This window comes from Pleurodeles waltl, chromosome 7, assembly GCF_031143425.1.
Source record: "Pleurodeles waltl isolate 20211129_DDA chromosome 7, aPleWal1.hap1.20221129, whole genome shotgun sequence".
Lineage (NCBI taxonomy): Eukaryota > Metazoa > Chordata > Amphibia > Caudata > Salamandridae > Pleurodeles > Pleurodeles waltl.
The window spans coordinates 1,465,893,844-1,466,425,690 of record NC_090446.1 but is presented as its reverse complement, the minus strand read 5'-3'; the positions used below and the strand labels follow the sequence as shown (position 1 = coordinate 1,466,425,690).

General features: G+C 45.7%; 2 protein-coding genes and 2 long non-coding RNA genes across 5 annotated transcripts; 1 reads left to right on the top strand and 3 right to left on the bottom strand.

Moving 5' to 3' along the window:
* Positions 1-47,531: 47,531 nt before the first annotated feature.
* Positions 47,532-58,950, bottom strand: LOC138246508 (uncharacterized). Its single transcript, XR_011194302.1, has 2 exons — positions 58,853-58,950; positions 47,532-47,805 (listed from the first exon to the last, which is right to left on the bottom strand). It is a non-coding gene; the product is annotated as an uncharacterized lncRNA (long non-coding RNA).
* Positions 58,951-79,350: 20,400 nt separating this feature from the next.
* Positions 79,351-80,319, bottom strand: LOC138247436 (uncharacterized). Its single transcript, XR_011194505.1, has 3 exons — positions 80,232-80,319; positions 80,074-80,126; positions 79,351-79,567 (listed from the first exon to the last, which is right to left on the bottom strand). It is a non-coding gene; the product is annotated as an uncharacterized lncRNA (long non-coding RNA).
* A 97,783-nt stretch (positions 80,320-178,102) lies between these two features.
* HAUS5 (HAUS augmin like complex subunit 5) lies at positions 178,103-424,854 on the top strand. 2 transcript variants are annotated; one of them, XM_069201157.1, is made up of 20 exons: positions 178,103-178,235; positions 210,259-210,353; positions 212,375-212,437; positions 240,574-240,606; positions 260,799-260,814; positions 275,019-275,139; positions 275,275-275,434; positions 286,836-286,926; positions 309,299-309,378; positions 309,467-309,527; positions 313,603-313,730; positions 313,867-313,945; positions 314,430-314,584; positions 319,227-319,389; positions 334,964-335,044; positions 335,553-335,698; positions 344,557-344,671; positions 355,808-355,943; positions 387,927-388,059; positions 423,370-424,854. In XM_069201157.1, exons 2-20 carry the CDS (start codon positions 210,262-210,264, stop codon positions 423,476-423,478), a joined length of 1,962 nt encoding a protein of 653 aa, XP_069057258.1. In that variant the 5' UTR covers positions 178,103-178,235; positions 210,259-210,261; the 3' UTR covers positions 423,479-424,854. The 2 variants fall into 2 exon arrangements, with proteins under 2 accessions (XP_069057258.1, XP_069057257.1); XM_069201156.1 differs by lacking the exon at positions 178,103-178,235 and adding an exon at positions 178,402-178,529.
* An 89,181-nt stretch (positions 424,855-514,035) lies between these two features.
* On the bottom strand, positions 514,036-531,515 carry ETV2 (ETS variant transcription factor 2). Its single transcript, XM_069201155.1, has 8 exons — positions 530,908-531,515; positions 528,984-529,056; positions 523,460-523,567; positions 521,100-521,180; positions 520,745-520,930; positions 517,888-518,106; positions 516,878-516,996; positions 514,036-515,691 (listed from the first exon to the last, which is right to left on the bottom strand). Exons 2-8 carry the CDS (start codon positions 529,054-529,056, stop codon positions 515,413-515,415), a joined length of 1,065 nt encoding a protein of 354 aa, XP_069057256.1. The 5' UTR covers positions 530,908-531,515; the 3' UTR covers positions 514,036-515,412.
* Between the last annotated feature and the right edge of the window lie 332 nt (positions 531,516-531,847).

Here is a 531,847-nt window from a genome sequence, read left to right as displayed (position 1 = left end):
CTAATGAGATCTCACGTAATGTAGACATTTCTCCCAATTGAACCAGTCATTGTCGCAAAGTGTAATTTGTTTTCTCAGTGAACTTAAATAATTATATCAAATCTTAAAAGATGGTAGTAGTGATATTGCAATCATACCACCTATCCCATAGGCATGAATAGTAGCGGGGAAGTTAAAATTCAGCAAGAGGAAAACTGTAAACAAGGTGCCTATCCGTATTGGAGCCTTACTACTAAAGGCATAACAGCCAGTGGTGCTGGTTGGATCCACTGAACTTGTACAAACACAAACGATCGCAAATGCACTCTGAACAACCAGTCTAAATATTTATTTTTGTCAAACATATTCTACTAATTCAATTTGACGTGATAAAAAATCATATAAAATGTACCAATGGAAGAAATACTAAAAACAAACTCCTATTCAGCTTGTAAAATTGTACATATCCAACAAGTATGTCACTGTGCAATCATGAATTGATTAATCATGTATAATTGTTCAGTGCTAATGGATTATGTCACTGTTTTATTCGTCAACACATTGGTGGCCAGAGTTATATTTCTTGAAGACCACCTTCTTCAGGACATACAAATTTTATATTCTTCTCAGACAGCTATTATTGAAACCATTTATCATGATCGTGGTAATGAGATCTCACGTAATGTAGAAATTTGAAGGAGGAGTAAAAATGATATCATTCTCCCAATTGAACTAGTCATTGTGGCAACCTGTAATTTCTTTTCCTAATGAACTTAAATAATTATAGGCTGGATATGCTGCAATAATCATGAAGCCATCCTTGCACCGATTTTGTGGACTGGGTGCTGATTTTATCATTGATGAAGTGCTTTATTTAGTTGCCTTACACCATAGATTTGCCAGACGATGTATATAGAGGAACTAACAATTTAACCTTCTTGTGTTGTCCTGTTTGGTTTTCCCACAGGTTGTTGACTGCCCAGGTAGCGTGTTCAGCATTAATAGCCTTTCCTTCTTTGTTTCAGTTAGTGCTATTTAGATAAAAAAAGAGTTTTCATGCTCTATGACAGGTTTGGTCTCTATATGGGGCCACTTAAGGAAAACTCGGAGTTGCGGGCCCTCAACTAAGTAGGTCAGAGGGAGCTCAGCAGACACCCTACCGTACCCTGCTCCTGAGGTTCCACACCTACTTGCTTGAGGACCCGCATCTCCAAGTTTTCCCTAACAAGCTCCAAATACAGACCAAAGTTGTCATGGGACATAAATAAAGTTGTCTTATTCTTTATTTTATCATCACGCAGTCAGATAAAAATAGAACACATTTGTTGACTATCGTTTGCATTATCTTTTGTCTAAAGACCCAGTTTATAGGTTAGGGTTGATTCTGGTCCTGAAGAAATGCCTATGACCATCCAGGTTGACTAGGGTATGAAACATGTTGACCTCACTGTGAAACGAGGGCTCATTACTATGCCTGGTTGTTTTACTTTTGTTTTTAATCTTGGCAAGGACAATCGCCAGGAATAAGACAGTGTCAAGGGATGGCTCATGGACAACTTTAACTTCACCATTAATCTACCTTCCTTTCTAAACCCACTCTAAAGGGGCAGTGATCTGAGCTTTGACAAATACCAGGCCAGTGGGAGAAAAAAAATCTCTATTTGAGAGTCCCACTCTTGGGAGCACACTGGGCATTGCAGTGCCCATCCAGTGAGGAGCTAGCCCAATGATGAAGCATGCCACCAATGTGGGTGCGGGCTATTGCATCCTATATAGTGGACACTCCATGATGAGAGTGACACTGATTTCACCAGCTGATTATCATTTTGGTGGTTAAGCGGAACAGCACGCAAGAACTACTTACAGATTGTTTATTGGGGAGGATGTGTGGTGTACTGGAATAAAGAGTCCCTCTCCAGCCCCTCGTTTGTTATATGAGTATCCTTCTTTATTAACAGACATAACAATAATCTTGATAAAAACGCTGTCCATGATTTAGATTTGAATGTTCCTTGGTGCAGTATCCACATGACCTGCTCCATATTTTATCATTCTGGCACACTTGGTATGTGGTCTGGTGCAAGAGACCTATGGCACAAATCTCTTGATCTGTGGTGTGTTGGTCACAAGCAGGGCGCTAGGTTCTGTTGAAATGATGGGAAGCACCCAAAGTGGTATTATTTGGGTGAATACTGTCCCCATGATCTGTCCGTCACATTACTAGCATTTCATGACAACTGATTCTAGTAGTTAGGTAAAATGCCTTTTCATCTGAACCACAGTAGGGAACCGGCCTACTGGCTCTAACTGATAAACGATTGAAGTATGTTATGGAAGGGGGTCCTGTAATACCTCTTGAGCATGCTTGGGTGGTGTTCGAATTTGCTTTAGAATGCCGGGTATATACATAGTGGTGTGCCTGTGTGCATATACCCGTATATGTAGCCTCTTAAGTTGTAGGGTACTAAATTAGGTTAGTGGTAGCCAAAGATAGCTGTCTTCTCTTTCCCTGCGGGTCCTCTATTACTGTTTTTCAGACCCCCTACCTCATCTGGAATCCTTTGTCAAGCCAAGTGCAGTGTCTGACTGAACCTTCATCCAGAGGAACATCTCCTGTGCTATAATCCACAAAGAGAAGACTGCATTGCTACTTCGAATTCATGCTGTGGAGCTGAGGCCAACACAAAGGCAAATGTGTAAAGGAAGTTGAGAGCCAGAGACAGAATCCGTGGCTGTTTCCATTTTAGTTGTAAGGACCATATCCTGGTGACTGAGGCGACTGAGAGGATAGACTGCAACTGATATAGATGGAACCTGAAACTAGTCTGACATGGAACTTACTTGGAGTGAACATATTTTAAAACAAGCTGCAAATTACCTTATTTGACCCTATTAAGTCTGAAACATAGTTCAGCATGAGTACCTACCAGGATGAGATTGGGGAAGCCAAACCAGGACAGGGAAGAGTGAATCTCTGCTCATAAGACTTACGTGGTCACTTGTATGCAGCAAATAAACTGGCGTACTTCATCCTGCTTCTGCCCCTGAAGCCAAAGAGAAGCCCATGTGCCCGAGTCAAGCATCACTTTATTTTTCACCTGTTCCTGACTTCTGTGAAAGGCCTGTGTGTCTGAACCATACATCGAGGTGTTACATTATTCAAGCACCTGATTGACAGTGCACAACCTGTGCCCCCCACATTTGTGCAACGCACACCATTCTTCACCACCAGATAAGTGTGTATGTGTTTGGATTTCCATACCCCTTGTGTAGACACTGTTCACCCTGCATCAACAGACACCTGCTGTACAGGCACTACCCAGTAATGCTGTGCCAGTGTGCAATCTCAGCAGTGGCATAACACAAAATGTGCCCCCGTCCGCATAATGTGATGTTGGTCCTTGATTCTCCCATATTTCAAAGAAATTAATTGACCTTGGGCTGAATGTGGCCCCCTTGAAATATTGGGGGCCCTAGAGAGTTGGGGGTCCCACCACCCGTCATGAGATGCAGGGACTTACTTTATGCCCCTGAGTTTCGGCCACCCTCTGCTACAAAGGACAAACACTATTAAACTGAATTATGAGCATCGTAAGCACTTGAAGGCTTACTCTGTGCTCGCCTAGCCAATGGGTATTAGCCTGCTGTATGTAAACCGTGCTTTGTGTCTAAGCTGAAGGACTCAGTTCCAGTACAGAGTTAACAGGATACACAGTCAAATGTAATTATTAATGCCCCAAAATATCAGTTACTAGACACATTCGCTTTATCATTCTTAAAAGCCATCTATTTTTCCTTTTTTTTTCAACAGTCCACTTATTGTACTTAACACATGGGCTGCATGAACAAGACCGTACCACACACAGTCCTCTTCGAATAAACTTTGACTGATCACCCGTGCTATTCTGAAATACAAAGGCTTCTAAGCACTGGCAAAGCCAACAGGTCCAGTCTTTTTGACCTGTTGACTTCACCAATGCTTTTTGCAGATGCTGTAAATCAAAAGGCCAGCATGAGTGAAAGAATGGAGGAGATGTAGGTGTGGTAGTAAGCAACATGGAGCTCATGAGAGGGATGGGAGTGGGAATTTGAGGGTGTGAGGAGAGCAGTCGTGGAATGCCAAAAAATGGTAAAATAATTTCCCTGATAATGAACCCTGTAAGATACATATCAATTAATCAAAATGATGATAAAAAAAGCTATTCTCAAGGGGACTGATAAACTCAACAAGAGGAGTGAAGCCATCGAATAAGAAGCAAGCAAATGAGTATGCTAAGATAGCCAACCACTGATAAGCAACGGGCTTGTTCTAAGCACACTGAAAGTTGTTGATATGGTCCACAAGAGGTCTTTGTAGGTGAGACCCAGAAAGGAGTCCCTTGGCATTTCATTGAGTAGTTCTGCAGTAGCAATCCTTTTCACAAACGATTACATATGTGCTCTTACACTATATTCACTTAAAGTACATTTTAAGCTTAATAATCCCTATAAGTGTGAAAGATATATGTGATTTGCAGCGGGTGTAGCTGATATCTAAATGTGTGTTAAGTATTTAAGTGTGTGATACTATTTGTGATAGTGAACTGCACATCAGGCCTCATCAACAGCTGAGCTTCATTATCTACCAAGTCATCACGACTGGCACCCCTGCTTACCTGGCTTGCAAGCTCACCACCTCTAGTTGGCCTCAGCACACCCTGAGCTGGGACACCATCACACTAGAATGAAAATGTAAAAAAACAAAGATAAAATAATAAGAAAATAGACCCCAGTTATGCATCCAGGATCTGCAATGACATCCTTAAATTCGTCAGAACCACCCTTACCCTGCTCAAATTTAGTAACAAGAAAAAGACATGTATGTGTAAAGAACACTACATGACAATGCAGTAACCGACCTTCTCCAGTCTGAAATTGCAGTTTTCCCTCCAATGACCTATTGACAGTATCTTTTCCTTTGAACCTGCAGAGGTTTTTGCTGCCTTTTAGCTAAATATGCACTGTACAAATACCACGCATATGTATATCATAGTTGATACACAGAACTCAAGCAGCCAGGAGGCTGTTTCAGAATGCTAATACAAATATAAAATGATCTTACATTTCTCATGTACAGCGTAGGTGTTTTTTATGCATCTCTAGCATCACATTAAGGTCGCTTATAAATGAGCAAGTATTAACTGTGACAGTAGTTAAATTATCTTTTCATATATTGCAAGGAAAGTTTGGTGGCCCTGCCAGAGAAGCCATGTGATTGGACCAATTCCACTGCAACTTGGCCCCAAATGCTGTATTTCCTAGTGCTGAGTGTAGGATGTGTGTAACATATGAGTGGGGTGTTTTGGAGTGGTGCCTGAATGCATGTATGTGGTGTATGGGCTTGTGGTGTGTTTGTGTAGTGTGCATCCTGCTGCAAAATGTTTGTAGGAGATCTGTTGGTTCTCCCGTGCGCACCTAGAATGTTTGCCTATTTATATCTCCTTTTGGGCACCAGCTGAGGGTCGGAACCATGGGTTGGAGGCTATGTACCTTTGGCCATCCCTCGTTTACTTCAATTGACATGACAGCCATAAAAGGCGTTTTTGGCTTTCGACCTGGACAGTTTTCTTAAGACAGATCCAAAGTACTTTATCTGGTTGGTTCCTTAACTACTACAACTATAGCTTGACAACCCCCCTTAGCCATCATTGAAGACTTTTGTTAGAACAAGTATGACAATTTCTTGACAAACTTCAAGAAGATGTTTGACAGGCTGCCCAAAAAGGTTTTGCAGGGACACCATATATGGGATATCGCAGTGAAATTCTGATGTACTTCCTCTTGTACACCATTTCCTAAGCTTGTTGCTGAAACCACATGAGTGGAATGCACTTAGATTACCATTGGAAAAACTGAAAAAACAAAGTTTCACTTTTACTCCTCTTCACTGAGTTTTTAGGCAAACTGAAACAACTACAGAACCTACCAATCCTTTGCCTGATTAACTAATATAGCTTTGGTCTGCTAGAGGCCCTTTGGTCAACATCAAAATGGATCAAAGACGTAAGGAAAGCGCATGCCTTTATTGTGCAAGCACAAATGACCTGCTGTAAGTCTGTACTGTTCTACTCTCCCTAAAGTTTTCATCTCGTCCAATGGGTCAGGTTTGCACTTGTTCATATTGGATTTAATTCTTCAATTACATCTTGGTCAGTCCATCTCTCTTCCAGCCTTTCAGTGCAACTGTTGGAATGTATGTGGACTTGAGTTGTGCCGAGAGACTCCAAATACCAGCCAGGAAAAAGTAACCTCCGGATCATGTACAAACTATTGACGGATCGCCAGTGACTTAGGGTTCACTGACCTCCATCAGGGTTCCTCTTTTAGTGTCTTTAGGCAATCAGAAAGAGATGGTTGCCTTTGCGCTAATCATGTCTCCAAGCTATGCAGTTGTGCATGGAATACATTGGCTAAAACAACTGAATCCGTACATAAATAGACCAGGGGCGTATCACTTTCCTCCCAGTTTTTCAGAGACAAAGTTATACAGATTGGAGCTGTGGGCTCCAGTGGTTAATTACCTTTCTGAAGAGCAGTCTCATTCTACTTGTCCATTCCCATGGCTTATCAAGTGTTTCTTGATGTCTTTCAGAAGTGTACCTTTTGTGCCACTCCCTCTACACATGGTTTTGGATTGTGCCATCCAGACAGCACCCGGAGCCATAATTCCCTGTGTCAGAACGTATTCTTTTTTCCCGGCACAAGAAGCAGGTTCTTAGGGAACATTTGAATGAAAACCTGAGGAAAGACCTGATTATCAGGTCAACATTACCTGCTGCAGCTTCTTTGTTCTTTGTCCCAAAGAAGATTATCGAGATTGAAAAGGGTCACCATTAAGGACCGGTTCCTGCTTCTGCTCATCAAGGACATCCTTGAGTCCTTTCAAGTTGCTAAATATTTCACAAAGTTTGAACTCTGAGGAGCTTACTATGTGCTCCTGATAAAGAATGGTGATGTGTGTAAGTAAGCTTTTCGGATGCTCTTTAGGCACTATGAATATCTTGTTATGCCCTCTGGCGTTATCATTGCTGCAGGAGTTTTTCAAAGATTTCTCAATAGCAAATTCTCCTGTGTCCTAAACGAGATTCTTGTGATGTACCTGGAGGGATCCTGATCTTCTCTGCTTCCCTTCCTGAACATTGAGTGCATGTTCATTCCTTCCTTCTACATCTAAAGGAGAACCATCTATCCTGTAAAACGCAGAAGTATAAGTTTGAAAAAACAGAAGTGGAGTATTTGGGACATTGCCTCTCTGAGATTGGATTATTTATAGATCCCCATCAAGGAGATTGTTTTAGGACTGGTTAACAGTTCATAAAGAACTTTGCCAACATTAATGGCCACTCTACTACTTTGAAAAAGGAGAATTCTACTAAAGGTTTTTCTTGGACCTCTGAAGCCAAGAAGGCCGTTGTCAATCTCAAAAAGGCTTTCACCTAAGCTCCTATTCTCAGCCACCCAGATCCAACCAAGCAGTTTATAGTGGTTACTGATGCTTCAAACGTTGCTGTTGGAGCAGTGCTGCTCTAGGAGGAGGACATCCTACAGCATCCAATTTTTTGTTATCTCTGCCATTGACTTCAGGTGAGCAATGATATTTTAGTTCTGGAATGCAAGCTCTTGGCCCTCCAGCATGCTTGTATGGAGTGGTGACGTCTTTTATGGGAGAAGTGAAATCTTTCGAGGTTTGGATATAAGAATTTTTATAGTGCAAACTAGCTGCTCCAATTGGAGCGTCCCAGCGCTAGTTGCAGGCTCAAAAGCAGACGACTATCCATTCCTTTCTAACAAAAGAGAGGAGGAGAAAGGTTCATATTTCAATTAAAAGATTCGTTTTTAAAAGGGCTTTGAAAAAAGCCTCCAAAGAAATATGCCTCAAATGGTAAGGATGAGAGTTCCACAATTTAGGAGCCAGAGAGTAGAAGGCCCTACCTCCAGCTCTAGCTTTATATATTCTTGGGATACACTGAAGATTTTGGTGGGTACACTGCTAATTTCTGTAGGGTTGGTTCCATTTAATCTTGTTTTGAATATAGATCTGGCTTGTCACTTGCAATGCCTTAAAAGTGCTTAGAATGTTTTTTTTTGGGCTAATGGAAATGTTTTCACCCCTTTTCAGATTGAGTTAGGTTGGGGAATATTCAGCACGAGGCAAGCAGCAGCATTCTCAACCCACTGTCGTCTGCTTACAAGCATGTGGAAGGCCTCAAGTAGCATAGTCTAACCTAGATGTAATTAAGGCTTGAGTGATGCATTTTTGTGTATTATCTTTTAGAAATTGTAAATTCTTTTTAAGTGATTTCAGTAGACAAACAAATTCCGGCAATGGCCTTGACTTGTGGTTTGAAGGAGAGTGAGGTGTCAATTTTAACAACCAGATTTTTAGCCACATTAATAGGGGCTGTGGGTATTCTCAACTCTGATGGCCAGATTTCTGTTGTATCCAGCCAGAAGGATGTATCAAGATCTCGGATTAGTCTGCGTTCAGGCAGAGGTAGCTCTCATGCATCCATTCTACCAATGCCAAGAGACATCCCTGAAAGTTGGCTGTAACAGAGTTGTCCAAATTATCAAAGGCAAACATCATTTGGTTGTCATCCGTATATGACATGACATTAAAACCCCAGGCTTGTGCAACAGTTGCGATGGAGGCCATCTAGATGTTAAATAGAGTAGGGCTGAGGGCCAAGCCCTGCAGTACTCCACATATAACCTCCTTAAATTCTGAGATGTAGGGGAATATATGGACTGCCTGCAGTCTGCCAGAAAGGAAGGATCTTATCTCCAGAAAGGAAGGATTTTATCTCCAGACGGTTGACAATTAACCCAATATTCTAACATCTTCCCCATGGCAGGGATTTGGGGGATGGGTCTATACTTACTCATATGTAATGGGTCCAAATTTGTTTTTTTCAACCAAAAAGGCCCATTGCCTTTGGAAAGATTAAACAGAGCGTTAATCTGTGGATTAAAAGAGTTACTTACACGTTTGATTATATGCAGAGGACAGACATCTAATGGGAAGCCATCAGCGAGATTCTGTGAAAAGTGGTTAGCTATGACAGGATGCCCAGGGGTTTCGCTAGGGCCCTGGAAGAAAATGTCACTTAATCTGGAGCAAATCTTTAAAATGTTGTCATATTTATTTATTTGTTCCAAAATGGCCTACTTGTTGTTTTTTGGAAACGTAAAATAATAGGAAAAATACATCTAAGGATACAGGCATTCGCAAAGCTAGTAGCTCTGCAGCCTAGGCAAGACCAGGTGGCTTTGTTAGTGTTTAAAAGGTCTGGCTTAACAATTTAAGATGTTTCCCAAGCGCTCTTAATAAAAACATAATTATTATTTGTCATTTTTAGTGTCATTCACATTTTGCTTCTGCTCACGGGACAACATACAGCATGGGTCAATGAGTTAGCACATTTGAGCCATTGGCTGTCTTGCTCAGCTGTAACAGAAAAGTGGCAGTCATAGTTTGTTTGAGTCTGGGGTCAAGTGCATCCACATAAAAATGTTCCTTGGCTTCGCTAGACTATTCCTTTAGTTTGCACTTCGCTCACCAGCTTCTCTGCCCAGCAACACAAACATAATTAGTGTGCATACTTTTAAGTAACACAAACTTTATTCTTTCCGTCTAAGCTTTCAATCGAGATTGTGAGCTAGAGTTGTTTTGGACTTCATTTGAAGAGGAATTGTGCTTGTTTATCATTTCTGACCTGAGTAATGCCTGTCCTGCATACCTTCAGTTGATGGGCTCTAGTTAATAAGCTCTGATGATGCAGCAGGTCTAAATATGATTTTCTGACCCCATTGGTGATAAAAATGTATACCCTTTCACAGCGGCGGCCGACATAAATTAAAAGTAGGGGGTGGGGGGTGCGTGGGGAGTGCAGGGGGGAGCTCATGCAGAGGTGGAGTTCATAATAAAAAAAAACACTTACCTGGTGCTGCCGGTGGCCTCACGCTCCTCTGCTTCCTGGTCCCAGCAGTCCCCCGGACAGCATGAAAGACTCCCTGAACAATCTCCGCACTGCTTTCATGCTATTAGCAAGCATGAGAGCAGTGCGGGAATTGGCCTGAGCGGGCTGGCTTGCCTCTCGCTCAGGCACAGGGAGTCTGTGCTGTTTCTCCAACCCAGCTATCAAATACAGCCGGATTGGCGAAACCTGACAGCGCATGTCTGTTTGGCCAACCTAGAACGTCCGGCCAAACAGACATGCACAGTTAAGTGCACAGCCCCACCACTCCCTGCGCAGGCTGGCTCCTCCAGCATCTGAAAAATAAAACAATAGTAAAATATTGTTTTATTTTTCAGCTGCTGGATCTGAGCTAGCGGGGCGATGCTCCTCCGTCATTGCGGAGGGGCCGATGCTGCCCTTTCAATAGAGATACAGCTTTGCAAATCATTTCTCCCACCTATGAAGTACACATGCTTTCCTATTTGACAAGCACACACCCATAACATTCACACCACAAACCAGTACTGACACAATTATTTCCACCGCCAAAATATTTACCACTCCCAAGACCACCATGACCAAGACTATCACCACCACTTCTGCGACCATTAGTATCACACCACCACAAGAACCACTACTACCACACATACCACCATCATCACCACTATTACCACCAGCAATTCCACTGCTACCATCATCACCATTACTACCACCGCCATTACCATCATAACTACTACTGCTACCATCATCACCACTACCATCATAACAACTACTGCTACCACTGCTAACAGCATCACAGAATTGTAGTGTATTTTTGTGTATATTGTGCAACTGAAACTATTGTGTGCTTGGAAGAGAAAGTGGGATGTAGGCAATGTGTGTGTGTGCTATCATTAACAAGTATTGTGAAAGCCAATAGGTCTGGCATTAGCTACCAGCACTTTGGCTCTGCTGATGCTTGCTTTGCAATGGCCTTTCTAAACCTTTATTGTTGGATGTAGGGTCCTCACAAAACAAAAAATGCTTATGCTCTCAAAAATCACACATTGCCATAGTAGCCTCTGGCAGGAACTAGATTGTGGATGTGTTCATTGTGAATTAGTGGAATGCTGTCACATAAGTGAATGGGCGAAGTGGCTGACTAAGTGCCCAGGCTGTATGCTGTACTGCGTGGAAGAAAAAGATGACTAGCACAAGAGACCAGGATGAAGAGGGCTGGCTAAAAGGCCATATTTAAAGGTAATTGTAGTAAACTCAAAAGTGCTTGGCAAATGCCGGACCTAATACTAAGGGCTAGATCTATTGACTTTGACAAAGTTTCTTATTCCTGCATCTCCCCATGTCTCTGGCGGAATCAAGCTTTGTGTTTGATTTATCTTAACCAAACGGTGACCTCGGGATGGCTGGAGGAACCTTACTCTCAGATCGTGTGTCTGTGAATGTGTAGGGCGCTGTGATGGCTCACACACACTGCACTAATCGTCGTGTTTCTCTTCTACATGCTCTGCCAGTGACAACCCCAGAAGAGAGAGTGTGTGTTTGTTTGTTTTCACGACAAGTCGCTCTTGCACCTACTGAGGTGATGTCTCTCCTCGCTCCCCCGGGATTGCCCTCTCCCATCCATGCATTGTGCAGAGCAGAGACGTGAAGGAAATGGCTGCAGAAGCCGCTCTTCATAGCTGGGCCTTTCCGGAGCACTTTGTTCCAACACTTCGCCTTTGTTTGGTGCTGGAAAATCAATCAGTCTTATTCGTGCACCCATTGACAAGAAGAACAAAGAAGATGAACCATGCCTTGCTGCATGGGAACTATCGAGGTGTGTGCCTTTCCCCTGGGAGGTCAGAGCCTGCGTAAACACTTGTCAAGAACCACTACCTCCCAAGGGAGAATGCACAATGCTGCTTTACAAAAAACTGTACGGAGTGATTAAAGGCGGACCTGTATGTTTGTTCAGAGAGGTCTAAGTGGGCGGGATCTTCTGGGATCAACATTTCTATACAGGTTTCATTAATACATCCCTGTCGATATACAATGTGAGAAAGACGAAACCTGTGCTAAGCTCGAAAAGGGGGTACAGTCATGTAAGATCCTGGCTTTCCAGGCACACCCTTCTTCTGCACCCTTAGGGGGGGCTGAGGCTACAGGGGATTCTTATCTTAGGACTCGTTCCCTGGGGGTTCTCATTGCAACAGGCTCCTTGTTCCAGTTGGGTATACATGTTTGACCGTCAGTATTTTGATGCACACTTTTGTGCTTTGTGCTTGAAAGGCCATCTCTTTCATCTCCCCCACTACTGTGAATTCTTTTTTTTAAACTGTAACTACTTGTTTCACAAGCAAAATCAGAGTAAACTCCCAGAAGCTCCCATATCGTATGTGACACCTTTGTCCATGTCTTGAATTTTTGCTAACAGAAGACACTGTGGAACCTGTAGTTTTAGTATTTTCTTATAGCTAACAGTTGGTAAATTCTTGAGCTCATGGCTCTTTTTAAGTCACGCGCATATGCTGACCACGCCCCCTCGTTTTCATCACTGTCTCCGCCTCATGTCTTTGCGTCATTCATCATAGTTCCCATAACCTTTCCTGCACTCAGGCCGCCGCCTCCATTGAAACACTTGTTTTAGTTGCATGAGGTGCGGACGCGCTTTCGTCATGTCATGACACACAGCTGTTGTCCATGCCATGTTTAGTAGACATATGTGAGAGGAGATATATATTGCGCTTAATGTAGCATTCATGTTACATACCTGATCACAGCATTGCTAGTGTGCTGTCCATTATGGTTAGGGGATGGTGCATTCCTAAGGTAGAGAAGTAACATAGCAGTACTTGTGTCCTTGGTGGACATCCGGAAGTGCAGAATATGAAACCAAGGAGGTCCCCAAACGCCTCAGTGAAGGGTCTGTCGGGTCCACCCAGAAGGACCTACACGAGCAGCGCAGGAACTACAGACACCTCACAGTGAAAGGGCAATGCCAGAGTCACCGAAAGGAGCAGATGAAGAAGGCTCACAGATACCTCAGTAAAGGGTCTATAAGGAGCAGCTATCGGTGTGGTTGAAACTAGGAGTTAAAGGCATCAAACTGTCAGCTGTGGAAGGAAGGAGGTTATATCGTAGAGAAAGGAGAAAGTAGGAGTGGTTTCCAGTAGTGATAGGAGGTTAGAGAGGGACAGGAGTGCTGGCCACTGACACTTCCTAGGACTAACAGGCACCAGAATGGGTGTGGACATTCCAACTTCCTCCTAACTTCTTAGTCTTTTGCACGAGGAAGAGAGGCTTCGAAACCCAGTAAAGGATGAGAAGGGGTCTATACTCTCAAAGATGGTGCGTTGCAGAGCCAGGTTTTACTCGTAGGTGGAGAAGAGGGGCAGCACTGCCCCTAGTCAATACGGGACTCACAGACTAACTGGAATAGACTACAGGGCTCTCAAGCCCAGGAAGAAACAAAACTGTGCCTACACACTCCCGGAAGGAAAAACACTGCAAATGCACTGGTCGTCACTGAAAACAGCCTATTTAAAAGAGGTATGCTTTTATCTTGCACAAATTCAACTGAGAGGAATACAGATTTCTAAAAATGGTAGCCTGGGACCTCTGGCACCTGAGCGTAAAGAGATGATCTATGAGTTCTATGAAGAACCTGTTTCATCTGTCAGGAAAGAGAATTGCAAAGCACTTTTTAGACCTGTCAGCCTTGGGTGGTCTTGCCCCATACTTTTTGCTTACACCCTTCCTTTTTTGCTGAACTTAATTGTTTAAGCTTCAGTACTGTGTGCACCTTACCACTTCTGACCAGTGCTAAAGTGCTTGCTAAATGTGACCTACATCTGAGTGGCACATTTAATTGACTTATATGTCCCTAATAAAGTGGTACATCATTTTCCCAGGGCCTACATGCTACTAGTGGGCTTGCAGCACTGATTGTGCCTCCCACTTAAGTAGCCTTTTAAAACACGTCCTAGGCCCGACATTGCAGCCTGTTTCCAGTTTTAAACTGCCTATTTCACCCCCCCAAAATAAACCTCTTGCCAAGCCTAAACCCCTCTTTACAACACATATGATTCACACCTAAGGTATGCTCTACACAGCCCAAATGGCAGGGTGTATTGTATTTTAAAAGTTGGACATATACTTTTAAGTTTTACATGTCTAAGTAAAAAACTCCTAAATTCTTTTTTCACTTCTGTGAGACCTACCTCTCCCATAGGATAAATTGGGTTACTTTATTACATTTAATACGTGATAGCTGTTGTTTCGAAACAAGTAGAAATGTCATGTTTGGTATCCAAAAAATTGTAATGTAAAATCTTCTTTAAGAATTCAACACTAGCCTTTTGTGCAGGGACCTTGGCACTGTCCTCTCTGTGTTTGGGCGAGGCCTTGCTGGGTGGGTGGTGTGACTTTCCCCTGCTGGAAGCCGGCCCTTTCTGACCTTTGCAGGTGGCGTAATAGGGTGGTCCTTCATATCTGTCGGTGGCACACTGGCAGCTCTGATAGGTGCCCCCTTTGATCATACTGGACTAGCAGGACCACAGCGGATGCAGATTTGGTGGCTGAGGTGCTGGACTGGGATCTAGACATCCTGGCCTTAGGGGAAGGATGGTGGAGGGGGAGGTGTAGGGAAGAGGTTAATGTTAGCTAGGAAAAGTTTTTTAGACACACTGGGACGGGAAGATGGAGGGGGTGTGGGAGTGGAGGAAGAGGTAGTGGTTGTAGGAGGTGTACGTCTGCTGAGTTTGGGTGAAGGTGCATGGGCTGGAGACTGTTGTGAGGTGGATAGCTGTTGAGTGGGTGTGTGCGCCTGCGTTTGTGTACGTTGGGAGTAGGGCTCACAGACACACTGGGAGAGGACACAGGGGACGTGTGAATGGTGGTGGGGGTGGTGATTGCACTTGAGCAGTGTGTTGTGATGGGCGTGCTGGTGATGGAGGCAGCGGCTGATGATGTAGTACATGCAGGTGTGAGTGGAGACGAGACAGGGAGGGAGGTGGAGGATGTGGAGGAGGGGGACACAGTGGAGGAAGTGGATGTTGGTATGTGTGCATGGGTATGGTGCTTGTGTGAGTTCCTGTGGGATGTGTGATGCTTATGTTTTCCTGAGCCACTTTTGTGTGTTGATGTGTGTGCATGCTGGCCTGATGGTGTGCTTGGGATAGGGTGAGGTAGAGGGGATTGAGTCTGGGTAGTGGAAGTTGGAGGGGGGAGGCTGGACACAGGGACAATGGCTGCCATCAGTGCTGAGGCCAGAGCCTGAAAGCTCTCTGTTGGGCCGCCACGCCAGAATGAATGCCCTCCAGGTACGCATTTGTTTGTTGCAAATGCCTCTCGACACCCTGGATGGCATTCAGAATGGTTGACTGCCCAACAGTGAGGGATCTCAGGAGGTCAATAGCCTCCTCACTTAGGGCAGCAGGGCCAGAGGCGCCTGGGGCAAAGGAGATGCCCACCCTCCTGGGTGAGCGGGCACGGGAAACTCGCTGAGGGGCTACTGGGAGGGCGGTGCTGGTAGGGGTGGTGGCAGCTGTACCTGTTGTTGGGATGGGCACAAAGGTGTCCGCCACTGCCAGGGAGCTTCCATCAGAGGAGGAGTCGCTGTCGCTTGTATCCTCTCCTGTCCCCGTCGTGGAGCTCCCCTCGCCCTCCGTCCCACTGGTGCCTTCACCCTCCGTGTATTCATCCTCCTGGGCCATGTGGGATGCAGCTCCCTCCGTCACCGGTGCCTCTGCTCCTCGGCCAGATGATGTTAATGCACACAAGGACAGGGTGACAAAACAATAAGGGGGGGAAAGACAGAGAACACACATGATCAGTGCCAGCAACACCGCTACAGTTGGCGGACACAACACACAGGGAGCAGCCCTATGCACTAGGCCATCCACTACCAGTTAGTAGGAAAGTCACCAGCCCATGGGGTACAATGCCTAATGTCATTAGCTGCACACCTGAAACCCAAAGGAGCCTGCCCAGTAGTAGATGCCCACTAACACTATTGGGGTTGGAGTACCTCAAAGCCTGCCCAACAAGGGACCTACACTGCTATGTTCGCCCTGGCTTAGGGGCACCCACAGCCCACATCCCCCACCCAGATACTTCCTGAACCACGCAAAGTCAGCTTTATGACACTGTACTCACCCCCTTGTGGCTGCTGTGATGCCCTCAAGCGCCCATCCAACTCCGGATAGGCCACGGCAGAGGATGCGGAACATCAGGGGGGTCATGGTGCGACGGGCACCCCTTCCACACTGGAAGGCCAGCCCCAGCTGGGCGTCCGCCGTCTTCCTGCTCCAGCGGCGCAGGTCCTCCCATCTCTTGCGGCAGTGGGTGCTCTGTCTATCATAGACCCCCAGGGTCTGCACTTCCTTGGCGATGGCACGCCAAATACCCTTCTTCTGGTGGGCGCTGACCAAGAGGAAAGGTACAGGAGGAAAGGACATTACTCACCCGTCCGGACCGTCAGACTCATTGCCCACCAGTTCTTAGCCATGCCCTGACGCACATACACTGACCATCCTCACATGCAGCCCTCAGCCCCCCCACATGTATCTTCCATCCACACCACTCCAAACAGGCACTGCACACGCATCATGCTCACAGTGAACTCACCTGTTTGTCTGGAGGACCGTAAAGTAGCGTGCACTGGGGGAGGACCCCATCCACCAGTTTGTCCAACTCCTCCGCGGAGTTAGCAGGGGCCCTTTCCCCAGACACTCGAGCCATTGGTGCTTCCAGACACAGGTCACAGCAGCACTTGCAGTGTAGGTCCTCTCCTGTTGAAGGTCAGGTATCGAGTGAAGAGATAGAAAATGGCGGTCACGTCTGCGGCGGTGCGTACCGTCACCGCACATCGCCATTGGCTCCTGGAACCCATAGGGCCCAATAAAAACCAATGCTGAATTACGCGGCGGTCTTCGACCGCATACCGCGACGGAGCACAACCCCAGCGCAGTTACCTCATTTCCCCTTGCCCCTCCTCACAAGTCAGGCAGCCGCCATTTCAGGGGTGCACATGGCATGGCACCTAACTGCGTCAGAGCACATTTTAGCACATATACGGACTAACTACGTCACACACAGATTTACTAACATTACTGCAGACACACTTGTGCAACCTATGTGGTACATGACCCTCTGCTCACCGTTCTCCTCCATAGGCCACAACCGCTGGGGCAGATAATGAGATGGTGGCATCCTCCGGTATACAGACCCCTGGTGGACTGTCGACAATGGAAGACAGACACATCATAATCACCTACAGACTTGATAGTGCCACAATCCACAACCTGTGTGCCCAATTGGAGCCAGACCTGATCTCATCTATCCACAGGAATCCCCCCTCTAGTGCAGGTCCTGTCAGTGCTCCATTTCCTGGCAAATGGCACCTTTTAAACAACAGTGGCCATGTCATCAGGGATGTTTCAGCCAATGTTTTCTAACGTGTTGACCAGAGTGTTGTCTGCCCTGCTGAAACACATGCGCAGCTACATCGTGTTTCCCCAGGTGGAGGATTTGCCCACAGTGAAGGCTGACTTTTATGCCCTGGGACATATCCCCAACATTATTGGTGCCATTGATGGTACACATGTGGCATTTGTCGTCACCCCCGCAGAAATGAATAAGTGTACAGAAATAGAAAAAGCTACCATTCGATAAATGTGCAAATTGTGGATTTGGCGGACCAGTACATCTCTTATGTGAATGCCAAGTATCCTAACTCTGTGCATGACCCCTACATTTTGAGGAATAGCAGTATCCCTTATGTCAGTGGTTCCCAAACATTTTCGACCCACGGCTCCCTTGATCTATTGGCCACTGGCTGCGGCTCCCCATTATGTTACTTTTTGTTGGCGGGTGGGGGATGTAAGCCTGGCCTAGGGAGTACATCCATTTTTCTCCCTGAAAAGAATTGGGATGACGCCAATGAAGGCATTGTAATTCTATATATAACTGTAAAAAATAAAAATGTAACAGTTGTTTAATTACAGCATGCATAGGGTTTTTTAGTAAGGGGAAAATATTGGTTGACGGTAACCCTAGTAAAATGGGCAGGTCTCATTTTTATGTAGTTATAACATAACTGTTTAAATATTGTGAAATGTAGAATCCCTTTAGTTGTGTTTAACCACCAGAGGGCGCTCAAGGACAAAATTAAAAAAGAGCTGCTACACCTGAGTAGTTTTATTTTGTACGAACTGGCCCAAGGGCTATAAATAGCTCAGTGGTTCCCAAACTGTGTGCGGCGCCCCTGGCTAGTTTTGATGGCGCACCAGCGAGCCGCGGCGCACAGATTGGGAACCACTGCCTTATGTGATGGGCCAACTCCAGAAGCACCAGGTGTGGCTAATAGGTGAGGCCAAGGTCCCCACACAGTATGACTAGGTGTTTGGGTATGGGGTTGTCCCTAAGGGTTAGTGTGTGTCTAACAGGTATTCCTCGACATTTGCAGGTGACTCTGGTTATCCCAACCTCTCGTGGCTACTGATCCCAGTGAGGAATGCCAGGACGAGGGCAGAGGACCGCTACAATGAGGTACATAGGCGAACTAGGCGTATTATTGAGAGTACGTTCGGCCTCCTGAAGCCCAGATTCCGGTGCCTCCATCTAACAGGTGGCTCCCTATACTACTCACTGAAGAAGGTGTGCCAGATAATCGTGGCATGCTGCATGTTGCACAACCTGGCATTGCGACTCCAGGTGCCTTTTCTGCAGGAGGATGAGCCTAGTGATGGTCTTGTGGCAGCGGTGGAGCCTGTGGACAGTGAAGAATAGGAGGCAGAGGAAGAAGATATTGACAACCGAACCAACATCATCATGCAGTACTTCCAGTGACACACAGGTAAGAGACTGTAAATCCTCCCCCATTTCAGAATACTGTAGGACATTGTATAAGTCAGCCTCTTGACCTCTGTCTATGGACACTGACTGTTCCCTTTGGATTTCCTTTTTGCAGATCTGTGTAACCCATTCTGCCTTCTGCTGTCTGTACTGCTGCCCAACAACTGTCATACATTGGTATGAGTGAATGAACATTTACATTGCTATTTGTTACTAATGTTGTCATTATACATTTGTGAAAGATCAGACTGACTCCAGATTGGTTTGTGCTTAAAGGGTGTTTATTTAGGGGCTAATGAGTATTGGGGTATGTGCAAGGGGCTGGGGTGATGGTGGCGAAATGTCCAGGACAGAGTCCAGTCTCTTGGAGTCACAGGTGCATTGTCCAATGGGGCATAGGAAGGGGAGTAATGGCAGTTCAGTTTGGACAGGATGACATAGTGGGACAGAAGGGTGACAATCAGGAGAGTCTTATTTCCTGGGGGGGGGAGGGTGTTGGCAATGTTCTCTGTCTTCTGCCGGGATCGCAGGGACCGTTTGTGGGGTGGTTCTCCTTCTGCAGGGGGTGGGGTGCTGGTGGCCTGTTGGTCCTGTGGCGGGGCCTCCTGTCCACTAGCGCTGGCGGAGGTGGAGGGCTGTTCCTCGATTTGCACTCCCCAGGACCAGGCAGTGGGCAAAGCACCCACTTGAGAGACTTGAGAGACTGTGGCTTTGCACTCCCCAGGACCAGGCAGTGGGCAAAGCACCCACTTGAGAGACTTGAGAGACTGTGGCTTTGCACTCCCCAGGACCAAGCAGTGGGCATGGAGCCCCCTTGAGGAGCAGTGGCGTCGTGCCATCATCCGGCTGAGGTGCACCCCCTCCCCTTTCCCCTGAGGTGCCTGTTTTTTTTCCGACCTGATGCCCCTGCAGTGTTCGCTCCGTTTTGAGGCAGGTGTCATGTGTGGGCTTTGCCCATGCTTTTTGGGACCACTGGTCCACGGACATTTACATGGGACAGTGTACGGACTTGTGTACTTGATGTAAATATTTGTGTATACTGATTATTTGCTTTTCTCTTGATCTATCTGATTGTTCCAATATAACACTAGTTAAATCATTTTGTTTGGTCCTTGCATACTTCCAGGGGGTGACGGGGTGTTTCTGTGATGTTGTTGGATATGTGTGTGTTTGTGTATGTTGTTGTGGGTGGGGGTGTTGCGTGCCGCGTGTGTGTCACTCTCTTTTCCCTCCTCCCCTCCCCTGTGTGCTAGGTGCAGTACTCACCGCCGTCGCCGCCGCCTTCTTTCTACTTCGTGGTGTATTAGTAGATACACCAACATGGGTAGGATCTGCAATTCGGGCTCCATGGCGTCCTGGTTCTTCGTGGAATGTTGAGAGGTGAGTGGTTCCCCTTTGTTGTTCAGTTTCCACTGTGCTTTTGATGGCATTGGTACCATCCGGGAAAAGCTGGCGGATTGGTGCCTTGTAATAGTGTGGGCGGTACATTGTCTTCCGCCTGTCTGTTGACGGTTACTGCCGCAGTGTTTGTTGCTACCGCCGTGGCGGTCGGATTGTTAAAGTGGCTGTCTGTGTTGGCGGTTTTCCGCCATGTTCTTGATCCCATTTTTTTAACTGCCGGCCTGTTGGCGGTATTACCGCCACTTTAACACCGACCGCCAGGGTTGTAATGAGGGCCTATATGTCCTTGTTGTGAAGTGAAGGAAAAAAGAAATAGGTCAATCTTTTTCTTTTCTTTTCTTAAAGAGGGATGGCGAAGCTGGGGTTATGCTCAGGTATTCGGGCAGTCAACGCATCGGGAGGAAGGGGCAGGGATCATTCAAGCGATGGACGGGGATTTGACTGAGGTGAACAGGAAGGGTTTGGGGGGGATAGTTAGGGGTAAAGGACAGAGGGGGGTACTAAATACCAGATGAAGTTGCAATCTGGGGTAGCACTAGCAAAGACAGTTTCTGGAAAGCCAGATTAATTCTACATATGTGAGGCTTATGTGTAGAAGAGAAGAGACCGTTATTATACAGGTAAGTTATAGGGATTGTGCAGAAATGTCCTTATAAATTGTTTTCCATGCCTTCGTCTAAATTGTCGACAGACGTCAATGGCTTCAACAGCTCGAGGAAGCAAAAAGCAATTTTGGGTTGGCTGGAAGAGCACAAACCATCTAGAGTGTTTCTTCTTCTTCAGGGAACCCATATAAGGAAATCTCTTTTAAGTGGGCTCCTTTGCAATTGTTGCTTTTCTCTTCTACCTCGGCGGCCCTTGGAGGGGGCTGCAATCCTAGCTAGTGAAAGGTTTGCTGAAAGTATAGTTGGAGCACTGACAGATATGGTGGGTAGATGGCCATTGTGGACATTTTAATAGATGTACTGATTACGCACTGTATGGGTCAATTCTAGATGACACACATCCTGTATATGAACTGTCTCTCCAGTTAGCCTGATTCTTAAAATGTATCATATTTGGGGATAATTTCAATTTCGCTCGGTCCTTGAAGCTGGGCTGTAGTCAGCCAAGAGGCATCCAGAGAAAACCAAAAGTGGAAAAGGCCAATAACAGATTAAAGAACAGGTTAGGTTTATATGATCCCGGCGAGCGCTAAACACCTGTCAAAAACAGTATACTTGTTTAGTTTTTCTGCTCATTTTCAGGCCGCCTCAAGGACTGTCACTTAATAATTTTCAGATCGGTCATTATCGGAGGAAATGAGGAACAGAACTCAAGATATATTTCGAGAAAATAAAGACTTCTCTTCACTGGAAAATGTTGGGGGACGGGGTGTGCTATAAAACGACAATGAAGGGTGAGGTTATATCTTTTCAAATCATCCTCAAAAAGATCGAAACTATTAAAGTCTATATTTTCATGAAAACCTTACAATTGACGGAGACTAAATTAATTCAGTTGAATGACATCTATTTAGATAGAGAGAGTGAAGAAGTAACTCCAGAATCTTTTGTTTGAAAAGGAGGGTATTAGCGTGCAGAGTTATGGTCAACAGCTTTATGAGAAGGAAGAGTTTAGTAGCAAGTTATTAACTTAACACACTTCCAGATATAGGGCCTCATTACGACCCTGGAGGTTCACTCACCATCAGGGTCGCGGTGGCGCGGTAGCATCGCAGTCGGACCGCCAGCACCTCTACTTTTCATCTACACGACAGTGTGGCGGTGCTGACGGTCCTGATCCGCCAGGGAAGCACTGCAAGCAACGCCGCACTGGGGATTATGATCCCTTTCTCCGCCAGCGGTTTCATGGCGGTAACACCATGAAAAGGCTGGTGGAGACGGGTGCAGGGTGCCCTGGGGGGGCCTGCACTGCCCATAAACTTGGCATGGGCAGTGCAGGGGCCCCCCTGGCCAGCCCGGTCGCAATGTTCACTGTCTGCTTTGCAGATAGTGAACATTGTGACAGGTGCTGCTGCACCCTACACACTACAGCATTGCCACTGGCTCTATTATGAGCCAGAGTCAATGCTGTAGGCCGTATCCCGCTGGGTCCCGCTAACCCAGAGGGAAAGCCATAATGGGCCTGGCGGGGGAGGCTGCCGCACTGGCTGTAACCTACCCGTCGAAACTTCGGCAGATGGGCTTTTCCATCTGTCGAAGTCACAATAAGCCCCATAATGCTCTTAAAATCAAAGATCCCAAAAAGAATCGTGGAGGCAGACACTCAGGTAACTGAGTCAATTTTCGCCGATCACTTCTGTAACATCTATGAGTATAATCTTGAATCAGTGCTTAATTTGTAAATAACCACATACCGGTGCCCATTGCTCTTCTCTGAAACATGCGGCTGCTGCAATTAAATGTGGGAGTACAGAATACAATAATATAGCGTAAACCTTGAAGCCATCTCCGGCCTCTTTAATCCATTTACAGCCATTCCCTGTCCCTTCAGCTCACTCTTGCAGCTCTCTGCTTTCTCCCTTTGTGAACCTGTTTCGTTTTTCTCTTCCTCCATCTTTCCCATATGTGTTTTGTGCTCTCAGTAAATGCTCAAGGCAGAAAAATAAGGGCTGGCCCTCAATAATAAGTGCCGGTGCCCAGCACTGGAAACTACCGGCTTAAATTAAGCACTGATCTGAATCCCTCAGAAAAGGATAGTCTAAGCTTTTTAGCACGGGCCGAAATGCCGACATTTTACATCAGCTGTAGCTGGCAAACCTATTTGTCCAATAGAATCTGAGGAGGTTGCAAATGTAGTGAAAATGCGTCCCAAATGTAAGAAAATGTTTTTTCGGGGGATAGGATTGTTTCAAGCTCAAAAACCTGAAAGATCCTTTCACTGAAATTTTCAATTCAATCCTCAGTGGAGGGGATGCTCTGCCTTCCTTTAAGGAAGGGATATTACTATGCTTTCTGAAGAAAGATACAAATCTAGAGGATATACATTCTTAGCGCCCTATTACATTGTTACATGCATTTTCATGAAAATTATAGCCTCAAGAATAGTGGTGTAATTGCAAATTTAATAGAAGCAGGGTAGGATAGGTTGATACCAGCTCATCAGTTATACTCAATCATGCACTTTTTGACTGAAGCTATCGTCTATTTTACTGTAAATAAGATGCACAAATTTGTGCTCCTTGCAGTTGTTGAAAATGCGTCTGACTTGGTGAGTTGCAATATTTTGTTTAATATTTTTGGAAGAGTTAAAGGAAAGAAACCATTGATGAATTTTCCAATTAATACAGCAGCCAGGGGGAAAACGTGCTACCTTGCACTAAGGCCCATGACACACTGCCAACACCTCTGATGACAAGGGCGAAGACAAGTAGGCCCAAGAGCAACAAGGGGGCTCTGACCTATGTGGGCTCAGCAACATGTCTGGATTACCACAAGGGAACCATATTGTGCACGTCTCCCTCCCTTGCCTCCGGTATGTTTTGACATGTTTGAAATGGGGGCACAACCAGGGGCGGCTTTTCCGCTAAGGCGGAAGAGAGTCGCCCCACTCATTTTTCCAAACAGGACAAATAAAATGATAATAATGTACATTACATTATTATAATTTTATTTTTCCTTATAGGGCAGGGCTGGAGTAGGCTGGAGGTAGGGGGCCCGATAAGGGCTATATGCACACAAAGTGCACATGTCTTTTTGGCTGTCCGTGTTCGGCCGGCCAAAAAGACATGCGCACTTTGCATGTACTCTACCCATCACTATAACACAACCGGGTAGAGAACATGTGCAGGCTCCCATTCGCAGTCTGAGCTGCGAAGCAGGCCACTCAGACCAATCAAGACACTGCTGTCAGCAGCATTGTGATTGGCTGGGAGCCTGTGCAGCCGGGTAGAGGAAGAGGACGCAGGGGAGACAAAAGCGTCTCCCCTCGAAGGTAAGTGATTTTTTTTTTTTATGTATTTATTTTTTTCAAACCCCTCCTCTGCCCCTTTGCAACCTGTCTGGCCTGCCACCTCTGTTCAGTGGCAGCCGCCACTGGGTCTGAAATGGGGGGCCCTAAGGGATACAATGTATGTGATAAATAAGGACTTTTTGCAAGGTCGAAGAGCTATTTAGAAGACATAAGTGAATCTTTTTCCTCTTTTTCTTTCTCTTTTCTTTTTCTTTACTTGAAGGGGGTGGTGAAGTTGGTGTTATGCTCAGGCATTAGGCACAGTCAGTGCACCAGGAGGAAGGGGGCATCCAAGTGTTGGGCTGAGATTGACTGGGGGATTGGGAAGGGTTGCAGGGTTGGTTAGGTTAGATTTAAATTTGTTGACCGACTCATCAAGTCAGTTGCTCAGATATATCGGGGGTTCTACTTTTTATTTGGGTTAGGGTAGGATGCCTGTCTAACACAGGTTGGGCCAGTCATCAATGGAGCACTTGTGATGGGCAGGCCATAATACTAATCTCAAACAAAACCACCAGGGTTAACACTTACCCTTCCTATTGTGTCACTATTTCTCCATTTGAACCAGTTTTTCTGGTTCTGGTCTAGGGACATTGCCTTTCGGTAAGTTAAGTAGTGTTGTAAATCTGTTATTGATAGCCACTACTCCCTTTTAAGTGTTGAGTGATGCCAAGGTACATTATAGACTGGGGTGGCTTCTGATAATAGCTGTTCAGCTGTAGTGGCAAGTGGGGTATATGGTTTACACATCAAATTAGGTACTTGGGGATTAGAGTTATAGGGAATCTCGAGAATTTATCCAAGCTTAATTACCTCCCTCTTATGAATAACATTGAATCCATGTTGGACAGATGTAACCGGTTACCGATCTCACTCCTAGGCAGGGTCGACACATCTTGTCCTAATAAAGAGTTTCGCTAGGGGTGTGCAAAATTCACATAATATCTTTTTGCATAATAGTGTCAAACGTCCAAAAAACTGAATTGATTTGAAATGCAAACCTCCCTGTTGCGCTATTGTTTCAGTGCAATATGCATTCTCATGTCCAAAACTGACACCAGGATGCACATCACACATAAAAAAGAACACAAAAAACATAATTGCTGCAAACAAGAGCCACTCACGTCCTGCCTGTTGCTATTGTTCTAGTGCTCTAGCAGTAAGAGTTTTACACAAGGGACAACAATAACTCCATGTGGCATAAAGGCATATATTCAACCTGTCAACCGTAGGGTGGTCTTCCCCCAAACATTTTTGCTTACTCCTCCAAATTTTCTGATTTCATTTTTGTTGGCCTTATGACTCTGTGCACTTTACCACTACTAACCAGTGCTAACTAAAGTGCATATGCTCACTCCTTAAAACATGGTAACATTGGCTTATCTGCCGAATCAGCATATTTAATTTACCTGTAAGACCCTAGTAGCATGGTAGTACATGTACCAGAGCCTATAAATTAAATGCTACTAATGGTCCTTCAGCACTTATTGTGCCACCCACTTGAGTGTCCTTGCAAATCTGTCTCAGGACTGCCATCACAGCCTGTGTTTGCAGTTTTAAACTGCCATTTGCACTTGGCAAAATAAATCTTTTGCCAGGTCCAAAACTTTCTTTTTACTACACATACGTCACCCCAGGGTAGGCCCCAAACAACCCCCAGAGCAGGGTACAATGTATTTAAAACATAGGACATAGACATTTAAGTTTTACATGTACTGATAGTGAAAAAGTCCTAAATTCACATTTCACTATTTCAAGGCCTACCTCTCCATCAGGATAACATTGGAGTTACCTTATGTCCTTGGATATCTTCCAAATGAGATCAGGTAAACAATTCATGTTTGGTATCTGTTGAATTGTAATAAAAAATTCTCTTTTATGGTAAAGTTGGATATTGAATTACAATATTGAAAATGTCACTGTTAGAAAGTTTACATTTTCCTACGTTAACCATTTAGTGCCCGCAGCCTGTCTCTGGGTTACATGATTGGATGTAGCTGGCAGTTGATCTTTGTGCATTCCTGGTAGACACACAAGAGAGAGTTTAGGTAATGCCCGGATGGGTCATCACTGGCAGGATGGGAGGCCGGAGATGGTCACAGCCCTACTTAACATGAACAAGCTGTGTTCTGCCTTCACACAAAGGATTGTATACCACCTGTAGTTTGTCTAGAGCCAGGGCAAGGGAAGCAGGGAATCCTGTTGAAGGTTCTCCCATTTCACAGAAAGCACCAAGTATAAATATTGGACAACAGACTTCAACTCTTCAGTGCACTTCTGGACCTATGGAAGACTCTGTCAGGAAGAAGGACTGCTGTTCTGCTGAAAGGACTGCCACTCTGGTGGACTTCTGCCATGAAGGACTGCTGCCTGCTGTGCTGACCTGCTGCCTACTGCCTTTTGCTTGGGTGAGAAGGACTGGGCCTGCAACCTGTACACAGGATCAGCAGAGTGATTCCAAGGGCTAGTCTCTTGTAACTAGCACCTGGACTCAGCAACCATGAGCTTTGCCTTGCCAAGTAGAGCCAGCCCATCTGTGGATAGATCAGAACCAACACATCTCCTCTGCTGTGCAGCACAACTCCTAGCAGACGATGCATCAACTCTGCTTCAGGGACTTCACATCGACTTCACATCCCGTAGCCCTGATACAGGGCCTCGCACTGCAAGACGCTCTTTGGTGGCAGCCTCGATGATTCCGCAGAACTTTGCATAGTAATAACAACAGTTTCTTTGGAGCCAGTAGCTGCGCAACTCATCCTTGATGCAGGACTTCGCAACGCAGCCTCCCCTCATCGACAGCCTTCTTGACAATGACGCAGGACCTCGCGTCGCACCCTCCTCGGAACCAATACTACATGACTCATCTCTGACCCAGATCTCGTATTGCCTTGGCTGCACAATGCACACTCGATTTGTGACATCGAACCTCACCATCACGGTCGACCTGAACTTGTGACTTTGTCCTGGTTTGATCCAACTAGATGACCACAGTTAGAGCTTTGTGATTTTTACTAGCTATTTTCACTGAAACTTTAAAATTGCATCTCTCTGGATCTACTGATGGGATTTTTCTATCTTTGGTCTTGTTTTATTTGTTAAATTTTACACTATTTGTTGATCTGGTGTGGGATTTTTCTTGTGTTGTGTTTTCATTTTACTATTGTTTGAAGTGTTGCACAAATACTTTACACATTACCTATAAGTTAAGCATGATTACTCTGATCAAGCTAGCAGAGGGTTGAGCACAGGTTAATTTCGGTTTTGCTTCTGGCTTCACCCTTTGCTTCTTTAGAAGGGTTTCACCCCCCTCACCAGTAACCCTATTTCTTAAAGTATTATTTAGCAGGATTCCGCGTAAAAATGTAAAGTGCTGGAAGTTATGTGAAATACTCCAACGTATTATCAATCTTTAAACAGCAAGGTCAGGAAATGGCACAGACTGAAGGTAGCAGAATGGGTTAACATACTAATAAGAAGTAAAAAAGATTTTATGAGGGACCCTCAGATGGACCCCACCCTTTTTAACGATTGGATTTTTGATAGTCTTGACATGGTGCTGCCCTACAAATCCTCCTCTGGGCAAAAGAATGGAGGCAAGACCCATGGTTCTCCCCTCATCTAATGACATTAAAAAGAAATTGCAGGAGGATCGAAAGAAAATGGAGGAAATCATTAAAACAGGTAGAGAGAGAAGAATATAGATGTTCAATCAGGATGTATCAGAAGGAGATTAGATTAGCTCAAGCTACCTATTATGGAGATAAAATAGAAAGGGCTGCAGGATCTCCAAAAGAAATTTTTGATGTGCTGAAAGAATTGCTGTATATTTCTATCTGCCCGGAAGCAACGGAAGATTCAGTAGAGCATAGTAATAATTTTGCCTCCTTCTTCTTACAGAAGATCAAGGATATTTACAAAAACTTCCCAGTGGAGGAAGGGGTAGGCTCTGGGCTGCCCATTGAGAAGAAGGAGGGTGATAGTGTGCTACAGAGCTTTCTCCCCATTTCAGAGGAAGGTGTCTCTGGGCTTCTCAGTAAATTAAAGTCAGGTTTCCCACTAGATCCTGCACCTCCTCATATAGTTATGCAGGGAAGAGTAGCCTTAATTCCGGCGATAACGGAGCTACTAAATAGCTCATTACAAGGCGGTAGGGTACCGGAAGCCTGGAAGCATGCAGTGGTAAAGCCCCTGCTAAAGAAACCTAATCTAAACGGAGCCGATTTAAAAAACTATAGGCCAATTTTGCTTCTTCCGTTTATGGCAAAACTGATTGACAAACACGTAAACATTCAACTATCTGTTTTTTTTTAAGAACATAAGATTTTGCATACAACACAAATGGGCTTTAGACCGGGCCACAGTACGGAATCAGCTATGATTGCGGTCACGGAAGAAGCTAGAAAAAGGATGGATCTAGGACAGGTGACAGCAATAATAATGCTAGATTTAAGCGCTGCATTCGATACAGTTAATCATGGACTACTCATTCAAAGAATTTAAAAAAGCGGGATCAAAGGCTTGGCACTCAAATGGTTGAGTTCTTTTCTGCAAAATAGATCCTTTCAAGTCTTGGATCGCTCTTTCTTCTCGGATCAATTCAGATTTCAATGTGGAGTTCCACAGGGCTCATCTCTGAGTCCCACTCTTTTTAACCCCCCTGGCAGAGGTCGTAGAACCTTTCGGAGTATCTTTGGTATCATATGCGGATGATACGCAGCTAGTGGTCTCCTTTACCTCCAACAAGGTTGTTGACAACTCAGTTTTGCCTGCCTGTCTACAAGCTGTAGCTTCCTGGATGACAGATAGCAGGCTTCAACTCAATGAAGAAAAGACGGAAATAATGTTTTTGGGAAAATTTACCAACCCGGCTAAGAGCATTTTGCCAGCAATACATTTGGACTATCTACCCCCACCGAAAGACCAGATTGGATACCAAACTTACCCATGACTATTAGGCCAGGAGAATTTCAGCCACTTGTTTTGGAATACTGAAGTTACTCCGTAAGGTCATTGGCTTGCTTCCGCCCTTGGCCAAAAGACTTGCAGTACAAGCCCTGATTCTATCCAGGTTAGATTACGGAAATAGTCTTTTCCTGGGATCCCCAGGTTATGTGGTGAATAAATTACAGGTGGTTCAAAATGCGGCATCCCGACTGTTGTTTAATTTGCCTAGGTCCACATCGGCTAAGAAAGCTTTGACGGAATTACATTGGCTCCCAGTAGTGAAAAGGATCAAATTTAAGGCGCTGTGTATTTTTCACAGATCTCTATATAAAGGGGCTCCTCACCACTTAAAATCATTAGTTTCATTCTACACACCTACGAGGGTCTTGAGATCGTCTTCCAAAGCCCTGGTAGGGATCCCTAAAGTAAAGAGAATATCTTGGGGAGGAAGATCCTTGAAGTACCAGGGAGCCAAACTCTGGAACACTCTGCCAGTTAATATTCGTATGATGAGCCAGGAGATAGAATTTAGGAAGGCCATTAAAACTTGGCTATTCTAACATCAAGGCAGTACTATTCTCTCTTCAGAGGCGGTAAGATTCCTCCAGTATGTCATATCTTCTAGTCTGATCAGCGCTACAAGGCCTCCGGGTAGATTGCGCTATATAAGAGCTAGTAACATAACATAACATTTGAAATTTCTCCTAGGCATAGTCTGGACCCACATGGACAGTACTAAGAATCATCCAATGAAATCCAAAAAAATGCTAATTAGGCAATCTGTACTTTGGGGCTCCACAGGTGGAACTTTGCCTGTAGTCATTACCAGGCTCTTCTACTTTCAACTTCTATTCTTATTTTTGTTTTCTGATCTACTTAAACCTAATGTCATATTACTAATGTCATCTAAAGTTTTTCGTATTCTGGTCATACGTCACTTTCAAACAAAAGTTTAGACTATATGGGCGAAAATGGACTTTGTGTGCGACCTGTCACCTCGCTTGGTTGGAGAATGTTTGTCAGTATTTGTGATTCTTGCTTTGCTATCAGGAATTGCTTTTCCTTTAATGCAGCAGAGCAGAATGCCAAGTGGGTGCATTTCTTGGCCGTGCTTAGCATTCTTTTTTGTTTTCTTAAACAGATTCGCAAAGCTCAAGCTTGTTTCAGAAAAACATAAACATCAAGCCTGTTATTGCATTGCCTAAAAATACTTCAGATCACAACACTGCTAAAAAAAGAAGAGTGTCTGGATCTGAAAGATTTGAACTCATCTCTAACTGAACTTACCATTTCTAGTTAAAGCTTTGAAAAGCTGTGTTGACAACTAACTTGAACAATCCATCACAGGACAAGACCTTATCAATGATTTCCAATCAGGCTTTAGATCTGGTAGCAGCATAGAGACCACGGTCCTTTAAGTAATAGAAGATGCTCTGTCCACCCTCTATAAATGTGACTCCCCCTTTCTAATTCTGTTAGCTAATCTTGACACTGCTATACGTCTTTCCTCTTACAAAAATGTCAAACTCACTGTCCCAGGAAGGAGTGCCACAAGCTTCTATATTATCTACTACTTTATTCAACCCCTATATAGAGCGACTAGGCACACTCTTGAGACAATCCAACATCTCGTACGATGTGTACTTTGATGACACACACAGATATACAAGAAAGTTTCTTCTCATAAGGACATCATCTCCCAGGTCCAGATAATGACTAGTGTCCAGTCTTTCATGTCTATCCAGCATCTAAAATTGAGCTTCACTAAAACAGAATTCCTATTAATATCTTCATCTCACTTGCCAATTTCTGCCAATGATTAATTTGTAGTACAATCCCTACAGTAGCTAGGGTAGATTACGGAAACTAACTATTGGATATTGTCTCTAAACTTCTCCCAACCCCCCTCAAGGCGGCCCTTCTTGCAGTGGAAAGACTAGTTTCAGGAACCACATCAGTCCATGTGTCACCAGTCCCGTTGACATTAAATGGCTTCCCATTGAAGGCAAGAGCTTGTTCAAACTGGCCTGCATTGCCTATGAAGATCTACATTCCGAAGGCATGCACTATCTGGACCCCAAACTCATCATTGTGGGTGGGTTCCACTCCCTGTGGAGTCTGAAAACCTCCTTCATGAAACCCATGCTTAACATTCAACACTCCAGCAGGCCTTTTCAGGGAGTGCACCCTAGAAAAAGAAGTCTCTTTTGCTATTAGACCCTACATTTATGCAGCATTCAAAAAGAGCAAACGATCCTTCCATTTGATCCATATCTTCCCTACAAGTCTGTTGCAAGTATTTCTGATGATCCCCACTCTACACCTAATCCAGGAACAATTTCCTTTTGAGAGTGCATACAATGTATATATGCATCGCAGCCTATTGCATTTATTGCGTTATGATTTATGTGCCTTGTGCTGTTTTACACAGTTTTTCTAATGTTGCAGCCATTCACATATGATGCTCCATAAATCTCACTGCAGCTCACCTCTTGTCCATAAATACACAAATACATAAAAAATAAGTGAACATGTTAAAAGGAGTTCTATTTTAGGTGTACTCCAGAATCTAGTAGAGTCTACACCACTGTAGAGCAACAATAGTATTGTGTAGCAGAGCACCTGCCAGGGGTGTTACTAAAAAGGGCATCTGAGCTTGGAAACATACCAGGTCTAACATACAAATTAAATGAGGAGCAGGGTTCATACTGTTAAACCTATCCTTGACTTACGAATGTAGGACTGTGGGATCGAGAGCTGCTTATGGTGTGACATTCATGGATGAAAATTCATGTGAGCTGTATATGTACAGGCCATATAGAAGTAAGATGACCTTTTAAGGGAATCACAGCACAGAACATAAGTTAAATAGCTTAAAGAACAGTAAGCCATGTAGGGAAAGCTGAATAATCAGGGGACCACAGCTAAACTGCCCCCAGGGCTCCAGAACATACAGGCATCAGCAAGAGGGAATAAGGGGAGTTTGGTGGTGGTAGAGAAGAGCAGATGCACCCCGCCCCTTCCCCTTTAGCAAGTAGCCCTACCTAGATGCGGGAAAAACTGTGCTCAGGATTGGCTCAGAATCCTTTTAAAAGAACCAATACTGGGAGGAGGGTGTGCCCCCACAGAACCCTAAAAGACTGAGAGCCTCATTATGAGTTTGGCAGTCCATTGCAAGACTGCCAAAATGGCAGGGAGGATGCCACCTCCATGGCGGTGACATCCCACCTGAGCATGTAGTATGTGGTCCACGCCGATCTACCCGGCGAGAACAGTGTTAGGCTGTTGGTCTTGGCTCTCTTAAGGGCGCAGAGGCCAATATTTTAGTACTCCAGCACCTTCGGAATGTGCACTGTCTGCAAAGCAGACAGTGAGCATTCAGATGTTGCTGGGCTGGGGGGCCCCTGGCACTGCCTTTCTGCCAGCCTTTTCATGGTGGGGTCTCCGCCATGGAAAGGCTGGCGGAAAGCTAAATTGTAATCAGCCAGGTGGCGCTGAGTTCAGTACTGCCCTCCTAAGTACAACTCAGTCCACCGTCACCACATCTGGAACCATGTTTCTGGCGGGGACTGTGATCTTTAGGCAGGTCCACCCACCAGGGTTATAATGTGGCAGTCAGACTGCCTGGAGTGTGGCGATCTGACCATTACACTCTTAATGAGGGCCTGAAATTCATCAGTTGCTGACTGCAAAGGTTGTCCAAACCACCCACACCTACCAGTACGGCGGGCATCACAGCTGCTGCTTGCAACTATATGCCAGGGATGTACTACACCTAGCATGAAGAAACCGTGCAAACACCTTATAAGGGCATCAAAAGGTAAGAGTTGCTATAATAGGGGTCCTTGGAGGGCAACGGAGAGAGCCAGAAGAGATAGTTGGAAACAAGAGATGGCACAGTGTAGACTGCAGTTAAACTTCTTCAATAAAAATAAGGGAGGCCATTAAGCCGTCGATCAGAAAAGAGTTACCATAGCAGTGGTCTTTGGGATGCCTTACGGCTGTGAAACTGGGGGGGGTGGCGGCAACAGAGGGGAGTGTCGCAAAGCCGACATGGCACTTGCAGCCCAGGCACAGCCGCAAATGGTCTCCGATGTCACACATCAATAGCAAGGGAAGCCTAGAAGCTACTGCGCAAACGCAAGGGGTCTTCACGTCCAGCGCATGGACAGGATCCTGTGACAGATGGTGCTGTCAAACATGATTTACAGTGTTGCCAAACTGACTCAAGACTGTGGATCACTGATTTATGACTCTACCATGGATTTATGCTGACGTTCTTGCTTGATTTATGGTGTATATCCATGACCGATTACTGTCATGATTTATGACAGTCTCTTGATTTATTATTTAGCGTTAATAAACTGCGACCTTTTACCTCCACTCAGGGTCTCTGACTCTTATTGAAAGAAGGGCGGGTGGAGGGGTGGGACGGTCAAAGGCCCAGTAGGACCGGGTAGCCTGTATGGAGCATGTTTAAATTACTGTTTTTTAAAGATGCAGTATCAAATTTGTCAGGAACATAAACACCCTTTCAAAATAGAACATATAATGAAAATGTTATGTCAGAATAATCAAGTTCAAAATGAACTCCGGTACCAAATCTAAATTAAACATTATAAAGTTTGAGTCCAGATTTCATATGAGTCACTTGTCCAAAAACATGATTGCCTGGTTCACAGTGCGAACACTGTAGGCATTAAATATTGATTTAAATATAGATTTGGAAGGCTTACATGGCCAAACAAATTGAAATAATGGGCTCTGTTGACTACGGGATTCTTGCCAAAAATTCCTCAGTGTACGCCTGCCAGGAATTCACTAATGGAGTTCCTTCTTGCTAGTACTGTCCCCTCTTCCTTCTCATGACAGTGCTGTCCTGTCTCCCTTTTCCTGTCAGAGCACTGTGTTGTGCCCAGCAGTATCTCCCCCTCTATTGCCTCTGTTAATGCGTAAAACCTTTCTATTCCCTCTCCACACAGCACTGTAATCTTTTAAACTAGTTCTATACCTCATGCCACATTTTTTCTCCCTTACCAAACTTCCCCACATCACTGTCTCCTGTTCCTCCCTCACTGCAGTAATACTTGTTAGTCCTCTGTCTTTACTCTCCTCAACACAGTACTGAGCCCTCCCCCTTCTGCCTGCCACAGTAATGACTATCCCTTGCCACCTCACACCTGCACTTTTCATTCTCCCTTGTCATCTACAGTACTGCCCCCTCCTTTTCTCCCCCAACAGCAGGGCCTCCTCATCTTTGTCCCTCACAGTGCTGTTTGTTCCCCATTTCTCCTGCCCCAGTAATACCTGCTACTTCTGCTGCCCCTCCTCCTCTTCACAGTACTGTGCCTTCTCCTGTACTGGGGGCTCCCTTGGTTATGAATGTCCATGGTCCTCCCTGTCCTCCCATCTTACTTTCAGTATGGTCTTTCCCTTCTCTTCCAGCTGTCAATCAACCTACCTCCAAGACCCCTCTCCCCTCCCCCATGTTTAGGACTCAGGATCCCTTTTCTCCAGCCCACCCCCCCAGCCCTCAGAAGGGCACCCCTTCCCAGCCAGCTCAAACACGTGCGTTGGCTGTGCTGAAGACTCCTTTGCAGTTTGGCCGCACAGGATGTTTCTGTCTCTAAACAAAAGGCCTTTTCCCATTAGAGCTTTATTTATCTCCTGGGCGGCCGTCCGATGCTCCCTGTTTATTGTTTGTCTCTACGCCATTGTTCCTTGAACTTTGCAGAAAAAATAATGTATTTTCAAACTGACAGCATGAGCTCATGGGGAGGGGTTTAGGGAGAAGGACTCTGCCTGACAAGTGATTGTCCCCAGCCCCTCTCTACCTGCCATGCAGAGGCACCGGCAGGTCTGGCTGGAAGTCTCTAACAGGCCTGCTCCCTTCCCCACCTGTCTTTTAAGACATGGATTCTAATAAAAACGTCCATTACCTCCTCATCTCAACTCATCATCCTATTCCTTAGTCGGGGGCTCCACATCAGGTATCCGACACTCATTAACTACGGTTTTTCTTCCCTTTACACTAACAGAAAGAGACCCTCGTCCTCTCAGTAAGGAAGAAAACCTCCAATGTTTCTCATTTTGAGCCACTGGAACAGGTGTAAGAGAAGTACCTATTTTATTAAGTATCTATTACAACAAATAGAGTTTAGGAGAGCTGAGGACTTTAGTGCATGCATGTTCTCCAACATTTTAAGATAAATTTGTCCTTCTGTCAGGCCCGGGCTTACTTCAAAAGGTAAAATCTTCTTAAGTGGCTGTTCTCCTTAGCTTGTCTCCCGATCCAATCAGTCAGTCAATCAGTCAGTGTCTCCCATTCCACTGTCAGCTCAGGATACACAGTACAATTTAGTGGGTGTCGTTAAAGTGAGCAAGCGCATTCCTCACAGATCAGCTGAGCTTTGCATTGTTAATTACATTTGGACCATTAAACGAGGATACAACCATCTATGGCAACATTGGGTCGCTAGATTAGGAAAGTGATTTGTCTAATTCCCAGGCAGGTTTGCAGGTTCAAGTCAAGCCTGCCACTTGAGGATTGGCAGCTTTTGGGCTGAGTGGGATGAGGTGTCATTGGGATATCTGTAAAGCTGCCAGCTAAGTTACCGCTTTGACTCCATTGAGTTCAATTATGTTTTGGCACTAAAGTTACGTTAAGTAAGAATGTGTTTTAAAACTTTTGGGTAGTTTTGGGTCAAGGAGTCTTTATAACCAGAATGAAGATGGTTGTGTGGTTAATGACTCCTTGCTCTATGTTTGACTTTTTGGAGTGTGGCAGCGAAGAAGGCATTCTGCTTGGGTATACTCTAGATTAGTAAGAAATGTTTTGAGGAACTGAGATGAAGAAGTAAAGTCTGGGTTATATACCAGGACTCTTCATTACTTTGATTCTTTATACTTACCCCAGTACTTCTATCCCTTATTCCCTCATTTAGATTTTTCTTGCTTCTTCCCACTTTCACTACTCTGTGCACAACTGCCCAATGACATGAGGAGCAGATAGAAAGCAGTATAAGGGAGGATCAGTTCTAACAAACACCTGAATGAGAAAATGTAAAAGACCCTGGAGTAGTTACATAGCATATCTGGCATGGGCCTTACTAAAACCAAGGGAAATACCCTCTCCTTCTGCCCCCTTTTTGTGATTATGAAAAGATACCCGTAATTTGACTGTAGTGGACCCCTCAGACTTCTGATCCCTGGCACCACTGCACTTGCTCCACTAATGATTACACCTCTTCCTCATATGACATTAGGTGCTGTAGGATCCCCAGTGACATCAGATGCCATGATCTCATAAAACCTATGAACCAGGATGGCAGACAATTGAATGACATGTATGGACAAATAAAAATGGTGGAGAGCTAGAAGTGACTCGCAACAATACCCCATCCACTTCCTTCATTAGAGACTTCACAATCTTGGAATGTGAATCATACTTATTTGATAGAGACTCCTAGTTGCAGATTCCTTACTTTAGAATTTCCCACAAGCGTCAGACTGGATCTGGAGATTGAACAGTACCCTTGCACGCTGTTAGGTGCCATCGGTCTACTCCGTGTCCGTCATTGGCATCGTGGTTGCAGTGAAGATGTTGCGGTCATACTTAGGTGCCCCCAGGCGCACTGACGTCAGTTTCTTTTCACGACTTTCCACACCAGTAGTGCAGAGCCATGAAGAACACTGGAATTGGTGTGCCAGAGCTGAGGGCCTAAAATGGGAATCCCTGTCCCTAGAAATCAGTTTGCAAGCGGAGAGTATGGGTGGGTTGGTAAGGAATCTGCAACTAGAATATGTCTCTACCAGATAAATCGCTAACGAAGGTAAGTAACTTGTTCATCTGATAGAGACTTCTAGTTGCAGATTCTTTACCTAATAATAGATACACAAGCAATACCATCCTCCGAAGTGGGCTGCGAACCAAGATCATACTAAAAAGTCCTGCAGGACCGAACAACCAAAGTAGCCATCTCTGTGGACCTGACTGTCCAGGCATAATGTTTTGTGAACGTGTGCAGGGGGCTGTCAGATGTCCAGGACAGGAACTCCGTGTGCTATTGCTGTGGTAGCAGCAGTTGCAATGGTAGACTGAGCGCACAAGCCCTCAGGGTGTTCCTTTTTAGCCAACTCATAGCACATTTTGATGCAGAGCAATACCCATCAAGAAATGGCACGCTTATGCACCACTTTCCCTTTCTTCGAACCCACATATCCAACAAAGAGTTAATCGTCCACCCGATAATCTTAAGTACAGTTGAGGTAGAACGCCAACTCTCTTTTTGGATCCAGACTGTGGAGTTTCTCCTCTTCATGAGAGGGATTTGGGGTGTGTGTATAAAGTAGGCAAAGTGATGGATTGGCCTACGTGAAAAGGCGTAACAACCTTAGGAAGGAAGGAGGACCTTGTACAAAGCACCACTTTTGTCAGGGTGGACAGACAAAAATGGTGGCTTGGAAGAAAGAGCCTGAAGCTCTCTCTGTGAGCAGAGGTGATGGCAATTAGAAAAGCAGTCTTGATTGTTAGGAGCCGCAAGGGTTAATTGTGCAGCTCCTCTGGGAAATTCTAAGGTAAGGAATCTGCAAATAGAATATGTCTCTACCAGATAAATCGACACCAAGGTAAGTAACTTGTTTCATTCTCATTATATGCAAAGTACTCTATCTCCTTTTTTCTGATCCAGTGAACTGCCCGTCACAACCCAGCTTTTGCGCATGGTGTTATGGACTCACTATTGGACAGTACAGGGAACTACCTGGATTTCTGTATTCTAGGAGATCTCAATACCTGGTTTGGCAATCTAGTACTATGCCAAACCTCATTGAATGAATGAATGCTATTTGTATATTGTAACACTCACAAAAGGGAGAGGGGAGTCTGATCAAGACAATCAACTGCACTGTCATACTACTCCTCTTTAAGTCTGTAAGAAGAAAGAAAAATAAACAAAATCTGTTTCAAGGAAGAAAAACCCTCACCCACCATAGAGCGGTATGCTTTAGCATAGTGTTCCTCCTCACAACACTAACAAGTGGGTTAGTGGTGTGTGCTACAAATCTCACAAGGCTGGAAGGATCACTGACATAATATCAATGAATACAATATCACAACTATCGGAAAATAAATATTGTTAACAAAAATACCACCTTCCTATATTTAACTAACAAATCCACAAATATTGGGAACACATATCATTGTTTAAAAAACAATTTTTACTTCTATTGAAAACACAAATATTGTAAACAAAAATATTGTCACCTTTACTTAAGCATATGTTATCTCAAAAATATTGCCTCACAGAATATTGGCTACAATAACATCGCCTATATCATTACATTATCATTAATAAACAGAGAAAAAAGACTTTATACATTAACTAAATCATTACAATGTACATTAAATGTATACACATATTTGAAATAAATATTACATCACCAACATAAATATAATTCACCCCATTAAATATATAACTAAATACATAATGATATAGGCAAAAATAATTATTTACATAAACTACATATGTTTATACAGCACTCTAAATATTTATATAAAAATAATATTCAAAATTGTCAAACTACATATTAAGCATTATAAATAAAACCTATATTAGCATAGAAGGACATAACTGATGAAAAAATTCAAACTAAAACTAAACTAATCAATAAAATGAAACTATAAATAAACAATAAAATCACACAAAACAATTAAATCAGCAATATGAAAGTCACATAAATTCCATCAGCTGAATACTTCCACAACGACAAAAAGTACAAGTCAAGAAAACTCTGCTGTATTCTCTGACCAGACCCATAAAAAGGAAATAAATACATATCGAAAACTACCTTGGAAAGTAACTAAAACTTACTTGTAATTAAAATTATAAATGGAAAATTGTACATAATAAACAAAGCACTCTCCAACTTCTATCTCTGTATGTGTACTGAGTAAAAGAAAACACTACAAATTTGAAAACTGTTAACCTGCCAAAAAACACCAATCACAAACTAGAAAAAAGACATGAAAAAGTAAGTATATCTAAATTATTATAAAATAGAAACTTGCTACAAAAGAGATTAAAAAGAAAAAACCTAATTACGTCAACCTCTACAAACTGCCAACAAATAAACATTTAAAATGAAACTGAAGCACTTTTTTTCCAACAGAAAAGAAAGCATCTGCTCCACATTGCAACGCCCTCAACGGAAAAGCTGCAAACATGTGAAACCTTTAAGAAGAACATACATGTAAGCATAAATTATAAAAGTAGTTGCATAATTGTATATGGAAATAAAAATCTCAAACATTTTGAAATTAAAATTATTTATACTATGACATACATTCAGACACAATGACGGAAAGAAAGGAAAGCAATTACATTTTCATATGGGCCACACCTACAACTAAGAAAGTACATTGATGGAAAATGTTAATTGTAAATGTACCACTTATTATTATAATGCATGTTATGGGAAGGCCACTAGAATAGATCATGCTGCAATTAATGTAAGAGAACACAGCCACCCCCAAAATGTGACAGAAATAGAAGTTAGGGAAGTACTACAATCTATAAGAGAGACAAGCACTAGCTCCAGAAGTCCACAACAAAAATCTTTAACTATATACTCCCTAAAGTCCCTGAACACATCACAGGCCAACTACTATCTGTAGCCTCTTTAAAACATTGAATTCCATCAACTAAAAAGAGACTAGTTGTACTCCTCCTGCCCCTAGAAGATACAAGGATATAGACATACCTGAACACTTAAAAATTACACATAATGAGAAACCCTTCCTGTTATATGACAACATTAACAACGATAGACAAGTACTCATATTTTCTACAGCAGATGACTAACTAAAACTAAGTCAAACCTGAATTATGTTCCAAACTATTCACTCAGACACCATACATGGTGAATATGAAAACACTTTTATAAATGCTCTACTACCAAATAAACAAGGAGCACTTACAACAAACTCTTAAACCACGGTAAACATAAAACAAATAACTAGTACCCACAAAAAATAATCATAGACCTTAAACAAGCCATGATTTAAACTATTTTTAAAACTTTAATAGCACACAGCCATACAAGGCTGTTACTACCATTTCAATCAAAGCATATGGAGACACCGCCGACAATCTGCAGTAAGTGTAGAATATGATACAAACAGTCAATTTGCCTTTAGAATAAAAAACAATAGCAGTAGCTTAAGTCCCCGTCACAGAGGTAGCTAACCACTACAATTAACTAACAGAATGCCTTATTTAGCAATAAAATGACACAAACTATTCCCCCTAATGGATTATTTCGAAGATATGTGGGTTGGCAGACTGCATCACTCTATACACAGACATCAACCCATATTCCAAATAGTGTGGCAGAATATCTATGATAGCACCTTGGCACCGGAAGCAAAAACAAACAACGCAGTGGAACAATGGCATAATGCTTTCAAATTCACACTAGGCAGAACCCAGCCTACACTCTGTAAATTTAAAGAAACATTACAAAAAGAGCAAAGCTACTACTAATTATCAAGCACTAAGAATGGAGCAATCTGTAGCCCACATTGCACCTAACCTTAGCAAACAAATCAAAAGAATGCTACAATCTAAAGTCAAACTCTTCATAAATAACAAAGGACTAGATTACTTAGCAGTAACAGCCAAACGCATGTGATAAAATAAATACTAACTTACAAATTTCTCAAAAAACTATAACATAATCTTAACTAACATGACAAATCATTTTTATATAAATAATAAATATATTTTATTACATAAGTCAACACAATAAATAAAATTCCAATCTTAAATAAGACATATAATAAAATAATATATGCATTAGTGATATAAAAAAATCAAAGCCTCACTAACCAAAAAGCTAAAATAACTAACTCAATCCATTACGTGAAATAATTAAAACACATAAAATACAAATATTCAAATAATAATCACATAATAATTAGACAAATAATAAAATATAACATTTTCCACCCAAAACAAATTAAAGTAATAAAACTTAGTATTCTGTAGATGCAGATCATCCTCTGTATTCACATAGTAAAAAAGTATGATCCACCAAAAACAGGAAAATATTATCCACCAAGTGCCAAAAAAGTGCAAAAATAAAACTAAATCCAATAGTGATCTCTCAAAGCAATCCAATGTATTTAGGAGCCATAAAACATGAAAAAGAGTTTAAAAAAGAATCACTCCTGGAACCCTCCCTCCCCCCAAAAAAGGAAATCAAAGTTATAAATGTCTGTTTATTGTAAACCAAAAGTGATTTCCTTAAAGAAATGGTAAATCCCAATGGCTAAAGGACATATTCATAGACATAGACCCAGCAAAGTAAAACAGAAAACCTACCAGCAAAAAACATTACATTCCCAAAAGTACATATGCCTTATACTCAGGGCCTCATGATGAGTGTGGCGGTTGGACCACCATAGTGGCGGCTGCCAAAAGATTGCCATGTTGGCAGTCATACAGACCGCCGTATTACGAGTCACACAGGCACAACTGCCAAAAGTCAGCCAAAAACGCTAGACCGCCAGTCCCGTTGAGGAAATAGGCGGCCCGACAGCCATTGGCCAACCACAGGCAAGTCAAAAGTTGCAGTGCAGTTCAGTCATGGAGGTCAGCCACGGCGGTTCCTGGTCACCACAGTAATACAGAACACCACATTGGATGGATTTGAAAACAACACAGCTGACACACATTGCCACACCAGACACACATGCAAATCACACTATAAAATACACCCCTTCACACACCACAATCCTTTGCATCTACAACGCCAAAGCCAGAGGGAACAATACAAAAGACAAAAAGGATTAGAATAAGCACCCTTGTAATTTTTATCACATCACATACCAAACCCTTCACACTTCATTTCTAGGCACATCCATTTGCACTTCCCAACTTCACAAACTCGCTGTCAGCTGTTAATTTCAATCCTTTCCCTTAGTACCACCATGTCGCCCCAGAAAAATCCCTGTTTCACTGTGATGAGTTAAGAGTCATTTTGGATGAAATCCTAAGAGTAGAGCCACTTTTATTTGGGCCAATACTGCAGCACATTACTTTCGCCAGAAAAATGAAATTGTGGCAGAGGATAGGTGACAAAGTGAAATCTTTAGGCCCCACGCACAAGGGACGACATCAGGAAGAGGTGGAACGACCTCAGGCATTGAGGCACCAGCTGCATGTTCAGAAGACTGGCGGTGGTCCCCCACCTCCTCCCTTAAAAGTTACTTCATGGGAGGAGAAGGTCTTGGCCATCCTGCATCCTGACGGCTTGACAGAAATACCTGGGAGAGTGGAGTCGGGTAAGTCACAACACTAAAATATCTCACAAAAATGTATTGTCATGCATGCTCAATGATCACCTTTGGCTACCTTCACTGTCACCCCACTCACCAGCCCAGTGTCCACGTGTCCATAGACCCCGGTCTGGTATCCCACATGTGAACTAGGCTCACTTGGGAGAGCAATATCTGTGTACACAGTGTATAGTACAGGGATTGACAGCACTGCAATTCCCAGGAGGCACTGTTATACCATTACAGAAACAAGCATTTGCAATGACAACGGGACTCACGTTTGCTCGAGTTAGAGCCATTAGAGTTGTAAATTCCTAACTGGGCTATTCTTGCCACATGAATTGAAAATTAAAAGCAAAACAGTTGGCATAAGCGAGCTGATTCAAAGTGCCATGGCTGCTATGAGCATGAGCGCAAAGGAGACACACAAAAGGAAAAAGAAGGTCACTCGCAGTCAAACGTATCAGCAAATGTGCAATTATCCATGTAACAGGGTCCGTGTCCAAGGCAGTAACAAAACTGCCCCAAAGAGGGACAAACGTAAAGCATTTACCAATGAAAAAAATGATTTTTGAAAGGCAGTCCCATGAACGAATGATAGTGATGGGCGTACGGTGGGCGTGGTTAAAAGCCAACAAATAGATTACAACAGGTCAAACCGCTTGCACGCTCGACATAACCAGAACAGTGTATCATACTCAAAATTACCTTGTTTGGCAACTCCCTAGTGAATTGTACCCACCTGAGATGATGACATTAGTACAGTGTGTGTGTATAATACAATTGATACCATGTGTACCTGTCACATAAGGAAAACCTGCAAATCTAATGTGTACACAGCTTTTGCTAAATGTCACTGTAAACTATTAGAGCTAGATGTCACAATAAAACCTGCAACATTGTATCTCTCACATCAACAGGTCGCACTGCCACTGGGAACCCCGAGCCCACTGAAGAGGCTGCCTCTACGCCCATCAGGGAAAACTTGTCAGACAACACCAGTGAGTGTCCCCGTTACCACATTGAGTCATCCCAGCCCGGTTGCATCAACATCGCAGGCAGCCATTTGCCCCCCTACCTGTGTCCCAAGGACAGTGACTACCATCTCCTGCCCCCCAATCCAGGATCCTGAGTCATAGCAACACACCACCGACAATGATGGTCCTGGAACCAGTGGCAGGGGGCAAGCTGTTGCAAGGGCACATGGGGTTATGGTGTGTGGGAGAGATGTTGTGGGTCAGCAACATGAGACCACTGGGGAGGGTACTGACCAGGACACTATCAGCCAAGTCTTGGGAGCCTATCAACAGTCCCAAGGTGTGATGGGCCAGGTGCTTACCGAACTCAGGGAAATGAAGCAGCTGCAGAGGGACTTCCATTGTGAGTTATTGGAAAAGCAGGAGCCACCAACACCCTCCTGGCCTTCCTATCAAGGGTGTTCAGGGAGATAAGCATTACCCCGAACAGGGACAGTGAGCAACACCACACCCCTTCCTTTGGCCAAGCAACACCAGTCCCTTCAACACCTGTGGCAGCCACTGGAAGGGAGGTCCTGTCAGGGGAAGGACCCACCTCAGACACCCCTGTCTCTGTAGCAGCAGAACCCCGCAAACTGGGACATCCATCCAAGACTCCAGGTGGTGCAGATGGCAAGGCACCAGCCACTGCCAGCAAGTGACCTCTTCCTGGTTTCACTACTTTGTGTGCCAATTATTTACTCTGCTATTGACTGTTCTCCAACCACGTTCCATCTTCCATGGTAGTAGGACACTGAACTTTGGACTCCAAAATGTTGTGGCATCTACTAATATGATTTCATCCACCATAACTGATCCCCTCGCTTTCATTTTCTGTAGCATCATTTTTTTATTTCCTGCTCCTATGTAAATAAACTCACCAATCAGAAAAACATTGCCTGCTTGCTTCCGTTCCACGTGTTGAAATGTTGAGATGTAAGCCCTTGTGATGCACATGAGAAAGACACAAGATGGTAATAGAAGGAGGGCTATGTCACAGGTAGTGTCATGCTGAAGATTAATAGCAACACACTGATACAAGTGTCTGGTCACACCAAATATTTTATTGCACTGTACAGCACATAGGCTGTCAAAATGTCTGGGCCGTCATAGTCAAGAATGTCTGAACAATATTGAATCAGGCTTGATATGCCAAGGTATCATCCCCCAGACCACAGAAGAAAGGGGTTTGTCAGACCTTGTTCCATAGAGTAGGCTAACAGATTAGTGGATGTTGGTACCAGCTTGAGCCTCATCACATACCAAAACATGATCTTTCAACACAAGATAAGCCATGGCACAGACAGAGGGTAGTAAAACAGTCCCTGATCATGGGTGCATCCTATAACAATGACCATGCATCTGGTGGTATTACGCAAACCTATGATAGTGTTGTGGCACAGGCCCCGTGGCCTGGAATGAGAAAACACATCTAAAGCTACTAACAAGTCATACAGGATCACTGTCAACACAATGTGAAGGGAGAATGCTGGATTGAACTTCATTAGAACATGTCTCAAGGCCATATGATCACACACATGCATGTGACAACAGAACCAACACACCACATCAAACCAGTGTATCCTGCACTTCAGATTTCCATTTACACACTGTCCAAGCTGCTTCTGCAGAGGACTCATACACCCCAAATCTTTCACCAACATTACCTGGATCAATCCATGTCCACTTCCTATGTCAGAACAGCAGCAGATACTAGCCAATGTCACAACTCTGAAATGCCCACATGAGGATGGCCTGGTGAAGGTAGCTGGATAATAAACAAAACAAGGAGTTTAGGTTGGGAATTTATACCTATGACCATAAGCTCATATCAGACATCAGTGAGTACACATACATTGCAATGAGACTGACAAAAACCCTGCAGATAATCAAGGTAGTAAAATGTTCAAGTCTGACTTAGCAAGCAAAGTTTGGATGTATACTGCAAAGCATAACATCCACAATCTGTAGGAAAAACACCATACTTCACACATCCTGACAATTACAGTTCCTCATACAGCATTACAACACCTACTTACACTCAGGTAAAGTAGTGACTGATGAGATCTGCCTGCAAGTCTTCACCTTCCTCCTCATCACTGTTGTCTTCACTTGGTATTTCAGGATTCTCACCCAGTGGCACTGCTGGCTCCTCCTCATCTGGGATGTATGGGATATTCCTCCGCAGGGCAATGTTGTGTAGCATGCAGCAGGCCACAATGATCTTACACACTTTTTTGGGTGAGTAGAGAAGGGCTCCACCTGTCTTGTCCAGACACCTAAATGTGGCCTTCAGGAGCCCAAAAGCCTGCTTCATGACACAATGTATTCTTCCATGTGCATCGCTGAAGCGGACTTCCCCTGGCGTATTTGGGTTCCTCACCAGCGTCAGCAACCACGGAAGGTTTGGGTATGCAGAGTCCACTGTTATGGAATGGAACATATGTGCAACTATGAGTCCCTCTCATCGGAACTGTTTCAGCAGACATGGCCCACACACAAACAGGACATATGTAACTTACCAACCAGCCAGGCCCTCTCTGGGTACAGTTGTGACATCAGTTGTGGGATTGAGTTGTTCGACATAATGAAGGCATCATGGACTGAACCCGGAAAATGGGCACAGACTTGGGAAATGTAGAGACCCATTTCAGACTGATACGATATACAGAAGTTGTTTTTTATACTGATTTCATAAAGACTATGGGCCAGATGTATCAAGCGATTTTGCATTCGCAAACTGTGCGAATCGCAAAATTCGGCCGTTTGCGAATGCAAAAATGCCTTTCAGAATGTATGAAAGGCATTCGCAGTGCAATTTTAAGGAATCGCTAAAATAGCGATTCCTTAAAATTGCGACCCCATTTAGAGAAATGCAAATTGCGATTCTCTAAATAGGAAATCGCAAATAAGGAATCCTTATTTGCGATTTCTTAAGCACATGTATCAAGCATTTCCTAAATGCGAATTCGGCATTTAGGAAATGCAATTACCACCAACAAAAGTTTGGTGGTAACCATGTGCAAATTTTAAAAATGCATTTTAAATGCATTTTTAAAATTGACATGTAGCGCACACATGCCCCTAAGGCATGTGTGTGCTTCACATGTCCGTAAAAATATTTTTGGGGTGCAGCAGAGGGGGCCTTAGGCCCACAACACCCTGGGATTTGCATTTCCTAAATTGCGAATTCCTAACTGGAATTCGCAATTTAGGAAATGCAAAAACATTTGCAACAGGCCCATAGGTGCAAATGGGGTCAGATTCTCTATTTGCAATTCGGTAATAGCAATCGCTATTACCGAATAGCAAAATTCATACATACCATTTTGCATTTCTTAAATAGCTATTTCTTAAAATTCGCTATTTAAGAAATGCAATTTCGTTTTTTGATACATCTGGCCCTATATGCCTTGAAGAAGTCCTAAGGTGAGGGTGAAACACGTGTCGGCTGAATCCTTCATGTGACCAAGATCATCAATGTGCTCAAATTCTTGATGGTATTTTATGAGGAATTACATATTGCTGTGTTTCTTTGTATATTGTATGTTGTAGTAAAAAAATCAAGTCCATCTGTCATAATTGTTTGAATCTTTCTTGGTATCTTGTGCAGTAACTACTGTTTACACTATTGTGTGTGTTATTACAATCTGTACTGGAAGTGCTATTTATTGATTACTTATTACAATTGTTAGGAGTTATTCGCTACCTTTTTTTTTCTATTTGTTTTTGGTAGGGATTTCCCTGCTCAAAACATTGACATCCTGGTAACGGATGTTTGGTAGTGTGCTGAGCACCATTGTGATAGTAGCAGGTAGATAAATAGAGATGTGCAACCAACATATCACTGTTGCCGCTTTTTAAGTTTAATGAATATCCATTTTCTTCTAGATTGGCCAGTAGAATAATGAATTAAAATTCCTGTACACTGAAATCACTCATTTTATGTAGAACTGATGTTGGTGGCCTACATATTTCCTTCCCTGCAAAGAAGGTGAATTTAAGAAGTTCAATCTTGGTTTGCACTATGTCCAAACTGGCTGTCGGACAAAAAGACAGACCTTTATTCAGTATGTGGATGTGATTAGTATTTAAACTCTTGGATGACAAATTTACAGCTAATTGGTTGTCCGTAGTTTGTTCTTGGTTTGTTCTTTGCTCCTATCCATTGTCTGCACTCCTGTTATATTTGTACAGTTGTCTTATTTATTGCACAGGCGATGTCGAAGTACCTCCTCGGAAACATTTACCACAGGGTGTGTAGTATTCCTGGAACCCACTTCTCCCACATACTCTACATCTGAGGAAGGGATGGCCTCGAATGAACTGGCTTGACCTGTGGGAGCAATGGTTGTCTAATTAAATAACATAAAATACTCCTGCTACATAGTAATACCATTTAAAAGTATTTCAAACTAAAATGATTATATTAAATAATAACACTCCAATGTAAACCATTTTAAAGAAACTGTTGGACATTAAAGGGAAGATATTTACTATTCCCACTTCAATCTAAACCAATTTGGGGAAAGTGCTGAACACTAAAGGGGTGTCATTTACTATTCCTACTCCAATTTATATCAAGTTGGGGAAGTCGTTGGTCACTAAAGGGATGACATTTACTTATTCTCACTCCAGCACAAACCATTTTGAAGAATGCGATGGACTATTACTATTCCCACTCCTGTTTATACCAATTTGGGGAAGGTGTTGGACACTAAAGGGGTGACAATTACTGCTCCTATGACAATCTAAACCAATTTGGGAAAGATATTGGGCACTAAAGGAGCGAAATTTACTATTCCCACTCCAATCTAAATCAATTTGGAGAATGTTAGAAATGGGGTCTCTGGTTGGCAGTCAGTTTGCACTCTGTCCAAGCAGGGACCCTCACTCTAGTCAGGGCAATGGAGATACACACTTAGATAACCCCTGCTTACCCCCTTGGTAGCTTGGCACAAGTAGTCAGGCTTATCTCAAAGGCAATGTGTAAAGTATTTGTACCAGCACACACAGTAATACAGTGAAAACAATCAAAAATGGACACCACACCAGTTTAGAAAAACTAGTAATATTTATCTAAATCAAACAAGATCAAAATGACAAACATCCAACATACACAAGTCAAGAGATGAATTTTCAAAGTAAAAAGAATCTTACTCCATAGAAAACAATGAAAACGTTGATTTTACACAAAGTACCTGGTTTGCGTCAAAAATAAAGCCACACAGGCGAGTGTGCGTCGGAAAAGTCAGTGATTCGTTGATTCCTTACTCGCAAGTCAGGCTGTGCGTTGTTTCTTCTCCGGTCGGGTAGGCGATCTATCGTTTTTCTCCCTCACAAGAGAGCCATGCGTCGATTTTCGGCTCCGTGCAGATTCACAATGACTTTGACACCCAGTGACGCTGCGTGAGAAATCCGGTCGCATGGTGCTGGAAAACCACGCTAAGTGGGATTTGCGTAATTTTCAGCAGCCGCAAGCAGGTGTTGAGTTGTTCTCCAGCCACAATGCATCGATCTCCCAGCCGCGATGCAGGTGGGGCGTCGATTTCAGCTGTAGAGCGGGTGGCGTGTCGTTTTTCAGCCGCGTTGCATGTGATGCGTCTAAATTTTCCCCTCACAGTTTCCTGTGCGTGGATTTCCGTCCTTTTTCTACCAGCTTAACCTTTCAAGGTCCCAGGGACTGGATAGGGCACCACTTGGCAGGAGTTTCAGCAGAGAGTTCAAGTGCTGGCAGAGGACGTCTTTGATTGCCCAAAGACTTCAAAACAGGAGGCAAGCTCAATCCAAGCCCTTGGAGATTCTTCTCAAGCAGGAACATACCGCAAAGTCCAGTCTTTGTCCCCTTTCACAGGCAGAAGCAGCAGCTGCAGGATAGCCCAACAAAGCACAGTCACAGGCACGGGCAGCACTTCTCTTCAGCTCTTCTCCTAGGCAGAGGTTCCTCTTGGTTCCAGAAATTATCTGAAAATCTGGGGTTTTGGGTCCACTACTTATACCCCTTTCTGCCTTTGAAGTAGGCAAACTTCAAAGGAAAGTCTCTGTTGTTCACAAGATCCTTCCGTGCCCAGGCCTGGCCCCAGACACACACCAGGGGGTTGGAGACTGCATTATGTGAGGGCAGGCACAGCCCATTCAGGTGTAAGTGACCACTCCTCCCTCCACTCTAGCTCAGAAGGCTCATCAGGATATACAGGCTACACCCCAGCTCCTTTTGTGTCACTATCTAGAGGTGATTCACAAGGAGCTCAACTGTCAGTCTGACCCAGACAGGGAATACACAAGCATGCAGAGTCACAGAATGGTTTATGCAAGAAAATGCCAACCTTCACTAAAATATGTATTTTTAAATTGTGAGTTGAGAGACCCCAAACTCCATATCTCTATCTGCTCTCAAAGGGAAACTGCACTTTAAGGATATTTAAAGACAGCCCCCATGTTAACCTATGAGAGAGATAGGCCTTGCAACAGTGAAAACCACATTTGGCAGTATTTTAGTGTTAGGACATGTAAAACACATCAGTACATGTCCCACCTTTAGCATACTCTGCACCCTGTACATGGGGCTACCTAGGGCATACCTTAGGGGTGCCTTACATGTATAAAAAGCGAAGGTTTGGGCCTGGCAAGTGGGTACACTTGCCAAGTCAAATTGGCAGTTGAAAACTGCACACACTGACACTGGAGTGGCATGTCTGTGCCATGTTTACAGGGCTACTCATTTGGGTGGCACAACCAGTGCTGCAGGCCCACTAGTAGCATTGGATTTAAAGGCCCTGGGCACCTCTAGTGCACTTTACTAGGGACTTACTAGTAAAACAAATATGCCAATTATAGAAAAACCTATTACACATACAATTTCACCTAGGGAGCACTTGCACTTTAGCACTCGTCAGCAGTGGTAAAGTGCCCAGAGTAACAAAAACAGCAAAAACAGAGTCCAGCACATAGCAACAACCTGGGAAGAAGAGGGAAAAAGTTAGGGGAGACCACGCCAAGGATGCCAGGTCTAAAAGAGAAGATGTTGGCCACAAAAAGAGTAACATTTATGTTTTCCACTACAATCTAAAACATTTTATGCAAGGCGCTCCACACTAAAACTGTTATGTACACAATCAATATTCCATACTCACACAAGATTTTTGATCCATAACACAAAATACAAATTACTTAAAAAACACAATAACCCAAACTAAAAACCTATATCTGCCATTCCTACTGACACTAGCTCCTCTCTCCCGACAGACTGGTTTAATGGCGAGTTGAGGCTGACATAATTGAATGATGCAGATGTTGGCAACATTGGTCAAGCTACATTCATTGTGGACCAGCGGTTGTACCCTTGTTTATATTTGTTTATATCACTTTACCTGCAGAGTGATAAGGCTAATAATATAGGTCCCTCAAAATGCCATACACTTCTTTGTAGGGTCAGTAGGAGTGAAGGAAACATGTTGACCCCATTATCACATACAGGGTAAAGTCAAATCCCTGTTTTTCTTCTGTTTTAGTGTGCACCTCTGACACTCATTAAAGCTCGGATACTGTCTACCGAGAAGCATTTCTAAATCACCTTCTCACTGTCTTTCATTACATGCTGCTCACCCTCATCTACATCAAACAGTTCACAGAGAGATATCCCCATAGGTTTCATCCAAGAGCTCCTTTCCAGCCTTGTGAGAGTCATAGCCCACAACCATAACGCACTTGTTAGTAGTGTGAGGAGGATCCCAATGATGAAGCATATCACTCTATGGTGGGTGAGAGTTTTTTGTCCTTAAAGCAGAGTTTTTCCGTTTTTCCTTCTTCTTAGAGACTTACAGAAAGTAACATGATGCTGCAGTTGATTGTACTGATAAGACCGCATGCGTTGTTTTCATGTTTGGGTTATTTTTGGGAGTGATGCAAGCTGGGTCTCAAAATGCTCCCGTTTGGTGCTAGTTGTGTTGGCTGTTCTCAGAGTTCCCTAAACAGATGTGTTTTCAATGCAGACTTAAAAGTCTTCTCAGTCTGTAGGTCTCTCAAACCTTTTGGCAGAGAGTTCCATCTGTTGGCTGCCAGGCCAGGGTTGTGCTCCTAGTCTTTCCTTGTATATCTTCAGGATGCAGATGAGACCCTGATTGGAGGAATGAAGTGCCCTGTTAGAGGCATATTTCTTGAATCGTCTCTGTAGGTAGAGAGAGCGAGTTTGATGCAGTGCTCTAAAGGTAATTTATAGAACCTTGTAAATAATCATTCCCACTGACTAATCCCAAAAGTATTTGAGTTCCATCAACAGGTCATCAGCCCAACCACAAAACAGGGCACACCCTCAATGCTACGGTTTCCAATAAAAAGGACTAATCACTGGAATAGATCTAGTACATGAAGTGACCACCAGGTCATTAATTTTAATCAATCTGCCAATGGTAACCAGGCCAGCAACAGGCCCTATCACAAACATATCTATTTGACCCAGAAAACTGTAATCTTAAATTCTTTTCAAGCTAAATTCAGTGCGTCCCTCCTCTTGAAAATGTCAGTCTCCATAATGCAATTCCACCAGCAGTTAAAAGGGTCTGTAGACACGGTAGTCTCATACAAAACAACAAAGCTTAAGAGTTTTAGATGCACAGAGGGAAGTCTGGTGATTAGCTCAGAGTAGAGTAAGAACTATAAAAAACGTGCCTCAGAAAACAGTCGAAGAATGTTCAACCTCAATGATAAAAAGTGACGTCAAGGGCAATACAAAATATCTTATGCTATATAACCAATTAAGAGATCTTCATAATAGTCACTGGATGTTGTAGCCCTGCCCTTACTTCAACAAGTATACAACACAGTTAGGAATGAACCTCTATGATTCCATAGCAACACATTTATTCAAAAAGCCTTTCATCCTAGTTATTAAATGTTGGAAGTGGCCTTTCTGCAGGGTCATCCCCAGACTTTTTGCCTTCCTCCTTCTCTTTTTCTGACCTCTTTTTTGCTGGCTTTAGGACTCTGAACACTTTACCACTGTTAACCAGTGCTGAAGTGCATATGCTCTCTCCTTAAAACATGGTGACATTGGCTCATACCCAATTGGCTTATTTAATTTACTTGTAAGTCCCTACTCAAGTGCACTACATGTGCCCAGGGCCTGTAAATTAAAAGCTATGAGTGAGCTGCAGCACTGGTTGTGCCACCAACATAAGTAGCCTCCTAACAGTGTCTCAGGCCTGCCTCTGCGTTGGCATTTAAAAGTACTTGCCAAACCTTAAACTCCCCTTTTTCTACATATGTCACCCCTAACGTAAGCCCTAGGTAGCCCATAGGGCAGGGTGCTATGTAGATAAAAGGCAGGACATGAACATGTGTGTTCTGTATGTCCTAGTAGTGGAAAACTCCTAAATTCGTTTTTACACTACTGTGAGGCCTGCTCCTTGCATAGGATAGCATTGGGGCTACCCTCATATACTGTTTGAGTGGTAGATCCTGATTTGAAAAGAGTAGCCAGGTCATATTTAGTATGGCCAGAATGGTGATACAAAATCCTGCTTAATGGTGAAGTTGGATTTTATATTACTATTTTAGAAATGCTACTTCTAGAAAGTGAGCATTTCTCTGCACTTAAATCTTTCTGTGCCATACAATCCACGTCTGGCTGGGTTTAGTTGACAGCTCCTTGTGCATTCACTCAGACACACCCCAAACACAGGATACACACAAAGGACTGCCACACCCCCTACTGGGACCCTGGCAAACAGGATTGAACTGAAAAGGGGACCTGGTGCACTTCTAAGCCACTCTTTGAAGTCTCCCCCACTTCAAAGGCACATTTGGGTATAAAAACAGGGCCTCTTCCCCTACCAACTCAGACACCTCTTGGGGTAGACACTCTACCTCACAGACACTTCCTGGAGAAGAAACCTGAACCAGAACCTGCATCCTGCCAAGAAGAACTGCCTGGCTGCCGAAAGGACTCACCTGACTGCTTTCTGAGAAAGACTGGTGCCTTGCTGTTGCCCTGCTGTCTTTCTGCTCTCTTGCTGTGCTGCAGAAGCGCTCTCCAAGGGCTTGGATAGAGCTTGCCTCCTGTTCCCTGAAGTCTCAGGACCAAAAAGACTTCTCTCCTGCAGCTGAAATCCCCGTGCAGCGAAAATTCTACGCACCGCCTGCCAAAAACGACGCACAGCCTGCTCGCGGTGAACAATTCACTGCACGCGAGACTGGAATGACGCAGCACGACTTCGCGACAGAAGATTGACGCAGCGACGTAACCGGAACTTTGACGCACGGCCCTACTGGATCGACTCAAGCAGACTCAGAACGACGCAGACCGACTTCCTGAGAGTAATCGACGCAGCGCCTGTCGTGTGGGAGAAATTTCTACTCATTGCCCACCGGAATCGACGCAGTACCTGTGACCTCGCTCTACAAGCCCAGGAATCCACGCATCGTCCCGGGGCATCCGAAAACCCCGCAACCCGAAGAAGATCCAAGTCCGCGTGCCGGAAATCGACGCATGGAAAATAATGACGCAAGTCCTTGTGCGAAGGGGCGAAACCGACGCACACCTACCGTTTTCCACGCAGCTCCTCCTCTGCGGTCCCTTGTGAGGATTGTTCAATGCAAACCAGGTACTTTGCCCTGCAAGAGACACTTGTTGTTTCTAGGAGAACTTAAGACACTTTTTATTGATTTTACAGTAATATTTCAATTCTAAGACACTTTATATTACTTTTACAGTAATATTTCAATGTATACTTATTGCATTTTAATCGTTTTGACCTACATCTTATCAGATAAATATTATCTATTTTTCTAAACACTGTGTGGTGTATTTTTGTGGTGCTATATTGTGTTGTTGTATGATTTATTGCACAAATACTTTACACATTGCCTTCTAAGTTAAGCCTGACTGATCAGTGCCAAGCTACCAGAGGGTGGGCACAGGATAATTTGGACTGTGTGTGACTTACCCTGACTAGAGTTAGGGTCCTTTCTTGGACAGGGGGTAACCTGACTGCCAACCAAAGGCCCCATTTCTAACATTAAAAAACAAGCAAAAACAGCCTCCTATTGCCAACCTCGCCAAAGGAGATTGCATCCACAACTAAATCTCTCCATTTACGCTTTATGCGCATTAAACCTACTAATGGACACAAAGTCATTGATCTAATCAAAGGTAAAAGCTTGCCAGGCTGTTCATCGCCCTCTAGAATCTCTTGTTGCTTCACTATTTGTCAAAATAGTAAAGGTAAATTATTGTGTTACAAAAGTGCCATGGCCTTAAATATTTACATTAAACATACTGGGAAGCTAAATATATATATATATAGATATAGATATACTACAAAGAGAATTTGGAGGGAGGAGGTGCGACCTCCTCCAGCTGGATGACTACCGAGCTGTGGCCACAGAAGGCCCAGCTTCAAAGAGTCTACCACAACAATGAAGCAAATGACAATCACATTTTCATCTGCCAGCTCCTTTGTGTAATGATAAAGGAAAGAATGGTCCCTGAAGGGGGAAGTGTAAACCTCAGCTTCCAAAGAACGTCAGTGAATAACCATCTGGGGAGTGTTTTTTTACTAGAATACATAAAATTTTATTCAAATACAAATTATTTATAATCATAGAAAGACCAACTCATCTATTTCTAACATCATGTTCAATTGAATCAGTGTTTCCCAAATGACGCAACGGAGCAGTGAGTGTGAGATAAGTGAGTGAAAAGCGGACGAGTGCTATACAATATCTACATTAATAGTGACTGTGGAGGATGCACAGTTGTTCAATCGAGACTCTGATATAGGGTTTCAGCCCCCTAAATTACATACACACAGTATATTATTATAGTGTCAATGTTTCGATGCTCTAGTGTTTTTTGTACACACTCATCATCAGGATAGAAGAAGGAAAACACCCATTATATAATGCTCATGCAAATAATGCCCAACGGAGAGCTGGAATGAATCCACAAATCATAGGTCACAACACCTAAGAAGAGATAAAAGTCTCCTATAGGTATTTAGTAAGAGAACCATCCGTTAGTGGCCCAAAGACTGTGGAAAAAACACCAGGAGTGTAGTTTGACTTCTTATAGGTATGCATAGTGAACAAATATCCAATGGTTGGTATACTTGCAACATTCGATATATGGTCTCGGAGAAGGTGCCCTATTCTTGTTATTCATAAATGCTTCCCATTCGTCAATGCAATAGTTAAACACAGAGCACCAACAAAACCATCCAGTCCACTGGGCATCCGTATCTGAGGTTAAAGTCGACTCTGGTCCCCCAAAGAAAAGGATTTACTTACCTGCAAGGAACTGATGAGACTGCTGTAACTGGGAGACCAGTTGGACAGTAATGACTGGGCCTGTGCTGGACTACCCTGCAATCCAGGAACTCCAGTCCTGGGGCTGGAGATGACCCCTGACACTTGTGGATACCTTTTGCTTACCTGGGTGACCTCAGGAACAATCACTGCATCTCTTCAGCATCATCAGCATCCTGCATCCCCAGCATCAGGAACACTTCTTTGCTGGACTGCGGTAAAGGAGAATAATGCACTGAGGACTCTAAGACTACTGGACCTGATAGATGACTGTCTCTCTGGACCTGAGTGGTCTCTGTGACTGAACCTCGACCTATTGAAGCCCATCTAAGTAAGGAGAAGTAGCCATACTACCCAGTTGGCAACTAACTGCTAAACTGCTTATAACAATTTGAAAAATACAGTGATTTTGAAATTCATATCTCCCGTTTCCCTCAATAGAGTTTTATAGCCTTGGGATGAGAGGAGATGGGTGAAGGAGAAGTTCACCAGGATAAAGGTGGCCAGAGCTCTCCCTGGTGGCCAAACTGCAACCTGTCTCAGTCTCACACCACTTGACAAGGAGGGCCTTTCCAGTATGTACCCCCACCTGCTGCATGGGCTGCCTGTGACTGCTGACCTTATTGTAGTGTCAGGTAAGATGTGGTGGTTAAACAATGAGCCCAATTCACAAAGAGCCTCCACAGTCGTGGCAGAAGCTCCACACTCATGGCAGAATCTCCACAATGAGAAACTGCAGTGCAGAGATTACACCACAACTGCAAAGTCTCTTTGTAAATTGAGACAAATAACTTTACTATAAAAAATGTTTTCTATGAAGTGCAATTGTGACTATGGCGGTCATTATATGTTTATGGTGAATTCTTCTCTTGTGTGTATCCTCTGGTCTATCACAATACAAGAATCCTAAATACTGCAAATTTTAACTCTCAATTTCTTCTTCAGAAAAAGTTGACCATCTATGCTGGTGACTTCAATGAAGTTTTGTAACTGGCACATGAAACTATGCATCGATTTGTAAACATCAGAGTTGCATTGTAAATGTAATTAAGTAACTATGTTAAAAGTTGTACACAATCATCATTTGTTGTATTGCTCTGTCAGCATCTGCATTTAATTTCGACATACAGCCAGTGTAAATCCACCCACTGGAGCAGTTTCCTGCACTTGCAAGAAGCCAACATCATGGGGCAGATCAACCACTAGCAACTGCACAGACTGGTACGTAACTATGCCCAGAAGTGGGTTCCATGTACTACGTTATTATCAGACAACCTATAGATATTTTTTTTTATTAAACTCTATTATTTGTTTCACACATGTAATCTTAAGTAGTATATGTTGGTTTTTGCATGTTTCAACTAGAATGATAATGAAATTATACTTATTGCCTTTTAGGTCCTGTGATGTAGGAGAGGACAACACATAGTACAGTAACCTCTGCTCCATGTACAGGTGTGACCAATGGCCAGGCAGCACACACTGGGCAGATGGTGGACCCCAGGTAAGGTCACTTACATATAACTTTATATAACACTCATAGTGTAATTTATTGGATGACATGTTAGAAGTAGATGGTGTGTGTCAAATATCCCTCTTGTCGTCCATTTCCATATGCTCACATATGGTTGATAAGAGTATACTACTTCATAACATGTTGGCTAATGAAAGTATGACTCAACATTAAATTATGTGTCTAATTGCTTATATGGTCTCATCTAAAGAGGAGTAGCACTGTGTTGAAAGTCTATATTATTATGACACATACATATAAAATAATACACATCATCCTTTGTATTGTAATACGGATATGTTTGTCAGGAGTACCTCAGTCATCCACAATACCTCATCCAGGGATTAGGGAGACCTTCTCATGCAGCAGTCAGACACACTACCATCACCATGTCAAATAAGAGTGCCATATAGTGCTGTAAGCTATTATTTGCCAAGGTGTTCACAATTATTGATTCATTCTGGAAGTAATTAAGCAGATAAAGCCACTTTTTCTAAGCATCTAATGTTTGTGTGTGATATGTACCCAACATAATCAGTAATATCTATGTTTATTTTACATGTTCACTTATTATGCATTCTGAACAATAATTAAGATGTCTCTTCCTTTTGAAGCTGCTGGATCAAGGATCATGTCTTCCGCCATAAAATCAAGGAGCTACATTGAGCAGCTGACATCTCGGGGCATATCAATACCACACAGATGTATGGCTGGAGTTGGTGAGTGTGATTTTGCATTTCACATCTTAATTGAACACCTCAATGCTACAGTCTGAGCTGTCACATGTAGGTTTATACAAACCAGATCAAATGTGGAACTTGAGACAGATGCAAAGAAGAATAGTTCAATCTGTTGTGTTGTAGCACATGATAATACTATGGCAAATACTTAATACGTCGCAACCTCTATCTTACAGGTGCTGGGGACAGTAAGTTGTTTGATGAAACTGAACCGCCCACTATTGGAGAGTGGCAGGCAATCCAAAGAGATAAACTGATCCTCCTCCAAGCAGCAATATCAGTGACCAACACTTCTCAACAAGACGAGAATGAGGAGGAAGAGGATGAGCAGGTCTTGGAGGAGGACATGGATGGGGGGGCATTGTTGGGCCACTGGTCAAAATACTGAAGACTAAATCAGGTCCAGCCACCACTGTACCTCCTACTTCCCTTCTGAGGATTGCTTATTTCCAGCAGGCAGCCAACAAGCCACATAGTGCACCTCCCCCAACACAACCACCACCTCCTCACAGCCGTCATATCTGAGGTTGATGTGCTGAATCTCCTACACACTCCTCACATGACAGTGCATCCTAGGCAGACTCTCAGACATCTGGAGCTGTGGATAACCCGGTTTTGGAGTCCCCAGCCATCGCTGTGACTCAGAATGCGGGGGCTGAGGGCGATCTTGAGGGTGTCAGGAACCAGACTGCATGAGCAAGCATTCAAATCCCAAATGTAACAAGGGGCCTGAAAATTGCAAGAACCCGAAAGTAACCACACTGAAAGTAGCCTCTCAGGCCATCCAGAAAACAACTATTGAGAGCGTTCATCCGTTCGTTACCTACTTTCACCGATGCGAGTTTCCAAGATGGCGATTACAAAAAGAAAGGTTAGCGGTCTAGCTCTGAGCGCGACCAGCATGCAGAGTCTTCTTTGCGTGCGCTCAGAGGGAAGGAAGCTGCACTTCAACTGAAATTTTCAAGACGTCGAATAGTGTCTCTCCTCAGCGCTTCGTTCTTTTGGGTTTTTTCCAGTCAGGAAGCCCCAGGAATCAGCGTCTCGACTAGACTTGTGAACAGTACAGAGAGAGTAGTGTCTCTGTCTCACTCGTGTGTATATATATATATATATATATATATATATATATATATATATATATATATGTGTGTGTTATTGCTAAACTAGGAGAATATTTAACCAACAACGTAGAAAATAATTTTTTCTACAACTACAGGAACATTTGAATGGCAAAGACTATTTCCTAATTCAATCAGAGGTCTCAATATTTAATTCTCTATCAACCCAGTACACTTACTGTTCTAAAGAGAGTAGCTAGAATGTGTATATAATTTTGAAGTTTAGAAGCAATAAATGCATATTGTTATATTTTTACCCTACAGGTAACTGACACCAATACATACGGAAAGAAAAGATGAATTGGGTGTAAGTGCAGAGGTGAAGCGATCCCAACAAGGCAGTCTCTCTTTTTCTCTATCCACTTCCTCTTTACCCCTCATTGTTATTTCATACCAGCAAAGGTTATTACTGTTGGTGTGGATATTGGTGAAGAGGCATTGGGTCAGCTTCTGCTCCAGAGGAACTTAACTGATAAGTGCATAATGTTTTGACAGAGGGTGGGGCCCAAAGCCTGCAGGGGGATGGACTTCCTTATGCAATGGCACCTGCATTATCCCCCACCCAGCATGCTGTGAGTTCTGATCTTCCTGTGCATACTTAGGTTGCCCCGGCTCCCTCTCCTACCCCTATAGCTGGCAGCCCTGCTACCAGCTGAAATATAGCTGACGAGGGCCTACTGGGTCTAAACTGTGGTGCCCCCCAACCAAGGAGTGACAAACAGCCCCCTCAGAGTAATTGGGGCATCAGCAAGAAGCATAAAGATGCAAACCTGCTTGGTAAATCTGCAACTCCACACCACAAGCAAAAGGTGGCAAGCAGTGAAGTTAAAAATGGTGCTAAAGGGAGTCCACTCCATGACTGGGTTATTTCAAAGAGAGATGTCAAGTCTTTAAACTCTCGGCTATCCGCTGTCTGCTCTGCAGGTCAACCAGTGACAAGGGCCGACCGCGCCAGAGTGAACCCGGCGCTGACATTTCTCCCAATCATCAAATCACTTTGATACTAGAAAGTAGTTTTGACTCCTTTGGTAGTGTTCCCTTGGTCTGTTCTTCCCTAGTTGTAAACCCAGATAATTTGAAGACTCCCAATACAAGTAGAGAACATCAGCCCTCTATGTTAGTGATACTCAAACTGGTGCATGCTCAGAGAGCTGAGGCACAGCACCACTTTTCTCAAGTTTGTGCAGACATGGTTTTAATTCAACAATCTCTAGCAGCGATAACAGCAAGCAAGGTAACTGCCCTCACTATGAACGTGGCCGAGCTCCAGCAGCGGATGGCCAATGCAGAAGAGGGAAGAATGGGCACCGTAAAACCTATTGGGAATCATGATCTGTAGCTGGTGGTAGTCCAGGTGAAAATCGAGGATTTGGAGACTCGCCAAAGGATAAATAACCTCTGTGTATTTGGAATTCCGGAAGGAAAAGAGGGTTATGATCCCTGGCTGTTTACAGTGTATTTATTCAGGAAGGCATTCCCTGATCATGGTGAATGGGATATGGATTCACAAATCCAGCATACACTTCATCTTCCAATACTTTAGAGCAACAATGCTGCTGCTGGTAGTACTAAATCTCCGCATCCACATCTGCTTCCAATCTACATTGGTAATTTTTTGCTGAGACAGGCAATTTCATTGAAGGCCCACCCTACTACACCTGTTGCTGTTGACTCAATGTTGATCTCAGTCCCCTATGATCTGTGCAAGACTACTATGGACAGACATTGGAAGCTCCATCAACTAATTGATCCCCTTAGGTCTGTCAGGGCACAAGTATTCTTACAGGAACCTGCCAAGTAAAAAATGATCAAAGATGGTCTCACACAGATATGCTACATAGAGCAAGATGCTGTGTCTGCACTTCACAAATTTAAAGGAGCTGTATTGTAAAATTAATTTGTTGCTTCGTATTCCTTTGTTTAGCCTCTTTTCTAGCTGTTCTGGTGTGTTGTTCTCCTTTTTATTTCTCCCTCTTCTTTCTTTTCCTTTATTCTTTTCTCTTATCAGCCAGTAGCAGTGTTGGGGCTGGCGGGGAAAGGGGAGTAATAAGGGGGAGCCTCTCAGGGCCGTCACGGTCATCTGCACCTAAGGGGGTTGGGGGGGTGATTCTTTTCGTCCAATGCAAGGTGGGGTTCTGGAGGGTGAATTTTTTCATAGCTCTGTAATGTCAATTTTTGTCACAGTTGGCGTTGTTATGGTGAGGGGGAAAAGGAGTCAGAGTGATCAACGGTTATTTTATGATTTGATGTTTGTTATTTTGAAAAGTCAGATTTTGAGTTTTGGATGGTGAACCTGATGCTGATGGAACAGGTTTTCCAAATGGGTAGGTTTAAATGTATATGCTGGAATGTTTCTGGCCTTAATTTGTCTAGCAAAAGTCAATTAGCCTGGGAAGAGATTAAAATGTATAAGCCACATTTATTATCCCTGAGACTCTCCTTGCCTATAAGGACTGATGATTGTTAAAGCATCTTGGTTATAACACAATTTCATGTACATCCCAATATGTTTCCATTTGTGGGGTAGCCATTTTGGTTGATAAGAACCTAGAACATAAGATTTTAAAAACTGCTGTGGATCCCAGGCACAGTTGGGTGATTGCCCAGTTGATACTACATGGCAAGAGGCATGTGCTATGTTCAGTTATGGACCAAATGCTGATGAGCCAGGGGTTCTTGACTTCCTCTGTCTTGAACTACTTGACTGGTCCGAGGAGCTGCTGGTAATGGATGGGTGATGTTAACTGTGTCATTGACTACAGTATTGATTCCACCAATCATCATGCTTCTCCTCGTATGGTGAAAACAACGTCTTCTATTCTTGAATTAATCCTTCTGCATGGGCTGGGTGATGTATGGAGGGTATTATATACAACTAAGCCAGGTTATATTTTTTTATTTTTTACTCATCACCACACAAACACTATTCTAAGATTGACATAGGTTTTGCCAGCGGCAGTCTGATACAGGAGGCGAAAACGGATGTCTGCCCTAAGATTACTTCAGATCATAACCTCATATTGGTATATCTTAACTTATATATGACTAGGGATGAGCGACATCAGTTCTCTTTTCCCCACCACTTATACCGTAAATTTATGATAAGCTCATTGTCAGAGTTAAAGCAATTCAATGAAGGTACAGCACCTCCCTCACCAGTATATGATGAGATGAAGGCTTTTATAAGGGGTACCATGCTACAGTTTGTTCTTAGTGCTAGGTTGCTTCGGCAGCCCGTTGTGCTGCTTGAGACTATCCATGCTCATGAGATAGCAAGTGGGGGTCTCAACCAAAAGACCATATACAGGGAGTGCAGAATTATTAGGCATATGAGTATTTTGACCACATCATCCTCTTTATGCATGTTGTCTTACTCCAAGCTGTATAGGCTGGAAAGCCTACTACCAATTAAGCATATTAGGTGATGTGCATCTCTGTAATGAGAAGGGGTGTGGTCTAATGACATCAACACCCTATATCAGGTGTGCATAATTATTAGGCAACTTCCTTTCCTTTGGCAAAATGGGTCAAAAGAAGGACTTGACAGGCTCAGAAAAGTAAAAATAGTGAGATATCTTGCAGAGGGATGCAGCACTCTTAAAATTGCAAAGCTTCTGAAGCGTGATCATCGAACAATCAAGCGTTTCATTCAAAATAGTCAACAGGGTCGCAAGAAGCGTGTGGAAAAACCAAGGCGCAAAATAACTGCCCATGAACTGAGAAAAGTCAAGCGTGCAGCTGCCACGATGCCACTTGCCACCAGTTTGGCCATATTTCAGAGCTGCAACATCACTGGAGTGCCCAAAAGCACAAGGTGTGCAATACTCAGAGACATGGCCAAGGTAAGAAAGGCTGAAAGACGACCACCACTGAACAAGACACACAAGCTGAAACGTCAAGACTGGGCCAAGAAATATCTCAAGACTGATGTTTCTAAGGTTTTATGGACTGATGAAATGAGAGTGAGTCTTGATGGGCCAGATGGATGGGCCCGTGGCTGGATTGGTAAAGGGCAGAGAGCTCCAGTCCGACTCAGACGCCAGCAAGGTGGAGGTGGAGTACTGGTTTGGGCTGGTATCATCAAAGATGAGCTTGTGGGGCCTTTTCGGGTTGAGGATGGAGTCAAGCTCAACTCCCAGTCCTACTGCCAGTTCCTGGAAGACACCTTCTTCAAGCAGTGGTACAGGAAGAAGTCTGCATCCTTCAAGAAAAACATGATTTTCATGCAGGACAATGCTCCATCACACGCGTCCAAGTACTCCACAGCGTGGCTGGCAAGAAAGGGTATAAAAGAAGGAAATCTAATGACATGGCCTCCTTGTTCACCTGATCTGAACACCATTGAGAACCTGTGGTCCATCATCAAATGTGAGATTTACAAGGAGGGAAAACAGTACACCTCTCTGAACAGTGTCTGGGAGGGTGTGGTTGCTGCTGCACGCAATGTTGATGGTGAACAGATCAAAACACTGACAGAATCCATGGATGGCAGGCTTTTGAGTGTCCTTGCAAAGAAAGGTGGCTATATTGGTCACTGATTTGTTTTTGTTTTGTTTTTGAATGTCAGAAATGTATATTTGTGAATGTTGAGATGTTATATTGGTTTCACTGGTAATAATAAATAATTGGAATGGGTATATATTTGTTTTTTGTTAAGTTGCCTAATAATTATGCACAGTAATAGTCACCTGCACACACAGATATCCCCCTAACATAGCTAAAACTAAAAACAAACTAAAAACTACTTCCAAAAATATTCAACTTTGATATTAATGAGTTTTTTGGGTTCATTGAGAACATGGTTGTTGTTCAATAATAAAATTAATCCTCAAAAATACAACTTGCCTAATAATTCTGCACTCCCTGTATTTCCACCTAATTGAAAAGCGGTCACTTTTGGGGTGAGCTGTGAAAGAGAAGGTTGCGGCTAGCTTTTCTAAGAATCAGGCTCTCCTATATGAGTATGGAGGGCTGGTGGGGCGTGTACTGGAGCATCAAATTTTGGACAGGAAGTCTAGGGGTGTTATTTAGTCGATTTAAAGTAGCAATGGTTCTGTATATATCCATCCCCAAACTATAGTGGAACAACTCTCATCTTTTTATCAGGAACTCTATAATCAGGCCAAAAATGTTAATGCGTTGGGGTTTATGCAATATCTCTCTGGTCATAGACTGCCCGTTTTGGCAGAATCTCAGGCTTCTACCCTTCAGAGAGATATCACTGTAAGTGAAATCGAGGCAGACTTCTTGCTCAAACTTTTAGCAAAGCAGCTGGAGAAGATAACATCCCGCTAGAATTCTCTAAATTATTTATGGATATTATTGTCCCTCCTTCTTTTTAGTGTTATTCAACATATTGATGCTGGTGAAGAAGTGCCCACTCTTGGAATATAACTAATATCATAGTTTATTTAAAGAAAAGTAAGCCATCAGAGGAACGAGGCTCATATCACCCAATATATCTTATCAAGGCTGATGCAAAGGTATTTGCAAAGATCCTGGCAGTTCGACTTGCTCCGCTCCTGTCTGACCTTGTTTTGCAACAACAGCACATTTTCATATCTGGCTAGGATACTACCTGTCATGTCAATACTGCGGTTACTGCATTTCGTATAACAGAAAAGTCTGGCTTAAGGATGGTGTCGGAGGGACGGGCAGAAATATGGATTAGGAGGCTTAATTGATTGGTGAAATTTAGTGTTTATTGAGGGTATGCAATGATTACAGAACAAAATCAAAACAGTACTTTAGAAGTGTCACTCTGATCCTTTGAGGCTGTTTCTCTATTCTTGCGCTGTTTTCTGGTGCTGTAGCTGCACGTGGGATGGTATTCATCTTTCTTCTTTTTCTTTCACCCAGTGACCCGGGGTGCCCACCACTAGTGTCCTCAAAAGAGGGAGACACAACGCGGTATCCTTAGTCCACCGTCAAAACCACCACTGTATCACCCAGGACAGTGGGTAGTGGGGGAGGGATAAAATAGTACAGTCGGTGTCTCAAATCACAAAAAAAGTTGCAAAAAAGGGGAGGGCGAATGTTTGGTTATTGGTAAATTGGAGGTGAAAAGGAGGGGAGAAAGAAAAAAAATAATACAGCAACCTAAAGCAAAAAAAGGAAAAAGACCCCTGAAGCAGGGGTTTAGTCTCCTGGGGTGACCTTGTTACTCCAATTCCCCCGTTCCAACTCTCCGGATAATTTGCATGCAGCTGGCTCTCTTCACACTCACTGCATCTGTCACAACTCTCCTGAGTTGTGGCAGGTACTGGCACGTTGACTGGCGTCGGCGTCCACCACTCTTCGGTCTACTCCTCCTTTTCTTCTTCCTCTTCCTCTTCTCCTTTGTCTGCATCTTCTCCTGTCTCCTGGTCCGGTCGCTGCACGCTGAAGAACTACTGCCGTCTGCGTCAGCTTTAAAGGATAGCGCTTCTCCATTCGGGCTGCTCGCGTTGTGACCTTCCGAAGGTGTCCTTCCTGAATCCTTCCTGAATCTTGCTGCCCCTCCTTCTGGTGACCTCCTGTATATTCCATTCTCAGACTATGGGAGTCCTCTTCTGGCCATTCTGTTCCAGGTCGCCCCTCCTGAAAATTGAAGCCATTTCTTAGGGGGTCATTACGATGCCGCCCGCCAAGATCTGACCGCCGTGCGGCCGCACCCCCACCACGGCCATCAGGTTTCCGCCCGCCGGCCCAGCGGGGATCACGGCTGCAACATAGGAGCCGGCTCCAAATGGAGGCGGCGGTGTTGCGGCCGTGCGACAAGTGCAGTTGCACCCGTCGCGCTTTTCACTGTCTGAGACAGTGAAAAGCTGCATGGGGCCCTGTCAGGGGGCCCCTGCACTGCCCATGCCAGTGGCATGGGCAGTGCAGGGGCCCCCAGGGCCCCCACGACTCCCCGTTCCGCCAGCCTTTTCCTGGCGGTGCAAACCGCCAGAAAAAGGCTGGCGGTCGGGGACTCGTAATCCCCTGGGCAGCGCTGCAAGCAGCGCTGCCCTGGCGGATTATCACCGCCGGGCAAAAGTGGCTGAATCCGCTTGGAAGCACAGCCAGCCTGTTGGCGGTGCTTCTGTCATTTTAGCCCTGGCGGTCTCAGACCGCCAGGGTCAAAATGACCCCCTTAATGTTGTTTCTGTGATGCAAGTCTCCTCCCTGATATCACGTTGATTGATGTTGCTTATCTCTAGGTGGGGGACTGGCGGAGAGCGACCAGAGACGATTGCTGGGGATATCTCAGGTAAGGAGGGGATCAGGGAGGGTTTTTTTTCACACACCTCCACCCCTATTTTCTTCCTTGGAAGAAATGAATTGACTGGGTATCAGGATAGGAAATTAGCATTTCCTTGGTCTTTTTCCTTCTGATGTAGAGTGGTAAATCTAAAAGGCTGTAACGCTAGAAACCATCGCAGGATGCGAGTTTTGATACATCTATTGCAGGACATCCATTCTAAAGGTACAGTATATAAGGTGAATTCCCGGCCCGCCAGATAATACCTTAGGGCTTCTATGGCCCACTTGATGACCATGGCTTCTTTTTCTGTTGTGGCATACTTTTGTTCTTGTGTGAATAATTTTCGGTGTACAAACAGGATAGGTCTCTCAACCTCTTCATCGTCTTTTTGGGAGAGAACTGCACCCAGACCCACCCCAGAAGCAACTGCTTGTAGGATAAATTGTATCTTGTAATCAGGACAACGAAGGACAGGCTTGACCGTGACCGTATGTTTCAACCTCCGAAAGGCCTCTTAGGTGGTACGAGAGGGATTTCTTAACTCCATCACGGTTATTCTACCCTTTTCTAACAAGCCTGTTAGGGGTGTCACGATCTGGGAAAAATTAGGAATGAATCGTATATAGTATCTGACCAGTCCGAGAAAGACTCTGTGGTCCCTTTTTGTTTTGGGAAATGAGAGTTGTCGATGATCCTTTCTCTGCTTGGGCCCGTATCAATCCCTTGCCCAGGAGATACTCATAATAATTTACACTAGTAGTGGCTATGTGACATTTCTTTGGATTGACCTTCTACCCAACTTACCCCAGCATTTGGATTGCCTTTCTTAGCTGCTGCAGATGATCTCCTCAAGTGGGGCTAATAATAATTATATTGTCAATATAGGCAGCTGCATACTCTTGGTGAGGTGTCAATATGGTATTCATCATTCGCTGAACGGTGGCGGGTGCCCCGTGGAGTCCAAAAGGGAGGACAGTAAATTTGTATAGGCCCTCTGGGGCAGAAATTGTGCTTTTTTTCTTTGTAAGCCAGATTAAGTATGACCTGCCAATACCCTTCAGAGAGATCTAGGGTACTTATGTATTGGATATTGCCTAACTTCTCAATCATTTCATTTACTCGAGGCAACGGACAGGAGTCAAACTTGGAGATCTTATTCACCTCTCTGAAGTCAATACAGAAGTGTATGGAACCATCTTTTTTGGGCACCAACACAATGGGAGAGTTCCATTCACTCATGGATGGCTCGATAATCTCCATTTCCCCATTTCCAGCACTGATTGTACTTCTTTTTTGTGGCCTGCCTTCTAGCCTCTGGTATCCGATAAGGTTCAAGCAGACGTTTTCTCCAGGAGGAGTATGAATAGAGTGGGTTATGATGTTAGTCCTCCCCGGGGAGGTGGAAAGCACAGAGCGATATGGGTACAGGTGAGTAAGGAGTTCTCTGTTTTGGTTCCTTTTTAAGTTAGACGCAATACAGTTGGCTAGCAGCTCATTTTCCTCTTTGGGAGAAGTATAAATGACAGGGGGTGGTCCTTCCCATTCTTTTAACAAATTGACATGATAAATTTGGGTTTCTTTCCTTTCTTTGTTTATTTCTAGTTTATATGTTGCTATGGTCACTCTCTCTAATACCTTATAAGGTCCCTGCTACTGGCATAGCATTTTGTTAGAGGAGGAGGATAACATTAATAAAACCAGATCTCCTCTGTCAAACTGTCGCACAACCGTTTGCTTGTCATACTGGGCCTTTTGTGACTACTGGCCATTTTTTAGATTTTGCCTAGCTATTTCTCGTATCTGGCTTAAGCGGGTCGTAAGCCCTATGACATATTCTAAAAATGGCTTTGAGCCATCCATTTCCTGATCCCAGGATTCTCTTTCCATGTCTAGTAAAGTACTGGGCCTGTGCCCAAAGACTAATTCAAAAGGAGAATAGCCAGTACTGCTTTATTCTTTGCACCTGGCAGCAAAAGGGGTCAGGGGTAACCTCTGGTTCATTTTCGGGCCTCCAAGTCCAACAGTTTTTTCAGGGTAGATTTAATAGTGGCATTGTCATCGGCCGGCAGAGGCTGGGCTGGGCCTGCCCTCTTTCAGCCATCTGGCTGTGAGGAGGTCAGAAGGTCGAAAGGACGTTCAGTAAGTGAGTAAATAGTGTAACAGGATAGTCACAGGATTGTGGGGTGATAAGCATGGGCAAGTGCAAAACAGGGGACACAGAGCCATCAGTAAGCAGTGCCAAGGAACCAAAAAAGCCAATGCGACTTACAACCTGGGGGCCATCCTCGAGTACTGATCTAGGCACGCTCTCTGATATTGACAACCTTATTGGGAGGTGGAATCGCTGTTGAATGGTAAATCGACCAAAAGGACTAGGAATGGAGCACGAAGTAAGGCCCCTGACATTTTTCTTAAATCAAGGAACCCTGCAAGGGTTGCTCAAGCTGGTGCTGAAGTCCTGTCATTGCCTAGTGTCAATAACCCTTGTGATCTGATTGAAGTAGCTGAGGCTCCTAATGCCGACAAGGCCCCACCAAGCATTCCCCTCTCTCCAACAGTAACAATTAACAAGATCATACATTGCTCAAATAGGTTTTCCCCCTTGGCTATAACTGGCAGTATTGCTATGTTCACTAGGACCAGGGACAAACCTCACAAAAAGCTCAATGATGGAGCAACAGTAAAGGAGCACACCACTGATTGCGAACCCCCTACACCATAAATTAAACAAACTCAAAACATTGGTTGTTGCCTTAGCTAGCAGGATGGATAACCTGGCAACAAAGCTGGAAGTGTGTATATGTCCATGCCGGGCGGCTGCAATGATCCCAAAAGCGAGGTGTCAGCCCGAGGAGAAGCCAGGAGGCTCCTCGCCTAGGTATCAGCCATGTTTCTGGGATTGTTTCTGTGGCGATAAACAAGCCACTTGACCACTTGAACTAAAGTCAAACTTGCATCCCATAGGGAGGGCCAGAGTTTGCACTAGATCTAGTGGCAACTCAGGCACCAATGGTTAACCGGTGAAATTGAATCCTTTAAACTGCTCAAGTGCAAAACAAAATTTAGACCTGGGGAATCGCTATCCAGAAGAACATCATGATCCAGTCGGAAGACATCATCAAAGGCTAATGAATGAACGTGCGGACCGCAGGGACTTGATTTGCTTAACCCAGGTGCCCGAACTAAAAGAGGACTCTTATGAGAACACTGAATCCTTGATCAATAAAGTCATATTTTGGCTTAGGAATCAACACAGCAGCTTGTCTGTAATAAGATCTCACATCATCTATGCGAAAAGATCCTCATCTAAACTGGCAACAAATGATTACATCACAGTGCAGATGAGATCTAATGCCCTAGTTGACAATCTTATAAGCTTTAAGTTACCTACCTGCCATCTCTGGAAGAGCAAATCATCAGCAACTGGCTTGAAACTACTCCATCCGGAGAGTGGGCCAAGGGAAAAACGTGAAGGGGGTGTTTTAGTGTGCACAATGGGAATTGCTCAATTACGAACCAAGCGCTTCTTCCCTTGAGCCTTCTTCCCTTGATAAAGTGGATTGACTGTCTACAGGAGTTGACACAGAGGTCAACTCACGCTTGCTTAGCCCAAAGCAGATATGGACTAACATTGAAGGCTTGCCTGAGGAGGGATTCGATTCCGATGTATACCCCATTGACTGCTCTTATACTATCAATGATGAGTTAACAGTTGCCCAGCGGGGATCACGGGCGCAACATAGGAGCCGGCTCCAAATGGAGCCGGCGGTGTTGCGGCCGTGCGACAGGTGCAGTTGCACCCGTCGCGCTTTTCACTGTCTGCAGAGCAGACAGTGAAAAGCTGCATGGGGCCCTGTCAGGGGGCCCCTGCACTGCCCATGCCAGTGGCATGGGCAGTGCAGGGGCCCCCAGGGCCCCCACGACTCCCCGTTCCGCCAGCCTTTTCCTGGCGGTGCAAACTGCCAGAAAAAGGCTGGCGGTCGGGGACTCGTAATCCCCTGGGCAGCGCTGCAAGCAGCGCTGCCCTGGCGGATTATCACCGCCGGGGCAAAAGTGGCGGAATACCGCCGGCCCCGGCGGTGCGACCGCGGAGCTTCCGCCGCGGTCGTAATCCGCTTGGAAGCACAGCCAGCCTGTTGGCGGTGCTTCTGTCATTTTAGCCCTGGCGGTCTCAGACCGCCAGGGTCAAAATGACCCCCTTAATGTTGTTTCTTTGATGCGAGTCTCCTCCCTGATATCACGTTGATTGATGTTGCTTATCTCTAGGTGGGGGACTGGCGGAGAGCGACCAGAGACGATTGCTGGGGATATCTCAGGTAAGGAGGGGATCAGGGAGGGTTTTTTTTCACACACCTCCACCCCTATTTTCTTCCTTGGAAGAAATGAATTGACTGGGTATCAGGATAGGAAATTAGCATTTCCTTGGTCTTTTTCCTTCTGATGTAGAGTGGTAAATCTAAAAGGCTGTAACACTAGAAACCATCGCAGGATGCGAGTTTTGCTACATCTATTGCAGGACATCCATTCTAAAGGTATATAAGGTGAATTCCCGGCCCGCCAGATAATACCTTAGGGCTTCTATGGCCCACTTGATGACCAGGGCTTCTTTTTCTGTTGTGGCATACTTTTGTTCTTGTGTGAATAATTTTCGGTGTACAAACAGGATAGGTCTCTCAACCTCTTCATCGTCTTTTTGGGAGAGAACTACACCCAGACCCACCCTAGAAGCAACTGCTTGTAGGATAAATGGTATCTTGTAATCAGGACAACGAAGGACAGGCTTGACCGTGACCGTATGTTTCAACCTCCGAAAGGCCTCTTAGGTGGTACGAGAGGGATTTCTTAACTCCATCGCGGTTATTCTACCCTTTTTTAACAAGCCTGTTAGGGGTGTCACGATCTGGGAAAAATTAGGAATGAATCGTATATAGTATCTGACCAGTCCGAGAAGGACTCTGTGGTCCCTTTTTGTTTTGGGAAATGAGAGTTGTCGCTGATACTTTCTCTGCTTGGGCCCGTATCAATCCCTTGCCCAGGAGATACCCATAATAATTTACACTAGTAGTGGCTATGTGACATTTCTTTGGATTGACCTTCTACCCAACTGACCCCAGCATTTGGATTGCCTTTCTTAGCTGCTGCAGATGATCTCCTCAAGTGGGGCTAATAATAATGATATTGTCAATATAGGCAGCTGCATACTCTTGGTGAGGTGTCAATATGGTATTCATCATTCGCTGAACGGTGGCGGGTGCCCCGTGGAGTCCAAAAGGGAGGACAGTAAATTTGTATAGGCCCTCTGGGGCAGAAATGGTGCTTTTTTTCTTTGTAAGCCAGATTAAGTATGACCTGCCAATACCCTTCAGAGAGATCTAGGGTACTTATGTATTGGATATTGCCTAACTTCTCAATCATTTCATTTACTCTAGGCAACGGACAGGAGTCAAATTTGGAGATCTTATTCACCTCTCTGAAGTCAATACAGAAGTGTATGGAACCATCTTTTTTGGGAACCAACACAATGGGAGAGTTCTATTCACTCATGGATGGCTCGATAATCCCCATTTCCCCATTTCCAGCACTGATTGTACTTCTTTTTTGTGGCCTGCCTTCTAGCCTCTGGTATCCGATAAGGTTCAAGCAGACGTTTTCTCCAGGAGGAGTATGAATAGAGTGGGTTATGATGTTAGTCCTCCCCGGGGAGGTGGAAAGCACAGAGCGATATGGGTACAGGTGAGTAAGGAGTTCTCTGTTTTGGTTCCTTTTTAAGTTAGACGCAATACAGTTGGCTAGCAGCTCATTTTCCTCTTTGGGAGAAGTATAAATGACAGGGGGTGGTCCTTCCCATTCTTTTAACAAATTGACATGATAAATTTGGGTTTCTTTCCTTTCTTTGTTTATTTCTAGTTTATATGTTGCTATGGTCACTCTCTCTAATACCTTATAAGGTCCCTGCTACTGGCATAGCATTTTGTTAGAGGAGGAGGATAACATTAATAAAACCAGATCTCCTCTGTCAAACTGTCGCACAACCGTTTGCTTGTCATACTGGGCCTTTTGTGACTACTGGCCATTTTTTAGATTTTGCCTAGCTATTTCTCGTATCTGGCTTAAGCGGGTCGTAAGCCCTATGACATATTCTAAAAATGGCTTTGAGCCATCCATTTCCTGATCCCAGGATTCTCTTTCCATGTCTAGTAAAGTACTGGGCCTGTGCCCAAAGACTAATTCAAAAGGAGAATAGCCAGTACTGCTTTATTCTTTGCACCTGGCAGCAAAAGGGGTCAGGGGTAACCTCTGGTTCATTTTCGGGCCTCCAAGTCCAACAGTTTTTTCAGGGTAGATTTAATAGTGGCATTGTCATCGGCCGGCAGAGGCTGGGCTGGGCCTGCCCTCTTTCAGCCATCTGGCTGTGAGGAGGTCAGAAGGTCGAAAGGACGTTCAGTAAGTGAGTAAATAGTGTAACAGGATAGTCACAGGATTGTGGGGTGATAAGCATGGGCAAGTGCAAAACAGGGGACACAGAGCCATCAGTAAGCAGTGCCAAGGAACCAAAAAAGCCAATGCGACTTACAACCTGGGGGCCATCCTCGAGTACTGATCTAGGCACGCTCTCTGATATTGACAACCTTATTGGGAGGTGGAATCGCTGTTGAATGGTAAATCGACCAAAAGGACTAGGAATGGAGCACGAAGTAAGGCCCCTGACATTTTTCTTAAATCAAGGAACCCTGCAAGGGTTGCTCAAGCTGGTGCTGAAGTCCTGTCATTGCCTAGTGTCAATAACCCTTGTGATCTGATTGAAGTAGCTGAGGCTCCTAATGCCGACAAGGCCCCACCAAGCATTCCCCTCTCTCCAACAGTAACAATTAACAAGATCATACATTGCTCAAATAGGTTTTCCCCCTTGGCTATAACTGGCAGTATTGCTATGTTCACTAGGACCAGGGACAAACCTCACAAAAAGCTCAATGACGGAGCAACAGTAAAGGAGCACACCACTGATTGCGAACCCCCTACATCATAAATTAAACAAACTCAAAACATTGGTTGTTGCCTTAGCTAGCAGGATGGATAACCTGGCAGCAAAGCTGGAAGAGTGTATATGTCCATGCCGGGCGGCTGCAATGATCCCAAAAGCGAGGTGTCAGCCCGAGGAGAAGCCAGGAGGCTCCTCGCCTAGGTATCAGCCATGTTTCTGGGATTGTTTCTGTGGCGATAAACAAGCCACTTGACCACTTGAACTAAAGTCAAACTTGCATCCCATAGGGAGGGCCAGAGTTTGCACTAAATCTAGTGGCAACTCAGGCACCAATGGTTAACCGGTGAAATTGAATCCTTTAAACTGCTCAAGTGCAAAACAAAATTTAGACCTGGGGAATCGCTATCCAGAAGAACATCATGATCCAGTCGGAAGACATCATCAAAGGCTAATGAATGAACGTGCGGACCGCAGGGACTTGATTTGCTTAACCCAGGTGCCCGAACTAAAAGAGGACTCTTATGAGAACACTGAATCCTTGATCAATAAAGTCATATTTTGGCTTAGGAATCAACACAGCAGCTTGTCTGTAATAAGATCTCACATCATCTATGCGAAAAGATCCTCATCTAAACTGGCAACAAATGATTACATCACAGTGCAGATGAGATCTAATGCCCTAGTTGACAATCTTATAAGCTTTAAGTTACCTACCTGCCATCTCTGGAAGAGCAAATCATCAGCAACTGGCTTGAAACTACTCCATCTGGAGAGTGGGCCAAGGGAAAAACGTGAAGGGGGTGTTTTAGTGTGCACAATGGGAATTGCTCAATTACGAACCAAGCGCTTCTTCCCTTGAGCCTTCTTCCCTTGATAAAGTGGATTGACTGTCTACAGGAGTTGACACAGAGGTCAACTCACGCTTGCTTAGCCCAAAGCAGATATGGACTAACATTGAAGGCTTGCCTGAGGAGGGATTCGATTCCGATGTATACCCCATTGACTGCTCTTATACTATCAATGATGAGTTAACAGTTGTCAAAGGAGTCTTAGTACCTCCTGAAGATTATATGGGGGGGTTTATTACAAGCTATCAATTTGCATCACAAGATGTCTCCTTACAAATTGCCTCTGACAGCCCCCTCCCCCGTTTTGGAGACTCAACAAAGCCACTACCATAGCAGCCTGTCCCCAACCTGGGAAATAAACTGAGTGAGGGAGAAAAGGTCACCCCTAGCAGCCATCTTACATTGATGTCAATGGAGTTTAGCTGTAATTAGACATAAATGAATTGATGCTGAATGGCTATCTTACATAGAGAAATGTGATATATGTATGTTCCAAGAGACTTGGGCTACAGAGAAAATACTCATCAATGGCTTCACCTCCTATAGCATAGAGACGAAACCACCACAGACGTTTGGGAGGGCTAGTGGAAGTATGTTGATTCTGTTGAAGAGTGATTTACCTAGCCTCCGTAGGATCGTGCAGACAGACTCTCCTGACATTTTGAGTGTTATTATAACTTTTCCCTCTGGTGCACGAATCGCTTCTTATTAATATCTATGTACAACAGGTAATAGGGAGCAAAGAGGCCCTAACCCTATCTTTACTAGAAGAGACATTAAAAAATATTAATACTGACGTAAAGATTATATTGGCAGGTGGTTTTAACAGCACATTTGAGCCTTTCCCACTTTTGAAGGAGGTTACTGATTTAGAGGATGAACTGCGAAATATTCCTTCCATAGCTGGAAACTTTTGCAGCAGTCATTCAGCCACAGCCCTTAAGATAGTGTCCCTGATGGTTAGTAGGGGATTAAGAGCTTGTAATGGCTGCACAACATCTGATCCTGGTATGGCCAAAACTTTTAAGAGGGGTAACCACTCTAGTATTATTGATTATACTTTACTAGATGTGAGATTGTGGGGTCTCCTAGGAGATATGAAAGTGGCAAATCGCTTGGATAGCAACCATAACTCTTTGCTTTCATTGCTTTCAGGGGATTTAGCGAGGAAGGCAAACAGCACCTATGAGATGACAACTCCCGAGCCCATTGTGGCCAGTAATGGCCTCTATCTCTCCTGGCCTGCTGCAATGTCCAATCAGAACATGTATTCAAAGATCTACAATCTTTTTGTATTCCTTCTCTCCGGATATGATGGATATCAACTCTCAGACATCCCAATCCTAAATGTGCATAACCAGTTATTCATAAAATTGAAGGAACTGTTCTATAGAGACAATCACGGGAAGGATGGAAGGGGCAATACAACTAGAAGGTTCAAAGCAGACTGTAAAGCCGCAAAAGCCCATCTGAGAAAGGCCATAAAGGAGGGTGATAGAGAGGGAATAATTTAAGCCAGGCAAGATATGGCAGAGTTCTCCACACTGTAAAAAAAGGAGAGGGATGATTTTATCCAGTGTGATATGTTAAGCGCAGTGAAAAAGAAAGATACACTGACTTTCTGGAAGCTGGCAGCCACAGCAGGGTCGGATGATATGAATCCTCTTCACTATCATATAAACCTTGATAGTTGGGTCTCCCATTTTACTACTCTTTATGCCCCTGAGAGCTCTTCTGAGTACGAACGCAACAAGGACAAGGTACTCACTGGGGAGTTTGTCTCAGAGTAGGAAGGAAGGGGAGAGACTGGCCAGTAGTGTTTAACCTAGCTGATACAGTCAGAGCAATTAATGCCCTGAAATGTGCCAAAGCACCTGGCCCAGATAAAATTCCATGTGACCTTTATAAATCTGAGACACCAGTCTAGAGCAGCTACATAAACTTACTATCTAACGCTATCTCTAGGGGAGGTGATGTGCCTGAGACATGGAGGGGTGCTGAGATTATTCTGATCTACAAATAAGGTATGCCAGTCGCCCCTCAAACTATAGACCAATAAGCCTGATCTACAACCTCCAGACACTTTTTGCCAGACAAATCCTAGATAAATTGCTACTGTGGGTTAAAGTTGAGAAAATTCTGACCCCTTTAGTGGCAGGTTTCCATCCCAAGACCAACACCTCGGATCAGGTTTTCAGGCTGGTGGGCCTGTATTGGAAATACGTGCTACTAGCAAAACGAAGGCTGTACGTAGCCTATGTAGATCTCAAGGCCGCTTTTGATTCTATCGCACGCAACATGTTGTAGCAAGTACTGTCGAATACGGGGGTGCCCCTAAATCTGCTTGTATTGATCATTAGTCTGTACTCCAAGAATTATGCTCAGGTGCGATGGGGCAACGGGGGAGAATTGACTGTTAAGTTCGCCATCAGACGTGGCGTACATCAAGGGTGTGTACTTGCTCCCACATAATTCACACTCTACATGAACAATGTGGTGAAGGAACTCCTTGACTGTGAGAATGACTTCCCTACAGTGAATAATGTAAACATTCCTATTTTACTCTTCGCCAAGGACTCCCTACTAATTTCAAAAACACCAATGGGGCTCCAGGTCCTCATCGATAAATTTGAGAATTTTGTAACTCTAGAGGCCTAGATCTGAATGTAGGGAAGACAAAGTAAGTAATTTTTGGACATAGGGGAACAAGGATAAGGCCAATCAGAGTGGGTAGTGAAATACTGGAGAGGATTAAATCCTTTGACTATTTAGGGGTCAAATTAACCAGCGATCTAAAATGGCAGCCCCAATTAGCAAAGTCTTCCCTAACAATCAAGCATAGTTCCAATGCTATTATAAGTCTCCATAAGATCACCATAAGTCTCCATAACATCACCAGCTCTCTATCTGTTTCTCCAGCCCTAGCCATCTATCAAGCTAAGGCACACAAAGCTGCTCTATTTGGTTAAGAATTGTGGGGACATAGAAATATGGACTGTTTAACTACTGCTGAAAATAAATTTCTACGGAAACTCCTATAGTTACCTGCAAGCACTCCATTGACCCCTCTTTTTTTGGATCTTCACCTACGCAGAATATCGAATTTGGCGGCTCTAAAGCCCCTGTCCTACTGGGTTCACTTGTGGTCTACCAATGAACTGAGCCATTATAGGGGCTCCCTAAGGGATTTGAGTATTTCAGGTAACACCAACTGCATTCCCTGGATGAAGTCCGTGCGTGACTGGTTTAATAGACTGAACCTGGATAGATTTTGGGATGAGCCAGATTTGTTTACACAAAGCTGATATTCATGTACTTAAAAACTCTTACTGGGAGTACATAAATGAGCAACGAGTTTTGATAGATGCCCATGGAGCTCTGACGAACAGGTTCTTGGAGATAAAGTTTTTCCCATGTTCTGAACCATTTTTCGATAAGATTACTCCTGCTCTTGCCAAAAGTTTGTATATTCCATTTAGGATCGGCACACTCCCTCTACGTTCCCTAATCAGCAGGGAGCATAGGGGCACTAGCTTGAGTTTGTGCCCCGCATGTGGTTTAATAAACGAAACAGAAGCCCATGTCCTATTCACTTGCTTAGAGTACAGTGACCTCAGTGCTTAGTTTGTAAATAAAAAGGTGCTGGTGCCCAAAGCCCTCCTCTTAAACACCCGGCTGCTGCAATTAAATGTGTGAACACGGAATATTGAGGCGGCATAATCCTGAAGCCATTTCGGGCCCCTTCAATCCATTTAAAGCCACTCCCTGCCCCTTCAGCTCACTCTTGCAGCTTTCTGATTTCTCCCTTTGTGACGCTTTTTCGTTTTCTCTTCCTCCTTCTTTCCCATATGTGTCTTTTGCTTGCAGTAAATGCTTGAGGCAGAAGAATAAGCCCTGGCCCTCAAAAATAAGTGCTGGAAACAACAAGCACAAATTAAGCACTGAGTGAGTTGCATAGGAGATGGATTCCTACAACCTGCTTGCACCTTGGGATAACACATCACCTGCAAGCCTTAAGAATTTAAAAATATGATATAAAAGAAGCAATTGTATTTTCAGTCAGCAGATTTTTGCTGACATTTTGGCATAGGCGCCAACTAGTTTAACATAAACTGATTATTATTAACTAGAAAATCTTACTGTATTTATCTTGACTCCAGACGATTTTGTTGCACAACTTAATGCACTTTCAAACGGGTTCTTGGTAACCAGAATAAATGAGCTCTGCTGAGGGTAAGGTGGTTTGGGATATTTTAAGGTTCAAAAGAATTAAGAGAGTGTACCAGAGAAATTCCTCGTCTTTTAAGAGACATTGACTTTTTAAACATGGTTTTTAAGTTCATACTGTATAGTTGAAACTTGTTTTAAATGTAATGTATGTTATTTGCACTTTAATGGCAATCGACGACCGAATAAAGTATTTATTCTACTACTACCACTAGTGGCATTGTAGTGCTCTATTAGGCCATCTGTTTGGGGGTGGTATGCAGCAGTATGGATTTATTTGATCCCTAATTGTAGATATATCTCATAGAATTGGAAGTAAAGGGGGTGCCCTGGTCAGTAAAAATTTCCCGGGGAAAACCAACCCTACAAAAGATTTCTATCATAGCTTTTGCTATGAGAGTATTGGTGGGTTGACGCAAGGGTATGGCCTCTGGATACCTGGTGGCGTAATCAACAACCACCAATACATAACAATACCCATTTATGGAAGGGAGTAGAAGTCCTATAATATCCATACCTACTCTGGAAAAAAGCTTCTCTATAATGGGCAAGGGTCTCAGGGGTGCTTTCTTTGGGGTTCTCAGACTGTTTTTCTGACGAATAGGACATTCCTTACAGTATATCTTTACTTGGCTATAGATGCCAAAAGAAGAGGTCTAAGATTGTTTTTTCTAAAAAAATTCTGGACCAAAATGACCATCTAGGAGAAGACTGTGTGCTAAATAGAGAACCTACTCCCTAAAAGGGGTAAAAACTAATAACTGTTTAGGAATCCACAATACGTAATTGCACACGTGTACAAATTATAGTACAGTACATGAACACCAACAGTAAATTCAACAAATTATTATAATCATATCCGGAATAGTATCCTTTCTTAAATTCAAAAATCTCAATTTATTCCAAATAAAGTATAACAGTCCAAAAAGTCAAACTTATGTCCTCATAAAGGTAAAGTTCCAAGTTACACAGTCTCTAATCCAAAACTTTCATGTCAGATTCAAGTTCCACTTGATGATCTGAACTTATTCCATAGATCCAGAATTAATCCATTCAGAATTAATCCATCCAAAAGTGTATACTTGCTTGTCCGTCAACACGTGTTTCATCCGGGGAGTGCCTGTGGATTTCCTCAGGACCTCCTAAAACAATATTTCCATTAATGGTACATCAGTATATGGCTAATTAATTACATTCCCAATCTCATTATCAATTATATATATGCATCCCACTAACAAACAATGGGAACCGTACCAAACATTTTCTCATGATATTCAGTGATATTGTGATCTGTGAGATACACTTTATTAGTGATCGAGAGAAAAAAGAGAAAAATATTTTTTCATTTCTATTGTGTAATTCTTGTGCTGTGTATCAAGCATGCACATCCGAAAGCATATCACCACAACCGTGATGTATTCCCTAACACCCATAGACATACTTAATTATAAACCTAAACGTGTGGTTAAAAAAAATAAAGTATACCTTCCAAATAAGCTTAAGTTGTCTATCCAATTATTCTACCAACCTGATATTCCAAAACCTTTCAATATATTCAGCTGAAATACAGATAAATAATCAATAGTATTATATGTCCCTGATGACCTTCATTAAGGTATTGTGCTGATGTATCTTCCAAACTACTCACCAATTGTCAGTAATCTTTTGCTTGTATTGAGTAAATACCAGTAGCCGCGTCACCTATAGTAAATATCCAAAGGTATCACAATAAACGCTCTTTATCTATTAAAAAAGCTTCAAACCGAACCGTAATACTGAAAATATAGCATCAAAATTGTAACTTACCAACTGTTACGGGTCGCGTAGACTAAGCCAGTACGCCCTCGACTATCGAAGCCAAGGCTGTATAGCTGCACCCTATTTAAGCGCCCCCATTCCTAACAAAACAAAGAACGGACTAAACTTACTTGCGTCCGTATTGTAGAACTCCTGAAACTGAAAACGGACTATGTTTGTATCTCTCTATATACGCCGAGGCTCTACGGTTGCATCTTAACCGAGAGCCCCGGTCACGATTGAAGCTGAGAGAGGAATAAACATACTCACATCCATATTCAACGAATTAAAAGCATAGAAGAGCCTATCATCTATGCTCATTGCGTGTCACTATCTACTATTAAACTTATATTTTATTATTTTATTATTATTATTTTATTTTTTGGACTGTTATACTTTATTTGGAATAAATTGTGATTTTTGAATTTAAGAAAGGATACTATTCCGGATATGATTATAATAATTTGTTGAATTTACTGTTGGTGTTCATGTACTGTACTATAATTTGTACACGTGTGCAATTACGTATTGTGGATTCTTGGATAACGTTTGTTATCGTGTGGGGGATTTGGAGGGTGAAACCCTAGTGTTTTGCACCGTGCATTGTATCACAATATGGGTTATTTGGTATGAGGGCAGGAGCGCTTATGACTCTATATTCACCCCCTTATTAGGTAATAACTGTTTAGGGTGATTACTATCCCCTTTTCTTTACAACAGCCATTGGGGGCCTACCGCCTGAGGGTCTTCCTCTTCCGTAGCCCCCCTCCAGGCCTCTTGAAATTGGAGTTCTTCCCTCTATCCTGCCCTGAAATTTCTACCTGATTCCCAGACATACTCTACTCTGTTGATAGGTAGAACCTTTGACATAGCGTGTTCGTCTTTTCTTTGTTGGCTTTTGCTATTGTGTGGTTTCGGTGTGGGCCACTCCTCTTACCCTGTCTGGGCATAAGGGGCTGTCTCCCAACTAGACTTGCTGTCTTTTCATGATTCTTGGACCAGGTTCTCTAACTCTGGATGGTCAGTCCCCACAATTAGGGACTCTGGGAGTCAGGGAATCACCCCCACTTGAAGGGGAACAACGGGACCGACTCCTTGTTGTAGGGTAACCTCGGCCAGGGGGTATGTCTTCCTATTCCCAGGAACACACTGTATGGTCACTTGCTCCATAGTTGGGGAGACCCCCCGGGGATGTCCTGGTGTCTTAGGACACTCTGGTGGAATCTGGTGTCCAAAAGAGTGGGGACAGGGTTTCCATTGACCTTCAGGACACAGCGATAGGTTGGTTTGTTCTCAGTAGCAGAATAGTATGAAGGCTTAACAACCCCTATTTCCATCAGTTCTTCCTTCTAGGGACACAATCGCGCAATATGACACTTATCCCCACAATGGAAGCATTGTGGACCTGACTGGGCTTTTGGGACTGGGGCCTGGAGGCATAGGCACGGCTTCTGTTTTCTAAGGGTGAGTCTTGCGCCGCTAGTGCTTTTCCCTTTCCATCCCGCATCGTCTTTCCCTTTATAGGATTTCTGGGACCCACTATATGCACTTGCTATCTCCACAGCGGATTCTAAGGTCAGTTGGCTATGATGTCTAACCCATCTTTAAATGGGTGAATGTAGGGAATTAAGGTATTGTTCTAAATAGATTTTACCCATAATTTCTTCCTTGGAGGCAGAATCAGGGTTAAGCCATCGGTCTGCCATAGCCCGGACTCTATAGTAGAGGTACCTAGGTGTTTCTTGTGGTCCCTCTTTAATCTGTTGAAACCTAACCCATTGGGTCTCGCTGTCCAAGATGCTTTTCTTGATGTCTGCATATGGAGTGGTTCCTTGTGAATTGGAGGCTTGATAAGCCGTCTGTAGTTTCCCGGTGAGTACGGGTCCTAAGTACTATCCCCACAGGTAAGCAGGCCAGGTGATTACCTGGGCCAGGTGCTCAAAATTATTTTAAAAAGTAGTCTGGGTCTTCTCCTTCCATGTACCTCTGTAGGATAAAGGAAGGCAAAGCAGTATGTCCACGCTGCTGACCGAGAATGTCTGCCTATTTCCCTATGGCTGTTTCCTGAGACTGAGTTACTTTATCCAGCTTTTTGGCTTGTCCCGTTATGGCTTTTTGCATGGTCTCCCTTTCTTCAGCTGGCGCAGTTAGGAACCTCCCCATGATCTTTTCTAACTTGTGGTGTCCTTCTGCCATTTTGGTCACCATGGCCTCCATTTCCTCTGATGCCACTTCTGACACCACTTGTCACAGGGATGGACGGAAATACAGTGTAGGAGGCTTAATTGGTTGGTGAATTTTGGCATTTATTGAGGGTATGCAATGATTACAGTACAAAATCAAACAGTACTGTAGAAATGTCATTCCGCTCCTTTCAGGCTGTGTCTCTATTTTTGCACTGTTTTCTGGTGGTGTATCTGCACATAGGATGCTAATCGTTTTTCTCCTTCTTCTTTCACCGAGGGACCCACGGATAAGATGCAGCGAAGACCGGCAGCGTCCCACTTGCGGGCTGTGGTCAGGTCGGAGGTCCACGTCTCGGCTGGCTGTTTCTGCTGCGGGCTGCTTTTTGGGTCACAACCTGTTTTTTGGGCCGCAGCGCGACCTGAAACTTTCCCTTTGGGCTCTGTTTCACGATGCACCCACCTTTTACCCCTGTGGTTTTTCTTACATGTTTTTTACTGTCTATCTTCTTTTTTCTCTCTTTCTTTTTTGTTTCTTCTTGGTCATATTTTCTCTTTCCCAGGAGTCTGTGTTTCCTTCCCTGCATGCCTTGCTCCCTACTTTTTATATTACGGCTATTTTTCCATTTACTTTAATGTGGCTTTTCCCAATCCAAGATGGTGTCTTCATTACTTCCTGCATGTCACTTCCTGTTTGTCAGTATATAAGCACAGTTGGTCATCTGTTCCATTGCAAACACTTCCGTTCCATTTGCGTTCCTCGCTCCTGTATCCTGTGATTTTGGACTTCACCTGCTTTTCCCTGTCTGCAGTTTTTGCTCCAGACTTTTTGTGCCTTACTTTTTCTTTTCTTTTTATCTTTTTCAGGAGTTCCTTCGATCTGAGGTTTTTCTCAAGTTTGGGTTTTTTCCTCTGGGAATCCTTTTGGAGGTTACGGCCGGCTTGGTGTTCCATTATCAGTCAGCAGCACCGTGGCTGCTGGAAAGGGTCGCCCCTACCTTGGTCAATCGAGAGCAAGCAAGAAGCCTGGTGGTGCCCAGAGACTGGCAGATTACAGCGGTAAGAAGTGTTCAGGTCGTGACAGATTGTAACGCCAAACACTTCTGCGTTGCTTTGGAACCATGGAAGGACCACCTGAAGATGTTGTGGAAACTGCACAGTCTATGCTCCATATCGTACAGCAACAGGCACAAGAATTACAACAACTGCGTGCCGAAAATACTGCTCTGAGACAACCTCTGGTGTCTTGATCCTTTGATGTACCTACCATCTCCGCCTCAACACCACGTTGTTCTGGAGATCCTAACAAGTTAAACGAATTTCTGGACTCTTTAACGGTGTATTTTACATTTCAACCCTCTCAGTTTACCCAGGATAAGACCAAGGTTGGTTATTTGATAAGTTCCCTGTCTGGCCCAGCCTTAGCCTGCGCAACCCCCTTGGTAGCTACCAATGACTCTTTATCATCCAACTATTTCGATTTTCTTCAAGCCTTTAAACAGATGTTCGAACGACCTGTACTGGAAGCCGCTGCGAAAGAGGCATTATGTGAGATACAACAAGGGAATCAGGATGTCCTGACCTACATACCCCGTTTCAAACAACTAGGGGCTGAAACCACATGGGTTGAACACACTTTTGTGACACTCTTCCGTTGAGGGTTACGAGACAAAATAAAGGATGAACTAGTGCATTCCACCCAGGTAGAATCATTTAAGGAATTGATGGACTGGGCACTTAATATTGAGTATTGTTTACGAGAACGTAGATTGGAGAAACAAAGGTCCAGGTTTGAGTCCTAATCTCTAGCAATGCGCTCTTCTGCATGCCGCCCTGAAGAAAACCAACCCGAGAAACCAGTCTCCACAGAAAAATAACCCATGCAAATTGATGTTGCTTGTGGACCATTATCTGAAGCAGAACGAGAAAACAGACGACGCAAAGGCTTGTGTCTTTATTGTGGCAGTGCGGGTTATCTAATTTGAATGTGTCCAATCCGTCCCATCAGACTGTCGGGAAACGCCATCTCCCTTCCCCTGTGAGAAGGAAGGGGACAGGAGGCATTGAGATACCTTCTATCTGCTCCTTCAGAGAAGATACCACAGCTCTTTTTGTATTTTCTGTAATTCTACAGTGCCCTAACCAGGAAGAACAAGTATTTGTGTTATTGGATTGTGGAGCCAGTGGGATGTTCCTAGATGAGAAATTGGCTAAGGAAAAAGGAATACCTCACGTTCCTAAAGAGATCCCCGAACATGTTCAAACAGTAGATGGCTCTCCTTTACCTTCCGGACCAGTGGTGGATACTACTCCTACCCTTTGCTTGCAATTTGGAAGACATAAGGAATACGTTGCCTTTGACTTGACATCTTCTCCTAACCATACTATGATTCTGGGTATTCCTTGGCTAACACAACATAATCAATATATAAATTGGGAAACACAGACTATATCACTCTGACCCCACTTTCGTCAATTACATTGCTATTCGACAGATTACTATTGGTCTCCGAAAGGGTCAATTTTCTCTTCCAATGAAGCAAGCAGTACGATTAATTTCGTACCCAAGGAATACCCAGATGTTATCAACGATACTCCGACGTGTTCCAGAAACCTCAAAAAAACATTTTGTCTCCTCATCGGTATTATGACTGAGCTATTCCTTTGATACCTGGGGAAGTAGTTCCATTCGGAAGAATGTATTCCTTATCAGAGCAGGAAAGAAAAGTACTTAAGGAATACATAGATTAAAACATGAAAAGCGGATTGATTGTTCCCTCAGCATCACCTGCCAGGGCTCCTCTTTTCTTTGTACCAAAGAAGACTATAGATCTCCGCCCCTGTATTGACTTTCGAGAGTTGAATAAAATTACCATCAAGGATAGGTATCCCCTACCTCTTATTAAGGATCTTTTGAAAGCAGTCTAAGGAGCCAAGATATTCACCAAGTTAGATCTGCGGGGTGCTTATCATCTTTTACGGATTAAGGGAGGTGATGAATGGAAGACCGCTTTCCGTACTCCATTAGGCCATTTTGAATACCGTGTCATGCCTTTTGGTCTGACTAATGCACCTTCCATATTTCAAAGATTTATGGATTCTGTTTTCTCTGATCTTTTGAACCAAAGTATTGTCATCTATCTAGATGACATTCCGGTATTTTCTTGTTGTCCTGAACACCATACTAAGCATGTTCTTCATGTACTGGAAAGACTCTAACAAAAAAAATCTGTACTGTAAGCCTGAAAAGTGTGAGTTCAACAAGACCAAGGTTCAATATCTTTTTTTCCGTATCAACCAAGTTGGCATCGCCATGGACCCAGAAAAGGTACTAGCTATATTAGATTGGCCTTTACCTGCTTCGGTTAAGAAGACACAGTGCCTTCTAGGGTTATCCAATTTCTACAGACAATTTATAAATGACTTTGCCCAGCAACAAGGTCAGATAACCCAGACCATCAAAAAGGAAAGTCTAAAGAAGGGTTTCATTTGGACAGAAAAAGCAGAGAGAGCTTTTCATAGTCTAAAACGTGCCTTTACACAAGCTCCGATATTACATCATCCTGATAGATAACGGCCTCGAACATCCTGTCTTTTACCTATCCCATGTGTTGTCAGATGCAGAACGAAACTATTCCGTGTTGAAGAGGGAATTACTAGCATTAAAAGCTGCCTCCAAGGAATGTAGACATTTTCTAATGGGTTTACAGGAAACGTTTGAAGTTAGAATAGATCATTGCAATCTACCATGCCTCCGCAGTTTTCAATGCCGTAATAGTCGGCAAGCCAGATGGGCTTTCTTTTTTAGCCAATACAATTTTGTAGTAACATACATACCTGGATCCCAAAATGTTGTGGCAGGTGCTTTATCCCGCCAATATCCTGAGAGCACAAATACTACTTATCCACACATCAAGTAGCCATGTCAAATAGTGGGAGTTGTTCAATCCTTTCTCAACCGTGTGAAAGCAGAGTATCAAAATTTACCCACGGAAGAATGGAACGCTTTAAGTTCCCACTTACAGAAGCATCAGGAGTATTACTATCATAAAAAACACCTTCTTTTTGCCTACTAAGAAGGTGCAAACTGAAGCCATGCAAATGTGTCACGACTCCCCTATTGCTGGACATTGTGGAATTAGGAACACACAGGAACTGCTCTTTCGCTCCTTTTGGTGGCCCACGTTGAAATCTGATGCTGAAACATATGTCAAACCAAGACACCTCGGACTAAGTCAGCAGGTTATTTGATGCCCTTGCCTGTGCAATCCGTTCCATGGCATACGATAACCACAGATTTTATATGTTCATTGCCATCCTCTGCGGGTTATCAGGTCATAATGGAAACGGTTGACTCTTTTACTAAGATGGCTCATTTTTCTACCCTAAAGAAATTACCCACTGCTAAGGAAATGAGTCAAGTCTTTCTACAAGATATATTTTTATTGCATGATTTGCCTCACTCAAGTAATCATTTCCGATCGAGGACCTCAATATGTGTCCCGTTTTTGGAGAACATTTTGAACGTTTTTACATATTGAGGTGGCTCTATCGTCCGGGTTCCATCTTCAGACCAATGGTCAAACAGAACGCCTAAGTCAAGGATTACAACAATATCTACGCTGCTTTTGTAATGCAACTCAAAGTAATTGGCCTTCATATCTACCATTGGTTGAATTTTCCTATAATAACACAGTCCATAGAGCAACAAAGTCCACACCTGTTTTTTTGTACTTATGGTTTCCAGCCTACTGCTTTTCCTACTGCCACTAATCAGGATACCTCTGTTCCCGCAGTTACTTCAGTTTTTCAAAATCTCCGTCAGGTTCAGGATCTGCTACGTACCAATCTCTTAGCTACAAAATGTTATATGAAAAAGGTAGCTGATACTCGGCGTAGTCCTGCACCATCTTACCAGCCTGGGAACAAGATCTGGCTTTCTTCTAAGTTTTTGCCTTTTCACCTGTCCCAGAATAAGTTCAAACCCCGTTACTCTGACTCTTTTAGAATCCTGCAGGTATTAAACCCAGTCTCAGTTCGACTTCGTCTACCATTGTCTTGGAAGGTTCATTCTGTTTTTCATGTATCTCAACTCAAACCTTTTGTTCCTGATCCCTACTAGAAAAATGCCAATTGTCTTCCACCTCTTTTGGTTGATGGCCATCCTGAGTATGAAGTACAAGAGAAATGTAATTCTTGCATTTTTCTGAATCGTCTCCAATTCATGATTTGCTGGAAAGGATACCCCATTAGTGATTGTTCGTGGGAGGATGCTTCCGTAGTCCATGCTCCTTGCTTGGTCCGCACATTTTTTCAGCATTTTCCGGACAAGCATGGGGCTTCGGAGAGCGGACCTACTGTGACACTGCAAAGACTGGCGGCTTCCCACTTGCAGGCCACGGTCAGATCGGCGGTCCGTGTCTTGGACAGGCGTTTCTGCTGTGGGCCGCTTTTCGGGTCGCAGCCTGAAACTTTCCTTTTGAGCTCTGTTTTACGCTGCGCCCACCTTTTACCCCCCTAGTTTTTCTTACCTGTTTTTTACTGGTTTTCTTTCTTTTCTTCTTTTTTCTCTTTTTCTCTTTAGTTTCTTCTTGGCCATATTTTCTCTTTCCCAGGAGTCTGTGTTTCCTTCCCTGCATGCCTTGCTCCCTACTTGTTATACTATGGCTAATTTTCCATTTACTTTAATGTGACTTTTCCCAATCCAAGATGGTGTCTTCATTACTTCCTGCATGTCACTTCCTGTTTGTCAGTATATAAGCACAGTTGGTCTTCTGTTCCTTGCATTGCAAAAACTTCCATTCAGGTTGGGTTCCTCACTCCTTTATCCTGTGATTTTGGACTTCACCGGCTTTTCCCTGTCTGCAGTTTTTGTTCCAAACTTTTTGTGCCTTACTTTTTCTTTTCTTTTTATCTTTTTCAGGAGTTCCTTGATCTGACGTTTTTCCCAAGTTTGGGTTTTTTCCTCTGGGACTCCTTTTGGAGATTACGGCCTGCTTGGTGTTCTATTATCAGCAGCACCGTGGCTACTGGAAAGGGTCGCCCGTACCTTGGTCAATCCACAACAAGCAAGAACCATGATGGTGCCCAGAGACTGGCAGATTGCAGCAGTAGGAAGCGTTCAGGTTGTGACAACGGATGGCCACCACCAGTTTCCCCAAAAGATGGAGATACAATGAGGTACGTATGGATCCTTAGTCAACCATCAAAATCAAGACAGTATCACCTGGGACAGTGGGTAGTGGGGGTGGGATAAAATTGTACAGACAGTGTCTCAAACCACAAAATCGTTGCAAAAAAGGGGAGGGGGAAGGTTTGGTTATTGGTGAATCAAATCAGAGGGGAAAAGGGAACGGAGGGAAAAAAAGGAGCTGTCCCACTTCTCCTCGCGCACTGGGCCAGCAGAGAATAGTGAGGTGTTCCCCCTGCCCGGGTGGCACAATAGTAAAAATGAAGCGCTAACCAGGAACTATCCTCCCCCCCCTAAAGTATAAAGTGGAAGCGCTCACCAGACACTCTGGGTAAAAAGGCCAAGGAGTGGGGAGACAATGCTTTCTCTGCGCTGGGCTCTTTGGGAGGCACAAAAAGGGACAGGTAGGCCAGCACAACAGGACAACAATGGCAGTTCCTCCTGGCAGTCTCACAGTAGTGTCCAACTAGTCCAGAATCATTGAGCAGGCTGGAAGCAGGGTCACAAACAGAAAAGCCCTCCTGTGAGTCCTTTAGGCCTCCCTGTACTTCAGGCAGCAGGGCAACAACATAAGAGCAGTCCAGATGAGTCCTTCAGTGCATTCCAGCAGTCTTTCTGGCAGAGTTCTGGTTCCCCAAAAGTGCTCTCCCCATCATGGGCCAAGAGCCCCTCATACTCCAGGTGTCCAGCTTCAAGAAGGTGGGAGGCAGTTCCAGACAGATCTGACCAGTTCCAAGAATTTCCCTTCTCCCTTACTCTGGCTCCAGACATCAGGAGGGGGGTAAACAAGCCCTTTGTGTGAGAACAGAACACATACTATACAAGTGTGCCCCGCCTCACTCTCTCCCAGCCCAGAAAGACCTTCAGTATGCAGATGTAACCCTGTCACACCTAACCCTTCTTGATGGATGGCTGCCTGGAGAGTATGCACGAGGTGGAGCTGTCACTCTGCCCCAGACGTGGATTGGAGTCTGGCTGCAAAGCTTCGGAGTTATGAGCACAGAGAAATGTCAGCTTTCTAAAGATGGCATTTCTAAGAAAGCAATGTAAAATCCACCTACACCAGTAAGCAGGATTTCTCACTACCAATCCAAACATGCCCACGCTACTCATCACAGATCAGAAATTACTTACTACTTAGACATACACAAGGGAGTTCACAACGCAAACCTATGAGAGGAGCAGCACTTACAGCGGTGAAAAACAAAATAGACTGTTAGTCACAACTAAGACATGTAACACAAAAATATATGTCCTACCTTTTACATACACAGCACCCTACCCATAAGGCTATCTAAGGTCTACCTTAGGGTGACTTAAATGTGGTAAAAATGGAGTTTAGGCCTCGGCAAGAAGTTTGGCATGCCATGTCAGTGTGTCAGTAAACTGCACATGCAGACCCTCCAGTGGCAGACCTGAGACAGGCTTGAAAGGCTACTTCTGTGGGTGGCACAATCAGTGCTTTAGGCCCACTAGTAGCATCTCATTTACAGGCCCTAGGTATATGATACCACTTTCCAAGGGACTTAAGGGTAATATAAATATGCCAAAGAGGTGCAAACCAATTATACCAGGTTTTAGGGGAGAGAGCACATGCACTTTAGCACAGATTAGCAGTGGTAAAGTGCAGAGAGTCCTAAAGCCAACAAAAGGAGGGTCAGAAAAATAGGAGGAGAAAGGCAAAAAGTTTGGAGAAAACCCTGCGGAAAGGGCCATTTCCAACATGCATTCTATGAATTCAGTTGCCCTCAGATGTTCATAACAGGCTACAATTGAGTGCTCTGGAGTTGAGGGTGAAGGCAGCACAAGTTTCTCACAGTAGGTCAAAAAGGTGTTCGAAATCAGTTGTCATCCAAACCATGACCTCTCTACAGAGCAATGATCATGTGTTCCAGTGGCAATTGTGATTTTGTGCAAATATGTGTGAAGGAGGCACACAGCTGTCAAAATATTGACAGGGCGAAAGGAAAAGAAAATGTAGTCCTTGGGCGGGTGCATTATGAGTTTGGGAGGTGATGAAGTGAAGGCGATGCCAGGAAGTGCATTCAGAAAACAATGAAAAGAGGGTGCTGAAGAGAAAAGATGAGGTGTGTGGCATACATGTCTAACAGAGTGAATATAATAGGAGTGATAGAGACACTCTGTAAACCACTACCTCTTCCACAGGCCTCAGTAATATTTTTTTCACAGTCTTCCAATTTTAGAATTGAAACATTTTCAATAAAAATTATTTAAAACAAGATCATTGTTGTTACTCATTTATCTTAAACAGCTAACAAACATTGGCAAATCCAGTAGTCCTGACAGGTTTTAGGTGTATGTTGCTCCGTTATATATCTGGATGCAGTAACATGAAGCACAGCGAAGAACTAAAATACTGGTTGGGTGGCACACTATGGTAATCAATCTAGTTTAGATATTTAAGCCACATCCTTAATTACATAGTGTTAGACCTGACAGCCTTAGGGTAGTCACCCCTAACTTTTTGCCTACCTCCCTCCGCTTTTTGGACACTGTTTTTGCTGGTTTATAGACTCTGCGCACTTTACCTCTGCTAACCAGGGCTAAAGTGCATATGCTCTCTCCCCTAAAACATGGTAACCTGGAATCATACCTGATTGGACTATTAGTTTACCTATAAGTCCCTAGTAAGGTGCACTCTATGTGCATAGGGCTGGTAAATTAAATGCTACTAGTGGGCCAGCAGCACTGGTTGTGCCACCCACTTAAGTAGCCCCTTCTCCTTGTCTCAGGCTTGCCATTGCAAGGCCTGCGTGTGCAGTCTCACTGCCACATCGACTTGGCATTTAAAAGTTCTTGCCAAACCTAGAACTCCCCTTTTTCTACATATAGGACACCCTTAATGTGTGCCCTAGGTAACCCCTAGGGCAGGGTGCTGTGTAGGTAAAAGGCAGGAAATGTACCTGTGTAGTTATATGTCCTGGTAGTGTAAAACTCCTAAATTCATTTTTACACTACTGTGAGGCCTGCTCCCTTCATAGGCTAACATTGGGGCTGCCCTCATACACTGTTGAAGTGGCAGCTGCTGATCTGAAAGGAGCAGGAAGGTCATATTTAGTATGGCCAGAATGGTAATACAAAGTCCTACTGACTGGTGAAGTCGGATTTAATATTACTATTCTAGAAATGGCACTTTTAGAAAGTGAGCATTTCTTTGCACTTAAATCCTTCTGTGCCTTACAATCCACGTCTGGCTGGGCTTGGTTGACAGCTCCTTGTGCATTCACTCAGACACACCCCAAACACAGGGTACTCAGCCTCACTTGCATACATCTGCATTTTGAATGGGTCTTCCTGGGCTGGGAGGGTGGAGGGCCTGCTCTCACACAAAGGACTGCCACACCCCCTACTGGGACCCTGGCAGACAGGATTGAACTGAAAGGGGACCTGGTGCACTTCTTAGCCACCCTTTGAAATCTCCTCCACTTCAAAGGCACATTTGGGTATAAAACAGGGCCTCTGCCCTACCTCATCAGACACTTGCTGGAGAAGAAACCTGAACCAGAACCTACATCCTGCCAAGAAGAACTGCCTGGCTGCTCAAAGGACTCACCTGCCTGCTTTCTACAAAGGACTGCTGCCTTGCTGTTGCCCTGCTGCCTTGCTGAACTCTTGTCTGGCTGTGAAAGTGCTCTCCAAGGGCTTGGATAGAGCTTGCCTCCTGTTCCTTGAAGTCTCAGGACCAAAAAGACTTCCCTCTTTCACTTGGACGCTCCGTGCGCCGAAAATTTCGACGCACAGCTTGTTTCGTGGCGAGAAAAACGCCGCACTCCGACGCTGATCGACGCGACGCTCTTGGGACGATCGAAGATCCGACGCACGGCCTCGCAAGGACAACGCCGCCCGACTTCTAGAGGAGAAATCGACGCGACGCCTGCCGTGAGATCGTAATTTCAACGCGCAGCCCCGCAGATCGAAGTCTAGAGGAGAAATCGACGCGACGCCTGCCGTGAGATCGTAATTTCGATGCGCAGCCCCGCAGACCGACGCGCAGCCGGAGAACAAGCAGGAAAATCCACGCACAGACCCGGGACATCTGGTAATCCCCGCGATCCACAGAAAGAGACTGTCCGCGCGCCGGAAAACGACGCCGACTTCCCCGCGTGGAAAATAACGACGCAAGTCCGTGTGTGCTGGGGAGAAATCGACGCACACACACCTTTTTCCACGCACCTCTTCGCTTGTGGCCCTCTGAGGAGATTTTTCCACTCCCAACCAGGTACTTGAGCTTGAAAGAGACTTTGTTTATATTCTAAAGACTTAAGACACTTTATATCACCTCCCTGTGATATTTCTACAATTTTCCATTGCAACTTTATTTCTTTTAGACCTACAATTATCCTGATAAATATTATATATTTTTCTAAACCCTGTGTGGTGTATTTTTGTGGTGTTATATGGTGGTATTGTATGATTTATTGCACAAATACTTTACACATTGCCTTCTGAGTTAAGCCTGACTGCTCGTGCCAAGCTACCAGAGGGTGGGCACAGGATAATCTTGGATAGTGTGTGACTTACCCTGACTAGAGTGAGGGCTTTTGCTTGGACAGAGGGTAACCTGACTGCCAACCAAAAACCCCATTTCTAACATTGGTGATCAGCGGTGAGGATAGGACTTGTATTTGTGCAGTGACATACAGTAGCTAAGTATTTCACTACCTACCCACAGTTGAAGGTCAACTTGGTTTTTATCTTTTTTTGAAAACCTGATTTTTTTCCTGACAATTTTCAAAAACTAAATCCTCACTCAACATGTCTCTGACTGGGTCTCAGACAGGAGACTTTGACCTAGTCCAGTTGGATGCATATACAGTCAAACAACTAAGAGGATTCTGCAGGGCATTGAGGGTACCCACCCAAGGGGCCTCCAGAAAGGAGGACTTTCAAGTGGCGCTGAGGGCCTGGGCAGAAGCCCATTTAGAGGATGATGAGGAAGAGGAGCCAGAACATGGCCCCTCAGAGGAATTTTCACTATCTATGGATGGTGTTACCACTGCAATTGTGCCCCCTTCCAGACCAGGGAGCAGTGTCTCTATGCAAAGCCTGACCGCAGAGGAAAGGAGAGAGGAAAGGGAGTTCCAATTGCAAATGGCAAAACTGAAAATTGAGGCTCAACAGGAGGAGAAGAGGGCAGAGAGAGAAGCCAAACAAGCTGAGGCTGAAAGAGCAGCCAAACAGATTGAAGCTGAAAGGGCAGCCAAACAAGCGGAAGCTGAAAGAGCAGCCAAACAAGTGGAAGCTGAAAGAGCTTTGGCTGAAAAGAAACTATTGTTGGCTCATGAACTGAGTCTCAAGGAGCTGGAGATCAAGGCGAGACAGTCTGAATCCAGCAATAATGGTGGCAGCATACAGACAGGACCTGCTGGAGAAAAGAAGGTTTGTATACCCAAAAATGTGGTGCCCAGTTTTGTGGTGGGAGATGACATAGATAAATGGTTAGCTGCTTATGAAGTTGCACTAAGGGCTCATGAGGTTCCTGAAGGGCAATGGGGGGTAGCTATGTGGGGTTATGTGCCGCCATTGGGGAGGGACACACTTCTCACATTGGATCAACCTGATCAAAACACATACCCACTTCAGAAAGCCATTTTACTTGCCAAGTTTGGGCTGACCCCTGAGGGATACCGTCAGAGGTTCAGGGACAGCACCAAACAAACCACACAAACATGGGTAGATTTCTTTGATTTCTCCAGTAAGGCACTGAATGGATGGGTGCGGGGCAACAAAGTAGCAGATTATAAAGGTTTATATGACTTGATTCTGAGAGAGCATATACTTAATGTTACTTATACAGATTTGCGCCAGCACCTAGTGGATAGTAAGCTGACTGATCCCAGGAAGCTTGCTGAGGAGGCGGACCTCTGGGTTAGCACCAGAGTGTCCAAGAAGGTACCTGGGGGGGACTCCCACAAAGGTGGTCAGGGTTCCCAACAGAAGAAAGAGGGGGGAGATAAACTTGCAGATAAGGAACTCTCTAAAGGCCCCCAAAAGAATTCCCAGGGAGGGGGTGGCAACCCTTCCTTTTCCAAATTTGGGAAAAAGCCAGGGACATATGACAAGTCAGGGAAATCTAGCCCCAAATGCCTGGAGTGTTACCAGTATGGTCACTACAAAGGCGATCCACAGTGCCCCAAGAGGGCACCGTCCACTACCGGACAGGCACCTGAGTTGACTAGTGTAGCGCTCGGGGGGGAGATGGACCCAACTAGCTTTGGGGAGCAGGTAGAGATTTCCCTAGTGTCCCTGGGAGAAGGAGAAATGGTGCCCAAGGCCCACATGCCCAGAAACACTTCCAAGTACCGGCAGTGGGTCACCATTGATGGGCAATAGGTGGAGGTTCTGCGTGACACAGGAGCCAGTATGACTACTATCAAGAGTCAGCTGGTGTCAACAGAGCAGATAGTACCTAATACATTCCACCAGGTCAGAGTCGCTGACAATCGCGAGAGTCACCTACCGGTGGCTCTGGTTCCCTTTGAGTGGGGGGGGGTCTCTGGTGCTCTGAGAGTAGCTGTGAGTCCTGCCATGCCTGTAGATTGTCTGTTAGGCAATGATCTTGAGCACACTGCTTGGAAAGAAGTGGAGCTCAGGTCTCACCTGGAGATGTTAGGGTTACCTGAGTGGGTCTGCATGACCACACGGTCCATGGCTGACCGAGAGGGAAGTCAAGGGCATCTGGAGCCTGGAACGATGGCCCAGAGAGCTGCCAGGAGGAGGGACCAGGGGTGCGGGAAACCGGCCCCAGAAGTTCCCACAGTGGCTGACGGGGCTCCTGAGGAGGAGGCTCCCGAGCCAACTGGGGAAGACATTGCTGCCCTAGGTGACTTACCAGAGCTTGCTGGCTGGCAAGTTGAGGGTGGACCCACCAGGGAGGAATTCTGCAAGGCGCAGAAAGAGTGTCCCACTCTGGAAGGTTTGAGGAAGCAAGCCTCAAACCAGGCAGCAGGTGACGCCTCTGGCAATCACCACCTATATTGGGAGAATGATCTCCTCTACAGTGAGCCTAAGGTTCCGGCCTTTGGGGCAGCACGTACGCTGGTGGTCCCCCAATGTTACCGAACCTTCCTACTGGGTCTGGCTCACGACATTCCCCTGGCAGGACATTTGGGGCAGGGCAAGACCTTTAACAGGCTTGTCACCCACTTTTATTGGCCCAAAATGAGGACACACTCAGATAAGTTCTGCAGATCTTGTCCTACCTGCCAGGCCAGTGGTAAAGCAGGGACAAGGGTTAAAACCCCTCTGATTCCCCTTCCTGTCGTTGGCACCCCCTTTGAAAGGGTGGGCATCGACATTGTTGGTCCCTTGGACCCCAAAACTGCCTTAGGCAACAGGTTCATCCTGGTTTTGGTGGACCATGCCACCCGTTACCCAGAGGCAATCCCTCTGAGGACCGTAACTGCACAGGTGGTGGCCAGAACCCTGATGGGGATATTTACCCGTGTGGGATTCCCCAAGGAAATAGTGTCTGACAGAGGCACTAACTTCATGTCTGCATACATGAAGTATCTGTGGGATGCGTGTGGTGTAACTTACAAGTTCACCACACCCTATCACCCCCAGTCTAATGGGCTTGTGGAGAGATTCAACAAGACCCTGAAAGGCATGATTGGTGGCCTCCCTGAGGCCATGAGGCGTAAGTGGGACGTCCTCTTACCATGCCTTCTCTTTGCTTACAGAGAGGTCCCCCAGAGGGGGGTAGGGTTCAGTCCCTTTGAGCTTCTCTATGGGTACCCTGTCAGGGGACCCTTAAGCATTGTCCAGGAGGGATTGGAGAAAGCTCCAAGGACACGCCCTCAGGATGTGGTCAGCTATATGTTGGCCCTCCGCAACCAGATGACCCGCTTCTGGAAAGAGGCCCAAAGTAACCTTGAGGCCAGTCAAGAGGTGATGAAACAATGGTATGACCAGAAGGCCACCCTGGTAGAGTTTCAACCTGGAGACAATGTGTGGGTAATGGAGCCAGTAGAGCCCAGAGCTCTCCAGGACCGCTGGTCTGGCCCATTTGAAATAAAGGAGCGGAAAGGGGAGGCCACTTACCTAGTGGACCTCCAAACCCCTAGGAATCCCCTAAGGGTGCTCCATGTGAACCGACTAAAAGCTAATTTTGAGAGGTTGGAGATCAACATGCTTCTGGTCACAGATGAAGGAACGGAAGAGGAGAGTGAGCCTCTCCCCGACCTCCTCTCTGCCCAAGAAGGTGATGGGTCAGTAAGCGGGGTCATTCTGTCTGACTCCCTGACTCTAAACCAGAAAGGAGACTGCTATGAGCTGTTGGAGCAGTTCTCCCCCCTGTTCTCCCTTACTCCTGGACTGACCCACCTCTGTGTTCATGATATTGACACTGGTGACAGTCTCCCTGTGAAGAACAAAATTTACAGGTTGTCGGATAAGGTGAAGGCCAGCATCAAGGAGGAGGTCTCCAAGATGTTGACTCTAGGGGTTATCGAGAAATCCAGTAGTCCCTGGGCCAGCCCAGTGGTGTTGGTCCCTAAGGCTACTGCCCCAGGTGCGAAGCCAGAACTCCGGTTCTGTGTGGACTACCGGGGTCTCAACTCAGTCACACGGACTGATGCTAACCCCATCCCCCGAGCTGATGAGCTCGTGGACAGGCTAGGCGCTGCCAAGTTCCTGAGTACGTTTGATCTTACTTCAGGGTACTGGCAGATCGCCCTGACTGAGGGGGCCAAGGAAAGATCCGCCTTCTCAACCCCTGATGGCCATTACCAGTTCCGGGTTATGCCATTTGGGTTGAAAAATGCCCCCGCTACCTTCCAACGGTTGGTTAACGGGGTCCTAGCTGGCAAGGATGCCTTCTGTGCAGCCTACCTGGATGACATAGCTGTCTACAGTTCCAGCTGGGTGGAACACCTGCTTCACTTCAAGGAGGTGCTTCAGGCCCTGCAACAGGCAGGCCTGACCATCAAGGCCAGTAAGTGCCAGATTGGGCAGGGTTCCGTGGTGTACTTGGGACACCTAGTGGGTGGTGGCAAGGTACAGCCACTCCAGGCCAAGATTGAAACTATCAAGGCCTGGCAACCACCGCGAACGCAGACTGAGGTGAGAGCCTTTCTAGGCCTCACAGGATACTACCGCAGATTTGTCAAGGGCTATGGTACCATTGTAACACCCTTGACAGAACTCACTTCCAAGAAACAACCTAGGTTGGTGAATTGGACAGAGGCTTGTCAGAAAGCCTTTGACGCCCTGAAGGAAGCCATGTGCGCACGGCCCCCGTACTCATGGCCCCTGACTACTCCCAGGAATTTATGGTGCAGACAGACACTTCAGAGCATGGCATAGGGGCAGTCCTAGCACAGCTGAATGAGGAGGGCAGAGATCAACCGGTAGTCTTTATTAGCAGAAGGCTATTACCACGGGAACAGAGGTGGAGTGCTATTGAGAGAGAAGCTTTTGCTGTGGTCTGGGCACTAAAGAAGCTAAGACCCTACCTGTTTGGGACTCACTTCCGGGTTCAGACAGACCACAGGCCCCTCAGATGGCTCATGCAGATGAGGGGTGAGAATCCAAAACTCTTGAGGTGGTCCATTTCCCTACAGGGGATGGACTTTACGGTGGAACATCGCCCAGGGGTTGACCACGCCAATGCTGATGGTCTCTCCAGGTACTTCCGCCTTAGCGATGAGAGCTCCCAGGAGGTCGGGTAGCTCTCCCCACTTTCAGCTGGGGGGGACACATGTTAGACCTGACAACCTTAGGGTAGTCACCCCTAACTTTTTGCCTACCTCCCTCCGCTTTTTGGACACTGTTTTTGCTGGTTTATAGACTCTGCGCACTTTACTTCTGCTAACCAGGGCTAAAGTGCATATGCTCTCTCCCCTAAAACATGGTAACCTGGAATCATACCTGATTGGACTATTAGTTTACCTATAAGTCCCTAGTAAGGTGCACTCTATGTGCATAGGGCTGGTAAATTAAATGCTACTAGTGGGCCAGCAGCACTGGTTGTGCCACCCACTTAAGTAGCCCCTTCTCCTTGTCTCAGGCTTGCCATTGCAAGGCCTGCGTGTGCAGTCTCACTGCCACATCGACTTGGCATTTAAAAGTTCTTGCCAAGCCTAGAACTCCCCTTTTTCTACATATAGGACACCCTTAATGTGTGCCCTAGGTAACCCCTAGGGCAGGGTGCTGTGTAGGTAAAAGGCAGGACATGTACCTGTGTAGTTATATGTCCTGGTAGTGTAAAACTCCTAAATTCATTTTCACACTACTGTGAGGCCTGCTCCCTTCATAGGCTAACATTGGGGCTGCCCTCATACACTGTTGAAGTGGCAGCTGCTGATCTGAAAGGAGCAGGAAGGTCATATTTAGTATGGCCAGAATGGTAATACAAAGTCCTACTGACTGGTGAAGTCGGATTTAATATTACTATTCTAGAAATGCCACTTTTAGAAAGTGAGCATTTCTTTGCACTTAAATCCTTCTGTGCCTTACAATCCACGTCTGGCTGGGCTTGGTTGACAGCTCCTTGTGCATTCACTCAGACACACCCCAAACACAGGGTACTCAGCCTCACTTGCATACATCTGCATTTTGAATGGGTCTTCCTGGGCTGGGAGGGTGGAGGGCCTGCTCTCACACAAAGGACTGCCACACCCCCTACTGGGACCCTGGCAGACAGGATTGAACTGAAAGGGGACCTGGTGCACTTCTTAGCCACCCTTTGAAATCTCCCCCACTTCAAAGGCACATTTGGGTATAAAACAGGGCCTCTGCCCTACCTCATCAGACACTTGCTGGAGAAGAAACCTGAACCAGAACCTACATCCTGCCAAGAAGAACTGCCTGGCTGCTCAAAGGACTCACCTGCCTGCTTTCTACAAAGGACTGCTGCCTTGCTGTTGCCCTGCTGCCTTGCTGAACTCTTGTCTGGCTGTGAAAGTGCTCTCCAAGGGCTTGGATAGAGCTTGCTTCCTGTTCCTTGAAGTCTCAGGACCAAAAAGACTTCCCTCTTTTACTTGGACGCTCCGTGCGCCGAACATTTAGACGCACAGCTTGTTTCGCGGCGAGAAAAAACGCCGCACTCCGACGCTGATCGACGCGACGCTCTTGGGACGATCGAAGATCCGACGCACGGCCTCGCAAGGACAACGCCGCCCGACTTCTAGAGGAGAAATCGACGCGACGCCTGCCGTGAGATCGTAATTTCAACGCGCAGCCCCGCAGATCGAAGTCTAGAGGAGAAATCGACGCGACGCCTGCCGTGAGATCGTAATTTCGACGCGCAGCCCCGCAGACCGACGCGCAGCCGGAGAACAAGCAGGAAAATCCACGCACAGACCCGGGACATCTGGTAATCCCCGCGATCCACAGAAAGAGACTGTCCGCGCGCCGGAAAACGACGCCGACTTCCCCGCGTGGAAAATAACGACGCAAGTCCGTGTGTGCTGGGGAGAAATCGACGCACACACACCTTTTTCCACGCACCTCTTCGCTTGTGGCCCTCTGAGGAGATTTTTCCACTCCCAACCAGGTACTTGTGCTTGAAAGAGACTTTGTTTATATTCTAAAGACTAAAGACACTTTATATCACCTCCCTGTGATATTTCTACAATTTTCCATTGCAACTTTATTTCTTTTTGACCTACAATTATCCTGATAAATATTATATATTTTTCTAAACCCTGTGTGGTGTATTTTTGTGGTGTTATATGGTGGTATTGTATGATTAATTGCACAAATACTTTACACATTGCCTTCTGAGTTAAGCCTGACTGCTCGTGCCAAGCTACCAGAGGGTGGGCACAGGATAATCTTGGATAGTGTGTGACTTACCCTGACTAGAGTGAGGGCTTTTGCTTGGACAGAGGGTAACCTGACTGCCAACCAAAAACCCCATTTCTAACACATAGGCCACGCCCCTTTTAGAGGCACCCAACCCCCACACTTTTTTTCATTCCACTTAAAGCCCTGCTAATAATGAGTCAGTTGGGGTCTCCTTGGGAGTACCCGGATTCCAATAATTAAATCCGGGTTCCTGGATTCCAATAATGATTCAGTGGGGATCTATAGAAGTCGCAATATAAGAATCGTTGGAACAGAAATCCTATTTCTGGAATGTGGACAAACAAAAGAAGTGTTTGCACACAGGCTTTCTAAAAAAGGCTGCAGCAATATTGAAGCTTTGTCACAAGTATGTACTATATTTGTTTTGTATACCTTTTAAGTTTACCATTTACCTCAGAAATGTCATCCTCTGTCTCCTTTTCAGAACACTCTTTGATGGTACAGGTTACCTCTGCTAATGCATTCTGTTCAGCAAAGGGACCTTCTTCCTGCAGACAGCTGGGGGGTAATCCATACAAAGCTGCCCAACTATGTCTGTTTTTTCCCCTAACAGAAATCAAAACATATTGCCTTTGCCAGTGCTTGTTTGGAGAACTGATGACATGAGATCTTCTCCAACACCTAACGCTGCCTATAGTCAGGCCTAGATAGTCAGACCTAAAAACTATATTGTTCATAAGTTGGAGAATAAAACATCCTAGTGCTAAAGGAAAAGGTAGAATCCTTCCACTAGATCAGCCAATTTGGCCCCGAACCATTTTACAACTACTCAAGACATAAGACCAACAGGCCATCAGGTCCAGAGAGATCCACTCCCTGATTTGGCCCCTAAGTTCTGTCTTGGCCCTGCTTCAAGGGCCCAACTAACCCATGATCCTGGGGCTACCTCGGATATTGACTGACTATGTTTCACCAACCTTTGCACAGCCACAGCAGCCATGAACTTTCCATCTAATTCACCTTGCCCAGCCTCTCTTCTTTTATCGGACTCACAACCTGGAACTATTAATAATACCACAAGTTTATTTAAGGCGAACCCCGTTGCCAGTTACGTCCAAGTTGACACTACCACGAACTCAAACATTCCTTGTGTCCAGCACACAGCAAAACTTTTATCCTGGAATGTGGCTGGCATTAACAGCAAACTTATTGACACTGAGTGGGGGGCACTCGTTGGAAATTTTAACGTCTGCATGTTCCAGGAAACATGGGCAACGCATTGTACATACAAACAAGGGTATAGTTCCTTTTTCAAGCCTGCTAAGCCATCTTTAGCTGGCAGGGCGGCAGGGGGTTTAATCACATGGGTAAAATCTATAGAGGGGAGTGGTACAAAGGAGATATATGTGGATTCCCATGATATTTTGGCCGTTGCTATCTACCCAGCCTCAGGCACTCCTGTCCTTTGTCTAAATATTTATAGCAGACCGGGACCCTCAAATCACCGATCTCCCATTGTCGAGCTACTGAATATCTTAATCTCAGACCTTCGCCTCAAATATCATATCATAATAGCTGGTGACTTTAACGTTCTACTTGAACTTAATGCAGATCACATAGAGGTCATGCAGTCTGAAGATAGTGTATGGAATATCCCTCCTCCTGTGACTTTTCATTCTACCCAGCAAAATTCACATAAACCAAGCGTTAGGGCCTCACAGATAGTGGACCTCATGATATCCCATGGCCTTCGTTTGGGTAATGGCCGCTTTCCAGCGGACATTCCGGCCAGACCAACCTTCTTCAGGGGCTCATATAGTAACAAATTGGATTATATCCTCTTTGACTTAAGACTATGGCACCATATTCTAGACTTAGAGGTGGGTCTTCCCCATACTAGTGATCATGCTCCCCTCCAGATCACATACAAGAGTTCTCTCCTAGTAGGGGTCGCACTTCCCCCTGTCTCCTCTACTGCTATGGAGCTGTCCAGTAATAGGCGTACAGTCAGGTGGGACTCCTTTGTGCAATCAAACAAGCTTCAAGGAAAATTGCGTGCCCTAACCTCTTCTCACCAGTTATTTGATACCAACCTTATTCTGGCTCCATTAGAAATATTGCCTCTTCATTTGGACCTTTTTTCTACTTTGAAAGAGCTGTTTACTAAACGTCCAAGGCCACTGACTATTTCCTGTATTCGACCACATACTAAATGGTTCAACAAGAGGTGTAGGGAGGCCAAAAATACTTTGGCCATCGCGCTAAAGACCAAGGACAGATCAGGCATCATCATTGCTAGACGTCATTATGCTTCTACTTGCAACAAAAGTAAATTCGAGTACGAAGAGGGGCTATGGAGCAATTTACTTGAGGCAGCTACCGTCCATGATTCAAAACGGTTCTGGCTCCTAGTTTCCTGTGGTGATCAGAACCGCGCATCTCACCTGGAGTCTTATATCTCTCCTGACATCTGGCTCTCCTACTTTAAGGAATTGTATGGACCATTGTTGGCAAGTCATATTTCTGACATAATTTCGGAGGAGCCAACAACTTTTGACGAGTCTATGTCTTTCTTGCCCCCTTTTACACTGAACGAAACTGTGACGGCCATTGCAGCTCAGAAAGCAGCAAAAGCCCCTGGGATGGACGGGATCCCCTCTGATATGTTTAAAGTGGACCAGAACACCTGGGGCCCATATATTAACAGACTTTCTAATGCCATCTTGACTAGCAGAATTTATCCTGACTCATGGAAAGAGGCGATTATAGTGCCCATCCATAAGAAAGGAGAGAGGAACAACCCGGGTAATTATAGACCCATCAGCCTCCTCGACAACCTTCAAAAAAAATTCTGTTATCAGTTGTTGAGCAGGCTGAACAAGTGGCTAGTTGAAAATCAAATCTTAAATCATCTACAAGCGGGCTTCAGAGAAAAAATTAGCACATTAGATCAGATATTTCGTTTTACTTCTATTAAATGGAAAGTTGTCGATGTTGACTTAGGCCACCTATATGTAGCATTTGTAGATCTAAAATCGGCCTTTGATCTAGTACCCCGCCACAAACTGTGGGAAGTTCTGTCTAAAATAGGAGTCCCGTGCTCTATTTTAAATATTATCAGGGATCTTTACACTGGCAACTATGGTAGAATTAGATGGGGCCCACAAGGTGAATTAACAGAAAAATTCCTTACTGCCCGAGGTGTAAGACAAGGTTGTGTTCTTGCCCCTACCTTATTCCTTCTCTTCATAAACGCATGCATCCCTTATCTTATGGAGTGCTCTAACGACTCGCCTAAAATAGGAGGGCAGAAGATCCCCTGCCTTCTTTTTGCCGATGACACCCTGCTGGTTTCTCAAACAGCCACAGGCCTTTCAACCCTGCTTTCAAGATTCATTGACTATTGCAATGATTATGGGCTCGAAATCAACCGATTAAAAACCAAGTGCATGGTGTTTGGCGATAGGAAAGGCAGAATGAGACGACCTATCTATTTAGAGGGTGCCGCGCTGGAAAGAGTCAGCGATTTTGATTATTTAGGCCTGAAACTAGAAGACTCGCACAAGTGGCAGCGCCACATCCAGAAGGCAACTTTACGATTGCAACAGCGAGCGAGTGGCATTGCAAGATTTGCAGCTAGATCTCCTAGCTTTGCCATGACGCCCGCAGTAGAAATTTATAAATTACAAGCAAGAGGGGGAGCAATCTATGGAGCTGAACTGTGGGGCCACTGTTGCCTGGATGATTTGATAAAAGTGGAGAACTCTTTCTTAAGGTCACTGCTAAGAGTTCCTTCCAGTACCCCACTGCTCCCAATACGCATGGACCTAAATCTCCCTTCTATCAGCCAGATCGTTGCACTCAAGCCCCTGTTGTACTGGATTCGCTTATGGTCATCAGATTCTCTTGTCCATTATAGATGTGCGCTAGCTAACTTGATGGCCAACAACACTAGCTCCAAAATCAAGTGGTGTGCATATGTAGAAAGGACCCTCTCGCTTCTTGGTTTGGGGTCCTATTGGAAGGAACCATTATCTATCCCTAAGAACGCAACCCAGTCACTAAAGGATGCTTTCTGGCTCCACGTTCAACTTTCCCAATTGTCCGCTGTCTCGTCATCATCCATGACGGGAAACTTTTTATATTTTAAATGCCATTATGAATTTGCACAATATATGGATATAGTATCTTCTCCGTTTGCTCGTTCATTATACATTAGATTCAGGGTGGGCTCTCTTCCTTTGCGTTCCCTCACTTATAAATGGTCTAATTCTAGTTGTTCTTCTAAGATGTGTCCGATGGGCTGTGCCAGAGAAGAATCAGTAACTCATATTCTCTTCCAATGCCCCGCATACTCCAAACAAAGAGCCCGTTGGATTATTCCTCTGTGCAGAAGTAAGGGTTTTAAAAACTGCTTGCTAGCTTTGAGAATTTTTAAATCTGATTCATCGGTTTTAGTGGTTTGTTGTTTGTCAAAATATTTAGATTCAATCTGGCGTATCAGACTGAACACGCTTAAAAAAGCAGAGGGAAATTTAACAATGAATGTGGTAAACAACAATTGATGGATTTATCATTGTATGCACATATCACTTTTATTGGTTCAGACGCATTCCCTACCTGCTGTTTTTATTTTGTTTTGTTCTTAGATATTTTTTAAATAGAAATGTCCTTTTTATCTGATATGGTTTGCCAGGCTTGTATTTTATTCTTTTACCTATAATGTGTTTTTACATAACTATAAGGTGCGATTTTCCATGAGGGAACTGCTTATGTGTAAATATTTCTCCTTTCTTTTTTCTCTCCTTTTCAATCTTTTATGACTTAAATTGTTTATCATGTAGTTTGCTGTTCCTTTTTTGTGTGATGTGCTTTTATGGTATTTATATTTACCGAAATAAAGCTAAATGAATGAATGAAAAGGTAGGCAGATTTGAGTGAGTTACTATTTACAGCCTTAGGTCGGTTGCTTTCTCCATTTTGCCTTGTAGTGCACCTCACTTTCTGTCACTTTTTTCAGGCAGCTGCTTGAGCTGCTATGGTCCAAAAGTCAATGATAAATGGGGAAAGATGACTTCACTTAGGGGCACAAAAACCAGGGAACCCATAGGGCAGTATGGCAGGGACTATAGTGCAGCCTGGCAGGGCCCGAAGGGCTGGTCTGAGAGGTCTCGGATTGGACCTGATTGTTGGCTGGTCGTGCGCTTGTTTTATGATCTGGTGGGCCGGATTTGACTGTTGATTTTCCAGATGTTACCACAAACGTTTACTGCAATAAGCACAATCGCAAGCCCTATCTCTTAAATGGCGTGTTTTTAGAGGTGCACAACTGCCCGATTTGGAAATGTGGGCCGCCTTTTTTGCTCCCTGAATCCCTTACAGGGGCCACTTTTATTTTGGCGATCGGGTCTATTATCTCTTCGACCCAGACAAAACCCTTGCACTGGGCCAGTTTTAGGGTCTGAGGTGCGGCTTATGCTCCTGTGGTTTCAGGCCTCCCTTTCTTCTTAAAAGTTACTGATGAGAAGTTGTCCCGAGACTGAGTGTTAGGCCAGACCAGACGGGCACTCGTCTTCCCGTCTTTACGGCACCTGTTTGTGAACAACAGACCTAATTCTCCCAAATTAGCACTGCATTGAAATATGACTTCACAACCCACATCCGCTTTCCTAATATTAGTCCAGCTGTGATCAGAAAGCGCCTGCCGGACCCTGCCTGTCTGCGGAGCGCTGGTCTGGGAGGGCTCAAGGAAGGGGTCGCTCATCCTTGGCCTTATTTTGGTAACAGAGATTTTGCCATTATACGGGCCAGAAAGCTAATTAACTGATCAAAAACACTAAAACATTCACGCCGCCCCCACACCGGCGGAAGAGAGGCCTTACAAATGCAGAGGAGGGCGGGGGTGCCAGGCTGTGCCACTACCAAAAGGGTCAGAGGGCAAGTGACTTCCCGGAAGAGCACAGCGTCTTCATTTGATCAAATGGAGTGGGGCCGGAAGGGGAGGCCAAGGCCGAGTCTGCCAGGGTCAGGGTTGAACCGGCGGGCACCACCAAGGCGACGTGCCCGGCTCCATGAGGCCCAGGGCCCCAAGTGAATGACGATAAGAGGGCATTCAGTAGTAACACGAGGGACATTAGAAGGCTGGTTAATGATAGGAAACCATTCTGACGAGCTAACAAAAGATTAAAGGGATTTGAAAGCAGTGGTTAATCTGGAAATAAAAACGTGCCGGTGCCTAAAGCCTATGCGAGCACAGAATACCGAGACAGCGTAATACTGAAGCCATCTCGGGCATGTCCACTCCATTTACAGCCACTCCCTGCCCCTTCAGCTCACTCTTGCAGCTTGCAGCTTTCTGCTTTCTCGCTTTGTGTCGTTTTCTGTCTTTCTTTCCTCCTTCTTTCCCATTTTTGTCTTTTGCTCGCAGTAGTTGCCTGATGCAGAATAATAAGTACCCTCAAAAATAAGTGCAGGTGCCCCCCCCAACCACTGGCTCAAATTAAGCACTGCTTCTAAGGTAATTCTTCAACAGCCCAAGTAAACCCTCAAACAATCTCCTACAACAAATCTATTAAGGTGCCCAGGGGGGTGACAACGGGTTCAAAGACACTTATGCATGCAGGCAGGAAAATGGACCTTCTTGCCCTGGTCTGGCTATAATCCGGGAGCAGTGAGTCCCTCAGCCCCTGCACGCCAGTGCCACTGCACCTGCTGCATTATTGATAGCTGCACCCCAAGAGCCTCTCCTGAAGTCACACTCCTCAACACTTACAACCATCTAAGGCGTGTTCTGTAGTCAACCTCAGGGAAGGTGCTCTGCCATAACACTCTATGAAAGGGTCCCTCTCCTGCAGTCACTCTAACAGAGAGCATCCTGCACTGAATCCAAGAAACAGTCTTATGCAGACATGCTCTGTTAGGACTCCTACAGTCACACTCCTCCTGGGTCTCTCTAGAGTCACTCTAAGAGAGGGTACTCTGAGCTCACTCTCAAAGAGAGATTCTCCTGTAGTCACACTCTACGACAGATCTCCAAGAGAGATTCCTCCTGTGGCTTCAAAAGAGGTGTTAAGAATATGATTTTCACTTCAAAGTTTCTTCATAAACCCTTATTAGTTTCGTAGCATCGTTATCCAACCTCCTCAGGCAGCAAACTGATCGTAACTGACCACATTCAAATCTCCCCCAGAAGCTTGACACTGCCTGGAATGCTGTGACCTCAAAGTGATTGTCACCACATTCCACCCAAGTGATCTAGTGCAATCCACAACACCCTCCCCCCTTTTAATATCATATCAGAATACAACAGTTAAAAATCAATATTAAATAATAAGCCTCTAATGAAACAAATTACATCAAGGAAATCATATGTGTGCAAAAAGAAAATGAAACATATTATGTACAGTACATTCACTTTAGGTATAACAGTAGAAGGTTCCCTTATTTAATACAATTCTTCCATTTCATAACTTTATTAGGTCTATAGTTTGTTACGTTTCCCATTACGTAGTTCTTGTGCCAAGTAGGTTTATATCTCTCTTTTCTTAACAAAAACTCTTCACCATCATTCAAATCCTAAACCCCATGGCTCTCTTTTAGCATAGTTTCTGAACTAACCTTGTAGGAAGTTGGCTCTGTATGCACTATTTCAAAGTAAGGAATAGTATGCACAGAGTCCAAGGGTTCCCCTTAGAGGTAAGATAGTGGCAAAAAGAGATAATACTAATGCTCTATTTTGTGGTAGTGTGGTCGAGCAGTAGGCTTATCAAAGGAGTAGTGTTAAGCATTTGTTGTACACACACAGGCAATAAATGAGGAACACACACTCAGAGACAATTCCAGGCCAATAGGTTTTTGTATAGAAAAATATCTTTTCTTAGTTTATTTTAAGAACCGCAGCTTCAAATTTTACATGTAATACTTCAAATGAAAGGTATTGCAGGTAGGTACTTTAGGAACTTTGAATAATCAAAATAGCATACACAGTTTTCATATAAATCACATATAGCTATTTTAAAACTAGACACAGTGCAATTTTCACAGTTCCTAGGGGGAGTAAGAGTTTGTTAGTTTTTGCAGGTAAGTAAACCACCTACGGGGTTCAAGTTTGGGTCCAAGGTAGCCCACCGTTGGGGGTTCAGAGCAACCCCAAAGTTACCACACCAGCAGCTCAGGGCCGGTCAGGTGCAGAGGTCAAAGTGGTGCCCAAAACACATAGGCTTCAATGGAGAAGGGGGTGCCCTGGTTCCAGTCTGCCAGCAGGTAAGTACCCGCGTCTTCGGAGGGTACACCAGGGGGGTTTTGTAGGGCACCGGGGGGGACACAAGTTAGCACAGGAAGTACACCCTCAGCAGCACGGGGGAGGCCGGGTGCAGTGTGCAAACACACGTCGGGTTTCCAATGTAAATCAATGGGAGACCAAGGGGTCTTTTCAGCGATGCAGGCAGGCAAGGGGGGGCTCCTCGGGGTAGCCACCACCTGGGCAAAGGAGAGGGCCTCCTGGGGGTCACTCCTGCACTGGAGTTCCGATCCTTCAGGTCCTGGGGGCTGCGGGTGCAGAGTCTTTACCATGCGTCAGGATCTGGGAAGCAGGCAGTCGTGGTCAGGGGGAGCCTCAGGATTCCCTCTGCAGGCGTCGCTGTGGGGGTTCAGGGGGGGCAACTCTGGCTACTCACAGTCTCGTAGTCGCCGGGGAGTCCTCCCTGAAGTGTTGTTTCTCCACAAGTCGAGCCGGGGGCGTCGGGTGCAGAGTAGCAAGTCTCACGCTTCTGGCGGGAAACGCAGTCGTTTTAAAGTTGCTCCTTTGGAAACAAAGTTGCAGTCTTGAGTGAACAGGGCCGCTGTTCTCGGGAGTTTCTTGGTCCTTCTAGAGCAGGGCAGTCCTCTGAGGATTCAGAGGTCGCTGGTCCCTGGGGAGAGCGTCGCTGGAGCAGTTTCTTCAGAAGGGGGGAGACAGGCTGGTAGAGCTGGGGCCAAAGCAGTTGGTGTCACCGTCTTCTCTGCAGGGTTTTTCAGCTTAGCAGTCCTCTTCTTCTTAGGTTGCAGGAATCTAGTTTCCTAGGTTCTGGGGAGCCCCTAAATACTGAATTTAGGGGTGTGTTTAGGTCTGGGAGGGCAGTAGCCAATGGCTACTGTCCTTGAGGGTGGCTACACCCTCTTTGTGCCTCCTCCCTGAGGGGAGGGGGGCACATCCCTATTCCTATTGGGGGAATCCTCCATCTGCAAGATGGAGGATTTCTAAAAGTCAGAGTCACTTCAGCTCAGGGCACCTTAGGGGCTGTCCTGACTGGCCAGTGACTCCCCCTTGTTTTTCTCATTATCTCTCCTGGACTTGCCGCCAAAAGTGGGGGCTGTGTCCAGGGGGTGGGCATCTCCACTAGCTGGAGTGCCCTGGGGCATTGTAACACAAAGCCTGAGCCTTTGAGGCTCACTGCTAGGTGTTACAGTTCCTGCAGGGGGGAGGTGTGAAGCACCTCCACCCAGAGCAGGCTTTTGTTTCTGTCCTCAGAGAGCACAAAGGCCCTCACCACATCGGGTCAGAAACTCGTCTCTAAGCAGCAGGCTGGCACAGACCAGTCAGTCCTGCACTGAACAATTGAGTAAAATACAGGGGGCATCTTTAAGATGCCCTCTGTGTGCATTTTTTAATAAATCCAACACTGGCATCAGTGTGGGTTTATTATTCTGAGAAGTTTGATACTAAACTTCCCAGTATTCAGTGTAGCCATTATGGAGCTGTGGAGTTCGTTTTTGACAGACTCCCAGACCATATACTCTTATGGCTACCCTGCACTTACAATGTCTAAGGTTTTGCTTAGACACTGTAGGGGCATAATGCTCATGCACCTATGCCCTCACCTGTGGTATAGTGCACCCTGCCTTAGGGCTGTAGGGCCTGCTAGAGGGGTGACTTACCTATGCCACAGGCAGTGTGAGGTTGGCATGGCACCCTGAGGGGAGTGCCATGTCGACTTAGTCATTTTCTCCCCACCAGCACACACAAGCTGGCAAGCAGTGTGTCTGTGCTGAGTGAAGGGCCCCTAGGGTGGCATAAGACATGCTGCAGCCCTTAGAGACCTTCCCTGGCATCAGGGCCCTTGGTACCAGGGGTACCAGTTACAAGGGACTTACCTGGGTGCCAGGGTTGTGCCAATTGTGGAGACAATGGTACATTTTAGGTGAAAGAACACTTGTGCTGGGGCCTGGTTAGCAGGGTCCCAGCACACTTCTCAGTCAAGTCAGCATCAGTATCAGGCAAAAAGTGGGGGGTAACTGCAACAGGGAGCCATTTCTTTACACAAGCCCCCCCCAGCCCACAGGCTAGGAGACTCAGCCAAAGCTGGGAGAGTCTTCCTAGTCTGTCAGGCGAGGAAGAGTAGAGGAAATAGGCTGGTTTGTTGCAGGGCCTACTCTGCCTTACATCCTCCTGTTCAGGTCATTCCCTCTGGGGAACTGACCCACTTCCACAGTGATAGGACCTAGTCTGAATTGCCTCTTGTCTGTGTCTTTAATCTCTCCACCCGTTCTCTCTATTTTGGGGTTAGAGGTATCCACCTCTGCTAATCTTATCTTAGCAAGGGTCACCCCTAGCTTACCCAAAGAGGTTACCCAGAGCTGGAGTAACCCCACCATGACCAACAGGGTCAGGGGGCCTAACGTGCTATTTGGCATGGGGTCAGACCACCATGCAAAGGATAGTGCAGCCATAAAGGCTAACACCCAGCAGAGGCCACTGACAGCTGTCAGTGCCCAGAACCACACCTTTAGCTCTTCGCCTGCAAGGGAAGGAGCTAAGTTACAGGCTTCTTTGGGTTCAGGGTGCCTGTCTGCTGTGTAAGAGTGGGGGGTCACTACATCTTGTAGTAAACACCCTTCTTCCACTCTTTCTTCTGTTAACTGAGGAGCCACCCACTCAGGTTTAACAGTTGCCTGACTAGCCAGGACTTCTTGTGGGTCAGGTTGGACTTTACCAGTGCCATTTTTGGAGTTCTCCCCTACTGGAGCAGAATCTCCTTGGATTGCTGGAACCTTGGCTAAAGGTTGTCCACCCTTCCTACTCTGTTTTCTTTTCTTTTTCTTCTGGGGCATACTTGCATTTACTGCAGGGGTAGCACCTCCAGAATCCTTGGGAGAGGACTGGCACTGGACCAGTTCCTCTCTTGGGCCCTGACTAACCTCTGGGTAGTCATTTCCAAGGAGACAATCAAGGGGGAGGTCTGTACTGACTACCACCCTTCTCCAGCTAAAAGACCCACCCACTTCTATGGGCACAAAAGCCACAGGCCTATCAGTGACCCTGTCTGGGCTAACTCTTACTCTGGCAGTCTCACCTGGGATGTACTGGTTTGAGAACACCAGCCTGTCATGCACAATAGTGTGACTGGCACAAGTGTCTCTCAGGGCAGTGTCTGGGATTCCATTCACCAGTAGGTGGTGGAAGTGTCTACTTCCCTCTGGAATCTCCAACAACTCACCTGTTGGGCCCTTTTTCCAGTTGAAGGCTATGAAGACCTCCTCATCTGAGGAGTCATCCCCAATGGCTACACAGGTTACCCCTGGGATTTTGCTAGGGGGTTTGTTTTTGGGACAAGAAGTGTCCTTGGTGTGGTGCCCTGTCTGTCTACAGTTGTGGCACCATGCCTTAGTGGCATCCCAGTTTTTACCCTGGTACCCACCTTTGTTTTGGGTTGTGTCTTGGGGCCCACCCACCTGGTCTGGTTTTTGGGGGCCTACAGAGGACTCTTTTTCTTTGTTTCTAGTGTCACCCACTTTCTCCTGGGGAGGCTTTGTAACCCCTTTCTTTTGGTCACCCCCAGTGGAAGTTTTGGTTACCCTAGTCTTGACCCAGTGGTCTGCCTTCTTTCCTAATTCTTGGGGAGAAATTGGACCTAGGTCTACCAGATACTGATGCAACTTTTCATTGAAGCAGTTACTTAAAATGTGTTCTTTCATTAACAAATTATAAAGCCCAACATAGTCATGCACTTCATTTCCAGTTACCCAACCATCCAGTGTTTTCACTGAGTAGTCTACAAAATCAACCCAGGTCTGGCTCGAGGATTTTTGAGCCCCCCTGAACCTAATTCTATACTCCTCAGTGGAGAATCCAAAGCCCTCAATCAGGGTAGCCTTCATGCGGTCATAGGATTCTGCATCTTTTCCAGAGAGTGTGAGGAGTCTATCCCTACACTTTCCAGTGAACATTTCCCAAAGGAGAGCACCCCAGTGAGATCTGTTTACTTTTCTGGTTGCACAAGCCCTCTAAAAAGCTGTGAACCATTTGGTGATGTCATCACCATCTTCATATTTAGTTACAATCCCTTTTGGGATTTTCAACATGTCATGAGAATCTCTGACCCTATTTATGTTGCTGCCACCATTGATGGGACCTAGGCCCATCTCTTGTCTTTCCCTTTCTATGGCTAGGATCTGTCTTTCCAAAGCCAATCTTTTGGCCATCCTGGCTAACAGGAGGTCCTCTTCACTGAGGCTATCCTCAGTGATTTCAGAGTTGCTGGCCCCTCCTGTGAGTGAAGCAGCATCTCTGACTATCACAGTTGGAATCAGGGACTGAGGGTCCCTGGGTTCCCTAGTTAGGACTGGAAGGGGGTGATTCTCCTCCATGTCACTAACATCATCCTCTGGGTTGTCATCCTTAGAGGGGTTGGCTTTTTCAAACTCTGCCAAAAGCTCATGGAGCTGTTGTTTGGAGGGTCTGGAGCCAATTGTGATTTTCTTTATTTTGCAGAGTGACCTTAGCTTCGTCATCTTAAGATGGAGGTAAGGTGTGAGGTCGAGTTCCTCCACATTCACTTCTGCACCAGGCATTATGTTTCTAAAAGTTGGAATACTTTTTAAGAATCTAAAGCTAGTTCTAGAATCGAATTCAAACATTCACAAAACTTTAAAACTCTAAAAGAAATGCTAACAGGGACTAACACAAGGCCCTAGCAGGACTTTAAAAAAATTAGAAAAATAGCTCAAATTGCAAAAATCAATTTCTAATGACAATTTTTGGAATTTGTCGTGTGATCAGGTATTGGCTGAGTAGTCCAGCAAATGCAAAGTCTTGTACCCCACCGCTGATCCACCAATGTAGGAAGTTGGCTCTGTATGCACTATTTCAAAGTAAGGAATAGTATGCACAGAGTCCAAGGGTTCCCCTTAGAGGTAAGATAGTGGCAAAAAGAGATAATACTAATGCTCTATTTTGTGGTAGTGTGGTCGAGCAGTAGGCTTATCAAAGGAGTAGTGTTAAGCATTTGTTGTACACACACAGGCAATAAATGAGGAACACACACTCAGAGACAATTCCAGGCGAATAGGTTTTTGTATAGAAAAATATCTTTTCTTAGTTTATTTTAAGAACCAGAGGTTCAAATTTTACATGTAATACTTCAAATGAAAGGTATTGCAGGTAGGTACTTTAGGAACTTTGAATAATCAAAATAGCATACACAGTTTTCATATAAATCACATATAGCTATTCTAAAACTAGACACAGTGCAATTTTCACAGTTCCTAGGGGGAGTAAGAGTTTGTTAGTTTTTGCAGGTAAGTAAACCACCTACGGGGTTCAAGTTTGGGTCCAAGGTAGCCCACCATTGGGGGTTCAGAGCAACCCCAAAGTTACCACCCCAGCAGCAGCTCAGGGCCGGTCAGGTGCAGAGGTCAAAGTGGTGCCAAAAACGCATAGGCTTCAATGGAGAAGGGGTGCCCTGGTTCCAGTCTGCCAGCAGGTAAGTACCCGCGTCTTCGGAGGGTAGACCAGGGGGGTTTTGTAGTGCACCGGGGGACACACAAGTTAGCACAGGAAGTACACCCTCAGCAGCACGGGGGCGGCCGGGTGCAGTGTGCAAACACACGTCGGGTTTCCAATGTAAATCAATGGGAGACCAAGGGGTCTCTTCAGCGATGCAGGCAGGCAAGGTGGGGGGCTCCTCGGGGTAGCCACCACCTGGGCAAGGGAGAGGGCCTCCTGGGGGTCACTCCTGCACTGGAGTTCCGATCCTTCAGGTCCTGGGGGCTGCGGGTGCAGAGTCTTTACCAGGCGTCGGGATCTGGGAAGCAGGCAGTCGCGGTCAGGGGGAGCCTCAGGATTCCCTCTGCAGGCGTCACTGTGGGGGTTCAGGGGGGGCAACCCTGGCTACTCACAGTCTCGTAGTCGCCGGGGAGTCCTCCCTGAAGTGTTGTTTCTCCACAAGTCGAGCCGGGGGCGTCGGGTGCAGAGTAGCAAGTCTCACGCTTCTGGCGGGAAACGCAGTCGTTTTAAAGTTGCTCCTTTGGAAACAAAGTTGCAGTCTTGAGTGAACAGGGCCGCTGTTCTCTGGAGTTTCTTGGTCCTTCTAGAGGAGGGCAGTCCTCTGAGGATTCAGAGGTCGCTGGTCCCTGGGGAGAGCGTCGCTGGAGCAGTTTCTTCAGAAGGGGGGAGACAGGCCGGTAGAGCTGGGGCCAAAGCAGTTGGTGTCTCCGTCTTCTCTGCAGGGTTTTTCAGCTTAGCAGTCCTCTTCTTCTTAGGCTGCAGGAATCTAGTTTCATAGGTTCTGGGGAGCCCCTAAATACTGAATTTAGGGGTGTGTTTAGGTCTGGGAGGGCAGTAGCCAATGGCTACTGTCCTTGAGGGTGGCTACACCCTCTTTGTGCCTCCTCCCTGAGGGGAGGGGGGCACATCCCTATTCCTATTGGGGGAATCCTCCATCTGCAAGATGGAGGATTTCTAAAAGTCAGAGTCACTTCAGCTCAGGGCACCTTAGGGGCTGTCCTGACTGGCCAGTGACTCCTCCTTGTTTTTCTCATTATCTCTCCTTGACTTGCCGCCAAAAGTGGGGGCTGTGTCCAGGGGGCGGACATCTCCACTAGCTGGAGTGCCCTGGGGCATTGTAACACGAAGCCTGAGCCTTTGAGGCTCACTGCTAGGTGTTACAGTTCCTGCAGGGGGAGATGTGAAGCACCTCCACCCAGAGCAGGCTTTTGTTTCTGTCCTCAGAGAGCACAAAGGCCCTCACCACATGGGGTCAGAAACTCGTCTCTAAGCAGCAGGCTGGCACAGACCAGTCAGTCCTGCACTGAACAATTGGGTAAAATACAGGGGGCATCTCTAAGATGCCCTCTGTGTGCATTTCTTAATAAATCCAACACTGGCATCAGTGTGGGTTTATTATTCTGAGAAGTTTGATACTAAACTTCCCAGTATTCAGTGTAGCCATTATGGAGCTGTGGAGTTCGTTTTTGACAGACTCCCAGACCATATACTCTTATGGCTACCCTGCACTTACAATGTCTAAGGTTTTGCTTAGACACTGTAGGGGCATAGTGCTCATGCACCTATGCCCTCACCTGTGGTATAGTGCACCCTGCCTTAGGGCTGTAAGGCCTGCTAGAGGGGTGACTTACCTATGCCACAGGCAGTGTGAGGTTGGCATGGCACCCTGAGGGAAGTGCCATGTCGACTTAGTCATTTTCTCCCCACCAGCACACACAAGCTGGCAAGCAGTGTGTCTGTGCTGAGTGAAGGGCCCCTAGAGTGGCATAAGACATGCTGCAGCCCTTAGAGACCTTCCCTGGCATCAGGGCCCTTGGTACCAGGGGTACCAGTTACAAGGGACTTACCTGGGTGCCAGGGTTGTGCCAATTGTGGAGACAATGGTACATTTTAGGTGAAAGAACACTGGTGCTGGGGCCTGGTTAGCAGGGTCCCAGCACACTTCTCAGTCACGTCAGCATCAGTATCAGGCAAAAAGTGGGGGGTAACTGCAACAGGGAGCCATTTCTTTACAAACCTCATTTAGTTTTGTTAATCTAGATATATTCCAGACATCCCCTGAGTCTAAAATTGCAACATTCCTTTTCAGAGAAGTTATCACAAAAGGTCCCATGAATTTTGAACGCCCCTTTCTTATTATATTCAGGCCCTCATTACACGTTTGGTGGTCTTTGGGCAAGACCACCATGCAAAATCCTGCCACCATCCCACCAGTGTTGGTGGTACAGTGTCCGCCATATTACGAGTCACAAACACCAAGCGAACAAAACACAACCAGAAATCCAACACCGCCAGTGCCACTGACGGCCAAAGAGTGACTGCCCGCCTGCCAGGCCCGCCACACCGACACCATACCGGCCACCATAATATGAGTCAGATTACAGCACAGCGGAACATGCACTGCAGGAAAACATTGGCGGCGGGCTAGAAAATCACCGCCAATAGAAGGCAACACCAGATTGGACAGGTCGAATACCCCACACCTGAAACACATACACACACCTGTTCACTGCACCATAAAACACCCCCCTCTCACCCCATCAAGCCCTTGTGAATACTACCAAGACCCAGAGATACACGACCCACGAACCACTGCACATTGACCAATGAATACACACAGTGAATGCACCCCCACAACATGTCACGCCACAAGCACCCACGCTTCACCGACAATGAGTTGCGGTCATGGTGGACGAGATCGCCAGAGTAGAGCCACAACTGATGGGAGCACAAGTCCAGCAAACATCAATGGCCAGGAAAACCGAGCTATGGCAGAGAATCGTCGATAGGTTGAACGCAGTCGGCAGCTACCCACGCACAAGGGAGGACATCAGAAAGAGGTGGAACAACCTCATGGGGAAGGTCCATTCCATGGCACCCAGGCACGACATCGCCCTCAACTACACTGGTGGTGGAACCCCACCTCCTTCCCTTGACCTGACAACCTGGAAGGATAAGGTCTTGGACATCATGCATCCTGAGGGCCTGACAGGAATCATTGGAAGGATTGATACTGGTAAGGAACCTACACCCCCCTGAGCACTAACCACTCCAGTCCTGCATGCCTCCCAAGCACCTACCACTCCTCATCATATCATATCACAAACCACAAGAATGCACCCCCCACTATCACCCCACCTTCCTACTCTGTATGCCACACCACCCCTTTCCCACCATCCACACACCCACCCTGCACAATGCATGCTATACCTTCACTATCTCCTCAACTACCACTTCCACAATCCATCACTAGGCTTGCCAGATCCGAGTCACACTCACACCTCACAATGGTGCACCTGCATGGACATTCATCCCAGAGCCCACCCAGACTGCTAGCCAACACTACCTCACTACCTATGCCAATTACAGCAAAGTCAAAAAGCAAACCTACAACTACAGTTGATATGACAAGCATGGCCCAAAGGCCATTCACCATGCACCACGTTCTAACTCTCACCCTTTCCATCCACAGCTAACCCTGCTACTGCCATCCAGCAGAGGATGCAGGGTCAGACAGCCCTCTCCATGATGAAGGCCCCAGTGGATATCTGGATGAGGACGAATTGCCTGGGCCATCTGGGTCGACTGGCCAGTCCACCTCCAGCAGCCCCAACCTAGACACCCCGGACTCACCCTCCCGTGTGGCTACAACACCACAGCTAGCCCATCATCCCCAAACCTGTGCCTCAGGGACCACTCAATTAAAGGTGTGCCCCACAGTACAGGGGCCTGAGTCAAGGGCACCTGCCCCAGACAATGAAGGCCTTGGTGCTACTGGGCTTGGGCACACTGTGCCAGAGTCACAAGCACAGGGGGCCAGGGCTAGTGGGCGGGGATCTGTGGTCCAAGGGAGGGGGCAACAACAACATCAGACTGGCCAGTAGGCCCTCATCCAAGTCCTGGGTGCATACCACCATACCACCAAACCGAGGATACCATGGCCCAGATCCTCACAACTCTGCAGGAGACCCAGAGGCTATAGAGGGAGAACCATCAGGAGGCCATGAAGCAGTGGCAGACCCACAATGTCACCATGGCCTCCATTGCAGGGGTGCAGACAGAACTTACCTCCATCCTGCGTCAGTCCACCTTCCACCAGCAGGCCCCTACCATTAGCCAGATCACATCTGAGCCCTCCATATCAGTCTCAACCAGTGGAATGGAGGCCCTGCCACCAGCACCCCTTCCCCTGCAGCTGAGGAGCCCCCACGCAAGCGAGGATGTCCAACCAGACATCCAGCCTCCACTGATGCCAAGACCAAGACCACCGCCAGGAAGTGAGCCACTTCAGAACATACCCCTTTGTGTGTCACAGCGACAGCCTGTTCACTTTCATAACACCTTTTTCACATGGCCATCATACTGGACAATGACTCCCCACAGGTTGGCTAAGTACTTTGATGATCCCACTCACCATGACCCCACTCATCAGCTCTTGCACTTGTATAATAAAAATAAACACCTTTGAGCAATCAATCAATCAATCAATCAGTGAATTTATAAAGCGCGCTATGTACCCGACAGGGTTTCGAGGCGCTGGGGTTGGGGGGGGGTGGGTGCTGCTAGCGTTCGAAGAGCCATGTCTTGAGGAGTCTCCTGAAGGTGAGGAGGTCCTGGGTCTGGCGTAGTGAGGTGGGGAGAGAGTTCCAGGTCTTGGCGGCGAGGAAGGAGAAGGATCTGCCGCCAGAGGTCTTGCGCTGGATTCGGGGGACGATGGCGAGGGCGAGGTTGGCGGAGCGGAGTTGACGTGTGGGGACGTAGAAGTTGAGTCTGGTGTTTAGGTAGGTGGGTCCGGTGTTGTGTAGTGCCTTGTGTGCGTGGGTGAGGAGTTTGAAGGTGATCCTTTTATCCACAGGGAGCCAGTGGAGGTCCTTCAGGTGTGGGGAGATGTGACATCGGCGGGGTATGTCGAGGATCAGGCGGGCGGATGCGTTCTGTATGCGTTGGAGTCGTTTGATGTCTTTCGTTGGGATGCCTGTGTAGAGTGCGTTGCCGTAGTCAAGTCTGCTACTGACGAGGGCTTGAGTTACCGTCTTCCTGGTTCCTGTTGGAATCCACTAGAAGATCCTGCGGAGCATGCGGAGGGTGTTGAAACAAGAAGAGGAGATGGCGTTGATCTGTTTGGACATGGTGAGGGCAGAGTCGAGGACGAAGCCGAGGTTTTGTGCGTGGCTGGCTGGGGTGGGTGGGGGTCCGAGGGCGGTGGGCCACCAGGAGTCGTTCCAGGCCGAGGGGGTGCGTCCGAGGATGAGGACTTCCGTTTTGTCGGAGTTGAGCTTCAGGCGGCTGTTGTTCATCCACTCGGCGATGGATTTTAGTCCCTCGTGGAGGTTGGTTTTGGCGGTGAGCGGATCTTTGGTCAGGGAGAGGACGAGCTGGGTGTCGTCGGCGTAGGAGATGATGCTGAGGTTGTGATGACGGGCCAGTTGTGCGAGGGGGGCCATGTAGACGTTGAACAACGTTGGGCTAAGAGAGGAGCCTTGGGGGACGCCGCAGATGAGGTTGGTGGCTTTGGAGCGGAAGGGTGAGAGTCGGACTCTCTGGGTTCTGTCGGAGAGGAAGGATGAGATCCAGTTGAGGGCTTTGTCTTGGATGCCGGCTTCGTGGAGACGGGTTAGCAGGGTGCGGTGGCAGACTGTGTCGAAAGCGGCTGATAGGTCGAGGAGGATGAGGGCTGAGGTTCCGCCGTTGTCCATTTGTTGTCTGATGTCATCTGTGGCGGCGAGGAGTGCGGTCTCAGTGCTGTGGTTTCGTCTGAATCCAGATTGTGAGGGGTCTAGGATGGAGTTGTCTTCTAGGAAGTGGGCGAGCTGCGCGTTGACGATCTTCTCGATGACCTTCGCTGGAAAAGGGAGGAGAGAGATCGGTCAGAAGTTTTTGAGATCGTTGGGGTCAGCCTTGGGTTTCTTGAGGAGGGGTTGGATTTCTGCGTGCTTCCAGCTGTCCGGGAAGGTGGCGGTGTTGAAGAAGAGGTTGATGATCTTGCGGAGTTTGGGGGCGATGGTGGCGTCGGCTTTGTTGAAGACGTGATGTGGGCACGGGTCTGTGGGAGATCCTGAGTGGATGGAATTCATGGTTGTTAGGGTTTCGGCGTCGTCTACTTGGGTCCAGGTGGTGAGGCGGCAGGCGTGGGAGGAGTCGTCGGGGGTGGGGTCTGGCAAAGGTGCGGTGTTGAAGCTGTCGTGGATGGCTGCGATTTTCTGGTGGAAGAAGGTGGAGAGATCGTCGCAGAGTTTCTGGGAGGGAGGGACGTCGTTGACGTTGGCGTTAGGGTTGGAGAGTTCCTTCACGATGCAGAAGAGTTCTTTGCAGTCGTGGGCGTTGTTGTTGAGGCGTTCTGTGAAGTGGGCGCGCTTGGCGAGTCGGATCCGTTGGTGGTGTTCACGGTTGGCGTCCTTGAGGGTGGCAAGCTTGTCGGGTGTGCGCTCGAGGATCCATTTCTTCTTGAGTTTCTGGCAGGTGCGTTTGGAGGTGGTTAGTTCGTCTGTGAACCAGGCTGGTTTTTTCTTTTCTTGGCTGGCGGTGGGTTTCTTGAGTGGGGCTAAGGTGTTGGCGCAGTTGAGGATCCATTGATGGAGGTTGATGGCGGTGGTGCTCGGGTCGGTGGGTTCGGGTGGTGGGTATTTGGCGAGTGTGCTGGTCAGTTGGTCATCGGTGACTTTTCCCCAGCGGCGGTGAGGCGGTAGAGGGATGCAGTGGTGTTCGGTGTTTTTCTTGAAGGTGAAGTGGACGCAGTGATGGTCGGTCCAGTGGAGTTCGGAGGCGTGGCTGAAGGAGATGTGTTTGCTTGAGGTGAAGAGTGGATCAAGCGTGTGTCCGGTGATGTGGGTGGGGGTGTTGACCAGTTGACGGAGTCCGAGGTTGAGGAGGTTGGTGGTCAGTGATGCGGTGTTGGCGTTGTTGTTGTTTTCCAGGTGGAAGTTAAGATCTCCCACGAGGATGTAGTCTGGAGAGGCGAGGGCGTGGGTGCTTGCGAGGTCGGAGACGGTGTCGCTGAAGGGGGCTCTTGGTCCTGGAGGGCGGTGTATGAGGGTTCCTCTGAGGGTAGTGTTGGGGTCCGTGTGAATCTGGAAGTGGAGGTGTTCGGCTGTCTTGAGGGTGTCGTCCGTGTGGGTGTGGATCTTGAGGGTAGATTTGTGGGCGATGGCTATCCCTCCGCTTATTCCGTTGGTGCGATCACTTCTGGTGATCTTGTATCCGTCAGGTATGGCGATGGCGATGTCAGGGGCCGAAGAGTCGTTCCACCAGGTTTCGGTCAGGAAGGCCACGTCTGTGGCGGTGGTGTCGAGCAAGTCCCAGAGCTCGATGGCGTGTTTTCATGCGGAGCGTGTGTTGAGGAGGATGCAGTGCAGGTGGTTTGTGTTGGTTGTTGCTGGCTTTGTTGTTCTGTTGCAGGAGAAGTTGCAGGAGCGGCAGGAAAAAGGTCCTTTGGTGTGCTTCGGGGTGGCCAGGAAGCACTCTGTGGAGGGGCCAGGGGCGTGAGGACCAGGGGGGGTGGTGCTGGGCGCGGTCCAGGCGCGGACGGGCGCAGACGGGCTTGCCTCTGGCGCGCCTCTGGCGCGCCAGCGGCGCAGACGCGCAGCACCAGCCATTAAGAAGGGAGGGGGGAGCAGCTGGGAGGCAGGAGGGAGCGGCGAATGGGGGCGCGAGGGGGGCGGGGCCGCAGGGAGGCAGCGGCAGGGAGCGGAGAGCAAGGGGGAGCGCACAAGGGGCGAAAACACGAAAAACAAGGCAAAAAAGTCGGGCACAATTTTAACAAACAGTCGCAATTTGAAAACAATCGGAGAAATACACTAATGGCACAGTCTAACAATCGGGGAGACAGTAATCAGAGGGGCACAACGGGGGCAGAAGCGCACGAGGCGAGGCGCTTGAAAAAACAGTAAAACGCACTACAGGGCGCCGAAAAGTGGCACAATCAGAAGGGGCACGGCGGGGGCAGAAGCGCAAGAGGCAAGGCGCTGAAAATGGAAAAACACTTACAGGACGGCGGAAAAAACGGCACACGGGTCAAGTGAAGCCTCGAGCACGCTAGCAGCAGCGTGGGCGGGGGTCAGAGGCAGGAGACAGCAGGTTGGTGCTGCGGACGTGGGGGGCGAGCTCAGGACCCAAAACAGGTCAGAGGTCGCTCACTCGCGACGCGCAGCGCCAGCCATTAAAAAGGGAGGGGGGAGGGAGGAGCAGCTGGGAGGCGGGAGGCGGGAGGGAGCGGCGAATGGGGGCGCATGGGGGGCGGGCCGCAGGGAGGCAGCGGCAGGGAGCGGAGAGCAAGGGGGAGCGCACAAGGGGCGAAAACACAAAAAACAAGGCAAAAAAGTCGGGCACAATTTTAACAAACAGTCACAATTTGAAAACAATCGGAGAAATACACTAATGGCACAGTCTAACAATCGGGGAGACAGCAATCAGAGGGGCACAACGGGGGCAGAAGCGCAGGAGGCGAGGCGCTTGAAAAAACAGTAAAACGCACTACAGGGCGGCGAAAAGTGGCACAATCAGAAGGGGCACGGCGGGGGCAGAAGCGCAAGAGGCAAGGCGCTGAAAATGGAAAAACACTTACAGGACGGCGGAAAAAACGGCACACGGGTCAAGTGAAGCCTCGAACACGCTAGCAGCAGCGTGGGCGGGGGTCAGAGGCACGAGACAGCAGGTTGGTGCTGCGGACGTGGGGGGCGAGCTCAGGACCTAAAACAGGTCAGAGGTCACTCACTCGCGACGCGCAGCGCCAGCCATTAAAAAGGGAGGGGGGAGGGAGGAGCAGCTGGGAGGCGGGAGGCGGGAGGGAGCGGCGAATGGGGGCGCGAGGGGGGCGGGGCCGCAGGGAGGCAGCGGCAGGGAGCGGAGAGCAAGGGGGAGCGCACAAGGGGCGAAAACACGAAAAACAAGGCAAAAAAGTCGGGCACAATTTTAACAAACAGTCACAATTTGAAAACAATCGGAGAAATACACTAATGGCACAGTCTAACAATCGGGGAGACAGCAATCAGAGGGGCACAACGGGGGCAGAAGCGCAGAAGGCGAGGTGCTTGAAAAAACAGTAAAACGCACTACAGGGCGGCGAAAAGTGGCACAATCAGAAGGGGCACGGCGGGGGCAGAAGCGCAAGAGGCAAGGCGCTGAAAATGGAAAAACTCTTACAGGACGGCGGAAAAAAACGGCACACGGGTCAAGTGAAGCCTCGAACACGCTAGCAGCAGCGTGGGCGGGGGTCAGAGGCAGGAGACAGCAGGTTGGTGCTGCGGACGTGGGGGGCGAGCTCAGGACCTAAAACAGGTCAGAGGTCGCTCACTCGCGACGCGCAGCGCCAGCCATTAAGAAGGGAGGGGGGAGGGAGGAGCAGCTGGGAGGCGGGAGGGAGCGGCGAATGGGGGCACGAGGGGGGCGGGGCCGCAGGGAGGCAGCGGCAGGGAGCGGAGAACAAGGGGGAGCGCACAAGGGGCGAAAACACGAAAAACAAGGCAAAAAAGTCGGGCACAATTTTAACAAACAGTCACAATTTGAAAACAATCGGAGAAATACACTAATGGCACAGTCTAACAATCGGGGAGACAGCAATCAGAGGGGCACAACGGGGGCAGAAGCGCAGGAGGCGAGGCGCTTGAAAAAACAGTAAAACGCACTACAGGGCGGCGAAAAGTGGCACAATCAGAAGGGGCACGGCGGGGGCAGAAGCGCAAGAGGCAAGGCGCTGAAAATGGAAAAACACTTACAGGACGGCGGAAAAAACGGCACACGGGTCAAGTGAAGCCTCGAGCACGCTAGCAGCAGCGTGGGCGGGGGTCAGAGGCAGGAGACAGCAGGTTGGTGCTGCGGACGTGGGGGGCGAGCTCAGGACCTAAAACAGGTCAGAGGTCGCTCACTCGCGACGCGCAGCGCCAGCCATTAAGAAGGGAGGGGGGAGGGAGGAGCAGCTGGGAGGCAGGAGGCGGGAGGGAGCGGCGAATGGGGGCGCAAGGGGGGCGGGGCCGCAGGGAGGCAGCGGCAGGGAGCGGAGAGCAAGGGGGAGCGCACAAGGGGCGAAAACACGAAAAACAAGGCAAAAAAGTCAGGCACAATTTTAACAAACAGTCACAATTTGAAAACAATCGGAGAAATACACTAATGGCACAGTCTAAAAAACGGGGAGACAGCAATCAGAGGGGCACAACGGGGGCAGAAGCGCAGGCGGCGAGGCGCTTGAAAAAACAGTAAAACGCACTACAGGGCGGCGAAAAGTGGCACAATCAGAAGGGGCACGGCGGGGGCAGAAGCGCAAGAGGCAAGGCGCTGAAAATGGAAAAACACTTACAGGACGGCGGAAAAAACGGCACACAGGTCAAGTGAAGCCTTGAACACGCTAGCAGCAGCGTGGGCGGGGGTCAGAGGCACGAGACAGCAGGTTGGTGCTGCGGACGTGGGGGGCGAGCTCAGGACCTAAAACAGGTCAGAGGTCGCTCACTCGCGACACGCAGCGCCAGCCATTAAGAAGGGAGGGGGGAGGGAGGAGCAGCTGGGAGGAGGGAGGCGGGAGGGAGCGGCGAATGGGGGCGCGAGGGGGGCGGGGCCGCAGGGAGGCAGCGGCAGGGAGCGGAGAGCAAGGGGGAGCGCACAAGGGGCGAAAACACGAAAAACAAGGCAAAAAAGTCGGGCACAATTTTAACAAACAGTCACAATTTGAAAACAATCGGAGAAATACACTAATGGCACAGTCTAACAATCGGGGAGACAGCAATCAGAGGGGCACAACGGGGGCAGAAGGCGAGGTGCTTGAAAAAACAGTAAAACGCACTACAGGGCGGCGAAAAGTGGCACAATCAGAAGGGGCACGGCGGGGGCAGAAGCGCAAGAGGCAAGGCGGTGAAAATGGAAAAACACTTACAGGACGGCGGAAAAAAGGGCACACGGGTCAAGTGAAGCCTCGAACACGCTAGCAGCAGCGTGGGCGGGGGTCAGAGGCAGGAGACAGCAGGTTGGTGCTGCGGACGTGGGGGGCGAGCTCAGGACCTAAAACAGGTCAGAGGTCGCTCACTCGCGACGCGCAGCGCCAGCCATTAAGAAGGGAGGGGGGAGGGAGGAGCAGCTGGGAGGCGGGAGGGAGCGGCGAATGGGGGCACGAGGGGGGCGGGGCCGCAGGGAGGCAGCGGCAGGGAGCGGAGAGCAAGGGGGAGCGCACAAGGGGCGAAAACACGAAAAACAAGGCAAAAAAGTCGGGCACAATTTTAACAAACAGTCACAATTTGAAAACAATCGGAGAAATACACTAATGGCACAGTCTAACAATCGGGGAGACAGCAATCAGAGGGGCACAACGGGGGCAGAAGCGCAGGAGGCGAGGCGCTTGAAAAAACAGTAAAACGCACTACAGGGCGGCGAAAAGTGGCACAATCAGAAGGGGCACGGCGGGGGCAGAAGCGCAAGAGGCAAGGCGCTGAAAATGGAAAAACACTTACAGGACGGCGGAAAAAACGGCACACGGGTCAAGTGAAGCCTCGAGCACGCTAGCAGCAGCGTGGGCGGGGGTCAGAGGCAGGAGACAGCAGGTTGGTGCTGCGGACGTGGGGGGCGAGCTCAGGACCTAAAACAGGTCAGAGGTCGCTCACTCGCGACGCGCAGCGCCAGCCATTAAGAAGGGAGGGGGGAGGGAGGAGCAGCTGGGAGGCAGGAGGCGGGAGGGAGCGGCGAATGGGGGTGCAAGGGGGCGGGGCCGCAGGGAGGCAGCGGCAGGGAGCGGAGAGCAAGGGGGAGCGCACAAGGGGCGAAAACACAAAAAACAAGGCAAAAAAGTCGGGCACAATTTTAACAAACAGTCACAATTTGAAAACAATCGGAGAAATACACTAATGGCACAGTCTAACAAACGGGGAGACAGCAATCAGAGGGGCACAACGGGGGCAGAAGCGCAGGAGGCGAGGCGCTTGAAAAAACAGTAAAACGCACTACAGGGCGGCGAAAAGTGGCACAATCAGAAGGGGCACGGCGGGGGCAGAAGCGCAAGAGGCAAGGCGCTGAAAATGGAAAAACACTTACAGGACGGCGGAAAAAACGGCACACGGGTCAAGTGAAGCCTCGAACATGCTAGCAGCAGCGTGGGCGGGGGTCAGAGGCAGGAGACAGCAGGTTGGTGCTGCGGACGTGGGGGGCGAGCTCAGGACCTAAAACAGGTCAGAGGTCGCTCACTCGCGACGCGCAGCGCCAGCCATTAAGAAGGGAGGGGGGAGGGAGGAGCAGCTGGGAGGCGGGAGGTGGTAGGGAGCGGCGAACGGGGGCGCGAGGGGGGCGGGGCCGCAGGGAGGCAGCGGGAGGGAGCGGAGAGCAAGGGGGAGCGCACAAGGGGCGAAAACACGAAAAACAAGGCAAAAAAGTCAGGCACAATTTTAACAAACAGTCACAATTTGAAAACAATCGGAGAAATACACTAATGGCACAGTCTAACAATCGGGGAGACAGCAATCAGAGGGGCACAACGGGGGCAGAAGCACAGGAGGCGAGGCGCTTGAAAAAACAGTAAAACGTACTACAGGGCGGCAAAAAGTGGCACAATCAGAAGGGGCACGGCGGGGGCAGAAGCGCAAGAGGCAAGGCGCTGAAAATGGAAAAACACTTACAGGACGGCGGAAAAAATGGCACACGGGTCAAGTGAAGCCTCGAGCACGCTAGCAGCAGCGTGGGCTGGGGTCAGAGGCAGGAGACAGCAGGTTGGTGCTGCGGACGTGGGGGGCGAGCTCAGGACTTAAAACAGGTCAGAGGTCGCTCACTCGCGACGCGCAGCGCCAGCCATTAAGAAGGGAAGGGGGAGGGAGGAGCAGCTGGGAGGCGGGAGGCGGGAGGGAGCGGCGAATGGGGGCGCAAGGGGGGCGGGGCCACAGGGAGGCAGCGGCAGGGAGCGGAGAGCAAGGGGGAGCGCACAAGGGGCGAAAACACGAAAAACAAGGCAAAAAAGTCGGGCACAATTTTAACAAACAGTCACAATTTGAAAACAATCGGAGAAATACACTAATGGCACAGTTTAACAATCGGGGAGACAGCAATCAGAGGGGCACAAAGGAGGAGAAGCGCAGGAGGCGAGGCACTTGAAAAAACAGTAAAACGCACTACAGGGCGGCGAAAAGTGGCACAATCAGAAGGGGCACGGCGGGGGCAGAAGCGCAAGAGGCAAGGCGCTGAAAATGGAAAAACACTTACAGGACGGCGGAAAAAACGGCACACGGGTCAAGTGAAGCCTCGAACACGCTAGCAGCAGCGTGGGTGGGGGTCAGAGGCACGAGACAGCAGGTTGGTGCTGCGGACGTGGGGAGCGAGCTCAGGACCTAAAACAGGTCAGAGGTCGCTCACTCGCGACGCGCAGCGCCAGCCATTAAGAAGGGAGGGGGGAGGGAGGAGCAGCTGGGAGGCGGGAGGCGGGAGGGAGCAGCGAATGGGGGCGCGAGGGGGGCGGGGCCGCAGGGAGGCAGCGGCAGGGAGCGGAGAGCAAGGGGGAGCGCACAAGGGGCGAAAACACGAAAAACAAGGCAAAAAAGTCGGGCACAATTTTAACAAACAGTCACAATTTGAAAACAATCGGAGAAATACACTAATGGCACAGTCTAACAATCGGGGAGACAGCAATCAGAGGGGCACAACGGGGGCAGAAGCGCAGGAGGCGAGGCGCTTGAAAAAACAGTAAAACGCACTACAGGGCGGCGAAAAGTGGCACAATCAGAAGGGGCACGGCGGGGGCAGAAGCGCAAGAGGCAAGGCGCTGAAAATGGAAAAACACTTACAGGACGGCGGAAAAAACGGCACACGGGTCAAGTGAAGCCTCGAACACGCTAGCAGCAGCGTGGGCGGGGGTCAGAGGCAGGAGACAGCAGGTTGGTGCTGCGGACGTGGGGGGCGAGCTCAGGACCTAAAACAGGTCAGAGGTCGCTCACTCGCGACGCGCAGCGCCAGCCATTAAGAAGGGAGGGGGGAGGGAGGAGCAGCTGGGAGGCGGGAGGGAGCGGCGAATGGGGGTTCGAGGGGGGCGGGGCCGCAGGGAGGCAGCGGCAGGGAGCGGAGAGCAAGGGGGAGCGCACAAGGGGCGAAAACACGAAAAACAAGGCAAAAAAGTCAGGCACAATTTTAACAAACAGTCACAATTTGAAAACAATCGGAGAAATACACTAATGGCACAGTCTAACAATCGGGGAGACAGCAATCAGAGGGGCACAACGGGGGGAGAAGTGCAGGAGGCGAGGCGCTTGAAAAAACAGTAAAACGCACTACAGGGCGGCGAAAAGTGGCACAATCAGAAGGGGCACGGCGGGGGTAGAAGCGCAAGAGGCAAGGCGCTGAAAATGGAAAAACACTTACAGGACGGCGGAAAAAACGGCACACGGGTCAAGTGAAGCCTCGAGCACGCTAGCAGCAGCGTGGGCGAGGGTCAGAGGCAGGAGACAGCAGGTTGGTGCTGCAGACTTGGGGGGCGAGCTCAGGACCTAAAACAGGTCAGAGGTCGCTCACTCGCGACGCGCAGCGCCAGCCATTAAGAAGGGAGGGGGGAGGGAGGAGCAGCTGGGAGGCGGGAGGGAGCGGCGAATGGGGGCGCGAGGGGGGCGGCCCTCGCGGGGCCGCAGGGAGGCAGCGGCAGGGAGCGGAGAGCAAGGGGGAGCGCACAAGGGGCGAAAACACGAAAAACAAGGCAAAAAAGTCGGGCACAATTTTAACAAACAGTCACAATTTGAAAACAATCGGAGAAATACACTAATGGCACAGTCTAACAATCGGGGAGACAGCAATCAGAGGGGCACAACGGGGGCAGAAGCGCAGGAGGCGAGGCGCTTGAAAAAACAGTAAAACGCACTACAGGGCGGCGAAAAGTGGCACAATCAGAAGGGGCACAGCGGGGGCAGAAGCGCAAGAGGCAAGGCGCTGAAAATGGAAAAACACTTACAGGACGGTGGAAAAAACGGCATACGGGTCAAGTGAAGCCTCGAACACGCTAGCAGCAGCGTGGGCGGGGGTCAGAGGCAGGAGACAGCAGGTTGGTGCTGCGGACGTGGGGGGCAAGTTCAGGACCTAAAACAGGTCAGAGGTCGCTCGCTCGCGACGCGCAGCGCCAGCCATTAAGAAGGGAGGGGGGAGGGAGGAGCAGCTGGGAGGCGGGAGGTGGGAGGGAGCGGCGAATGGGGGCGTGAGGGGGGCGGGGCCGCAGGGAGGCAGCGGCAGGGAGCAGAGAGCAAGGGGGAGCGCACAAGGGGCGAAAACACGAAAAACAAGGCAAAAAAGTCGGGCACAATTTTAACAAACAGTCACAATTTGAAAACAATCAGAGAAATACACTAATGGCACAGTCTAACAATCGGGGAGATAGCAATCAGAGGGGCACAACGGGGGCAGAAGCGCAGGAGGCGAGGCACTTGAAAAAACAGTAAAACGCACTACAGGGCGGCGAAAAGTGGCACAATCAGAAGGGGCACGGCGGGGGCAAAAGCGCAAGAGGCAAGGCGCTGAAAATGGAAAAACACTTACAGGACGGCGGAAAAAACGGCACACGGGTCAAGTGAAGCCTCGAACACGCTAGCAGCAGCGTGGGCGGGGGTCAGAGGCAGGAGACAGCAGGTTAGTGCTGCGGATGTGGGGGGCGAGCTCAGGACCTAAAACAGGTCAGAGGTCGCTCACTCGCGGCGCGCAGCGCCAGCCATTAAGAAGGGAGGGGGGAGGGAGGAGCAGCTGGGAGGCGGGAGGTGGGAGGGAGCGGCGAATGGGGGCGCGAGGGGGGCGGGGCCGCAGGGAGGCAGCGGCAGGGAGCGGAGAGCAAGGGGGAGCGCACAAGGGGCGAAAACACAAAAAACAAGGCAAAAAAGTCGGGCACAATTTTAACAAACAGTCACAATTTGAAAACAATCGGAGAAATACACTAATGGCACAGTCTAACAAACGGGGAGACAGCAATCAGAGGGGCATAACGGGGGCAGAAGCGCAGGAGGCGAGGCGCTTGAAAAAACAGTAAAACGCACTACAGGGCGGCGAAAAGTGGCACAATCAGAAGGGGCACGGCGGGGGCAGAAGCGCAAGAGGCAAGGCGCTGAAAATGGAAAAACACTTACAGGACGGCGGAAAAAACGGCACACGGGTCAAGTGAAGCCTCGAACACGCTAGCAGCAGCGTGGGCGGGGGTCAGAGGCAGGAGACAGCAGGTTGGTGCTGCGGACGTGGGGGGCGAGCTCAGGACCTAAAACAGGTCAGAGGTCGCACAGTTTCTGTCTACATCTTTATCTACCATGAGTACAAAATATACAGCCATCACATATGTAACAGGAAGACCATTGACCTACCAATGTATGTGACAATGCCAGAAGGGGGAGCAATCATTTACAAGTTCTGTAATACAGTTAACAGCACCACATCTAAAGTAATGGGTTCACTCTATACCCACATTGAACATACAACCCTGGTAGCAGCCCTGCACACGGCAGACATTGCTACTGATTACATAGCATGGCTTTGACACATACCTGTATCTCAGTGGAAGTATTCTTGTATCAGCTCTGCTCTGGAATCAGCTGCGTCCTCGTCATTCTCCTCCTCATCACTCCCCAGGTCCCCTTCATCAGCCACTGGCACAGCTGCACACTCCTCAGCATCCAGTAATGGGATGTGACGTCTGCGAGCCAAATTGTGTAACATGCAGCACGCTACAATGATCTGGCACACTTTTGCTGGTCCGTACAGTAGGGCCCCTCCAGTAAGGTGCAGACACCTGAATCTGGCTTTCAGCAATCCAAAGGTGCGTTCGATTACCCGTCGGGTCCTACCATGGGCCTCATTGAAACGGTTTTCTGCTGCTGTAGTCGGATGCTTGAGAGTTGTCAGTAGCCATGGCAGATTGGGATAACCAGAGCCACCTGTGTGCACAGAGGTAATAGGCATATTGAAAACCGTAGGTAAATCTGGAAGGTGATGTAGAGTGTGCAGAATACAGAGGCACACATATGACGCAATACATACCAATAAGCCAGGCACGATCCCTTTGCAGTGGTGCCATCAGGTGTGGGAGGCTGCTGTTCTGCAGTATGTGGGCATCATGCACTGACCCTGGGAACCGGGAATCACTTGAGTGATGTAGAGGTCTGTGAGACATACCACCTGAACATTGGTTGAGTAGAAGTTTTTATGGTTCCTAAACACCGGTTCACTCCTCCTGGTGGCACCAGAGCAATGTGGGTCCCTTGAATAGCCCCAACCACATGTGGCACATGTGCTACAGTGTAGAAGGCTGCTTTCACAGTGGCCATATCGTCACGTTGGGGGAACCGATATAGCTGCCAATATGTTTCAGTAGGGCACATAGGACGTTCTTCAAGACGCTGCTGAGCATGGGCTGGGACGTTCCAGCAGCCCAGCCCACTGTTATTTGGAATGCCACTGAGGCAAGTAAGTGGAGGACTGCCAACACCTGTACTGTGGGTGTGAATGCATTAGAATGACGAATACCAGGTCGCAGATCCGGCTCCAACAGCCTCACAAGCTCCATGATGGTCTGATGGTTGAGCCGATAGCACTGGATGACGTGCCTCTCTTCAAGGGTGTATGTTTGTACTAATGTCCTTCCCTCTAGTGTGTTCTAGGATGGGGTACTTACAACTGGTGTCTATGTCGGTGTCGCTGGTCCTGGATGTCAATGGCCAGCAGGAGCATTGGAAAGACTTGCAATTAGCGTGCCATGGCACCTACGGATGTGCCTGTGTTCCAGAAGGTGGGTGCTTCCTTTTATGTTGTTTGTTTCCTCCATGGTTTTTCGCGAAGGTTAGACTGCCCGGTAACTCCTGGCGGTGTGCAACCTCGTAAGACAGTGAGTGGAAACTGTCTGACCGGCGGCCTGAAGAGGCCTTCCACCAGCAACAGCGGTCTGTCCACAATGGCGGTCCGGACGTTAACTTGACTGTGTTCTGCAGGTGCCTTCCCAGTACTCGTAATATGGCGGTCTATACCGCCAGTCCTGCGGCAGTTCGGCCATTTCCACCGTGGCGGTCCACTGACCACAAAACTCGTAATGAGGGCCTAAGTCTTTTCACTAAAACTCTGTTACTGACCTGAAACTTTGATTCATGTGCACAATTCCTAGGATCATAGTGAGTCATATATTTATTTTGATGTTCCCTCCTACGCAGAACAAGCTCATCATTTGGAAAGTCCACATTTTGTTCCCCACTTATTTTTAGCCACACAGGATTGAGTTTACAATGTGGTTTCATGCCTTTAAGTGAAACAAATGGAGATATAGATGTTACACTATTAGGAGTGAGCCGATGTGCTCACCAGGTTTCTCTCAACATTTAGGGATGTCTTATTCAAGAGCACACGCTGTGCATAACTTTTTAATATCTTATTCATACTCTCTGCTAAACCATTGGCATGAGGTGAATACAGGATGTTCTTGAAACTAGTTATTGACAATTCTTTAAGAAAAGTTTGCATTTCCTGGGATACAAACTGTAACCCATTATCATTTATAAGAGTTTTCGGAACACCCTCCTTAGAAAATTCTTCTTTTAAAAATGTGATTACTAGTTTAGTGTTTACTGTAGCCACACACTTCGTGACCACACACTTGGACGTATAGTCTACCAGCAGCAAAACATATCGTTCATCATTTGCTAGAAGATCAAATGGCCCTCCTATATCTACACCTAGCTTAGTCCAAGGCTCCACTAGAACCACAACAGGTGACAGAGGAACTGTGTGAGTTTTCTTTGTCTTGTCATTATTCGCACAATGCGAACAATCCTTTACCACCACTTCAAACTCTTGATCCATTCTTGGCCACTAGTACCATTCACCCAAACGGGTCTTGGTCAAATTTCTCTCTTAATGTCCTTCATGAGCCAAGTTAATTAACTTCTGTCTCAAAACATCAGGAGGTACCACCCTTTCCCCCCCTTAAAAGTTTCCCATCACTAATGCTAAGTTCGTCTTTTACACAAAGAAATCCTTCCACATTAGTTGGTACATATTTCTTGTTTGACCAACCATTTACAAGTTAATTTACATAATTCTAAGTCATTTGAAATAGCATTATCCCACTCACTTTCCTCCAGGGCTGATTCACATACCTTATCTACAGCTCCTTCTTCACACACAACTACACTCTGGTTGATTGGCAGTCTAGACAGATAATCTGCCTGCTCCAGGTATATGTTCAACTGTAAAATTATAACTGGTCAATCCACCTGACCACCTCCTGATCCTAGGGGATACATTCTCTATCTCCTTACATAAGAACATACAAGTCAGTGGTCGATGATCCTATCTGACCACAAATGGTATTCCCCATTAAGAAAACTTAAAGTGGATAATTACCCAATATACAGCTACGGCCTCTTGGTCAATAACTGAATAATGCTCTTCAGCACCTTTTAACGAGCGAGAAGCAAAATATATCACCTTCATTTCACCATTCAACGTTTGGGCTAAAACTGCACCCAAACCATTTAGACTGTCATTGGTCAATAAAATTGTTTTCCTGTGAACATCAAAATGTCCCAAAGTTGGTAATTTTCCAATGCTGCATTTAATATTGTCGAAAGATGGATCACATTCCTCAGTCCAGTTCAACAGGGCACCCTTCTTTAGCAGCAGTCTCAATGGTTGAGAAACACTACCAACATTTTGGGTACATTTTGAACGAAATTCTGCCAAACCAAGAAATGATCGTACTTGGTCTTTGTTATCTGGTTTTGGAGCCAAATCAATTTTGGGCTTATATCTTCACCTGAGATAGTGTGCTCTAGATAGGCTACAGTGGATTCTCTGAACTTACACCTTTCCTTCTTTATCACCAAGCCTGCATTCCGTAAGCGCTCCAACACCTTCCACAATATTTCATCATGTTCACATTGGTTTCGTCCATAGACCAAAATATCATCCTGGAAAAACAAAACATTGTCCATCCCTTTTAACACTTTCTTCATGACCCTCTGAAACCATGCTGCTGCAGAAGCCAGTCCAAAAGGCATCCGGATTAATCTAAATGCTCCCATAGGGGTTACAAATTATGTAAATGGCTTAGAATCAGGATGGAGCATGACCTGGTGGTAAGCAGAGGACAAATCCATCAACTTAGCATCTTTGATTAAAGCCAGAGTTGCGGAAATATTCGGTAATGGTTGACAATCAACCCAGATGTGCTTATTTAATCCTCTCAAGTCAACACACATATGAATCTCTTTACCCCCATCCTTTGGTGCTAGAACTATGGAGGCCAACCACTCTGAACACTCAATTTCTTCAATTACTCCTCTTTCTTTTAATTTTTTTAATTCTTGTTTGAGTGGTGCTAACATCATATGAGGAACTTTCTTTACTTTAGACACAAATGGTATTGCACCATGCTTGAGAACAATGCTATGTTCAAAATTCTTTAGTAACCCTAAATCATCTCCAAATACTTTAGGAAACCTAGAAACTATCTCATCTGAGAATCCATAATTCGCCATTATTAATACTTTCTGTTTGGAATTTGGATTTAATATTATCCCCATGTCCCTATGATGGCTCCAACCTAAAAGGTTATCACCCCTTTTCACTACATACACTTTCCCAGTTGTTTCATGCTCATCAAATTGAATTCTCATCACCGAATAACCCAAAACATCTATTTACTTGCCTCCGTACTCAACAGGATTTATATCTGGTGGTAGTAATTACATTTCTCCATTTTCAAATATTGAGTTCCAATTCTTGTCATCAATCAATGTGTATGATGATCGCGAATCAGCAAGTACAACAACCTTTTTTCCTCCCACCACAATTTTGCATTCCGGCATTTCTAATGGATCTACGTCCACACATTCATCATCCTTTATACTGAAAATACATTTTTCTTCAAATTTATCTTCTTCAATACAAATCACCACCTGTTGTTGATTCCATCTACACACCCTGGCATTGTGTCTTTTCTTACCACATCTCTTGCAGACTGCTAACCTTGCGAAACATCCAGGACTATTGGAAAGATGTCCTTCACTCCCACATCAAAAACATCTCACACCTCCACTTTTTATTGATATTAGAGTATCATTTTGAAAAAAAATTATCCTCAAACTTTATAATTTCCTCCTTGCCCTTCATTCTCTCATGTTTGCCTACTTCCTTCTCTGCATTTCCACCAACTCCGCTTACTTTATTCGCCGACTCATCCACAAGCATGTTGCCTTTTTCTTTTTTCATCAGATATTTCACGCACCAACATACTAGTATTCTCCATACCTTCAACTATAGCTATCGTCTCTTTCAAAGTGGGATTTTTTGCTAATACTTTTTCTTGTACTTTTACATTGTTTGTGCTCCTGACAATCTGGTCTCAGACAAGAGACTCAATCAATTGTTCAAATTCACATGTATGAGCTAACGTTTTCAAGACTGCAACATACATGCCAATTTTCTCCTGTTTCCCCTGCACTCTCGTGAAAAATGTGTGCCTTTGTAGTAACACATTAATCTGTGCACCAATATGGGTCTCCAACATCATTACAGACATGTCAAAAACATTGTTTGGTTCACCCTCCCCACGACCAATGATGATTTCCTCCAAACTCTCATACACATTTCTCCCTTCTATTCCTATATTATGTAATAATACAGCTTATTTGCGAACTGCCAAAAATGTTTGTCCCCCAGTCGCAAGTAAGTATGCCTTTAATATCTACTTCCATCTTTTCCATGGCAAAATAGGATCGCCCTTGTGTGAAAGGAAATGAGGAGGTTCAGACATATTAGTGCCTGCCATAATGTCTGAATATTTGAATTGTTAGTAACACTGGAAGTACTTTGGGCTAACAACCTACGTCTCAGTTGTTCAAAAGGACTACAGCGTGCTGATCACTGAAACGAAGACCAGCATTTCTTGTCAGCAAATAATTAATATCAACAGTGTGCAGATCATTGTTTGTTGCTGAGTGATCCACATGTCAATAAATAAATATTAATGGTGTGCGGATCACTGCTTGTTGCCGAGTGACCCGTGTGAGAAGGATTCATCAAAAATGGGCATAGGCATTTATGCTCAAGTTTTCCCTTGTACATAAGAAGAAATGTTGTTGCAACAGAACTGCTTGTTCTCCAGTACTCACATTCCTCAGCTTTATCCAATTATGCTGAACAGAACGGCACGTGCTCACAAAGTCAATCACGCTGGATGGAACGTCACATGCTCATGACGTCATCATTTTGCTCGCAGACAGCAACGGGAGCACACCTTTATCCCGACTCAGTGGCTTCAACCAGTTGCACACGCGCCAAGGTTCCGCTCACACCTCAGCACGGTTCACTGGCTTCAGCCGGTTACAAAACGCACCAAAGTTCCACCCACACCACGGGTCAACAAAAACATACACAGTGGTCCCCTCTCTCTTTGCGGCTCCCCTCTCATATCACTTCAAAAGATGCTTAAAATCGGTCGTGTGAGTTCCGATTCATCTAAGAGGTTGACAACAGTTTCTTCGTCATCGCCAGTGTTATGAATACGCTTTTCACTCCAATGGTTCTTCATAAACCTTTATTAGGTTCATAGCATCTTTGTCCAACCTCCTCAGGCAGCGAACCGATTGTAACTGACCACATTCAAATCTCCCCCAGAAGCTTGACACTGCCTGGAATGCTGTGACCACATTCTAGCCAAGTGATCTAGTGAAAACCACAACAAGAGGGTTTCCTCTAGTCATATGTTGTGAGAGGATCTTGTGCAGTCACACTCTGGGACAGACCTCTGTGGTGGCACTCTAAAAGAGAGATCGCTGCTGTCATTCCAAGAGAGGGCTTCCTCTAGTCATATTCTATGAGAGGATTTCCTGCAGCCACACTCTATGGGTCATTCTCCTGCAGTCACATTCTCTGGGTCGGTCTCCTGCAGTTACACTCTCTGAAGCAAACTCCTGCAGCCCGTGCGAAGCTGCCATCCTTGACCAACACTCTACAAAACATTCTGTAGTTCCAATCTTTGAGGGCTGTTCTTAAGTCTCCGTCTCAGAGGCGTACTCTGCAGTCACTCTGAGACTGGGTCTCCTTCAGTTCATCTTATTGACTGCTGCAGACTGGGCCCAGCAGTCACACTCTCTTAGTTAAGTCACTGAAGTCAAACCCTCTGAGTCCTGCAGTTACTAGAAGATTGGCTCCCTTGCAGTCCCACAGTGTCTCTAAGAGAGGGTATGCTGCAATTGCAGTCACACTCTGCAGCTGTCCCTACATGTCACTCTCTGGGGGGCTCCACTACACTCACTGAGATGTCTGCTGAAGCCCCTACATTTGGGAGGGTCTCCCGCAGTCACACTCTCGCACAGACCTCCTGTGCTAACACTCGAAAAGAGAGACCCTATGTTTGGGAGTGTCTCTTGCAGTGACACTCTCAGAGGGGTTTGTACAGTCACACGCTAAAGAGGGTCTGGTGAAGTCTATTTCCCTGAGGGGGTATCCTTTAGTCACTGCAATGGTCTCCTGCAGTCACACTCTTTTTGGGAATTTATTGCAGTCTTGACAGACAGTACCTCTAAGAAATGATCTCATGTGTTCACACTCCTAAGGGAACCACTGCAGTCAATTCCAGAGTTGGACTCCTGTGCGGTCACATGGCTCTCCTGCTGTCAGTCTCATCTGCAGCCTTCTTTATGGGAAGCACTCCTGCAGCGACACTATTGGAGAACCCCGGCACTCACTCAGAGAGGTCTCCTGCAGTCACACTTTCTGGAGGGCCTTGACCCAGTCACTCAAAGAGAGATTGGCCACTGGGATGGCCTTGTGAACTCACATTTTATGACAGGGTCTCGTACAATGATACTCTCAGAGGGGGTCTCCTGTAATTATGGGCTCCAAAAAAGGACCTCTTGCAATTACATCCTGTGAGAGCATCTCCTTGATGCACACTCTGTAAAACGGTCTCCTCCAGTCACACTCAGTGAAAAGAACCCCTGCAGGGATTCGCCACATGTGGATCTCCCTGCTGTCCCACTCAGTGAAAAGCACTCCTGCAGTCACTATCCACTTGTGGCTCTCTCTCAAACACACTCTACGAGAGGGTATTGTGTATTCACACTCTACAAGATGGTCTCATGTAGTCACACTCTAAGGGAGGATCTCCTGCAATGACAGAGTGGGTCTCCTGTAACTATGGGCTTCAAAAAGGGTCTCTTGCAGTTACATCCTGTAAGAGGGTCTCCTGGAGGACCACTCTGTAAAAGGGTCTCCTCCGGTCACGCTCAGAGAATGGGTTGCCTACAGTAACACTCATTGAAAAGGACTCCTGTAGTCACATTTCACGTATCGATCCAGGTCTACAAAAGGGTGTCCTGTATTCACACTCTGAGAAGTTATTCTGTATTCACTCAGAGAAGTTATCCTGCATTCCAAATCTACGAGAGTGTCTCCTACAGTCGAATTCTCTTAGGGGGTCTCCTAAAGTCACTAATAGCTACTTATTGTGCAAAGTCTGTGGGGTGGGGGGGCTCCTGCAGTCACTGCCTGAGTATGCTTAAGGCACTCGTTTAACCTAACTTAAAAATAACAAACTGCAGTAGATGGGAATAGGTTTACAATAAAGGTGTGGTATCAGTAGATGGTGACATAAAGGGAGAGGTCTGATTGCTGGACCATCACTTTGGGATAAGGTGTTATTTGAAAATAAAGGATTTTACCTTCTCTCAGAGGTGGAGAAGAGAAATAGCCTGCTGGATCCTGGCTGGGATGGAATTCTAGGCTGCACTTTAAAGCCCAAAGCCTGGTGATTTTGATGATGATGCTACTGCAAGAATTAAGTTAGTCATCACTCACCAGAGATCACAAGCCTGGTCGTCAGGTACAGTGGTGGACTAGACCTTAATACCTTGTTTACCTAGTAAGTCTTGAAATAGATGTGGATGGGCAGAGGGAGTACACAGAGTTCTTTGAGTGAAGGAATCTATTGTATTTTCTAAAACCTTAGATCCGTCAGGCTATGGTTTGAAGGAGACTACGCGGCAATGGGTGCCCTGAACAGTAGGTTTCTAATTAGTTTTTGGTAGAAAGGCGTTCACTTTGTCTAGGAGAAATAGTTGGTGCCATGCGATATTTGTTTTGTTTGAGATGCAAATCTTGACAGTATGACAGGTTTGGAGACAGATATAGCATGACTGCCTTCACCCATATATATTAACTGTTCCCTGAAGTCAACAGAAAAGTTCTTCTCTCTTCTAGAGTGAGTGATGCCACAGAATAGACTCTTACAAGACACCTCAAAAATGAAGATCCAAGTGCAAAACTTATATTGGTTGATTATTCTAAATGATGACAGTGGTTATATTATTAACTAAAAACACAAAAGGGAATTTTTAAGGGAAAAGAGCGCTCACTATATAATCACAAATTATCCTGTGGACGGTGCTACCCAAGGTTGTTCCCCTAAACACCCTTCAATGGGATAAACAAACAAAATCCCTTTGTATTATGCAACAACAGGAGCACTCTAGTCCAAAATGAAGTATTGGTAGATGCCAAAATTAAAGTCCAAAGTTCCACTCCATGTGTTTATATTCTTCTTTATTGTTTCTTTCACTAGATACAGCCAAGCCAACACGTGTTTCGTCTGGGTTCACATCTACCCACAGACTTCATCAGGGCTTCTCATAACTGTTAATAATATATGGTATATGAATTAGTCCAAAATTATATTGAGTTTTCACATAAGTATTTTGTCATGCTAATCCACATGCCACTATTCATAAATGCTTATATGTTATTTTAGGTGGAAATCACCCCGTGTTTTAATAGATAAAGTCATTACATCACCTATTAACGTATTGTTTTACCCGTGTAGTGTGACAAAACACATGCACACATGAGTGAGATTCCAAATACCAGGAACACCAAAGTGTGCTCTCTTTTCATACTTAACACTAGTTATGAAGTGCTTAGCATTATTTTACCTGTTGCTTTCAAACTTCCTTCCTGGTCTCAGCTCCTAATCAATATTCCGTATATCTAAAAATATAAATCCTGTTAAACCTTCCACCTAGTGTTTAAAAGAACTCCGTTCTTTCAAATTATATCCCATTTCATGCTATTACACTTAACCAACTGTATGTGTGTTGGTCAAAAGTATTATCTCCTATCTCTCGTTCGTGTTTCTAAAAACAAGAAGATACTCCCATTGAGGATTTATAGTGTAAAACTATCTCGTAACACACTAACACGTCGTTATAGTGTCGGAGTTACCTCAGATATCCGAGTTCTGTCTTGTCTTCCAGTCTTAACGCGAGTACGCGAAAAGAATACATGCGTCCTAAAGCGTATGTTTATACTTCTGGATAATAAACAATAATAACAGACTATACATCTGTTTCTGTCGTATACAAGGCAATAGAAAGAGGACTGGTGTTAGTCCTAGGGTTCACCATTCATGTCAATAACGCGTCGTACTTCTTATTTGGGTAACCATAAAGAGTAAATCTAGAAGATATTCCCTTGTTTGCATCTAAACTCGTCTAGAGGTAATTAAATTTCAAGCAAATATAACTTCTAGCGAACGTGTATTTGCTCTCTTTAACCCGTAAACATGCATGACGGACTCCTCGACCCATGCGGTTAGTATATATGAACAAAGATAAGAGGTGGAGGTGTACTCGTTGCCGGTATTGCATTTGAGCACATAGTAAAATATCCCATAAATCTAGAGTAGTAACTCTACATCTAGAAATTCAATACTTTTATTGCTATACTTATACGTAAATCTCATATTTACTGAGTTGCTATTCAGATAGTCGCAAAAAGATTGTAAATCTGCTAAGGTTCTCGTCCAAAGTAGAAGACAATCGTCGATATATCTTCCCCAGTGCAGGATATGTGTGTGCCAGTCTGCCGCTCCATGCCCCCACAGCCAAATCTCCTCAAACCAACTCATGAATAAATTAGCATATGAAGGGGAAAATTTTGACCCCATAGCAACACCTTGCTTTTGCAGGAACCATTCTTCTTTGAATAAAAAAAAAGTTATTGTTCAAGATTAATTCCATCATCTCTATTAACATTTCTGTATGACTTGAAAGACTAGCTGATCTTCTGCCTAATACATGTTTTATAGCTTTTATTCCTACATCATGTCTTATACTAGTATACAAAGCTTCCACATCCAGGGTCACCATGTACACATTGGGTTCCCAAGTTATATGCATTAGCATTCCTAATAAATGTTTTGTATCTCTTATGAAAAATGGCATATTCAATACAAACGGCTGCAGAAATACATCAACAAACTTTGGGGGTCATTCTGACCCTGACGGGCGGCGGAGGCCGCCCGCCAGAGTACCCCCCTCCAGAACACCGCTCCGCGGTCATAAGACCGCTACAGTGATTCTGGCTTTTGCACTGGGCTGGCGGGCGGCTGCCCGCCAGCCCAGTGCAAAAGAGCCTTCCCACGAGGACGCCGGCTCAGAATTGAGCCGGCGGAGTGGGAAGGTGCTACGGGTGCAGTGGCACCTGTCGCGTATTTCAGTGTCTGCAATGCAAACACTGAAATACAATGTGGGGCCCTCTTACGGGGGCCCCTGCAGTGCCCATGCCATTGGCAGGGGCCCCACGACAACCCATACCGCCATCCTGTTCCTGGCGGGAGAACCGCCAGGAACAGGATGGCGGCATGGGTTGTCAGAATCCCCCATGGCGGCGCAGCAAGCTGCGCCGCCATGGGGGATTCCCAGGGCAGCGGAAAACTGCCAGGAGACCGCCGGTTTTCCCTTTCTGACCGCGGCCAAACCGCCGCGGTCAGAATGCCCTGCGGGGCACCGCCAGCCTGTTGGCGGTGCTCCCGCCGACCCTGGCCCCGGCGGTAGTGAACCGCCGGGGTCAGAATCACCCCCTTTGACTTTCTTTCTGTAGGGCCTCTAATACCAGACACAATAGGTGTCCCTGGTGGACATGTAAGGTGCTGGTGTATTTTTGGCAGAGTGTAGATGCATGGGAATCTGGGACATACTTTTAAGTATTTATATTCGTCTATGTCAATAATGCCTTTTTCAAACCAATTCTGCAATTTCTGGATAATCAAACAAACTAAATTGTACATAGGATTAGTTTTGAGTTTTTCATAACAAATAATATTGCTTAATTGTGTATATTATTCTTTATCATATTCGTGTCTATTCATAACAACAACATTTCCCCCTTTATCTGCTCTTCTAATCACTATATTTTCGTCTGTCTGGAGGGATTTTAATGCCTGATGTTCTTGATAATCTAGATTGTAGTTTTTCTTTTTTTCTTTTTTACCCGAAAATAATTTATTATTAAGGTCTTCGTTCACTAGTTTATAAAAAACTTCTATATTGTTATCCATAGATACCCTAGGTATCCATGTTGATTTTTGTTTCAAACCACTACTTATATGTGTATCTGACATAGGGGGTCATTCCAACCCTGGCGGTCATCGACCGCCAGGGTGGATGACCACGGAAGCACCACCAACAGGCTGGCGGTGCTTCCCTGCCCATTCTGACCGCGGCGGTAAAGCCGCGGTCAGAAAAGGGGATCCGGCGGTTTCCCGCCGGATTTCCCCTGTCTGGGCTGAATCTCCATGGCGGCGCTGCAAGCAGCGCCGCCATGGAGATTCCGACCCCCTTCACGCCACCCTGTTTCTGGCGGTGTTTCCTGCCAGGAACAGGATAGCGGGAACGGGTGTTGTGGGGCCCCTGGGGGCCCCTGCACTGCCCATGCCACTGGCATGGGCAGTGCAGGGGCCCCCTAACAGGGCCCCAGCATGATTTTCACTGTCTGCTTAGCAGACAGTGAAAATCGCGACGAGTGCAACTGCACCCGTCGCACCCCTGCAACACCGCCAGCTCCATTCGGAGCCGGCTTCTATGTTGCAAGGCCTTTCCCGCTGGGCCGGCGGGCGCTCCTTTGGCGGGCGCCCGCCGGCCCAGCGGGAAAGCCAGAATGGCCTCCGCGGTCTTTTGACCGCGGAGCTGCCAAATGGCGGTGACCGCATGGCGGGCCCGCTGTCAGAATGACCGCCATAATGTTTAAATCCTGCAATACTCTAGACATAATGGCTGGTTATTCTTCTTGATCTGTAATCGATAGGATTGCTGCTGTATCTCTAATATCTTGTATCGATAGTGTACTTACAGTCCTAGTTGGTTGAGTACTCTTCCAATGCAAAGAGAGCACACTTTGGTGTTCCTGGTATTTGGAACCTCACTCATGTGTGCATGTGTTCTGTCACACTACAGGGGTAAAACAATATGTTAATAGGTGATGTAATGACTTTATCTATTAAAACACAGGGTGATTTCCACCTAAAATAACATATAAGCATTTATGAATAGTGGCATGTGGATTAGCATGACAAAATACTTATGTGAAAACTCAATATAATTTTGGACTAATTCAGATACCATATATTATTAACAGGTATGAGAAGCCCTGATGAAGTCTGTGGGTAGATGTGAACCCAGACGAAACACGTGTTGGCTTGGCTGTAGCTGGTGAAAGAAACAATAAAGAAGAAAATAAACACATGGAGTGGAACTTTGGACTTTAATTTTGGTATCTACCAATACTTCATTTTGGACTAGAGTGCTCCTGTGGTTATGTTATTAGTTTGAATACTCACCAGAAAAATACATGTCTCAAAGACCATGGAAATTCTGGTTCAAAATTATTATCTTCAGGATGATTTATGTGGTGGAACTGACCGATAAACAGAATAATATAGCCACACAAACAAACTTTTAGTATTAGAACAGGAAATACAGTAGTTAAAGGGAGGATGAAAAAGATGAAGGTGGTTGAAAGGCTTTAGGGAAGGACAGGCAGGTAAGAAAATACTTGTTTGCAAAAAGGCGAAACCACAGCAGTGAACGGCTTGACACAGAACTTTATACTGATCAGGAGCTAGAACAGTAGTAAAACAAAAAAGTGGAGGATCAATTCCCTTTTATCATTCCCTGGGGTTCAGAAATGTGCATTGAAGACTTTTGTAGACATTACTCCTGGAAAATTGCTCAGCAGTGAGCTAGCACCAGGAGACTCTACTCTATTGCACATTCTCTGTGAGCAGATTCTTTTCAAACCCAAAAGCTCATGCAAAAACCCAGGCAGTTGCACCCTGACTGAAGTGATGTGCATAAACACAGACTTTCGAGGTTCTCACTGGGAGCCCCAGATAGAAAGGAAGATCCTCTGCAGTATGGGTCGCTCTTAGCTTTTCTCTCATGACATCATGCTTTCTCTGGATGTCCTTCAACCAGACCAGAAAATGCAGGGTTTCTCCACCGGGACGTCTCTCCTCCTGCAGGTCCAGACAGATTCCTTCCTTCTCTAAGCTGGAAAGCAGGCTTCTAGGCATTAGGCAAATCCTCAGCTTCTCCACCAGAAAGGGAAGTCTTCAGGTGACATACTCTCAACCTTCAAACTGATACTAACCTTGTCACCCAGCTATCCTTTGAGTTCAACTTGGAACAGCGACAAGGTTGGGTGGTATGGGTCCCTCTTTTCTACACATTCTAGACAGAATATGTCATTTAAGTCAAACATTTGTAAAGAAAATTCCTTACGACTTGTACACATATTCATCCCTTGGTTGGATATTCTATTTTAAGTCCGACCAAAAGTGCTAGTGAGATTCCAGAAGTATATTCCAAATTTCAGGATATGTTCAACAAAAAAGAAGTGAACGCTACCCATTCTCAGAGTATGAATGCTCCATAGATCTAATCTCTGATACGAAGATGCCACATAGTTGAATATATCCATTGACAAGAAGATGAAGGTCTAAAAAATACCTGGAGTAAAATATGGATAAAGGTTTCACTAGACATTCCTCGTCCATTGCAAGGGCACCGGTATTATCTGAATGTGGGTTACTAAGAACTGAATTCCATTGCAGTCACAAATAGACCTGGTAAATGACATTTGTTGTGACACAGACATTATTCTCCCTCTTTTTTGAGTGGGATTTGCTGTTGCACAGATTTTTACCTGAACCATTTCAGGATTTTCTCTGCTCCTGCCCTTTCTCTCTAAAAGATTCATCTGTTTCTTACTGAGGTCTGGGTGGTTGGGTCTGTAAGGCACATCTCCCGCTGTAAATGCAGATTTGTGATATTATTGGGGACAACTATGATTCTCCCTGTTTTAGAGGCACCTCTAAGAGTCTGTAAGATGGTTATTAGAGCTGTGTCACTTTTTGTTTCACATAGTATTATTTCAGAAACTGTCTCACAGTCCTGATTAATTGTATTACTATGTGCTTTGAAGTGAATGCCCTGTGCTTCTCCTCGGATTGTTTCAGGACCAGTGGTAATGCAGTAATACAAGGGTTACTTCACTTGGCAGAGCCTTTGGAGCCACAACTATTGCATATCTGAGCAATGGGCACCAGCTATATAGTAAGGCGCATGGTTATAATTCTGTTTTTCTTGTGGGCTTAAGAATTCTTGCAAGGTAGTCCCCATCTAGCAAGTATATTCAGATGTCAAGCCAGAAAGGGATGTCTTCCTGTTTATATGGCCATTTTCCCTTTACAGTGAGTATTTGTAAATTGGTGGTGCATGGAGGTGAACTCTAAGTAGGAGGTGGAAGGTGTCCTGTGCCCACTATGTGTAAAATGTACTGTAATTTGCCTATAGACAGCCATTAATTTCTCCAACACTGTTTGGGTAACCTGATGATGTTTTGGTTTTATTCTGGGTAAGGAAATACCCTGCTAAAACATGGCAGGCATGTTTCAGTAACACCAGTGGACCTCTTCTAATATGATCTGTGACATACAGTAATGCAGCCTGAAACCTCTCCAAGTGTTCCAGGTGTGTTAATGATACCTCCATGAACTGATATGGAGCAAATTGTTCTGGCAGATTAAAAGCTTTGTATTAGGTACGGTACCCTGCAGTCACAACAACTGAGTTAGAAATTACACTTAATTCAAACATTTCCTTGGTTGATTGGGAATTTGTTGCCATCACAAACTTGACATCTTGTCCCAAAGCTTGCACAGCTCATCCGTTGAGTGCTTGGCACAGATTTATGGGAGGACATGGTATGGAACTAAGTACTAGACAATAAACATGGCTTCCCTTTTAAATGTTAAGCTTAACACAACTGTGTAAGTAGAAAGAACACATTTCCTGCCAAAGAAAGGGATTTATTCAATACCAGGTTGACAAATCCCTTTTTAAAACAGTTGTCTACAGCTGTCACATTTGGGGCCCTTAAAAGCCACATTGGGCACCACAGGTACATGGAAAGGAAATGGTCCTTCTTGTACATTTTTCTTTACCCCCTAGAACTGTGGAATATAGAATAGGAGCCAACGGGTTAGAGAAAACAGACAGGGGCCTCACCAGCCAACTCTTGGGCTATTTCAGTGGGATGGACCAGTCTGTAGACTGGTCAGATCTGCCAGAGACAATAGGAGGGATGTTCTGAAAGACACCCCACAGTTTTAATAAAAATGCATGTGGAACAAGCAGAACAAACTAGGGAACAAACTGAGGCGTTAATACTAAAATTGATAACCTTAATGTTGCGTATTTAGCAAAAGCAAATTATGACATATTTGATCAGGTTTTCAATATTTTCCAAGAGGCACAATGCAAGGGGATAATAAATTAGGCAAAAAGGTCTGATGAATAATCAGTGACAACTCATAAGCCTAACATTTCAGAAACAGTAACTTAGGTGAATCTTCTAACAGTGGATTAGGATCTGATTCAAGTGGCCAAAGCGGTGAACATAAAACTTCAATATAAATTAGTGTTCGGAACAGCACTTGTGTAGACAAATTGAAAGTGGTCAGGCTGTAAGGAAGGTGAAAATCGTCCAGTGAGAGACCCCTGCTAAGGAGATAACTATTCCAAATGAGGCAATAGGTGAAACTATCCAAGAAATAAAAGAAAATGAATTGTGGAATTGGTCCCAAAACCAGATAAAAAATGAAGCAACATATCAGGAAATAAATACCAGGTTTACAACAAATTTAATAGACCCGCAATGGAAATTTCAGCTTCTGTGCTAGGTAAATCTGAGGTATCGCTGTACACTATTATCCATGAATGCTGAAAATGTAATGCTGGTAATCAAAGACTTATCCTTAAGAATCCTTACAAGCCAATGATTAGCCTACCGCTGTCATTGGCCGGTAGGTTTGGTTTAATGAAAATGATCGTTCTGCCTAAGATACTATACATATTTCAAAACATCTTGGTATCTCTCAACAAAGTTTTTTCTTTCAGCTGTGCTTTCTTATGATCAAACTGGCGTGGGCTGGCAGGAAACCCAGAATATCCTAAAGCTGACATGAAATGCAAGCGATGTGGTACTATGGGAGCGGACTTCTTCCATCTAGCATGGTCCTGCACTGAGCTGGCCATGTTTTGGTCTCGAATTATAACGGCACTACTTGTAATGACAGATCAGGCCCCTCGACTAACTCCTCCTGTAGTGCTGTTGGGTTACGTCAAAGAGATTCCAAAAATATATCAAAAGTTTAGTGCAGCTGGTTGGCTCCTGGAGAAATGTCCAGTGGCTATGAGATGGGGTAGCAGACTTTCCCCGAAATTTCAGGATTGGCTTAAGGACATGTCCCTCTGTGAGGAATGGTCAGGGGTGTATGCAGAGACATTTCCATTGGTGGTCTGTACATTTTGGGGCCCAATGAGATCCTATCCGGCAAATTTGAAGCAAGACTAAATGTGTCATGGTCGTGTGGGCTGTTGGAATAGTACTGTATGTTTGCAGCCAATGGCAAATCAATGTATCCCTTATATGATTACTGAACACATGTATACTGTAGAATTGAGATTCTCAGATTTTGATGTCCAGTCATCATGTTATGTTTTGTCATGAAGTAATGCCACTTGTACTAATTATGTTACCTAAAATATAAATACAATTATATTTTTTAAAGTAATACATTTAAAAAAATAAACTTCAAAGCTGTATAAATAGGAAACCTACATCAGGGAAAAGATTTTACATTTTGAATGTAGACAGCAACATTTTTGCAGACTTAGCATCATCCGCACACTCTATCTATAAAAAGGAATTTATCATAACTAAACACATGCGAAAAAATGAGTTGCTATATTGCTGAATGCTGCTGCTCTCTTTAGCTGTATGCCCTTTAAAGTCAAATTAATTTTCTTTCCTATCACAAATATGTTTTGTGCTGTGCTTGGTCTATGGTTAATGTTTTTGAAGGACAAAGCATTATGTCATTGGCTAATTACTGCCTTTACAAAAAAAAACTCAGAGAAAACTGAGGTCTTGGTTGAGGGGTGACCCTTGCATTGTTGGTCCCTGGAGTGGTAGCCCCCTAGCCTGGGACACTGCCCTACCTCAGTGCACTCTGCTAGGAAGCGTACATTTATTGTGGACAACTCTATGTGTTTCCAAAAATTAAGAAGATCACAACCTCTTGATTTCATCAACTAAAGATTCTGAGGAAAGTCCTACCTTTAATCCCCAAATCTTTCCACCACTGTTCAAAATTCCGCTACCCAAATGCTTCTTAATTTACTTGAGCAGTCCCACAATTCCAATCATCTTCGATCTGTACTGATCAAACAACTCTTGACGTAGTATGTTCCTGCTCGAGCTAATGGCCGTGTCGAACGGATGAATAGAATGAAAGTGCAGAGCATTTTTTGAGTGTAAACAACCTAGTAATGCTTCTCTCAGTGCCTTACTTTGTACTGGAACACGCCCGACACAAGTACGATTTAAACTCCATTCCAAATGCCCTTCATGGATCAGGTCTCGGGGTAACAGAAAGTTGGACATTAGATTAAATGTGTCTAATTCCTGCAATATAAGTGCCAAACAAGAAGCCAATAAAAGCTGGTATGACCATAAGTTCATGGTAAGTAGCAAATATGTGTTTAATACTTCTGTCAACTCCTGCAAGATGCTACACCAGCAGAGAGGAAGGTTGTTCAGCATTCTATTTGTGACAATTGCTTAGCTAGTCCCACAACCCCTGGGCAGAGAGGGCATTTTTCTTCCTGCTCCGTGAGTTTGTCACACTGAACTCTATGTGCTTCTTCACAAAGTAAAAGGGTATTTTCATTCTGCTAATTTTGAGACAATGTGTAATCACCAAATTATGTGACAGTAACATGTTATTTGAAACATCAAGGGCCACATGTACGAAGATCAGGCTTTGCGACTCGCAAATTGCGAGTTGCAAAACCTGATGTACAACAGTGTCAATGACACTGTTTGCGATTCGCAATGGGGTCACAAATGACCTACCTCATGAATATTCTTGAGGTAGGTCGCAATTTGCAACCCCATTGGGAATGGCGGCACTCACAGGGATGGTGGCCTGCTGGGGTCAGCAGACCACCATGCCTGTGACTGCTTTTAAATAAAGCAGTATTTTTTTTTAAATGCAGCCCGTTTTCCTTAAAGGAAAATGGAATGCATTTCAGAAACAAAAATGAAACGTTTTCGGTGGTACCACTGCCTGCTCTGCAAATTTTTTTTTGCATGCATTCCCTTTTCCTAATAATTGTGGTAGAGTGTGATTGATCATTGTCTCTATTTCACTCTCCTGATCGTTTTTAATCTTGGCCATGGATTAATAAAATTGTTACCCTTAGGTTTGGGTCATGAGCCAATTTTAGCCTTTAGTGTGACTCTCCTTGTTTTCTCCCTTTTTTTCTTCCAAACTCACTCTTGGGGTCTTGGCGTTATCGAGAAAAGATCTCCGGCAAAGAGCCCCCCTACCGGGGGTGCCCGTCAGACATTGCAGCGCCGGTCTGACGAGGAGCAATTCCGATGATGAAGCATGACACCCATTTGGGTGTGTGAGGACTCTTGCTCCTAAAATTAGGACTTCCCTGTGTTCTTTCTCCTGCCACTTTCTTTTGGAACAGTGTATCTTGATTTTTTGCATAGCACCAGTTTGAAACTGGTGCGAACTATGATTGTTTTGTGACCGTATTTGCGGTCACAACACAATCATACATCGGACTGCGTCTTGCAACTAGGAAGGGAACGCCCCTTTCTAAATGCGACTCACAAACCTTTTTTGCGTATCGGGACGTTTGTGACGAGAAAAAAAGCTTTGTACATGTGGCCCCAAGTTCTTAAACCTTCCCCAGACTGGCGACCTAGTCCTACTGAGCTTTGACCGTCCCTCCCCTCCACCTGCCCTTCTTTCAATAAGACTCAAAGACCCTGGGTGAAAGTACTTAACGTTAAGTCATAAATCATGAAATAGTCATAAATCATCATGACATTTAGCGGCCATTGCTATACTCCATAAATCACGGAAGAAGAACATAAATCAATCATACAGTCATAAATAATTGATCACCGGCCTTAAGGCAATTTTCCACCACCGTAAATCATCTTTGAAAGCACCATCTGACACAGGTTCCTGCCCATCCATGCTGCCAGTGCTTTCACAACCATTGGCAGCTCCCCCCTTTGTTGCTAAGTCTTCTTTTGCTCCAGGTCATCCCGCTAGTTTCCAATCGCTGTATGCTTGCAACTTCCTCCCTTGCTTTCTCTGTTGCCCCCACCTGGTGCCCCTGCCGTTAGGCATCCCAAGGCCCACTAGTCTGGCAACCCTATCATTTCATAGGCCTTCCAGACGCCAATGGGTGTTCTTATTATCACTTATTACTGCTGCCTATGCAACGCTGCCAATGGTTTCATCCATCCATCTCACCCTTATTTAGCGAACTAGCGGTGGTAACCTGTTGCCACTGAGATGAAAATCCTGCCTTTCTGCATGTTGGGAGCAAGGTTCCCAGGTTCCTTTTTGAATTTATCTGACCTCCTCAAGGCCCATGTGCCAAACCATCTATTAAGAGCATTCTTGGGGTGAGGTGTCTTGCCAATTACTGTCGGTATTCTAGGTGAGGTAGTCTGACTTGGAGCTCCTGCCCGTCCCATTTCGGGTGTGGCCATATTTTTGGAGTGTTTAATATTTCAGTTCTCTGAGAGTATTAACGAGTGAAAATGGACAGTCTGAGCAGATATTTGGTATTGAGTAGTTGAGACCCCCAGCAGTAGTGCCAGTTGCTTAGGTAATGTTTACAGGCACTAACGAGCAACAATACCCTCCTGAATTGACAGAAAGGGAGGCGTAAGGGAACTACCAGCCCTTGAATTCGTTTGGGCTCCAGGTTACACCTGACCTTACCATGCATGTAGGAAAAGTCTACCACATGGGATGAGGTTCCAGGGTCTGGGACCTGAATATAAGGACCCACTCTGAGGCAATCCGGAAAACATGGACCAGGTTCTGGATAGAGAATCCAGCTCATACAACACATTGTGATATTTGCACCCTCCTTAATGCTGTTTCATTCATTTCTTATATTAGCTTTTGTTATTCTTCTCCTGTCTTTAGAACCAGGTAATTCATACACACTGCAGCTCATGCACCAGATGGTGAATTCTGTGGTGGGTGCTTTGCTGCAATTATATGAAAGACCAGCCAGGAGAAGAATCACATCATCCAATGGCCTTTGATATGGAGCATCCTGTCCCCTCTTTCGATGTACAACCCTGGAACTGGCTGTGTACTTGTTGATCCAAAGACTTATGCGTTTCCTGCGCAGGCCGTGGTTTGATTTGCCTGTGGGGGAAATGATTCACTCATTTTTATTCTGGAAGAACTGTTATCTGCAATTCTACTTCCCCAGATTAGCACGACACAGACGCTTTTGCAGAATTAACACTTACTGCTGTGTAGATCTTCTGCTGGGTGCCATACCAGCAGTTTCTAATCCCTGTAGGTCATTAAGAATAAAATAAAATAAAATTCAGTTGTAGTGCAATATCTGAGAATTCCTTGACCAACTAGTGACCTGAACTTTAATAGGAGCCCCAATTCTATAATAGCACTAAACTCAAAACGATCTGAGCATCAGTTGACTGATTGACAGTTTTGGACATTTGTATGTGCTTAGATGCCCTTATATATAGATTGGGTGCATTATTAAACTATATCATCCACCCAATTGAAAACTTACCTCTCAGACGCGCTACCGTGGCACACCTCCCGGTATTATCCAAATGTCTTCATTACCTAGGCGTGTAAGCCTATAAGTGCCCTGCAGTAAAGTTTGAAATGTTAGTAAATGGAATCAGCAGATAGTGGCCTAACACTGCCAATGATGCTGCACAGTCCCACATAGCAGTATGTGCAAGACTTGAATCGCAAATCATTCTGGGTTTTTTGCCAGACTGCCTACTTAGGCCTGAAGCCTAATGAGAGGAGGATACTGTGTACATTAAAGCGGTAAGTGACAGTTAATTCTATGTCAGGACCGAAGGCTTCGATTATGCTTATCGTTTCTGAACTACCAGAATTCAGCAGCCAATCACAATAAAATAAACAAGACTACATTACCCATGTGTCTCTGTACACATATATATCACATGCGCCAGTCACAGGAAAGTAATCCTTATAAGTACAGAATGCCACCATATTGTGTCCTGTTTCTTTCCTGCTTCGCAGCAAGATAAGTACCTCTTTATTGTTTGATCTCATTGTGTTGTAGTAGCTCAACACAGTGCTTTTTCAGTGTTATGTGCCGTGTGATATTTATGTTGTCATCTGCAGAATAATTTATTTCAATCCTCGTATTCGGTGTACACTGGATTTTGTACATTGCATATTATACATTCTGCGTGATGCAGCGTGTTTTTTCTTTTGTGCCACGCGTCTTCAGATGTTCACTCGTAAGCAGTCGGCAATCTCAGCCACCGTTATCAGCCTCTGTGGAGCGGGCACCTTTCGTCTTCTACGAGCGCAATCCTATTTCTATCTTCCTCGCAGTGCCACAACACAAGTGTTCAGAATTTATGCGAGACGCTCGCAGAATTGTATTGGAGCATTCACGGTTATTCTGCAAACCGTGTGGCCCTCCATTAATTTTTTGTGGCTTGCTATTGCTGCTTCCCTCACGCCCTGATTGACTTTGAGCACAGGGTTGATACATGTTAGACCGGACAGCCTCAGGGTGGTCATCCCCCAACTTTTTGCCTGCCTCCCTCCACTTTTCTGGCAGTTTTTGCTGGTTTTGTTCTGCACACTTTACCACTGTTAACAAAGTGCATTTGCCCTCTCCTTTAAACATGGTAGCATTGGTTCATCCCCAAGTGGCATATTTGATTGACTTGTAAGTCCCTATTAAAGTGCACTACATGTGCCCAAGGCCTGTAAATTAAATGCTACTAGTGGGCCTGCAGCACTGATTGTGCCACCCACATAAATAGCCCCTTAACCATGCGTCAGGCCTGCCATAGCAAGGTTTGTGTGTGCAGTTTCACTGCCACTTTAACTTGGCATTTAAAAGTACTTGCCAAACCTTAAACTCTCCTTTTTCTACATATAAGTCACCCCTAAGGTGGGCCCTAGGTAACCCATAGGGCAGGGTGCTATGTAGGTAAAAGGCAGGACATGTACATATTTGTTTTATATGTCCCGGTAGTGAAAAACTCCTAAATTAATTTTCCACTACTGCGAGGCCTGCTCCTTTCATAGACTAGCATTAGGACTGCCCTCGTATACTTTTTTGAGTGGTAGATTCTGATCTGAAAGGGGAAAACAGGTCATATTTAGTATGGCCAGAATGGTAATAGAAAATCCTGCTTATTGGTGAGGTTGGATTTAATGTTACTATTTTAGAAATGCCACTTTTAGAGAGTGAACATTTCTCTGCACTTAAAACCATCTGTGCCTTACAGCCTGTCTCCAGTCAATGTCTGGTCTGTGCTGGTTGACAGCTCCCTTGTGCATTTCACCCAGACAACCACAACCACAGGACACTCAGTCACATTTGCATTCATCTGCATTAACGCATTGCCCACTGGATCGATGCAGCACCTGTGCCTTCTTCCACCGCCTCAAGGATTTTCAACGCATTATTCCTGAGCGTCAAAATATCCCTGCATCGCAGTGAGGAACCAGGATGGTGCGCTGAAAAACAACACAAACCCGTTGCAGCATGGAAAGAAACTACGCATCGTCTCTGCCGCATCGGAAAATCTGACGCAACACCTTATTTTTTTTACACATCTCCTCCTCTGTGGTCTCCGTGCGTCGTTATTTTTGAAGCATCCCAGGTACTGTGTGTAACAAAGAGACAACGGTTTATTTCTAAGGATTGCAACTCTTTTACATCTTTTAAAAGTGATATTTAAACTTGTGCTTATTGGATCTTTGTTGTTTTTACCTTATTCTATTCAGATAAATATGATCTATTTTTCTAAACTGGTGTGGTGTATTTTTTGTGGTGTTTTCACTGTGATACTGTATGAGTTATTGCACAAATACTTTACACATTGCCTTCTATGTTAAGCCTGAATGCTCAGTGCCAAGCTACCAGAGGGTGGGCACAGAATCATTTGGATTGTGTTGTGACTTACCCTGACTAGGATTGTGGTCCCTACTTGGACAAGGGTGTATACCTCTGCCAACTGGAGACCCCATTTCTAACAATGCAGGTTTGGCCTACAGTGTTCTTTCCAGGCTGCTCCCTCCACACTTTATTCGAGGCAGTGTAATTGGCCTGACCGAGGTTACACTCCCCCTTTTTTCTCTTGACTTTTCCTTTCTGAATATAACTATATTCAAGAGAATGGCACAGTGGGATTCCTGTGAGGCTGATGGGGAATGTTACCTTGATGGCAGAGAGAACTAGCTGGAGCTGGATTTGGCTGAAGCATTAGACTGCTGAGTGCAGTATTCAGTTAATGAGGCCCTTGGTCATGCGCTGCATCCTTTCACTGAGCATTTACGTGGATTTGCTTGACAGCAAGGTTGGCTTCCTGGGCTGCCTACAACTGGAGATGAAACTGACCTGGCGAGTAAAGGCAAAGCCAAAGGTAAGCCCCAGTCTGATGTACATGCAGAGCCATTTGAAAAACTCTGTAGCAAGTGAGACAACAAACATGGCTATAGCATCCCCTAAAGTGTGGGCCTCCTCTCTGTCACAGTAATTCATCATCTGATTCTCAAATGTTGGATTCCTCTTCTCACTCCGCCAGTGACAAAGCAGGCAAACCTGGTCCCATTAAAAAGAAATGGGTAGCTTCTTCCAAACTGTCCTGTGTTCTTACTTTTGAGCCCATGGAAATCATTCATCCCAGAGCTTCTAATTGGGCCTGTAAGGAAATGCCTCATTGGCATGGTTACCCCCTGACTTTTTGCCTTTGCTGATGCCAAGTTATGATTTGAAAGTGTGCTGAGGCCTGCTAACCAGGCCCCAGCACCAGTGTTCTTTCCCTAAACTGTACCTTTGTCTCCACAATTGCTACAACCCTGGCACCCAGGTAAGTCCCTTGTAACTGGTACCCCTGGTACCAAGGGCCCTGATGCTAGGGAAGGTCTCTAAGGGCTGCAGCATGTCTTACGCCACTCTGGGGACCCCTCACTCAGCACATGCACACTGCTTGCCAGCTTGTGTGTGCTGGTGGGAAGAAAATGACTAAGTCGACATGGCACTCCCCTCAGAATGCCATGCCAACCTCACACTGCCTCTGGCATAGATAAGTCACCCTTCTAGCAGGCCTTACAGCCCTAAGGCAGGGTGCACTGTACCACAGGTGAGGGCATAGGTGCATGAGCACTATGCCCCTACAGTGTCTAAGCAAAACCTTAGACATTTTAAGTGCAGGGTAGCCATAAGAGTATATGGTCTGGGAGTCTGTCATACCCGAACTCCACAGCACTATAATGGCTACACTGAAAACTGGGAAGTTTGGTATCAAACTTCTCAGCACAATAAATGCACACTGATGCCAGTGTACATTTTATTGTGAAATACACCCAGAGGGCATCTTAGAGATGCCCCCTGAAACATACCCGACTTCCAGTGTGAGCTGACTAGTTTTTGCCAGCCTGCCACACACCAGACATGTTGCTGGCCACATGGGGAGAGTGCCTTTGTCACTCTGTGGCCAGGAACAAAGCCTGTACTGGGTGGAGGTGCTTCTCACCTCCCCCTGAAGGAACTGTAACACCTGGCGGTGAGCCTCAAAGGCTCACCCCCTTTGTCACAGCGCCACAGGGCATCCCGGGTAGTGGAGATGCCCGCCCCTCCGGCCACTGCCCCCACTTTTGGCAGCAAGGCTGGAGGAGATAATGAGAAAAACAGGGAGGAGTCACTCCCCAGTCAGGACAGCCCGTAACGTGTCCTGAGCTGAGGTGACTCTTACTTTTAGAAATCCTCTGTCTTGCAGATGGAGGATTCCCCCAATAGGATTAGGGATGCACCCCCTTCCCCACAGGGAGGAGGCACAGAGAGGGTGTAGCCACCCTCAGCAGGGCCAGTAGCCATTGGCTACTGCCCTCCCAGACCTAAACACACACCTAAATTGAGTATTTAGGGGCTCTCAGAACCGATGAAGATAGATTCCTGCAACCTGAAGATGAAGAAGGACTGCTGACCTGAAGCCCTGCAGAGAAGACGGAGATGACAACTGCTTTGGCCCCAACCCTACCGGCCTGTCTCTCCCACTTCAAGAAAAACTGCAACAGCGACGCATCCAACAGGGACCAGCGAACTCTGAAGCCTCAGAGGACTGCCCTGCATCTAAAAGGACCAAGAAGCTCCCGAGAACAGCAGCCCTGTTCAACAAAACTGCAACTTTGCAACAAAGAAGCAACTTTTAAAGACCACACGTTTCCCGCCGGAAGCGTGAGACTTTCCACTCTGCATCCGACGCCCCCGGCTCGACCTGCGGAAAACTAACACTACAGGGAGGACTCCCCGGCGACTGCGAGCCCGTGAGTAGCCAGAGTTGACCCCCCTGAGCCCCCACAGCGACGCCTGCAGAGGAAATCCAGAGGCTCCCCCTGACCGCGACTGCCTGCTTCAAGGAACCCGACGCCTAGAAACCACACTGCACCCGCAGCCCCCAGGACCTGAAGGAACCAAAATCCAGTGCAGGAGCGACCCCCAGGTGACCCTCTGCCTAGCCCAGGTGGTGGCTACCCTGAGGAGACCTCCCTGTGCCTGCCTGCCTGCATCGTTGAAGAGACCCCCGGGTCTCCCCATTGAGTCCTATTGAAAATCCGATGCCTGTTTGCACTCTGCACCCGGCCGCACCTGTGCCGCTGCGGGTGTACTTTCTGTGCCTGCTTGTGTCCCCTCCGGTGCCCTACAAAACCCCCCTGGTCTGCCCTCCCAAGTCGCGGGTACTTAACTGCTGGCAGGCTGGAACCGGGGCACCCCTATTTCCATTGAAGCCTATGTGTTTTGGGCACCACTTTGACCTCTGCACCTGACCGGCCCTGAGCTGCTGGTGTGGTAACTTTGGGGTTGCCTTGAACCCCCAACGGTGGGCTACCTTGGACCCAACTATGAACCCTGTAAGTGCTTTACTTACCTGTGAAACTAACAAATACTTATCTCCCCCAGGAACTGTTGATTTTTGCAGTGTCCACTTTTAAAATAGCTTATTGCCATTTTTGCCAAAACTGTACATGCTATTGTGATAATTCAAAGTTCCTACAATACCTGAGTGAAATACCTTTCATTTAAAGTATTGTTTGTAAATCTTGAACCTGTGGTTCTTAAAATAAACCAAGAAAATATATTTTTCTATATAAAAACCTATTGGCCTGGAATTGTCTTTGAGTGTGTGTTCCTCATTTATTGCCTGTGTGTGTACAACAAATGCTTAACACTACCCTCTGATAAGCCTACTGCTCGCCCACACTACCACAAAATGGAGCATTAGAATTATCTCTTTTTGCCACTATCTCACCTCTAAGGGGAACTCTTGGACTCTGTGCATGCTATTTCTTACTTTGAAATAGTACATACAGAGCCAACTTCCTACATTGGTGGATCAGCGGTGGGGTACAAGACTTTGCATTTGCTGGACTACTCAGTCAATACCTGATCACACAACTAAATTCCCAAAATTATCATTAGAAACTGATTTTTGAAATTTGAGCTATTTTTCTAAATTTTTAAAAGTCCTGGTAGGGCCTTGTGTTAGTCCCTGTTAGCATTTCTTTTAGAGTTTAAAAGTTTTGTAAAAGTTTGGATTAAGTTCTAGAGATAGTTTTAGATTCTTAAAAAGTATCCCAACTTTTAGAGAAATAATGTCTACTGCAGAAGAGATGGTGGTGGAGCTCAGCCTCACCCCTTACCTGCATCTTAGGATGTCAGAGTTAAGGACTCTCTGCAAAATCAAAAAGATAAAAACTGGATCAAACCCTACCAAAGTACAGCTCCAGGAGCTCTTGGCAGAGTTTGCTAGAGACAACCCCTCTGAAGATACCCTTACAGAGGGGGAAGCTAGTGATGGGGAGGAAAATTTCCCACCTCCACTCCTAGTTAGGGAGAACAGGGTTCCTCCAACTCTGACTCCACAAGTGATAGTCAGAGATGCTGCTTCTCCCACAGGGGAGTCCAGCAACTCTGGAAGCATTGAGGGCAGCCTAAATGAAGATGATCTCCTGTTAGCCAGGATGGCCAAAAGATTGGCTTTGGAGAGACAACTCCTAGCCATAGAAAGGGAAAGACAAGAGATGGGCTTAGCTCCCATCAATGGTGGCAGCAATTTAAATAGGGTCAGAGATACTCCTGACATGCTAAAAATCCCCAAAGGGATTGTAACAAAGTATGAAGATGGTGATGACATCACCAAATGGTTCACAGCTTTTGAGAGGGCTTGTGCAACCAGAAAAGTAAACAAATCCCACTGGGGTGCTCTCCTTTGGGAAATGTTCACTGGAAAGTGTAGGGATAGACTCCTCACACTGTCTGGAAAAAATGCAGAATCCTATGACCTCATGAAGGCTACCCTGATTGAGGGCTTTGGATTCTCAACTGAGGAGTACAGGATTAGGTTCAGGGGGCTCAAAAATCCTCGAGCCAGACTTGGGTTGATTTTGCTGACTTCTCAGTCAAAACACTGGATGGTTGGATTAATGGCAGTGGTGTAAATGATTATGATGGGGGCTGTACAATCTGTTTATGAAAGAACACCTTTTAAGTAATTGTTTCAATGATAAACTGCATCAGCATCTGGTAGACCTAGGTCCAATTTCTTCCCAAGAATTGGGAAAGAAGGCAGACCATTGGGTCAAGACTAGGGTGACCGAGACTTCCACAGGTGGTGACCAAAAGAAAGAGGTCACAAAGACTCCCCAGGGGAAGAGTATTGATACATCCAAGGGTAAAAGTAAAGAGTCTTCTACAGGGCCCCAAAAACCTGCTCAGGAGGGAGGGTCCAAAGCCTCTTCACAATCCCATTTTGGGTACAAGGGTAAAAACTTTGATCCCAAAAAGGCCTGGTGTCGTAGCTGTAATCAGCAGGGACACCAAACTGGAGACAAGGCCTGTCCCAAGAAAGGTTCCACTTCTACTACTACTCCAGTTAGCACTGGAATTGCCAGTCTCCAGGTGGGATCAACAGTGTGCCCAGAGCAAATCAGGGTTCACACTGAAGCGACATTAGTTTCTGAGGGTGGGGTGGACTTAGCCACACTGGCTGCCTGGCCCCCTAATATGCAAAAATACAGGCAGCAACTCTTAATTAATGGGACTAGTGTAGAAGCCCTGAGGGATACAGGTGCCAGTGTCACAATGGTGACAGACAAACTGGTTTCCCCAGGACAATACCTGACTGGACAAACTTATCCAGCCACCAACGCTGACAATCAGACTAAAGTACATCCCATGGCTATGGTAACTTTAGAATGGGGAGGGATCACTGGCCTGAAACAGGTGGTAGTCTCCTCTGCTATCCCAGTAGACTGTTTGCTTGGAAATGACCTGGAGTCCTCAGCATGGGCTGAGGTAGAACTCAAAACCCATGCAGCCATGCTGGGTATCCCTGAACTGATGTGTGTCAAGACAAGGGCACAGTGCAAGGCACAGGGTAAAAAAGAGGTGTTGGAGCCTGGAATAATGGCCCAACCCTCCAAGAGAAAAGGAAAGAAGACTGGGGAACCAGCTTCAACACAGCAAAAGAAAAAGAACCTCTCTTCCCAGGAAGAAGTTCTGCCCTCTGAGGGAACTGAGCCCATGGAGTTAGGACCTTATCAGGTTGAACTCTTAGGCCCAGGGGGACCCTCAAGGGAACAGCTGTGTAAGGGGCAAGAACCCTGTCCCTTTCTTAAAGGCCTTAGGCAGCAAGCTGCTGAAGAGACCATAGGAAAAATCAGTGGAACACATAGGGTCTATTGGGAAGATGGACTCCTTTAGACTGAGGCAAGAGATCTCAAACCTGGTGCCACTAGGAGAGTGGTAATGCCTCAGGAGTTTAGAGAGTTCATCCTGACCTTAGCCCATGATATTCCACTTGCTGGGCATTTGGAACAAACCAAGACTTGAGAGAGGTTAGTCAACCATTTCTATTGGCCCAACATGTCCCAGAAAGTAAAGGAGTTTTGTGCCTCCTGTGCCACCGGTCAAGCCAGTGGTAAGACAGGTGGCCATCCAAAGGCCCCCCTCATTCCACTTCCAGTGGTGGGGGTCCCCTTTGAAAGAGTGGGAGTGGACATAGTGGGTCCAATTGAACCTCCCACAGCCTCAGGGAATCAGTATATCCTAGTAGTATTGGATCATGCTACTAGGTACCCTGAAGCAATTCCCTTTAGGTCCACTACTGCCCCTGCAGTAGCCAAAGCACTCATTGGTATCTTTACCACAGTAGGATTTCCTAAGGAGGTGGTGTCTGACAGAGGTACCAACTTCATGTCAGCATACCTGAAACACATGTGGAATGAGTGTGGGGTGGCTTACAAATTCACCACACCATACCATCCACAAACCAATGGTCTTGTAGAAAGGTTCAACAAGACATTGAAGGGCATGATCATGGGGCTCCCTGAAAAGCTCAAAAGGAGATGGGATGTCCTCAAGCCATGTCTTCTTTTCACCTACAGAGAGGTGCCTCAGAAGGGAGTAGGGTTTTCCCATTTTGAACTTCTGTTTGGCCATCTTGTAAGGGGACCACTGAACATGGGAAAGGGGCAGTTTTGTCCCAACCAAATGATGACGGCCTTGACCAGCCTGTTGCTTTCATTAGCAGGAGGTTACTCCCCAGGGAGCAGCGTTGGAGTGCCATTGAGAGGGAGGTCTTTGCTGTGGTTTGGTCCCTGAAGAAGCTGAGACCATACCTCTTTGGTTCTCACTTTGTAGTTCAAACTGACCACAGACCTCTCAGATGGCTAATGCAAATGAAAGGTGAAAACCCAAAACTGTTGCGGTGGTCCATCTCCCTACAGGGAATGGACTTTATAGTGGAACACAGACCTGGGACTGCCCATGCCAATGCAGATGGCCTTTCCAGGTTCTTCCACTTAGAAAATGAAGACTCTCTTGGGAAAGGTTAGTCTCATCCTCTTTCGTTTGGGGGGGTGGGTTTGTGTAAGGAAATGCCTCCTTGGCATGGTTACCCCTTGACTTTTTGCCTTTGCTGATGCCAAGTTATGATTTGAAAGTGTGCTGAGGCCTGCTAACCAGGCCCCAGCACTAGTGTTCTTTCCCTAACCTGTACCTTTGTCTCCACAATTGGCACAACTCTGGCACCCAGGTAAGTCCCTTGTAACTGGTACCCCTGGTACCAAGGGCCCTGATGCCAGGGAAGGTCTCTAAGGGCTGCAGCATGTCTTATTCCACCCTGGGGACCCCTCACTTAGCACATGCACACTGATTGCCAGCTTTTGTGTGCTGGAGGGAAGAAAATGACTAAGCCGACATGGCACTCCCCTCAGAATGCCATGCCAACCTCACACTGCCCATGGCACAGATAAGTCACCCCTCTAGAAGGCCTTACAGCCCTAAGGCAGTGTGCACTATACCACAGGTGAGGGCATAGGTGTATGAGCACTATGCCCCTACAGTGTCTAAGCAAAACCTTAGACATTGTAAGTGCAGGGTAGCCATAAGAGTATATGGTCTGGGAGTCTGACATACACGAACTCCACAGCACCATAATGGGTACACTGAAAACTGGGAAGTTTGGTATCAAACTTCTCAGCACAATAAATGCACACTGATGCCAGTGTACATTTTATTGTGAAATACACCTAGAGGACACCTTAGAGATGCCCCCTGAAAACATACCCGACTTCCAGTGTGGGCTGACTAGTTTTTGCCAGCCTGCCACACACCAGACATGTTGCTGACAACATGGGGAGAGTGCCTTTGTTACTCTGTGGCCAGGAACAAAGCCTGTACTGGGTCGAGATTCTTCTCACCTCCCCCTGCAGGAACTGTAACACCTGGCGGTGAGCCTCAAAGGCTCACCCCCTTTGTTACAGCGCCACAGGGCATCCCAGCTAGTGGAGATGCCCGTCCCTCCGGCCACGGCCCCCACTTTTGGCGGCAAGGCTGGAGGAGATAATGAGAAAAACAAGGAGGAGTCACTCCCCAGTCAGGACAGCCCCTAAGGTGTCCTGAGCTGAGGTGACACTTACTTTTAGAAATCCTGCATCTTGCAGATGGAGGATTCCCCCATTAGGATTAGGGATGTGCCCCCTCCCCACAGGGAGGAGGCACAAAGAGGGTGTAGCCACCCTCAGGGCCAGTAGCCATTTGCTACTGCCCTCCTAGACCTAAACACACCCCTAAATTGAGTATTTAGAGGCTCCCAGAACCGAGGAAGATAGATTCCTGCAACCTGAAGACGAAGAAGGATTGCTGACCTGAAGCGCTGCAGAGAAGACGGAGACGACAACTGCTTTGGCCCCAGCCCTACCGGCCTGTCTCCCCCACTTCAAGAAAAACTGCAACAGCGACGCATCCAACAGGGACCAGCAACCTCTGAAGCCTCAGAGGACTGCCTTGCACCCAAAAAGGACCAAGCAGCTCCTGAGAACAGCGGCCCTGTCCAACAAAACTGCAACTTTGCAACAAAGAAGCAAATTTTAAAGACCACACATTTCCTGCCGGAAGCGTGAGACTTTCCACTTTGCACCCGACGCCCCCGGCTCGACCTGTGGAAAACTAACACTACAGGGAGGACTCCCCAGCGACTGCAAGCCCATGAGTAGCCAGAGTTGACCCCCTGAACCCCCACAGCGACGCCTGCAGAGGAAATCCAGAGGCTCCCCTGACCGCGACTGCCTGCTTCAAGGGACCCGATGCCTGAAAACCACACTGCACCCGAAGCCCCCAGGACCTGAAGGAACCAAACTCCAGTGCAGGAGCGACTCCCAGGCGACCCTCTGCCTAGCCCAGGTGGTGGCTACCCCGAGGAGTCCCCCCTGTGCCTGCCTGCATCGTTGAAGAGACCCCCGGGTCTCCCTATTGAGTCCTATTGAAAACCCGACGCCTGTTTGCACTCTGCACCTGGCTGCCCCTGTGCCGCTGAGGGTGTACTTTCTGTGCCTGCTTGTGTCCCCCCCCGGTGCCCTACAAAACCCCCCTGGTCTGCCCTCCGAAGTCACGGGTACTTACCTGCTGGCAGACTGGAACCGGGGCACCCCTATTTCCATTGAAGCCTATGTGTTTTGGGCACCACTTTGACCTCGTCACCTGACCGGCCCTGAGCTGCTGGTGTGGTAACTTTGGGGTTGCCTTGAACCCCCAACGGTGGGCTACCTTGGACCCAACTTTGAACCCTGTAAGTGTTTTACTTACCTGTGAACTTAACATTTACTTACCTCCCCCAGGAACTGTTGATTTTTCCACTGTGTCCACTTTTAAAATAGCTTATTGCCATTTTTGCCAAAACTGTACATGCTATTGTGATAATCTAAAGTTCCTAGAATACCTGAGTGAAATACCTTTCATTTAAAGTATTGTTTGTAAATCTTGAACCTGTAGTTCTTAAAATAAAATAAGAAAAAATAATTTTCTATATAAAAACCTATTGGCCTGGAATTGTCTTTGAGTGTGTGTTCCTCATTTATTGCCTGTGTGTGTACATCAAATGCTTAACACTACCCTCTGATAAGCCTACTGCTCGACCACACTACCGCAAAATAGAGCATTAGAATTATCTCTTTTTGCCACTATCTCACCTCTAAGGGGAACCCTTGGACTCTGTGCATGCTATTTCTTACTTTGAAATAGTACATACAGAGCCAACTTCCTACAGGGCCCCTCCTCCAGAGGTTGTGAAATATGTCCAGTCGCACCTCCATCAGAGCTTCTACAAAGAAGTTTGCACCTGACTATAAGCGAAATGTCCTCAAACAGACCTAGCAGGGAAAGTTGCTGACACCCCGGAAGTAGACCCAACTATTGTCACTTTTATGAAGACATATGCAAAGGATCGAAAAAAGGGCCTTGATAGAGCATGGTGCAATTGCTAGGATAAGCTCCTGGACACCTGGACATGGCTGGACCCTTAACAAAAATTATTGAATTGGCTTTTCAGCCAAAGATTCCCATCTTCCAGTGGACACTGATGTCCTGGATGGTTGGCCGCAGAGCTATGTGTCAGCTAGGAAACACCAACTACGCTATATCCACTGAACGTCTGAGATCTATACTTATGTGGATAGACCCGAAGCCTAATGATTTAGCGTCCTCAGAAGCTGGTCCTCTAGCCAAAGGTCTGTTATTCGGAGGATCTTTTGTCAAAGAACTTGTCATATTTTGTTCAGCTTACTCCACTATTGACAAGGCTCAAATGCCACTTAAACAAAGTGCTCAAGAGAGGCCTTTCTGCCAGGGCTGCGCCCTATGGAGGTGCAAGTCAGGCCGAGATTCCGTCCAGAGCTCTCAGCATGGTTACTACCCTCGAGGTACAGGTGGCTGGTATGTAGAGGCAACAGACTCCACCTTCTACCCCACTTGTTCCAGAGGAGGCTGTCCTCGATTCTGATGTGGCATCTATCATGGACAACAAAGAGTGGTTCAAGACGCAGGATATTCCGGTGAGAATTATACCTTTTTCCTAGGTAACCTTGGGGGGAAGAGTAGGTCTATTTCCAGACAACTGGAGACAAATTTCCAGAGATTCTTGTGTCTTAGAGACCATTCTAGGCTTCAAACTAGAACTTGACAATACTCCAATTCAATTGAATCCACCAAAGCAAATGTATTTTCTCAAACAGAACAGTCTGATATAGACTCAGAAATCCAAACTCTGTTGGAAAAAGGATCAATATGTTTTTCTGTGCCCCATCTCAAGGGTTTCATAAGCCCCATTTTGCTTGTAGAAAAGAAAGGAAGTGGATATCATCTAGGGCTAAATCTAAAATAATTCAATGTCTGGATTTTATAGAGACATTTCAAAATGGAGGGCATTCACATACTAAGAGATATTCTACAGGAGGTGACTGGATGATCCATCTGGACCTGAAGGATGCTTATCTTTCCATTGTGATTTTTCCACCACCCAGGCGATTCCTTTAATTTCTGTGGCAGGATCAATGTCTAGAATTCACATCTCTCCCCTTCGGGCTGTCTTAAGCCCCCTGGTGCTTCACCAAACTGGTAGGACCAGTGGTGGAGTCCCTAAGAGCCCGTTTGATTGTGTATCTGGACAATCTTCTGTTGATGGCACAAGATTCTCAGACACTCTTAACCCATCTCTCCTGGTCTATTCAGCTTTTTCAGAGCTTGGGCTTTATAGTCAACGCACACAAATCAGTGCCCAGCAGATCGAATTTCTGGGTTTCCAGATAGATTCAGTTCGGACACACTTGATTCTTCCCTACCAGAAGATTTGGAACAACAATAGAGAACTAAGGTTTGCATTGTGCAAGCAGACTGTATCGATGAGGTAAATCACCAGAAATAGGGTCTCCTGGACTCATCGATTCAAGCTATCTTTCCAGGCCCCTTCATTACAGAGCTCTTCAGAGAATGAAAATTCAACACCTGAAGAAGGGCCTCTCTTACTCAGAACAGGTGTCCCTTTCAGACGAAGCCAGGACAGTGATAACGTGGAGGTTGGAACACATGGAGTACTGGAATGGTAAGGCCATTTTCTGGACCTCTCCTAGGTGGTGATAGAATCGGATGCCAGCCTGTGGGGCTGGGAGCGAGATGCAGATCTCTTTTGACAGGGGGTAATTGGTCGGAATTGGAGCTGGCTTTCCATATCAATTGCCTAGAACTTCTAGCAGGTTCTTTTGTCATCAGGAGTTTCTCTCCCCTAAAGACGGAGTGTTGCATACTGCTGAGAATGGATATCTCAGCAGTTCAATATGTTGAAAAGCTAGCAGGGTGACGAAATCCTGTCTGTTAGCAGAGATTGCCAAAGATTTTTAGCATTTCTGTCTCGGCCATCACATATCCATAATGGCGGAATGTCTTCCAGGCAAGAAAAACAGTATAGCCAATTGAAAGTCCCCTTACTTATGGAACTTCAGCGAATGGAAACTAAATCCTTCTGTGTTTCTACTTCCTCACAGTTTGTGGGGCCCATGCAAACTGGAACTGTTTTAATCACGTCTCAAACCTCAATTGGTCAAGTTTTTCAGCTGGCATTTGGATCTGGAAGCCCAGGTTACGGATACATTTCGTCAGGACTTGTCCCAGTTCTGGGGTTACACCTTTCCACCATTCCTGATGATTCCCAGAGTCTTGATAGAACTCAGACGTCAGAGATCATTCTTGTGTCTCCTTTTTGAAGTGCTCAACCTTGGTTCATGGTAGCCCTAGCTCTAGCGATTGCTCCTCCGGTTCTTCTCCTTCCCCGACCAAATCTCCTATTGAATTCCAACGGGCTTCTCATCCCTTAGTCCTATTCGGCCAACTCTGACTGATGGCTTGGATGGTTTCAGGTAAAGATGGTTTACCCAAGGCATATTGCAACAAGCTGCTGGTCTAATTAGAGAAACATGAGCAAGTGGTACACACAAATGTTATACCTTCGATGGAGGAGATGGTGTGGTTGGTGTAACGAATAGAGTATCGATCCAGTGAGGTCACAGTATTGCATGGTGATCAATTTCCTTTCGGAACTAGCTTCCTCTGGTCTGGCCTATAGGAAGTTAAATAATTTCAGATCTGCGATTTTTGCTGGTCCTCTGCTGGTTTATGGTAAACCGGTGGGTGAGCATCCTTTGGTTTACAAAGTAATGAGGGGTATTCATAAGTCCAGTCCTCCTAAGCCCAAGTACTCATCTATTTGGGATGTTAATATTGTGCTCAGATTTCTGGAGCAATGGCCAGCGAACAAGTATTTGTCACATATCTTTCAGCTAACCTGATTATATTACTGCAGCTAGTGTCATGCAAGAGGGTTTCTGATGCTCGTGCACTAGATTTTTCAGGCAGAGTTTTCCCCCAGCAAGTGTGACGTCGACTATTACTCGCCTTACCAAAACTAATTCCAGGTCAGTAACATATCCGATCTTTCCAGATAATTCTCATTTGTGTGTTGTTCATTGTTTGAAAGGCTATGAGGCTGCTTCTTGCGATCTGAGGCAGGATTCTGGTGGCCAACTGCTTATTGCTCTGCAGAAACCTTTAAAGCCTGTATCAGTGGCTACTTTATCCAGGTGGAGATGGTTATTGGCTGAAACTGGTACTAACATCAACTCTGCCAGAGGAGCAATGGCGTCCAAATCGCATGCCTTAGGTTCTCGCATAGAGGACATCATGAGAGCAGTAGATTGGTCTATTGAATCTAAATTTTGAAAGTTTTATTATACACCGATTGTTGATGTGGCGTCTGTGGTGATAATGCAGATTTGAACAAGCACAATTGGAACAACCACGGTGGTTAATGCGGGTCGCCCTAACAATGCATCTCAAAGTAACTTTCTGTACTGCAAGAAATATGGTGCGCATGCCCTTGCGAGCGAAGCGCATAGTGAAAAACTATGGGAAATATTGCTTGTTTCCTTCAGTGTTATATAGCACAATGTGGAACCAAAGTGTTTCAGATGAACACCAGTTAGAGTACACAAGGACAGATCAGTTTTTGTTAGGCACAGAGATTAGGCGTTACGTACAGAATCACAGGATGTGCCGGTGAAGCTGAGACTCAAACCAGGTACCCCAACTCCAAAGTTGGCAGCTCTGGCCATGCCACATCCTCTCCACTTTTAAAGCATCTGGACTTTGCCAATAATAAGTTCATGCTTATAACCCCAAACATGACATAAGTGCATAAATTAATGGGTATGTGCAAGTAGACACCTTCCTTGTAGGTGCAATATTTACAAGAACCCAGTTGCATTTCCAGTACTTGCTTCGGTGTGCTAGGGGCAGTACCTGAAAGCTCCCCGGTTACCCTCAATTGAACATTGAGCTGTGATGAAAGTAACACTCGAGGTGGCCTGCCGGCACTTATGTTAAAGTTACTTATAAATGGTAAAATGCGAGTGTTAATATTGGTTTAATCAGTGTTGCTGTGCACAGCAATACATTTATATACACAAAGTTGCATCACCATTATTAGATTCCCCTCTCATGAACTCTCTGTCAACCCCAGCATGTAGGTACGTAGTCAGACAGGCTCTGAGACCTAGACCTGAGGTTAATGACAGATAGGCCACAGGTGGGGTAACACTTAGAAAAAAACAACAGATGATGGATGAAATGCTGAACAATGCAAACATGCACACAGAGTCACAGATCTGGGTTTTATCCATTGTTACTTTACTCACCATGCCACCCCAGTTTGGACCCAGTCGTACCCAAATCAGTCTTGACCCTGCTCCCCATGGGAACAGTCCAGCCTGAACTGCCAAGCCCTCCATGAACCGGAAGCACATAGCCGGCAGGCCAACACACAAACATGAAAACTCAAAACACATCCCACAGATATTCAGCAACCCCACAATGGTCCAATTGGCCCCAATAATACACATGGCAATGTAGGAAGTTGGCTCTGTATGCACTATTTCAAAGTAAGGAATAGTATGCACAGAGTCCAAGGGTTCCCCTTAGAGGTAAGATAGTGGCAAAAAGAGATAATACTAATGCTCTATTTTGTGGTAGTGTGGTCGAGCAGTAGGCTTATCAAAGGAGTAGTGTTAAGCATTTGTTGTACATACACACAGGCAATAAATGAGGAACACACACTCAGAGACAAATCCAGCTAATAGGTTTTGTTATAGAAAAATATCTTTTCTTAGTTTATTTTAAGAACCACAGGTTCAAATTCTACATGTAATATCTCATTTGAAAGGTATTGCATGTAAGTACTTTAGGAACTTTGAATAATCACAGTAGCATATATACTTTTCACATAAAACACAAATAGCTGTTTTAAAAGTGGACACAGTGCAATTTTCACAGTTCCTGGGGGAGGTAAAGTATTGTTAGTTTCAGCAGGTAAGTAAACCACCTACGGGGTTGAGATTGGGGTCCAAGGTAGCCCAGCGTTGGGGTTTCAGAGCAACCCCAAAGTTACCACACCAGCAGCTCAGGGCCGGTCAGGTGCAGAGTTCAAAGTGGTGCCCAAAACGCATAGGCTTCAATGGAGAGAAGGGGGTGCCCCGTTTCCGGTCTGCCAGCAGGTAAGTACCCGCGTCTTCGGAGGGCAGACCAGGGGGGTTTTGTAGGGCACCGGGGGGGACACAAGTCCACACAAAAAGTACACCCTCAGCAGCGCGGGGGCGGCCGGGTGTACTGTAGAAACAAGCGTCGGGTTTCCAATGAAAATCAATGGGAGACCAGGGGTCTCTTCAGCGATGCAGGCAGGCAAGGGGGGGGCTCCTCGGGGTAGCCACCACCTGGGAAAGGGAGAGGGCCTCCTGGGGGTCACTCCTGCCCTGGAGTTCCGATCCTTCAGGTGCTGGGGGCTGCGGTGCAGGGTCTTTTCCAGACGTCGGGAAATTAGAGTTCAGGCAGTCGCGGTCAGGGGGAGCCTCGGGATTCCCTCTGCAGGCGTCGCTGTGGGGGCTCAGGGGGGACAACTTTGGTTACTCACGGTCTTGGAGTCACCGGAGGGTCCTCCCTGAGGTGTTGGTTCTCCACCAGTCGAGTCGGGGTCGCCGGGTGCAGTGTTGCAAGTCTCACGCTTCTTGCGGGGAGTTGCAGGGGTTTTTAAATCTGCTCCTTTGAAACAAGGTTGCAGTCTTTTTGGAGCAGGGCCGCTGTCCTCGGGAGTTTCTTGTCTTTCTTGAAGCAGGGCAGTCCTCTGAGGATTCAGAGGTCGCTGGTCCTTTGGAAAGCGTCGCTGGAGCAGGTTTCTTTGGAAGGCAGGAGACAGGCCGGTAGGACTGGGGCCAAAGCAGTTGGTGTCTTCTGGTCTTCTTCTGCAGGGGTTTTTCAGCTCAGCAGTCCTCTTCTTCTTGTAGTTTCAGGAATCTAAATTCTTAGGTTCAGGGAAGCCCTTAAATACTAAATTTAAGGGCGTGTTTAGGTCTGGGTGGTTAGTAGCCAATGGCTACTAGCCCTGAGGGTGGGTTCACCCTCTTTGTGCCTCCTCCCAATTGGGGGAATCCTCCTTCTACAAGATGGAGGATTTCTAAATGTCAGAGTCACCTCAGCTCAGGACACCTTAGGGGCTGTCCTGACTGACCAGTGACTCCTCCTTGTTTTTCTCATTATCTCTCCTGGACTTGCCGCCAAAAGTGGGGGCTGTGTCCAGGGGGCGGGCATCTCCACTAGCTGGAGTGCCCTGGGGCATTGTAACACGAAGCTTGAGCCTTTGAAACTCACTGCTAGGTGTTACAGTTCCTGCAGGGGGAAGGTGTGAAGCACCTCCACCCAGAGCAGGCTTTTGTTTCTGTCCCCAGAGAGCACAAAGGCTCTCACCACATGGGGTCAGAAACTCGTCTCTCAGCAGCAGGCTGGCACAGACCAGTCAGTCCTGCACTGAACAATTGGGAAAAATACAGGGGGCATCTCTAAATGCCCTCTGTGTGCATTTATTAATAAATCCAACACTGGCATCCGTGTGGGTTTATTATTCTGAGAAGTTTGATACCAAACTTCCCAGTTTTCAGTGTAGCCATTATGGAGCTGTGGAGTTCGTTTTTGACAGACTCCCAGCCCATATACTCTTATGGCTACCCTGCACTTACAATGTCTAAGGTTTTGCTTAGATACTGTAGGGGCATAGTGCTCATGCACCTATGCCCTCACCTGTGGTATAGTGCACCCTGCCTTAGGGCTGTAAGGCCTGCTAGAGGGGTGGCTTACCTATGCCACAGGCAGTGTGAGGTTGGCATGGCACCCTGAGGGGAGTGCCATGTCGACTTAGTCATTTTCTCCCCACCAGCACACACAAGCTGGCAAGCAGTGTGTCTGTGCTGAGTGAGGGGTCCCTAGGGTGGCATAAGACATGCTGCAGCCCTTAGAGACCTTCCCTGGCATCAGGGCCCTTGGTACCAGGGGTACCAGTTACAAGGGACTTACCTAGGTGCCAGGGTTGTGCCAATTGTGGAAACAATGGTACATTTTAGGTGAAAGAACACTGGTGCTGGGGCCTGGTTATCAGGGTCCCAGCACACTTCTCAGTCAAGTCAGCATCAGTATCAGGCAAAAAGTGGGGGGTAACTGCAACAGGGAGCCATTTCTTCACACATGGCCAGAGTGATGTGGCAAAAAAAACATAAAGTTAGATGCCGTAGTTAGATGCCACATGTAATTGGGAACACTTAGCCAATCAGAACACAGCACACAGTAACCATGTGCCCTTCAGGCCAGACATCTGAGACATATTCGCTGGCCCACACTGCATCCACTCCAGGTGGAGGCCCATCTGCATTCCCTATTTAGAATTATATTTATGACTCCATGACAACTGTTCACATTTTTGCCAAGAAATTAATGTTTTTTTAATGTTTTATGGTACTCAAAATGTATAAAAACCTGCTTCAATCTGATATACATTAAGAGACAGTCCTCAGATCCGGGTTCTGAAGCTGCTCTTCTCGTTGTAATGTTTAAACAAACCCTTCTTGTTTTGCCAGATGCCTCGTCTTTTGGTTTTTACTGTAAACTAATTTGAGCAACACGAGTGAGCAGCACACCAGTAACCTATAGTCTGTGAGATCACTTATCAGTTCCCATTTGTAATGCAGCACTCTTGGAAATGTAAAATACATTTAGACGACCTGGAAGGGGACCTCTGCAACTGTAGCGTGCCCTTTGTGAAGAAACAGGCACCGGAAAACAGATGGAAGTTCCTTTGTCATTAAGTGAAAAAAAAGATTGACCAATAGCGGCCTGGCCAAGTGTCAGGCATCTTGCGTTATAATAATGCTTTACCAATATGTCAGAGATTCTATGTCAAGACCGGAGACTTTGATTATGCTTCTCTTTCTATGCTTTTATTTTTTCACAGCAGCCAATAAAAAAAACCTTTAATACAAAAAACTTAATTTCCCATAACCAAGATCACGTGATCAACCATAGAGTATGGGCTATAAAACTCCAAGTCCTGAACATTCATCCTCTTTCTTTGCTGCTCGGCGGCCAGTTAAGTCCTCTCTGTTTTCTATTACATTGAGCTGTATTCTCAGCGCGTATCAGTGTTTTCGCGGCTGTTCTGCGCGCCGCGTGCGTGTGTTATTTCGGCTCATTAACGCCGGTATCTGTTAACCCCCCTTTTTTATTTCAGGTCGGGAGCGCTTCGGCCTCCCTAGGGAGCGAGTACCTCGCGGTCCCTAAATTCAGTGGAGCCAATCGCGGCCGCCATCTTGGATGTCTGCGACCTTTACAGTCTAGTCTTCGGACTAGTTCACTGCGGCGCGCATGCGCGCATATGCAGTTGCTTCGTTTTTATCGGCGAGGAGACTGGGGAGAGCGTTAGCGGTGCGCTTCACCGCTCGGTTGCCTCCTTTTTCCCCAGATTATTGTTAAGTGCTCCTCAGGCAGTGTTTTGCTAGAGGCTCCTGACGCCCTGGTGCCTTCTTGGGCCAGGGTAGTAAAATGTGAGTAGGCTCTGCCTAGAGTGTTTGGCAGGCGTCTCCCTCCACTCTCTAACTTGTACTTCGCCTGCAGGGGCCACACTCCCCCTTGAATTATAGCCCTGCTATAAATACTTTATATATATACCTTTTTTCAAAAATATATAACTTTACCTTTTTTGTGGGGTCGTTGCCTTCAGAAACAGGCAATATGGAGCAGTATGACCCTTTTGAGGCACAGGGAGAAACCCAGGACATGGGTCCTTCTTTTGAAGACAGCCTCGTCGAGGCTCTGGACTCTAATGTCCAATATTCTGTCAATAAAGCCTTGGCGAAGGCATTAGGACTATTGACTTCGCACCTGAAGGGGTTTGCGCGTCAGCAGGGCTGGCTTCCTTCCCTGACATTCTCAGAATCAACTTCTCAAAATCCTAATCCTGGTGGCAAAGCTAAGGGAAAGTCCTAGGGCAAACGTTGGCACTCTGATGCTTTTGAACAGTTTTCAGCTTCCATACTGGCGGATCATGGCTATACTCATTCTTCGCAAGCGTCTAATTCCAACGATAATTCAAATTATTCGGACTCCTTGTCTCAGGATTCGTCCGACAGCGATCATGTTGATCTTCCAGATCCTAGTAAGAAACGGTGACGGGACTGCGATTACGATCCGGGCCCAAGCCCTCCTAAAGTTCTCAGCTTCGACCCCACGGAGATCGTCCATCCCAGGTCCTCCAACTGGGTTCCTCTTCCTGAGGTCGCATCATATGTCCAATGCCATCTTCGCCAGGGTTTTGACAAGGATGTCAGAGCGAGGCTTCACTCGGAATGCCCACGCCCAGATCTCGCTGGTAAGGTCTCAGATACCCCGGAGGTGGATCCCACTATTGTCACCTTTCTGAAGAAGTGGTCCAAAGACCCAAAAAAGGGTCTCGACAGAGCTTGGCGGTCTTGCCAAGACAAATTATTGGTGATGTCTGGACCTCTCACCAAGATTCTTGAACTTGGGTTTCAGGCGAAGGAATCTGGAGTGGCTGTGGACCCGGACTTACTTATTGGATGGCCACAGCGTGCAGTCTGTCTTTTAGGCAACACCAATGTGGCAATGTCGACAGAGAGAAGAAGGACCATCCTCATGCGCATTGACCCGAAACTAATCGAATTAGCATCCTCTGAGTCTGGTCCGGTGGCTCAAGGCCTCCTTTTCGGAGGTCCTTTTGTGAAGGATTTAGCAAAGTTTGCAGCCACTTACAATACCTTTATCAAAGCACAATTGTTTGTAAAGAAGGTTTTTCTCAATTCCCTTTTTGGCAGGGCCGGACAATTTAGGGCCCATTCGTCAGGCCGAGGTTTCAATCAGGGCCCCCAGAGGGAACATTTCAATCGGTAAAGGGGTAGCTGGCAGGACCAATCATCTGACCAGACCCTCTACACCTCCCGCCCCAGTGGAGGTCGCCAGCGATTCCGCAAAGGTTATGGCAGAGGCCAGCAGCGAACTCTCAGGAGTCAGGTTTCTCAGGTGAGCATTTTACCTTACTCAGAGGTGATTTTGGGGGGGACGGATTCAAGATTTCGTCAATAACTGCAGGCAGATCACCCAAGATCCCTGGGTTCTAGAGTCAGTAAGGGGGTTCAAACTGGAGTTTTACAATTCCCAAGTTCAGGAGTGCCCTCCTCAAGATCTGTATTTTTCCCTTCCCGATCAAGAGCTCATATCTCAAGAGACTTCCGGCTTGCTCCTCAAGGATGCTATATGCCGCACCAGCCCTCATCCCAAGGGTTTTGCGAGTCCCATTTTCTTGGTCAACAAGAGGGGAGGGGGCTCTCGCTTAGTACTCAATCTCAAGGAGTTCAACTCCTGGATAGTTTACAGACACTTCAAGATGGAGGGTATCCATCTTCTCAGGGACTTGCTTCTAAAGGACGATTGGATGGTCCGCTTAGATCTAAAAGACGCCTATCTCTCAGTTCCTGTTTTCGCTCCTCACAGGCGCTTCCTGCAGTCCTTTTGGCAGGGGCAATGCTACGAGTACAAAGTCCTCCCTTTTGGTCTCTCATCAGCTCCGTGGTCTTCACCAAACTGAGGAGGCCGGTCGTGGAGGCCCTTCATGCCAGAGGGGTCCGGTTGATCGTGTATCTGGACGATCTCATCCTGATGGGCCAGGATCCTCTTTTGGTTACTCAGCATCTGTCTTGGACAGTGCACCTTCTACAATCGCTAGGATTTGTAATCAATCAACCGAAAATCAAGTCTAATCCCCTCTCAGCGGATGGAATTGTTGGGGTTCCAGATAGATTCGATTCTATTCCAGTTGTTTCTTCCCTTACACAAGATTCAGAATATCAAGAGGGAATTGAAATCTGCTTTGCAAGCCCAGACAATGTCATTGAGATCAGTGGCTCGGATTGTAGGTCTTTTGGCCTCTTCTATCCAGGCGATTTTTCCAGGTCCCCTCCACTACAGGGCTCTTCAACGCCTAAAAATTCAACATCTGCAGAAGGGATTAGACTATGCGGATCAAATCCAACTGTCTCAGGAGGCCAAGCTGGAGATGAACTGGTGGCTGAACCACATGGAAGCCTGGAATGGCAGTGCGATCTTTGGCAGCGCCCCGGATGTGGTTCTGGATCGGATGCCAGCAGGTGGGGTTGGGGGGCCAGGTGCGGTTCCCACTCCACGGGGGGTTGCTGGTCGGAGTCGGAATTACAACTCCACATCAACTGCTTGGAACTGCTGGCAGGCTCGTTTGCAATCAGGAGTCTGTCTCCCCTCAAAAGCGATTGTTGCATTCTGCTGCGGATGGACAACGTCTCCGTGGTACGCTATGTCAACAGGCTGGGAGGGACAAGGTCTCGGATGCTCTCAGAGATGTCCAAGGATCTTTGGCATTATTGTCTCCAGCATCGGATATCGCTCATAGCGGAATATCTACCAGGGGCCACAAATGCGGTGGCAGACTGGTACTCCCGACACCTTCGGGACTTCAACGACTGGAGGTTACATCCTCGGATCTTTGCTCAGATCAATCACCTGTGAGGCTCATGCTCTGTGGATCTTTTTGCCTCTCGGCTCAATCGTCAGATCCCTGTGTTCTTCAGTTGGCGTCTGGATCTGGAAGCGTCAGCGACGGATGCATTCTTACAGGATTGGTCATCCCTCAGGGGGTATGTGTTTTCTCCATTCAGCATGATCCCCAGGGTTCTTGCTCAGGTCAGGCGTCAGTGTGTGGACCTGGTGTTAGTGACTCCCCTGTGGAGGGCTCAGCCGTGGTTCCCTTTGATTCTGGAGATGTCATTCGATGTTTCTCTCCTGGTTCCTCATCGTCAGACCCTGTTGCTGGACCCAGTAGGCTGCCCTCATCCTCTGATTCTATCGGAACAATTGCGCTTAGTGGCGTGGAGAATTTCAGGGGCAGATGGCAAATGTCAGGCATTTCGTCAGCAGCTTCCGCGTTCATCAACCAGGCTTGGTCCGATAATACCCACAAACGATATGCTTTGGCATGGCGATAATGGGCCAATTGGTGTAGCGAAAGGGATTTGGATCTCTCTAAGGCGGATGTCTGCTTCATAGTGAATTTCTTATCCTCTTTAGCTAAGTCTGGTTTACCCTATAGATCGGTTAACAATTACAGATTGGCTATATCAGCAGGGCATGTTCCAGTGAATGGAAAACCGGTAGGGGAGGATTTCTTGGTGTGCAAGTTACTCAGAGGCATTCGTTTTGCCTCGCCTCCCCAACCAAAATATACATCCCTTTGGGATGTTGATGTGGTGCTCAGGTTTCTCAGGTCATGGCCTGATAACAAATATATGTCTCGTAAACAGTTGTTGGCCAAATTAACCATGTTATTATGTCTGATTTCCTGTAAGCGGGTGTCAGATGTGAGAGCTCTGGACCTCAAAGGTAGATCCTTTTCCCCAGAGGGAGTATCTTTGTTGTGTCAAGAAGAACAAAGAACAATACTAAATCTGTTTCTTATCCGTGTTTTCCTCAGGATTCTAAACTCTGTGTGGTGCAATGTCTTAAAGCATATGAAGCTGCCACCTGTGACGTTTGACCTGAACCACTCGTGCAACTTCTTATTGCTTTACAGAAACCGTTTAAGCCAGTTTCTTCTGCCACTTTGGCAAGATGGATACGATGGTTGCTTTCGGAGGCCGGTATTGATATTTCCGTTTTTGGGGCTCACTCAGCGAGAGGAGCTTTGGCTTCAAAATCCTTTTTGTTAGGATCCAGTTTGAATAAGATCATGAAGGCAGCAGATTGGTCTTCTGATTCTACGTTTAAATCTTTTTATTATAAACCAATTGTGGATATAGCGTCAGTGGTGGCTGCACAGCTTTGAACAAGCATAATCAAAGCCTCCGGTCCTGACGTAGAATCAAAACATTTCTAGCTTTTGCGTCAAGAATTTTCAGTTCTATTAAGGACACGGAGGCGAAGATTATCCCACCCAAAGGAGATGTGTTTCGACGTAGTAAGGTATAAGTACTACTGTTAAGGTTTTACAAAGTTAAAATGTATGTATATTCCCGCCCATCATGACATTCAGATTTGATAGTTCTTTTGGGGAGTAGTTTTTAGTTTTTTTTCTTTATTCCTAGGAAATTATCAGAAGCAATCTTGATGCTCGCCAGTTCGTCAGCTGGGAGTCTTTTTCATTTGAGATCTTCAGTTGCAGTTGTGGTTCAGGATCTTCTAAGAACCTGGATGGTCTGTTTGGACTTCTGTTTGGATGCTTATGCTAGGACTGTTTATAGTCAATTTCCAGGTTGGGACTTTGTTTATTTTGTTGCAAAGAAAGAGGACGAATGTTCAGGACTTGGAATTTTATAGCCCATACCCTATGGTTGGTCACGTGATCTTGGTTATGGAAAATGAAGTTTTTTGTATAAAAGGTTTTTTTTATTGGCTGCTGTGAAAAAATAAAAGCATAGAACGAGAAGCATAATCTTCGCCTCTGTGTCCTTAATACAATTGAAAATTCTTGACGCGAAAGCTAGAAATGTTTTGATTGTCAGCAAGTCTGAAGAGGGGGAAAACCACCTTGTTCCAGTTCTCAGTTTGCTAGGTGAGCTCCTAGTATAGTTTAGCTAAGGCCAGAAGGTGGCGGTGGTGTACAACGAGGTATAGGACTCAGGTGTACAAACGAGCTGCGGAAAAGGTCGGACCCGCCCTAGCATTTGAAAACACTCCGGGCGGCAGCGATTTGCATTCTCACTTTGTAAGGTTCCCATTGGCTACTCATTGCCCTCGTGGTATACCGTGAGCCAATGACGTGCTGTCCCTAGGCAAGAGCACGCCTAGCTCGACTGCAAGATGGCCGCCCCCGCAGACCCGCAACTCTGGATCTTATACCCGGAATACCGAGACCATTACTGAGTTCTCGGCAGGACCTGTCCCGCACAGCCCTTCACACCCACGTAACCGTTTGTCACAGTAAGAGAATCCAGCGTTGAGTAGGTGCACAACGGAAACACCAGTTACAACCCGCACATTCTGGTTGACACTGACATAAGTACCTGACACGTGACATATATTTCCTCCAATTATAGGCACGGGCTAGTCGTGTCTGTAACTTCACGCATGACATGATTGTTTTGACGTACGGGTCACGTGACGATGCATGGTGCCTCAACATTTAGGTTTAAGGACTTCCTTTCCCAGACGCCCCTGCGCGTGTGACGAGGGACGCGCCCAGGGTTTGAGCATAGCTGGCGGGAGCCTGGCACGGTAAGCGGGTTGCGGACTAACCGTAGTGTCCGTTGTCAGTTGACTTGTCCGTCTCAGACTTTGATTTATCCTTCTAATTCAAACACGATTCGTAAAGGGGGTGCCGATACTTTATTGGAAGGATAGTTTTACTTTGCTTTTGACACTGGCGTGGGTTCAACTAAAGAAGGCGGGACCCTACGGGTGGCACTGACGCACAAGCGACAGCAACGTATGCGGCCAGGGTTTCAGCTACGTGTGTGTCACCGAACACGCTGCCGAGGTTTCCGCTACCTGTGTGTGTCACAGAACACGCTGCCAGGGTTTCAGCTACCTGTGTGTGTCACAGAACACGCTGCCAGGGTTTCAGCTACCTGTGTGTGTCACAGAACAAGCTGCTGAGGTTTCAGCTACCTGTGTGTGTCACAGAACACGCTGCCAGGGTTTCAGCTACCTGTGTGTGTCACAGAACAAGCTGCTGAGGTTTCAGCTACCTGTGTGTGTCACAGAACAAGCTGCTGAGGTTTCAGCTACCTGTGTGTGTCACAGAACAAGCTGCTGAGGTTTCAGCTACCTGTGTGTGTCACAGAACACGCTGCCAGGGTTTCAGCTACCTGTGTGTGTCACAGAACACCTGCTGAGGTTTCAGCTACCTGTGTGTGTCACAGAACACGCTGCCGAGGTTTCAGCTACCTGTGTGTGTCACAGAACAAGCTGCCAGGGTTTCCGCTACCTGTGTGTGTCACAGAACACGCTGCCAGGGTTTCAGCTACCTGTGTGTGTCACAGAACAAGCTGCTGAGGTTTCAGCTACCTGTGTGTGTCACAGAACACGCTGCCGAGGTTTCAGCTACCTGTGTGTGTCACAGAACACGCTGCCGAGGTTTCAGCTACCTGTGTGTGTCACAGAACACGCTGCCGAGGTTTCAGCTACCTGTGTGTGTCACAGAACACGCTGCCGAGGTTTCACCTACCTGTGTGTGTCACAGAACACGCTGCCGAGGTTTCAGCTACCTGTGTGTGTCACAGAACACGCTGCCGAGGTTTCAGCTACCTGTGTGTGTCACAGAACACGCTGCCGAGGTTTCAGCTACCTGTGTGTGTCACAGAACACGCTGCCGAGGTTTCAGCTACCTGTGTGTGTCACAGAACACGCTGCCGAGGTTTCAGCTACCTGTGTGTGTCACAGAACAAGCTGCTGAGGTTTCAGCTACCTGTGTGTGTCACAGAACAAGCTGCTGAGGTTTCAGCTACCTGTGTGTGTCACAGAACAAGCTGCCGAGGTTTCAGCTACCTGTGTGTGTGTTACAGAACACCTGCTGAGGTTTCAGCTACCTGTGTGTGTCACAGAACACGCTGCCGAGGTTTCAGCTACCTGTGTGTGTCACAGAACACGCTGCCGAGGTTTCAGCTACCTGTGTGTGTCACAGAACACGCTGCCGAGGTTTCAGCTACCTGTGTGTGTCACAGAACAAGCTGCTGAGGTTTCAGCTACCTGTGTGTGTGTTACAGAACACCTGCTGAGGTTTCAGCTACCTGTGTGTGTCACAGAACACGCTGCCGAGGTTTCACCTACCTGTGTGCGTCACAGAACAAGCTGCTGAGGTTTCAGCTACCTGTGTTTGTCACAGAACACGCTGCCGAGGTTTCAGCTACCTGTGTGTGTCACAGAACAAGCTGCTGAGGTTTCAGCTACCTGTGTGTTACAGAACATCCTACTGAGGTTTCAGCTACCCGTGTGTGTCACAGAACACGCTGCCGAGGTTACCGCTACCTGTGTGTGTCACAGAACAAGCTGCTGAGGTTTCAGCTACCTGTGTGTGTCACAGAACAAGCTGCTGAGGTTTCAGCTACCTGTGTGTGTCACAGAACAAGCTGCTGAGGTTTCAGCTACCTGTGTGTGTCACAGAACAAGCTGCCGAGGTTTCAGCTACCTGTGTGTGTCACAGAACAAGCTGCTGAGGTTTCAGCTACCTGTGTGTGTGTTACAGAACACCTGCTGAGGTTTCAGCTACCTGTGTGTGTCACAGAACACGCTGCCGAGGTTTCAGCTACCTGTGTGTGTCACAGAACAAGCTGCTGAGGTTTCAGCTACCTGTGTGTGTGTTACAGAACACCTGCTGAGGTTTCAGCTACCTGTGTGTGTCACAGAACACGCTGCCGAGGTTTCACCTACCTGTGTGCGTCACAGAACAAGCTGCTGAGGTTTCAGCTACCTGTGTGCGTCACAGAACAAGCTGCTGAGGTTTCAGCTACCTGTGTTTGTCACAGAACACGCTGCCGAGGTTTCAGCTATCTGTGTGTGTCACAGAACAAGCTGCTGAGGTTTCAGCTACCTGTGTGTTACAGAACATCCTACTGAGGTTTCAGCTACCCGTGTGTGTCACAGAACACGCTGCCGAGGTTACCGCTACCTGTGTGTGTCACAGAACAAGCTGCTGAGGTTTCAGCTACCTGTGTGTGTCACAGAACACGCTGCCAGGGTTTCAGCTACCTGTGTGTGTCGCAGAACACGCTGCCAGGGTTTCAGCTACCTGTGTGTGTCACAGAACACGCTGCCAGGGTTTCACCTACCTGTGTGTGTCACAGAACACGCTGCCGAGGTTTCAGCTACCTGTGTGTGTCACAGAACACGCTGCCGAGGTTTCAGCTACCTGTGTGTGTCACAGAACACGCTGCCGAGGTTTCAGCTACCTGTGTGTGTCACAGAACACGCTGCCGAGGTTTCACCTACCTGTGTGTGTCACAGAACACGCTGCCGAGGTTTCAGCTACCTGTGTGTGTCACAGAACAAGCTGCTGAGGTTTCAGCTACCTGTGTGTGTCACAGAACAAGCTGCTGAGGTTTCAGCTACCTGTGTGTGTCACAGAACAAGCTGCCGAGGTTTCAGCTACCTGTGTGTGTGTTACAGAACACCTGCTGAGGTTTCAGCTACCTGTGTGTGTCACAGAACACGCTGCCGAGGTTTCAGCTACCTGTGTGTGTCACAGAACACGCTGCCGAGGTTTCAGCTACCTGTGTGTGTCACAGAACAAGCTGCTGAGGTTTCAGCTACCTGTGTGTGTGTTACAGAACACCTGCTGAGGTTTCAGCTACCTGTGTGTGTCACAGAACACGCTGCCGAGGTTTCACCTACCTGTGTGCGTCACAGAACAAGCTGCTGAGGTTTCAGCTACCTGTGTTTGTCACAGAACACGCTGCCGAGGTTTCAGCTACCTGTGTGTGTCACAGAACAAGCTGCTGAGGTTTCAGCTACCTGTGTGTTACAGAACATCCTACTGAGGTTTCAGCTACCCGTGTGTGTCACAGAACACGCTGCCGAGGTTACCGCTACCTGTGTGTGTCACAGAACAAGCTGCTGAGGTTTCAGCTACCTGTGTGTGTCACAGAACAAGCTGCTGAGGTTTCAGCTACCTGTGTGTGTCACAGAACAAGCTGCTGAGGTTTCAGCTACCTGTGTGTGTCACAGAACAAGCTGCCGAGGTTTCAGCTACCTGTGTGTGTCACAGAACAAGCTGCTGAGGTTTCAGCTACCTGTGTGTGTGTTACAGAACACCTGCTGAGGTTTCAGCTACCTGTGTGTGTCACAGAACACGCTGCCGAGGTTTCAGCTACCTGTGTGTGTCACAGAACAAGCTGCTGAGGTTTCAGCTACCTGTGTGTGTGTTACAGAACACCTGCTGAGGTTTCAGCTACCTGTGTGTGTCACAGAACACGCTGCCGAGGTTTCACCTACCTGTGTGCGTCACAGAACAAGCTGCTGAGGTTTCAGCTACCTGTGTGCGTCACAGAACAAGCTGCTGAGGTTTCAGCTACCTGTGTTTGTCACAGAACACGCTGCCGAGGTTTCAGCTACCTGTGTGTGTCACAGAACAAGCTGCTGAGGTTTCAGCTACCTGTGTGTTACAGAACATCCTACTGAGGTTTCAGCTACCCGTGTGTGTCACAGAACACGCTGCCGAGGTTACCGCTACCTGTGTGTGTCACAGAACAAGCTGCTGAGGTTTCAGCTACCTGTGTGTGTCACAGAACACGCTGCCAGGGTTTCAGCTACCTGTGTGTGTCGCAGAACACGCTGCCAGGGTTTCAGCTACCTGTGTGTGTCACAGAACACGCTGCCAGGGTTTCACCTACCTGTGTGTTACAGAACATCCTACTGAGGTTTCAGCTACCCGTGTGTGTCACAGAACACGCTGCCGAGGTTACCGCTACCTGTGTGTGTCACAGAACACCCTGCTGAGGTTTCAGCTACCTGTTTGGGTTACAGAACACGCTACCAGGGTTTCAGCTGCTTGTGTGTGAGTGTGTGTTACAGAACATACTGCCGAGGTTTCAGCTGCCTGTGTGTGTTACAGAACATACTGCCGAGGTTTCAGCTGCCTGTGTGTGTTACAGAACATACTGCCGAGGTTTCAGCTGCCTGTGTATTGTGCTTTGGTACTTATGACCCAACCAGTGCCTTTCCGTCTGGCAACCCTAGGATAAATAAGCAGCCCTGCAAAAAGAGAAAAACTGCATTTTGAAGTGGTCTTTCCATTATGGCTTCCCAGAGGTTAGAATACACTCACCCCAAAAACTCTGAATGGTTATGTTATTGGTAGGGTGATGAATTAGAAATTATTCCAGCGAGAGGCTTCCATTGAGAAAGCTGCCCAAGATGACACATGAGAGTTAACTTCGTGTCAAATGGGAAGGGGTTTCAACTGAACGAGAGCTTTTTACCTGGAGGATCTCTACCCAAGATGGCACTACTGGTGTGCCTGTATAGTATTGCGTGTCCAATTTTTTTTTTTTTTCTTTCTCTTTTCAGTCCTCATGAAAATCTGCTTCTGATCACAATGCTATGTTGCTAAATACAAGAGAAGTCATTGAAGACTGTCTATACTAGCAATCAGATTACTGTGCCACAGCTACGTAACAATTTAAGAGCACAGTGACTTAGCTTTGTGTTGGCCAGTTGGAGCGGTATCATTTTAAAAGTCACAAGGTTCGAGGTGACTGCTCGAAGTGCACTCGGCACACTATTTACATTACCCCAACTGCAGTCTGTTCGGTTCTGCTTCTGACGAGTATCAAACAGGAAGTGTCTCCATTGAGTCTGTGTCCTGCAAGCATCTCCTCTGTTTCATCTGGAGATTTTTAATTTTTTTTGTAAAACTGAAAGGCTATGGATATTGATTTTCTTTTCCTCTGGGGTTGATTTAAGGGCTAGACGAACCCCCATGTCAACATAAGTTTTTGAGAGCATCACCATTGTTAGGCCTCTTGCCAATAGTATTTTTTTAAATAACGTGTTTACTGCCATTCTGAAATATTATTTTTTAATTGTATTGCACAGTGTAATATTTTCTTTAAAATCTGCGTTTGGTAGCAAGCAGAATATGGTTTTAAATTATATTTTCTTTCTATGATGATTGAAATTCAAGCGTTTCAGAAGAGTTTATGCAGAAAGAGTTTTTTTAAATGTTCCTTTTTCTTTGTATGCTGCTGGTAATGTGATGGATTTGCATGGGGCTTGCTGCAGCTAGTGCACTCAGTGTTGTCCTTCATTTCTTTTGTCTCTGGTACTTTGACTCGCACTGGTTTCTGCTGTATTTTCATTTTTTTTTGTTTAGTTTCCGATAGGTTGTTATTTCTTTATGGTATCAGTATGACTGAGTGCACTATTAAATTTAGATGTGTAATTACTAGGGTTGTGTCAGTACCATTGTTGTTTGCACTCTATTTATTCACATTCAGTTGTTGAGAAGTGTTTGGGTTATGTTGAACCCTGTTTCGTGGTCTCCCTCAGTGATTGCGTACACTATTTTATGATAACAAGTTCCAGTTCTAGGGCCGCGCACCGTTGAATGAAGTGGTATACAGTGGAGCAGGGTATAGTGTAGTGGGGTAAACTGTAGTGACGTACAGTTTAATAGTATAGAGTGGAATAACGTTGAGTGTAGTGGCATATTGTGGCGTGCCATATAATGGAATAGTGTATAATAGAGTGACGTAGACTGGGGTATTGTTAAATGGAATAGCGTAGAGTGGCATACAATGGAATAGGGTAGAGTGGAGCGGCCTATATTGGAATAGTGTTGTGGCATACTCTGGAATGAGTGGAGTTGTTATAAGAGTGGAATGGGGGGAGAGTAGAATAGCATACAGTAGAGTGGAATACCGTAGAGCAGGGGTCTTCAAACTGGGGGCAGGCCCCCCATAGGGAGCCTCAAGTGATCGCAGGGGGAAGCGCCAGGCTCTGGGCAAAAGAAGCGTTACACAGATAAGTGTTTTGTTTTAAGGAGAAACATGTTTTTGCACTTTTTTAAAAAGGTAACATTACTTAACTGCAATGTTTAAATACGCCTAGACATATTTAAACATTGCCATCTTTATAAAATAATTGTGAAAAATTCTGAAGAGGGGGGTGGGCAATGTTTATATTTTTCAACAGATGGAGCGTGGCATTAAAAAGATTGGAGACCACTGCCGTAGAGTGTAGTGGCATGGAGTGCAATAGCGCATATTGAAGTGGAGTGTGGCACTTGAAACAGACTTAGCTTGAAAGTTGGTGAAAGTATATAGTGGCAGGAATATAGATTAGGGGGTGTGAATGGTATTTTTTGGTAGTAGATGTAAACAGTATAGGTGGTATTAAAGCTACATCTGTTAAAATACTTAGTTATGTATTCTTCCGTGGTAGATGTAGATGAGAAGGCACTGTGATTGGCTGATAGCTGTCTTCACAAAATGTAAAAGGTAGACATGTAGTTTTTGCTGCATTGTGAGTTAGGGCAGTAGATCTAGGTAAGTAGTAGTTTTTATTGTTGTACTCTACCTATTACCACTTTTTCTTGAAGTGTTATTAAGTAGAGAAATGTATTTATTTTTCTGTATATGTTTTACAACAGTTTATGGTGAAGCAAGTGTTTACAATACTTTAAACATTTTTTTTTTTTTTAGTCATTTTTAGGTATTACTGCGGTACTCAGTGTACTTTTTTGTGAAGAATTAAATATGTAAAGCATTGAAAATACTCTGTAGTACACTATATTTGTAAAATATAGCGTAGAACAATTTTATTTTTAATGTTTTAACTTTTTATTTTTTAGGTACAGTGGTACTTTTTAGAAAGTACTGCTGTAGTCCGTACAATTTATTTAAAATATATAGAAACTTATAAATCCCCCATCTGTTACCACTTTAATAAAGCGGTAATTCATAGGGGAAAAATATAAACCGAATACTTACCTATATTTAAGGACGGAACACAACCAAAGTGTTTTTAAAACAATGTGGCTCCTTTTTACTTTTGGAAAGGTAGTCATTAGTCAATCACATAGTGTAATTGCTGTGTACTGTGGTACTTCCGTAAAATGTTGCGAAACTAACAGATATCACTAAGTTAAAATGCCTTATAACAAATAAAAATACTTACTCTACTTACCTGTTCTACCAAAAGGATCACCTACTCTATATTCCTGCCAAATTTCATTGAAATCAATTCAGCCGTTTTTGGTAGCTGTGAATACAAAGTCTATGGAGAATGGATTGGTGCTCAAACCCGATTTGGGACCCTTCTTTTTATCTTTGTGCCCTGTTGACTAATCTCCACAAAACTTTGCGACATGCTCCTGTGTAGAAAAAGGAACAGGTCTGCCTGGTATTGTAGATATTCGTCAAACGGGTACAAAGTTATTAGCAACCAAAAAGCAGAGAAATTCCAAACTCTAGGAATCCTAACTTTAACTACAGGGTGTAGGTTAAACTTTTTTTATGGTTAGGACAACTTTTATTTATCATTACTATAAAAAACAAACTTAAACTACACAAACATTAGAAATGCTTAACCCTTTTGCTGCTAGCCACACCTCCACCACCAATACCAAGCTTTTTTTTTATTTATTTTTTATTAGCTATTTGGGGTAGTGCTTAGGCCTTCATATGATTTTGTCACATAAGCTATGATTGCCAGATTTGTGTCCTTATTCCCCCCCCCCCCAACATCCTGTGGATTCAAAAGGTACCCACGGTTTGTGGATTTCCCTGGAGGCGACCAATAAATTAGCCAAAATAAAGCTACGTTTTGGGAAAATGGGGAAAAAAGTGCTGTGGAAAAAAGTGTCTGCCCCCCCCACGCAAATGGTATCAACAAAAGGCTTGCGATGCTAAAATCACCATCCTCCCAGCTATGAGGAAAAGGCAGACTTGGTTCAGAAAACCACATTATTTACCATAGTTTCAGCATTTTACTGGGAGATAGCCCGTTTTTTCCTAATTTTGTGCTTTCATCCTTCTCCCAGTATGTGGAGGAAAGGGTTGTGAGACCCATGGTGGATCCAAGAAAGCTATTCATTTCTGAAAACTAGACAACATTCTGAATTCAGCAAGGGTCATTTGTGTAGATCCTCCCCATATTTTCCCAAATAAAATAATAACAAATATATTGAGAATTAATAGGAAAAAACAGGCATTTGTGGCAACGTTTTCATTTGTAACATCTGATTGCGATGTCCGATTTACAAAAGCAATGTACTATTACATCTGCTAGACCATTCTAATAGTGAGGGTAAGTGGGTTTTATAAGAACTCGAGGTACCCAGAGCCAATAACTGAGTTACACCTTGCATTGGTTTTTCACTGGGTATAGAGTAATTCATATGGTAAAATATGAATAGTGAAAAATAGGTATGAAAGAAATCTATGTATTTCCGAAATGGGCACAAGATATGGGGATTAGAAGCAGTGGTTATTTGTACATCTCTGATTTTTTGGCTACGCATACTAACATGTGAATTAGGGCATTTCTCAAAATGACTTCTTTCTTACACACAGTCTTACATATGAAAGGCACAAATGTAAAGAAATATAATTGGTAATAACACTTGTTCTACTTTTCTGTGTTTTCCCCCTTAGTCTCCAGATAAAAATGGTACTTCACTTGTGTGGGTAGGCTTAGTCCCCCTGACAGGAAACAGCTCAAGATACAATATGGACACATCACATTGTTCTACTGAAAACGAACCCTTTTTTTGGCAGTGTGCCTAACTGTGGATTTTGGGCCCTAGTTCAGCCGGTATCTAGGGAAACCTAGCAAACTTGTACATTTTTGAAAAGCAGACATCTAGGGGAATCCAGGATGGGGTGACTTGTGTGGCTTTTACCAGGTTGTGTTACCCAGAATCTCTTGCAAACCTCAAACTTTGACTTAAAAAAACACATTTTCCTCACATTTCTGTGAGGGAAAGTTCTGGAATCTGTGGGGAGCGACAAACCTCCTTCCACACAGCATTTCCCTCTAGTCTTCTGATAAAAACGGTATCTCACTTGTGTGGATGTTAGTTTGATCCATTACTGTTGTGGAGCAGTAGGCCCAGCCACTTAAGTGGGGAAAAGCTGGGTGGTAGGAGTTTTGTGAATTGATTCTGATTCTGGAAGAATATTGCACGGAAAAGTATGATTTTAGTCAGATTGTGAAGTTTTCAGGGCAGTGTGGGTAAGAAAAGTTGATGGGGTCTACGAGAGGTACATCACCCTGTACTTCCCTGGGTGTCTAGTTTTCAGAAATGCCTGTGTTTGGTAAGTTTTCTTGGGTGGCTGCTGAACCCAGGCACAAAAACTGCAGCTACCACTTTTGTTGATGTTGCCACATTGCGTCTTGGACCCCACACTTTTGTGGGCACTAGGCCCACCCTCACAGGTAAGGTACCATTCCTATCCAGAGACATGTTGGAACTCTGGGTTGTAGAAAGTTTGAGGTTCACAGCAGATATCAGTAATATGAGGGATCCATGTGAGCCACCCTGGAATCTCCCTGATGTCTATCTTACAAAACTATCTAGAGTTGGTAGGTTTTCCCAAGAGACGGTGTACACCCAGCAGGGGTGTGGACTTTAATAAAATATCTACTTGTCCAATGGACAGGTTACTTCGTAAATATACTTGTCCAGTAACAAAATTCCCTTGTTCCTTTGGTGGCACACAGTGCTGCGACAAATTACAGCAGCAGTCTCACCGTATAAGAGCTTTGATAATAGTCTCTGGTTGTGCCAGGGCCCTCATTATAGCAAAGCTTAAATACTAGCAATTCCCTTATTTTGCCACCTTTCCACAGATGAACATACTGGGGCTGGAGGTAGCAGTAAGCAATAGTTCCAGGGATGGAATGCCCTTTTGAGTCTGTACAAACCTACTAACTTGCATTTTCTAAGATTTTTTTTTTGGGCAGCTCTTCTTCGTTCTTTTCCCATATTGGAAAAAACTTGGAAATTTATTCTGGACAAGGGCAGAAGTAACATTTCTTCCTGGTTGAGGGACAAAGTGGTAGGAGAGAAAGTGAACTTGTAAACGCTCATCAGATTTTTGCATGAGCAAATCTACACATACATATTTACTCTTGCTAAAATGCAGTTAACTAATGTAGGCGTACAATTTCCTGGCCTATTTCTGTAAATTTTTGGTAATTCATGAAAGCCGTAAATCTGCACTAATGCAAGGACATATACCGTAGGTGCACTTTTGAGACTTTCTTTAATAATGGGGCCCCTTATTAGGTCTGGCCTTACCCAAGACTTTGTTGTTTTTATGAAAATTCTGTCTCGCTCTATATCTAATGGCTGGCTTCGCTATGGGTGGCAGCATTGTGCTCTTTCACAAGGAGCATATCCACACACAAAGTACTTTTGTTCAATGCCAGGAACTGCTGGGGCAGTATGTGCTTTTTGAGACCAAAAATTATTTTTTGCTTTTTGTCAAAAGTTTGTTTATAATAGTTAGGGCCCGGCAGCTACCACAGAAATAAAGTTTTACAAAACCAATGTCAAAACAAGGCACACATTGACAAAACCAAAAGGCTGTTGACCAATGTCGAACCTACTGGCTTTTCCAATGCTTGTTTATTTTCATGTTTCCCATAATCTTGTTGAAACTGGTTACGCTGTTTTTTCTATTATGTCCTTCATGTAAAATTCTTTAATTCAGATTTTGAACATAATTCATAAGTTACATTTAATTCAATTTGTTCATGAAATGTGTTGTATATTTTACCAAAGTTGGTATTGTGTATAATGGGCACATTTAATCTTGATACCACTGATGCATTTTCTCGCATCATGTTACTCTGGCCTTACTTGCAAATTAAAAAAGGCAGTTAGGATTAACCACTTCTTTCTCCCAAGTTTTAGAGGCCTGAAGGCTTTCAGTAGGAGGCTTAACAGTTACACAGCATCTAGTATCAAAAATGGCACTAAACCCAGTCTAAAAAATCGTGAAACTTCCAAAAGAAACCATGCAGAAAGTGAGCTTCTCACAGCATGTTTAAATTTGGTAAATGACAATCTTAACCCTCTTTTCTTGTTTAGTGATTGTTGATTTAGGTTAAAAGGAAGAGTAAAATCTTTGTAGTGCGTATGTTCTTTTACATGCTAAATGCCTTTACTGTTTGTCTTTCAGTGGGGTGCTCAGTTACATGACCTAAAGAGTCTGTTCCGATTAGATGCACCCTAATATCTTTAGATATCCTCTAATGTGTGTGCCTGAGGATATGTTGTATTTAAACTAACATTAGAATGCTGCAGTGCCAGAATATTGTGAAAAAGGATGGACGAAATTGCTTATTTTACCCCCCTACACATAAAATTGTATGAAACTACTCTTAATGGCAGAAAGTGGTTTACCAGTGTCTTGTGACCTCTCCTGTTTGAGTGTGCAATTTGGGTTAAAAAATAAAGTCTTGAGCTATTGTCAGCAGACTACATTGAACAAAAAAAATGTCTCTCAGCAAGCTTTTCTGCATATGCAAAAATAGTACTGAATTCTGTATTTTGGGGATTTTACATAATATGAAATTCGGGAATTATGCAAATTTCACCAGCTAAATAAAAATTTCTACATGGTCTAAAAATATTTTGTGCTACAACAATAGTGTATCAAAAATACTTACTGCCCAGGTAAGTAGATGCCAGTGGATATGTTTATTTTATTTAAATTCACATTTGTACCAGACAGGATATACATTTTCTCAAGGTACGTAGATGTGGAGTTAAGAATAGTAAATCTATATAAACTTAATTATACAACCTTGACAATATTTTGGTAGGAAATATATTGCCAACAATATTTTTGTGGCATAATATTTATGTCCTTGATACTGTGACATACGTCCCCTCTGAATGGACATGATAAATGTTAGTGTAAGTGTAGGATTCTGCCGTAGAGATGTCAATGCTTGCCAGCTGTTGACTTTGGTGCTAGACTTGTCCCCAAGATGTGCTCAGGTAAGTTTATGTTCTGTTAATTGCAATGATCGTTTTACCTGCAACCGTGGATTTGCCGAGCTTCAGTCTCTCTCAACCTGCCGGTTAGCAAATTATGGCCCTCATTACAACCTTGGCGGGCGGCCAAGGTTTAACCGCCGAGTGGCCGCACTCCCGCCGGCACCATTTTGACATCCCCTCTGGGCTGTAACTTGGGAGCCAGCTCCTAATGGAACTGGCGGAGTTGCGTCAGTGCAGACAGTGAAAAGCAGGGTGGGGCTGTGCCTGGGGACCCCTGCACTGCCCATGCCAAGTGCATGGGAGTGCAGGGGCCCCAAGGGGCCCGCGACTCCCCTTCCCGCTAGCCTTTCGCCATGGACAGGCTGGTGGGAAGGGGACTTGTAATCCCCTGCGCAGCGCTGCCCTGGAGGATTAAAACTGCTGGGACAACCATGGCGATAAACCGCCGTTCCCGGCGGTGCGAGCGTGGCGCTTCCGCCGCGGTAGTATTGAAGCAGATTGTACCACATGCCTGTTGGCGGTACAATCGTCAAAACAACCCTGGCGGTCTTTGACCGCCAGGGTTGTAATGAGGCCCTATGTGTTTAATCTGAACAACATTTCTGTGTACAAGATAATAAAATTGGACGGCTATCCCCAGACTGCTTTAGAAAGGTTTCGTCTGCTCCTGCCCATTGTTCTACATTTCAGATTTTTTATGTAATTATGCCACAGTATATCATTTGTTAGGCACATGTAAAATCTATCCTCTTCCCTTTCCAATCCATGGTAAAACGTTTCTTGAAGTCCCACTTGCCCAAAGTCGCAACATGACAACCCAGGCTCTCCCATCACCTGTCCTCAAGCCAAAACGGAGACAAACCCAAATGTACCATAATATTATACTGTTTACTTTATATGGATCACAAGATAGACTTCTCTCAAGAGCCAGAAACTACACATCCAAGCTCTGAACACAACAAAGGAAGTACTCTTAACGACTGTGAAGTAGTCTAGTAGCAAAACCCACTCCATTACAAAATATCAGTATTTACTCTCAATACTGATCTCTTCTCATACCCTCACACCCAATGCCTCACTCTGCACTCAATTTATTTACTCACAGCCCTGCTCTACTCAGCAACAAGTTTGAGATGTTTGCTCTTAGTACCTTCTTATATAATGGGTGGTCCGTACCATTCTATTCAACCTAGACATTAAATGCATTATCCATAATACTGCTTCCTTCTAGTCAGTTGTATGCAAATGGCAAGTCACTATTGCACATGTTCATCTTTGAAGGGCACGGACGCCTGGCTTTGACACTTTTACTGATAATTCAGCTCCTTACACCTCCGTATCATACGGCTTTACTACTTTCAAATGTAGCATTTTTTTGAGCTGTGATCACCTTCATGAGCAACCTCCTCATCACCAACATACCAGTATCAAAGAGCATCCTTGATTTTGTCCTTAATATTAACTTTTGCTCTGTGATTGTGCTTGCTCTAACCATCTGAATGAATATTGGGATCAAGACCTCTTATTCATCTACATTTTGAGACTAATATCAACACTAATTAAAGAATCGGAGGGTTGCTATGCAGGATGGCGGTTGTCTTATTTCTTCGCAGTACCTTGCAAGCCTTTGTAAGACGAGGCTTAGGACAATTAATAAAGCCTTCACAAGACTTCAAAGTCAAAACCCTAAAAGTTTATTCAAAATTAGGATCATCACAGAAAGCAAGAATATTGTTAGTCCAATTAGGAATTAGCTGTAATCAGAATAGTCAGTCTTATTCTGCAAAAGGATCAACATATGGTCTGTATCCAAAAGCAAGTAAACTGCCAGAACCAAATTCTACTTCATCATTAGGATTGACATAGGGGTCTACTATCAAAGTGCCAAAAAGACTAAGGCCCTCATTTGGACTTTGGCGGTCAATTTCCCTGACTGCCAAAGCCCAGTCCGCCAGATGACCGCCAGTGCTGGCAATCAGCAGACCGCCATATTACAAGTGCTGGCTGCTTTCCACCATCATTGAGGTGGAAAGCAGCCAGCAGTTGTTCCGGTTGATCTGCGCTGCAGAGGTGTCTCCCTTGCTGGCACCGCCACGGCAGAAGGACTCTGCCTGCCATTTTACAAGCCGTAACACAGCTTGGCAGAGTCCTGCTGGCATGGTGGTGGCGGCGAGGAAAGACCACCAGGACCCATCCCCTCCCGGACATCCCCCTCGACTGAGGAGGTAAGTTGGCGTCCGAAAGGGGGGGGAGGGGGTCTGTATGTTCTGAATGCGTGTGTGCATGTTTGGGGAGAGGGGTGCTGAATGCGTACGTGTATGTGTGCATGAATGGGGGTGTCTTGTGTTGCGAATGTGAGTGAGTCGGTGTGTCTGAGTGCATGTATGCCTATGCTGAATGTATGTGTGTGCGTGAAGTGGTGTGTGTGTGTGGACTGGTGGGGGGGATTTGTGCTTGTGTGCGAACATGTGCCTATGTGTGTGCCGGCAACAGGAATGAAGATTCCTGTCGCCTGGTGCGTGACCATCAGGGTTTTCATGGTGGGGTGACCGCCATGGAAAGCCTGGCGGTTTGCAGCCTTGTAATCTGGATGGCAGGCTGGGGCCTGCTGCCGGATTGGAGGTGCTCACCGCTGGCCGCGTCTGCCAAGCCTCACAACTCGTAATGTGGCGGTCCTTAACGTCGGCTCTGCGGCGTTAGGGCTGCCACAGCGGATCGTAATGAGGGCCTAAGTATAAATCCAATAAAAGACTAGCACAGGGCCTGCTCAGTAAGCACAGGCAAAACTCTTATCACGGTGTCAAACTATAGCATGTGTAACCACTTCACTGCCAGGCCTTTTCCCCCTCAGGTGCCAGGCCTTTTTTGGGCTATTTGGGGCAGTTCGCGCTTAGGCCCTCATAACTTTTTGTCCACATAAGGTACCCACGCCAAATTTGTGTCCTTTTTTCCCAACATCCTAGAGATTCTAGAAGTACCCAGAGTTTGTGGGTTCACCTGGAGGAGACCAAGAAATTAGCCAAATTACAGCGTAAATTTCTATATATATTTTTTTTAAATGGTGGGGGGAAAAAAGGGCTGCAGAAGAAGGCTTGTGGTTTTTTCCACTGAAAAAGGCATCAACAAAGGGTTTGCAGTGCTAAAATCACCATCTTACCAGGTTTCAGAAACAGTCAGACTTGAATCAGAAAACCACAATTTTGGCATTTTACTGGAACATACCCCATTTTTACAAAAACAATTTTGTGCTTTGAGCCTCCTTCCAGTTAGTGACAGAAATGGGTGTGAAACCAGTGCAGGATCCAGGACAGCAAAACATTTCGGAAAAGTAGACAAAATTCTGAATTCAGCAAGGGGTCATTTGTGTAGATCCTACAAGGTTTTCCTACAGAAAATAACAGCAGAAATAAAAAAAAAAAATTGAAAATGAGGTGGAAAAAAGCCCAGCCATTTCTCTTCACGTTATACTCTGTACTTTTTCCTGCGATGTCAGATTTTTTAAAAGCAATATACCGTTACGTCTGCTGGACTCTTCTTGTTGCTGGGATATATACGGCTTGTAGGTTCATCAAGAACCCAGAGCCAATAAAGGAGCTGCACCTTGCAATGGATTTTCATTGTATACTGGGTATACAGCAATTCATTTGGTGAAATATAAAGAGTGAAAAATAGGTATCCAGGAAACTTTTTTATTTCCAAAATGGGCACAAGAGAAGGTGTTGAGAAGCAGTGGTTACTGCACATCTCGGAATTCTTGGGTCCCCATACTAGCATGTGAATTATAGGGAATTTCTCAAACAGTTATCTTGTTTACACACTGACTTACATTTGGAAGGAAAAAATGTAGAGAAAGACAAGGGGCAATAACACTTGTTCTTCTATTCTATGTTCCCCTAAGTCTCTCAATAAAAATGGTACCTCACTAGACCTAATGTCTGCTACCGGAAATGCAACGTGGACACATCACATTTTTACATTGAAATCTTAACGTGTTTTTTGGAAAGTGTCTAGCTGTTGATTTTGGCCTGTAGCTCAGCCGGCACCTAGGGAAATCTACCAAGTGTGCATTTTTTCAAAGCTAGACACATAGGGGAATCCAGGTGACTTGTGGGGCTCTGACCAGGTTCTGTTACCCAGAATCCTTTGCAAACCTCAACATTTGGCAAATAAAACACTTTTTCCTCACATTTTGGTTATATAAAGTTCTGGAATCTGAGGGGAGCTACAAACCTCCTTCCACCCAGCATTCCCCCAGGTCTCACGCTATAAAGGGTACCTCACTTGTGTGGGTAGGCCTAGTGCCCACGACAGGAAATGCCCCAAAAAACTACGTGGACACATCAAAATGATCAAATACAAAACTACCTGTTTTTGGGGATAAGGGTGGGGGGATGCACCTGCGTTTTTGGTCCTGGGCTCAGCAGCCATCTATGGAAACCTACCAAACCCAGACATTTCTGAAAACAAGACACCGAGGGAGTCCAGGGAGGTTTGACTTGTGTGGATCCCTCAGCGTTTTTGTACCCAGAATCCTCAGCAAACCGGAAATTTAGCTAAAAAATCACAATTTTCCCACATTTCTGTGTGGGATCACCACACCGGCATACATTTCATGTCCCCTTCAGTCTCCTGATAAAAATTATACCTCACTTGTGTGGGTGGGCCAAGTGCCTGTGACATGGAAGAGCCCAAAACATGTTGAGGCATGTTAAAATTGAGGGGGAACCAAAGCGGGTCCAAAAAGGCAGTATGGGGGGGGGGAAAAAAACGTTTTTAGGCTGTCAATCGGGACCGAATTTGTATCGGTATAGATGAGACAATGCTGGGTAGTAGGAATTTTGTGGAATCCTGCAGATTCCGGAAGGTTCCATCACAAAAATGTGGGGAAACTTTGTGATTTCAAGTAAAGTTGGAGGTTTGCAGGGCATTGTGAAAAGTAAATGGTGCGAGGTGCATGTGAAGCACACCACCCAAGACTCACCCAGATGTTTAAAAAAAAAAAATCCCTGGTGTCTAGCAGAAAAGGCCTTATAAAAAATGCCTCCCCCTGGGGAGCGACCCTTGCTCATGCCTTTCCTTTCCTTTGATGCCTCTGCCTGCCCCCACCCCCGATAGGAAGAGACATGCAAAGCTCAGTTTCCAGCGCAATAGGGGCGGCCTCTGATGAGGTCAGCACGCAATCGCTTGCTGACATCACGGATGGGGGGTCGGGGTGGAAGGGGAAACGATTCCCCTTCTATCCCTGCCCTGGGGGGGGGGAGAAGGAGGAGAGGCTCATAGGGACAGCACTAGCTTGAGTTTGAGGAATTGGGGCTGCCAGGTAAGAGCATTATTTGTATTTTTGATTTCTATCAGGTAGATTGGGTTGGATAAAGTCTTTTTATATTCTTCTGATAGGTGAAGTAACTGAGTAGATTTTAGATAAACATTACTCCAGAACAACACTCTGATTATCATTAGAATACAGATTTTCATAAAATGGTTTAAAGATGTCAATTTTCTGTGAATTGGCATGGGTTTTAGCATTATTGTTTTTTAACACCGTTGTCTCTTTTTTGGGTCTGCTTAAGATATGAGGCAAACATTTTACCAGCCTGTTTGGCCTCGCAGAGCTTAAGTCTTTTAAATCTGCTGATCTAACACCTGCTTTTTCGCTTAAGATCCTGTTGTATTCATATTTCTTGACAGTGAGAAGGGCAAGGGTGTTGTTATCAAGCTTTTTTTTATGAGTTCATTCAAGTTCTTTAATTTTTTCTTATAGTTTCAGCAGTAGAGTATTTGCTTTAGTAATTTTCACTTTCATATCTATTAAAGTCCCTCTCAATGTTGCTATAAGAGTGTCACAAAATGTTTTATGTGTATCTGGTGTAGATTTGCCTGAAATATAATTTGAAATAACTTCAATTTTTTAAAAATATTTTCCGGTTTAGTAAGGGCATCATTATTAAAACGCCATTTCTTGTTCGGTATATTGGGGTTGGAGCCAGTGAGTAGCATATTCATACAAGAATGATCAGAAATCAGTCTTGGTTAAATATTTGTTTGGTCTTTTAGATGTGTAAAGGTTCCTGCGATAAGGATATAGCCGATTCTGTTTGTAAGAATTATCAGATGAGGAGAAGAATGTGTAATCTGTAGAATCTGGATATTGTTATCTCCAGGTATATTTAAGATTGTATTTAGAGCATATTGTTGTAGAATTTTGTGAACTGTGGGTGGTATTTACAACATGAATTGCGGTCTGATATCGTGTCGAGGGATGGTTAATTTCTCCTTCAACAATAATAAGATAATTGGAAGGAAGTTTTCCAGTGTTAGCTGAGATTGTGTTCCAAAAGGATGTGTCGTCATTGTCAGGGCCATACATATTGATTGCATTGCTAAATGAATCACCACTGCTTAAACTAGCAACGATCCATCTACCTTTTTCATCAATAGAGCATGATTTAAAATTGCCATTTGAGCGTTTAGGAGTTAATATCACAATTTGTTTTGTGGCTAGAAGAAGAAGATTGGGCTTCGGAGATCCAGTTGTTCTTAAGGGAATTGGCTTTCTTGGCAGTGATTCTCGTTTCCTGAAGGAGAATGATATTGCCTTTGGACTTAAAAAGAGAGTCCACTATTTTGATCCTTTTAACTGGATGGTTTAAACCCTTGACATTCAAGGAGACCGACGTTAAGGCTGTCTAGAAGTGTAGTATTAGACAGATTTCTGAGGACAAAGTTTATGAGCCGTAGAACTAGGTTTAAGTGAGTGGTATGATTGATAGGTTTCTATCTTCCTAGCTTTTGGGTTTAAAGCCAAATCTAGTCTTTGAACATTGTAAAGTATATAAAGTTCTATGAGCACCTTGAGTGAGTTCCATTCAGTGAAAGTGCCTCTGTTACTGATACAACCTTCCAAATAAGTAAGAGTGATAGAACAGATACAATGAGAAAAGCAACTAAGTTAAGGAAAAATAGCTACGTAAAAAGTACTAAGAAGAAAGATTAGAAGGAAAAAAAATCCCATTCTTTTCCCTGTCCAACCCCTCCTTCCCCTCTCCCATAAACATTGATGAAGAGGAAGTTATGAAGAAGAGTGTCATTCCCCAGCAACAGGGCAAACATCACAAACAAAAACATGAATAACACGGGACCTGGATCATCTTCAATAGGGGAGTTTGTATCAGATATTAAAATGGTTATACCATGTAATATAATCTGTAAATGCACATCAGTGGTTATAGATTGAATACCATATCTAATTCCTAACATTTTATGTATAGCATTGACAAATACGATTAACTAAACTTAAACTTAGCATGTAAAAGTATGAGATAACAGTAGAACATCTGATCAAATCAATAGGGATTGTGATTGTAGTGAAAAACAAACAGTACAAAGAGATTCAATTTAACTTCTGAATCAGTCAAAGCATTAAAACGTTGTAGAAATAAAATAATTAATGAACAGATTTTCAAACCTTGGTATGAAGAATATTTAGTAGTAGGTGCCAAAAATGAAAACAAAAACTCCTTTCAGATAAACAATAATAAAGGAAATAAGGCAAAATGGTGAACTTATATTGTGATAGAATATCTATAAATAAAAATATAACCAGGATCATAATTGTAACATCAGTGGAATGAATAAAGATTGGGTAATACCCTTAAGGGAAACAGCAAGGTATAAAAAGTAAGAATTGAAGTAAACCAATTGTACGTATCCATTTCTTACACATGCTGCCCCCAATTGAATAACAGAATTGGGAAAACTGCCCAATGTTCTAAAGATGATTCAAAGATTTTCTTTTCTATTTTTTGTTTTTGGAGGTGGATTTAGAAATCTCGATCTTGTGATCTGTAAGTTTGTCTAGGAAGTTTGTCTGCGGAGTCTTCAAAAATATATATTTGCCTTTCACCAGTACTTTGAATCTTGCTTGACCTGCAAATGAGAATTCTAAGTTCATGTCCTTTAGTCTGCCATGGAGTGATAGGAATCCTTTTCTGGTGGTGGTGGTTGTTTCAGAATAATCCTGAGATATAATCTGGAAGGGTTTTAAAATTCATATGATTATTTTTGCCTGTATGAGTCAATATTGTTTCAGTGTGTTGATATTGAGGTGGTTTACAGAGTATTGGTCTAGTTATAGTCTTGGCGGGTGATTTGAATGATGGGACTCTGAGCTCTCACCACTCCAAATTCTTTAGAGATTTTTAACCCAGTTACTTGTGGAATCCAATGTTTCAAGAAACGATTTGCAGGAACCAGTTGAGTCCTCGTTACCTTCCGATATACCAAAGATTCTTAGGTTTCCTCTTCTGTTTCGGTACGCTAATTCAGCAATGTCTTTTTTTCATAGTTTTAGTTGATAGCTGAAGAGTTTGGTGATCTTTGGTTGTTCGATTAGTCATGTCTTCCACCTTGCTGACTCTAAGTTCTGCATCTGAGATTTTATATTTAACATTATTGATGTCAGCTCTTACTGCAGTCGTTCTAATTGCATGTTTTGTGGATTTTGCTAGGTCATGCACCTCTGCCAGTTTAAACAAAAAAAAATTATATCATGTGCATTGTGCTATTGATATCTGTTTTATTCTTAATAGGTGAATCCGGTGTGGGTGGTTCTGCCTTTGAGCATCAGACATGAGATTTATGTTCTTTCTCTGCCATTTTGAACAATGTTCAGGGTTGAAAAAGTGATATAGACACAGCTCTGTTGGGATGTTTCCTCTAATAAAATGATGATACTTCTTCTGTATTTGCTTATGTTCCCTTGCAAGCAATTATCTTTTCAAGATACCTGAAGTAGGCTGGGAGATACAAAACTAGAGTGTTCAGAGCTCATAAGATCAGAGTTGAGGAACTAGTCTGTATTCAATCAATCATAGCATTTGTAAAGCTAACTACTCACCTGTGAGGTTCTCAAGGCACTGAGTGTGTGTGCTGCTACTGCTTAAACTGCCAGGTCTTGAGCTGTCTCCTGAAGGTTAGCAGGTCCTGTGTCTGTCGCAGGTGGATAGGAAGAGTGTTCCATGTCTTGGTGGCAAGGTGGGAGAACGATCTGCTACCAGCGGTTGTTCTGTGGATGCGTAGAGCGGTGGCGAGGCTGGCGGGTCTGGGTGTAGAAGGTGAGTCGTCTGAGGTACTCTGGTCCGGCATTGTACAGTGCTTTGTGAACGTGGGTGAGGAGCTTGAACGTGATTCTTTTGTGACGGGAAGCCAGTGCAGCTCTCAGGTGGGCTGCGATGTGGCGGTGGATGTCCAGGATGAGGTGTGCAGAGGTGTTCTGTATGCGTTGCAGTCTTTTCTGGAGCTTGGCTGTGGTTCTTGACTTTCAAAAGTCAGTTCGTCTTCTTGCAATGCAATTACTTTTCCTTGTAACTGCAGAGTTTAAGGATTTTGGAGGTGAACTGTCTGACCTGTGTGAAATGAAAGGGTGTGGGGATCGCGTTTTTCCTAACACACAACGTTTATATAGCTACGTCTACTTTACAAACATTTCAAAATATATTTCAGGAGCTGTCAAACATTTTTTGTATATTTGTGTGTTGATGGAAAAAAAAGATTTTAATAGGATGAAAAAAAAGTCAGAACACTTAACTTGGTGGTGTGCAAATGATAAATGTTTTCTGAAATCCAGTTTTCACATTATTATTGTTAATATGCTATATTGTTTTATCACTAAAGCTGCAAGTTAGTGGGAAGGTTTTTGGACATTTCTTGGAAAACTACTGTATGCTAATTGACAGTGTGTTCCCACATCATGCTTTTAGTAATATACTTATTAAAGGTGAGTGTTTTAAACATAAACTGAGAAACACTCCTTCCCTGATGGCAAAGCTGGTAGTAAACTGAGGCAAGTCATGGATCATGTGTACCCTGTATGTGGGCTAGGTTTATTGTACATGGAGCAAACGTTTAGTACATTTAATCAAAGAAAAGAGGATTTTATTTTACAGCAGAAATGCTGAACTCCCATATTTGAAGGTGCACTCGTGAGAATGAAGAAAAAGGGGATGCTGTAAAATACAATATTTGCCTAGGGTCACACAATTTTAGACCCTTTTCCGAGTCAAGTACATGATAGTTAGGTTCAGTAGACTATTCAAGATAATCGACCTGCAGGTCTGGTACAATTTTTCTGATTTTCCGAGGCCTGAGAAGTATGGTAGTATGTTAATGAGCACTGCCGCTTTGAATCCTAATCGGGTCAGAAAAAAAAGAGCTCAATTATTAGAGCTTAGGTGCCCTCTTTCAGAATGGTACTTAGGACCACTTCTCAGTTGTAGACAGTGCTTCAGTAATGTTGGTACTCTGAGAGATGCATACATGCAATAAATACGCATTAAAATCAATATCCCATGGTTGCCATTTCAAGGTCAGGTGTTTAGAGGCAACATTGGTGTTTGGCACAAGTAACATAGTCATGCTGTTATTTATATATATCTATCTTTCCAACACCAGTTCACACGTTGCCCCTTGCCACTTTGCAGTGGCTCGCGGCTCCAGCTGTGGAAAAACTGAGATCCTTATTTTCCAAATACACGTTCCCAAGACAGCCAGTGTGGGGTAGTGCTCCCAGTTTATTCTGGCACAGCGCAACCCCTTTTGGGGCCACCACCTCCCTAGGGCAAAATTTTTAAAATATAGTGGGGGCTGCAGGACCCCCTGTGCCCTGGGAACCACCACCTTCCCAGGGCTGAAATAAAAGAAGATTGGGGGTCTGTTATGGATCCCCGGCCTTGGGGTCCACCACCTTCCCGGTACAAATTAAAACATTGTAGGGAGGCTGCATGGCCCCCCCCTTGTGGAGCCATACATGGCCCTGGGAGCCGCAGAACCCTAGGGCCGGCACCTGCTATGTACCAGGGTGCCCAACCCCAGGACATAGCTGTTTGCTCTGACTTGGCGGGAGCTTTGGTTAACTTAGGCCACGAGTTATAGTTACTTGAAATAACTCTAACTGCTGTCCTTCTCTGGTTTTGTGCAAGTTTATTCAGAACCTAGCGGTCGCCAGGAATTAGTCTCTATAGAACAAGTGTTTTTTTTTTTTTTTTGCACCGGTTGATGACTATTTACAAACTTTCCCCAAAAAATTTGACGCTCACTTCAGCTGCTGTATGGAAAGTTTTGGGGTGATCTGTCAAGCAGCGGCAGAGAAAAAAAGAGGGTCAACTCCAGGGGTGTGGAATTTATTAAAATATCTACTTGTCCAGGGGACAGGTTGCTCCTCAAATCTACTTGTCCTGTAAAAAGATCTACTTGTCCCTTTGGTGCCATGTAGTGTGGCGACAAATTATGGCAGCAATTAATAGCCTCTCTGATTATGCCAGGGCTACTACCATAGTAGGGCTTGAATACTTGCAGTTTCAATCCCTACTGTAGCAATTTCCTTATTTTGCCACCTTTCTGCAGATCTGCATACTGGGGCTGGAGGAAGCAGTAAGCAATAGTTCCAGGGCTGGAATGCCTTTGAGTCTGCAAACCTACTAACCTGCATGTTTTAAAGATTTTTACCAGCTTCTCTCTAATATTTTCCCATAATAAGAAAGGTTGGACATTTACTCCTGACAATGGCAGAATTAGAACTTCTTCCAGGGTTGGGAAGAAAGTGGCTGGAGGGAAAATTAACTTGCAAATGCTCAATAGATTTTCACATGAGCAAATCTACACATCGTATTTACCCATGCTAAAATACAGTTCACAAATATTTTATAGGGGTACGACATATACCATGGGTGCACTTTTGTGACTTTCTTTAAGAATTTGGGGCCACATGTAGGTAGGTTCAGATTTGTGACTTGCAAATTGCGAGCTGCAAATCCGAATGTAGGATGGTGTCCTTGACACCATCTGTGATTCGCAATTTGCGACCCCCCCGCGAATGGTGGCCTGCTGGAGATAGCAGACCACCATGTCTGTGACTGCTTTTCAATAAAGCAGTTTTTTTTTTTGTAATGCAGCCCGTTTTCCTTAAAGGAAAACGAGATGCATAACAAAAACGAAAAATGAAACGTTTTCGTTTCATTTTTTCAGAGCAGGCAGTGGTCCGCAGGACCACTGCCTGCTCTGAAAAAATGTTTACAGTGACATTCACAATGGGGAAGGGGTCCCATGGGGCTCCCTTCCCTTTTGCGAAAGTGTTAGCACCCATTTGAAATGGGTGCAAACTGCGATTGGTTTGCGCCCGCGTTCGCGGTCACAAAACAATCCTACATTGCACTGCGAGTCGCAATTAGGAAGGGAACACCCCTTACTAATTGCGAGTCGCAAACCCGTTTTGTGATTCGGTAACCAGGTTACTGAATCGCAAAACTGGGTTTGTGCATCGCAATGTGCTTTTTGCATGTCGCAAACAGCGAAAGTCGCTGTTTGCGACATGCAAAAAGCTACCTACATGTGGGTCTTGGTCCCTAATTAGGTCTGGTGTTAACAAAGACATTTTGTTTTTATTAAACTTCTATTTCTCTCTCTTTCGGCTGGCTTTACTGTGAGTGATCGCATTCTGCTCTTCCACAAGGAGCATATTGCCACACAAAGTAGTTTTGTTCAGTGTCAGGAACTACAGTGGCAATCAGTGACGTAACGAAACTGGAGGGTGCCCCTTTGCAAAGAACATGGAGGAGCCCCCTCTCCAGACTCACTCAGGGCAGGTGTTGTGCTGAAGGGGCCTCCTGGAGGGCGGCTGTGGGGCCTTTGTTATGCCGCTGGTGGCAACGTGTGCTTTTAGAGTTCAAAAACTTTTTTGGGGGGTTTTGCCAGTGTTTGTTACAATGTTGAGGGCCTGGTAGCTCCCACAACAATAAAGTGTTACAAAAGCCATGTCAAAACAAGACACGCATTGATGAAACCTAAAAGACTTATCAAAATATGTCAGATCAGTTGGCTTTGTCAGTGTTTGTTTATTTTCATGCTTCCCATAATCGTGTTGAAAATGGTTACACTGATTTTCCATTAGAAATATTTTTGGGAAATACTAGCATGCATCAATACATTTTACTAAATGACACTTCATTTGCATATAATCAGAGAGCATTCTGGGAGCATTATACTTAGCCTCTTAGCCTAAACTTTTCAAACATGTGTGCACACGTTTTTTTGTTTTTTTTTGTACTGGAACCAACGTCAGTAGTGAAGTGTGACCTTAAAACATTTATTTACAGCACTCACCCTAAAAATGAAGGCTTTCAAATAATGAGCCATAAATACAAGTTCGAACAGCATTATCTTTTGGAAACACATTACCTCAACTGCAGAGAGTTCCACTCTCTGTAAACAGGCAGCCAAAGGGTTTGTGCTGCAGGGGGTTGGGCCTACTTGTCCCAAGGACAAAGTAAACATAAAAACTTGTTGCCCTTGACCCCAAACAAGATGTCCCGGGCGTCGGGCGATAGGAATTCCACATCCCTGCAACTCACCCCCCCCCCCCCACCCCAGCAAAAAAGGTTTTTTTGTTTTTAGGTGGGAGATGCAGTAGATCTGTGTAGGAAAGTACCATCTTGCCGGGCATGTTACCTCCATTTTTACTTGTGTGTCAGTTTGTTTTTGCCTGTCTCACTGAGATCCTGCAAGCCAGGACCCCAGTGCACATAGTTTGTGGCCTGTATGTGTTCCCTGTGTGGTGCCTAACTGTGTCACTGAGGCTATGCTAACCAGAACCTCAGTGCTTATGCTCTCCTCTGTGTTTAAAATTGTCACTGCAGGCTAGCGACCATTTTTACCAATTCTGATTGTCACACTGGTAATTCTCTTGTATATGGTACCTAGGTACCCAGAGTATTGGGGTTCCAGGAGAACCCTATGGGCTGCAGCATTTCTTTTGCCACCCATAGGGAGCTCAGACAATTCTTACACAGGACTGCCACTGCAGCCTGAGTGAAATAACGTCCACGTTATTTCACAGCCATTTTACATTGCACTTAAGTAACGTATAAGTCACCTATATGTCTAACCCTCACTTGGTGAAGGTTAGGTGCAAAGTTACTAAGTGTGAGGGCACCCTGGCACTAGCCAAGGTGCCCCTGCGTAGTTCAGGGCAATTTCCCTGGACTTTGTGAGTGCGGGGACACCATTACACGCATGCACTACATATAGGTCAATACCTATATGTAGCTTCACAATGGTAACTCCGAATATGGCCATGTAACATGTCTAAGATCATGGAATTGTCCCCCCATGCCAAATCTGGTATTGGTGTGCCAATCCCATGCATCCCCGGGGCTCCAGCATGGACCCCGGGTACTGCCAAACCAGCTCACTGGGGTTTTCACTGCAGCTACCAACCCACAGACAGGCCAGTCCCAGGAAAGCAGAACAAAGGATTTCCTCTGAGAGAGGGCGTTATACCCTCTCCCTTTGGAAATAGGTGTTAAGGGCCTGAGAGGAGTAGCCTTTCCTGGCCTCTGGAAATGCTTTGAAGGGCACAGATGGTGCCCTCCTTCCATAAACCAGTCTACACCGGTTCAGGGGTCCCCCTGCTCTGGTGCGAAACTGGACAAAGGAAAGGGGAGTGACCACTCCCCTGTCCATCACCACCCCAGGGGTGGTGCCCAGAGCTCCTCCAGTGTGTCCCAGACCTCTGCCATCTTGAATGCAGAGGTGTGAGGGCACAATGGATGCCTCGGAGTGTCCAGTGCCAGCAGGTGATGTCAGAGACCCCTCCTGATAGGTGCTTACCTGACTAGGTGGCCAATCCTCCTCTGAGGGCTATTTAGTGTCTCTCTTGTGGGCTTCTCTTCAGATAACGAATGCAAGAGCTCACCAGAGTTCCTCTGCATCTCCCTCTTCGACTTCTGCCAAAGGCCGACCACTGACTGCTCCAGGACACCTGCAAAACTGCAACAAAGTAGCAAGAAGACTACCAGCGACATTGTAGCGCCTAATCCTGCTGGCTTTCTCGGCTGTTTCCTAGTGGTGCATGCTCTGGGGGCTGTCTGCCTTCACCCTGCACTGGAAGCCAAGAAGAAATCTCCTGTGGGTCGACTGAATCTCCCCCCTGCTAACGCAGGCACCAAACTTCTGCTTCACCGGTCCTCTGGGTCCCCTCTCATCGTGACGAGCGTGGTTCCTGGAACACAGGAGCTGGATCCAAGTGACCCCGACAGTCCAGTGGTCCATTTGTCCAAATTTGGTGGAGGTAAGTCCTTGCCTCCCCATGCCAGACAGTTATCCTGTGCACTGCGTGAACTGCAGCTGCTAGGGCTTCTGTGCACTTTTGCAAGGAATCCTTCGTGCACAGCACAGCCCAGGTCCTCAGCACTCAGTCCTGCATTGCTCAACTCGCTGAGGTGACCACCGGCTTCGTGGGACCCTCCTTTGTAGTGTTGAGACGACCGCTGTGCTCCGTTTTCTTGAACTTGTGTTCAAGTACTTCTGTGGGTGCTGCCTGCTTCTGTGTGTTGCTGAGCGCCCCCTCTGTCTCCTCCTCCAAGGGGCGACCTCCTGGGCCCGGGCAGCACCCTTTTTCTTCAACCGCGACCTTGCAGCAAGCAAGGCTTGTTTGCGGTCTTTCTGCGTGGAAACAACTCTGCATCCTCCAGCACGCTGTGGGACATCTTCTGTGCAAAGGAGACGTTCCTGGCATCTTTCGTTGTTGCAGAATCTTCAGCTTCTTCCACCCGGAGGCAGCCATTTTGCACCTTCATCCGGGGTTTAGTGGGCTCCTGTGTCCCCCTCCCCCGGACACTTTCGTGACTCTTGGACTTGGTCCCCTTCCTTTACAGGTCCTCAGGTCCAGGAATCCGTCTTCAGTGCTTTTCAGTCAGTTGTGGTCTTTGCAGAATCTCCTATCACGACTTTAGTGTGTTTCTGGGGAAGTAGGGTCACTTTACTCCTACTTTTCAGGGTCTTGGGGTGGGGTATCTTGGACACCCTTAATATTTTCTTACGTTCCCAGCGACCCTCTACATACTACACTAGGCCTGGGGTCCCTCAGTGGTTCGCATTCCACTTTCTTAGTATATGGTTTGTGTTGCCCGAGGCCTATTGCATCCTATTGTATTCTACAGTGCTTGCACTACTTTTCTAACTGTTTGCTTAACTGATTTTGGTTTGTGTGTATATTTTGTGTATTTTACTTACCTCCTAAGGGAGTATATCCTGAGATATTTTTGGAACATTGTCACTAAAATAAAGTACCTTTTATTTTTTTGTAACCCTGAGTATTGTGATTCTTATGATATAGTGCTATATGATATAAGTGGTATAGTAGGAGCTTTGCATGTCTCCTAGTTCAGCCTAAGCTGCTCTGCTATAGCTACCTCTAGCAGCCTAAGCTGCTAGAACACTACTCATCTACTAATAAGCGATAACTGTACCTGGCACAAGGTGTAAGTACCATCAGGTACCCACTATAAGCCAGGCCAGCCTCCTACAATCTGCATATAATTTTTGTTTTAACGCTTTGTTAAATGCAGCCCCTAGGTGGGCCAGGTCCCGGGGGCATTCATTGACATTTTGAATGTGCCCACACTGCCCTGGGTACCACCACCTCCCCAGGGCTAATTTCTTTATGAACCCCAGCAGGCCTGTGGACCTCCACCTACCCGGGACAGATTGTTGAAGGAAATGTGGAGAGGCCGCCACCCCCCTGGGGCTAAATTAGGGGTCTATTTGGGTGCATGTTTAGCAGTTCCCTCTCTGGAACAGCAATGCCGATTCCTGCAGGAGGCAGGGAACAAGGTGGGACTGCAGGGGCCTTCAGGCTCCCCCTGCTGTCCCCAACATCGTGACTGAGGCCCTCATTCCGACTTCGGCAGACCCTGAACTGCCAAACCGGCGGCGGTCTTTTGACCGCTTCAAGGGTGATGGGGCAGACTGCCAAGTAACGAGTGTGGCAATTTGGCCTGTTAAACCGCCATATTCCCATTGCTACCCACAGGGCAGTTGGACCCGCTGGGCAGGAGATGAGCATCTCCAACCCGGTGGGCCACCCAATACCGCTGGCGGTATTCATAGTCCCCGTTCCACAAGGAATTCCGTGTCGGGAGCACCGGCACGAAATCCCTGGCGGAAAGGCTTACGGCAACAGGAATTTGCATTCCTGTTGCCGGTAGATGACTTCCGTCACCCCCTCTCCTTTTAGTGAGCACCCTCAGTAGAGACCCTCCTCCCCTTCCCGATCCCCATACTGTACCCTGCCCCCCAAATACACACATGCACACCCTGACCCACAACACCCTCACACACACAAGCGCACACCCTTGGTCTTCAGTATCTATGGTGACACTGACACCTGTGTCCCTGTAGGCCTAAGCCTCAACACTATTTACGTGAATGTCCTGCTTGTACTTATCCATATTTTAAGATTATATGTATATTTCTATTTATTTATAGTTTCTTTAGAAAATATGTATTGCTACTATGTCATAACAATAAAATACACACACTCTTTAAACCTCTTTGACTAAGTTTTTTTTACCCATGGTTCTAATTATGTATTGTATGTGTATGGCTCCTGGGTGGGTTGTTATACTAGATATCTATGAATTCCTGCTCTCATTTTATCACACTTATCTACTCATCACTCTTATGTCATGTCTCTATCAAACTATCCTCCATTCTCACTCTGACTCATCCCAAATCCCTTCTACCACTTACATCTCCTAAATATCTCTGCCTAAGCTCGTCCCTCCGCTTCCACATCTAACTCACCAAACCTCACTCTATTACTGTGACCTCCCACACAACCCTACTAAATTCTCCTGCATTTATCTCACCCTGCTACTATGCTCTCCCTAACCCTTCCACATACTCTTCCCCCTCCGCCCCCCTTTACTCATCCCAAGCCTTTGGGTTGAGTAAATGAAGGATATACTCCCAATTAACATTTCTGGATTTCTTTCCTCCTCCACTCCTCCATTACTCCAGTCAATCTAACTAACAAACTCTCATATCTGCGGCCCAAATTAACTCATAATAATACTAAAACTGTACTCATTATTTAACGATACTAATCCATCACTAATTCTTGTTGGGTTCCAGAGTAGCGTGCTACTCATCGAAAAGCGCTTCAACGCCTCGTTAGGGGTAGTAAGCGCTATATAAATAAGATTACAATACAATACATACGCATCACCACAATTACACACCAACACGCACACACAAACACTCCCCTTCCACCCCCCAAGCATTACACGCATACACACACTCACACAACCATTCACGCCCCCACATCCCTCCCCTTGTGGGGGACATTTACCTCGTCCGACGAGGTGCTTCTCCCTGAGGGGACGGGACCCGGCTCACACCGCTGGCCCCGCACTGCCATCATGACCCCACCAGGCCGTATTACGAGTCGTAATACGGCTGGTGGCGTCCTTTTGGTGGGGCCGGCGGTGGGCCCGCCTCTGCACCACCGACTGCTGGAGGATTTCCACCCAAATTGAGGCGGAAGTCCTTCAGTACTCGGAATATGGCGGTCGGAGGACTGCCAGCACTGGTGGTCCTCTGGCGGCTGCGACTTCGGTGGTCTCACCAGAAGACTGCCGAAGTTGGAATGAGGCCCTTAGTGCCCCAGGGGGCACCCTGGTGACCTGGCTGGGCCCTGGGCCCTGGGGGATGGAGTCCACAGGGCAGAGATCAGCCTGGTGGGGGAGGAGGGGGGATTGACCCTCCCACAAAAATAAAATGAAATGTTTAGGTTGGGCCCCAGGGGATGGGGTCCCTGGGGCCAGGATCAACCCATGGAGTGGGGGGGGAGGGGAGAGACATGCTGCCTCCTTCCCTGGAAAATAACCCAAAAGTTTTAGAAGGCCAACCCCTGGGGTCTCTGGGGCCAAGATTGGCACAGGGAGGGCTGCCACATGCCCATCCTATTTGAAGTAAGTCAGCGTCTGAAAACAAATAGTGATATCATTGGACTTACACGTCTGATGCCTTTACTTGATGGACCCCACATGTTTTTTGTGTTGTGTTAATTGTATAGTAGGTAAATGTTTAGTCACTGCATATAATTTGCTGTCTAAATAGAACATTGCGATAAAAGTGATAAACTAAAGGCTTGTGTGTAAAAAGTATTTTGCAGCATTGTAAATACTTGATCTTGTAGCACATCTGTGGTTTCGGTTTATCGCCCGTGCAAGACTGAATGTCTAACTTTGCTTTCCTGACAATTGAGTATACTACCTACAGCGGAGCATTGAGTCCAATGTCAGTGACATTTTGAAAGACCGAGTCCGATATATGTCAATTAGCTATGTTCTGCAGACTGGTGCTTGTGATGCTGGAAAAAAAAAATTCACCATGATCTGTTCTCTTTGCTGACTTCCATGTGCGAATATTGTCATCTAATTTGTATGTGTGGTTAGTAACTTAACCTTGTAATTTTGTTCCATACCCTTCTATTGGAAAATGTCCTCACCCTGTAGGTTTTCACCAGTTTTCTCATGTTTTTTTCTCTTAACGTGATCGTGCTTCCATTTTTGTACATTCTTATTAACTGCCTTGTTAAAAGCGCTTTATATTTTCTATAAAATAGAAACAAATAATATTTCTTGTTCTTGTTTTCAGAGCATGGAGGGCTTACACAATGAGCTAAGGGAATGGGCAGCGAGTGAGATGGGCCTCCCACCACAACATGTTCCATCTGTTTCTGCGTCCAAAAGGTATGCAAATATGTATGATTGTTTGCTTTGACCCACATCTTGAATTTGTGCCGTTCCCACACTGAAGAATATGATAATGTAGACATGTGTTTCCTAAAGTTTTTAGAATCATGGCTCAATTTTTCAAACGACAAACATACGTGACCAACCTATCTCTACTGTACTGGGTTTAAATAAAAAAATATTTTTGTGTAGTAGTAGGCATGCTTTCAAAATGCTGTAAATTACCAAAATAACACTCTTTTACACTTATTTGTGTTACTCTCTAACAGCAGTTGTTTCTAAATGTCACAACTTTGACCACACCCCTTGACATGTCTTTATCAGACTTTGGCCAAGATAATGATCTGCCCATAAGTGGCAGATGGTGAGCAGCACTGGAGCTGGAACTCTTTCCAGAGTGGAATGCTGGCCCGCAGCATCTGTTCACTAAAATCACAAAGATTTTGACAAAATCTTGGAGTTGATACTAGTCTTTTTTTTTTTTTTTAGTACATTTTAAAAACCCCATTTGCAGCAGTGTAAAAGTTAAGAAGTTAAGGCCTTGGATGTCTCATCCTTTTTTGCATTAAAATGAGGCTAAGTGGTGCAGTTTGGACTGGACTTGGGGGGCGCGATATATATCAATTGTGTGTGTGTATCTATATATTATATATATATATATATATCTTGATATATCAGTTTTGAATAGCATAGCATGAACACTGGCCAAGAGCATTATATGTGAGAACCAGATTGCATAAGTTCAGATTCATTTTATTTTAAGCATAGGAGATAATTGATTTGACCACAGCCAATGCCGAACCTGGTTCTCCAGATCCATTGTTGGCAGCTCTGGCCATTATGCCACATCCATATCAATTTTTGTGTGAAAGTCCTACATAAATGTGATGGTTGTGTATGATTACATATAACGAACATTGATTTGTGAATTAGAAAAACAGCATCAAATAATACTGGAAGGTTCACCCAAAATCGTGTGTGGGAGTACTTGTAAGGGTTTGTTTTAAAATAGGACTTAGAGACCTAGTTCAGCACCTTTGCATCATGGTGCTAGAACAGTTTTCAGAGTGAGGGTGCTGACATCATTGTTACATCACTGAAGTCCTAGGGATTGTGAAATATTCGTGCTTCACACAGTGTGGCAAATGTATTCAGCAGGAGAGTGGTAAGAGTGTAGAATGTAGCTGGTAGTGCATTGGAGCACACTGTCACAAATATATGACTAAAGCATCATGCAGTTTGCGCACTGTCATTTGTCTATTGAAATGGCACTAAATTTGCACGGACACACAGTTTTACAGATAAAGCTATTTAGTGCACAAATGATGATGTGTGGAAATCGGGTTTCAGTGGATATCATTTGTGCAGCACAAAGTAAGTGCGTTGATTTGGTTTGATCGTTTTACGATCTTTGTTTCCATCACACTTCAGAATTCCTAACTGCTGATAGATTCAGAAATGTGTACAGCTCATTTGCAGATATTTACATTTGTGTGTTACAAAAAAATCATACAACGTTTCCTTTCATACTCCATGTATCCTATCAAGATTGTTACATAGTTAATTTCAGAAACTCCTCTTAGTTTGCAGTCCAAGAAAGAAAAGTAAACACTCTTCTCCATATTAAAAAGGTAAGCAGCAAGTTGTCAGAAGATGTAACCTGACATTTTACCTCTGTCTTTGAAGCACAGCAAATGTGAGAAGATAAATGCAAAGTGTAAAGGCATCTATATTTATTGCTCTTTCGCTACCCATCACAAATCTGCTGGCACACAGTTTGCTGTGGGTCACGAACCACAGTTTGAGCGACTATTTACTAGGCCACAGCCCTGCAGTACAGTCCTCATTTGGAGGAGATCCAATAGTCTGCCTCCACTTCCATATGGTCAGTGTTTATGGCACAGCTGTTAGTGCATGATGTTTGTTGCTTCTTCAGCTGAGATTCTTTTCAGTTGTCATGCAGGTACCGTTTGTTGAGGATGATAATGTTTGTTCTATTTTTGTTCTCTTTTTCTTAGACTTTGTGTCCGCCAGTGTGCTGATATCTGGAGATTTGTCATAAGCCACGTCCGCAGCCACAGGTAGGAATTTACTTTCTGAGAAGGATATCCTAATGGTCAGCTTGTCTTCTTTTAGTTGGTGTTAATTTGTTAGTCCTCTCATTGTGTTTACAAAGTTGTGATTTACTTTCTTGGGCTCCCCCCAAAGGGCATGGTGGAGCCTGCCTGATGGCTTCACTGAGGAGCCTGCCATGTGGCTCATCCTTGGAGATTGTTTCAGAGATCCTCTCGTCAGAGTGCATAGAATGGTTTTCTAGTATTACCACTGCCAGTTGCACAGAGCTTCACAGGGTGCAAAGGCTTCTTAATATGAGCGGCAGGACTAGGATATCATTACACTAAGAGAGAGTATATGGGATAAAAGGGGATAGAGGAAGAACACAACCGTACTCGACTCCCAAAAGCAATACTAAACCACAAATAGGAGTACGGGGTTCTTGTAACGAAGGTAGGTCGGTAGTGTAACAATTGTGACACTAGACCACCCGTGGCCCTCAACTAGAGGTGAAGTGTGGGTGAGCTGTAGTGTGGTGTGTGGTCTGGGAGGGGGTTTTCCTTAACGGACTAGGTGGTCTCACACACTATATAGTGTCATGCTTCATCATATGACCACCTAGCCCCACCCAGGTAGGACGGGGCCACCTGGGTGGACTCAACCTCACTGTTAAAAGAACAGGTGGGAGTGCGTAAATTAATTTGATTTCTGGAAAAGGGATACAGCTATGCTAGGGAAATAAAAACACCTACTCAGATACCCGGGTGAATTTTTAATAGGGTTCTGTGTGGTGTGGTTAAAAAGGACTGGGGAACCGGTGTGAGAGCAATAACTCACAAGGTCACCTATCTAAAAGAAGTAGCCGACATGTTTCTGCCCTTAAAATTGAGCTATGGAGGGTCTCTGGGCATTCATCAGGGCATTGGATCCCTGTTGCATATGCTTATTGAGCGCTGCATAAATAATCACATTAGAAAAGGGGTGAAGGAAGGGCCTACCTTTACCAGGGGAATACCTGGGGAGGACCTACAGTAAATGGGATAAAAACAGACCAACAAAGTGATAAGGTAATAAACAGCAAACTACAGCACACGTGACATAATTCATGCAAGACGCAGGAGTACTGGTTACATTTTATGAATAACAATCACATCAATACTAGCTATGCGCGCAGATATGTGGAGGACAATAGGCAAGGGAAGGCAATTTCTTACCCTAACACTCTAGGCTAGTGGCCTCTGGTATCCTGGAGAGGGAGAGTCCCCTTATAGTCAGACTCTAAGGTTCGAGGAAAAAAGGCAGAAAGGAAGAACCCATATGAAAGTAGATGGAGAAATACAAAACGGGGAAAAAAAACAGAAAGGATAGAGCAATAGAGGGTAAGACGTGGGGACAATAGAGGGTAATCCATAATGGAGGCAGGGAAAGGTGGAAGACAAGGGAGGAAAAAGGGTAAGATGGAAAGGATAAGAACAGGAGGAGAAGAAAAGCCAAGGGAGAAAGGGAAGTAAATGGGAAAAAGAGAAGAGAAGAAAGAAAGGAATTAGAGAAAGAAAGAGACGAGGAAAAACGGAGAGAGATCTCTTATCTGTGAATCCAACGCTGGCTGACTCACTGCATCAAAGGTGGGAGCTCTCTGTGCGCCTATACCGACCTCTCCTCAGGACCGCTTGAATGAAGTGGCCTGGTTGTGGTTGGTAAATATAGTGGTCCTAATTAGTGGTGGGATGGAATTCAGCTGCCGGCAATCTCCGTCGCGACCCGGGTGCGGGCGATACCGGAAATGCTGACGACGTTCCTTCGTTGTGGGCATTGGTAAAGTGTGGAACGTTCGGACCCGGTAATGCCGGGGACCGGAAGTGGCCATGTCGACAAGGGAGCGCCCTGAAATGACGGTGCCCTCGCGCATGCAGGTAGAGTAACTGGGTATCAGAGCTTGGCAAAAGCGCCGCACTGGCCGGCCGAGGCTTGGGGATACCCTGCGTGCGGGGAAGGCGCTTGGGAGTGACGCCCCTCCCGCATGTGCCGCCGGGAAACATAGTTTCCCGGCGGCATGGTAGGGTGAGCCCGGGAGAAAGCCGGCTGCCTGTTGCTCCGCGAGGGCGTGGGGGGAAAAAAAGAAGGAAAGGATGAGGAGGAAAGAGAGAGTAAAGGGAGAAGGAGGCGGGGGGAGATGGAAGGGATATATGAAAAGGGGCCAGGGGTAAGGGAGGGGAACAGAGAGGAACTAGAGGGGTGGGGGGAAGGTTTTTTTTTTGCGGGGGGGAGGGAGTTGGGGGGAGAAGAGGAAAGACCAACAGGGGAAAGGGAAGAGAAAGTGCAGAGAGGAGAAAGGAGGAGGAGGAGAAAATAAAAAGAAAATGCAAAAAGGGGAAGCAACCAAAGCCCAATTTGTGAAACCAAAAGACGGAGAGACAAAAACACAACAAAAACACCAACAAACCATGGAGTAAAAGAAAAGAAAGGCAACAACCCACACATGGCAGAAGTATAACGGAAAGGAAAAAATAAAAGGGAAAATGGAACGAAAGAGAAAGTTACAGAGGGAAACTAATGGGGGGGGGAATATGGAGAACACGGGGGAACAAAAGGGAAAGAAGGAAAAAGGAGGGATGGGGGAGGGACACAACAGGAGAGTAAGAATGCATAGAGGCGAGAGTAGGGGAAGAAAAAGGGGGAGAGGGGGCTAGGGAGGCCCAACCAAAGCGGAGAGAAGTGGATAAACAGTACTAGACAGGTAGAGGGAGAGATAGGGGAAGGTAGAAAGGACATGTAGAGAAGGAAAGAGCGAAAGGAAACAAAGGGAGTATGGGGGGTTAAGTTTGAAGAGAAAACCAAGGTATCTCATCATTAAGTCTAGCCGTGTCGGTGTGTAACCTCCATATCCAGCGTTGCTCAGCCCTAAACAGTATTTCTGACACGTTAGGGGTTGAAGGAAGAAAATGTTCCAGGACCGTCCACGACATGTCATCCGGGGAGTGATTTTTTTAGCAGGAAGTGGCTAGTAAGTTTTGTTGCATCGCGTTTGCACCTAATTGTGCTTCTGTGCTCACAGATTCTGGTGCTAACCTTTCTCGTAGTCATCCCCACATATTTAAGTAGGCAGGGGCATTTGATTAGATAGACTACGTTCTTGCTGTTAAATTCGTAAGTGATTTCTGCACCCATGGGGTTTTAAGGTCAAGATTGATGGTGGTAGATCTGTGGGTAAAGCGGCAAACGCTGCAGTTGCCGCATGGATAATGACCTGCGGGGGGGGGGGCCATCTGCCAAAGTGGAGTCTGTGTGGGACAAAGCTTCTCTTTTGGTCTTGTGTGGACCACCATTCAATGGGATTGAACGTGGTAACACATACAATCTTCTCCAAACTTGGTTTCAGTGCTCGGGGTTGTAGCAACTGGTCCCTATTATTATTGCGTGCTCTTTTTCGTGCCCTACTGACCAGATGTGGGGGATAATCCTTGGTGTGTAACTTGGTAGTTAACTTGTCTGCATGCTTTCGGTAATCAGTCATGGAAGAGCAGTTTCGTCTTAACCGTAGGAACTGTCTGACCGGGAGGTTATCTCTTAGAGCTCGTGGGTGGAAGCTCTGGTATTGTAACAAGTTGTTGCAGTCCGTCGGTTTATAGTACACTTCCGTGGCCAGACCGCCGTCATGTTCATAGATGAGTAAGTCGAGAAAAGGTAGCTTGTTGTCACCTATGTTCATCGTGAAAGTTAAGAAGGGGTTGGCTCCGTTAAGCCAAACAGCGAACGCCAGGGCCTCTTCTTTATTACCAGTCCATATCAGCAATACATCATCGATGTATTGCTTCCAGAGTTTTATCTGGTCTCGGTAGGGATTGTCCTCATGCAAGACCACATGTCTTTCGAAGTGGTCGACGTATAGACATGCTAAACTTGGGGCGAATGTGCTACCCATCGATGTGCCTTGTGTCTGCAAAAAGAAACTATCTTCAAATTTGAAGTAGTTTCTGGTGAGCGCGAGATGTGCTAGGTCCATGTATGAAACCAGGGGGGGTTTGGGATTCACCCATATGTAGTTCCAGCAGATTGCTTATCACTTCCAGGGTGGCCTCTTGGGGGATGTTTGTGTAAAGTGATTCCACATCGAGGGTGATCAGGAGCTCCTAAGATTTGTCAAAGGCTATAGATTCCAGTCCTACAACCGTTAGTCAAAAGATTCCAGTCCTACAACCGTTAGTCAAAAGAATCCCGACCTATCTTAAGGACACCACCAATGTTCTCCTTTTACTGGAAAATCCTAACATCAGGCGGTTTACCCTTTGAACCACCATTACACGCGTATAAGAGAGCAAGCAACATACGCAACATGGTGGTCCACACAAGACCAAAAGAGAAGCTTCGTCCCACACAGAGTACACTTTGGCAGATGGCCCCCCCGCAGGTCATTATCTGTGCGGCAACTGCAGCGTTTGCCGCTTTACCCACAGATCTACCACCATCAATCTTGACCTTAAAACCCCATGGGTGCAGAAATCACTTACGAATTGTAACAGCAAGAACGTAGTCTATCTAATCAAATGCCCCTGCCTACTCAAATATGTGGGGATGACTACGAGAAAGGTTAGCACCAGAATCTGTGAGCACAGAAGCACGATTAGGTGCAAACGCGATGCAACAAAACTTACTAGCCACTTCCTGCTAAAAAATCACTCCCCGGATGACATGTCGTGGACGGTCCTGGAACATTTTCTTCCTTCAACCCCTAACGTGTCAGAAATACTGTTTAGGGCTGAGCAACGCTGGATATGGAAGTTACACACTGACACAGCTGGACTTAATGATGAGATATCTTGGTTTTCTCTTCAAACTTAACCCCCCATACTCCCTTCGTTTCCTTTCGCTCTTTCCTTCTCTACATGTCCTTTCTACCTCCCCCTTCCTCTCCCTCTCCCTCTACCTGTCTAGTACTGTTTATCCACTTCTCTCCGCTTTGGTTGGGCCTTCCTATCCCCTCTTCCCCCTTTTTCTTCCCCTACTCTCGCCTCTATGCATTCTTACTCTCCTGTTGTGTCCCTCCCCCATCCCTCCTTTTTCCTTCTTTCCCTTTTGTTCCCCCGTGTTCTCCATATTCCCCCCCCCCCATTAGTTTCCCTCTGTAACTTTCTCTTTCGTTCTATTTTCCCTTTTATTTTTTCCTTTCCGTTATACTTCTGCCATGTGTGGGTTGTTGCCTTTCTTTTCTTTTACTCCATGGTTTGTTGGTGTTTTGTTGTGTTTTTGTCTCTCCGTCTTTTGGTTTCACAAATTGGGCTTTGGTTGCTTCCCTTTTTCACCTTTTTGCATTTTCTTTTTATTTTCTCCTCCTCCTCCTTTCTCCTCTCTGCACTTTCTCTTCCCTTTCCCCTGTTGGTCTTTCCTCTTCTCCCCCCAACTCCCTCCCCCCGCAAAAAAAAACCTTCCCCCCCCACCCCTCCAGTTCCTCTCTGTTCCCCTCCCTTACCCCTGGCCCCTTTTCATATATCCCTTCCATCTCCCCCCCGCCTCCTTCTCCCTTTACTCTCTCTTTCCTCCTCATCCTTTCCTTCTTTTTTTCCCTCCACGCCCTCACGGAGCAACAGGCAGCCGGCTTTCTCCCAGGCTCACCCTACCATGCCGCCGGGAAACTACGTTTCCCGGCGGCACATGCGGGAGGGGCGTCACTCCCAAGCACCTTCCCCGCACGCAGGGTATCCCCAAGCCTCGGCCGGCCAGTGCGGCGCTTTTGCCAAGCTCGGATACCCCGTTACTCTACCTGCATGCGCGAGGGCACCGTCATTTCAGGGCGCTCCCTTGTCGACATGGCCACTTCGGGTCCCCGGCATTACCGGGTCCGACCGTTCCACACTTTACCAATGCCCACAACGAAGGAACGTCGTCAGCATTTCCGGTATCGCCCGCACCCGGGTCGCGACGTTGATTGCCCGCAGCTGAATTCCATCCCACCACTAATTAGGACCACTATATTTACCAACCACAACCAGGCCACTTCATTCAAGCGGTCCTGAGGAGAGGTCGGTATAGGCACACAGAGAGCTCCCACCTTTGATGCAGTGAGTCAGCCAGCGTGGGATTCACAGATAAGAGATCTCTCTCCGTTTTTCCTCGTCTCTTTCTTTCTCTAATTCCTTTCCTTCTTTTTTCTTTTTCCCATTTGCTTCCCTTTCTCCCTTGGCTTTTCTTCTCCTCCTGTTCTTATCCTTTCCATCTTACCCTTTTTCCTCCCTTGTCTTCCACCTTTCCCTGCCTCCATTATGGATTACCCTCTATTGTCCCCACGTCTTACCCTCTATTGCTCTATCCTTTGTTTTTTTTTCCCCGTTTTGTATTTCTCCATCTACTTTCATATGGGTTCTTCCTTTCTGCCTTTTTTCCTCGAACCTTAGAGTCTGACTATAAGGGGACTCTCCCTCCTTAGGATACCAGAGGCCACTAGCCTCGAGTGTTAGGGTAAGAAATTGCCTTCCCTTGCCTATTGTCCTCCACATATCTGCGCGCATAGCTAGTATTGATGCGATTGTTATTCATAAAATGTAACCAGTACTCCTGCGTCTTGCATGAATTATGTCACGTGTGCTGTAGTTTGCTGTTTATTACCTTATCACTTTGTTGGTCTGTTTTTATCCCATTTACTGTAGGTCCTCCCCAGGTATTCCCCTGGTAAAGGTAGGCCCTTCCTTCACCCCTTTTCTAATGTGATTATTTATGCAGCGCTCAATAAGCATATGCAACAGGGATCCAATGCCCTGATGAATGCCCAGAGACCCTCCATAGCTCAATTTTAAGGGCAGAAACATGTCGGCTACTTCTTTTAGATAGGTGACCTTGTGAGTCATTGCTCTCACACCGGTTCCCCAGTCCTTTTTAACCACACCACACAGAACCCTCTATTAAAAATTCACCCGGGTATCTGAGTAGGTGTTTTTATTTCCCTAGCATAGCTGTATCCCTTTTCCAGAAATCAAATTAATTTACGCACTCCCACCTGTTCTTTTAACAGTGAGGTTGAGTCCACCCAGATGGCCCCGTCCTACCTGGGTGGGGCTAGGTGGTCATATGATGAAGCATGACACTATATAGTGTGTGAGACCACCTAGTCCGTTAAGGAAAACCCCCTCCCAGACCACACACCACACTACAGCTCACCCACACTTCACCTCTAGTTGAGGGCCACGGGTGGTCTAGTGTCACAATTGTTACACTACCGACCTACCTTCGTTACAAGAACCCCGTACTCCTATTTGTGATTTAGTATTGTTTTTGGGAGTCGAGTACGGTTGTGTTCTTCCTCTATCCCCTTTTCTCCCATATACTCTCTCTTAGTGTAATGTTATAGTAGAGCAGCCTCTTGGCTGCGAGAGTTATTACCTCCTCCTAGTAAGCACTTTAGTCTTGCTTGCGCCCCTCAGTACTTTAGGTTCTCTCTCTTCCCCTTCCCCCCCTTTTTTTCCGTTCCTCAATTGTTTTACTATAAACAAAACAACCCCCCCCCCCCCTCTGTCACACCATGGCAGAAGGCCTCTCCTCCAACGACGAGGAAGTATCAGCTATCCTCGCAGCCCCCTCGCTCCTCGGGGACACGGCTTTGTCAAAAAGTTTGTCCCAACTTGGGGACTGGGACACCCTAGTGGAATTGAAACGCTCCCAGGTTAAGACTATACTGCACAGATCTGTCCTCACTGAATACCTCCACAGTAATTCTGCACCGAACGGACTACTTGTCACTAACGAGCCACGCATATTCCTAGACGATCTTGAGTTTCGTAAAGATTGGTCGCTTATAGCAGTGTTCCCCAACCCCCGGGCCGCGGACCGGTGCCGGTCCGCGGATCAATCGGCACCGGGCCGCCTGAGGTCTTCAAATCTTGAAGGCATGTTTAAATACAATTAAATTAAAATTATTAAATCAAAACAAGCGGGCCACGGATAAATTATCAAACATTTAGCAGTCCGCGGCGATAAAAAGGTTGGGATTCACTGGCTTATAGCACGGAAATGTATACGTGATTGGCTGATATTAATTATAAAAACTGCCACTAGATTATCCGAAACCTTACTGATCCAGATAAAAACCAAATAAAATAACCTGAAGTCAGGTGTGAGTATTCTCTCCTTCAAAAAGAAACTGGAGGAGGTAAATTGAAATATGAATGAATATAAAGAATACCTAACTCAGCAAAAAATAGCAAAATTTCAAAAAGACCTGAATCTGCTTTCCCTAGAAAGGATATACCCCTACACCAAACCTGACTATGTAGCAAAAAATCCCACTAACACATCTGACACGTCCTCGGGCAGTAACATCAGCTCAGATAGTGATAGTAATTCGTCAGGGAATATACGACAACGCCGCGGACGACGTGGGCAAACGTCGTGGTGGATGGAACTACCCACCCTTACCGCCTCCATATCCCCCATACTTTAACCAACAATGGGGCTGGCCTAACCAGTATGGCCCCCCTACACATTACCAAGCACCCTACTTGCAGCACCCCGCCCAATGGTCTTTCTCCGAACCCCCACCCCCTTTTTTAGACAGAGGTCACGGGAGGGGCAAAGGGAGGAGAAAAGAAGTACAGTGGCGCCCAAGAGAGGATGCTTTGGAAAAACCAACACACAGGGAGGCCATCCCAGGGACAAGCAAGACCTAGTGAAACCTGGCTCGGAGAATACAGCCAGCATCATTAACCTAAGCAACCGGACACTAAGCCAAACGGAAACTCAAGCATTAAATAAAGGTCTGAATTTCGTGCCTACCCCAAAAATTGATTTGTTTAGAACCAGAACAGAACTAGCTGGTCTGTTTCGTAAGATCCGCCTAAAAACCTTCTTCCTTGGGAAGGAATATGAGACTCCCGCACAGAATACAGGACTACGCCCTAAGTCCACCTTCTGTCCCTCAGCAGGGCAAATGCCCCCTGAGGTGCTGGCTTTCGAGAAGTCAGTATCCCTTAAGATCAATGAGCTTACTGAGGCACCCAATAAAGTATTCCACAATATGAGCAAAATCGAAATAGAGTCACTGAAGAGCCTTACAGCCGACCCAAATATCATTATAAAACCAGCAGATAAAGGCGGGGCCACGGTGATTCTTCCACAAAAAATGTATAGAGACGAGTGTCAACGACTTCTGGGGAATACCAGACACTACAAGCGTCTGGCACATGATCAGACAACTGATATCCAAGAAGAAATCGCTTTCCTAGTATCAAAAGGGAAGGAGAACAACTGGATCACAGATCACGAGGCAACTTTCCTGATACAGACCAATCCAAAAATCCCGTACTATTATATTTTACCAAAAGTACATAAAGAAAAGATTCCTCCCCCCGGAAGACCCATAGTTTCCGGGATAGGCTCAGCACTAGAGCCCTTATCAAAGTTCGTGGATTTCCTCCTACAACCGTTAGTCAAAAGAATCCCGACCTATCTTAAGGACACCACCAATGTCCTCCTTTTACTGGAATCTATAGCCTTTGACAAATCTAAGGAGGTCCTCATCACCCTCGATGTGGAATCACTTTACACAAACATCCCCCAAGAGGCCACCCTGGAAGTGATAAGCAATCTGCTGGAACTACATATGGGTGAATCCCAAATCCCCCCTGGTTTCATACTGGACCTAGCACATCTCGCGCTCACCAGAAACTACTTCAAATTTGAAGATAGTTTATTTTTGCAGACACAAGGCACATCGATGGGTAGCACATTCGCCCCAAGTTTAGCATGTCTATACGTCGACCACTTCGAAAGACGTGGTCTTGCATGAGGACAATCCCTACCGAGACCAGATAAAACTCTGGAAGCGATACATCGATGATGTATTGCTGATATGGACTGGTAATAAGGAAGAGGCCCTGGCGTTCGCTGTTTGGCTTAACGGAGCCAACCCCTTCTTAACTTTCACGATGAACATAGGTGACAACAAGCTACCTTTTCTCGACTTACTCATCTATGAACATGACGGCGGTCTGGCCACGGAAGTGTACTATAAACCGACGGACTGCAACAACTTGTTACAATACCAGAGCTTCCACCCACGAGCTCTAAGAGATAACCTCCCGGTCAGACGGTTCCTACGGTTAAGACGAAACTGCTCTTCCATGACCGATTACCAAAAGCATGCAGACAAGTTAACTACCAAGTTACACACCAAGGATTATCCCCCACATCTGGTCAGTAGGGCACGAAAAAGAGCACGCTATAATAATAGGGACCAGTTGCTACAACCCCGAGCACTGAAACCAAGTTTGGAGAAGATCGTATGTGTTACCACGTTCAATCCCCTATCCAATGAAATCCAGAAGATTATAAGAGACAATTGGAAAATCCTAACATCAGGCGGTTTACCCTTTGAACCACCATTACACCCGTATAAGAGAGCAAGCAACATACGCGACATGGTGGTCCACACAAGACCAAAAGAGAAGCTTCGTCCCACACAGACTCCACTTTGGCAGATGGCCCCCCCCCGCAGGTCATTATCCGTGCGGCAATTGCAGCGTTTGTCGCTTTACCCACAGATCTACCACCATCAATCTTGACCTTAAAACCCCATGGGTGCAGAAATCACTTACGAATTGTAACAGCAAGAACGTAGTCTATCTAATCAAATGCCCCTGCCTACTCAAATATGTGGGGATGACTACGAGAAAGGTTAGCACCAGAATCTGTGAGCACAGAAGCACGATTAGGTGCAAACGCGATGCAACAAAACTTACTAGCCACTTCCTGCTAAAAAATCACTCCCCGGATGACATGTCGTGGACGGTCCTGGAACATTTTCTTCCTTCAACCCCTAACGTGTCAGAAATACTGTTTAGGGCTGAACAACGCTGGATATGGAGGTTACACACTGACACGGCTGGACTTAATGATGAGATACCTCCCCCTTCCTCTCCCTCTACCTGGCTAGTACTTTTTATCCACTTCTCTCCGCTTTGGTTGGGCCTCCCTAGCCCCCTCTCCCCCTTTTTCTTCCCCTACTCTCGCCTCTATGCATTCTTACTCTCCTGTTGTGTCCCTCCCCCATCCTTCCTTTTTCCTTCTTTCCCTTTTTGTTCCCCCCCCCCCAATTAGTTTCTCTCTGTAACTTTCTCTTTCGTTCTATTTTCCCTTTTATTTGTATTTTTTCCTTTCCGTTATACTTCTGCCATGTGTGGGTTGTTGCCTTTTTCTTTTCTTTTACTCCATGGTTTGTTGGTGTTTTGTTGTGTTTTTGTCTCTCGGTCTTTTGGTTTCACAAATTGGGCTTTGGTTGCTTCCCCTTTTCACCTTTTTTGCATTTTCTTTTTATTTTCTCCTCCTCCTTTCTCCTCTCTGCACTTTCTCTTCCCTTTCCCCTGTTGGTCTTTCCTCTTCTCCCCCCAACTCCCCACCCCTCTAGTTCCTCTCTGTTCCCCTCCCTTACCCCTGGCCCCTTTTCATATATCCCTTCCATCACCCCCCCCAGCCTCCTTCTCCCTTTACTCTCTCTTCCCTCCTCATCCTTTCCTTCTTTTTTTCCCCCCACGCCCTCGCCGAGCAACAGGCAGCCGGCTTTCTCCCGGGCTCACCCTACCATGCCGCCGGGAAACTATGTTTCCTGGCGGCACATGTTGGAGGGGCGTCACTCCCAAGCGCCTTCCCCGCACGCAGGGTATCCCCAAGCCTCGGCCGGCCAGTGCGGCGCTTTTGCCGAGCTCGGATACCCCGTTACTCTACCTGCATGCGCGAGGGCAGCGTCATTTCAGGGCGCTCCCTTGTCGACATGGCCACTTCCGGTTCCTGGCATTACCGGGTCCGACCGTTCCACACTTTACCAATGCCCACAACGAAGGAACGTCGTCAGCATTTCCGGTATCGCCCGCACCCGGGTCGCGACGGTGATTGCCCGCAGCTGAATTCAATCCCACCACTAATTAGGACCACTATATTTACCAACCACAACCAGGCCACTTCATTCAAGCGGTCCTGAGGAGAGGTCGGTATAGGCGCACAGAGAGCGCCCACCTTTGATGCAGTGAGTCAGCCAGCGTTGGATTCACAGATAAGAGATCTCTCTCTGTTTTTCCTCGTCTCTTTCTTTCTCTAATTCCTTTCTTTCTTCTCTTCTCTTTTTCCCATTTGCTTCCCTTTCTCCCTTGGCTTTTCTTCTCCTCCTGTTCTTATCCTTTCCATCTTACCCTTTTTCCTCCCTTGTCTTCCACCTTTCCCTGCCTCCATTATGGATTACCCTCTATTTTCCCCACGTCTTACCCTCTATTGCTCTATCCTTTCTGTTTTTTTTCCCCGTTTTGCATTTCTCCATCTACTTTCATATGGGTTCTTCCTTTCTGCCTTTTTTCCTCGAACCTTAGAGTCTGACTATAAGGGGGCGCTCCCTCTCCAGGATACCAGAGGCCACTAGCCTCGAGTGTTAGGGTAAGAAATTGCCTTCCCTTGCCTATTGTCCTCCACATATCTGCGCGCATAGCTAGTATTGATGCGATTGTTATTCATAAAATGTAACCAGTACTCCTGCGTCTTGCATGAATTATGTCACGTGTGCTGTAGTTTGCTGTGAATTACCTTATCACTTTGTTGGTCTGTTTTTATCCCATTTACTGTAGGTCCTCCCCAGGTATTCCCCTGGTAAAGGTAGGCCCTTCCTTCACCCCTTTTCTAATGTGATTATTTATGCAGCGCTCAATAAGCATATGCAACAGGGATCCAATGCCCTGATGAATGCCCAGAGACCCTCCATAGCTCAATTTTAAGGGCAGAAACATGTCGGCTACTTCTTTTAGATAGGTGACCTTGTGAGTCATTGCTCTCACACCGGTTCCCCAGTCCTTTTTAACCACACCACACAGAACCCTCTATTAAAAATTCACCTGGGTATCTGAGTAGGTGTTTTTATTTCCCTAGCATAGCTGGATCCCTTTTCCAGAAATAAAATTAATTTACGCACTTCCTCCTGTTCTTTTAACTGTGAGGTTGAGTCCGCCCAGGTGGCACCGTCCTACCTGGGTGAGGCTAGGTGGTCATATGATGAAGCATGACACTATATAGTGTGTGAGACCACCTAGTCCGTAAAGGAAATCCCCCTCCCAGACCACACACCACACTACAGCTCACCCACACTTCACCTCTAGTTGAGGGCCACGGGTGGTCTAGTGTCACAATTGTTACACTACCGACCTACCTTCGTTACAAGAACCCCGTACTCCTATTTGTGATTTAGGACTAGGATATCTTCTCTCGGGGCAGCTTTGACGAAGAACAGGCAGTGGCAGAGTCGAGTGCTCTTTTCTCAGAGGTGGCATCTAGCTCATTGTAACGAAGGTGACTGCCAGACAAAGCGTCATGCGTTTTATTTTTTTATAAATATGTCTGAGTCCCAGCATGCTTATGACTAAATCCTGATAATCGAACTGATTAAAAATCATCCTCATTTCATGGTGTTAATTGACTGAAAAGTCTTACAAGTGGAAAGCATTGAGATGCATACAGAAACTCTGTGAAGACGACAGTCCCTTAAGAAATGTTTGGAAATTCAGAATGCGTGCACGTCGCCGGTAGGACATCAAAGGCAGCACTGCACAGAAGTGCTCCGATTTTGCTGACTGGCATTTATGTGTAATGTGGCAATACATTTTGTGATAGGCTGCTCATGTCTACCTGTCATAGTCTCTCCCTTCTTTTATTTCCTTCTCTTATAGCCCTTCTTTACCTCCAGCTCTCCCACCTCCACCCTTATCTGACTTTTCCCATCCTCACATCCAGCTCTACCTCTTTCCTTTCCTCTAGTTTTTCTCCTTCATTCCCTCCTGTTCCTTCAATGTGCTTCTTTTCTGTCACATTCAGTTGCCTACTCATACCTCTGCCCTCTTACCTATCGAAATTAACTCATTTCTGTATATACATCTTTATTGCTGTCACCTTTGTTTATCCTAGTTTCACATTTATTGTTCTTCTACATCTCTCTTCCAGTTTCTGTCATCTCCATCTTTCTCTCACTGCAGTCTCTTGTTTCTCTTCTAATTTTATGTCTTATTCCCTCACTACTATCTCTCTCCGCTTCTCTCCGCTTCTCTCCACTTACCCATCTTTTCTCTCTTCTCGCACCTACATCTCCCAGAGGCTGCATCTTACCTTTTATCTCTACACAAGTCCCAGATTTCCTTCGCTGGTTTCCCACACACCTTTCTCCCTGCCCGCTTCTTATCTCATCTTCCTTAGTGTCCCCTTCAGACCAACTGTCATTTTTTATTTTTTTTACTCAACTCTTACTGTAAATATTGCTATTCTTGGTATCATAAATTCACCTCATCTTTCCTAATTTGCGTCTGACCTGCACTGTCATCTGTTCACTTTTTCTTCTCACCTCACCATGCTTTTTGCATCACCTTTCTTTTCTAGTTTCCCTTTTGTGTTAGTCTCACTTTGTCCTCTTTCCCAGTGTACCCTGCACATCTATGCTCTCATATTCGCAGCAATTTTTTTTTTCCTTACTACTTTCTTTCGTCCAACTGTTTAGCTCTCATTGCTTGACTTCTTACATGTTTTACTTTACTTATTCCATTTGCATTGTTTTACCTCTGTGTCTCCTAGCAAACTCACCTCCTGCTTTTATTGTTCCTACTTTGTCTACCTGTCTTCATTAAACTACTTTCTCTGCTACCCTCTATCTTTCATTATTTTTCTATTCCTCTCGTGCACCATTGTATCTTTTTTTTTTTTCTGCCCTCATTCCGGCATCTACCTCTCTCAAACTTACATCCCAAGGTGCTTTTGCTCTCCCCTTCTCCTTTTTGTTCCCTCACACCTTTCTCTCTGTATAAGTCTTTCACCTCTCCACATATTATTTTCTCCTTTACTACTTCTTCTTTGCATGCGATTCCATCTTCTTACCTCTGTATGTACTTTCCACTTCCTCTTGTATCAGTTTCAATTCTCCATTTGCCCCCATCATAACCTCCTTATTCTCTCACCTCTACCTTTTCATTCTAATCAAATTCACTTCATCTTTCAAGTTGACCTTTTTCTCTTTGCCTGCCTTCTGATTCGCAATTTTTCTTTTCGCACACCTCCTTGTGTCGCTCATCTCAGTCTGTTTCTGTGCACCTCTCCAATTCCTGATGTATGAATATCACACCAACGCAGATATGTAATAATTGCAGCAGAGTGGGTCTAGTACTCCTTGTCGCTCTCCAACAGCTAGTACTATGGATTCATGCAGACGAGTTTTTAGGTGAAAAGGGAACCGGTGGGGGCACCATACAGGATCAGAATAGGGGGTAATAGGAGGCCATCAGGAGCAGGGTGAGTTCTCTCTCCAATGTGATTTCCTCTTTTTGAGGAAGTGGAATGGAAGAGAGAGGATCAAGCCAATGATGAAGCTCAGGCTCTGAAAATGGATGGATCCATTCGTCCCTACTACTAGATAAAGGCTTTCCTGGGAATCAAAAAGTAAACTAAGGAGGAAGTCGGGATGCCTTATTGACATCCACTATTTCTTCTGTCCAGGTGCAGACCCTTAATTCTTGACCCACAAAGTAAGCCGCAAAAACCGATCAGGGGCAAAGAATATTTTTAAACAGTGCGCTCATCACAACTATTCAAACCAATATACCTGATCTTTCGGCAGGAAACTGCCATTAGTATTGCTCTCATACTGAAAAGACTTGGATCTTTATGTGATATGGTGTAATATCCTTGGAAGATATGGACGATCACTGGGCATAGGGGGATGTCTAGGTTGTGTTTGTTGCCATTATTTTCTGATGGCTATGCCTAACTGCAGATCCCTTAGAGTACCCTGAGGCCCTAACGTCATTCTGCCTAGTAAGTGACGAACAGAGGAACACACAATCTGACTCCGAAGTGAATCCATCTCAGCCTCTTCCGAGGTTGCGTGTTGACGCCATACCGATGCAGAACCATGACTCCAACAAACTTTCGGTGCAAACTCTATCCAAAACCAACCTTCAGATGGGGTTGATAATGGTGATCAGGGGAGGTTATTTACCCCAACATTATGCAAATGTACTTTTTTGTCTGAACTTACAAGATACCAGTTGGTTGGTCACTTCCCACGGCACTGGTTTAGCCCATATTTCTGAAGAAGATCATAAATGACTGAGTACACATCATGCTAATGACTCTGGATTGGGCAAGGACCGTCTGATACCAAAAACTCCTCGGAATAAGCACCTATCCTCCGATCAGGCTACTGCTTCAGGTGGACCTCCTGTTGCACCAGCAGGGAAGGACTCTGCACACAAACCTGCACAATCTTCACCTCGATGAGTGGAGATTGAGATGCAGCAGTTGATGGCATTTGATCTTCCTGAAGTCGTGGAAGTCATTCTGTCTGACTGTGTCCTTCTTAGTCTGCATGGGCTGGACAAGTTTGTAGCCTGGTGTGGAACCAAAATACTGATACATGGCAGGTCAACTGCCAGATATTCTATGTTCGATGGCATCTGTCGCTGTAGATATGCATGTTTTGCAATAGCTCGCCATCTGGTGTTGGGCCGGAGTGTTACAAGTTGTTTTTCTTCGAAGAAGTCTTTCGAGTCACGGGACCGAGTGACTCCTCCTTTTGTCTCCATTGCGCATGGGCGTCGACTCCATCTTCGATTGTTTTTTTTTCCGCCATCGGGTTCGGACGTGTTCCTGTCGCTCCGAGTTTCGGAACGGAAAGATAGCTAATTTCGGAAGATTTTAGTCGGTATTGTTGCGTTCGGGATCGGCGTAGTTAGATTCAACACCGCATCGAAGATCGAAGAGCTCCGGTGCCCTTCGGGGTAGTTTTTCGATCCCCCGTCGGGGCCTGGTCGGCCCGACCGCGTGCTGAAGAACGCTGATGGAACGGACCCCGTTCCGTTTCTGCCCCAAATGCCACAATAAATACCCCTATACAGACCAACACTTGGTCTGTAACCTGTGCCTGTCACCTGAGCACAGCGAAGACACCTGCGAGGCCTGTTGTGCGTTCCGGTCCCGAAAAACTCTCAGAGACCGTCGAGCCAGAAGACTTCAAATGGCGTCCGCGCCGACAGCCCACCGGGAGTTCGAGGAACAAGAAGAGGAGGGATCCTTTTCGAATCCAGATTCGGACTCCGAAGGATTCGATGATACACAAACCGTGAGTAAGACGTCGAAAACCACACAGAGGAAGATTTACAAGGCCCAGGGGACGCCACTGCCATCAGGCCATGGCTCCACCCATAAATTCGGTGACTGACTGTCTGCACCGAAAAAGGCCCAAACAGTGCCGAGATCGTCCGACTCCGGTCGAGACACTGGCACGCAGCCTTCTCGGGACCGAGAAAGTGCTGGAGACAAGCCTCGACACCGAGATGCCGGTGTGGACACGGCTCGACGCCGAGACAGCGGCACCGAAGAAGATCGACGCCGAGAGGTTTCGGCCCCGAAAAAGAAAAAAGTCACCTCGGAGCCGAAAAAACACGCAGACAGGGTTTCGGTCCCGAAACAAACTGCAAGCGACCCAGCTTCAGGCTCTTATACAGAAGAGCACTCGCTAACCTCCCAAATGCAAAAGCATAGGTTTGAGGAAGAGCTACAATCAACTGATGTGGACCATACGCAAAAGCGTATTTTCATACAGCAGGGGACAGGAAAAATAAGCACCCTTTCCCCCATTAGAAGAAAGAGAAGGTTGGAGTTCCAAACTGAACAGACACCACAACCAAAAGTGGTGAAAAGAGTTACCCCACCACCCTCTCCTCCGCCCGTGATTAACGTCTCACCAGCACAAACTCCATCACACTCCCCAGCTCACACCACCATAAGCCTGGGTGACCAAGATCAAGACGCATGGGACCTATACGACGCCCCAGTGTCAGATAACAGTCCGGAGGCATACCCTACGAAGCCATCTCCACCAGAGGACAGCACCGCGTATTCTCAAGTGGTGGCTAGAGCAGCACAATTTCACAACGTAAGCCTCCACTCAGAACAGGTCGAGGATGATTTTTTTATTCAACACACTCTCCTCCACCCACAGCTCACACCAAAGCCTGCCTATGCTCCCTGGTATGCTCCGGCACGCAAAAGACATCTTTAAGGAGCCGGTCAAAAGTAGGGCAATCACACCAAGGGTGGAAAAAAAGTATAAGGCGCCTCCTGCAGACCCCGTTTTCATCACTACACAGCTGCCACCAGACTCTGTCGTTGTAGGAGCAGCTAGGAAAAGGGCCAACTCCCACACATCTGGAGATGCACCACCCCCAGATAAAGAAAGCCGCAAGTTCGATGCAGCTGGTAAGAGTCGCAGCACAAGCTGCAAACCAGTGGCGCATCGCGAACTCCCAGGCACTACTTGCGCGCTATGACAGAGCCCACTGGGACGAGATGCAACATCTCATTGAACATCTGCCCAAGGACTTACAAAATAGGGCAAAACAAGTGGTTGAGGAGGGACAGACCATTTCCAACAACCAGATCCGCTCCTCCATGGACGCTGCAGATACAGCTGCACGGACAATTAATACATCTGTAACTATCAGAAGGCATGCATGGCTCCGAACGTCTGGATTTAAACCAGAGATTCAACAAGCAGTTCTCAATATGCCTTTTAACGAAAAAGAACTGTTCGGTCCAGAAGTGGACACAGCGATTGAGAAACTCAAAAAAAGATACGGACACTGCCAAAGCCATGGGCGCACTCTACTCCCCGCAGAGCAGAGGGAATTACAGCACATTCCGTAAAACACCCTTTCGAGGGGGGTTTCGGGGTCAGAGCACACAAGCCAGCACCTCACAAGCAACACCGTCCAGTTACCAGGGACAGTATAGAGGAGGTTTTCGGGGACAATATAGAGGAGGGCAATTCCCTAGGAATAGAGGAAGGTTTCAGAGCCCCAAAACCCCTACTACTAAACAGTGACTCACATGTCACTCACCCCCTCCACACAACACCAGTGGGGGGAAGAATAAGTCATTATTACAAAGCATGGGAGGAAATCACTACAGACACTTGGGTTCTAGCAATTATCCAACATGGTTATTGCATAGAATTTCTACAATTCCCTCCAAACATACCACCAAAAGCACAAAATTTGACAACACACCATTCCAATCTCCTGGAGATAGAAGTGCAGGCACTATTGCAAAAGAATGCAATCGAATTAGTGCCAAACACACAAATAAACACAGGAGTTTACTCACTGTACTTTCTGATACCAAAGAAGGACAAAACGCTGAGACCAATCCTAGACCTCAGAGTAGTGAACACTTTCATCAAATCAGATCACTTTCACATGGTCACACTACAAGAAGTATTGCCATTGCTAAAACTACACGACTACATGGCAACTTTAGACCTCAAGGATGCTTATTTCCATATACCAATACACCCATCGCACAGGAAATACCTAAGGTTTGTATTCAAGGGAATACATTACCAATTCAAGGTACTGCCTTTCGGATTAACAACCGCACCAAGAGTCTTTACCAAATGTCTAGCGGTAGTCGCTGCACACATAAGAAGGCAGCAAATACATGTGTTCCCATATCTAGACGACTGGCTAATCAAGGCCCATTCGTTAATAGAGTGCTCAAATCACACAAATCATATCATACAAACCCTCTTCAAACTAGGGTTCACCGTCAATTTCACAAAATCCAAAATTCTGCTGCGCAAGGTACAACAATACCTGGGAGCCATAATAGACACATCAAAAGGAGTAGCCACTCCAGGTCCAGAAAGAATTCAAAATTTCAACACCATCATACAACGTACGTATCCAACACAAAGGATACAAGAAAAGATGGTACTACAACTCCTAGGCATGATGTCTTCATGCATAGCCATTGTCCCAAACGCAAGACTGCACATGAGGCCCTTACAACAGTGCCTAGCATCACAATGGTCACAAGCACAGGGTCACCTTCTAGATCTGGTGTTAATAGACCGCCAAACGTACCTCTCGCTTCTGTGGTGGAACAACATAAATTTAAACAAAGGGCGGCCTTTCCAAGACCCAGTGCCACAATACGTAATAACAACAGATGCTTCCATGACAGGGTGGGGAGCACACCTCGATCAACACAGCATACAAGGACAATGGAACGTACATCAAACAAAACTGCATATAAATCACCTAGAACTTCTAGCAGTTTTTCAAGCACTAAAAGCTTTCCAACCAATAATAGTTCACAAATACATTCTCGTCAAAACAGACAACATGACAACAATGTATTATCTAAACAAGGGGGGACGCACTCCACGCAGTTAAGCCTGCTAGCACAAAAGATTTGGCGTTGGGCAATTCACAACCAAATTCGCCTAATAGCACAATTTATACCAGGGATCCAAAATCAACTCGCAGACAATCTCTCTCGAGATCACCAACAGGTCCACGAATGGGAAATTCACCCCCAAATTCTGAACACTTATTTCAAACTCTGGGGAACACCTCAGATAGACTTGTTTGCGACAAAGGAGAACGCGAAATGCCAAAACTTCGCATCCAGATACCCACACAGTCCCAAGGCAATGCCCTATGGATGAACTGGTCAGGGATATTTGCTTACGCTTTTCCTCCTCTCCCTCTCCTTCCTTACCTGGTAAACAAACTCAGTCAAAACAAACTCAAACTCATATTAATAGCACCAACTTGGGCAAGACAACCCTGGTACACAACACTGCTAGACCTATCAGTAGTACCCTGCATCAAATTGCCCAACAGGCCAGATCTGTTGACACAACACAACCAAAAGATCAGACACCCAGATCCAGCATCGCTGAATCTAGCAATCTGGCTCCTGAAATCCTAGAATTCGGGCACTTACAACTTACCCAAGAATGTATGGAAGTCATAAAACAAGCCAGAAGGCCATCCACCAGGCACTGCTATGCAAGTAGATGGAAGAGGTTTGTTTGCTACTGCCATATTAATCAAATACAACCATTACACACAACTCCAGAACATGTAGTGGGTTACTTGCTTCACTTACAAAAATCTAACCTGGCTTTCTCTTCCATTAAAATACACCTTGCAGCAATATCTGCATACCTGCAGACTACCTATTCAACTTCCCTATATAAGATACCAGTCATTAAAGCATTCATGGAGGGCCTTAGGAGAATTATACCACCAAGAACACCACCTGTTCCTTCATGGAACCTAAATGTTGTCCTAACTAGACTTATGGGTCCACCTTTTGAACCCATGCACTCCTGCGAAATACAGTTCCTAACCTGGAAGGTTGCATTCCTCATCGCCATTACTTCCCTAAGAAGAGTAAGCGAGATTCAGGCGTTTACAATACAAGAACCTTTTATACAACTACACAAGAATAAGTTCGTCCTAAGGACTAATCCTAAATTTTTACCAAAGGTTATTTCACCGTTCCTTCTAAATCAAACAGTGGAACTTCCAGTGTTCTTCCCACAGCCAGATTCCGTAGCTGAGAGGGCACTACATACATTAGATGTCAAAAGAGCATTAATGTATTACATTGACAGAACTAAAAACATCAGAAAGACTAAACAACTATTTATTGCATTCCAAAAACCTCATGCAGGAAACCCAATATCAAAACAAGGTATAGCCAGATGGATAGTTAAATGCATCCAAATCTGCTACCTTAAAGCTAAACGACAGCTGCCCATTACACCAAGGGCACACTCAACCAGAAAGAAAGGTGCTACCATGGCCTTTCTAGGAAACATCCCAATGCAAGAAATATGTAAGGCAGCCACATGGTCTACGCCTCACAAATTCACCAAGCACTACTGTGTAGACGTGTTATCCGCACAACAAGCCACAGTAGGTCAAGCCGTACTAAGAACATTATTTCAGACTACTTCCACTCCTACAGGCTGATCCACCGCTTTTGGGGAGATAACTGCTTACTAGTCTATGCAAAACATGCGTATCTACAGCGACAGATGCCATCGAACTGAAAATGTCACTTACCCAGTGTACATCTGTTCGTGGCATCAGTCGCAGTAGATTCGCATGTGCCCACCCGCCTCCCCGGGAGCCTGTAGCAGTTTGGAAGTTACCTTCAACTATTTATATATGTATCATCTCAACCTTAAATAGGTGCATACTTAGTCACTCCATTGCATGGGCACTATTACTACAATTCAACTCCTACCTCACCCTCTGCGGGGAAAAACAATCGAAGATGGAGTCGACGCCCATGCGCAATGGAGACAAAAGGAGGAGTCACTCGGTCCCGTGACTCGAAAGACTTCTTCGAAGAAAAACAACTTGTAACACTCCGGCCCAACACCAGATGGCGAGCTATTGCAAAACATGCGAATCTACTGCGACTGATGCCACGAACAGATGTACACTGGGTAAGTGACATTTTCATTTTTTGTCTTATGTTTGGCGAAGCAAGGACTTGCATTGGGCACAGTTAAAGGTCATGTTTTGGCCTTTCTTCGTTTAGTCTCTGTTCAAAATCACCCACTGAGATAAGTGATTTTAACCTTTCAAAAATCTTATCTCCTCCAAGACCCTTTGTAATACCACAGTGCCATCTTAATTTGATTTTCACTTACCTCATGTGCATGCTGTTTGAAACCTTTCACAGCTGCCTATTCCTTCTTCTGACTTTGGAAACCATGTTTCTAATTGCAGTGGCCCTGACTCGTCTCATGAGCCAACTCCAAGTTCTCCTGGTGCAGTCTCCTTATACCACCTTCTCTCCTGACAAATGGATACTGTGTCGAGAGTGACCTTCTTGCCTAAAGTGGTTACGGCTTTCCACATTCTACAGTCTGTTGCTCTTTCAATGGTTTTTGTCCCGCCTCACCCCTTGAAAGCGGAGGGGAAACTCTACCGGCTGAATCTTAAAAGAGCTTCTATCGTGATTGCAGCAAAGACAGCCGGTTGAACGATCAGATCTTTGTAGAGTTGTCTGTGGCACAAAAGGGAAAGGAAGTACAGAAACTAACAATAGTCCTCTGCATCAAGCTCTGCTATATGCTGGCCAAGAAGCCTCTGGAAGGGTTGAGGGCCTGTCCCACCATGGCTAAAGGTACTACCATGTGCTGGCACGCAGAGTGCCTGTACTTGACATCTGTTAGGCTGCAACATGGGTGCCAGTTCACACCTTCAGGATGCACTACTACCTTGAAAGCCAGGTCAGACAGGAAGGGCATTTCTCCTGCTTTGACCTTCAAGACATTTAGATATGAGCCATCCCACAGACCCACCTCCTTGCTCTGGTATTGATTCTAAAGGTGTGGAATCTACGGTTTGAAGTGCCTATCAGAAGAACAAGTTATTCGCCGTTGGTAGTGCTCAATCTCATGGATATTCTTTCTACCTGCTGATTCCTTGCCACCTCTGTTCCACCTACTTACTGACTTGCAGGAGCAATACTGTTAAATCCTACTGATCCAGTCTTGTGCTTGTGCATACTGTAAAGGTGAGGAATCTGCGGTTAGAGTATCCACCAGTAAGAGTGACACTGAAGGTAAGTAACTTGTTCATATGCGTTGAACCAAATACCTAAGACTTAAACACTGTTTACAAATATTTCAGGCATCGGTCTGATAACTGGACCCATCACGCTTCTTTCTTCAAATCTTGTTTCTCCATTAATATTTCTTCCTCTGTTATCTTTCATGTTCTTTATCTGTCACTGCTCTCCGCTCCTTGTCCTCCATTTCTCATATTTTATCCAGCTTTCAACAGCTTCACGTTCATCCATCTTTCCTTCACTTTTTTCCCTTTTCATTCTCAGTCTCTTGTAAAGCATAGCCTTGATCTGAAGTTGGTTCAACAAAGTAAGGCATTTATTAGTGGGGATCAGCTACTGTTAGTTTTACTTTATTCTTCTCTCTTCTCGTGTTTTCCTTTGCTCCATATTTTTGTCATCCCACTGCTTTCTTTTCCTCTTGTCTTTTATCATCTGTTTACATCTTTCTTATCTCTTCCCCTGTTTTGATTTCTTCCTTTGTAGCACATACTACTTTTACTTCTACTTTGCTTTTCCTTCTTGTTTTTTTTTCTGATTCTTTACATTTTTGTCTACCTTTGTTTATCGTTGCAGAGAAAGGCAGAAGTCTGATCGGTTTCCGTATGATTTACCTGTTGGGCAGTATAGGAATGCTGTCATGACACCACTAGTTAGGACCATTCTTGATGTTGGAGGCCACTGAATGATGTTCATTTAATTGGTTGAGATCATCAAGGTGTAGGACAGCTTTATTGCCCCTCCTTAGTGACAGTCTTGTGGAGCTGGGTTTGGCACAAGCCTAAGTGCTTGGGCTTAGGGACATGGTCTTTGCCTCCCTTCATGTGGGTTTTGTCTAGCTAGTTACTAGTTGACTAAATGGGAACAGAAGAAGTGATGCAGACGTAAGGTGTGGTTTATTCTGTAAAGGTGAAGAGGCATTTGCATCAAAACTCTTCCATATGAGTCATCGTATTTTGTAGACTTGAGTGTTATTGGGGTGACGGCGAGAGAGTGCAAAAAAGTGTGAAGCCAATGTAGATTGATCAAGACTTTGTCATCAGTTTAATTTGCTCAATGCAATGGCTTCTCCAGCCATGGCTTTTTAGTCTTTTTTACAGCATGTTTATTTGCTATTATCTTGAGCCAGAGTACAAGCTAATACTTAGTCTGTCTTGGATTGTGCACATGAGCCAAAAACGTTTCCGTTGATATTTGGTCCAATGTAGAGAAGCTGTTTTAAAACACCTAGTGTTTCCACTCTAATTTGAGTAGACAACGTAAGGTCATGAAACAGTTGTTTCCTGTTGAGGCACATATTGGATGGGTAATTTAAAGAATGAGGATGTTGGTAGTAGGTGTGAAGTTGATGGCTCTTTTGGCTTCAAGACTTTTGATTCTGCCATCAGATCCTCAATGGCATTGAGGATAATGGAGCTGTCAGAAAAGTAGTGGCTGAAACTATAGACTGATATACAATTGACTGTCATCCAAAAAGGAGTGGAATATGGGCCTGTGGCCTGTTCGGCTTGTCGTGTACTTGAAAGTATTATAATGGATGACTGAGGTAGCTTCAAGGAATTCTGCTGGACTGCATTGGGCGGCTCGCCATTTGTGATGTATAGTGATTGTATTTGTAGTGCAATGTAGATTGAGGCACTTGCAACTAGGGTCTGATATTGTTGTGTCAGTCAGTACATTGTAAGGATAGGTGTTGACGGCTTTCTGAGAGGAGCAGGATACTATCATGTCTTGATGTCCGGTTGCGCTCACACCTTATTCCAGATACTGACAAATGTGGTCTCAGTGCTATGTGTAGAAAGAAATTTGTATTAGTACAGGTTTACTACTTTGTCTCTAAGAATTATATTTGGGTCTCCACTTCCTTCTTCAGTATTCTTGTTGAATTTAAAGAGCCAGCGATAGAATTATCTAGATTGCTGCATTATAAGTAATGTGTTCTTGTTTTAAAGTTTGACGGAAATGGAGTGTGTGAGGTTTGTCTTGGAAATGGGCAGTTGGTATGGAGGCCAAAAGGTGGAACGGAGTTTCTGGTAAGGGTGATTGTAATTGTTTTGTTGGGGGGCAGGTGGAGCCTCTTAAAAATACCCTTGGTTGTCCAGGGCGGGTAAAAGCATGGGAAGTACAAGCTGTTGTGGTCGGGAGGGGACTGAGGGATCCTGCTGTATATTCAATTAGTGTGGTGGTAAACAAAAGCGGTCTAGCTTCTGGGCTTGATTGAGCAGAGCGAGATGCACTACGTGATGCAGAGGTAGTGTTGGACTTTTTTTTGCCTATGCAGGGTCATCCCTAATCTTTTTGCCTCCTGCCTCCTATTTTCTTCTGACCTGTTGCTGTTGGCTTTTGAGCCCTGAGCACTTTACCACTGCTAGCCAGTGGTAAAGTGCATATGCTCTCTGTGTAAATTATATGTAATTGGTTTATCCATGATTGCATATTTGATTTACTAGAAAGTCCCTAGTAAAGTACACTAGGGGTGCCAGGGCCTGTAAATCAAATGCTAGTAGTGGGCCTGCAGCACTGGTTGTGCCACCCACATCAGTAGCCCTGTAATCATGTCTCAGACCTGCCACTGCAGTGTGTGTGTGGGGGCAGTTTCAACTGTAAATTCGACTTGGCAAGTGTACCCACTTGCCAGGCCTAAACCTTCCCTTTTCTTACATGTAAGACGCCTCTTAGGTAGGCCCTAGGTAGCCCCAAGGGGAGGGTGCAGTGTATGGTTAAGGTAGGACATAGTAATGTGTTTTATATGTCCTGACAGTGAAATATTGCTAAATTTGTTTTTCACTGTTGCAAGGCCTGTCCCTCTCATAGGTTAACATCGGGTTTACCTTTAAATCTGATTAAAGTGTAGATTCCCTTTGGGAGCGGATGGACATGTGGAGTGTGGGGTATCTGAGCTCACAATTTAAAAATACATCTTTTAGTGAAGTTGATTTTGAGATTGTGTGTTAGAAAGTGAACATTTTCTTGCTTATACCATTTCTGTGACTCTGCCCGTTTGTGGATTCCCTGTTGGGTCAGTTTGACAGCTGGGCTGGTTGCACCTCACACTAGACAGTGACCCAAAGGGGGCTGGGGTGTAGCCTGCATATCCTGATGAGCCATCTGTGCTAGGAGAGGGGAGAGGAGTGGTCTCTCACACCTGAAAGGGCTGTGCCTGCCCTCACACAATGCAGTCTCCAACCCCCTGGTGAGTGTCTGGGGCCTGGCCTGGGCAAGGCAGGATTTCACATTCAAAAGACACTACTTACTTTGAAGTAGGCCTACTTCAAATGAGAAATTGGGTATAAGAAGGGCACCCAAAACCACAGACTTTAGAACACTTCTGGAAACCAAGGGGAGCCTCTGCCTGGAGGAGAGCTGAAGAGTTGAGGAAGAAGTGCTGCCCTGCCTGTGCTTTGTGGAGTTGTCCTACAGTTGCTGCTTCTGCCAGAGTAAGAGGGCAAAGACTGGACTTGTGTGCCTTCCATCTTGAGAAGAACTCTCCAAGGGCTTTATTTAGAGCTTGCCGCCTGTTGTTTGAAGTCTCAGGGATAGCAAAGACTTCTCTCTGCCAGCACCTGGAGTCTCTGGAGAGACTCCTACTCTGCCCTGTGGTGCTCATCCAGTTCCTGGTACCCTGAAAGGAGAAGTTGGCAACCTAAGAGGAAGAAATCCACGCACAGAGCGCCATGCGGGGAAAAGATTGACGTGCCGCCGGCTCCGCAGCCGAAAATTTACGCTGGGTAGAAACGCGACCGGAGAATCGACGCACGGAGCTGGAGAAACGATGCGCAGCATCGCTGACGGAGGCTGAGAGATCGCAACCCGTGCTGCATGGTTTTCGGATCATCGTGCTGCTAGGTTTCCGATGCAAGTACTGCTGGGTGTGTAAAAACAACGCAAGGCCTGCCCGGACCCGAGAGTGCTGACCAGATCAACGCATTGCTCTCCTGCGGAGAGAAGGAACGACGCGTCCTGACCCGACGAAAGGAGCAACAACGCAAGGTCTCGCTCGTGAGTGGAATCGATGCATCGCAATCCCTTTTTGATGCACACTCGCCCGTGCTGGGTTATTTTTGATGCACCCAAGGTACATTTTCACACTAACCGTGTTAGTGTGTGTTCTAAACTACACATAGACTGTTTTTGCATTTTTATTGATAACTTGACTTGTGTATTGAGGATTTGTCGTTTTGGTTTTGTTTAGATAAATATTTCCTATTTTTATAGACCTGTGTTGTCATTTTGTAGTGATTTAATTACATTACTGTGTGTGTTGGTACAAATACTTTACACCTAGCACTCTGAAGTTAAGCCTACTGCTCTGCCAAGCTACCAAGGGGGTAAGCAGGGGTTAGCTGAGGGTGATTCTCTTTTACCCTGACTAGAGAGGGTCCCTTCTTGAACAGGTGGTAACCTGACTGTCTACCAAAGACCCCATTTCTAACATACAGTAACCTTGTCCAGTACATGAGGTCAGCTGGTCAGTGAGAGGGACACTAGGCAAGAGCTAGAGTGGAAGATGATTTTATGGCAGAGCTGGATTAGTGCAAGAGTTTTAAGACCTGCGGAGTGGTATTGAACTGCAAGTACACCAGTGTACACACTTGTCTGTAATCTGAACAAGAGTCTGTGGCAAGAGAGAGGAAGCACACTTAGAGGAACTATGACATTAAACTGTTTCTCCTTTTTGCAGTTCTCCAGGTGCTGATTCCTTACTTGGTCTCATTTTGTTTTTCAGGAATGCAAAAATAATAAAAGGCAACGTGCTTTGGTATCCTTTTTGATTTTTGCACGGTAATTTAGAAACTATATTACATACATGCCAATTCTCATATGTGCCTTAATGCGTAGCGCTACATTTTGTTATTGAATGGCCATGTTGTTTTTATAACAGCTTAAAGTACACTAAAACCTTAATATTCGTGCTTGGTGATACCCATTTTAAATGTACTGGAGCTGTTTAACTTCATGTTGTAAAATTGCACATTTTACTGAACTGCTCTATAAAAGCATAGCATTGCTCTGAGATGGGCACAGTGAAGCAAGATTTTTTTAAAAAGTAGGGGCATCAGCTACTGTTCCCCTCCCATGGGACGATCCTAGCACCATGATAGCTAAACTCTTGTTTTGTCATGTGGTTTCTATTCACTTGCATTGAAAGAAAATGTATATGAATGCACAAAAGTCTTATGAATTTTTGCAATAATTTGTTCATACTAATTAATCTCTGGTCTGTTGAAACTGCAATTGTTTTGTGTTCTCTGTTGCTTCCTTGTTGTCTATTTTGCAGTAAACACATGTTAGTCTTTTTTTGATCATTTATTGAATTTTGCAACCAAAAAAAACATACAAGGACAGATCGGGGTGGGGACAACAAGTTCCTGTGGGCATAAACAGCAGTAGAATTATAAAATTTTTAGTAATACTTGCATCCACAGTGAAGGTGAAATGGGAAAGAAAAAGGAGGGAAGGGGGAATGGGAAGGGAAAGAGAGGGGTGGGGGAGGAACATAGAAGGGAGGGGGGAAGGAAAGTTATAAGGTGAACATTTTTTTTATATTCCTCGTATCAGATAGGATTACAGAGGTCAAGCACCTACAGAATATATATACCAGTATTGCATATCTACTGCCAGAAACGCAGTTTTGCTTAGCAGTTCAAGGGTGCATAGGTGTTGTCTAGTAAACTGCCATCACAGTTAAATAGGATGCCAATGGCGACCAGTTATACTGATTGTGGGAGCTCGACGGCATGAGGTCCCTATAAGCCTAAAGTACTTGACAGCATGCTGCATCGCGTAGCCACCCTGACTTGAGCAGCAGTCGGCACCTCCCCCAGGACATAGCCATGCGTTGTTTTGCCAGAAGGAGCAACATTGTCACCAACCTGCGCTCATCATCTGGTACATTCTTGACATAGCCCAACAAAGCAATCAGCAGGGAACATTCAGTATCATAACCAACTACAGCTTCAGTAGCGTCAAAGACCTCCACCCAGTATGCCTGTATTCTGGGACAGCACCAAGCAAGGTGGAGAAAGTCTGCATTTGGTGACGCGTATAGCATGCATCTTCGCACAGTCCTATTGTATGTAGCCGCGTGGGGGAATAGTACACCCTCCGTATGAATTTAAAGTGAAGCAAGTGCAGCCTGTAATTGCGGGAGAGGGCTCATAATTGTGTACTTCCATTGGGCATCTGTGATTGAGGAGCCTGGGTCGTCAGCCCATTGCATCTGGGCCCAAGGTCTGCACACCATTGTCTGCATCGTGGCCTACAATTTCGTAATTGGGCAACAAGAAGAGGGAGTGGTTAGTGTCATCTCTTTGCCTGTAGTGTCTTGAGAGCTTGTGGAAAAGAACTATGCTGCAGACGCAGCGCAGCCCTGAGCTGATAAGTGATGCTCAACTCTGGCTCTGCATGGAAGCTCATGCCAAGCCCACACACTGCAGGCAATAGTATCAACTTGAGTCCTCTGGTGGCAAGAGGGGATGTACAGTGCCATATTCAGGGGACATGGGTGCACCTGATTGTGTTATGGTGCCGTGGGGAGCTGGTACTGCATGGGGTGTATCCAGAAATTAGAAAAACAGGCTTGCATGCAATCGTAATAATGCTCCATTTTGGGGGCTCAAAGTGCTTCTTGCTCAATAGGGAGCATAAGAATTTCCCACATGACTCTTGGGGGCTTGCCAGCCCAAGCAAGTGAGACAAGACAGGAGCACAGTCCCTGGCAGAAAGTAAGTGGCATGTAAAAAGGAAGATTCACAAACAGATACATTTGTGGAGTATCACTGTTTTAGCAATAAATAGCTAATCGCCAGGAAAAGTGCAGTATACGCCACTTCTCCAGATGGTCCTCGAGCCAAGTGAGAGCCCATACATAATTTGTACGCCACAATTAGTCCAGGTCTCTACTTAACCAGATACCTAGATAGCGGACTAGTTCTCTAGCCCAGCATAATGCGTACTCTGAAGTATAATCATTAGTCAAATCTGTAAGTGGAAATATAATAGATTTAGCCCAATTAATCATAATACCCAAGAGGCCTTCAATGCCAGTTAATTCTCGAACCAGAGCGTACAGATTGTCTTGCAGGTTGTTAAAGTAGAGTGTGACATTTTCAGCATACATTAAGACTAATACAGCCTGAGGTGTAAAGACCAGACCCCTAAGGTTATGATGTTGACGCAGTCTGGGTGCGAGTGACTTTGTCAGACTGTCTACAAATTATGGGTTTTGACAGGTAAACTGTCTCCTGTGTCCATATGAAAGGTACTGCAATCGCCGCACACTGAATTTGATGCAATATTTATTTAATATAAGATGCAGGTTAAACAGCTTCAACCTCAGTCTTCCCGCTTCAGCCACCAGGTCTCAACTGCCCCGTAACCCTCAAATCCACCTTAACATGCCTAATTCTATTCACTCAACATTCCCTTGTCCAGTCGCACGGAAGCACGTGATGGACACTTCCCAACATATCTCTTCCCTTACAACAATTTCCATAAAACGACAATAACATAACTTACAATAAAAGAAATTATACACAATACATAAATAACTTGTGTCTTCTAAACAGGTCAGTAACATCCTAGAACACCTAGATGCAAATCATCACAATTAACGTTACATCAATACATAGTCATTAAATGTTTTCAGTAGTTTGCCAATTCTGGAGGGACGTACGCAATGATGTGCAGGTGGATTAATTGTACCGGAAGCACGATTGTCATCACACACGTCTTGCTTACCATCATTCGCACTCCGTTCACCTTCCCTACTCACAACCCTCGATAAAGATATTTTACACTTGTACCACCATTTACCGTCATCTAGTTTAACAGCACTGTCACCCACCTGAACAATTCTCCACCAACCACTGAATTTAGACTGGCCCTTAATCATGGCTCTCGGTGACTTCACTCTCACAAAATCGCCTTCCTTCCACTCAACCCTGCGGCTGCACGTCTTCTGTGAATTTGACGCATATTTCTGTTGTGCGGCCGTTCGTTTTTCCACCACACCATCAACTTTGTGCCATGGTACACTAAAATGACCCATCCACTCTCTAGATAGTGTTGAGGACGGAATGCGACCACGTAAAAGAACAAAAGGAGAAACATATGTATCAGAATTATTCGTGGTGCGCACTGCCCACAACAATTTTGCTAATTCGGACTTGCAATGCAGGCCACTCGCCGTGGACAACTGAATATTATCCTTGAGGACCTTATTGAACATCTCCACAAGACCATTACTCCTTGGATGGTACAACGAGGTTTTTGAGTGTTTGATGCCCAAGAACTGCACAAACTTTTCAAATTGTCCTGAAGTAGATTGAGAACCATTATCGGTCAAAATTTCACCAGGAATGCCTTCCCTAGCGAAAATACCTTCCAACCAATGGATCACATTGCTAGAGTCAGGGACTTTCACAAATTTCACTTCTGGTCATCTGCTGTAATAATCAATAAGCACTAACCCATATTCCTGGGATCCGTAAGACCGCTTCACTGGCCCTATAATGTCAATAGCAAGTTTACTCCAAGGTTTGTCTGGAACACTTACCGCTTCTATCGGGCTTGGTACTGTAACCTGGAACTTGTCACTGGTAGCGCAATATATGCAATCTCTTACGAAATGTTCCATGCATTTATCAACCCCGGGCCGCCAAAAACCGTCTCTGATCCCCCTCTTCATAGCCCGCATCCCGATGTGACCTTCATGCGCCAAACTGAAAACTTTATTTCTCATACCACTCGGTACTACTATCTGCTTGGACCTAAATAATAATCCCTTAATTACCTACAACTCGTCAAAAACATGTTTATACTTATCCCTTAGTTCACTTTCAGAGGACCATTGTGACCACCGCATTCATGACTGATCTCATATCATGATCTTCTTCACAAGCTCTCTTCCATTCCTATTCACTCAGCGCACCATCCAGTTGTTCATTTACCGAACATACAACAATATCGCCATCTTCATCTTTAGGGTTACTATCAGTAGATGACTCTTCTAAAGGATCAGTGCCAGTCAATCTAGACAGGCAATCGGCCAAAACATTTTTCTTACCCGGTACATATTCCAACTTAAAATTGTGTTCACACAATTTAAATTGCCACTTGGCAATTCTAGGAGTGGCTTTCTCTGCCCCCTTGGCTGTGAACAGTTGAACCAATGGTTTGTGATCTGTCCTCACAGTAAACCTAGTGCCCCACACCAATTGTTTAAAGTGATTAATGCCCCACCAGCACGCTAGGGCTTCATGTTCAATCACCAAATACGTCTCTTCGGCTCCCTTCAGACTCCTTGACGCAAACGCAACTACTTCTTCTTTGCCGTCCCTTCTTTGAAATAACACAGCTCCCAAACCTTTCTGGCTGGCATCCGTCATAATGATGATATGATCCCTGGTGTCAAATGGTTTCAGGGGAATTGCCTGAGCTTTTTCATGTTTAATACTTTCAAACTCACAGTTGCAGCTCTCGTCCCATACAAACTTAACATTCTTTTTTAGAAGATTCCTTAAATTATTAAAAAATTTCTGAACAATTTGGTACAAATCTGGCATAAAACTTTACTAAACCCATGAAAGACTTCAACTGATCTTTGTTCTCTGGACTCCCAAAATCTTGAATGGCTTTTACTAAACTTACTGTCTGATGCCGTCGGCCGACAATTCAAAGCGTAAATAGTTGACAGCAGATACGCCAAAAAGACACTTAGTAGGACTTAGGGTTACGCCTTTCAATTTCAACGTGTCTATTACACAACCCAGTCTCTCATCATGTTCACACATATCCTTCCCGTAAACCAAAATGTCGTCCTGGAATGCTTTCACACCTCTCAACTCCTTAAACATACTTTCTACCGTTCTCTGGAAAACTGCAGACGCCCACCCAAACAGCATACGTTTAAACTGAAATAGGCCAAAAGGTGTAATAAAGGCCGTGTAGTGTCTTGAATTAGGGTGTAGACTAATTTGGTGGTACGCAGATGTCATGTCAACTAAGGAAAATACTTTAGCACCTTTAACAGAAGATAGCATTTCTGATATGTTCAGTAGAGGAAATTGATCCACCCAAATCTGATCATTAAGGTCACGTAAATCCACACACATTCGTAACAGTCCATTTGCCTTGCGAACCAAGACTACAGGTTCCACCCAGTCGGAGGATTCAATTGGTTTTAATATATCCTGAGAACACAAATTATCCAGTTCTTTCTTAAAAGCATCTCTCAAGGTGAGGGAAACTTTCCGTACCTTGTGAACTTTAGGTTGAGCATTCTTAATAATCTTGATCTTATGAGCAAATCCCTTGAATAAACCCACACCACCTTTAAAAATTTCAGGATAACGCGCTTCCCATTTATCACACATGACAGTAGACACCTGCATGAACTCATTTCTCAGTATGACTAGTTCAGGGTTATTCTGGTCCAATACTAATTCGCCCTGATCGAACCATCCTAAAAGGCATGCACCATCTTTGGCTACAAATATAGTTGCTAGTATGACATTACTTTCAAACCTGAGCTCGGCTTGAAATTCCCCCAACACATTAATTGAATTACCTCCATATCCAATTGGCTGAATACGTGATTGATTTAAAGTAGCCGCTTGACCTTTAAACAATTAGTTCCACTTGGTTTCACTCAAAAGTGTAAATGGTGACCCAGAATCAGCCATCATCTGAACCTGAACAGCATTTATTTCTACCGAGCAAAACGGTATTTTTTTGTAAGAATTCTTTATCTCGCTCTCATGCACCACAAATACTTCCCCCTCATCGCTACCAGAAGAAGTGCAATTATTAGCAACGACACTGTTGTCACGGTTGAAATTGGATCTGCCAGCATTATTAACCTTATTAGATTTGCACACACTCGCAAAATGACCTTTTTTTATAACACTTGGCACACATTTTGTCAATGGCCAGACAATATTTAGCATTGCCCAAATGGGAAGTACTACCACACCTATAACACTCTAAAGGTTTCAAAAGTTTTTTCTCTGTTTTGCCTCCCGTGATTGTAGTGTACTCTCACTCTTCTTGTTACCTTTTTTGTATTTAGTTTTTACAGCAAATACGTCCGGTCGTAGAGGTTGACTTCTGTTGTCAGAAACTGACATTTGTTCCCTGAACGAAACAGTGCTTTCAATTCTGGTGGCAATCTCCAATGCCTTTTGTAAAGTTAAATTGGGCGAAGATAATAAAGCCTCCTGTACCTTCTTGTTGTTAGTTTTTTCCACTAGCTGATCCTTAATCATTTCCTCTTCAAATTCCTTGTACTCACACGAAACTGCCAAAAGCCTCAAAGCTCCTACGTAACTGGACACAGATTCTCCTACAGCTTGGTCTCTTTTGTAAAATTTATGCCCTTCTAGGGTGACGTTTCTGCACTTCTTGAAACTTGCGTCCAGAGACTTAATAGCAGTTCCATACTCCTCTTCAACACCGTCACCTTCACCCTCCATAGATAATACCTTAGGAATATATTTCAAAATTTTCTGCCTTTCATTACCTAAACAATGCCTTAGAATTGCGAATTTTCTCTTGTGGGTGAAACTTTCTCCCTCAAGAGCGTCTAAATACGCCTCAAATGCCTCTTTCCATTGTTTCCAATCTGCAACAGGCAAGGCCGGATTGGGAACAAAAGGAGGCGGAGGAGAGCTGGAGTGCTGCATTGGGGAAAAATTACTAACGCAAATAATCACAACAAATAATAAAATGGAATTTGCACCCAAAACAACCTGAAAAGCAAAAAATGTGTGCGTGGCACCATACACACTGAAAGTATTCACCCTAACTTACTGACAAGGTGTGCCGCTTACAGGATCTATTAATACAATAAGGTGTGCTTGTCACCATGATTTAGTGTTAACAACAATGTGTTCATTTATAAGTAAATAAGTTATTCGGTGTGCGTATCACCGTGGGACACACAATTCCAATTGAAGTTTATTTAAATATGGCGTGCGCGTGACTTTGGTGTTACTATAAGTCAAGGAATTCGGTGTGCGCATCACCGTAGGACACGCGAAACCACTTGAAATTTGTCTGAATACAGCGGTGGTAGGTGTGCGTGTCACCGTGACACGCAAGCTTTAAGCTCAAAATGCCGCCGGATAAATACGCGCACCAGTTTGCTAGTGTGATTTCAAAATGGCTACCGTAGGTGTGCGTGTCACTGTGACACGCTGGTCCTTACTTCAATATGGCCGCCGGTAGATGCGCGTGCTAAATCACACGATGACGTACTTACATACAGATGAAAGGAGGTTTCAGGAAATGTTACTCTCGGTAACATCGCGGCATAAAGGCAAGAGAAGATAGCAGTGATTTCAATGTGTGGGCATCTTCGGAAATGGGAAAGTCTATACATGGAAGAAGAAGCTGAGAAGGATTCTTCGCGTTGCTGTAGGAAAGATGACCATCGTCACTCGACCCCCGTCGCCACTGAAAGGTACTGCAATCGCCGCACACAGAATTTGATGCAATATTTATTTATTATAAGATGCAGATTAAACAGCTTCAACCCACGTCCTCCCGCTTCAGCCACCAGGTCTCAACTGCCCCGTAACCCTCAAATCCACCTCAACATTCCTAATTCTACTCACTCAACATTCCCTTGTCCAGTCGCGCGGAAGCGTGCGATGGACATGTCCCAATACCATATCAGTAACCATCGGCATGGTTATGTCTGCCCTGTCATAGAGCATCAGGCGGTTAACATGGATCACACTCTTGGGTGTCCTGCTTGTGCCCAGGTCCACTAAGTAAGTGACCTGACTCTTCTTTTCCAGGACTGGGTAAGGGCCACTCCATCTGTCCTGGAGTGCCCTGGGAGCCACAGGCTTCAGAACCCAGACTTTCTGCCCTGGCTGAAATTCTACCAGTGTAGCCTTTTGGTCATACCGCAACTTCTGGAGCTGTTGGCTTGCATCAAGGTTTTTGGATGCCTTTTCCATGTACTCAGCCATCCTAGAGTGGAGGCCAAGCACATAGTCCACATAGGTTTCTCCCAGCCTTCTTTTAAAAAATTCCAGTGGTCCCCTTACAGGATGGCATAACAGAAGTTGAAAAGGGGAAAACCCTACTCCCTTCTGAGGCACCTCTCTGTTGGCAAAAAGCAGGCATGGCAGGAGGACATTCCATCTCCTTTTGAGTTTTTCAGGGAGCCCCATGATCATGCCCTTCAATGTCTTGTTGAATCTCTCAACAAGCCCATTGGTTTGTGGATGGTATGCTGTGGTGAATTTGTAAGTCACCCCACTCTCATTCCACGTGTGTTTTAGGTAAGCTGACATAATGTTTGTACCTCTGTCAAAAACCACCTCCTTAGGGAAACCCACTCTGGTAAAACTACCAATTAGGGCTTTGACTACTGCAGGGGCAGTAGTTGACCTCAGGGGAATTGCTTCAGAGTATCTGGTAGCATGATCCACTACTACTGGTATGTACTAGTTCCCTGGGGCTGTGGTGGTTCAAGTGGACCCACAATGTCCACCCCACCACTGGAAGCGGAATGAGGGGGTCCTTTGGGTGGCCACCTGTCTTGCCACTGTCTTGACAGGTGACACAGGAGCGCCAAAACTCCTTTACTTTCTGGGACATGTTGGGCCAATAAAAATGGCTTACAAGTATGCTCCATGTTTTGGTTTGTCCCAAATGCCCAGCTAGGAAGATGCAATGTGCCAAAGGGAAATTAAACTCCTGAGGCACTACCACTCTCCTAGTGGCAGTGTAAAGGAGTCCGTTCTCTCAATAGACCCTGTGGGAGCCATTGTCATCTCCCTGCTGTTCAGCAGCTTGCTGTCTCAGGTCTTCAAGAGTGGGACAAGTCTTTTGTCCATGGGCTCAGTTCCCTCGGGCGATAAGACCTCTTCCTGGGAAGAGAGGTCTAGTTTTGTTTGCTTTTCAGTGGCTGGTCCGCCAGTCCTCTTAAATTTTTTTTGGGGAGGTTGGGCCATTATTCCAGGCTCCAACACTTCTTTTTCACCGTGTACTCTGCTCTGTGCTCTGGTTTTCACACACACCAGTTCAGGGATTCCCAGCATGGCTGCGTGGGTTTTGAGCTCTACCTTAGCCCATGCTGAAGACTCCAGATCATTCCCTAGCAAACATTCCACTGGGATTGCAGAAGAGACCACTACCTGTTTCAGGCCAGTAACCTCTCCCCATTCTAAAGTCACCATAGCAATGGGATGGACTTCAGTTACATTGTCCGTATTGGTAACTGGATATATCTGTCGAGCCAAATACTGTCCTGGGGAACCCAGTTTCTCTGTCACCATGGTTATACTGGCACCTGTATCCCTCGGGGCTTCTACCTTTGTCCCATTGATTAAGAGCTGCTGCCTGTATTTGTGCATGTTAGGCAGCCAGGCAGCTAGTGTGGCTATATCCACCCCCACTCAGACTACAGTAGCTTCAGTGTGGACCCTGATTTGGTCTGGGCACACCGTGGATCCCACCTGGAGACTGGCTATTCCAGTACTAACTGGAGTAGTGCTAGTGGGATTTTTATTTCGGACAGGCCATGTCTCCATTTTGGTGCCCATTCTGTTTACAGTTGTGACACCAGGCCTTCGTGGGATCATAGTTTTTATCCTTGTACCCATTTTGTGGACTGTAAAGAGGCTCGGGCCCATCTTCCTGAGCAGGTTTTTGGGGCCCTTGAGAAGACTCTTTGATTTTGTCCTTGGGTGTCTCACCACCCTTCCCCCGGGAAGGCTTTGTGACCCCTTTCTTTTGGACACCACTCTGTGGAAGTCTTGGTCACCCTAGTCTTGACCCAATGATCTGACTTCTTTCCCAATGCTTGGGGAGAAATTGGACCTAGGTCTACCAGATATTGATGCAACTTGTCATTGAAGCAGTTACTTAACAGGTGTTCCTTCATAAACATATTATAAAGCCCATCATAGTCATGCACTCCACTGCCAGTTATCCAACCATCTAGTGTGTTCACTGAGTAGTCGACAAAATCAACCCAGGTCTGGCTTGAGGTTTTGTGATCCCCCCCGAACCTAATCCTTTACTCCTCAGTGGAGAATCCAATGCCCTCAATCAGGGTAGCCTTCATGCGATCATAGGATTCTGCATCTTTACCAGAGAGTGTGAGGAGTCTATCCCCACACTTACCATTGAACAGTTCCCAAAGAAGAGCTCCCCAGTGAGATCTGTGTAATTTTCTGATGGCACAAGCCTTCTCAAAAGCTGTGAACCACTTGGTAATATCATCACCTTCTTCATATTTTGAGACAATCACTTTGGGGATTTTTAGAATGTCCGTATTCTCTCTGACCCTATATATATATATATTGCTGCCACCCCTAATTGGTGCTAAGCCCATTTCTGCCCTCTCCCTTTCTATAGCTAGGAGTTGTTGCTCCAAAGCTAACCTTTGGGCCATCCTTGCTAAAATGATGCCCTCCTCATTGAGGCTGAATTCCGGGGACTATCAGCAGGCGTAGGTGGTCCAGTACCTTTGGCTCCACTTGAAACCATAGTGGATTTTCAAAGCCGAATGTTTCCCCGATGAGGCCCTACCTTTAATATTTGGAGGGTTTTTTGATTTCCTTATTATGGGAGTCCTAATTGCTTAAAGGATTAGGTACGTACTAAGGTCCTGACGAATCGCATTAAGATCATTTATTGACTAAAAAACGGCGAGAAACATGTTGACCTACGATACAGAGTAACACAGGGGATCCTGTGTTTACTTTCTTTTTTTACTACTCTCTATTACGAGATCTAGTAATTATACTAACCTTACTTTTATATGGGGAGTGTAGACATTAATCTACCATATCCCTGTGTATTGTTTTTAATCATGTCAGAGGTTTCGGCATCAGAATAAATTTACAATTAGTTACCTCTAGTCATTTTTAACCATCCTTATACCAATCCTTCACTATCTTTTGACCGGTTGTGCATTATTCTCAAAAGATGTCAGGCAAAGAGCCCCCGTGTGGGGCCCGTCAGGCATTGCAGTGCCGGCCTGACGAGGAGCTTGGCCCTATGATGAAGCATGTCACCGGAAGGTGAGTGAGGGCCCTTGCTTCGAATATTTTGGTTTCCATTGACTGTAGAACCACTTAGTTTGAAAGGAACCTTCTTGCTTTTTTGGAACCGTGTGTACCTTATTTGATTTATTGCCCTCCATGTTCCCATAGGAGCTGGACTCCCCTGTGAAAGATCCAGACCCAATGAGTTCTGTCCTTGGAGAAGGGGGTCTGGGGACCCTGGTCTCCCTAGTTAGGTGAGGAGGGGGGAGGTCATCCTCCTCATCTCGAACATCTTCCCTGTCTGAGTGGAGTTCTTCCTCCTGAGCAGGGTGGTCCCTGGTGTACTTTGCCAAGAGCTCCTGGATCTTTAACTTGGTAGGGTTGGAACCTGTTGTACTCTTTTTCAGCTTACAGAGGGACCTTAACTCTGCTATTCCTAGAGGGAGGTAAGGGGTGAGGTTGAGTTCCACAACCATGTCCTCTGAGCTGCTCATTATGTTGCTAAAAGTTGGTATTACTTTTTAGAAACTAAAACCTACTTCTAGTAACTAAATCCTAACTTAAAAATAACTTAAAATAACTTTTAAACTTAAAAAGGGATGCTAAGGGGACTTGACCAAGGTCCTAGCAGGACTTAAAAGTTTTAGAAAAAATAGTAAAGTAAAAAAAATCAGTTTTCTAAAGGCAATTTCGGAATTTAGGTGTGTGATCAGTTATTGGCTGAGTCGTCCAGCAAATGCAAAGTCGTAGACCTCACTGCTGATCCACCAGTGTAGGAAGCTGGCTCTGTGTATACTATATCGAAGTGAGATAGAGTGTGAACAGAGTCCAGGGGTTCCCCAGAGGGTTAACAAAGGCTAAAGTAGATAATACTAATGCTTTCTTTTGTGGTAGTGTGGTCGAGCAGTTAGGCTTATCAGAGGATAGGGCACTGCATTTGTTGTACACACACATACAATAGGAGAAGCACACACTCAATGACTTAACTCCAGACCAATGGTTTGTAGTTATCAAAAATATATTTTCTTAATTTATTTTTAGAACTACAAGATTCAGGTTGCCGGTAAGTACCTTTTAAAGGTTTCGTATTTCACACAGGTATCAACAGTACTTTGTTTGAAATATGTAAGTAATTCAGTTTTTGAAATATTTGCAATAATCTGTTTTAAAAATGAACACCGTGCAATTTTCAGAAACCGTTCCTGCGGGAAGAATTGTTAGATTGTTTTACAGGTAAGTACAGTTTCAGTCTACGGGTTTTAGGAAGTCCACCGGTTGGGGTTCAAGTTAACCCCAAACACCCACCACCAGCAACACGGGGCGGGTCGGGTGCAGAGGTCAAAGTTAAGCAAATTTAAGGTGGGCTCCTATGGAGATGGGGGTACTCTGAATCAGGCCTGCCTGCTGGTAAGTACCCGCGGTTTTGAGGGCAGACCAGGGGGAATTAGAAGAGCTCTGAAGGGGCCACAAGTATGCACCAAACGCACTCCCTCAGCTGCACTGGGGCGTCCAAGTGCAGGGTGCAAACAGAATGTCAGGTTTCAATGCTGGCCTATGAGGAACTCCCGGGGGTCTCTCAGAGGCTGTAGGCGAGGTCCAGGGGGTGGCTCGGGCACAACCGGTCAGACAGGGAGGAGAGCTGCCAGCTGAACATAGGGACACCAGGGGTCGGGTTCTCCAAGGCCTGAGGGCTGCGGGTGCAGTGTGTCTTTAGGCATCATATCTTTGTCTGGAGTTCTGTGGTCCGAGGGGTCCTCTGGGGTCCCTCTGCAGGCATCTTCGTAGAGGGGGGGAGAGGTCAACCCAGGGTGAGCACTCGCTTGCAATCCCCTGGGGACCCTTTCTTGCTGAGTGGACCACCAGGACACGGGCCGTGGGTGTCTAGTGCACAGGGGTCAAGACTCGCGCATCTGGAGTGAGATGGGAGTCCTTGATTGTAGTTTTTCCTCAGACAGAGCCACTGTCCTCAGGAGTTCTTGGTCCTTTTGGGTGGGGCAGAGGTCGCTGGTGTCGCTGGATGCGTCACTGGTCTTTTGCAAGATCTTTGAAGTAGGAGATAGGCCGGTAGGGTTGGGGCCAAAGCAGTTGTCTTCCTTCTTCTCTGCTGGGGGTTCAGCTTAGAAGTCCTTATTCTTGTTAGGTTGCCAGGAATCTGGTGAGCTGGGTTCAGGGAGGCACTTAAATTCTAGATATAGGGATGTTTTAGGGGTCACAGAGCAGTAGCCAATAGCTACTGTCCCTGGATGTGGCTACACCCTCCTTATGCCCACTCCCTTTGGGGAGGGGGGCACCTCCGCTCTGGACACCTTAGGTGTGGTCCTGGCTGGGGTGGTCACTCCTCCCTGTTTTCCCTAATTTTCCCACTGGACTTACTTCCAAAAGTGGGGCTTTGCCCGGGGGGGCTGGCATCTCCACTAGCTGGAGTGCCCTGGGGTACTGTAACCCGAGGCTTGAGCCTTTGAGGCTCACCGCCAGGTGTTACAGTTCCTTTAGGGGGGAGGTGTGAAGCACCTCCACCCAGCACAGGCTTTGTTTCTGACCACAGAGTGCACAAAGGCACTCACCCCATGTGGTCAGAATATTGTTTGAAAGTGGCAGGCTGGCACAGACCGGTCAGTCCTACACTAATAGTTTGGCCGACATACAGGGGGCCTCTCTAAGATGCCCTCTGTGCATTTTTCAATAAATCCCACTCTGGCATCAGCGTGGGTTTATTGTGCTGAGAAGTTTGGTACCAAATTTCCCAGTATTCAGTGAAGTTGTAATAAACTCCCAGACCAAATGCTCAATATGGTTACACTGCACTTACAATGTCTAAGAATGGACTTAGACACTGTAGGGGCATATTGCTCCCGCAGCCATGCCCTCACCTGTGGTATAGTGCACCCTGCCTTAGGGCTATAAGGCCTGCTATAGTGGTGACTTACGGGTGCCATGTCGACTTTGTCTTTTTTTTTTTTTTTTCTCCTCACAATCTGCAAGGCAGTGTGTACGTGCTAGGTGAGGAGTTCCCTAGGGTGGCATAATACATGCTACAGCCCTTAGAGACTTTCCTGGCCACAGGGCCCTTGGTATCTTGGGTACCTTTTACAAGGGATGTAACTGTGTGCCAGGGTTGTGCCAATTGTGGAAACAAAGTTACAGTTTTAGGGAAAGCACACTGGGGCCGTGGCCTGGTTAGCAGGGTCCCAGCCCACTTTCAATCAAAGTTGGCATCAACACTGTGCTAAATTTGTGTGTGGAGGGGGGTAACCATGCCAACAGTGGCACTTTCTTACAGAGAGTTGACGGTAGGGCTCGCACAGGTTTGGTTCTTGTCGAAGGTGGCTGTGAGGCTGTCCATCCCAGGAACCTTGTCCCTTAGGTAACTCTCTAACAGCCTGAACTATGTCGACCACCATAAATGGTTCATCTAGAAAGCGCCTATGGCCTCCCTCACTCCAAAGAAGTTGGATTGAGTTGAAATAGGTAGCAAACGCTTCAGAAGTGTGGATGTGTAGAGCGAGGAGAAGAAAGACATAATCATCTGTTGGACTGCCTCTGTTCCTACCTGGGATGGTTCCCGCTGGTCCACTAATTCAACAATGTGATCAATTGCCCAGGGTCTGTGGTGAAGGTTGGATAGCGTCTTGCCAGCTCTGTCACCCTCACCGTATCTCTGGGCACAAGCCTCGCTGCCCAGTTAATGCACCTCCCTCTGTGGCGGCTCCTCGAAGTGGTCAAACCTCGACCTAATTTTATCTAATATAGATTGATCGCAGTCAGCGAAGTACCAACGGTCAAGAGCACCTATCTCGGCCTGAAGCTCATAGAGGTCCCTACGCAGAGATTTTAGTATCCAGGCCTGTTTTGCTATATGTACTCCTATAATAACCATTTTGAACGCCTCCCGGAGAGTAGAGGGAGATTGTACTGAGGCTTTTTCATTGGAAAACCTCGCCCAAAAATCTGGTCTCTGAAAGCGCCACTCGGAACCCGCCAGGTAAAGACCATCGACATAGTGACAGGGAAGCAAAGCTCCAGGAGAACAGAAGCATGATCAGAAATTGTGTGCGGTAAGTGGTCTACTTTAGATGCCCAAGACTCGACATCCCGAGTGGCAAGCCCAGAAGCCTATGCGGGACTGTCTATTGTGCGTGGTGGTGACAGAGGTGCCCTCCATATCAGAGCCGTAGGTAGCGCGCCAGTGGTCAATTAAGCAGTTATCAGTCATGAGCAATCGCAGCAATGAAGCAGCTTCCGGGTGTGGTGCCCAAGTAGTGCTGTGGCGATCAGCTATCGGGTCCAGCAACACGTTGAAAATCCCTATCCCTTAGCAGTGCATCAGGACCCTGCGTGCCCACCAGTTGCCAGACCTCTGCAAAGAGATCAGGGCAATCAAAAGTGGGACCATAGATACATAGAAGAATAAGTAGGAGATCACATAGTGTACCAGCTAAGAGTACATAATGGCCCTGAGGGTTGATCAGCACTCGACAAGTGTGCTAAGGCAGTCCTTTGCAGATAAACGTTCCTACCTCATGTGCTTAGTTGGAGTATAGCTCCACACGGCATTCTCCAATCCAGTCTGCGCTCGGGCGTGGATTAGTGGTGTCAGAAAGGTACAATTCCTAGAGCATGTGTAGGTCCATATCATGATGCTGTAGATATGCAGAAACATGTCTAGCTGTGCGCACATTGTTCAATCCTCTAACATTCCAAGTTTAGCGTTTGATTGTTTGCATCTAAAAGTGCAGCATTATAGTGGCTGCAATTACCTCAGTATCACAGTGAGTGCAAAAGGGGAAGGAAATGGAGACAATAGTAGAAACAGTGCACCGAACAGCAGACCAGATCCCATAAAACCTCCTGCCTCCCACGTCTGCCCCTTCCCCCTCCTCAAAAATCAGGTCACACTAGACTGTCCCACCCCACAGACACCCCAGAACAGAATATCAAAATACTTAGCATGGGAAATATCCCTTAGAGGCAAACTCAAGGCCCTGTAGTACCCGACTAAGGGTCGTAAGTTGGGCGGCCCAAGTGGATCATTAGAGAGAACCAGCACCTTGCTGTAGAGCCAGCCAACATGGAGGGCACCTGGGTGTAAGGTTTGATAAGCAATTAGATGTTACTAGTCAATGTCGCTTAGCTTGCCATTTGGTGCATTCCTAGTGTGACTTGTTCTTGTCTGCAGTAAATGGTAAGGTCTTGATAAATTTGTTGGCCAGCTTAAAAAGTGGATCAGTGAGTAAGAAGCATTTTCTGCAGAAAGTGCTTGACAGGTGCAAACTCACACCTGACTGACTGAACGGCAAGCATGTAATCCGGGTAAACTTATTGCATTGCCTTGGTATTGAAGGGGTTTCTTGTCACAGACCAGACTTGGGGTGGTATCCTGATCTCGGTGGATCAGTAAATGAGCTATGATGGGTCGAGCAGGGGCACCCGGTGGAAGCCTCTGACCCAGAGACAACGTGCCCGCTCGACCACCACCAGAGTAGACATGGCTTCCCTGAAATTCGACATAGCCTTCCATTCTGCCCATGTCCGTGTGCTCTGGGATTTTGATAATTCACAGATTATTTTGTCAGGATTTTCCTTCCAAATCTTCATCATTATTGTGGATGAGTGCCAATACTCTTTCCATCTGTAGGAGTTTTTTCCCTACTGCATGGTGGCCGTCATCAAGATCTGACGTCCTCTGTTCAAGGTGATCGACAATCCCTGTGACCACCTTATTTTTCTTTGAGGCAGTCTAGTCTGCCAGTAAATCAGTTTTTGAGTTTATGATGGTAAGGCTATGCTGAGGTCTACAAACATGGAACAGATGGTTGAGTAGACATGTCTTTCTCAAGTTGATCAAGCTGGGAAGTCTCAGCCGCTCCCCTAGCCAGTGTGCCCTGTTCAAAGGAGAGCTTGGATTACCTGGTGTCAGTCTTGATCATTTTGTCTTCTCTACCAGTGGGCAGGAAACAGATGAGAGTTGTCAGGCTGCATAAGCAAAGCCAGAAAAATGGACAGAAGCGTCCAGTCCCGCCAAACCCCTGCCCCCTTAGGAGGCACAAACACAACAGTCACCAACAGGCTAATTTATGGTGGGCTAAGCTGAGCAGCAATCCTCCCCCACAAGCACAATCTGGCAGGAGAAGTTGCGCTCTTTTTGGGACAGGAGCTGCAGATATTCATAGGCCCTGCCTTTATCCTGTCACGCCACCCCTGGGAGGCACGAGCAGACCCACTCTGTTCCTGCCAGCTAGACGGCTGCGATGGGCCAAGCTGCTACCCCCAACAGCATCCAGCATGTCAACCCATCTCGCAATCATCACCTTCCCATCCAAAAAGTGGTTGTATCACTCGGTGCCCCCACCTGGTAGAGGTTCCCCATAGGTACAGTTTGTTGGAGGGGAGCAACTTTAATGCAATGGGAAGCACTCCAGGGAGCTCAGTGATGTAATGGGGAGCACAGCCCTCCCCCCCCGCCACCCCCCCCCCCCCCCCCCCCCCCCCCCCCACACACACAGGCAGGCTCCAGTGAGAGACTAGTAATAGAATACAGCACAGCAGTACAAGTTTAAGCCTGGGTCTACATAACTGAAACCATGAGCAAGCAAAGTTCCAATCCCAGGCCTCACCTGCAAGTGGTACAATAAAGCTTCCTGTACAGTCTCCCAGCCAAGCAGTCCAAGTAAAGTTTTCTGATGTGAGGGCCCTCCGATTTCACTGAAGTTGGTGACTGTCAAGCGCAAGCTAAAAGTAGGAAATCATGAAATGGGCCAGGCTTACCTGATTCCTACAAGCCGCCTCTCACCTCTGTCCCGTATCGCGGCAGTCCATGGTGCTGCAGCAATGTAAATAAGGCTGCGGCGTACCAGCAGCGCCTCCTGGGAGTGGGCACCCAACATGCTGCCGTGCCAGAGGCGAAGCCCAGCTCATAGTTTTCACGGCAGCGTCCCAGCGCCCATGAGTATCTAGGAGCCGCAGCGGGAGCAGGGCCCACTGGCTGCATCAGTGTTCAACCGCCAAAGCTGCGAGAGGCGTTGCGTTGAGTCTAAGTGTGGTGCCAGAGTCCAGCCCTCAAAGGTGCGTTGCAGATCCAGAAGCGGCACTCACCCAAGGTAGATGGGAACCACGAAGTAGCCTCCAGTTGGTAGTCGTCAATCAGCAGACAACCCAGAAAGTGTGAAGTTAGGGCCACGAGGATAAAGTTGGGGCCCCCACTCTGCTAGCCAGTCTGTGTCCAACGTCGGCGGGCACGGATGGGCTCTCGGGAGGAGGATAAACGCCAGATGTAGCACTTAGGCCGTCGGAGCCTCACGTGTGGTGGCCATCTTGCCTCAGGGCCCTCAAGGGTCCCCCAAACACATTAGACTTTATAGGCTATCCAGAGTGCTGTAATATTCTTTTACAGTCCTCTTTAGGCCTGTGCAGCGGCACTTTTCCCCAAAAGCACATTGCTGCAGTTTGGCAGATGGCAACCTACTCACACAACACATCCCACCACCCTACACCGCTTTCAATGCACACATCTCTTCCTTCCCTCTCATGCTGCCTCCCATCTATTTAGGTGGCTGCATGTGAAACTGTTGTCCTCTTGGAGCTTTCTAGATGTATAGAGAACTTTTCACATGCAAGTGGCAGTTATTCTCTGGACGAGTACTCTTGTGTTAGGATGTAGAGAGGTCATCTTTGGAGATGGGCATCATTTGGATGCGTGTGCACACTAGTGTTGGACTCTTGCTCTGCATATATCAGGGCTTGAAGAATCATAAAAATGTTACTAGACCTGCAGGTCGAGTAACTTAAATAATCTACTCCACCTAACTGTAATGTACTTGACCTGTAACCTGGTCTCAAATTTTGTGATCCTAGGGAAATAGTTTAGAGTCTTTTTCCTAATTCTCACATATGACTGCACCTTCCAATATGCGAGCTTGGCATTTGTGCAGTACAAAAAAAACTATTTTGTTTAAGTAGACTAAAGTTTGCTGCATGCATCACGAGAATCTAGCCCACATACCCATGAGGTCTAGCCCACATAAACTAGGACTTCTTTTGGTTTACTAACAACATTGCCATCAGGGCAGGAGTGTTTCTCAGTTTGTTTAAACACTCAATTCTAATAAATATATTCTAACTTTCCAAGAAATGTCTAAAAACCTCTCCACTAATTTGCAGCTTTACTTATAAAACTATATAGTGTATTAACAAATACTTGAAAATTGGGTTTCAGAAAACATATCCTTTGCACATCACCACTTAAAGTATTCTGATTTGTCTTCATCACATAGAAATATTAAAAAGGGCTTTCACAACTACTGAAATATATTTTGAAATGTTTGCACAGTTGACTTAGTCATTTAAATGTTCTGTGTTAGGAAAGATCTGACACCCTATATCCTTTTATTTTACATTCAAAGCATCAGGTCATCTTTTACCTTACAAAGTCCTGGAAATAATTTGATTGCCTAACCCTGATTTGGAAGAGGTTTCGCTCACATAGCTAGAAGATTAAAGGGGGGGAGGCTTAATGAAGTTCTGCACTCCTGCTTTGGAGGTGGCTAATTGACAAAGTAATTGATGCCATGATTGCGATGCTGTCTCGTGCCCCTCCATATTTACGTTGCAGTGTGGAGGGGTCTATTGTTCATCACTTCCATGGTCCTTTCTTCAGGTTCCTGTAAACTTGGACGTCCTCCGGTGATTGCTGTTGCTGCACTGCTCTAGAGGTGAAGATAGGTGTGTGAGTTTGGGTGACTGCATTTTGAAAGCAGGCGCTTGCATTTGTGCTCCACAAAGTGTATTGCATATCTGTTTGCTTGGAGTGGATGTTGTAATAGCTTGTGCATGTGCCTCTGGTGTCGCTCGATCATTTGAGCTACTGTGATGGGTTTAATCTTACCGTGTCGGCTTCATTCTGCTGTTGCGTTCAGTTGATGCTCCTTAACAGAGACACCATCAGGTATGGCAGTAGAAAGGTAAGCTTGCTCTCCTCTTCTGCGTTTTCCTGCTTCTCGTCTCCTTCCACTCTTTGCTCGCTTGCCTTTCTGTCCCCCTCTCGTTCTCTCTCTCGCCTTTCTGTCCTATCTCTCTTCTGCTCCGCTGTCACCCCACTCTCTCTCCTTCCTCTCCCATGTCCTTGCGATCGTGCCCCTCTCGCTTGCTTTGAAAGAAACGTATTGGCCAATACAGGCTAAACATACCTAATATCAAATTGCCAAGCAATTCTTTGTGCCTTCTAGGATCTAATGGTCCCTTGATGGCATCTTCACATTTGTTAATGGACCCTAAATGGTGCCATCTGTACATGAAATCCTTCAACATTTTACAAACAATATATTTTTACTCTTTGTAAATGTAAATATAGGTTGTATTGTACTTTGAAAGCCTTGTACACTATATTTCTAAAACTCACAGGACTACATTTATGTAAGGAAAAGTTGTTAAAATTATTCCTAAGCATTAGAGGTAACCTGTTCAAGTTCCTGTCCAACCAAGGTCACTAAATACACAACTCTTGAACATCCCCTCCCCTCACCAAACCCCCGCGTTTGAATTTTGGAATATAAGTAAAGGATAGTTGCTTTGAGTTGCAATTCTCAACAAGAAACCAAGGACTGGTACACAGAAGGCCATTTGTGTAACTCCTAACATCTGAGCAAGATTCTGGTATGTATTATTGACTAGTGCATGGATTTCAGTACCACAGCGACATTGTTTCCTAGGCCAATACAATGGATTGTTTAACTGCACAGCGAATATGCTGTAAACAGGAAATTCCCCCCAGGTACACTGTTTATAGTCTAGGCTTGATTTGAATGGAAGCACTTATCAGGCTTCAGTTTACAGGAAGGAATGGCAAAGGGAATTGTAAGAGTCCGATTGGAAAACCATATTTCAGGTTGGATGTGGGAGTCCAAATAAAGAATAGGTTCCAGTAGAATGACAAAAATCCTTGTTGAAATTAGTTTGGTCTAAAAGTATAGTTTTATCTGTTCAGTGGCATGGTAACTAGAGAGGCAAACATGTTTTCTTGTCAGCAGAACCTCCCTGTTAGTGAGGGTTGTGTTTCTGAAAATATATCTAACGCCTGATCTTTGAAAGTTTAGAGTTTTTTAACCTTAACAATGGTCAAGGCTTGATATCCTTTGTGGTTAACAAAAATATCCAATCCTTTGAAGACAAATGTATGTACCTTATTTCAGTGCATAATAGAACCGTTGGCTTTCATGAGTTTTCATCATTTGCCTTCCAAGCCATGGCACTTCATGAATTGTTACTTTATCATATTTGTGTTCCCGTTGGTGACTGTATTCAAGTAGTCACTTTGTTAGACTGCAGAAACAACATGATGTGTAGCTTGTAATGACCGTGTGCTCTCTAATGTACCGTACTGACATGATGACATTTTGATTGCTGATTTGCCATTTTTGCTTAGGAAATGCTCCCTGTTTGTCTTTAGGTCATGCAAATATAGTTTACTAAACACTTTTTAAAGTATTTTGCTGTCTTGTTAACGTTGGGCTTACGGCTTTCTTGTTCGCAAAGTAAGAAGTGCACTCACATAAACTTGCAGCTGCGTAAAAGTACTGGCCTTTTCAAAAAAAGTACTATGAAAGAGTTTACTGTTTATGCCTTTTAAGGCCCCCACTTACAATGCAAACTAACCTCTTTCTAAAATGCTCTTCTTTGAGGGTACAGCTGAGCTCTGCTAGTGCGCTCTGTTCAGCAGAGGAGCTCTACTTCGAGTTTCCAACTCGTTGGTGCCCAAATGATTGCCTCATTATGTTATTTTTTCTTATGACCATTGGGAATAGTCCACAAAACCACAACCAAACGCCTCCTCTATAGCTTTGCCACTGCATGTTTAGGAAAAGTGGGAGTATTTGCTTTGCCATTGCTTGTCTTTTAAAGAGTACTAGAGACATTGAATAAATAATGTAGGTATATGCTACTGGTGGATCCTGAAGATTGAGCACCGCCTTTACACCTTATACCAAAAACATGCCGGTATTAGACCAAACTGAAGTACAGTGCATCATATCTTTTTGCTATGTTATCTTGTGCAAAAGTCCACTTTCAAAAGTTACTGCTGTATTTGTTGTGGACTTCTGTGTGGTGTGCGATATAGGTGGTTGCTATACCCTGTGAAGCAAATTCCCTCTTTAGGAACAAGTTAGAAAGCTTCCACAAGATAGCCACAGTAAGCAGTCTACAATAGGGCTTTGTTTTTGCTCACTTGACAGTTAAACTCAGTCTATTTTGGCTCACAGTTTTTCCTTCTAATTTGGTTTTATATTAAGGTACTCCTGTACCCTGCCATTTAAAAAATTCTGATTGGACTGCATTGTGGTTATCCACACTTAACCTATACTGTAGTAGAAATAAGATTGCCATTAACACTATGAAAACACCAATTGTATCTTTGGGAACAATGGATGAATTGAGGCTAAATGATTTGAAACTTTTTATGTTTGTCTATAATGTATGGCCAGCTCACCCTCTAAGCCATGCCATTGCATGCCTTGCAAAATGGGTGCAATGGCTGGGGTCCCCCATCGCATTCTGCAGAGGGGGCCCATCATTTTGCGTTACACCACTGCTCATTCCAGCCAATTCCAGCTCTCTGTTGGGAAACCACAGTAAATGCAATACTCCACAAAGCCAATTCTCTTTTTTTTTTCAAATGTGTTTTTATTGCTTTTCGATTATCAACAAACATAACGTAGAGAACAAGGTGACATTCTGTGGGATCTAGATGTTAAGGAACAGGTAGAGAAAGCAGGGAACTACTACCGTTTTTATATTAGCAATGCGACCCGCAACAGTGAGTGGGAGGCAGATCCACCTTCCTACCTGGGAGCAATGGGTATCAGTGGCAGGCCTATAGTTGTGGTGGATCTCTTCACCCTTTTGGCGGTGAAGAACGATTTCCCAAACATCAGGGTGAGTCATTGCACCATTTCAGTGGGTATTTAAGGGGGGGGAGGAAACGGTGCCCTTGGTAAGGTGAAATAACTCCGTTTTATCTGGAGGCCAGAGAGGGCTCCAAAGCGAATGACTTCCCGAATGACGGGGGAGAGATGTATGGCGGGGTCTGTAATGAACAGGAGTATGTCATCTGCATTTACCATGACCAGGATGGGGCCTCCTTTTAAGCGCAAGCCCCTATGCAGATGTTGCACTTTAAAAAAAACAAAAAAAAAACTTAGTCAGTGGATTAAGCGCCATAATGAGAAGCGGGTACAAGGGGTGGCACCTCTCGCGGGTGACACAGGATATGAAGAATGTGTCTAGAAGGTGGCTGTTGACGTGCAGGCCGGCCACTGGATTAGCATAGAGGAGTAAAATCAAGTCTGGGCAGCGCCAGATTGAGGGGAATGCTCAACCTGGCAAGCGTAACTTGCAGGAATGGCCATTCAACAGAATCGAACGGCTTTTCTGTGTCCAGTAGGACTACAGCCACAGAGAGAGTGGGGTTGATTTGGTTTACTATTGCAAATATGTTACGCAAGTTAATAGTAGTGGAGCGGTGAGGTACAAATCCTGCCTGGAGAGGAGATATTATTTCCATCAGGAGTGCAAGCCATATAGCAATAACTTTTGCTAAGATCTTGTTATCAAAATTGAGGAGGGATAGGGACATAATAGGTACAAAGGTGCAGAGATTTGCCAGGCTTGAGGAGAAGAGCTACAACAGCTTTTCGCATAGTAGGGGGCAACATACCGTCCTCAAGGGCCTCCGTGTACACCTCCTGAGAGATGTGGGACGAAGACTGATTTAAAGGCCTTATAAAAGAGTCCTGAGATATGTCGAGCCTTGGGACCTTGGAGCCATCCATTGCATTAATGGCTTGTGAGATTTCTTCACGAGATTGGGTCTGCAAGGAATTGCTGCTTGCCACTTGTGAGTCAGACCATGGCAATCTCATATAAATAGGATGCAATCTCTCAGGTACTGCCTGTGTGTTGCGAGGTACATAAGGTACAGTAGTAGTCTGAGGGTATAAGCGATATTATCACCCCCAGTTATTTCTATGCCATTTGCAGCTTGGATAGTTGTGATGTATGCAGCTTGGTAATTGGGCCTCAGTATTTTTGCCAGGGTGTGACCTGGATGGTCACCCTCTCCGTACCCACTGGCAGGGACATACTTGCCAAGAAACTTCGCCTATTGGTCCACCAGGTAGCGGAACTTCTGCTAAAGGAGTGTCTGCTGATGCATTGCGGGGTCTTGAGCTCCTACAGGTGCAGCGGAGTTGATGGCCTGGAGATCCCACTCTACCCGGTCAAGATCATTGCGTATACTTTTCAGGACCCCGGAGTGTGAGGAAATACAGCCATCTTCATTCTCCCCCCCCCCCCACCCTTTGAATTCAAGGAAAAATATTTATTGATGGCTGGGAGGAGGTCTGAACAGAGTGCGGTGTCTTGGAGCGCAAGTTCTGGGAACCGCCATGTGCTTGGGGTGGAGTGAGAGTACGGTATCACGAAGATGAGATTAACAGGAGCATGATCAAAGAGTGTAAGGTGCATGTTTGTTATGTCGTGCTTCCATTGCAATAGGTTGGGAGAGATGAATCTGTAGTGCAGATGTGACCACGAACCATGAGGAACAGAGTAGAATCTGTAGCCTTCAGTATGTAAACGACGAGAGTGCCACGTTTAGGAAAGACGGTGCATGTCTATTAATTCCTGAAGTGAACAGAGTGATTGTGGTTTAGTGCTAATAGGTGGCCCAGTGGAGTTTAACAGGTGATGTGTGATGGTAATATCTCCACCGAGGAGGATAACTTCTGCCGTCTTATGCAATATCAGGGCAGTAATGTTACAATAAAACTCAGGATGTTGATGGTAGGGGCAAAGCCATTGATCAACAGGACAGCTCTGCCAGGGAGCCAGAGACCAGGATGAATCAACCATCCTCGTCTGTGACGTGCCAGACATAGGTGAAGGGAAGCGTTTTGCATATAATTATACAGATTCCTAGGGAGTAGGAGCTGTAAAAGGAGAAGAAACAATGCTGGCCCCATGTATGAGCAAATTGACAGTTGTCTCTGGGTGATAGGTGAGATTCATGCAAAAAGGCTAGTGTTATCCAGTGTCTGGCAAGGTATGCTAGAACACGTTTTCCTTTTCGAGGATAATTTAAGCCTTGAATGTACCATGTGAGCCATCAAATCTTTATGGCTTTATAGGACATTGGGGATTAGTGAGGTAGAGGACAATGCAACAGGACTTCTGACATGCATAGGCGCAATGCAATGCGGTGATCGTACATAGAAAAAGCATAGCTGCAACAAAAGATTAAAAACAAGTTAACAAAAAAACAACATACCCCGTCCCACCCATACCGGATTAAAAGATATCCAGTAAGTCCCTAATACGACAAATAGAAGAAAAAAAAACCACCCATGTAAGAACAGGTCAGTGTACACTGTGGGGGAGAGGCAGTGCCTCAGGCATCATGGCCTACATTATGAAGAAGTCTGCCAGATGATGCTGAGGATCACAAGTATATAGAGCCAAGGGGAGTCAGCATGGTTAGGGCTCCAATGTCACCAAGTATTCACAGCAAGGCGTCAACTGGCTCAAAAGACAGCAAGTGGGCAACAGATATACTGGCCATGCAATAACATAATTGATCTCAAACAGGGGGAGATCCCATTGCCATGGCCGGGGGAGGGAAACGCTCCGGTGTGTTACGTTTGGTCGGTTTATTGGCTGCTTGTGTCTTGCAAAAATCCTAAGCCCCCGCTGAGGTAGTTAAGAAACAGAATTTCCCATTGACCTCAGCACGTAATCTGTCGGGATACATCAGGCATATTTCAGGCCCAGTTTCCGTAACATATTTTTTACATCAACGTAATTTATGGCGGGCTTTTTGAACAGCAAGTGTGAAGTCCGGGAAGAGGGAGACAACCAAGCGCTGATATTGTAATTACCCTTTCTTGTCGGCCAGACGGAGTGCAGTGTCCCTGTCCCTAAAATTCAAGAGGCAGGCCATGATTGGTCGTGGTTGCACTCAAGCTGGTGGATGTGTGCCAAGGGAGGGGTCTGCTGTCTTTACTGCAAACAATGTGGAAAAACTGTCACGATCAAATAACTCTGTGAGCAGGGTTGCAATGAACGTGTCTGATCGTCCCATGTTGGTTGTCTCAGCTGTTCACACGATTTTGATATTGTTCAAGCAGTACTGCGCCTCTAAATCCCTTTTTTTTTTTATTTTATTTTTTTTTTTTATTTTTTTTTTATCGCTATTTTCTTTTTAATTGTCTGGGATGCATTCCATCTTGTCTACCTGCTTCACCATGGCTCACTGCTTCGTTGATTCTAACCTTCTGGCAGTCCAGGCGCTCATCTATACAATCAGTGTGTCCCATAAAGGCATCAAAGCTAGCATCAATGGAGCAGAAACCGACTTTCAGTTCCGCAAGTATGGCCGTCGAGCCACTTGGGGCATCTGGGCCCTCCCTGCCGTCTGAAGGTTTGTCAAGTCTGAGTGGGCATCTGGGAGGTGTTGTGGTTTAGCCAGGACAAAGACACTGGCGGTGTTTTGGATCACCGCGACCCATTGAGGAAGATGCATGGATGTGGTGGGATGAAGCGCCCAGTGGGCCCCAGCAAGTGCAAAGTAGCAATAGCACTATCTCAGAGTTTGTACAAGATGCTCGAGCGATGCTGTGGGCACCCAACACGGCAGGAGTCAGGTTTGTGGCAGTGTTTCCAATGGCATGGGGGAAGGTCGCATAGAATTGGTGAAGAGCCAATGTTTATAGCGCGGGCTCCCACAGATACTAGTTCACTGCTTTATGTGCCTCTCAGTGCGCAGAGTGGCAGTAACGCGCTACAGATGCATGGTCCGGGTCAGGCACTAAAAAAAGAAGCCGCAGTGGGTCAGCGCTTGAGGTGTAATCCTTGTTCCTAAAGTACCCCTAGGCCTTCTGCTTAAGCTGCGGGCACGCGTGGTATGGCAGTTAACTGCCTGTGAATGCTCCCTCAGATGCCAGAGGGGGTTGGGCATCCAAAAGCCCAGGCCGAAGCTCAGGAGCTCGTGTGCCAGACCGCCAGCACGGCAGCCAGTTATGTAGAGGTAGGCCAGGGTGGAATTACTTGTCTCGCTGGGCCCAGGAGCACAACTGCGGCATAGGTAGGTCACGCTGACCTCCACATCCCCAGGTAAACACCCAAGTAGAGGTGTGAATTAGAGGAGAGAGGCAGATGCTCGCTTGTGGTTGCTCAGTCGCTGAGAAAAGGGTGACTCACTGGGTCTCATCTAGCAGCTTTGGGTGCCCCGCACGGTGGGGGGGGGGCTTGTTTTGCTTCACTACGGACCGAGATTAAATGCACACACTGAAAATAATCTCTGGTATGCAACTCATAGTCTAGTAAATACATTTATTAAGTCGCTCTCCAAGGCTTGCAAAGAAGGGTCAGTACAACGGAAAGTGCACGTTTGAAAATGGTCACAGTAATGGAATAAAAACATGTACAAAGAATATTTTCAAACAGCAAATATTTACGCAAAGATACAGATATATTCATACACAACGCAAAGCAGATAATTAGAATGAAAAATTCAGCACCATGGGGGCACAGTTGAGTTCGCCACATCTTTTTCCTGCCAGCAACAGGTCGTTGACCAAAAGATTGCCCATGAAGAGAAAGAGCTCTACCCTCATGGGAAAGATGACAGGCATTAGTTTCCCGATCCTGCTAGAGATCTGACTCACTTCATGGTCAGTCCGTTTTCGGTCTCTTATATACCTTAAACAAGCCAGAGAGATTTCTAGAAAACCCCTCCCGCTCCGTAAGTTGTTAAAAAAAAAAATGCTGGCTACTTCCGGTCAGTTTTGAAAGGAACATGTTGGAACTGGCCAGGATCCCAAGGTACTCTTCCAAAACCAAACTGTTCTCTGCCATACCATAAACATCATCCTAGTACATCCTTATCCCTCTGCCTCCCCCATGTTATGCCTTAGCCCTTGATGAGAAAGAATGCGCAGACACGTAGAGTAAAAACTTGAGCGAAAAACATTGCATAACATATTGTTCACAGAAAAATATTTGCCGCATCTGCACTTCTAACATGGCAGTGGCTAACGCGAAGTTAAGCGTGAAATGAAGTCAATAGGCAAAATGAACCTGGTGGTCACCAATGTGACGGTGTGCTGCTAGGCTAAGTGCAACGTGGAGTCAGTGGTCAAAACACAAATATTACAGGGCTCCGGCTGCAATTGGTGCAGTCAGGGCGTTGTTGCCTTCCATGGAGTGAGGGTAGCAGCTCTGCCCGCCTTCATGTGTAATGTCGGCATCAGTGTGATGAGTGGCATGGAAGCCTGTGGGTGCAGCGAAACCCAATGGTCTTGGCCTCCGGTTCACCCTCTGCACCCGTCGCTGCAGGGCCTCCGAGGCGGTGCTGGGCAGCAGGGACCTCCATTCTGATCCGAGAGTAGCAGGCGGGCCGGGCGGGCGGAGATCTCGCCACTCGCTTCCCTGGCGTTCAGTCGTGCTGTCCCAGGGCATGGATGGTATTCGCTGCAATAGTACGTGGGGTCCAGGCCATTAGTAGACCACTACCGCCAGAGCGCCACAGATAAGCGGCCATCTTGGTCGCTGCCTCAGCCACGCCCCACAAGCCACTTCCTAATCAAGATTGGGTGGCTTTCGGGTTCATCTCATTCTCTTGCTCCTGGTTTTCTCACCTACGGGAGTTTCTTTTTGATTTCTCCGTCCGACGTCCGTAGATCTTTCCTTCGTTGTGCTGCACTGCTTCTCCAAGTGCCACGTTTGCTGGCTTGCTGTCATTGCCACCTAGTGGTTACTAGCGAAACAGCAGCAGAATGGTGGAAAGTACAACTTCGAGCGTGACTGACGTTGAAGATTAAACAAGCATCGCCAATATAACATGGTCTCGCTTGTAAAGGTAAGCGATACCGATTGGCATTGCCGATACTTGTTTTTTTTTTTGTTCTTTGTTTTTAGCGTGAGATACAGTTTATTATTGCGCTATCCAGAGAAATGTCTCCCTCACTTGCAGGTCTTTGTTTTTACTGGACATTTTAGGGATGAGATACTTGGATTTGCTCAAGAGTGAGGGGAATGAGTGCGTATTCTTATGTTTGCTAATGACCGATTTGGCAGAAATGTTTTTCTGCTAGAAGAGGCAAATTACCACCCATCTGATTTGCAAATTGAACCCTTCAGTGGTTTCCTTGTCAGGTGACCCTTTATTCGCTAACATTTTAGCGCTGGTATTAATTGGATAACTTTTGATTGTATCTTAGTTTCTTTTTATGCTATTTAAAACGTTTTGTGCATATTTGATAGTTTATATGGACTCAGCTCTCTTATTAAAGTAAACCTTTGAAATTCGATTTCCTGGAAGTCTCAGAAGCGTGGCATTAATAACAAGGTCCACTTCAGTGCTTCTTCTTGACAGGTTGATCTTGCTGGTAGACGTCTGCCACTTTGGGATATTAGATGTCAGACTTTGTGGCATAAGTAAAACCGAGGAGCACCTTCCGGGGCTATTTCTTTTTATCCCATGGAAAGCAAGTTACCCAACTACATAATCTTGCTAGTTACTTGTGCATGAGGTTTAGTAGTTAAGTAAATAGGGAACTTAGGTGCTGTTTGTTACTGCTGTAATGTTTGGTTCTATATTTTATTCAGTAAAGCAGAAAGACATTGCGATGTAAATCTTTTATATCTTGGTCAGTTAAATAAACATCTTTCCCTTTCCCTTTGAGGTTGCCTAAATACGCAATATTATCACAATTAAAAGTTGTATGACCATCATTTACAATAGTTTAATGTTTTCTAACTATTGTGTAAAATAGTAGTGTGTTTTTTTTTTTTTTTTACTTTTTTTGGGTGACAATTCATTTACTCGTTATAAATCTTGAACTTTGACAGTGAATAATGTTGATGTGTCAGGATAACTAATCCTGCGTGGAAATACATGTTCTTATCTGCAGTCCGAGTCCAAACCCTCCCTTCCACCTCATAAAATCTGGGCCTATTCTCATTACGGAGTACAATCGCTTTGATACTAAAATGAGTAACCCAGAGGACAGCATTCATTCTCAGTAGGTTTTTCCAGAGCTTCGAGCTATATTCCCTTCAACATCCGGTCAAAACCAAATCTCCCTGTTTAATTCAAGACCTGTTCTTATGGAGGGTATTGCATCACAGCCGTGCAGATAGGCATCACCCCCAGTGCTACATAAGATTCACTATAATAGAGTCGGCCTACAAATCCACAAAATGTTAATGGGACTTGAAGCGTCAAAGATACCCAGCTTCCCGATTGTGGATGGCATAATGACAAAACTGCTGAATACAAATGTATATATAGTTCAGAATTGCTTGCAAGAAACCTTCTCGAAGATGCATAGCTAAGTAGCTGGTCTTCGGATTGCAATTGTGTTGTGTTAAATTAAAAAACAATGACAATTTGAGAAAGTCATGGCAAGCCTGTAAAGAGAGAGTTTTCAAGTAAACTTTAAAAGCAAGTGACTCGCTTGTATTATTTAATAGACCATTGTTTGTTTGTTCTTGCTACTCGGGATTATCAGTGTAATTGCTATCTTATCACAAGTTATTTTCCTTGCTTTCAAAACGCTCGTTTTTTCAGCCTTAACTACAGAAGTAAAACACCTGGTTAGATGGGTTAGGGCCCTTGTGTGCATCCAGTTTACCTATTTAATTTCCAACTCTTATTATGCAGACACTATTGCTTGACTCCTATTTCTGATTCTTATCTGTACCTGTGGAAGAGATTTTTCCTGTGACTGCATGGCATCTTCTCCTAAATTAAATCCACACATTATGATACAAATAAAGGATGATTTATGGATTGAGAGTAAGAGGCCAAACAAAATACAGACGTAACACAGGTAGCCCAGCTTTTCAAAATGTTGGATTTTTATGAAAACCATTTGGGTATTTGAGCAGACTAAGCTTCTTCTCTTTCATCTTTAAAACACAAGGTGGCATGCTTCATCATCGCGCCGCGCTTTCACGTCAAAAGTTCAGGCTATAGATGGAACCTAGTCTAAATGTGCTCTAAATCCCTCTGTGCCTGTGGAGCTCTATTCAGTTATTTTTCCTAGGATGAGGTCCTTGGCATTCGTAGGGTGTTCAGCCCACCATCAGCTTAGCAAATTTATGTTCTTCCCAAGAAAAGGTACTGATTGAATGAACAACATATAGTAATCTCGTTATATGATGGTTGAGTGTCTCATAAAAGGATTAAGTTAATTAAATATATTGGGGGGAAAAATTATTAAAACAAAAAAATGTGCATAGTTGGAGAACCGGTTTAGTGCATAACATTTCTGCTCTACTAACATATACAAGTGACTCTGAATTTAGAATCCACCCTCAAAGGACCATATCAAACACAGTGGGTGCAGTACCATATTGGAACTAAACAGCGTATCCTTACATCTGACACACTGCTCAAAGAGCAACTTGCAGCGTAGCAGTATTCAGTCCCACCCTGTGAGATTTGTCAGTCTTTTACTTCTAGTTTAGACACTGGGTAGGGAAATGCAACTGCAGAAACTGTGCTCACTGCAAGCAAGTTGCTGTAGAGAAGTCAAAAACATTCAGACACAAGCCTCGAAAAATCATAAAATGTTACTAGACCTGCAGATCGAGGAACTTGAATAATCTACTTGGCCTAACTGTAATGTACTTTACCCGTACATGGATCTCAAATTGTGTGATCTTAGGCAAATATTTTATTTTACAGAGTCACAGTTTTCTGCATTGTAATTTGAGTGCACCTTTACAGTGAGTTGAGCATTTCTGCTGTACAAAAAAACCTCTTGTTTGATTAAATAAACTGTACATTTGCTCCATGTATAATAAGATTCTAACCCACATATAGTGTACACATGATCCATGACTTTTCTTTTAGTTTACTAATAGCACTGCTATCAGGGCAGGAGTGTTTCTCAGTTTGTGTCTAAACACTCACTTTTACTAAATATAATACTAAAGCATGATGCGGTAGTGCACTGCCATTCTACAGACATCTACAGACAGTAGATTTCCGAGAAATGTCCAAAAACCTTCCCACTGACTTGCAGCTTTACTGATAAAACTATATAGTGCTTTAACAATAATCTATGCAAATTGGTTTTCAGAAAACATATTTATCATTAGCACTACACAGAGTAAAGTGTTCTGTTTTGTTTTCATCCTGTTAGAATATTTTGTTCAACATACAAGAGTAAAAAAAAATGGGCTTTCACAACTACGGAAATATATTTTGAAATGTTTGTACAGTTGGCTTAGTGATTTAAAGGTTTTGTGTTAGGAAAAACCTGCCACCCTACAGCATTTCATTTCACACTCTTTGTACAGCAGGTCAGACAGTTCATCTTATAAAATTCTGGAATTCTGCAGTCCGAAGGAAGATTAATTATAAAAAGACAAACTGACTTTTGACCTCTGTCTCTGAACACAGAGCAAATGTGACAAGATTTAAATGCATCTTTAATGCTCCTTCATTTTCTGACTTAACAGAACATCTGTTCTTTGTCAGAAGGGGCAAGTAGGTCCTAAAAATAGTTCGACCTGATAAAATATTACTCGCCATAGTGAGTGGGCGAGTAGATTTTTCGAGGCCTGATACAATACATAAAGATAACAGTTTTGAAAGTTTTCAATCATACTTGTTTTTTCCCATTGAAATGGCTGGATAGTGCTGGTTGCCAGTTATGAAACATATGTCCCCGATATTCATCCTTAACCCTGCAAGTTCAATATATACACATGTTTATGAATTCTTCATGTGAAGCTGGTCTTGTGGTTTCCCAGACGCGTGATATCACATGTGTTCTTGTACGGCACATGCAGGACCATGTAAGGATGTGTGAAATATGACAGTTGTCTGAAGTCTTCAAAAAGTGTCTGCATCATATTAACGTAGGGTAAAGATTGGGAATGTAGTTCATTATATTTTCTCGTCTTATGTTTCATTGCAATAAGCTCAGCGTAAGCTCGGTGTATATGATGCAAATCTTAAGTCAGTATTGACCTAGTGAACAGATCTAAATTGTGAACCACTGTAAACCTGATGGCTACAGGGAAGTTAATTTTAGTCCTATTTATTAGCGCTTGTGGCATTACCAAAAAAGTACAAGTTATTGAATTTTTTTTTACATCCTTGTTTTGAGCCTGGTACCCAGCTGGCGACTTTGTATTTTAAGCAAGGGATAAAGCCCATTTCTGAAATCAAGAGAGCAGTTTTAAAATGATAGTATCGCACGTCAGCACCATTCTTGCAGAGCCACAATTTGATTGTTTTTTCCAGAGGTATGCCACACCTTCCTTATATTTAAGGTTGGATAATCTTCAGAACAGTTTATAGAGCAAATTGAGTAAACCCTTACTGAGTAGTGATTTTCATGACTGCAGTCTTGAGAGCAAAGGCAAGATTTTGAACTTTATGCTTTTTCTGCACTAAGTTTACAGTAGTTAGTAAATGGCTGTTACAATTATTTTGTATATTTCACTTTAAGCATACTTGGCAAGCACTTAAACTTGGTTACAAAATTGATTATTCCTTAATTTTACTCTGTAGCATCTTACAAATTGCCAGGCTGGCGTACCCAATGGAAGTGTGCTTGCAAATTGTGATGTATTATACTGGACGGCTTATGATCTTTGTAAGATGTAGCATCATTTTGAAATATTGTACCAGGTTGATTGTCAATCTTGAGCACCTAATATGCAGTTCCCTGGTTCCAGGAATACTGTTCTGATGAAAGATCTTGTCTTTTGTGCAGTTTACCTCTGGAGCTTACATGGGTCTATCAAAAGCTGAGTGTCTCTAGTTTTCCAGTCCTTACATCCTGAAGTTTGCAGCATTTTCCCCATGTATTTTGTTATTAAATGTTACTATGTGTCCTGTTTAGAAGTGTGACTGGAAGGAGAGCTAATTCAACCTTTTTCCAAATAAAGACTAACTGTGGGGATATGTTTATCTTCTGAAAATAATATTCTGAAGATCTGGCATGAATCACAAATGTGTACAATGCTAAAAGTCTATTTATATTCTACTGAATACCTCTCCCTGTGTTCTGTATGGTTGCGGTTGGTCACCATTACCCAGTACTGCTATCCGTCCTGTGTTCGAGGTTTTACTTTCAGTATTGCACTGTAGGAATCCGCTGGCAGCCATAAAGAGAAGAAAATACTTCTGGAAGAGATTTCTGAATTGAAGTCTAAGCTGCAGCACGATGAACTGAAACTAAAGTGGTTGCTGCCAGAATTGACTGCAAGCTGTAAGTACATGTGACCATATTCAGTGCCATTTAATTGAGTTATAGTAACATATGATTTAGGATGTTTAGAAATAGCTCAAGTGTTGTTTTAAGAACAATGTAAATAAGTAACCGGTTTATTTTCTTGACATGCAGTGTCCACAATGGAGTCAAATTATGAGAAGCTGAGAGATGTCCAGCGCAGAAGCCTGCTGCTTACGGCCTACTTGCGGAAGAAAGAGCAGGAGCGTGCCAAATTGGAAGAGACAAATAATCGTATAGAACGTCATATACATGTCTATGAGGAGATAGAGAAGTGAGTTTCAAAGAGGTTAAAGTTTCAACTGTTTCTTGATTTACTTGCAAGAGATATTGTGGGGGACGTTTATGGGGAACATATTTCTGATGTTGGATGGACCACTTCAGCAGATACACTGTTGAGGTTCATGGGACCTTCATGGTCACCCTACACATAAATTGCTTCCTCCTACATATAACTCACAGAGGGTGCTTCAGATTAGTCTTGATTTGCACTGCTTCTATGAGTTGTGCTGTTGAGGATGAATGGGGTTTTCAGGATTAGCTTTCAAATGATCTGCTTCCAGGAAATATTTATGTAAATTTCAATGGGCTCTTCAAGGTCATACTTCATTTGAACTGCTTCCAGGAAACCTACAGATGAGTCTCGGAAGATGTTTTACGGTCAGACTTTACACCATCTAATTCCAGGAGTCCTTTAGGTTAGGGTCATTATGTGTTTCAGGATTAGCCTACACAAGGAATGATTCCAGGTGAGGTTAATAAAGTGTGTTGGGAACAGCCTTCACAAGATTGCTTACAGGTGCTCTTAAGCTTAAATTAGGGGCCCTTCAGGATCAGCCTTCCCAATAACTGCTTACAGAAAATGTGCAGAGGGGTTTCAGAGAATCTTTCAAGAACAACCTTTGCATAAATGATTCTAGACACCCTCTAAGGTAGGGTTCATGAGGCGTTAAATGATCAACCTTCTTTAGTAGTGCTTGTAGTAGATTTACAGGTAAGTTCCATGGGTTGATCAGGAGTCTTTCAGAGGAGTCTCAGAGGGTACCTCGACGTCAGACTTCACTTGCACTGCTTCTAAAGCCAAATTCTGGCATTGAGTTGTACCATTATTTAGGTGAAAGTGCACAACTTGTTGCACTTGGCCCTGCAATCAAAGTCTGGCATACGCATTGAATATGCTAATAGATAAAATCATCATCTGCTTATAGGGTCTTTATGTATGCTGTTCAGTGTACTTTCACACTCTTCGGTTTATTTTCCCATTGTACCTGACTGGCTCCAAACTCCATGGCAAGCCAGACTGCTGGGGAGAACTGCAGCCATCCTTGACAGGTACCTTGTACCTTCCATCTGTTGCATATCTGTCTCCCTATACAGACTGGCTGTCCGTTCAGAGTAGTGTAACTCTATCCACTGCAACATGTGCTTCAAATTTCGTAACCTGCAGCATATCGTAGAGGTGCCCCATTCTGAGGTATCCTGATGCCCTTTCTGTATCTTACAAAGATGAGGCCCTATAGCTCTCGTCTTGTATGACATCAATAATGTGAAACAACCTTCTGAGGTTAGGCGACGTAATGCAGCACAAGAATAATCCCCTCTGATCTGGGTGGGATATAGATGGGAGGATTCGCGCTATTGTTTTGTAGTCTTTGTTCAGCATTAGTATGTAGCCGTTTGATGGCTTAGCTAGCTGATCGCGATCTGACTTGGGAAGCACCACAGCTTCTCTAGCTGTGGGAGGCAGTCTGCCACTCTCTAGCGAGATATTGTGTTCACGCAGCAACTGGTGTACCTTTCAAATGTACCATAAAAACCTAGTGGAGGCTATCTGTTCCTGGTATCTTTCCACGAGACATAGCTTGACCACATTAGAAATTTCTGCCTAGATAATCAGGGCATCCAAATCGTCTCTTATCTGTGGCCAGCAATGATTGTGTAGCATCCACCAGGAGAAATGTCACTTGGCTTGTTGCAGTAGAATTCGAGTCCAAGAAGGAATATTAGTTGAGGAAGAAGTTGACGTCTCTTTGTGTATACCTCATCACCACCATTCCTCGGGGCCTTCAGTGCCTGTGTAATAGACTCAGCTCCAGTTAAATAGGCTAACATGTAACCTGGTCTGTCTCACTCTTCATGCCCCTTAACAGAGTATTCTCAAGAATCCAATCACTTCATTTTCTCTAGGAGTGTTGCATGTTTCTCTCGAAGCTCTAAATGTGCTGTCACCAGGATGCAACTTTTTATTAATATCTTATTGGTGTCCCACGGGCTTTCTCCTGCACTAACACCCCCTCTGTTATTAGTGTTTTTACTCCGAAAACTGTTAGGATACTCCTTCCCTCGAATACAACATTAAAAGCCTGAATTACACACTGAGCCTTTGTTGTCTTCAAAATAATTAAGTATAGTATCAGGATTTTTTCTTTGTTTTTGCAGTGGCTGCAACCTCCACAATGGAATATTGGTGGATGGTGACCGTTATTGCAGTGCTGAGTGCAGGGAGAGAGGGCGAGAGCAGATGCGGGTATAACCCCAAGATTCCACATTTGGGAATCATACCATAACGAAATATGTGGTTAGGAATAAGTTAAATCTGGTATAAATATGGTACACAGCTGGGCAAAAGGAAAACTACGCACCCATTGAGTGCCAGATCCTCTAAGCATATTGCATGCACCACCTGCTCATCCATTCTTTAAAGTCCGATGTAAAATTAACTATATGCAGATCAAAAGTAAGGAGTCATGTGTCTGATTAAAATGTTGTAACTCATGCTCTCTGGAGGTGGCCACTGTCAGGGTCGATTCTTTCAAGCAGCTTAAAATAATTCTACATTTCAGTCCTTTTTGAGCTCCCGCCAGAGACATTTATATCAACATCTCTGAATTTAATGTAGGAATGTTTGCCCTCTTTTTATTTTATAGTTTACTTTATTTCCTGTATTATCAGGGAAGAGAGCGTGATGGGCTAAAAAGCCTTGTGGGGCATCCTTACCTGCATAACTTGTTTACAGTGTCATTGCCCTGTGTAATGTAATGTAAGGACCGTTTGTAAAGCTTGAGTACTGTGATTGTCCTAGCACAGTTTAGAGTAGAAAGGAAGAAGGCACTGTTGGAAAGCAGCCAGGTTTTGAAAGCCTTCTCACTAGCAAGCAGCGAATCATGTGTCTTGAGTATAAAGACAGAGAAGTCAGTTTTTCATTGGCTACTAAAAAAGGTTGACCTCCTGCCCGAGGCCGACCGATCCTCTGACCCACCAGAAGCAGAGCTTCAACTAATCCCAAGCAACTACATGGAAGATAGTGATGAAACTTATCTTGCAAGTGACGAGATCCCACATGGCTTTAAATGAAATGCAACTGGACACTAGAAACCAGTGGAGGGCCCTTGAAGCTTGCCAGGCAGAGGTTTGATAAGTATGTTTAGTGACCAGGAGACTATGGCATTTTGGATCTGCTGAAGCTGGTGAATCAAAAAATTAGGGGACGCCAAAAACAAAGAATTACAGTAGTTGAGACGACTCCAGATGGTTGCTCGAACTACCAATGGTCCTGTCTGGACTGGCAAAAATAGCAGAATCTGCTGCAGCACTCTCATTCGGTTAACTTGGGGGTAGTTTATGAACCTGGTAGGGTAAAGTCCGGTCTTAATCACTTTAAAGGCCCAAACCATGAACATCAAAGATGGGAGGGCTCAGTTTCTCTGACTAGAGCTGGGGGATATAAGCTTCTTGGAGATTTTGTTGTCCATGATAATCATCAAGATTTCAGTTTCATTTGTATTTAGTTTGAGAGCCTTTGGGAACACCCTGTAACACTTCCTTTAATGCTGATTGAAAGGACCCCTTCTGAACTGCTTAAATCCTCTCGGATAGATATACCACAACCAGGCTAACACCTTGCCTTCTACACCAGCCTCTGTCTCTCTAGTATCCAAGAGTGGAAGACCAGGTCAAAGGCTGCACACCAGTCCAGTAGCACCAAGGAGGAGGAACAGCCGTGCTCAACCAGAACCCTAAGATCGTCCAGCCCGGAAACTTAAGTTGTCCAAGACGAAAGGCTGACTATGCCTCATCAAAAATCTTGCTCTTTTCTAAGTAAGATGAAAGTTGAGTATTTACTTTCTTCTCCAAGAGCTATATAGGCAAGGGAAAAAAGGTATTAAGTTGATAATATTTCCGGTCACCAACGGATCAGTGTGATGTTTTTTTAAATAAAGGCAAGAGTAATGTTTGTTTCCAAACAATAGGTACTCTTATTGTTAAGAGCGATCTCTTGCAGAGCACCAAAAGAGTCTGGTGAAGCAGTCTGGGTCCCGCCTGAAAAGTGGAGAATGGTAGAGATCTGCGGGGGCCCAGAACATCAATAAACTATTGCGTTCAGCCATTTTGGGCAAATTAAAGGAGTTTCAGACTAGACTCTCCAACAGAGTCTAGCAAATTGGGACCTCGTTCAGAACCAGCTGCTTTGCATGGGGGAAAGAGTTCCAGGTACACTTGATTTTATTCTCAAAGTTAGAGATTGTCCAAAGCCGTGGAATACGCGCTCATGGGAAGAGATCATATATTCTGGATCATTAAGTGATCTAAAGATTGCAAATACATCTTTTGTGAAGTTCTGGGCTTTAACATTTTTGTAGGCGAAATAGTTGAATGAAACTGACTATACTTGCTCCTTATACTATGTAAAGATAAACTGTAACTGAATTTTCATGGAGGGATCATGGCACCACTGGCGTTCAGATTTCTCACATATCAATCTAGCTGTCTTCAGCTTCTAAGTGTACCAAGGGCAGGAGGATCCTTGCGCCAGGAAAAAAATCTTGGCTGAAGGAAGAGTGGCTTTGCTTGCAAAATAAATCCCGTTATTGTAAACATCATCCTGCTGCTCAAAGTGGATATCTCCTTTCAACTCACTAAAGAAGGAAGATTGTTATCTTATAATGTCACAGCAAATGCACCTTAGTGTACAACCTGTACCATACAGAGTTAGCATTTTTCCTAGGATTACAGGTAGACCCAACCCTCCCAAACATAAGCTGGGTGTCTAATATGAAAAGGAATTAAACATTGCTTGATCCATGCCTGGAGCTTGGGGATCTCACAGGCAATCAGAATCAGTGGGGCAAGATTAAATAAAGAAGGTGTACAATAGGAGTGGAGTGTGCAGCCAGTTGTGACCGATCCGACCATGCCAATGACTCAATAAATAGAGACGCTGGAGAACTTTTCGATATATTTGACCAAACGTTAAAGCCGGCCAGTAGGAACAGAAAGTTAGCAAATTAGGGACCAAAGTTTAGCCGGCTCCTGTGGGGAACAATGAACTCCTGAAGTAGTACAACTGGTAGACCAGTTTTATCTAGAAACCCACTACGCATAGGCAAAAGAATACAGCTCTAATAACTTAAGAAAATCTTTAAAAGCAATAGCAAGGCCGGCACATTTTTGATCAAATATTAATACTTTTGTGATGTATTGTTCATGCCAAGACAAAAATCAGGACCAAATACTAGAATAGTTCAAGTTTCAATAACAGTATGTATAATTTCAGATTAATTATTGGATCATAATTCTCAACTGCATGTTTTGGCAATAACCGAATATTAACCAATGCACATTTAAAAGAACACTCAATATTGTTAACATTAGGCCAATGCGTAAATGTAAACCAAGTTTATCAGAATGACATGGGGATTTAAGACTCTTACAAGAAAGCAGAAACTCACCAGAGATCACATCCAGCACTGCCGCCTCTAAAGGAAGGAGAGGCAGTATGTCAGGAGCTGAACATGGCTGGTTTGGAGATTGGCTTACCTTTGGCACTTCCACAGTTAGACCATTCCGCAGGCATAAAACAGAGACTTGAAATGGTTAGTATCTAACAAGCAAAAAAGGGCAGCTAGGGTCGACCCCTATTGGACTGGCTGCCTTAAAAAAACGGCATCTAGTGTGGAAGCGCGGAATAAGCAAGAACTAAGGGAAAAAAACAAATTATATTTAGGCAACTAGAACATCTTGATGTTGAGGTTTTTTTTTCTTTTTTTTATGATTATTTTTATTAACCGAGAGAGAGATCCTATATTACAACAAATTCCTTATTCTGACAGATTAACATGAATATATAAAACAATAGCGGTATAAAGCCTTAATAGCATATTCCTTAGTATCATAATCCAATTGGCAATCATCCATTCATCTCAAGCGAGGTTGGAATTTGGATTGTTCCATCCAGTTCGGATCCGCTGGGGGGCAATAATAAAAATGTGGTACAAATTAAGAGCCGTTCCCTGCTGGAAGGAAATGAGGATGCCACCTGATGATAGCTCAAGCTGGTCATCGGTACTCAGGCAAACCTTGACTAACTTAAATTTACAGGCTGCATGGGACACCAACACCTCTTTTCCTCTGCAATTTTTTTTTTTAACAGGGCTTCCAAACTTAGTGCAGTCGACACAAAGATATCTGGTCTTTCGTGCAATAATACATGGAACAGGTTCAGTCTCCAAGGCGGTAACAAAACAGCCTCAAGGTGGGACAAACAAAAGCATTTACCAACGACATCAAGGGATTTTTGAAAGTCAGGCCAAGGAACGAGTGAAAGTGATGGGCATGGTTAAAGCCCACAGAATAGGTAACAGCATGTCAAGAAGAGCAGAGCTTGCGCAATGCTATGCTCGACCTGAAAATGGAGAATATTTATCTGAGTAAAGACGAAAACGACAAATCCAATAAGTAGAACTCGAGATATGCAAGAATAAACTTACAAATGTAGTGCTTTGAAGTCAATAGCGCTAGGTTACTTGAGGTCGTGCTAGATTGGTGTAAATCCAAAGTTCAGGCCGACCGTGATGGAGGGCTAAATCCAAAGTTCAAGCCGACCGTGATGGAGGGCAGGCTGTCTTCAGAACTCGTGCAGATCCTGCTGAAAAAGTTCCTTGGATGGAGCAAGCATTAGTGGCGAATATAGGAAAGTACCCTTTTTTGGCATGCTTTCCCCCGCATTTTCCTGCTGTCAGTGTGTGTTGACTGTCTTCACTGGGATCCTGCTAACCAGGACTCCAGTGATTGTGCTCTCTCCCTCTAAATTTGGTTGCTTAGGACTTTGCACACCCCACAATTGGCATACTGGTGCCCCCTTATAAGTCCCTAGTATATGGTACCTAGCTACCCAGGGCATTGGGGCACCAGGGGTTCCCCATGGGCTGCAGCATGTATTGTGCTGCCTATGGGAGCCCATGTAAAATGTGTCTGCAGGCCTGCAGTTGCATCCTACATGAAAAGATGCATGCACCCTTTCGCTACAGGTCCCTGTAAGTCACCTATATGGTAGGCCCTCCTACCTGTACCTTTGTGTGAGGGCACCCCTGCCTGAGCAGAAGTGCCCCCACTAACTCGAGTCCCATTACACTGGACATCGTAAGTGCGGGGAAGCTATCTTTACCCGTGTACTGGACACAGGTCACTCGCTCCCTGTGTCCAGCTACATAATGGTAACTCTGAACCTGGGCATGTTTGGTATCAAACATGTCTGAATTGTACCCCAATACTGTTGCCAGTATTGGTTGTATGATTCCATGCACTCTGGGGGCTCCTTAGAGGACCCCCAGCATTGCTCCTACTAGTGTTCTGGGGTTTTCCAGCCAGCCCGAACTGCTGCCACCACTCAGAAAGGCTTCTGCCCTCCTACTGCTTGACCAGCGCAGGCAAAGGAAGGCAGAACAAAGGATTGCCCTTGGGAGAGGGAGGCAACACCCTCTCCGTTGGAAATAGGTGTTACATGGCTTGGGAGAGGTAGCATCCCCATGCCACTGGTATGCTTTGAAGGGCACATTTGGTGCCCTCCTTGTATAAGCCAGTTTGCACCAGTCCAGTGACCCCAGTCCTGGCGCGAAACTGGACTAAGGAAAGGGGAGTGACTACTCCCCTGGCAATCACCAACCTAGCGGTGGTGCCCAGAGCTCCTCCAGGTGGCCACTCGATTCTGCTATCTTGAGTCCAAGGTGGGCAGAGGCCCCTGGGAGCATCTGAGTGCCCAGGTCAGGTAGGTGGTGTGTCAGCCCCCTCCTGAAAGGTGGTCACCCTGCTAGGTGACCAGTCCCCCTTCTTGGGATATTTGGGTCTCCCTCCTGGGTGGGTCCTCAGATTCGATGTGCAAGATTCCAGCGGGACTCCTCTGCATCGTTTACTTCCTCTTCTGGTCACTGGGACTGCCACTGGACCCTCCAGGAATTGACAGTCTGCAACTACAGCAACAACTCCGCTCTGCAACATTGTTTCTCCGGCTCCTTCCAGCAACTGCAACATTTCCCTGGTTGTGCATCCTCTGAGGGCAGAGCATCTTCAGCCTGTACAAGAAGTAAGAAGGAATCTCCCTTGGAGTGAAGAAGTCTGCATCAGCAGACACCAACTACAATGACGACTGGCTGCGTGGATCTCCTGTCCTCCGGAGCTGCATGGATTCTGCATCACAGGTGGTGGTCTGGAGAGTGGTCCTCTCTACCAGCTGTCCAACTTGGGAGACGGTAAGCCATTGCCTCTCCTTGCAGGACAGTACCCCTGTGCACCGCAACTCTTGCATCTACCAAGGCTTGTTTGTTCCTCCTCCAAGGGATCTTTAGGCTCCGTGTAGCCCCGCCCCAGCACTCCATCCTGCAAAGCACAGTCTCCTGCCTGCTGCTTCAACGACTGACTCCTCTGCAGGTGTGCTGAGTGGGCCTTGCTGCAACTCCTGGTCCTGCTGCCAGTGGGTTGCCTGAAGGGGCTGCCTCCTCCTCTTATGATTCTCCCAGCTGCTGAGGGTCACCCCGGGCTGCCCTCCTTCGGTCGAGTCCTCTGGGCCTTGCTAGTCCTCTTCAGCCTTGCAAACCTTCTTCTCCGTCTCTTGCATTTGCCACAACTTGTTGGTGGGTTTATATAGAGAGCAGGTTCGGTCCTTCTCACTCCCAGGCAAGAAGCAGCAGGCCAACACAGCAAAGCAGTTAACAAAGTGGCAGCCCCCTTCCCCCCACAAGCACAGCAGCTCTTCCTCCCGGCAGAATGTTATTAGTTCAGTAGAGTTCTGATTTGGTGGGGGTTTGTAGTCCAGTACTTACACTCAGTTGAGCCTTTGAAGTGGTAGAGACTTCAAATAGAGGCCTTTGAAGTGCACAAGGTCCCTGCACTTCCTTCCCTGTCCCCAGACACTGTACGGGGGCCCTTTGTGTGGGGAGAGACACAACCCTATTCAGGTCTAAGTGTCATCTCCCTCCCATCTAGTCCAGGAAGACCCATCAGCCTGGTGATGGGCCATTGGGGTGCAAATGCCACACCACAGCTCCCTTTGTGTGTGACTGTCTAGAGGGAATGCACAAAGCCCATCTGTCACCCACCCCTGACTTGTATTCAGAGACTGGCAGAGGCACAGAATGGTTAAGGTAAGAAAATGCCAACTTTCTAAAAGTGGCGTTTTCAGACTTAAAATGCGAAATACTTCTTCACCATAAATTGTGATTTTAACATGTGAGTCCAGAAACGCCAAACTACAAACTTCTGTGTTGTCCCAATTGGAAGTTACACTTACAGTCTGCTTCACTTCACTAGTAGGGTTTACCTGGACCTGGTATAAGGTGATAACATCATAAGTGCTTATCACACAACAGGCCAGCTTCCTATAGTACTTAGAGGCTGCTTCAAGGTAATCCCAGTGTTCACCTGTAGGAGAGATAGACCTTGCAATAGTAAAAAACGAATTTGAAAGTTTTACAGTACCTGGACATGATAAACTGAAAGGTGCATGCCCAACTTTTTAAATACACTTCACCCTGCCCTTGGGGCTAACTAGGGCCTTCGTAGGGGTGACTTATATGTAATAAAAAGGAAGGTTTGGGCCTGGCAAGTGGGTGCACTTGCCAGGTCGAACTGGTAGTTAAAACTGCATGCACAGTCTCTGGAGTGGCAGGCCGTAGTCATCTTTACAGGGCTAATGTAGTGGGTGGCACAATCAGTGCTGCAGCCCCAATAGTAGCATTTAATTTACAGGCCCTAGGCACATATAGTGCACTTTGCTAGGGACTTAAAAGTAAATTAAATATGCCAATTGGAGATAAACTGTTTCCACATTTTAGTTGGCACTGATTTGCACCCTGTCCAAGTAGGGACCCTCACTCTAGTGAGGGTAAGGGAGTCACACAGCTAAGATAATCCCTGCTCACCCCCTCTGTAGCTTGGCACAAACAGCCAGGCTTATCTCAGAGGTAATGTGTAAAGTATAATGACTCCCTTACCCTCACTAGAGTGAGGGTCCCTACTTGGACAGGGTACAAACCACTGCCAACTAGAGACCCCATTCTAATATGAACTTTTAATGATCATTCTGTTCTAGTCTTCTTAGGAGGAGAGACAGGTCTTCCACCACTCAATGTCACTTAGCACCCACTGTCTCACACAGAATACTGGATATTGACCACTTACTATAATAATGACATTCTCCTGGTCCTTTTCGATTCATCAGGGATGAGAGGTGCCGAATTCAGGTATCGGCTTTCAAATTTACAAGCAGTGGTGGTTTCTTGCTTGTTTGTTCTGTGGTTTAAGTGCCTTAAAGCTTCAGGGATGCGCCTGCCACAAATGCAATCTACAGCACCATCTTTGCGCTATGAGAAGAAGCTGGAAGTTACAGACTATGCTCTGTGGGCTTTGTCGTAAGACAGATTGCTTTGTGCGATAAATGCCCCCAATAGTCAACTTTGAGTACTAATTTAAAGCAAGCAGACATGCAGCTGCACCTCTGTAGTGTTAACTGCACACCTTTGGGCAGAGAGAAGAGACCTGAAATGCTAATTGCTTACCAAACAGAAGAGTCCAGACCCCAGAAAAAAGTGGCATCTGAAGTGAAAATTCAGCGATAAGAAGGGAGGGAACAAATAGTGATTTGAACAACACAATATGCTTGCAGTAAATGAAAATAAAAAAGTCAGTAAAAACAATTTCTTCAAGATGTTAAAGCAACGTGCAATTTAAAAATGCCCCCAACAGTAAACGCGCAGCATTGGTCTAAAGCGGTGTCTCTAATCTCCCTCCTCCCCAGGTTAGGGAGAGAAGGAAAATTTTTGTCTACAATCCTAGGGCTTAATTTTGACTGTTAACAACATTCCATCTGCCTCAGAGCAGACCAGAAAGAAAGGTGATGCTTTGGTCTCTGGAACCCCTTCTTTCTGGCCTTGCAGGAAATGATGGGGCGGTGCAACTTTGGAAGTCTTAAAGTGGCAGTGTCATTTTTCACTCTAGTTGTAATTTAGTTTTGGAGGTAATTATTTCCTTCACGGTTTAAAATGCTGCTCTTGAATAGAGTTTTCAGTCAGACGTACTTCACGGTCACTATTTGAATTGGCTTTATGTTTATAAAGAAGCTACATGTTCTCTTTACACTAATTTAAACATTTTAAATATGTGTTTAAGAATGTGTTTCTGGATCCTGCACATGCTAAGCAAGTCCTTTATTTGTTTTACTTTTTTTTTTTTTTTATTAAGGTTTTGGGACGTGCTTTTCATATTTGGCTGATCTCGCTACAGTAATAACTGACTTGTGTCTTTTGTTAAATAGTACTGTGTGTCCATTGCACATCTCTGACTGATAGTTCTGCACTGTTCCTTATGGTTTTACTTTGTCTCATGAATTATCTTTTTTTTTGTAGGAAATCTAATGTGAAAATAAATTTGGAATTGCCGCAGTCTGAATCTGTTCTAGCTGGCGCATCCTTGCCTGCTCTTGAGCCTGCAGTGCTGGTACGTAGTGCTTCTACTTCCATTCTCTCTCCCCAGCCTTAAAGAACACATTGCCTCATCCTCATCTTGTCATAACTTACTTGGTTGGGAGGTTCATTGTTGTGTTTAATTCTGGTAACCTATTTGACTTGTCTGCTCTTGAATAATTTTTTTGCCGTTTTCTTTCAGTTTGTGCCAACTGCTCCTTTTACACCAATCTGCTGTTTTCTTTTGGTCTTTGAGCTCACCTCTTGTGCTCCTCAGCACACTCTTGCTTTTTTCCTTGCTTGAGTCCATCATCACATGCCCTTCCTCTGTGCTCTGTCCAACCACTTCTTTTATCCTGCTATCCTTCTTTTTTCACATTCCTACCTCATGTTTCCTTCAATCTAGTCCGATTCCTGTCCCACATTTCTCACCGCTCCCTTAGTCCTCCTTTTGCTTCCTGAACTCCACAACCCTTCTATCTAAACTTGGCAAACGCATTCTCTTTCTGCTTTTCTAACACCTCTCTTCCTCAAACTATTATTTTCCTTCCATGCTTGCTCTTCTACCCATCTTTCATCACATTGGTGCCCTTTAATCCCCATATCTTCCAAACTCAGTTTTAAATGGTCTTGTTTAACCGAGTAGCAAAACCACCTTATTGCCTGTGAGGAGGTGAATTTAGGCCCCCCCTCCCCCCAACCCCTTCTCTCTGAAACGAGCTCTGGAAGTAGAAGTATCCGGCCAGGGACCTTTGTGGCTTGGAGAGGGACCTGTAGGAAATTAGACTTTTCTGTAGTGTATACCTGGCTTTTGCTAGTTGTACAGCTCTGTGGACATAACCCAACCAGTCAGTGGTATGGTCACCCCCCCCAACCCCCCACACACACTTTTTATCATGATGAAATTGGCATGCCCCTGTAGGAACGTACCCTCTTTTTGCCATGGGTACCCCCATTTTCTGCCTGATGTCAGTGTGCTTGACTGTGTTCACTGGGATCCTGCTAACCAGGACCCCAGTGGTTATGCTTTCTCTCCTCTAAATGTTGTTGTTGCATATTGGTAACCCAGTATTTCACCCAAAATTGGCATTCTGGTGCCCCCTTATAAGTCCCTAGTATATGGTACCTAGGTACCTAAGGCATTGGGGTTCCAAGGGATCCCTATGGGCTGCAGCATTTCTTTTGCCACCCATAGGGAGCCCATGCAAAGGCTTCTGCAGGACTGCCATTGCAGCCTGCGTGAAAAAGTGCATGCACCCTTTCACTGCCATTTACGCTGCACCAGGTCACTTATAAGTCACCCCTATAGCAGGCCTTCCAGCGCTGAGGGCAGGACACGGAGTACCTGTGTGTGAGATCAACCCTGCACTAGCAGAGGTGCCCCCACGACCTCCAGGACCATTTTCCCGGACTTTGTGAGTGCAAGGACACCATTTTACGTGTGTACTGGACATAGTTAGTGACCTATGTTCAGCAACATAATGTTAACTACGAACATAGGCATGTTTGGTATCAAACATGTTGGAATCATACTCCAAGGCTTTTGCAAGTATGGGTTGTATGATTCCGTGCACTCTGGGGGCTCCTTAGAGGATCCCCAGTATTGCCATTACAGCCTTCAGAGGTTTTCCAGGAAGCCCCAGCTGCTGCCACCTCTCAGACAGGTTTCTGCCCTCCTGTTGCTTGAGTAGCTCAAGCCCAGGAAGGCAGTACAAAGGATTTCCTTTGGGAACGAGGTGTTAAACCCATTCCCTTTGGAAATAGGTGTTACAGGCTTGGGAGGGTTAGCCTCCCCAAGCTACTGGAAATGCTTTGAAGGGCACATTCAGTGCCCTCCTTACCTAATGCAGTCTACACCGGTTCAGAGACCCATAGTCTCTACTCTGGCGTGAGACTGGACAAAGGAAAGGGGGATGACCACTCCCCTGTCCATCACCACCCCAGGTGTGGTGCTCAGAGCTCCTCCAGAGGGTCCTTGGGTTTTGCCTTCCTGGATTCCAAGTTGGCAGGGAACTCTGGGAGCATCTGAGTGGCCAGTGCCAGCGGGTGATGTCCGAGCCCTCCTGTGATAGGTGCTTATCTGTTTAGCTGACCAGTCCCCCTTTCAGGGCTATTTAGGGTCTCGGATCCTCCAGGAACTCTACAAACTGCAACAAAGAAGCAAAGATGACTTCTGCAACATTGTATCTTCAGCTCCTGCCAGCAACTGCAACTTTTTCCCGGTCGTGCATCCTCAGAGGACAGCCTGTCTTCAGCCTGCACCAGAAGAACGAAGGAATCTCCCTTGGAGTGAAGGAGTCACTCCCCTGCTTCAGCAGGCACCACTCTGCAACGATGACCGGCTGCGTGGGTCCCTTCTACTGATGAGTTGCGTGGATCCTGTATCACGGGTGGTGGACGGAAGTGGTCCTGACGTCCTACTGTCCAGCTTTGGTGGAGGTAAGAGCTTGCCTCCCCACGCAAGACAGTACCCCCATGCACCGCATGTTTTACAGTTGCCAAGGCTTGTTGTCATCCTTCCACGAAGTTCTTCGTGCACCGTGCAGCTCCGACCCTCAGCACTTCATCCTGTGATGCACGGCTTCCTGAATGGTTCCCCGGCAGCATGGGATCCTTTGTTGTAGTGCTGCGAGGGCCTCCTTTTGCACCTTCTTTGTCCCCATGCTGTGGGACTCCTGTGTGCGCTGTCTGGTCTTCTGAGGGCTCTCAGAGTTGATGAGTGCTCTCTCTGACTCCCCGTCCTGGGTAGAGTCAACCAGGTCCCTCCTGGTCCCAGGCAGTGCTATTTTCCGCTAATCGCGAGCTTTACGTGTGCCAAAGCTTGTCGCTGGATTACAGCGACACAAACAAGACTGCAATCTTCCATCTGGTGTGGGACAGTCTCTGCACCAACCAGGAACCCAAGTCCGTCGTCTTGGGTGCAGTACTGACTCTTCTTCTTCACCAGTGGTCCTTCTTTTGCACTTTCATCCGGGTTAGCAGGGGCTCCTGTTCTCCTGGACTCTTCTGTGCTTCTTGGACTTGGTCACCTTCTTCCACAGGTCTTCAGGTACAGGAATCCACTGTTTGTGTCTTGCAGTCTCTTGAGGTTCTTGCATAATCTTCTTTCTCATGTTCTTGTGTGTTCTCGGAAAGTTACTGTGTTTTACTCCTGCTTTCCAGGGCTCTGGAGTGGGTTCTGTTACTTACCTTTGGTGTTTTCTAATACTCCCAGCGCCTCTCTACACACTATACTTGCCTATGTGGGAGACCGACATTTACATTCCACTTTCTTAGTATATAGTTTGTGTTCCCCCAAGCACAGTTCTAACTATTGTGATTTTCACTAATTGCACTGTTTACTAAATGTTTTTATGCCTATTTCTGCATACTAGTGTATATAATTTGTGTGTTACTTACCTCCTAAGGGAGTATAGTCTCTATGGTATTTTTGGTATTTGTGTCACCAAAATAAAGTACCTTTATTTTTGTAACACTGAGTGTTTTCTTTCATGTGTGGGAGTACTGTGTGACTACACTGGTATTGCATGAGCTTTGCATGTCTCCTAGATAAGCCCTGGCTGCTCGGCTACAGCTACCTCTAGAGAGCCCGGCTTCTAGACACTACCTGCGTTTCACTATTAAGGGATAACTGGACGCAGTATAAGGTGTAAGTACCATAGATACCCACTACAAACCAGGCCAGCCTCCTTCAACCCCTCATTGGGACATTTAAGTTGCTAGTATAAGGTACAAAGTGTGACAAGGACATGTAAGTTAAATATCACTTGGGGACTGCCGAACCCAATGTGCCACCCAGTGACTGTGCAAACCGGACTTCAGTCCGATAATTTGAAGCTTGGCTGTTGCAGTTTTAAACTGCAAATTTAACCTGTCAAAATAACCCCTTTTGACAGGTAATAAGCTTTTTTTTAAAAATATTTGTTACCCCTAAGTAGGCCTTATTGCCCATGACATGGGGTGCACGGTATTTTAAAGTTACATATGTAAATGTTTCATGTTAAACATATTCTTAGAGTTAAACCCCTCTAGCAAGGATGGCTGTTCCATAGCAAAATAATGAGTTACATTATTACATGCCAATTTTGCTTAGGAAATTAGCTCAAAATATAATTATAAGTCTATTTAAAATCCATTTTAATGGTAAAATCAGATTTTAATAGCTAATAATGAACAAATACTTTTAGAAAGTTAACTAAATAAAACCTCTGGAGGCCACATTGCAACAGCTTGAACTGTCACATGCAGCTGAAAAGCCCCCTTGGTGAGATGGAAATCTGCAGTCAGAGGAGAACAAAGGCCTCCGGTTTCGATAGGTGGTGGTGTTCCCTTGACAGGATGGCCAATGGGTTGTGTCCAAGAACTTGATTAACTTCAAAGAGACCTATCCTTTCACAGACAAATGTTAGCTGAACCATGTGCGGGCCCTTCCTTTATCCCCCTATTATGGCAGGCAGCAATCCCAATGGAAGGAGAACTGCTCCCCAGAACCAGTTGCGAGTGACCACAGAGAAGGGGGTTTCTCATTTCCCTGGCCACACCTCTGGAGTGTCACATTGAAGTATAAAGAAAAGGGATGGATTGAATGTCCGAATTTTTCTCAGCCTCTGGTAATTACTCAGGCCGCATCCTAGGGCATTGTTATTTTGCACACCATGCCACCTCAGTTTGGACCCAGCTATTTGCAAATCAATCTTGACCCCGCTCCAGTGAGAACAGTCAAATCTGAACTGCCAGGACCTTCATGAACTGGAACACAAGTAAACTAGGACCAGTTTCCCCTTATTAGGGTTCATCAGCCATGTACAGCTTAGTTCCAGTGGTACAGTGTGCACGGGACCCACGTCTGGGCTTACACGTCCCACTTTTGGGTGTCTCACTGAAGTATACAAAAAGTGATGGAAGGAATATTTTAAATAATCTGAGCCACTGTTAATTACTCTGGGTTGAATCACAGTCCATCGTTACTTTGCATACCATGTCGCCTCAGTTTGGACTCACTTTGTTTTCTGGTTCGGCGAGGACCTGGTCTGGCAGTTGGGCTGGACTGTTCTATTGGAGTAGGATCCAAACTGATATAGATTGGGTTGGTCTAAACTGCGGTGCTATGGTGGGAAAAAAAAGATTGACTGGGATTTGGCCTTGATAGATTGCCATGACTGAGTTGAGATTAAGTCAAGCATTTCATCATTCACCTTGTTCGTGTTGCACTTGACATCTCTTGGGTGGGCAGATACGAGCTGGACAAGGGAAGTGAGATCCTTCCATCTTGGTTTTATGTGGAGAGATATAATGTGGGATTGTTAGCAGTAGGGCATACAGGAAGTGCTGCAAAAGTGGGTACATTAACCCCTGGGAGCTTTTACCCCAATGGATAGGGGGGAGCTAAGTCACCCCATGCACAGGCTGATGCCAGGCATAAATATGACACCCACAGTATCCTCCTCAGAACAATACTGGAACTGTGGAAGATCTGAAGAGCATTGGACCTGCTGTCTTGAGGCATGGGAAGAACATTAAAGGCTGGACCTGTTCTCCTTCTTTTACCCAGAAAAAATAAGTGAACCTCAAGGTCACAATGCTGACCTTCAATTCTAGCTACACAACAAGCTACAAGAGGCCCTTCATGCAACTGCCCTGCTGGCCCAGTTCCAACTTAAACTGCCCGGGACCGTGCTGCTGGGAGGGAGGGAAGGAGGGGGGGGCTCAGGGTAGGGAGCACGGCCACGGATCCCTTCCTGAATCTGAACCGGCGTCGGTTGTACCGCTTTGACATTCCCCTGTGCCAGTTCTGATGTCGGTGTCCCCGATGCTGCCTGTGCCCCTGGATTGGCGTCAACCCCATCCTCATTGGCGACTCCGACACGGAGCCGGACTGGTGTCATGCGATCCGAGTCTGACTTCGACAGGGGCCTTGCCCCCTAGGTTGGATCCTGACCCTTATTCTTATGGTCCGTATTCTTCTTGGCTCTGCGCTTCTGGCATGGAAAGTCCTGAAAAGAAATGGACGTCAGTGCGCCCGGGTGGCCCCTATACATGCAGCGCGCACAACGCAGACTACAGACGCCGAGCTGATCAACGCCACCTAACAGCGCAAAGGGTTACTGCTCGAGAAATAGTTCTGGATCCAGACTGACACCTGGGGGAAATTCTAAGGAATCCACAACTAGATATTGTCTCTACCAGATAAGGCGTTACCAAAGGTAAGTAACTTGTTCAACAAACTATCTCCTGATGTCTTTGACCAGTCGACAGTGCCATTATCAGCTTCTTACATCATATACATGTATAATGATTGATTTACATGGAGTAAAAGGCGTAGTGGGTCTGTAATGATACCACTGATCATGCTGTATTAATTTCTGTTCAGTGACCTAGCAGAAAACAGGAAGGGGGCAAAGAGGGAGGTAATCTAGTATTTCCAATTCATGGTAACCAGGCAGACTGCAACAACCTGGTAGTGCAGCCCATGTGGGACAGAAAGCCAAATTGTAGGGGGAAGGAAGGTGAAAAACTGTACCAAAAAGGACCAGGTGAGGAACATGAAAGCTGTCGTTGCAAAGTGGCTGTGTCTTCGTTCCTATAGCACAGCATAACACTTGAAGTCCTATGAAATTTCAAAGATGGTTGCCCCAATCTTAAATTAGGTTCCATTAGTAAGCAGTGTTACTCTGTACGAAAGTCACACTCCGTCTGTAAATCAATAACCTAGCATCATGGCCAACATAACTGTTTCATAGTGAAGTATAACTAGCCATTCCTTTCTAAGCATGTGCGAACCATGTCGGGGGCAGTAGATGAGATAATCTAGTTATAAGTATCCTCACCATCCCCTCCAGACCTCCATCCTACCCTTCACCAGCCATCAACCTCAGCATGCATTCAGAAGTCTTTTGTGTAGTGCTCACAGTGGTGAGAGGGGTATTTGTCTTATGTACAAAAGCTGATTAACTCTATATTGATATCCATTCATGGAGTCTGACTGAAGGGCTTCCTACTCTATAATGATATCCAATGAATACAAAATGAGGTTTGGTGCAAAAACAAAGTTGAGCCTTGGAACTATATTTTTAAAATAAACTTTTTATTGTGATTTTTATCACTATACCACAATGTAAACCAACAAGAACATTGAAACAAGCTGGCATACTTTTGGTTAATGGATTCCCTGGGAACTGTATTCATTTTCACTGTATGTACTCCAGACGGACGGGTGCAAGCAGGTCTGTTCAACAAAATCAGTCGTCTTTTGTTTTAAAAGGCATAGACTGACAATATGCGTGCCACCTCCTGATTAAGTAAGCTCCCTAAATACTTAATACAGTTAAAGCCTTCCAAAGTCTATTACGGGTATAGTTTGTCAAGGGTAGAGCCTAGCATTTGCACCAATTTATGCCGTAGCCAGTGGATGCTAATTTTGCAGGCAGGATCACAGGGATTGAGGTAAGGAGAAAGTCATCCGCAGACAAGAATAGTTGTTTCTGCTCATCAGGTACATCTGTCCATTGTTTTACTGAAAATGATTTTAGGAGGAAGGGAAATGCTAGTGGGGAAAGAGGAGGACACTGTATAGCTCCACTCTTGGATTTTAAGCAGTTTTGGGAAGAAACTCTGTAACTGATCTGTGCTGTTGGTTCTGCATACAACCATTGGAGAAGAATCCCTCGTAGTTGATTTGTGCTGTTGATTCTGTATCCATCATCAAACATTTGGTTATTAAATTAATACCAAAGTCACGCTTGTTATAAGATTTAACAAAGGTAACCATATTCTGCGCAATCACAAACCTTCCTTCAAACCAAAGAAAAGTCAATGTTGTTTTTGTGGTTATTTCTCACCTGCCATATTCAATGTGTAAGGGTCCTCATATAGTATCTTGGTGATTTACCAGGCACAAAACCAACCCGATTTTTATCAGGGTTAGCGGGTCAGCACCTGCACCCTATTGACCAGATAATGTTATTATATGGCATTGGGCTTTATCTGGTGCATCTAAGGTGGTTTTGTCAGGCTTTCGGTTAGGTGAGGTAAATACTGGATTGAATTCAGGATGCAGGCGTCCTTACATCTGCACAATATTGGTTGTGTCGGTTTTCTAATACTAGATAGGGAAACTCTGACTGCCAGGGCCTTGTAATTGTTTATGCCAACTGTGTTTTTAACTATTTCTTTCTCAGAAATAGTGCACTCCAAGACAAGAAAGTGACATTGAGTTGAGGGTTGATCAAAATGATGAAATCAGGCAAAAAAGGTTGGCAAATTTTCAACTGGGTGTGCAAGAAGTTTTTTCAGGTGACTATATACAGCTACGATCTCTAAGATTGATTCTTATTGTCTGAGTTGGGAAGTGAGCAATCAGCCTGTCTTCTTCCTCTTCTGTCGGAATAGTGCATACTCCAAATTAGTCTTAAATACGGTGTTACTGTCAAACTTTGCTTTGGTCAAGTCTGAGGGGTGGGGGGGGGGGGGAGTAGGCGAATGTTATTTTGTGCAATGAGTACTCTGCTTACCCACAACTGCTGGTTCTCTAGCACCGAATCTTTCACAGATTCAAATGCTTGTCCCCATTGTCAGGCAGGAAATCTCATGTACTTTAGAAAATAGTGCTGAAAAGTATTTAAATGATCATAGGCCAAACAACAGTGTTTGCTTAGTAGCATATTAACCTTGTTTGAAATGAGCCAAACTTCAGCCACTAAAGGGGGTGTGCTAAGCTTTCCATGCCTCCCTCAAGATTACCATAGTTTAGACTTCTTTTGTGCATTGTGTGTGAGTGCCCTGAGAGCTCTGCTCTTTTCAACATAAATCTCGTTATTCTGGACTGGTGTCATCTACATGATATTCTCTGAAATGCAGCCAGCCCCACCTTCAGCTACTACCAACTTTGAGATATTTCAGGGGCATTTCTCCTCTGATTCTCTTGCTCAAGGGAAGCACTTCCATCTGCGATAATGACAGAGACGGAGAAGAGGTATTGCTTCAAAACCTATTCAAACTGAAGACAAAGGTCCATGCAGATTGATCTACCTCTTGGCATTCCTAAGCTGCAGCATTCAGAACCACCTCCATGAGTTCAACTCCCACAACAGGAACCACGTTTGCCAATACCGGTACCACAACTGTTCCTTCAAACTCCTACAGACATGACAAGCTCTGCTTTTCATCAAAGTGCCACCGGGAGCAGTCAATAAGAGTGATCCCACAAGCAGCAAGAAAATAACTTGCTACTCATCCATTTGAAGTCTGGGTTGGTCATCCGTCTTTACCTCCCAGTTTCACAAGTAAACAAATTGTATTCTATCATATTGCTTTGTCTTCCTTGCCTTATTGCACCAACATAGGCTGTAGTGTCATTAGGGCCACTCATTCAGTGCACCCTGTAGTACAGTGTGCCCCATGCAGTGTTGTGTCTTGAAGATGTTAAGATAGTCGTCCATAACTTGCTGGTACTCAACTGATGCATGGCAGTCTCTATAATACAGACCTTTTGCTGTTACTTGCCGGTCAAATCTTTGTTTCCTTCACTGAGTTAACCAATAGAGTTGTAAAGGGAGACAATGCCTCTTCTCCAGAGGGTCCATGTCACCAGGCATATTCCCTCCGCTGATCTCTGCAGTCAGCCCAGCCAGGTGGTGTAGCTCACTTTGTTGCTCAGAAATCCCATGTCTAGGGTATTCAGTGGTTTAGGCTGCACTGTACAGCTAGGACCTGCAGCTCTTGTGCTTCCATCAGGGGAAGGAGGCTGGCTTTGTCTGCGAGACACATCATGTCTGCATTGCTTTTCCCTACTAGTCTCCATTGGTCTGGCCGTTAGTGCAGTGCCTTCTTACTTCTATCGCCTCTGCTGTGGCTGTCCTTGCAGTCCTTCTGTTCCCAATATATTCATCTCCTAGTGTCACTGGTATATCTTACTTTTTTGTTTGAAACTTCCATCAATAGGAAGTAATTGGTCTTGACCTTCAGCACTGGAAGGGAGATAATGGCAGATTGGGGGGGGGGAAATGGAATCCGTTGAATTTTTTTCTATTCTTCTTCTTCTTATTATTTTACTTCAGTTGTTTGAGGTGCATGCTGGCCATGTCTTTTCCCTAGTAAGGCACTTCTACATTCATGATCCATACATCTGGTGAAAACCCGATGTTCAGGTCGTCTTTTGACCACAGTCTAATTAGACATTCGTGAAGTCTACTTGATTGCCATCCAGGTGAAATGGTTGAAGTAGTGATCTCTCTGAGACAAGACAATCTAAAGTGATTTCCAGCTCCCTTTGTTCTCCTTTCAGTTGTATTTGTCAAGTATTGGAGAAGAGGATACAGTGGGATTGATTGATGCACTATCTTTTGGCTTTGTCTCTAATCTGAGACTAAATAGAAGAGTCTCTTGCTCAGTATTTTGTATACAACTTGGCACTGGCATTTCTTTCGAGGGGCGTCCATAAGAGATAAAAGAGGCCACCTTTGAATATTATTTGTGATGGAAATGGTGATGGATTCAGCTGACCATAATGCTTTATGAAGCAAAGCTCAGTTTTCTATGAAGTTGACTAAAGAGCAATGCCAACTTCTGAGGCTGTCCTTTGTATTAATCCTAAAACATAGGAGGAGGGGCTGGCGGACAGTAACTGGGGCATATTCAGCTGCGACATAATCGTTCCTCATTTAATTCTCTCTTCTTGTGAATTTCATATATCTTCCTCTCGGTCCCAAAGGGCTCGATCTGTAGTGGAGGAATATGTTAATGTTGTGGCATATGCTTAAGTGGTGTAAGTGAGGTATTTTCTAGGAGTTTATCTGTCAGGGTTTACAGGGAATTACCTGTAACAGTTAATGTAATTTAGCACTGGCCTCTTGAGTACTCAAAAATGTTGCACACAAACTGAATAACCAAGTACTGCCTTCTAGCACTTGGCTTTCTAAGGGAGCATGGCCGAGCTGTCGGAGTCTTACTCCTGGTTGGAATGAGAAGTTAGAAAACTTAAAATGTTTGCGAAACAGGTGACACAACATAACTTTGTCCTTTCAGAGAGAGATTTATTACAGATAGGTAACATGATCTGTCCACCAAACACGGATAAATACTTAAATCAGAAGATCACAGTTCTAACCACGCAATCATCTGTACCCTATCACCATTGACCCCTAAAATACTTAGACTCAAACTGTTTTAGTGCTGCCAGTTAAGACTGTCACATGCATGTTCCCAGCACCTAAACCCAAGAACCCACCACCAAATCAAATGAAGATCCAATGCATTGAAAATGTAAATGCTTCACAGACACTTCTTGGTGGTGTTAGATATGTCATGTCATGTCACTGGTGAAAGGACACAATCATTGAAGTCCTATGTCTAATCTTCCTAGGCTAAGGTTTGGGACAGCGGCTGATACGGTGCCAGTCCACTCTAAATTTGTCTTTAATGATCAGAAGGGTACTCCGTCATGTATCTTGCGAAACTCTGGTAGTGTTCAAGATTTTCTGGTAGCAAAGAGCACCCACTAAGCAGCAGAGAGTCTATTGGACCAGATGTTGACACTACAGGAGGGTCTTAGTAAAAACAATCATTGTGAGCTACTGAAGAGCAAGCCACTCGCGTAGTGTTACTAGACACCCGCACAGCTCAGCCTAATTGATGTTAAGCCGAATGCCCATAAAACCAGATACTGTGGTTCGAACAAACTATTTTGACTAGGGGCACTATGACAGGGCTGCCAGTGAGAACGTGGACCTAAGGGAAGTATAAGCAATGCACGTATGAATGGGATATATGTGTATGGTTGAATGGAAACCTGTGCTGTATGTACTTACGGCACAGGGCGTACCTTTTGCCATATGTGCCACTGCTGCATATACAGGGAGTGCAGAATTATTAGGCAAATGAGTATTTTGACCACATCATCCTCTTTATGCATGTTGTCTTACTCCAAGCTGTATAGGCTCGAAAGCCTACTACCAATTAAGCATATTAGGTGATGTGCATCTCTGGAATGAGAAGGGGTGTGGTCTAATGACATCAACACCCAATATCAGGTGTGCATAATTATTAGGCAACTTCCTTTCCTTTGGCAAAATGGGTCAAAAGAAGGACTTGAAAGGCTCAGAAAAGTCAAAAATAGTGAGATATCTTGCAGAGGGATGCAGCACTCTTAAAATTGCAAAGCTTCTGAAGCGTGATCATCGAACAATCAAGCGTTTCATTCAAAATAGTCAACAGGGTCGCAAGAAGCGTGTGGAAAAACCAAGGCGCAAAATAACTGCCCATGAACTGAGAAAAGTCAAGCGTGCAGCTGCCACGATGCCACTTGCCACCAGTTTGGCCATATTTCAGAGCTGCAACATCACTGGAGTGCCCAAAAGCACAAGGTGTGCAATACTCAGAGACATGGCCAAGGTAAGAAAGGCTGAAAGACGACCACCACTGAACAAGACACACAAGCTGAAACGTCAAGACTGGGCCAATAAATATCTCAAGACTGATTTTTCTAAGGTTTTATGGACTGATGAAATGAGAGTGAGTCTTGATGGGCCAGATGGATGGGCCCGTGGCTGGATTGGTAAAGGGCAGAGAGCTCCAGTCCGACTCAGACGCCAGCAAGGTGGAGGTGGAGTACTGGTTTGGGCTGGTATCATCAAAGATGAGCTTGTGGGGCCTTTTTGGGTTGAGGATGGAGTCAAGCTCAACTCCCAGTCCTACTGCCAGTTCCTGGAAGACACCTTCTTCAAGCAGTGGTACAGGAAGAAGTCTGCATCCTTCAAGAAAAACATGATTTTCATGCAGGACAATGCTCCATCACACGCGTCCAAGTACTCCACAGCGTGGCTGGCAAGAAAGGGTATAAAAGAAGGAAATCTAATGACATGGCCTCCTTGTTCACCTGATCTGAACCCCATTGAGAACCTTTGGTCCATCATCAAATGTGAGATTTACAAGGAGGGAAAACAGTACACCTCTCTGAACAGTGTCTGGGAGGCTGTGGTTGCTGCTGCACGCAATGTTGATGGTGAACAGATCAAAACACTGACAGAATCCATGGATGGCAGGCTTTTGAGTGTCCTTGCAAAGAAAGGTGGCTATATTGGTCACTGATTTGTTTTTGTTTTGTTTTTGAATGTCAGAAATGTATATTTGTGAATGTTGAGATGTTATATTGGTTTCACTGGTAATAATAAATAATTGAAATGGGTATATATTTTTTTTTTGTTAAGTTGCCTAATAATTATGCACAGTAATAGTCACCTGCACACACAGATATCCCCCTAACATAGCTAAAACTAAAAACAAACTAAAAACTACTTCCAAAAATATTCAGCTTTGATATTAATGAGTTTTTTGGGTTCATTGAGAACATGGTTGTTGTTCAATAATAAAATTAATCCTCAAAAATACAACTTGCCTAATAATTCTGCACTCCCTGTATAGCATAAGCAAACGACCATTTGTTTTTTTTTAATGGCAGAACTATAAAATGCAGAAAAAAGGTCTGCGAAAATGTTAATAATATGTAACATTTTTCTGCGCTTTAAATTTTTCCCACTTAAAATGGCTGTACTTTTCAGTTATAAATGTGACACTGTCTGCCAGCGACTGGGAGCATGATGCTTGCTGTGTGTAAATGCGACACTTTGAAGTGGGAGAAAATTAAATTGAAGAGTTAACTGTATGTTTCTATTGATTCCCTAAAACTCATCATTTAAATGTTCTCCCATTTCAAACTGTCACATTTACAAACAGTAGGCACTTGCACCCAGTGGCCGGTAGACACCGTGCCATATTTATATCCGAACAATACAGCCATTTGTTTAAATGGAAGAAATTTAAAGTGAAGAAACATGCTTCATAAAATATTAAGACAGAAATGGCTTAATTGAAATTGGTGAAAAACATTGACTTGTTTCATAGAAATGTTTCTTCACTTTAAATTTCTCCCATTTAACAAAACAAAGACTATTTTTCAGTTATAATTATGGCACAGTGTCTACTGGCCACAGGGAACAAAAGGCCTGCTGTTTGTAAATGTGACTTTGAAATGGGAGAAAATTAAAATGACTATTTTCCCCCTTTTAAAGGCATTCAGAAACATGATTTTGTTCTCACGCTTCAATATTGAGTAGACAAGGACTTTTACTCAACAGCTAAATACCCCATTGCTTCAGTTCTTCACCTCTTTGCCCCAGCCTGGGTCATAAATCTGACTGAGCACTGCTCATTGTCAGGCCCTGCTATCTGCAGCCTAAAGAAGATAATGTAAAACAAACACAGCCTTCCCTTAACTGTAAAAGGAAAATGTGACCCAAGTGTTTATTTAAAAATGAACTCCAGGTTGCAAGCTACCCTGAAGGTGTCTGTGAGGTACTGGTTGCTCACGATGGACGGGATGGAGACACCAGTGCTAAACAGGAAGGTGATTCCATTGGTTCTGAAATCCAATCCACCTCCTCCAGCCAGCCAGTGAGTGCAGGGTAAGATGATTTGATTTCTCAGCATCACATCAGTATTTGGAGCATCCCATAGTCTTGGGAAGGACTAAAGGTTCTGCAAGATTACCATTCTACATACAATTGACTTTGGTGGTTTTGTCCTTCGTTCTCCTGGGCAGCTGGCTGAGGTGACCTTGTGACACTGGGCAGGCTCTGTTGAAATGTCCCCATGCATGTTCTTCCAGTAAGTACTTTGGGTGTCCACTTTGACTCAAAGGCATCAACGTGCCTTTCGGTCTCATCCCTGATTTTCATCAGAGGCGATTCTGAGCTTGGTCATGGTGAACCCTGATATTCCAGTTCCATCTGTGACATTGCAGCAAGTAGAGGCCTTCAGAGAGGCCTTGCAGCACATATTTGGCATTTGGCTGGCTCCTTGTGCTACGGAAGAAAAAGCCTCCTTCCCTGTTATGTAAAGGGCAGTAGAGGTTTTAGATTTACTGCTGCTTGTCGTGGAGGTGAAGACTAATGTATTGATAGAGGTCCTTTATCTGGTCAGACTCTTTCAGAGCTGCTGTTACCATTTAATAAGCCCCCACAGATACCCTTTTGGACTCATGATCAAAACCATGTTCATTAGCAGGTTTCTCATTAACATAATCTGCACCAGGTGACTCTTTCTTTATCACTCAATACCTGATGCCAGAGAGCGCCACCTGTTGCGAAAATATCACCTCCCAAAAAGACAGATTTTAAACACTGTATGGACTGATGCAAACAAATGTCTGTCACATATCCTCATCAGATTTGCCTGTGGAGGAGTCATAACTCTAAGGCCTGCAGGGACTGTGCTTCAATGAAGCCAAAGGCCACTCAAAACTGTTAGTTGATACTGTGTTGCCAAGCAACTGAAGACTCAGTGACTGTACCAGTCGAAGTTGAAGTGTCGGTCCCATTCCCGGTCTATAAGTCGCAGTAGATCCCTGGGCTGCCGTCATCGCGCTCAAGTCTTTAGGTAAGTCAAAGAAAAAACACCGAAAATACAAGAGGGGCTCTGCTCTTTCATGCCATTCACATACCTCTGCGAAGGTGCAAGGGTGTCAACATGTCTCTCTATCTCACTCCCAAAGTCGTTCAAGGTCAGATCCTATCCTACAACTTGTCCCAACACAACCAGAGTTTCTTTTGCTGTCTGCAACACCAGGGCTATTGAAGAGTTCAGCGAGGCCATGCTTTGACTCTTGGGATCCTTACTGACTTCATCATCGGGCACCTTTGAGCCCCATAGAGTGGAGAGACCCTGCACCTGCTATACTGCTGGAGAGTTCACCCTCCGCACCAGGGAGTCTCCAGATTAACCACCGGGCCTCATGGTTCATGGAACATCAACACTAATGCTGATTCCGAGGTACCCATTGTGCTCTCTGACTCTGAGTTGGGCACCGTTTCGACCTTGACTGAGACTGTGCTCGCCATCAGTTGAAGTGTTGCCCCACTTGACTTGCCACCCCCACAAGGAAGGACACATTTGTTGTATTCCTTATTTAGCATGGATTCAGACAATTATTATGATGGGGGTGATAAGCTTGGTTAACCATAGCATGAGGAAAATTGGTATGATGACCTTCAAGAAGCCAGTGGCCTTGATACTTCCCCTGAGTTGGGATTCCTCTCAACCTATTGCCCTGCCACTGAGGAAGAGTGCTTCTCACGCCATGGTCACACATAGGACGAGCAAAGTTCTTGACCTCCAACTCAAAAACAAAAACCAAAGTCTTAATGGAAGTGCTTTTGCCAGAGCAAATATCTACTGAGCCCCTCTGGCCTTTCAATGAGTTCCTTGCAGATAGTCTTGGGGGCTTGGGACAAACCTTGTTCTGTTGCCAGATCGCAAGGCACCGCCGTCCTGCCTCAGGTGACTCTGCATTTTTATCTGTGAATGCTTATCCTGAAAGCTTTGTGGTGCAGGTGTCTACAAGGGAAAGAAACCCAAATACCTTTCAGTCTACTTCTGCCCGACAGGGAGTCAAAATGAGTAGTCTTTTGGAAAGACAATATTTTCTTCCACCAGCTTGGCCCTCAGATCTGTGAATACAGCTGCCTCCTGGGCAACTATTCTCATGCTCTTCAGGATTCAGTGGCTAAAGACCTCCCAGGTTTCCCTGAAGACCACCAACCTGCCCTCACCCAAGCAAGCATTGCCATTCGCTGCCACAGCTGGCTGCATTATGCAGACTTTCATGGACATGCCCTTTCATGGGATTCGCTTGTTCGTAGACAAAGCAGATTTTGCTGTGGAGAGCAGGGCCACTGCATGCTCTCTGGGGCTCGCTGCCCTGCATCGCCCAGCTGCATCATCCCTATCGTTCCATTAGCAACTTTGGCAGAGGTACCCATACGGTCAGCCAATTCAGCCTCCACAGGATGCACAGCAGTTTCACAGCCTTGGCGCCCACTGCCCCCACTGTCAAAGCCAGCGGTCTGCTCATTCCAGTTACCCCTCCCCGCTGACAGTCTTGCCTGCCAAGCCACTTTAGCATGCCTTTGCTGTAACACAGCCACCTGGCTGGATGCAGTATCCAACGATTTCAGCTGGGTTGGCAGACCATCACGTCAGGCATGCTAGTCCTGCAGATAATCTGGAAGGGGTATGTCTTCCCTTTCGTTGCCACTTGCGCATACCTTCCACCATTCCAAGAGCGACTAACAGAATACCATAAGTCCGTTTTACGGCCAGGAGTACAAGCCCTTTTGGCCAAAAAGGGAACAAGTGGGTGCCTGCGTCAGACGTAGATTGCTACTTCTGGGTTCTGAATAAGGATGGAAGTCTTCATATTATTTTAGACCTGCTCTCTGTCAACCCCTTCCTCTAGAAAGAGAAATCCAAGATGCTCACGCTTGCCCAGATCTTGGCTGCCCTCGACCCTGAAGACTGTGTAGTGGCGTTGGACCTGCAGGACTAGTATTTCCATATTCCTGCCCTGCAGTCCCATTGGTGATTCCTGTGGTTTGTGGTGGGACAGGAGCATTTTCAGTTCACTGTGCTCCCCTTTGGCATCACCAGCTCCCCTTGAGTGTACACAAAAGTGATGGCGGTAGTAGCAGCATGCCTGCGGAGGTCAGGGGTCCAAGTTTTCCCCACCTGGCTGCTGAAGGGGGCTCACCTCAGGCAGTCCTCAACCACCTCCAGACTACAGTGAACCCCCTAACATTGTTTGGGTTCACTCATAACATGCCAGAATCACATGACTCCTTCGCAAACGCTCCTGCTCATTGAGGCCATCCTGGATATGGTGCAGTTTTGTGGCTTCCATCCAGGTCAGCGACTCCGACATTCGAACATTGATCCCCATGTTTTCAGCCTCTGTCCTGATTCTGAGTACTGGAAAATGTCGGCAGGAATAAGTGCAGTATTTTTTTTTTAATCAATTTCCTGTATAAAAGGAATTTATTTCTTTGGAATTAGTGTTCCAAAGGTTGGTTGCATCTCCAGAAAAGAAATGTCCCAGGGCTAGGGATGTTTTCTCTCACAGACTACAGGTGGAATCAGGGTTTACTGCTAAAGCCTAACTGTCTGCCACAAAGGGTGCTGTGCTTAGCCAGATAAGGTGGATATTTCTTTTAATGTGGAACCTTCCACATAAGACAACGGGCGTTAGATGGCATCTCTCTGTATGTCTGTATGGTTGAATTAGCACATGACTGAAAACAAATATGGACATGGAGTGATCTGGGTGTGAGAGTATTGAGGAACCAGGGTCAGATATGATTACAAAGTACAACAGGGTTCCAGCATTATATCAATTCTGTATTTTTTAGTTAATTATGAATTTAATAATTGAGTAGTTACTGGTTATGAATTATTTTTATGGATTGTTTATTTTGTATTAATTATACTTCGAATCTGTGCTATTCCCTCAACCCAGTCTCTGCTGGTGATACCTTTCTAATGACTACAGGTCAAAACGCCGTTGGCGCGCATCGCCTTTAAGAAAAGCGTTTGCAGAGATTTTCATGATTGGACATTTCTTTTCCTTGTCTGCTTGCAAACTTGTTAACAATCTGTTGCTGTACTTTTTTTTATTTCAAAGACTTTCAGGCTGCTCTCCTGTACTGTGCACTGTGTTTGGCTATTTAGCACTGAGCATGCATCATTTCAAAAATGAAAAAAAGTTTTTCATCCTTAAATGAAGGAATGTGTGTTTACCTGGTGCTTTGATTTTTATTTTGGACCTAATGCAATTTGTATTTTTATTACTTATACACAAGTCATTTGTAATGGTACATGGTAATCATTGAAGAATTTCCTGCATACTTGGCTTGTGATAAATTAGGAGTGAGACTTTTTTGTCATAAATGCTATCAAGAGGGTTGGATGTGACTTCTCTACCGGATGTTCTACCAGAAGCTGAATGCCAGATGGTAAACTACTTATTTTTCAGAAGCATTTGAAGAAGGCTTGGCCTCTTTTGGGCTTTGAAACAGATAGCCGACAAGTTAGTAAATTAAATTATTTTCTATAAAGTTGGACTCCACACATCCACGAATAGGAAAAATAAATAACATTTTGTACTTGGGCAAGATTTAGTAGGCCATCACAAGAAGTACTGGAACTGTATGGTTGTACTTCTATAATTTCTGTTTAGAAGCTGTTTCTTGTGGATACTTCTAATCACAGATTCCTCACCTTTAGAATATGCCCAGACGCTAGGCTGGATCTGGAAGATTTTAAAGCAATGCTCCCTTCCACTGATAGGTGGTGCCGTGTGGCTCCCTGTCGACGATGTCCCACCCGAATGTGATAATGGAGCTGCATAAAAGCACCACCTTTGCTTGTTGGCGTCGGTTATTTTATTTCTACTCCTCCACATGTAGATATGGAGCTTAATCCTAACTTTTTTTCTCGGCTATTACAAAATTTGTTTTTATTTCTAGATTGCAAAGGTACTATGCCTCCTTGTAAACTACAGGGTTTATAAGGGACTTCTCAAATTGATGTCCTCACAAGGTGTTACTTGGGTGTTTTAGTTTGACTCATGACTCCAAGTCAAAACAGGAGCGTGCCTTTATGAACCTGAAGGCGAATCAGGATTGTGGAGTGACGCTGTACATCACCAAAAACCGAAGGAAGCTTCAGAAGTCATAATTGCCCTCAAAGTAGAGGTTGCAACCCAGAGGCTTTCCCGCGACTGTCTTGGTCACTGTCCAAGTCTTCTGGTAAGTCAGAGCAGAAGCATAGGAAGGCTTAGTGGGATTCCTCCCCTCCCTGCCACTCTCAGTAGTGGTGCGGACCTCAGGGTGGTTTGCAAAACACTCTGGTGCCTTCTGATGAGCTTTTTTCGCAACTCGTTCTGATGCTCCCAGAGTTTCTGGGTACATCAGCGATCCCTCAATATATTGAGTCCTTAAGGGAGGCCATATTGTGAATTTTCTGCACCCTTCTGGTCACTCCTGTGCACCTTTAGGCCCAAAGGATCGCTGAAGACCTCCAGTCTGGTAACCGCAGGCCGGCTCACCCCTTTAATGCCATAGAATTTAGAACCTTACTCGGATTCTGCTTGTACCACAGCGCTGACTTCGATTCTGGCACCAAAATCCATGTTGGTCCGTGTGACTTTTGCCGCTCTAGTGCCGAAGGACAACTCCATTCCTATAGTCCTCTCCAACTTTGAACAGATTTCATCCCTACCCTGAGGTCCCATTTTGACACTGTGTACCAATACACACAGCCACAGTTCACTCTTACTCAGACAGAGCCATACCTTTGCTTAGGAACCTCACCCCAGCGCTTCAACAACTCTTCAGTTCCAGCTCTGGTCAGAGCCACCCAGCCTTTGAGAATAATGATGAAGAAAAGGTATTAATTTCCCCTTTGAGGGCAATTCATTATTGGACTTTCAGGAGGACAGTGGGTTGGACATTTCCCTGGACACTGGGCTGTGTTCTCCCTCTTAACCATCAACAGAAGAGAATGCCTCCTGCATGATGGTAATGAGGCATGAGTCTGAGGTGTTGGATTTACAGTTATGCTTTGCACCTGGAGCAAACTTCATCAGAATCCTTATTTGCATTTAATGAACCCTGACTGACAGCCTTATTGGGACCTGATGTATATACTCTGTTCCTGTCAGGCTGGCATTAGGTGACCCTACTTTTTTGACACAGAACCCTATACCAGCAGGTTTGGTTGTTCATACTTCCACCAGTAAGGTAACCCCCATTTATTTCCCCTCAACTCCTGACAGAGTATAGACGCATTGAGGCTTTGTGGAAGCAGATTTTTTTCCTTGGCAGTCTAGCCCCACTCCCATTTGATGCTGGCTGCTTGCTCGGGAAGTTTACCTATCCTTTATAGACCAATGGTTGGTGAGAGCTTGCCGGCAGTTCTCGGACAATTTCAGGCCATTTTTGCTCAAATAGTCCTGGATGGTCAGGATGCTGCAAAGTATATCATACTCTGGACTGGACACTAGGTAAAGCAGTTGGCACTAGCGTAGTGCTTCAGTGGCAAACCTGGATCAGATCCCTGGGCTTCTGTTAGCACATGCAAGCAATATTTAATGGGCATACCATTCAGTGGATCTTGCATGTTTGACTAGTAGGTGGATTCAGTGTTGGAATGCCCAAAGAAATCTGGGCCACAGCATATTCCCATGGCCTTTCCACCTCTACTAGACAGTATCCTCAACAGATCTGCCCTTTATGGGGCTAGTGTAGGGGTTGACGTACCACCAACTTTTAAAGGCCCACTGCCCCTACAACTGACTCCCACGCTCTGTCGGGGCTGGGGTCCAAGCAGACAACATCCAGACCACATTGGGCAGAAAACTACCCTGCCATTCCCCCTCCCCCAGACACCAACGGCAACAGTCTCCTTTAGTGGCACACGGCCACCCTTTTGGAGTGTTTGCAGATGATCATGACTTCCGTCTTGTCTGTGTTCAGTTTGAGGCATTTGGTTTTTATCCAGATGGAAAGTTCAGTCATGCAAGTGGAGAACTTGGTCCGAGTGCGAGGTGTTTTTTTTTTTTTAGAGATGGAGAGTATCAGCTGTGTGTCGTCAGCATAGAATAAGACATCAGTCCCCTGGACATGGATGATACTGGCAAGCAAGATCATGTAGGTGTTGAAGAGGGTCAGACCGGGTGATGAGCTTTTAAGTACTTCACAGACGAGATTGGGAGCATCTGAGCAGAAAAGGGCCGTACTGACTGACTGGGTTCGACCAGTCAGGAAGGAGCATAACTAACTGTTGTAGGGTGGTTTCTTGGATACTGGTTTTGTGCAGGTGTTGGATGAGGATGGGATGTTATATGGTGTTAAAAACTGCAGAGAGTTCCAGGAGGAAGAGGGCAGCAGTGTATCCTCTTCCCAGTCTCACTGCTTGACAGAAGAGTAGAGACTCCATTGTCTGTACCCTAGAAATAGCTTTAAGCTTTTACATTGATCGTACCTAAGATCATTGGTTGGACAATCAGATCTTTCTATGGGTTTTTGCAACAAAGAAAGGTAAGGCAGTGCTGAAAAGGCTCCGTCGTCACTTCAGTGGCAGAACAAAGTAAATTTGGAGCTTCATGGTACCACCTACAGGGCTTGAGAGCAATGTTGTTGAATTTCTGGATCCAGTCTGGTGTCTGGATATTCTATAATTAAAAATCTAGAGTTATAATATCCACTAGAAAGAGTGTTATAGATGGTTAGTAACTTCTTCTTGTTTAATGGAATACCACCAGCCTAACTGAGAACACTGAGCCATAAGGCTAGCCTCAATGTCTGCTTAGCGTGTTCTCCTACCTCGTATACTCTTCCCCTTCTAGACTTCAGTCTTCCCTCCCATAACATCTTAATCCCCCTTCCTGCCATTTGCCCCCTTGTGTTCCTCTTTCTCTAATTGATTGCTTCTCTCTCCCTTATCTCCTTCACACTCTTTTCACTCTCATTGTAGCATTTCCATCTCATTGCCTTTCTTTCCATTTTTGTTTTTTTACCTAGCGGGATGTGAAGAAAGCCACTCTCATGCGCTATGAGTTTCTGAAATCCCTTGCCCATGATAGCATCTCTGAGTCAATCAGGTTAGTGTGTAAGTTTCTCTCCTTTTGCCAGCCTTTTGGATGCTCCTCCTATAATATGCTCTTAACACCTTTGCTTTAATTGTTACAGAGATGCAGAGAACGAGAAGCAGCGACGAGTGTCACACCAGCACTGGCTGAGTGTGGTGGAGGTAAACGTTACTGTCTCTTGAAATCTCGTCTGTCTCTTTCGGTCATATCAGCTTTCACCAACTTAGTTTGATCTTGTACAGCTTACGTGTTTAGTGTAAAGTGGCGTTGTGTGCATGCGAGAAATAAAATATATGTTGTGTGAAGAAGCAACACAAGCTTACCGCTCTGTTAACCCCTTAATGGTGCTGCGTGGTACTATGGACATACCAGTTACGGGATATAGAAACGCACTGGTACCTGCACTGGCATTCAGCTGTTGGTGCTTTTAAGTCTGTGCGGTCTATCTTGTCCTCTTGTACATCCCCACTGATGTGGACAAGGTTGTAAGCGGCCCTCCCATAAGAGCAGTCTGACCCGTTTGAGCGAGAGTTGGGCTGATTTTTCCCCTTATCCTGAGTGGAGGCAATCCAAATGGAAATATAAATTCTGGTGGTCTACATTTTCTCTTTTGCGTGCACTCATAAATTTCTAAGGAGAATTTAGGCAGCAGTTAAAGGGGTAACTAGATCCTTGAAATCTTCTCCATTGGATCCCAGGAGCAAATTACCAAGTGATTTCTGTTGTGTTCATGGACTGATTTCTTCTCCTGCAGCTTGCTTATTGTAATTGTTGACCTCCTTCTCGTCTCCCTCTCTCTACCAAGAAGGATGCATGTGATGTGAGAAGCATTTTAAGAACTTAAACTTCATAATCTCTAAAGTGCTGCATAGTGGGACAGTGAAGTGTAATCCTCCTAAGGTTGGTGTGGTGTGGGCGTCTGAAGTGTGACAACTCTTTCACCTCCAGCCCCTCTCAAGGTCACTGATGTTGAAGAGTGTGGTACAACATGTTTCTCTCCTTCATGCCTTCTGAAGTTCTTTGTAGTGTGTTCTAGTGAAACATTACTGGTCTCTCACTCTATGAATTTCTGAGGGTCTTCTCGAAACATACTGACATGCAGTGTAGGTGTGCTTGTTGCTTAGCACTTCCTTGTTGTTGACACTTCTGTAATGTGCATATAGGAAGCTGGCTATTTATGTAGTGTACCAGGTCCATTCGACCTTTATTTGGTTTACAGGGCCTACTCTAATAATCCCAAGTGCTCTATTTGTGGTAGTGTGGTCGAGCAGCTTAGGCTTATCAGAAGGGAGTGGTGATCATTTGTTGAACCCAGTCAATAAATGAGAAACCCACTCAATAAGAAATTTGAGACTAATTTAGAAAAATAACACAGATTTTTATATATATTTCGACACCAGAATCAACATTAATAGGTAAGTACTTCAAGCCTTAAAACTTTTTAGCAAGAAAAAAACGAAATAAATTGAGCGCTTCAAATAGTCAAAAATGAGGAACACGCCTTGAACAAGGTAACATTATCCTATGGGAGAAACATTCACTTCAGATGACTTACAGGACTGTTCTTCTCGACCTAAGGTAAGTAGGGGGCAAAGGTCCAAGAAGGCACCTAGAATTCGGATTTACTTGCCCTAGTGTGTTGGGATGCAGATGTGCCTTCAGCGGTGGTAGCCTTGAGCGCTTACACACCAAAGTAATTTGGGAAAAGTGCCTGTAAGAAAGGCTGCAGGTAGGGACATGTGGACCAGTCCAGCAGAACCCCAAGGAGGTTCTGCTCTTGAGGGTCCCATGTCCTTGGAGACGCCATCAGTTTCATTAAACTTGGGCTGTGGGGCTCTATTGCAGAGGTGTTTTGTCCTGTGGGTCGGCGAGCTTTGGACTTTCAGTTTCCTAAGTGCACGTGCAGAGGAGGGCAAAAAAACACAGCATGATTACTTCTGGTGTGAAGCTGGCCTCTCTATAAGTCTCTCTGCCTGCATGTGAGTTTTGACGGTGGTGGTGTTCGGACTAAACACAAGCAAGCCTTGGTACCTGCAACAGACTCGGGTACCACAGGAATTGGTGCAGGGAGTCCCTGGGGTGGATCAGCATCTCGAAGACTGAATGAATTGATGGGGTGGACCTCCTGGACCCTTGGGGACCTCCTCCTGGATTGCCGCTGCGACTGTGGACCTGATGGTCAGCAGGTCAGTGTGTGGTTGGTGCCTGCAGGGAAGTAGTTCCTCCATTCCAAGAGAGATGCTGGCTGGTTGGTGAAGTGCTGGCAGCCCTCCGGGGTTCTTGCCAGATGCATACCTGCAGGTCGAGTTGGGTATTTGCAGTTGTTAGGACAGGAGCAGGCAGGTGGGATTTGGCACCAAGTCTTCAGTTCTTGCACCTTTGGCTCTTCTTTGTCCTACTTCTTTGTAGTCAGACGAATATAAGTTCTTGGTGCCATAGGGCCAACTAAATACTGGATTTAGGGGCATTAAGGAGGGTGTAGGGTAGTAGCCAGTAGCCTACTTACCCTTGGGGTGGCTACATTACCCTAGTGGACCACTTCCTGGGGAGGGTGGGAATTTCCCTGACCCAGAGTTCTTAGTTTGCCCAAAATCAAGATGGCGAAGCCTGTTCTTCATGGAGCACATCAGGTAGCCTATCTTAGGGGTGTGACTAGCCTGGTGGTACAAGACGTCCACTGCATAGCTAATGTCCTGCCTGTCACGTGGCCAAATGGGCCTCATAGCAGGGGGTTTCATTCTCCAGGTCTGGAGGATACTAGGGTCACATATCAACGGTGACAGAGGCTTTTAAACCCCTGGCCTTGATAAGCAGATTCACTAGCCATCTTGCTGGAGGAGGAATTAACATTTTCTCAGAAGCAGACATTGTTTTCTATCCTCGGAGGGCATTGGCTCTCACTTACAGGATGCCAGAAGCTCTGTGGTGGCAGGCTGGTCAGCCAGCACCTTAGAAGTTTGGTAGGTTTTCAGATGGCACCTTTAATCCTGTACTGACATTAGTATGGGTTCATTCAGACGATGTGTTTTGATACCAAAAACCATAGGTTTCAGTGAAGCCATCATGTAGCTTGGGAACTCGCAATGACCATTGCCCAGAACATGTACTTAAAATGGCTTCCCTGTTCACTTTCACCATCTAGTAATTGAACTTGACAGCACGGACATATCTGCTCACGCAGATAGGTCCTCACATGTAATATAATGCACCCTGTCTTAGGGCTATAAGTTCTGCTATAGGGGTGACTTACTTATATTTCATGCAGTGATCTGGGCATTACACACAATCAGTGTGCCACATTGGGTTTTCACTTATGGTTTGCACAATGTCACGCAGCCTGCAATGGCAGTATGCATGCAATTTGTAAGGGGGGATCCCTTAGGGTGGCATAATACATGCTGCAGCCCTTAGACACCCCATGCCCTAGGTACCAGGAGTACTGTTTATAAGGACTTACAGTGGTACTAAAGTGTATGCCAATCGTACACAATTAGACCAGTTTACCTTGTTTTAGGGAAAGAGCACGGACACTGGGGACCTGGCTTGCAAGGGACCCAGTGCACATCAGTCAAACATCAGTACCAGTGCCAAAAAAGTGTGTGTGGGGGGAATGGGACACCATGTCAAAAGGGACACTTCCCTACAGTGTACGTTGGGAGAGCATTAGCAAGGATGTCTCCTTTGTTTTTGGAGACCTATATACCAATCAATTGGTGAAATGTGTGGGCAGGTTTCTCAAGGTAAGACCCTAATATGGGTCCTGATGCCGGCAATCAAGATGTTTGGTTGCATTTCATTTCAGAGTTGCATGGTGGCTGTGACACGATTTACCTGCCAGCGACTGCTCACACTGTCTTTGGGCTTCTTGGCTTGCGTGTGTATGAGTGAAATCATGGCCTCTGGCGACCTTGGGGTTAGAAGGGGAGCGGTTAGCCACTTTCTACTTCATGAGTAAGTAGTGGATAACTTCCATTGTTGGAACCCAGTTACACCTCCAATTGCTCTTTGAGCGAATCTTAGCTTTTGAACTTGTACTGTATCAGAACAATGGGTAGGTTTGTGCACTAAAAATACCACGTGAATACTTACATAAATACATTTTCAAACTCTGAGTGTGTGAGATATAGAATGTGTGAGATTTTACCTTTTGACAGAAATGCATCCTCCAATTGGCGTGAGATTGATAAATGGGCCCTAGCAGATGCTTTCATGGTGCTTTTGATGTTTTCTGTGTAGAATGTGCTGACCTCCCACCCTGCCAATCACATATTGGCTGCCCTTGAGCATCTAGCCCAGCAGAATACCCAGAACCTGAAACAACTTACTGCCAGCACAGACATCCACAGCGAGATCGAAGCTCTCAAGTAGGTGCCCAAAGAGTCTGTAAGAGGATATGGGGGGGGGTAGGGTGCTTTGAATGGGAAGGGATGCTGTTGAGGATTAACTGGAAGTTTGAGAACATATATGGAGTTTCTTTTACCCATTTTCTCTTTTTATAAGATTTCGGTTTGGAAAGTCACACCTGGAAGATGTGTCCGAGGCGAGAAACATGCTTCCCTCTGTCCAGGTTCTGATGCAGGTCTGTTTAATAGATGCATATCTCTCTCTTCTTTCTCTGCCTCTCGGTCTTAACCTCTTCACCATGTCTAGTTCTTGCTTTCTCAGTTTCCCCGCCGTCTTTTCCTCTACCTTTTTGCGTTTTCTTACTCTTTCCCAAGCTCTTTTCAACCTTTTGCTCTACTTCACTCATCAGCTTTTCCTGTTTCTTCTCATCTCACTGTCACCTTTCTGCTCCCACCTCTTGCTTTTTCTCACTTTATTTTCAACCCGCTCTTCAACTTGTCCTGTTTTTTCATCTTACCCCATTTTTGCCCCTCTTTACTTTTTGCTCCCTGTTACCTTCTACTTCATTCTTTCACTCTGGCACACTCCGTTCACCTATTGTTCCTCATGCTCCTGCTCCACTCCATCTCCTTCATAACATATCTTGTTCAGTGCAGGCCTGCCTGCCTCTAGCCATCGTCACACTTTGCCATTTTAACTGAACTCTGGTCCTTTTGCAGGAAGGTTGGGGTGAATGTGAGGAGCTGTGGGTGCAGCAGATTCCTTTGCGTGCACGAGTGAAACGTCGCTTGGATCGTCTAACTTCATTGGTGAAGGAGTTTCTCCAGCATCTGTCTGAAAAGAGTGATTCGTCTGAGAATTGTCAACTTGAAAGGTACAATTCTTTCTGGATTTTCCGTTTTCCACACTAAAATTGGAGTACTTGTTTGAAAATATGAATTTCTCCTCTGATCTTGACTGAACGATAACTTCCTGTTTCTTGTGTAACTTCTGAGATTTAATGTGTTATACTCTTAGGCCTCAGTTTTATGTATATTTGCATCCTGTTTCCTAAATTTCATATTTTTTTTTTCTTTAATGTTATTTGACATCAAGATGAAGACTTCCAACGTTTCAAAATTAGTATTTGACTGTTGCCATTTTAGATTTGTTACCAATCTAAAATAAAGCCTTGTAGATATGGTTTTTGAGGAAAAGTAGTGGGCAGCAAATCTTTAATGTTTTCCTACTCAAAATCTCTTTGCATGACTTCGGTCTTGGAATTACGAAGAATTTGTTTGCTTAGCTTTTTCACTGCACTTTAGGTTAAGGAACTAGGTAAAATGCCTCAGATAGCAAAGGACGATTCCCCAAACTCTACATGTTTTTTAAATGAGTTTTCCAGGATGTTTCAGAAACTCCCCTATCGTAGATCCATTTGCTTTCCTCTCCCTTCTTTCACTGATAAGTCTCCTTTTCAGGGTCATACCATTGTCTGGTACTGTTGCCATAGGAGAATGCAGAAAGGAAAATGCAGAAAACAGTTGTACAATATTGTAGTATTGATGTGTAAACTAAAGTAGTTGGCTTAGTTATACAAGGTCTTAATTTGCTGCCCAGAAGTGCCTGAACTAAGTTCAGTGCACCAACGCTCAAAAGTGAAATCAAGTTGTTGTTGCCCTCCATAACCCCACTAAACTCTGATGTGGTGTCTGTGTTTTTCAGTTTACTAACATTCCAGTTTCAGGGGCGGAATGGTAATTCAAACCTACTTGCGAACTTTAGAATATCGCAGACAAGCACTGCGCTAAGAAATAAGACATTTTGTGCTTAAAAATATTTAATTCCAGCTTTCTAATTTTGTTCCTTAGCAGGTGTAAAGTAACCACACAGAAAATGAATAATACTGCACTGAGGCACGTAACCAACAATTAAAACCATGTGAACATTTCTAACACAGTGAGGAAGTAATTAATTTAGCAGGCTAACACCTGAAAACCTATGCTTGATGGCACAAGTCTTGCCCTTTTCCTCTGGTTAGCAATGAATGAATGAATGAAAGAGAGAGATATAAAATGCATGAGCTGCAATGATTAGGATAATAAGTAACAAAATCAGGATTGTCAAAACAAGCAATGTAAATTTAAACAACTCTTAAATATTTCCAATAAATCTGAATAATCAAATTCTTCTCTAAAGCGTATTTTCTACCCTAGAGCGAGCAGGGCATGAGAAACCTACCCGCCCATGTCATGTCCATTAGAGGCGCCCCAACCCCTGTTACCTAAGGACAAGGTCGGCCTCCAGTCTGTCTCTGTAGAGACAAAAAGGCTAAGGCATCCTGCAAAGTGATTTGCAGTATAGATGGAATACCCTGGGTGGAACCCCCTCTAATGGCCTTCGTCACACAAGGTGTTTTTATAGGGAGCATGTTATTGTTCGTGCAGACATCCTGATATAAGTATGTACCTAAACGTTAGATTGTGTGCGCAAACTGGTATCAGCAATATCATAGCAAAATGCCTTACATGTTCACAATCTGTTCTTGCCCAACGTAAAGCAAAGAACATGATGACAATCTAATATGTACTTTACTGATAATGACACTTTCACGGAATGAGAACTGATTATGTAATACAAATATTTTGTCTAAAATGCAAGGAGTGCTAAAATGAATAAAATTGAATAATAAAAGCAGAGCATGTTGTCTGTGTAAAAGGGCACAGACCTGCAAGCCAAAGCTAAGCTAAACTCCTGTACCCAGGCAAACTAAAATGGACCCACTACAAAGTACCTCCACACAGATCAACACTCTGTGTGCAACTTGTGCTTGTTTCCAGAGCACGATGAATCCGACTGTGATGCATGCAAGTCCTCCAGGTCCAAGAAGACACTTTGGGACCGTAGATCTCTTTGCCTCGAAATGTTGCACAGAGCCACCGATGACACTCCCGACATATTCGGTGAGGAGCAGGTCAGGAGCAGCCATCTATCAAAGAAGAGGAAGCCTTCTCTATCAACAAAAGCTCTGTCTCCAAGCTCGAAGTTGATCTCAAAATGCTGGACACTTCATCGGTTCAACCTGTGAGTTCTGCACCCCCTAACCTTTCCCTCCAACCCAAGCCGACCTAAAAACCATTGGTATTTCTGGTTGCAGAATCTGAGGTCCTCGGTCCACCACTGCAGTCTGACCAGTGTCGGCACGGGAAAACCGCTTCAGACGCCACACCCTCTGTTTCAGAGCTGAAAGCACATTTGAACCTGAAAACGTTGGCATCAACCTCTTCAAACCAAAACCAGCATTTGGTGCTGTTTCAACCTTCTTTGCCAACCCAGTAGTCGACTTTGACCCCCTTCGAGCTTGGAGACAGAGCTTTTGTTGATAGAGAATAAGAAAATCCAGCTCTGATCCACCTGTGGAGTTACTTGGGTTATGGCGGACAGTAAACCTTATTTACATGGCTGTATTTATCACGAGGTCCGAGATAGTATGTTCTCTTGAGAGATCACACACCTCAGCTGGGTTCAGCCCCTCTCCTCTCTGGATTCCCTCGTTATTAGGATTCAGCTTGGGGCTGGAGGCTGCAGCAATATGGCAGTCTAGCAGTCTTCTGTCAGGATCCTGGGGTGTATCTGGTGCGAAAGACCTCTCCAATTTGATGGTGATTTAACTGGGTTTTTATAGTGTCATCCACCCATCTTGTCTCTCTCAAGATATGTCACATCATAATCATATACATTAGATATTAGTCTTAAGATGCACTAATAGATCAGTGCATTGTTTCGGTTATAGTTATTTGACTTTGAAAAAGGCACCTGTCCCAGACTGATGTCGCACTAGCTGTCACCCACTCGTATGTCAGTGTCAAGACGATACAACACATTTACAGGTGCTTAGGATGATAAGGGCTGTCCTTTTCTACCCAGGCCTGTGACTGGGCAGACGTGCACATAATGGAGTCTCGGGCAGTACAAATTGAAGGTGAGCCTATAGTCTGTACAACAGGATCATAGGTGCTAGGTAGCACTGCAGCACTAAGAAGCAGCGCTAGCACAGGGATCCTAACAAGCTGCCGTCGGCTGGGACCAGAAGCAATAGCACTGCAAGTTAGTGATCTGCACAGCTCTTTTCTAACTCCTCACCAGCTTTCAGTCGCTGTAAATTAGCTAGAAGGTGGAATGTTGGTTTGTAATGCCTCTCAGTATACAAACAATAAACAAACATGGAATTGGATTTCTTTCTATTTGGACTTCAGAAGACACCTGGTCTCTGGCGGGTTACATTATCAACTTCATACACACACACATTTGGAAGTTGTCATACCATTGCACTGCTTCTTTGGCATGGGAATCTTCACAAAACAGTGTTCCCTCATGTCTTCAGTGCTTGGCTTCCTCAAGCACAGGATAGAGATTCCTGGGTCTAACTATGACTCAGTCTGCAACTTCTCAGATCCTCATGAAGTGCAGCCCAAACTCCAGGCCACCAGCCAGGGATGAAGACTTACCAGTCTCAAAGTTGTTATATCTATTTCCCAAGGAAATCCAAAAGATAGATGTTTGGAAAGAAGAAATGTGGCGCATGTGCCGCGAGCATATAGATGGTAAACATCATTGCCTTACTAGATGGCTGTGATCAGTCTTTGTCAAAGATAAATCGGGGGGTCTTCATGTTAGGGCTAAGAGACATGACTGCATGGAGTTGGTACACAAAGTCCTATTGGTGTCCAACAAGTTCGAGTCACAGAGGATGTTACAGAATTATGACATGTGGCTCCTGTGTTGTAATTTCAGTGCACACGTTCTCATGTCTGAGACCAACAGAAAGCAATTGGTATCTTCGTCTCACATGTCAACATTGAGGTTACACAGTTTAGTTGGTGGCTGGTATTCTAAAGTGCATAGACCTAGACAAGGAAAAAGTAACACTTCAGTTCTCAATATAGGCTCATGGATGGGCTGGCTGCCACCATTTGTGTTCATCATCATTCTGGCAGCATTATTAGTGTTAAAAATACCACCATAGAACAGCATGGTGGGGAGAGGAGGCCAAAAACAATGAAGCTGAATTCATGGGTAAGCCCCTTGCTGTGGTGAAATTTTAATTTTTGCCCCTACGCTAGGGAGAGCAATGAAAATGCCTGTAAGACTGGGGCAAAGATAAAAAGTTAAATTAAGTGTCCTCTAATTAAAAGAGTGACTTTTCAGAATTTCAAACGTCCTTATCCATCAAGGTCCAAACAATTTCTGATATTATACCTCTAATAAACGGTCCAAGTTTAATGGGTAAAGACTTTGGTTTGATGTTATTGAGTTCAGCAAATCTTAATCCCCTCTGTTCAGAAAGCCCTTGTTTCTCTGGAAATGAGCAAAATATAGATTATGGTCTAGGAAAGCACCTTGCTGTTGTTGGGTGTTTAGTTATCTAGTAGTTGGAAACATCCTATGGTTTGCCCTCTCTGAGTTAGCAATGTCCTCTGTTTAATGTTTAATTAGACAGAAGCTAGAATCATCTGTGTGCTGTTGTCTCTCAACAGGGATGCATTTGACTTGGAGCTGAAATATGTCATTCTGAAGGCCTTTCGAGATACCCTCCTGAATCAGTGCCATGCTTTGGAAGATGAAAACTCTAAGAAGACAAAGCAGAAGTGTGCATTGAAAGAGAAGCAGCTCCAGATCCAGCAGTTCCGGAAGCTTGTGGCAAGTACATTTCAGGGCAGTCCCCTTTTTAATTATTTTAAAACAATCTGCTGACCGCCCCCTAGCCCCCTTCTCCTCCCCCCCCCAAGCCCACCCATAGGGAGTTATGCATGTACTCCCCACCTCCTGAACCACTTATGGCCCCCACTGGAGCCCTCTCTCCCTAAGCAATGTAATGGCCTCCAGGTACCCCATCTCCTGGGGCATGACTTTACTTGTTTGCGGGGAGACATGGAGGCCCCACTGCCCCAAGCCGTATAAGGACCTTGGGACCCCATCCATGGGGCATGATGCAAGGCAGTGTCCTAATGACCCGATCGTCCAAGACACTGTGTTGCCTTCCACAAGAGCCCAGCCCAGCTCTCGCTGTGCGGGTGGTACACAAAGCTCAACTCCCTGCCCGTGCTTTTTAGGATTGCTCCTGCCTGATCGGAGAAGAAACAAAAGCTGTTTATGCCAGGTGTGAGAATCTCAGTGCAGCCAGCTCCCGCCTGCACCCAGCATAAGTACTGGCCATGAAGTGGGCTAGGTCTAAGGGGCCATTGGCCTCCCATCACAGACCCTAACAACTGTCAATGTTGTGGCTGTTCTAGGAGGGACTGGGGCTCCCTTGGAAAAACAAAGATTGCGCCCAGCAAGGGTGCTGGCTGGGGAGCTGTCAGGATTTTCGGGGTAATGGGCCTTACTGGCAGCCTCCAACATTGTTAATAGTTGTTGGGTGCATAAAAAAAAAAAAAAAGTATGTCTGGCTCCTTCTTTGCACCATGCACCCAGCCGCCCCTGTGCCGCTGAAGGTATGTGTTTGGTGCTGACCTGTGGGCCCCCTCTGGTGCTGATCTAAACCCCCCAGGTCTGTGCCCTGAAGTAGAGGGTACTTACCTGCAAGCTGTTTCTTTCTGAGCGCCCTCTGTCTCCATAGGATTCCATTGGGCGCCTGGCACCAACTTTGACCTCTGCACCCGGTTGGCCCCATGTTGCTGGTGGTGTGCTCTTGTTGTCTTCCTAAACTTTGCCCTGTGGACACCTCAACCCCTGAAGACTGGTATCATAAGTCAAGTATGTGGATTGTGTTACTTTTCCTCCCCTAGGAATGCATTGCTTTCTTTGAGAAATTGCACTGTGTCCACTTTTGAAACTGAAAAGTATTACTTAGCTGTAAACGTTTTTTAATCTGTGAATTCGACACAAAGTTCATTGGATACTTGAAAGTGATACATTCTTGCAACTGTACCTACCTGTAACAAAGATCCCTTTGTTTCTAGAAATAAAGTAGCGAAGTATATTTTTTTATATAAAACATTGGCCTGGAGTTAGTTGTTGAGACTGTGCCTCATTTCGTGATTGTGTGTATACAGCAAATGCTTAGCACTACCGTCTGATAAGCCTAACTGCTGAACCACACTACCACAAAAGAGAGCATTAGTATTATCTACTTTAGCCTCTGTAAAGCCTCTGGGGATCCACTGGACTTTGTGCACACAATACCTTACTTTGGTGTATACAGAGCCAGCTTCCTACATGGGGCATTCAAGCCATGACCTTTGTTTCTGCCTCAATTCTGGATCTCAGTACGGATGACTCTGGGTCCAGCCAAGTACTGTCCTGGGGGAACAAGATTTTCTGTCACAATGGTGACACTATCATCTGTATCCCTCAGGGCGTCTGCTCTAGTCCCATTAAACAAGGGATGCTGACAGCAAGAGTGGTAACATGTACCCCACCCTCAGCGACTAAAATAGCTTCAGTGTGAACCCTGATTTGCTCTGGGCACGCTGTAGGCTCTTGGGATTGATGGTCTCCTACATCCTTCAAGCCAAACACCACGTGGCACATGCAGACTCTGCAGTGGGACCTTAAATCCCAGGGGGCAATACATCAGGGAAATCTGCTGAAATGTATCCAGATTTGAGAGGAGACAACAAAATGTCTGTAGTGGTGACTGCAGGACTGCAATTACTGACCCCCCTCCTAATCCCACTCAGTTGTCATGAATGTATCACTACTAGGTTAGGGTAATTCCCTTAGCATTGAAGGCTATCCTACCCACCATCAAAGGAAGCTGGTGTAGGTACTCACAGAAATCACCATCATGTGGTACTGCAATGGACAGGGCAGGTTGGGGTCTTGGATACTGTGCCAAGAGGCTCTGTGCCATTGGAAGTGGTTGGAGCACTAAGGGATTTCTCTGATGGTAAGCCATTTTGTGGGATCTTTAAACGCCAGGAAGGATGAACTCAGACACAGACACCTAGCAGACTATGAATAGCAGTTACACCCAGAGGTGGTGCACAGTTTCTTCCATCAATGGAGAGCGCCCTAGCTCAATCTTTTCGATTATTATTATTTTTTATTTTTTTTTCATCTCTGAGAACGTGCAATGTCATCATTTTTGTGCATTGGAGTTCCCAAGGAGGCTTTCTCTTGGAGACTCATTCAGCCTAGCATAGAGCTAGGGATTCTTGTATGCCTTCCCAATGCTGCCTCTCCTGCCAAAAGTTCTGAAGATCAGGAATGGCCTGGGCAAAGACTTCCTAGTGGCACAGGATTGGGCCAGGATAGTGTGGTACCTGGAACTCCTGGGCATGAGCATCTATTCTCATTTGAAGCCGCTGCTTCTGGAGGATCTTCTGTTGCAGCATCAGAGCAGAGTAAAGTGCCTGGACCTGTGCACTCTGCGTCTCTGTTTTCACACTGAGCCTCCTTTTACCTTCCTCTTCAGGTCATTGATGTTGTTTGACAGCAAGAAGTCCCTCGTCAAAATTTGGGTACATCGGTTGTGATCATTTTTTGTTTTGGTGCTGTATCTGCCATGTTGATCCACTGTAGGCTAAGTTGACTGAAGCTGTATTGTTTGTTTTGTCCCTGGGCTAGCAGGGACATGTACTGGGTGCTGAAAAAGACTATTTGTTCGCTCTATCCGAAGCCGGATTAATCCCTGTGGATGCCCCTAAGCAGTCAAAATTCTTCCCCCCCCCCCCCCCCCAAAACTATCTCCTAATACATTTTTTATTTTACAAACCAACTTTTTCGTGCGCCAGCGAATCCAACAAGAATTGATAATCCATGTGGTGCTCTTGCTCCTAACCATGTAGAAACTAAAAGCAGAATTATGATCTAACTAGTGAAGAGTGAATCTCTCCTATTCTTTAAAGGGTATGTGGCAGAGAAAAATCAAACAGGAAGCATGATCGACACAGAGGGAACGCTACCTTTGGGAAGAAACATGTTCTAGTACTATGCACCAGTTTGTAGTTCTCAAGCGCACGTGCCAAAGTGTGTGCAACACAGAAGACCGCTTTAAGATCAACAATTTCATGGTAGAACTATGCACTGGCTCAAAAGGCATGTACATCAAAAAGGTAAGAATCAAAATAAGGTCCCATTTAAAGGACATTGAAAAGTACTGGCAGAATCATAGGCAAAACAAGCATTTGCAATGCAATGGGTCTCACGTTTCCTCGAGTTAGAGCTGTTAGTTTTGTGAATTCCTATATGGACTTTTCTTGTCACTTAAGTTAAAAAATTAAAAGTAAAACAGTTGACGTAAGTGAGCCATTGCAAAGCGTTATGGCCACCATGAGCATGAGCGCGAAGGAGACACACAAAAGAAACAAGTTCGCTCGCAGTCAAACATATTGCCAATCGTGCAATTATCCATGTAACATTTTCGATGTCCAAAGCAGTAACAAAACTGTCCAAGGAGGGACATATGCAAAGCATTTACCAATGACAACAAAGGATTTTTGAAAGGCAAGCCCATGAACAATGGTGATGGGTGTGTCATGGGTGTGGTTAAAAGCCCACATAGATGCAAACACGTCGGGAAAGCAGTGCTTGCGCGATGCTATGTGCAACCTAAAACCACACACTTGCCTTGAATAAAGAGGGCTGAAGGTAAATGTTGAAATGACAAGCAACCTTTTAATAGCGCCCACAGCAAAACCTTGCTGTGATGGGAACAAAACAAATAAAAGCATATCAGAAAACATAGTTTGAAGTGGGTCAATTTGCCTCATCACAGCACCATGGCACAAACCTAGCCCAACAGCCAGAATAAATTGAATCAGTGGAAAGGCCATGTGCCGTCAGAATCACATCTACTACTTCCGACTGCAGGTCAAACCCACTCAGCTGGTTCTGCTCAATCCCCATGCATTGAGGGATAGTGTGAAGGTTCCAATGGCTTCCCTACCCTGTTGCTAAGACAGCAGATCCTCCCAAACTGATACCAGAAGCAGAGGACTTATTCAGCAGTTTCGAGTGTCAAACTCTCCAAACTTAATTTGGGACCATCAGAGTGAGATGAGTGGAGTCCCCCATGACCTTCTTAAGTCCTTTGATGGCAGAAGCTGAAACGCATAGAAAAGGCTGGAGTCCGATTGAAGGCAAAACACTAAGTGAAAACTCTAGGATGCAAAAGGCCCCACAACAAGCTTTCTTGACTATAGTAAAAAGATAGGGCAGGCTCTAATGGGTAAGAGGTGTTGAACCATCTCAAGGTGCAGACACCAATTGTGGTCAGCAAAAGGAAGCCTGCTGAGCTCGTTTGCTCTAATCCCGAGAGAGACAACCAAGTAGTTGGCCGTCAAGGCTTTCCAATTGAGTTCTTGCTACTGCCAGAACCTCAAGGCTTCCGGGCACAATACGTGAGATGCTATGCCGCTCTGTTTTTTACAGTACTGCATGGTAATTGTCTTGTCCTTCAGAACTCGAACCGACCTGCTCATAAGGAAAGGCAGGCTGGTTTTGAGGGCCAGCAGAATGGCACATAGCCCCGGGAAACTGATGTAGTGTTTCATCTGCACTTACAACCATTGCCAGATTAAACCCTGTGGAGGCCCATAGGCAGTCGAAATTTCGGGACCTGCCCTCCCCCAGAACCCACCTCCTCTCCAAAATTATCTCCTAATGCGTTTTTAATTTACCAACCAACAATTTCAGATATCAACATTCTAGGTCTACAAAACCGCGACGACAAACAATATTTACGCTTTAAGAAAATGAAAATTATTAGGTCTCAGCCGAAAATGAGTAAAAGTGCCTGAACAAGATGGATTCATTCTGTTACGGTGGAAATTATGCAGTGAAGTTAATCAAACTTCATCATAACTCAGAAAAGCAAATTTACTAATGCAGAAGAGACGTTGGGTACATATACTAGTCAGTGTTCTCGAAGCTTCTCGCGAATATTCTACTATGGTCTGGAGTCAGCAGGGAACATGGGATGCATATACCTCACAGAAAGCTTTGTTTCAGGAGATTAGAGTCACTACATTTTACAGAGTACTGCAAACAATGTCCTAATATGTAAGACAGAGGGAATGATTTCCAACCCAAAATGGCCGTTTTGAAAATATTTAATAGTGATGCCAATTTCAAATCTAATCATTTAACCAATTTTAATTTGTTTACTAATTTTTATCATTACATTTATATAAAATACAAAATCATTTATTTTATTATGTTATTTTCACTATTTTGAAACTTGATTACTTTAACACTATAGGCACTACTATTCAGGGTGTAAAAAATCAACAGTGATTGCATTACAACCCCTCTTACTGTGCTCATCTGGGAGTTGAGGAGGATTCGTCCTAGTGAGCACAATCGTAGCATGCTAATAAACCCATGGAATTGGCCATGCACCACTGGTTAGCAGATTGTGCAGCAACCCGTTTGCCTGCAGCGTCAATTCTTTTGCTTTCTTTACCAGACAGCGGGTATAGCCTGATGCCTGTGAATTAGCCCACGTTCTGGCACTAGTTACCACTATGGAACAAGGTGGTTCTTGTCCCCTTATGTATACTGAGTTGGAGGGTAAGTCCTTGTATGTTTTATTTACCCAGGGGGTGATAACTCCTGTCCTGGCAGGGTCCTTAAAGATAGCCTGCATATGGCGGAGCATGCATTTCAGCATGAGCAAGTACGGTGTGCCCCTGTGTGTGGATGAGTTTCAAAATAGAAATCCTCACTAGAGGTTCTTTGTGTAATTGTACCCCATGAAAGTAGCTTCCCTCACTATAAGCTCTTGATATCTTGTTGAGCCATCAGGGGGAAGGGCGGTGTGCTGGGTACAGGTCTCTGTCCTCTGGTGGGTTTACGTTGTATGAGTCCCAGAGATCAGTGTCTTGGGGCACGTGAAGAGTCATCTGCAGGGTCTGGTAGTCCAGTATCATCTGCAGCGGAGCCCTGAGGGGAAATGTCCAATGGCTCTACACGAGAGTGTGGTGAATGAGGCATGTCTGGTGTAGGTGGAGGAGGTTGTGAGGCAGCTGTGGTAATGGTGGTGGAGAAGGCGGTGTTGATAGCAAAGGGATTGGTGACCTTGTCCAACATCTATTTGGATCGGATGGATACATCCAAGGCCTCTTGAAAAGAAAGTGGTGGTCGAGAAGGTGGTGATTTTGCCAATATCCTTCCAGTCTTTGGTGTATCTGTTTCTGTTTAGAGTTAAGTCTTTCCTGCGGCTTTCTGCAGTTTGTGAAGAATGGGCTCCACAGCTGTTTCAGCTGTCTTTTTTTGGCATTGTTTTAAAATTTTCAGTTTGGTGCAGAGTTTATTTTCGGCGCCAAAGTCAACAGCGAACATGCTGACACTGAGGGTTCGGAGTGCGAGTTGGTTGTCGGTACCAAAGCATTTGGCTTCAAGTGGTGTTTAAGCGCCGTGCCAGAGGGTTGGGCATCGAAACTGGAAAATCTGTGCTGAGCATGGCCTACAGGCAGTGGCGGTCTGAGGGCCTTTTGTTGTGAAGGTGTGAGTCTTTTGGTGAATGAGTCGAGGCTGAAGGGCAGGGGGTAACGTACTCACTGGAACACTCTGGATCGATACTTAGTGATCACAAAGTTGAACTCTGGGTCTGATTCCGAGCTGGCCTCAGTGGAAAAGAACTCTTCTTCAGCCGCAAAAGCTTCTGCCTCTGAACTTGTGTTCTGGCAATACACAAGTTAGAGACCTGGTGGGAGTCTGACCTGTAGTATTTTGCATGGCAACTCCAGCAAAAAGGAAAATGAGTTTGTCCCATCACCAGTAGGGCATTGTTTGGAAGAAGGAGCCGGTGAAGAAGATGGAAGGCCCCAAGGGATGAAGCCCTCCACGGGCTGCGATGAAACTGCAGTGACTCTACAGTTAGAGGTTTGATGCGCAGGGAAAGAAAATGCAACCGGTAACAGTATCGACAGCAACAGGATAGAACAGAGAGAGATCCGACAACAGTCTTGACTCAGAGCGTTAGCACACATGTCCGTCTCCGACGGAGAAGGAAAAACGATCTAACAATGGAGTTGATGCCCATCACCGTATTACAGAGAAGGAGTCACTCTACCTTATGACTTGAAATAATTTCTTGAAAGAAAAAAATATTACACATATATGAATCCATCACTAGATGGAAGGAGTTTGCAAAGCATGTCGATCTACAGCCATACATGCCTTTAACTGAAATGTTGCACACTTTTCAAAAATCTCAAGTTAACGGGTGATATAAACAAGGAAGGCTGATCTGGCAACTGCAAAATGGCAGCTGAACCAGTGCCAGATTACAAAATAGACAAAGTAGGCACCACCCTACGGGCCCCACTCATTTTAGCGTCCCAACAAAAACGGATCAAAATGTCGATTTGATCTTGAAAGAAAATTACAGTCAAGCTTTCTTAAAGTGTTTCCACAAGATAGGAAAAAAAATAATCATCTTAAAGAAACAAACTTTACATTAAAGACTTTATAGAGAAAATACTACAATAACGTAATGCACCCCTTAACAAATTAAATTACATGAAACATAGACCTCAGATTCAAATAAGTTTGTCTCTTAAAAGCTCATCTTCTGTCAGGTGTCAGTTTGTAAACAAATGTGGTGCAACCTACGTACGTGTAATGTACAGTAGTGATGGTCATCTCCATCTAGCGGCTGACATGCACACTACTTAGTTCAGTATTATCGTGCGCGCGAGAAACCTCCAGTAGAGTCACTACATTTTTGAGTACCACAAACGACCGCCATTTTGGGTCTGTTTTAAAGTGGGAAGTTTGAATGTGTAGGTTGTAATTAGTTGCAGAAGTAGAAATTGATTTACAATACATCCATTAGTTGTGTCTTAGACTCTGCTGGCACTGCAGCCAGGAGTCTTAACACAAGTGTAAGTGTTTGGCTCCATATCTCCGGCTTTAAGCCAGATGTGCAGCAGAACATTCTTAACTGCCCTTTTGATAAGGAACATCTCTTTGGACCACAAGTTGACAAGATGTTAGGAAAAATCAAGACGGACACAGAAAGCGCTAAGTACATGGGAGCTCTTCAAATCCCTGCTTCTAGAGGCTCCTTTTGTTGCTCCAACTACCACGGTGGCTCGAAAACCACCACCCCTGAAACCTCCACCTCCTGTCAACGGGGACAGTCAGTACGCTCCCTCAAAAGTCCTACTATAGGGGTTCCTATAGAAGAAATAACACCAAGGGAAGAGGCTTGTGTACTTCCCCACGTGGTGGCACTAGCAAACAGTGACTCAATCTCTTCTCTCCCCCCCCCCCCCCCCTTCCCAGCCCCCCCAATTCACTCTACACCTGTTGGTCGATGCCTACACTATTTTATCCCCGTTTGGCACCAAATAACAGACCAGTGGGTTTTGGATATGATTTAACGTGGTTCTTTTCTGGAGCTCATTACCACTCCTCCCAACATTCCACCTGATTCATCGCTCTCATTGGAACATCAAACATTACTCAATCAGGAAGTCCAGGCTCTCCTTCACAAAGGAGCAATATAACCTGTCCCTCTCCAGCAGCAACGTTGAGGTGTGTACTCTCTGTACTTCCTTATTCCCAGAAAAGATGGTTCTCTCCGGTAGTCCTAGATTTATGGCCACTCATCCATTACGTTTTTTCAGAGCAATTCCACATGGCCCCACTACAAGACGTTATTCCACTACTTCAACTGGGCGACTATATGTCTACCATAGATCTCAAAGACTCCTACTTTTACATATCATTCCACCCAGTCCATCGCACACTTCTCAGATTTGTGGAGGACTGAAAACACTACCAATTCAAAGTTCTCACATTCGGAGTCACAACTGCACCACAAGTCTTCACCAAATGTTTAGCATTAGTAGCGGTCGATCTCTGTAGACAACAAATACACGTATTTCCCTATCTGGACGATTAGCTCATAAAAGCCACATCCCAAGAACAATATCATCAGATTACCAAGATAACAACAAACCTCATTCACACCCTGTTTTTCGCAATCATTCTTCCCAAATCCCACCTGCAACCTCTACAGATACAACTATATTTAGGTGCAATTCTGAACACGCAAATTGGGATGGCCTATCCCAAATTCCAACAGAGTTCAGAATTTTCAGGCCCCATTACATCCCTTTCAATCGAACCAGCAGATAACAGTGAAGACTGTCTTGCGTCTTCTAGGGATGATGGCTTCTTGCATCGCTATAGTACCTCATGCCCTTCAGCAATGTCAAGCTCGTCAGTGATCTTAGTCACAGGGTCACTTACAGGATCTAGTGTTGGTAGACCATAAAACTTATTACTGTCTGCAATGGTTGAAGCCTAACAATATGTTGAAGGGCCAGCTACTTCTGGACCCTGTTAAGCCCCCCCCCCCACTAACTCTCACAACTGACACCTCACTCACGGGTTGGGGTGCACATTTGGACGATCTCACGATTCAGGGTATATGGGACACCAACCACCGGGGTCTTCATATCCATCTGCTCAAGCTTCAAGCTGTTCACCTAGCCTTCCTAGTCCTTCCTCGCCTAATTCACAAGATCGTCCTAGTCCAGATGGACAATATGTAGCCATGTATTACCTACAAAATCAGGGGCGGGTAGATATGGTCTCCACAGCTTTCACAACTAGCACTGACCATGTGAAAATGGGCTCTGTGTAACAAAATTCACCTGATAGCAGGCACAGACAATGGCTTTGCAGACCTGCTAAGCAGGACGCAGCAGCAAGTTCACGAATGGGAAATCCACCTATTATAGGTGGAATTCCCTCAAATAACCCTTTTAGCAACCGCAGAAATGCAAAATGCCCAAACTTCGTATCCAGGTTCCCACACCTACTATCCAAGGGGAATGCACTATGGGTGACTTAGTAAGGGGTATTTGCCTACGCTTTTCCTCCTTTCCCGTCTTCTTCCATTTCTGGTTCGGAAGCTCAGACTAACGTCTCTCACCATGATCCTAGTAACTCCCACTTGGGCTTGCCAACCTTGGTTCACAACACTACTGGACCTCTCCGTAGTTCCCCATGAGAAACTCCCCAACAGTCCAGACCTTCTCACTTACAAACATGGAGGAATCATTCACCCAGATCCCAAGACTTTCAACCTAGCAATATGGCCTCTGAGGTCAGAGTTTGGTTACCTAAATTCGCCAAAAGAATGTATGGACATTCACAAAGAAGCTCATAGACCTACCACTAGAGCTTGCTGTGTGGGGAATTGGAAACGTTTTGTCTGTTACTGTCACTCTAAACAAATCAACCCTTTCACAGCCACTGTACAAAGCAATGTCTGCTACCTGCTTCACTTACAAAAACGTTCACATCTATAAGATTACATCTTGCAGCCTATCTACAAAATAGGCGACACCTTTCTTTGTTCAAGGTTCCAGATATTAAAGCCTTTATGGAGGGGCTCAAGAGTGGTTCCACCCACACCCTCATTGGAACCTTAGTATTCTTCACATAAGACTCATGGGCCCTGCATTTTGAACCTCTACACTTGCACCCCCTTCAATTCCATTTTTGAAAGACCTACCTTCACCAGGATTGACACTCTGAACCTATTCCAAGACATTTCTCAGGGCTATCATAAATTCTACAGCAGATTGTGGCCTTTAAAGAGGCTATGCTGCAGTTCTTGCAGATAGTTGTGGTCTCTCTTGCACCTCATTAGAGGTGTCTGCGTCTAATGAGGCTTTCGCTGGGAGGTCCCCCCTGACACAGATTGACCCAGCTTGGCCTTTACCCAACCCTGTGATCAGTAATGGGCTGGTCCTCCATTCCTTTGTGGCAGGCCATACTGGGTCCAGAAGCACCAGTTCTGTCTGATGTTACTGGATGCCCTTGGGTGCTTGAATGCTGTGTGTATTTTGAGATGTTCTACACATACCCTAGGACATGGTGAGCAAAATACTCCCCACCCTTACTGAAGAGTTAATTAAAACTTTAGCACAGGTAATGCAAAATGGTCAGGGTGCAGCCAAATACATCTTAGTTGCCTGTTTCGACACCGCTGAATGAATTGGCTGTGCCATGGACACCCCTATTGTTGAGTGCTAGCTTTTTCAAGACTCTCAAACGTCTTTGATGGACAGGTAGTTTGAAGGGCTCATTCGACAGAAAGCAGATTCAAATCTGGAGTGCTTTAAAAACAGCTGGGCCACAGCCTGCTGCTGCCCGCCATTTGCATTAACCGTATTATATGTGCTCTTGGGGCTTAGCCTCCTGGCGGTGATAGCCCTCCCAGCCTCTTCCACAGCTACCCAACCTTTTTTTCTGCTCCAGAGGGAGAGATTGTACCAGAGGCTGTGAAAAGTAGCCAATGCTTCACCTTCTGTGCCCACCATCAAGCAGCTTCAGTTCTTCTGAGCACCTGGGGCCAGTAGGGGCAGGAATCTTTCTTGTCTGCTTGAAGGGCATGCAGTTAGATCAGTGGGTCTCACAGATTGTTTAATTTGGTTATGCCCTCCCTACGTCCCTCCAATTTGTGGCCATGTCACTGCATTGACCTAAGAAGCTGAGACACTTGAGGAAGGGCAGTTGCTGAGGGGCCTGAGACTGCTCTTGATTCTCATATTTCTAAACACCTTCCTCAGAGACCAGTTTAAGATGCCAACTTCGGCCCACACCTTATCTGCCTTGGACCCAGCAATTGGACTTGCAGGACACATGCTTACATGTACTTTTCCTGCAGGTGTTTTCTCCGGTTTGTTGCAGGGTTGGATCACTACCAATTCAACGCCCTGCCCTTCGGAATCACCTAGGCCCCAACGAACGTTCATGATAGTGATGGCAGTGGTTGCAGTCCATCTTTGCAGGTAGGAAGGTGTGTTCCCGTATCTCAGCGACTAGCTGCTGAAAGTGGACTCATCTCAGTTAATCGCATACCACCTACAGTCGTTGTTGCCCACCCTGTGGTACTGAATCAACAAATCTCATCTTCAGCCTGTTCAGAGGATTCCATTTTTCGGACTGTCCTCAACAAACTAGTTTGAAAACCTTTCTGCCCCTACAATGAGTCCTGGAAAGTTAGTCTATGATCCTGCTTGTGTTACACGCCTTTGGTGGGTTCAACACTGAGGGTGCCTCTTGGCAACATCTCTGACAAGATAGCTAGGACCTTCTGGGGTGAATGACGAATGCCAGTGTAACTTGCGATAGACCGATATTCTTGCCCCAACTAGAGCTCATGAAGGTCAGGGACGCTACTTCTCTGAGGGAGGGTAAATGGACGAGGTGAAGCTCTCAGACCTCTGGTTGAAGGCAGGGCTGGATTACCAGATAGGCAAAGTAGGCACCGGTCTGTGAGCCCCACTCCTTCTAGGGGCAGCTACAATGGATCAAATTAATATTGATTTGATCTTGAAAGAAAATTACAATCAATATTTCTTAGTGTTTTAAAAAATTTGAAAAAAATTAATCAACTCAAAGAAACGAAAACTTTACATTAGACTATAGAAAAAATTCTGCATTAATCTAATGCACCCATTAACAACTTAAAGTACATAAACATCAGATTCACATAACAGTTTGTCTCTTTTAAAGCTCATCTTCTGTCAGCTGTCAGTTTGTAAAAACATTTGGTGCAAAATATGTACGTGTGATGTGCAGTAGGATGGCCATCTCCATCTAGCGTCCAACATGTACCCTACTTAGTTCAATGTTATCCCACTCGAGCGCGTGCACGAGAAACCTCCAGTAGAGTCACTGCATTTTACAGAGCACTGCAAATGACTGCCATTTTGGGTTTGTTTTAAAGCGTGACATTTGAATGTGTAGGTTGTAATGCAATCACTGAGTTTATTTACATTTGAATAGTAGCGCCTCTAGTGTAAAAGTGAATTATCAACAAGTGTCCAACTAGTGAAAATAACCTAATAATATGAATAATAAAAAAATTGTGAATAAATTATTTTGTATTTTATATAAATGTAACAACAAAACTGAGTAAGTTTGAAATAAAATGCATTGTTATACAATTAGATGTTTAATTGGTATCACAATTAGATATTTCTGAAACTGCCATTTTGGGTCAGAAATCATTCCCCCTCTGTCTTACACATTAGGACATTGTTTGCGGTACTCTGTAAAATGTAGTGACTAACCTCCAGAAACAAAACTTGACTCCAGACCAGTGCTTAATTTGGGAATATTGTTTCTGGTATGGAGCTCCAGCACTTATTTTTCTGCCTCAAGCATTTACTGTGAGCAAAAGACACATATGGTAAAGACTGAGAAAGAGAACAATGTCACAAAGGGAGAGCACAGAAAGCTGCAAGAGTGAGCTGAATGGGCAGAGGGTGGCTGTAAATGGATTAAAAGGCCCCCAGATGGCTTCAGGATTACGCTGCCTTATATTCCGTGTTCACACATTTAATTGCAGCAGCCACACGTTTAAGAGGAGGGCTTTGGGCATCGGCACATTTTTATTTACAATTTAAGCAATGCTTCAGACCCTAATAGAGTATTTGAGAGTAGAAGCTTTGAGAACCCCAATTATTATTATATATATACGCGACATCCCGTCTGCGTTAGTAAGTCAGCTTTTTTGAGTTATAATGAAGTCTGATTAACTTCGCCGTCTAACTTCTACCTGAACAGAACAAATCTATCTTGCTTAGGCACTTTTACTCATTTTCGGCTGAGACTTAAGATTTCTTTCATCGTCTTGAATAAAGCATAAATATTGTTTGTCGTCGCTGTTTTGTAGTCCCAGAATGTCGACATCTGAAATTGTTGGTTGGTAAAAACATATTAGGAAATGATTTGAGAGAGGGAGAGGGGGCCCAGGTCCCGAAATTCCGACTGCCTACGGCCTCCACATGGTTTCACAAATCCTTTATCATTGGTAAATGCTTTGTTTGTCCCTGCTTGGGGCAGTTTTGTTACTGCCTTGGGCATCGACCCTGTTTCATGGATAATGTGCAATTATCCATGTAACAGGGCCGATTGCCGATTATTTCTGACTGCGAGCGAACTTCTTTTTCGCGTCTCCTTCGCGCTCATGGCAGCCATGGCGCTTTTGTATCATCTCTCTTATGTCAACTGTTTAACTTATAATTTTTAATTTAAGTGGCAGGAAAAGTCCATTTAGGAATTTACGACACTACTAACTCTAACTCGAGCAAGCGCAAGACGCATTGCATTGCAAATGCTTGTTTTGTCTGCTTCTGCCAGTTCTTTTCAATGTACTTTCATGGACCTTATTTTGATTCTTACCTTTTTGATGTAAATGCCTTTTGAGCCATTGCATAGTTCTATCATGAAATTGTTGATCTTAAAGCTGTCTTTTGTGTTGCACTCACTTTGGCACATTGCGCTTGAGAACTACAAACTGGTGCATAGGACTAGAACATGCTTCTTCCCAAAGGTAGTGTTTTCCTTTGGTGTCGACCATGCTTCCTGTTTGATTTTTCTCTGCCACATTCCCTTTAAAGGATAGGAGAGATTCACTTTTCACTAGTTAGATTCTAATTCTGTTCTTAGTTTCTACATTGATAGGAGCAAGAGCACCACGTGGATTACCGACTCTTGTCAAGGTATCGTTCTCTGTGTCAAGCTGTGCTACACCTTGGCCAAGTAAGAGCTGCCTTGCCTAGGATCATCCCGGAGTTGGTCATCTGCAGGGTCGCCAATCGGCCCCGTGCAAACCTCCATCTACTATCATGATTCTCGGGCCGGAAAGCAGGGTCATTTTGGAGTTAGTTCCTGCAGAAAGTCCACTCTCCAGACCCATATCTTTGTGTGGGTAGTGACTTGGGATCAATTTAAAAGGAATCTGTGGTTAAGAGTATCCATCAGGACAAGTAAAATATTTCTGGTGAATCTGGTACCCTGTTTGTCAATCTGTCAGCATCTGAGGGCCCACATGTTGCTTGTGAAACTGACATCATCACATAGGTGTTGAACCTTTATGTGACTCTACATAATCACTTCTGGAGGTGGGTCACCACTGAGCACGATGGCACCACCTTCAAAGATGCAAGAGCTGTTGAATGAAAAATGTCAGTTTCTATTCTAGGTCTGAATGATTCAAAAGGTGAAAAGTCTGCAGTAAAAGAGTATCCATGAAAACGAGCATTGCTGACAGTATGTAACTTGTTCATTTTTAAATCTCTTACACTGAGCAGTGCAAGGCTAGCTGAGCTAGCAGTAAATGGCAGTGAATCTGATCTTTTTCTAGTGGGTCTGGCACAAGGTGTTGTTGGATTGTACTTGAGTTGGAAGTTGGGAAGGTTGATTAGCAGTGGGCGTTTTCAGTGACGGTGAGTGGCAGGGATTGTGCTTGCTTTAAAACTATTCTAATTGTTCAGGTTTTGTGTCCCAGGCTAGAAAACAGGAACAGATTCAGATCCTTATTGCGGGAAACTCTTGCAGCAAATCAGAGCTCAAGAAGAGCCAGGTAGAGGTGAGTTTCTTTTATTTCAGCTTGCAATTGGCATTTATGGCGTTATTTGCTGTCACTAAAGAAGTTACGAGGGTTGGGGATTGACTGCTGAGGGGGAAGCATTGGAGGAAGGTGACTCCTGCAGAACGTACAAATATATAAAATCCTAATAAAAGTAAGGGCAATGACTGGAAGGAAAGACCTTTTGATGTCATTAGGAGGCTGGATGAGGCCTACAATCAGGGAGGTGAGGGGACCGGGGTACTGTGGTGTTAAAAGTACTTCTAGAAGGATGTGCTCTCCTTGGGTGAGGTGGAATTCAGTGCTGACTCTGGATACATGTTGGGGCAGATTTTTCATTTAGTTAGTGAGCAGTGATTATGTGGGTGTGTACAGTGGTGACTGGGGCAAGGGAGGGTTGGGTGGTGTTGTGTTTACAAGTGAATCTGGAAGGCATTCCCTTTCAGTGAATTCCTTCACTTCTGCTTTAATTATCACTCATTCCCTCTTACCTGCTTCTAAACATCAGGTCCAACAGTTTGTACAGATGAAGGTGGTGCTGCCAGTGAATGAAATGACGCCCGAGGTGTCTGTCCTGTATGGAGCAGTGGATCAGGAAGTGCAGCAATTTAGAAATATATCTCTCCCTTCTCTCCAACGCGTGACCCTGGATGAGTAAGTTCCATTTTGTCCTATCTTTGCTCTCCGAGAGCTCCTTGAGTTTGCATGCTACATTCATTGCATGGTTGTAGACATGCATTGACATTGGTGTTTCCTTGGTTGGCAGGTCACTGCTTCAGGTGATGCAACATTTCTGTGTGTGAATGAAGCCTACACTGCTGCTGCACATGCTCTGAGGAATGTGACCTTTTGCTGCTCATGCCATACTTTTGACTGAACTGCTCATGCAATATGCTATGTATGTATATATATATATATATATATATATATATATATATATCTATATGTTCGATGGCATGTGTAGCTGCAGATACACATGCTGTGCACATCCCGCCATCTGGTGTTGGGCTCGGAGTGTTACAAGTTGTTTTTCTTCGAAGAAGTCTTTTCGAGTCACGAGACCGAGGGACTCCTCCCATTTTGACTCCATTGCGCATGGGCGTCGACTCCATCTTAGATTGTTTTTTTTCCCGCCATCGGGTTCGGACGTGTTCCTTTTCGCTCCGTGTTTCGGGTCGGAAAGTAAGTTAGTATCTCGGAAAAAACGTCGGTATTGTTTGTGTTCGGTATCGGGTTAGTTACAACAGATCGACACCGAATTTTGAAGAGCTCCGGTGGCCCTTCGGGGTTTTCTTTTCGATCCCCGTCGGGGCCTGGTCGGCCCGGCCACGTGTGACTTCAAGGCTGATGGAACGGACCCCATTCCGCTTCTGTCCAAAATGCCATAACAAGTATCCGTATACGGATCAGCATCTGGGCTGTAACTTTTGCTTGTCTCCAGAGCACAAGGAAGATACTTGTGAAGCCTGTCGAGCGTTTCGGTCGAGGAAGACGTTAAGAGACCGAAGAGCCAGAAGACTGCAGATGGCGTTGACGCCGACAGAACAAGAGCGTTTCGAGGAGGAAGAGGAAGCTTTCTCTATCCACGAGTCGGACTCGGAAGAGCTCGAGGCCGAAGAAATACCGAAAAACGTGAGTAAGACGTCAAAACATAAGACTCACGAGAAGTCAACAAAAGCCCAGGGGACGCCACCGCCAACAGGCCATGGCTTAACCCAAAAAATAGGTGACTGATCCAAGGCACCGAAAAAGGGCACGCTTGTGTCGAAGTCATCCGACTCCGATCGAGATACCGCCACACAGCAATCTCGGACCCGAGACATCGGCTCAGAGAAATTTCGGCACCGAGACACCACCACGCCGAAAATTAAAAAGGTTTCTTCGGAGCCTAAAAAGACGTCCGAAAAAGTTTCGGTTCCGAAACATCCAGCCTCGGAGCCGAAAACAGGTTCCTATACAGAGGAACAAGGATTGTCCTCCCAAATGCAAAAGCATAGATTCGGAGAGGAACATGAAGCAGTAGAGCCAGACTATACTCAAAGAAGGCTCCACATTCAAGAAGACACAGGGAAGATAACCACTCTTCCACCAATTAAAATAAAAAGAAGACTTGCCTTTCAAGAAAAGGACAAGCAGCCACAGGCAAAGGTAGCAAGGAAAACTACTCCACCACCATCAGTGCACACATCACCGGTAGCAACTCCTCCACTGATGCACTCCCCGACTCATACTACAATGAGTCAAGATGATCCCGATGCATGGGACCTTTACGATGCTCCAGTATCGGACAACAGCCCAGACTCGTACCCTGCCAGACCGTCCCCACCTGAGGATAGTACATCTTACACACAGGTAGTCGCAAGGGCAGCTGCTTTCCATAACGTCACCTTGCATTCTGAACCAATTGAGGATGACTTTTTGTTTAATACGCTATCCTCCACTCGTAGCCAATACCAAAGCCTACCTGTGCTCCCAGGAATGCTAAAACATTCAAAACAAATCTTTCAGGATCCTGTTAAAGGCCGAGCCATAACTCCAAGGGTGGAGAAAAAGTACAAGCCACCGCCAACAGATCCAGTTTATATTACAACGCAGTTAACACCAGACTCTGTAGTTGTCGGGGCAGCTCGTAAGAGAGCTAACTCTCATACCTCGGGGGACGCACCACCTCCAGACAAGGAGAGTCGCAAATTTGATGCTGCGGGCAAAAGGGTTGCAGCACAAGCAGCAAACCAATGGCGCATTGCCAATTCGCAAGCACTTTTGGCAAGATACGATAAAGCTCACTGGGATGAGATGCAACATTTCATAGAACACTTACCCAAGGAGTTCCAGAAAAGAGCACAACAAGTGGTGGAAGAAGGACTAAGTATCTCTAATAATCAGATACAGTCTTCAATGTATGCAGCAGATACGGCTGCAAGGACAATAAATACTGCAATAACAATAAGAAGGCACTCATGGCTGCGCACGTCAGGGTTCAAGCCGGAAATTCAACAAGCCGTGCTAAATATGCCATTTAATGAACAGCAGTTGTTTGGGCCGGAAGTCGACACTGCTATTGATAAACTCAAGAAAGACACTGATACAGCAAAAGCCATGGGCGCAGTCTACTCCCCGCAGAGCAGAGGCACATTTCGCAAAACACCTTTTAGGGGAGGGTTTCGAGGGCAACCTACAGAAACCACAACATCACAAACAAGGCCCACTTACCAAAGCCAATATCAGCGGGGAGGTTTTCGGGGGCAATATAGAGGGGGACAATTCCACAAAAATAGAGGAAAGTTCCAAAGCCCCAAAACTCCTCAAAATAAGCAGTGACTTACAAGTCACACATCCCCATCACATAACACCTGTGGGGGGAGACTAAGCCAATTTTACAAACATTGGGAGGAGATAACAACAGATACTTGGGTACTAGCAATTATCCAGCATGGTTATTGCATAGAATTTCTCAAATTCCCTCCAACAGTCCCACCGAAAACACACAGTATGTCAAAACAACATATAGATCTTCTAGGATTAGAAGTTCAAGCATTGCTCCAAAAAGAAGCAATAGAATTAGTACCAAAACAAGAATTAAACACAGGAGTTTACTCACTGTACTTTCTAATACCCAAAAAAGACAAGAGTCTAAGACCTATACTAGATCTCAGAACATTAAATACATACATCAAATCATACCACTTTCACATGGTTACATTACAAGAAGTAATCTCACTGCTCAAACAACAAGACTACATGACAACACTGGATCTAAAGGATGCATATTTCCATATACCAATACATCCTTCACACAGAAAGTACCTAAGGTTTGTATTCCAAGGGATACATTACCAATTCAAAGTGTTGCCATTCGGAATAACAACTGCGCCAAGAGTTTTTACAAAATGTCTGGCAGTAGTAGCTGCACATATCAGAAGGCAGCAAATACATGTGTTCCTGTACCTAGACGATTGGTGAATCAAAACCAACATGCAAATACAGTGTTCACAACACACAAAATATGTCATAGAAACTCTACACAAACTAGGTTTCTCAATCAACTACCCAAAGTCACACCTTCTGCCGTGTCAAACACAGCAATACCTAGGAGCAACAATCAACACAGTAAAAGGGATTGCCACTCCAAGTCCACAAAGAGTCCAAACATTTCACAATGTAATACAAGCCATGTATCCAAAACAAAAGATACAGGTCAAAATGGTAATGAAACTGCTAGGCATGATGTCTTCATGCATAGCCATTGTCCCAAATGCAAGGCTGCACATACGGCCCTTACAACAGTGCCTAGCATCACAATGGTCACAAGCACAGGGTCAACTTCTAAATCTGGTGTTGATAGACCGCCAAACATACATCTCGCTTCAATGGTGGAACAGTATCAATTTAAACCAAGGGCGGCCTTTTCAAGACCCAGTGCCACAATACGTGATAACAGATGCATCCATGACAGGGTGGGGAGCACACCTCAATCAGCACAGCATCCAAGGACAATGGAACATACAGCAAAGACAGTTTCATATAAATCACTTAGAACTGTTAGCGGTATTCCTAGCGCTAAAAGCATTTCAACCCATAATAACCCACAAATACATTCTTGTCAAAACAGACAACATGACAACAATGTATTACCTAAACAAACAGGGAGGGACACACTCGACACAGTTGTGTCTCCTGACACAAAAAATATGGCATTGGGCAATTCACAACCACATTCGCCTAATAGCACAATTTATTCCAGGATTCAGAATCAGTTAGCAGACAATCTCTCTCGGGATCACCAACAGATCCACCAATGGGAAATTCATCCCCAAATACTGAACACTTACTTCCGAATTTGGGGAACACCACAGATAGATCTATTTGCAACAAAGGAAAACTCAAAATGCCAAAACTTTGCATCCACGTACCCACAACATCAGTCTCAGGGCAATGCGCTATGGATGAACTGGTCAGGGATATTTGCGTACGCTTTTCCCCCTCTCCCACTCCTTCCATATCTATTAAACAAGTTGAGTCAAAACAAACTCAAACTCATACTAATAGCACCAACATGGGCAAGACAACCTTGGTACACAACACTACTAGACCTTTCAGTAGTACCTCATGTCAAACTACCAAACAGATCAGATCTTTTAACACAACACAAACAACAGATCAGACATCCAAATCCAGCATCGCTGAATCTAGCAATTTGGCTCCTGAAATCCTAGAATTCGGGCACTTAGACCTCACACAGGAATGTATGGAGGTCATAAGACAAGCTAGGAAGCCTACCACTAGACACTGCTATGCAAATAAGTGGAAAAGATTTGTTTATTACTGCCATAATAATCAAATTCAACCCTTACACGCATCTGCAAAAGATATAGTAGGATACTTACTACATTTGCAAAAGTCAAAACTAGCTTTCTCTTCCATTAAAATACATCTTACTGCAATTTCAGCTTACCTGCAAATTACGCACTCAACTTCATTATTTAGGATACCAGTCATAAAAGCATTTATGGAAGGCCTAAAGAGAATTATACCACCAAGAACACCACCAGTTCCTTCATGGAACCTCAACATTGTCTTAACACGACTCATGGGTCCACCTTTTGAGCCCATGCACTCTTGTGAAATGCAATACTTAACGTGGAAAGTTGCATTTTTAATTGGCATCACATCTCTAAGAAGAGTGAGTGAAATTCAAGCATTTACCATTCAAGAACCATTTATTCAAATACACAAAAATAAAGTAGTTCTACGGACAAATCCTAAATTTTTACCAAAAGTAATCTCACCGTTCCACTTGAATCAAACAGTAGAATTACCAGTGTTCTTCCCACAGCCAGATTCTGTAGCTGAAAGAGCACTACATATATTAGACATCAAAAGAGCACTAATGTACTACATTGACAGAACAAAACTAATTTGAAAGACAAAACAACTGTTTAATGCCTTTCAAAAACCTCATACAGGAAATCCAATTTCAAAACAAGGCATTGCTAGATGGATAGTTAAGTGCATTCAAACCTGCTATCTTAAAGCTAAAAGAGAGCTGCCTATTACACCAAAGGCTCACTCAACCAGAAAGAAAGGTGCTACCATGGCCTTTCTAGGAAATATTCCAATGAACTAAATATGTAAGGCAGCAACATGGTCTACGCCTCATACATTTACCAAGCACTACTGTGTAGATGTGTTAACTGCACAACAGGCAACAGTAGGTCAAGCTGTACTAAGAACATTATTTCAAACTACTTCAACTCCTACAGGCTGAGCCACCGCTTTTGGGGAGATAACTGCTTACTAGTCTATGCACAGCATGTGTATCTGCAGCTACACATGCCACCGAACGGAAAATGTCACTTACCCTGTGTACATCTGTTCGTGGCATTAGTCGCTGCAGATTCACATGCGCCCACCCACCTCCCCGGGAGCCTGTAGCCGTTTAGAAGTAGATCTTGAACATTTGTACATTTGTAAATATATTACTTTAAAATTAATTATATACATACGTATTCACTCCATTGCATGGGCACTATTACTAGCATACACAACTCCTACCTCACCCTCTGCGGGGAAAACAATCTAAGATGGAGTCGACGCCCATGCGCAATGGAGTCGAAATGGGAGGAGTCCCTCAGTCTCGTGACTCGAAAAGACTTCTTCGAAGAAAAACAACTTGTAACACTCCAAGCCCAACACCAGATGGCGGGATGTGCACAGCATGTGAATCTGCAGCGACTAATGCCACGAACAGATGTACACTGGGTAAGTGACATTTTCCATATATATATATATATATATATATATATATATATATATATATATATATATTTTCACGGAAAAAAAACAAAGGTTACAGGGACTTTATAGTAAGGAAATCGATTTTAAAAAAACATAGAAATTCACTTAAAAAAACAAAGGTTACATGGAGGTTATAGTTAGTTTCACATTTTAAATGTACAAAACCATAGAAATTCACCAGTTATAGTTAGTTACCTCAAGTAACTAAAACTTGTGCCCTAAGGTAACCATAACTCACGTCCTCGCCATGCAAAATTTTTTCATCAACACTTTTCACAGCAAATATTACATTGATACTATGAATGATGTTATAAAATGTCATGAGTGCCGTCATTTGTGGTCTAACAGTGCATGGTGAGGGTGTGAGTTATAGTTACCTTAAGGCACATTATTTGGAGTTGGATTAATTAAAAGTTTGCCCCTTGTGACCCCCCCTCCCTCTCTCCTCCCCTCCATTTTCCAACTACAGTGTTGCACCGGTGGGTGGTGGTCCAACGGAGGCCCCCTCCGTATCCAAAAGAATGACCCCCAGGGAGGTGGTGGTCCCCGGGGCATCGGGACAGGTCCAGAAGCCCCTACCCCCGCATCCACTATGCTTTTACAAAAAAAAAAAAGGACTTAGCCCACCACCCGGGGGCATTAAACGAACAAAGTGCTTTTTTTTTTTTTTTGACGAGTGGATTCATGGATCTCTGCTTGGAAAATTTACAAAAAAGTATTTTTTTTTTACCCTTGGGGGGTGGGGGGGGGTCATGGTTTGGCTGGGGCTAAGGGGTCAGGGTTTTCCTGCCCTGGCCCCTTTTTTTTGTTTGTTTTTTTCTTTTTTTTTTTTTTACTTTTTTTTGGGGGACTCAGCTCAAGCAAGTCCAAGATGGCTGACAACACTTCAACAGCTTCTGTTGTTTGTGTTATCAGCCAATCAGATGTCAACAAGCGATCGTTAGGGGTTGCGAATCCTTTGCATCTCTAGATATTCAAATTTGTTTTCTGCTTGATTTCTCAAAAACTACTGAACGGAATTACACCAAAACAAAAACACTATTTCTGGACCAGGACCTACCTTCCTGCCAAATGTGGTGTAATTCCATCCAGGAGCCTTTGTGCTATCACTGTTAAAAATCCCTATGGAAACATTGATGAGGAAAATGTGTTTTGAGAACCCCTTTTTTCTTGGCCCCCCTGGACGGATCACCCCGAAACTTTCCAGGCAGCAGCTGACTGTACTGGCAAATTTTTGTGTATTTTACACACTTGTGTCCATCTGAATACCCTTCGGTGGCTTGTCTAATTTGTTTCTAGCTGGAGTGTGTGTGCATAGTTTGTGGGTGACCTTTGTGGGAATCGTTAGGTGTTGAGCACTCCATAAGTCATCAGGCACACGTCTTGACACCATGAACCTGACCCCTCTGAGTAGTACTTAAACCAAGAGTAGTGTAAGCTTTATAGAATTGCATCCACCTGTCCTTGGGTAGCAGTACTTTGGTCTTTATTCCCTTCATACTTTTCAATGTGTCACAGAGCTGGGATTCTTGTAAGAACTGTATGTTTATCCTGGCCAGCATCCAGTTGTTAGTTGTGGCATGCTATTGGTCCATGGCAGGGGAACAGTCTCTCTTACCCCTTCATTAGTTGGAGGTAATCTGAAGATCTATAGATCTGGTGGGGTGGGCCATACTTATGCAGTCTGTACCAAAAAAAGGAATTTGCAACACATCCAAATATTGGAAATATCATCTATGTATTAATGCAGATTTAACTTGCATGATCATTTCCTGAAGGCTGTAGAACGTTTTACAAAAACGAGCATTGGCAAAGTCAGTAGGTACCACCCTTTTAATGCAAGTGCCAGGCTTTCTTGCTTTGTCAATGCTTGCTTCTAATTCGTTTTTTTTTTTTTTTACATAAAGTAAAATAAAAAAATAAAAATACTGGGAATAAAGTATACATATCTAAAAGTATTTCAAAACTGGTAATTGAATTTAATATTTTCAAGCTTTATAAATGGCCTGCTTTATTTTACAAAATGCCATTCATTCTACACTTAATTTAAAAAAGAAAAAGCAAATGTCAGAATTAAAAGGAAAACGCTTACCAATGCCTAACTCACTACAGGACTCAGAGCTGAAACATGCACAAGCCATTTGCTCCTCTGCAGTAGCTTAGGTAGCAGATGTATGTGCTTCTGTAAGAAGACAGCTCAGTTTCAGTCATGCTACTTACACCTTTTCCCTCAAATACCTTCAGAATTTGGGAATCCGCAGAACTCTAGTACACCAGAAACGAAAGACCCCAGTTGTTGCAATTCGGCCCCACTAACTTTTGCTTGCCCTGAGACCATCTGACCTGGGATTCTCACATGGCCAGCTGCGCTCTTACCTTGTATTTGACCTGCCAGAGCTGATTGAATGAATCATTGCAAGCAGTAGTAACCCCTTGCCATTGGCACTGCGCATTAAAGAAGCTGCTTTTGGAAATAGCCAATACTTTGATATGTTGGTTTATAAGAGATACAAAGATTACACTTTTTCTACAGAGCATTATGGTTTGTTGAGTTGGAGATGACTGGTATGTGTGAGAACAGTCAGTGAGATTTGTAAGAAAGCATAGTTGTATTAAGGGAATTTTGGATGTCTTATAGGGCTGTTCTTGGTCTCTGTTGCAGTTTCTTCATTTTTTAGTACTGAGTTTTCTATTGCTTATGTTTTTTTGTGCAGGCTGCATCGTGTTCCAATGCAAGAACTGTCCATTTACAGATTTGACAGCCCTCCAGCCCCTGGCATATATGACCTACAGGATGTCTGTCAGAGAGTTACATTTCCTCCATATAAGGTTAGTCGTGAGATGCTTGATCTAGCTGCGAGTATAGCTCGTTTATGTATTATTTATTAGGGCCCCTGTCCTATCAAATGTTTCTCACTCGTGTTTAAATATTAGGGAAAATATTATGGGTCCATCATACTAGAAAAAACAGAAATGTCATAGGCTCATTCCCAAAGTTAGCTTCTGAGAATTTCATTCTCTCCCTATTTGTAAGCTTAGTCCTAGGACTGTCTATATACTTTGTGTGCATTTGCCTTTTTTGGGGGCTATCTGCTTTGCCAGGCCTCCTTTTCTGCAAGGGCTGCATATGAAATGTTGCAGTTACAAAATATCGGTCAATTGTGGTTACTTTATATGGATTTTTGTTAGGACCCAGTATGTGGTTTGAGCTGAATTTGTACAGCTGCTTAATCAAATATTAGTGCATCCTGTACCGTTTGTTTTGTGTTGGCACATGAATAGAAACTCTAGAGAACCGGGTGTTTCCTTCAGAAGCATATTTTGTATTCAAGTCACACCCTGTTTAAATCTCTTCCATTGATTTATTTGGATCACTCCTTGTATCCTGTGAGTTCGCTCACTTTAATTCTCTTATCAAAATTGTCATTGATTGTTTTCATACTTGGATTGTTCCATAATGATCGGTTTTCATAAAGTCCCTCAAATTTGGAGTTTAGATCATATTTTCTTAACAGAAAGGACTTACAGTTAGAACTTCCAGTTTCTAGATATATACAATAGGCTCTGTTGTTTCTACAAAAGGTGGGCAATGTGTAGAACGTTGCTTTTCAAGACTGTAGACATCTTGTAAGGTTTGAACATTATGGGACAATGGTTCCAACATGGTGCTGCATTTTGATCACATCTCTGCAGTAAGATACTTGAAGCTATTCTGCAGTTATAGCGTTCTTACAGTACTGTCCACATTTGTGGGTGCATTGATCAGTACAGATTATTATTTGATGGAGATTTGGGTAGCTTGCCTAGTCTACCCGAGTGCTGTGAGAGGTTTGTAAGCTATAATGCCACATTTACCACTACTGTTTTACCTTTTCCTGAGATTGGAAAATCACAGGCTCTCTACCTTTCCAAGATGACACTTAGATACATTTCCACTCCAGAACCGGAAATACCAATAAATTATGAACTTCTGATTCCGGGTGTTTTATAGCAAAGACAGTGCTGAGATGCCATGCAGATGTTGAGATTAGCAGAGTGTTCATCAAAAGTAGGTAAGCGCTAAGAATGCATGATACACAAGGGCATTTTACATTTTATTCTCTAAAGTCGTAGCCGGTACGGACAGACTCTTTAGGCTGTATTGGATTCCTTATGCTCTTCTAACATCGTCCTTTCAACATCTCGCAAGTAGGTTGTCATTAGGGTCACTGCATCCATTCTATCCACATGTTTTTGATGATTTCCACGTTTATCACTGGATGATATTGTTTTATGATTTGAGGAGTACCATTGAACACCGACACTGTAGCAATTCACAAAGCACCTAATGGTGCATGAACTGTTTCAAAGACAACAGAAGGAAGAGCAGCTATTCATGTCCATGAGTACAATTTGTTTTTTACATTAAATTGAATATATCTTTTGTTTTGTCAATATTGGTTTGAACATTGGATGTATTAGAGTTATTTTTGTATACATTATCAGCTACTATCAATCAGTCAATCAGGATTTATAAAGCACAGCTAATCACCCAGTAGGGTATGCAGGCGCTTACAGTTCCCAGACGCTTATTCAAACTGCCAGGTCTTAAGGGCCATTCAGAATTCCGGAAGTGAGGTAATGGTCCCAAGGTGTGTGGGGAGGCCGATCCAGATTTTTGCTGCGATGTGAGAGAAGGAGCGTCCTCCACTTCTGCTTCAGTACATGTGGGGAATATAGGCAAGTGAAAGGGAGGCAGAGCGTAGTCTTCTCGACATTTGGTGGAAGTGCAGGATTTGGTTAATGTATGCGGGTCCTTGGTTGTGTAGAGCCTTGTGTGTGTGTGTGTGTGGGTCAGCAGCTTGAATTGGCATCTCTTCTGTACTGGGAGCCAGTGGAGTTGCCGGAGGTGGAGTGTGATGTGCTTTTGTCAGGAAAGGTCGAGGATGAGTCTGGGTGCAGCGTTCTGTAGTCTGAAGTGTTGGTAGGAGGTGTGCAGCGATTCCTACATAGTGTTTTGCTGTAGTCTAGTCAGCTGGTGATGAGGGCCTGTTATGGTGTGTCTCGTGTGTAGCGGTAGCCAGTTGAAGATCTTATGTAGCATGCACACAGTGAGGAAGCAGGTGGAGGAGATGGCGTTGATCTGTGATTTCATGGTGAGTTTGTTGTCAGTGATGATTCTGAGGCTTGTCGCATAGTCAGAGGGAGTGGGTGCGGGTACCAGGTCTGATGGCCACCAGGAGTCATTCCATGTGTTTCTGCTGTTGGCAAAGATCAGTACTTCCGTTGTGTCTGTGTTCAGCTGAAGGCAGTTCTTCATCCAGTCAGTGACGCTTGTCATGAATCTGTGGAAGTTGGTTCTGGTGGTGGAGGGGTCGTCGGTGAGTGAGAGGATGAGTTGGGTGTCGTCTGCCTAGGAAATTATGTTGACAGTGTGGGATCTGACCATGTTGGTCAGCGAGGTCATGTGTTGGAGAGCGTGGGGCTGAGGTATGAGCCCTGGGGGACACCGCAGGTGGTGATCTTGGGTTCAGAGGTGAAAGGTGGGAGGTGGATCGTCTGGTTCTTTTGGTGTGGAAGGAGGTGCTCCATCTGAGTGCGTGCCCTTGGATGTCATTGTGGTGGAGTCTTTCGGTCAGCATGTGGTGGGGTATGCTATTGAAGGCTTCCAGGAGTTCGAGGAGGATCAAAGCTACTGTTTCTCCTCAGATGAGGAGGTTTCGGATGTTTTCGGTGGTTGCGATCAGTGCAGTTTCAGTGCTGTGATTGCTGTGGAAGCCGGATTGGGAGGCATTGAGTAGCTGGTTCTGCTCCAGGAGTGTCATGAGTTGCTTGTTGACAACCTTTTCCACTACCTTCGCTGGGAATGAGAGCAGGGAGTATTGGTCTTTAGGCGCTTCTGGTCTCTGAGATTTTATTCCACCTCCGGTGGGAGTTTCTGGTCCTCTTGAGGATGGAGGTGCAGGGGCTGGAGATGCTGAAATGGACGATGTCGTGATCGGTCCATGTGAGTTCTGAGATATTGCTGTATTTGACGCAGTTGCTGGAGGTGAAAATGGGGTCCAGCATGTGTCCTTTCGGTGTGTGTAGTTGTGGACTTACTGGGTCAATCTGAGGCCGCTCATACTGTTGAGGTGTGCAGTGTGGTTGTCGTTTGGGTCGTCTGTGGAGATTTAGATCGCCAAGGAAGATGTAATCCTTTGAGTTTAAGGCTGGGGGCACAATGAAGTCTTTGATGGTGTTACAGAAGCTAGAGCGCAGGCCTGGGGGCCGGTATGCGAGGATGCCTCTGATGGTGGTTTTGTCGTCCGTGTGGAGCTTGAAGTTGAGATCTTCCATGCGGTGGTGGTGCACTGTATGGACTTTTTATGGATGATGTCTTCCTCCTCCCGGCTTGTTGGTGCGGTCCTGGTGAGTGATTTTACTTCCATTGGGGATTCCTGTGGCAATGTCTGGGGCAGATATGGGGTTGAGCCAGGTCTCTGTGAGGAAGACTGTCGGGTACGAGGGTGGTGTTGAGGTCCCATAATTTGTTGGAAAGCTTGCATAGTGAGCATGTGTTGAGACAGGCACGTGTAAGTTGGTATTTTTGTTCAGGTGGGTCTGTGGTGTGTTCGGGGTGGGACTTGTCGGTGAGCTGGTGTGTGTGCTGTGGCAAATGAAGTGGCAGTGGGTGCAGGTGAAAGGTCCCAACGGGGTCCAGGGCTGAGGGTGTAGAGCTCGGCAATAGTGCATCTCTAGAGGGGAGGGGGGACCAGCAGTTGTGGTGCTGGGCGTGGTCCAGGCGCGAACGGATGCAGAAGGGCTCACCTTTGGTGCGGCCACGCTGCAGCCTGCATTAAGTAGGTCCCGGGGTGGGTGGGGCTTCTGTTGACAAGAAGAACTGTGAGGGGGCGAAAGCCCAGTCGGGAAAACCCCAGTGGAAAAACCCAGGAAGCTGTGGTGTCGTTGGATGACTCTGGAGCAAGCAGGAACTGGAAGCCACAGGCAAGTGGCAGTCTAGGTGTCCAGGTGACTACTGTCAGGCTTGGTGTCAAGGTGCATACCGTCTGAAGTATTGTGTAATTTTCATTTGCATTACAATTTTGTTTGCAAATTAGGAGAGGAAATTATGAGATGTGTTGTATACATTTTATATACATATTCTTTTGTTCCAGGTGAATTACTTTTAAACCCTGGTGAGGGGGTCTTGCTGCAGCTTAAATGCATTAGGGCAACGCAAATTCACATGTTCAAGCAACATGATTTTTAGAAACATTGATGAACAAATATATTTTTTTTTAACAAACTTATTATAAAAATAAATAATAGCATCCAAAGAAAGAAATATTTAGTTAAAGTTTTATGGACATCAACATGGTATAGAGCAAGAACAAAAGTTGCATAACAATGAAGTGCAATCCACTAAAAGGGGACACTAACCAGTATTGGGAATGTGCTGTTGGTTTTGAATTTGGGACTAGACGACCAGAGTGGTTCACCCTTGGATGAGCATCAAAACTGATTAACTTGCTAATTTCAGCTAGAACTCCGGAGTGCTAACAGATGTAGGAAGCTGCCTTTATATGCAGTGTACCAATGTAGAGGTACGCTATGCAGATAGTACAGTCAATCCTTACTGGCTTACAGGTTTTAAAGTAATAACCCTAAACGCTCTCTTTTGTGGTAGTGTAGGCAGGCAATTTAGGCTTATCAGAGGGTACTTCTAAGCATTTGTTGAGCACACAGTCAATAAATGAGACACATGATCAAGAAGAAACTTGAGACCAGTTTTAGACAAGTGGCATTGATTTTTATATTATTTTAGACACCAAGATCTTCAGAGTTAGGTACGTAATGTTTGAGATCATTTTTTACAGCAAGTCAAAAAATGTCACACAAATGCCTTTTTACATGGTAATGCTTTCCTATGGGGGAAAAGAATATATACTTTATACAAGTACTTGCAAACGTATTTCGGGGGTCCCCTTTTCGGACTTAAAGTGCTAGGAGGGTCAGGGTCAAGTGAGCCACCAGCAGTTTGGGTTTACTGCCCTGGAGTGTCCGGTGCAGAGGTACTGGACGGATCTGTAGCCTTGCATGCTGCACCGTTGGCGAAGAAGGGGACCACCTAGAAACAAGCTGCAGAAGGGGTGCTTGGGGACAGCTCCAGGAACTTCTAATGGGAGACTTAGTTTAGGAGGGTCCTTGAAGCAGTGGGGCACAGTCGATGTTTGTGGACCCAGGCCAGGGAGGTTTTGCGCAGAGGGTTTTAATCGGCTGTTCCTGTGCGTTAGTCGGTCAAGGTTCTTGGTCAGACCTGCAGAGGGGGCAGAAAAACAAACAGGGCCACTCTCATGGTCATTCTCATCGGTTCCATCATCCTTCAGTAGGCAGATCAACTTTAGCACTGCTGCTGTCTGGACTAGACACAATAAGCCTTGGTTGCGGCAAATGCTCCTGTGCCCTAGGTATTGGTGCCGTGAGATTCCTGAAGGGGGCAGTGTCTCAAGGCTTGGTAGAATTGTCAGGGCTGGTCTCCTCGTTCCACAACAGCCTCTTTCTTGCGAGTTGCTCTTTCAGTGGACCCAGCGGGTAGCTAATCATAATACAGGGCAAGTGCGGTCGTGCATGCAGAGGCAGGGAAGTGGCTCCCCCACTCCAAGGGTGTGATGCTTGCTGGTTGGTCGAAGTGCTGGCAGCCCCCGAGGCTTTTGGAGGGTGCACAGCTGCAGGCCAAGTCGGATTCTTGCAGTTGGGGCAGGAACAAGTAGGCAGGATTTGGTGCCAAAAGTCCTCAGCTTGGACACAGTTCTTGCATTGGTTGGCTCTTCTTTTCCCTCTTCTTCTTTGGTCAGTCGAATCTAAGTTACTAGTGTCAGGGGGGCACCTAAATTCTGAATTTAGAGACTTTTAGGGGAGTGTAAGTTTGCAGTTAATGGGTTACTTTTCCCTGGGGCGATTACACCCCTATATGAAGACTTCCTGTGGGGAGTTGGCATAACCCTGTTCCAGAGTTCCTTGTTCTACCAAAAACAAGATGGTGGAACCCTTCCTTCGTAGAAGACATCAGGCAGCCCACCTTAGGGGTGTGACTAGCCTGGAGGTGTGACACACCTACTGCATAGCTAATTTTCTGCCCGTCCTGGTGCCAAATGTGCCTTGGGGCAGGGGATGGCGTTCCCCAGGTCTGGGAGAAGCCAGGGTTGCAGATCAAAGGGTGGCAGAGACTGACTTTAAAGCCTCCAGCCCAGATATGCTGATTTAATAGGCATCCTGCTGAAGGTGATAACACTTTTCTCCCAAGCAGGCACTGTGTCTGACCTCTGAGAGCACTGGCTCTCACCTCCAGGGGGTTAGAAACTAGTCCGTAGTTGCAGGCTGGTCAATACCAGTCAGCCAGCACACTAGAATGGTAGGTTTCATGGGGCACCTCTAACGTGCCCTCTGTGTGCTTGTCATAATAAATCCAATACTGGAAATAGTATGGATTTATTAAGAAGAGTTGTTTGATACAAAACAACATAGGGGTCAGTGAAGCCATTATATAACTGAGTAACTTGTAGTAACTAGTGCCCAGCACATACCTTAAGATGGCTTCCCTGTTCACTTGTAATAACTAGTAATCAAACTAGACATCACAGGGGCATATCTTCTCATGCAGGTATGCCCTCACATAAAATATATAGTACCCAGCCTTAGGGCTCTAAGGCCTGCTGTAATGGTGACATATATATGTGGTGACTTTGGCATGACACACAATGAGTGTGCCATGTTGTGCTTTCACACATAGTTTGCACCATGTCATGCAGCCTACATGCAATTTGTAAGGGAGTCCCTTAGGGTGGCATAATACATGCTACAGTCCTTAGGGACACCATGCCGTAGGTACCAGGGGTACCTATTTATTAGGGACTTACAACAGTGCTAAAGTGGGTGCCAGTTTCACTCAATTAGGATTATTTTACCTTGTTTTAGGGAAAGAACACTGGCACGGAGGGCGTGGTTAGCAGGAACCCAGTATAACTTCAGTCGAAAAACCTGAGTACCAGTGGCAAAAAGTGGGAGTGGCCATGTCAAAAAGGGCACTTTTTCTACATCGGGCCACATTGGTATTCATGTGAAATTAATTTCATTTTTTAAGAAGCTAATAAAAGAACTAAACTGGGAGAATACAACGTCAATTGTTGCCTTTCCCATATGTTTCAATAAAATGCTAGCCTTTGGTTTGGTGATCTTCTCATAAGGTTGACTCCATTGGACTGTGTGGGATAAAATATTTGTATAATAACTTTTTATCCAGCTTTGGGGTCAGTCAATGTAGCTAGTAATTACATTTTGCTAATGTGTACACATTTGTATACTGGAATTACTTCCACTGATGCAAGCTGAAGTCTCTGCTCACTGGATTTCCTTACAATTCTTACCCTAATAGTAAAATCTTTGCATTACTGAACAGTGAATGCTAGTTTGACCTTACTATGTATACTAATCTTTCTTTATTTGCAAACAGTCCTCTTTCACAAATCCATACTGTAAACTGTCAGCCTAGGGGTTTGTGCTTCAGGGAATTTGGTCTACTTATCCAATGGACAAAATAAACATGAAAACGCGGTTTAGTTTATACTAAAATGTCCTGTGTGATAAGAGATGGGAATACCACACCCCTAGTTCTAGTACATCTGGTTCCAAGCAATGTTTTAGTTCTTTCTTAAAAACGTTAGTAGAAGAAATTGTCCTTGTGGTTCGATGTATGGCATTCCACAACCTTTGGGTGCTATAAGGGACAGACTATTTTAGTGTGTTTGACTTTTTAAATGAAGGGATTTCAAGATAAAGGGAATCAGCATTTTTTTTCCCACCTGAGATATTTAGTTGCTATACTACACTACTACACACACAGGGCACAAAGGTAATCTATACAAGGGTCTATCTTTCCCACTTGATAAGGAACTCGTGTGGGTTCTTAAAAATTGCCTTTGCCCATTAAGTAGTGGCATGCTTTATCACAGTGTGAGCTATAACGCTTTGGTGCAGACCAACATTGTGAGCGGAGCAAAAGAGCGTTATCTGAGGTTACCCTCCCCTCACTACCAGGGATCGGCCTCACAGCCAGATCGAAGACTATCCAGGTGGGTACCCACTCTGACTTTATTTTTAGGCCCCCCTGGGTTAAAAACATAGCATTGGGGTGGACCTCAGTCAGTTACTACCCTGTTCTCTTCTCTGATCAACATTTTTTGGCCCTTCTCCTGCTCATCCGGGTCAGCTGGCCTTCCTCAAGATTCCAGATCTCGTACTTTTTTTTTTTTTATACAGTATCACCTCTCATTACCTATTCGTGAATGATGAGTCTGGTTATTCTGACTATTCCAGTTCCACTCTGTAACACAAGTTTGAGTTTCACAAAAGTTTCTCCAAAACCAGGGACTCATCAAAGACATCCCTGTGTGTTTGTGTATTTGGCATGCAAGCTGGATTTTATCTGTGTGTGTATTTATTATTGTGTATCTGTAGCCATTGACAGCCATTTTGGCTTGACAATGGTTTTGACAGCTTGGAGCCAGCATCATCACTAACTCTCTGAGAGAGAATCCATGTTGAACAAGGAAGTGCCTGCATTCCAGTAAGAAGATGCAGTAATAAAAAGGGACCAGTCCGAACCTGTTCCTGAACTACCTTGGAAACTATAAAAGTGGAACCCAAACCTTCTCACCTCGTTCCAATTCCAAGTTCTTCACTGACCAAGGGCAGGAGTACTCTGCAGCAGGTGTGAAGAGTAGCTGGGATCAAGGCTTGCCAGAAGACTGAGGACTTGTGTTGACTCCGTCTTTGTTGTACCAGAGGTCCTTTCTCCAGTACCATAGACCAGAGGTAAAGTATCCCCTACTGTCAGGGCTGGAACCTCCATCCAGGGTACCTTCACTGACTCACTGCAGTCTTCCTCTGCTAATGGGGAGAGTAGAAGGGAAGGGTGCCAAAATGAGCACCAGTGACAGCAACCTTTACTGCTTGTCACTTTGCAGGCAACAGCTACATACCCATGCATAGAAATTCCTATTGTGCACCATGATCAGATAAAACAATACAACCTGAGCCATTGACTTTGAATTGGCTGGAGAAGCTTTGTTGGGGCTTACAAAACATAACTGCAAAATGCATAACAGAATTGCTTAGTCAAGGATTAGGAACTGACCTACAGGTAACGGATCACAAGAGAGCTGTTCCACTTAGGTATATGGTCTGCACTTGCATTTTCATTTAAGGCTTTGTTTCTCTGTGTAGTGAACCCCATAGTCTGCATTTCAGTAGTACAAATATGTTATGTACCACATTACATTTTGGTGTGATGAAAGTGCCTCTCTTTAAAGAAAAGCACTGTGCTAGACATTTGCTTTATTGCACATATTGTGCAGCTCAGCAGTTTGGCTCCTGAAGATTTATAATTCAGACATCTGGAAATTCTTCATGATGAATACAAGTTCTTAAAAAGGCTAGAAGACGTGCCACATTCAAATGCTACACGGCAGAGTGGAACATGTTCATCCAGCCGTGCAACAGGGATAAGCAGAACAAGGGATTCTACTATTGTGAGTATCTCACTTACCTTCTAGATAGTATTTCCATCAGTTCCCTAAATGTACACCTTCTGCCACAGTGGCATACACTAGGGGCACGATGGGGAGAAGCTTCTTCAGTACACCAGCCATCAAAAGATTCCAAGAGTAAGCAAAAAAGGTTAGCACAACCAAGGTCAGAGCCTACATTAATCTGGAATCTAAACAAAGTATTAGTAAAAACATCCCATCCATGAGGTGGGGCTCAAATACTTGAAGATCGTCTTGTTGATTATTACGATTTGGTAATTTAAAGGCATCCCCAGACAGGAACTCTATCTGTAGATTGATAAGGATAGTGGCAATTACGGCAAACCCATAATTCCTCCCAAAGGTCATCTCACACGTCCACATCAATCGAGCCTTTCAATTACCACTGTTTTTCCAGCAATGAAAAAATGCAGGCGGAAATGGCCCTGAACCCACTGGACTTCATGAGAGTCACCATGTATTACCCATAGGAAAGGAAAGAAAGTAGGAGGGAGAGCCAGATCTGCATTTGCTTTGCAACACAGATGCAGATGTGCCTGTCACCCTGGGGACTACTGCAAGACTGATAATGCACAAACAAAACTGCTGGGTTAGCACTAGAACAAAAACCGAGAGCACACACTCCATTCAAAATAAGACCGACCCTAGCTTTCATTGCTAACGTTTCCATGAATCACATCTGTACAGTGTCCACATGGAAGTGCAGGTGGGATAGAAGGTACAAAAAAAAAAAAAAAAAAAAAAAAAAAAAACACTTGCTTGCAAGCATGCAGTTTTTTCAACCCAACCTCCAAAGGAGGGAGGAATATTTTTACAAAATCAGTATACAGCATGTGAATCCAGAAAATATTCAAACTGCAAAATGCAACAATGACTTACCTGTAGCAATAGTTTTACAGCTTGAAGAATTTTCTGGATTTAAATTTATCCCTCACACTTCCCTAGAGAGCAAGTGGTTTGGAACTAAGGAGCGGAGCAAATAGGTGGAAAGAAATCTGAGGTCTGAAGAAATTTGGTGGGCTTCAGTCGTGAGGGGGGCGGGAGGAATCTAAAGACGGGGGCTTCTAGAGCTCACAATCTCACACTGTAGGAGGATGGGCTTTCCACTACATTGTCAGCTACTCGGGGCGAGGAGGGAGCGGGGGGGGGACTAGAAAGAAGACAAGTTCAGACTCAACCACCAGATAATGGGATAATGCACAGCATATGAATCTAGAACATTCTTCAACCTGCAAACTATTCCTACTGGAAAGTAACAGTTTTGTTCTTTCTTAATCTCCCCCATTTTCTCTCCAGCTATCCTTTTGCTTTCCCAAACGCAGTCCAGTCTGAGGTCAGAGTTCTACTATTACTCATACAGTTATCTTTGATTAATCTTTGTTGTTTTCTTTTCTCACAGGCTGCAGACAAGTTTTTTATGCATTTATCTGATCTGAAGGCAGAGCAGATGAGGTTGCAACAGCAAGTTATATACTGTACTGAGAAAGTGAACACTCTTCAGCAGCAAATACTGTCCCAGCAGCCAGAGGCACAGGGTAAGGACCCGATCACCAATAACTCTGCAAGCAGAGGTTTTTCCAGGAGCTGTGATGCAGGTTAAGTGTGATACCTACAGGCCACTGATTATTTTTCATTCTTCCCAGCATACATTGGAATGGGTTTGCAAGCTAAGGATATTCTTTAGCACATGGTCTCAATCAGTCCAAAAACCACAAAAGCCCTCTCACATACACAAACTGCCATATAATTACAGCATGAGACTGCCTTCCCCTAACACTCAGTCCAGCAGTGTATGATCAGTGAGCAAGATATGGGCAGTCTCTTGCTAACACTTTATGATCTGCATTCTTAAACACTAAATATTCAAGAAAATTTCGGATGTGGCCATAATATCTTTAGACACAGTAGCACTACTGAAATAAAATAAATCCAGATTAAATGACTCTTTAGTGATCAAAAGGCTTAAAAGTACATTTTAAGTTAAATAATTAGAGACACGATAGAGACAAGCACACTTGCAGGACTCTTTCACACGTCGACAGTACAGAATAAAAAACATGAAATCAATCAGTGATTCCAAATTACTGTATTTTCAAAATCAAACAAAACTGCTTGTAACCGACCCCAAACTATTTTAATTACCGTAAAGAATTGAGTAACCCCATGCCAAATCGACCCATTACCAATCAGCCTTTGCGATCAACTTGTATTTTATCAAAATAATCATCAAATATCATTTCTTGGACATCAAACCAAAATACCAACAAAAAAAACTGTGGTACCATCATTTTTTAGGATTGAATCGCTCATAGTCACTTGCTTGAATTATTCCCTATTGTCAGGCTGAGAATCCTTCTTAGTAAAAGTATAACAGCAGTAAGAATACATTCTCAGTTTAAACTTTTCACCTAATGCAGCCAAAATCCACCAAAAAAGTTGTGAGCAGATTTGAAAGAGGAAGTGTAAAAGGTTTGATCCTCGGAATGGAATGGCCACATGGTAAAATGTGAATCTATGAATGTTACCAGTGCTGGATAAATCTGTTTGTAGGTGGGTTTAATTTGCTTCTTCAGCGCTGGCTCTTTAGAGATTCACATACTTGAGTTATAACATCCTCGTGCTTTCTCATGACCTGTATGTCTTGCCTCTCGCACTCCTGATTTAGCAGTTCTTTCGGAGGATTATCACATCGAATAAATACAACTCCCCTTGCCCCAGGACTCTCACCTCGAGCAATCCATGCGCTTTTTTACCATCATAGTTCTTTATTCAGTTTAAAAATAATAGTACAATGCAGAAGATAGAACCGTCTCACCGGTGAGTGAAACTTCTTTACACATCACATTCACTTAGCGCAAACCTGCCCAGTAGGTTATCTAGTCGTCTGTAATTGATTGTCTCAGGAGTCAACTAAAATATATAGGAAATAATAACAATCATTAACATTAAATTATTAATTCAACTGAGCTCAGGAGGCCATCAATCAGATTTGCTTTGCATCTTAGGCCTCACAAGTGTGTGGCCATGCGGATCCTGAAACAGTGAGGGAGCACATGAGGTTTCATGTGTGATGGTTGTAGTAATCCCTCACTTGAACTTTGGTGATAAATCCTGATTGTTGTATCTGATGGTGCCATACAGCTGGCATCAGTCTGTATTGTTTTCTGTGTGTATTTACTACTTCAGGGGGCCTAGTTTCTGATTTGACTACAAGCTTCTCTAGCACTGTGTCCTATCGTGTGTATCAGGAACGAGTACCTCCCGCTGACCGAGGTGCTGATAATAAATACATTCCTGTTACAGTCCATTTGTGTGGGTCTTGTAGCCACTGCCTTATGCTCGGTGCTAAAGCTTCCTTCCATAACCTTACTATACGCCTCTTGGCCAGTTGGAGGGCGATAAATCTGCAGAAATGCTTAATTTCTTTGTTAGGCTTCGCTATGCCCAGCACACATCTTTCCATCATCCCAGGAATCAGTCTCCCCGAGAACTCCCATACATTTCCTGTTACCTCCAAGCAATCCATGCACTGAGCATAAATATTCGACTACTCTCGTTTACTGAGTCATCCATTATAGAAATTATATTTAGAGTCACAAATGTATGCCTAAACCTAAACATGGATTTTGGATACTAAACCAGCACCATTAGCAGAAATACAAGTAAGCCGAAATGAACCTTACCCCTTACACCACCCTTTCAGAAGTAGAGTGTAGTGCTTCTGTCAAGAATTAGAGGAGTATGCCATGCACCCTGATCCTGAGCTTTGTGATGGGGCTAATGTGCCAGTATCTGAGCCATGATTCAGTGACATAGATATAACCGTGCATCCTGGAACTGTATTTTACAACACCTACAACTCTTACCTCTTAAACAGTGCTAGATTGCCATGCACCATCAGCTGTGATCTATGACTTTTGGGCTGTTATAATCTGAACCATAGGGTTTGGAGTAGTCTTAAGTCCCCAAAAACTGATTGGTGTAGAGGTAGGAATGCACTCAGACTGTGCCATAGATGTGTGAATAATGTAACTCACTCGTGGTCCAAGGCCACAACAATAGTGTTGAAGGTAAGAGTGAAGCTGTAGATACGCACTCCGGAACTGTTGGGATAATATTTTATACCCACAATGTGAACCATATAATAGTGTAATGTCCCCATAAATCTAGTTAGGAGTGCCGTAATGCAACCAAATCTTGATTTCACAGAGGTATGAATTATTTTTTGTACCCATAGTAAGAGCATAAATATAGTAGTGTTAAGCTTGTTCAAACTAAGCCATCGGAGTCATCCAACTTGCTGCATCACAGGTAGTGTTGTTTAGGTATGCACATCTTTATTTTACAATGTGTCAGTTGAGTGACCTCTGACCCCCAAACTCTGATGTATAAACTTTGCTTTGCATAATGTTATATGTACTTGTGTTCATTATTAACCGCTATGATAGGTCTTCCATGTTCTATGTGCTGCAAACTACATATTTGACACCCACCACTGCCTTTCTAAGATAACTTCCCTATAATGAGAGAAACAAATGCATGCAGAAAGCACTTTTCAATCCTTGCCATTCCTGTCCTCCCAGAAGATCCAGCTTGAAATAGGAGTAATAACGGTACAAAAATATATTTATTTTGTTATCTCAATGTGCAAAGTCTAAAGTGCACATTTATTGTGGGCAATCAAATATAGCCAAAGTTTCACCCACGTCCATGACCTTATCAAGGTCATGTGACATCTTTTAGATCACCTGAACTCATAATATAACTTGTTTGGTGTCTTATAGCTGTCTATATAACAGTGAAATAAAAACAAGTTCAAGGCAAAATGATAACCTTCTTAGGGAAGGGAAGGATTGTTCCCAGTGGAAAATCATGAGTCTTGGAGAAAATAACTCAGCCCCTCATTGTGTTGAGTCCCAGAACAGTGGCAACCTGAGATTTCTTGATTTGACTTGCCTTATCCATGCGGAAGACATTGTGCACTGTTTGTCTATATCGCATGCAGATCCCTGCAAGTATATAAGTACTGTCAACACTATTTTTGAGTTATTTGAAATGAACACCTACACCATAGTTTTTCATCTGATGGTGCCTATATGTCCTTTATTTCTAAGTTGAGTGGTACTATGTACATACGTTTACACCAACATTAAGAATGTAAATTACACATGCAGTTCTGCTGTTGTAGGGTTTTAAATATAAATGTGTTTAATGGCATGTGTGGCTTCAGCTATACATGCTCTGCAAACTTCTGCCCTTTAGTGTAAGGACTGGAAGGTTGCAAGTTGTTTTTCTTCAAAGTCTTTCGGGTCATGGGACTTTCGAGTCTTGCTGGTAATACGAAAACAATACAACCATAGCACACTGTAAGTTGAGAACTTGACGAAAAAAGTCCAAAATATGTCTCTCTGACCGATCCCAATGATGTTACAGAGTCTTCTTTTATTCAGGAAAATATGTTTTCCGTTTGTGTATTTAAGTCTTCTTTTATTCAAAAAAATTAAAGTTTCAGTTCATGTATCATATACATTTCTTCATTCCAGATGTTTACATGGACAGCCAACATGTGTTTTGTCACAAATGTAACTGTCAATGCTGTAAAATATCCAAATCATCAGAAGTATCAAATCAAATCATAAACATTTATAAAGCGCGCTACTCACCCGTGCGGGTCTCAAGGCGCTCGGGGGAAGGGGTTACTGCTGCTCGAAGAGCCAGGTCTTGAGTCGTCTCCGGAATGCTGAGTGGTCCTGGGTGGTCCTGAGGATGGTGGGGAGGGAGTTCCATGTCTTGGCCGCCAGGTAGGAGAAGGACCTCCCACCTGCCGTGGTGCGGCGGATGCGAGGGACGGCGGCGAAACTGAGGCGGCGGTTGAGGTATTCGGGTCCCTTGTTGTGGAGGGCTTTGTGTGCGTGGGTGAGGAGCCGGAAGGTGATCCTTTTGCTGACGGAAAGCCAGTGTAGGTGTCTCAGGTGGGCGGAGATGTGGCTGTTGCGGGGTATGTCGCGGATGAGGCGGGCGGAGGCGTTTTGAATTCGCTGCAGACGTTTCTGGAGTTTAGCGGTGGTTCCTGCGTATAAGGTGTTACCGTAGTCCAGGCGGCTCGTGACGAGGGCGTGGGTCACGGTCTTTCTGGTGTCGGCGGGGACCCAACGGAAGATCTTTCGAAGCATGCGGAGGGTGAGGAAGCAGGAGGATGATACGGCGTTGACTTGTTTGGTCATGGTGAGAAGAGGGTCCAGGATGAATCCAAGGTTGCGTGCGTGGTGTGAGGGGGTTGGTGCGGTGCCAAGGGCCGTGGGCCACCAGGAGTCGTCCCAGGCGGTCGGAGTGTTTCCGAGGATGAGGACTTCCGTTTTGTCTGAGTTTAGTTTCAGACGACTGAGTTTCATCCAATCTGCGACGTCTTTCATTCCATCTTGCAGGTTGGTCTTGGCGCTGGTGGGGTCCTTGGTGAGGGAAAGTATCAGCTGAGTGTCGTCGGCGTAGGAGGTGATGATGATGCTGTGTTTGCGTACGATGTCGGCGAGGAGGCTCATGTAGACATTGAAGAGAGTCGGGCTGAGCGAGGAGCCTTGAGGGACACCGCAGATTATCTCGGTGGGGTCTGAGCGGATAGGTGGGAGGTATACTCTTTGGGAGCGGTTGGAGAGGAAGGAGGTGATCCAGTCCAGGGCCTGTCCTTGGATCCCGATGGAGCGGAGGCGTGTTGTTAGGGTGCGGTGGCAGACGGTGTCGAAGGCAGCCGAGAGGTCGAGGAGGATGAGGGCGACTGTTTCTCCGTTGTCCATCAGGGTTCTGATGTCGTCTGTGACTGAGATGAGGGCGGTTTCTGTGCTGTGATTGGCTCGGAATCTGGACTTAGAGGGGTCGAGTAGGTTGTTGTCTTCAAGGAAGTTGGTAAGTTGCTTGTTGACTGTCTTCTCTATGACTTTGGCCGGGAAGGGGAGGAGCGAGATGGGGCGGAAGTTCTTCAGGTCGCTTGGGTCCGCCGTAGGTTTCTTCAGTAGGGCGTTGACTTCAGCGTGTTTCCAGCTCTCGGGGAAGGTAGCAGAAGAGAACAAGCTGTTGATGATGGTCTGGAGGTGTGGCCGGCGTGATGGCGTTGGTGTTGGGGTTGGAGAGCTCTTTGACGATGTTGAAGAGTTCTCTGCTGTTGTGGCTGTTTTTGTCCAGTCTGTCTGTGAAGGAATTTCTTTTGGCGGCGCGGATCAGTTGGTGGTGTTCGCGGGTAGCGTTCTTGAGGGCAGTCATGTTATCTGCGGTGTGGTCCTTGCGCCAGGCTTTCTCGAGAGTGCAGCAGTTTTTTTTTTATTCCTTAAGGGTGTCAGTGAACCAGAGAGGTTTTTTGGTGTTGGTCTGTCTTGGGAGGCGTCTGAGGGGGGCGAGGTTGTCTGCGCAGTTGGTGATCCAATTTGTGAGGCTGAGGGCTGCGTCGTTGGGGTCGGAGGAGAAGGTGGGTTGGTTGTTGCTGAGAGTGGAGAGAAGCTGTTCCTCGGGGATTTTGTTCCACTGTCGGCTTGGGATGAATTGTGTGCGGATATAAGTATAAGCAATAAATGTATAGTAGATGAGAAACTGACTATGTAAAGTTCATTGTTGATGATATTTAGTAAACCACCACCCAGCATGGAGAAGATAACTGAAAACAATTATTAAGAGAAAAGAAGAAAATGATAAAGATGGAGTGTGTCACCCATGCATGTATTAAAATACTTATGTGAGAGATGCTGTACATGCAAACATTAAGATATATGAATTAAAACGTAACCATCCTTTTTTTGTGCATCAATGAGAGAAATAAGGCCGTAAGTTTGTCGGTCTTAGGTAATCGCGATTTTTAGATCCCGGTAGTTGAAGTAGAGAAAAATATGTAAAAAAAATATATAGACGAAGGTCTGTATTATACTATACTGACCAATGAACGTTATATAAAGAATGTACAGCGTAACTAGTAAGATTCCCGAAACTGGCGCTTTTCTGTACAGCAAGTCCGGCCAAGAAGTGTAGTGTTCCAAAGAAAGGAGATTCAGCCCCTCCAGTAGTTAGTGCGCAGTAGAGTGTGGGAGAGGTCCTCTCAAGGGTACGTATGTAGGTATATTATTTGGGTTCAAGTCGCACGGGCCATAGTAAGCCCAGTGTTCTGTAAAGAAAAATAAGGATAAGAAAACAAGGTCCGCTTGAAACGAGTTATAACCACTCATAGACAACATGGTAACAAGTAAGGAATCCAAAGAAAGTTAGGGATTGATAATAGTTGAACTCGTATAGATATTATAAAGCGGTGCTAAGGACCGTCCAGTGGCCAGGACTCATTGGGGATATGTATAAATTATGTCGATGAAGTACACCAGGAAGGAGGCGAAAAGGTATTTCGTAATATGTAAGGTGTTGTAAACTAAAGCTAAAAACTTTATCTTGGTGTTGAGAGTAAGGTTACAAGACAAAGATCGACACGTACAAGTTGTAAAAGCAAGGTCAGGAAACCTTGCCCATATTGTGCTGCTAGTTAACAGTGGGAAAATAAACTCAAATAGAATATACAGTTAACGAAAAACTATTGGGAACTACTCCATATCTTGTTGTACACATGGTGGCTTTTGAATTCCTGCCTCCCCACCACAACGTGGCATTTACTTTGGTTCGATGTTAATAATCACATCTCTACTGCAAGTATAAAATTGTGATCTCCTTTGTAATAAAAATATATGTTTTTAGAAATTAATTACAACAGTCTATTTCCTCGTCCATATAGAGAAAGATACACATAAGACCGCAAACATGGTGATAGCCATGTGATCGTAGCACTGTGTATAGCATTATGCAGATTATAAACTTCTAGGATAAAAGCCATTGCATGCTGTATTTCTATTTTTCCGTCAGGGGTAGTCCGCTACATGTTGCACGAGATACGCAGTGAAGGCTGTTCCCGACGCTTGTTTAAATGACGAAAAAAGCATAATCACACAGCGACGGCCAAAATGGGTCCGAGCTGGAGACCATCTTGGAATAGTGACGGATGTATGAAACAGATATACACTTAATCAGAAAAAATTGGTGATTATTAAAGTGTCACAGACTGATACTAACGTATAACAATCAACAAAAAGCATTGGAGCTGACCAATTCACAACAAAGTAAAATAGGTCATCACGTTTATATATCCGAAACCATATTTCTAAGAAAAAGAAAAATGCTGGTAATGGTCTTCAACTCCATTATTAGTTTGTTTTGTTTCGCTGTCTGGTCATGTTTCACTGAGCTCTGGGTCAAGGCCATCTTTTCGGTCTCTTTCCATTCAGGATACACCCCCTATCATCTGTACTTCTGTTGAATGCACACCTCCATTTCTTGCGTTTCAGGGCTAGAAAAAAATCACCTTTTGGATCGACGTGCTCTGACAGAGGCCTTCGGGCTGCCATTTTCTCGATTCATTGAACTCCTGATGGAATGGATTCCCATCTGTTTCTGTCCTGAGTGCCACGCAACGTTACCGTGGACCGATTAACACCAAGTCTAAAATTTCTGTATGTCTCCAGACCACAAAGAGGAGGACTGAGAGGCTTACCAGTCTTCTAGATCCAAGAAAATTCTACCGGACTGAAGAGCCCGCTATAGAGAAATGCTGCAACAGGAGATTGACGAGACACCAGGCATCTTCGGACAGCAATATGTTGATTCAGAAGAGGAAGAAGGACTACAAGATGCCTCGGTGGCTGTGGAGAAGGCCTTTTCAAATGAGAACTCAGAGTCTGACACAGACTTAGTCCTCGAGATGCAGGATCTTCCTCCAGCGCAACTTACAGTGAGTACAGACACCCTTGTCCTGCCCAAGAAACCACCACCTCCCACCAAAGCGAAGGCTAGTGGGCCACCACTGCCGTCAGGCCATGGTCGGCACCAAAAGGCATATTCGAAAACCCTGCCATTGAACTCTGCACCGAAACCAAAGCTGAAGCGCACCATCTTGGCGCCAAGCTGCCCAGTTCCAGCTTTGGCACTGACCACCTCTGTGTCAAAAAGACTAGTGCAGCCAGCCTCTGCACCAACAGTTTAGGCTTCGAAACATAAGAGCACGTTGTGGCGAAAATACCCAAGACCACACCACCTTCAGAGCTGAGCGCCTCCATTGAGCATATCCTTCAAAAGGTGAAAGAGCATCTTGATGCTAAAGAGACACAACTCCATATACAACCACAGATGGGCTGTGTCTTGGTAAAAGCTGTTGTCATTACCCCATCAAAGCGACCGCTTTCATTTATAGAGGCCATTGATGTACCTGTGCCTCCTGCCAAACGGAAGAGGATGAATAAGGACTCAGTTGCTGCACATCCTCCTTTGCCTATGTCTCCTACACCACCTTCACCACGCTCACGTCCTCATTTACAGGGTGACCCACATGGGGTCACCCCCACTCTTTTATGGGTGATCAGGGAACGGGGTGGCAGTACACCCAATACACGGACCCTTCAACAACCTATGATGTTGATCCCCACACTGACACCGACCCAGATGTCTCCCCCAGATGATGACACCTCTTTTCAGCAGCTTATCGGTACAGCCACCACATATCATCAGGTATCCTTAGATAAGGAGCCCATCAATGATGATTTCCTGTTTGAAACCATCTCCACCTCTCACAGGGCAACACAGCACCGCCCAAAGCTGAAAGAAATCTTGAGGCACTCAGACAATCTTTTTAAAGATCCAGCTAGGGCATGCATCATTACACCACGTGTGGGGAAAAATAAAAAACATTTTCATTAGAGGTCAAATGCCTCCTGATTCGCTGGTGTTCTTCAATGATAAAAAAAGAGCACTCTCTCAAGCTGCCAGTAAAGCTCAGTCTCCTGTCAAGGAGAGCGCGCTTACAGATGTCTCCAGGAAACAGGTTGCAGCCCATGCCCCCAACCACTGGTGTATAGCAAGCACTCAAGTGCTGTTAGTCAGATACGACTGTGCCCACTGGAATGAGATGGAGGAACTCCTCAAATATCCTCTAAGGGGATCACATGAAGATAGAGGCCAGGAGATAGTTACTGAGGGACAATGTATCTCCAATAATTCAATCCAGCTGCCAGAAAAATTAATATTCGCATCCTTTTGCGCCGGCATGCATGGCTCCGCATATCCGGTTTTAAGCCTGAGGTACAACAGACCATATTAAATATCCCCTTCGCCAAAGAGTGCACCTCTTTGGCCCATTGATCGACCAGGCTCTTGAAAAAAAATGAAGGTCACTGAGGTGGCTAAATCAATGGGTGCCTTACAAACCCCTACTGCACGTGGGTCCTTTCGCCGGCCCTCATAATAACCAGGCTCCAAGACCACATCCACAGACACCATGGGCCAGATGTAGCAAAGGGTTTTTCCCATTCTGTGTCAATGGGAAAATGTGTTCGTACATATGGCCCCATGACCTCCTATCATAAAGGCCATGGACGGTAGTCTTCCAATAGAAGCTTCTACAGGGGTTCATATATGAGAGATATTAATAAAGGAAGGGGAAAACAACCTCCATACATGGCTCCTCAACTGCCACAAAGCAGTGACCCCTTTCTGTTTCCCCTTGACTACTCTACACATGTTGGGGGACGTCTACAGCAAATCTTCCCTGCCTGAGAAAATATAGCATCAGATCAATGGGTGTTGGATATTAACCAACCTGGTTACTGTCTGGAGCTCCTCTCCAAACATTCCCCCTCTCACTCACTAACTTTCTCCAGAGCATGTCATTATGCTGAAACAGGAAGTTCAGGCTCTCCTAAACAAAGGAGCCATAGAACCCATTCCTGTATATCATCAAGGGACAGGATTATACTCCCTGTACTTTCTGATCACAAAAAAGGACTGGTCTTTAGGGCTGATTCTAGATCAATTAATTATTGAATTATTACATCCTGTCGGAGCATGTTCACATGGTAACACTTCAGGATGTGATCCCACTTCTTCAACAAGGTGACTTGCTCTCAACAATAGACTTGAAGGGCGCCTACTTTCACATCCTTTTAGACCACGCATATCGCAAATACCTCTGATTTGTGATAGTAGGCAACCACTACCAGTTCAAAGTTCTCCCATTCGGGGTAACTACTGCACGAAGGGTCTCTGCCACGTGGTAGCAGCTCACGCACACAAAATGTTCACATTTTTTCATATCTAGATGACGTATCAAAGCCAGCACTCTCACTCTTTGTCTACATCACATCCAAATCATCATAAACTTGCTTCATGCTTCATCATCTAGACTTCTCTATCAATTTCCAAAAATCTCATCTTCAGCTTATTCAGATCCAGCCCCATCTCAGGGCTGTTCTAAACACGCAGCTGGCACTAGCTTATCCCAATGCAGCAAGAATACAAAACTTTCAAGCACAGTTTTTGTGTTTTCGCCCCAGCCACAAAGTCGCAGTCAGATCTGTCATGAGGCTTCTGCCATGATGGCCTCCTGCATCACCATATTGCCAAATTCCCACCTGCACATGCGTCCGTTGCAGGAATGCCTAGCACGTCAATGATCTCATTCACAGAGTCGTCTGGAAGATCTAGTGTTGGTAGACAGCCGCGCCAATCGCTCTCTGCAGTGATGGAACAAAAACAACCTTTTAAAAGGGCGGCCTTTCCTAGACCCTGTTCCTCAAACCCTACTAACAACGAACGCATCACAGGTGGATGGGGTACTCACCTTAAGGATCTCACAGCCCAAGGCCTATGGGATCCCAAACACCGCAGTATGCACATCAACTACCTAGAACGTCTTGCTGTTCAGCTAGCCGTAAAAGCATTCACTCCTTACCTCATCAACAAACGTGTTGTGATCTGCACAGACAACATGACAACCGTGTATTATGTGCTGAAACAGGGGGGCACATTTTCTACAGCTGTCTCACCTATCTCTGAAGATCTGGCATTGGTCCATTCGCCACAACATCCATCTACTAGCAGAACTTCTCCCGGGGGCACACAACAATTTTTCCGACCTTCCTAGCAGAATGTCCATGAATGTGAACTCCACCCACAAGGCCTGTTCCGCTACTTTCAAAAGTGGACATTCTCAGACATAGACCTATTTCAACAAAATGCCCAAACTTCGCCCCTCAGTCCAGAGGGAATGCTCTATGGATGAACTGGTCTGGAATATTTGCCTACACTGTTCCACCTCTCCCTTTCCTTTCATTTTTGGTTCAGAAGCTCAAACATCCCTCACACTGATTCCAGTGCACCTCCCCCCCCCCCCCCCCCCCCCCCCACACACACACACACACACACACACACACACACACGGGCCCGACAACTGTGGTTCTCTACCCTTCTAGAACTATCAGTAGTTCCTTACGAGAAACTTCCCCTCAGCCTGGACCTTCTCACTCAGAACCATGGTCAAATCAGGTACCCAAATCCCAGGTAATTCTTGTGATGTGGCTCCTGAGGCCATAGAGTTTGGATACTTTAACCTACCTCAAAAATGCATGGATATCTTTCAGGAGGCACATAGACCCACTGCTAGAGCATGTTAGGCAGCAAAATGGGAACTTTCTGTTTGCTACTGTCTATCCAAACAATGGGACCCTTTCAAAGTCACCATGCAGGGTATTCTTTAATGCCTTCTCGATTTGCAAAAAGCAAATTTGGCGTACACGTCCATAAGGCTGCATCTTGCAGCCATAGCTGCTTACCTTCAGAACAGACCGCATCTTTCGCTCTTAAAAATCCCAGTAATCAAAACCTTCATGGAAGGACTTAAGCAAGTGAGACCACCAAGGACTTCCCCAGTGCCTTTTCAGAATCTTATTATTGTACACACAAGATTCACAGGTCCACCTTTTGAGCCTTTACACTCATTCCCACTTCAGTTCTTATCGTGGAAGGTGGCATTTCAAGTTGCTATCACTTCACTTAGATGTGCAAGTGAGCTCCAGCCTCTAACCCTGCAAGAACCCTTTTTCCAAATAAACAAGGATAAAGTAGTTCTTCGCAACGACCTTAAATTCCTGCCAAAGGTGGAATCTCAGATCCACCTTAATATATCGAATTGCCAGTCTTCTTTCCCACACTTTAGGTGTCTAGTTTTCGCAATTGTACAGGTTTGCTAGGTTTGCCTACATGCCAGGCTGAGCTAGAGCCCAAAATATACAGCTAGGCACATTGCAAAAAAGGGTCTGTTTTTAGTGGGAAAATGGGCTGTGTCCATGTTGTGTTTTGAGCTTTCATGTCGCGCACGAGGCCTACCCACACAAGTGAGGTACATTTCTAACCTGGAGTCTTGTGGGGAACACAGAATAGCAGCACAAGTGGTATTACCAATTGCCTTTCACTGCAGTTGTGCCTTCCAAGTGTAAGACAACATGTAAGAAAGAACTCATTTTGAGAAATGCCCACTAATTCACACGCTAGTATGGGTACCCACAAATTCAGAGATGTGCTCATAACCACTGCTTCTGAAATCCATGTCTTGTGCCCATTTCAGAAATACATAAGTTTCCTTAATACCTATGTTCGATGGCATCTGTTGCTGCAGATACACATGTTGTGCACAGTCCGCCATCTGGTGTTGGGTCGGAGTGTTACAAGTTGTTTTTCTTCGAAGAAGTCTTTCGAGTCACGAGACCGAGGGACTCCTCCTCTTTGCTTCCATTGCGCATGGGCGTCGGCTCCATCTTAGATTGTTTTTTTTCGGCCCTCGGGTTCGGACGTGTTCCTTTTCGCTCCGGGTTTCGGGACAGAAAGATAGTCAAAACTTCGAAAAATTACGTCGCTATTGTTTCGCTCGGGATAGTTAGAATCGACACCGAATCGTGAAGAGCTCCGGTAGCCCTTCGGGGTAATTTCGATCCCCCGTCGGGGCCTGGTCGGCCCGACCGCGTGTAACATCGACACCGATGGAACGGACCCCGTTCCGATTCTGTCCTAAATGCCACAGTAAATATCCATATACGGACCAACATTTGGTCTGTAACTTGTGCCTGTCGCCCGAGCACAAAGAAGAATCTTGTGAGGCCTGTCGTGCGTTCCGGTCCCGAAAAAACGCTCCGTGACCGTCGAGCCAGAAGACTACAGATGGCGTCCACGCCGACAGAACACCGAGAGTTCGAGGAACAAGGAGAAGAGGAGGAAGCCTTCTCCATCCATGAAACGGACTCAGATGAATTCGACGTCGACGAAAATGTGAGTAAGACGTCGAAAAGCACACAGCACAAGAAAATAGACAAGGCCCAGGGGACGCCACTGCCAACTGGCCATGGCTCGACCCATAAAGGTGACCGTCCATCGGCACCGAAAAAGGCCGAACTGGTGCCCAGATCGTCCGACTCGGGTCGAGACACAGGCACGCAACACTCTCGGGACCGAGAAAGTGTTGCTGAAAAAGATCGACGCCGAGAAGGCGGAGCCGACGCTGCTCGATGCAGAGACAGCGGCACCGAGGATGATCGACGCCGAGAAGGCTCGACTCCGAAAAAGAAGAGATTCGCCTCGGAGCCGAAAACAAAAAAGGACACAGTTTCGGTGCCAAAACAACCAGCAACCGAAACCACTTCCGGCTCATATTCAGAGGAACATTCATTGTCCTCTTAAATACGTAAGCACAGATTTGAAGAGGAGCTACAGACTACTGATGTAGACCATACACAAAAGAGGATCTTCATCCAGAGTGGAACAGGGAAGATTAGCACTCTTCCACCAATCAAGAGAAAAAGGAGACTAGAGTTCCAAACTGAACAACTAACACCACAAGCAAAGGTGGCAAAGAAAGCAACTCCGCCACCCTCTCCTCCACATGTAACTCAAATATCACCGGCACAAACTCAGTCACATTCACCGGCTCACACCACCATGAGCCAAGATGACCAAGATGCTTGGGACCTATATGACGCACCAGTGTCAGACAATAGCCCAGAGTCATACCCTACCAAGCCATCACCACCCGAGGACAGCACAGCGTATGCGCAGGTGGTAGCTAGGGCACCAGAATTCCACAACGTGGCGTTACACACAGAACCTGTCGAGGATGACTTCCTTTTTAACACCCTCTCCTCCACCCATAGCAACTACCAAAGCCTGCCTATGCTTCCGGGAATGCTAAGGCACGCGAAGCAAATCTTCAAAGACCCCGTCAAGAGTAGAGCAATCACTCCAAGGGTAGAGAAGAAATATAAAGCACCTCCCACAGACCCTGCTTTTATCACCTCTCAACTGCCACCAGACTCAGTCGTGGTAGGAGCAGCTCGCAAAAGAGCCAATTCACACACATCGGGCGATGCACCACCCCCGGATAAGGAAAGCCGAAAATTCGACGCAGCTGGGAAAAGAGTCGCTGTACAAGCTGCCAGCCAGTGGCGCATCGCCAACTCTCAGGCGCTCCTAGCGCGCTATGACAGAGCCCATTGGGATGAGATGCAGCATCTCATCGAGCATCTACCCAAGGAATTTCAGAAGCGGGCAAAACAAGTGGTTGAGGAGGGACAAAACATCTCCAATAACCAAATACGCTCCTCTATGGATGCAGCGGACACAGCTGCAAGAACAATAAACACTGCAGTTACCATCAGAAGGCACGCATGGTTGCGCACATCTGGCTTTAAGCCAGAAATACAGCAAGTGGTACTCAACATGCCGTTCAACGAACAACAATTGTTCGGACCAGAGGTTGACACGGCGATTGAGAAGCTGAAAAAGGATACTGACACAGCCAAGGCCATGGGCGCGCTCTACTCCCCGCAGAGCAGAGGCACTTTCGGCACCTTCCGTAAAACAACATTCAGAGGAGGGTTTCGGGGTCAGGCCACACAAGCCAGCACCTCACAATCCACACCGCCTACCTACCAGGGACAGTACCAAAGGGGAGGTTTTCGGGGCCAGTACAGAGGAGGACAATTCCCGAGAAACCGGGGGAAATTTCAAAGCCCCAAAACCCCAACAACCAAACAGTGACTTACAGGTCACTCAACCCCTCCACATAACACCAGTGGGAGGAAGAATAAGTCAGTTTTATCAATCATGGGTGGATATAACAACAGACACTTGGGTCTTAGCAATTATCCAACATGGTTATTGAATAGAATTTCTACAGATCCCTCCAAATATCCCACCCAAAACACAAAAAATGTCAAAACAGCATTTAGACCTCCTAGAAATAGAAGTTCAAGCACTACTGCAAAAAGAAGCAATAGAACTGGTACCATGTACAGAAATAAACACAGGCGTCTATTCACTGTACTTTCTAATACCCAAAAAGGACAAAACACTGAGGCCAATCTTAGATCTCAGAATACTAAACACCTACATCAAATCAGACCACTTTCACATGGTCACGCTACAGGAAGTGTTACCACTACTAAAGCAACAGGATTACATGACAACCTTAGATCTCAAAGACGCGTATTTCCACATACCGATACATCCTTCGCACAGGAAATACCTAAGGTTTGTATTCAAGGGAATACACTATCAATTCAAAGTCTTACCGTTCGGTATAACAACCGCACCAAGGGTGTTTACCAAATGCCTAGCAGTAGTAGCCGCACACATCAGAAGGCAGCAAATGCACGTATTCCCGTATCTAGACGATTGGCTAATCAAGACCAACTCGTTAACAAAGTGTTTACAACACACAGAGTATGTCATACAAACCCTCTACAAACTCGGGTTCTCCCTCAACTACACAAAATCAAACATTGCGCCGTGCAAAATTCAGCACTACTTAGGAGCGGTAATCAACACAACAAAAGGATTAGCCACTCCGAGTCCACAAAGGGTTCAAAATTTTCACAAGGTCATACAGGCCATGTATCCAACACAAAAAATACAGGCAAAAGTGGTTTTAAAACTCCTAGGCATGATGTCCTCATGCATAGCCATTGTCCCAAACGCAAGACTGCACATGAGGCCCTTACAACAGTGCCTAGCATCACAATGGTCACATGCACAGGGTCACCTTCTAGATCTGGTGTTGATAGACCGCCAAACATACATCTCGCTTCTATGGTGGAACAGTACAAATTTAAACAAAGGGCGGCCGTTCCAAGACCCAGTGCCACAATACGTAATAACAACAGATGCTTCCATGACAGGGTGGGGAGCACACCTCGATCACCACAGCATCCAAGGACAATGGGACGTACATCAAACAAAACTGCATATAAATCACCTAGAATTACTAGCAGTATTCCTAGCGCTAAAAGCATTTCAACCCATCATAACCCACAAATACGTTCTTGTCAAAACAGACAACATGACAACAATGTATTACCTAAACAAGCAAGGGGGGGACACACTCTACACAGCTATGTCTCCTAGCACAAAAGATATGGCAATGGGCGATTCACAACCACATTCGCCTAATAGCACAGTTTATTCCAGGGATCCAAAATCAACTAGCAGACAATCTCTCTCGAGATCACCAACAGGTCCACGAATGGGAGATTCACCCTCAAATCCTAAACACTTACTTCAAAATTTGGGGTACACCGCAAATAGACCTATTTGCAACAAAGGAGAACGCAAAATGCCGAGACTTCACATCCAGGTACCCACACAAACAGTCTCAAGGCAATGCCCTATGGATGAACTGGTCAGGGAAATTTGCATACGCTTTTCCCCCTCTCCCTCTCCTTCCATATCTAGTAAACAAATTGAGTCAAAACAAACTCAAACTCATATTAATAGCACCAACATGGGCAAGACAACCTTGGTACACAACACTACTAGACCGGTCAGTAGTACCACACGTCAAGTTACCCAACAGGCCAGATCTGTTAACACAACACAAACAGCAGATCAGGCATCCAAACCCAGCATCGCTCAATCTAGCAATCTGGCTCCTGAAATCCTAGAATTCGGACATTTAAACCTCACTCAAGAATGTATGGAAGTCATAAAACAAGCTAGAAGGCCATCCACTAGACACTGCTACGCAAGCAAATGGAAAATGTTTGTTTGCTACTGCCATAATAATCAAGTGTTCGATGGCATCTGTCGCTGTAGATACGCATGTTCTGCAATAGCTCGCCATCTGGTGTTGGGCCGGAGTGTTACAAGTTGTTTTTCTTCGAAGAAGTCTTTCGAGTCACGGGACCGAGTGACTCCTCCTTTTGTCTCCATTGCGCATGGGCGTCGACTCCATCTTCGATTGTTTTTTTTCCGCCATCGGGTTCGGACGTGTTCCTGTCGCTCCGAGTTTCGGAACGGTAAAAATAGTTAATTTCGGAAGATTTTCGTCGGTATTGTTGCGTTCGGGATCGGCGTACTTAGATTCAACACCGCATCGAAGATCGAAGAGCTCCGGTGCCCTTCTGGGTAGTTTTTTCGATCCTCCGTCGGGGCCTGGTCGGCCCGACCGCGTGCTGAGGAACGCCGATGGAACGGACCCCGTTCCGTTTCTGCCCCAAATGCCACAATAAATACCCCTACACAGACCAACACTTGGTCTGCAACCTGTGCCTGTCACCTGAGCACAGCGAAGACACCTGCGAGGCCTGTCGTGCGTTCCGGTCCCGAAAAACACTCCGAGACCGTCGAGCCAGAAGACTTCAAATGGCGTCCGCACCGACAGCCCAACGGGAGTTCGAGGAACAGGAAGAAGAAGGTACCTTCTCGATCCAAGACTCAGACTCCGAAGGATTCGACGACACACAAACCGTGAGTAAGACGTCGAAAACCACACAAAGAAACATTTACAAGGCCCAGGGGACGCCACTGCCACCAGGCCATGGCTCCACCCATAAATTCGGTGACCGACCGTCGGCACCGAAAAAGGCCCAAACAGTGCCGAGATCGTCCGACTCCGGTCGAGACACCGGCACGCAGCCTTCTCGGGACCGAGAAAGTGCTGGAGACAAGCCTCGACACCGAGATGCCGGTGTGGACACGGCTCGACGCCGAGACAGCGGCACCGAAACAGATCGACGCCGAGAGGTTTCGGCCCCGAAAAGGAAAAAAGTCACCTCGGAGCCGAAAAAACATGCAGACAAAGTTTCGACGCCGAAACAAACTGCAAGCGACCCAGCTTCAGGCTCTTATACAGAAGAGCACTCGCTAACCTCCCAAATGCAAAAGCATAGGTTTGAGGAAGAGCTACAAGCAACTGATGTGGACCATACGCAAAAGCGTATCTTCATTCAGCAGGGGACAGGAAAAATAAGCACCCTTCCCCCCATTAGGAGAAAGAGAAGGTTGGAGTTCCAGACGGAACAAGCACCACAACCAAAAGTGGTTAAAAGACTTACACCACCACCCTCTCCTCCGCCCGCGATTAACGTTTCACCAGCACAAACTCCATCTCACTCCCCAGCTCACACCACCTTGAGCCAGGGTGACCAAGATCAGGACGCATGGGACCTATATGACGCCCCAGTGTCAGATAACAGCCCGGAGGCCTACCCTACAAAGCCATCTCCACCAGAAGACAGCACCGCGTACTCTCAGGTGGTGGCTAGAGCAGCACAATTTCATAACGTAAGCCTCCACTCAGAACAGGTCGAGGATGATTTCTTGTTCAACACACTCTCCTCCACCCACAGCTCCTACCAAAGCCTGCCTATGCTCCCTGGTATGCTCCGGCACGCAAAAGACATATTTAAGGAGCCGGTCAAAAGTAGGGCAATCACACCAAGGGTGGAAAAGAAGTATAAGCCGCCTCCTACGGACCCGGTTTTCATCACTACACAGCTGCCACCAGACTCTGTTGTTGTAGGAGCAGCTAGGAAAAGGGCCAACTCTCACACATCTGGAGATGCACCACCCCCAGATAAAGAAAGCCGCAAGTTCGATGCAGCTGGTAAAAGAGTCGCAGCACAAGCTGCAAACCAGTGGCGCATCGCGAACTCCCAGGCACTACTTGCGCGCTATGACAGAGCCCACTGGGACGAGATGCAACATCTCATTGAACATCTGCCCAAGGACTTCCAAAATAGGGCGAAACAAGTGGTTGAGGAGGGACAGACCATCTCCAACAACCAGATACGTTCCTCCATGGACGCTGCAAATACAGCTGCACGGACAATTAATACATCTGTAACTATCAGACGGCATGCATGGCTCCGAACGTCTGGATTTAAACCAGAGATTCAACAAGCAGTTCTCAATATGCCTTTTAATGAAAAAGAACTGTTCGGTCCAGAAGTGGACACAGCGATTGAGAAACTCAAAAAAGATACGGACACTGCCAAAGCCATGGGCGCACTCTACTCCCCGCAGAGCAGAGGGAATTACAGCACATTCCGTAAAACGCCCTTTCGAGGGGGGTTTCGGGGTCAAAGCACACAAGCCAGCACCTCACAAGCAACACCGTCCACTTACCAGGGACAGTATAGAGGAGGTTTTCGGGGACAATATAGAGGAGGGCAATTCCCTAGAAATAGAGGGAGATTTCAAAGCCCCAAAACCCCTACTACTAAACAATGACTCACATGTCACTCACCCCCTCCACACAACACCAGTGGGGGGAAGAATAGGTCATTATTACAAAGCATGGGAGGAAATCACTACAGACACTTGGGTTCTAGCAATTATCCAACATGGTTATTGCATAGAATTTCTACAATTCCCTCCAAACATACCACCAAAAGCACAAAATTTAACAACACACCATTCCAATCTCCTGGAGATAGAAGTGCAGGCACTATTGCAAAAGAATGCAATCGAATTAGTGCCAAACACACAAATAAACACAGGAGTTTACTCACTGTACTTTCTGATACCAAAGAAGGACAAAACACTGAGACCAATCCTAGACCTCAGAGTAGTGAACACTTTCATCAAATCAGACCACTTCCACATGGTCACACTACAAGAAGTATTGCCATTGCTAAAACTACACGACTACATGGCAACTTTAGACCTCAAGGATGCTTATTTCCATATACCAATACACCCATCGCACAGGAAATACCTAAGGTTTGTATTCAAAGGAATACATTACCAATTCAAGGTACTGCCTTTCGGATTAACAACCGCACCAAGAGTCTTTACCAAATGTCTAGCGGTAGTCGCTGCACACATAAGAAGGCAGCAAATACATGTGTTCCCATATTTGGACGACTGGCTAATCAAGGCCCATTCGTTCATACAGTGCTCAAATCACACAAATCAGATCATACAAACCCTCTTCAAACTCGGGTTCACCGTCAATTTCACAAAATCCAAAATTCTGCCACGCAAGGTACAACAATACCTGGGAGCCATAATAGACACATCAAAGGGAGTAGCCACTCCAAGTCCACAAAGAATTCAAAATTTCAACACCATCATACAACGCATGTATCCAACACAAAAGATACAGGCAAAGATGGTATTACAACTCCTAGGCATGATGTCATCATGCATAGCCATTGTCCCAAACGCAAGACTGCACATGAGGCCCTTACAACAATGCCTAGAATCGCAGTGGTCTCAAGCACAGGGTCACCTTCTAGATCTGGTGTTAATAGACCGCCAAACTTACCTCTCGCTTCTGTGGTGGAACAACATAAATTTAAACAAGGGGCGGCCTTTCCAAGACCCAGTGCCACAATACGTAATAACAACAGATGCTTCCATGACAGGGTGGGGAGCACACCTCGATCAACACAGCATACAAGGACAATGGAACGTACATCAAACAAAACTGCATATCAATCACCTAGAACTTCTAGCAGTTTTTCAAGCACTAAAAGCTTTCCAACCAATAATAGTTCACAAATACATTCTCGTCAAAACAGACAACATGACAACAATGTATTATCTAAACAAGCAGGGAGGGACGCACTCCACGCAGTTAAGCCTGCTAGCACAAAAAATTTGGCATTGGGCAATTCACAACCAAATTCGCCTAATTGCACAGTTTATACCAGGGATACAAAATCAACTCGCAGACAATCTCTCTCGAGATCACCAACAGGTCCACGAATGGGAAATTCACCCCCAAATTCTGAACACTTATTTCAAACTCTGGGGAACACCTCAGATAGACTTGTTTGCGACAAGGGAGAACGCAAAATGCCAAAACTTCGCATCCAGGTACCCACACAAACAATCCCAAGGCAATGCCCTATGGATGAACTGGTCAGGGATATTTGCTTACGCTTTTCCTCCTCTCCCTCTCCTTCCTTACCTGGTAAACAAACTCAGTCAAAGCAAACTCAAACTCATATTGATAGCACCAACTTGGGCAAGGCAACCCTGGTACACAACGCTGCTAGACCTCTCAGTGGTACCCTGCACCAAATTGCCCAACAGGCCAGATCGGTTGACACAGCACAACCAAAAGATCAGACACCCAGATCCAGCATCGCTGAATCTAGCAATCTGGCTCCTGAAATCCTAGAATTCGGGCACTTACAACTTACCCAAGAATGTATGGAAGTCATAAAACAAGCAAGAAGGCCATCCACCAGGCACTGCTATGCAAGTAAATGGAAGAGGTTTGTTTGCTACTGCCATATTAATCAAATACAACCATTACACACAACTCCAGAACATGTAGTGGGTTACTTGCTTCACTTACAAAAATCTAACCTAGCTTTCTCTTCCATTAAGATTCACCTTGCAGCAATATCTGCATACCTGCAGACTACCTATTCAACTTCCCTATATAGAATACCAGTCATTAAAGCATTCATGGAGGGCCTTAGGAGAATTATACCACCAAGAACACTACCTGTTCCTTCATGGAACCTAAATGTTGTCCTAACTAGACTTATGGGTCCACCTTTTGAACCCATGCACTCCTGCGACATACAGTTCCTAACCTGGAAGGTGGCATTTCTCATCGCCATTACTTCCCTGAGAAGAGTAAGCGAGATTCAGGCGTTTACTATACAGGAACCTTTTATACAACTACACAAAAATAAAGTCGTCCTAAGGACCAATCCTAAATTTTTGCCAAAGGTTATTTCACCGTTCCATCTAAATCAAACAGTGGAACTTCCAGTGTTCTTTCCACAGCCAGATACCGTAGCTGAAAGGGCACTACATACATTGGATGTCAAAAGAGCATTAATGTATTACATTGACAGAACAAAGAACATCAGAAAGACTAAACAACTCTTTATTGCATTTCAAAAACCTCATGCAGGAAACCCAATTTCAAAACAAGGTATAGCCAGATGGATAGTTAAATGCATCCAAATCTGCTACCTTAAAGCTAAACGACAGCTGCCCATTACACCAAGGGCACACTCAACCAGAAAGAAAGGTGCTACCATGGCCTTTCTAGGAAACATCCCAATGCAAGAAATATGTAAAGCAGCCACATGGTCTACGCCTCACACATTCACCAAGCACTACTGTGTAGACGTGTTATCCGCACAACAAGCCACAGTAGGTCAAGCTGTATTAAGGACATTATTTCAGACTACTTCCACTCCTACAGGCTGATCCACCGCTTTTGGGGAAATAACTGCTTACTAGTCTATTGCAGAACATGCGTATCTACAGCGACAGATGCCATCGAACTGAAAATGTCACTTACCCAGTGTACATCTGTTCGTGGCATCAGTCGCAGTAGATTCGCATGTGCCCACCCGCCTCCCCGGGAGCCTGTAGCAGTTTGGAAGTTACCTTCAATTATCTATATATGTATCATCTCAACCTTAAATAGGTGCATACTTAGTCACTCCATTGCATGGGCACTATTACTACAATTCAACTCCTACCTCACCCTCTGCGGGGAAAAACAATCGAAGATGGAGTCGACGCCCATGCGCAATGGAGACAAAAGGAGGAGTCACTCGGTCCCGTGACTCGAAAGACTTCTTCGAAGAAAAACAACTTGTAACACTCCGGCCCAACACCAGATGGGGAGCTATTGCAGAACATGCGAATCTACTGCGACTGATGCCACGAACAGATGTACACTGGGTAAGTGACATTTTCATTATCCATTACACGCATCCCCAAAAGATGTGGTGGGATACTTACTATACTTACAAAAGTCAAACCTAGCCTTCTCTTCCATAAAAATACACCTTGCAGCAATATCTGCATACCTGCAGATTACTCATTCAACTTCACTGTTTAGGATACCCGTCATTAAAGCATTTATGGAGGGCCTAAGAAGAATAATACCACCAAGAACACCACCAGTTCCTTCATGGAACCTTAACATTGTCTTGACAAGACTCATGGGACCACCTTTTGAACCCATGCATTCTTGTGAAATACAATTCTTAACCTGGAAAGTTGCATTTCTCATTGCCATCACATCTCTAAGAAGAGTAAGTGAAATTCAGGCATTTACAATACAAGAACCTTTTATCCAAATACACAAAAATAAGGTGGTACTAAGAACCAATCCTAAATTCCTACCAAAGGTTATTTCACCGTTCCACTTAAATCAAACGGTAGAGTTACCAGTGTTCTTCCCACAGCCAGACTCAGTAGCTGAAAGGGCACTACATACATTAGATGTCAAAAGAGCACTAATGTACTACATCGACAGAACAAAGGAGGTTAGGAAAACAAAACAACTGTTTATTGCATTTCAAAAACCTCATGCAGGAAACCCAATATCAAAACAAGGTATAGCCAGATGGATAGTTAAGTGCATCCAAACCTGCTATCTTAAAGCAAAGAGACAACTGCCCATTACACCAAGGGCACACTCAACCAGGAAAAAAGGCGCTACCATGGCATTCCTAGGAAATATTCCAATGCACGAAATATGTAAGGCAGCCACATGGTCCACGCCTCACACATTTACTAAACACTACTGTGTAGACGTGCTATCCGCACAACAGGCCACAGTAGGTCAAGCCGTACTGAGAACTTTGTTTCAGACTATTTCCACTACTACAGGCTGAGCCACCGCTTTTGGGGAGATAACTGCTTACTAGTCTATGCACAACATGTGTATCTGCAGCAACAGATGCCATCGAACTGAAAATGTCACTTACCCAGTGTACATCTGTTCGTGGCATTGGTCGCTGCATATTCACATGTGCCCACCCGCCTCCCCGGGAGCCTGTAGCCGTCGGAAGTTATCTTCAACATCTGTACATTTGTATATATATATATATATATATATATATATATATATATATATATATATATATATATATATATATATATATATTACTTAACCTTAATTTGTACATACTTATTCATTCCATTGCATGGGCACTATTACTAACACACACAACTCCTACCTCACCCTCTGCGGGGAAAACAATCTAAGATGGAGCCGACGCCCATGCGCAATGGAAGCAAAGAGGAGGAGTCCCTCGGTCTCGTGACTCGCAAGACTTCTTCGAAGAAAAACAACTTGTAACACTCCGACCCAACACCAGATGGCGGACTGTGCACAACATGTGAATCTGCAGCGACCAATGCCACGAACAGATGTACACTGGGTAAATGACATTTTCATTTTCACTCTTTATATTTTACCAAATAAATTACTGCATACCCTACACACAGATAAAAACCATTGCAAGGTGCAGCTCAGTTACTGTCTCAGGGTACCTGAGGTTCTTGGTGAACCTACGAGCTCTATATATCCCCCCAACAATAAAGGTCCAGTGAACGTAACCGTATATTGCTTTAGAAAATCTGCCATAGCTAGAAGAAGTTACAGCTGTGTTTAAAAAAAAAAAACAAAAAAAACGTTTTATTCAATTTCAATATTTTTTCATTTCAACTGTTACCTTCTGTAGGAAAACCTTGAAGGATCTAGCTTTCCGGGAGCCACCATTTGGTTTCAAGCCCATTTCTACCACTAACGGAAGGAGGTTGAAAGCACAAAAAATAGGAAAAATTGGCTATGTACCGCTAAGTACCCCAAATAGCCATAAACGGCTTAGCAGAGGGTAGGGGTGCTGCTCGCAGCAAAAGTGTTAAACAGCCTACAACCATTGACAAAGCCAGTAGTCCTGGTTCCTTTAATATATTTCAGTTAATGTGCTATGTATCTGGATACAAGAACAAAAAAGTCAGTGACCAAAATACAGGTTGGATGGCACACTTTGGAAATCACAATAATTTAGTTTGTGTTTAAGCCACAACCTGAATTACAAAGGCCAAGCCCCTTTAGAGACATCACCCTTACTTTTTTCATCCCACTTAAATCCCTGAATAAGGAGACAGTCAGTTTTATGAGGAGGAAAGCAGCAGTTTGCCATTCCTCAGAATCCCCGGTTTCAAAAACCCTTAGCCTGAGGCAGGTACCTCCATCTGGTATATCTACCTCCTTGTCATTCCTTACAGTTCTGCACTGCCACGTTATGATGTTCATGCGACACAATACACAGTGATGAACTTAAAAGTATATTCCACTCAGGCTGTTTGGCAAGTTTTATTATGTCAGTTGTGGTGGATGAAAAATGTCCTAGCTCTCGTAATGGAAAGTTTCAATTCTATTAAGAACCTGGAGGTGAGGATTATGCTTTACTTTCATTCCTTTATATACTCCAGCCGGCTTCAACAACAAGAACTACTTTTTCCATTAGCATTTTAGACCTAAAGACACATAATGACGTGGTCGGATTATTGGAAAAAGAAACTGACTTTGTTCAAATTTATACGTGGTGGCCATCTTAAAACTACAGAGCAGTTATTAGATACACTGGTTTTAAATAAACGAATTAGATTTTTCCAGTTTTCATGTGACTGTGCTACGGAGTGAACATCTTTATGTACTTTGGTACACAGAGTAAATACATACCTTGTGTTCCTGTGGATTACACAACGTTTTAACGCATCTCCAGTGATACTGTAACTATCATAATTTAGAAAGAGCTTTTTGTTATTTTATAGACCTATTTCTTGTTGGACAGCTAACCTGTTACGTGAGCTGTTTTTTATTTTTGGACATGCAATCTGTGAATCCTCCACCACCATATTTAGAAGCACCTGGTGAGCCAGCAATACCATGGAAGCAGTGGTATGATGCATTTGAGACATATTTAGGTGCCATAGGTGCTTCACGGTTCAGAGCTGAAAGGAAAACATATTTATTGCTGCATTCCCTGGGTTTTGAAGGCAGATCAGTTTTCAAACACTTTCCAGATGTTCAACTGGAAGAGAAAGCAGAATTAGATGAATTTGAAGAAGCGTTAAAAAAAACTGGTTACCAGATTTGATGCCGCGCCTAGATTGGTGGTAGTGAGACATATGTTCTTTAGGAGGGAACAGAAAAGTGGAGATGTGAATACATACATATCTGCATTAAGTGTCATTTTGAGGCATTTACGGATCAGTTAATATGTGATCAATTTATTTGTCACTGTTCTGATAAATCCATCAAACAAAAGTTATTGTCTATGGGAGACCCATCATTAAGTGATGCGATTAGAGGCGCCAAGAGCATTGAAACAGCGATTAGGTGTGCAAAGGAATTGGATCACGTACAGGGTGATCAAGTCAATGTGGTTCAAAGATTAGATGACAAACGTAAAATGAGTAAAGTGTCATCTAGTAATGGGGAACATGTCAAACAAAAATAATTTTTTTTAAACAAAGAAAGGTAGGTTTCAGGTGTGGGTACCGGGCACATCAGAAAGGTGGGAAAATATGTCCAGCAAAAAATGTTCAATGCAGATTGTGTGGCAAAACAGGTCATTTTGCCAAAGTATGTCATATGACATAAAAACTCTAATGTTAGTGCAGTGGTTGAAGAGTGTGAGGACAGGATGGATGATTTGTTGAATGACATGCAGGACATGGTTTTGTCCATTGACGAAAGTAATGTAAAGAGTGGAAATCCGGAACACTGTTGATCCATACATTTTGGTACAAGTTGGTGAAAAACATATAAGGTTGTTAGTGGATTCTCGGGCCAGAATCACTATGATTACTCAGGATTTGTTCGAGCAAAATTGGGGTACGCGTAAGCTGAATCCACCTGATAGATCACCTGTTTCATACGAGGGAAGGAGGATAAAACAAATAATGACGATATTCTTGCATTCAAAGGGCAACAGATTTATGGGAAGGTATATGTGGCGGTCAAAGGTTTTATATATTTTGGGTTGGTTTCAACAAGGTTTGTTTGTTATGGTGTTACGTCCTGTGTGCAGGTGACAGTAATTAGAGATTCCACTGTTACAGAAAATTTGCTGAATGAGTTTCCACAAGTTTTTTCAGGAGAATTAGGCAAAATAAAAGGATTCAAACATAAAATAAGTCAATGACTATGCCAGTCCCATAAAACACAAATTGAGAGGTGTACCGTTCAGTGTCAGGGATGAACTGGAAAAAAAATTGGTGAGTGTGCATATGAAAGGTATCATTGAACCTGTTGAGTCCTCTTTATGGTTGTCTCCTTCGGTGGTAGCAAAGAAGAAAAATGGAGAGTTCAGAGTGTGTATTGACTGGACGGCTCTCAACAGGGAAATCTGGGTGGACTCTCACCCCCTGCCAAAAATTAGTGATATGTGTTTTTGTATAGCTGGGGCAAAATGTCTCACAAAACTTGACTTGGCTTCTGCCTACCACCAGGTAGAACTAACACTTGATTCCCGTCATTACACAGCGTTTGTATATCCTTGGGGGACATATATGTACTGCTGGATGCAGTTTGGTCTGGCATCCGCAGCATCAGTTTTTCAAAGAATAATGTCTACGTTACTTAAAGACATTAAAGTTTTTTTTTTTCAAGATGACGTGTTAATTCATGCGTGTGATCGTCATGAACATATATTCGGTCAAGTTCTGAAAGTGTTTGATGATGCAGGGGTTGTTTTACAAAGGGATAAGGGTCAGTATGTGCAAACATTGGTGGAATATTTGGGTCATGTTATTACGGCACAAGGTGTGTATCCTAAGCCAGGTCTTGTAGAGGTGGTAGTGAGAGCACCTGCACCTCAGGACAAAGTGGATGTTAAGATGGTTCTGGGGTTCTATTCAAGATTTATTTAAAATTTTGCCATTTTGCTCAGACCAATTTAGAATTTGCTGAAAACAAAACAGAGCTTATATGGGATGCTGAGTGTGTGGAAGCATTCAACAACATTACACAAGAATTAAGTAATATAAATGTTTTATAATCTTATGATCCCAATATAAAATGTTGTTTGACGGTTGATGCCAGCAAGTTTGGAGTGGGAGCAGTTGTAACACGGACTGATGGGCAGCAGAAACATACCATTGGTTTTGCGTCAAGAGTTCTTAGACTGAATGAAGTGCACTATTCAGTGATAGAGAAAGAATTGTTGGCATTTTGGTGGGACATTGAAAAATGTAAATGCTATCTTTGGGGCAGACATGTTTTGTTGCAAACCGACCATAAACCTTTGGTTGCAAACCGACCATAAACCTTTGGTTGCAAACCTCAATGGGACCGATGTTAGAAGTAGCTCAACAAGGATTGCAAGATTTGCAGCCAGATTATTAGTTTGTTTTTACCGTAGTACACATTTCTAGGGGAAAGAATGTGAGAGCAGATTATCTCTCTAGGAATCCGGTTGAAGAGAAAGATGGACGTCTAGACAATATTCAGGATGAAGATTGTTTCATTGCTGCTATCGAGTTGGAACGGACTGGATCATTTTCAGAGGCGCAATGGAAACAAGCTTCTACTAATGATGTCCTACTCTCTAAAGTCATGATGTATGTTAAGGAAGGGTAGCTTCATGAGAAGAGTTTGGATTTAATTTCTCATACATTTTTAAGGTGACGGGTGAGTTAACTATTGAAGATGGGGTACTAATGGGGAGTGATAAGATAGCACCTCCATGGGCTATTAGAAGTATCATTTTAGAAAAAGCACATGAAGGGCATTTGGGTTCGACACTTACCAAAGGAGGGTTAGAGAATACTATTGGTGGCCGCAATGGACAAAGAAATTGATGCTTTAGTTACAAATTGCCAAACTTGTGCTACCTGTGACAAGTCACTGAAGACAGTACCTCCTTTGAAACTTATTGAATGTCCTTCTAGTCCGTGCGAAAAGATCGGTATTGTCTTAATAGGGCCTTTCAATTCTCTTCCACCTAAGTTACGATATGCTTGTGCTATGGTGGATTACTATTCCAAATTGGCACATATAAAATTTGTAGGTGAGGCTAATACTGCAAGTGGGGTGTCTTTTCTAAAATATATGTTTTTGGATGAAGGATTTCCTAAGGAGCTGGTTTCCGATAACCTGGTACAATTTGTATCCACTGAAGTAGACGGCTTTCTAAAGGAATGTGCAATTAAAACATTTAAAAAGTTCACTTTACCAACCACAAACTAATGGTTAGGTTGAATGTTTCAAGCGTGTGGTTGGACAATATGTGCAATGGGCTTTAGCTAAGGAGTATGTGATTGAGGCTGCTGTGCAAAGCATGTTGTGGTTTTACAGAACACCCCATTCAAGCTCGGGGGTATTGAAGCTCTTAGAAGAAGGAAACCTGCCACTTTGCTTAGACCAGCTTGGTTGTCCACATTTTTGAAACACTCAACATGTAATTAAGAAATTGACATTAAGGTTCGTTCTAATGTTGAGATAGCTCAAGGTAGACAAAAAGCATATTACGATAGGAACAGAAATGCAAAGTGTGTCCAGTTTGTAGTTGGTGACTGGGTACGAGTCAAATTACCTGGTTTTGTCAAGAAAGGTGATCCAAAGTATTCTGAACCATCAAGTGTGGACAAAGTGTATGGCAGTGCTATTCGCGTGAAAACACGAAACTGGTGGAATGTGGGGAAAGTAGCCAAAATTACAACGGGTACTAATGATGTGCTGGTTGTTGGCCGACAAAGTGTCATTGGACAGAATGTAAAGTTACAGAAGTACTCAAATGTTCAAAGGCGTAATGAGGAAAATACAGAAATTCACAAGGGTGTGGATTCAATTTTGTGTGAAATGCCAGTTAGGAGAAGTGTTAGGATTCATAATCTACCTTTGGCTGTCCTCCCAAAGGTTAAAACTGGATAGTTTACCACCTGGGCCCAGCCCCAAAGCAGCTAAGCACAACGCTGTGCTAGGGAATACGCTGTGCTAGGGAATATGGCAGTGAAGACCGGTTGAAACTGCTACTACATACGCCCAAGGGACGTCGGCCTCTTCATTCAATTTGTAGAGACCCACCAGGCATTAAGGCTTCTATAGGCGGCTTGGGGAAGGCTAGTGATGTCTGCGGTGAAGGTGACACACACCAGTAAAGACGCACTTCCCCGCGGATCGAAATGTGCTAAGCGCATCGAGGACAATCTGCCCTCTAATGGGTGCACGGCCTCTGCGGCCCCAAGGACAGCTGAGAAGGCGGCCATAAGCGGAGTGGTCATAGACACGCTCCCGCGGTGCGAAGCTGAAGAGGAAAGAATTACCAGTCAATCACATACCATCACAGTAAAAATGAGAATAAAGCAGAAGGCACTTATTTGTGCTGGAGCAGGAAAGCAAGAGGAAGGAAGTTCCCAGGGAAAGACCGGTTTATATGGACTGTATCTATAGGACTCTAATTGGGTAAATAAAGGAACAAAAGTAAAGTATAATCCTTGCCTCCGGTCCTGACATAGAATTGGGTTAAAGGCAGGAAATATTCACGCAGTGGTCAATATGAAACCTTTGCGGAAACGATACAACAGTCTATGTATTTTGAGTGACGGCCAGGAATGTGGTATCATGGAGACAATACTCTCGAGCCATAAGCTAGTGGCCCTGCCGCAAGTGGCATAATCATAAGATCGTCTTTATCACAGATTCAGTCTGAGCTAATATATAAGCACATTGTGCTCTGTGTTTGGGCAAAGACAAATAATCAGCCCAGGAAATAGGACATTGTAGCAAACTGTGTCTGGGGCAAAAGCCAAACGTGGGTTGTGAAGACTTGGCTCTCAGGTATGCAGGTTCTGTATGTTACTGTAATTAGCAAAAGGCTAAGTCGCAATATAGAACAAATTATATAGCAACAAATAAAACACACTTTTTTCATTATGTAGTTCTGTATACCATTCTTTGTGTTTCCTGTTTTCCTATATGTTTGTGATAGTCATTAGAATTGTTCTACATATGTTTTGTACTGGGGTGTGGTTTAATAAAAGCCTTTAGTGTGTGTGTCAATTTGCATGTTTCTGTGTATGTGCTAAAATGGTGAGTAAGCACAGGCAACTCCCAAAAACATGTCCATTCTCTGGCAAGAACAATTGTCTGTTCCAAAACGAAGCCTTTTAAGTAAGCAATGAGGAAGGGATCATGGGATACCTGTTGGTTTCCTTCACTGTGCAAGGTTTTCCTTCACTTCTTGGGGGCCTAGTGGGTTCTTTCATGTGTGACCGAAAACTTTAGAACACACCAGTATTAGTAGTGATGCACCAACATCCACAAAGGTATGAGTAGTGTTGGGCCATAGGTTTACAAGCAAGTTGGAGCACATCAAGGCTTGAGACATTGAAACGGAAGTAGTACGTCGCTCCCACTGCCTAGCGCTATAGAGACAGAAAGCAGTGAACACACAGCCCAGACCAGCAGGCAGAAAGGGGCTAGTGTAGAGCATGAGTCTATTGACCCATGGCTTGAGTTATGTCCTGGTTTTAAAGCAGCATCATACAATCATAGTGGGTGTATGTTCTCTGCTTAGCACTGGGCCTCCTCCCTGACCATTTTCACTTCTCACTTGTAGTTCTGATCCAGAGGATTAAAGAACAGGATGACGAGCAAATCCGTGAACTGGTGCCTTTAGTAAAGCGCATAACAGAGGACTACACAAGGAACCTGGAACAAGCACGTGAGGTACAGAGAGCCATCAATGACTGGTGAGTACGGTTGGTCCTCCGGTCCTGAGCACTGCGTTCTATAGAACTTACAAATCACTCTTCTTTCCACTTTACTTCTTTTTCTCTTTGCCTCTGTCCATGCCTTTATCAGTTGCCTCTTTCTTTAACACTCACTTCCTTCTCCTCAACTCTCTAGTTGATGCTCTCGTTTATCTTGTCTCCTTATCTGGCATTGCTGTCCCTTTCCCTCTGCTTTTATCATTGATTCTCTCCTTTGTCTCACTCTGTCCTCTGCATGTTGCCCTGCCTCATCTCATTCTTTAGAGGTTTCCATTTACTTTTTATCTACATGTTACTGTTCTTTGATTTTGTTTGTCTCCTTTGTCACCTCATCCCATTGTTAATGTTGTTCCTCTGCAGGGCTCGAAAAAACATAAAAATGTGACTAGACCTGCAGGTCGAGTAACTTAAATCTATTCGACCTAACTGTAATGTACTTGACCTGTAAACGGGTCTCAAATTGTGTGATCCTAGGCAAATAGTTTAGAGTCGCCTTTTCTTAATTCTTATTCTTATATATGATTACACCTTCAAATATGTGAGCTCAACATTTCTGCAGTACAAAAAAACTCTTTTGTTTAAGTAGACTAAAGTTTTCTGCATGCTTCACAAGAATCTATCCCACATACCCAAGAGATCTAGCCCACATAACCTAGGACTTCTTTTATTTTACTAACAACATTGCCATCAGGGCATGAGTGTTCCTCAGTTTGTTTGAACACTCAATTTTAATAAATCTATTACTAAACCATGTTGTGGTAACACATTGTCATCTACACACAGTAACTTTCCAAGAAATGTCTAAAACCTTTCCACTAACTTGCGGCTTTACTGATAAAATAAATATATATAAATACATATATATATATTAACAATCTGTGGAAATTGGATTTCAGAAAACATATCCTTTGCACATCAATATGTAAAGTATTCTGATTTGTTTTCATCCTATTAAAATATTTTTTCATCACACAGAAATATAACAAAAGGGCTTTCACAACTACTGAAATATATTTTGAAATGTTTGCACAGTTGACTTAATCATTTAAATGTTGCGTGAAAAACCTGACACTCTATATGCTTTTATTTTACATTCTAAGCAGCAGGTCACACAGTTCACATTACAAAAGTCCTGGACCTCTGCAGTCAGAAGGAAAATTAATTGTAAGAAAAACGGACTTTTGACCTCTGTGAACACAGAGCAAATGTGACATTAGAACAAGATTTAAAGGCATCTTTTATTGCCCTTCATCTTTTCAGCTGAACAGCATACCTGTTCAGTGTCAACTCGACAAAAGGGAAGAGTAAGTATTAAAAATAGCTCGACCTGATCAAATAAGACTCGCCAATGCGAGTGGTCGAGTGGATTTTTTCCAGCCCTGCTCTTCACCTCTTCCTTCTCCTTGATGTTTACTTGTCCTCCTTCTGCTCTCTTGTTGCAGCTCTCTGCTTTACTTGTTGCTGCTCTGCCTTGAATCTCTCCTTCCTAATATCTTGTTTCTTTTCATTGTTTGCCACATCTCTTATTGATCTGTTTGTTCTTGTGTCCCCTGTGAATGCCTTTTATCTGTCTTCCCCTTCTCTTTCTTTGCTGCTGTTCCTGGTCTCCACTTTTCTCTCTTCGTCTCTGTTTGCTGCTCACTTTTGTCTCTAGGGTTCTTATTCGCATTCCTCTTTCTGATCTGTCCGTAATGTCTTGTTTTTGCCCCTAAAGTTTTCTTTTCGCTCTCCTGTTCTCTTTTCTCTTCCTCTGTCCATTTTCCTTTTCTTTCTATTTTTCACTACCTCAGTGTTTTATTCTTTTCTCTGCCCTTGTTCTTTCTCTGTGTTTTATCCTCATGGTACTGTGTTATCTCTATTGAATGGGATGGAATACAAGGGAAAGGAAACAGAGGCCCTTGGAACAGTACTGATTCAGAATCCGTTCTTAATACTCGGTAGACAAAAGTTTTTTCCAAGTCACATTTGTAATTTTACTATAAGGCTTAGGGAACAATTAGAGTTCAAGCGGATTGAGAATTTAGTGTTCCTAATGGATACTTCTAACTGTAGATTCCTCATCTTGTGAATACCCCTAGGCAGCAGACTGGATCCAAAGAGTTTGCTCAGCATTTCACTTGTGTGCCAGTAGGTAGTTTTGTGCAGCCCCATATCAGGTCCGTCCCATCCTGGTAGTGATATCAGGGCCACATATAATATCGTTGACTGTGTGTGGATGTCATTTCCCTTCTTTTAGCACCATCCGATGCTCCCTCGATTCTGCTTAGCAGAAGCTTTTCTTCCAAATTTTTAACAGTGTGACAGGGACACGTCTTCCCCTAAAGCTATAGCTTGTAAACCCTGCAAGGATTGATATTCACAGGTGCCAGTCGAAATCGTGCTATGACTGTGCTCGGATGGGTCCGAAGGCAATTTGAGACCGCAAGGCCAAACTCTAGCTCTAGTGCTGGGCTCTGTTGGCCTCTAGGGCTCCTTAACATATCAAACAGATGTAAATGGGTTTGTATAGAGCTGCATTAAATCTGTGTGTTTTGACCCTGCTGGGTTAACATTTTCCTTTGACATTCCCTGACTTGATGACTGAGGTCATATAAGAAGTGACTATGTGAAATGTATCAATGTTGTGAACTGTAGGTAAGTGACGTTTTCAGCAATTGAATCCCATAAATTGAGCAATAGTAATACCTGTTACTTACAAGTCTTAGAGACGGCAGCAGTGCAATATGAAGCTCTATATAAACAAGTTGTTACCAGCAGAGTCCCGAGGCACTTGGGTACCATTGCGCTTCTCATTGGATGTCAGCAATTCATATTTTATTTGTGAATCTTGGGGGATATAAGGGTGAAGAGCTCAAGGCTAAGTTTAGGAGCTGCTGAGGATTTGAAACTCTAGTCTGATACAGCAGAACGTAGTAGTATCCAAATGTCATTGTCCAGGCACAGCTATATCATTTCAAAGGCAACGGTATGGCCCTAATTGTTAATATAGCATTTACATGGTTAGGCCCTATAGTTATGTGATCAATTGTATTGGTCCATATAGAGAAATAGTTAACTCACTGCAGTCCTAGAATTCCTCCAGATCAGGTTGTTTTGCAATGAAACTCTGTGTCCCACACATTATACCGCAAAGTGTGAGTGCCAAGCAAAATGCTACTCTTGTATTAGCATGGGCTTTACACCGTATGCTTTTTTCTCAAGAATCTCAAGTTCAAGGAGGATGCACTAGTCTGGTGATCCAATATTGCACTATTATCACAAACAAATTAAACTTACCATCCAAAAGGGAATATGGAAAAGCGGTTATTTGCCAGCAAGCGGAAATAGACAGAGTAGTCGCTCCAATGAGGGCCCAAGAAATGCAACAGCCCTCCATAATGGAACTTTCATAAACCCTCATAATTGCTAGGATATTGTTGCTGGACCAGTGAGATCCAAGGACACTTATAAAAATTACATTTAGAATTTAAACTTTTTCAGATACCTGTAACCTTTTTAAAGTGACCTGTTTTCAGCCTTATGGTCCATTGAAAGCACTCATGCACAGGGTAATAGGTGGTGGTGTTCAAGGTTACAAACCCTCTGTATCCAAAGGACTGCACCATACTGGTTTGAATTGTAGTTTGACATTTTCACTAGAATTCCTGAATTTTGGCTGTTCACTGGGCTTGGTTTTTCTGAATGAAAACTGCCCTGCTGTCCTTGGGTGTTTCTTTCTGACTTTTTTCTTCTGTCCCTTTCTGTCTTCTGACAGTGCATCTCTTTTTAGAGAACTTTCGCCCTGTGGATGAAAGATCTGCCAGACTGATTGACACTAGAGCTTACTATGTGGCTGGAAACAATGGTAGGCTTTTCTGGGCCTCTAGCAAGAGAGTCTGAACAATCACGGGGGTTTAGGAATGGGTTGGTGAGGAGGAGGGGCAGTGGATGAAGCCCAGTTTTCAATTTAAAGTGCATAAATAGATTGTACTTTGTTGTTGTTGTAGCAGATTCCCTCTGGAGTAAGGGAAATACGTTCCAATGGGGAAAGGAACTAGAATTGGCCTATGATGAGGAAGTGTCTTGTTCACCATTGGTTAGGTGAGAGAACTTGAGTTAGGCTTCTTGTAGTGGCCTCCTAGTGTCAGTAGTACAGCTTCCATCCGAGTCTGGTCATGTGTGATACTACTCAGTTGGTAAGCTCTTTGGCTTAGTAGATCTTGGTCAGAAATTTAGCATCCCCTTCACCTGAAAGCTGCACCCTGCCATCATGGGCTGTGCGTTTGATTGACGTAAAATGAGAACTTACTCAGTTAGAACTTCTTTTCCCAGGTGCAGAGCATTACATTACCATTTTATTTTGCAGCATGGACTTTGTAGGTGGGTTTCCGCTCTTGCCCTGAACAGTAAATAATATGCACAACTTTGTGATGAGTACTTACTAACCGTAGATTCCTCATCTTTAGAATACCCCCAGGCGCCAGAATGGATCCGGAAATTATTCAAAGCAATGCTCCTGCACCCTGCCAAGTGGCACCGGGTGGCTCTGCTTTGGCTTATTACTGCTCCATAAGAAACAAAGCGGCAGCTTATTTAAGTGAAATATTTGTGACACTGCTGAGTGCCGATGTCAGTTCTTTTCATTCAGCGCCTATGAACGTAAATGACTAGCTCCGCTCCCTCTTTTGAAATCGAAATCCAGTGTGCAAGGGAACGATGTCCACACACAAAACTACAGAGTTTACACTGCAAGGACTGTTGAATACAGATGACCGTAATGGACCCGCAGAAGATGTGCCTTTGGTGTTTAAGCTCAGGACACTACTCTAAGTGGGACAGAGTGTACCTTCATGCATCCGAAGGCTATCCGGAACTATGCATTGAAGCTGTTCTCATAGGCGAAAAAAGGGAGAATTCACAAACCTCACACATGTCCTGATCCAAGTCGAGAGTGCAAACTAGCTGTCAAAGTTGTTCCCGCGACATGTTTTCTTTTCAATCAGTCATCCGGTAAGTCAAAAGTCTAAATTGAAAAGGAGACATAAGAAGGCGAAGCAGGACTCATCCTGCCACTCTAGCTAAAAAAGAGAAGTTGTAAAGGTGTTGAGATACCAGTCCATCTCACTTCTGATCCCAGATTGAGGAGCTGATTCAACAATTGATCCTGATGCAAACCGAGTTACTAGGGCAATCACCAAAGCCTCAACAGGTCAAGGCCTTTAAGGATGCTGTGCTGCATATTTTTGGCACACTCCTGCCTCCCTCTGGCTCGCCGTCCTTTGGCCCCTGTGGATTCACAGGTGCCTCCAGTTGGGCTGGGGATCTGTCCCTTGCACTGTCTGAAAGCCTAGAGCCCGCCTCTGGTTCTCCACTGACTCCGGTGCAGACTTCCCTTCCAACTCCAAGACCTGAGTCAGTTCCTCTTTTATCAGTGCTGGTCCTGACTGTGCTGAAGGGGGGAATCTGGTGGCTACTTCATTGTCCAACCTCGAGCCAAATTAGTCTTGACCCCGAGCAAGGTCACGCTCCAACTCCACTCTATGGCACCCTTTTCTAGGACAGCCTCATAATATAACACGACTTCCTCAGAGACTCCATCATCTTTTTGGTTTCAATTCCGACCAGAGTTTACCTCCAACTGCAGATGACAGTGGAGATAATGGGGATGATTTACCCCCTGTATTATGATGATGAAAGTTCATGCTTTGACTTGACTTACAGGAGGACAGCGGGCTTTACACTTCCCCCGATGCAGGATTGATATTCTCCATTGGGCCGCAAACAGACGAGAGTGCTTCCTTTGCTGTGGTAATCTGATGTGCTACTGAAGTCCTGGACCTGCAACTTCCTTCTGTTGAAATTAAGACAAACATCCTTACAGAAATCCTACAGCCTGGGTCTGCTTTCTCTGAGCTGTAACCTCCATTCAAGCCCTGACTGACATGCTGAACGGCACTTGCTCAAACACTTGCTGTTGTCCACCAGTGAACAGGCAGGTGCCTAGACACCACAGACCATCGTCTGACGAACCTGAGTTTCTTACTTGGCATCCTACCACTGATAGAATGCTTTGCACCCTCCCCCCCCCCCCCCCGCCCTACCCCCACCCCCAGGGATTTGAAAAGGATTGAGGTGTTCAGAAAACTAATATTCTCTTTGACCAGCTTGACATTGAGATTGGTCAACATGCTTGGCCTTTTAGGCCGATATACACACACCCTAACAGACATGGCCAGCAAGCATTTGCTGACAGTCCCAGAAGAATTTAGGGCCTCCCTGGTTTAAACAATCCAAGATTGTCAGGATGTGGCCAAATAGGTTATTTGTGCTGTCTTGGGCACTACTCATTGCCTGGGGTGAGCAGCCGGAACTATTGTGGTGCTTTGTGGCAATGCGTGGATCCGATCCACAGTCTTTCCAGATGTATGGGAATCCCTTATGAATGTATCCTCTGATGGATCCTGCCTCTTCAGAAAAAAGCTATCCTTGCTTTAGAACGCTTTCAGGAAAGGCGGGCATGGCATGTTCTTTTGGTCTCTCTGTCCATGCCAGGCTGTTTTCCCCCTTCAGTTTCAGCCCTAAAGAGGCTACCTCAAAGGCTTAGCATACAGACAGCCCCAGAGCTCTCTGCCCCCACTTCAGTCACCCCAGTTTTTTTGTGTCTGGTGCAGCCACCAGGCAGGCAATGTGCAGGTCACAAGGGGCATCAATCTTCCCAGTCTCCCTTCCTCTGTAACGCCATCATCCAAGCCACTTTAGTTCACCCTTAGCGGCGCACAACTAGCCTGTGAAAGGCAGGATCCAACAGTCTCTCCCAGAGTGGCAAACTTATCACATCCAACAGATGGATCCTCCAGATCGTTCAGCAGGGCAATGCCCTCCTGTTCCTTTCTGATCTGCTGCAGCTCCCTTCTGCATATGAGCAGCTCACAGAGGAGCACCTGTCCATGTTAGTACAATAGGTGTGACCTCTACTGTCCAAAGAGGCTATTGAGAGGGTTTCTGGACTTGAAAGTAGGGACAGGTTGTTACTCCTGCTGTTTCCTCGTGCTAAAAGAGGACGGAGGCCTTTGGCCTATTTTAGATCTTCTCCAGCTAAATGCATTCCAGCGAAAAGACAAATTCATAGTACTCACACTCTCCGAAGTCCTGTCTGCTGTGGATCTGGGTTACTTAATAGTAGCCTTGGACCTGCAGGGCATGTACTTTCATGTGCTTGTCATGCAGTCCTACATACATTACCTGAGTGAGAGAATTTGGGTGTACTGTATGATATGGCTGGGTAGCCTTATCGTGCAGTACACTCGCAAATACCTGCTTGGGTCCAGTCAGGTATATTTACTCAATGTTAAGCTCAACCCTGTGTAGCTGTGGCTGCAAGCAGTGAGGCTTAGCAAGGGAACAATCTGTAAAGCATTTAACAGCAGCGGACATTGAAATAAGAAAGTCACACAACACGAAAGAAACAAGACACCAATTTTTAAAAATTAAGCTTATGTTAAGAATTTTTAGAGACCTTAATCATCAAAATCCACTGGAGGGTTCCGAGGTACAAAATTTAGCAGCAATAAATAACTTTTAAATCGGTAATCAAAAGTGTGGAAACTTTTGAAAAGTTTGGAATGGTTAGTTCGACAACTCCTACCTGAGTTGGGCGACCACGTCTGACAGGACAGAGGGCTGGGGGGCCAGAATGGACACTCAGTTTCCCGGCTACCAGAGGGTTTTTAGAGCAAGATCCAAAATGTACAGGATGATGGCCATAGACGACAACTGAGTGGTCATGATTCTGAGGGATGCAGGCTTAAAGATGCTCATGGATGCTTTTGGTGCTGTGCAGTCCACGGGGCTGAAGTCCGGTCGAATCCTTGGTCCACAGGGGAGTAAGGGAGACGGATCTCGGGGTCCCACAAAGTCCTCTTTGTAGGGTTCCAAGGGCTGCTGATGCAGACCATGCACTTTTGCAACACAGCTGTTACGGTGCAAATCTTTGGTGGAGGCTGATGTTCACTTGGGCAGACGAATTCGGTCACAGTCAAGTCTGGCAGACACAAGTGCACCCTTTGCCTATTTCTGTATTGTCGTTTAGAGTGCCCGGTGTCTGGTAGTGGCAAGACTTCTGTGGTGGCTACCAGAGATGTGACTTGGCTCTTCCAGCTTTGATGTCCCCTGTGCAGGTCTGGGAGGTCAGCCAACTGACCCTTGGAGTCACTGGTTCGGATGGGGCTGGGAACTAACTTTTCCCCAAGCCAGGCATGCGGAACAGGGTCCATACTCCACTATCCCAAAGTGCAGCAGGTGCAGTCGCTCTGGCATTGTATCCTCTCTTCCAACGAGTGCAGAATGGTCTCCTTCTCGTCCTTCTTTCAAGTCCAGCGAGTACTGAAGCCTCGGGTGCTAGGGGTGCCCATTATATCCCATCAGAGTGCCCCGAGGGGACACTGATCATTAGCCAATGGGCTAGTTGGTCCCCTCCTCTCAGGTGACACAGTTCTGGTGTTGTGTGGCATCAGGCTATCCCAGAGTGTAACATTCTTGCCACAACCAACATGGCAGGATTCTTCCTTGGCAGTAAGGATCTTGGTAGCCCACCCCCAGAGGTGTGGATACTGTGAGGCCACACGCCCCTGGAAAACTGGTTTGGGAACTGGTTTTCCCTCCTCTGTCCCTGGCTCTACTCTGTCTGTAGGAAACAAAAAGCATCCTGCTCGAGAGTGTTACAGCGGCTCTTCTAAGGTGGCTTCAGCTTTGAAGCTCGCCTTTTGGGCTAGCACACTGGTTAGCCATCCTCTGGGAGGAAGTCACACCTTCCAGTGCAGCAACAGTCTTTGTTCCTGGTCTGGGAGTCGTTTGCACATCTCCCCAGACTGGCAGAAAGCTGTCTGTTTGCTAGTGCTTTGTGAGGCTGCTGGACTAGCTGGAGGACAGAGTGGCAACTTTGTGGAAGTTGCTTAACTTTAAAAGTTACATTAATTCCGACGTGGCCATCAAGTCACATGTAATGCCACGATTAATTTGATATGTTACATGACCTACGTTGGTAGTCCCAATCAAAAGTTAGTCGGGTTGGGTTGCCAACTGTTAATTATGTATTAGCTAAAGGGGCTACCAACTTTACCCACAGGAAAACAGCAACTGGGAAGTGTTGTTACTAATACATATCATAAAACATATGTGTGTCTTAACAAAATACAGCTCCCTGCCATGGGACTCTATAGACCTTCTTTAGGGGAGACATATATAACGTTAAGGGATAGGCCAGCTTTGCCAGAGGTTTAAATGGCAAAGTCGACCTGGCAGTGCAAGCACTGTCCTTACAGTCTGCCGTGGCAGGCTGGGGGTCATCTTGTACTTTGTCACACGAAGGGTGGCACAAACAGTGCCTCAGCCCTGTGTAGAGACACTATCTTGCATGCCATAGGTACTCTGGGCACTAAATACTAGGGACTTAGAGTAAGTCAGGTATTGCATATTTGCTATATCCAATTGACATGCAATTTGTACGCGGTTAACACTGGCACTGAGGTCTGTTTAGCATGCTTCCGTGGACTCAGAGTCTAAAACAAGCAGCTAGTAGTCCAAATGGGGACAAAAAGTTGGGGGGGTGGTTGCAAAAATCCTGTTTTCTTACACTGTGGTTCAAGTTTGTCCAAGAGCACTTTAAGTTTACTGTGCTCCCCTTCGGCCTTACTAGCGTCCCTCAGGTGTTCACAAACGTTTTAGCCGTGGTTTCCCTTCTTCGGAGGTTGAGGATACCAGAATTCCCTTACCTTGTTGACTGGGTTCTGGAACCGGGCTAGCCACCGTCTGTCGTAGACCACCTCCATTGTTGGGGTTCTCTATCAGCAACTGACTCCTTCACAGAGACTTACTTTTATAAGTGCTGTCTTAGACAAAGTGCTTTTCAGGCCTTTCCTCCGGGTTTTCGGGCTATGATCCTGATGTTTTAGCGTCTGACCTGGATCTCAGTGAAAGCAGCACTTCTTGACCTGCTAGCCTCATGCTTCCTGCTTGTGCATTTCATCAGGTGGCATGCGAGCTCTGCAGTAGGATTTGAAGTCTCAGTGAACCCAGCACCAAAGAAATCTGTTGAATGGCATCAAAGTATTAGAGACGACTGAACAAGGTGTGAAGCGGTGGCTGCTCATCTGCCACATGAACAGCGGCAGATTCCTCTCCCATTCCCGCCCAGAAGAGATGGGTGGGTCGCTGCTTTGATGGAGCGGTGATCTGGAAAAGGTGGAATCAGAGGACTCTGGTGGAAATCAAGCTTCATATCAAATCAGTTGGAGTTGTGTGCAATATATCTGGAATTGAAGGCCCTCCTACCATCCATCATGGGGAGGCTGGTACCCACAAGGACCATTTGCAAAAGAGCTCTTCTTCAAAAGGCCACTAACAGACTGTAGGAAGCTGGCCTGGTGTGTGGTGAGTACATATGGTATTCTCACCTTATACCAGGTCCAGGTATCCCCTTATAAGAGAAGTGTAGGTAGTGTCTAGATGTCGGGCTCTCTAGAAGTAGCTATGGATGAGCAGCCAAGACTTATCTAGGACACAAGCAAAGCTCATGCAATACCACTGTAGTGAGACAGAACTTAAACACATGAAAGAAAACACTATTTTATGAAAATAAAGGTACTTAATTACTGTAACACAAACACTAAAACACTAGATAGGCAACCCTCCAGTAGGAGGTAAGTAATCACGAAATGGGCATAAAAAGCAAAAGAAAACAGTTAAAAGCAATAGGCAATTCTGAAGGCCCACGGGGGGCACCAAACCATATACTAATTATGTGCAACGCGAAGGTCGGGTCCACCCAAGGAAGTGGGATCGGTAGAGGGGAGCTGGAGGAACTAGGAAACCCCATCAGGAGGGGGCTGTCCTGTGTGGGAAGGCAAGGGCCTACCTTCTCCAAAGTTGGACAGCTGGCAGAGAGGACAAAGGGGACCATTCCAGACCACCACCCGTAATGCAAGATCCACACAGCTCAGGATGAGAGGAGATCCACAAAGCTGGTCGTCGTTGCAGTTGGTGCCTGCAGATTCACAGAAGTGACTCCTTCACTCCAAGGAAGATTCATTCTTCCTTCTTGTGCAGACTGAAGACTTTCTACCCTCAGAGGATGCATAGCCGGGGAAATGTTGCAGAAGCTGGAAGGAGCAGGGGAAACGATGTTGCAGGGCGAATTAGTCGCTGAAGCTGCAGACTGTAGGTTCCTGTAAAGTTTAGTTGCGGTTTCAGTTGCCAGAAGTCGAAGTAGACATTGCAGAGGAGTGCTGCTGGAATCTTGCAAGTCAAATCTGAGGACCCACCCAAGAGGAAGACCCTAAATAGCCCTAAAACGGGGACTGGTTACTCAGCAGGGTGACAACCTGTCAGGAGGGGGCAGTGACATCACCTGCCTGACCTGGCCACTCAGATGCTCCCAGAGGCCTCTGCCCACCTTGGATTCAAGATGGCAGTATCAAGTGGCCACCTGGAGGAGCTATGGGCAGCACCCCTGGGGACTGGAGGTCGCTGAACTGGTGGAGGCTGGTTTATGCAAGGAGGGCACCAAATGTGCCCTTCAAGTACACCAGTGGCTTGGGGAGGCTACCCCTCCCAAGCCTTGTGACACCAATTTCCAAGAGAGAGGGTGTTACTTCCCTCTCCCACAGGAAATCCTTTGTTCTGCCTTCCTCTGCTTGAGCTGGTCAAGCAGCAGGACGGCAGAAACCCGTGTGAGGTGTGGCAGCAGCGTGGGCTGCCTGGAAAACCCCAGAAAGCTAGTAGAAGCAATGCTGTGGGTCCTCTAAGGAGCCCCCAGAGTGCATGGAATCATAGAACCAATACTGACAACAGTATTGGGGTATGATTCTGACATGTTTGATACAAAACATGCCCAGGTTCGGACTTACCATTATGTAACTGGACATAGGTGATGACCTATGTCCAGTCCATGCGTAAAATGGCGTTCCCATACTCTCAAAGTCCAGGAAAATGGAGCTGGAGTTTGTGTGGGCACCTCTGCTAGTGCTGGGGGGCCCTCAAACACAGGTACCTGCACCCTGCCCTCTGGGCTAGGAGGTCCTACCATAGAGGTGACTTTCGGTGACCTAGTGCAGCGACCTGAAGTGAAGGGCGCATGCACCTTTTCACGCAGGCTGCAGTGGCCGGCTTCCAGACACATGTTACATGGGCTCCCATGGGTGGCACAATACATGCTGCAGCCCTTTGGGAGCCCCTGGTGGTCCAATGCCCTGGGTACCATATACTAGAGACTTATAAGGGGGCCCCAGTATGCCAAATGTGGGGTGTGTGTGGTCCAAGCAACCAAATTTAGGGGGAGAGTGCACAGTCACTGGGGTCCTGGTTAGCAAGATCCCAGTGAACACAGTCAAACACACTGACAACAGGCAAAAAGTGGGGGTAGCCATGCCAAAAAAGAGGCTAATTTCCTACACAGACATTATCAAAGCCCTTAACAAATAGTTCTCCCTTGCTTGCAGATACTTTAAAATGCATCCTTTAGCCAGCTGCCCTTAAAACACCTAAAATAGGAATGCAGTGTTTGGCATTTATACTAGTTTATTTATATATTTAACCCAAAATCAATATTAAAGTCCAAAGTGTTGGGGCCGCACACGTGCACTGAAAATTGGTTAAAGAAATAAATAATTCAGACAAAGTGTTAGACCTGACAGCCTTAGGGTGGTCTTCCCACAACTTTTTGCCAGCCACCCTCCATTTTTCTGATCTTGTTTTTGCTGGTTCTGGGAATCTGCACACTTTACAGCTGCTGACCAGTGCTAAAGTGCTTTTGCTCTCCCCCCTAAACATGGTAACATTGGCTCTTACCCAATTGGCATATTTAATTTACTTATAAGTCCCTAGTAAATGGCACTATCTGTGCACAGGGCCTGTAAATTAAATGCTGCTAGTTGGCCTGCAGCACTGATTGTGCCAACCACATAATTAGCCCCTTAACCATGCCTCAGGCCTGCCATTGCAAGGCCTGTGTGTGCAGTTTCACTGCCACTTCGACTTTGCATTTTAAACTACTTGCTAAGCTTTAAACTGCCCTTTTATTACATAAACATCACCCCTAAGGTAAGCCCTAGGTAGCCCATGGGGTTAGGGTGCTATGTAAGGTACGGGCAGGACATATACTTGTACGTTTTACGTCCCCTGGTATTGAAAAACACCCACAGTTGTTTTTCACTATTGTCAAACCTGCTCCTCTCATAGGCCAGCATTGGGAATTCCCTTAGTAGGCATTTTTCTGCACTTACTGCTCTCTGTGCCGCGCACCTGTCTCCGATCCATGTCTCGTTTGTGCTGGTTGACAGCTCCCCTTGTGCATTCCCCCCAGACAGCCATAAACACAGACATTTCAACTGCATCTTCATTCAATTGCATGCTGATGTGTCTTCCTGGCCTCCCTCAAAGGGCTGATAACTCCCCACAGATCTCCTGGCAGACATGACTGGGTTGAAAGGGGAACTAGTGCACTTCAAAACCACTCTTTGAAGTTTTCCCCACTTCAAAGGCACATTTCGGTGTGTAAATATACTGAGTCCGTGACCCCCTAAAATCAAACACTTCTCGACCTACAACTGGACTGTGTCAAAGGTCCTGCCGTGCTCTCCCAAGGACTCATCTGGACTGCTTTTCTGGAAGGTCTGCTCTACTGCTTGTTGCCCTGCTGCCTGCTGCTCCCTGACTCTGCTGGAAGAAGTTTGCCTTCCCCCAAAAGTGATCACCAAGGGCTTGGACTGAGCTTGCCTCCTGTTAAGTTTTAGGGCCAACAAAAACTTCACCAGAGAGAGAAAATCCACTGCGCCTGAAAAACTGAAGTAACGCCTGCAAAAATTGATTCATTGCCTGCAGAATTGACGCAGTGCCTTTCTCACAGCTGGAAAATCGCTGCAGCCCCCGTTTCACCCTCGCATTGCTTTTTGGATTTTCAGCGCATCTTCCCTGAGCATCAAAATATCCCTGCACTGCAGTACAGAGCCGAGGCTGCGCACCCGGAAATTGAAGCATCTTGCCTGCGAGGAATGAATCGACCTATCAACTCCCCTGCGCCGGAAAAATCAACTCATTGTTTTCCGATGCGTCACCTCCTTTGCGGCCGTGTGCGTCGTCATTTTTTACGCATCCCAGGTACTTTGTGCTAAAACAATACATCCGTTGATTCTTATGCACTTAGACTTGCTGAACCTCTAAAAAGTGATATCTTGACTTGTGCATATTAGATGTTGTCGTTTTGGTCTTATTTTATTAAGATTAATAGTACCTATTTTCCTTAACGTTATGTAGAGTACACTTTGTGGTGTTTTCACTGGGTTACTGTATGAGTTATTGCACGAATACTTTACTCATTGCCTTCTATGTTAAGCCTGCCTGCTCTGTGCCAAGCTACCAGAGGGTGAGCACACCCCGACTAGGATTGGGGTCCCTGCTTGGACAGGGTGCATACCTGTGCCAAATATAGACCCAATTTCTAACACAAAGGAAGTGAGCTCATACAAACATGCAAAATAAAAACATTTGGAGCCAGCACAGTAATCAGAAAGACACCACTTTGAAGCCAAAGCCTGTGGAGGCCGCTTGCACAATGAAATGTGGTTGAAGATAGGTAAACCCCAAAAATGTAATACAGATAAGCACGTAAACATCTGATACTAGCGTTGAGGATGGAAAACACAAAGTAATAATTTGACCTCCGCTCAGAAAACAGACAATTTCTGGAAAAAAAATACATTAACAGCAACTTTTACAAAGAAAATATAACCTTAAAGTACATCCTGTAGCCAATCGCACATGAAAGGTGCCACAGGAAAACACAACATGGAGTTACATGTGTACTTTACAGGTGGTGTGTAAAATATAAGAGTGCAGTTGTACTCCAGTCTGGAGACGCCATACATTCAGGGAAGCACGGCTGTTAGTCGGTGTATTTAGTTAAAAATGATTGCCAGGCCGCGCGCACATTACATGCTGCTGAAACCGGAATAAAAGTAATGGTAACTGTCATGCAAAAAGCAAACCCAAAATGAAAAGATCATCATCAGCTAGTGGTGCAGTCGAGCAGAGGCTATGCACACGCCACAAATGTCAAGGAAGCAGCAAACCATATAAAGGCAGAAAATACTATTGTAGCGAACACGAAGAAATAAAGTAACATCGCAATCAGAGCCAGTTTAAAAAGAAACAAGAAGCCTCATATTTAACTGAGTGCCACTAAAGTCAATGAAGGAGATAGGTCTACCATCCCTGGCTATGATATGCCCTGTATTGTTTGGATATACACATGGACACAGGTCAGAGCCAGTGGCTGAAGCAGGTTGATGTATTGATGCATGCTGTTTGCTGAGGTGGGTGCAATCAAAATGTGACAGCCAAGTTAACAAACAGATGAATGAAAACAACTCTCACAAAGACCCTCTTTGCATATACACAAATGAATGGATGTTTATATGATTTATTGGTAAAACAATAGTCTGCCAAGGCAGCTAAAGCTGTCTAGTCCAGGCCTAAAAAGAAAAAACACGACTTGCTGGTCACTCAGAGGTATCAGTGTGGAACGCATGTGTAAGTGGTGTGGCAGCCCCTCATTTATCTGAAGACTGTAGTTTCTAAGGCTGTTATTAAGCGCCCGGCACGTAATTGAGCATTTACGTCACTTGTTGGCAGTCTCAGATAGTGAGGGCAGTAATAGTGGTAATGATGCCCCTACCTGGCAGACCCTTTAAAACTCCTGAAAAGGTAGAAAGCTACCTGAGAGTGCAGAGAGAAAGGGGATCAGACACGTTTGTGTCACGTTACACCCCACCTCTCATCCAAGTGAAATCCAAAACTTATCTTGACAAACTGGCACAGGCAATACATCTGGCTTTTGGGACCTGTAGGCTTTGCCAAAGCCTTTTGGTGATGCTGCACAGCACTGACAGGGTGATGTGCAGCATGGTTAAAAGAAAGAAAGTAAATGGCTGAAAGAGGGGTCCTCAGCACTTTGTAGTATGCATGGTGATGTATTTTTAGGTATGCACATATACAAGCCTACAGAATAACGCAGGTGTCTTTGTTTTATTACCGATTTTGGATTGGTAAATTAAAAATACAATAAACAGAAGTAGAGCGAGAGCATTTTTAAGGCATAGGGGCCGGGAGCAGTTTTCTGCTTGTTCCTCCCTCTCCCAAAAAAACAAATATTAAAACAGAAAGAGCACAGAGTTAGAACGCAACTGATGAGTGGGGGGGGTAGCGGGTGAGTGGATGGGGAGGGCAAAAGCAGCAAACAAGGCAGGAGAAGAAAGCAACAAAGAGCGCAGGCGAGAGGACACTTGCAACATGAGGGAGACCGTCTGGCAGAGATGTGTTCAGGGAAAGGCACACGAGGGAGAGAGATGAGAAACTCATCCACTCTCAGGCATACTTAACCAAAATGAAAAAATTAAAATACAAGTCAGCCAAGACAAATGTGCTCAGTCAGGCTTGGCTGTTCTTTAATTCTAGCAGTATACTATCAGAGGTACAGATCATTGACACAACTGGCATTAATGAAACATAAAAGATTCTAGGTACAGTACCTAATGCCTCTAAATCACAGGCACACAGTATTTTCAGCATCCTTTGAGGTACTGTGGTCTTCCCCCTCGTAACCTTACAAGCTGTGGGGCTGCCTAGAGTGGATCAAGTTGCGTACTCATGGTAGACCTAGAATGGCGTACAGCTCTCCTATGACCACTCAGGTGCACACAATACAAGCATGAAGGAGTCATCCTGCCGCTACTCGAAGGTTCAGCTGGCTGAACAGTCGTCCAAGCGAATCCTGGCTCTCTTTTGAAACAATCCTCGGGTCTCCTCCTGTATCTGTAGCGACAATTGGGCAAGGATCTGCAATATAGAACTGGGCAGTTCAGAAGAGTAAACTGGTATCTGGGGAGAAACGTAGGGGGAATAATAGGGGTGTCTTATTGGGGAACAAAATGGAGACTCCAAGTAGTGGCATCTTTATGGCGCCAGTCTCACTATGGAGCACATCAGGCATGGCATAGCTGATAGCAGAGATGAGGGTGTGGGTGATGGAAGCAGTGCCGGAACGCTATCAGTTCTGCACGATGCTAGAATCTGCACAATACTGGACAAGAATGGTCACAGAGATAATTCTTAAAAGGACAAGACTATGTAACAATATTGCAGATGGTGATGAGGATTGTAATTGTTATTGCTGTCCACTATCCTTGCGCATATGTCCACATAGGTGTACACGCTCCTACAACATAGGTACATAGAGCCACCTGCTGAATATGGAATCCTAAATACATATCTGTAAAGCTGTGGGGTTATACCGAGCTCACGGAGGGCACAGGCACAAGTGTAATGTCATTGTTGTCCATTCATCATTGTGTGCATATGTGCACAAACCTACACACGTGCACACCTGAAAGACGCAGATGCGTCACAGTGCGGCCACAGCACAACCACAGAAAAGCATTAAAACACGTGATATTACCTGATATTGCACTTACACACTTATCCATTCAACCACTGGAGCAAGAGGTGTAACATACCACTTAAAGGCAAACTTTTTGGGGGTTCGTATATACTCACCTAGACTGATAAATACTGCTTTAGTTTATTTTTTACCAAATGATGGCGGACGCCACTTGGATCTGTACATAAAACTACATTTTTCAGAGTGAAAGTGATAAAAAAAGACTGCAGGTGTTGGGTGGGTCCATGGGGATAATGGAAGAGCGGGAGGAAAGAGAAAAGTAGCACATGGAGGACCGGTCTTGGGTGAGCATGAGAGACAGAAAATACAAAACACCACCTGCCAGAGGGAGTAAAATGGCTTGCGGGATGGGTGAGAAGTACTTGGACGAGAGAGCAGGGTGGGGGGAGTGGAAGGGAAAGCAGGATGAGGGAAGAAGCGCACGAGAGACACTCCTGCAAAACACATGCACTCTTATGGAGTGCTTAAGCAGAAAGAAAAAAAAGTTCTCTAAAAGTGAGTAGTGAAATGTCAGAAGTGAAAGGTTTATACTCCAAGGGAGAGACTAACAGAAGATTGATAAGGTAAGCTATTAAATAAAAAGCAAGCAAATGAGTGACAATAAAGCCAACCCATGATAAGCCATGGGCAGGCCGTAAGCCTAGGATCTTGGTAAGCTCACTATAGGTCTTATGCAGAATAGGTCTTTTGCAGCAGGACATCTTGCTCTTCCTAGTAGGTCCAACCTAAAAATGGTACCTGGCACAACTAACACCGTTGTATGGCCGCCTAGCAAGGCATAAAGCTCACGGGGACTGGATTCAGTTGAATTCAGGAAATCCCTACGATTTGGCTATACCCATCTGACCCCTGTTGCAGCCCGGTGGCTCCATTTTCAGCTGCCACTGCTCAGTTGGGGAACCACACAGGCATAGTGTAACCGCAAGTTACTATTTCTCCTCTCTATTCCTCCTAGACTAACGCACCAAGTATCTTGCCTTTGATGGCAGGGTAGAGATAGTTAGGAGTAGGGCTTAGTCTTAATAAATGTCCTGGACTATTAACAGTCACAACAGCAAGGGAACAGAAACATGTTAACACGTCACATCAGTGATGTCATGTAATATGTAAAGTGTGATGTAATATGAGGTCATAAGCAGCGCATGACGGGTGCAAGTTATAGATAGTTCACTAAACCAACTGGCGGATTTCAGTGTTTTTTAATTTTGTAAATGTTTGTTTTTATCTCATGTCAGCACCTAACTATAGCCGCACTTTAACTTCTGTGTCTTTCAGTGAATTTCTGTGTATTTGTTTTGGAACATAAGCTAAGTTATTACCATACCTAACTATAACATAACTCACAGCGTGGCTCTAAGATTGTACGTCATTTGTGCTCGTCTCAGGAATGTGTATAATGTATTTTGCCATGCTACAGAGGGTTCTTCATAGGGGCCTGGTTGTAGGTGTCTTATTAGTGAGGAGTTGTTAGTCTGTCGTTGTAGACAATGACCAAGGACATCATGGTGAGGAAGTTGACTGGGTATGGTGGGTTCGGCTGTGGCTGATCAGTCCGATGTGGGCTCAGAAAGCTCTGCCACACATTGGGCACAAGTGTTCTGCTGGGTTGGTTGGCAAAGAGTTGGCGATGGATTTGCGTAGCTCACACTTGTTCTGCACCTCTGCAGTCCTGCTCTTTGCCAGGCGGGGCGGCCTTGCGCTAGGGTTTCCCAGGAGTCCGGGTTAATTCCAAAGCTCTTCAGAGACTTTCAGCATGTCCTTGAAGGGATTTTTCTGCCCACCTTGTGTGCGTTTGCCTTCCGCCTGTTCATCATAGAACAGTCATTGGGGATGTGTATATCTGGCATACGTACAAGGTGGCCTGCCCACCTGATTTGGGATCTCTTCAGCAGGGTGTAGATACTTGGCAGACCAGCTTGAGAGATGACATCCGTGTCTGGAACTTTGTACTGCCAGATAATTTTCAGTAGCCTTCTTAAGCAGTTCATGTGGAAGCTATTCAGCTTTTTGGCATGGTGCTCGTGCACAGTCCATGTCTCACAGGCATATAGTAGTATGGGCAGTACGACTGCCTTATACATTTTCAGCTTTGTGGATAATTTGACACCTCTACTCTCCCACACTGACTTCTGCAGCCATCCTAATGCAGAGCTTGCCTTGGCCATGCGTATGTCTACCTCATGAATATTCACAGATCTGGAGAGTGTGCTGCTGAGGTATGTAAACTTGTCAGCAGACTTCAGGATTTCTCCTTTAGCGGTGATAGTTGATTCCACATACATCTTCTGCGGTGCAGGCTGCTGTAAGACCTCCGTCTTCTTGGTACTGATTGTGAGGCCAAAATTTCTGCAGGCAGTGGAAAAGCAGTTTATGCTCTGCTGCATGGACACCTGCCAGAGTCCGTGCGGCTTCAGAGAGGCCATGTTGACTGCGCAGTCTGACAGCAAATCACGCACAGTCCTCTTCAAATGAGGTCATGGCCTGTAGCCTCCACAGGTTTAAGAGCCTGCCATCAGTCCTATATCTGATCTTGATGCTGGTTTCGTCGTCACAGAAGGCATCTGACAGCATGGCCGAGAACATTATGCTGAACAGCGTGGATGCCAGTACACAGCCTTGCTTGATTCCGTTGGTGACTGGGAAGACATCGGAGGAGTCTCCCTCGTCCAGTACTCGAGCAAGCATGCCATTGTATAACTGGCGCACCATACTGATGATTTTGCCTGGGCAGCTAAACTTCTCCATGATCCGCCATAGCCCCTCACGACTGACGGTGTCAAAGGCTTTTGTCAGGTCCACGAACGTTGTTAAGGTCCCGGTTTTGTTCCTGGCACTTCTCCTGTAGTTGATGTGCTGCAAGTATCATGTCCACTGTCCCTCGGTCCTCTCTGAAGCCGCACTGACTCTGGCAGGTGTCCATATTCCATGTGTTGAGTGAGGTGGTTGAGGAGGACTGCCAAGGATTTTGCCAGCAATGACCAGGAAAGAGATTCCTTTGTGGTTGTCACAAGACTACCTGTTTCCCTTTCTCTTGTAGAGCTGGACAATTGAGGCATACTTGAGCTCCTGAGGGATAACGTTCTGTTGCCACATGGTCTGAAAGAGCTCGGTGAGCTTCTGTAACAAGACTGGTCCCCCTGCCTTGTAAATTTCGACTGGGATGGATTCCTATCCTAGTGCTTTACCATTGGGGAGAAGCTTAATTGCTTCCATAACCTCTGATGCCCTTGGAGATTCTGCCAGGGAAGTGTTGATGGCGACTTGCAGCATGTGGTCAATGGCTTTGGCATTGATAGAGTACGGCCTGTTCAGGACATTGTTGAAAAGCTCAGCCCATCTTTTCAGGTTGACATTCTTGTCAGCGAGCAGGGTGGATCTCTCGGCACTGAGCAGTGGTGATGTTCCAGAGGACTGTGGCCTGTAGATGATCTTCAGGGCATCATAGAAATGCTTGGAGTTGTTGCTGTCCGCGTACTTCTGGATCTTATCTGCCTTTCTGCTGAGCCAAGAGCCTTGCATCTCTCTGAACTTTGCTTGCATCTTGCTTTTGATGGAGTTGTAGACTGCCTTCTTGGAGATAGATGTAGTGTCTTGCTGGAGGAATCTGAAGGCTTCATGCTCTCATCCATTAGCTTCTGAATGTCTTCATCATTGTTGGCGAACCAGTCCTGGTGTTTGCGTGTGTTCTGGTCCAAGTGAGCGAGAGCAGTGTTGTAGACCACGTCTCTAAAAGCAGCCCGGTCCTCTTTTGCACCGTTTGGGCCAAAGCTGAGTTGGTCAAGCTTGCTGCCGAGGTCCTTACTGAGGTTCTTGCGCACAGAGTGCCATTCTAACTTGCTGACATTCAGTCACCTATCGGTCTTTTTCCCTTGTGGGCGCTGCCTGGACTGGATGTTCATGTTGAGTTTTGAATGGATGAGTCTGTGTCTGTCCAGCAGTTTGTGCCGCACATGGCCTTCGTCAATCTATCATCCTGCCTGTCCTTCTCCTTACTATGACATAATCAATAAGATGCCAGTGCTTGCTCGGTGGGTGCATCCAGGACCTCTTGTTATGCTTGGGTAGGCGGAAGACTGTGTTTGTGATCAACCAGTCATGAGCTGTGCAGTCATGAGCTATGCAGGTCTTCATAAGTAGATGACCATTGCTGTTGCTTTTGCCAACTCCGTTCCTTTCAATGACTCCCTCCCATGCCTGGTAGTCTGCACCAACTCTGACATGGACGTCACCTAAGATGTCAAACTTGTCCTCCTTGGGTACATATGCTCTGAGGGACTCCAAGTCTTCATAAAACGTGTCTTTGATCTCCTCTGGGTTTGTCATGGTAGGGCCATATGCATTGATGAAGGTGGTGTGGTGCTTTCCTTTGAGGAGGAGCCGCAGAGACACGAGTCGGTCGTTGAATCCTTGTGGGAGGCTTGCTAATTTGCTGATCAGATTAGATCTGATGGCAAAACCCACTCCTGCTTCACGACGTTCATTGCTGCTGCGGCCACTCCAGAAAAAGGCATCACTGGCTTTGACTTCTGTCAGCTGTTCTTCGTCAGAGAACCTGGTGTCGCCGAGGGTGCGATCTGGATGTTGTATCTGCTGAGTTCTCTTGCGACAAGTGCCATCCGTTTCTCAGGTCTGTCTGTTTTAGAGCTATCAATGAGCCTGCACACCTTCCATGTGCCAATGGTGAGCGGATTCACAGATATTTTCTCCTTTTATGATGTGACCGCATGGTTGGGTTCCCCACCTGGTGCAGCAAGCAGGCCAGGAGTAGGGTGAAGCAGGCTATGTTTAGGGCACCTTTTCTAGCCCCTGCCTCAGGCCATGGAGGGGATCAGAGTGATCCTAAATAGGTCTGCCCAGACACCCAGGGGCCTGCCGAACTCCACTGCTCCTTAGATCTAGTAGAAAGCGACCCATTACTCTGGGGTGCCTGTGTGTTGGGTTGTGGCTACAGCTTCCAGTGTATCCACGCCTGCTGCTTCGTCACTCCCCATCGCCACAGGACTTGATGGAGGGGGTGATGTCTTGCTTATGTGTGAATTGGATTATTGTGAGGGAGAGATGCGTAGATCGTCGGCCTCAGTCTCTCGTCCCCACCTATCTTGATCCAGTGGCAGGACATAGTCGAGACGACTGGAGATGGGCCGGGATGCAGTGGATGGCCAGCAGTGTCCTAATGGGTCTCACTGTGCCCTATTTGCGCTCCACAGCACTTTGCTGAGTCTGCCTTCCAGCCCGTTGAACCAATCTGGTGATTTCCTCTGCGCAGTCCGCCAAATCCGGTTTTCGCATCCTTAGGTAGACAATCCCTAACTCACTGAGTGTTGCAGACCTGTCGGCTACCCTCATCTGGTTTTGCCGGCCAGTGAAAGCCGTTGCCTGGGGTGTGGCCGCTGTTGCATGCAAACAGTGACGAGGAGCCACAGGTGAGAGCTGAGTGTCGGGTGAAGACCAAGGCAGATGAACTACTCCGAAGAGCACAATGTGCTGTCCCCGCCAATCAGAGGTACTACCTCTCCCTAATACCCCATATAATACATACCTCACAGCTTCTTTACTTAAAAATGCAGGTAATGTCGAATTTTTAATAGTGATCCTATTAAGGAAAAGAGAGAACAAACTCCTTTTTGTAGGATGTTCCATATAATAAAAAATAAAGTGGATTGACCCATTACATTTTATAGAATCATTGGTTTTACTAGGTGGGTGAAAACCAGTAAAAGGGTAACATTCACCAAACGTGGGTGGGTGGGTTGGCTGATATGCTGTGTTGTCCAGAATGTGGGCAAAGATGTTCATTAGCACTTGATTCAACCCTGGGCACTGCTGTAGCTTCTTGTAATGCTCAAAGTCCAGAACGCCTATAGGACACTTTCACAGTAATTGTATGATGTCATCACTGATGTAATATTAGTTATTTTATCATTTCAACACCTAACTACAGCATCACTTTAATATTTATTTATTATTTTGTTATTTATTTTTTAAACGTAAGCTAAGTGCTTATTCCCTGAATATACCATCAGTTTAACCTTTTGTGGGTTTTTTCAATGCATTTCTGGGATTTCTGATCATAGTGTAAATTAAATATATGCTCAAGCCCTTACACACCTGCGCGCAAACTGCCGGTCAGCAGCCAACCTCTGGCTGTGTGCTTCGGTAGGGTCAGCCGTGCACTGCAGTGGTTGGCTGCAGGGCCTGTGGCCAACCCCCGCTGCTCACGTCCAGCGTCGGTGCCCAACCCACTGCGGAGCAGCTAAGCCCTGCAGCGGGGGTTGGCCATGCCCAACCCTCTGGGATCAGTCGGCTGCAGGCCATGCATTCAACCTGAGGCAGGACGGCCACCCTCTGCGCTGCTTTTTTTGGAGTACTGAGGGACAACCCTAGGCCTAAACATCCATAAACCTCTAAATTTTTCTAAGGGTTAGCCCCTTCATGCCCAACCTGATCCCCTTTTTAAACGCCGCTTCCTCAAACAGCTGAATGGATTCAGACCAAATCACAGAAAGTATCCGATGTCAACATTTCCCCTGGGAATAAACATGGAAAATCGTATGTTGGGGGGGTTGGGGTGAGGGGGGGGGGATTCCCTCTTTTTCTTGTTCTCTGATTGACAGATCAGTGGAGGTTTTGTGCAGATTAGTCAAAGGGTGCCAGAGTTGTGAAGGAAACAAACCATGCCTTGTCCTATGTCGGTTGCAGCTGCATTTGTGGTGAGGTGCTTCTCTGCTGCCACTGATGTAGGGTCGTGTGGTCGAACCGGTGGGTGTGCTGCCTACTCAGTGTAAACAAACTAATACCTGCTGTAGAAAAAGACATCGTTTTATCGGGATGATTTAAGTTTTTCACTGAGATCTTTGTTTTGTGAGGTAGACTGTGATCAGTTGTAGATAAACACTGGGCTCTGATGGTGGAGGGCGGACTGGAGAATCAGGCGCAGGGTGAACCTGAGTAAATCAAGGAACTCGGGCAACTTTGACAGACTTTATCTGTGCTTAACCATAGCTTACTGTTCACCTCCGTGTGTTTGCTCTTGAACTCGCTCACTAGGTTTACCTGTCTGAAGAGAACCAAGCTACTACTATCCATTACGGTACGGCCGACCTCCATTTGTAAGGCGATAGTGTCCTCTAGTGTCAGGATAATGGATTGCACACGGGCGAAATTCTGACACAGCACTCTCGGGGTTTCACCTTACGTACTTGGGGCCTGATTTGTAAATTTGCGCCGCTTTTACGTCAAAAAAATGACGGTAAAGCGGCGCAGACTTTTCATAAATCAGGCCCTTGGTATTTACATAAGTGCCTGTATGAGTCCAGCCTTTGTTTACATGGAGACTGGGGGGAGGAGCTACATCACACAAGGTGGGATCCACACGCAGCATCAGGACCATGGTTCCCACCCGCACAAAGAAGCCCTCATCTCCCCATAGTCCCCTCTCTCTCATAAATGTAATCTGTTTGAAAGCGGTTGTCAAGGCTGGCTTCACTAATAACGATTCATATCTGCACAGACGAACCCTTTTAGCATCATTAGGAATAGGTTAAGAAAGACTGTTGGCGGGAAGGAGGTGGGGGGGGGGGGGCGGCTGGCGGCTGAAGCACGTAACTTCCTAACCTATATTATTTAGTTTGCATGCCGCTCTTTGACCGTTCACAAGTCATTGTTCTGTATCAGGGTTGTATCTTATAAAGTGCTATAACAAAGGATCTCTGTGACAGAAGCAGTAATCCACTCAACTGCACATACAATACAGATGTGCGATCTGCCCGGCACGCTCTCTGCAGTGGGACCATTAACCCTCTGCGCTACCTTATGGAGGACACTCCAGTCTCTTCCTGCACTGGTCGCACCGCCCTACAGCTTGCCGCCAGTGAAATGGTTGTAGAGCAGTGGACGACAGATGGACACTGATAGGTTTGAGTTTAGCGATGAACAATTTCATTTACTCCTGGATGGTGGTGTAGGTTAAAGGGATGTAAAGTAAACATATTATGGGCCACCTTCTGGACAACGTATTACATATAATATAAATGTCAAAATGTAATTTAAATACAATTAGAACATTGGAAGTTGGCAGCTCCATTGAAAGCAATGGAGTGCTGCGGGCTTTTACAGGCCGGTAAAAGCCTGCAGCGCCAACATTCCAATGTTCGCTTTGTTCACAGCAGCAGCTGTGAACAAAGCCTCACGGAGCACGAGGGGATTTTAATACCCTCGTGCTCCGTGAGCAATTTGTTTTTTTAAATAGAACATTCTGCCCTGAGTGGCAGAATGTTCTAATAGCCTTAGAACCCGCCGTAGCGGGCTCTACCGGCTATTAAAGTCCCTCTCCCTTGTTAAATGGCCTCGCCTTCGGCTCGGGCATTTAACGTGGGGAGCGGGCCTTTAATAGCCGGTAGAGCCCGCTACAGCGGGTTCTAAGGCTATATTATGTATGTCTCTCAAGCCCTGTAAACAAAAATCCAACATTAACAATTATGATCTCAACTCATATAGAGATTCAATCATTATTTAATGCTTTCACAAAATTATATGAACATATTAGGAAAATTATAAAAAGAAGCAAAGAAAACCCAAATACACCTTCATAAATATAACCATAAAAAATATCCCAAACTACAAAAATGCTGCAATCAAACAACGCACACATACATAGGCACTACCACTCACCCTCTAGTAAAAAACACCCATGTAATACAAACTATCCCGTATAACATGCATATAATTCAAAATGGTTAAACAATACAACATTCCAAAATATCAAATTGTTGGTGATCTTGAATCTATAATTAATCCACCATGGTCAATTTCGTAATATATTATCTTCAACGTATATTAGATAAGCTGTAAATTCAATCTACGCCCTATATGCCATGATGCAAAGTCTTTTTTGGATAGAGTATGCCAATGGGGTATCCGATGAAATCAGTATGGATTGGGTACACCTGTAAATTTGATCTACGCCCAATATGACATGATATAAAGTATTTTTAGATCAAATGCAATCAATATGGATTGGGTACACCAAATATCCAATGTAATCAATATGCATTGGGTACACCAAATATCAAATGTAATCAATATGGATTGGGTACGCCAACGCGAGTTTCGGTTTTAGTTCTTCCAACGGAACCACCTTCTTCAGGGCTGTCCAATTCCAAATGTTTTCCTTAAGAGCAATAACATGGGGTAACTTGGAACTACAGGCTTTTGCACTTTAAAATGATAAGGAGGAATATCTCTCTTGTGCGTAATGTATCTCTAACGTGTCTAGGAGAACTGAAACTATTAGCACTATACATCGTAGTATTGAACTGCCGGATGCCACTCTTCAGTGGTCCTCTTTCGGTGATTTCTAATGGCCATATGTGTTCCTCTATAAATAGTCACGCATATGGTGGCCCGGAAAATGGGAAGTCTGCAAGATATCCCGCTGTGCCTCCTATATCCCTTGTTAAACGGGTGAACGGTCTAAACCCAAGAGGGATGCACGAGGGGGTGGATGGCGCGGCAAACTGCCTGAAGCAGACTAGCTTTTGTTAATTTAATATTTCTTTTATCATTCTAGACCGCGAGACGTTAGGGCGACGGTGCACTTTACAGAGCACCTGTTGCATTCTTACTTTTTGTCACTGGCTTCAAAGCTAGTGTGGACATAGAAGCCAGCTGTGGCTTTAGAAACTGTTAGTTAAATGTACGATGGGCGGTGGTGGGGTTTGCGCTGGTGCTTTTTGAGGTGGCCAATGGCCCTCATGTCGCTCTGCTCCTGGGAGCAGCATGGCGTGGATGGACTTTAATAATAATAGTTGTTTTTTTATGTAGAGTTTTATAGCAGACCTCTGCAGTTTCTGCAAGGATAGCAGCTACTTTTACCCCGTTTTTGGGACTCCATTTACTGTTCCCGGAAGGATGGATGGCTGAGCTGGCCTTGCCAGGGTTTCAACTCGTGGCCTTCAGAACACCACTCCAATCAGCAGTGTGCTTGAATTGTGGATGGCGCCGAGTTAGCTGAATGCTTTGTCCGACATCTGTCATTATCGAAGGCGAGAGTATTAAGCAGGACACAAGTCCAAAAAAACAGAAGGGGGGGGGGACTAACCAAGTTAGACAGTTTGTAAGTGACATCATGCTGCATCACATTGCACGTGGCATCACAGGAAGTTTCATCACAACACATGAACTCGCAGGAAGTAGCATCACAAGAAGTCGCATCATATCTTAAGACATCACATGGTTAGCGGGTCTGTCATGATTACATTTGAGCATATTACAATGTTTAACAAATTAGATTTTGCGTCTAGTTCTGCCAAAAAAGTGATACAACTCCAACGCAAAATCTGGGCCTCAACTTAAGCATTTATTTTTTAAAACTCTGCCACATACAAATTTGCAACAAGCAGAAACATGGCAGTATATCTGATCTGCTTAATTGCTTGCAAAGTCGGCATTTGAAAATATCTTTGGGTTTAAATGACCTGTTGCAGAGGTCTTTTTGAACCTCGTAAATCTCAGGGACTAATAATGGTAAGATAACTCTGACCGGTTAATCCATTTGCTGGAGAGATCTGTGTTTTGTCTAGTACCAGTTTTGAATCAAAGTAGCAGAGAGGGTGAGTATGTCTGCTGCAAAGCACATCACGTAACATGCAAATGACAGATTAGTTTATGTAGATAGGTAAGTGAGTTACTGCTTTTAACATTGATCCTTTTGTTACTTGCAGTTTATAAATTGTAATCCTTCTGAGAAAGGACATGTGACCCCTACACCTTGTAACCCTGACTGTCTTATGTAACACATCCAGTACATTGATTTACACACACTTATTTTAACATTGTGTAATGTGTACGTGTGATGCTAGGCGCTCTGACACCCTTCATTGGATGAGTAGCGTTATAAAAGAAATAAAACAAAATAGTTGTATTTAAATTGTTATTTGTGTATTTACTGAGTCAGACCAACGCATCTGAGGACCAAAATTATACACACCAGATGACGTGCACCTATCAGCTGAAGGGATGGGCATTTTCTGGTCCAACCTGGCAGCAGGAATGGCATAACCATGCTGCAAAAAAAAAAAAGAGCAACGGGGGGGGGAGCTGCCTGGAGACAAAGCCTCTCCAGGAGCGTGGCGGTAATTAAAGGAGGTTTTTACCAAAATGGACCGTAAGCACACGTAGTAAGGCGGTGTGCAAATGAGGCCACACACCTGGGGATGTCTTACGGCAGGGAGAAAGGAGGCCAGCTAAGGGGAGTAAGCGGAACACGGCACTCACAGCCCAGACCCGCCAGGTAGGATGGCAGGGCACAGGCACACGCCAGGTAGCGAGTTGGGCCTAATCCAAAGAACTTGAGGCTACCCCCTTCGATAAACGTGGTAAAAACGAACACTATGGATTGAGCCCCCTCCAAAAAACGGAATGTGGAATTGCCTGCAAACCTAAGAGCGAAAAGAGACATGACGAACAGAGGCCAGAACCCTAAGGCCGACCAGTCACTGCTAGTCTTGCATTTCTGATTATTGAATTCATTGTAAATGTATTGATCTTGATATATGACTAAGCATGATGATTGTATTGACAGAAGTGTGATTTCAATAGCAGTGAAATCAATGCTTGCCGAATCAAAGAAATGTTATACCTCACAGGCAATTACACATTTGTCCACATCAATAAAAGTGGCCAAGTTATATCCACTGTTAAAACATTGCATGTTGCTTTATTGGTGGCATTACACCGCAGGTCAATATTGATTGCTAATACAAATTTCTGGAGTGGGACAAGTGCAGGTGTTATTGCTGGCTTGTTAAGAATGGTTTGGCCGAGATCTGAAATAGCTATGGCTAACCCTCACGAAGCAAAGCATGCTCTCTAGGACATTCACGAAGCTGAGAATGCTACTCTTCAAGGCTTTGGTTTTTTCTAAGTGCTGCTTGTCCCGCTCAGCCCTGAAGATTTCCAAGAGTGGGCTTCCTTAGTTAGTGCTATGCTATACAAATCCTTATCTTCTCCCTCATAGCTACCCTCCTTTTCCATGTCTGTCTTGTTTTTTTCTGCTTTGCTCCTCCTTCCTCATTGTTGCCACTTTGTACTCCTTAATGCTTTCCTCGGTCTCTTCTTTCAAGGCTGCTCATATTTGCTCCTCCTTTCCCAAATCTTCTCTCCTTGCCCGCCATCCCCAGTCTCTAACTTCCTATGTCTCCTCTTTCAGAATATTGCCCCACCTTCGACGTTACTGCTGTCCTTCATGTAGTCTCTATTTTTGTTGCTCTCCTATGCCATGTTTCTTTGCAGCTTTCTTTCCTTTGTCTATTATTTTTTTCTTCTTACCTTTTCTATTATTTGCTTCCCCTAATTTACTTTCCCGTCTTCATTTGCGCTTCTTTTGCTTTCTTCATTTCTAATGTTTTTTTCTTACTCTTTACCCTTGTCTTTTCTCTGAGACATTCTCCTTCCATTCAGAGTTTTCTGCTTTCCTTCTGCTCTCTGTGCCTGTCTCTTATATCTTTGACCTCTCCTTTCCATTTGCTCGCCTCCTTTCTCCATTTTCTTTATTTTGCTGTTATTTGTCTTTGACTTTGTCCTTTCTCTGAGACCTTCTCGTTTAATTCTATTTTTTCTAGTTACTTTATCTTTTTGCCTGGGCCTTTCTTGGGCCTTTCTCGAGCCTTTCTCTTGGCTTTTTTTTTTTTTCTCTTTGCCTTTGTCTGAGACTTTCTACTTTTATTCTAATTTTTTTACTTCCCTTCTGGTTTCTCAGAGCTCTTCTTGGGATCCTTCTTTTTCGGGGCTCTAATTTCTGAGGGCTTTTCTCCTTTTTCTTTGCCTTCCTTTTTCTAAGCCTGTCTCCTTTCTCTTTTTCTTAGTTTTTGCCTTTGTCTTTCTCTTAGAAGACAGATTAACATGCTGAAAGCTTCCCTTGGAATTATTTCAACAAATTACTTACCATTAGCTTTGTGTTTTGTAACTAACATTTTCTTGCATTGTATTTTACTGGTTTTAATTGTTTTAGGCCATCCATCAGGTCTTTGTCGCTCCCATGGAGCATAGCCTCTTTACTACCCCTCTAAAATGGTTCCTTGGATTCTTCCATGAGTGCTCACTTTCCAGGAACTGGTTTTTTTCCCCATTCTTTCTTTCTTTGTGAGGCTCTCCTTGAGAGTGCTTGTGTTTTCAGCTGTCTCCACTGTATGCTAGGTCATGGAACAGCTGCTGCAGCAGGATTGTAATAAATGTACTCTCTCTTTGAAAAAGTTTCCAAAATACTATGTGCCAAGCACTTCTCCTTTCCTAGGAGAATTCTTTCTGCATGACTGATTCTATTTACCTCTGGCACGGAGTCCATTGATCACTTGTGCCTGTAAAGTTCAGAAGGCAAATGAGCAATAAAGAACCCTTACAATTTTTTTTTTTTTTTAATCTTGGTACATTTGTTGTGCATTTAAACACAGAGGTGAAAATTCAGGCTATATATTCTGGCAAATTGCTGTTTATTCTTTTAAAAGGGAGGTTTGGGTTTACTATCTGATAGAGACATCTAGCCACAGATTCCTTACCTTACAATTCTCTGCTCAGGGGCCAGACTGGATCCAGAAATTTTCCCCAGCAGTACCTCTGTGCATCAGAGATGGCATTGTGCTACTCTGTAGGGACGTCATCCACCGGATGTGATGTAGATGGAGTCCACACAGCCCCCTCCCGACGAGCTGACGTCAGTTCTTTTTTTCCATGCTACGGAGTTCCTCAGGCCGTTGGCCTATCTTGACAAAAAATTATTTTGTTGAGGAAAGAGTGTGTTTTTCTACATATCCTCCTAGTTCAAACCTTGTGGGTTCTGTGACGGGGCAGATGTTGGCCACGGACCCTCATTTATATGGTGTTTCTGGGAACATCATGACCCGAAGGTTGTGGCTCCTGTCGTCTTACTCTGAAGATGTTGCAAGAATGCATTATGAAGCTCTTGACGTTGCATCTGGTGGAGGGCCTGCGTCATCTGTCTCCCTCAAGGTCCACTTCCACAATCTTACGTCGCCTTCGAGGTTGAAGGAGCACACTGCGAATTGCCGGCTATCCGTCGTTAAATCCGCCTACGTCGGATAAGTCCGGCGTTTCCGACACCCGCTTCCATTCCCTGGTTGAGGAGTCGGCGCATGAGTCTACCCTGTGGGCCTCTCTGCTTTACCTGTAGCTGGGGCGACTGACCCAGTTGCGGAATTATTACAATTCACTTCACGCCATCTTCTGGCCCTCCTCACCCTCTGGTGCGCTTCCCAGTCCTGTGGAGGTGAGAGGTGTCCTACCGGACTCCAAGCTGGCGATTTCCCCTTCGGCATCAGATAGGCCCTGTTGATCCCCACTTGGATCTGTACCGGCTCCGGTGCACAGCACTGCAGAGTTCCCACCTGCAACGTCGGAGTTTGATTAGCCGGCGGCGCCAGACGACACCGAACCGATTATGTTGTCAGACGCCAATGGTTTTGGGTTCTGCACCGGTGGTGCCACCTGGCTCAGATACCGTCCCTCCTCCTCCTTATCAATCCCTTGCCATTTTTCCTTCGGGGAGAACAGGCTTTTGGAGGTGAAGAAGAAGAGCTGGGGTTTAGCAGCCCTCTGGACCAGACTGTCCAGCCTCCTCTGAAACGTTGTTGGCTGATGGAATTGGGTGAGGCTAGTGGCCTTGAGTCCTTGCTGGCTTTGGACCTCCTTCCCCACCCTTGCAACGGAGGCATGCTCCTTCTTTGACGAGGTACTGAAAAGTGCAACTGAGGTCATAAAATTGCAACTCCACTCTGGATGTGACCACTGAGCCCTTGATATCAGTGCTTCACCAGGGTCACGCAGGAATAGAGCCTGTTCTCCCATACAGTGAGACACCCTATGATCTTTTATTAGGGGCCTGGGCTAAACACGCTTCTGGGGCCCCTGTGGTCAGATCCATGGCCCAGAGCCCCCCCCTGCAACGGAGGCATGCTTTTTTATGGTGTATTGTTCGCCTTGCTTTAATATTGAAGCAGTACCTATGCTGTTCTCATGAGGTTCTTATTTCCTAGGTGGAGCAATGGGGCAAGTGGAACTACCATTCTACATCTGCAGCTTGCATTTTTTGCAAGCTAGTCTCGCTGTACTTTTCTGTCTACATTGTCTGTTGTCTCCGACACATTTTGTCCCGCTGCCATGGTAGCGCTATTCCCCTGCTTTTCACTGCCTTTATGACTTACTTGGATGTATCCCTTTCCTGGATTCTTATGGTGTGGAGTGTATTCTTACTCCCCTACATTAGAAAGAGTATTCACTCTCTTGCTAAACTGGCTTGTTCTAGATGGTGACTTCTCAACGGATCCGTCGCATTTGCATTAAAATCTTCTACTCATTGGCCAAGCTGCACCGCCCTGAGACCTTGTATGCTCATTCTATCAGAGTTAGATCTGCAAACACTGCATTAGTATGCAGGGTTTCAGTCCTGGTTAATTACCTGGCTGCAACTTGGGTTCCCTGCACTTGTTTGCCTATCTTTACTGTCTGAACAGTCATGTCTGTTGTGATGGGTATTTTGCCCATTTGACCCTGCAGGGCTTCCTTTTCTGAAATTGGTCCGCAGACTCTTCTCCGGGGATGGTATTACTTTGGTGTGTATTCTAAGGTAAGGAATCTTAAGCTTCATGTCTCTCTCAGATGAATAAGTTACTTACCTTTGTTAACACTCTATCTGATAGAGACAGGATCTAGCCGTAGATTCCTTACTGGCCACCCATCGTCCGTGCTCTGTGGACTGATTTTCAGGACCGGGACTTCCCTTGCGGGGGAAACTGTGAAATTATTTCTCTTGACGATCCCTTTCTTGGCATTATATGCCTTCATTAGGACTTCATTTTGCTAAAACAGAGATGTTTCTGTTTTGGCACACTGTTTCCATAGGCAGTTTTTATTAATGGCTCTGTTTTGCGTGCCAAAATGCAGTCACGGAAGAAACTGGCGTCAGCGGGTCAGGGAGGGGGATTATATAGACTCCGCCAACATCACAGTCGGTGGGCGACATCGCTACGGAGTCGCATGACTCCTTCTACGATGAGCCGAGGTACTGCTGGGAAAAGAAATTCTAGATCCAGCCTGGCTCTTGGGGGAGAATTCTAAGGTAAGGAATCTGTAGCTAGATCCTGTCTCTGCATTCAGAGAACAAGTTACTTACCTTTGGTAACACCTTATCTGATAAAGTGAATCGATTGTGAAGTGGACTAAGCAACAGTCTTGCTGGTTATAGGGAGTGTGAACGTAAAAGCTTCATGATGTAAATGTTTGTAGCACACTTAAAATGTAAATACCTGTAAATGAGCTGTACACATTTGCATAAAATATTAGGAGTTAGGAAAGCACAAATGAAGAACATTGTCATTCGGAAGTATGGTGGAATCAAAAAATGTAATAGGAACAAAATAAATCAATACACTAGGTGACTCGCAAATGAAATATTTGCTGTAACCCAATTTCAACACTTAGTTTGTGTGCTGCATGGTTTTAGCAGTAAAACTATGTCTGTGCAAATCTAGTGGTCATTTCAGTGGAAAATGTGTTGTGCTGAATATATGTGCTACACTTTTGTTCTTTGTGGGACGCATGAATTTTTTTCAATCCCTACGATTTCAGTGGTGTGATACTAATGACAGCATCCCCACTAAGAAAGATTTTCCATCACCACTAGTGCAAGCCCATTATGAAATGTCATTCGTGCAGGAGTCTTTGTAAACTTTCAACCGTCCTGTTTCTGTGCGTGTCTTTAAAGGGAGCAGCGCCTGTAATTTAAATGCAATTTGCTCAGATATCTGGTGCGCACTTCTCAGCTTTTACTTCAGTATTAAGTGTTCACACACAAGTGCTGAATAAGATTAGTCTTCATCAGTGAAACATATATGCAGATTGTCTTCCGATCTGTAATTCACATCTCTTCAAAACATAATGGACGTTAATAGGAGACCCAGAAAACAGTGCATGGACACATTCAAGAATCTAAAAATACACAGTGATAAGGAACCATGTTTAATGACAATCGGAAGAACCTCCCGCAACACTTATCGTGCAAGTTTCGGCAAAGGAGGGGGGGGGGGCGATCTTTGTCAAGGAGTTTTTATAGCACTTGCTAACTTAACTGAGCCTGTTTCTCCACATGCTAAAGTTTGCAGATAAGAGACTAAAGGAATAAGGAGATTGTGATGCCTACGATTCTGTTTCATCCTTCCTTTGCACACTTGACTCTCTAAAGGCAGTGATAGCAAGCAGAGGCAAGAGAGCCTGCCCCAGGGTGAGGTAGATATACAGCGACTAAGATGCATCATATTGCAGTATTGTCAAAGTTGTGTCTCTTCTGGAGACTAGTGGCATAAATTAGAAGGCAGTCTGCAATTAATCCCTCAAAATAAATCAATGACTCGCTGCCCACACCAAGTACATCGTTTGCTCCCCCTGTGCCACCTTACATCCGACTCTAACCTGACCTACGCCCTGCCAGTATCAAGTCGACCCTCGATCACAACACAGACCATACTTTTTGACCCCAGGGAAGATGTGTGCAAGTACCAATGGCGCACAGCTTCACTAAAATCATTGGAAAAGCCAATAGGTCCCAAAGGCGACCATATTGCCTTCGCCAATTCTTATTGCATCCCTGCTCTTATTTGTAGTTCCTTGCTTGCTCGGTATGTTTTATGCTTTCGTTTTGTTTTTTGCTTCTGATTTGTTTTTTGTACTTATCTACTGTCTCTACCATGTCTGGCTTTCATTCAGTCACCTATGTTTTGTTTTTTTCTCCCCAGGTGGGTGCAGCCCGCTCAGTTTGCGCTTCCTGATGAGAGGCGCTACGGCCTTAACATGAGAGATTGGCAAGATCGATGGCTCGTTGCTGTGAAGAACACCTGGGCGTGAGGCGCTAGACCGGATGTGTGGCTAGTGTCTGCTCTTCCACTTGTTCATAGTACACTCCAAGCTGACCCTTGGGCTGCAGAGGAGCTGTATAAGTGCGGTGGACCTCGTGAGAGCGCTACAGAGGAGACTACACACCCAATAAACTAACATTCCAATATTCTATTGATTTAGGCTGATTTGGATTGTGTGTATAAATCACCCTTTAAGGGCTGCAGGGTCTGCTTTAATGGACTGCCCCGTCATAGGGGAGGGCTTTAGTCATCATGATCCGGCAAGTTACCATCTGTATTGTCCCAGTAGAGCTGGGTGGATAATGGCTCACCTTTGAAGGAGTTGTAATTACCACGCCGGCTTGTGAACTGCGGTTTCTGTGGGGTGTGTGAGGCTGGCTTTGTAGCAGATCTCACACAGAACAATGCTGTAAGCTCAGAACCGATGCTGTGACATCACAGAGGTCCTTTTAAAGCGAGACACATTTTAGCCCAGAAGCGCACTGTACCAAGTAAACGTGAACACCCCCCCCCCCCAATATTTGTTTGTAGATTATAGATATAGTTAAGTTTTATATTCTCCGTTTCCTTTTGAAGAAGAAGCAGTCGAGCCATTTATTCTCATGGGCTAAGCAAGCAGCTGATACCTTGTAGCCAGACGCCCAGGCTTGTCTTACCAGCAGCTCCGAGCCTCCTGTCCCTGCCTACGTCGCCTGTGCTCTCAATGCACTGTGATGGCAGTTTTCTTTAAATGAAAACACATTAATGTTGTTAGCTGTGTTTCAAGTTGCCCAGGCCCCACCGTCAAAGTTTATTTCATTGCCTTGAAAGAGGAGTTCATAGTATTATGTGCATTTAAAGAGACCAGAGCCTTGTAAGTGTGATGCTCAAGGCAAGACGAGTACTTGGAGCAAGGGGGTGGGGCTGGGAGGGATGCAGAGATTATAGGGGTAGGTCAGACGGAAAAGCACTTCTAATAGTGATAGGGAAACCAGGGCATGACCACAGGCGAGAGATCAGGACCTGACCAAGTGACCAGGGATGTATAGCGCTTTTACTATGCGCTACTCCCCAGCGCCCACTGTTTCTGTGCTTAACGTGCCTTAGTTTTCCCCATCCCAAAGAATACATTTCAGTTCGAAGCTTGGGCCTGATGATTTTGACCCTTTCTTATTTAAGGGCGCGTGGGCTCTGGGGCCCGAGAGACTTGGGGGTCTTAAGGTCCAGTACATTACATTCTCATGCACAGTGGCCAGGATTCCAGTGAAATGTTTCAGCTTGGCATGAGTCCGTCATGTTGCTTCCAAACACTCGAGCTGAAAATTGCAGAGATTAATGAATTATCACTTTCTTTTTTGTAAATAAATGGAAACATGAAATGGAAAATGTGATTGAATGTGTTATTTGATACACTTGCTACTTTAACTGGGTAGTTTCGACTCAATAGAATCCTTACTTACAGACTCCTAGCAGCCCTGTGCTTTAGGCTTAGGATTGCACCCACTTGCATCCTCTGTTAATGATGGAAATTCTGGTGAAATTGAGTTAGGAGCCTGAATACACAGATTGTTGCTTTCCATGCCTCTGCCGCAGCTTTGGGAGGTGGTGCAGGTCTCGGACCAGGAATGAGCCACTTGCACAGTATCAGAAGTATGGGTGCACTGACTTCACCACACAGATAAAGCACAGTGGAGTTCTGCATGCATGGGCAGGGTGCAGGGACTTGTTCCTGTTTTGAAGAGAAACAGGACATGGCACAGTATGTGCTGTGTGCAGAGAAGTGCCCCTTTGTGACACGGTCACCCCCTCTTTTTGCCTGGTAATTGATGCAATTTTGACTGAAAGTGCACTGGGTTCCTACTGTCCAGGTCACTTGTGCCAGATCTCTTTCCCTCTGCCCCTCTGTAAGTCCCTTGTAAATGGTACCCCTGGTACCCAAAGCATGGGTACCAAAGAGGGTCCCAAAGGGCTGCAGCATGCATTGTGCCACCCTCAGAGACCCATCACCTAGTGGGGGCAGGCTGCCATTGCAGACTGTGTGTCTTGGTGCAGCTGAAAGTGAAAACATGGCATGGCACACAGCCTGTGTTGTGTGTGCAATATATTTACGTCACCCCTACAGCAGGCCTTACAAACCTAAGGCAGGTTGCATGATGTATGGACATTTCTGCAAGAGCAGATATGCCCCTGCTATGTCTTTGTTGATTCTTAAGTGACCAGTGTCCAGCACATGCAATATGAGTTCCCCAGCTTCATGATGGACTCACTGAAAATAGGAATGTTTGGTGTCAAACATCTCGTATTAATAAACCCGCATGGATTCCAGTGATGGATTTATTAGTACATGCAACCAGAGAGCACCTTAGAGGTGCCCCCTCAAAAACCTACCATCTACCCTTGTGCTGGATGACAGCTAGCTAGTAGGGGTGGGTGAAGAATTCCGCTCCACCCGCGGAGTTTTCCCCACTCTGCACTCTCTGCGGAGTACCGAAAAACTCTGCAAAAAGTGATGCGGAGCGGAGGTTTTTCTCTAGCTCGCCAGCGTTAAGTTAGTGAGTGTGAGAAATCGCTAATTTGGCAAGCGCGAGTGTGTTTTCTGGCCATGAGTGCTCACAATGAGAAAGCTGGCGCTCATGTTGATTAAGTTGGCACTCGAGAGGAAAATCTACTCGAGTGGCAGAAAGAAGTTGTCGCCCTCTGGTGCTCTGTGCGATTCCGTTTGCACTGATTTTACAGCACGAGAGAAACTCCCGCACTGAAAAACAGTGTTACTTACCCAGACTTTGCCGCTCGCGGAACTCCCCATATCGTGGCAGAGTTTTTTTGGCACTTCGCAGAGTTCCGTGTAGCAGAACTCCGCCCAGGCCTACTAACTAGCCTGCCACCAACAGACAGGTTTCTGACTTCCAGGGGTGAGAGCCTTCAATCTCAGGTGGTCCGGAACAAAGCCTGCTCTTGCAGGGGTGTTCCCACACCCCTCCCAACAGGATGACCTGCAAATCTGCATTCCAGCGCGGGGGGCGTTCGTCAAAGAAACCCACCGCCGTTGGTATGCAGATCTGGCTTCCTTCAGTAGGGAGATGCCGACCTCCTCTTCCCCAGGGTCCATTTGGCACCTGGACAGGTAGGAAAATTAGTAGTCAGAGAGGTGTGTCCTTCGGGCCAGTCCCACCCCTAAGGTAAGATGCCTGATGTGGACACAGCATTTAAAAATCTGCCATCTTTTTATGGCAGAGTTAGGAACTCTGGGACAGGGTTATGCCCACTTCCAACAGGAAGTGGCCATAAAAGGGGCATAGTGACCTCCAAGGGTATGTAGTCCTTTGGCTGTACCCTATACTGCCCTAAACACGCTTAAATTCAATATTTAGGGAAGCCCCTGGCACCCGAAAATCCGAACCTGCAGACCTGAAGGACACAGCAGAGACGCAAAGGGCAAGAACTGAAGACAAGTGACTGACTCCTCGCCACCCCTGCCTGCTGACTTTGAAAATTGCAAGAAAGATTCCTTGTCCTGCAGCTGCTGAAACTTCCAAAAGCCTGGGAAGACTGCCAGCCTTCACACCAGCACAAGGAACTCCTGTGGAGTAGCTGTGCTGCTCGCCTGCATTCTTGCAGGCACCCTAGAAACACTGAAGAGGACTCTGGACCACCAAAAGCCAACGCTGGACAGCACCACTGCACCCATGCCTCCTAGCCCAAGTTGAAGTCGGCAAATGCGCCAGCGTGGTCCCCAGCCTCTCCAGAGGCAAAGTTCATATTGTGTTTCCCCACTGCAACCTTCACACTGACACCTGCAGCCATTATGCAGGCCTCCTCAACTACAACGGCAATCCGAAGGTCCACTAAACCTCTGCAAGATGCGCCAAGCCGAGGAGAAGAGGACCACGGGTGTCCCTACATCTCCGAAGCTTGCGAGAACTGAGCTTACTTGTTGGTTCAGCTGGACTGGACCCCCAGTCCACATGTGCAGCCTGTTTCTGTGGGCCCCCTCCACCGCGACCGCCACCAGTGACAGAAACCAGACAGTCCAAGAACACTCTGCACCCAGATGCCCTGACTGAGGAGAAGAGGACCACTGGTGTCCTTACATCCCCGAGAACCACAAGAACTGAACCCACTTGGTGGTTCACCCTGACTGGTTCCCCGTTGACTTAAACGGGGCACCGGACACCGAAATGCACCTGGCTGCCCCAGTGGCACCAAAGGTGACCTGCTGGTGTGGCCTAGGACTCTGCCCCATACTCACCCTAAGTCTGGTCCTGTAAGTTGCTGTGGAGTACCTGTTTGCTGTACATGTTTCCTTCGCTCCCATAGGGTAGTATTGCAGCTTCATAAATTGCACTTTTCAAACCTCTGATAATTTCTATTACAAAAGGTACTTACCTGATCGTATTGATTCTGACGCCTAAACATATATAAAGATACATACTATTTTTTGAATTAGTGTGTATCTCCTTTTTGAGTCTTATGTCTTATTTATTGACTGTGCTTATGGTAAATGTCTAACACTCCTCTCTGAGAAGCCTAAGGCTGCTCGACCACACTATACCCTAAGAGAGCACCTTGGGGTTGCTAGAGAAAGGCATGTTCACTAGTAGGGGAACCCCTGGACTCTTTACACAGTGTATCTCACTTTGATATACGATATAAAGAACCAGCTTTCTAACCAGATGTTACAGATGTGTCTTTCAGGGACAGAACAGTAGCCTGTATGTGTGGCTTCCGGTTTGCCACTTTCAGGCTGAGTTGCCTTGAAAGTGAGTTATTGGACTTTTTGCCTCTGAGTATGTACCTGGGACTGGGGGATATGAGATCTTGGTGCAAGTTGAGTCTTCTGAGCACAGGCAGCAAGTTAGTTATTGCTTAGTTGGCTAGTACTGAAAGCACACACTGTATGTACATTGCAAAGACCTGGACTGGCAGTTCACTTCTATCTTATCCTGTGAAAAGAGAAGGACCCTACTATATGTCAGATTCGAAAGATTGATTATTTGCTCTGGTAGGACTGCAGAGGGCGCATGGACCCTTCAACCCCTCATACCCATAGAACCTCCAACGTTATGTTGAATTAAGTGGTTGTGATTGGTTGGAAACAAGGGAAAGGGGTCAGGACCAAACAATAGACTAAAGTAAGAACCTAAAATAAATAAGCGAAACAGGTTGTGTAGCTTCCTGTGGAAATAGATCGCAGTCATCTTGATTGTATCAGACTACTTCCATCCCTCTTATCCTGGATGGTAACGTCTATTTCCTGCCCAATTCCAGGACCGACTACAAACTTCCATCCTCTACGATGGACGAGTACCCAAGGCTGGTTACCTCTATAGGATAATGAGATGTTTTTTTTTGTTTTTTGTTTTTAAATCCAGAAAACTGTCCTTCCAGTTTCTTTCATTCCCTAATAAAAGGTTACTCAGCCCAGAGTGAACTGCACATATCCCCATGAGTGTCACTCCATGCTGTTTACAGTTTCTTTCCTACCCTGGACGTTGACGCAACCTACAGACCCATAAACAACCAATAAAGAACATTACCCAACCTGCAGCTGTTCTCCACCTTTAAACTTACACATTGCCGGTCAACGCTTTCATAGGCTTAACATGAAGAAGACTCTACATTGTTTTTCCCACCTTCAAAAATAAGAACAGACAAAACCAGTGGAAGCACAATTGATCAGTGCTAAAGGTGGTTGAGCCAAGAAATTAACAGGGGGTGCTGAACCAGAGCTGTGCACATGCATGAGCATAGCCCTGAACATGTTTGCTATGTAAATCGTACACCAAACACCAGGTAAAATTGATAAACTCACTTCCCATTTCAAGCAAGCATTGGCAAAGCTAATGGGTCTCGCCTATGCAGGAGCTATTTGCTTTGCCAATGTGTTTAACCATGTTGTACACCAGTGCGGCTGCTGTTGAGCATGGCTAAAAGTTTGTCGTGTAGAGGAGAGTCGCATGGAGTGTTGTAGAGTTTGTAGACTGGAGTGGCAGTGTGTCATGTATTGGAGTGGCTTTGTGTGGAGTCGCGTAGAGTGCCATACACTGGAGTGGCATAGAGTAGACTAGACTGGTGTAGAGTGCATTGGCTTAGAGGGTTGCAGAGTATAGTGGCGTAGAATACAGTGGCATTTAATTCAGGGGCATACAATGCAGTGTCATACGTGGTCTAGATTAGAGTGGTGTAGAGTGCAGTGGCACAGTGGAGTAATGCAGAGTAGTGGCATGAGTGCAGTTATGTAGAGTGGAGGCGAGTGGCATAGAGTGGTGCGGAGTAGGGTGTAGTGGCGTCGAGTAGTGCAGAGTAGAGGGGTGGAGAGTGCAGTTTTGCAGAGTAGAATGTCAGTGCAGTGGAGTAGAGTGGTATAGAGAGCAGTGGCATAGAGTGCAGTGATTAAAAGTAGAGGGTATAGAGTAGAGTGCAGTGGCATAGAGTAGGTTTGAAGAGTAGAGTGAGGTGGTGCAGTTGCTTAGAGTGGCATAGGGTAAAGTGGAGTGCAGTGGCATAGAGTGCAGTGGTGCAGAGTAGATTAGAGTGGCATACAGTGGATTGGCGTAGAGTGAAGGGGCATAGAGTCTTAGAGTAAAGTGCATTGGCATAGAGTGTTCTGGCATAGATTGCAATGGTGTAGAGTGGCATAGAGTACAGTGGTGTAGAGTGGAGTTGTGCTGAGTAGCTTGGTGTGGCCTAGACTGGAGTGGTATGGAGTGCATTGGTGAAGAGTGCATTGGCATAGAGTGGTATGGGGTAGAGTAGAGAGGCATAACGTGAAGTGGCATAGAGTGCAATGGCATAGAGCAGAGTGCAGTGGCATGGAGTGGTTTAAAATGGAGTGGTATAGAGTGATGTAGAGTGGAGAATGCATGATATGGTAGCGGATTGTCATTACTGACAACACATTTTCAATTGAAATGACCAATATGTTTGCACAGACATACAGTTTTACTGATAAAACTATACATTGCACAAACAAAAATATGTGCAAATTGTATCACCTAGTGTTAGGATTTGTTTTGATCATATTAAAGTATTTGTTTCTGACACACTTCAGAAATAACAAAAAAGTGCTTCATTTATGTTCCTAATTTTGATATATTCTGAAATACTTACCCAGTTCATTTAAATGTTGTTGTGTGCTAGAAAAAGCCTCTTTCATGCCCACAGTATCCACCATGATTGTTGCGTAAATCCTCTCACTTTGAAGTCGAAGAAAGAAAATTAAACAGGTGCCATTGGAAGACCGCGCCCGACATTTGACCTTGAATGCAAAACAAATGTGACAAGATAATTCCAAGATTTAAGGCCTGTTTACAGAACGTGAGTTCCTTGAAGTATCCAATAAACATGGTTTAGGCAATGGGAGGGATGGACTGAACCTGGAGAGCCTAAATCAAATAAAGGCAGCAAATAGAAAGCCAGAAAATGTGAGTTAAAAACCACAAAGCCAATGGTAATCTATGGGCAGATTGCATTTGTAAGTCAACTTTCTGAAAGTCCCATAGATTTCTTTAGCAAACCAGACAGCTGTGCTGTCCGCGACCGGATGCTTTGACATTAATATGTCAGGTTATAGTACTTACTGAGAAGTACTTATGAAAAGTGATCATTTTTAAACCTGAACCATTAGTGAACTAAGAAGGCCAGACAGTTGTCATTTGTAAACCATGTACATAGCCCAAATTATTATAGAACGACATAACTGTCTATTTAATCAAACACAATAGGTTTTTGTACAACTGGTATTCTGAACTCACATATTTGAAAGTGCTTTTATGTGCTATTATAAAAAAAACAATTTGGTGAAATAAAATATTTGCCTAAGATCACACAATTTAAGTGGGGAAGCTGCTATTTATCCAGTTTTCATGGTTTCACTTTGTAAAAGTCAGCCACTAAATGGGTATCTATTTGTCTTTCCTTTTTAGGGGTAATCTCTCTTTTGGCTTCTAACCATCCCACGTCACGTCAGTCCCTTACATTGGTTCGTGGGCTTGCCTTTTAAAATTGGGTTGCTTTCATTTGTGGAAGGCATGCATACGTCATGCCTTTTCCGGTGTTTAGCCCTCCTCGAGCACACCGACCAACTACTGGAAACATACGAGGTTCCATGTTTTCCGTATGGTTTCTGGACTACTTTTTCTCTTTATTTAGCAGCGCGATCGTGCTGTATTTTACACAACGCGATCATGCTAGTTTTTTTTTCGCCATTTAATGTGGCAAGAAAAGTCCGGTTAGGAGTTTACGCTATTAGCTCTAACTCTGCGAAATGCGAGACCCATTGCATTGCAAATGCTTGTTTATGTTAGCGCTTTGTTTTTACCTCTGCATTTTTCTGCAGTTTTTATATAGTGTAGACTTGATCCGAAGGCATTGGAGTGCTTTAATTGAGCACCAGTTACATTACACAAGGTCACATATTTTTTTTTTCTTCATTTTAGCCACAGGCAGATTGTGTTTTGCCCAGAATCACAGAACGTTGAGCTGACACCCAGACTGGAACCTAGTTCCCCAGTTCTAGAATTGGTAGCTCTGGCCACAACGCCAAATCTTGGGTGATGTAATACAGAATGTATGAATCCACAATATTTGTGGTCATAACCACATATAGAATGTTACCTTTCAAGTAGTGGTCAGTTACAGGAGCAGCGCTGAGGACAAGACGTTGAAGGAGGCTGTCTGCAGAATGTCAGTTAACATATTTGACATGTTATGATCGTTGTCGCGTCATTACAGATTTGCGACGAGCACCAGTTGAAGCTGCAATGTGCTGAACTGATGTAAACAAAAATCAGTAAGAGCGTAATATTGCTTGTGAGTGCATTGCTCGTAAGCACAAACAACGCTAAAGAGCATATTGCCACAAGTGCATTCCTCCTGAATTAGTGAGTGTTGAAATGTGCCACAAACTGGTAATTGAAAGTGCCATGCGCTTACTGCTAAGAAATTGAAATCGATAGATGTGTTACAAGCTCCCTGCGTTTACTTTGATGATTTGAGCATTGTGTTGACTAATAAGCCAAATAATGCAAGGCTTTGTTGTCCTACTTTGCGGCCATCTTCGAATGAGGCTGATAACGCAACTCACCATATATGGACGGCCATCTTTGAGTCAGGCACATGCAACATACATTAATGAAGTAGACATCTTGGTGGCCATTTTAATGTCAGGCAAACTTAAATACATTGGAAACTCAAGCGAAAAATGTATATCTACAAAAAATACTGGGGAATACTAGAAACACTAGATTAACAGAAAATAAAAACTTTTAATACTTAAAAACAAATTTGGAAGAAGGTAAAAGCTCAGCAACAACTGCAAACTCACAAATGGAAGATATATATATTCAAGACAAAGAGCATTGCTAGCAGGGTTTTTAGGAGACCATTACCCTTTGACATAACTGATTAGCAAACTATTGCTCAGAGATGGGGAAAACTAAAGAGGGGGATTTGAGCATTCTTTAAAAGCAACATGTAAAAAAAATACACTGATGACCAAGCCAATGATTTACTACTTAAATTGGTAGGTGATGAATTTGAGGATCTGATTGTAACATTCCCTGATGCAGACAAGAACACATCCAAAGGACTTATGAAATGTTTAAATGTAAGATTTGATCTACAAAGATACTTGATTTTAAAAGATACAGTTTTAACACAGCCTGTCAACACGACAGTAAAAATATTTATGAATATGCGACCAAACTAAGAGAGCTGGGTTTGTTCTGCAAATTTGACAAATTCAGTAACAAAGAAGCCTTCAGACTGAGTATTCGGAAAAAAGCTATTTGAAAAAACATGACCTACAAACAATTCTTTATGTGGCACGAACAGGAGCACATGCTAACAAACGCTACAGATATGGAACAAGGAAGAGTAAAAGCAATGGAGCAAGTCAGACAAATGATCAAAAATACAACAAAAGTGATAAAAACAAATGCTTTGCAGAAATACAGAAGGATATGATAAAGATGTGGATTACAGCTTCGACATTCAAATACATGTCCAGCATTAGGACAACAGTGTAAAGAATGTGGAAAATTAAACCGTTTTGCAAGTTTCTACAGACTAAAACAGAAAGATAATGAGAAGACATGGAAGAGACAAACCAAAGGAAATATGCAACATGTTAGACAAATAGAGAGTTGAGAACATGTTTCTGTAGATGAATTTGAACAATTGAAACCATGATAAATAATGGCTCAAGAAAGTAAAAATGAGTAAATTTACTTGTTAAAGAAGGAAAACATAAAGACAGCATCCGTTGAGATATTAGTAGGATCTCAAAAATCCCTTTTGTCTTTGGAGCAATGTGTAACATCATGTGTGTAACTGAATATGACAAGATGCAAGAGAAGCCTTCACTTGTCTCTTCCAATGTCATTGTGATTCAGTGGGGACCCAAACATCCTGTTACTTGCTTACGAAATTTTGAAGAAGATTGAAGTGCTTGTTTTAAAGGGAGACGTTCCTGGTCCTTGCTTATTGAGCGATGCCACTGCTCAAATGATGGGACTAATGGCTATGGCATTCAATATAACAACAGTACAACTTATATTAAGAGAGTTTCCTGTTTTGTTTGAAGGACTGGGCAAGCTGAAGGTTAAAACTATTACTCAGCATATAAATGAAACAGTGAAACTGTCGCGTGGGCTCTCATTATCCTAAATGAGACTACTGGATTTCTAGGCAGCAGGATCGATAACGGTGTGGGGGACTGAGTCTGACCCACTTGTAAAGAACTCTGTCACCCTAAATCCGGTTTTTGCTCCGGCTAACTAGCAGTGCCTCATTTCTCCCAGGGGGAAGAAATGATTAGGCAGCCGAGCGAATGACGTCTTTGGAACTTCTCAGGGAAGTCGTGGTCACTCAGATCCAAACCAACTCTCTCATTTACAATATGGTCTCATATACAAATGACAAAGACAGTATAAGTTTTATATAATGTTTTAATAAAACGACTGTATTTTAGATAATAAGGCGTGAGCCGCAATAACCAGAGCAATATAACATAGTAGGATTTAAATAGTCACCAGGAGAGTAAAACATAAGAACAAAGCTATCATATTGCCTAACAGTTTCTACTCTCCCTCTGCTTGTTCTATTTAGAGCACAGCATGTTAAGCTTCTAGCTTGCCTTTCTGAATCACTGGGGAGACCTAAGCCCTCATACCTGAGCAAAGGCCTGTGATCTGGTTCAGCATCTGCAACGAGGCAGTCAGCGTCTAGCTGTGGGTCTCTGGTCGGAATCTCCCTCTTGCATGTATTGGGACAAGGAAGTGATTTTATAACTAACATGTCATCGTGATCACAAAATGTCCCTACGCAGGAATGCCAAATCTAAACTCCTACCACGTCTATCGGCAATGTACCAGACTGTATCCTTGACTGAAGCACAGAGTGAATATGTTATGAAGAACTCCAGTGCTGAAGTAGGCAAAACAGTGTGATATGAATAAAAAATAACACCGTAGAACTGGCTATTTGAAAAATAACAGTACGAAGCCTAATAAAAAGCATTTAGAGCAAAGTGCACAGAGGCTCTAAGCTGTCAGCAAATGAATAAAATACATTCAGGGCAAAGTGCACAAAGGCCTTAAGCCTGAAGCTAATGTGCAAAGTATACGTAAAACTAACCACACTACACCCTCCCCTTGTCGGTAGCAAGTGGTTCTAATAACATAAAAGCATGCCCCAAATATAAACAATATATTTCGACAAGGTAAGAAGACAACAAAGTCATAAATTTAGGAAACATGTGACGATAAAGCCAAATTCAATATAGTGTCAATTTTGCCGATGAAAAAAAAATCCAATTGTCAGACAGAAGCAATAGAACGTAGGAGCTCCTCCACTTCGATATATGTTAATATCGGAAGATCCACGCCACAAAGTACCACGGAGCAGGTGTGTTCCAAAGCTCCAAAACCATTCAGGGCGGCACCCCGTGCAGGGCCAATGAAAGAGACAATACCATCTCCTCCAGGAAGGGAATCTCATAAAGCAAACGCAACCGTAGTGCACAAGTCTGGGAATGAGCCCTAATCGGGAACATCAACAGATCAGGATCGACCACTGGAGGGCGCTGCAGTGAGAGACAGAAAGCCAGTGCATGTTCAAACGAGCACCAAAGGCACCGAAACACAGGTTGCACACAATCCAAAACCGGTCTGAATGACAGAGACCAGTCACACTCCAAATGGCCCAGGAGTGTAGCTCCAAAATGCTGCATCATGCGTTCACGACACAGCTGCACTGACGGGAGCAGCAATATAGGATCTCGTCGTGGCGGGACAGCCATTGCGAAAAAATAGCAACAATAGCAAGACTCCAGCCAACAAAGCCAAAGTAATCGGGAAACCCCCAAAAATGCTTCCGAAAATAGAGTGTATAGCCGAAGGTATCAAACCGAATATGGAAGAGAAGGTGTGAGCTAAACCAACACCAACGGCTTTGAAAAAATGAGCAATACCAGCAGTGCTGGATGCATTAAATATACGTCCCACAAGTTCACCGAAGTGACTTGGAAAGTTAGTATTCAAAAGGGACTGTATCTCTGCCGATGACCTTGCCACCTGAAGTGCGTAGGTCTTGCTAGCAGATGTAAGGGCCACATGCTTTTGAAACAATAAAGCTTTCAGCCGACTCAACTTGTCGAAATCAACCTTGGAAGTAGCAATATGAGGCCAGATGTCCGCTACCTCCCTAATTTGAGTGGGGGGAAACAACACATTCCTGCAGCACGTAACGGCCTTGTTGACAACGACAACGTAAACTATTCCGGCACGCATGCCACAGCAGCGTTCGCTGTTAAGAACAATGTAACTGCCGTTAGAAAGCACCTGGAAAGTGTTTTTATTAACCAGGACTGGAACACCCTTCAAATAACAAGCTAAGTTAGCAATCGAAGCGTTACACGCTCCGTGCAAGGACAGCTGTTTACAAACCATGGAATGGCTGACAGAAGCTTTGCATTCGCTACCGCTAAGAAAAACCTCCCTCAAACCATTAACACATCTGTATTGAAAGGGAAACTCCCACACCTCGTGTATGTAACTGTCTCCCAATAGTTCATATCTACCCACCGGAATGTGCTTCAAACAAGAAGTAAATTGCAGAGTGGAGATAGGCAAATTAATAACCCCATGAATCAACCACTCAGCTGACGGAATTTCAGCCACCGTGAAAGGCAGTTTCTCCAATTTCTCAATATTCGACATAACATATGTTGCTTCCTTTTTAGCCATCAACTGTTGTTGACGAGTCAAATTAAAGGAGATAAAGATCTCTCTGGCACGAATGTGCTGCCATGGAACGCGACCCGCCTTCAAGGTTTGAAGAGTCCAACCCAGCTGCATGATGGACCGTGCCTGACTCTGCCCATGATATAAAGAAGACATGTCCGATTTAATAATGTCAATAGCAGAGGAAACAATGCTGTCAATCGTGTAAACACGGTCAGAAAGGGTATGCATGCCATTATCAACAACAAAGTCTGCAGCAGATTTTCCTGATCAATCTGCCTCAACCAGGCTGCAGCCTCCTGTTGTGAAAGTTTCCAAATCTCATTATAAACTTCGTATAAAAACCTTTTTTTCCGTGGTACCTTTGGACCTGACAAAAAATCTTGTAAATCGGTACCATTAGACAGCAACTTGAGATGTGACTTAACTGCATCCAGCGTGGATGACTTCAACCATAGTTGACAAAGCTTCCCCACGCTGTACGTAGTTATAATATCAGCATGTTCCGGTGAAATGTAACGAGGGTCTGCCCTACTAGTCCTGAACCCCCCTGAAGAGGTGACAAAACGATGATGACACTCATTAGTGTCTACGGGCCATAATAACCACCCGCCTGGATGTAACGATGAAGTGTTAAGCGTACCATTCTGGACCCAATGTGTAAATTCACTAAAAGTAGCATTCACATAGTGCTGCCAGTTGTTTAATTTGGAAGGGACAGGTATACTAGGCAAATTCAACTCTCTAATTGTCGCCAAGCCCAAACAGCTAGTCTGTTGTACCGTGTCATTGAGGAAAATCATCTGCACAGGGATAATACATGCTCTAAATAATGTATCCCTGCCTTGCATCTGCCAATTTTTCGTACCCCAAACACTTTTCAAGTCAACAGTCTTTAACCAGTATTCATACCCCTCGACCGAAAGTTTAGATACAAACAAATTTGAATATAGTAATTTAGTATCGGTCAATAAAATTTGCTTATTAGAATACGGTGCAACTTTAAAATAGTAAGACTTAGCATTCCGCTGATCATGCCCAGAAAAATATGCAAATTTATCATAATACGTTTTCAAACTCCCTTGTGGAGGAGTTGAGCAATGTTCCCATTGCACATAATTAAATATGGACTTAGGGCTACTAGCTTTATGAATAAAGTGGTGTCCATAATAGTTGTAGCAAAACATGTCACCATGATTATCTCTAAATTGGTAAGCATCTTCATCGTCATAGACAGTATAATATTGCAAATCCGTTAGCATAGAATCTACTGTCTTCACATCCCAATCATCAGAAACAATGCCTGGTATAACAATATCATTCATTGATAACTGAGGACATACGGTATTTGAATCAATTCAGTGGGACCATATATATCAAACATTACTTTATCCCACACAATCCCATCCGGAATCGGTATTGCAGAAATGTTCACATTGGACAAGTCTCTTCGAACCATATGAGACGAAAAAGGTGGTCTCAACACAGTCTCCACGTGCTCAATGTCTGATCGATCAGGAAGAAAATGACCATGTATTACTAGAAAAAAAGTAACTACAAATCCCAACCATAAAAAAAGAGTAATTACAGCCATAAAAAGCCACAAATAGTTCCAAGGAAAAACAAAATATGTGCGTTTAAGCCAACTCAGCAGCTTACGTGGACCTCGGACAGAAGACATCGATGACGAAGAGCTGGACACTGCTTCATCAGCGTCGTTGAAGCAGCCAGAGGCAGTTCTTGCAAAAGGTGCAATTGTGAACAAAGAAGCAGATGGAGGCGCTCTCCTAGGCACGCTATAAACCACATGTTCAGAAACATCAGTAGAACGTACAGCAACTTGATCAAAAGATTCCATATTAATCGTTGTCTGTGGAACAATCGCAAGATCATCTTCCACCCTCCCCAAGCTCGGAGAGGAAACAGCGTCAGTGTAAATCACCTGCAGCGGGACTTCTTCCCCAGTAGTGAGAGGGATGCCGGAACTACTGGGTGTCCCTCTTGGTCTGCTGTGCAGAATCGGCCACATGTTGTAACTTGACATTATCAATGGAAACAAAGCGATTTCCCTTGGCCCCTTGCAGCGGTGGTAAAATCACAGTTCTCGTGCCGCTCACCCCTAACACAGGGACAGGTGCTCGATAAGAAGGACCAAATTCTTTCTTTACTGCAACCTTTTCACGCACTAGATCCCCAGTCCTGGGTATCCAACCAGTTGGTGTTACTGGCTCATCCTTAATTCCTGAGGAGGCAGCACTTGCAGAAGAGTTATCTTCACGGAATTGTTGTAAATCCTGCAAAACAGTGACACAATCATTTATGTCAAAGGGCGTAACTGCCGCCTCCACACCAGGACCATCTAGATCAGGAACATACATTTGTGTTCCAAACAGGCACTCATATGAAGTACGACCCCCCAGTGACCGTCTAGGCAAGTTATTAAGTGCTCTCTGTACTCCATATAGGTGGGCTACCCAACTACGACCCGTACCGATAACTCTGGCCGTTAAGGATTGCTTTAAATCACGATTTAAACGCTCCACGACAGAATTTCCCTCGGGATGAAATGGAGACGAGAATTGGAGTTGGACCCCCAACGAAGCCATGGTGTCCCTGAATGCCTTAGAGGCGAAAGCAGGGCCCTGGTCCGAATGAAAAGCCGCAACTGCAAATGTATCGACAAAGATGTGCAAATCTTTAATAACAGTCCGAGCGTCAGCCGAGCGTTGTGGCCATACCCACACAAATCTGGAGCACGAATCTACAGCAACCAATATATATTTGTATGCACTATCTGGTGTCAGCGGACCACAATGATCCAAGTACACACACTGTAAAGGTTTGTTTGAAATCAGAAGGGGCGTCTGCTGCGGGCGTCTAGCCGACGAAGCTTTAATTTGTTGACAGACGTCACAACAAAGGACATACTGCTTCGTCTCTTTATAGAGACCAGGCCACCAGTAACGAGCCTGTAAAAGTGAAATCGTGGCAGCCACACCAGCATGTGCAGATGCCACCCCCTCATGTGCTGCAGATATTAATCGAGGTCTCTCAATTCTATTGGGTAGTTCACGTACACCAATGCCTGGAATATTAACAACAGCATGTAGCGCACTACTCAAGCAGTAACCATATTTAGAAGGAAATCCTTTAGGAAACGGCGTGCCATCAGCAGTAGCTTTTATGGCAGCCGAAATCTCTATGTCTGGTTTGGAACTCGAACGAGTCACTGCGGCCACAGTGGCGACAGCCACTGCCGACTTTGCGGCTTCATCAGCCAAAGTATTCCCAGCAACGTGTATTCCAACGCGCTGGTGTCCAAGTGTATGCACAACATGGACCTTAGGAAGCGTTTCTTTCAGATCCGCAACCTTACCCCACAACAATTTATGTTTAATGGTGTTGCCTTTAGAATCTCTGAACCCATTCAACTTCCAATAGTGCAGATATTCATTGAAAGACTGAACACAGTAGTAGGAGTCACAGACCAGCAAGGTCAAAATCGCCGGATCCGCGTGCTCCAACGCTAACAATAGAGCTTTGAGCTCAGCCAGCTGTGCCGTGCAATCTCCCAAGGTTTTAGTATAAGTATGTCGGGGGCAAAACACTTCCCCCTCCATAGTACCGCACATGCAGCAGAATACTGTTGTTTAGTCCCAACCGCTGGTTGCGCAGAGCCATTGGTATACATGACCACTTGATATTGGTCAATAGGCAATGTGCCAGCAGGAACTGGTACTCTATTTCATATTGAAGAAATTCTTGAGTCTGCAGTGTAGGGTAAAATATGTAATCTACATCAGTGGCTTTCAAAGACGTAGCCCATTGTATCCATCGCGGGTGTAAAGCTTTCGAATTAGGAACACTCGCTTTTGTAACGGCCTCTAAGGCCGGAATCGGGGAAACGACAATGATGCGTTGGCCCTGGGCAAGCGGTCTCTCTTTAATCACAGCCATCTGTACTGCAGTGAGTATTTTCTCAGTCTGTGCAAATCGTTGTTCTGCAGCAGAATACAAGTGGGACTTGTATGCAATCGGGACTGTCTCACCCTCATTAAAGGTGACATACATAAACCCAACAGCCCCAGGTATCACCCTGATGACTAAATGTGTCTTATTGTCCCGTGTGTGTAAATGTTTAACTGCTAAGAGATCAGTCTGTAACTCTCGCAGTATGTGTGTATGCTCAATCGTCCAAAATCTACTCGAGAAATTCGGGCGAATCAGTTCGTATAAGGGTTTTATACGCGTAGCATAGTCAGGAATGTAAGTTCTGCCAAAATTCAGAAACCCCAACAATGACTGGAGCTTCCAAACCGTATTAGGAGGCTGCAATAAAGCACATTTCTCCAAAAAATGTGGTGCCAGGCTCTTGCCCTCACTCGATAACTCATATCCCAGAAAAATGACGCTGAGGAAGGCAATCTTTGATTTCTTAAAATTAAACTCATAGCCAATATTAGCAAATCCCACAACAATGCGCGATACGCGCCTTAGATGTTGCAGAATCTCATCGTCTGTCAAATATATGTCATCAACATATGATAACGCTTCAGGGTCCAACTCGTGCAGCATTTCAGTCACACGAGCCGAAAACAGTCCTGGGCTATTTTTATACCCCTGAGGCAAACGACAAAAAAATTTCTGAGAGCCAAACGCACTGAAACTGGTATAGTCCCGACTTCCGGGCGCTATATTTTGGCAGAAAAATCCATTCGAGATATCCAACGTTGTTTTGTATTTCTTACGCACTATATTGTTCATAAGCACTGCGCTATGTGAATTCTGTATTGCATATGTGCGTGTGTGACTATTCAAATGTCTGTAATCCACCACTATCCTATATGAATGGTCCGGTTTAGCAACCGGAAATAAGGGATTATTCATCGGCGAGACACAGGGCTCAATTACACCCTGGTACTCCAATTGTGTAAGAATTTTCCGAACCGATGCCCTTGCCTCAAATTTAATAGGATACTGCGGCTGTGGCTGAGGTGTGCCCTATATTGGAATTACATGATAAGGTGATTGTCTATCCCACCCCACATTATTTCTATATAGGGCGGGAGCCTGTGCTAGAGCCCATGTTTTACCATAGGACTCCGCTAGCTCTCTCGGAACAAGTGGTGAGAAGGAAGGTACTATAACCTCCTCCCCAACCGGACAGTCGTAAACAAAGTCAGGTGGCCAATCCTGTTTGGCCAACAGAACATCATATGATTTTACCACAAGTTCCCAAAAGATGGCGTGTACAATGCGGTCAATGTCCCCTTCTAATCGGAGAGTCACTTGATATACTCTATCAGGATCAGAGACTCGCATATCCGCCGTTTCGACTTGTATGAAGTCATCAGTTGCTTTCACCTCCAGATGCTCTAGAAGACTCCGGCAAACTATTGTGACCTCTGCCGCGCTGTCTAACAGTGCTAACGCCCATGTCTTGTTCGTCAAGAGAACTCTCTTCTTGAGCGGCATTTCTAACTGAGACTGCTGCCACTTTCTTCTTTTTAAATTGCTGTTTTTGTTGCAGCGGTTTCTCTTCTTGTTTAACAGAAACCTTCGCTGAGCGTTGTGAATCCTGTCTCGGTTTCACGTACTCCGTCCTCCGCTCTGACCGCCCACCTCTCTCACTTCTCTTCTCTGAGGAGTCCTGAAAGGAACGAGATTGGCGTGTATCAGTATATTGATATCTATCAGGCGTCTTCAAATTATCCCTATTCCTGAGATTATACCTATTCTGCGCGGTCTCCGGTTGCGGAGAATGTCCCCATCTTTGTTAGGTGTTTGCTGTTTCTTTTCCCAGCGCTTTTTTGTACCCTCAGATTGCTGTTGCTTAGCATTATCTTTATTATTTTTACCCTGCAATTGGGGTTTCTGCGGTCTAGCCCCTAGGCTATCGCGACCAATACTGGAATATGTCTCAGCTATTATTCTCAGAAGTTCTCGCTCTTGATCAATCTGCGGAACATCCCGAAGACGCATTCGCACTGCTAGTACTACTGCGTCTCCCTTGAGATTACTCAAAATAATAGAAGAAACTGTAGCAAAATTGCCCATTAACTGCATGCCCAAATCTAAGGCAGGGGCAGCCCCATATTCATCTTGAATTTGTTTAAGCACTTCCGGTAAATTAGCTAAAGTCGGCGTACCGTGTGCTGTAGTGTAGAGTGCGGCAAACACCGTGCCCCAGGTATTACAAAGGTCCACCGGAGGAACCATCCCATACGGCAAACACATCGTCAAAATTCTATGTTTATCCTGAGGTCCCGTATGGGGAAATACTGCTTCCAGCGTATTCATTTTTTTGCGCCAGCCAAAATGGAGGCTCCTCACGTTTAGCCGGTACTTTACCCATAACTGAGTGTACAGTGGCCGGATTGATTCCCGGAACCACTGCTTGTGGGTGCGCCGGAGCCGCACGCGCTGCATTAGTATTTAATGTCTGCATTACAAACTGAACCAGTCTTCTGTATGTTGTTGCTAAGTCTATATATAAACGACGCACATCAGCCACTGCCAAATTTGCAACCGCAGGATATGGTGTGTAAGTAGCCAATAAAGGCCAGGTCGGACCATCATTACTCAACGGACCTAACCTCACTTGTGCTACTGTATGTGGGAGGGCACCATCAAGCCAATTATGGTGTTCTTGATAAGATAGAGATATCTCTAAGTAAGCGTAAGCCCTGTATTGTCCAGGGACATTCGCAACAGTGTATTCGTGAAAAGTATTTGTACCCCCATCAGCTGCTGGAAATACGACCCAAGAATAAAAAAGTTCTGTCCTATAGGCTGCATGGGCGTCCACCACAAAAGTGACTGGACCCCCCTGGACTGTCAGTCCATGTGCTATCAGATGTCCTGTGAGCGGGTGACGCATATTGATTGCTATATTTACTACATTAGGAGTCGCCATTTGTAAAAAATAGCACTAGGTCAGAGAAGGCACACGAATATTGGGGTTTTTCCTTTCAAAGTTCAAGCTTGAACAACCAACCACTAAGCAATAGGACGTACCTATCCCGTGGTGGCGGAAACCCTCAGCCCCACGGACGTCTCCGCGTACGGAACCGAGGAGTCAAAATATATATGAGACCGAGAGAGTCAGTCGGACCTAAACATTATAGCCAGACCAATCGTTGGCGGCGCCATGTCGCGTGGGCTCTCATTATCCTAAATGAGACTACTGGATTTCTAGGCAGCAGGATCGATAACGGTGTGGGGGACTGAGTCTGACCCACTTGTAAAGAACTCTGTCACCCTAAATCCGGTTTTTGCTCCGGCTAACTAGCAGTGCCTCATTTCTCCCAGGGGGAAGAAATGATTAGGCAGCCGAGCGCATGACATCTTTGGAACTTCTCAGGGAAGTCGTGGTCACTCAGATCCAAACCAACTCTCTCATTTACAATATGGTCTCATATACAAATGACAAAGACAGTATAAGTTTTATATAATGTTTTAATAAAACAACTGTATTTTAGATAATAAGGCGTGAGCCGCAATAACCAGAACAATACAACATAGTAGGATTGAAATAGTCACCAGGAGAGTAAAACATAAGAACAAAGCTATCATATTGCCTAACAGTTTCTACTCTCCCTCTGCTTGTTCTATTTAGAGCACAGCATGTTAAGCTTCTAGCTTGCCTTTCTGAATCACTGGGGAGACCTAAGCCCTCATACCTGAGCAAAGGCCTGTGATCTGGTTCAGCATCTGCAACGAGGCAGTCAGCGTCTAGCTGTGGGTCTCTGGTCGGAATCTCCCTCTTGCATGTATTGGGACAAGGAAGTGATTTTATAACTAACATGTCATCGTGATCACAAAATGTCCCTACGCAGGAATGCCAAATCTAAACTCCTACCACGTCTATCGGCAATGTACCAGACTGTATCCTTGACTGAAGCACAGAGTGAATATGTTATGAAGAACTCCAGTGCTGAAGTAGGCAAAACAGTGTGATATGAATAAAAAAACAACACTGTAGAACTGGCTATTTGAAAAATAACAGTACGAAGCCTAATAAAAAGCATTTAGAGCAAAGTGCACAGAGGCTCTAAGCTGTCAGCAAATGAATAAAATACATTCAGGGCAAAGTGCACAAAGGCCTAAACCCTGAAACTAATGCGCAAAGTATACGTAAAACTAACCACACTACAAAACCTGTAGCACAAATGCATGGAAGAGTTCCAATTCACTAACAAGACAAAGTAGAAGCAGAGAGAAATTTACTTCTTAGGCAGGACATGAAGGAACCAGCAACTAGTCCAACACCTTTAGTGCCCGTGATAGTAGTACGTAAAACGAAATACAGACCAGATTGGAATTTGTGAATATGAGGGTACCAAGTACAGCAATTGAGCAGGAAAAGCACCCATGACCACACTTAAATGATAAGATTACCATCTTAAATGGAACAACAGTCTTTTTAAAACTAAATCTCTGCAAGGGATGTCATCAGTTAGAGACTGGTGAGCATTCACTGTACATAATTACCTTTTCCACACATCTGGGATTATTCCACTACAAAAGGCTTAATTTTGTGATTTGTTTAGTGGCAGAGATTTTTCAAGAAATCACAAAGAATGTAATTTGACCCTTAAAAAAACTCAATGAACTATAGTAATGACATATTGGTATTTGGGAAAACAGAAAGTGATCATGTTCAAGAAAGTTTGTTGGGAATTTATGAAAGCTGGAGACACACTAAATCCAGATAAATGTAAAGTCAGCAAGCTAGAATCAACTTTATATGAACATATCTTCTCAAGTAAGGAAATGAGACCAGACCTTATGAAAGTATCCTCTTTAAAGTCAACAACTAGTCCAAAAGTTATTGCGAAATTACGCTGTTTCTTAGGAATGGCTAGTTATTCTTCTCGCTATATCCAGAACTATTCTACTATCACCTCACCTCTTAGAGAGTTAGCAAAAAAGGAAAGAGTGCTTAGCTTGGTTGAACAGTGTGAATGTGCATTTAAGAAAACTAAAGATGATATAACGTCAGCAGCAAATTTTAAAATATTTTGTGTCACATACTAATAAAAGCCTGACTGATATATAAAAAAAATATATTTGCATTCTGAGAGAGAAATTTTAGCTGTGGTGTGGGCTTGTGAGCATCAGCATGATTTTTTATTCATTTGGAAAACCTTTTGTAATAGTCACAGATCTGGCATTGACAGCTATGTTTGGAAATCCAAAAGCAAAGAGACCTCTTTGCATTGAAATATGAGGCATGAAGTTAATGAATTATGATTTTAAAATCATTCACAAGCCAGAAAGGAATATAATCCAGCAGATTACTTCTCCAGACAACCAATTAAAATGAACAAGGAACGAGATAATACAGTTGAATACGTGCATTTTTAAGTCCAGTCGATAATTTCTGAAACAATTTCAGAGCGGAAGTTGATTAATGAATCTACCAATGATAATACTCTTGAAGAAGTAAGACAAATAACTTCAAACAAATAGAAACACATGAATGCTATGACATTTTTTCAACCTAGAGCGAAAGAGATTATCTTTGCATTTAAAAATGTACAAATTGAACTAACAATAACCCCATCTGGTATTCTCTTTAAAGGTAACAATAGTTATCCTGCATACATTGGAGAAGCATGTAATTGATTTGGCACATGAAAGACATAGCGGGATATCATCAACAAAAAGTATTTTGCTTGAAAAGGTGTGGTTCCAAGACTTGACAGTCAAGTTGAAAAGGTTGTAGAGGCCTGCCACTTATGTCAGTGCTCTATAAAAGAAAATAATGTTGAGGAGCTACACATGTCTAAACTTGCAGATGCTCTGTGGTCTGACTTAGCATTTGATTTCTATGGATATGGACCATTGGATTCTGGACAATAGTTGCCATAGTTGATAAATAATCTAGATTTCCAATTGTAAAGATGGTGTCATTCACTTCTGCGTCTGTGATATTTCTTGTTCTAGATGTCATTTTCTCTATATGGGGCATTCCAAAAATATTCAAGACAGACACAATGGCCTGCCTTTTAATGGAAATTAATTTCATAAATTTTAAGATTATATGGGAGTGGTACTTAAAAGTATTACTCCACTTTGATCACAAGCTAATGGAACAGTGGACAGGGTGATGGCTACCATAAAAATAAAATCTATTCAAAGAGCCAGAGTTTCACCAATTTCCATAAATCAAGCGCTGTGTCAAGTCTTGCGTGATTATAGGAATACACATTAAGGATCAACAGGAAAAAGTCCTTCAGAATTATTTGGGCAAGCCAGACAGTCATCTGCCACAAATGCCATTAAAACCCCCTAGAGAACATGAATAAATTGCAAATAAAGATAAAATAGTGGAAAGAAAAATGAAACAATATGCAGACTAAGGAAAAAAAACTTAAAGAAATAAGTTACCAGTTTGGAGATCTAGCGTTAGTGAAACAAAGTCAAATAAGGAAATCTGCAAGTAGATATTGGCCATCGCCATTGGTAATAACAAAAATAAAAGGGCTGTCAATTACTGTACAGAATGGAAATAGAACAACAGTGAGAAACAAAGCACCTTAAGAAGCTTATCACTCCAGTTCAAAACAAGAAACAGCTTCAAGGACTGAAAGAAAACACTTCTTCAATAGAGAATAAATCAATTGAAGATACTACAAAAAGTGATTGTGAATCTTTTAGAGGAACAACAAGAACGCTCAAGAAACCACCGGGACTCATTGAACAATGCTAATTTATTTGTTAAAGGAGGGGTAATATGTAGTGTTGTAATACAGAATGTATGAATGCAGAATGTGTGTGGTCATACCCATATAAAGAATGTTACCTTTTAAGTAGTGGTCAGTGATAGCAGCAGCGCTGAGGACAAAGAATTGAGGCTGTCTCAGCAGAATAATGTCAAGAAATGTATTTGACATGTTATGATCGTCTTCGCATCATTACACTCGGGATAGTGACGGTGGCAAACTGAAGCCATGTGAAAGCTTGGCTCGTTATGGGCTCGAGGTTCCAACAGGACCTCGAGCTGAGCCAGGGTCAGGCTTCAGACTCGAGCCTGGCTAGAGCTTTCAGTGCTCACCCACCACTAGTTATTGTTTAGTTATAGTCTTTAAAACCTTCATTGATTGTCTTCGGTGGATTGAGCGAAAGCCCAAATGCTGTTGGTGAAAGCGGACAGTTAATGCGTAGATGTCTCGTGCTCCAGCTTCATTTGTTGGTTTGTTTCCTCACTGTTGTCACCAAAACACTCTGTTACCAAGCCTTCCGCTGGGCCTGGTTTGCCACTGGGTCCTGCTGGAGTTTACGGAATAGGTTCCCTAGAAAACAAAAGCCCTTTTTCTGCAGAAGTTTAATGGCATCTTTATTACTTAGTAGCCTGCTCAATGTCTTTGTTAGTGGCTAGTTAAAAGGGCATTGCACTGGTAAACAGTTCCGATGAAAGGAAGTACCTCAGGCCATAGAACCAGTTAGCGGGACAATCTGACTTTTTACCTCAGTTGTGGTCCGAGGCCTGCTAGACAGGCCAAGGCCTCTATATTCTTTTTTAAATAGTGTTTTTCTCTCTCTCTCTCTGCCCCCCCCCCTCCCCCTATCACATCCTCCCTCTCTTCCTTCCATTCACCTCCTCCCCCAAACAGGACATACCTCACAACGGTCAGCAGGTTGATTCGGGGAAAATTAGCCCAAAGAACCTGTACTGCCCATCAGAGATTCCTCGTGAGTAATCCTCCTCAGGGGCCAGACTGGGCCTGGAAACGTTAAGAGATCATAGCACAAGGCGGTGCCCTCCACAGTGTGACATTGCAGCTCTGAGGCTAAGTCCTTAAGCTTACGTTCAGTTCGTTTTTAACATTTTTTTTTTCATTTTGAGTATAGCTGTATTTCCAGTAACTCAGTATCTTGCTGGCTTGCAGGACAAACGTTTTAATGCCTAATGGTATTCAGTGTAGGAAGGAGTCAGGACTGACTTCTTCCTATTTAGTGTGCATGAACTGCTGACTCCATCTTTGTTGTACTCCTGTATCCTTTCCGTTCTCGTGGTTCATCAACACGTTTTGTATCCAACCAGACCCTTTACAAAATGGCTGACCCTCACATCAAGCACTCTGCCCTTGTGCCATCAGGGTCAGTCGCATCCATCCCTAACCCTTTGTCCATAACTCGCATCTCCTTCACTTTCCTTCCATTGTGCTGTCACTGCTGATGAGAACTTTCACATGTCAACCAGGTACCGTGTCCTCTAGAACTCTTGGACCCACTGCCCTGCGTGCTTCATGTCCGCTGTGTGAATCTCAACCACGCTTACTATGGTCCCCGTGGCTGTCGCATGTCTGCTTTCTACTCCCTCATCATCCCACCCCATCACAACCACACGATAAATGTATACTTCATCCACTGCTTTTTCACCATTTTCTTGTTTTTTCTCTGTACCCTGGAGGAAATAGATTCATAGCTACATTGTATTTATTTACATTCTGCTCATAGATTTCTTTATAAAACTGAGTAGGCACAATTCTAACAGTAGGTTCATGTCCTACAAGTAATGCAAGCAACAGATCTCAGTATTGGATCTTTACCTCGGGTGCATGTGGTGTATTGAAAGATACTTCTACCTGCAAATCCCTGACCTCGTGAATGGTCAGGCACCGGACTCAATCCTGAAAATGTTTAGTAGCTCCTGAACACTGACAGGTGCGACCACAGCTCCAAGCGGACTCTGACACCTCCCCACACGTGACATTAGAAACACACCGCTCGGATGTCACTTCCATTTTTTTCCACGGCCTTCAAATAGATCTTATGTTGTCTCCTATGATTTTTTTCCCACATATAGATTTGCACTGATGCACTTTTTACTCGTTTGCTGTTCAGACATCACCCTGTGAATACAAGTTCAGTCCTCCTGGGCTCTGTACCGATCTCCCTTCATCTCCGTAAACTAAGGTGGATGGAAGACGTTCCTTCCAATGGACTACATAAGAGAGCAAGGGTGACGTCAGTCAGATCTCATTCTGGCTCCCAGAATATATTTGAGGAATCAGCCTCTTTGTCAGAGTCGGCCCACAGCCCCTTTGCATCGATCCGATTGGGAGATGTTCTTCCTACCCATCTTTCCTCCTTGGAATGGGAAGTCTTATTTGGGTCACTTATCGACGCAGAGCTCCATGTCTTCTTGGGACTTGGCTCATACCCAGCAGGGCAGAGGCCTAGCACCAGCGACCTGGATCTGCTCTAACACCGTGTTCAGTGCTTTCACACGTGCTCCAGGCACTTGGAGCTGACCCCTGCTCAAGTGGTGATGTTCAACCTGGCTTTGCTGCCTGGGCTGTGCCCCTCTAACTCCATCTAGTGCACTTTCATATCCTAAGAAGCTTCACAGTCCATGGTATGCCCATGTGCCTCTTGTCTCTACCCTTGTCCCTGTCTGCTTTGGGCAGAAGATCGGCTCCATCCTTACTCTGCCTCGAAAGGCTTAGTTGCATTTTTCTCTGTCGGGACCAATGGCGTTCTGTGGCTGATGCAGACACAGAACCCACACCTGGTCTTCCAGATGTCAGATGTTCCATCGGGTGAAGTTGGCCAGAGACCTAGGGTGAACTTGCCACCGTTTGGCAAAACCCAGGTACTTTGCTCATTCTTCTGGGTCATCTGCTTACTCCATTGTGGAATCGACGAATGTGAGTGAGCGTTTAAATGGCAAAGTTGTCTACGTCCGCCTCTTTAAACTCTCAGGAAGATTTCTATGGTGCCTTTCATAATGCCAGTGGAGTCCAAGCCTGAGGTTGATCTTGGATTGGCCCCAAATCATTATTTGGAGGAAATGTTTTCTTAATGAGAGACTGTGCAAAGCATCAGAGATCTTGGTTTTTCCATTACCCATCACAGAGGTAAAAACTAATTTGTTGAATTACTCCGGTCTGGCCCTTTCTTAGGTGAAGCCTTGCTGCCCTTTACTGGCACTGATGGAACCCATTAAGTATATTGTGGATAGACAGATCTGTCCCCTTGTTTTGAGTTCGAGTTGTACGATGTTACTGTTTGGCTCCTGGTGACCTGGGTCGTCTTTCTTCTAATTCTGAGTCTGACAGGATGGTATGGCAGATCTCCTTACACCTCAGGGTTGTAAACACCCCCCTCCTCCATTTTCATGCAATACGTTGGATGCGAATTGGAAGAAGTTGTCTTACAATGTGATGTGCCCCTCTGTTCCAGCAATGCCATATACCTTTTAGCCCACTACTCCCATGCTCTTTGGGAGTTGGCACAGATGGTGGTTTTGCTCTTCCCAGGTGAAGTGAGCAGTTAGTTTGCTGAGATGATTCGTGATGGATTAAGCGTTGCAAAACAACTCCTTAGGTCTACTTTGAAGTTATGTTGGGGTGTGGACATACTGATTATAGCTGCTTCACAATGTCCGTGCACCATTATTGGCGAGGAGAACTGGGGAGCTAAATTTGTCTGGGCTTTAAGTAAATAAATACTATTGTCTGGTGTTAAACTAGAACGGTTCAATGGAGACCCAATTCCTATGATTAGGTTATCGCACGATTCATTTGAACTTAAAAACATGAAAGCTGTTGGTAAATTATATGTGCCAGAATAACGTCCATCCGTCCTTGGATGGATTGGTCAAGCGCTTCATTGATTTCAATGAACTACAATTACATTTAATCTTTTAAAAGTTATATCTTTGCTTGTCTTTGTTGGATTTTTGTTGTTTTCGTCTTGTTTTACTCAGATAAATATTGGCTATTTTTCTAAACTGGTGTGAAGTACTTTTGTAGTGTGTTCACTGTTACTGTGTGTGTGTGTGTGTGTGTGTAAAATACTTTACACATTGCCTCTGAGATTAGCCTGACTGCTCGTGCTAAGCTACCAAAGGCAGGGATTATTTTAGCTGTACCCAGGCTAAAGTGAGGGTCCCTACTTGGACAGGGTGCAAACCACTGTCCAACTAGAGACGTTATTTATAACATGTACAGTATGTTTCAGATATCAAGTCGCTAATTGCTTACGTAGATTACTTATGCCGCTGAAATAAGTTACTCAGGAGAATGTAGATTTTAGTGTGGCATGGTTGAAGGATGAGGTATGGGAGATCATCTCAAAAGATGAGTAGAACAAAGCTAGTGATGGTCATTTATTGTGAGAATTGTGTGGATATGTAGAACACAGTTGGTCTCCAAAGAGTAAATTGAATTCTAATAATAAACCTTTTTTGAAATTCGTAATGAACTATCATTGGAAGAAAACAAAGTACTCAGGTTACAAAGTAGTCCCTCCGACCCAGTTAAAAAAAGAAGAATTCTAGAGTTATATCATGAAGGACATTTGGGAATTGTCAGGAATAAAAGATGGGTAAAAGAATGTTATGGGTGGCCTGGATTAGTTAAGGAAATGGAAACTCTTGTAAGGCCTTGTGGTGAGGGTGTTGATAAATCACAAGTCACTGATATCACCTCTTCATCCTGTGAAGTAGCCTGACATGGTATGGGAAACGGTATGGTGTTGATATTATTGGACCTGTAGTAGACTCTTATGGTAGCACAGTGTGTATGATAACACTAATTGAATACTTATCAAAGTGGCCTGAACTGAAGTTTGTGGAGGCTGCTGATACGAATGCAGTTGTCAAATTTTTGAATGAGCGATTTTGTAGGGAGGATTTACCCAGAAAGATTATCTCTGATGACCGTGTGCAATTTACATTTGTTGAATTCTAGCAGTTTTTGGAAAGTAAGGGGGTTTCACACACACTTCAGTATATTGTCTTGAAGGTAATGGGAAATTGAGAGATTTAACAGAGTTATTAAAATATCTTATTAATTGGCAAAAAATAATGTTTTTAACTGGAGGAAGGGGGTAGAGAAAATGGTCTGGACATGTTGCATCACGCCTACTTTAACAGGTTATATCCCGTTGACTATCAGGCGTGGGAGAATTCATTTTACTAAAAGTAATCAAAATTGGATGATAAGTAAATTGGTAGAGTGGTCTCCCAATGTTGTGAGACAATATTCTGAAAGCGCAATTGAAGTGTAAAAAAATGACAAGAAGGAATGTATTTTGTGGAAGGATGATTATGTTGGGGGAGGAAGCACGGCAAAATTAGCAAGTGAGAGGATGTATTTTCAGCTCTCTCAATGGTTATGGAAGGGTTCACCAATGCAGCCAAATTGAGTAGGTTGGATGTTTTCAAGAATGTGCCTGTTGCACTAAGAAAGGAAGCGGTGGAAAGAACAAGTCACCTGGAGAATACATTTGTGTGGTTGATGGATAAAGATAATGTACAAATAAGAGAGGAGGATGATGCGGTTGGGGAATCTAGTTCCCCCTCTGGTGAGCAAGGTGACATCAGTGGTGAAAGTAGATGCAGGAGTATATTTGGTTGTTATTGTCGGGCTTACATGGTTGGATGATTTTATCACCGCACAAGCATGGTGTTTAGATATATTACAAGTACTGTTAGGTTGCTATTACCTTTAGTAGAATTTTGTAATCCTCGTATAATAAAGTTATTGTAGTGTGATGATGTTAGTTCCAATGTAGACTGTGAATTGACTGTCGCTCCCCCTGCCGCTGCAGCTCCTCCAGCTCCTCCAGGTTCCTGAGTTCCTGAGACCCACCTCACAGTAAGTACCCCCCACCTCCCAGCCCCTCGCTCTGCCCTGCGCTACTCACCCTCTCTCCTGCTCCTGCTTCTTTTCTTCTTCTCTGTTCTCCCTCATCGCTCCTCGTCTGTAATCTTCTTCTGTACTCTTTTTTACCCCGTCTTCTCTCTTCTTCTCTTTTCTTCTGTGTGCTTCTCAGCCTCTCCTGTCGCCTCTCTTCTTCCTCATCTTCTTCTGTGGTCTTCTGCCCTCTGTTCTTCGTTTTCTGTATCTTCTTCTGTGTTCTTCTGTGTTCTTCTGTGTTCTTCTCGTCTTCCTTTCTTCTGTTCTTCCAGTCTTCTGTTCTTCCGGTCTTCTGTTCTTCCGGTCTTCTGTTCTTCTGTTCTTCTGTCTTCTGCCTTCGGCTCTTCTGCCTCCTCCGTCTTCTTCTCCCCGCGCCTGCCCTCCTGCTCCTGCCTCATCCCCCTCCCTCACTCGCATCCCCCTCTCTATCTCCCCTATCTAACCCATTCACTATCTACCTCCCTCACTCCTCCTATCTACCTATCTCTCTATCTCTCTATCCCACTATCTAACTCCCTCACTCTCCACCTCCTCCTATCTTCTTATCTATCTATTGATTTCTCTATCTATCTATTTTCTCTATCTATTTCTCTATCTCTCCCCCCTCCCGCCACCCCCTCTATTACCTATCTTCCTATCCTCTCACTCTACCTCTCACCCTCACCCACCTCTACAACCCCCCCTCCCCTATCTTCACAACCCTACTCCTATCTTTCTCCCTAATCTCCTAAACCTCCTAACACTCACCCCCCTCCACCCTTAAACCCCCCTCTCCCAGCTCTTCTCACTCTACCTGTCCCCCCCCTCCCTCGCGCTTTCCCGCCGCGACCTCCTGCACGCCCCCAGCTCCCATTCGCCCCCACCTGACCCCTCCCCCCTCTCCTACCTCATATGGCGGCCGCTGCGCGACTGCGCAGCGGGCGCGCCGCTGGCGTGCCGGAGGCGCGCCAGAGGCAAGCCCGTCTGCGCCCGTCTGCGCCTGGCCCGCGCCCAGCGCCACGACCCCTGGTCCCCAGCTCTCCCAAGCCCCGCTGATCCGCTACGAGCCCACCACCCTCCACGCCCTCAACCCAGGACGCTCCAACACCTGCTTCCAAGCTCACCCCAAACGCACCCATGGACCCTTCGCCTGCAACTCCTGCAAACGCATCTTCCACTACGCAACTACCACGACCACAAGCCCACGCGCCATCAACCACCTCAAGTGCATCCTAGTCAACGCTCGCTCCGTCCACAAACACGCCGTTGAACTATGGGACCTCCTGGACTCCACAGCACCGGACGTCGCCTTCATCACGGAGACCTGGATGAACGCCTCCTCTGCTCCAGACATCGCCACCGCCATCCCCGAAGGCTACAAGATCTCCAGGAAAGACCGCACCAACCAAGCAGGAGGAGGTATCGCCATCGTCTTCAAAGACTCCATCAGCGTCACCACCTCCACCGAAGACACCCCTCTCGCCGCTGAACATCTGCATTTTCAGATTCGCACCGACCTGAGGACCACCCTCAGAGGATCCCTCGTCTACCGTCCTCCCGGACCACGCACCCCTTTCAGCGACGCCATCGCCTACTTCATCTCCCCGCACGCCCTCGCCTCACCGGACTACATCCTCCTAGGCGACTTCAACTTCCATCTGGAACAAAACAACGACCCCAACACCACCACCCTGCTCGCCAACCTCGCCAACCTCGGCCTCAAACAACTGGTGAACACCGCCACCCTCATCGCCGGACACACGCTCGACCCTATCTTCTCCGCCAGCAAACACGTCTTCTTCAGCCACACCTCCGCCCTACACTGGACCGACCACAGCTGCGTCCACTTCACATTCTGACGCGAGACCCACCACCTCCGCACTCAACCCATCCCTCGTCGACAGTGGAACAAGATCCCTGAAGAGCAACTACTCTCCGCACTCGCCGCCAACCAACCCACCCTCACCACCGACCCCAACGATGCAGCCCTCAACCTCACAAACTGGATCTCCAACTGCGCAGACAACCTTGCTCCCCTCAAACGCACGCATCGACAGACCAACACCAAAAAACCTCTCTGGTTCTCTGACACCCTCAAAGAATCTAAGAAAACTTGGCGCGCCCTTGAGAAAGCCTGGCGCAAGGACCACTCCGCTGACAACATGACCGCCCTCAAGAACGCTACCCGCGAACACCACCACCTGATCCGCGCTGCCAAAAGGAACTTTTTCACCGACAGACTGGACAAAAACAGCCACAACAGCAGAGAACTCTTCAGCATCGTCAAGGAGTTCTCCAACCCCAGCGCCAACGCCAACGCCGTCACGCCCTCACAGGATTTGTGCGAATCCCTCGCCACTTTCTTCCATCGCAAGATCAGCGACCTCCACGACAGCTTCGGACACCAGACCCAACCAAACACCACCGAACCCGCATCCCCGGCCATCACCCTCAACAACTGGACCCACATCAACACGGAAGAAACCAAATCCATCATGAACTCTATCCACTCCGGCGCCCCTTCGGACCCCTGCCCGCACTTCATCTTTAACAAAGCCGACGACATCATCGCCCCGCACCTCCAGACCGTCATCAACTCTTCTTTTTCTTCTGCTACCTTCCCCGAATGCTGGAAACACGCCGAAGTTAACGCCCTACTAAAGAAACCTACGGCTGACCCGAGCGACCTGAAAAACTTCCGCCCCATCTCTCTTCTGCCTTTCCCAGCTAAAGTAATAGAGAAGACCGTCAACAAACAGCTGACCACCTTCCTGGAAGACAACAACCTGCTCCACCCCTCACAAACCGGATTCCGAACCAACCACAGCACTGAAACCGCCCTCATCTCAGTCACAGACGAGATCAGAACCCTGATGGACAACGGTGAAACAGTCTCCCTCATTCTTCTCGACCTCTCGGCTGCCTTTGACACCGCCTGTCACCGCACCCTAATCACCCGCCTCCGCTCCACCGGGATCCAAGGCCAGGCCGTGGACTGGATCGCCTCCTTCCTCGCAAACCGTTCCCAAAGAGTTTACCTCCCTCCGTTTCGCTCAGAACCCACCGAGATCATCTGCGGCGTACCTCAAGGCTTATCGCTCAGCCCGACACTCTTCAATGTCTACATGAGCCCCCTCGCCAACATCGTACGCAAGCACGACATCATCATCACCTCCTACGCCGACGACACCCAACTTATACTCTCCCTCACCAAGGACCCCGCCAGCACCAAGACCAACCTACAAGAGGGTATGAAGGACGTTGCAGATTGGATGAGGCTCAGCCGCCTAAAGCTGAACTCTGAAAAAACGGAAGTCCTCATCCTCGGCAACACCCCGTCCGCCTGGGACGACTCCTGGTGGCCCACGGCCTTCGGCACCGCACCGACCCCCACAGACCACGCCCTCAACCTCGGCTTCATCTTGGACCCTCTTCTCACCATGACCAAGCAAGTCAACGCCGTGTCCTCCGCCTGCTTCCTCACCCTCCGCATGCTCCGCAAGATCTTCCGCTGGATCCCCGCCGACACCAGAAAAACCGTGACCCACGCCCTCGTCACGAGCCGCCTGGACTACGGCAACACCCTCTATGCCGGGACCACAGCCAAACTCCAAAATCGCCTGCAACGCATTCAAAACGCCTCGGCCCGCCTCATCCTCGACGTACCCCGCAGCAGCCACATCTCCGCACACCTGAGACACCTGCATTGGCTCCCAGTCAGCAAAAGGATCACCTTCCGACTTCTCACCCACGCACACAAAGCCCTCCACGACAAGGGACCGGAATACCTCAACAGACGCCTCAACTTCTACGTCCCCACCCGCCTCCTCCGCTCCTCTGGCCTCGCACTCGCTGCTGTCCCTCGCATCCGCCGCTCCACGGCGGGTGGGAGATCCTTCTCCTTCCTGGCGGCCAAGACCTGGAACTCCCTCCCCACCAGCCTCAGGACCACCCAGGACCACTCCGCTTTCCGGAGACTCCTAAAAACCTGGCTGTTCGAGCAGCGATAACCCCCCTTTTCCCCTAGCGCCTTGAGACCCGCACGGGTGAGTAGCGCGCTTTATAAATGTTAATGATTTGATTTGATTTGAATGGTTTCTTCACAGGAGAGTGTGTCCTGCTGCAGGGTACTGCTCTATAAGTGGGGGTGGTATTCCCTTCAGTACTCTGTCCTGGGATTGTCTTTCCCATCAGTTGGCTGACAGTTCCCCCTCTGGATGGTCTCGACCAATAAAACTCCTGCGGCACTGTCGTCTCCCTTTTGTATTTGTTTTACTGCCTGTGAGTGTTTTCTCCGGGGGGGGGGGCACCTCTACGGTACCTCAGAACCTGAAGGTTTGATTCCGCGTCGAACCATCATGCCTTGCGGCTAAAACTGACTTTGAAGAACCTGCCATAGGCTCAACTCTCATTTCCTGCCGCCTCTTGCCTCATATCTGTGAACTGTAATTGCTTGGATTTGCCCCCGTCCGTGGACGTCAATTAGGAGTCGCAATTGCCACCCCCTGGTTCCCTCTTGCAACCCCTGGCACAGGAATTGCGACACCTGCCACGAAACGTTGTTCAGGCAGAGGCAGGAACAAGACCCCTTTTAAAGTTTCATGTCCCGCAGCAGAGGAGGGCGTTTGGCTGGTGGGAACAAACTCCAGAGTGACTGACACTGCACTGAGACAATCTGTCCCCTCCTCTAGTGCAGCGGGGCCCTGATGGGAGCTGCCTCTGCAGCGTGCTGGAAACGGGAAATACTATTTACAACCTAATTGATTTATTGTTGCTAAGTAAGAGGGCCGGCAAGAAAGTAGTCTAAACACCCCTCACTCATTGTCCGGTGAGAGGGGGTAAAGGAAGATGATAGCTGCCATGGGGCGGGAGAGAGATCGGAAGAGAGGAAGAGCACGCACCACACAGACAGGTGAGAAACAACAGCAAAAGGCAAGAAAGAGCCCTCAGAGAGACACACGAGATGTGACAGGAAGAAAAATTAGAAACACGCAGCTAAGAGAGAGAAAATTACAGGAAGAGACAGCTGTGACAGAGTCTAGAAAGAGAGCAGAGAGGGGGTGGACACATGAACAAGAGACATCTTAGAGCAGTGGTTCCTAACCTGTGGTCCGGGGACCCCTGGGGGTCCGCGAAGCCTTCTCAGGGGGTCCGCGATAGCCTAGAAAATATTAACAAATTAGGTCCCCAGCTTCCAGTAATGACATAGGCGGGGGTTCCCAGATTCCCATGATGATTCAGGGGGGTCCCTGGGTTCCATTAATGGTAAAGTGGGGGTCCACAGAAATCAAAAGTTTGGGAACCACTGTCTTAGAGAAAGGAGTGGTAGGCGAGAGAGCGACGTGAGACCAAGTTCAAAGGGATCGGGGGGTAAGGTCAGAGTATTAATAAACAGACTGGTGTGAGAGAATTCAGAAAGAGACAGAGGGAGCGAGAGAGAAATATGTGAGAGAGTGTAGTGAGGCAGGTGGGATAGAAAGAAGAGGTGCCTTCCGGGAATGAGCATCGAGTAGAGGTTTTGAGGTGTTGCAGCTGTGACCCTGGCTCGCTGTTTGCATCCGCCGGCATTGTCCTTGCGATCTCCCTGGCCTCGGAAGTGGCAAGACCAGTAATCACCCTCATTGGTATCGGAGCTCCACCTCCTAGTGGCAAAATCAGTAATCAACCTCATGGGTTTTGGGGCTCCACCTCCTACTGGCGAGATCAGTAATCATCCTCATGGGTATCGAGGCTCCACCTGCTAGTGGCAAGATCTGTAATCACCCTTATGGGTATCGGGGCTCCACCTTCTTGTTTTCTGTCCATTTTTAGTATACTAATAACTAATATTCTTTTAATCTCATAGAGATTCCTTACCTTAGAATTTCCCCCAGGCGTCAGACTGTATCCGGAGATTTTTCTTTGAGCTAAACCCTTGCGCCTCAGTAGGTGGTGTTGGTCGACTCTGCTGCCGTCATAGTCGCTGTGATGATGTCAGGAGTAGTATATAGATGCCGCCTTCGCACAGTGACATCAGTTCTTTTCTTTCCGTGCCACGTGCTGATCCGGAGAAGAGCTAGTCTGGTCTCTTTTTGACCGACTGACTGTTTTGTCGAGTTTTGTGAGATATTTGGTGCATCAATGATGTCCCCGAAGACCGGTTTCAAGCCGTGCGAGGACTGCCACCGCATGATGTCGTTGACAGATCCCCATCGGGTTTGTCTGTGGTGTCTCGAGCGTGACCACGACCCAAAGTCGTGCTCCGAGTGCCGGGCCATGCACCCGAAGCCCTTGAGGGAGTGATCCCTCAAACTCATGGCAGCCCGGCACTCAACTCAGCGTAAGTCTCGGTCTCAATCGAGAGGAGGGTCTCGAGACCGTTCGCGGAGCCATCACCACTTGTCTTCTTCTAAATCTTTGGGTGCAGGTAAGAAAAAGAAGTCGTCGAAAAGGCCCATTGCTCTCCGACTTCGCCCCTTCGCTTGTCTGACACGACCCGAGAAGAGTGTTGGCATTCAAGGCCTCTGTCCTCGGAGCCTGCATCTGTATCCGCTCTGCGCTTCCCCGAGTTTGCCGGAGTGACCCCCGCCCAAATTAGAGTTCTGTGAGGCCATGCGCCTCATCTCTGGGCAGACCGACCCTGATACGGCGCTTTCGGGCCCAAGGGGATCGGTTGAGGGGCCTTCGGGTTCCGGGCCGGTGGCTTCGGCTCCGGCCACTGAGGTCTCCTTTGGATCCGCTCATGGATCCGCACCAGCACCGGTTGCACCAGTGAGACCTTCCCCAGCGCTGGGTTGATTGTCAACGTTCCCGACGTCTGTAGTGCCCACTATCGACATTGACCCGATCCTTATCCCCGACGACTCTGAGACGGAGTGGCGTCGGACGAAGCCACCTTTGTCTTCGATGGGGCCTATTCACCCCAGGTCGGATGCGGACCCTTTTTACTATGAGTACAAATTCTGGGAGGGATTGGAGGGGTCCCTGGACCCTAATGAATACCAGGATGACCCATCTTTGGACTCGGCTCAGGAATTGGGCGGTGCCAGTGGTCTGGATACTTCTCCAGACGCTGGCATGCTGTCTCCTCCTAGCGTGGCTACAGAGGAGCAACTTATGGTATGGTGGTCAGTAGGGCAGCTGAGGTCCCTGGCCTTGAGCTTCCTACTGTAGAGGTCAGGTCCAATCTCCTGATGGAGGTGCTTCAGCCTGGGGCTTCCACATCAGGACCCCTTTTGCCATTCAATGAAGCCCTCACTGATTTCCTTTTGGGTACTTGATCCAAACCCAACACAGGGGCTCCTGTGAATAGGACTATCGCACGCCGCCATTGGCCCGCTCTGAACGATGCTATTTCCTGTCCCAACACCCCATGCCTGAAAGTCTTGTCATCCAGGCTTCCTCTTCTTCAGGCACATTCCCTTCCTCACCCTTCATCACCCCCAGACAGGGAATCAAAAAGCCTGGAACAGTTTGGTAAGAAGTTGTTTTCTTCCTCCAGTCTCACGCTGCGGTCTGTGAACACCGCATGCCTTTTGGGCCGCTATACCCACACTTTGTGGGATATGGTTGTGCAAGTCCTGCTGCAGATACCGGAGGAGGCCCATGCTATTGTCTCCCAAGCTGTGAACGATGGGAGAGATGCAGCAAAGTTCACAATCCGTTGTGGGCTGGACACGACCGACTCTCTGGGCAGATCAGTTGCTATGACGCCACGCCTGGTTGTGTAATTCAAGGATTCCCGGGCTATGGCTCGGTCCCTTGGTCTTTCATCTGCCCCTTGCAGTCTTCTTTTTGCCCCTTTCGTGGCCAAGGAAGCGGCTCCCTGTCGCGTCCTCTACCCATCCACTGTGCCACCTATGCTGTCCAGCCTCTGCGTGACCAGGGATGCGGAATCCCACATGGGCGCGGGACAGGGAACCAGAGGTCTGCCTAGTCCACCTCTGCCCCCACTGCAGCCTCCAAGCCCTCCTAAGTCCGTCCCATCACTCCCATTCAGTTGGGGACAGGATTCGCCATCACCTGCCCCACTGGGAATCCATCATTACGGAAAGGTGGAATTTGCAGATTGTTCAAAAGGGCTACTTTCGGATCTGCTCCACCAGCAGAGAGAGGATCATTTGGCACTTCTCCACCAGGAAGTCGCAGCTCTCTTGGCCAAGGGAGCTATAGAAAAGGTCCCTGTGCCCGAAGTAGGTCGTGGTTGTTATTCCTGCTACTTTCTGGTGCCGAAAAAGGACAAGGGCTTATGTCATACCCTGGACCTTCGGGACCTGAACTACTTCCTCAAGAAGGAGAAATTCAAAATGCTCACCCTGGCTCAGGTTCTGTCTGCCTTGGACCCAGGAGACTGGATGGTGGCGTTGGATTTGCAGGACGCTTATTTCCATATTTCCATCCTGCCTGCCCACAGACATTACCTACGATTTGTGGTAGGTCACAAGCCCTTTCAGTTTACCGTGCTCCCCTTCGACCTTACCAGCACCCCTTGTGTGTTCACAAAAGTGATGGCGGTGGTTGCAGCTCATTAGTGCAGGTTAGGGCTATCAGTCTACCTCGATGACTGGCTGTTGAAGGTGGACTCGCCCCATAAAGTCATCTCCCACCTTCAGACTACAGCAAACCTCCTGCACCCGCTGAGGTTCATTATAAACATGCCGAAGTCACACCTGACTTACTCTCAGACACTCCCCCTCATCGGAGCTGTTCTGGACTTATCCTCCCGAAAAGCGAGTCCAAGACATTCAGGCTATGATTCTGATCTTTCAGCCTTTGTTTTGGGTTTCGGTGGGACTGACTCTGAGGCTGCTGGGCCTCATGGCCTCCTGCATTCTGCTAGTGACACATGCCAGATGGCATATGCAGGCTCTGCAGTGGGATTTGAAGTTCGAGTGGGCGCAGCATCAGGGGAATCTCCCCAACATGGTCCAGATCTCGGAGGGGACTGCGAAAGACCTGCAGTGGTGGCTTTGGAATCTTCATTAGGTCTACAGCAGATCCCTCTTCCTTCCCTAACCAGATCTATCTATAGTGACAGATGCTTCACTTCGGGGTTGAGGCAGCCACATGGGAGAGGTGGAGATAAGAGGCCTCTGGTCTCCGGCGGAGTCTGGGCTCCATATCAATCTTGTGGAGCTCCAGGCGATCAGGCTTGCGTTGAAAGCATTTCTTCCCTCTCAAAGGGAAGGTGATGCAGGTGTTCAAGGACAATACTACAGCCTTGTGGTACTGCAACAAACAGGGCGGAGTAGGGTCCTGGACCCTTTGTCAGGAGGCACTACGCCTCTGGACATGGCTGGAACATCAGGGAATTACCCTGGTGGTTTAACATCTGGCGTGTTCTCTCAAAGGGTTCTATGTTTGGGCACCCTTAAAGGGTATTTATCCGCCATTTCGGCCTTCCTTAGGTTACCTGATCAGCCCTCATCTCCTATTGTGAGTAGATTCCGAAAGGGCCTCACCCATTTATTTCCTCCCACTCCATTTATCATGCCTCAGTGAGACCTCAATCTTGTCCTTACTTATCTAATGTGTACTCCCTTTGAGTCAATGCATAATCGTCCCTTGCAGCTCCTCACCTTCAGAACTGTCTTTCTTGTGGCCATCACCTCTGCTCGCAGGGTGAGTGAGCTCCAAGCCCTTTCGTCTAAACCTCCATACTTGTCTGTGCACCTTGACAAAGTGGTGTTGCGCACTAAGGCTTCCTGCCTGCCAAAGGTGGTTACGCCTTTTCATGTAGGCCAGTCCATCACCCTGCCTACTTTCTACGCACCCCCACATCCTTCTCATGAGGAGGAGAGACTCTACTGTCTGGACCCAAAAAGAGCATTGACGTTCTATCTTAACCGTACTAAAGATTTCCGGGTGGACGATCAACTCTGTCTGGTATATAGGTGTGAAAAAAAGGGAAGGCGGCGCAAAAGCGTACCATCTCTCGATGGGTGCCTCTTTGCATCAAAATGTGCTACACTGTGGCCAAGAAGCAACCGGCTGAGGGCTTGCGTGCTCATTCCACCAGAGCAACTGCGTTAGCACGCAGAGTTCCTGTCCTGGATATCTGCCAGGCAACTACGTGGGCATCCCTGCACACGTTTGCTAAACACTACTGCCTGGACAGTCAGGTCTGTCAGGACGGCTACTTTGGTCGTTCAGTCCTGCAGGACTTCCTAGTATGATCTTGGCTTGCAGCCCACCTCCGAGGATGGCCTTGCTTGGGTATCAATTCTAAGGTAAGGAATCTGAAACTAGAAGTCTCTATCAGATGTACAAGTTACATACCTTCGGTAATGAAATATCTGGTAGAGACATATTCTAGTTGCAGATTCCTTACCGCCCACCCATCCTCCCCACTTGCGAACTGATTTCTAGGGACAGGGATTACCCTTTCGGGTCCTTAGCCCTGGCACACCAATCTGAATGTGTTCTTAGCGGCTCTGCACTTTGACGTGGAAAGTCGTGAAAAGAAACTGGCGACATCATCACAGAGACTATGACACCAACGACGCCCGCGGAGTCGACCAATGCCACCTACGGACGCGCAAGGGTATTTCTGGAAGAAAAATTTCCGGATCCAGTCTGACGCCTGGGGGAAATTCTAAGTTAAGGAATCTGCAACTAGAATATGTCTCTACCAGATATTTCGTTACCGAAGGTAAGTAACGTGGATTTCATTATCGGGGTAATAAAAAATTTAGCACAAAGAGCTGGAACAAGGCTGATAGCTGAGGTAAGGTACATGCTTTTAAATGTATGTTGTGTGTGTGTGTGTGTGCGTTTGTGAGAGAGTATGTGTTGAGCATGTCCGTGTGTTAAAGTGAGAGAGTGAGTGGCTTGTAATGAGTGAGAACGAGTGATTAAGTGAGTAAGCATTAGTGTGTGAGAATTACTGAAAGTTAGATTAAATTAGTGAGAATTAATAAGAATGAGTGTGTAGACAGTGTGAATCAGTATTAATGGAAATTATGTGCCAGTGATAGTGAGTGAACGTAACTGTGAGAATGAATGCTTCATAAAGAGTGTGAATAAATGAGAGTAAGACTTCATATAAGTGAGTTTGAGGGAATTAGACAGTATGAGTAAGGCTAAATGAGAATGAATTTAAAAGAATGAGAATGAGTGAGTCGGTTTAGGAATACGTGGGACTGAGCGAAAAAGAATGAGTGAGTCCAAATGAGTGTGTGATAATTTGAGTGTATTAGGGTGAGTGAATGAGTGAGTTAATTTAAGTGGGTATGGGAGAGAATGTGGTGTTTTGCTTGCTAGTCTACAGTTGGCTCTGGCATTCCGAAGATAATTCTTGGTTTATAGAGGCCATCCAGGCAAAATGCTTGTGCCAGCTGTAGGAAGGTAGCCTATTTCTAGCATTGTTACCCCCACTTTTGGCCTGTTTGTGAGTATATGTCAGTGTTTTATATGTCTCACTAGGACCCTGCTAGCCAGGACCCCAGTGCTCATAGTTTGTGGCCTATATGTGTATTCCTGTGTAGTGCCTAACTGCGTCACTGAGGCTCTGCTAACCAGAACCTCAGTGCTTATGCTCTCCCTTTTAAATTGTCACTATAGGCTAGTGACCATTTTCACCAATTCTAATTGCACACTGGAACACCTTTATAATTCCCTAGTATATGGTACCTAGGTACTCAGGGTATTGGGGTTCCAGGAGATCCCTATGGGCTGCAGCATTTCGTTTGCCACCCATAGGGAGCTCAGACAAATCTTACACAGGACTGCCACTGCAGCCTGAGTGAAATAACGCACATGTTATTTCACAGCCATTTTACACTGCACTTACGTAACTTATAAGTCACCCATATGTCTAGCCTTCACTTAGTGAAGGTTAGGTGCAAAGTTACTAAGTGTGAGGGCATCCTGGCACTAGCCGCCAAGGTGCCCCCACATAATTCAGGGCAATTTCCCCAGACTTTGTGAGTGCGGAGACACCATTACACGCATGCACTACATATAGGTCAATACATATATGTAGCTTCACAATGGTAACTCCGAATATGGCCATGTAACGTCTAAGATCATGGAATGGTCCCCCCCCATGCCAAATCTGGTATTGGGGTGCCAATCCCATGCATCCCCGGGGCTCCACTATGGACCCCGGGTACTGCCAAACCAGCTCTCTGGGGTTTTCACTGCAGCTTCCGCTGCTGACAACCCACAGGAAGGCTTCTGCCCTCCTGGGGTCTGGGCAGCCCAGTCCCAGGAAGGCAGAACAAAGAATTCCTCTGAGAAAGGGTGTAACACCCTCTCCCTTTGGAAATAGGTGTGAAGGCTGGGGAGGAGTAGCCTCCCCCAGCCTCTGGAAATGCTTTGAAGGGCACAGATGGTGCCTTCCTTGCATGAACCAGTCTACACTCTGGCATGAAACTGGACAAAGAAAAGGGAAGTGACCACTCCCCTATCCCTCACCACCCCAGGGGTGGTGCCCAGAGCTCCTCCAGTGTGTACCAGACCTCTGCCATCTTGAATCCAGATGTGTGAGGGCACAGTGGAGGCCTCTGAGTGGCCAGTGCCAGCAGGTGACATCAGAGACCCGTCCTGATAGATGCTTACCTGACTAGGTGGCCAATCCTTCTCCGAGGGCTATTTAGGGTCTCTCCAGTGGGCTTTTCCTCAGATACCGATGTGCAAAAATTCATCAGAGTTCCTCTGCAACTCCCTCTTCAACTTCTGCCAAGGATCGACCGCTGACTGCTCCAGGACGCCTGCAAAACTGCAACAAAGTAGCACAGAGACTACCAGCGACATTGTAGCGCCTGATCCTGCCGGCTTTCTCGACTGTTAACTGGTGGCGCATGCTCTGGGGGCTGTCTGCCTTCACCCTGAACTGGAAGCCAAGAAGAAATCTCCTGTGGGTCGACTGAATTTTCCCCTTGCTCCAGCAGGCACCAAACTTCAGTGTCACCAGTACTCTGTGACCCCTCTCATCCTGGCGAGCTTGGCCCATGGAACACAGGTGGTGGACCCAAGTGACCCAGACTGTCCAGTGGTCCAACTGTCCAAATTTGGAGGAGGTAAGTCCTTGCCTCCCCTCTCCAGACAGTAATCCTGTGTACTGCGTGAACTGCAGTTGCTAGGGCTTCTGTGCACTTTTGCAAGGAATCCTTTGTGCACAGCCTAGCCCAGGTCCCCAGCACTCCGTCCTGCATTGCTCAACTCGCTGAGTTGACCACCGGCTTCGTGGGACCCTCCTTTGTAGTGTTGAGACGACTGCCGTGCTCAGGCTTCTTGAACCTGTGTTCAAGTACTTCTGCGGGTGCTGCCTTCTTGTGTGTGGGCGCTCTGTGTTGCTGAGGGTCCCCTCTGTCTCCTCTTCCAAGTGGCGGCCTCCTGGTTCTTCCTAATCCCGGGCAGCACCCTTTTTCTTCAACCGCAACCTTTGCAGCTAGCAAGGCTTGTTTGCAGTCTTTCTCCAAAGAAACAACGCTGCATCCTCCAGCACTCTGTGGGACATCTTCTGCACAAAGGAGAAGTTTCTAGCACCGTTCGTTGTTGCAGAATCTTCAGCTTCTTCCACCCAGAGGCAGCCATTTTGCACCTTCATCTGGGGTTTAGTGGGCTCCTACCTCCCAGGACACTTTCACAACTCTTGAACTTGGCCTTGGCTTCACAGGTCCTCAGGTCCAGGAATCCGTCTTCAGTGCTTTGCAGTCTGTTGTGGTCTTTGCAGAATCTCCTATCACGACTTTAGTGTGTTTCTGGGGAAGTGGTACCACTTTACTCCTACTTTTCGGGGTCTTGGGGTGGGGTATCTTGGACACCCTTAGTGTTTTCTTACACTCCCAGCGACCCTCTACACACTACACTAGGCCAGGGGGGTCCCTAAGTGGTTTGCATTCCACTTTCTTAGTATATGGTCTGTGTTGCCCCTAGGCCTATTGCATCCATGGCCCAGCAAATCAACACCATCTCATCCTCCTGTTTCAACACCCTTCGCATGCTATGTAGGAGGCTGGACTGGCTTGTAGTGAGTACCAAGGGGTACTTGCACCTTGCACCAGGCCCAGTTATCCCTTATTAGTGTATAGGGTGTCTAGCAGCTTAGGCTGATAGATAATGGTAGCTTAGCAGAGCAGCTTAGGCTGAACTAGGAGACGTGTGAAGCTACTACAGTACCATTTAGTGTCATATGCACAATATCATAAGAAAACACAATACACAGTTATACTAAAAATAAAGGTACTTTATTTTTATGACAATATGCCAAAGTATCTTAGAGTGTACCCTCAGTGAGAGGATAGGAAATATACACAAGATATATATACACAATAGCAAAAATATGCAGTATAGTCTTAGAAAACAGTGCAAACAATGTATAGTTACAATAGGATGCAATGGGGAAACATAGGGATAGGGGCAACACAAACCATATACTCCAAAAGTGGAATGCGAACCACGAATGGACCCCAAACCTATGTGACCTTGTAGAGGGTCGCTGGGACTATTAGAAAATAGTGAGAGTTAGAAAAATAACCCTCCCCAAGACCCTGAAAAGTGAGTGCAAAGTGCACTAAAGTTCCCCTAAGGACAAAGAAGTCGTGTTAGAGGAATAATGCAGGAAAGACACAAACCAACAATGCAACAACTGTGGATTTCCAATCTAGGGTACCTGTGGAACAAGGGGACCAAGTCCAAAAGTCACAAGCAAGTTGGAGATGGGCAGATGCCCAGGAAATGCCAGCTGCGGATGCAAAGAAGCTTCTACTGGGCAGAAGAAGCTGAGGTTTCTGCAGGAACGAAAAGGGCTAGAGACTTCCCCTTTGGTGGACGGATCCCTCTCGCCGTGGAGAGTCGTGCAGAAGTGTTTTCCCGCCAAAAGAATGCCAACAAGCCTTGCTAGCTGCAAATCGTGCGTTTAGCGTTTTTGGACGCTGCTGTGGCCCTGGAGGGACCAGGAGGTCGCAAATTGGACCAGGAGAGAGAGGGGACGTCGAGCAAGACAAGGAGCCCTCTCAGCAGCAGGTAGCACCCGGAGAAGTGCCAGAAACAGGCCCTACAAGGATGCGTGAAATGGTGCTCACCCGAAGTTACACAAAGGAGTCCCACGTCGCCGGAGACCAACTTAGAAAGTCGTGCAATGCAGGTTAGAGTGCCGTGGACCCAGGCTTGGCTGTGCACGAAGGATTTCCGCCAAAAGTGCACAGGGGCCGGAGTAGCTGCAAAAGTCGCGGTTCCCAGCAATGCAGCCCAGCGAGGCTAGGCAAGGACTTACCTCCACCAAACTTGGACTGAAGAGTCACTGGACTGTGGGGGTCACTTGGACAGAGTCGCTGGATTCGAGGGACCTCGCTCGTCGTGCTGAGAGGAGACCCAAGGGACCGGTAATGCAGCTTTTTGGTGCCTGCGGTTGCAGGGGGAAGATTCCGTCGACCCACGGGAGATTTCTTCGGAGCTTCTGGTGCAGAGAGGAGGCAGGCTACCCCCACAGCATGCACAAGCAGGAAAACAGTCGAGAAGGCGGCAGGATCAGCGTTACAGAGTTGCAGTAGTCGTCTTTGCTACTATGTTGCAGGTTTGCAGGCTTCCAGCGCGGTCAGCAGTCGATTCCTTGGCAGAAGGTGAAGAGAGAGATGCAGAGGAACTCGGATGAGCTCTTGCATTCGTTATCTAAAGTTTCCCCAGAGACAGAGACCCTAAATAGCCAGAAAAGAGGGTTTGGCTACCTAGGAGAGAGGATAGGCTAGCAACACCTGAAGGAGCCTATCACAAGGAGTCTCTGACGTCACCTGGTGGCACTGGCCACTCAGAGCAGTCCAGTGTGCCAGCAGCACCTCTGTTTCCAAGATGGCAGAGGTCTGGAGCACACTGGAGGAGCTCTGGACACCTCCCAGGGGAGGTGCAGGTCAGGGGAGTGGTCACTCCCCTTTCCTTTGTCCAGTTTCGCGCCAGAGCAGGGCTAAGGGGTCCCCTGAACCGGTGTAGACTGGCTTATGCAGAATTGGGCACCTCTGTGCCCAACAAAGCATTTCTAGAGGCTGGGGGAGGCTACTCCTCCCCTGCCTTCACACCATTTTCCAAAGGGAGAGGGTGTCACACCCTCTCTCAGAGGAAGTTCTTTGTTCTGCCATCCTGGGCCAGGCCTGGCTGGACCCCAGGAGGGCAGATGCCTGTCTGAGGGGTTGGCAGCAGCAGCAGCTGCAGTGAAACCCCAGGAAGGGCAGTTTGGCAGTACCAGGGTCTGTGCTACAGACCACTGGGATCATGGGATTGTGCCAACTATGCCAGGATGGTATAGAGGGGGCAATTCCATGATCATAGACATGTTACATGGCCATATTCGGAGTTACCATTGTGAAGCTACATATAGGTAGTGACCTATATGTAGTGCACGCGTGTAATGGTGTCCCCGCACTCACAAAGTTCAGGGAATTGGCTCTGAACAATGTGGGGGCACCTTGGCTAGTGCCAGGGTGCACTCACACTAAGTAACTTTGCACCTAACCTTTACCAGGTAAAGGTTAGACATATAGGTGGTTTATAAGTTACTTAAGTGCAGTGTAAAATGGCTGTGAAATAACGTGGACGTTATTTCACTCAGGCTGCAGTGGCAGGCCTGTGTAAGAATTGTCAGAGCTCCCTATGGGTGGCAAAAGAAATGCTGCAGCCCATAGGGATCTCCTGGAACCCCAATACCCTGGGTACCTCAGTACCATATACTAGGGAATTATAAGGGTGTTCCAGTAAGCCAATGTAAATTGGTAAAATTGGTCACTAGCCTGTTAGTGACAATTTGAATGAAATGAGAGAGCATAACCACTGAGGTTCTGGTTAGCAGAGCCTCAGTGAGACAGTTAGGCACCACACAGGGAACACATACATATAGGCCACAACCTTATGAGCACTGGGGTCCTGACTAGCAGGGTCCCAGTGACACATAACAAACATACTGAAAACATAGGGTTTTCACTATGAGCACTGGGCCCTGGCTAGCAGGATCCCAGTGAGACAGTGAAAACACCCTGACATACACTCACAAACAGGCCAAAAGTGGGGGTAACAAGGCTAGAAAGAGGCTACTTTCTCACACAACCCCCCCCCAAACGAAGGACAATAAGGCTAACCTTGGCCAGTTGAGACTTTATTGTCTAAGTGGTGATAAGTAGAGAGTAGCTCTGCAATAGACTGGTTACTCCCTTTATCATCCACTATATGGTTACTTCCCTGTGGGGATGTAAACCACCCTGTTTGAAGTTTTTTAGCTAAGCAACAATGTGAAGATGTATTTTCAGAGTTTCTATCAGTAAGTTTTAGTTTAGAGCAGTGGGAATTGTCCACTGAACCTATTTGTAGTGATGGAAATGTCAGACAGGGATGCTGTCTCAGAAAAGCCATAGCTGGGCAAAAACTTTGTCCATATGGCTGGAAGAGAGAACAGGGATGCTGTTTCTCTTGGGTTGGAGCAGGGCAGGGCTGCTGTCCTATGAGCTCCACACTAGGGCAGGGATGCTGTCCTAAGTGTTGTGAGGCAGTGCAGGGTTTCTGCACTAAAGTTTCTCTGGGAGGGTTGGAGGGATGCTCCATGTTAACTAAAATGGTGCTCTTTTTCTCACCAATGTTAGTTATCCCACAGAGAGGTACTTCCACCTCAGGGAGTCCAGTTTTGCCAACTGATGATTCCCTTGGAACAGGTGCCACCCCAGGAGAGGTTTCTCCCACCACAGGAATGGTATCCTGAATGGTAGGGTGGTTAGGGGATACTGTGATACCCTTTTTACCTGTTGATGGAGAGGGATCCTGAGTTTTCAGGCCTTCTCTCCTTTGCTTTTTCATTTCTGTAGAAAGGAGAGGGAACAATTCCTCTGGGATGCCCAGCATGGCTGCATGGGCATAAAACTCTACATCAGCCCAACCTGAGGCCTCTAGGTCATTACCTAAGAGACAGTCTACAGGTAAGCTAGGTGATACCACCACCTGCTTAGGGCCAGTAACTCCACCCCAACTAAACTGAATTATAGCTAAGGGAAGAAACTTAGTGGAGTTATGGACATCAATAATCTTATACTGTTGTCCAATGATGTGTTGATCAGGGTGCACTAGGTTTTCAGTCACCAAAGTGATACTGGCACCTGTGTCCCTGTAGGCCAAGGCCTCAACACCATTTATTGAAACTGTCTGCTTGTACTTATCCATTGTAAGGGGACAAGCAGCCAGTGTGGCAAGGCCAATGCCACTAGGTGTGACAGAAACTGTCTTGGGACTGACTACCCCAGTTTCTATGATGGACCCATAAGTGAACCCAACTACACCCTTTGCTTGACTGTTGCCAGCAGCCCCACCACTAGTACCACTACTGCTAGGGGCACTAGAGCTTGATGTATTAGTGGTGGTAGGCTCAGGGGGTTTACCTGGACAGGACTTATCCCCTGGCCTATGGCCTCTGTTTTTACACACAAAGCACCAAGGCTTTTTAATGTGTGCAGGTTGGGAAGAAGAGGAAGAATTTGTTTTATCCCCACCCTCTGAAGAGTGTTTAAGATTTGAAGTGGGATCTTTGGTTTTACCCTTATCCCCATGCTTATCTTGAGATTTTCCACCATCTTTCTTCTTATTGCCATCTTTGTCACCCCCTGTATGAACTTTTCTGTTCACCCTTGTTCTGACCCATTTGTCTGCCTTCTTTCCCAATTCTTGGGGAGAGGTCAGATCAGAGTCTACCAGGTACTGGTGCAACAAATCAGACACACAATTATTAAGTATATGCTCTCTCAGGATTGTGTTATACAGGCTTTCATAATCAGTAACTTTACTGCCATGTAACCACCCCTCCAAGGCCTTCACTGAATGGTCAATGAAATCAACCCAGGCTTGTGAAGACTCCTTTTTGGTCTCTCTGAACTTTATCCTGTATTGTTCAGTGGTTAAGCCATAACCATCCAGGAGTGCATTCTTAAGAACTGTAAAATTATTGGCATCACTTTCTTTCACAGTAAGGAGCCTATCCCTACCTTTTCCACTAAATGATAGCCATAGGATAGCAGCCCACTGCCTTTGAGGGACATCCTGTACAACACAGGCCCTCTCAAGTGCAGCAAACCACTTGTTAATGTCATCCCCCTCCTTATAAGGGGGAACTATCTTGTGCAGATTCCTGGAATCATGCTCTTTTGCAGGATGACTATGGGGAATACTGCTGCTGCCACCATGGGTTTCTAAACCCAGTTTCTGTCTCTCCTTCTCTACTTCTAAAGTCTGTCTATCCAAATCCAGCTGTTGCTTCTTGAGCTTCAGTCTGGTTTGTTCCACTCTCAATCTATTGAGCTCCCTTTCTAACAATCTGTCATCAGGGTGGGTGGGAGGGACATGCCTTGAAACAGAAGTATGGTGAGAATGGACAGAAGGAGACCTGTCCCTTACAGAAGCCACCCTAACAGCTTGGCTAACAGAAACATCACTACCAGTATGGTGAGAATAAATGCTTTTGCTATGATGTGAGACAACACTATTTATATGGTGTGGCTCATCATCATTACCAACTATGCTAGACTGTCTAGTAATGGGCAGGCTAGGAAGTTTCTTTCCTGAATCTTTTCCTGGGGGAGTCCCTGGATCAGATTGAGAACCATTAGCTACTTTTTCACCAGATTGGGCACTTATGGCCTTATCCTGTACTCTAAGCATGTTAATTAACAGTTCTAAGGAAGGATTCTTCCCTACACTCAAACCTCTCTCTATGCAGAGATTCCTTGCTCCTTTCCAGCTAAGGTGATCATATGCAAGTTTGGACAGATCAACATTTTGGCCTGTGCCAGACATTTTTAGAGAGAGTTAAAGTGATAGTTAAAAGATAAAAAGTTTGTCAGAGCTTTTAGAAAGACAGAGAAAAAAACTTTTTAAACTTTTTAGAACTTTTTAGAAAGTTAGAAGTACTTTTCAGCACTTAGAAAAGAGTGAAAAGAGGAAATGCAAAACTTTTTGGCTATGTGTATATACACTGACCTTGTTTTGTATATTTTTCTCTTATGAAAAGTACAATGACAAGAGTGGTAAGTAGTCTCAAAGCACTTATCCCACCGCTGCACAACCAATGTAGGAGGCTGGACTGGCTTGTAGTGAGTACCAAGGGGTACTTGCACCTTGCACCAGGCCCAGTTATCCCTTATTAGTGTATAGGGTGTCTAGCAGCTTAGGCTGATAGATAATGGTAGCTTAGCAGAGCAGCTTAGGCTGAACTAGGAGACGTGTGAAGCTACTACAGTACCACTTAGTGTCATATGCACAATATCATAAGAAAACACAATACACAGTTATACTAAAAATAAAGGTACTTTATTTTTATGACAATATGCCAAAGTATCTTAGAGTGTACCCTCAGTGAGAGGATAGGAAATATACACAAGATATATATACACAATAGCAAAAATATGCAGTATAGTCTTAGAAAACAGTGCAAACAATGTATAGTTACAATAGGATGCAATGGGGAAACATAGGGATAGGGGCAACACAAACCATATACTCCAAAAGTGGAATGCGAACCACGAATGGACCCCAAACCTATGTGACCTTGTAGAGGGTCGCTGGGACTATTAGAAAATAGTGAGAGTTAGAAAAATAACCCTCCCCAAGACCCTGAAAAGTGAGTGCAAAGTGCACTAAAGTTCCCCTAAGGACAAAGAAGTCGTGTTAGAGGAATAATGCAGGAAAGACACAAACCAACAATGCAACAACTGTGGATTTCCAATCTAGGGTACCTGTGGAACAAGGGGACCAAGTCCAAAAGTCACAAGCAAGTCGGAGATGGGCAGATGCCCAGGAAATGCCAGCTGCGGGTGCAAAGAAGCTTCTACTGGACAGAAGAAGCTGAGGTTTCTGCAGGAACGAAAAGGGCTAGAGACTTCCCCTTTGGTGGACGGATCCCTCTCACCGTGGAGAGTCGTGCAGAAGTGTTTTCCCGCCGAAAGAATGCCAACAAGCCTTGCTAGCTGCAAATCGTGCGGTTAGCGTTTTTGGACGCTGCTGTGGCCCTGGAGAGACCAGGAGGTCGCAAATTGAACCAGGAGAGAGAGGGGACATCGAGCAAGACAAGGAGCCCTCTCAGCAGCAGGTAGCACCCGGAGAAGTGCCAGAAACAGGCACTACGAGGATGTGTGAAACGGTGCTCACCCGAAGTTACACAAATGAGTCCCACGTCGCCGGAGACCAACTTAGAAAGTCGTGCAATGCAGGTTAGAGTGCCGTGGACCCAGGCTTGGCTGTGAATGAAGGATTTCCGCCGGAAGTGCACAGGGGCCGGAGTAGCTGCAAAAGTTGCGGTTCCCAGCAATGCAGCCCAGCGAGGCGAGACAAGGACTTACCTCCACCAAACTTGGACTGAAGAGTCACTGGACTGTGGGGGTCACTTGGACAGAGTCGCTGGATTCGAGGGACCTCGCTCGTCGTGCTGAGAGGAGACCCAAGGGACCAGTAATGCAGCTTTTTGGTGCCTGCGGTTGCAGGGGGAAGATTCCGTCGACCCACGGGAGATTTCTTCGGAGCTTCTGGTGCAGAGAGGAGGCAGGCTACCCCCACAGCATGCACAAGCAGGAAAACAGTCGAGAAGGCGGCAGGATCAGCGTTACAGAGTTGCAGTAGTCGTCTTTGCTACTATGTTGCAGGTTTGCAGGCTTCCAGCGCGGTCAGCAGTCGATTCCTTGGCAGAAGGTGAAGAGAGAGATGCAGAGGAACTCGGATGAGCTCTTGCATTCGTTATCTAAAGTTTCCCCAGAGACAGAGACCCTAAATAGCCAGAAAAGAGGGTTTGGCTACCTAGGAGAGAGGATAGGCTAGCAACACCTGAAGGAGCCTATCACAAGGAGTCTCTGACGTCACCTGGTGGCACTGGCCACTCAGAGCAGTCCAGTGTGCCAGCAGCACCTCTGTTTCCAAGATGGCAGAGGTCTGGAGCACACTGGAGGAGCTCTGGACACCTCCCAGGGGAGGTGCAGGTCAGGGGAGTGGTCACTCCCCTTTCCTTTGTCCAGTTTCGCGCCAGAGCAGGGCTAAGGGGTCCCCTGAACCGGTGTAGACTGGCTTATGCAGAATTGGGCACCTCTGTGCCCAACAAAGCATTTCCAGAGGCTGGGGGAGGCTACTCCTCCCCTGCCTTCACACCATTTTCCAAAGGGAGAGGGTGTCACACCCTCTCTCAGAGGAAGTTCTTTGTTCTGCCATCCTGGGCCAGGCCTGGCTGGACCCCAGGAGGGCAGATGCCTGTCTGAGGGGTTGGCAGCAGCAGCAGCTGCAGTGAAACCCCAGGAAGGGCAGTTTGGCAGTACCAGGGTCTGTGCTACAGACCACTGGGATCATGGGATTGTGCCAACTATGCCAGGATGGTATAGAGGGGGCAATTCCATGATCATAGACATGTTACATGGCCATATTCGGAGTTACCATTGTGAAGCTACATATAGGTAGTGACCTATATGTAGTGCACGCGTGTAATGGTGTCCCCGCACTCACAAAGTTCAGGGAATTGGCTCTGAACAATGTGGGGGCACCTTGGCTAGTGCCAGGGTGCCCTCACACTAAGTAACTTTGCACCTAACCTTTACCAGGTAAAGGTTAGACATATAGGTGGTTTATAAGTTACTTAAGTGCAGTGTAAAATGGCTGTGAAATAACGTGGACGTTATTTCACTCAGGCTGCAGTGGCAGGCCTGTGTAAGAATTGTCAGAGCTCCCTATGGGTGGCAAAAGAAATGCTGCAGCCCATAGGGATCTCCTGGAACCCCAATACCCTGGGTACCTCAGTACCATATACTAGGGAATTATAAGGGTGTTCCAGTAAGCCAATGTAAATTGGTAAAATTGGTCACTAGCCTGTTAGTGACAATTTGAATGAAATGAGAGAGCATAACCACTGAGGTTCTGGTTAGCAGAGCCTCAGTGAGACAGTTAGGCACCACACAGGGAACACATACATATAGGCCACAACCTTATGAGCACTGGGGTCCTGACTAGCAGGGTCCCAGTTACACATAACAAACATACTGAAAACATAGGGTTTTCACTATGAGCACTGGGCCCTGGCTAGCAGGATCCCAGTGAGACAGTGAAAACACCCTGACATACACTCACAAACAGGCCAAAAGTGGGGGTAACAAGGCTAGAAAGAGGCTACTTTCTCACATGCTACGCAAGACCTTCAAATGGATTCCCATAGAAACCAGAAAAACAGTCACCCATGCACTCATCAGCAGCAGATTAGACTACGGAAACGCCCTCTACGCAGGTACCACAGCCAAGCTTCAGCAAAAACTCCAGCAAATCCAGAACGCAGCTGCACGTCTCATCCTCAACCTCCCATGCCACAAACACATTTCCACTCACCTCAGATCACTTCACTGGCTGCCCATCAGCTAAAGGATCATCTTCAAAGTCCTTATCCACGCCCACAAATCCCTCCACAACGCTGGACCAGCCTACCTCAATGAACAAGTGAACTTCCATGCACCTACTCGACTTCTCCGCTCCGCTGACCTTGCCCTCGCCACAGTTCCCTGCATCCAACGCACCACCTCCGGCGGCAGATCCTTCTCCTACCTCACCTCCAAGACCTGGAACTCCCTCCCCACCAACCTACGCAAGAGCCAGGACCTCCTGACTTTCAGAAAGCACCTCAAGACATGGCTTTTTGAGCACTAAACGGCATCCCCCCCACAGCGCCTTGAGACCCTAACGGGTGTGTAGTGCGCTTAATAAATTATTTGATTGATTGATATTGTATTCTACAGTGTTTTCACTACTTTTCTAACTGTTTACTTACCTGATTTTGGTTTGTGTGTATATTTTGTGTATTTTCCGTACCTCCTAAAGGAGTATATCCTCTGAGATATTTTTGGCACATTGTCACTAAAATAAAGTACCTTTATTTTTAGTAACTCTGAGTATTGCGATTCTTATGATATATTGCTATATGACATAAGTGGTATAGTAGGATCTTTGCATGTCTCCTAGTTCAGCCTAAGCTGCTCTGCTATAGCCACCTCTATCAGCCTAAGCTGCTAGAACACCTCTAATCTACTAATAAGGGACAACTGGACGTGGCAGAAGGTGTAAGGAACATCTGGTACCCACTATAAGCCAGGCCAGCCTCCTACACCAGCACACTAGAGACAATTCATAGCATGATACTGGGACTAACATGCTAGAGTTATACCTGGTAAATTGGGACAGCATGGCAAAATTGTCTCACTGAAGTACTAGAGGCAATTCTTGGCATAGGGTTACACATTGTAAAATGCAAGCTCTAGCTAAAGGCAATTCCTGACTTAATAAAGGACGACTGTGGCACACTGTGGGGAGGGCAACCATGACCAAATTCCGGTCCTAATATACAAGTAGTAATTGTTGCCACAAGGGTCACCCATAATATATGGATACCACTAACGCAAAAATGATGGCACTGGCATATTGAATGCTGTTTTTGGCCTTAAAGGGCACCCTTGGTTTATTGGGGTGGAGGGGCTTCATAAGGAGCACTGTGTAATTTCTGCAGCTTTCTCTGGGACCAGAGTATTACATTTAGGTTTTGTGAAATAATTTCATCAGTTTAATGCATATTCTTCTAATTAAAATTAACTACAAAGCAAACAGATTTTTGTACAAGTTACTGTTTTGTTTCATTATTGTTAATACACAAACAATTATGTGTGTGTATAAACCTTAACCTCTGTGAGTTGCACAAGTGATAGTGCCTTGTAAATTATCAGGAATCAAAACTGGGGGAACCATTAAGCCATGGATTTTTGTGGTTTAAATAATTTAGGCTCCCAGTACTGTTTAATGTTCTGCAGCCCAATATTTTCTTCAGGCAAACACATAATTGTTTCATATATATTTTTATATGTTAAAAAAGGGAAAGGAGTGGGCCAAGATGGTAGTTGAAGTTTAGCACCGTGCCTGGCCTCCACTGACGTTGAGCGACATCCTCAGCCTCCAATCTGCACTTGGATTCTCCCCCTCCGGACCAGGGTACTGTTTGCCCTTGTGGGGGGACCTGGAGGGCTGACAATTGACTGCCCAGGTGCTGCATGGCGTGCCTGAAGAGGAGATGTGGCCTCCCAAAGATGGTGACCTGAGACTGGGACAACACTGCAATGGTGACACACGTGGGGGCGCCGGGCTGTCAGAGACCAGTCCACCCTGCCTGGGATATTACTTGTCTGTCTGATGAGGGCCTTGAGGCCTGACTATATTGCCTGCCCTTTTGGGCCTGGGACCAGCGCAGAGCACCTGCAGGGGAGGGGCAGCCTCCTGAAGATGACTTCCTGAGCCAGGCATGCTGGATTGGCGACACAGACACCAGCGAAGGCACCAGAACATGAGAGCCTGGTCCCTGAGAGGGCCGGGTGTGGAGTTTGTGCCCTCACAGGAGCCCGGGCCACAGTGTATTTTGGGTGGCGACTGGGCTCCTAGTAGTGAGTGAGACTGGCTACCCTGCAGACTTCGTGAGCCAGGGCCCTTTCCTTTCTTTAGTTTCCTGGGCCTGAGTTTACAGTGGTGGTGGCAGCTTACAAAAGCTGAGAAGATCAGACAGTGTAGCCCCGGATGTTTGGAGGGAATGGGACAGGCAGATCTGGCTGCAGCAGGGCCCGGTAGGGGTCCGAGAGTGGATTGTTCCCCCTTCGTTACACCGCTGAAGAGTGACTGTGCCATGGTGAGGGGACCCAGAGATTGGAGGTGCGAATGGGGGTTCCCCTTGGCAGTGGTGGTGTGGCTGAAGGGGCTTCTCCGTTAAGGCTATCTGTCAGTGGCTGGCTTGGAACTCAGACGCCTAAGCTCAGCGGGGGCTGAGGTCCCCTAGCTGCTCATGCTGCTGTTAAGAGAAAGCGGGCAAGGGCCCCAGTGGTGACTTGCAGAGAGTACCTTTCCGGGCAAAGGTGGTGAGTCATACCCATTCTCCCCCTTCCCACCCAGTGGAATTTGTCTCGGGAACTTGAGAGAAGTGTCCGAGTGGTGCAGGATGGGGGCTGGGGTCCGGGCTACTCATGCTGCCCCTGTTGGAGCAAGTTGGCCTCAACCTTTCGACACTTTGTTGCTGGTTGGCAACCAATGGGGTGGACTCTGATACAGCTGGGGGCCTCCCACCTACAGATATCACATTGAGGGGCCAGAGGATCCTTGTTACTGGTGGTGGCTGAGTAATTCACAGTTGTCTATACGCAGGCTTCGAAACATCATAAAAATGTTACTAGACCTGCAGGTCGAGTAACTTAAATAATCTACTTGACCTAACTGTAATGTACTTGACCCGTAAACAGGTCTCAAATTGTGTAATCCTAGGCAAATAGTTTACTGAGTGGTCTTTTTCTTCATTCTCACATATGACTGCACCTTCAAATATGTGAGCTCAGCCTTTCTGCAGTACAAAAAAACCTCTTTTGTTTGATTAAATAGACTAACGTTTGCTGCATGTATCACAAGATTCTAGCCCACATATAGGGGACAAATGATCCATGACTTCTTTTAGTTTACTAACAGCATTGCCATCAGGCAGGAGTGTTTCCCAGTTTGTTTGAACACTCACTTTTAATAGCTATATTATGTGGTAGCATATTGTCATCTACACAGTAATTTTCAAAGAAATGACCAAAAACCTTTATACTAACTTGCAACTTTACTGATAAAACTTTATAGTGTATTAACAATCTGTGAAAATTGGATTTCAGAAAACAGATACTTTGCGCATCAACAAGTAAAGTATTCTGATTTGTTTTCATCCTATTAAAGTGTTTTTCATCACAAAGAAATAGAAAAAATGGGCTTTCACAACTACTGAAATATATTTTTAAATATTTGCACAGTTGACTTAGTTAATTAAATGTTGTGTGTTAGGAAAAACCTGACACCCGATTTCCTTTTATTTTACACTCTAAACAGCAGGTTACAGTTCACCTTACAAAGTCCTGGAACTCTGCAGTCAGAAGGAAAATTAATTCTAAGACAAACTGACTTTTGACCTCTGTCTGTGAACACAAAGCAAATGTGACATAAAAACAAGATTTAAAGGCATGTTTTTTTTATTGCCCCTCCACTTTTCAACTGAATAGAACACCTGTTCTTTGTCAACTCGCCAGAAGGGCCGAGTAAGTCCTGAAAATAGCTGGACCTGATAAAATAAGACTCCCCATAGCGAGTGGTTGAGTAGATTTTTCGAGCCCTGTATACGTGCCAAGGTAGGTCGGACAGCTTACGGTTCCTTGTGCCTTACAGTGCCTGGGCCGCGTGCACTACAACTCCTTTTGACCATGGGACGGTATAAGCCACCACCTGCACAGACGCAAAGCATGATGGACAGATTTACCTCCAGAGTCCCAGGGGCTGCAGATTTAGCCCTGGCTCCCCTGTGAAATCAGGGGGGAACACCTGTGACCCTACTACTATTGTTTGGGTGATTCAGGATTCCAGAGAGGCAGTGAAGTCTAAGTTGGGTGAGGTCTGGATTAATGTTTCTCTGCTGCACCATGACCTTCGGGATGTGGCTCACCGGTGTTGCAGGGGCTGAGACCCACATCTCATTTGTGGAGGATGAGGTGGTGATGCTTAAAAAACAAGTCTGTAAGCTGCTCTGTTCTACAGCAGTCCTAAAGGGCCACTCAGAGGATGCAGAGAACAGGTCTTGTAGGAATAATCTCCACTTTGTAGGGTTTGCGGAGGGAGTGGAGGCATCAGATGCAGAGACGTTTTTTGAAAACTGGCTGTGGTCTTAAATCCGGGGTAAAACGCTTTCTCCCCGGTTCTCCGAGGAGAGAGCTCACCAATTGCTGGCACAAAGATCCTCTCCTGGTGCGTCTGCCAATTGTTTGCCTGTTTAACTACTTAGATAGGGACACCATCCTAGGTGAAGCTCGAAAAACACCCGGACTTACGTTTGAAAACGCTTGTATAATTATTTTCCCAGACTATACAAGGGAGGTACAGTAAAGGCAACGCTCCGTTGACGATGTTAAACTGAAGCTCTGGGCCCCTAATCTCCCTTACATGTTGTTGTTTCCAGCAAAGCGGAAGGTACTCTTTAACTCCACAGCTTATAGTTTTGACAAACCTTACCCGATGAGGACGAGCTGGGACAGTGGATTGATGTGCCGGGAGAGGCTGTCTGTCAGGGCCCATGGTCTCAATGGAGGAGGCACACGAGGTCCCAGAAGATCCATGCCGCTCCCTGAGAGTGTAGAGCCTGTTCGGAACTGAGGTGGAGCGTGGGTCTCTTGGGGGGTACTGGGCAGTGTTGTGCATTGAGGAGATGGCAGCACCCCAGGAGGACCCTCTGCCTGTCCCACCATGACGATTCCTTTGTTTGCTGTTGTATATTGGGTGTTGCTATCTTGAAGAGGGGACCCTAAGTGAGCTAGTGTGGTTGTTTACTGTTTAGATTAGAGGCTGCCTCGTGATCCAGGGCTGGAGGAGGCACTTTGGTATTGATTAACATTTGTCTTTCCCTTTCTTTTCCTTTGCTTGTTGCTGGTGCAGTTCATGGTGTTGAGGCAGGGGTGTGTGCTGTCTGCATGAGGATGGGGTGGAGTGGGTAACAGAACTTTCCTTAGCTGGGTAAGTGGGTAGTTCAGGACCCATGCATGCGAAATGTAGAGTCGGTGGGTAGGAGATTGGTGGGTTTCCTGCTCTACATGGTCTGTTGTGCTGCCATTGCCCCTCTTGCATGCCCTGCATGGTCAGCTTGCTGCCCCTGCACCCTCCATCTTGCCTTCCATTGTGCTGCTGTTGCCTTCCCGCATACACTGTGTAGTCTATTGTCACACCCCTGCCATCTGTCCTACTCCGTCGACTTGCTGCCCCTACCCCTTCCCTCTTGCCCTCCTTGCCCGTTGTGCTGCTAATGCCACCTCCTTCTACCTCCCATGGTTCATTGTCCAGCGTAGTCACCTTGCTGCCTCTATATCTCTCCCTACTCCCTGCCCTCCGATGTCAGAGTCTGAGCCCCTCTCTCCGCTCATCTTGGGAGGCTTATTTTATCAACTAACAGGCTCCTGCTGGTGGAAGTACATTGTTTACTCAGTTTATCAGACTTTATTCTCACATGGCTGAGAAGGATAGCATGAATTTACAGAAAAATATGCTCTCAGTTTAGCTTCTGAAGCACCTTCCATAACGTTGATGAGAGAAATCGGTTTTCTTTCCAGCATGGTACATGAAATTCCAGCAGTGGATCAGCATGTTACACAAGGTAAAATCCCCTAAAAATACACCACAATTACTTACATTAGCATGGTACCAGCAACAAATTATTTACATTGTGACTAAATGTTGTCCTTTATATGTGCTCCTTTTTGTGACCCTCAAAAAACAGACTTTCATTTCACCACAATCCATTTTAAATGGGGGCCATGCCCCAGAGTCCTGTAATGGCTGCCACAACATGTTGTTACCATTGTGGCTAGCCAGTCAAGGAAGAGGTCCCATTGGGACCACACACCAGCCCTTTGGTGTCAGATTGTGCTCACCCTGTTCTCATATTTTTTTAATTCATTTGCAGGACACAGGGACCATGTCCCTGAGTCCTGTAATGGATGCTACAAGATACTGTTCAGTGTTAGACCTGGCATCCTTAGGGTGGACTTACACTAGACTTTTTGTCTTTAACTCCTATTTCAGTCTCACTGCTTCCCCGACTTCAGCGCTGCTTTGTTGCGGCCTGCCGCTGGCCCTGTCAGCACTTCAGAGCAGCCTCATGGCAACCTGCCTTCCATCTCACCAGGATTTCGGAGTAGCTTCAATGCGGGCTGTCACCTGTGTTTGCAAGTGACAGAGATGTGCAATACGCGCTTCTTGCCCTCGTGCCTGCCCGACTAAGATCACTTAGTCTCAACCCGCTGCAGCGATAGTATCTCCCTGGAATTGTAGGCCTGAGTGGCCTTTAAGCTTCCGCTGTGCTCTCTGCATACTGAGGGCAACAATACCCTGTATCCTTCACCTGGGCTGCTTCCGAATGGCCCTGACCAGCCTAATCTGCGCTCCTTGCAGAGGGACACCCGTATGCTCACTCAATACCATAAAGACTCTAAAATACGTCTCATACATAGTGCACTTAATGTGGTATCTTTGAAAAGTGAATAGTCATTGGATGTTGTTTTTGGTCTTGATCTATCCAGATCAATAGCTCTATTTTTAATTCACCATGTGTAATCCTTTTTGTGGTGTGTTATTGTTATTACTGTATGTTTGTGGCACAAATACTTTACACATTGCCTTCAGTGTTAAGCCTGCCAATCTACCAGAGGGTGAGCACAGGTTAACTTAGGTTGCATATTTGTCTTTCCCTGACTAGGATTGTGGTCCCTACTTGGACAGGGTGTATACCCCTGACAACTAGAGACCCACTTTATAAATTTCAGGTTGTGACCAACCAATTAGGTTTCACTAGTCCCCTTTACCATGGTCAATCCGAGCATATCTGAACACGAACTGTTGAGAGAGATCTATTTTTTTTTTACTTTAAATTCTCAAAAACAGCTTTGCATATTTTACACTAAATCACAAAAAGCATGCTTTCTTGGTAAACATCTAGTTTTCTGCCAAATGTGGTGAAATTCTGTTCAGACTTTATTTCTATCAAATTTGATATGGCTAGATAAAGTGGGCTGCATGAGTCACAGGTTGGACAAAGATGGAAGCTTAGCTTTGTAAGGATCATTGCAGAGGATATGTCACTTCAAAATAAGGATCAACAATGATCTTCCCTGGAGTTGGCAGAGTACTGAACAGCACATTTTTATGATGTGGAAAGTGTAGGAGTGAAGGCTGTGACCTGAAGGAAGACATTAGCTGAGCACCTGAGTTAAAACCTTATGACTCTCATGAAAGCAGTGTAATTAGTACAGATGTCAGTAATTGCAGCTGTTTTATCCCAACTTTGAAATGACCGGAAAGTCACTATTGCGTACACTTTAAGGCCATTAAAGGGCGCAGACATAAATTACTCCACCATTGAAAAAGAGGTGCTAGCCTGCTGGTAGGCTGTGAATTAACTCAGAAGAAAATTGAAGATCATTGAGTGCTAATTGATGTGTTTACTGCTAAAGAGGTAGGTGGTGCCACTTCAAGGATGTCCAGGTGGTTACTTAAACTGCAAGGATACAGTTTTAAGGTAGAGTATATGCCTGGAAAACACAATGTTTTGCCAAATTGACTTTCTGTGTTACCAGTGAGTGAAGGATGTGGAACTAAATTGAATGATGAATGGGTCAATGCAAGTGTATGGGAGTTACTTTAAAGCCTAGTTCACAGGAAAGTGGGTTGATGTAGTTAAACGGTAGCAAGTGTTAAGTGAAGCTTGTCAAATTGGCCACTCCGATTGGCCAAAGAAAGGAATGTTAAGAGTAAGTGGAAGTGCTCAGGTATGTAAGCTTGAAATTGTTATATGAGCAAAGGATGCTATTTCTGAAAGTTGTTGCTAGTACCACTAATTTTGAGGGAGAAGATGCCATAGCCAAATATGAGCTCACTGTGATGAGTGGCACTAAGAGATGAATAAAAGAAAACTTCTTGCGGTCAGGATTTAACCGTGATGTAAAGACAGAGGTAGAAAGTTGCATTCCATGTGTTTGGATTGATAAGTCCCAAAGAACAGTAAATTATCCTCCTCCTGTAACTAACAGAACAGAGATATCATGGAAGATGTTAGCTTTGGATATCCCTGGTCCTTTTGGTAGATTGGAAAGTCCTGCTAAAATATGCCATTGTGAAACTAAACTATAGCTAACATTGGCCTTGTCAATCAGTTTACTGAAAATGAAGTCACAGACTTCTTGGAGGAGGATTTTAGAAAGAGGGACTTCTTGAAATTATAGTGACCAACAAGGAGGAACATTTGGTCTGTAGAGATATGAAAACATCTGTGGATGGAGGAGGGATTAAGCATATTAGAACTTCTCTTTGTTACTGCAAAAGAAATGGACCAGTTGAGAGGTGGAATACAGTCTTGAGGGAAAGGCAATTTCCCAAATCTAACAAGGGGGAGAGACTGGGGTTTCTGTAGGAAATGGGCATTTTTTGTGAGGTGTAGCTGTAGATTTTGACCTATCTGTTTTTGCTGGCTGTAGAATTCTCAGCACTTTACTCTTGCTAACCAATAGTAAAGTACCTTTGCTCACCCTTTTAACATGGTTGAATAGGTATACTCATAATTGGCATATTTAACTTGCTTAGAAGTCCCTAGTGTATGGTACAAAGTGTATCCAGGGTACGGTAGTTAAATGCCCCTACTGGACTGCAGCCTCTAATGTGTTATCCACAAACATTGCTTCAGGCCTACCATTGTAGCCTGACGAGACCAGTGTGAAAACTGCAGCTTGACCTATCAAAGTAAACTTTTTTGATGGGTCTGAACCTTCGGTTTCAAATATTCATATGGCACCCCTAAGTAGACCTTCTAGCCCACAAAGCAGGGTGTGTGGGAATTAAAGGTAGAACATGTCGAAATTAATGTTAATATGACTTTACAGTGACCCAAAAGCTATTTTCACTGTAGGAAGATTGGCCCATAGGAAAACACTGGGAAGCAATATTAAATATTCTGTTAGCTCGGGTAGGTGACAGCTAGAAACATGATTCAACAATTCATTTTAATATTTATCAAAAGCCCAAAATAATGTTGAAGCCAGATTTTGATAAGTACTAAGGAACAGTAACTTTTATAAAGTTACCTTTTCTTACCTGAAACTCCTAAAGGCTAATTTACATGAGCCTTCCAACTGTCCCCCAGCTGGTAAATGACCCTGAATGGAGTGTAGAAACTGCTCCAAGGGCCTGGGTGTGGGGAGATGTATTTTCTTTTCCTTAGGTAAGATGACTGTTTGGGATGTATGTATGAACTTAATTTACTTCAAAGGGGACGTCCCTGTCACAGGCAGATGTCAGATGACACCTGGCCCGGCCCCTTCTTTTATTCTCCTAGTCTGGCAGGTACCAATCCAAGTGGGAGGAAGCTGCCCTCAAGAAATGGTTTGGAGTGACGACAGAGGAGGGGCTGCTCATTTCCCAGACTATGCCTCTTGGTGGGCATGTTGTGCACAAGAGGAGGAGGGTTGCACCATTTGGGATTTTAAGACTGAAGTGTTCTGTGGGATTTTGTGCAGTAGGGCAGAGAGTAACCACTTCAAAAGGAGGTAGAATTACCCCTGGGAACTTGTACCACATTGGATAGTGAGTGGTCAGGAGTCGACCCCATCCACTAGCTAGCGTCTGGCATAAATGTGGCATCCACTGGGCCTGAGGAAAATTAGAAGAAGACAGAACCTGTTTTCTGAGACCTGAGAGGAACCCAGAAAGGCTGGCCCTGCTCCCTCGTGTACCCAGTACAAAGACATGAACTCCAAGGGTCATAAGACTGACCTATTCAAGCTACAGGGGCACTGCAAGCTATAAAATGCTTTTTCCTGCAACTGCCCAGCTGACCAAATCCAACTGCACCTGCCCTGTAACCTGTTGTTGGCGTCTGCAAAAGTGAGCCCTGACCCCTAAGTGCTGTTCCTAACGTCCTGGAACCTTTGGCTGGGTCAGGCTCAACTTCTCTTATGACACTTAAAAAACTGGCACTTAGAAACGTGTCTACCTTCAAGGCCTCCAGAGGACTGGGATGAACCTGCCCAAGCGATCCACCCCAGATGCATTGCTGCTGGGCTGAAGATTCAGGTTTCCCCTGCTCGGACCTTCGACGCAGCAGCAAGTCAATTCACCTGGACCTCTCTGAGGGGTATCTGGCCTCACTACAACCTGCATCCTTGATCCACTGAAGGATTCAAGCTCCAAAAAAGTGATTTAATGTGAACGTAGAGATTTTGATTGGGCAAAGGCCAAAAAATATTCAGCTGGCAAGAGGACTACCCAAAGCTCGAAATTCAAATTTCTCCAGCTTTGAGCTTGCTGCGCTTTTTTTTTTTTTTTTCAATTTAATTTTCAGTAACTAAAAACCAAAAACATTTATAAACGGTTATGTGATGGTGGCTGCACCGCAGTTGTAGAGTTGAGTAGTGCAGGAGGCGTGGTCCTCTGCTCGTAATATCTTCTATAGATCAATGGGTGCAGTGTGCATGTCAGGCTGGACAAAAGCTCACATGAGCTTCCTCTGACATGCGCACTTTAAAGGCCTCTGATACTGCGCTGTTAGAGAGCGGGGGGGGGGGGGCAAGGATGGAAGGTCTCTGGTTTCTGATGGAGCACTGGGTTGCCCTGCTCAGGGCAACCCCAACACTGCACTCATACAATTTAATGAAAGTCTAATACTCTGTATTTTAAAGAGCAGCGTTGGGATTGCCTAGGCTGCGTTGGGCCGACAAACACCACCAATGTACCATAACAAGACCCCCCAGCAAGGGAGCAGAAAATACCGCTGGGGACGGGGAGTCTGTGTTAGGCTTGAACTGTGCATCTCTTTGGTTTACTTTTTTTTTTTCCCCTTAAGCAGATAACATTGTATAACATTGTATCCTTCACTTACAATGAGTGTAGGAGCTGTGTACCTTGACTAATTATTTCTCACTGCGCTTCATGCCCCCTCGCCCTCCCCTTACCCCCACCCCCCGTGTGTTTATTTTGTAAAGGAGGGGGCAGCGTAACATCCTCCTATATGGGACCGCTCTGTACCCGGGTGGATCTTCTTCTCCAGAAAATCCATTTAGAAGCCTTTCTCCAGGGAGTATTTTTTCCATCAGTTGACTGACTGTTCCCTCCCTGGATGATCTCGAGTAATAAAGCCATTCCTGCACTGTCTCCCGCCTTTTGGATTTGTTTCAAAGCCCTTAAGGGCGGCTGTGCTCTACAGACAGGAATAATGTTCAGTTCCTACAGTAAATAGCAGTGAAAAGCTCTAGGTTCTTGTAAGTCGGTTTTCAAAGAAATGTAAAACAAATGTGAAATTTAAACCGTGGCCTGCACGCAAGCCGAACATACCAGGAGGCGAAGAATATCATGTATTTACTCTCAGTAAAAAACACATATCGTCTTAAATAATGTCTCAAGCGTCAATGCTTTTTTCCCGATGCTGTACAGTATAGTCCAAAGGGGAGATCTCTTGGCTTTGCCAATGTTTGTTGAATCGTGTTTTATTGGGCACATCCCATAGCCTAAGTGACACGGTGGCCATGTGATGCCACCACCTCAGGTTCATGCGCCTCGACACTTCTGCGGGGCAGCAGGTTACAGAGGCTGCGGTCCCCCCACTTGGTTGGAGCCTCAGTCATACTTCACAGCCCAGAATGGGCGGAGCGGTCACTGGTGCTGCGGCACTGGGGTCCATCCAGGGTGTGAGGGGCTCACAGGACCCCCACGCCTCCTACCGAGCTGAAGGCTTGCTTGGTGGGGTATTTTCCGTGCCTGTCTGAGTTACCATTGCAACCTTGCTTCATTTCACTTCTGGCTCAGACTCAAAGAGCAGCCGCTTCCATTAATTAAGTGCAGGCTCTGCGCTTGCGTTGGAAGGTTGTCTCAATATGTGCAATTTTTACTGAGAGTGCGAAAATAACGCCAGATTAAGATTACCTGAGCCATGCGAAACTCAAGAAACCGTCCGTAAAAGGAGTTATATCATATGAAATGCTGCACTCGTGTGGCGATAAAGTGGAACTACCAGCGGTAAAAAGTCAATCTGACTCCACTAATGAGTCCGGCTCACACAGTCTTATGATATATACCCGCAGAGCTTCTCCTGTGCAGGGTCTATATTTACGACTTTTCCCAATTCACAAACCTTTCCAGAACTGGAACGTCATGTGACTTTTTAAGAATGGTATTTCTCCAGTGTGGCATTGTACGTAGAATCTGGCGCCTCTGTCCAAATGTACATTTTATTTTAAACGTTTTTTTTCTCGATGGGGAAAATGTTCTCCCGAGGATAAAGCATTCACCCTACACTGACTAAGGTTTGGGGTGTTCCGTTCCCTTTCCCACCTTGGACAGCCCGTGAAGCATCACTAGCTTGTGATCTACTCTTCTGCAACATGAAAAGAGCGTGGGTAAGATTCTGCGGAATAAAATGATCTAAAAGCGCAAAATATAATTTGGGGATAATTTGGTGGTAGGTGTTTTTTTCTTCTCCGTGCCTTCAGGCAGTGGCACTTTCACACAAAAAAACAGGAAATTATATTCCCTCAAATGTAACTAAATGGTCTTTCATTGAGCCACGATGGCGGAGGCCTCAGGGCAATCGCAGAACTCGTGACCTTGATAGTTCACGACCGAGTATGTCGATAAACCAGGCCACCTGTTATCTCCCTTTACAAGACCTAGACTCAACCACTGTCTACCTTTACAAGATGTGGACTCAACCACCGTCTTCGAAGCTCACAGTACCTGGGCTCAGAAACCAAAACATCTAAGAGCTGGAGAGCTGCCACTGAGGCCTTCGCTGGAGCTGCAACAATGAGTGGGAACTCTCCCAGTGGGCATCCGACTGGCAGAATCTTTCATGTCCTTTCGAGAAAAAAATACAGTGGCAATTTTCCTATTTTGAACTTCATCTACGCCAATGTTCGCTCAGACCTCTGGGCTAATCACTTCCCTACTCTACTTTTCTTTGCTCCCGTTGCATACCCAAACCCCCCAGCTTCCTGCCCCTTCCTGCTACTCCCACAACATCTAGAAGGAACATTCCCCACGTTGGTCTCATGTCCAGTGACGACCGAGGCCTACTGTTGGCGCTGGGCGCCCCTTGTTGTCTTAGGTTGAGATGATGCGCATCTTCCGGTCCTGTTTTCACCTGTTATCTGTACCTTGCGGCTTTGGCACCCACTGGTGCTATGGACAGCGCACTGACAGCCCACGATAGACTGAACTTTCATAGGAGGTACTAATGAACAAGTCCAGAATCGTCCTTGGTAAGCCCCAGCTCAGGACTGAGTAGCGCCTCAGCGCGTACAAACGTACAAAGAGATTCGTTATTTATCATTATAATCAGTGCTTGAAATGGAAAAATTAAAGTGCCGGTACTCTGAGCCAGAGTACCTGCTTGTTCCTGAGAAGTGCCGTTACTCTCCTATTAAAAGTATTACATTTTTCTTGAAATGTGCCTGTACTCTCCCTCTCAAAATAAAAAAGTGCCGGTACTCAGTACCGGACAGCACCGGCCAATTTAAAGCACTGATTATAATTATCTGCTGCTGAGCTTGTTGAGATCACGGATAAAGCAGTTGGCATAACAACTACGATCTCAGTTACAAAAAGAAGCTCAACACAATCCTTTGTAAATGATACCAGCAAAAATGTATAAACCAATCAGAAAATCACATATTTATGAACGGATGTACAGTGTGTTTTTGGGGGGTCAAACTAGCTACCCTTACGCAAAGGGTAAGTCCACAGCTAATCAACGGTACCTAACACAGTTCCAGTTTTTTCGTACTCCACAAGGACACGGTCTCTGTAGCTCCAACAATGCTCAAAGAAATTTACTTTTTTGGCTACCACCGGTGATGAAAGGTGGATTCAATCTACAGTTGCCTTCACTATTTAGCCTTCATTCGAGAATTCCACACACAGAATTGTGTGTCCAACAGTGCTTAATTTGTAAATAAAAACGTGCAGATGCTCAAAGCTCTCCTCTTAAATACGCGGCTGCTGCAATTAAATGTGTGAATACTGAGGCAGCGTAATCCTGAAGCCATCTCTGGCCTCTTCAATCCATTTAAAGCCACTCCCTGCCTCTTCAGGTCCCTTTTGCAGCTTTCTGCTTTTTCTCATTGTGACGCTTTTTCGTTTTTCTCTTCCTCCGTCTTTCCCATATGTGTCTTTTGCTCGCAGCAAATGCTTGGGGCAAAAGAATAAGTGCCGGCCCTCAAAAATAAGTGCCGGTGCTCAGCACCAGAAACAACAAGCACAAATTAAGCACTGGTGTCCAACCTTAACCAATGTGTAAAAAAAAAAAACTACTACAGCTAGACTGATGGTACTGACCACAACCTGTGGGTTACTGATACACATTGAGGGCTGGACAGTCATGTAGATGTTTTCACAGGTTTTTCCACGCACTATTCACAGTTATTTGTGCAACCCAGATCCAGACATTTGACCCCACCATTACTGCAATTTCTGCTTCAAGACTTGTGGCCTTTGAAAGATGCATCAAAGATGGCCCGCCATACATCTCATTGAGTCTTATGAGACCTAGTGGCGGGTGAATTCGCAAAGATTTCTCACCACATAACTTTGTCTATTAATCAGTCAATCAATCATAGCATTTCTAAAGTGCTGCACTATCACCCCTAAGGATATCTGGGTGCTGTGCCTCAGTCGAAAAACCATGTCTTGAGTCTCCTTCTGAAGTCTGCTAGGGAGGGAGCTGTTTGGAGGTGGAGGGGCAGGCTGTTCCAGGACTTGGCTGCTGTGTAGGAGAAGGTGTGTGCGAGAGTAGTTGTCTTGCTGGGATGTAAAATCTCAGTCCAGGGTTGAAGTAGGACGGTCCTAGGGTGTGGAGAGCCTTGCATGCAGGCGTGAGGATTTTGAATTGGCATGTCTTCTGGACGGGGAGCCAGTGGAGGTTCCTGACGTGTGGGATGACCCTTGAGCCCTTGGGGAGGTTGAGGATGAGTCTGGCTGCGGTGTTCTGTAGATTCGGAAGTCTTTTAAGTACCTGGGAGGACGCTCCAGCATAGAGAGGGTTGCCAGAGTCGAGGCATCTGGTGACCAGGGCGTGCATGACTGTCTTTCTGGTGTCGGTAGGGCCCATTTGAAGATTTGGCGCAGCATACCGAGGATTTAGAAGCAAGAGGAGGCAACTCAGTTTACTTGTTGATTAATGGATAGTTGACAGTCGAGGATGATGCTGAGGCTTCATGCTTGGTGTGATGAAGAGGGCATTGATCTGAGTTCTACTGGCTACCAGCTGTGGTCCCATACGGAGGTGTTCTTCCCGAAGATCAGTACCTCTTGAAACCCTGGTGTTTTCTCATCACCCTTGGGATGGACGTAATTTTAGCAGTGAGAAACATCAAAAGTACTATATGTTGTGACTATAGTTGTTAGGTCTTCTTTCTTCAAATTGTCCTGAGAAAGCCTATAGCCAGAAGGGCTAAAACGCGTCAACATTTTACTTGGAGAGGCCTAAAACTTAATGAGTCATTTATTTGAATTATGTAACGTATAGGCCAGAAAATAACAAACAGAAACAGTCTTGAGAGCCTGTACCATGCAAATGACCATCTCTGGTTGTGACTTTATGCTCATATATTGCTTATAAGCCACAGTAATTGCTTAGAAGAATGGGGCATATTCCTGTGAAATTGACGTATCTTGTGTCTTTGTTATGAAATTGTGTGAAGCGTTTTTATATATTTCATATTTATCAGGGTGAATCATATGGAGTTATGTGGATGCGTATGATATATTTTTTTAAATAGTTTTTATGTAAGGTGTTTTTGTGATGTTATAAGGTTTCCCTTGCTCCAATGAGGGCAACGGGAGCAAAGGATCTTGAGCTTGCATAAATAACATTTTGTTAATTTATCTTGGTGATAAGTACACCCCAGTACACAGTGTTTAATTTGAGTTCTCACCAGTGATTCAACCTACTGGATAATTTGTTCCTACATTATACCCATTTTCTTTTTTTGCTCTTTGTAGGAATGCCCTGTGAGTGTGGGGTTATTTGAGCAAACTCGATCAGTGTGTTATCAAGGACATTCAGCCATTGAATGCCTTCCTGCCAAAGGAAAAAATTGAGATGCTCACGCTGGCTCAGATTGTAACTGATCTGGACACAGAAGACAGTATGGTGTCTTTGCACATGTAGAATTCGTATTTCCACATACCTTCCCTGCGGTCTCACAGGTGTTACCTGTGGTTCAAGGTAGAGGAGAGGGGCCAAGAACAATTTGGCATGCTCCCTCCCCCACGGATGTTCATGCAAGTGATGGCGGTGGACTCAGCCCATCTGTGGCGTACATGTATTCCTGTATCTCAATGACTGTCTGCTGAAGGTGGGCCCACCAGTCAGCTGTGGACCACATCCAGACAACTGCCAACCTCTTGACATTGTTTGGGTTCTCCATCAACATGCCAAAATCACATCTAAATCTCTTGCAGAGAGCTCAGTTCATTAAAGCACTGCTTCATACAATGGTGTTGGCCTTCCCCCACTTAAGAGATTCTGGGATATTCAGAGTATGATCCTGATGTTTTGGAATCAGTTTGTGGTCATATTGAGGATGGCTTTGAGGCTTCTTAGACTCTTAACCTTATGCATTCTTCTTATCCTGTCCACCAGATAGAACATGAGGCCTTTCGGTAGAGCCTCAGGTCCCAGTGGGCTCAACATCTGGGCCAGCACTTCAACACCATACTGATCTCACAGGAGACAACTTGTGACTTGCAGTGATGGCTGGTAGATGACAACCTTACCTGATGTGTAGGCATCTCTCTCCTCTACCCAGAGCTCTCACTGATGACAAGTGTGTTGCTTCTTGGTTGTGGGGCCACTTAAGGAAAGTAGAGACCAGAAGCTTCTGATCTCTTGCAGAAAGTGATTTTCTTGACCCTAAAAGACTTCCTGACATCTTTCAAAGGGAGGATGGTACAGGTCTCGCAACAAAACTACTGCCATGTGGTAATGCAACAAGAAGGGTGGAGTATGTTCCTGGGCCATCCTTGTGGTAGTCAACCTCCTAATGAAGTGAATGGATGTCATAGCGGACAAACTGAGCAGATGAGCAAAGGCCGCCCCCGCAGGGGGTATCACGGGCCGGCACCATAACAGCCGCCTGGGACCCAGAAGGAACCGGTTCTGCTGCTTTTCAAATCTTGACACTCACCCGGAGGGGGTCGCCTCCTCCGCCCTCTCCCCCCCCCCAATAAAGAACAAAGTGGGGAAGAAGGTGCCAAGAACCAGGGGTGGCGTCCAATGGGGAAGGTTTGAGGCATTCACACCTCCCAATGAGCGCCGGGACAATGAGAGCCCAACGAGGCTGGGGTGACACTTAAGGAGCCCCCTCTTGAGCAGACTAAGCACACCCGGGCAGAAGACCACCCCGTTCGACGCGCTGGAGGAGCAGCAAAAAGGAAGAAGAGCCAAGCAGGACCGCCCGCACCCCACCGCCCACTTACCTTCTTCAAGCGCCCCTCTGCTCACGCTGAGCTCCGGCCTCTCTCTGCACCTGTGGGATCGCCCGGCTGGGCGACGCGACCACAGGCTACCCCCAATCCTTTTTCCTTTCAGTCCGGAGGGAGTGCCGCCGTGTATGAGTTCAGGTCAGTGGGACCGCCAATAAGGCGACGCAACCACTACCTGGCTCTTTAGCCCCGGTACAGCGCTCCGACATCCTAGTTCACCGTTGAACAGCCAAGCGCGTTCACGAGTGCGGGTTGTTCCTGGCAGGAGAGGACCGCCTATTGAAACCACGCGTCTCCGGCCGCCCCGAACAATTCCCAGGGCCAAGGTCGGTTACGTGCCTCCACCGACGCAGCACGTCCAGAGGCTTCCTGGCAGCAGCAGGGCCGCCGGGCGACACTGGATCCTCCAACCCGGCATCAAGAAAGCGCGGTAGGCTGCCTGGCGGGGAGGACCGCCGATCGAGGAGACGCAACTCACGCCGGGAAGTCACCCTGCGCACCAAGCACTGCGCGGTGTTCTTTGAAGAGGGAGGACCGCCTGCTAGAGGCGACGCGGCTCCCCAGCACTCCGCTGGTCGGGTCTCGCTTCCGGAAAAGAGACGTTCCGGTCCAGTTGGGGTGGGCCAGTGCATCATAGAAGGGGCTTTCTGCCTTCCACGCCCCACGTTGTACAGCGCCCAAAAAAATTGCAGCGGACTGGAGTTCTCTCTCCTAGAGAGTTTCAGCACACATCCGGAACACGAGTTGAGCAAGAGGCGGGGCTGCAATTCTAAAGGCCTCGGGGGATAAAATAAACATCGACCCACGGCAGGCAAAAAAGGTCATTACGGAGCAAGAAAAGAAAGTAATTTCCCCGGACACTTTCTCCTTTCCTCTGCATTAACCCAGGGAGTTCCCAGGGCCATGGAGGATTAAAAGACAACATCCCAGGCTGAATTTTCAAGGCAGGCAAAGAGTCCAATAATTGTGGCTACATCTCCCCTATTGCAAGATCCCTGTTTAGGATAGACACTTAAACACTCCTCAGCCTTCCTCAGGCCCGGAACATAATTTTCACAAATATGGAGGAAATAATGTTGGAAGAACAGCAGGACGACTTAGAGAGGATGCTGGCGTGGATGAGGGCGGAGGCCCTCAAACGAGGCAAAGATTGGCTTCACAAAAAGATGGAGGACACAACGCCCGAGGGAGGGCCTTCTCTCACAGAGGATCAGCAGCCATCCACGGCTTTGGAAATCGGCGACCTACAGGCGGACAGGGAGCAGACGCCAAAGCCAAGCAAGCGACAAAAGTCGGCAGGGAAGCCAGCGAGGAAGCCGTTGAAAAGGACAAGGGCCCCAGAACGAGACACCGCATCCCCAGTGGCCCCAGAGACACCAGAGAGCAGCAGTTCGCACAAGTCTACAGATGGTGAGCATATAAGCGCCATTATCAAAGAATGAATGAAATCTATTACTCCCTTGTTATTAAAAAGCGGCAGCGCAGGGGCAGGTCCAGATTACTCCGGGAAAGGGAAAAGCCAAGAAAACCACAGCAAAGGGGAGGGATCAGGGGCGCAAGCACAGGGCAGCGACCGGGCGTCCCCAGGGGACCCCACGCCAGGTTGGGGCGTGGCAAGCCGGGGGAGAGAACCACTTGAATCAGTAGGCTTGCCTCCAGAGGCATACACCAGGCCTTCCTTAGGTCGTCCAGCCATGACAACAAGGGCCCCAGGCCTAGCCAACGCCATCCCTCTGACAGTTAAAGAGATGGTTTGGCAGAAAGAATTTATAGATATTTTCTCATTGTTGGAGATCCAGCTAGAGGGTCTAGATCTAACAGTATGTGACAGGAAAGATGAGGACAGGCGCGAAAGAAAGAGAGCCAGGAAAGAGAGGAATTTTGAAAATTGGCATGACGCATTCAGGATCATGGCATGCGTAATAGAAGAAAAATTCCTGCGCTGCGCAGCGGACCTGTGGTTATATGAATCTAAGATACATGAGGCTCACCGCCAATTCCCAGGGGATGCATGGCTGGAATATGACAAAAGCTTTAGGCTAAAAATGCAGGCCCACCCAGAAATGGAATGGAGTGAGGACGTTTCCAGCTATATCCATAAGATGATGGTAGCCAAGGAGGTTAGGTCCTGGGCAGGGAGGGTAGAACAGCCCTTTCGGAGCACACACTTCAAGGGGAATTATGAGAAACACAAATCAGCCCACAGGCACAAGCCCTGGATAAAGTAATAAAGGGTCTGCGCAAGCCGTCTGCTGGAAATATGAAACAGATGAATGCACATGGGGGCACAGTTGCAAATTCAGGCACTGTTGCTCATTCTGTGGGGGGACCACCCTGCCTCAGCATGCAAGAGAAACAGACAGAGAGCAGACAAGAAAGAGAAGAAGAAGAAGCATTGATAATAACACACCAGCCCAGGCGGGGGCGTCCAGCTGGAAGAAATACGCACTAGCTAGATCACACCATAAACTTACACGTATTAAGGAATTTGCAAACGAATACCACAACAAAAAGGATGCAGACTTATTGGTGAAGGGATTTGAAGAAGGTTTCCCCATCCCAGTTGAGGGCATAATCAGAGGGGGCAATGGCAGGAACCTAAAATCAGCCAGGGAGCACCCGGAGGTAGTCCAAAAAAAAATCAATAAAGAGCTAAGGTTGGGACGAGTGGAGGGCCCCTTGACACTTCCACTCCCCCAGGACCTGATCATTTCCCCACTGGGAGTGGTACCCAAAAGAGAAGAAGGGCAATACAGGCTCATACACCACCTATCTTTCCCTGAGGGCACATCGGTGAATGACAACACCCCCCCAGAAGCATGCTCTGTAGGGTATGCCACCGTTGACGACGCAGTTGACATGATTAGGGCAACAGGCAGAGGGGCACTAATGGCAAAAGCTGACGTGGAGTCAGCCTTCCGCCTGCTGCCAGTTCACCCGGATAGTTTTTACCTGTTAGGTTTCTAACATAACAATGACATCTACATTGACAAAGCAATGCCCATGGGGTGCTCCATCGCATGCGCATACTTCGAACAATTCAGCACCTTCCTGGAATGGGCACTACACAAGAGGCACCCGGTGGAGGGAAAAATGCTTTCTATTTGTGGGCAAACCAGAAACAGACGAATGCGCCAGCCTACTCGCGGCATTCCAAAACCTGACAAAAGAAATAGGCGTCCCGTTGGCAATGGAAAAAACAGTTGGCCCAGCAACATCGCTAGTCTTCCTGGGTATCGAACTAGACACCATAGCAGGAACCTCAAAGATTCAGGCAAACAAAGTAACAGAGTTGAGAGAAGAAATCAGGGCTTTGCAAGGCAAACAGAAAGCCACCCTGGCTGAAATACAAAGGATAGTAGGGAAGCTAAACTTTGCAGCTAGAGTGATTCCCGCCGGGAAGGTTTTTCAAAACGCCTTTCCAAGCTGACCTCAGGTCTGCACGAAAAACACCACCATGTTAGGCTAGGAGCAGGGATCAAGAGCGACCTAGCCATGTGGGATTCTTTCCTAGAACAGTTCAACGGCCTACTCATCTGGAAAGAGGGCTGGGTTTCAGCCAATGAAATTGCACTGTTCACTGACGCTGCAGGGAGCTGTGGTTTCGGGGCCCTCTTGGGTAGAGACTGGTGCGCAGGAAAGTGGCCAATCAGGTGGCATGAGGGGGGGATAACCAGAAACATAACTTTTCTAGAACTATTCCCAATTGTGGTAGCTTTGACAGTATGGAACAAAGTATTGCGCAATATGAAGCTTACCATCTGGTCCGACAACCTGGCGGTAGTGCTGGCCATAAATAAAGGCTCTGCATCCTGCCCGGACACGCTGAGGCTGCTGAGGCGGCTAGTCAGCATTCAACTTAAGGGAAACTTGGGCATTAGGGCCAGGCACGTACAGGGTATAAAAAATTCACAGGTAGATGCTCTCTCTTGTTCCCAGATGTCCAGATTCCGGAAACAGGCCCCGGAGGCGAGAACAGAGATGACACCTTTTCCAGCCGACCTCTGGGATCTGGCGGAGCGGACCTGTCAATTCTAGTGTCCAATGCCCTCAACCCAAAAACACACAGGAGACACACCAAATACGCCGAGATGGTACTGGAAATCGCAGGACTCCAAACTCTGGGCGACCCAGCGGCAAATGGACCAGCCACAGAGCGGTTCATCAAATGGGCCTACCTACAAGGAAAAACAAAGTCATGGACCCAAGCCCACTTAGCAGCAGTGGCCCATTTCTCGAAAATACAAATGGGCACCGACCCCACATCCTCACATTACATAAGAACTGCCATGAAGGGCTGGAAGCGACTGGAGGGGCAAAAAACAGACAGCAGACACCCCATTGATTTCAACAAACTTACACGAATAATAGATGCTCTGGACACGGTCGCAGACAACCCTTGCGAGCGGGGGCTGTTCAGAGCGGCTTTCTCCACAGCCTTCTTTGGGGCTTTCAGGGTAAGCGAGATAGCAGCTGCGGCAAAGAGGGCTGGCGGCAGTTTTTGCCTCCAGGCCAGCGATTACAGGCTAGAACCTGGCAAAGTGCGGTTATTCCTGAGAAGATCTAAGACAGATCAACAAGGCAAAGGGATCTGGACTGAGCTCAGTTGCATACAACAAACAAAGTACTGCCCGGTCTGTAGCCTGCGGGAGTACCTACTCACACGCCCCGGGGCACCATGTCCCTTATTTATTCACAACAACGGAGACTGGTTGAGCAGATTCCAGTTTTCAACAGTCATGCGTAAAGCATTAGCACAAGGAGGCCTGAACCCGGCATCATTTGGGTCCCACTCCTTCCACATAGGGGCTGCTACAACAGCAGTTGGCTGGGGGCTAGAGGAAGGTACCATCAAAGCAGTGGGGAGGTGGCGGTCCAGAGCATTCAAAAGCTACATTCGACCGCATCTGTTATAAAAGACAATTGTTTGTGATTATATTGACAGGTACCCCCCATAGGACAGTATGGTTGGTGGGGCACTCCTTCATTTCTAGGCTACAAACATGGTGGAAGCGGTACAGCAGCAAAGGAAATAGAGTACGACCAAATAAAAGCATCATATGGTGGGGGTTCCCTGGAATGAAATGGGCACAATTGTCCCAGACAGTGCAAAGCTTGGTAGAAGCGGCCACGAGACACCCCGACGTAATAATAATACACCTAGGCGGTAATGACCTGGCCACGCTAGGAAGAAAAGCCCTCATGAGTGAAATCAGGCAGAGCCTGACAGAAATAACACGTCTTTGTGGTGATACTACCATAATTTGGTCAGAGATAATCCCCAGGATCAAGTGGCGCGGGGCCATCTCCGCTAAAGCCGTCAACAATTCCAGAAGAAAACTAAACATTGCAATCACTAAATATTGTAAGGCAAACGGCCTGGAGAGTATACGCCATGGGTTGATACATTCTAGACGGCCTGAATTATATAAGCACGATGGAGTGCACCTGTCAGATGAAGGAATGGCAATTTTCTGGGCCAACCTGCTTGCAGCGTTGGCATAAAAAAAAAAAAAAGAGAAAATGGGGGGAGCTGCCTGGGGACGTAAGCCCCTCAAGCAGCGTGGCAGAAAGTAACGGAGGTTTTAACCGAAATTGGACACTGAGCACATCTAGTAAGGCGGTGTGCAATGAAAGGCCACACACCTGGGGATGCCTCATGGCAGGGTGAAAGGAGGCCGGAGAAGGGGAGTAAGTGGAACATGGCACTCGCAACCCATGAGCACAGGTAGCGAGTTTGGGCCTAATCCGTAAGAGAAGCTACCCCTCAGAGTTAAAAGGTAAAACAGACGCTATCAATTAAGACCCCTCCAAAAAACTAGACGTGGGATTGCTCACGCCCATAATGGAACGAAATGACATTACAGAGGCCAGGACTTAAAGGCCGTTCAGTCATTGCTAAAGAATTGTTTGGTTTAAATGATTGGAAACTCAGTTGAATTCTCATATTTTGAATTGTACGCAAAATGTGTTATGGTGACTGTAACTGCACAAATTACAAATGGTGATGGGTTTAGCAACGTTAAGAAGTTTGCGGGCAATTACACGTTGATTATAAAAGAATAAAAGCGGCCAATTTTATCCACTACCAAATGTGCACGTATGTATGATTTATGCGCGCTACTGGCACAGTTGTACTAACATGTCAAATTAACTGGAGTGAGACAAGTGCAGGAGTTAGTGTAGTGGACCACGAGTGGCGTCTTCATCTGCAGGTGTTGCCGGGCATATTTGGTCAGAGGGAGAGTCCTGGCTAGATCAAATTGGCACTGATGAGAATGCGCAGTGTTAGCGGTTTTGCAGTTGGAGTTTCCTCCAAAGCACTTTGTGGGAGATGCATTTTGGCTGGGATGAAATGATCAACTCGTACGCACTCCCACCGCAACCTTTCCTGCATTGGTTACTGAAGAAGAGCAAAAAGGACCAGGACCACGTCATCTTGATTGGCTTAGCCTGATCATTTGCCCTCTAATATGGCTACCACTTCAGAGAACCTCCTGTTTCAGCAAAAGAGCAAAGTCATACACCTAAATCTCCACAACCTAATACTTCTGGGATTATTTAAGAATTTCTTAAAAGCTGTAAATCTCTCACCTTTGGAAATTTGTTCCTGGAGAAGTGATCTTACTGGTGATATTACCTAACTTTTTAACTTGGGCCTTGGTGAATCGGTGCACTATGAGGGGAAAATTAGGGCATGTGTTAGTATATATCTACTGGCAGTTTTATGGGGTGTCAGTCTAACTCACAATAAACTACTGTTCTTGCTGACAAAATGGGGGACAAATCTTCCCTTTCCAATGGTATCTTTCCCAAGTGGATCCCTGCTTGGGAATCACCCAAGGAGGGCGATCCCCAAGCAGTGATCCGCTCCACTAGACACGAGGGAGGGGTAGTGGCCCCTTGGGCAAGGGCTTTTGCTCCCCCAATATTTGTAAGGCACAATTCAGTCTTTCTGCCTCTCCTGGGGGCAGATGGGAGCAATAGCCCACTAGGTACCAGGTTTTTATTTTTATTATTAGTGTAGAGGTGGGGGCTGCCTAGTGCCAGCGACAGGAATGGATCCAACTGAGGTCAATAGGAGTCCCTGCCTAAGTGCTCCCATTGTCCTTGGTTTGATCCGTTCCTGTCGCTGCACTAGACCCAGCCACACAAGTGAGGCAGAGTTTTTATAAGCACAGGTGGGGCAATGGGCTGTAGGAATTTTGTGGATTCCTGCAGATTCCAGACATTTCCATCACAAAAATGTAAGGAAAATGCTTGATTTCAGGAAAAGTTTGAGGTTTGCAGAGTATTGTAAGAAAACCCAATGGGACTCATGCAAGTGTAATGATATTTGTGTTTTGACCACTGACTCCACGTTGCACTTAGCCTAGCAGCACACCGTCACATTCGTGACCACCAGCTTCATTTTGCCTATTGACTTTTGTTGGACCTGGCTTTTTGAAAGGGTCATCCCCAAACTTTTTGCCTCCTTCCTCCTATTTTTTCTGACCTGTTGTTGTTGGCTTTTGACCTCTGGGCACTTCACCACTGCTAACCAGTGCTGAAGTGCATATGCTCTCTGTGTAAATTGTACTATTGATTGGTTTATCCATGATTGGCTATTTAATTTACTTATAAGTCCCTAGTAGAGTGCACTATATGTGCCTAGGGCCTGTAGATTAAATGCTGCTAGTGGGCCTGCAGCACTGGTTGTGCCACCCACTTCAGTAGCCCCTTAACCTTGTCGCAGGCCTGCCATTGCAAGGCCTGTGTGTGCAGTTTCACTGCCACTTCGACTTGGCATTTAAAAGTACTTGCCAAGCCTAGAACCCCCCTTTTTCTACATATAAGTCATCCCCAATGTGTGCCCTAGGTAACCCCTAGAGCAGGGTGCTGTGTGGGTAAAAGGCAGGACATGTACTTGTGTGGTTATATGTCCTGGTAGTGTAAAACTCCTAAATTCGTTTTTACACTACTGTGAGGCCTGCTCCCTTCATAGGCTAACATTGGGGCTGCCCTCATACACTGTTGAAATGGCAGCTGCTGATCTGAAAGGAGCAGGAAGGTCATATTTAGTATGGCCAGAATGGTAATATAAAGTCCTGCTGACTGGTGAAGTCGGATTTAATATTACTATTCTAGAAATGCCACTTTTAGAAAGTGAGCATTTCTTTGCACTAAAATCTTGTTGTGCCCTTCAATCCACGTCTGGCTAGGTTTAGTTGACAGCTCCTTGTGCATTCACTCAGACACACCCCAAACACAGGGTACTCAGCCTCACTTGCATACATCTGCATTTTGAATGGGTCTTCCTGGGCCTGGAGGGTGGAGGGCCTGCCCTCACACAAAGGACTGCCACACCCCCTACTGGGACTCTGGCAGACAGGATTGAACTGAAAGGGGGCTTGGTGCATTTCTTAGACACTCTTTGAAGTCACCCCCACTTCAAAGGCACAACTTAGTATAAAACAGGGCCTCTGCCCTACCTCATCAGACACTTGCTGGAGAAGAAACCTGAACCAGAAACTACATCCTGCCAAGAAGAACTGCCTGGCTGCTCAAAGGACTCACCTCTCTGCTTTCTACAAAGGACTGCTGTCTTGCTGTTGGCCTGCTGCCTTGCTGAACTCTTGTCTGGCTGTGAAAGTGCTCTCCAAGGGCTTGGATAGAGCTTGCCACCTGTTCCCTGAAGTCTCAGGACCAAAAAGACTTCTCTTTTTCACTTGGACGCTCCGTGCGCCGAAATGTTCGCCGCACAGCTTGTTCCGCGGCGAGAAAAATGCCGCACACCGATGCTGATCGACGCAACATCTTCGGGACGACCGGAACTTCGACGCACGGCCTCGCAAGGACAACGCCGCCCGACTTCCAAGGAGAAATTGACGCGACCCCTGCCGTGAAAGCGGAATTTCGACACACAGCCCCGCGGAACGATGCGCAGCCGGAAAACAAGCAGGAGAATCCATGCACAGACCCGGGACATCTGGTAATCCCCGCGATCCACAGAAAGAGACTGTCCGCACGCCGGAAAATGACGCACGACTTCCCCGCGTGAAAAATAACGACGCAAGTCCGTGTGTGCTGGGGAGAAATCGACGCACACACCATTTTTCCACGTATCTCTTCTTCTGCGACCCTTTGCGGAGATTTTCCACCAGAAACCAGGTACTTTGTGCTTGAAAGAGACTTTGTTTGCTTTTTAAAGACTTAAGATACTTTATATCACTTTTCAGTGATATCTTTACAAATTCATATTGCATCTTTGATCGTTTTGACCTGCAAATACCCAGATAAATATTATATATTTTTCTAAACACTGTGTGGTGTATTTTTGTGGTGTTATATTATGGTATTGTATGATTTATTGCACAAATGCTTTACACATTGCCTTCTAAGTTAAGCCTGACTGCTCGTGCCAAGCCACCAGAGGGTGGGCACAGGCTAATTTTGGATTGTGTGTGACTTACCCTGACTAGAGTGAGGGTTCTTGCTTGGACAGAGGGTAACCTGACTGCCAACCAAAAACCCCATTTCTAACATTGGTGATCAGCGGTGAGGATAGGACTTGTGTTTGTGCAGTGACATACAGTAGCTAAGTATTTCACTACCTACCCACAGTTGAAGGTCAACTTGATTTTTCATCTTTTTTGCTTTTGGTTCTCTGATGTCCTCCTGGATATACTATTGATATTTTGGACTTTGGATTTAGTTTTTTGCCGGTAAGATCTTATCAGAATGGGATTGTGTACCTACTCATTCTTTGTACGTACTGACCACCTCACTAAGGCTGACCTAAGGAAGCTTTGCAGAAAATGGGGCCTTCCTGTAGCAAGGAGATCTACTAAGATGGAAATGCTACATAACTACATAGTCTGGGGGGAAGAAAGATAGGCAGAGAGAGAGGCAGCAAGAAACCAAATGACTAAGTACCCCTCAGATGAGGAGGAGGACTGCTCACATGAGGAGGAAGACTACTCAGATGAGGAAAGAGACCCAGAGAGAGATGAAAGGCTCCGAGGTCAAAGGCGGCAGGAGCAACAGTTAGAGGAGTATCTTGAAAGGGTTGAGGCAAAAAGACTCTTAGTCCTGGAAAAAGAAAGGATTGCAGCTCAAGAGCTGAGCTGTGAAGAGCTGAAACTGGGGGCCGGAAGGGCTGAGTCCAGTTCAGATGGTGGCAACAAAAATCTTGCATCCAGTACTAATGAAGAAGGGCACAAGCCCAGAGATGTGGTGCCCAACTTGAAGAAGGGAGTTGACACAGCCCAGGTGGTAAAAGGGTATGAGGTAGTTCCCGTTATGCACAGGGTCCCTGAGAAGGATTGGGGAACTGGCACAGGGAGTCATATTCCTACTGGGGGGAGGGACACTTTACTGGCTCTAGCTGAGAGTGACAGAGAAAAGGGTTCCCCCCTGGTGGACGTCCTGGATATAGAGTGTAGAGACATCCCAGAAGAGTGTGGGTTGAGTGTCAGGGACAGTCAGGGACAGTCAGATACTGTCTCACCAGTCTCAGAAGGGTGATGTAGAGTGCTTTTTCAAGGTTGAGTCACTGGATGGTTGGGTGAAGGGTACTGTGGTTAATACATGTGAAGGGCAGAGTGATGTAATTGCTGGAGAGCATATGTCTGGTCCTTATTTTCCAGAGCTACGCCAACACCAGGTGGAGTGTGAGTTCTCTGACCCCAGGGAGCTTACAATGGAGGCAGACCTCTTGGTAAGTACCAGAGAGTCTGAAGAGGCATTTGGGGGTGCTCCTGAAGGGAGTGGTCTAGGTGGTTCCCAACCAAGTGAGGTGGGAGAGGATTGTAGTGTCCCAGGTAGGTCCCAGGTCCTAGAGGGTTCCATGAGGGAACACCAGGAGGGAAGCCTAGCCTGTACCGTAGGGCCACCTTTTGAGGGAAGCCCCGCAGTGTCAGAAGAACTTGGGGGGGGGTGACTGTAGCCAGCATCCCAACAGTTCTGGTGTCTGGCAGTACCACTCCTAGTGAGGGGGTGCAGAAGTCCAGACATAGGGTTGAGAGGGGGTTGCAGACCCCAGTGGAGGACCTAGAGAGTCAGGGGTCAGCTCTGAGAGCAGAGCCCCCCAGGAATGACCCAGGTGAAACCGTTTCTGGTTTGGGGGAGACCCAGACTCTGCCGGATGGGCAGAGGTCAGGAGACCTGCGCCAACCAGACTCCTGTGTGGCCCTTGGGGACGGTGTGTCCCTTGTGGGGGTGAGAGTGCCCCCCAGGAAGTCCTGGCATACCAGGCGAAGATTTGACCTCAGGGTGGTGACTCTGGGATGGATAACCAGGTTCAGAGGTTAAACTCTGACCTGGTGGGGGGTAGGTGTGCCCCCCAGAAAGTCCTGGTATGCCAGGCAATGGTTCAACCTCAGGGTGGTGACTCTGGGTTGGATACCCAGGTTCAGAGGTTAAACTCTGACCTGGTGGGAGGTAGGTGTGCCTCCCAGGAAGTCCTGCTGTGCCAGGCAATTGTCCAATCTCAGGGTGTTGACTCTGGGTTGGATGGCCAGGTTCAGAGGTTAAACTCTGACCTGGTGGGGGGTAGGTGTGCCCATCAGAAAGCCCTGGTGTGCCAGGCAATTGCCCAACCTCAGGGTGGTGACCCTGGGTTGGAGAACCATGTTCAGAAGTTAAACTCTGACCCGGTGGGGGGTAGGTGTACCCCCCAGAAAGTCCTGGTGTGCCAGGCAGTTGTCCAACCTCAGGGTATTGGCTCTGGGTTGGATGGCCAGGTTCAGAGGTTAAACTCCGACCTGGTGGGGGGTAGGTGTGCCTCCCAGAAAGTCCTGTCATGCCAGGAAATTGTTCAACCTCAGGGTGGTGACCCTGGGTTGGAGAACCCGGTTTAGAGGTTAAACTCTGACCCGGTGGGGGGTAGGTGTGCACCCCAGGAAGTCCTGGCGTGCCAGGCAATTGTTCAACCTCAGGGTGGTGACTCTGGGTTGGATGGTCAGGTGCAGAGGTTAAACTCTGACCTGGGGGGGGGGGGGGGGGGTAGGTATGCCCCCCAGAAAGTCCTCGTTTGCCAGGCAGTGATCCAGTCTGAGGATACAGACCCTGGGCTGGAAGACCAGGTTCAGGGTGTCCCTCTGGACCTGGAGGGAGGGGCTACTGATAACAGTGCCCCTACCATGTTGTCTTCTGAGGAGGCCACTCCTAGTTGGAGGGTGTTGGACCCCAAAAGGGAGGGCAGGGGGAGGGAAGCCTCACCCCGGGCCCTAGTCCAACCTGAAGGTACAGACCCCAGGTTGGAGGGCCAGTTGCAGGTTAACAGCCCTGCACTGGTGGAGGAATGGTACAGGGTGACTTCTATAAGCACCCTGACCATGTTGGACTCTGGGGGTACCGCTCCAGGAGGGAGGGTACAGAGCCCCAGAGGGGAGGACCAGGTTCAGGCTGTCATCCCTGACCTGGTGGAAGGGAGAGTGGTTAAAGGGTGCCCAGCACCTGGGGCTACCGCCCCCCACTCTCCACAGCCACAGTGGTGGGAGAGCTTTGAGAGGCCTGGGGCCTGGCTCTCATCTCTGACAGCTGTCAGTAACCACTGTGGCTTGCAGTCCGGGTGGACAGAGTTATCCCTGGGGAGGGGACAAGTGTCACACCCCGGGGGTAGAGTGGGCAACACCACTGTGTTGGTCATGGTGGTACTATCCTGCTCCTGGGATACATCTGTGAGCAAAGCAAGGTTAGGTGCTGCACAGATGGGATCCGCAGGTAAGGAGACAGGTTCCCCATGGGTTGGCTTAGTGGGCCCTGAGAGCATGGACAGAGGGATCCAATTGGAGTCAGGAAGGCGAAGAACTGGAGCATGCCCCTGCTGTTGTGGGCCTGGGTCCTTGTTCTGTCGCCTCAAACAGGGAAGTACATCAGGATAGTGATTGCTCTCCCCTGGCTTTAGGCTGGTGGGGAGTCATGTTGGACCTGGCTTTTTGACAGGGTCATCCCCAAACTTTTTGCCTCCTTCCTCCTATTTTTTCTGACCTGTTGTTGTTGGCTTTTGACCTCTGGGCACTTTACCACTGCTAACCAGTGCTAAAGTGCATATGCTCTCTGTGTAAATTGTACTATTGATTGGTTTATCCATGATTGGCTATTTAATTTACTTATAAGTCCCTAGTAGAGTGCACTATATGTGCCTAGGGCCTGTAGATTAAATGCTGCTAGTGGGCCTGCAGCACTGGTTGTGCCACCCACTTCAGTAGCCCCTTAACCTTGTCTCAGGCCTGCCATTGCAAGGCCTGTGTGTGCAGTTTCACTGCCACTTCGACTTGGCATTTAAAAGTACTTGCCATGCCTAGAACCCCCCTTTTTCTACATATGTCATCCCTAATGTGTGCCCTAGGTAACCCCTAGAGCAGGGTGCTGTGTGGGTAAAAGGCAGGACATGTACCTGTGTAGTTATATGTCCTGGTAGTGTAAAATTCCTAAATTCGTTTTTACACCACTGTGAGGCCTGCTCCCTTCATAGGCTAACATTGGGGCTGCCCTCATACACTGTTGAAATGGCAGCTGCTGATCTGGAAGGAGCAGGAAGGTCATATTTAGTATGGCCAGAATGGTAATATAAAGTCCTGCTGACTGGTGAAGTCGGATTTAATATTACTATTCTAGAAATGCCACTTTTAGAAAGTGAGCATTTCTTTGCACTAAAATCTTGTTGTGCCCTTCAATCCACGTCTGGCTCGTTTAGTTGACAGCTCCTTGTGCATTCACTCAGACACACCCCAAACACAGGGTACTCAGCCTCACTTGCATACATCTGCATTTTGACTGGGTCTTCCTGGGCTGGGAGGGTGGAGGGTCTGCCCTCACACAAAGGACTGCCACACCCCCTACTAGGACTCTGGCAGACAGGATTGAACTGAAAGGGGGCTTGGTACATTTCTTAGACACTCTTTGAAGTCACCCCCACTTCAAAGGCACAACTTAGTATAAAACAGGGCCTCTGCCCTACCTCATCAGACACTTGCTGGAGAAGAAACCTGAACCAGAAACTACATCCTGCCAAGAAGAACTTCCTGGCTGCTCAAAGGACTCACCTGTCTGCTTTCTACAAAGGACTGCTGCCTTGCTGTTGGCCTGCTGCCTTGCTGAACTCTTGTCTGGCAGTGAAAGTGCTCTCCAAGGGCTTGGATAGAGCTTGCCTCCTGTTCCCTGAAGTCTCAGGACCAAAAAGACTTCTCTTTTTCACTCGGACGCTCCGTGCGCCGAAATTTTCGACGCACAGCTTGTTCCGCGGTGAGAAAAACGCCGCACACCGACGCGACGCCTTCGGGACGACCGGAACTTCGAAGCACGGCCTTGCAAGGACAACGCCGACCGACTTCCAAGGAGAAATCGACGCAACGCCTGCTGTGAGAGCGAAATTTCGCCGCACAGCCCCGCAGAACGACGCGCAGCCGGAAAACAAGCAGGAGAATCCACGCACAGACCCGGGACATCTGGTAATCCCCGCGATCCACAGAAAGAGACTGTCCGCGTGCCGGAAAATGACGCACGACTTCCCCGCGTGAAAAATAACGACGCAAGTCCGTGTGTGCTGGGGAGAAATCGACGCACACCATTTTTCCACGTATCTGTTCTTCTGCGACCCTTTGCGGAGATTTTCCACCAGAAACCAGGTACTTTGTGCTTGAAAGAGACTTTGTTTGCTTTTTAAAGACTTAAGACACTTTATATCACTTTTCAGTGATATCTTTACAAATTCATATTGCATCTTTGATCGTTTTGACCTGCAAATACCCAGATAAATATTATATATTTTTCTAAACATTGTGGTGTATTTTTGTGGTGTTATATTATGGTATTGTATGATTTATTGCACAAATGCTTTACACATTGCCTTCTAAGTTATGCCTGACTGCTCGTGCCAAGCTACCAGAGGGTGGGCACAGGCTAATTTAGGATTGTGTGTGACTTACCCTGACTAGAGTGAGGGTTCTTGCTTGGACAGAGGGCAACCTGACTGCCAACTAAAAACCCAATTTCTAACAACTTTATTTTAGCATTAGCCTCCGCCATGTTGAAAGCTGAAAGTATTTTCCCATGCCAACGTTATACAATGTGCTTTTTGCTCATGTTTTTATTCTGCATGTACTTTCTCACCAAGGGCTTAGGCTGATAAGAATGTACTAGGATGATGTTTATGGTTCAGCAGGGAACAGTTTTGTTTTGAGAGGGCACCTTGGGATCTTGGCTAATTCCGACATGTTTCTTTCAAAACTAACCTGAAGTAACCAGCATTTCTAAATAACAAGGAGAGAGAGGTGGTGTTTTCTAGAAATCTCCTCTATGGCTTGTTTATGGTATATAAGAGACCGATGATTGACAGTGGGGAGATTCAGAGACTTCGGTCAGGATTGAGACTTCAAATGCTTGACATTCCGTGAGGGTAGATCTCGATCTTTTCCCGGCCGATCTTGGAGTCTACGGCTTGAAGCTACTGAGAGAAAGATGAAGAAGCAGCTGTCCCCCACAAGGATGCATTTTTACTAACTATTTGCTTTGCATTGTGTATGAATATGAATATATATATATCTATATTGGTGTGTATATATAAATATATATATATATATATATATATATCTGTACCTTTGCATGTATACTTTTTCTGTTTATAGACTTGAAGATTCTTTGTATATGTCCTCAATTTATTGTTGCTTGCATTTTAATGGGTGCACTTTCGGTTGTACTGAGCCTTGCAAAGTGATTTTATAAATGTCTTCTTTAGACTAAGAGGTGCATTCCAGAGATTCTTTTGACTCTTTTCATTGTGTGTGTATTTTAGCTCAGTCAGCAGCAAAGCAAAACAGCAAGTCACACCATCCTGGATTCCCCTAGGTGTCCTGTTTAAAAGAAATTCAGCCTAGGTTTCTCTAGGTGCCGGCAGAGCTAGAGTTCAAAATAGAGATACCCACATGGGAAAAAGATCGTCAGTTTTTGGTGGAAAAATATGCTGCATACATGTTGTGTTTTGGACCATTTCCTCTCGCTGGCACTAGGTCTACCCACACAAGTGAGGTATCACTTTTATTGGGATTTCCGGGTGGAAGAAAGTTTGTGGCTCCTTACAGTTTCCAGAACTTTCTATCACAGAAATGTGAGGAAATGTGCTTTTTGTCAAAGTTTGGGGTTTGAAGGGATTCTGGGTAAAAAACGTGGTGGGAGCCACGCAAGTCAGCCCACCCTGGATACCCCTACTTGCCTAGTTTTAAAAATGTACAGGTTGCCTAGATTTTCCTAGGTGCCAGCTGAGGTATGATGCAAAATTAAGAGCTACCCACATTGCAAAAAAAAGAGTCCGTTTTTGGTAGAAAAATGTGCTGCATACATGTTGTTTTGTGGGCCATTTCCTCTCGCTGGCACTAGGTCTACCCACAAAAGTGAGGTATCATTTTTATTGGGATTGCCGGGTGGAAGAACGTTTGTGGCTCCTTACAGTTTCCAGAACTTTCCATCACAGAAATGTGAGGAAATGTGCTTTTTGTCAAAGTTTAGGGTTTGAAGGGATTCTGGGTATAAAACGTGGTAGGAGCCACGCAAGTCAGCCCACCCTGGATAGCCCTAGGTGTCTAGTTTTCAAAAACATACAGATTGCCTAGGTTTTCCTAGGTGCCAGCTGAGGTAGGGTCCAAAATTAAGAGCTACTCACATTGCAAAAAAAGAGATTCAGATTTTGGTAGAAAAATGTGCTGCATACATGTTGCATTTTGGACCATTTCCTGTCACAGGCACTAGGCCTACCCACACAAATGAGGTACCATTTTTATCAGGAGACTTGTTGGAGCATAGAAGAGTAGAACGTTTGTTATTACCAATTGAATTTTGCTGCATTTGTGCAGTCCAGTGTTTAAGAAAGATGGCATTTTGAAAAATATCCTCCAAACTATATGCTAGTATGGGTACCCACAGAGTAAGAGATTTAGAATTAACCACTGTCCTTAAACTCTGTATCTTATGTCCATTTCAGAAATAAATGAGTTTCCTGATACCCATTTTTCACTCCTGACTATTTCGCTATAAGAATTGGTCTATCCTTGGTACTCAATGAAAAACCATTGTACGGTGCAGCTCAGTTTTTGGCTCTGGGTACCTCGGGCTCTTGGAGAACCTACAAACCCTATATATCCCAGCAACCAGAAGTTTCTAGCGGACATAATGGTATATTGCTTTTTCAAACAGCCATTGTGACCAAAAGTTACAAATGAAAATATTGTTATAAATGCTAGTTTTTCCTACTCATTTTTAATATTCCTTTATTTCAACAGTTATTTTCCTTGGGGAAAACCTTAAGGGATCTACAAATTTGACCCGCTACTGAATTCAGAATTGTGTCTACTTTTTAGAAATGTATAGGTTTTCTGGATCACCCATGGGTTTCCCACTGGTTTCCACCACAAACTGGAAGTAGGTTGAGAGCATAAAAATAGGGCAAATAGGCCACTTCTAAGGAAAAGGCTAAAACTGCCGTACAATTTTTAAATTTTATTCTGCTCTACATGTTTCTGAAAGTTGGGAAGATGGTGACTTTTGTACAGCAAACCCTTCATGAATGAAATTTAGGGAAAAAACAGACACTTTTATCTGAAGCACCATTTCCCTATGTTTCTCAAAAAACTCAAAATGTTGCCTATTTTCCCAGTCACCTCCAGGGGAATCCACAAACCGTGGGTACCCTTTAGAATCCCAGGATGTTGGGGGGAAAAAAGGACGCAGATTTGGAGTGGACAGCTTATGTGCACAAAAATGTATGGGGGCCTAAGTGCGAACTACCCCAAATAGTAAAAAAAAAAAAAAGCTTAGGGGGGGAGGGGTTTAGGCCTAGCAGTGAAGGTATTAAGAACATCCACAGCATCCCTTACTAAGCTGTAAATGTGCAAAAAAGGGCACAAGTTCTGAAGGCTGCAACCATTTAATAATGATTCACATTACTAAGAGATCCTGGCGGTCCTAGTTGACTCATTTATTTTGTTAGTGCTGTGTTCTAGAAGTTAAACACATTACGCAGTTATGGCTCATAATTAAAGAAAAGTACACACTGCATCTCCTAGACAGGGGTGCAATTAAAAACAAGGACAAGGCACTAGATTTAAATGTTATCAACATATTTGTGGGCATAATAATCTATAAAGAGAAAGAAAAGAGACACTGGGATGCGACGAAGGTAATGGTAAATATCTTCTTTTGGGTTGTTCTACCACTCAATGGACATATGCCGGTAATGCAGTAAGGAAACCTTTTGCACCCTACATTGGACAATAAAAAAAAACTGGGAAACCACAAAGAGCTGTTATGGTGGATTGTTAATGCAGCATAGTGTAATATAATGAAACCCCTGTAGTGCTTAATTTGTAAATAAAAATATGCTGGTGCCCAAAGCTCTCCTCTGAAACACGCGGCTACTGCAATTAAATATGTGAGCACGGAATACTGAGGAAGCGTAACCCTGAAGCCATCTCAGGCCTCTTTGATTTATTTACAGCCACTCTCTGCCCCTTCATCTCACTCTTGCAGCTTTGTTTTCTCCCTTTGTGACCCTTTTTCGTTTTTCTCTTCCTCTGTCTTTCCAATATGCTTCTTTTTTTCCACAGAAAATCTTGAGGCAGAAGAATAAGTGCCAGCCCTCAAAAATATATGCTGGTGCCCAGCACCGGAAACCACAAGCTCAAATTAAGCACTACACCCCTGCCTAAAAAGCTGCCCCATTTGATGCCCTGAAACTGATAAGCTGAAGGAGGAAGCAGAATGTATTAGCAAGTGTGACCTCTATCAAGAATCCACTTTCAACCAATTGAATTACACGGCAAGGATCAGTAACCCATGCGTAAGCTGATGGCGCCAAGCATCAAAGACAGGACAAGTGGGAGAGGGGAAGTACCTTAATCTGAGCAGTTGAAGGGCAGAAATATTAATCAGTACTCGGTCCATACTCCATCGAAGTGATGCCTGTGTGACCTGACCAATGAGAATCAAGGAAATGAGTGACAAAGAAGCCAACCAATGGTAGGTAATGGCTATGTTAAAACATTATAGATTCATTATATTTTTTTTATATATATTTTTTTTTAGGAACAGTAGATCTTTGCAAACGACAACATGCATGAACTGTCTGCAGGTGAGACCAAAAAGTGGCCGATGTTTGCAAACTGAGGCAGTTTTGAACTTGTAAAGACATGCTGTATGAGTGTTTTCCAAGATATAGAAGACTGCATGGATTTGAGCTTGTTGCAGGCAATGTTTGTTGTAATATCATAGAAATTTAAAGTAAAAACTGGCCCACCATACCAAAAAACAGCCCCACATACAGCCAAAAATCCAGCCCACACTGACCTGCTAGACCAGCCCTTTGGGCCCTGCCCGATTGCCCCTTCAGGCGCTTAGACCATGCATGCTCCTTGCCTGAAAATATGTGTATTACAAGATGTGGATGTCGCTGGTTTGTGCTGCTGTGTGATGTCGGTGCCAGGTTTCTCACTTGTAACTAAAGTATGTGATGTTGGTTTGCTTGCTTCTATTGGTGTGTATCATTAGTTATTATTTGTTTGGTAGACAATTTCATTAGTGGGTATATTTATTTTTTCGAGGCTGTGTTCTTTAAAGGAGAGGAGGGTCTGTAAAATTACTGCTTTTCCATTGCCTGAATGAATTTAGAGGCCACTAAAACAGGCAGACCCCAATTTAAAATATGTTCTCTTTATTGTACAAACAGTATGAGCATCATAGATTATGAGAATAACAAAATGTAATATTAATATAATTAACATATATAATAATTTTAATAACATAACTTTCTAAATGAGGTAGCAGCCCCCTTCAGTATTGAAATCGCTTCCCACTTGCCAGGACTACGGGAAGCGTGGGCACAGTACTTCATAGGCACCTGGTTAAAAGGCACTGCATGGTTGATGCAAGGCAGAGGCAGTGACTGGCTTTTGGGGTCAACAGCCCGAGCACAAATTGTCAAAAGGTGTGCCCTGTACTGGGCGACGAGCAAACTAAAGCAACTTGTAGGGACTCCCATTCTCGGTGCTGATCTGAAGCCAGACGTCTGTGAAAAGGGACCAGGCCTCCATACCAAGCATCAGGAGTGATATTGCATAGCGCAGTGGTTACCAACCTGTGGTCCGGGGACCCATGGGGGTCCGCGAAGCCTTCTCAGGGGGTCCGCGAGAGCCTAGAAAATTAAAAAATATTAACAAATATTGACAAATTAGGTCCCCAGCTTCCAGTAATGACTCAGGCGGGGGTCCCCGGATTCCCATGATGATTCCATGGGGGTCCCTGGGATCCATTAATGTTAAAGTGGGGGTCCACAGAAACCAAAAGGTTGGGAGCCACTGGCATAGCGATTATTTTTAGGGCGCAGGATCATCGGAACCTTACAGTGATTTTCGAGGGCCAAGTATGTTTAGTGGGGTTTTTTACTGAATGTCTTCTGGCTGCTATTCCCTGAGATGGTGAGCCATTTTTCAGTGCACTTGTTTTGGGATGACAGGGGTACAATAGCCCCGCAGTCCAAATCACAATGCATGTGGTCCCACTCCTTGACTTCTATAAGGCGCTAACTTGCTAGCGGCTTGCAGCAATGGCTCATTGCATCCAGTGATTGGGTACAGTGACCACAGAGTTTTGATGCGATTGTCTTTAATCCAGCTTGTATAGTTGGTGTGTCAGTGTAAGGCACTATATTCCTAGCTTCTACTATTTCGACACAATAGCCACAGAGTTTTTCTCCGATTGTTCCAGCCACTATAGTGGAGCTCCACAGTGACTTTGTAAGACATAGGGCTTTTTTCAGACACGGTCCAGTGCATTTAGTTTTGGGACACGATGGCTTCAAGGCCCAGCATTCATTGCTCATCCCACCGTAAAGAGTCAGTCAGGAACCATGGATGAACCAATGGTCCACTAGTGCTCCAGATCCCAGAAGTGGTGATTGTCAAAGGATCCATGAGTAGGTTCCCTAGTTCCTGGGATTACTAGTATTCAGTGTCTGCTGAGGGCATTAGGTTCAGGAGCTAGTATTTGTCCAGGGCAAGGCCTGTCACAAAGGTTCAGAGGTTCTCGAGATCCTGGCACTGGGTTTTATGGTTTCTCTGACTTGGATCTGGTCTCCTGGATTGGCCATCCAGAGACGGAACGTCCATCTCTTGCAGCATTTCATGTGACGTCTTCCCTAGGAGGTGCTGTACGTTGCATACAAAGCGGTAGACGTATCGCTGCCCCCCGGTCTTGTGGATGATGTCTTTGTGGTAGTAGTAACGCAGGCCGCGGCTCAGTTTCTCGTAGGTCATCCGTGGCTTGTTCTTCCTCTTGCCCCAGCGCCTGGCCACCTGGAGAAGACAGCAAACATGAGCAGCCATGTCTTTGGAGGATGAATGACGTGAACAGAAATTGGGGAGGGACTGGGCAAAAGAAGTCGGGCAATTAAACTAGTGAGGAGCAAAGATGGTGGTTAGGAAAGCATGGCGATGAAGGGATGGAGAGGGCAACATGATCAGCGAGACCTTGAGCAATGGCAATGTGAAGAGTGAAGGGACAGATGCTAGAAACTGCAGCATTGTGAATGAGATGTTTTCATCTGTAGCCTGGTGAAGAACAGGCTGGAGATTCGGAAACGTGAAGAAGAGGTAGAGAGGCCAGCACTGTGGGAAAGAGGGTGAAGTTGGGAGGAGATTATAGCAGTTCGAGAAATGGGGATGATGGCAGGATGGTGAATGGGATGTGGTGCAGCATTGCCAAGAAGGTTCTTGGGACGGCAACCTGGGGATTGACGCGTGGATATGGCTGCAGGGTGAGAAAGGATAAAGGTGGCAGCGTGGTGAGTTGGAGATGGAAGAATTAGTAAAAAGGAGATGAAGATCCAACATTATGAAGAAAGGGTAGATGATGCCAGGTGAGGGTGTGGGATGGGACCATGACAAGCAGCGGGAGGGTGGGGCACCAGAAAATGTGTTAATGCAGAGAACCTTGTGGCCCAGCCCTGGTAAGCAGTGAGGAGTTTAACCTTGTGCAGTAGGAAAGAGATTAAAGTAGAATCCATGGGAGAATGATATTGTGCCCACGTCATTCACTTGACATGCGCATGCTTGATGATGTACGACCATACGTGCTGCCTACTAAATATTATTTATTTTAATTTTTTACCGATCCAAGATGGTGGCCACTACTTGGCACAGTAAATAAGAAGAGTGGTATTAGACAGTTCTAGCTACCATCAGTGTGTGTGTGGGGGGGGGGAGAAAGGGGGGAGAGAGTAGGAACGCATCCCCTCAGAGCATAAGATGGGAGATACACTTGAACTAGGTCCCATTGGCTAATGTGCAGTGAATGGTAGGCCATAGTTTGCGGACCTTGGGGTCCCATGGGGACGTTAGAGGACTCTGGAGCTCTGGAAGTGACTCTCCCCCCCAACACTAGCAGAGGTCAAGAGCCTGGATTTGTGGTGGATACAGAAACTATGTGTGACAGAGAAGATTCTTGGGGTGACACACACGCAACTCCCTCCCCTGCATTTACCTCTGAGGGGTCGGAGAGTTTGAACTCCCAGCCATTCCCAGTCCAGCTGATGAACGTCTGGCAGGACCGGTCTTGGAGAAGCTCCAGAAGGAACTGCCACAGCTGGATCGGACCCGAGCCTGCAAGAGAGACCACAGCGAGACTGTTAGCACAAGTACATGCCCAGCGCGTGCAGAGGGCATCTGCTCGAGCGAGTCCGCAGTGCCCCGCCGTGTGTAGAGTTCAGGACATTTGGGGCTGGGTGACAATAAGGCCTGGTTAGTATGAAGCCAGAACATGAGAGACCCTACCTCGGAGCCCCCTCCATATCACTCTCTGTGCCCCCCAATCTTTGTTCCATAGTACCCCACCTTTGCACCAGTGCATAGAGTTCACCGGGCCGGGACCTGGTGCTTGGTGACCAGTGAGAACAGGTCAGTTTAAAACGAGGACATGCACAGAGGCTCTCCATTGGGTCCCCCTCATGCCACTCTCCTTGCTTCCCTCTGCTCCCCGACACCCTTGTACCAGTGTACAGAGGTCACTCAGCCAGGGCAGGGCGGAGTACTGGTGCTCGGCCACCCAAGTCAGCTTGAAGCCGGGACATGCAGGACCTTTGAGTCCCCTTCACCCCCACCCTTCCTAGTCTCTGCTGTCCCTACCTTGGGTCTCTTCACCCCACCCTTCCCTAGTCTGTCCCTCCCCTGGGTCCCCCTTCACTCCTCCCATCCCCACTGTCCCCTTCACCCCACCCTTCCTCTGGGTCCCCTTCACCCCTCCCTTCCCCTTGGTCCCCTTCACCCCTCCCTTCCCTGGTCTCCTCTGTCCCTACCTTGGGTCTCGTCCCCTCACCCTTGCCTGGTCTGTCACTCCCCTTCGCCTCACCCGTGTCTGGTCTGTCCCTCCCCTGGGTCTCCTTCACCCCACCCATCCCTGCTCTCTCCCTCCCCTGTGTCCCCTTCACTCCTCCCTTGCCCTGGGTCCCCTCCACCTCACCCTTCCCAGGTCCCCACATACACCGCCCTACGTACCGCTGTGCAGAGCTCTTGCCGCCCCGGCCTGCGCTGGGGCCCTCGTGCTGGGCACCGGGTGCTGCTTGGGGGGCTTCGGGTGGGGCGCACTGTAGGTCTGGTAATATCCGCAGTCTGGGGTGCTCCTCTGAGAGTAGGTCCCGTCCCAGGGGGGCTCGTTCCAGCCGCTCCAGTCCACCGAGGCCCAGGAGAAGCTCTGCTCCCCCAGCGAGGCTTCCTCTGAGGAGAGAGGGCAAGAGACGGCTCAGGAGAGGGGCACAAGCACAGGTGTACACAAGGGTAAGAGACGACCTCCGTGACCTCAGGAGAGGGGCGCAGGTATAGATGTACACAAGGGTAAGAGACGACCTCCGTGACCTCAGGAGTGGGGCGCAGGCACAGATGTACACAAGGGTAAGAGACAACCTCCGTGACCTCAGGAGCGGGGCGCAGGCACAGATGTACACAAGGGTAAGAGACGACCTCCGTGACCTCAGGAGCGGGGCGCAGGCACAGATGTACACAAGGGTAAGAGACGACCTCCGTGACCTCAGGAGCGGGGCGCAGGCACAGATGTACACAAGGGTAAGAGACGACCTCCGTGACCTCAGGAGCGGGGCGCAGGCACAGATGTACACAAGGGTAAGAGACGACCTCCGTGACCTCAGGAGCGGGGCGCAGGTACAGATGTACACAAGGGTAAGAGACGACCTCCGTGACCTCAGGAGCGGGGCGCAGGCACAGATGTACACAAGGGTAAGAGACGACCTCCGTGACCTCAGGAGTGGGGCGCAGGCACAGATGTACACAAGGGTACGACCTCCGTGACCTCAGGAGCGGGGCGCAGGCACAGATGTACACAAGGGTAAGAGACGACCTCCGTGACCTCAGGAGTGGGGCGCAAGCACAGATGTACACAAGGGTAAGAGACAACCTCCGTGACCTCAGGAGTGGGGCGCAGGTATAGATGTACACAAGGGTAAGAGACGACCTCCGTGACCTCAGGAGCGGGGCGCAGGTATAGATGTACACAAGGGTAAGAGACAACCTCCGTGACCTCAGGAGCGGGGCGCAGGCACAGATGTACACAAGGGTAAGAGACGACCTCGGTGACCTCAGGAGCGGGGCGCAGGCACAGATGTACACAAGGGTAAGAGACGACCTCCGTGACCTCAGGAGTGGGGCGCAGGTATAGATGTACACAAGGGTAAGAGACGACCTCCGTGACCTCAGGAGTGGGGCGCAGGTACAGATGTACACATGGTTAAGAGACAACCTCCGTGACCTCAGCAGTGGGGCGCAGGCACAGATGTACACATGGGTAAGAGACAACCTCTTTGACCTCAGGACGTAGGCACAGATGTACACAAGGGTAAGAGACGACCTCCGTGACCTCAGGAGCGGGGCGCAGGCACAGATGTACACAAGGGTAAGAGACGACCTCCGTGACCTCAGGAGTGGGGCGCAGGTATAGATGTACACAAGGGTAAGAGACGACCTCCGTGACCTCAGGAGCGGGGCGCAGGCACAGATGTACACAAGGGTAAGAGACGACCTCCGTGACCTCAGGAGTGGGGCGCAGGTATAGATGTAAACAAGGGTAAGAGACGACCTCCGTGACCTCAGGAGTGGGGCGCAGGTACAGATGTACACATGGGTAAGAGACAACCTCTTTGACCTCAGGACGTAGGCACAGATGTACACAAGGGTAAGAGACGACCTCCGTGACCTCAGGAGTGGGGCGCAGGTACAGATGTACACAAGGGTAAGAGACAACCTCTTTGACCTCAGGACGTAGGCACAGATGTACACATGGTTAAGAGACGACCTCCGTGACCTCAGGACGCAGACACAGATGTACACAAGGGTAAGAGACAACCTTCGTAACCTCAGGAGCGGGGCGCAGGCACAGATGTACACAAGGGTAAGAGACGACCTCCGTGACCTCAGGAGTGGGGCGCAGGTATAGATGTACACAAGGGTAAGAGACGACCTCCGTGACCTCAGGACGCAGACACAGATGTACACAAGGGTAAGAGACAACCTCCGTGACCTCAGGACGCAGACACAGATGTACACAGAGCAGGAGACGACCTCAGTGATCACAGGGTGCGAGACAGACTGCCAGGTGCAAAGAACCGGCTAACACTCATTTGCTTGCCCGCTGACATTTCCGGACCCCATCCACTAGATGGCAGCATTGCGTAAAGCGTGTGGATCTCTTGGCTATTTCATGCTGCAAAACACACAAGGTGCGCACACCCTTCCTTGAACAGCAGCGTTTGAACCAAAATTCAGACATACACGCGACAGCGCTGAAGCACCTACAGGTAGCGAGACAGGCACACGCAGAGGCTCTTGAAATTCAGACACAAGAGCGACAGGCAGAGGGCTGTGCACACATGACTGCACAAGAGAGACAGGAAGACGCAAGCCTGCCCAGAAGCACAGACAGAAAGAGACTGGCACAGAGACGGTCACAGAGACGTGTCGCCGCAGACAAAGAGGCGGACACAGGACCATATTTGAACAGAAACACACACTGTGAAAACTTCACAAACACGGACATACAGGAGAGTGACTAGAAACAAACAATTAGATAAACAGAGTCAGACATGGACAAGAACAGAGACAGACACAGCTAGACATCCACAGACGAGCACATGCACGGACACTTGCACAGAAAGAGACATTCATGACACCCAGCAAACACGTACCTGACAGACAAAACCTAAATACAAACAACACAGACAGAGACAAGCACAGAGACAGAAGCGTAGAGAAAGAGAGAGACATACAGATAGGTAGATGCAGGCCCACTCAGAGACACCAGACAGTTACAGACCGCCCCCCGCATGAGAGTGCAGCCGGGGCCTACCTTTCAGTGCGTGGTGCCCCTGTGCTGGGGCGCTGTGGGCATCGGCCTGTGGAGCATGCGCTCCCGGGGGTGGTAGCAGGTCCAGCTCCCGCTCTGGCACCGGCAGCAAGGTCTCGTAGGACTGGCCAAAGCCGTCCCCGTCAGGAACCAGCGAGCTGGCCTGCACGTAACCACTTGCGGTACTGCCTGGAGGGGAACAAGGGACCTGGGTCAGACATATGGAAACCACAGGGCAGGTCTCGAGAGCCACTCAGGACGGAGAGTGACACCCCAAGGTCCACGCTGCAGGACACAGGGAGAGGAACTCACTCTACAGGAACAAGACCAAACAGAGAGACCACATCCGGTGCCTTACCGATCTCACAGGGGCCCCAGTAGGACGGCTCCAGGTAGGGGGACACTCCATAATCTCCAGATCCGGGGAAGGTAAGGGGCCCTGGGAGGGAGGGAGAGAGAGAGTCACAAGAGGGAACACACAGCACTTGCAAGTGCATGAACTCATTGCGTTAGAGGGACAGAGCGGCCCTCAGCACTGGTGGCCCCCGGTCCATCACTTTAGTGGTCTTCAGCACCCCCAATGACCTCCTTCCTCACAGATTCCTTCACTACCACCCTCCAACGTTGCCCCTCAGATCTCACCCTCCCTTCCATGGATTTAGCGCTGCTCATTCCATTGTAGACCGTCAGGGCGCTTCACATCACAGGCATATTATACAAAGACAATGTCGTACAAGGGTGCAATTCATGTCAATGAAACGTTACGCAAGACCATGAGGACTACAGCGTGTAGGAGCCACGTGCCATCCACACTGTAGGCTTTATATGTTACGAGCGCTTGATGTGGAGACGTGTGTATGATGTGCAGGGTCCAAGTGTGTTGCATTGCATAAAACAAGCGCACAACAGCACCAAATCTCCTAGATGTGGTGCTACTGCTCTCCCTAGCCCTCCGTACATTCGGCTGCCCTGTGCCACTGCACACGCCCTTGTACCATAGTGCAAGGGCCATTGAGTGATGTCAAGCTTATATTTCGTAATAGAAGGGTGCGCTTCCAGCACAAAAATGCTATGCTTCGATAAAGTTTAACACTTCACTACTTTGTGTGTGCGCGCTGCAGCGCGCATGCAAGCTTGGGGCGGTTCGGAGAAAAGAAATATGTTTCCAACTTTACGCCTTCCTCGAGGTGGTGTAATTTTTTTTATGCCACGCCCTTTCTACCAAAGTTAGTAGATGGGGATTTAAAATTCAGAGGTGAGTACATGGCAATGTCCATGTCGCATCCATGGTTTGCGTCCTTGATGTACATGTGGATGTTGTGTCCCTGATGTAAAGTAGCACATAGTGCTACCCTAGGGCTACTGCCCAGTGCAAGTCATTACCTGGGTTGCAATATAAGCCCCAAACCAACACCTTGCACCACTCTTCTGGTGCAAAACAGGCACAAATGTTAGGAAATCAGACCCTTAAACGCAACACAACGATTGGGCTGTCAAATTAGTAAAGCTTCATTGCTATCCAAAGCAATCCTTTTTAGCAAACTTAGGATAATGAAAGATTGAGGCGGATGGTGGTTCTAAACCTATGCCCTTTAATTTGCATGCAGCACTTTGATGCAAGTTCATAGCTCAATGTGTTGTATTAGAAGGATTGTTACTTATGAACTCCAAGGACCAAAAGGATCTCTGTGACAAAAGCCACAGCCCTCGAACGTATCTACATAAAATACTAATCTGTAGGTCACACGTTGTGCTTTGGAGCAGGAACGTTAACCCTCTGTGCTACTATGTCATGAATCAAAACTGTGACTAGATAAATCACAGATCTTTCTCAAGTGCATTAACCACCAGAGTTATCATGCATTGGAATTAACGACTGAAAAATGCAACACAGAGATCTCTGCAGGTTGCTCTTATCGTGGTTCATCATGTGGAGGGCGCCTTGTGCAATGGCAGTGGATGCGTCACCCTAAAGCTGGTACTGCAGCTGCCCGGAAGTAACGTCACAAGCTGGCACAGCTGGTTAGTGACATCGGATTACTCCATTATCAGACACCACAGGGGTGATGTGCAGGAATGGCCAGATCCATGAACATAGGTGAGAGTAAAGTGTGGGACCGGTCCATATCATAGGCGAGAGGGGAGGACAGATGTAAGATACAGCCAGACCCATTACATTAGGCAACAGGGAAAAGTTGTAGAATAGTCTGGTCATTTACAGAGATAGGGGTCAGATGCTAGTGATGAATTTGACCGCTCTGTTAAGGAGCAGGGGTGAAATTTATGGTTTGCACTGATGCACTATTCTAGGAGATAGCGTTATGTCAAACGTAGAGCTTCCACTGCTGTAATAATAAAATAGAAGACGGCCCCAAGGTAAAGGTCCATTGTCATAGGCGATGGGGGCGCACATGTAATGCGTGCACTGGTTGTTATTAATGCAGATAATAGTCAGAGGCCACATTTATAGTTTGGGCTGATCAACCATCATAGGAGATACAGGGAGGTCAAATGTAGGGTTTCCACTGGGATAGACGGATTGGCCTATTTTTTATATACTGCCTGGTTGTTAGATTTATGCGACAGGTGTGACGTAAGCTGTGACCTGGTCCATTATAAATGGCGACGGGGGACAGATGGAAGGTGTGGACTGGTCCAAAGTTGCACAGGTCATGTTTAAAGATTAATGTGGGGGCAAAGGGGGTACGGGTATGTTACCTTTGGCGCTCTGAAAGTTCTCCATCTCCTTTTCAAAGCTTGCATCTGAATAGTACCCATTCCTCGGACCTGTGTTCTCCAGGAGGAAGGGGGAGTCCAGTCCGAAATCTGCGATACAGAAAAAAAGATGCACGGTGACTACTGAGCATTGCAACCCTGAAGGCAGCTTGTAGGCGTGACGCAACTGGACGCATGCACACCGATCAATCTTCTGTTATACCCAACCACACACCCCAACCAGACAATTACATCACTCAAATAATCCTAGCCTGGGGGTTAAGTGACCCCAACATCTCTCACTTCACTAAACCAGAGTCTCCTGGTTGGGTCAAACCAATAACCTAATCCTCAGAAGTGCAAAATCACACTTTTAACCTGAGAGCAAGGCTCCTCTTGGCAAGCCCCAGACTTTGGAGTAAAGTTAGATAACACCATCAGCTCATGGATGGTGTTTAACATCACAGCACATGTGGGCTGTAAAAAAAGAATTGTAAATGTTGTCTGACATCACACACAGTCTAGGGATTGTAAACAGTCTTGATAACATCATCTCTTTAGTGACGTTTCCCACATCAGATATAGCCAAAGGACTATAAAAATCACAACGGTCCAAGAATCGTCAATTGTGTCTGTCTGTGACATCGCAAACTATCTCTGGAACGTAAACATTCTTCATATATCATAGTCTGTATAGCATAAATATTCTCTACAGGATCTCACAATCACAAAGTTTTTCAAAGAGCAGGTAAGTGAACTGGCGTTTTAATGGAGTGTGCCATCTGAAACTGCTCACTTGAACACTGGTTATCACAAATCGTATCTGGACGTACTTTTCAGGCCAAGCCTACTAGACAGCACATGCGTTGTCTGTTGTGAGGCACATTGTGGCTTACCATGAACATAGATGGGCTTGGAGGGAACATAGGAGAAACTTTAAAAAAGCCCTTGATCAAGGTGGATCAGCTGCACTTATTTGTCTGGACTTAAGGGCAGCGTCTTATATCCCACTGTACTCTGTAGACTGGAAGAGGCCGGAATTACAGGTAGTGCATTAAAATGGTATCATCGTTTCTAAGTCAGCGGGGGTCCTTTCCCCTCTACGACCCACCACTTAAAATGTGGGATGTCTCAGGCCTCCTCACTTAACCATAATCTTTTTAGTCTGTACATCTCCCCTTGTCAGACATCACCTGCCCCCCTAGGTTTCACTATGGTGTTGTAAGCAGACAGCGCAGACCATGGTCTCTCTCACCCCCAATTCAGGCTCCATAGCAGAAAAAAAAATTAAACTCTTGTTTAGAGCAGGTCACTAATTGGATGGCGGCTAGCTGTCTAAAGTTAAACAGGGACAAAACGGAGGCCTTGGTGGTTGGCAACAACCTATCAATCTGGGACCGACTTAAGTGGCCCTCATCCCTGGGTGATCGTCCACACCCCAAACCATAAGTAGAAATCCTGGGTGTCACACTAGACAGCAATCTTACCATGACCTCCCTAGCAGAAAAGCCGAGGACCAGCTGCTTTGGCCTACTCAGAGCACCGAGGAACCGGACAGTGGTTCACGGCCTAGTACTATCTCGCTTTGACTACAGCAATTCCCTTTAATTAGGCAGTCCACTCTCTGTTATCAAGAAACTACAAGTCATTCAAAACACATTATCGCTAACCCTCAGACAAAATGAAAAATGTACTAAGCTTCAGAAAACAACTCAAAACTCATCTGTTTGTTCAAATGCTCATCACCAAAGCCAGCTGCCATTAGCGCTGGGAAGCCCGCGGTTGGTAGCCAGGCGCTCAAAAAAAAAAAAAAAAAAACTGAATTGAACTGGACGCCACCATCCCTTACCATTGATTGGCTTTCCTTGTTACCCGGTTGTCTCATTCTTATCTGTGTCAATCGTGGGTGTGTTCCTCCCCAAACTCTTTACCATCTGTGTTTTTGTCTAGTGTCTGTGCTCAGTTTCAAGGAACTTTTTTTTTCTTTTTGTGTAAGCACGCAGAGACCGCAGGTGTTTTTGAAACCGTCTCCCTCGTGTACTTCTGTGGCCGCTCGTGATGCTGCTGCCTGTCCCCGCGTGCTTCTCCCCGCCCCCTTCCTGTTACGTTCACCCGCGTTTCTCCATGGTACATCCACCCCTCCAGTCCTACCCCGTGCTGCTCAGTCCTCCCCCCGCCCTCCCCTCGCTGCTCCCACCCGCCCTTCCGCACCCCGCCCGCTTGAAACATTTCAGAGAAAAACAAAACTTTTTCATGTTTTTAGTTACCAAAGTGACTTGGACCAGTAACTAAAAACAAAAACAGGTGCATTAATTTGTAGGCGTGAGTATTTGTGGTGTGTGCACCTACAAAATAACGCGGATGGCCACATCATTTAAAAAAAAATGTGTAGCATGCAGGATGCTTTGCAGTGTGGCTAACAACCATTGGCAAAACCAATAGGACGCAAAAGGAAGACCTATTTGTTTTACCAGAGCTCGTTTGAACAGAAGACACGTTCATTCTATTAGTGAGTGAGAAGCAAGTATGAGAGAAAGATCAGATGTTAATCTTCAGCCACAAATTGTTCTATTGTGACATTTCATACCAAAATCAGAGCACGATTGGGGGTGGAGACTTGTCAGAATGCGTCTCCATTTTTTACGCCAGTGAAGTTTTACAAAGTAGCCAATTTTCGGAACTAGTTAAATTTAGAGGTTCAAGCCCCCTCCCTCCATGCAAAGCTTTTTCCCTCTATTGACACTCACTCGTCATTGCAAGCTGGCCTTTTGTCGAAGTTTTCTCTCCAAATTTACCTCTTGCGAGAGAAATTGTTCAAGAGAATTGTTCGTCGCGAGAGTAACGATTTTTAAACGTGTGTGGGGAAAATGTAAAACTTTATAACATCGTGAAGCGGCAAAACACACTTTATCAGGGTTGCAAGAAACGAATTATGAAACGTTCACATCCCTGATGGAATAGCGCCGCCGTCTGGAGATAGCGCCGTATCACACCGGCATCGGTGAAAGAGCGCCAACAATCACAGACACGCGCGGCCCTGCTCCTGAGCGTGCGCTGATGGCCAGGGAAGGCTGATGCATCAGCGTTTCTGGGGGCTGAGGGGCCATTGTTCGGCCGCTTCCTGCCCTAGGGCTCGGGGCTGCTCATGCTTCCTGCCCCGGGGTAGGAGGCTGCATCCGTGGATTGTCTCCGTCGCTGGCCCTCCCACCCCGTGACGCGGGTGCTGAAGTGATGTCTGCGGATGAATTCCAGCACTGAGGCCGGTGTTTACGGGCACAGCATCCCTCAGGTGATTCACTCTCCGGGGTTGCGTAGCCAGTGTGTCATCATGGACCCTACTACAAGGAAGGAGTTGGTCCCCTCGCCGCTGTTTGAACTGTTTGATGCAGTTGTAACCGGGGTTCAGTGGGCCCCGGTGCCACTGCACCCGCCGCACCAATGGAAGCCTCGCACCTGGGTTCGCTCCTATTATGTTTTTATAGTTTCACTAAATGGTAACATATGTCCATCACTGGACGGGGAAACAGTTGTGCTCGGTTACTCACGTGTATAGCGCCAAACCACCGTAGGAATGGAAGCGTAGCGCATTATGTAGCTGGTAGCCCTTCCGTGCGCAACTGAGACTCAATGAATCAAAATGATTTGAAGACTTGAGTTGTTTTGTAAACTTTATTAAGTGCATGAATCGACATAAAAGGGAAGATAACAATGACCGCCTGTTTCGCTTTGAGTTGTCGGTCTTTGTTAATTTACTTTGGAGGGTGTTCTTCCCCTCCAGGGACCCCTTCTTTCGGTTACTGTTTTGTCTGGTAGGACCTCCTAGCGCTGTTCCCGCGTCGGGACGAGTCTCGGCGCTTTACCCCAGTGGTGGATTCCCCGGTGTAAATGTTTGATCTTCCGCTGATGGGTGCGTGCCAGACCTTGCTCGAGCTCCGAGCTAGAACCGTTCTAGGTCTTACTCCATCGATCTAAGAGCGCGAAGCATGCCGGGATGCTTGAGCGCAGTGACAGAAGCAAACTACAGCTCCCAGAATGCGGCATTCGAGTTCACTGACAGACAGTACTGGCTGACGGTGTCACGTGGGGGCACTCAGAAGGAGTGAGCTTGGCCTCCTCAAGTGCCCTGTCCTCTTTGAAACATTCAGGGGACGTGTGTATGAAACCTAAACTGTGGCATTCCGGTATCTCCGTCCCGCCTTCGAGGATGGACCCACAATCTCAGCGCTAGGCCGGGTAATAAACGCGGCACGTGTCCGCCTGCGAAGGCGGGACGTAGAGACACTATCCATCACACGAGGGCAGGGGGTCCTCAAACTGCCCCCAAGGGGGGACGCTCAAGTGATCCCAGGCTCTGGCCTAAAGACGCATTATGCTGACAACAGGCCTTTGTTTAAAGCTGAATAAATGAGCAGCAGCAAAGCGCTCTGTAATGCGCCATCGCGAGCATGTTATCATTTATATCGTAGCAGAGAGTACGTGTCAAAAGGGGGGGGGGGGGGGGTCCAAATACTCTTCAAGCCTCCCCACCTCTTCTAATAATGACACTGGGGGTGGGTTTACATCTTACGCCTGCCTGACCAGACAATCGTGTATTTGATTGCATTTTTAAAAATGTAACAGAACTTAATTGTAATGTTTAGATAAGTCTGTATATATTTAAACATTGTCAATTTAACAGATTAATTGTGAAAAATTCAGAGGGGGGAGAGGGGACGACGACATTTTTTTCCACTGGGGGGGTTTAAGGGCCATTTAAACATTTGTAGAGCTCTGCATTAAAGGCTAGGCTTTGGTGGGGACCTATCTAGGGGCAGATTTAAAAGCCCCTTGCGCCATGATATCGCCACATTAGCATCTTTTTTTACGCAAATCTGGCGATATTATTGCAAAAACTTGCACTAGGTTTACAAAGTGGTGCAATGCATGCATTACACCACTTTGTAACCCCCTGTGTCGCATTAAGCCTGCGCTTGGCATAATGTGGCACAATTTGGCAAGGGGGGGGGGCATAAGAATGGCGCAAGAAATCTAAAAGATTTCTTTGCGTCATTTTTTTCAGCACTTTTAACGCCAGCTCAGAGCAGGTATTAAAAGGGGCACAACTTTATTTACAATGGGCCCCTGAACAATCTAGCTACATCAATAGCTTCAAAAATTCTGAGCTATTGCCCCTACCCAGGCGCCATGGTGCGCCGTATTTTAAATACAATGCACACACGAAGGGGGTACTGGGGCACAAGGAAAGTGGCGCTGCACTGGACACAGCAACACTTTTCTCATATCGGCCCCCCATTATCGTGATAGACCATGATAGATATGTCCCCACCAATGGACAGGCCTACATATCAACCCCAGCCGGTGCCGACGTCACACTACACCCAACTGCAGCTCGCTCCAAAGAGCCCTGCAGCACAAAGTTCCTCACTTTATTGCAGTGCAGCCAACTTCTTTACAATGCACTGCACACAAAAGCAGCGCCCCGATCTCCCTTCATTTCGTCACACCACATACAGGGCTGGCTGCTCACCTGGGGCTTCCATCTTGGGGCCAGGAACCTCCTGCAGAGACAGGTCCTCGCAGTAGTAACCCCCGGACTCCATCTGAGACAAGACAGGAAGACAGCATCAGCATTGGGAGCCGCGTGCTCCTCCTCGCGCACCCCCACACACTTTCTCACTCTAACCATGACTGACTATTTCTATAGCGCCTCCTACCCCGGCTACCCGACTGTGCCATTGGAGCTTACATACTGCCAATCTGCCTTTTGGTTCAAGATATAGAGGGGAAGAGCAAATCCCTCACCCGGCTACATGGCCTGGAAACAAGTCGAGTACTTTAGAAACATAACTGGACTTGTTTACGTGTCTCCATGTATCTAAGCGCCCGAGAGTTCACACACCCCACCGACCTCTGCGCCCGAGGGCAAAATTACCCCACCAACCTCTGCATCTGAGGGTACAGTCAAACCATCAACGTTTGAGGGTACGCTTCTGTCCATCAACATCTGAAGCTGGGTGGTACAGTCACCCCCTCGACCTCGGAGTCTGAAGGTACACTCACTCCATCAACCTCTGAGTCTGAAGGTACACTCACCCCATCTACCTCTGAGGGTACAGTCAAACCATCATACTCTGAGTGTACACACACCATCAACCTCCGAATCTAAAGGTACACTCACCCCACTCTGAGTGTACACTCACACCATCAACCTCCGAATCTAAAGGTACACTCACCCCACTCTGAGGGTACACTCACACCATCAACCTCTGAGTCTGAAGGTACACACACCCCAATTTGAGTCTGAGGGTACACTCAGCCCATCAACCTCTGCATCTGAGCTACACTCACCACACCAACCTCTTCATCTGAGCTACACTCACCCCACCAAACTCTGCACCTGAAGGTACATTCAAACCATCAACCTCTGAGGGTACACTCACACCATCAACCTCTACGTCTGATGATACAATCACCGCACCAAACTCTGCATCTGAGTGTGCACACACCCACCGACGTTAGCCTCAGAAGGTACACTCACACCATCAACCTCTGAGTTTGAGGGTACACTCACGCCATCAACCTCTACGTCTTGAACGTACACTCACCCCACTAATCGCTGCCTCTGAGGGTACACTCACCGCACCAACCTCTGCACCTAATTGAGCACCCCCCTCAACTTCCGCGTCTGACGATTCACTCACACCGCTAACGTCTGAGTCTGAGGGTACACTCACCTCATTAACCATTCCCAAGCATCTGAAGCTAGTCACTCCATGAACCCATAGCACACCCTTGTCCCACAAACCTCACTGCGGTAAGCACCCGGGGGTGCAGTGCACCCACATTCACGCAAGCTTCTGGGAGTACAGTTACCCCATCAACCTAGTATTTGGGGGTACAGTCACCCCATTATCCTAAACATCCAAGGGATAAGTCATCCCACAGCCGCCTGGGATGTCACCCCCTCCCGACAGTCTGCCTCAGTAAGGTCTCACACACTGAGTCTCGCTCCGTCTCGGATGTCTCCCTCAATCCCTATGATTCTCCGTACCCTCTCTGATGTCTGCTCGCATGAATCTCACTGCCCCTCTCTGATGTCTCACTCCCTGGCCCATCTGAGGTCTCACGCTTCTCACTCCCTGGAGTCTCAAACAACCCTTAAATCCCCACTCCCCCCCCCCCCCCCCCCCCTGAAGTCTCACCCCGTGGACCTAGCTCCCATCGCTGCGTCTCTCTGACTCCACGGACTCTCAATCCCCCTCTCAGAGCAGGTCTCACTCCCTCGCTGAGGTCTTGCCCTACCTCTGGGGCTTCACCCCCCACCCCTTCCCGGAGTCATTCTCTGGAGCTCCACTCGCCTCTCCTAGAACTGAATGCCCTCCCTGGAGTCTCACTGTCCCCTGTGATGTCTCACCCCAGGGTCTCACCCACGGCTCTCGTCTCTCACTCACCTCTGGGAGGCTGATGCCTCTGGTCCTCTGCCTCAGGCTCGTTGGCGCTCCCTTCCTGTGAGGGTGGGCCGGACTCTGCACTCCCCCTCCGCAGAACTTCAAAGAAACTTTACTCCTCGCAGGCAGCCTCTTTGTTTCAGGGCCAAGGTCTCACAGTCTCGGAACTCTATTTCCGAGCAGTCTCTTTCAACTCACCGACGCCCAGCCACTTCCTCTTTGCGGACTGTCTCTTCTCTGCCGCAGTTCTCACTTCTCTGCTCTCGGATCGCTCCTCCCTGAGGTCCGTCTCTGGCACTTCCGTCTCTCCGACGGTCTCCTGCTGTGGGCAGTCTCTGCTCTCTAGTCTCTGGGGGTTAACTTTGTTTCAAGCCCCTCTCTGTCACTGCTGTCTCATCCGGCAGTCTCCCACCCTCTCAGTCTCGTCTCTGCAGGGCTGTCTCGACCCCCAGTGCCCTCTATCTTTAGTCCCTCTCTTGGGAGTCTCTTTTCATCTATGCACAGCAATCGAGCGCTTCCTTCACTGCTGTCTCTTGTCTTGGCTGCACGGCTGTCTCTGCGCTCTCGTGCCTCCCTCGGACCCTCTCTCTTTCCCGGGCCCAGCGGTTTCTTGGCACTCGTCCCGCGGAGCCCCTTTCATACCCCTGAGCTGCCCTCTGATTGGCTGCCTGGCTGATGATGGGATGCTGCTTCGTGACTCTGTCTTGGCCGGGTTTCCGTGACGTCAGAGGGCCGGGGCTGCAGGGGGTAAATCACGACTCTGGACTCAGACCCCCTCCCGTCCCTGGAGACCCTGCCCTTATCTGCAGCCCATCAGGGCAGGATGGGGCAGGGAGTCAGATTGCACGCTGGAGAGTGGGGGTAGCATAGGGGGACCGCGAAGTGTGAGGGCGAGGCGGGCTATAAAGATGTGTGTTTATGTGAATATTCTTGGGTATTTATA

Excerpts from the sequence above, each read along its gene's own strand:
- ETV2 (XM_069201155.1), bottom strand. The coding sequence starts at position 529,056 with ATGGAGTCCGGGGGTTACTACTGCGAGGACCTGTCTCTGCAGGAGGTT. Across the intron at positions 523,568-528,983 it reads CCCCAAGATGGAAGCCCCAG|ATTTCGGACTGGACTCCCCC; the intron begins GTGAGCAGCCAG and ends TCTGTATCGCAG. Across the intron at positions 515,692-516,877 it reads AACTCTCCGACCCCTCAGAG|GTGGCCAGGCGCTGGGGCAA; the intron begins GTAAATGCAGGG and ends TGTCTTCTCCAG.
- HAUS5 (XM_069201157.1), top strand. The coding sequence starts at position 210,262 with ATGGAGGGCTTACACAATGAGCTAAGGGAATGGGCAGCGAGTGAGATG. Across the intron at positions 286,927-309,298 it reads CTCTTGAGCCTGCAGTGCTG|CGGGATGTGAAGAAAGCCAC; the intron begins GTACGTAGTGCT and ends TTTTTTACCTAG. Across the intron at positions 355,944-387,926 it reads CCAGCAGCCAGAGGCACAGG|TTCTGATCCAGAGGATTAAA; the intron begins GTAAGGACCCGA and ends TCTCACTTGTAG.